This window comes from Chiloscyllium plagiosum, unplaced genomic scaffold (genome assembly GCF_037043375.1).
Source record: "Chiloscyllium plagiosum isolate Xiang-an unplaced genomic scaffold, Cpla_swu_hap1 HiC_scaffold_32, whole genome shotgun sequence".
Classification (NCBI taxonomy): domain Eukaryota; kingdom Metazoa; phylum Chordata; class Chondrichthyes; order Orectolobiformes; family Hemiscylliidae; genus Chiloscyllium; species Chiloscyllium plagiosum.
The window spans coordinates 15,126,047-15,702,762 of record NW_028270170.1 but is presented as its reverse complement, the minus strand read 5'-3'; the positions used below and the strand labels follow the sequence as shown (position 1 = coordinate 15,702,762).

Below are 576,716 nucleotides of genomic sequence, written 5' to 3'. Positions count from 1 at the left end.
CCACCACCATTCGCAACTGGATGTGGTAGATACCCTGTTAGAATCTTAGAAACTCAATGATTACTTCCAGGAAGGCCATTCAGACAGTCAACTGTCTGTGCTGGCCCTCTGAAGGAATAATTCTCCCAATCCCATTCACCCACTTCCTGCCAATAGTCCTGCACATTTTTCCTTTCCAAATATCAATCTGATTCCCTCTCATGCCTCTACCACACTCTCAGGCTGTGCTTTCCAGATCCCAGTCACTCTGTGTGGGAACACGTTTCTCCTCCTGTTGCTTCTTTTCCCAAACACCATTTTCAATCTCTGTCTCTGGCTCTTGATTTTTCCACCAATTGGAGTGGCTTTTCCCCATTTAGTATGTCCAGACCCTTCATGATAATGGACACTTCCTCCCCAACTTCCTTCCCCTCCCCAAGGGGAACAGATCAGCTTCTCTGATCTGTCCATGTAAGGCAGTCCCTATCGCTGGAATTTTCACATAAATCTCTTCTGCATTCTCTCCAATGTACTCACATCCTTCCTGTCCAGGGGGCATGCATTTAATATGAGAGGGGGCAAGTTCAAACAAGAGGAGTAAGTTTTTTTACACAGAGTCTGGGGTGGTGATGGAGGTAGATATGATAGGGGCATTTAGACGACTTTTAGGTAAGCAAATGAATATGTGAGGAATGGAGGGATATGGACCAAGGGTTGAGAGTGTGTTGCTGGAAAAACACAGCAGGTCAGGCAGCATCTGAGGAGGAGGAAAATCGACGTTTCAGGCCAGAGCCCTTCATCAGGAAAAGCTCCGGCACGAAATGTCGATTTTCCTGCTCCTCAGATGCTGCCTGACCTGCTGTGCTTTTCCAGCAACACACTCTCAACTCTGATCTCCAGCATCTGCAGACCTCACTGTATCCTAGGATATGGACCAAGGGCAGGCATAAGGGACTAGTATAATTTGGCGTCATGTTTAGCACAGCATCATGAATTGAAGTGTCCATTCCTGTGCTGCACTGTTCAATGTTCTACGTCCATTGGCTCTCCTTCGCAGAAACAGTACAAAAATGTTTGCCCTGCTTGTCAGAATATTGCCTCGCTGGTTAGATCCTCGCCATTTTTGTCAGCATAATTCCACACTGGACATTTCCAACAGATTGCTCCTTTGGCTGGATTCTCCAGATCAGCTGTCTCAAAATAGTTGAGAATAAACTGTTTCATCTACCAAGACACAGTGGCATTTTCATAATTCGTGTCTTCTACAAGTAACAAAATTTAGGTGCTGTTTGCCTTCATCCATCATTCCATGACAGAAAAACATTGAACCATTTAAGAACATGTCATGCAAGGCTTCGGCTATATAATTCCAGTACTTATTATTTCTGGCAGATAACAAACGTTTTGTCAGATGCTTAGTCAAAAAAAATGGATACACAGAAGGGCCCAAATCTTCTGATCTGGGTAGGAATCCTGACTTCTAACCCAAAGAACACCAAAAGTCACCCAATTACCTTTCCAGACTTTTTGTGACTGGACATTTAATGCTGAATCCATCAACAGAAGCATTGCAGCAAATCAAGTAGGAATCAGCGGAATGGATTGTCACAGTGACCGTGCCTCCTTTTTCCAGCAATATCACACCAGTAGGAAAAATTCTAAATTGCCCAAAACTACCTTGATAGGTATTGGGTGAAGTAAGTGTATAAAATGGAGAGGACATTGGGTGGCAGGTGAGTGAGGGGGAAGAATGATGGTGAGTAGGTACCAATTTAATCGATTCCCTACAGTGTGAAAGCAGGCCTTTGGTCCATTGAGTCCACACCAACCTTTTGAAGAGTGTTGCACCTAGACCCATCCCCTACCCTGTATTCCCTGTGGCTAGTGCACCTAACCTACACATCCCTGGACATTATGGGCAATCTAGCGAGGTTAATCCACCTAACCTACACATATTTGGATTGTGGGAGGAAAACGGAGTACCCCCCCAGAGGAAACAAAAGCAAACACAGAGAGAACATGCAAACTCCACACAGACAGTCCCCCGATGGCGGAATCGAACCAGGTTCCTGGTGTGGTGAGGCAGAACTGAGCCTATAATCTGTTAGGTGTTGAGAAGGTTTTAATTCTCTATGGTTTCTGAGTTAACTTTTTAAGTAAGCAAGTCAGAACACTTTGGGAATATTTTCAGAGTGTTTCCAGATGCTGGGTAATTACCCTTCAGAAGTTTAAACTTTCTGGTCAATTATTGCACAGTCAATGTGCAAGGATTTCCAAGAGATCCCAAAACACATAGTTTACGTGTGGTCTCTGATGTTTAACAGATGATATCCATATGTTGAATTAAGCAGCAAAATCAGAGATTATAAGGATATTGTTGTAAATCTATAATTTAGCCCAAACATCAGTTTCCACATTTCCCAGCTGGATCCTTTCCCTATCAAGAGCCGAGCTCCACATTTGGCAGAATTCAGCTCTTGATATTTCTAATCAACCCGTTCAGATATACTATTACACATCTCTGGAGCAGTTGGGACTTGAAATCAGGCCTCTTAGCCTAGAGGCAGGGCACTACCACTGTGTGACAACAGAGCCAGAACCTAGCCATGAAATACAATGAGCATCAAGTGCTCCCAATCAACTCTGGAGCTGTACTGGTTTACCCTTAAATTTAACTGTATTTCTAACACTGACATTGGGCTATCCATAACTAAAAGACCTGGTCCTAACTGTTGTAATTTGCTGGAATGATGCAGAGCACAAGGAGCTGCAAGAATTTTGTGAAGGAGATGGGATTGCCTTGACCGAAGCATTCAATTTACTGGCATAATGGTTCCATAAAATTGTGTACTTGTTTTGTCCGTGTATGTTATATTCATTCATACTTCATTTGTTCAAACCCAGGCAAGAATTGATCGTATGTTTTGTTGTCAGATCAAAACATACCTCCAGATATCATAAGTTAAATAGTGAATATGCCTGTGGATAAATTATTCAGGCACTGAGTTCAAATGCAGAATCCCAGGCTAATGTTGTGGAGAAAACAGAAAATGCTGGAAATCACAGCTGGTCAGGCAGCATCCTTGGAGAGAGCAAGCTAACATTTCATCAGAGACTCTGCATCATAAAGTTGCAGGGCATAAGTTCAAACCCCCTCAGGCAGAAAGTGAAATTTTAAATCATTAAAACTTAGAAGAAAGGGGGGAAAGAAAGCTAGAGTAACAGTATCAGTGTAATCATTTTTGATTATAATATAAAATACTAATCTGGTTCACCAAAATTATTTAGGGAAGAGCATTTACTATTCATATCGGTCTGGCTGACATGTGATTCCAGATTTACAGAAATATAATTGACTCTAATCTACCTTCTCAAATGGTATACAGATCCAGTTAGATCAAGGGGCAAATAAAAATGACCAATAAACACCTTCCTTGCTAGGAGTGCCCAAATCCAATGCTAGAATTTTAAAAAAATCCTCAAGAAGGAAAACTTTGTACCTGCATTTCTAGTATGCGCTTCCATCAATACATTTTTTTTTGCAGGGTATGGGAGATTGTAGAATATTTCCTTCATCTATTCAATAGTTCTACATCAAGTTCAATCGAGATTCCTTTTCTGGTAAGTAACCTCCAATACCCACCCAGAGGTGATGGTGAATTTGACAGAAAGTCAATACATGCTGCAGAAACTTTGCAAAACCATCATATTTAAAGTTTTACTGCAGAACAAGCAGCCTTTTAGAACTCTCTTTCTCAGAATATGGTGCAAGCAGACTCCTTGAAAGTTAATGGGGCAGAGGTCAATAAATTCATTACGCATGAGCAGGTCAAAGGTTAACGGGTCAGAAATGTTGAGCAATCTGGCCAGCCATGAATGCACTGAATGGTGGAGCAGGAATGAGGGGCAGAGTGGCTTACTGCTGCTCCTAATTTGCACATTCATATTTGTATTCAACACAATGCCAATTAACTGAGATTGGTGTTTATTTTAAGATGGAATTTAAGAGTTTTTTGCAAGATTACAGTGTGAAATAATCGTCACAGCACCCTGCAACAATGGCAACCCTTCATTTCGTGCGGTTGAAGTGAAATCTTAAACATCAGAGCTGTCATCTTGCAGTACTTAAAGGAAATTGTATATCAAACTGCGTCAGGATGGAGAGAAGGTTTCAATGAAATGACTTATGAAAAGTGAACCATTCTGTGTCATTATTCGATGCTTATGACTTTGATGGCTATCAAGAGTAGTTTATTTTTAATGAACCATCAATCCTTGACTTGCATTCTATTTATACAATGCATTCCTTTCCAATGTGATGCACCAGTAAAAACAGAAGGCAGGAGACGATTTATGTGCACTGCACACTACGTTTGTTTCCTAGTGTATGCTGTGCTCAAACCCTGGCTATAAAAGCAAAGCATTCACCCTCGGAATACACATCGGTATATATTTTTACATGGATTTATCAAGGTGAACTGAGAAAACAAATTTATGCCTCACTCTTTATCCCACAGCATTTTGCTTAGAGCAGGCTTATGATGGATCAGATCCACGTGATCCATCACATAGATTGTACACCAGCCCCTGGGTTCTCACTGATCAAAGGACTAGAGGTTATTAATGAAAGGAGGAATGTCTTGCAGAAAGAATGCAAATATTATTGATGAAATCTTAGAGGGGCTGGAAAGAAATGGGCTATGGTGAGATTTGTGACAGAAGTGGACGAGGAGTCTGCTGAGGTTCATCTTAACGACAGGGGTGACTCACTGTATTTTTTACACAGCTGCTCGGTGTTCAGGCAGCACTGCATTGCTTATTAAGGGGAATCCTTGCTTCTCAAATAGGGAGGTGATGGCCTAGTGGTATTATCTTTGGACTGTTAAGCCAGAGATCCAGATAATGTTCTGGGGACTCAAGTCCTGCCTCGGGATGGAGGAGTTTGAATTTGATTTTTTTTAAAAAAGAAAACTGCAGTTAAGAGTTTAATGATGACCATGAATGCATTGCTGATTGTTGGGAAACCCCATCTGGTTCATTAATGTCCTTTTGTGAATTAAACTGCTATCCTTACCTGGATTAGCCTACACGTGACTCAGACCCACAGCAATATAGTTGATTCTTAACCCCACTCTGGACAATAAATACACTTGGCCATTAATACCCTTCCTGCAAATGAATAAATCAAAACTGCATATCTCACATTATTAATTTGTAACGACTGACTTTCTAAACGTACCAAATAAGCTAGGTTGTCAAGTATTCCCAAAATGGAAGTCAGAGCAGGAACCTGGTGACTTCAGATCAGTGCTGGCTTCAAGGACTCTCCATGTTACTCAACACCTAACAGCTTCTTAAGGAACTGACATTGGCATCTGATATTTGCAAACCCTCAGAATCCACATGATCTCTCTCTGGTACACCTGAATAATGGTCAGAAAGTATATGCAGACAGTGTAGGTGGCATCAGCAACTCGCATTGAAAAGCTACTTCAAGGTCACTGTCTGCACAGGGGCTCAGCTTAGCGATTGGACCAGGCTGCAGGTCAGGGCTACTTGCTTAGCTCTTGCTTACTTAGCACCAACCTGTCCCTGGTTGGACCATCCCTGCCTTGCCATGTTAATAAGAACATTCACATGACCAGGCATCTTGCCTTCTGATCAACAGTCCTCAGTCGAGAGGGGGTAGATATATTGCTATATGTGGGTGCGCTACATCGGTCTGACACTTGCACCATGTGACTGCAGTTTTCATAGCTAACAAACAGCCACACCGCATTGTCTTTGGTCTTGCAGTTCTGAGAATGGAGGCAGTTAGCTGATTACGTGCTTGGAGCAGCTGCTTTCCTACAGCTTCCAGACTCTGAGGCCCATTACCCTCTCTCTTATCTGCCCACTGCTCCTGTACCACCCTGCGTATGTGAGAAAAATCCCTGTTTGCCGACACCACATGGCCATTCTCTTTCCTGGTCCTCAGCAGCTCTCCGAGTGCCAGCGGATTGGTGTGTTTCTTCCTCAGCCAGCTGCAGACCTGTTGCAGTGAGGTGCTCACCAGCTTGTCTCCTAAAATGTCTAATCCTGAGGCTCTCACCAAGGTGTCAGTATTTGAGCTGGTGGTGAGTACAGGAGGCAGTCTTGCCAATGCTTCCTCTGAGGCTTTGGTAAGCTCACTCTCAAGTGGTTGAAGCGGTGGCTTTTGGTGAGGCAGGCTGTTTCTCTGCTGGGGTTGTAGGCATCCTCTTAGTGCCTGTGAGTCGGAAGGGAGAGAAGTCATTGTGGCCAATGGTTAGAAGTGGTGTGTAATCAATGGCACTGATAGCAGGGTTAATGTGAGAGCCACAATGGAATGAAAAGTGAGATTGAGTCAGTTGTTGGGACTTGGATTTCCTCACATCCCCACAGGACCTGTCTGGTCATCTCCTGTGAGAAAGAAAGATTCTCTGCTTGTAACAGGTGAGAAATCTGATATCAGACAGTCCTTCATCCATCCTGGGCCTTTCTGCCCTATTGTAGGCTATATTCTCCTAGAATACGAGGGGCTGAGTGTGAGGAAAGTGGGTGGGATTAGGGGCTAATGAGAATGAGTGAGGAAATAAGTTTCATTCAATTGTGAGGGCTAAAAAAGATGCATGCAAAGGTACACAAGATTTTTAGAGCTTTTTTCTTTGTATCATCTCTTGCTTGATCTGTAAAATAGAATTGTATGCATTGTTTGAACAGTTACAATTCAATAAGGGTGTCACTGGAAGTCCAATCCACGACGATGTTCATGCGATTCATAATTCTACCTTGAAAACCATCTGTACCATTTCAATCTGTGTGTCCCTGACTTTGTGTCAGTGTAGGTTAAAAACTGTTTCTTCATTAAGAACACAGACTTTGCAGCTGCTGTTGTGAGAAACAGGTTACATTTATAATGACTGTTAGAAACAGAACATTCTTCCAATTTCTGCATTACACCACAGTGGTTTTGTCTAGCAAAGTGAACTGTGGCCTTTCCCTTTAGTTTTAATTAATGCAACATTACAAATTTATCTTACTCGAAAGGATTTCCATTCTAATCAAAAAAGAATCCGCTCTGTTTTTGGTGGTTCATTCATTATCTACAGATCTTTACATCTGTTAGATTTCATATTTTCAATGAGAGTCTGAATCTCGGGACGGATTCCGATGACCTTTATTTGCGATTTACAGCTCAGTTACAGCAAAAAGTGTACAAAGATACAAAAGTGCACAAAAAAGCTTTAAAATGTCTTAACTTGTACATTTTAGCTTAGAGCGCACATGCCCCTCTTTGATTATTGTTGCTCAAAGGAGCCGAGTTGTCCAAGTATATTTCGGTCACAGTTTGTTAATCACTGTGATGGACGGGCTTGTTGTCTGTCCTTGGTCATGATGTGTTCACAGACTTTCTTATCTTTCTGCACCATATTAATTGCCAATTAATTCAGTCAGGAACTTTTAAATTTATCATTACAGGGAATACAAAAGATTCAATGATAAGTGGGGGTGGAGGGTGTATTGTTACTGTATATAAAACTGGTTTGAATCTTTTAGTGAGTTTTTTAGTATATTACAGATAGATTAAATAATTTAAGGGCTTATATCTATATCAATGTTTTATGTGTTGGCTGTAGCTGAATCAAATGTTCATACAGAGTTGCTATTGTTGTACTTTGAATCGGTCAAATATGTCACTGTCTCATGTGTTAGCTGCTTACAGAGTTGCTATTGTTCTACTCAAATGTTGTTATTATCTATATCGTCAACGTTAGCTGAATGAAATATTCTTACAGAGCTGCTATTGTTCTGCTTGTGAAAACTATATTAATCTAATGTTAAATGTTATCATCTATGTTCTTGCATATCAGCAGTCCTTGACAATAAATTTTACTGTCAGCCATATTCTGCTGCATTCTGTCCATCATTTTCTGTTCAGCAGCTATTGGCCATTTTGTGCTACTCAGTCATGGGCAGCCCTAACAACATCTGTTCATTCCCACAGAAATGAATGTTGCCTAAAGGTGAGCAAATTTCCTTTTGTCCAAATTCTCTACTGTTCAAAGCTGCTATTCAGTTAGCCTTCAGCTAGATTTCCAAGTATCTACCACCAGGATATTGGAGGCCTTTATAGATGGACTGCTGCTGCTATGGTATGAATTGACCTCTAACAGCGTGTTTTATTTGATGTTATCTCCCATTTTGAAAGATAACATGGATATCACAGTTTTGAAAAAAACCAACAATTATTACAACTAACTATTACACATAAACATTACATTCCTCAGACATATATGTATCTGGGTTAACATCAAACTGTCACATTACAGCAAAAGATCATGAGTCTAATAGAGTGTCATGCTTCAAGTAATTTGCGATAAAATGGAATACAAGACTTTTCTGTCCTCAAGTCAAATGCTATGATATAGTGGTGGTATCATGCATTCTTTTCTTAGAGATATACTGGTACTGAAGAAACCAACAGACAATGATTATGACTATTTAAGGCATACATACACATTGACTGTGAGATATAACCCAACAATCCGTGTCTTCCTTTATCTTTCAGTGTTCAATTTCTACATGAAGAAAAGATACTAACTCATATGATGATGTAGAATACATCTAGGTCATTGCCTAAGTAAAACTAAAATTCTTTACTATTTTTGGTCACACTATTACATGGCACAACACATGGTGTACGAGCAAAGGCTGAAGCAGGCTTCTCACATCAAATGCTCTGAACTAACATTCTCAATATTTTAAAACCTCTTATGGAATGCACCAAACACTTGTCAACCTGTACCTGGCAGTGACAGACACTACCAAAGGGACACAAGGCAGTGTGAGCAAGCAGTCTGAAGTGAAAGTACTTTGAGTGGAATCCCCATTTCTGTGCCCCCTTAGCTATCAACACTCTTATGATAAAAACCAAAAGATGTGCAGATGCTGGACATCAGAGACAAAAAATAGCGATTGCACAATAAGCTCAGCAGGTCTGACAGCATCAGAGCCAATGTTTTGGGTCAAGTTTTGAGGAAGAGTCACTCAACTTGAAACGTTAACTCTGATTTCTCTCCACAGCTCCAGACCTGCTGAGCTTTTCCAGCAATTTCTATTTTAACCTTCTCAAAATTCAGCTTCAGGTCATTTTTACCACTGTGCAGAGGATGCTTTGCTGCAAATCAGTGCAAGACAATGGCTAGGATCTCTGTTCCTCCTGTTTAATATGTGTCCAGAGGTCTGCAAATCTTTGTTCATTTGATGATACGTGTGGTTTGCCACTTGTGGCCTGTGACACTTTCCATTCATCCTGGAGATGCACTGCTCCAATCTCTCTGGTATTATGGACTATGTGCCTTTAATGCCTGTCAGTTCTTTGTACAGTCTCTGTACAGTTTAATGATCTTCTTCATCAATGGCCTTCACACTGTGGCTTAATGAGTGTGATAACAGCCCTGTGATCTGACATGAATCCAAAGATGGAAGTTGAAGGAGATATAATTGGATGGGAATATGGTAGAAAAATTAATACATGAGACATTCAAAGACTGAGCAAATTTCTATAGATGCCTCTGGGAATCTGCTGTGAGTTTGGATGGACAAGCAATGCAGCACTGCTGTCCTTGTATCCACTACCTGCTCCCAATCCTGCTCCCTTCTGAAGCAGAATCGACCAATTGAAAATCCAGCTAACTTGTCCCACTGAAATATGTGGCTTTGACATTGTATGAATCCCATGCCAGTCCATCCCCTGAGCGAATGATCTCCTCTGACGAGTTGTCATTGACAACAGGAATTATCTCCTGCTGCAAATATAAAAGCCTTGCAGTGGAGAAAGACATGAAAGAAATTGTCTAGGTAAGAAAGTTAATGATTATCATTATAAACATGGCATTTCAAACATATTTCACTGGCTGTTATCAACTCAACATGAGTGAGTGAAGCAGCATGAGTTTAGAATAGTGGTTCCTCACCCTTTGCAGAAACACGACACACTTCAGTGAGACAGACGATTCCATAGCATACCCACATTTTTAACATCATCTTAGTTTTGCCCTTTGACCTCATGTGTTTAGAATATTCACATTTTAGAATCAAAAGACCAATACTGCACTTTTAATTTGATGATTGATTTTCTTGAGTTGTAATTTTGGTTGGAAAGAGTTTTGTTTAAGGTAATGTTTGTTTTTGACTGATTTTTATTACTTTTGTACAAAATTTGCACTTGGAAAGTTCCCTTGGCGTATCAGTGTGCTGCTGATCAAGGGTGGTACCCCGAAATGTTGACTTCTCTATCTTCCAATGCTGCCTAGCTTGCTGTGTTCTCCAGCTTGCTTGTCTACTCAATATCAGTGTACTGCAGCCTACTGATTGAAAACCACTGGTCTAGAGGGCCACATCTCCAATAGTCTCCATTAATCTTCATGTCACATTGTACAGCTGTAAATGACAGCTGGAGAGAGCTGTGAGGGACAGTAGTAGCAATTAAATGGTTAAATTTTGTTAAGGCTGACTGTGAGGGAGAGGCATGATTTTGCATAAGGATGAGTGTGATGGGAATTGTGAATAAGTAAATGGGGATGCAAATAAATGCATGAACAGGAGGGGATGAACTTGCCTTCAAGGTGAGTATGTTTGAGAAATGATGTGCCAACATGGGGTTGAGAAGCCAGAGTGAACAGGATATTACATACAACAGGATGGGGAAGTGACTATGGTACCTGTCTCACCATCCCCCTGTCCTTGTCAGACCATAAGAGAGGCACAGTGGCTCAGTGGTTAGCACTACTGTCTCAGTGCCAGGGAACCAGGGTTTGATTCCTTGGATGACTGTCTGTGTGCCGTTTGTACGTTCTCCCCACATCTGCGTGGGTTTCCTCCAGGTGCTCCAGTTTCCTCCCACTGTCGAAAGATGTGCAGATTAGGTAGGTTTGACCATGCTAAATAGCCCCACAGTGTGGGCTAGCCATGGAAAATGAAGTGTTTCAGGAATGGGGTGGGTCTGGGTGGGATACTTTTCCGAGGGTTGGTGTGGGCTTAATGGGCTGAGTGGCCTGCTTCCACACCGTAGGGATTCTGTGATTAAGCACATTCCTGTATCGAATGTACGAACCTGGCAGTAAAAATTTCATTAAACATGCTCCATTTCACAGGCTTCTCCAGGAGGCTTTTTACTTCCATTGGTAGGGAGGAGTGTTTTCTTTTGGATACTCACAGCTCACATCAGCAAGGTGCATGGAAGCATCGTAAAGTGGGACACACGCTTTGAGTATCTCAGTCCTTTTTTTTTTATCTATGTCCCACTCAATTCAACTCCCTCGACTTGTAACTTTGGATTGAGCTATAATAATATGAAATTAAGATCACAGGTTTTTTTTAGTTTTGTTCACTGATGCTGACTAGATGGGAAATTTAGAAATAAAATTCTGATGAAGTGATTGCATAAAAAAAGTCACATTATCATCTCAGAACATGTTCTAGGCTTCTTATGCCCCATTGGTCCCACCACTACACTTAGATATCTACCCATTAAAATCCAGCCTGCAGATTCAGCACCAGGAAGTATGAGATGGAATATTTAATCCAATATAAAATCATGTGCAAAAAGCAAAGAGGGATGCAGTAATGACATTAAAGGAGAGAGATGAAAAGAGGAGAAATCTTTTGAAAAACTCTCCAACAACTATTAAGTCCTGAAGGAATAAGACACAACACGTGTAAAATTGTATTTTCATGATGTGAGCTTATTTATCAGTCAGCAAGACTTTTCACACCATTCAAATATCACTTGAATGCAGCAACCTGTTACCTAATTTCTTCCTGTTTATTTATTTTCCAAGTACAGCAATTTCATAGCATGAATTTTAATGCTGCATCTCTACAAATCTATGATTCTATCCCTCAACAAGTTCAACACAGAGTAGGGCAGGAGTAAGGCTAACCACATTTCAGCTTCCTGGTTTCTATGTTTGATTGTGTAAATGCAGACTCTGGAAGTTACTGTCCGAATTTTTCCATAATGGAAAACAGCCACGACCTCATTGCTGGTTATAAAGCAACATTCAGGCCAATGGTTTTCGAAATGGAGTTGAGAGCATTGCACAAATTTCAATGAATGAAAAGTTGAGCAAGTTCTTTTATGGGTTTATGATCCATTCTGCCTGATTTTCCAATGTTTTTTATATTTAGATAAAAATCACACGACACTAGATCGTAGTCCAACAGATTTATTTGGAAATACCAGCTTTCGGAGCACTGCTCCTTCATCTGCCAGCTGATGTAGGAGCAGTGCTCTGAAAGCTAGTACTTCCAAATAAACCTGTTGCTTTATAACCTGGTGTTGTGTGATTTTTAGCTTTGTCTACCTCAGTCCAACACCAGCACCTCCACATCATTGTATACCCAGGGCATTATTTATGTCCAAATGCAAAATAAGTATCAATTCCTAATGAAATCGCTTATCATTAAATTTTTTTAATGTATTATTAAACTATTAAACAAAATATTTCAAAATCTCGTGTTTTTGTGAGCTAATTCCTCAATGACATAAGTTGCACATTTGTATATGTATGCAAAAAGATCTTTTACAAGTTTTTTGAAACTCACATAACATAAGCAGCTGAAATGTCTTTAAAACAAAGGTGGAATACCAAATTCCTCGGACTAAATATCACTGCTATGACTTGTTAAGTCTTTGCACTGTAACTGAATATGTCAAAATCCTTCATGCTTAATGTACAGCTATTAACCAGGTTGGTTTCTGCTCCCACAGCTTCAAGGTTGATTTTGGAATTTTATGAGGGTGCATGAGATTGTTCTGTACTTTCAGCACATGATGTGAAGAAACTGCAGAATGCCAAGTTTATACCCAATCTTCAGATGTCACAACTAAAACATTATCTTCATGACTGTCAAGTCTAAGCTGAAGGGAATAAATATTAATTTGATGAGTGGTCAACAAATGAATATCTATCGCACGGTCTTTCTTTCTATTGGTATGACAATCCATTCATCATTGTTTTCTTCCATCCATCATTCATATCTATATACATCAATCATTCTCTCTATCCATTTCTTCATCAGTCTATTGATCATGTCAAAATACTTATCTGTCTATCATTCTTTCTACTTCTTTCCTTAATGTTTTTATATTTCCTTCTCTCTTCTGATGTTGTTGACTTGTGCAGTTGTACAGTCCTTTGGAGGGTCTTTAACTTTAGTTTTAAAACATTTATTCTCCTTAAAGAATTTGTATCAAGTCTCTGAGCATCTCAGACAGTACCTATCTGGATAGAAAGGAGCAGAAATTGCTTTCACATAGGTACGGGATATTATATTACATATGGCTCTCTATACTGTATACTGTATATTAGATGTCCTGGCACATGAGAGATGCTGACAGAGCCACATATTTATTATTGCCTTGAGAAAGTTGCTTGTGGTTTTTATTACTTTTCTCCTTTAACATGATGCTCCCTGACATGATGTGTTATTTTAATTTCAGTTTCCGAATTTGCAGTTTAGTTATCTGGGAAAATTGACTTGCTGTTCAGAAGTCAGTTGCTAACACTGTTGCCTTTGAGTCAAAGTGAGTGGCTTCAAGTCCCACTCTGGAAACACTCGAATGCAGCACTGAGCAAATGATGTACTCTTAAAGTTAGCATAATTAAACTGACGTCCCATCTGCATCTTCAGTAACCAATCCCATTGCACAGTTTTCATCAAGAGTAGAGTACCTGTCTCCACATCCAGGCAAACACTTATCTCTCAATTAAAGTTGCTAAAACACATTAACTGCTCATTATCACACTTCTGTCCATGGAAACTTGCTGTGCACAGTTTCACCCTCACTTTTCCTACTACCACAGTGACTGCAAATTAAAAATACCGAACTGTAAAGCAATTTGGGATGTCCAGCAATCATGAAAGACGCTATATAATTCAAAACTTTGCTTCCTTTTCATCAGTTCTGTAAGTCTGAATAGAGAAAATTTCTATCCATTTATTCTGTGCAATCCCTAAAATCTGCATGCGACACAATTATTCTGAATTTCATGGATGTTTTTATACATTAAAAGTAGTTCTCAATAACAGAAGTTATTAGGTGTACAGCTCTGTATTACTTACACGAGTCATTTAACTTCTGTATAATCATGGGATCTTACAGGAAAGAAGGAGGCCATTTGTTCCATCATATCTGTGCTACCTTTTTGAAAGAGTTTTTCAATTTGCACCTCTCCACTGCTGTTTCATAATCCTGCAAAGCCTTCCTACACAGATACATATCCGACATTGTCTGAGATTTGCAATATGTTAAGTCACGTTATCACAAACCAAATTAATTCCCAATTAAATAATCACATGAGTGATGTTTATTGAGGAAGAAATATATCAGAGAACATGACACTAGAAGTGACGAGGGGGAATTGCCCTTTTCAGATATGTATTTTCCTTGGAAAGTTCCCTGAAACATCATGAGCAATCTTTCACCCGTCACACTTTCTGCCTTTAGCCAGGACCCAAATCTTAATTGTTTCTCTTGAAGAATGCTACATTGTAAAGAGCTTGACAGGACAGATACTGAGAGGCTGTTTCCCTTGTCTGGAGACATTAGAGCATAGGAGCACAGTGTCAGAGTAAGGGATCAATCATTGAGCGCTACTTGAGGGAAAGGTCTTCATCCTGATGGTTGTGGACCTTTGGATTCTCTGGCTCATAGGGTTGTGAATGCTCTGTTGTCGAATAGTTTCAAGGTTGAGAAGTCTTTGGTCTCTCGAAAAATTGATAGGGTTGAAGGGCAGATGGGAAAGTGAAGTCATGTCAGAAGATAAACCATCATCTTATTAAATTGCAGTGGAACCTCCCAAGGGGTCAGATGTTTTACTCCTGCTTCTGATCTACCAGGTGCGAAGTTGAGGGTTTTCAAAATGGAATAGTTTTGTGTCATCATGGCATTTAATGATATACTGACAATGCTAATAGTGAAATATCCTTGGAATATCTAATTCCCCAATTTAACAATGCCTACCTGCAATGTAATAACTCGCAGTACCTTAGCAAAAGAAAAACTATGCTGAAGAAGGACTTCTATAAGATTCATGGTAAACCTTACGTTAAAATTATGCACTGCACATTGTATGACAAACTTCTAGTCTTCACCATGGAGATGCAGTCAGTTGCATCTCAAAAGAGGGAAAAGCAAAGTTTTCCTAACCACTGACAACAGGTTTGTAAATCATAAAGTTAGCACCAGCTCACCGATTCACCTGTACAATGGTGTGGAAGATTAACAATTGAGAGATTTTTCTTCCCTTCACCTCTGATTTGTGTGATTGAACACCAAGTCTTCTCTCTCAGAAGAATATAATCAATTGTTAAAATTGTTCAACAATGTATGACATTAATTTATCTATAGCCTTTAATGCAAAGGAGATACATTACAATTGGAACATGTTAAATAGGTACAATTATTTTTAGTCAATCTCCTTGAGCAAACATACATCAAAAAAACTCCTCCTTAATTAGCGGGGAGAAAGTGAGTCTGCAGATGCTGGAGATCAAAGTTGAAACTTTATTGCTGGAACAGCACAGCAGGTCAGGCAGCATCCAGGGAACAGGAGATTCGACGTTTCGGGCACAGGCCCTTCTTCAGGAATGAGCAGAGAGACTTAATTAGCACCAAGTGTGAGATTCTTAATTGAGTTATTTTAGGTGAACAACTTATGAAACAATTTCAAAGCCTGGGTCCTTGTGAGTCAATCAATTCAAAAGTAATCATTTCACTGCTCCCTTTTTAGTTGGAACGAAGGTATGATTCATTGGCTGAGGTTTGTCAACTGCAGCAGCTGATCCTATGCACAGTGACATGTTTGAGAACAGACCAGTTTGATTGAAAATAATAGTCACTCTTGAACTTTTGCTTGTGGTCCTATTATTGATAAAGCCAAAAAGAGTATGAAAGTGTAGTGGCAATTACCGGTGGTAAACCATTGCTACTCCTGTGTGAAGCTTCAAGGTCACATCTGTTTTCTACATGTGCACATAATTGTTTAATGGAGATGTGGTGAAAACCAGAGGGCTGACATGAATGATAAGCAGGAGGGTTTATATGGATAATCGAAAAATAGGTCGGAGGACAGGTGACATTGCTCACAAATGAGAATCTAATACTCATCAACAAGAGGATAATTTAACCCCACATGAGAGGATGGTGTAATTTATTTCCATAGAAATCTATGAAGCTGAAGGGGGAGAAAGAAAATATTTATGATTTATTACAGGGCACAGGGAAAATCTAAGATATCTCTACACATTTATCCGAGACATAGAGAGGGGGATGCATTTAACTGCAGGCTTGCTCAGTGGTTCAGGAATGCAATGGAATACACATCTTTTATACGAGTGGCAACAAATTTAATGGGGGGAGGTGAATCTGTGGAATATGTGCAGGCTTGCTCTCGTGATATAAAACAGTCCAATGTTAAATTGATGTGCTATGCTTCGGTTGGTCTGTCACCTAAAAATGTAAAGTCATCATAGTCTTACCAAACCATAAGACTGCTCTCTCATTAGATGGAGAGACAGAGAGAGAGAGAGAGAGACAATTGGTGGTGGTTTAACCTGAGGATCACTGCACCTTAGGCAGGGCGAGAGGTTGAGAAGGAGATTCCTTCATGGTAACCTCAGTTGGTTTAGGAATTGGACTCATACTGTTGGCATCACTCTGCTTTACAAATCTGCCTTCAAGCAAACCAAGCCAACTGTTAAGGCAGCATGGTGGCTCAGTGGTTAGCACTGCTATCTCACACTGCCAGGGACCTGGGTTTAATCCCAGCCTCAGGTGACTGTCTGTGTGGAGTTTGCGCATTCTTGCTGTGTGGATTTCCTCCTATGATCCAAAGATGTGCAGGTCAGGTGGACTGGCCACACTAAATTGCTCATATTGTCCAGGGATGTGCAGGCGAGATGGATTAGTCATTGGAAATGCAAGTATACACTGTGATGTTGTTGGCCACTGCACTTGATGGGCCGAATGGACTGTTTCCACACTGTAGAGATTCTATGCTGAAGAAAAGAGGCATTTTGCCAAAACATCTTGTCTTACTCTCATCAGGATAAACACGAGAATGCTAAATTTGAAACAATGATTGTAAATTCAGCAATGTGTCTCTCATTTCAGCTATATTCAAGCTCTGTGCAATTTACAGAGTTGCTGATTCACACCAGTTCAACTCCTTTTGCACTATAATCTTACTGTGGTGCTCCATCTCCAGAGCACTGGAAACCATTAATTAACAGAAATGGTAAAGTTCTACAGCTCTGACCCAGTGGATAACTTAAATGAGAAAACAAAGAACTGCAGATGCTTGAAATCAGAAACAAAAAATGAAATTGCTGGAGAAACTCAACAGGTCTCGCTTCAATTGTGGAGAGAAAGCAGAGTAAACATTTTGGGACGTCAGTTCTAAAGAAGTGAGCACATGTCTTTCGGGAGGGAGTTCTAGGATTTTGACCCAGCAACATTGAAGGAATGCCATATAGTAGCAAGTCAGGTTGGCATGTGGCTTGAAGGGAAACTTGTCAGTGGTGATGTTCTCAGGTATCTGCTGCCCTTATCATGCTAAATATCAGAGGTGTGGGTTTGGAAGCTCTAGCTTTCGGAGTACCGCTGATAACCACCTGATGAAGGAGCGACGCTCCGACAGCTAGTCCTTCCAATTAAACCTGTTGGACTATAACCTGGTGTTGTGTGATTTTTAACTTTGTACACCCCAGTCCAACACCAGCATCTTCAAATCCTGTCAAAGAAACGTATGGTATATCTTGTAGATGGTACACACTGCTGCCGTGTTGTGTTATAGTGAAGGTGTTGAAAGCTGTGCCGATCAAGTGGACTGCTTTATCCTGGATATTTTGTCAGTATCTGAGGCAATTTACCACATTGTCATGTGGTAAATGCCAGTGTTGTATTTCCACTGGAACCACTTTACTGTTGGCTTAGCTAATTCTGCAGCACAAGAACTATTGCCAGAATTGTTTCAGGGCCCAGACCTTTACAGAATCCAGTGTCGCTAGGCATTTCTTGCTATCGCGAGGAGTGAAAGAAATTGTTTAAAGACTTGCATGTGTGATACGTGTGACCAAGGGAGGAACCCAAGATGGATCATGCACTGAGCTGAAGATGCTGGGCTGCCTTTGTGGAGCCTTAACCTTCAGTTAGTTGTTTCATGGTTTGCCATAAGCTATAACTTAGTCAATCTTAGATCTGCTCTGTTGGTTATTGGATCACTTAGTGTTTGTCATGCAAATATTGTAGCTTCAGTCAGGTTTAGATATACCTAGTGCTGCTCCTGGCATGTGCTCCTGCACTCTTCTCATAGTTCAATTATGACGTTACAGTATAGGATATGCCAGGTGCTAGATCTATTCAAAATCCATCCTGTTTAGTGCTATGTAGTTCCACACAAATCAATGCAGAGTTTCCTTGATGTGAAGGCCCCAACGTTGTTTCCATATCACTGTGCAGTGACCACTGTCACTGATACTGCCATGGAAGAACATGCAGTGTCATAAGATGTACAGCACGGAAACAGACCCTTCAGTCCAAATGGTCCATGCTGACCAGATATCCCAACCCAATCAAGTCCTATTTGCCAGCACTGGGTCCATATCCCTCCAAACCCTTCATATTCATATACCCATCCAGATGTCTATTAAATGGTGCAATTGTACTAATCTCCACCACTACCTCTGGCAGCTCATTCCATACACACACCACCCTCTGCTTGTAAGGTCCCTTTTATATCTTTCCCCTCTCACCCTAAACCTATGCCCTCTAGTTCTGGACTCCCCCACCCCAGGGAAGAGACTTTGTCTCTTTATCCTATCTATGCCCCTCATAATTTTATAAACCTCTATAAGGTCACCCCTCAGCCTCCGACGCTCCAGGGAAAACAGCCCCAGCCTGTTCAGCCTCTCCCAATAGCTCAAATCCTCCAATCATGGTAACATTCTTGTAAATCCTTTCTGAACCCTTTTAAGTTTCACAACATCTTTCCGATAGGAAGGAGACCAGAGTTGCATGTAATATTCCAAAAGTTGCCTAACCAATGTCCTGTACAGCAGCAGCATGACCTTCCAACTCCTATACTCAATGCTCTGACCAATAAAGGAAAGCATACCAAACTCTTTCTTCACTATCCTATCTATCTGTAACTCTACTTTCAAGGAACTGTGAACCTGCACTCCAAAATCTCTTTGCTCAGCAACAGTCCTCAGGATCTTATACATTTAATGTAAGTTCTGCTCTGGTTTGCTTTTCCAAATTGCAGCACCTCGCATTTATCCAAATTAACTCCATCTACTAATCCTCAGCCCATTGGCCCATTGGTCAAGATCCCATTGTACTGTGAGGTAACTTCCTTTGCTGTCCACTACACCTCCAATTTTGGTGTCAGCTGCAAACTTACTAACTACAGAGGAACCTCGATTATCCGAACAAGATGACAGGCAATATTTCATTCGGATCATTGATTATTCAGTTAATTGATTCAATGCCTCTCCTCTGGGGCTCAGAGTTTTCTGAAGTTTCCTGTTTCCTCGCTCTGCCTGCCTTGTTGCCTCTCTCTGTCTCAGGGTTTGTTTCTGAGCAGATGCACACATTTGTATAAGGGACCTGCAGCATTGTTAAGCACCACCACACCCTCCCCACCCCAATCAGTTCAATGGGATTGACACAGCCAGAACTTGCTAAGTCCACTCCCCATTCAGGAGACTAGGCAGCAGCACCCTGCGCACAAGCCCCTGTCCGACCCCACCCGCCGCCTGTCTGCTACCACCCTCCATCTGCCCCACCTGTCTGCATCCCCACCCAGCATCCGCACCCCCCCCATTCGCCCCGTCTGTCCCCAACACCGTCCGACGCACATTCCCCCCCCACCTCACCCCCCTCCAACCCCGCCCAGGCAGCTGGACTGGACAACAAGAGGAGGACTGCTGCTGCCTTTTTGGGGAGTTGGGGGTGAGTCTCAAAATAGCGCACACACACACACAGACACACACAGACACACACACACAAAATTTCACTGCAACCTTTTGGCAAGTTCCACCTTTACCCTGCACAGGACAATGTTGGAGAGTTTATCTGGGGAAGGGAGAGTTTAGAGTACACCCCTGTGTAGAACTCCAGGGAAAGTGTGAGGAGAGACAGGGAGAGAGGGCAGGTGGTCAGTCATTTGGAAATAGTGCCCTGGCTCCCATCGATGTCCAGGACTGTTATCAGCAGCATTTCAGTAAGCCGAATTCGCTTTTAATCATTGTAAACAAAAGACGCGATCAGTGTTGGAAGCACTGCTTTGGTGTAATGCTTCCATCAGGAGAATCTTGAGATCTCCTTTGAATAATCTTAAATTCGGATAATTAATATTCAGATAATTGAGGTTCCTCTGTGTACCTCCTATGTTCACATCCCAATCATTTATATAAATGACGAAAAGTAGTGGCACTGCACTGGTCACAGGCCTCCAGTCTGAAAAGCAGCCCCCTACCACCAGCCTCTGTCTTCTACCACCACTCTCTGCCTTCTACTATCACCTCTGTCTTCTACCTTCGAGCCAGTTCTGTATACAAAAAGCTACTTTTCCCTGTATTCCACGAGATCTAACCTTGCTAACCAGTCTCCCATGGGGAACCTAAATACTGAAGTCCATATAGATCCTGTCTATTGCTCTGCCTTCATCAATCCTCTTCATTACTTCTTCAAAAAAGTTCAATCAAATTAGTGAGACATGATTTCCCATGCACTAAGCCATACTGACTATGCCTAATCAGTCCTTGCCTTTCCAAATACATGTAAATCCTGTCCCTCAGGATTTCCTCCAACAACCTGTCCAGCACTGACGTTAAGCTCACCAGTCTATAATTCCCTGGCTTGTCCTTACCACCTTTCTTAAATAATGGTACCATGTTAGCCAACCTGCAGTCTTCTGGCACCTCACCTGTGACTATCAATGATATAAATATCTCATCAAGGGGCCCAGCAATCACTTCCCTAGTTTCCCACAGAGTTCTAGGGTATACCTGATCAGGTCCTGGGGATTTATCCACTTTTATGCATTTCAAGACATTCAGCACTTCTTCATGTCTAATATGGACAATTTTTAAGATGTCACCATCTATTTCCCCACATTCTATATGTTCCATGTCCTTCTCCATAGTAACCACTGATGTAAAATACGTGTTTAGTATCTCCCCCATTTCCTGCAACTCCACACATAGGCTGCCTTGCTGATCTTTGAGGGGCCCTTCTCTCTCCCTTTTGTTCTTAATGTATTTGTAAAAAACCTTTGGATTCTCCTTAACCCTATTTGCCAAAGCTATCTCATGTCCCCTTTTTGCCCCCCTGATTTTCCTCTTAAGTATACACCTACTGCCTTTATACTCTTCTAATGATTCTCTCGCTCTCTCCTGTCTATGCCTGACATATGCTTCCTTCTTTTTCTTAACCAAAACCTCGATTTCTCTAGTCATCCAGCATTCCCTACACCTACCAGCCTTTCCTTTCACACTAACAGGAATATACTGTCTCTGGACTCTCGTTTTCTCATTTTTGAAGGCTTTCCACTCTCCAGCCGTCCCTTCACCTGCGAACATTTGCCCCCCAGTCAACTTTGGAAAGTTCTTGCCTAATACCGTCAAAATTAGCCTTGCTCTAATTTAGAACGTCAACTTTTATATCCGGTCTATGCTTTTCCATTATTATTTTAAAACTAATAGAATTATGGTCGCTGGCCCCAAAGTGCTCCCCCACTGACACCTCAGTCACATGCCCTGCCTTATTTCCAAAGAGTAGTTCAAGTATTGCACCTTCTCCAGTAGGTACATCCACACACTGAATCAGAACATTTTCTTGTACACACTTGACAAATTCCTCTCCATCTAAACCCTTAACACTACGGCAGTCCCAGTCTATGTTTGGATAGTTAAAATCCCCTACAATAACCACCTTATTATTCTTAAAGATAACTGAGATCTCCTGACAAATTTGTTTCTCAATTTTCCACTGACTATTAGGGAGGTCTATAATACAATCCCAATAAAGTGATCATCCCTTTCTTAATTCTCAGTTCCACCCAAATAACTTCCCTGGATGTATTCCCAGGAATATCCTCCCTAAGTGCAGCAATAATGCTATCCCTTATCAAAAACATCAATCCCCCATCTCTCTTGCTCCCCTTTCTATCCTCTCTATAGCATTTGTATCCTGGAACATTAAGCTGTCCATCCTTGAGCCATGTTTCTGTAATTGCTACGATATCCCAGTCCCATGTTCTTAACCATGCCCTGAGTCAATCTGCCTTCCCTGTTAGGCTCCTTGCATTGAAGTAATTGCAGTTTAATTTATCGTTCTCTGCTTGTTCTCTGCTTTGTTCCTGCCTGCCCTGACTGCTTGACTTGCTCCTTTTCTCAACTGTACCAGTCTCAGATTGATCTCTTCCCTCACTATCTCCCTGGGTTCCTCTACCACCCCACTTTACTAGTTTAAATCCTACAGAGCAGCTCTAGCAAATCTCCCTGCCAGTATATTAGTCCCCTCCCAATTCAGGTGCAATCCATCCTTCTTTTACAGATCATTTCTACCCCAGTAGAGATTCCAATGATCCATACACTTCTCTCATACACCAGCTCTTCAGCCACACATTCATCTGCTCTATCCTTCACTAGCTCGTAGCACTGGGAGCAATCCAGATATTACTACCCTTGAGGACCTCTTATTAAAATTCCTGCCTAACTTTCTGTATTCTTCCTTCAGAATCTCATCCTTTTCCCATCCTATGCCATTGATTCCAATATGTTCAATGGCCCCTGTTGGCCTCTCTCCCATTTGAGAACATTCTGCACCCTCTCTGAGACATCCTTAATCCTAGCACCAGGGAGGCAACACACCATTCTGATATTTCGCTGCTGGTTGTAGAAATGTCCGTCTGTCCCTCTGACCAGAAAGTTCCCTATCACTATTGATTGCTTGGAACCCGACATACTCCTCATTACATTAGAGCCTGTCTCGATACCAGAAACTTGGCTGAGAGTCCATCGCACCCTACATTTTCCAAAACAGCATGCATATTAGAAATGGGGATAGCTACAGAAGACTCCTGCATTACCTGCCTATCACTCCCACCTTTCCTGGAATTAACCCATCTATCTGATTGATCTACAAGAGGTCAAGCGTGTTTCTCCCTTTTCTCTGTGAAATATGATTCTGTGCGAATGATTATCACAGGTTGTCGCTTGACGACTCTGTGAAACAGCTGTCTCAGTTTTGGCATCAGCATCCAGATGCTGCTAAGGAGGATTTTACAGGGTCAATAGGGCATTATTTGCTGCTGCTGTTACAGTGTCTGAGATGATGCTATAGGCATATCCAGTTCCAGTCCTTTATTTGGACTTCATAACCGTTTAAGTGGCTTGCCAGGCCAATTGAAGGGCAGCTAAGAGTCAGCCACATCGCCATTGATCTGGAGTCACATGTAGGCCAGACCAGGTAAAGACGGCAAATTTCCTTTCCAAAAGGACATTAGTGGAATAGGTGGGTTTTTATGACAGTCAACAATGTTTACATGGTCGCCATTGGCAATAATTTTTATCTCCAGATTTATAGACTTCACATTTCACCCAGTGTCCTGGTAGGATTCAAATGATCAACCCCAGAACATGAGCCTGCGGTTCTGGATTACTAATCGAGAGTGTAGTGCTGGAAAAGCACAACAGGTCAGGCAGCATCCGAGGGGCAGGAGAATTGATGTTTTGGGTATAAGCCCTTCATCAGGAATGCCCGAAACGTCGATTCTCTTGCTCCTCAGATGCTGCCTGACCAGCTGTGCTTTTCCAGTACTATATTCTTGGCTCTGAGCTCCAACATCTGCAGTCCTCACTTTCTCCTAGTTCTGGATTACTGCACCAGTACATGAACAGTATATCGCCACTCCTCTCCCTTTATAACGAAGTATATTCTGCATCTGTTCTCTCAGTCTGGTTTGAATTCATCAGGTACTCTGAAACTGTCAGAGACAGTCAGAGAAATCTTGACTTCATCACATCATCGAATCTGAAAGAATGTTTCACCAGCACCTGGATCCAATTTAAGATTAATTTTCTTGCCATTAACCATGATACTTGCATATGAGAATTTGTCTTGTGTGTCTACATCATGAAAGGAGTCAGAATTATGTTGTGTCTTCCATAATCTTTAAGAAGATCTCATCTTGCTCCTCAACAATTGTGGTAGTATGATTTAAACTTCTTGTGATGATGGTACAGTTTTGCAATGGCCTCTCTCCTGGCATTTGTTACTCTGTGTCACTGGTAGGAAAAGCCTTCTCCAATGAGGTCTCTTAAGGGCATTAGCATTTCCTGTTTCTTTCTGGACTTTCGACTGGTAGATGTTTGTTGTGCCCTTTTATTTCCTATCTTGATAAAGAACTCTACTCTGCAGTAATCTGTTACTCACTAGGACTGCCTCATTTCTCTGCTGCATCCTTGCACCAGGCCTTTCCTGTATTTTGTCAGTATTGCTCAGGATTTCCCTCTCTGTGTTTCAATGACTAGGTTGGCCTTGAAGTTCTCCAGGTGTTGAACTATTCTTCGGCTGAACTGCTCTGCGTGTGCTCCCGTGATACATGCAGTCGCGTCTATGTGTCTGGTCATCACATGTCACCATGTAGTATGATCAGATCTTAGTTGTTGATGGAAGATAATTCACATCCATGTCACTGAACAACAACAGCCTTCATTATATACCAACTATAAGGAGCAAATGACTGCAGAAAATGCTGGAGAAACTCAGCAGGTCTGGCAGCACCAGTGGACTGAGAAGCTGAGATACCATTTCAAATCCAGGATGACTCTTCTTCAGAACTGAAAGGTGTTGGAAAATTTCATACTTTTGACTGAGGCATAGGAGGAGCACATGCAATTGCTACGAGAGAACATCTCCAGAAACTGGGTCTCGCTGCCATGTGATCTGAAGTAATCAAGTCATATCTCTGCACAACCTGTGCAACTGTTATTGGAGTTAACCCCTAATTTCACACACAGTGCTTTCTCTGCTCAGTAGTGTTCAAAAATAACAGACAGGTTTCAGTGTACATTCTGCTCGCTGAGTAAACCTACATCCAGAACCTCAACCTGAGTGACAAATCTTCTCAAAACCCGCTTCTGTATACATTATTAGGCCTGGAACTCGCAGAACATTTCAGGGACACAGGCACCAAACAACCCCACCACCCCATGGTCGACCACTTCAACTCCCCCTCCCACTCAGCCAAGGACATGCAAGTTCTGGGCCACCTCCACTGCCAAATCCAACCCACTCCATGCCTAGAGGAAGAACATCTTCTGCTTGGGACCCTCCAACCACACAGCATCAACATTGATTTCACCAGTTTCCTCATCACCCTGGCCCTCCCACCTCATCCCAGATCCAACTCTCCAACTCAGCACCACCCTCTTCAACTGTCCTCCCTCTCTGTCTTCCTTCCCACCTATCTGCTCCACCCATCCATCCAACCTATCACCATCACCCCCCATCTGTATCTACCTATCGCCTTCCCAGCTACCTTTTTCCCAGCCCCACCCAACTCCACCCTCCTATTTATCTCTCAGCCCCCTTGGCCCCGTCTCACCACCCCCCATTCCTGATAAAGGGCTTATGCCCAAAACATTGACTCTCCCCATCCTCAGATGCTGCTTAACCTGCTGTGCTTTTCCAGCGCCACACTTTTTGACTCAGATCTCCAGCGTCTGCAGACCTCATTTTCTCCCATTCTAAAATAGCAGTCAGGCTTCTGTGTCTATTTCCTATTTGTAATATGTGTGTCTGGCACCCGGCAGGAGGAGTTTCTGAAGTTGCTGTCATCTGGGTTGCGTGCAGTGTTCAATATCAAAGGGATGAGCAAATTCCCTCCCAAAGGCCACTAAACACCTGAGAAAACTGAATCACAGGTACGCAGCCAATGGGAGAAACATCACCCCTGGGGGCGCAGAACACAGCAGATTCCATTAGGGCCTGATCCTCCAATCACAGGCTGATTCTCTGCCATGCTTGCTTGGCTTATTTGACTTTTCAGTTCAATTGTAGTAGAAGGTGAGGAAATGAAAATTTCTCGCAATCTTGCAGTTTCAATATCAAATGGCACAGCACTTGGTTTTGAAGCTTTGAACAAACTGCAAAGCCTCCAAAACAGCGGGGGGAAAAGGCTCCTGCTCATGTGGTACTGGATGTTCCCATAACGATTGGATGGCCTGAGAGAGGCAGAGTCCACTATACAAGTAGAGGCAAAAGAAATCACATCCAGGGCCTGTATCCAATACAAGCAGATTATGCGTGAAGAGTCCCTTGCAAAGCCAATTGCCCTCAGGTAGTCATTTGCATTAAGGAGAAGCAGACCTACATACCTCCGGTCAGCTAAATAAAGAAGCTGTTACCTAAATGTAGAGCTGGTAGCTGAAGGAGGAGTGCTCCTCCCAGTTCTCAATCCAATGTATACAAGCCTTCCATATCACTGTTCCCCATCCCACCACACAACACAATCATGCCCAAAGCTGTATTCTGCCTTCCTAATTGGTAGAAGCCTCTTAGCAACTCTCCTTACTGCCACTACCACTCAGACCTGATTACTTACTTAAATATGAATGATGGAGCATGTTCAGGGCTGCCTGATATTTTTCAGGCCAGGCATGGAGTTTGAGCAAAGTGTACACCTTCACGATTTTGTTAAGGGCAATGCGACAATATTCCTTCCATACAATTTAAAAGAAAACATCTCCCTAAGGTTCTCCAAATTTCTTTTACTGTCTACTCCTGCTAAATGGGTCAATTAGTTTAGGTGGCTATAGTGTTGATGGGAGTGATGTCAACAGAATGAGTTCAATCCCCGTCCTGTGGTAGTTCATGCTTGGTGTGGAATACTGTCCCTGAAGTTTAATATCTCTTTTAGTCTCAAACTGAGAGAGAAGCCTATGATATTTTGTGAACTACAGCTCATTGCCATTACATTCTCCTCTAAATTTGGGGTTATTTTTGTACACATGTGACCTTGAGCTGACCTTCTGACCGCATATTGCAACCCTTACATCAAAAGACTTCCACTTCCATAACATCACTCAACACCACGCCTATCTCTGATCATCTGTTGCTAAAACTTCAATCCATTTAATACTCACCTCCAAACTAATGATTACGGCACTACTCTGGCAGTCCTCGTATCTATCAAACTCTAGGGCTTCAGTTAATCCAAAATTCTGCTGTTCCTTTCCCATCCCACACCAAAACCCATTCATTCATCACTTTCCTTCTTGCTGTACATTGTCTCCTTGTTTCCCCATTGTCTCAAATGTAATAGTTACATCCGTTCAGTTCTTGTCAGCAAATGAAATGAATACATTCAGACCTTGTGTCTTTTTTCAATTACCTGGAAATTTGTTGAGACCATAGTTCACCATTGCTCTATCCAAGGCAACATTTTGGCCAACCAGTGTTAACTTGTCAAACAATCAACACCCTTTTCTCCTCTGTTATAAATTGTGGTGATCATTTGAAGTTTGACATTCCTGCACTTATCCCAATGAACAGGGAATACAAAGTGTTGGCAACATGCTTCTCTTTCTAGCAATGCTTAAATTCTGTTCTATCAAAGGGATTTGACAGGCAGCTGCAGAAAGGTTGCTTCCCCTTGTGCGAGAGTCTAGGACCTGGGGGGCCTGATCTCAGAATGAGGGGTCCCTCATTTAGGTCAAAGATGAGGAGAAATTTCTTCGCTCAGAGCAGGCTTTTGCCCGAAACATCAATTTTCCTGCTCCTCGGACGCTGCCTGACCTACTGTGCTTTCCCAGCGCTACTCTAATCTTGACTCTAATTTCCAGCATCTGCAGTACCTACTTTTGCATAGTCAAAACTGTGTTGTTCTTTACCACATAGGGCGGGTCATTAAGTATAGTCTGAGATATACAGAATTTTAATCAGGAAGAGAATCAATGGTTATGGGCAAAAGGTAGGAAAGTGGAGTTGAGGATTATCCTATCAGCCAGGATCTTGTTGAATGGCAAACAGATTGGATGGGCAAAATGGCTTGTGCTCCGGCATCTTATGGTCTAGTTGGATTTGCAATTCTTATCTTCATATGTGAATTATTCCATAGCCTCATTATTCCTTACCTCTGCCACTTCTTCTAAACCTTCCTTCCCCTCCTGAAGTTCCCATTGTCACTCGCCAGCCTCTTGTACATTTCCCTCCTTTCACCCTCTCTTTGCCAGTTTAAATTGTGGGAGTCCCATGCTCTGGAACTTTTCTTCTGTACAATATGCAGTGTTTCTAGTTCGCAGTCCTCCTGTCCTTGTCAGCCCTTCAATGTGGATGAGCATTGGCTGCATTTCACAATTTGAGTTTCTTCCTACAAGACGCTCCTCAAAGACATCCTCTTTGATGATGATTTTGATTATTCCAATTCCTATGATCTCTCTTTGGCCTGCTATCCATTGTACTTTTGACTGCATTTCTGTAAATCACCCTGGGACAATTTGCTGAGTTATATAAATGTAAATCTTGTTGTTTCCACAGCAACAAAACAGACTCAGGCTAGATGTCCAGGTGCAATTACTTGTATTTGAATATTAGCACATTCAGACTCAATATCTAAAAAGGTTCAGTCTGTACCTCCATAACTATAATATGTTCCTGACTCCATTCCATTCTTTCCTCACTGATCAGCAAGTAATTATCAGCAAATGCTGAATTTGATCTATTTGGTGTGTGGACTCATTAAAGTCCAGAAACAGGATTAAGATAGCCCAACACATTTCAGCCAGAATCCTTAATAGTTATTGAAGAGAAAAGGCTTTTATTCTATCTGCCTGAGTTGAACTCAATCCTCCTTGCAAAAAGAAAAACAGCAATTCTAGTGCATTCTGCCACCGAGTCATCAATTATTGTAATAAACAGCACACACTCTAACTATCTGAATACGTGAATGAAGTTTAAATAAATGAGAATTTAATTCACTGAAGTAAACAAATTGCTCGAGGGAAGTAACAACATTGCTCGTGGGAGAGAAAAACATCACTCGATGGTTTTACAAACTAGGCTATGTAGATTTTACAAATGACACCTTTTAACAATGTGAAGTGGTGGATTTCTCATTGAAAATTGCAACAGCCACTCTCAGCCATTTTACATGGTGGAGAGCTGATACTCTACACAAAGATTGCAGGCTACTGTGTAGGATTTAAATGGAACTCGTGAATCTGACCAAATAATACAGAAGAGAATGAATCACAAGTAGGTTATGAAAGTCTAGCTAATAAGTTGCATAAAAATAGCAACCTATCAGGCTGTTGGCATAGCTCAGGCAAGGAGACGGTGGCAAAGTGGTAATGTCACTGGACTAGTCATTCCAGAACACAGGCTAATTGCCCATTAAAGACACAGAGGGGACAATTTCATTTGAGAGAATCATAAAGCACGGAAATAGATCTTCAGCCTAACCAGTCCATGCTGACCATAATCCCGAAACAAACTAGTCTCACCTACCTGCCCCTTATCCCTTCAAGCCGTTCCTATTCATGTACTTATCTAAATGTCTTTTAAACGTTGTAACTGTACCCAGGTCCATCACTTCCTCTGAAAGTTCATTCCACACACGAATCACTCTCTGTGTGAAAATATGACCCCTCATGACTTTTTAAAATCTTTCTCCTCTTGCCTTAAAAATATGCCCCCTAGCCTTGAAATCCCCCATCCTAGGGAAAAGACACCTGCTGTTCATCTTACCTAGATCTTTTTCTCACAGAGTCATGATTCTTTTGAACTCTTCCTCAAAAGGCAGTGAAAGCAGAGGCTTTGAGTATTCTAAAGGCAGAGTTGGATAATCTCTTCATAAACCAGGGGTGAAAGGTTATCAGGTGAAGGAAGGGAGTGGGAAGTTGAGGTTACAATGACCTTTTTGAATGGCAAATGTCCTTCTCCTGCTCCTAATACATAAGTTGAGATGCTTTCACATCTTTGTAATGTGCAAAATATACTCAATCTCCCAAGGAGTACAAATATATTTTCATAGTACAATGCTGGTAGATTACCCATGCATAGAAAACAGAATGGAACCTTTTGGTATATGATTTACAAAAGAGTAGCCAGCTGATGTCCATTAGAACTTTAATTTTAAAATTGACCCTCAAGTACTCATGTTTGAACTTCATTTCTTTAGGAATTAAGAATTGCCTCATTTTTAAGTATTCACCTCAGCTTTATTATAAGGATTTGGTGTTCCACTGCCCTAGTCTTCGAAGTAAACTCTGTGAGTCAGTTGTCCTTCTCCGACATAGAGTATATTTCTCACTAGCCCTCCATTCCCTCCAGCTCCCCCTGGAGTGTCTGGAATTTGCCCAAATTGTAGCTTAAAGGGTTAATGCTTGACCATGCAAATAAGAAAGCTATGTCAACACTGAGCTAATAGATCTCATAATGATGGGAAGCTCTGAATCGACAAGCAAGGAAGCCTCTGGACCTCATGTGAAATTTAAGTGATCTCAGACAGTGTAATGTGAATCAACAGTTACTTTGGAAAGACCGTCGCCTCCAGCAATCACTCGATGGTGATGTATATCATCCAATCTCCTCAAAGACAACCCACTCAACAACAGACAATCAGCCACTTCCACAAAACTAGAGACAGAGAGACCTCACCAGTTAACCGATTAAATAAATTGTTCTCATTTTCTTTTATGTCCACAAAGATAAATAATCACAATATAAATGTTTTTTTTTCTCATTTGAAAATAATATTGACATTTCTGGGATATTAACTGGTGTACATCAATGAAATGATCCATTATACTATCTCTTTAAGGCATTTGAAGTGATTTTAAATCCAACTGGAGGTGTGAAGGCCGGTATTCCTGCTACGCCGCATAGACAAGGAAATCCAAAAGGGACAGTGCAGACTGCTCACAAAGTTTTTCCCTATAAGGTAGAGCCTGTGTACGGCAGCACTTAAATATTGAAAAGTCCCATTCATTCAAATGAATAGGCAGTGAATGAAGAAGATTTAAAAGGTACATTGCTGGTCGCACTTATACAAAATGCATAGTTTTGGTGATAAACCCGTTCCTTATTAATAACTTCTGCTTTAGATTGATCCTCTTAAATAAATATGCTTAAGTAAGGAGAAAGTAGCCATAGCCCCCTCTTCCATTTGAAAGCGAGAGATAACTGGTGATGGTTTAACCTGAGGGACATTGTGCCTCAGGTGAGGAAGAGGTTGGGAAAGCTAGACCTTTGTGGTAACCTCAGCTAGTGCAGGATTTGAAACCACACTGTTAACATCACTCTGTATTGCAGACCACTTGACCAGCCAACTGAGTTAACCAGCTCCATGTTTAAATGGAGCAAAAAGGATGAAACAATTTCATTCAGTTACATTGGTCCACAGTCTGACTTGTGATGAATTTGTATTTGCAATTTTGTAAATGATGTTTGGCTCAGACTGGGGATGAAATTAATGACAAAGGAATGGAATATGTGGCAGGACCAAGAAATATTGCCTTTTAACTTCCAAATTATTATTTGGAAGAAATAGTTGCGCATCCATAATGGGGTGTTGGACAAGCCAGATGAAAACAATAAAAGAGTATATGGAGAGGCTGAAGGGTTGGTCAGGTTAGAGCTAGATGCCATCAGCAAGCAGATAGAAGAAGACAATATATCCTTAGAGATTGTCATTAAGGGGCTGTACGTGGGTGGGATTTACGCCAAAGATGGATGCTCGAGGGTTTTGGAGAGTAAGAACGCATGGCTGAAAAGTGAAGCCCAAGCAGAAGAATGCAACTGGTTAGATAAGGGTGGAATAAGGTAAGGGCATTTTCACTCAATCAAGTAAGGTAGGCACTTGAGAAAGTTAGCATAACCAAAGACTGAGAATAGAGTTAATGCGCCACTGGCACAGTCACAGAGAGATGTCAGTTATAACTTTAATTTAGGCCATTTCACTTCTACGACAGGAATAATACCAACTAGGGAAATATAATGTTGAAAAGGCCATTTGATGCTCAAGAAATAACAAGGCTACCGATGCAGAGGAGTCCTCACAACCTCACAATCCCAGTTGGTGATAATCTTGGACAAGTCACAGAGTCAAAGGAACATGGCTTGATAGGCCATTTAGTTATTTTTTAATCTGAATTTAGATTTGAGTGATTAATTGTCACTTGCATTTTACAATGAAAAGGACAGAAAAGTACAGTGAAAAGCTTCAACTGCCACCTCAATCCAGTGCCATTTTCAATAATTTAAGACTGTAAAGAGTAAAAGGATATAAGTCAAAGTGGCAAATCGCTGGGGGAGATTTGCCACATCTGCCATTGTCTCCAACCACCCAGAGGCTGTTGTTCTGTTACAGAAGAACAGAACACAAGTGTATCACACAAGAGGAAGAGAAGCAAACCAAACATAATTGTTCAAGAAATCATCGCACAAACACCGAAAAAAGTCGAGAGAGTGGTGCTGGAAAAGCACAATAGGTCAGGCAGCATCCGAGGAACAGGAAGATTGACGTTTCAGGCAAAAGCCCTTCAGGAAGGGCTGAAACAAAGTGCCAACTTGTTCTCAACAATTTAATTTTACAAATTGACAATTCCAGAGAAATTTCATTCATATTCCGTGGGCGGCACGGTGGCACAGTGGTTAGCACTGCTGCCTCACAGCGCCAGAGACCCGGGTTCAATTCCCACCTCAGGCGACTGACTGTGTGGAGTTTGCACGTTCTCCCCGTGTCTGTGTGGGTTTCCTCCGGGTGCTCCAGTTTCCTCCCACAGTCCAAAGATGTGCAGGTCAGGTGAATTGGTCATGCTAAATTGCCTCTAGTGTTAGGTAAGGGGTAAATGTATGGGTGGGTTGCGCTTCGGCGGGGCGGTGTGGACTTGTTGGGCCGAAGGGCCTGTTTCCACACTGTAAGTAATCTAATCTAATCTAATTTCAACTCTTTAAATTTTTATTTCACTGACTCCTCCAAGTTTCTTTTCCTTCAACTGTGAAGACTATTCGATCATGCCTTTGAGTATGCTGGTTTGAAACTTTCACGGTTCTGAAGGCCGAAACATTTTCAGTGTTACCACTTTGAGGAATTATCCTGGCTTGGAAACACCACTAACCTAAAATACTTTTAGCTATGCAACTGAATTAAAATTTGATTCTCCTGCTAAGAAAACCTTTTCCCACTTCTGAAATCAACCCCTGGTTCTTCTGAACTGAGACATTCTATGCCAAAGCCAGAACTAACCTAATGGTTTGTTAATCTATTGTAAACTCAGCAATCAAAACGTTCCATCCATTAACACTACACAGATTCACCCAACCACTTGATGGTAGTCATGTGCTTTCTTGGAATTAATGTATTTACCTCACTGTCCCAAATTACTTTCTGATCTGCTTAAAAAAAAATACCTTTACAGAACTGATGCATATCTATCTGCCACTATTTTGAAATCCAAACACCAAAGTAATGTGGGGATTCGTGTAATATTTAAGGAGTGTGTTGACATTCATTTGCATTGTCATAGTCTCCAGGGCTTTGAGCTAAAAGCTGGATTATTGTAGTCAGATCTGTGCTGACCAGCACTGACACAATGAGTCAAATAGCCTCCTTCTGTGAAATATAAGTGTATGAGTCAATAATAGATCTTTAATTTCAACCATTTTCTTGCACAAATATATATCCTCATCCCACTTTTCTGGAATGAGAGTATGCCAGGGATTCTCTGAGGTGCTGTGATTGTGATCATCTTCAAGAAGCAACCCTGGCCAATGGTTATAACTATAGACGGGTTTCCCTCCTGCCTGCGAATGGAAGACCATTGTAAACGTTCTCATCAAACACATCCTTCCAGTAGCTGAAGAGGTTCTCATAAAGTCACAAAGCAGATTTCATCAAGGGGCACAGTGGACATGGTCTTCACAGCAAAACAAGTTCATGAAAATTACAGGCACAGGCAGCAACCTCAACACATGGACTTCTTTAACCTCATAAAGGCTTTCAACTTCATCAACTGGGAGGGATTATGGGAGATACTTCCTCAGATTTGTGGCCTGCAGAAATTTACCAACTTACTGCAACCCCTGATCCTCGCCAACAGATCTGCCACAGACTCAGTACTTGTGCAAACTTGGGTCAAGTAAGACTGTACCGATGATTTTCACCATCTTCCCTGCTGCAACATACCACACCATAGCCATGAAGTTCCCTGCTCAGTTGGAGCTAACCAACAGGACTGAGCAAGAAATTGTTCAACTTGCATCACTTCCAGTCCAGAACCAAGACCAGCCCAACCTCTGTCATCGAGCTGCAGTTTACACACTCAGAGACAGAGCTCCAAACTGTTGTTGATGTGTTCACACAGCCAGATGACAGAATGGGTCTTAGACTAAACGTCCAAAAGACAATACAGTAGCGCCTCGACATACGAATGACCCCGGTCACAAACAAATCGGTTTACGAACAATATTGTATGTAAAATTTTGCTTCAATGTACGTACGAAATTCAAGGTACGAACGAAGCTATGAATGCAAAAAGCCCGCGTGCGACCACGTGGTTTCATTGTTCTGCTTTGCTACATGCTTGTTGAACGCAAAAGCTCTCGGGCCCCGCGTGATCTCATTCAGTTCGTCTTTGGCGCGTGCGCTGTGAACAGCGTTTGTTGCTGTGTCCAAGCATTCTTACGCTATCCGAACAATTGGAAAAATTGATTCAGTTCGCGAATTGTTTGGTTCGTGAACTGGGTCCCGGAATTGATTAAGTTCGTAAGTCGAGGCGCTACTATAGTTATTTTTCAATCTGCTCCCACCATGTGACACTGTCCCTGACTACCAAGATACACAGCGAGCCAATGTGGATCAATTTCATATTTTGGGAGCCTCCTATCAAAGATGGTATGAATTGCTGACCCTCAATATTACCTCCAATGTGTCAACATAGCCTTTAATCATCTAAGGAATACAGTGCTTGATGATAAAGGACCCTTGGCTCTCAGTCTACAGTGCAAGTTACTTCTTTCAGGCCCTCATCCCCAGCGTTTAAGCGCTACAGATGGTCCGCCACCTACATTGGATGGTCCACATTGTCCACATGCCTGACAAAAGACTCCTCATGACCACAGTGAAGGAGGGTCACTGGACTTGAAAAGCTAACTGTTTTTCTCTTCACAGATGCTTCCAGACCTGCTGTGCTTTGTGAGCAACTTCTGTTTTTGTTAGTTTGACTCCTGTAAAAAGCTGAATACTCCAGGCTTCATCCTGTAGCAGTAATCAGCAAAGTGGCACAGTGGTTAGCACTGCTGCCTCATAGCGCCAGAGATCCGCGTTCAATTCCCACCTTAGGCGACTGACTGTGTGGAGTTTTCACATTCTCCCCATGTCTGTGTGGGTTTCCTCCCATAGTCCAAAAATGTGCAAGTTAGGTGAATTGGCCATGCTAAGTTGCCTGTAGTGTTAGGTGTAGGGGAATGGGTCTGGTTGGGTTGTGCTTTGGCAGGTTGGTGTGGACTTGTTGGGCCAAAGGGCCTGTTTCCACACTGTAAGTAATCTAATCATAAGCAGCCTATCCTCAAAGCCTTCCTGAAAAGGAAAAATGCAATATTTCTCCTGATGATCAGAATCCCTCACCCAAGTCTGCCCAATCTAAAGGAGAAGTATCTGCAAACATGGACAACTGTTTTATGTGTCTCCTCTCGGCCAAGCTTATACAGCAGAAGGACCATTGAAAATCCTGAGGACTCACCCACCATCTTCCTTCCCTGTTGCAGGGTCTGTAGATCTAGCATTGAAACAGTTAGTCACCTCAGGAGCTGTGACTCCATGGTGGAAGAAAGTCATCCTTAGTTCTGAGGGGCTCCCTAAGAAGGAGAAGACAATTACTTTAATACGGATCAACCTAAAACTGAATACATATACAGTTTGGTAGAAATCCTCACAAAAAGTGGTTCATATCATGACAAACGATGCAAAAGTTGTAGCAGTGTTAATCAGCACATGGATGAAGAAACTTCCCAGAGCCTTGTTATTGTTCAAGTAATTGATTAACATTAGACTATACATCACATTAAGTGACACCATATTCAAAGAATTTGAAGAGGAATGAGGTATGCAGAGAAATCAAGTGTGTGATTTTTGACGATGGCAGTGATGGCAGACTTGCAAAGAACACCATCTGAGGAGTAAGAAACCATTTGCTACATGGACTGGAATGGGGACCAGAAGTATTTCTAAGGCCCCTTAATCTTCTAAACTGTACGCAATTGGATTGTATCTGAAGCGCATCATTGATCCAATGCCTTTTTTGAAGCTAATCCTCAATCACGAGAACTCTATGCTGAGGAAGCGATATATTTTGTTGGTGGAGCCAGGGTCAGTGTTTGTTATGTAACTTGAAGTGACGTGTATAAAGGTGATATTACTACAGAAACCATAACCAACGTTCACTTTGCATCACCACAAGTGTCTCGTCCTGCTAAGAGGCCGGTGAGAAACCTATACATTGGGCACTAACTACTCTTCTGGATCTTTATGTAAAGTTACTTTGTCCTTGAATTTCTCTTCACTGGAGGGCCTTGAATTCTCATCATTATTAAGAAAAGATGAACTGTTTCCAAGACCTCTGTCACTGCAAATGGTACCATTTAACTTTTATGGATACTAATGGCCTGCACTAAAGGACAACAGAATTCAAACTAATTTGTTGTTGAGTCTATTTAACCGAATGGCTGAGAAGTTATTACTCTCTCTGGAAACTAAGATTTCCAATTTCATTTTCTGTCTGCAGACATTTTATTGACTCGTTTAAGTGAATCATTTTAGCTTAGATTACATGTATTGCCATGCCTACAGCCTGAACGACATCGCTCTTTTGTAAAGAATGCATTTTGTTTCTTCTTTATTTTAATACTTCATTGAAGTGAGGGAAGTTAAAGCCATGACCTTAATAAGTCGCTCACAGTTTAAGAAATCTTGACTCAGAAATCACCCAGGGAATATCACACAGCACTTATCTCACCTCACGGAGATTACATTTGAGCACTGTCAATAAATTATTCTCATTGAATGGCAATGGTTTAATTTCAGTTCCAGGAAAAGACACTGTCCTTTTCTACAGGTTTGTGATGGGATCAGCTCAGATAGCAATAAGATCAGAGTTGACTTAAATCAAGTAATTTTCAAGTAATCAGCAACAGGTTTTACAGTTCTTTCAGATGGGATGTTAAACTGAGATGCCCTTTCTCCTGTCTCATGAATAAAAAAATTCAATTATACGGAAGGGCAGGGGTTTATTCACAATGTCCTGGCCAATATCTTAACTCTCAAGCAACAGCACAAAATCGGGTCATTATCACTTTACTGTTTGTGCATGTATTCTACTTAATGTGAAAATAAGCAAATGTGGTCTATTGGATTCAGTAGGAACTCTGAATCAAAAGCGTATCACAGAAGTACCACTGCACTACTTCAATAAATAATCATGATGATCCCAGTCCAGAGGATGTGAATTGTGTTTATTTAATCTGCAGTCGACTGGGGAACTCACAAGTGATCTTAGAAACAAGAATAAACTGACACCATAATTATTGTGGTTAGCAGATGCAAGATGTAGCAAGAATCTTCACATAATTGGAAATTGCATTAATAAGTTTTAATGGATAAGAAACAAGCACAAAGAAACTTTTGACAGTGAGGCAAGAGAGGTAGATCATATAAGGTGAAAAATCCCATGTTTTTCTGCTAATGAAATGGAGGGAGGGGATACAAAGGAGTAAGAAGAGCAAAGATATAGTATTGAGCGATTGAGGAGGGAGAGACAAGCATTTTCATATTCAGTAGGTTCCAACTGAAAGTATCCCATTGGTCAGTCAAAGACTGCAGGAGTGGAATGAAAACTGAGGGAAGTAGGGATTTTGAACCACAACAACACAAGTAACTGGTACCACAGATGATAAAAATCTAGAATAAAAATGGAATTTGCTGGACACACTCAGTAATCAGGAAGCAGTTATGGAGAGAGAAACAGAGCTGATGGGTGGAATCTCTGAGAATCCCGAACAATGTGGATAATGGGAAGGAGTCTGAGAAAACAGTGAGGACACTTGGCACACAGAGGCAGGGAATCAGCCCATCTGTTCAGGCAGCACTTCAGCACTGATCACTGGCTCTCCTTGCTCCTATTTACAGCACGCTCTGTCAGCTAGAGATAACAGCCTTCTGTATTGCTTTGTCATTTAGTGCAGACATGAAGCCAGGAATGTCATCATGGTAGCCAAAAATCCTCAGTCAGGTCAAGAGCAGCACCCTTTATTCATAGGGTCCCAGCAATGCTAGCACCCTCTGATACCACTGCACACAGTGAGTCAGTTGCTCAGGGCAGTCAGAGTCAATATTTTCTCATCATTGGGGGTCAGGAGCCAAATGATGGGTAGTCCACTATCACTTTTGGCTCTTGCTGCCCTACTATTAGTTGCTTCTTTCTTCCTTAATGCGAGAGGTATTAAGGAAGATGAAAGTGGGAGGCACAGCTGTTACTGGTGGTTTAAGTGAAGGAAGTGTGGGGGGGGCAATCCAAGACAGTAAGTAGGTAGCACAGAGACCATGTTAGTGATGTAGGGGAGTTGGGTGTATGAGAGCAAGTGTGGGAGGATGCCGCCTGCAACAGTGAGAGGAGGTTGCAGCACTCTTGGTGGTAGCTAGATATGGTAGCAGAGAAACAGCGAGTGTGAGGTAGCAGAGAGAAGATGGTGGCACTTACTATGGTGGGGCCAGAAAAGACCACATGCTCAACACAATCCCAGACCATGCTGGCAGCATTTGGTGTTATGTCTCCCTCTGGTGGTCCTGGGCGGAGGTAGCTGTTCCTCCCTATCCCACTCCACTCATCAGGACCTCCAAGTCCCTGTCTGCAAAGCAGGGCACCAATTTCCCTTTATCTAATGCATCTGGGATAAATGTCAGGAACCGTGCAGGCCGGTTCTGGACTGAGAGTGCCACTCTGGGTGTGCAACAGCCATTTAAAGACAGCACAAGGATGCCAATCTAGCCTGGATATCAGGTGACTGGTAGGTTCACTCACGTAGCGCGGGTGGTGGAATGAAGTTAGAATCAGGTGTAAAGGGCACCAGAGGGGCAAGGTAGATATTTAAAGAGTCAAGTTTGGTATGATGCAGTGAGAAATCCTGCTGGGCCTGGCAAGGAGACAAACCCTCTGTGAAATTTGACAAAATTGACACTCAGCTGACAAAATCATGAGGTTTCAGCCCAAAATTTCAGATTGATGACCTTTCAGCTGGGAAATGTGAAAGGTGAGCAGCTTCTAAGAACGCACAGCCAAGTGGTCATAGTGAACAGGATGATCACAAAGACCAGGTCTGTGCCAAGACAGAGTATAATAATGGCAAATTGGCAAAAAGCATGGTGCTGCAAGGAGGTTATGGGAAAAGTGAAGAGACTAAAGAGGGGTCCAAAAGGTCAGGGTCACAACAAGGAAAACATGGAACATCTGACACAAGAGAAGAGGATTGACTTGGCCCACTAGTGTGGCAGGAAAAAACAGGATTGTCGACAGAAAATGACATTAGATTTGGCATTTAACAACAGGATTGTCAACAGTCTACCCAACCCCACAATTGTTTTAAAATGTACAATGGAACAGAGAAACCTTATTTCAAATGCATACAATTTGTATGTTCACATGTTCCATCATAAAGATTTCAACAATGGCCCTGAACCTAATAGAAATGTTTATTTTGACCTTAGCAAATACATCAATAGACCGTGGAGAAAGTCCATGACAGCAATGTGACACAATATACAAGGCTGACACATCAGCCGTACTCTTTTAGTCCATTAATGCACTTTACCGTAACCTGAAAAGTTACTCACTAACCACAATTAATATGCGTGCAGCAATTTCCAAATGGATTAGTATGCATTTCCTGATCCATTTAGCTGGTTTACCACACAAAAATAGTCTGAAACTTTTCATTTATTCTTAACAAACTTTCTAGGAAATGTTCATGAAAAATTGCTGTCATTTCTGCCTATTCAATTTGACCTTAACCAATAATAGTATTCCAAGATTTTAAATACCTTTTTGACATCCATAATTGTAAATAATCGCAAGTATTGAACTCTTTTCCATGTGAACTCATCCAGTTCATTACCGGGTTTATCAATACTTAGGACTTAATGATTTCCCATCTGCTGATGGATTGAAATTAAGATGAGAAATGATCATGTTATCTTTGTGGTGAGTGACTGTTAATAGGGATGTCTTTACAGAGAACATAGAATATAGAAAGTACAGCACAGCGACCCTTCAAACCATGATGCTGTGCTGAACATGAAGCCAAATTAAACTAATCCCTTTTGCCTACCCACGGTTTATATCATTCCATTCATTCCTTATTCACGTGCTTATCTAAAAGTCCCTTAAACACCCCTATCCTGTCAGTGCATTCCAAGCACCTATCACTATCTGAATAAAAAAACTTGTCCCTCACATCTCCTTTTAACTTACCCTCCTTACATTAAATGTATATCCTTTAGTATTAGGCATTTCAACTCTGAGAAAAAGATTCTGACCATTGACTCTATCTAGGCCTCTCATAACGTTGTAGACTTCGAGCAGGTCTCCCATCAGTCTTTGCCGCTCCAGAGAAAACAACGTTAGCTTGTCCAGCCTTTCCTTATAGCTCATACCCTCTAATCCAGGCAGCATCCTGGTAAACCTCTTCTGCCCCTCTCCAAAGTTTCCACATCCTTCCCATAATGTGGCGACCAAAAATGATCGCAGTTCCCTAAATGAAGCCTAACCAAAGTTTTATAAAGCTGCAACATCATTTCCTGATTCTTGTACTCAATGCCCAAACCAATAAAGGAAAGCATACCATGCACCTTCTTTACTACCCTATTTACTTGTGGGGCCACTTTCAGGGGACTAGGACCCCAAGGTCCTTCTGTACAAAAATGCTGTTAAGTGTCCTGTCAATCCCTTATGCTTTCCCTTAACATTTGATCTCCCAAAGTGCAACACCTCACACTTGCCCAGATTAAACTCCATCTGTCATCTCTCTGCCCTTTAACATCCATTATATAGTAGCTGAGACAAAATTAAAACTTTTGCAAAGAGAGATCAGGAGTATTTTTTATATGCAGAGGTTGTTGGCATTGGGAATGACTTATCAGAAACATTGAAAGGCAGTATCTATATTCGTGAAATTAAATGAAAAGGATAAATATTCAAATATTTATAAAATGTAAAGGAATGAAAGAAATGTGAGAACTGGGGGCTGAGTGAACAGCTTTTTCACAATGGCAATCTCCTCTTTTGTAAATTATAAGAGCAATTGTAATATTTTATGAGCACCTTCAATGTAGCAAAACATCTCAGAGGCCTTCCCAAGATTGGTATCAGATATAAGTTGAGACAGAGCCACATTAGGAGATATTAGGGCAGGTAACAGAATGTTTAAACAAGGAAATGGGTATCAAGGAATGTCAAAGAAGGAGAGGTTACAGAGATGGGAAGGTTTAAAGAGGAAATTCCAAGGGACACCAAGTTAGAAATCCCTTTCAGGTAATATTTAAATGTTAAATCAGAACCAACACACTGTGTCAGTCTCAGTAGCTCTTCCTGGACAGTCCACTTCATGATGCAGTCAGCAGTGTTAATATGGCAGGGGAGGGGAGCAACGTCTTGATGTCCTCACTTGAGAATGAGGCCAGAAACCAGGGCCTTCCACTGCAGGCATTAGGCTCCCCTCCAGCAGAGGTTGTCAATTGGAGAAGGTGCCAGGACCTCCTTAGGAACGAGTCCCTGGTGGGCTGATGTTGGAGCCAAAGCCCAGACTGGAGAAACTGGAGAGGCCAGAATCCTTGCAAACAGAAAGAAAGACTTGGCAACACCAAGGATTGTAACAGCAGTCTATGGTTGGTCACGGGGCCATGATGTTTTTGTTCAGTTTTTTTTTATGGGATGTGGGCATTGCTGTATTTGTTGCACATCCCTAATTGGCCTTGAACTGAGGGGCTTGCAAGGACCATTTCAGAGGACAATTAAGGTTCAATCACATGCTGTTGGTCTGGAGTCACATGCAGGCCAGATGAGGACTGCATTTTTCCTCCCCAGAGACAATTAGACAAATGAGTTTTTACAACAATGGTCACCATTAAACTCACTCTTAATTCCAGAGTTTATTGAATTCAAATTTCACCATCTGCTATGGTGGGGTTAGAACGTATTCAGCTGGGGCTCTGGGTTATTAGCTCGCTGACATTGCCATCACTTCTCAACTAACAGAGTACATGGAAGGCAGTATCGGAGAGTAAAGGAACAGGAGACAGCATTGCAGCAGGCAAACATTACTTCTCAATCTCAGAGACCATGAGGAGAGGGAGATTCTCTGTGTGTCTGGGAGAGAATGTAACATACTCACAATAAATTAACACTGAAGATACGTATATATTCTCAATGTGAGGGACTGGGTATTTATCCAGCTGCTAAAAGCAGTTTACTCTTTGTTTAAAATCCCCACAAAGACGAAGTGACCCATCAGGCATCACAATCAGTATAGGTAAAAACAATGACTGCAGATGCTGGAAACCAGATTCTGGATCAGTGGTGCTGGAAGAGCACAGCAGTTCAGGCAGCATCCGAGGAGCAGTAAAATCGACGTTTCGGGCAAAAGCCCTTCATCAGGAATAAAGGCAGAGAGCCTGAAGCGTGGAGAGATAAGCTAGAGGAGGGTGGGGGTGGGGAGAAAGTAGTATAGAGTACATTAGGTGAGTGGGGGAGGGGATGAAGGTGATAGGTCGGGGGCAGGGGGAGGGTGGAGTGGATAGGTGGAAAAGAAGATAGGCAGGTAGGACAAGTCATGGGGACAGTGCTGAGCTGGAGGTTTGGAACTGGGGTGAGGTGGGGGAAGGGGAAATGAGGAAACTGTTGAAGTCCACATTGATGCCCTGGGGTTGAAGTGTTCTGAGGCGAAAGATGAGGCATTCTTCCTCCAGGCATCTGGTGGTGAGGGAGCAGTGGTGAAAGAGGCCTAGGACCTCCATGTCCTCGGCAGAGTGGGAGGGGGAGTTGAAATGTTGGGCCACAGGGCGGTGTGGTTGATCGGTGCGGGTGTCCTGGAGATGTTCCCTAAAGCGCTCTGCTAGGAGGCATCCAATCTCCCCAATGTAGAGGAGACCGCATCGGGAGCAACGGATACAATAAATGATATTAGTGGATGTGCAGGTAAAACTTTGATGGATGTGGAAGGCTCCTTTAGGGCCTTGGATGGAGGTGAGGGAGGAGGTGTGGGCGCAGGTTTTGCAATTCCTGCGGTGGCAGGGGAAAGTGCCAGGATGTGAGGGTGGGTTGTAGGGGGGCGTGGACCTGACCAGGTAGTCACGGAGGGAATGGTCTTTGCGGAAAGCGGAAAGGGGTGGGGAGGAAATACATCTCCGGTAGTGGGGTCTTTTTGGAGGTGGCGGAAATGTCGGCGGATGATTTGGTTTATGCGAAGGTTGGTAGGGTGGAAAGTGAGCACCAGGGGCATTCTGTTCTTGTTATGGTTGGAGGGGTGGGGTCTGAGGGCGGAGGTGCGGGATGTGAACGAGATGCATTGGAGGGCATCTTTAATGACATGGGAAGGGAAATTGTGGTCTCTAAAGATGGAGGCCATCTGGTGTGTTCTGTGGTGGAACTGGTCCTCCTGGGAGCAGATACGGTAGAGGAATTGGGAATACGGGATGGCACTTTTGCAAGAGGTAGGGTGGGAAGAGGTGTAATCCAGGTAGCTGTGGGAGTCGGTGGGTTTGTAAAAAATGTCAGTGTCAAGTCGGTCATCATTAATGGAGATGGAGAGGTCCAGGAAGGGGAGGGAGGTGTCAGAGGTGGTCCAGGTAAATTTAAGGTCAGGGTGGAATGTGTTGGTGAAGTTGATGAATTGCTCAACCTCCTCGCGGGAGCACGAGGTGGTGCCAATGCAGTCATCAATGTAGCAGAGGAAGAGGTGGGGAGTGGTGCCGTGTAATTACGGAAGATCGACTGTTCTACATAGCCAACAAAGAGACAGGAATAGCTGGGGCCCATACGTGTGCCCATGGCTACCTCTTTGGTCTGGAGGAAGCGGGAGGATTTGAAGGAAAAATTGTTAAGGGTGAGGACCAGTTTGGCCAAACGAATGAGAGTGTCGGTGGAAGGATACTGTTGGGGACATCGGGAGAGGAAAAAACGGAGGGCTAGGAGGGCCTGGTCATGGCGGATGGAGGTGTAGAGAGATTGATATCCATGGTGAAGATGAGGCGTTGGGGGCCGAGGAAACGGAAGTCTTGGAGGAAGTGGAGGGCGTGGGTGGTGTCTCGAATGTATGTGGGGAGTTCCTGGACTAGGGGGGATAGGACAGTGTCGAGGTAGGTAGAGTTGAGTTCAGTGGGGCAGGAGCATGCTGAGACAATGGGTCGGCCAGGGTGGTCAGGCTTGTGGATCTTGGGAAGGAGGTTGAACCGGGCAGTGCGGGGTTCCCGGACTATGAGGTTGGAAGCTGTGGGTGGGAGATCTCCTGAGGTGATGAGGTTCTGTATGGTCTGGGAGATGATGGTTTGGTGATGGTGGGGTGGGGTCATGGTCGAGGGGGCGGTAGGAAGAGAAGTCCTCGAGTTGGCATTTGGCTTCAGTGGTGTAGAGGTCAGTGCGCCAGACTACCATTGCGCCCCCTTTATCCGCTGGCTTGATGGTGAGGTTGGGTTTGCAGCTGAGGGATTGGTGGGCTGTGCGTTGTGAGGGTGAGAGGTTGGAGTGGGGGAGGGGGGTAGACAGGTTGAGGCGGTTAATGTCCCGGCGGCAGTTGGAAATGAAGAGGTCGAGGGCAGGTAATAAGCCAGCGCGGGGTGTCCAGGTGGATGCAGTGTGTTGGAGGTGGGCGAAGGGGTTCTCGGAAGGTGGGCGGGAGTCCTGATTTTGAAAGTAAGCTCGGAGGCGGAGGCGACGGAAGAATTGTTCGATGTCACGGTGTGTATTAAATTCATTGATGCGTGGATGGAGGGGGATGAAGGTGAGTCCTTTGCTGAGGACTGATCGTTCGTCCTCAGTGAGGGGAAGGTCTGAAGGGATGGTGAAAACTCGGCAGGGCTGGGAGCTGGGATCTGGTGTGGTGTGGAGCTGGGAGTGGGCGCGGAGCCAGTAACTGGAGTGGGTGTGATGGTGGGGGGGAATGGGCGTGGAGTCATGAGCAGGGGTGGTGTTCTCCTCAGGGTTCTGGGGGCCGGGAATGGTGACAGTGGGATCTTTGGGGGGCGTGTCAGCAGAATGCAGGTGAATGGCGTTGGTGGGGGCGGAAGTGGTAGCAGACACGGCAGTAGGGGTGGCGGAAGTCACTGAGTGTGTGACATCAGCGATGATGTGAGGGGCGGAAGTGATCTCACGTGTGATGCATGAGGAATTGTGAGGGGTGGAAATGGTTGTGGGAGTAGCCATGATGGGGGCGGAAGTGACATCATCAATCAGTGTGGGGGTGGCAGCTGCACCAGCCGCATGGCTAATGGCATCCGAGCAGTTCCAGAGGCCAGGGGAATCTTCTGGAATGTTTGAGGAGTGCTGGTTATGGAGGTGGGCAGATAAAAGTTTGTTGTACTTACAGTTTTTGATGTTTGAGATGGAGTTGAAATACTGTTTGTTGAGAGTATGAATTCTCCTGAGGATGTAGTACTTTGCAATTCTGAGAGAGTGTGGCCCTCAGCTGAGGCAGGGCTGACTGTAGAGAGGTTAGGTGCAGGCGCATTGCTGCAAGCGTGGAGTGGAGGATCTTGAAGGAGATCTGTTGCTGGTATTTTTGAATTTTAGTCTGTACTGTTTGTCCTGTTCGGGTCCGAACTCTGCTGGTTTAAAGGTGGTCCAGAGTCCGTGTGGGATGAGTTGGTTACGGAGGCAGGCACTGAGGAAGCAAATGTGGCTATGGTAGCGAGTTTGTGTCACAATCAGTGTGACTGGTGCTGCCAATTCCAATACTGGACTGGTTTGATGACTAGTGTTGCCGCAGGCAAAGCCGACTGCACCTGGTTTTTCCAGGCATTCTCCCATCGCAGTACTAACCAGGCCTGAATTTGCTTACCTTCTGAGATCAGACAAGATCAGGTGCTTTCAGACTAGCACGGCTGTAGGCTGAGTCCCTCGCTTTCCAGCCTCCTGATTTCTGCCTCGAGAGTCATAGAGTCATAGAGATGTAAAGCATGGAAACTGACCCTTCAGTCCAACTCGTCCATGCTGACCAGATATCCCAACCCAATCTAATCCCACCTGCCAGCATCCGGCCCATATCCCTCCAAACCCTTCCTATTCATATATCCATCCAAATGCCTTTTAAATGTTGCAATTGCACTAGCGTCCACCACTTTCTCTGGCAGCTCATACACGTACCACTCTCTGTGTAAAAAAGTTACCTCTTAGGTCCCTTTTATATAGAACATAGAACATAGAACATAGAAGAATACAGCGCAGTACAGGCCCTTTGGCCCTCGATGTTGCGCCGATCCAAGCCCACCTAACCTATACTAACCCACTATCCTCCATATACCTATCCAATGCCCGCTTAAATGCCCATAAAGAGGGAGAGTCCACCACTGCTACTGGCAGGGCATTCCATGAACTTACGACTCGCTGAGTGAAGAACCTACCCCTAACTTCAGTCCTATATCTACCCCCCCTTAATTTAAAGCTATGCCCTCTTGTAATACCCGACTCCATACGCGGGAAAAGGTTCACACTGTCAACCCTATCTAACCCCCTAATCATCTTGTACACCTCAATCAAGTCACCCCTAAACCGTCTTTTCTCTAATGAAAACAGCCCCAAGTGTCTCAGTCTTTCCTCATACGATCTTCCTTCCATACCAGGCAACATCCTGGTAAACCTCCTCTGCACCCGTTCCAGTGCCTCCACGTCCTTCCTATAGTATGGCGACCAAAACTGCACACAATATTCCAGATGCGGCCGCACCAGAGTCTTATACAACTGCATCATGACCTCAGGACTCCGGAACTCAATTCCTCTACCAATAAAAGCCAGTACGCCATATGCCTTCCTCACCGCACTATTTACCTGGGTGGCAACTTTCAGAGATCTGTGTACATGGACACCAAGATCCCTCTGCTCATCCACACTACCAAGTATCCGACCATTAGCCCAGTACCCCATCTTTTTGTTATTCTTCCCAAAGTGAATCACCTCACACTTAGCTACATTGAATTCCATTTGCCACCTTTCTGCCCAGCTCTGCAGCTTCTCGATATCCTGCTGTAACCTGCCACATCCTTCCTCACTGTCAACAACTCCTCCGACTTTCGTATCATCCGCAAACTTGCTCACCCAACCTTCTAACCCCTCTTCCAGGTCATTTATAAAAATGACAAACAGCAATGGTCCCAAAACAGATCCTTGCGGAACACCGCTAGTGACGGCACTCCATGAAGAAACTTTGCCATCAACTACTACCCTCTGTCTTCTTCCATCCAGCCAATTCCTAATCCAAACCTCCAACTCACCCTCAATGCCATATCTCCGTATTTTCTGCAGTAGCCTACCATGGGGAACCTTATCAAACGCCTTACTAAAATCCATATATACCACATCTACCGCTTTCCCCTCATCAACCTCCTTCGTCACCTTTTCAAAGAATTCAATAAGGTTTGTGAGGCACGACCTGCCCTTCACAAAACCATGCTGACTATCCTTGATCACATTATTCCTATCCAGATGTGCATAAATCCTATCCCTTACAATTCTCTCTAAGACTTTGCCCACAACAGAAGTGAGACTCACCGGCCTATAGTTACTAGGGTTATCCCTACTCCCCTTTTTGAACAAGGGAACCACATTTGCTATCCTCCAGTCTTCTGGCACTACTCCTGTAGACAAAGAGGACATAAAAATCAAGGCCAATGGCTCTGCAATCTCCTCCCTTGCTTCCCAGAGAATCCTAGGATAAATGCCATCAGGCCCAGGGGACTTATCTATTTTCACCTTTTCCAGGATTTCCAACACCTCTTCTCTACATACCTCAAAGCCATCCATTTTACTTATTTGTGACTCAGTATTCGCATCGACGACAATGCCCTGTTCCTGAGTAAATACTGAAGAAAAGTATTCATTCAGTGTCTCCCCAATCTCTTCCGCCTCCACACGCAACTTCCCACTACTATCCTTGACTGGACCTTCTCACCCTAAACCTATGCCCTCTAGTTCTGGACTCTCCCACCCCAGGGAAAAGACTTTGCCCATTTATCCTATCCATGCTCCTCATAATTTTGTAAACCTCTATAAGGTCACCCCTCAGCCTCCGACGCTCCAGGGAAAACAGCCCCAGCCTATTCAACCTCATCCTATAGCTCAGATCCTCCAACCCTAGCAACATGCTTGTAAATCTTTTCGGAACCCTTTCAAATTTCACAATATCCTTCTAACAGAAAGCAGACCAGAATTGGATGCAATGTTCCAAAAGTGGCCTAATCAATGTCCTGTACAGCCCCACCATGACCTCCTAACTCCTGTACTCAATACTCTGACCAATAAAGGAAAACATACCAAAGACCTTCTTCACTGTCCTATCTACCTCCCATAAGGCAAATGGCACTGGTTAGGCCTTCCAGAATCATGGAAATGCTTCTTGGTTAACATGTAAGGTGGTCTTGGCAGCTTCGATAGTCCTTCAACCTTCCTGAAAAACCTCTGGGTATTTAACTAAGTGAAGATAGTGAGGGATAAGGAATGAATGTCAAGATAACCTGATGGATCTTGAGCCTCTTTGTAAATGTCTGTTGTACTTATTTTGCTCCTCTGAATTAAGCTTTTCTATTAACATTTATAAAGTTCCATGGAATGCATGTCTTATGACCTTCATGAGCATGCGCATTAAATGCAGTTTGCAATAAAATGTTTAAAAAGTAACTCCCCCACCACAAGATACTGAAGTTGACTATAATTCTTGCAGCTAATAGTACCTGGTTAGTTATGCAAACAGTAATACTGCTCTGCATTTTCTGCTAATTATAAAGTGTTCACATTGATGGTAACCTGACACTTAACAATAATTATCATCTCTATTTTCCTGAAAAATTACTTCAAATGGTTATACAATATCACATTGAGTTAACAACAATTTGGGCAATTATTCAAGCCTTGGTTTTGAAGCCACTAAGTTGGAATGAAGGGAGGGGAGTGGACAAACATATTAAATGATAGCCACATCTGTGTTCCACTGCTGAGAAAATTTGAAAATCACACAACACCAGGTTATAGTCCAGCAGGTTTAATTGGAAGCACACTAGCTTTCGGAGCGACGCTCCTTCATCAGGTGATTGTCATTGTGATTTTTAACTTTGTACACCCCAGTCCAACACCGGCATCTCCAAATCGAGAAAATTTGAGATATCACTCGCCAACCAGCTCATTAAGAACTGACTGATGAGCTTCAAGTTTATTGACAAATCACAGGCCTCGACACTGGATTGTAAGCAGTTTACAAACTCGCCTCATTATCTACTATCCCATCCCTCTGGTGACCCTCATGTCTGATTTGCCCCACTCATTCCCTCGCGCTCTCTCATTGCAGGAGAAAACAGCCCACAGTAGAGAAGAAAGGGCCCAGATAGGTGGAAAGGTGTCTGATATCAAAACCCTCACCCTCAGTAAGGAGAGAATCTTGGCCATGGCGGGAGGGGCACATGACTAGGGCAGGTGATGGCCTCACGGTATTATCACTGGCCTGTTAATCCAGACCTGGAGATAATGTTCCAGTGACCCTGGTTCAAATCCTGCTGCAACAGATGGGGGAATTTGAATTCAATAAAAATCTGGAATTAGGAGTCTAACGATGATCATGAATTAATTGTTGGAAAATTCCATTGGTTCACTAGTGTCCTTTAGGGGAAACAAGCTGCTATCCTTACCTGGTCTGGCCTACATGTGACTCCAAACCCAAAGTAATGTGGTTGAGTTTTAACTGCCCTCTGGGCAGTTAGGGACAGGTAATGAATAGTGGCCTAGCTGGTGATATCCTCATCCCGTGACTGATTAAAAAGAAAGACTGCCCCTTCAGGGATGTCAAACATCTAAGTTCCACTGCAACAATTTTTGGTAGTTCATTGACAGGATGAAGGCATTGCTGGCTAGGCCAGTATTTATTGTCCATCCCTGAATTAAGAGTCAACCACATTGCTGTGGGTCTATAGTCCCATGTAGGCCAGTACAGCAGTTTCCTGCCCTAAAGGGCAATAGTGAACCAGATGAGTTTTTCCTGACAATCAACAATGGATTCATGGTCATCATTAGACTCTTCATTCCAGATATTTATTGAATTTAAAGTCCACCATCTGCTGTGGCAGGATTTGAACGCAGGTCCCCAGAACATTACCTGGGTGTCTGCATTAACAGTCCAGCAATAATACCACTGGACTATTGCCTCCCCCTGACTCTCACATTAACCCCACTATCAATACCATTGACTATAGTGCCTTCTCTCCCTTGTGCCTTACATGTACTAGCTGGGGAGAAACTGCACCTCTGAGGAATAAAGTACTGAAGTCTCAGGAGAAGCATCAGCAAGGCTGCTTCCTGCACCCCCACCAACTCAGATACTGACAGCTTGGTGGGAAGGTCAAGCTTAGAAGGCTTTGGAGTACAATCGGGGAGAATCTCTCTGTGACAGGTCCATAACTGGCTGAGGAAAAAACACTCCAGGCTACTGACACTCAATGGATTGCCCAACATCAGAAATCTGCTCCACTCTCGGCACAAGAGGACCATGTGGGGTGTCGAAAATCAGGGACATTGTCTGCAATCTTCAAATATCAAGAAAAACCTCGCTAGAATTTAAGCCACAGTTCCTAATGTAGCCCACATTGTTCGGGCCCCGAGAGCATTTTGTCCTTTGTGTCTGAAATTGTATTTTGGTGAATGGAGCATGGGTTCCTTCATGCTGGTGATGAGTGGGCACCTGCTCTCTGACAGGCCACTGAATATCATGGACATGGGGCCTTTGGTTTCTCAGCCAGCTCTAAAGGTGTGGCAGTGATGTTCTGACCAGAATGGGATTCTGAGTCTGAACCAGCTCACAACCTCTGCATACCCTTATTTAGCACTTTATCGCAACCTCATCCTGAAGGGTTTCCAACCAATATTGTGCTTTGGAAGTTTGTTCACTGTTGCAATGTAGGGAATATGGCAGCCAATTTATGCACAGCAAGATCTCATAAACAGAAATGATAAAATGCCCAGATAATCTATTTTAGACATGTTGATCACAGCACTGTTCTTCTGTGAAATTGTCCTTTGGGATTTTAAAGTCCATTGGTGATGGCTGCATGAGTCTTTACTCTCCCTGTTAAGATGGCAATGACAATAACAAAAGGTACCTTCTTAGAACCTGAAGAGTATAATCATTTTTACCCTGAGATGTTTTTTATTTAATATTGCTTGGAGTATTTAAGTCTTGAGACATTATGCAAAATGTTTTCAAGTTTTGTAGATGTAGCCAGAATTTCTTTAGAGTCATTTAAAGGTGTCATCGAGGGGTCCATTTCTGAACTGCAACTGTGACAGGCTGGGCCTGGCTTGCAGTGGCTAAACTTGTTCACAGCTGGGATGTAGGCATGGTATCAGTGGCACAAATGCCAGCGGATGCCATCTGTGATAAGTATGTCAATTGTGACCACTGCTCATGGGGCATGGTGCATACAATGGAGCATTACAAAAGATAACTTGCGAGAGCTCGCAGAGAGAAATCCTCCATCAAACACCCTGAAATTGGTGCTTTGGTAATTTTTTTTTAGTAAAATGCAGCTCATAGAGGAGACTGGATACGTTTATAAGTCAGCGACAGATTAATCAGAGAAAATCAGGTAACTGTTCCAGAGCCTGATTACATTCTTCCTTAAACTACCTGTTCATTGTATCTTGTTGCAAATAATTACCTAACATTCTCTGTACTTAAGAAGTAACAATTCATAGGGTAAAGCATTCTGAGCTGTTCCAATGTGAAAGAAACTGAATGCGGGTATTATTATCTATTGTGCTTTGATTGAGCTGTAAAGTGTGTTTTGGTTTTATATTATCAGAGGTGCACTCACCTACATCCATTACATGCAGAATAAGTGAGATCATTCCATATGATGACAACTACACTACATAATTATTCATTTTTATATATAGGACCCTGAGAAGACAACACCAATAATGTCGACACAGTGAGAAATGTGATTCATACACTTATCAAAATCTTGTGGGCAACCACTCACCACCTAGCAACGCTTTTTACGCTCATTTTGGTGATGAACTAAATGCAAATAGAAATAAATGCTCCAAGTCCAGTTTCCCTAGTGAGCAACGTCACCAACATGCAGGTTTGCAACGTACTGTGCAAAATGAAAAGGATTTCTTTTTGCTTCTCTCATGATGCTTTCATATTGAGCTAACCAAAATATCCCATGAGACTGAATGGTTGACTATTGACAATATTTTAGCATTCTCAAATACTATTGCGGAATGACAGCATTGTCAAATGATTAAACTATCAAAATCAAAGGCTTGCATTTATATAGCACTTTATCGCAACCTCATCCTGAAGGGTTTCCAACCAATAGTGTGCTTTGGAAGCTTGTTCACTGTTGCAATGTAGGGAATACGGCAGGCAATTTATGCACAGCAAGATCTCATAAAGAGAAATGATAAAATGCCCAGATAATGCACGTGGGTGGCACGGTGGCACAGTGGTTAGCACTGCTGCCTCACAGCGTTGGAGACCCGGGTTCAATTCACGCCTCAGGCAACTGACTGTGTGGAGTTTGCACATTCTCCCCGTGTCTGCGTGGGTTTCCTCCGGGTGCTCCGGTTTCCTCCCACAGTCCAAAGATGTGCAAGTCAGGTGAATTGGCCATGCTAAATTGCCCGCAGTGTTAGGTTAGGGGTATGGGTGGGTTGTGCTTCGGTGGGTCGGTGTGAACTTGTTGGGCCGAAGGGCCTGTTTCCACACTGTAATGTAATGTAATCTAATCTAATCTATTTTAGTCATGTTGACCACAATACTATTCTTCTGTGAAATAGTTCCATGAGATTTTAAAGTCCATTGGTGATGGCTGAATGAGTCTTTACTCTCCCTATTGAGATGACAACGACAATAATAAAAGGTACCTTCTTTAGTACCTGAAGAGTATAACCATTTTTACCCTTCAAATGTTAGTGAGATGTTTTATATTTAATATTGCTTGGAATACTTCAGTCTTGAGGCATTATGCAAAGTGTTGTAGATGTAGCTGGAGTTTCTTTAGAGTCATTTAAAGTTCACTGTGCACACTATAGGTCTTATTTAGCAAGACTTCCTAGAAATCACATGAATTATAATAACTGCTTGCTCTACTGTAAACCCTGCTGGGACTCTTATTGAACAGTGACTGGCTTGGAAAGGATCTTTTTTATCTGGTTCAACTGGAAGGAAGCCTGTGAAGAAAAAGCTGAATTGGAGGCAAACATACTCAGAACAGGCTGCCCAGCTGATGCCTCCCATTTCTGAAAAGAAAACCCTGTTTATTATTTTGAAAGTGTTTGATACAGCATCTCAAGATAGCTTTTCCTGAGCTAGCTGTAACTGAGAGCTTCAGAGACAATTGTGCATGATTAATGCTTTTGACTATATAAGCTATTACATTAAAACAATGGATTCCATGACGTTCTATGATTTATCCGTTTGCCTTCAAAAATAACCAATTGGCAAAATAGTAAAACCAGCCTCTACAGAGATATCCGTTTTGGTTTTTTTTTCTAACCAGTTATTTTTATTGAATAAGTTTTGTTTTGATAATAAACCAGAAATGGCGATTGGCTGATGGATCTTATTGTTTGAGACCTGACCTGAATAAAGTGTTCAATTGGTCATTTAGTAACTGGAAGAAGTATTTTTATGTTAGATTGCAACCCATACAGCAACCCATACAGCAACCCATACAGCAACCCATACAGCAGTGAAACTAGAGAGACAGAACACTCCTTTAGTCTTGTGTACAACATAAAGAAGGAGGTAAATGCATTGGAGCTGATTCAGATAAGGTTTACAATATCGATACTGGAATGAATGGCTTGCCTTATGAGGAAAGGCTAGACAGAATTGGTTTGTTATCACTGGAGTTTAGAAGAGTGAGGGGTGACTTGGCCAAAGTATAAAGAATCCTAAATGGCCTTGACGTGGGTGGACCTTCTGGAAGTTACTCTGGTTGTTATGTAGTTAACTTAGTGTTGTAAGTGTGCCTGGGATCATATTACAGGGCTCCATTAGCAGGTAATGGTAGTGCACTGTGATAGGTTAGCTGAATCACTGGTAGATGAGCTAATGCTGAAGATGATGGTGTTATAATGTGATAGGTTAAGTGTGATGGAAGGAACCAATGTGGCAGACGATGATTAGTTTAGAAAGACAAAGCAAGCCAGCATGATTGGTTATGCTAATGTTATCCGATAAGCACGGGAAGAACAACTGTATAAGTTGCAGAGGAACAACGACCTTGTGGGGAGCCGGGGAAGGTGTTTTGTTGGCTTCCACAGCTTTGATTTTGCAAGATTAAAGTTTCATTTTGTGAAGGATTTTCTGTGTCTCCTGATATTTTTTTATAGAACCATTGAGTGATTCTTTCACAACAACCTCTAACTGGTGAGTCCAGAATGAGGAAGCACTGTTTAAAAATTAACGTTGGCCTTTTAAGGCATAGGTGAGGAGACAGTATTTCTCTCAGAGGGTTGTGTGGCTTTGGAACTCTCTGACTCAGAAGGTATTGAGTGGAGGGATAGTCATTGAATATTCTTAAGGTGGATATCCGTTGGGTAAGGGAACCAAAGGTGGAAATGTGGAATTCAAAACACAAAGAGATTAGTAATGATCATATTGAACGGTGGAGAACATTTGGGGGGAGCTGAATGACCTTGTTCTGTTCGTAGTCCAAATGTGCCGATGTTTATTGTGTGGCCCCTGCTTCATTATGCAATTATACAGTGTAACAAATACACAGGACGTGATTGGGCAGCAACCGAGGAGCAGGACAGTCGACGTTCCGGGCAAAAGCTTCCATTCTCCTGCTTCCCAGATGCTGCCTGACCTGCTGTGCTTTTCCAGCACCATACTTTTCAACTCTGATTCTCCAGCATCTGCATATCCTCACTTTCACCACAAAGGACATGATGCCAACTGATGCCATGGTGACGGTAAGGTCCACCAGACAACCTAAAAGGAAGCTTGCAAGCAATGAAGAAAATGCATGTAAATTTAACTGGCACTCATTTCACATCAATAGGTATGTAAATTCAAAATTCCATCAAACCCTGTGGAAAAAAACCTCACTATTTGTGAGTGGTGAAAATCAATAGATAAGATATAATAGCAATAACATTTGTTAAGCCAGTAATAATAACACCAGCAAGTTTGCATCAATTTAAGATTTCCTACTTAAAACTAATGGCAGAATATTCCCAACCCCTGAACGACAAGGAAATGGCAAGCCATTAGGAAAATATGGAGAGAGTGGAAAAAGGAGATTCTTGAGGCGGAGCAAAAGACTCTGATTTTCTACCAAGGTTTTACAAACAAGTTGAGAATCTTGCTAGTCAGTGGCGGGAGGTCTAATTGCATGACGAGTCAGTTCAGCTATAAGGTGGTAGTTCCATTCTTATGCAAACCAGTCATATAAGGAAGTCCCATAATAGCAGCACCATTTAAATTAATGAGGTCAGATTTGCCTTATAACCAATACAAGGCAACCTTGATTATCCAAACAACATGGGCAGGGAGGATTTTGTTCAGATAATTAAATATTCAGATAATAGAATGTTCGGATAACACAGTTTACTGAAGCATCGGGACCTTGAGATCTTGTTTGGATAATCTGAAATTCGGATAATCAATGTTTTGGATAACCAAGGTTGTTCTGTACATGCTTTAGAAGTTCACGGTTTAGAAACGGTGTCCACAATTCATCAATCACGTGATCGCAAATTCGTATTAACAAAACGCAGAAGGACCCGTATTACCATCTTATTACAATCTGACCTCACCTCACTTGTACACAGTCTGCTACTGTGCAGCAGCAGTTCCCAACATGAAAGTCTGAGCAGGTGCCTGGAGGCTGCCACACATTGATGTTCTTCTCGATGTATCCATCTGGGCCAGCAGTCTCCAGCTTCTCAGCTTGTTAAGCAGTGCCCACCTGTACCTGCGATCAATGCAGCAAAGCATCAGTTGCGCCATATCATCAAGCCCACCTTTAATACAGTTCAGCAATGCAAAACTTCAATTTAGAGATCACTGAAACCTTCTCTTGCAATGAGTCATAGAGTCATAGAGATGTATAGCATGGAAACAGACCTTTCGGTCCAACCCATCTATGTCGACCAGATATCCCAACCCAATCTAGTCCCACCTGCCAGCACCCTGCCTATATCCCTCCAAACCCTTCCTATTCATATACCCATCCAAATGTCTCTTAAATGTTGCAATTGTACCAGCCTCCACCACATTCTCTGGCAGCTCATTCCGTACACGTACCACCTTCTGCATAAAAAAGTTGCCCATAAGGTCTCTTTTATATCTTTCCCCTCTCACCCTCAACCTATGCCCTCTAGTTCTCGACTCCCCCAACCCAGGGAAAAGACTTTGTCTATTTATCCTATCTATATCCTGATGATTTTGTAAACCTCTATAAAGTCACCTCTCAGCCTCCGACGCTCCAGGAAAACAGCCCCAGCCTTTTCAGCCTCTCCCTGTAGCTCAGATCCTTCAACCCTGGCAACATCCTTGTAAATCTTTTCTGAACCCTTTCAAGTTTCACAATATCTTTCCAATAGGAAGGAGACCAGAATTGCATGCAATATTCCAAGTGGCCTAACCAATGTCCTGTACAGCCGCAACGTGACCTCCCAACTCCTGTACTCAATACTCTGACCAATAAAGGAAAGCATACCAAACGCCTTCTTCACTATCCTATCTACCTGCGACTCCACTTTCAAGGAGCTATGAACCTGCATTCCAAGGTCTCTTTCGTCAGCAAAAGTTTTTAGGACCTTACCATTAAGTGTATATGTCCTGTTAAGATTTGCTTTCCCAAAATGCAGCACCTCTCATTTCTCTGAATTAAACTCCATCTGCCACCTCTCAGCCCATTGGCCCATCTGATCAAGATCCTGTTGTAATCTGGGGTAACCTTCTTCGCTGTCCACTACACCTCCAATTTTGGTGTCATCTGCAAACTTACTAACTGTACCTCTTATGCTCACATCCAAATCACTTATGTAAATGACGAAAAGTAGAGGACCCAGCACCAGTCCTTGTGGCTCTCCACTGGTCACAGGCCTCCAGTCTGAAAAACAACTCTCCACCACCACCCTCTGTCTTCTACCTTTGAGCCAGTTCTGTATCCAACTGGCTAGTTCTCTCTGTATTCCATGAGACCTAACCTTGCTAACCAGTCTCCCATGGGGAACCTTGTCAAACGCCTTACTGAAGTCCATATAGGTCCCATTTACCACTCTGCCCTCATCAATCTTCTTTGTTACTTCTTCAAAAACTCAATCAAGTTTGTGAGACATGATTTCCCATGCACAAAGCCATGTTGACTATCCCTAATCAGTCCTTGCCTTTCCAAATACATCCTGTCCCTCAGGACTCCCTCCAACAACTTGTCTACCACCGAGGTCAGGCTCACCGGTCTATAGTTCCCTGGCTTGTCTTTACCACCCTTCTTAAACAGTGGCACCATGTTAGCCAACCTCCAGTCTTCCAGCACCTCCCCTGTGACTATCGATGATACAAATATCTCAGCAAGAGGCCCAGCAATCACTTCCCTAGCTTCCCACAGAGTTCTAGGGTACACCTGATCAGGTCCTGGGGATTTATGCGTTTTAAGGCATCCAGCACTTCCTCCTCTGTAATATGGACATTTTTCAAGATGTCACCATCTATTTCCGTACATTCTATATCTTCCATGTCCTTTTCCATCATAAATACTGATGCAAAATATTCATTTTGTATCTCCCCCATTTTCTGTGCCTCCACACAAAGGCTGCCTTGCTGATCTTTGAGGGGCCCTATTCTCTGCCTAGTTACCCTTTTGTCCTTAATATATTTGTAAAAACCTTTCGGATTCTCCTTAACTCTATTTGCCAAAGCTATCTCATGTCCCCTTTTTGCCCTCCTGATTTCCCTCTTTAGTGTACTCCTACTGCCTTTATACTCTTCTAAAGATTCACTCGATCTATCCTGTCTATACCTGACATATGCTTCCTTCTTTTTCTTAACCAAACCCTTAATTTCTTTAGTCATCCAGCATTCCCTTTACCTACCAGCCTTTCCTTTCACCCTGAAAGGAATATATTTTCTCTGGATTCTCTTTATCTCATTTCTGAAGGCTTCCCATTTTCCAGCCTTCCCTTTACCTGCGAACATTTGCCCCCAGTCAGCTTTTAAAGTTCTTGCCTAAAACCGTCAAAATTAGCCTTGCTCTAATTTAGAACTTCAACTTTTATATTCGGTCTATCCTTTTCCATTACTATTTTAAAGCTAATAGAATTATGGTCGCTGGCCCCAATGTGCTCCCCCACTGACACCTCAGTCACCTGCCCTGCTGTATTTCCCAAGAGGAGGTCAGGTTTTGCACCTTCTCTAGTAGATACAATGACATACTGAATCAGAAAATTTTGTATACACTAAACAAATTCCTCTCCATCTCAACCCTTAACACTATGGCAGTCTCAGTCTAAGTTTGGACTGTTAAAATTCCCTACCATAAACACCCTATTATTCTTACAGACAGCTAAGATCTCCTTACAAATTTGTTTCTCAATTTCCCTTTGACTATTAGGGGGTCTATAATACAATCCCAATAAGGTGATCATCCCTTTCTTATTTCTCAGTTCCACCCAAATAACTTCCCTGGATATATTTACGGGAATATCCTCCCTAAGTACAACTGTAATGCTATCCCTTATCAAAAACACGACTCTCCCTCCTCTCTTGCCTCCCTTTCTATCCTTCCTGCAGCATTGGTATCCTGGAACATTAAGCTGCCAGTCCTATCCACCCCATGTTTCCGTAATTGCTATGATATCCCAGTCCCATGTTCCTAACCATGTCCTGAGTTCATCTGCCTTCCCTGTTAGACCCCTTGCATTGAAATAAATGCAGTTTAATTTATTAGTCCTATCTTGTTCCTGCCTGCCCTGTTTGACTCGCTTCTATTCTCAACTGTATCAGTCTCAGATTGATCTCTTTCCTCATTGGGTCCCACCCCCCCCCCCTTTAAATCCTCCCGAGCAGCTCTAGCAAATCTCCCTGCCAGTATATTCGTCCCCTTCCAATTTAAGTGCAATCTGTCCTTCTTGTGCAGGTCACTTCTACCCCAAAAGAGATTCCAATGATCCAAAAATGTGAATCCTTCTCCCACAAACCAGCTCCTCAGCCATGCATTCATCTGCTGTATCCTCCTATTCCTGCCCTCACTAGCTTGTAGCACTGGGAGTAATCCAGATATTACTACTCCCGATGACTCCTTTTTAAATTTCTGCCTAACTCTCTGTAATCACCTTCAGAATCTCAACCTTTTCCCTTCCTATGTCTTTGGTTCCAATGTGGACAATGACCTCTTGCTGGCCCCTCTCCCCCATGAGAACATTCTGCACCCTCTCTGAGACATCCTTGATCCTGGCACCAGGGAAGCAACACATCATTCTGATTTTTCGATGCTGGCCACGGAAACATCTGTCTGTACCTTGGACTAGAGAGTCCCCTAACACAATTGATCTCTTGGAACCTAATGTACCCCTCATTGCATTAGAGCCAGTCTCAACATGCTATGTTCCCCTGTGAATCGGTCACCTCCTATATTTTCCAAAACAGCATACTTGTTTGAAATGGAGATAGCCACAGAAGACTCCTGCACTAACTGCCTACCTACCTCTCTTACCTTTTCTGGAGTTAACCCATCTATGTGGCTGTATCTGCGACTTTTCCCCTCTCCTGTAATTGCCATCCATCACATACTGTTGCTGTTGCAAATTCCTCATTGCTTCTAATTGTCTCTCCAAACAATCCATTCAATTTGATAGGATTCACAACCAACAGCATTTATTGTAGATATAATCCACAGTAACCCTTAACTCTCCTTAAACTCCCACATCTGACAAGAATCGCATATCACTCTACTAAAGGCAATTTTTGCTCCTTCACAATCTACTGACCCAGAAAATAGCACCATCTTATTCTTCCACAAAACTCTACTCCAGGTTAAAATAATAGTTATGGCTTATATTTTAAGTTTAATCAAGAGACATATCTCAAAAATTATATAATCTAGAAAGAACCCACTCTACTCACTACTGCAGACTTTCTGTAGGCAACACTTAAAACTATTTACTTATCTGATTCTGTACAGTGAATTCGCCCAAACAGTTCCTCCAAGATCAGTTGTGAATTCCATTGTTTGTTAATTTTCTCAGGCGTAGTCCAATGTTCAGCGATACATGAATTCAAACAGTAAAGGCAGTAATTGTGCAGGTACGCTGTGGTGTTAGTTTCTTTCTCTCTCTCTCCTGCACTGACCTCACCATGTGCATGCTTCTGCCAGGCCACTTTGTGTGCAGGGACAGGCTTGTGTATCAGAATAGAGTGTATATGAGGCTTTCTCAATGATCACTCACTTTGTACTGACTTGGATGCTCACAACATCCCTGCTTGGTCTTGCCTCTTTGTGCAAATGGAGAACCAGGCAACTTGACATGCAGTGAACAGTTAGGGAAGACTTAGATCAGTCAGGGGGCTGGTCCGGCACCAGTCAGGAAAGGTGGTGAGTTGACTCAGGTGGGCCAGGAAGAGCCAGTAGTTTGGAGGGGTTAGGCAAGGCTGAGCCATTGAGGGAAGATGCTACATTCAATGCTGAGAGAGAGAGCGAGACCACGAGATTTGGCAGGAGGGGAGTGCAATGGCAGAGTTGGAGTGAGTATGAAGTGGCAGAGTGGGATCATTGGAGACTTAATTGGTATCTGTTTTACCTCTAGACCATGTACCACTTGAATTTGAGTCTGTCTTTTGACACAATGTTGAACAAACATCTTTGGACTTTCCACAAAGGGTTTGAAAGTGTAAGGAATCTTTTCTCCAGGGTGGGGGAGTCCAAAGCTAGAGGGCATAAGTTTACGGTGAGAGGAGAAAGATTTAAAAGGGACCTAAGAGGGATCTTTTTAATGCAGATGGTGATGCATTTATGGAATGAGCTGCAAGAGGAAGTGGTGGAGGCTGGTACAATTATATCATTTTAAAGGCATCTGGATGGGTATATGAATAAGGAAGGGTTTAGAGGGATATGGGCCAAATGCTGGCAAATGGGACGAGATTTATTTAAGATATCTAATCGTCATGGACAAGCTGAACTGAAGTGCTGTATATCTTTATGACTCCAAGCTGAGACCCAAGTGGAAGAGGGCAAATTGACACACATCTTCAATATGATCAGCTTCTTCTGGATTGCACTGAATTTCCTCCAGACCAAGAACACCCATTCTGATCCGGTGGCTACTTCAAACCAGGCTGGAAGTGATTGCACAGTGCACAGCTGGGGTTTAAACATGGCACCTGAGGAGAGAACACCAGAAGGACCCAACAATGTGTTGCTGCTGCTGAGTGCAAGATATTATGAGAGCGGTGCTTTTGCAGTCATGGTGAGAAAACTCACTGCCACCCAACTAAAGAAACCCTTCCTGAAATTAACATTTTTCCAATTTCTTGTAAATTTAGTTGCATGTACAATCAGCCTTGAAACCTATCAATTTTGTAATGAAATTGAAGCTTTTAGATGATACATTTGTGTGTTAACTATATTTGATATAAAAAGGTTTACATTATATATCATTTGCATTTAGTGTGATTTTTGTCATAAAATGGCTGCTTCCAAATTCTGATTGTTACATTTTATTGTGTAACCTTCATGAGATTGTTCTTCTCAGTGTGAGCTTATTTTTTGTTGTGTGCGTGACCTTCTTGTGTTTGATCTGTGCTGAGTAGTTAAAGTGAGCAGGCACATCCAAATCCATACTGCGAGCTGATTACTGGAGCAGCATCCTGTGCTCATGTCTCATTTAAGACTCTCTGGAAATCTCACTGGAGAGTTAAATGCCTTCTCCTGTGGTTCCAGATTATGTGCTTCACAAATTTAAGACTATCCTTTAGCACAAAACACACAAATATACCTGGCCTGAAACTGTGAGGAATGTTCTAGATTATCGAGCTCCTGGATGAAATATGGAAGAGGGCAGGTTGATTCACATCTTAAATGTTAAAAATCACACAACACCAGATTGTAGTCCAACAGATTTATTCGGAAGCACTAGTTTTCGGAGTACTGCTCCTTCGTCAGCTACCTGATGAAGGAGCAGCGCTCTGAAAGCAAATACTTCCAAATAAACCTGTTGGACTATAACTTGGTGTTAGTGAGGACTGTTGATGCTGGAGATCAGAGTCGAAACTGGGGTGTTGGAAATGCACAGCTGGTCAGGAAGCATCCGAGGAGCAGGAGAATTGACGTTTCAGGCAAGAGCCCTTCATCAGCTTTCATCATGAAACGCTCTTGCCCGAACTGTCGAATCTCCTGCTCCTCGGACGCTGCCTGATCTGCTGTCCTTTTCCAGCACCACACTCTCGACTATAACCTCGTGTTGTGTGATTTCTAACTTTGTCCACCCCTGTCCAACACCGGCACCTTCACATCATCTTAAATGTGACTAGCTTCCTCTAAACCATATCATCCAAACTGTAAACCACAATCTCGGGACATCAAAATTATTTTCAAATTTATTTTATGGGTTTTATAATTATACAGTTCATTCTGATTTGTAAAGCTGGTTGAAATAATTATGATAGTTATTCTGCTTCATTGATTTTAAGTTTCCCTCATCACAATATAGGGACTTGAGAATGGTACACCTCTGTGCATACTTACAACTGAGCAGCAGAAAAAGCTGCAACAAGGATTTGTGCCGATAAGGGGAATTGATAGTATTCACACTTTAAAATCTCTGAGATGGCAGCTAGTCATTCACTGGATGCCTGTAGCTTGCTTACATAATAGGACTAATATCCTTTGTCTCATTAGAGCTCCTTCATGCAATAATTGACCATTGTGGTGTAAACCATTAGTAATTACGTCATATTGCTAAATTCAATTTGGACTCTTAAAGCAGATTAAAAGGATGTAACACCATAGGCACAGCAAGCCTGAAAAGGAACTAAAGACTTTCCTGTTAAGTTCATGAGGCTTGGCTTTTAATTGGAAAGGCGTAATCAGGTGACGCCAAAGCTTGCATTACATCAATTGGAAAAATTTGAAGGTGTATAAAGTGACATATTGGCTTTTGAGGTGCAGTGGTACTGTCCCTTTCTCTTGGGTCAGAGGACTTGGGTTCAAGTCCCATTTGTTCCAGCAGTGTGTCACAGTAGCTCTGAACATGTTGAGTAGAAAACATCTAAAGGGGTGTAAAATAGATAAAGCTGTCATGTGGATGAGTAGAAAAGACAAGGATGTGGTAAGCAAAGTGCAGAAAATTCTTTCTGTTCTAATGGGAAACTATCTCAGAAATTTCATCCACTTTTGTGCTGTTGTATAAAGCAGTTGGCCATAAAGGGTTAACTAAGAAACTTGGGCATAGTCCACCACTGTCACACAAGTTATCTTATCTGGGAGAGCTAATCAGTTCTAAGCTAGTTTTTGTTGTTTCATCCTTGGTCAGTTCTATAGACTGTAAAATAGACCTGTTTATTTTGATTAGATTAGATTCACTACAGTGTGGAAACAGGCCCTTTGGCCCAACAAGTCCGTACCGACCCTCTGAAGAGTAACCCACCCTCCCACGACTAAAGAAATTAAGGGTTTGGTTAAGAAAAAGAAGGAAGCATATGTCAGGTATAGACAGGATAGATCGAGTAAATCCTTAGAAGAGTATAAAGAAACTAGGAGTACACTTAAGAGGGAAATCAGGAGGGCAAAAAGGGGACATGGCATAGCTTTGACAAATAGAATTAAGGAGAATCCAAAGGGTTTTTACAAATATATTAAGGACAAAAGGGTAACTAGGGAGAGAATAGGGCCCCTCAAAGATCAGCAAGGCAGCCTTTGTGTGGAGCTACAGAAAATGGGGGAGATACTAAATGAATATTTTGCATCAGTATTTACTGTGGAAAAGGATATGGAAGATATAGACTGTAGGGAAATAGATGGTGACATCTTGCAAAATATCCAGATTACAGAAGAGGAAGTGCTGGATGTCTTGAAATGGTTAAAGGTGGATAAATACCCAGGACCTGATCAGGTGTACCCGAGAACTCTGTGGGAAGCTAGAGAAGTAATTGCTGGGCCTCTTGCTGAGATATTTGTATCATCGATAGTCACAGGTGAGGTGCCGGAAGACTGGAGATTGGCAAACATGGTGCCACTGTTTAAGAAGGGCGGTGAAGACAAGCCAGGGAACTATAGACCGGTGAGCCTGACGTTGGTGGTGGGCAAGTTGTTAGAGAGAATCCTGACAGATAGGATGCACATGTATTTGGAAAGGCAAGGAGTGATTTGGGATAGTCAACATGGCTTTGTGCGTGGGAAATCATGTCTCACAAACTTGATTGAGTTTTTTGAAGAAGTAACAAAGAAGATTGATGAGCGCAGAGCAGTAGATGTGATCTATATGGACTTCAGTAAGGCGTTTGACAAGGTTCCTTATAGGAGACTGATTAGCAAGGTTAGATCTCATGGAATAAAGGGAGAACTAGCTATTTGGATACAGAACTGGCTCAAAGGTAGAAGACAGAGGGTGGTGGTGGAGGGTTGTTTTTCAGACTGGATGCCTGTGACCAGTGGAGTGCCACAAGGATCGGTGCTGGGTCCTCTACTTTTTGTCATTTACATAAATGATTTGGATGCGAGCATAAGAGCTACAGTTAATAAGTTTGCAGATGATACCAAATTGAAGGTGTAGTGGACAGTGAAGAGGGTTACGTCAGATTACAACAGGATCGGGATCAGATGGGCCAATGGGCTGTGAGGTGGCAGATGGAGTTTAATTCAGAGAAATGAGAGGTGCTGCATTTTGGGAAAGCAAATCTTAGCAGGACTTATACACTTAATGGTAAGGTCCTAGGGAGTGTTGCTGAGCAAAGAGACTTTGGAGTGCAGGTTCATAGCTCCTTGAAAGTGGAGTCGCAGGTAGATAGGATAGTGAAGAAGGCGTTTGGTATGCTTTCCTTTATTGGTCAGCGTATTGAATACAGGAGTTGGGAGGTCATGTAGCGGCTGTACAGGACATTGGTTAGGCCACTTTTGGAATATTGCGTGCAATTCTGGTCTCCTTCCTATCAGAAAGATGTTGTGAAATTTGAAAGGGTTCCGAAAAGATTTACAAGGATGTTGCCAGGGTTGGAGGATTTGAGCTATAGAGAGAGGCTGAACAGGCTGGGGCTGTTTTCCCTGGAGCGTCGAAGGCTGAGGGGTGACCTTATAGAGGTTTACAAAATTACGAGGGGCATAGATAGGATGAATAGGCAAAGTCTTTTCCCTGGGTTGGGGGAGTCCAGAACTAGAGGGCATAGGTTGAGGGTGAGAGGGGAAAGATATAAAAGAGACCTTATGGGCAACTCTTTCACGCAGAGTGTGGTACGTGTGTGGAATGAGCTGCGAGAGGATGTGGTGGAGGCTGGTACAATTGCAACATTTAAGAGGCATTTGGATGGGTATATGAATAGGAAGGGTTTGGAGGGATATGGGCCGGGTGCTGGCAGGTGGGACTAGATTGGGTTGGGATATCTTGTCAGCATGGACGGGTTGGACCGAAGGGTCTGTTTCCATGCTGTACATATGTATGACTCTAACTAATGCACCTAACAACTATGGACAATTTAGTATGGCCAACTCACCTGACCTGCACATCTTTAGAATGTGGGAGGAAACCCACGCAGATACGGGGAGAATGTGCAAACTCTACACAGTCACCCAAGACTGGAATTGAACCTGGGACCCTGGTGCTGTGAGGCAGCAGTGCTAACCATTGAGTCACCGTGCGGTTAATATCACTGAGGTGATAACAATGTTTCTTACCTCGTGTGAATGTAATTAACCAGTCACAAGCTGCTGTGACATGTTATCTTACTCCTATGTAGTACTGTACTTTGAGTTAATCAAGTACACGCCACCTCCACCAAAGGTTTGTTGGTAGTTAATCCTTTACCAATTAAAACTACATTAGAAGAAAAACAGGTGGCAGCATATTGGCCCAAAGGAGATCCCAGCAGAACCAACTGCAATCTGTGGGCAACTTCTTATAACTCATGAGTGTATTAGAGTCTGCATTATCAGTTATGTCACTGTATATCTGCTATGTCGAGGGTAGAACAAAACCAACAGCAAATATTTGGTTAAAATAGGATCCTTGCATGATGAATGATTATATATCCGTGATTAGATTGTATCCATGATTAGGTCAACACATTATCAGGACTGTTGACATTTGATAAGTTTCTGTGAGGATAGAATGATTGAGTTTGACTTTTCTCTACAATACAGGCAACATAAAAGTGCATCTCAGCATCAGGTTATGATAGGTAAAAAGGTATTATGTTGAAACCATAATGTCAAAACAGGGTTTCTCTACCATTGCTGCCACTTTGCAATTGTTTGCACAAATTTCTATTCTGGACAAAAGAAGTAGCTGACAATGTGGAAGCAGGCCATTCAGCCCATCAAGTCGCACCGACCCTCCAAAGAACATCCTACCTGGATCCACCCCCTACCCTATCATTGTATTTCACCTGGTTAATCCACCTAGCCTGCACATCCTTGGACACTATGGACAATTGAGCATGGCCAATCCACCAAACCCTCATGTCTTTGGACTGTGGGTGGAAATCAGAGCACCCAGAAAAAACCACACAGAGACTGGAAGATTCCACACATACAGTGGCCTGAATTAAACCTGAAACCCTGGCTCTGTGAAGATCATAAGACATTGGAACAGAAATTAGGCCATTCAGCCCATTGAGTCTGCTCTGCCATTCAATCATGGCTGATCAGTTCCTCAACCCCATTCTTCCACTTTCTCCCCATAATCCTTGCTCCCCTTGATGCTCAAGAACCTATCTATCTCTGTATTAAACATACTCATTGTCCTGACCTCCACAGCCCTCTGTGGCAATGAATTCCATAGATTCACCACTCACTTGCTGAAGAAATGTCTCCTTAACTCTATTCTAAAAGGTCTTCCCTTTTGGATGTTGATTTGCTCGCTGAGCTGGAAGGTTCATTTCCAGACGTTTCGTCACCCTACTAGGTAACATCTTCAGTGGGCCTCAGGTGAAGTACTGCTGATAAGTCCTGCTTTCTATTTAAATGTTTGGGTTTCCTGGATAAAACATATAAATAGAAAACAGGAATTATCAGCAGTGTTTCGCCTGAGGCCCACTGAAGATGTTACCTAGTAGGGTGATGAAACGTCTGGAAATGAACCTTCCAGCTCAGCAAATCTACATCCAGAACCTCAACCTGAGCTACAAATCTTCTCAAAACTCACTAAGGTCTTCCCTTTACTATAACGCTGTGCCTTCGGGTCCTGGTCTCTCTTACCAATGGAAACATTTTACCATCTGCTCTGTCCAGGCCATTCAGTATTCTGTATGTTTCAATTAGATCCCCCCCTCCTCCTCATCCTTCTAAATTCCATTGAGTATAAACTTAGAGTCCTCAAATGTTCCTTATATGCTAAGCTTTTCATTCCTGGGATCATTCTCGTGAACCTCCTCTGAACGAGCTCCAAAGTGAGTACATTCTTCTGGAGATATGGGGCTCAAAGCTGTGCACAATACTCCAAATGTGGTCTGACCAGAGCCTCAGAAGTACATCCCTACTTTCATATTCAAGCAGCAGTACTGACAACTGAGCCACAATGCCACCTTTGTTGGCAACTTATTTTGTGTGATTTGCCACCGATTGACAGATAATAGATACTGGAAATAAAAACAGGAATTGATGACAATACCCTGCCAATCAACTTAATTCTGAGAAGAGAAAATTGAAGTGTCATATTTCAGGTTGGGATCCAATGAGGAGAATTGGTGCACCCCACCCCACACATCTTTTTCAGAATACTGATAAACCTGATACATATCTCCAATATCTTCCGCATTTTATTTCAGATTTCAATTTTATTTCCCTTTACATGCCTCATTTCAATTCTTATGCCTGGCCAGATGGATTTTATTATTCCTCACACATACATCCTACTGAAACTTGTTATATGATTTTATCATCATAGTTTGAAGAAATTACTGACCTGTTCAATGAATCAGCACAGATGTATTACCTAGTTAGAGACCAGCTGTATACGAAAAGAGCAAGGAGAAGACCTCTGATGTACAATTATTTCAACATTTGATTTTTTTTTCCAGGAGAGTGGTTACCATTTGTGGGGCTGAGTTAATGTAGGGTGTGTTAGGCTTCTCACAGGTCAACTTGAACAAAATACGCTGGAGGCAAGCATTTGAAACTCGGGAATTAGCTAGCTTTTAGAGATCTGAGATTGCTAGTTGCATGATTAGCAGTTTAATTACTCATCAACATTGTTTAAGTTGCATTCTGATTGGCACCTGGTTACTCAAGCATTGTGATACGTTGGCCTCAGAGCATGTTGAATAATGTTGCACAGGCTTCCAAAGCAAAAAAACAGAGTAGCATAAAATATCAGTCAGCTGCAATGAAATTAAATTAATTCTGTTCCTGTTTAGCTTAATTTGCTCTTGGAATCTAAAGTGCGATATCGAATCTGGGAAATGCCAAGAAATTGAGATTCCTTCATTTTTATTCTTCAACAAATATTTTGAAATGATGTTGGGGTGGTAATATCACTGGACTATGTCCAAGTATGTAGGTTTAAATCTCCCCGTGACATTCAATCAAAGTTTGGAATAAAAATCTGACTTAAAGGCAAGTGTGTAACCAATCTTTGCAAAACTTCATCAGCTTCACTAAAATCCTTCAGAGAATGTAAACTGCTGTTGTGATGATAACCCTTTTTTTGTAAGAGTACATATGACAATACATTCTACATTCTGACTTCTAAGGAGTCTGATTTACATACATTAATATATTATTTTCAGAATTAAGATTTTAATCTCGTGGTATGTAGGTATTGGTTTATTTTTGTGAAGAGGTTTAACGATTTACCAGATCCATGATGTGAAATCAGTATGTACCAGGCAGCAAGTGACTCCTTGAGTGTTAATGGAAGTTTGCTGATGCTGTGGGGTTTATGACAGGAGAGAATAGACATCAAGCCACCTGCTTTAACAGAGTTTAAGATGAGCAAATTTTCTTTCAACTTAGTTCAAAAGTTTTTCTATTTAGTTTGAAGGAGACTTGACTGGGGTCAGAAGCTAGTATAGTCTCTCCTAGCAAAGAAGATTGTTCGGAACAGCTAAGGAAATAAGTTATCTGTGTGCAAGAATGCAGTGTGTGAAACCTACAACCAAAGACTGACAAAGTGTAAGTTCGCAGCTGTGTGAGTAGTCCAGGGAAAAGACTTCAGAGCTCACACGACTGAAGCTGAGAAAATGCTGTTAAGTCAAGCCGACAGATGGGGCAGGGAAGCAAAATTTCTCTGGATTTTGGTTAAATGTAAGGTGACATTTTTAGAGATGAAATAGGATTTAATTTTGCTGTGCGGTTTGAAAACTTTCCAATTGTGTTATATTTGTCTAGTTTTTTTCATTTTCTGCAATAAACCTCTATTTTATTGTTAAAATCAAAAGTACATTTTGTGTGTTCACGTTTCAGAGAAAGAGTGCTGTGTTTAATGAAAAAAATACGACCTATCAGGCAGATTTCATTTTGGAATCTGGCTTGTCCATTAATAGTATTATTGGGATTATACCCTGTTTCTGTCCGATCTTTCCTACATGTGACTTCAGGCCCACAGCAATGTGTTTGACATTTGACTGCCCTATGGGCAATTTGGGATGAGTAATAAGTCGATGATGCTCACATCCCAAGGACAGGTTTTTCTTAAATCTCACGAGGAAAATCAGTTCAAAATATAGCAAAACATTATCAGTATTCCAGGATACAGGCTCCCCATATATTATGTTTGTGTTCAACTGTCATTTTACAAAGTAGCTTATGTTGGAAGTAACTTTGACCTCCACTTTATTCTCAGCTGCTTATTTTAGAAATAGCTTTAATTAGTAGGGATGTTGGCAATTCTGAGTGAGAATTTTTTGTATTCAAGTCCTCTCCTGTGCCTAATACAGAGGGACTCTCCAGTGCACTAACTAGCAAGTGCTGTACTGTTGCAGGTAACTTTCTTCAATGAGGTATTGAATGTACATTTACTTCAGGTGCTTCGCTAAGCAGCGGTGGGAATTGAAAGTTGTTTTAGCTGTACAGAACGAATTCCAATGAACCGAGAAGATATTTCCAGTTACAGCTTTAAGATAAACTTGGGCAGACAGACAGCAGCAGAAAGTGCTGAATATTTCAGCAATGTGCAGCAATTTGTGGCGAGATTCATCATGGGAGAATCTATAGTTAAATGAAAAAGCACTTCAGACCTGCTAAGGTAAGTGCAGAAGCAAGTTTAAACTAGCAGCTACCAGGCGGTGGTACAGTAGTGACACTTGGAAGTTACAGGTTGGATCAGAAAGCAAAGAACTGGTGGAGGGTCAGTAGTTACAGTTCAGTTGTAGAGCAGTCTTTGGCGGCTCTGTGAGTAAAGTTGAAATGCCTAATGGGCAAAGGGAAATGTTTAAGAAATACAGCACACTCTGGGCTGAAAAATAAATACTTACAGCTCAGGCCAACATTGCCACTCTAGTGGGCAGATATCATGAGGTAAGTCTGCAGTAACGGGTATCAAAGGCCAGACAAGTAATTTAAACAGGGATGGTAGCACCAAGCATTCTGTAAAGGCACAATTAAGTGATAATAGGGTAATTGAGAAGCTGAAGCTGATAGAATCTAACAGAAGAGGAGGTAAGGAGTCTACCAAGACTGCTATGAGAGCAGAGCATCCATAACTGAAATAATTAGTGCAGGAAGAATTTATTAAGGTTGCAGAAATCAAGATTCATTCAATGAAGCTATGAAATTAAACTGGAATGTTTATTGAAATTGTGGACAGTGTGAATCATCTAAGAAAAGTCATTAGAAAGAACCAGACTTAGCTTTGAAAACACAGGCAGCAGGATTAATCTGATAAGGCCATTAAGAAGGACTGAACTCATTTATTTGGCTGGAAAAAGCAGGAACTCTCAATTTTGGCTGCACAACACGGGAATCCTCCATTATTGACAATAAAAATGTAGCAACACCCTCCAGTGCAGCAGGGCACAGAAGCAGCATTACTGTACTGCAGACTTAAATGTCTTTACGGCAAAGAAATCAAAACTGCATTGAAACAGTGTAGAATGTAAAAGCTTTAAAGAATAAATAACCATATTAGGAAGACTGGCAGTAAAAGTAATATTACTAAGATGTTTTAATTTCAGAAATGATCAAATAGAACACAAGAGAATATTTGGAGAAAACAGTTCTTGATATACAGAATTGCTTCCAAATTACACCCTTAATATGCTACTGAAGATGTAAACATTTTCAAATTTAATTAGTATTATACCTGATGATGTTATAGCTCACTAAAGCATGAAAGAAGAAATACAAATACTTTTAATAAAGTTCTATAAACCTTTGACAATGAATAAATCAAATCCTTCAAAGAGCAAGATTTAGCAGAAGACTGGTGATTGGTGGAAAAATGTAACTAAAGAGACCCAAAATCAGCATTTATGAGTCATAGAATTGTTGGTGGAATTGCTAACGCATTTTGTCAGATTGACTATAATCCAAAGAAGGTATGACTTTGAGTAAAGTCATATAGATGCTGAGGGAAACAGAAGTCCAGGAGCAACATTGATCAATCCTAAGGGAGAAGGTTGATTTTATAACAGGACATCTGCTGAATCTACTCAGTTTGTAAGGTACAAAAATCCCAAAGTCACACATGAGAAGCCCAAAGATAAGACCAGATTGTAAGTAAGAAAAGTTTGTGACAGCAGTGTAGAATAAGCAAGTGTTCACATGTACAAGCAATGCCCAGCTGTTAAAAATGAATGCTATGCCTGCAAATAGGTCACTTCAAGACAATGTGCAGAAGTAGGATAACGTTACAAAGCAGAAAAAAGATTAGAATAGCTACTTCCATAAAAATATTGGCGAGGTAGAGAAATCTAACATAGAAGAGAAGAGGAATACATTCCTAGGTTGGTAATCCAATCAATTAATTTTAGCAAGGAATGATTTAGACACCTCATTAACGTAAGGGTTTAAGAGAGTAGGGAACGCATGCAATACTTCACAATCAGGAGTTCTCATTTTTGAGCATGATTGCATGCCTCAACCTTGCCTTATTCAAATAGTGGAACAAATTCAACTAGTTGCAATAGACCTTATACAGGTCATAAGGCAGCCAGTTATGCAAAGCCTGTTGAAATGGATGCCAATCAGACAACAACCGGTCAAGGAACAGCTGTTATGGAACCATAGCACAAGGAAACATTAGTTCTTGAACAAACGGTTGTTGAACAATGCACAGAATATTTCACTGCGCTTCCTAGACTCATGGCGAAACCCAAAAAGGGGAAATGTATTAGGGTTAGTTATATTGGATCATAACAGAATTTGTTTCATACTGTTATCACAACAGAAATCTGCAACTACGCAGAGCTGGCAGAACTGCTTTCCTTGTCTATCAAGTGAAGAAATGACAAAAATCAGCAAAGTTTGTATGAAGAAGCACATAATGAGAAAGATAGTGAGCTGTATGACCGATTTGAGTTCATTGATGAATCTTTAGTTGCACAGACAACAACACAGCCTGTTGATCAATTCATATTAGCAGATATGAATTTGATGTCAGATGTTGAAATGTTACAAGTCCAAGTAGAATGTTTCAATTATTCATTTTCTGAGGAAGAATAATCAGTAGCAGTTACAGAGATCAAGCAATCCTCAAGGAACATAGTTAAAAATCACACAACACCAGGTTTTAGTCCAACAGGTTTATTTGGAAGCACTAGCTTTCGGATCGCTGCTCCTTCATCAGGTAGTTATGGAGTCATGACGGAGGATGTGAACATGTTGGCTTTACCAGTAGAGCAACCAAGGGATGAATGCAAGCATCCAACTTTATTGACAAGTTAATGCATAGAGTCTACATAGTTCAGCACAGATTGGCCAATGGACTGAGAATAAAGATTTGATTGCACAGATTGAAGATGGGCTGCATCAGCTACAAGAAAGGTGGCACAACCAATGTTCACAGACTCATGACATAGTCAAGAGCAAGTTTCCTTGTTCAGAGATCCAGGATACTGTCAAAACGAAATTGCCTAGCGTAGAGATCAAGGATGCTGTAAGGGAGAAAATGCTTGATTTGTTCATGAGATTATAAATCCCCCAGGTGATGAAGTACCCAGCTGTTTCATAAAGCAAGATAATCTTCTACAAAGGAAATTCAGGAGAATAAATGTTCTCTGAATGCAGTAGTGGACCAGTTGCCTGGTTGAGTAAGAACGCCATCCTCAGTGAAACACAGCTAAAAGATAAAATGTCCTTCAATGGAATAGGGTCCAGAACAGAATCAAGGTCAATAGTCCTTAAGAGAAAGACCTTCCAATCTTCCAACTTCAAAGACAATATATTCTGGAAGAACAGTAGAATCTCCAAATGGCCTGGATTTGTGAAGTCAGAGTTTGGGGATGAAATAGGATAGTGGTAACTGTAATTACTTAGATGAATGTATAATGGTTCATTTTGGGAGAAAAGCTTGAGGAAATGTTGTAAAAAAAAACGATTTTGAAAGAGTTGCCTTCTCGACTACCAAATGTTTTTTTATTCTCTACCACACTAGATAAAACAGGCCTTATACATCCCAATTTAAAGGGAAGGTAGTGACAGCAAAGTTACCTTATGGTGACCACAGACCTCAGACAAAATAGGGTCAGTGATGGTTGTCTGAAGACTTAATGTGATTGCAACATTATAACAATTTGAACAGTTCAAATCCTTCTTTACCTGTAAAATGTAAAGCTGGGAGCATTTTTTGTGGACCTTGAACACTCTACCTAAGCGTCTTTCAGACTTTTCTATGTTTCATGACTTGATGTTACCTTGTACATTTTCTTGTATTTTTGAGACTAAACAATAATGCGCACTAAGGTCATTTAAGTGGGCATACTTTAATTCATCAAAAATGACACAATTTGGTGAAATGTTGTTAATTGGCACACAGCTATAACCTTTTAGTCTAAGTGTTGTTAGAATATGCTGAATTATTGATGCCGCATTAGACAGAGGCTATAAATAGGTTCTGGGATAATAATGAGCTTACTAAAGGAGAAATTAGATATCAATACTGGTCTTTCCTGAGATATTAAACCCTGATGTCGATAATGGGTAGTAATGGAATACCAAAAGTCACTTTCAGAGAAGAGATTTCTTCCCTAAAATTAATGATGAAATTGGAATAGCAAATTGGTGGGTTTTTTTTCTCATGTTATTTTGGAACAAAAGCTAAATTTTCAGATCTCATTAAATGTTGGAGTGCTTTCCCAATGTCTGAAGGTTTGTAAATGTCTGTAATTGACCTGCATTGCATCCATTAGAACAGAAGTCCAAAATTTGACTCACTCAATTAAAAAAAACTTTGTTTTACAATTTTATTTTATCTTTCAATTCCTTCTTGAATTTGCAGAGAGGAAGCGAAGAAAAATCTTTAACATTCAAAGAGGAATGTGAACTAGACTCTGAATCGTAGAGTCTAGATTAGAGTGGTGCTGGACAAGCACAGCAGGTCAGGCAGCATCCGAGGGGCAGGAAAATAGACGTTTCAGGCAAAAGCCCTTCATCATTCCTGAACCATCGATCTTCTTGCTCCTCAGGTGCTGCCTGACCTGCTGTGCTTTTCCAGCACCACTCTAATCTAGACTCTGATCTCCAGCTTCTGCAGTTCTCAATTTCACCCTGTGAATCTTAGGGGACTAACAATCAAGATCACCAAACCTGTACACCAACTTAAGTGACATACAATGTTTTAGTGTGTCCCATATACATGATGAGCTGCAGCAACTCACCAAGGCTCCCTTGACATTATGTTACAAACCTGCGACCTGAAGCAGCAAATAAATGTAAGTTCCCCCTCAAACCATACACCATCCTGACTTGGAGCTATATTATTCCCATTCCCTCTTAGTCACTGGATCTTGGAACTTCCGAACTAAAAGCTCTTAGGTGGAGCTACACTGGGAGGACTGCAGACAGTGGCTCACCTTCTCAAGGGCAACTTGGGATGGACAACAATTGGCGACCTTTCCAGTGAAACTCCTATCCCATGAAATAACTGAAAAAAAAAATCAAGTCATAAATGCAGAAACGATGTCCTTCTATTCAGCAATCCTCTGTAACAAAAGTGAAGGTCACCTAAAACGTATTGAGCAAGCAATATAGCAGTTGTCAGTGGACGAATCTACTGTTAATATGAGAAGTGGAAGGGAGGAGAAAGTGATCCTGAAGCAAAGAAATTCTGATGAGTATCATGTAGTTTGCTTCACACCAGCTGCACAGCAGCAAGACATCCTTGCAAAAAGTGGTCTTCCCATCAGCTAGCCTTTTGAGTTAGCCCAATTTGCAGACCACATAAATCTGCAGACAGACAGCTGGTTCCACCCACTGCATTCTGGTAGGTTATTGTTTTCACTTTTCGTCTCTTGGCCCTCTTCCAGTTGTCTTAATTACACCCTATTTACTTTGCCCTTTTGATAGCAGAAATAACCCAACATCTGCTGAAATCCAAATGGAATAAGCATTGCACTATGAAAGTCAAATGGCGATTTTACAAAATGCAACATATGGTTCAGATTTCATGGTAAAACTAACTCCAAACAAGTGAGAGATGCTTAACAGTTTGAGCTCCTTGAAGTCCTCTTACACCCAAGCTAACACTATTAAAATATCATTATTTTATAAAGTTGAAGCTTATTATTTTTTGTGTAATTGAGCCTATGGTTGTGTTACTGAAGAAGAACATATTCAATTAGGACAATCTTGAAGCAAGGGAGATCCTCTGCAACCACTGGCTATACTGCACATGTTGCTAATAGTACCTTTTCCTAGGATTGAGCCATTCCAGTAAAGTCTTCTGGTCAGTCCAAATGAAGTTACACTAAGGTGCATCATATACCTCACCACTTGCCCAGTCACTGTTGTCAATAGGACAATCCTGTTAGCAGAGTGGTACAAAAATGGTAAGACTCTGTTAGGCAAGAGGAACAAATGCAATTAATATACATTGGATTGGAAGTAGTCCTATTAGATTTCCCTTCAAATAAATATTGTTCCCATCAGACATGTCAGAATTAAACTATATGACGGAGCATTGAGTATAGGAGCTGGGATATTATGTTGCAGCTATACAAGACATTGGTGAAGCCTGTTTTGGAGTAGATTAGATTCCATACAGTATGGAAACAGGCCCTTTGACCCAAGAAGTCCACACTGACCCTCCAAAAAGTAACCCACCCAGACCTCTACCCCATATTTACCCCTGACTAAGGGCAATTTAGCTTAGCCAATCCACCTGACATGCACACCTTTGGACTGGTGGAGGAAATCAGAGCACCCAGAGAAAACCCATGCAGACACGGGGAGAATGTGCAAACTCCACACAGACAGTTGCCCAAGTGGGAATCGAACCTGGGTCCCTGGTGCTGTGAGGCAACAGTGCTAACCACTGAGTCACTATGCCATCCCTGGCAATTCTGTTCACCCTGCTATAGGAGGGTTGGTACTATACTGGAAAGGGTGCAGAAAAGGTTTATAAGAATGTTACCAAGACTGGAGGGTTTTAGTTATAAGGAGAGACTGGATAAGCGGGAATGTTTTTCATTGGAGTTTAGGAGGCTGAGGAGCGAGCTTATAGGGGCTTATAAAATAATGAGAGGCACAGAGAAGATGAATAGCCAAGGTCTTTTACCCAGTGTAGGGGAGTCCAAAACTAGAGGGCATAGGCTTAAGGTGAGAGAAGAAAGATTAAGAGGGATCTGAGGGGCAACTTTTTCACATTTTCACACAGTGGGTGGTGTGGATATGGAACAAGCTGCCAGAGGAAGCGATGGAGGAGAGTACAATCACAATATTTAAAAAATATTTGAACAAGTACATGGCTAGGAAAGATTTAGAGGGATATGGGCCAAATGCAGACAAATGGGACTAAGGGGTTTAGGGTGTAGGTTTGCTCGCTGAGCTGTAGGTATGATATCCAGACGTTTCATTACCTGGCGAGGTAACATCATCAGTGGCGACTTCCAAGTAAAGCGAAGCTGTTGTCTCCTGCTTTCTATTTATATGTTTGTCCTGGATGGGGTTCCTGGGGTTTGTGGTGATGTCACTTCCTGTTCATTTTCTGAGGGGTTGATAGATGGCATCTAGATCTATGTGTTTGTTTATGGCGTTGTGGTTGGAGTGCCAGGCCTCTAGGAATTCTCTGGCATGTCTTTGCTTAGCCTGTCCCAGGATAGATGTGTTGTCTCAGTCGAATTGGTGGGTTTTTTTCTCATCCGCGTGTAGGGCTACGAGGGAGAGAGGGTCGTGTCTTTTTGTGGCTAGCTAGTGTTCATGTATCCTGGTGGCTAACTTTCTTCCTGTTTGTCCTACATAGTGTTTGTGGCAGTTCTTGCATGGAATTTTGTAGATGACGTTGGTTTTGTCCATGGGTTGTACTGGGTCTTTTAAGTTTGTTAGTTTTTGTTTGAGAGTGTTGGTGGGTTTGTGTGCTACTAGAATTCCGAGGGGTCTTCGTAGTCTGGCTGTCATTTCTGAAACTTCTTTGATGTATGGTAAGGTGGTTAGGGTTTCTGGTTGTGTTTGGTCAGCTTTGAGTTGAAACTTTATTGCTGGAACAGCACAGCAGGTCAGGCAGCATCCAGGGAACAGGAGATTCGACGTTTCGGGCACAGGCCCTTCTTCAGGAATGAGCAGAGAGTGTTCAGCAGGAGAAGATAAAAGGTAGGGAGGAGGGACTTGGAGGAGGGGCGTTGTAAATGTGATAGGTGGAAAGAGGTCAAGGTGAGGGTGATAGGTCGGAGTAGGATGGAGGCGGAGAGGTCAAGAAGAAGACTGCAGGTCAGGAAGGCGGTGCCGGGCTGGAGGGATCCGGCTGAGACAAGGTGGGGGGAGGGGGGATGAAGAAACTGGTGAAGTCCAAGTTCATCCCCTGCGGTTGGAGGGTTCCCAGTCGGAAGATAAGACGCTCCTCCTCCGACCGTCGGGTTGTTGTGGTATGGCGGTGGATGAGTCCAATGACCTGCATATCCTCGGTGGAGTGGGAGGGGGAGTTGAAATGCTGTGCTACAGGGTGGTTGGGTTGGTTCGTCCGGGTGGCCCAGAGGTGCTCTCTGAATCGCTCCGCAAGTAGGCGGCCTGTTTCCCCAATATAGAGGAGGCCACACCGGCTGCAGCGGATGCAGTAGATGATGTGGGTGGAGGTGCAGGTGAATCTGTGGCGGATATGGAAGTTTCCTTTGGGGCCTTGGAGAGAAGGGAGGGGGGAGGTGTGGGCGCAAGTGTTGCACCTCCTGCGGTTGCAAGGGAAGGTGCCGGGAGTGGAGGTTGGGTCGGTGGGGGGTGTGGATCTGACAAGGGAGTCGCGGAGGGAGTGGTCTCTACGGAAAGCTGATAGGGGAGGGGAGGGAAATATATCCTTGGTGCTGGGGTCTGTTTGGAGGTGGCGGAAGTGACGGCGGATGATGCGCTGTACATGGAGATTGGTGGGGTGGTAGGTGAGGACCAGTGGGGTTCTGTCCTGGTGGCGATCGGAGGGGCGGGGCTCAAGGGCGGAGGAGCGGGAAGTGGAGGAGATGCGGTGGAGGGCACCGTCGACCACGTCGGGGGGGAAATTGCAGTCAGCTTGTCATGGTTTGTTCTTGAGGAATCTGCGCACTGTATTTTTTGAGTATCCATTCTTCTTGAATACATTGTATAGGTGGTTCTCCTCTGTTTTCCGAAGTTCGTCTGTGCTGCAGTGTGAGGTGGCTCATTGGAATAGTGTTCTGATATAGCTTCGTTTGTGTGTTGGGATGGTTGCTGGTGTAGTTAAGTATTTGGTCAGTGTTTGTCGGTTTTCTGTATACGCAGGTTTGTAGTTCTCCGTTGTCCTTTCTTTCGACTGTGACGTCCAGGAATGTGAGTTTGTTGTCGGTTTCTTTCTCCTTGGTGAACTTTATGCCTGTGAGGGTGTTGTTGATGATGTTAAATGGCTCTACTATCTTGTTTCGTTTTGTGATGGCAAAGGTGTCATCTACGTAGCGGACCCAGATTTTTGGTTTGATGGTTGGTAGGGCTGTTTGTTCTAGTCTTTGCATTACCGCTTCTGCTATGAATCCTGATCGCGGAGATCCCATGGGTGTGCTGTTGGTTTGTTTGTAGATTATGTTGTTGAAGGTGAAGTGGGTGGTGAGGCACAGGTCCACTAGCTTCATGATGTTTTCGTTGGTAATGTGATTGATGGTGGTTGGTGTGTGTGTGATGGTCTATTCTAAGAGTGTGGCGAGTGTTTCCTTTGCCAGGTCGATGTCGATGGAGGTGAACAGTGCTGTTACGTCGAATGAGATCATTGTTTCGTCTTCCTGTATTTTGTTTTTTTTGATGATTTTTAGGAATTCCTGGGTAGAGTGGATGGAGTGCTGTGACTCTTCTACTAGGTATTTCAGTCTTGCTTGTAGTTCTTTGGCCAGTCTGTAAGTTGGTGTTCCGGGTAGTGAGACTATGGGTCTGAGGGGGGCTCCTGGTTTATGGATTTTTGGTAGTCCGTAGAATCGTGGGGTGTTGGTCCAGACAGAACTACACGCAAGGACTGCCACAAACAATATGTAGGACAAACAGGAAAACAGTTAGCCACCAGGATACACGAACACCAGCTAGCTACAAAAAGACACGACCCTCTCTCCCTCGTAGCCCTACACACGGATGAGAAAAAAACCCACCAATTCGACTGAGACAACACATCTATCCTGGGACAGGTTAAGCAAAGACATGCCAGAGAATTCCTAGAGGCCTGGCACTCCAACCACAACGCCATAAACAAACACATAGATCTAGATGCCATCTATCAACCCCTCAGAAAATGAACAGGAAATGACATCACCACAAACCCCAGGAACCCCATCCAGGACAAACATATAAATAGAAAGCAGGAGACAACAGCTTCGCTTCACTTGTAGGTCGCCACTGATGATGTTACCTAGCCAGGTAATGAAACGTCTGGTTATCAAACCCACAGCTCAGCGAGCAAACCTACACCCTAAACCTCAATCTGAGCTACAAACTTTGCAAAAACATGGGACTAATTTAGTTCAGGAAAGCATGCAGAATCTACTCCTGTTGCAGACAATGGGGGTCAATGTCATGGAAGATCTCCAGGAGGGGAAGAGGCAGCAAGCTTCTTTGCCTCAGAGGCCTCTAACATAATCTTCTAGTCCAGGATCCACACTGTGGAGCAGGATGAGACGTGCTCACATTTATTCTTCCAGAAGGTGTGCACGGAGAACTCCGTGCTCAGCAGCCTGAAGGATGAAGATGGCTCGGTAATGTCATCTCAGTGTGACATCCTGAGGATCAGCAAATCCTTTTATGCTGAATTATATGTCACGAAGCCCACAGACACCGCAGCCTCCCAGTTGTGACTGTCCTCTATCACGGTGGTCTTTGACAACAGGACCTGGGAGAGGCTTGACCAGCTGTTATTTCTGAATGAGCTGACCAAGGCCTTTGAGTCCTTAGAAAAGATTAAAACTCCCAGAACTGACTGCTTACTGGTCGAATTGTATTCAACTCTGTGGGACTTGTGGGCCAGGACCTCCTGGGAGTGTATGACATCATGTTTCTGGCAGGTACCATGAGGAAGGTGTCATCACCCTCATCTACAAGTGGAAGGGAGAAGGAAGGAAATTAAAAATTGGCGACCAATTTCACTGCTGAATGAAGATTACAGAATTCTGCCTCAGGTCATCGCTAACTGGGTCAGGTCTGCTCTGGGATTAGTGATTCACCCTGACCAAACCTGCGCTGTACCAGGCAGGAAGATCGCTGAGAGTCTCATGTTCCTCAGGGATTCGATCGCCTCCGTGCAGGACAGGGAGGTGGATGCCTGCCTCATCAGCCTGGACCAAGAGAAGGCCTTTGACAGGATATCGCACATGTCCATGTGGGACCTGCTCTCCAAAATGAGTTCTTTGAGAAGGAATCCCCTGTTGCATCCGATTGCTGTACACCAACATTGTTAGTGCAGTCTCAGTCAATGGGTGGGAAACAGAAAGCTTCCAAATCAGTTGCAGAGTCAGGCAGGGCTGCCCACTCTCTCTTGCCTTGTTCGTATGTTGTATAGAGCATTTTGCTGAGTCCAACAGGAAGGATGTGAGCCTGAGAGGGGTGACAGGCAGCAGAGGCCTGCAGGTCAAGGCCTCCCTGTACATGGACAGTGTTGCCGATTTCTCCTCGGATCCACTGTCAGTGAGCAGACTCATGAGCATCTACGACCAGTTTGAACTGGCTTGGGAGTCAAAGGAAATCGAGGCAAAAGTGAGGCCATGCTCTTTGGGAACTGAGCCAACCAATCCTTCATCCCTTCACCATCAGGACAGATCACCTGAAGGTGCTTGGAATATGGTTCAGAGAAGCCTGGCATGCGCAAAATCTTGGGAGGAGTGCTTAGCCAAAGTGAGGCAGAAACAGTGTGAGGTTTTTGGGAGCACCACTCCCTTTCCATTGCAGATGAAAACCTGGTCATCGGGTGTGAGGCACTCTTTCTATTATTGTATGTGGCGCAGGTCTGGCCCATTCCCAAGGCTTGCACCACTGCAGTCGCCTGAGCCATCTTTCACTTCAGCTGGAGATCTAAGATGGATTGTGTCCACTGGAACACCGTGTACAAAACCCTGGAGAAGAGGTGGGTGGGGAAGAGCTCAACATCGTCCTCATTCTGATGGCCACCTTTGTATGCGGCTGCATCCAGCTGTGCGTAGACCCTCGGTACGCAAACACCAAGTCTCATTACGTGCTGAGGTTCTATGTGTGCCCCTGCTGTGAAGGATGGGACTAGCCTTGTTGACACTGAATGCTCCAAGTAGTTAGACCATTCCATATCACCTGCCCTTTGTGGAGAAATTTGCAAAGAGAAACACCTTTGAACACAATCCATCAGAAAGTGGTCAGCACGTTGCGTCCTCAAGATGCTGCAGGAAAAGGAGAGGGTGAATCCTGTCGCATGGTTTCCTAAGCAGACTGCCAAAGCCATTTGGTGGAATGCCTCATCATCAGAACTTTTCAACAAGCACCAAGACATTGCTTGGCTGGTGGTGAAAGTGCCTTCCTGTGAGATCCTTCAAGTACATCCGGATTCTGTGCACTGCTGCACACTGCCCTCGAAGTGGCTCTGGGGGTGCAGAAGCTGTCACACATCTCCTACTGGAATGTACGTTTGCAAAGTAAGTCTGGAGAAAGGTGCAATGGCTTTTATTAAGGTTCGTCCAGAGCAGCGTTGTGACGGTCTGTTCACCGGACATGTACTGAGACAAACGTTGAGTGCGCCTGGAGGACCATCAACTCAGTGAAAGATGCTCTTTGGTCTGCCCGAAACTGCAAAGAGTTGACTACGCCTAAGTGTTGCAGACTGGCACATTCCAAGCTCCAGGACTACGTGCTGAGGGATGCACTGAAGTGGGGGCCAGCTGCCATCAATGTGCAGTGGGGAAAGACCACCGTACACACTCTTTCTGTCAGAGTTAAATGGAGATCCATTCAGTTTTCCCTTCGATGTCTCAAATGCGTGTAAATATAATATTGTATAAGGAAGAAATGCCTTGGGTTTGTTGGTTTAACATATGAAAAGACTGTATGCAGAACTAAACTGCTCCTGTGACTATGTATGTATATGGAGATTTTTATGAATAAAGTATATTCTTGAAAGAAAAAAATCATTTGGAGGGGAAGTTGGACTGACTGAGGAGCACACAAGAGATGGAGCAGTTTTATCGAAATGTATTTCAAGGATGTGGTCACCCCAGAGGTTTGGCCAGATAGATGACTGCCAGGAGGGGCAAGCTGGCTGTGCAAGAGTCTCCTGTGGCTACTCCCTCTCAAACAAACAGACTGTTTTAGATACTGTTTTGGCCAGATGGCCAATCGGGGAAAGCAGCAGTAGCTAGATCAGTGGCATCATGATTGTCTCTGTTTGACAACAGGGAAGGTTGAAGTGTCAGTGAGCAGTAGTGATAAGGGACTCTATAGTTGGAGGCACAGATAGGACTTTCTGTGGCCTTAAGCGAGACTCCAGAATGGTGTGTTGCCTCCCTGGTGCCAGAGTCAAAGATGTCTCTGAGTAGACACAGGATATTCTGCTCTGAGTGAGTAGCCAGAGGTTGTGGTCCATATTGGTACTAATGGTGTTTTCAGCAAGAGAACTGAGGTCATGCAAAGGAGGAGTTCAGTAGGAAAGTTGAAAAGCAGAATCTCTCGTGTTGTAATCTCATGAGTAATCCCTGTGCCACATACTGGTGAGGTTAGGATTAGGAAGATAATACAGTTGAGTGTACAGCTAAGGAGGTGATGAAGGAGAGAGGGCTTCAGATAACTGGAACATTGAGATATCTTCCAGAGCAGGAGGGACCTGTACAAGAATGATGGGTTGCACCTAAACTGAAGGGGCACCAATATCCTGGCACAGAGGTTTGCCACTCCAAAGGGTTAAACGAGTGTGATGGGAGGTGGGAACCAAAGCATGTGGAGTGATTGAGGAAAAGGTATAAGTTAAGTCAAGTAAGTCTAATAGGAAGAACAGGGCAAGGTAATGAGCACAGCAGGACTGGTGGTCTGAAATGTATTTATTTTAATGCAAGGAGAATACCAAGTAAACATATGAATTTACAGCTTGTATTAGTACAGGGAACTATGATGTTTGAGCCATTACTGAAACTTGATTAAGAGAAGGGCAGGACTGACAGTTCAATATTCCAGGGTTTAGATGTTTCAGGTGCAATACAGAGGGATGTAAAGGATGTGGGGAATTGCTTACTGTTTAAAGAGAATGTCTCAGCTGCACTAAGAGAGGGAATCTTTGAAAGTTCATCCAGGAAGCCGTCGGGGTCGAACCCAGAAATCAGAAAGGTGCAATCACTATGATGGGGATATATTATAGGCGTCCCAAAAGCCAACAGGACACAGGAACAGATATGAAAGAAGATCATGGAAAGATGGAGAAACAACAGGGTTGTTGTAGTGTGTGATATTGACTGCCCCAATATTGACTGGAACTCCCTTAATCCCAGGGACTTAGATGTGGCAGAAGTTGTTAGGTGAAGCCAGGAGGGTTTCTTGAAACAATCTTTAGATAGTCTAACTAGCGAAAGGGCCATACTTAGACCTTGTATTGGGAAACGAGCCTGGCCAGGTGATTGAAGGGGGAGGGGGAGCAGTTTGGGAACAGTGATCATAACTTCATAAGATTGTTGTGGTTAAGGATAATTCTGGCCATTGGGTGAAAGTGCTAAATTGGAGGAAGGCTAACCATCACAGTATTAGGCAAGGTTCCTCATAGTAGCCAGCTCCAGAAGATTAAGTCAAGTGGCATCTAAGATGGTTTGGTAAGTTGGGTACAAAATTAGCTTGACAATAGAAGACATAGGGTAGTTGTGGAGAGGTGTTTTTCTAACTGGACATCTGTGACCAGTGGTGTTCCACAAGGATCAGTGCTGGACTTCCGTTGTTTATAACATATATAAATGATTTGGATGAAAATGTCAGTGGTTTAATTATTGAGTTGGCAGATGATATGAAAATTGGTACAGTGGTGGATAATAAGGTAAGTTGTCAAAAGATACAGCAGGATAAAGATCAATTGGAATGTGGGTGGAGCAATGGCAGATGGAGTTTAATACAGACAGCTTTAAGGTGATGCATCTTGGGAGGTCAAAAGCAAGAGATAGGGGCCTGGAACACAATATGCTAGGAGAGATGGTGGAAGCAGATACAATAGCAATATTTAAGAGACACCAACACAGACATATGAACAAGCAGGGGATAAAGGGATATGGACCATGTGCCGGCAGATGGGATTAGTTTGGAATAGCATCATAATTGGCACAGACATGGTAGGCTGAAGGGCCTGTTTCTATGTTGTACTGTTTTATGTTCTATGTTCAATGAAATATGGAAACCAAGTAATTAAGTCATGACTTACAAATTGGTGAAGTATACATTTCATCCTCATGCTATTACATTGTAAGAACTCCCATCCAAACATCTTGTGTCTCTGTATCTCTGCCACTCATAGAAGGCATAAAATGGATGATTCTAGCAAAAGAACAAAGTGTAAGTGAGGTTTGTGCACTTGTTGTTTATGTATAGGGTATATATCATAAATATTGAAAATATGATTTTCATTTTGCCATCTGGGCATGAGTTTGGTATTATAAGCCAGTCATTCACTGTAGATACTAACTGATTTTAATTTCCTTGAGGAAATGAAAATTGAGCATTTTTCGTAACGAGTGGCCTATCCACATTGACTCTTTATGTCCAGGAAGCAAGTTGAGATCTATTTGCATATGTAAATTTAAACCAAATAGTTGCAGGTATTCTTTTTAAATCCAAAGTTCCAACATCAATAGTGGTTCAAAATATGAGATGGTTTGGTCCTGAATTATGACGGATCCCAGATTTGATTCCATGGCTTATGCTGCATTGCCACCCTAACCCCTGGATGGGGCAAGTGTAGAGTTGAGTTCAGAGTGTTTAGATGGATGAAGTCATGGGCAGGGTTTCACCTGCAGACTTCAGGATCTTGACAGTTGGATCAACTAGGAGCCAGAAGTTCACACTGGCTGGGAACAGTCACCCGGATGATTTTTCCCCAGTTTGCCAACTCGTGGTCACAGGGCAAAGCATCACCCAAGTGCTTATGATGAGGCGGACTCTTACAGATGCACAGCCACCGGGCCATGGCCACTGTTAGGAGTGTAGCCAGTCACCGACCAGGAACTGCAGTTGAGGCTGGGGTTTCAGGAGCCAGGCTGTCTCACTGAGATCAGTCAGGCTCAGGTGAGCAGGGGAGGTTCCTCACTGAGTCTCAAGCTCACAGTCAGGCTCCCAGGGGTTACCTAGTCGCCTTGCCACATGGTATGGAAGCTCTTGCCAGTAGGTAAAATACCAAGGCCAGAGCAAAGAGGCATTAAGTGGCCACAACATCATTGCTCCCTCCTTTCCCTGAAAGCACCACCCACACATCCCAGTCCATTCAGAGAGTTTATTTTTGCATTTCCTTACATTACACCAGTAACTACACTACAAAGTACCTCTTTGGCTGTTAGTTTGCTGTACAATGTCCTGAGTATTGTCTTTTATTTTTACATTCATTGGCATATCGACCAAGGAAGAGAAGGTATCCCACAAATGACCTACATTCTTTAGTTTCAAAGGCAAGCCTTTTTTTTGTTCAAAGGTAGAATATCGCAGAGGCAAGAAGACTTTGCATTCTGTTGTAAAGTCCCTTCCAATTTTATTTCTGGCCCATTTATTTCTTATCTTTTATCTTATTGGTCTCACAGCAGTATCGAACAGTCATTAAATTTTCAATTGTTGATGCCTCCAGCAGTCAGAGGGAATCTAATCCGCACTAACTCTATGAAATCACTTAAGGAGTGGATTGCCACTGACACCAGTTAAGTTGCTCTTTCCAATATTTCACTTGTCCTGTGACAGCCCTTCAGCAGTGTTGATTGATACCAGCAAGCAGAAAAAGTTGCATTCTTCATAATTAAGGTGCAATGGTTGCTTTGTGACTTTGCAACAGCATAACATTGCTTTAGACCAAAAGTATTCAGACAACACAATGAAAAAATATGATTTTGCAATGGCAAATGAAAGTAAATTGTAAGTTTAGAAGAGAATAATATGGAATAAAATCATTACATCCTGATTGAAATGCTTCCAAAAATTCAAACTACACCCAAATTGTTTTAACTCTTTAAAGTACTAAAAGTGAGACTCACTCTGAAGTTTCAGTAACAGAACATACTTCCAGCAACATCAAATTCAGAAGTGAAGCAATTGGGTCATCCAAGAGAAATACTTCGTTTGTCAATTCACAGAATGACTTGGAAGGGTCACAGTGCAGGAGGCGAACAGTCAGTCCATCAAATCTGCACCAACTTCTTAACTGAGCATCATCATGTGATGGCAACCTCTTGCTTTCCCTCAATACACTTCTAAATTGTTTTTATCCAAATACTCATCCATTGCCCTCTGGAATGTGTCAACTGAACATGCCTCCACCACACGTCCAGGCAGTGCACTCCATTCTCTTAACTACGGGGAGAGTGAAATGTTTCTTAAGCATCTCAAAGCTTTACTGAGCTGGAGCAGAGTTTTTCATTGTAAAGAGGTACTTTAGGAACAGATCCTAAAGCTGTAATTCGAAAAGAAAAGGGATTTACTTTGCACTGACACCATTGAAAATATAAAGAGAAGTCCCAAAGTATGATTGCATTGTTGATTTTTGTAGATGATATTGTTTGTCCTGCTTTTTTCTGCAAAATGTACTCATTCAAAGAGAAAGCTTTTGCAAATTAATAGGCTAAATTAAAGGAGCCATTTGCAAGGTCAATTATGCTAAGATAATCCTAAAAATATTCAGAAATAATTGTTGAATCATTTTATAACATGATTGCCGTAAGGCAAAAGATAAAACCAATAATTTTGTTCAACGTTTTATAATGGAACAACCACTGTTTTATTTTGTATCTATGAACAATTCAGTTCAACTGCTATTTGGTATCTGCCAGTGTAAAACATTTGGAGGTAACTATAATTTGTACATGTGAATATTCAGCGGCGTTTGCAGTATTAAAGATGGCTTAATTTTGAATGCGCTTTGCCTCTTTATTCAAACCTTAATGGTCAGAACTTTATTTTGTATACATGAAACTTTTACATTTCCCTCAATAAAACATATACTTAATGCAGTTCTTAAAATCATTGCTTTCATATCTAATCAAAGTACTTTCACTAGCCCACTTCCACTAAAAATATATAGTGAATAGAAGGTCTATAATGGAAGACCAGTTCAGTGAAACGAGTTGAAAATTCATTTATTTTCTCACTAATACTTTTGTCCTTCTGAAAGCAGCAGGACAGTAGCAACCTGTTCCTGCAGTGAATTTCAAATTGCAGAAAATGGATTTCTCGGTAAGGCTGAGGTAATCTTACTCTCTTGGTTTGGCTGGTATTAAGGTGTAATTTAATAAAGATGCAGTCAGATGTTGAGAAGCACAGAGGGTATAATTCTCTCCTTCAGACTGAATGGAGTCCAGTTGTTTCCATTAAAGCACTAGATCCAATATTTTACTTTATTGTCATAGGAAATGACCTACAAACTGAATAAATAAATCGTTTGTAATAATGTTAGTTCATTAAAAAAGTCTATGAATGGTATTTCTGAATTAAAAACATTTGTTGACTTAACTTTGCTGTTTCATTTAAAAATAATATTCATTTAAAATTGCTAATTGTTACGGTGTTAATATTACAAATAGATCTATATTTCTTATGCATTATTTAAAAACTAATTTATGGCTTGAATGTTAATTGTTTAGTGAAGTATAGGAGTTGGGAGGTCGTGTTGCAGCTGTAGAGGACATTGGTTAGGCCACTTTTAGAATACTCTGTGCACTTTTGGTCTCCCTGCTAGAGGAAGGATTTTGTGAAACCTGAAAAGATTCAGAAAAGATCTACAGGGATGTTGCCAGAGTTGGAGGGTTTGAGCTACAGGGAGAGACTGAATAGGCCAGGGCTATTTTCCCTGGAATGGCCGAGGCTGAGGGGTGACTTTATGAACTTTATAAAAAGGGAATGGATAGGGTGTATAGCCAAGGTCTTTTCCCTGGGATGGAGGAGTCCAGAACTAGAGGGTATAGGTTTAAGGTGAGGGGGAAAGATTTAAAAGGGACCTAAGGGGCAACGTTTTCACATAGAGGATGGTGCATGTTGGAATGTGTTGCCAGAGAAAGTGGTGCAGGCTGGTACAATTGCAGCATTTAAAAGGCATCTGGATGGATTTTTGAATAGGAATAGTTTAGAAGGATATGGGCCAAGTGTTGGCAAATGGGACTAGATTCGGTTAGGATATCTGGTTGGCACGGACGAGTTGGACCGAAGTGTCTGTTTCCGTGCTGTACACCTCTATGACTCTATAACTCTAAAAGGCATCTGGATGGGTACATGAATAGGAAAGGTTTAGTGTGATATGGCCAAATGCTGGCAAAAGGGACTAGATTAATTTAGGATATGTAGTTGGCATGGACGAGTTCGACCAAGGGGTCTGTTTCCATGCTGTACAGAATCTAAATAATGAATTATAGGTTGGAAAGGTAGGAATCTGTTTAAAGGTACAACCAACTTGTGAGGTTCCATTTTGAGGGGAGAATTAATTTGAGTTTTAAGTTCCATATCAGTACTTTTAAGCTGTTTGTATCAAGTTCCATGCTGGATTTCATGACTTTGTGTGATTCTGTGTCCTGTGCCACATCTTATCCAAATAAGCTGGTTTTCTGACAACTCATGAGGCCTAGCCTGATTTAGGTTCATTATTAAACAAGCTTAATCACTTTTGTGTTGAGGTATCATTTATTTCTATTACCTTCTCCACTGAAAGTTTGCATCATGATTTTCCTCTCATTAAATTTATACTTTTTGCTTGAGCAATTTGCTAAGTAACACTTTCCTTGGCATTTGAGACTGCAATGCAAGCCAGCAATGAGAGAATGGCAATCCTTTTGGCTATTCTCAAAGGAATGCATGAGTTGATTGGAAAGGAACAATTCATGGGTCACATGCCCAGAGGAAAAAAAAGTGCATTTCTGTGTTGCTATTTATGACCTGGGCATTTTCCAAAGAGCTTTGCAACTATTTAATTTAACTTTTAGTTTAAAGTATAATGTGTAATGTGGGAAATAACGCGTACATTGCAAGCACCCATGAACAGCAAATCGTCAAATAATCTATTTTTGTGATGTCCGATAAATTAAGTTTGTTCCTATCAATGTTGAAGACAGCGTCTGCTTGAGTCTGTCAAATGAAAGCTTAAAATAAAAGTCAAATGCTACTCAAAGCAACAAATACTGGAGAAACTCAGCAAAACCGCTACATCTCTGGAGAGAGTTTGAAGTTTAATGTGACTCTGCTTCAGGCAAGTTCTTTCTATTCCAACGTGTCACTGCAGAAGCAGCACCTGAGCTGCAGACTGCTTTGCAAATCATTTCAAGGGTCAATCACTGTTCTCGCCATAGTTGTGAAGGTCACAATGCCAAAGGGATTGTATGTAACAGGAGTCTCCACAGGGAACATACCGGCATAGAAAGTAAGCCAATCTATAGTTCACTCTTTGTTTACAGCGAGTGAGTGATGCAATGTTTAACAGAGGACAACAGCTTTAAGCCATTGTATCATAAAAATAGTGACAGTGCAGAAGGAATCACTATTTTTAGCCAGTAAGAAAAGACAGTGGTTGATCACAAAAAACCTCTGCAGAGGTAGAAATGCCACAGCTGCTGAAAATCAGAAATAAAATAGAAAATGCACCATGTACCAAGGAATCCAGAGAGAGTGAAACAAAAGCTAATACTTTGTATCAATGATCTCAAAAAGATTAGAGATAACATGAGCTTTTTAAGCAGGTGCCGAGGTGGGGAAAGGGAGACAGAGGAAGAAAAGAAAGGGAAAGGCAGAAGATATTAATTGCCAAACCAAGGGGAGGATGATTCCAGCATATAAGAGACACATCCTCCCAAGCTTCATCTATAAGGTGCCCTGCAGAAATCTCCTTATATAGCACCTTCCAAATTCACAACTCCTACCATCTAGAAGGACAAAGTCAATGGATATATGGGAACACCAGTACCTGCATGTTCACCTCCAAGCCACACACTGTCTTGAACTGAACATATCTTAGAGTCATAGAATCCCTTTTGTGCAGAAAGTGGCCATTTGGTCCATGAAGTTTGCACCAACATATCACCATTCCTTCAGTGGCCCTGGATCAAAATGTGGGGAGCTCCCTTTCTAACAGCATAGTGGGTCTATCTACTGCAAATGGACTGCAGCGGTTCAAGAAAACAGCTCACCACCAACTTCTTAAGGGCAGCTAGGGATGGGGGAGAAACTATTGGCCCAGCCAGTAATGTCAACATCCAATGAATGGATAAAAGACAATGAGATAATTAAGAATGGATCTTGAGGAGAAATAACCAAAAATAGCAGAACTGTTACCAACAACTGATGTCCAAAACTGAAGCTAATGATTATGATCTGCAATTGTTTATATCCAGAGGCGATAAAGTACATAGTTGAAAGATGAGGTGCTATTCTTTGATCTCACATTGAGTTTAATTGGAGCAATCTTGGGGGCTGGATTTGGAGAAGGCTGCGGGAGTGGGCCAGAGAAGTAAAATGACAGATGACTAGAAACTTGGTGGTGTTTGTGGATCGATAGAAGATACACATCATGACCAGTGAATACAATATTCAACAGGAGCTTTCAAACCTGTGACCTCTATAACGTAGAAAGATAAAGGCAACAAGTAAGTAGGAATGCCAGTACTTGGTAATTAATGATTGGCAACAAATCCTGGCCATGTCACCGATGTTCATATTCTATGAACAAGTTGTCAAACTCAATTAATTTTCAACTTATCATTGGATTGTAAGACTAATGTCCAGAATGAGTGTTCATTACAGAAACTATCATATTTCCCTTGATTCTAAAGACCTCATAACCTTTAGTTTACATTCAGCATCATGACTATTAAACTAGTTATGTAGCTGTCAAATCACTCTAAAAGTGTGAAGCTGCGATTTTTGAAGATAAACTGAGATAGGCCAAATTTTCAGCATTAACATTTGGGCCATAATACTACATTAAAAATCTTGTGAGAGTGATTCTGTTTCAGGTGAAAACTGTCACCATTAATAAATCTGACAAGTAGAGATATCAGTACACCCAGAACCAAAAGCAAAAAGAAAACACAAAGTAAATAGCAGTTTGGTAGAACAGAACTTAAACAAATATTTCAAAATTGTAAAAATAATTAAGCTCAGAACCACAAACAGCAGTTCACTAATTCCAAACCCAAACGTTGTTCAAATCCATTTGATGTAAATCTCATGGATTCTACTTTCTGTGTAAGAAACACAAGTAGAACAAACTAATTATGGAATTGAGTAGTTTGAATTTAAATTCCAAAAAGGGCACAGGGTAACAGTGCTGGATTTAGTGGCCATCTGGAGATAACTCACACATTCTAATTTCTGGAATTTGAATTCAGCAAAGCCTATATAAAAGTGGCTCAGATTCTTCAATATGTCTGAGTTATCAGTAACAATCCATCTACATTTCCTATTGCCAAGCAAAAGCAATCAACATTCTCAAAGACCCCTCACACCCCAATTATAATCTCTTCCAACCTCTCCCGTCAAGCAGAGGTTATAAAAGCTTAAATACATGAACAAACAGGTTCAAGAACAGCTTCATCCCCACTGAATGGTCCTCTCAAATTTCAAATCTAATGTTGATCTTGGTTTTGTACACCTCCTGTGCAGCTGCAACTTTGTATGCCTTGCTCTGTTCAATCACCTATGATCTGTATGTCCTTGTATGTTATGATCTGCCTGTACTGCACACAAAACAAAAGTTTTCACTGTACTTAGGTACATGTGATAACAATAAATCAAATTCAAAGCACAGATGACAAATATTTTCCAGCGTGTCCTTCTTAGCTGCTAGTATTAGCTAGGAATGCCAAGATATTTCTTCTTAAAGATGTTCCTGTAGACACTGAGTGAATTTTAAAATCTCCTCCACCTTTGTGTTTGATGTGAGCTCTCTTCCGGTTGGGCTAATGTTCATGTAATGTGATATGTAACAAGTCAATAAATGTTATTTATCTGTAATATTGAAGGACAACTCTCAGGGAAACATTTTCCATATTCAAGATAGTGAATAACTGAATACTGTATAACTCCTGCACATCTTAGTCCTTCTCATACCTTTCTGTTTCTGCTGGTTCTTTTAAATCTAATTTCTATGGCTGCCCTATAAATTGGATTTTTAAAATTACACTATCAAAACATGACCTAGGACAAAGCCTTTCTCTCTCTGGATGTGGCAAAAAAGTAGCAAGAGTGGAAATAATTGGGCACATTAGCCGCTGAGGGTAACTTGCCCCGGTGCTGGCCAAGCAGGTCTACAGGTATCCTTTTGGGCAATGTGGTAAATTAATGCCCCCTTAATGGTCTTAACATGCCATATCCTCTCTATCTGCCTCCCTGGTGGACAAGAAAGTTGGCTTGAATCCTCACTAAGAAAACATGGTGATTTGGTGAGTGCTCCAATGTCAGGGAAATCAGAAGCAAGGAAGGCAGACAAGGGCCCTTGCCTCTGACCTCTGACCACTGCACCCACACCCCCAGTCCCCACCCCAGCCTTCTTCTCTCCATAGCCTAGACCCTGTAACAATAAGATAGATAAAATTTTCCTTCTCAATATGAGATCAGAGTAGGCCTCAACAGGCAGACTTTAGGATTCTTCTCCAACACCAAGGTGCCTGTTGAGTGAAATTCACTCGTGACTCTCAACTCTCAAAGAGTTTATTGGCAAATCAACAAATGAGTTCTCTCTCTCCAGTGGGGGCAGTGTTTTGGTCACATTCCTAATATGCTTGTCCCTATACTTTGACATAAAAATGGGAACATTCCATCTATAGTTTTGAACACCTTAATTTAATTCCCTCTTAGTCTGCTCTTCTTAATGGAGAACAATCCCAAACACTCCAGTAACTGAAATTTATCATCCCAATTAAAGGTCATTAAATATTGAGTTCATCTTGTGTGCAACAATGCAGTCAACTTACGTTATGAGAATAATATTAATCCTTCAGCAGGTTTTGTTTTGTGAAAATAGGACTAATAGGATGCCATCAGCTAAGGCAAAATCACTCTTTATATTTAGGTGTTTTGTCAACAGTGCTAAGTTGCTAATTTAATAATTCTTCTCATTCTGCATATGTGGCGTTGAGACTGATGGAAAGGATAGCACTTCACAGAAGGCAAATACAGAGTACAACTCAGCTGACAAATATATTCCAGTAAACACCAATAATTTGCATTTACATAGTGCCTTGAGCAATTCAAAATCACTGTTATCATACTTAAAGTAGTTAGCCCAGTAGGAGATAACTCCTGTAGATCAGCCAAAGTGTACAAACTTAAAGCTGTAGATTAGCAGTAATGTGACTTATGTAAGATAGTGGAAAAGGAACACGCATCACACATCTATTTTAGACATAACTTGATTTCTCTCTGTCTCTCTTCCCTTCCATCCCCCCACCCGCCACTGCCTTCCTGGGGTAAAATACTGGGATAAAGATCCATGTGCTCCAATTCATGTTCAGTCAATAACAGTCATAAAAACGCTGTTTCCTCTGAATCATGATCAGGGGAATGCTTCATTTTATACCAACTGCAGTTGAGGTCAGCTAACTTCATCAGGATTGGAGTTTGAACATTGGACTCTTTGGCCTATATAGACCAACTCCTTGACAGGTATCTTGCCACACTTCAAACTGGTAGAAGTTTACCTCCACTTCCTGTAGCAGATGGTTTACATGCACAGAGCATTAGGCTCGATTGCACTCTGATTACTGCATTAGCTTTGCATAAATGAATCAATTATCGGTATTCAAAGTTCTTTCCAATTAATTCCTCATACTGTGCAATGATCTTATTCATTTCTGTGAGCTATTCCATCATGTACTGAATGTTCTAGATAATTATGCAACCCATGAATAACTGGGAACATTTTCTTCTGGAGCTATGCTCACATGTTTAAGTATTAACCATTAACTACAAGGGATGGACAACAAATCCTGGCTTTACCAGTGATGCCTACCTTGCGGGATTGATACGTCATCTTTTATTGCAAAATATATTTGATTCAGGAAGTCACATCTTAGTAAGAGCCAGTGTGTATTTAATATATTACTGCAATAATCCTTGAGTGACCAATCACTCTGCTATTCTGCTGGTTTTCAGGCTCGCTACGTAGTCTGGGTTAGCAAGTGTTAAGGCTGAAGTCCCCTTATGTCTTATAATTCAGGTACATGGTTCCCATAAGTAAGTGTGCAGTTTCAATAACGTGAAGCTGGCAATCTTATGCATGGCAGGAATCTGATAGATTGCCACAGGACTAAAGGTACTATTTGTGTTGGATATCACACAAGATGCCCTCCCAATGTTCTATTCATTTCAGAAGGTAGCAACTACCATGGTCATTGTGTGTAATTTAAAACTAATTGTTCATTTTATATAAAGTAACATGTTACACAAATGCAAAATCCTACAAGTAGATGTTTGACCTACACAGTACTGTTTAGAAAATAAAAAAAACAGCTTTTTTTAATAGTTCTTTTCAGAATCCTCTAAGTCTCTGAAAACAACATGGGGGAAAAGCTCCCCATAGAACCTCCTTATACCACCACCCCTCCTTTCTAACCCCTCCCTTCCTTTAGACTGACTTTATTAGAAAGCATCAATGTGAAACAGGATACCCACATATTGTTGGCTTTGTAAGCCGTATGGATAGGAGCTTAAGATAATAAAGAGACAATGATAGATTGTGAGAGGGGACAAAGCTGTGGCTGATTGATATAAAGACCACCAAATGTCGGGTCAGCTATTCTGGAAAAACAAATGATTGACTGGAGTATTTTTTAAATGCTTGAAAGGTAGGGCAAAAAAGCTCCAAAAAGAGTTATGAGTTCACATACACGGAGCACCAATAAGTCAGGTATAAAAAAATGTAATCAATAAAGGTCATTGTAATACTTAACAGGGAAGTCAGGAGTGCAAAAAGGGGACATGTCATAAATTTGGCAAATAGGGTGAAGGAGAATCCAAAGGGTTTTTGTAAATACATTAAGAACAAAAGGGTAACGAGGGAGAGAAAAGGGCCCCTCAAAGATCAGCAAAGCAGCCTATGTGTGTGGAGCAGCAGAAGGTTGGGGAGATACTAAACGAGTATTTTACATCAGTGTTTACTATGAAGAAGGACATGGAAGATATAGAATGTAGGGAGATAGATGGTGGCATCTTGAAAATTGTCCATATTACAGAGCAGGAGGTGCTGGATGTCTTGAAACGCATAAAAGTGGATAAATCCCCAGGACCTGATCAGGTTTACCATAGAACACTGTGGGAAGCTAGGGAAGTGATTGCTGGGCCCCTTGTTGAGATATTTGTATCATCGATAGTCACAAGGAAGTGCTGGAAGGCCAAAGGTTGGCTAACATGGTACCAATATTTAAGAAAAATAGCAAGGAAAAGCCAGTGAACTATAAACCGGTGTACCTTACATCGGTGATGGGCAAGTTATTGGAGGGAACGTTTAGGGACAGGATTTACATGCATTTAGAAAGGCAACAACTGATTAGGGATAGTCATGGCTTTGTGTGTGGGAAATCATGTCTCTCGAACTTGATTGAGTTTTTTGAAGACATAACAAAGAGGATTGATGAGGGCAGAGCGATGGACGTGATGGACTTCAGCAAGGTGTTCGGCAAGATTCCCCTTGGAAGACTGGTTAGCAAGGTTAGATCTCATGGAATACAGGAGAATTCGCCATTTAGATAAGAACTGGCTAAAAGGTAGAAGACAGAGTGTGATGGTGAAGGGTTGTTTTTCAGATTGGAGGCCTGTGACCAGTGGAGTGCCCCAAGGATCAGTGCTGGGTCCTCTACTTTTCATCATTTATATAAATGATGTGGATGTGAACATAAGAGGTATAGTTAGTAAGTTTGCAGATGACACCAAAATTGGACGTGTAGTGGACAGCGAAGAAGGTTACCTCAGAATACAACAAGATCTTGATCAGATCGGCTAACAGGCGATGGAGTTTAATTTAGGTAAATGTGAGGTGCTGCATTTTGGAAAAGCAAATCTTAGCAGGATTTACACACTTAATGCTAAGGTCCAGGGGAATGTTGCTGAACAAAGAGACCTTGGAGTGCAGGTTCATAGTTCCTTGAAAGTAGAGTCGCAGGTAGATAGGATAGTGAAGGAGGCATTTGGTATGTTTTCCTTCAATGGTCAGAATATTGAGTATAGGAGTTGGGAGGTCATGTTGCGCTGTACAGGACATTGGTTAGGCCAATTTTGGAATATTGTGTGCAGTTCTGGTTTCCATCCTATTGAAAGAATTTTGTGGAACTTGGAAGGATTAAGAAAAGATTTGCAAGGATGTTACCAGGGTTGGAGGATTTGAGCTATAGGGAGAGGCTGAATAGGGTGGGCTGTTTTCCCTGGAGCGTCGGAAGCTGAGGGGTGACCTTATAGAGGTTTATAAAATCATTAGGGGCATGGATAGGATAAATAGAGAAAGTCTTTTCCCTCTGGTGGGGAAGTCCAGAACTAGAAGACATAGATTGAGGATGAGAGGGGAAAGATTTAAAGGGAACGTAAGGGGCAAACTTTTTCATGCAGAAAGTTGTGCGGTGTATGCAATGAGTTGCCAGAGGAAGTAATGTAGGCTAGTACAGTTGCAGCATTTAAAAGGTATATGAATAGGAAGAGTTTATAGGGATATGGGTTAAGTGCTGGCAAATGGGGCTAGATTAGGGTAGGATATCCGTTCGGCATGGACAAGTTGGACCGAAGGGTCTGTTTCCGTGACATCTCTATGACAATGACTCTATAGTATTAGCCTTTAAACCAGGAGGCTGGAATTTGAAAAGTAGGAAGTACAAGATAGGTAGGGAGTCCTGATTAGATCACATCTGGAACTTTGTGTGCAGGTCTACATGATGAATGTTAGAAAAGAAATGCTGGCCTTTGAAGATTTTTGTGGTGCTTTCAGGGTTCCATTTGTTCAATTATGAGGATTGATTTCATGAAGTAAAATCTTATTCTCACAATGTAAAATGTTAAGGGGTAGAGTGATTAAAGTTTTAAAGACTTTGAAAGAAGCTGATAAGCTGAAGTAATTGAGATAACTTCTTTGAGAAAGTACATAATGGTTAATCAATGACTATGACAAAGGAGAAAAAGGATAGGGAAGGGTGTTGTGTACAGGCTTCAAGACCCTGGAGCAACCCTTGTGATGATGTCATTGAACTGCTTCTCACTGAGTATAAATACAGCAGTGTGGGTGGAGTTAGAACATACTGTACTCTCTGGAAGAACCACACTGTGCCTCGATCCCACAATGACAGGGCTGGGTTTCACCAGAAATTGGGTACTTGACATTTTGTGGAGTTTCAGGGAGGGTTTCTCTCCACAAGGCCTAGCAATGTTTCTCACACGATCATCCCAAACTCACTGCATTAACTAGATACCACTTCCCTCTGGTGCATCTCACTCTGTTCCAGCGGGATTCTCCTACTCTACATAGGAGGCGTGATTCATCACTGCCAAGCTAACCCAGGCTATACCCATTACCAGCGTCATATTTAAAAGGCTGTTGTGTACCCAGTCAAGTGCTTGGGTTCCAGAGCTGCCCTGCATGGTTGCAGACATGCACCCAAGACATGGGCATACAAGGAGAAAATAGGCAGTCTACTTTGAGGGCAGGGTGGTGCAAAGGAGGGGCATCCTCTTCCCACAGGAGTGGCAGAGAAGGCCATGACATCAGAGCCTGTCAACCTGGTGTCAGGGTGTCACCCAGGTCAATGCAGTATTCACAGTCCAGAGAAACATGCAGTAGTGTCAAAAGAAAGTCTGTGACCTTCTCTACTCTGCCAGGGTAAGTGCCACCATCTTCTCTGTGACACCTCACACTCACTCTATCTCTGCTACTGCACCCACATCCCACCAAGACTCAGGCTTCACCACTCTCAATATTGCCATAAAATATCTTGCTTCACTTTTTAATTTCCCAAACCCCTCCTCCTCGCATCGTTCCAATGCTACTTGCCCTCTTCTCTACATTCCCCTCCTTGCACCAGCACCTACAGCTGTGTCACCTGACTTGCATTGCAATCAATCGATCTCTTTCTTTGTCCCATTCCAGAATGAATCAGCCCAGGGCCAAAAGAGCTGGATGGTTGATGGGATGGCCATTTGCCTCAAGGCTACAGTCCTTTTTTGACTCTCGCTGACAAAGGATCAGTCATGTGGAGATGCTGAAACCTATAGGTCATAGCTACCAAGTAAGGAATATTGCTCATTATTGTACTACTTTCCCATTATTCCCACTCGGAATTCATTGTTATCATGTCACAATTCCATCCCTTATTCACAGTGTATTCTCTCTTTTGTTTCTTGCCAGTGGGATGTCCATAGTCTCTGTGATCAAGAGGGGGACACAGCAACACATCTTCTTCTCCACCCTCTGAGAAAGAGAGCTCAGATATCTCTGAGGAAGCACTAGAAAGGCTGTCTTCAGCACAGTCCCTTTCACCAGCTCAGATCCTGGCACCTCAACGGGAGGGTGAGCTAAAGTAGAGTGAGGGGAACCTGCTGGTGAGCACTGCACTGCAGCGTCTCTGCAGCTGCCTAAGAAAGAAACTCAGATACCTACCAGAGACCAGGCACCAGTCAGCCCCAGGCAGAAGAGGACACCATGGAGTTGGCCCAAGGCCATGACCAAGGCACTGGACTAATATCGGAGACTCCTCTTGACTTAGTGTGCAAGGAACCCTTGACTGAAGAGAATCTCTTTGGATTTAACTGAAGATGACTCCCATTAGTCATTGAGCAATGGCTGTTGGCTTGAAGCACAAGGAGAGGTTTTGGCATGTCCACGGCTGGCACATGGCATGGGTGTAATACTGATGTAATAAGGTGACATGCTGCAACATGTCCATCTTCTTGGCTGATGACTGCTGACAGCCATGACAAGTTGCTTAGATTTGAGTCTGCACTAAAATTAAAACAAGACAGAAGTGCTTTAAGGTCTGGCTGAAGGACCAAAGCACAAAAGAGCAAGGCAAGGCAGGGATGCTCTGAGCATCTCAGTAGGTAGGAATGAACAAGCAGGCCTGAGATGCAGCCTGGTCCAAACCTTTGCTGGGTGTCTCTCCAAGCACACACTGTGTCCTGGCAACAGCATTCATTCACAGGATGATGGCATCACTGGCTATGCCAGTATTTATTGCCCATCCCTAATTGCCAAGAGGGCAGTTTAGGTCAATCACATTGCTATGGGTCTGGAGTCAATGTAAGCCAGACCAGGTAAGAATGACAATTTCCTTTCCTAAATAGTTTTTTCTGATAATCAATAATGGTCACCATTAGACTTTTAATTCCAGATTTTTATTGAATTCAAATTCCACCATCTACCATGGTGGGATTTGAACCAAGTGCTTAGCACATTTCCTAGGTCTCTGGATTAATAGTCCAGTGCTAATATCACTGGGCCATCACTTCACCTGTGCAGGCAAGCTAATGCAGAAGCATACAGTATGTGGATTGTAGATGTGCAGAGAGGTTGTTTATGGGTTGGATGCCAATGCTCATGGACATGGAATGCTTGCAGCTGCTGTCTATGGAGGATGTACTTCAACATTAGTGCCAGTTGTCCAAGATGGAAATCCGGAGAAGTAAGCAGCAATCTGGAGTCACCAATTACCTACTCCGACCTTCGTGTTGGGAATTCTCACCATCTCATTTCTGTTCAGCAGGTGAGATTACAGGAGTTCGCTTACAGATGGTGCAAGATAAGGTGAGGGTGTTAATGAGTGATAATCCCCATTAACAGGCCTTATGCTTTTCACAAGCAAAAATCTCATCCTGATGTCCAGGTCCTGATTGGAAAATGTAACATTTCAATCTCACCGTCGAGAAGGACCTCACCAATTTTTTTGAAATTTCTCACCATAACTCATGTCGTTCAGGGTCTGGAAATATTCCACCAATAGCATGGCATCAAATTATGTGACAAAAGAAAGACCATTGTTAGAATTCTATTGTAGTCAAAGTGCTGAAATGAGTTGAAGTCCACATTTTTTTTCCAAATTGAAATCTAAACAAATCAAACATTATAATACAGATTCATTACTTCCTGGCAAAATATGGTAGGATTGTTATTTTTTATCCCCATACTGGTTAGACTTATGTAGCCATTCAACTGAGAAATGGATGGAATTGATCACACACAAGTATTTGTGGGCTGCAGTATCAGTCAAACTGAGATCTATAAAGGGCAGATCTCAAACCACTGTCTTAGCCCAATGTATTGTCTACCCCTTGTGTAAGCTTGATTTTTAACAGTTATTAAATAACAGTTTATAAAGACTAGCAATGGGGACATTGTCTCAACAGTGAAAATGTTAAAACTTCTGCATTACACTATATGAAAAATGGGTTTGATCTAGTGGGAAATGGCTATTTATGCTACTGAAATGGAATCGGCCTCCCTGACATTTTCTTAGCCCTGTAGGCAAATGTAACCTTCATAAGAGTATGGCTTGTAACACTCAGTCTGTGAAAATCATTGCACTAACAGCAGTTTTTCATCTGTGAAAACAATCAGAAAGGGAGACTAAAATGGATGAGGTGAAATGACAATGCTGGTTGCCCCCACAACAAATTTGGGTAATATGTTACAATGGCAGAATAATAAAATATTGTGATTTTGAAAGCTAACAAATAATGAACCTTGGCATGCAATTCATTATCATGTATTGATCTTTGTTTCTCATTATGCAACTCTCATATTTCAGACACGAGTAATTTAATTAAACTTTTTTTCTGCTAACTATTCTGAAATTTCATTCTTATGAGAAGATCTCTCATTGTATTGTGTATGGAAAGTCCAAGAATTTGTGCATTTTCTGATGGTCATCACAGATCATTACCACATAATCATGAGATTGGCTTGTCCGTCATTGGAATACAACAAATTTCCCGAAGCAGAATATGACATGATCTATTAAAGGAACAAAAAATGCACATTTAATTTTTACCAAAAACACATGCTCTGTAGATATAAAGACTATTTACCTCCTCAGTATGATTTTTGCTGGAGTTGCAGTTAACTTTGTTTCTCCATTCCAATTTTTTTTAATTACAGCTATTTATAAAATGTATTTTGATCAATTTTCGTGAATGGATTCACATACTTATCTAACGCAAAAGTAAGAGGTTTTGACAGAGTAATTAATGGTGAACCATTTCTACTGGCAGGAGGGTCAGTAACCAGAAAACACAGATTTATAGTCATTGGCAAAAAAAGCCAGGAGGAAACGAGAAGAATTTTATTTTTATGTTGTGCTTTATTATGATCTGGATTGGAAAGAATGGAAGTAGATCCAATAATAACTTGCAAAATAAAATTAGATATGTAACTGTAAAAGGTTGGGCAGCACAGTGGCTCAGTGGTTAACACTGCTGCCTCACAGCGCCAGGGACTGGGTTTGATTCCTGCCTCGGCAACTGTCTGTGTGGAGTTCACACATTCTCCCTGTGTCTGTGTGGGTTTGCTCTGGTTTCCTCCCACAATCCAAAGATGTGCAGGTCAGGTGTATTGGCCATACTGAATTGCCTAGAGTGTTAGGTGCATTGGTCAGGGTAGGTTACTCTTTGAAGGGTCAGTGCGGACTTGTTGGGCTGCAGGACCTGTTTTCATACTGTAGGGAACTTCATCTCAGGAATGTAGGACTTGATTTATAAGATAATGGTTCTGAAAGGGTTAATATTGGCGACTGTATCAGACTTCACCTAATTTGAGGATGCTATATGGATTCCCGCAGGGATCAGTTCTTGGGCCCGTGCGCTTTGTAGTTTTTATAAATGACTTGGATGAAGAACTTGGGTGGGTTAGTAAGTTTGCCAATGACACAAAGGTCGGTGGTGTTGTAAATAGTGTCGAGGGCTGTTGCAGGCTACAACAAGACATTGACAGGATGAAGAGCTGAGCTGAGAAGTGGCAGATGGAGTTCAAACTGGATAAATGTGAAGTGACTCATTTTGGAAGGTTAAATTTGAATGCTGAGTACAGGGGTAAAGACAGAATTCTTGGCAATGTGGAGGAACAACAGGATATTGGAGTCCACATACATAGATCCCTCAACATTGCCATCCAAGGTCATATGGTTGTTAAGAAGGCATATGGTGTTATGGCTTTCATTAACAGGGGGATGGCGTTTAAGAGCCATGAGGTTTTGCTGCAGCTCTATAAAACCCTGGTTAGACCACACTGGAATATTGTGATCAGTTCTGGTCACCTCATTATAGGAAGGATGTAGATGCTTTAGAGAGGGTGCAGAGGAGATTTACCAGGATGCTGCCTGGATTGGAGCGCATGTCTTATGAAGAGAGGTTGAATGAGCTTGGGCTTTTCACACAGGAGAGGAGAAGGAAGAAAGGTGATTTGATAGAGGTGTTAAAGGTAATGAGAGGCATAGATAGAGTAGATAACCAGAGACCTTTCCCCAGGACAGAAATGGCTGTCATGTAGGGTCATAATTTTAAGGTGATTGGAGGAGAGTATAGGGGAGATGTCAGAGGTAGGTTATTTACGCAGAGAGTGGTGGGTGTGTGGAATGCACTACCAGTGGTGGTAGTAGAGTCAGAGACATTAGGGACGTTTAAGCAACTACTAGACAAGCACATGGATGGCAGTGAATTGAGGGATGTGTAGGTTAGGTTCATCTTAGATCAAGATAAATGCTTAGCACAACATCATGGGCCAAAGGGCCTGTACTGTGCTGTTCTCTTTTATGTTCTATGTTCTATGTTCTAGAATTCAGGTAGGGAAAAGGCAAAACATCTTAGGATCTAGTAAAGTGATATTCTGTATCAAAAGACTTCCTAACAGTCTCAGTAACAATGTCTAACTTACTGATGTAGCTTGTGAATGATCTTAGTCTGCAATAAACTGTATCTTCTTTAAGACTTCCTCTCATTAAACTTCTTTGGTGTTCCTGTGCATGAGCTAAGGCTTTATTATAGAACCCCTAAAGTCTGGAAACAGGCCATTCAGCCTATCAAGTCTGTTTGGACCTCCAAAAGACATCCCATCCAGACTCACCCCATCTCTGCATTTCCCATAAGCAGTCCACCTAGCTTGCACATCTTTGGGCTATGGAAGGGAACCCAAATGGACACAGGGAGAATATGCAAATTTCACAGCCTGAGGGTGGAATTGAACCACCTACCAGAAGCCACCTACCCCAAACACAACTGATAGTGGGTTGCCATCACAGCACATACAATGAGGTCACAGCAATAAATATTGTTACCCAATACGCGTGAATTCCAAGAGCAGAGAATTCCAGCAGACTCAGGAGTAACAATGGAAACTTACAGCTTTAACGATTTTACAGCTTTAAAAGCTACTGCTAAAGATAGTCAACAACAGCTGTACAGTCAAACAGATTCTGGACAAACCCACACAATGATCAACAAAGGAAAAACTGCATTTAATGATAAAGCTTTATACTTCAAATATGGTATGCGAAACAAATGGGATTTAGAAGCTAGACCCGCTTGGGTAGTTGCAGATTTCATCAGGAAGCAAAGAACTTGTAACAGCAGTGCTAATTAGGAAAAGAACTGTCATCAGAGCTCCGTGAGTAAAGTTAAAAATCTGTGTTGGGCAAGGAGGAAACCTTAGTTTGACGGTGCAGAATGGCTGAGAAGAATAAAAGTTAAATGGAGGTACGTACAGCTTACCAAGACCATTGCTACCATAGCAAGCATTCACCATAAGGCACAGCTACAGATGGAAAATCAAAAACAATTGAAGTAACTTAACCAAAATTGCAATAATGTTGCAAGGCCAGAATTAAGGTGACAAAGAGGTGATTTGGAAGTCTGAACAAACAGACTCCAGAAAAAGTAATTAATAAATAAATTATTGAAGCTGTAATCATAATTGGAGATCCATATTTAAACAGTGGTTCAGGCAGGAGGAGTTTACTAAGGCAGTGAGAATTTGGCTTAATTAAGCTATAAGAGACAGGAAATCATTCATTTTTACCACAAAATAGCAGCAAGGGTCTACTTCCTCTCTGAAAGGTAGGAAACCTGCATTTTGACCACAAAAACACAGGGAAAATACCAATAAACAGTACAGAAAGACAGCATTGCCTATTATAGGGTTTAAAGAACATTATGACAAGAAAAGTAAAACAGCATATAGTTGCTAATTTTATAGCTTATAAAGACATGAAAAGACAAAACCACTTTTGTTGAAGTCCCAAAAGTGTTTGGCAATTATTTTAATCAGAAAACAAATACAATTCTTGAAAGAATAAGATTTAATGGAAGAGTTCACATCCAGGTGAATGGTTGGATAAGTTAGTTTATTATTCTAAAGAAAACTGTCAAGATGGAGCATTGAATTCAGAATTTGTTAGAAAAGATTTGGTATTGGAATCACTGATGAGTCTTTGTCAGAATTACTACAGTCTGAAGAAGATTTAACTGTGGAGAAAGCTATTAAGATTGGATTGGAAACAGAGAGCAGAAAGAGACACAGAAAAATCCTGAGAGGAAAAGTATAACCTTATCATAGGAGAACAGCAGAATTTATTCAGTTTATAATGTATAAAACTACTAAGGATGCATGTGAGAAAACAGTAAAGAGAGTAAGTCAGACAGCAGATACTAAGGCAAAATTTTATAGGCCTGAATGACATAAACTACAATGTGAAATCTGTGGGAATTGCATGGGACATCAGTGTGGCCTACCTTGACGTCGGGAGCAACTAGCTGCATTTCCAACTAAGTTCAAGGTGTCAAAATGAGATTCTCATTAGGCAGCAACAAGATGCCTATTTGCATGGACTATTGATTGTTAACAGCCTCATTAACACTGACTCTCACCTCATTAATATCCAGCTTCCTATGCTATCACCCACTATAGGAAACTAGATGTCAAAAATTCCTGAAAAGTCCAAATGGGTTCCTGGCAATACAATCTCACCACTTGCATCTCTAGGTTGCTGTCCACAAAGCGAAGTGCCAATTTCCCCTTCTGTCCTGTGTCCAGGGCAAATGCCAGTCACTATGCAGGTCAGCACTGGACTGACAGTTCTTGTCCAAGTGCACATAACATTTTAAAGATGGCTCCCATGCCAGAAATGATGATCAATCCAAACACATCCCTGCAGTGCCAAGTTCTTATGATTACAGTGAGTTGTAGAAACAGGCAGCATCAGATGAGAGCATTGCCACATGGGTAGGGTAGGTAGTCGATGAGGCAGGTTTAGAGTGACGCATCAATCGATTTTGCTTCACCTTCCAGGAAGAAAGCCTCTCTGAAACGTGACAAAACTGACAGTTAGCCACAGAAAGTCAAGATTCAGCAATGTAGAACAAGAAAGGTTCACAGGTACAAGTAGTACACAACTATTAAAAACATACTATTATCTCTAAAACCATAGGTTACTTCCAGAAGATGTGAAGAGATAGAATATGATAACAGAGCAGCAAAAAGTCAAACGGTTACTCATATAAAAATATTAATGTGATCGAGCCACCAGAATTTGAAAAGGTATGCAACACATTCCTCGGGAAAGTTGATAATCCCACCATCTTGGTTTTAAGTTCAAAACAGGGGCTGGTGTCACAGTCTTCTTAGATTGATTACTATGTTCTTACAGAAGTTGCAGCAATTAAAGGTAAAGCTACATGGTGCAAGTGAAACTGAATTCATGGTAAAATTCTCAACACTGCAACACCAAACGTGTAACACAGTAGAGAATGATCATGTATTTCATAATTGAGATGCCTCACTCTGCAGAAAGAATGCAGGCTTTGCCTTAAACCTTCTTCAAAAGTTTGAAGAAATGGAACAGCACAAGACTAGAAGATCCTTTGAGAAGGGATACTGTAAATTGTTAGCCAGGTTAGGGAAACTCCGTACTGAATGCAGCACTATGCTCAAGAAGAATACTGAACCATTATGTTTTCAAGCAACCAAGAAGATTTTGCATCAGTTAATGAGAGAAGGCTAGAGATAACTTGAAGAAATCACCAAAATGGATATCATTTCCCTGATGATGAAAACGACTTAAATGGTAGTTATTGTACCCAGACCCAACAGTACCATTACAGTTGGAGTTGACCTAACTTAACACAACAAGATGTTGGTAAGGGAAACATATCTGGACCCCCACATGAGTGTTCAACTAAATTAACTGAAAGTAGGTTAGTTTTTAACTAAACCCAATGCCAAGAGTGAATTCCTGCAGGAGCCATTACATGTGCAATCGAGACTACAGTTGCAACACCTTCTTGGAGATTTTGAGTCAACAGACTGCCAATATGTAGCTTCCTCTGCATGTATGTCTTCTCATGAATCAACCTCATAAGGTGGAATCAGAATCTTTCCATTCATGGAGATATCTTTGCCAATTCTTTCTCATCTAACGTGGAGACCAACAGTTTATGGTTTGTCTCTATGAACACTTTCATGCCAAGGGGGTAATCTGAAAATCTCTTGCACAAAATCTGCGGGGGATACAAGAGATTTTGCAAAGGATTATGCGCAATTAAAACACGGTCTAGAAGATGTCATATGCTACTTGGGTGACATATTCGTTAATGATGAGAAGATCAAGTAATGTGCCCAAAGCATTTATGCAGTTTTAAAATGCCTACAATCTCAAGGCTTATCTTCTATGACAAGTGTGATTTTTTTGAAGAATCTATTCACAACATGGGATATATTGACTTTAATGCTGAAATAATGCCTAGACCACAGAATATGTAAGAGGTTCAGGTTTTCCTCCCTCTGAAATAGGTTCATGACCTCCAAAGATTTTTAGGCAAGGTAAACCAATTGGCGAAAGTTCTTGCATCAATTGGCAACCACTCAAGGATGGTTCTGGAACTTTTTCTTTTAATCATTCAGGGAATATGGATCTCATATGCATTTATTGCCCAGCCTAGTTGCCTTTGAAAAGGTGGTGGTGAGCTGTCTTCTTGAGTTGTTACAGTCTATTTGGTAGCACTGCCCCCTACCAACCTCCCAAACAAAGTTTTAGAAGGTGAGTTCCAGGATTTTGACCCAACGATGTTAAGGAATGTGTCATATTGCCAAGTCAGGGTGGTGATTGGCTTAGAAGTGAGTCTGTAGGTGGTAGTGTTCCCGTATTTTTGCCTCCCTTGTTCTCCTAGCCGGAAGTGGTCATGGGTGTGGAAAGTGCTGTCTACGGAGCCTTGCTGAATTTCTGCAGTGCATCTTACACTTGTCACACACTGCTGCTACTGAGCGTCCATGATGGAGGCAGAGAATTTCTGGGTGTGGCATCAATCAAGTGAGTTGTTTTATTCTGAAAGGTGTCAAGCTTCTTGAGTGTTTTTGGAGCTGCACCCTTCCAGGTAAATGGGGAGTATTTCATCATGTTCCTGATTGGTGCCTTATTAATGGTGATAGATGGTGAACAGGCTTTACAGTGATTTACTCATTGCAAGATTCCTAGCCTCTAACCTAATCTTGTAGTAATAGTTTATACAAAGTTAGTCCAGTTCAGCTTCTGGTCAATGATAATCCCCAGGATGTTGATAGCAGGGGATTCAGCAATATTAATGGCATCAAATATCAGGGGTTAATGGTTAGTTTCTGTCTTGTTCGACATGATCATTGCTGTCTCTGAACTTGTGTGGTGCAAATATTAGGCAAACGTGAGGACTGCGGATGCTGGAGATCAGAGTCTAGATTAGAGTGGTGCTGGAAAAGCACAGCAGGTCAGGCAGCATTCCTGATGAAGGGGTTTTGCCGAAACATCAATTTTCCTGCTCCTCGGATGCTGCCTGACCTGCTGTGCTTTTCCAGCACCACTCTAATCTAGACTCCAATGCAAACATCACTTACAACTTATCAACTCAAACCTGGATATCATCCAGATCATGTTGCATTTGGACATAGAATGCTTCAGTACCTGAGAAGTCATGAATGGTGTTGAATATTTTGCAATCATCAGCAAAATCTCCACTTGTGTTTTTATGATGGAAGAATGGCCATTGATGGAGCAGCTGGAGATGGTTGGACCTGGGACACTTCCCTGAGGATCTCTTGCAGAGATATTCCAGTGCTAAGATGATTGCCTTCCAAAATCAAAACTTTGTTTTTGTTAGGTGTGAGTTTAACAAGTGGAGAGCTTTCTCCTGACTCCCATTGACGCCGGTTTTCCTAGGAGCGCACCAGAAGGAGGCATTCCTAAAAATGAATGAGCTGCTGACATCCGCAGATATTCTGGCCCATTACAGTTCATCCTGTCCAACTACAGTAGCTGCAGCTGGCCCAGTGTGTTGGCCGTAAAGGCTTATTTCTAGCATCAAGAGCATTTTGTGATTGCAGATGACTTTGTTTTATGAAAGGCTGGTCTTTCCAGCTTCACTAAAGAGCCAGTACAGAAATTATGGGCTGAATGGTCTCCTTCAGTGTTGTATTATTCCACGATTTATCTGTTCTCTGAAACTTTGTAAAACCTTTCAGTTATTTGGTTGAAAAAGATGTTTATCTTCCCTTTCATATTGTAACTTTGTCGTTCTTGCTGTCAGACTATCTAATTGTTATTTTCATCAACTGACCGGTATCTGAAGAAGCTTCATTTTCCACGTGACAGGTTGGTCCATCATGAGGTCAGAATCAAAGGAGGTTCTTAAATGTCTGCTTCTTGTCCCATCCAAAATATCAATGATTCCAAAGAATAACATAATTAGCTCAAATTTGTTTCTTTCAAGGCTTAGACTAAATGGTGTAGAGGTGCCAGTGTTGGACTGGATTGGACAACGTCAGAAATCATGTGACACTAGATTATAATCCAACAGGCTTATTTGAAATCACAAGCTTTTGGAGCATTGCTCCTTCATCAGGTGAGGCTTGTGATTTCAAATAAACCTGTTGGAATATAACCTGGTGTCGTAAGATTTCCGACTTAGACTAAATGAAACACTAAACAAAAATGATTCCCCTCCAGTTGTGTTTTACAGTTGGTTGTAAAGTTTTTCCTGGCTCATTTAATACTGGATTGAAAATTATCAATATCATAAAAATAGAATTTCTCCACAGCTGGTACAACATCCCCGATATTGTCTCTTAGGCTGGTATGTGGCACATGGCATTCTCTAAAATTATTGTTCCATAGTAGCCCATTGTGAAAATTCAATTCATGTGACGCACATCTCCCTTACACTGACAATTGGTTTAAAGCTTCTGAAATTCCATATGTAAAGACTAACTGAAGCCAGGGGTCATAGAAAAAAAAAGAGCAAACTTATAGCAGGAACAACTTAATTAACTAATTTTATGGCTAAGTTAGTTAGACTTGTTAGAAACTGTTTTTCATGGTATTATTTTCAATGTTATACTGGTATTAAAGGTCGGTGCTCAGGTGAGTGATGAAGGAAAGTGGGAGCTAACACAGATTTTTGGGGGTGATCTGACTGCTTCTTTTATGTTAACTTGCTTGTTCTTGAATAGTAACTTTGAAAAAGATACAAGTAATTTAATAGTTCAGTTTTCTGGTGGATATTTGCACATCACTCAGTTATTAGATTCCAGCTTAACAGTTAAGTGATTAACTAAGTCCATTTTGATTTCATTGGCTGCAGTTGTGTGAACCTTAAAGGCATTACACAGAAGATATAATGTCATGAGCTATTTACTTCTGATGTTACATCTTCAGTGTGACTCTGGGCACGTGCAAGTTGCAACATTTTTAATTTATTTAATGATATTTTAATAGGCTAATGATTAGCTTGATTGGAGATTAATTATCAATACATCATTTGTTTACAAAAAAATACATTATAACATACAATATATTTGTAGCTGTTAACCCAGTTCTACTTACCCATTGCAAATGTTAATAACATAATAGGGGAAAAGAAATTCAGATTTGTGAACCTAGCCATTTTAATGTTGCTAATATTGTTAATTAAATGGAATCTTTGAGAACTTTTTATTGAAAGAATTGAGTCTTGTCCGCCTGATTATTTGTCTAAATGACTAGCCTCAACTCCATTTGATCTGTAAACATATCAATCGGTTCTACATATGCAGCTATGCTACAAAGTAATGAAATGGAAATCTGTGCATTTAACATACATAAAGTAAAGTGTGATGAATCCTTGGCTTTTGGTCACTGGCTCTTCATGGTATATCCTACTCCAGTGCATTTGGGTGGAAGGTAGAATCAGGAAGGATTTCCTCAATTATGGAACCCATTTTCTAGACTTTAGTCCTACATTGGAAAAGCTTTTATCTCCCTCATGAAGAATAAGATAGATGAAAATGGCTTCCATAAGCAAAGATTGATAGAATAGAGTGCCATAAGAAGACTGGATGAGTTAGAATGATATTCACATGGGTTTAGATTAATGATAGGCAATCTCATAGAAACATGTAAAAATCCACAGCACTAGACAGGGTAAATGTAGGATGGATGTTTTTGATTAACAGGGAGCCCAGAACCAGGGGTCATAGTTGAAAGGTTTGGAGTAGACTGTTTAGGCTTGAGATGAGGAGAAATTTATTCACTCTGAGAGCGGTAAGCCCTGTGAAATTCTCTGCCACAGAAAGCATTTGAGGCTAAAACATCGAATGTTTTCACCAAAGAGACAGACATAGTTCTTAGGGGTAAAGAGAGTTGGATGGTCAGCCATGATCATGTTGAATGGATAAGCAGGTTCATAGGACCGAATGGTGTACTCCTGCTCCTATTTTCTTTGTTTATATGATATTGGATCAAAATAATTCAGGACTCCCTCATGCAACTTTTGGATATACTGTTGAAACTGTCATATACTTTATGTGGCTAATGATTCTAAAGATATCATATGCAAAATCTCCTCTGTGCATAGTGTAAAACATGAACGTGTTTTGCTGATTATTGTAATTTTTTATTGTCAACTTCATCACATATTGCTGATAAATCTGAAATGATAAGCAAGTATCAGCAACGGAAATCACGAGTCCGCAGAACTGTCATAACCCAACTGATTCACTCATGTGCTTCAGGGAGGGAAAGCTGCCATTCTTACATGGCCTGGCTGATATGTTACTCCAGACTTATGGCAATTTGCTTATCTCTTAACTGGGCCCCTGAAGTTGTCTCACCAGTTACTCACTTGTGCTTGAGAAGGTGATTCACTACCAGCTTCTCAAGTGGCTTTAGGGACGAGCAATAAATGATGGTGTCACCAGTGATGGCCACATTCACTGAATCAATAGAAACAAATGTGATTTTTCAGCATTTTATTACACCCATGAGGTATTATAGTTATCAGTCTAATTACATATGATCTCATCAGTTACAGCATATCATACCACACTTCAGCTCAAATCAAGTGGTTGAGGGCAGAAGCCTGCCATCAGCAAATTAAGCTTTTTTAAAATGGAACAACGTCGCACCAATGTCTTTGTTATTTAGAATTGCAGATTGGGTTTCAGATAACATCAATAGAATGCTCAACCTTTCAGATAGCTGTTTATGAGTTACTCTAACCTGTTACTACCTTGCAACATACCCAGGACTCCTTACATTGATCACTTTCTTATGAAACTCTCTGCTGTATTGTTACCTGGTTGTGTTTCTTCGTTCTTTTGAAAGCAAAGTGTAATCTTGAGTCTGAAAGCACATCACAAATGTGATCACAAATATATTGGATGGAGTTTACTTTAGATAAGTGTGAGGTGCTCCATTTTGATAAGCAATTCAGAGCAGGCCTTATACACTTAATGGTAAGGTTCTGGGGAATGTTGCTGAACAAAGAGACTTTGGAGTGCAGCTTCATAGTTCCTTGAAAGTGGAATTACAGGTAGACAGGATAGTGAAGAAGGCATTTGGTATTCTTGCCTGTTTTGGTCAGTGCATTGGGTATAGGAGGTGGAAGGTTATGTTGTGGCTGTCCAGGACATTGGTTAGGCCCCTATTGGAATACTGCATCCAGTTCTGGTCTCCGTGCTATGGGAAGGATGTTGTGAAAGTTGAAAGGGTTCAGAAAAGATTTACAAGAATGTTGCCAGCACTGGAGGGTTTGAGCTACAGGGAGTGGGGTTATTTTCCCTGGAGCATCAGAGGTGGGAACCTTGTTGAGGTTTATAAAATCCTGAGGGGCATGGATAGGGTAAATAAAGTCCCCCAGGGTGGAGGACTTCAAAACTAGAGGGCATTGGTTTAAGGTGAGAGGGGAAAGATTCAAAAAGGACCTAAGGGACAACGTTTTCACACAGAGGGTGGTGCGTGTATGGAATGAGCTGCCAGAGGAAGTGTTGGAGGCTGGTACAATTACAACATTTAAAAGGCATCTGGATGTGAATAGGAAGGGTTTAGAGGAATATGGGTCAGATGCTGGCAAATGACACTAGATTTATTTAGGATATGTAGTTGGCATGGATGAGTTAGACCGAGGGGCTTGTTTCTATGCTGTATACCTTAATAACTATGACTATGACTCCTACGTTATTTAGATACTTCGTAGCAAATTATTCAGCAAACTTATATTTGAAGCACCAACTGCCTACCCATTCACCAAGCATTCCTTCTGGGCCTTATTTCTGCTGAAAGAAATGGTGGTGAGTGGGAGAGGATTGTTGCTGCCCAGAGTAAATTTTGAATCGGGATTTTCCTGCAGATGTGAGAATCTTGTGGTCTTTGTCAGCCTCGATGCCCTCCTGCTATAGGCATTGCCACTGTGGCACCTGATATGGGCATTACCACTGTTCTGCAGTGAGTGAATAAATCTCATTCCATTTTATGATATTGGAATTCCAAGGACTAGACAGCGCAGAATAAAATAGAAACAAAAACAGAGATTGCCAGAAAAACTTAGCAGGTCTCACAGTATCTGTGAAGACAAAGCAGGGTTAATGTTTTGGGTCCAATTACCCTTTTTCAGAACTCCCCCTTCAGATGCAGAAAGGATGTTCCTGTTGTCGTGGGAGTCCAGGACTCAGGGGTGACTCTCCAAGGATATGAGTAAGTCATTTTGGACTGATGTGGAGGTGCTGGTGTTGGACTGAGTTGCTCAAAGTCAGAAGTCACATGACACCAAGTTATGGTCCAATAGGTTTATTTGAAATCACAAAAGTTTTTGGAACGCTGCTCCCTCGTCAGGTGAAGGATAATAAGTGCTCCGAGAGCTCGTGATTTCAAATAAACCTGTTGGACTAGAACCTGGTGTCATGTGACTTCTGACATTTAGGATGGAGATGAGGAGAAATTTCTTCACCCAGAGAGTCGTGAGCACGTGGAACTCATGTCCAAAGAATGCAGTCAAGGCCAAAACATTGTATGATTTCAAGAAGGAGTTGGATATGGCACTAAGGGATCAAAGAATATGGGGGAAAGTGAGAACAGGCTATTGAGATGGATGATCAGCCATGATCTTAATGAACAGTGGTTCAGGCTTGAAGGGCTGAATGGCCTACTCCTGCTCCTTTTCTTTTATGATTCTATATATACCAATGTTTCAGGATTATATTCTTTGATTCAATCAATTTATTATTAGACAAACTAGTTCATAGGACCAGAAAGAGTCAAATTCTAGTTTTATTGCAGCAATTTGGAAACTACAGTCAGTAATTCCATCCATTATTTTCATGAAACCTAAAAATGATTGGCCTTGTCTATTGTGTAATGTGTACAGTAAATGATTTTCTATAAATTAGTATTCGAACACTTCAGTGCACACATACCACTGACTTAAAATGGGAATGAGAGACAGCAGTAAAATTGAATCTTTCCCTAGGTCACAACAAAATAATGATACAAATTCCCTCTGGGTGCTTTCCCTAACAATCTATTCTAGCTTTGGTTTATATTATGTAAAATGTTTAGAAAATAAATTCTAATCAGGGTATGTGTTTAATACACTGTGTAGCTTTAGGAGAACTTCAGACTTTAGTCAGAAAACTTTGCAATATAATGATGTTTATTAAAAAAAATTTGTTTGGCCCAGACTTCATACTCTCACCTCTAAGTCAGAAATGGAAGGTCTATTCCCCCTGACTGCAGTACATATCAGCAGCCTCTGGAGGCTAACCAATTTTGGCATGTCCATAAGGACTCTCACCAGCTTTTACAGATGCATCACAGAAAGCATTCTATCTGGCTGCATCACAGCTTGGTAGGGCAACTGCTCTGCCCAGGACCGTAGGAAACCACAGAGAGTTGTGAACGCAACCTAGACCATCACACAAGCCATCCTCCCATCCATTGACTCCATTTACACTTTTTGTTGACAGGAAAAGGCAGCACACATCATCAAAGCCCTTTTTCACCCTGGTTATATTCTCTTGCAATCTCTTCCACCTGGCAGAAGATACTAAAGGTTAAACACATGTACCCACGGGTTCAAGAACAGCTTCCTCCCCGCTGTTCTTAGACTTCTGAGTGGACCTCTCAAATTTCAAATCTAATGTTGATTTTGCTTTTTTACACCTTCCCTGTAACTTTGTATTCCTCCCTCTGTTCAATCACCCTATGATCTTGTGTCTTTATATGTTATGACCTGCCTGTACAGCATGCAAAATAAAACATTTCACTATATTTAGGTACATGGGCAGAGGTTAATGGTGAGAGGGGAAAGATATTAAAGGGGACCTAAGGGGCAACTTTTTCCACACAGAGAATGGTGCATGTATGGAATGAGCTGCCAGAAGTGGTAGAGGCTGATACAATTACAGCATTTAAAAGGCACCTGAGGGGTATTCGAATAGGAAGGATTTAGAGGGATATGGGCCAGGTGTTGGCAAATGGGACTAGATTAGTTTAGGATATCTGGTCGGCATGGACGAGTGGGACCAAAGGGTCTGTTTCCATGTTGTATATCTCTATGACTATGACTCTATGTGACAATAATAATCAAATCAAAGCAAATCAATTCAAAGTACTGTTGATGTCTTGCATTGTAGGGGGTGCTATCTTCTGGCCGACATATTGAATCAATCACAATTTGCATGCTTAGGTTAATTGGCCACAATGCTGTTTCTTTCTCCACTGAAGCTGCCTGAGCTATTGAGTATGTCCAGCAGTTTCTGTTCATTTTGGATTTGTAGCACCTGCAGTATTTTGATGTCGTATTTGGATTTCATTTTCCATTTTGAGGAGCAACAAGGCATTCTGACTACAAGTAGATTAACATCAACTCAGCTCATTGCATCAGTCTTTGCAAACTGTTTATCACTTTAACCAACAAAACAATGTTGACTGTGTTTCAAAATATATGTAAGGCATATAGCAATGGCCTGCCAAATTGAAAGATGTTATGGAAATTCAGGTTTCTTTTTTGTATTTGCATGGAAACATGGGGCAAATCAGTGGCACAGTCGTAGACCATAAGACATAGGAGGAGAAATTAAGCCATTTGGCACATTGAGTCTGCTGATAGGTTTCTCAATCCCATTCTCCCGCCTTCTCCTCATAACCTTTGATCCCCATAGCAATCAGAAACGTATCTATCTCTGTTTTAAATATGTCAATGAACTAATAATTCAGAGGCCCAGGCTAATAGTCTGGGGAAAAAAGTGAGGACTGCAGATGCTGGAAACCAGAGTTTAGATCAGAGTGGTGCTGGAAAAGCACAGCAGGTCAGGCAGCATCCAAGGAGCAGGAAAATCGATGTTTCTGGCAAAAGCCCATTCCTGATGAAGGGCTTTTGCCCGAAACATCGATTTTCCTGCTCCTCGGATGCTACCTGATCTGCTGTGCTTTTCCAGCACCACTCTGATCTAAAAACTAATAGTCTGGGGACATGAGTTCAAGTCCTACTTTAGCAGTCAATGGATTTTAAATTCAGTTCATAAACCTGGATTAAAAGCTCGTATTAAGGAAAGTAACCATAGAACTGTCAATGGTTGTTGTTTAAAAAAATACCTTGTTCACCAAAGCCCTTTAGGAAAGGAAAGTCACCGATCTTGCCTGGTCTGACCTACATGTGACTCCAGAGCCACGCAAACATGGTTGGCTCTTAACTGTCCTCAGGAATGGCACTCAGCTCAAGGGCCATTAGGAGTGGGCAACAAATAACAACCTTGCCATTTGTACCCACATCCCATGACAGAAAAGCACTAAGACATGATGGAAAACATATTTTAAAATCAATCTATATTAAGTGAACTTTTGTTTAATTAACATGCAGTTAAAGTAAAACAAAGAAGTATGAATGCTGAAGATCTGCAACAAACAAAAAAAAGTTCTGGAGAAACTCAGCAGACCTGGCAGCATCTGTGAGTAGAAAATAGTGTTAGTGTTTCGAGTCAAGTAACTCTTCTTCAGTTCCAGCAACTTCTGTTTTTGTTTGATGCAAATGATGTATATAGGTTTGTGAAAGTTATTAATTGTTGTGTTCAATAAGCAAAAGGACATTTCTCTCACTGAGAAATCTTTGAACATTAAAGTGCTCCCATAACTTTAAGAGTATGACAGGTTATGACAACATTACAATCTGTTATTTTGGAACTTTCCCAAGCTCTCAGTCTGGCATGCAGCTCCTCCTTTTATTTATGCCTCTGTCATCACCTGCCCAAAGGCAAATGGGAGAAAACTGTCTGAGATGTTGACTGACTGTAAATTCTGCTCTGACAGTGGGTTCCGCTGTAGTAAAAGCAAAATACTGCTGTTGCTGAAAATATGAAATAAATACAACAATAAAATGCTGGGAAATACCCTGCAGGTCTGACAGTATCCTTGGAGAGAAGCCAAATTCATCGCGAAAGTAAGGGCCTCACCAACCTTTATAGATGCACCATAGAAAGCATTCAATCAGTGCTCATAATGGCCAGGTACGGCAACTGCTTTGCCTAGGACCTCTTAAAAAACTACAAAACATTGTGTGCACAATCCAGACCATCACGGAAGCCGACCTCCCATCCATGAACTCCACTTACACTTCTCGTTGCTGTAGCAAGGCTGCCAACATAATTAAAAACCCTTCCCACCCTGGTATTGCTCTCTTCCAACCGCTTCTGTCAGGCAGAAGACAGAGACTTGAACACATGCACCAACAGGTTCAAGAACAGCCTTTTCCCTGCTGTTATTAGACTGCTGAATGGACTGTCTAACTTCAAATAATGTTGATCTTGCTTTGTGCACCTCCTGTGCATAACCTGTATGCCTCACTTTGTCTAAGCACCCTATGATCTGTATATCCTTGTTTGCTATACTGCTTGCAAAACAAAGCTTTTGACTGTACTTAGGTACATGTGACTACAATAAATCAAATCAACAAAATCAGTTAACAGTACAGGTCAAGGTGATTGGAAGGTAAACCCTTCAGCATCAATGCCCCTTAACAGCACTGTGTACCCTAGATACTTCGGTAGTAACTCACCAAAGCTCCACCAACTGCATCTTTCAAAATCACAGCCTCTTCCACTAGAAGGACAAAGGCAGCAGGTAGTTGGGTACACTACCATCTGCAAGTTTCCCTCCATGCCACATACCATCCTGACTTAGAATTTTATCGCTGTTCCTTCACTTGTCAAGATCCTGGAACTCCCAGCTTAACAGCATTGAGGAGGATTCTTACACAACACGGACTGCAGAAATTCACAAGGGCAATTAGGGAAAAACAATAAATGCTACCCTAGCCACCAATACTCACATTCCATGAATTAACAAGAAGACAGTATTTCCTCTGTCCTGCCACTCTACACATCCTACAACTGGAAAGAAAAGGTCCAGCATTGCAAAATTACAAATCAGGCCAGAAGATTACTTATTTATTTAATTCATATGTGGGGCATTCATAGAATCAGAATCCCTACAGTGCAGAAAGAGGTTGTTTGGCCTATTGAGTCTGCACCGACACGCCAACAAACATCCCACCAAGACCCAGCCTTGTCCCTATCCCCTTCACCCCTTATTTTACCATGGCTAACTCACCTAGCCTGCACATCCCCCAACACCACAGACAATTTAGCATGGCCAAACCACCTAACCTGCACATCTTTGGATTGTGGGTGGAAAGCAGAGGACCCAGCAGAAACCCATGCAGACACAGGGAGAATGTGCAAACTCCACACAGTTACCCAAGGCTGGAATCAAACCCAGGTCCCTGGCGCTGTGAGGCAGCAGTGCTTGCTACTGAGCCACTGTGACATTCTTAACATGTGTCACAGAGATGTGTAAAGAAGCATTTTGTTTTATTCATTTGTGGGATGTGGGCATCACTAGCTGCCTGTCCCTAGTTGCCCTTGAGAAGGTGGTGAGCTGCCTTCTTGAACCACTGCGGTCCACCTGCTGTGGGTTGACCAACAATGCCATTAAGGACTTGAATAGTTCAGCAAGTGCCATGAGGATGCCACATGAAATACAGAACACATGCAAACATTTGAAATAGGAGAAGAAATAGGCCATTCAACCCCTCAAGCTTGATCCACCATTCAGCACCATGACACGTGAATGAATGAAGATGTGACAGTATTGCCAGGTCAAACAGCATCCAAGGAGCAGGAAAGTCAACGTTTCGGGCCAAAACCTGACGAAGGATTTCAGCCCAAAACGTTGACTTCCCCACTCCTTGGATGCTGTCTGACCTGCTGTAGTCTTGCAACTTCACGTCTAGGGATTCTTGAAGTCCAGCATCTCCAGTCCTTACTGTTGCCTAGTGACAGGATTGCCAGTCAGATTGTGTTGACAGAAGCTGGCAATGAGACTACAAATGTTTGGATATTACAGGTGTGTGGGTGTTGGGGGTAGGGTGTGGGAGAGGGAGGAGGGAGAGACCTGGCGCAACAGTCTGATCAAACGTGCCACTTTCCTTGGTAGAGCTGCACATTGATGGTACTGGAGGATATTATTTTTCTCACTCAGTTTCTCTGTGAATTAAGAAGATATCTGCAGCAGGAGAGATGAATGATGATGATGATGATGATAATGATGATGAGGCTCCCTTTTTGCACAAGCTGCCCACCGTGTGGCTCATGTGCTTACAGGTGGCGCGCGCCTAAAGGTATCGCTGGAGCCCGGAGCCCGCGCGCCCCTCCCGACCCTCCCAGGCGCGCGCGCGCCCACATGCACGCGCTCCGGGAATGTGCCGCTATCGGCGGCGCGCCTACTGCTGCTCAGTCTGGATTGAGAGACAATGTTAGAGGCAGCGAAGGAGACAGAGCTCGGGATCAGCACAGGAGGTAGGGTGACTCCATTTCCTCTACCTACAGGCACATATTTATGCAGCTTATTTAATATATATATATATAAACCATTTCACATCAGGGAATAATCACATCTTTTTAAGAAAAAGTACTACTTTTAAAAAATTTCCAATAAAAAGAAATCAGCTGTGATGTCCTTGCCAGTCAATCTTGAGTGTGTGAATTATCTCTGAAGAAAGTGGAGGCTTGAGGGGTCCAGAAAGATTCAGGTTTGGGACGCGGGGAGTGAAAATGATGCTTTTCCAGTCTGTTCCAGGGGGAAGTTTATTTTAGCTGCCTTTTATGCATTGCTAACATTATCTGTCACGGATTTGATTGCAGAATGACTAATCCCTCAGCACCTCAGAGATAAACTTGTGCTGTCGACCTCGTTTATATCCTTAGATGTATTTCGCATGATGTACATTATCGGCGTTATTTCTGCATATTAAGGAGCGAATACCTTGGGAATCTTGGGCTGTATTCTGAAGGAACGTAGCGGAAACAATGTAAATAGCCGTGTTTGTGAATCTCCGTGTTCCTGTGCGCAAAAGTTTTACTGCAGGGAAATTGCATTTCATTAAATAGTTTCTAAAATTGGTTCAAATCATGGAAGCCTTGGGGGATAGTCAGGGATGTCATCACATTTCAAACAGCAATGCAACTGGAAACGTTGGACACTTTTTTTGCTTTCTGTTGTCGAACCAGTTTTCTGAAATACATCTTTTGGTGAAATATCTTTCACACATCACAACTGCTATCTAAGGCGCACCTCTTGTCTTTTCCTCAAACAAGTATCTTCGTAATCTTGGTGCGATTGAGAAGGAGCTCGTTTATCTGGAGGCTTCTTTTCCCCCTCCGTGCCTATTTATCTCCCTGAGTTGTCAAGTCATAGAGACGTACAGCACGGAAACAGACCCCTCGGTCCAACCCGTCCATGCCAACGAGATATCCCAACCCAATCTAGTCCCACCTGCCAGCACCAGCCCATATCCCTCCTAACCCTTCCTATTCATATACCCATCCAAATGCCTCTTAAAAGTTGCGTTGAGATCAGTTGTGGTAATTAGAGGGAATATCCCTATAGGTGGATATAGATGTGTACTTTGGTGATCATTTTAATGACATTTTTACCATTATGAAAATAAATAGTGTGCATCTTTAATGACATACCAACTTTAGGATTGTTGACTTTTTTTAACACCGTGAGTATTAAACCCAATTTTAAGTACTCTGTAATGCTTCTAATGGACATGTTGGTTATCTTAATATGTGAATTGTGTTTATATAATGGAAATTTCAGAAACGTGCTAGATACAGTTTAAGTTTTAATGTATTGCTTTTATAATGGGTAGACATTAAGTCTTTATATTCGTAAAGAGGCAAAGGAAAAACTCCAGGATTTTTCAGTACATCCCAAGCTCATCCATGCAGAGGTAAGGAGAGAATTTGGGAGGAGAGGGATGCATGCATACTTCCTATTGGATAATCAAGACCAACAAACCAAATGTGATATTGTTCTAGTTAATCTTGTGTGAATGACCTCAGAGAGTGGAGGCTGGAAGGGTCCAGAAAGATTCAGGTTTGAGATGCAGACAGCAAAATATCATGCTTTTTCAGCCTGTTTTGATTGGTTGAGCCTACAGGCACAAATTTCTCTAGAATATTGGTGAATGCAGCCAATGGACCCACCGACTCCAATGGAGGAGTAGTGTTTACAAAATCGGGCAGCAGCATGAATAATTTGTGGTCTTAAATATATTTAAGTCTTTTGTTTGGCTTGGCATCTCTCCACTAATTTCAAGTTCCCATTAGTTCTTATCCCTGAATAAAGGGGTTGGTTAACTTAGTTGACTGGCTTGTAATGCAGAGTGACACCAAAAGCATGCATTCAATTCACATGCTGGCTGAGGTTACCACAAAGGATACTCCTTCTCAGCTTCTCCCCTCACCTGAGGCATGATGACCCTCAGATTAAACCAGCACTGATTGTCTGTCTCTCTCTCTCTCTCTCTCTGATGATAGAGCAGCCCTTAGTTCTGTGAGTCAGATTCTGAAGATTTAACCACAGACTAGGAGAGGATTTCTTTTACTTGGGAATTCAGTAGAGACACAGTCAGCTTTCACAACACAAAGATTCTCAAGAAAGCAAAAGATTCTCCCATCTACTTGTTGTGCTTTTACTGGTACACTAACTGTTTCTTCATGTATTTAACAACCTACTCAAACATCGGGTGGTCATACAGTTCTGAAGGAGGAAATCTCTGAGAATGCAAATTGTTAATGGATTGTTAGTTATTAAAGAAACCAATATGTTCTGTTGTCAATATGGAAGAAAAATGACTCCCCTTGAGGTTTACTGTCACAAGCTAAACTCATCAATAGGGCAATTTTAATGATCATGAACATTCTGCTGTCTCTCCTGTCAGAATATTAGGTCAGTGAGCTGATTAAGGTGTGCTGGGATTTTAATTATGACAATCAGTTGACATGTGGTGACATAACTTGTCAGCACACCTAGAGTAAAGACAGTTCCCACTATCTTAACCAGTAGGATAATAGTGATTGAACAATCTGTTTGTGGCATTTCACTACCTCCTTGGTATGAGTGAGTCAACTAGGCTAAAATTAAAACTAAACTTTTGATAATTTAGATCAAAAGACTTTTCAAGCCACCTCCTCGCTCCTTCATGCTCACACTTCGGTCAGAAGATTAACGTGTCAGAACGACTGCTGGTGACATGATTAAACAAATGGTTTGACGTATTTAAACACGGCTTTGCCTGCTATCTAAATGCAGACATTAACCCATTTATTTTCAGTAACAGACAGGGGAATGCTATATGAACGTGTTAAGTGTTTGCTATTTCTGCCAGCAGGAGGTTTTCGGTTTGAGAACATAAACAAGATGACATCGTGCTTAAGAGGTCACAGATTAACAGATTTGAGCCATAGGTTTGCAGACCTATGCTATTCAGAATAAATGGATGAACTTGCAGGTTACATTTGTTATCGGCAGTGTCTGTCCCTCAGCTGGAGGAGGATGTCTACTCAGTGTCACATGCTTCTGCAGTGGGTCATCACTTGACTCAACAGGCCAATTCTCAACCCACAGATCTTTTGAGTAAATGTAGCAGGATGTCCCATGAGGTAGCGGGATCCGGAGTGCAGGATTTGCTTCCTTTCCTTTCTTTCTCTGCCACCGCTCTGCCTCATTATTAAGACAATAGGACTCAATGCATGATGCTGCTTGATGGACAAGTTATCTCCATTTTGAACAATTGGTAACAAGTTCCTCCCAGTCATTAATGTCAGTGTTGCCATGCTTCATGGAGAGCTTCAGAGTGCTTTTGATTACATTTGTGTCATTTGGTGAAAAATAAGAATTGTATAATTTACTGTATATTCTTTTTGTGTCACCTTTCTGATTTGGCAGCTGTTATCATTACCTTTTGCCTAGTTTTGCTTATCCATATTCTCTGGCATTCTCTCTTAAGTAAAGATTTTTGCATGCTGCAAACCAGTTTACCAAACTTTTATTTTTGCTTAATTGCAATCATTCAAACATCATGATGTTCATAGATGCTTCTGAGGTGAGACGAAGCAGTTTTGGTCTATGCAGTGCTATTTGCAGATGTAAAATATCTTTTTCTTGCTGCTTTGTTGTGCACAGGATATACTCGTGTAGAAGTCAAGATTCCAACACTAAAGTTTTTTGTCAAAAAGTAGGAGGTTGACAAATATGAGTCACATTTTGGGGGGTTGGAAGTTCACTGTCTCCCATCATCATGCTGTCTCAGTGTTGTTTCCACTAACAGTTCCCACTAACACTGCCCCTCAAAAGTACCACACACCAGTGAAGTGATGGCCTTGATATCATATGTTACTATGCTGAGACATGAAGGAGACATGAATATCTACTTCCAATGATGTGTTACTCCATGATTCTGTCAAGACGGTTTGCATCAGAGCAAGTTTGAGCTCAGTGCTCAATGGGTGGTAAGTACAAGGAGTTGGATTTTTGGGTGTAAAATTCATTTCCTAAACTTATGCACAAGATTTATGAAACATGACTATATATTGGGGCAAAGGCTGGGATGACAAGATCAACCATTACCTGAGTATGTGCAGTATTAGTTTGAAAACAATACCAAGTAGAAATTGATTTTTTTGGATGATATGTTAAATGAAGTGTGACTGTCTGTGCTAAATGTTCAGGTGGCTATTTAAAATTCCGTAGCATTTAGGTTTGTGCCTGAGAAAGAGCACGGAGTTCCCCAGATGTTTTGGCAAGCATTTTCCCCTTGGGGAAAAAAAATTGTTCGCAAAACAGACCGATCAGTAATCTCCTTGTTTCTAGGAAAAATTGACACAAAATGTATTCTCTTAATGCACAAATAATAACATGATATCAACAACATAAGATTATGACTGCTTTACCAGTCCAGCATAGTGGCTACAGCCCAGAGGTTTTGTGTGGATGCAAAATAAAATATATGAAGCACTGGGGACTGTGACAGTATGGTGGTATGCAATCTGTCCCTGCTACCAGTCTGCAGTAAAGACAATTTGATAATAGGTTTGTCCACTTTTCTCTTGGCACACTGAAGGGCACCATCTGGTGTATGGGGGGGGAATGCATGGATTTTTAAATATTAATTTAAAAACAAAAAATATTATTTTGCAGCACAGGTTACACCTATCAGCCTATATGATAACAGCTTTAGCAGCATTTTGTTGCAGTGCTATTTTTGTTTCATATATATAGATGCTGAATATTTAAAATGGAACACTCATTTCTTGTTCAATCATGGCCCTCAGAAAGTGTGCTCCTCATGAAGAAAGGGCACCAGTAAACAGACCTAAAGTGGAAAAGCGAGCAACTGCATACTCAAAACCATGACAACAATTACAGAAGCAATAATTTGCCACTGCTTTCAGATAAGACCACAGTTTCTAATATATCACTACATCACCATCTGTCGCATTGCTTTAATCTGTGGTGATTCTCATCATATCCCTGTTTTCTGACCTTGTGTCAGCTGTAGTGCACATCATTTTGTTTCAGTGACGGTACTCTCGCTTTTTCAATCAAAAAATTGTTGATCAGTTTTGGTGTAGAACTTTGGCACAATCACCTCACCTGGCAGTGTGTTCTGACAGAGGCACCAGCCAGAATTCTCCTCTAATATACAATGTGAATTTGGGTGAGAGCACGGCAACGATAAACTGCAAGGGGTGAGGGTTATTTCCGCCTCCCTGTGTACCCTTTATTTGCCTGCCCTGTCTGAGATTACTGCTGATCTCTCCTCCACCACCAGTTGTATGCAGACATTGGCTAGAGCATTCAGTTCTGGCCAGTTTACGTTCTGTTAACAATCCCTGGGGCTGCCAAGGGAAAGTGATGGGAGGTGACAAAGCAGCTCTTGCAGTGTTCCCAAGGAGCATGAGGTCTAATGGACCTGTCCTGGATCAGACCTGGTGAGGCTCTAATTTTCAGCCAAGGTCTTTTGTTGAACATTACCTTTGGATACTCAAGCCATTTTCTTTCTCACCCCAGCACTTTTTTATAAATTCTTTCACGTGATTTGGGTATCACTGACTAGGTCAGCATTTGTTGCCCAGAGGATAGTTAAGAGTCAGCCACTTTGCTGTGCATTTGGAGTCATATGTAGGCCGATCCAGGTAAGGAAAGCAGTTTCCCTTTCCTAAAGGACATGAGTGAACCAGATGGGCTTTTACTGACCACCAGCAAAAGTTTTACTGTTATCATCAGACTCTTAATTCTAGATTTCTGTTGAATTCAAATTCAGTTCAAACATGGGCCCCCAGAACATTAATGATGGATTAATAGTCTAATGATAATACTCACCAGGCAATTGCCTACTCCTATAATAGTTAGGTGGCATTTGCAACTAAAATTGTCATCTTTAAACATATACTTGGTGGTACAGACCTGATGCACTGAATTGTCTCTTCTATACTGTATGATCTTGTAATACACTGACAGCTTTCCTCTTTGTGGCATGACTTCTGCTTGGCATTCTGCTGTGCATTTCTAATTAGTTTGACCTGAGGAAATACGTCTGAGTTGGGAAAGAGTTTTGGTGGGGTTGATGGGTAAAACTTTGCCACATTATTGCTACATTGTGAAGAAAATATTCCCAGTCACTGTCTTTCAGAAGAATGACTGCCCCAAGATGTTTCTTCAAACCTGTCAAAGATCCCTTGAGTAGATTTGATGAAAAGACTGCTTTGTGTGCCCATAAAATATTTATTTCTCAAGTAACACATGCAAGTGATCCTATGTCTTAGTTGTGATTTTTTTAGTTGTTGAAGTGTGCAGATTACTGACATTTGTAACCTGCCTACAACTGTTGCCTACAACACTTGGAGGTAAATTCATGACCTGGGAGGTACTTTAGGACGTCCTGATAATCCACAAGATTTCTGGCTGTCCTTGTGGTATGAGCTAAAAATATACCAGAGACTCATTGGCTCCAATCCAAGACTTAAGCCTAGCTTCATAAACCAGTTGTGATTCCACTGTTGTTTGTTCACACCCAACTGTTGAATCAGGATTGAACCAAATGTACAGAACACAAAATTGTTGTAATTGTTGGATCTTCACATATGTCATCTTTTAAAATTAACTTCTGAAGCACACCAATGCTATTTACAAAACTTTCAGGACTAGCTAACATGGAGTGAGTTCAAGTGCATTAACAACTTATGCATAAGGACAGTTGAGTGCTTCTTAAAATCAGCATAAGCTGAGGATACAGGAAATAATTGAGAATAGCAGAAAAGATACTGTCACTATCCTAACGTTTATGCTTTGTCAATGTATGAAATTTATTTTACACTTATTTTGTTTAGATTTCTCTGTGTAGCATCAGTGGGGAAATGATGTTCATTATTCTGCTAGTGATTTGGTTCTTTATAGGTCATGGCACGGAATGCTTTGCTACAATGTTTGAATCAAAAGCCACTACATCTTTAAGAGAATAGTGGATTAGTAGCTGAAAGCAGATGGAGATAAAGAGCTATAAGGAAAGAGCAGGGCTGATTAGTTTTGCAATGCTTAAATGAAAATCGGGCATCGACATGATGGGCCAGTTCCCACCTCCATAGTTCTTTCATTCTTTGGTCAGTTTTGCTGAGCCGATTATGTATTTCACAGTTCATATCAGGAAGCCTGGAGGAGAAAAACTGCCAAGGAAAAATAGCATAGCAGGAGGACAGCCTAGAGACAGAAACACTGCAGTGAGGAACAAACCGTGAGGAACACAGAGAAGTGTTGAGAAAAGATAGATTGAGGGGCCAGAAGCCAACTGAATAAGCATGAGGCAGTAGAAGGGTTGGCATATGTGTGGAAATAGTCAAAAATGACATTTCAGGCCAATGATAAGTGAGACTAGCAAAACACTGTTGGTATATGGAATATATTGTATGGAATAAACACTGTTGAATATAGAGCTGTATTTGCAAGAAGGAATGGTTGAGTCAGGCACCATTGTGTTTTTCTCCCCAAGGGAATAGCTGATTAACATTTGAAGGTGGATGGAGATAGAAAGCTGTAAAAAGTGTTAGAACTAGATTGCTGAAGTATATTTGTGAGGCCCCAATTTTAACTCTCTGCAGGTGCACAGGTTTTGAATGAGTTAAAATCTCAAATGGTACGTTTGCAGTAAGATTTGTAAGGACTTCTTATGAATGGTATTATTTTTGGCACTATACACACTTTTTCACTGCTACAGCTGACTCCAATATAACCATTTGCTTTTTGCAAGTTGTTAGTGTAAAATTAACTGTGTGTTAGATGTTGAGTGTGCTTTGTGATGACAATCTAGAGAAATATTTGATCTCTATAACATGGTTATGCATTGAGTGGCACTACTGGGATCAGGTATTTTACATATGATGGGAATAAATCCTGTCTGATAAAGATGCTTTGGAATCTTATTGTTGAATCAAGATTGAACCAAAAGCACAGAACACAAAATTGCTAGATTTTTATGGAACATGTTTGTACCTAACTTTAATTTTGATGTACGGTTTAGCTCTTACCTCTGGCCATAACAATAGTAATTTATATCAGATTTTAGATTTCTATTCCGATGGGACCCAGAAACAGCTGTTGTTATGGTTTTAAATAGGAATTTAATTAACACCTAGTAGATAACAGATATAATGTTGTCAAACATCTTGCAATAAATCTAATTTCAGCCTTAGTCAAATGAAGTGCTTTATAATGTTTTTATAGCTGATCATTGTTTTAATGGAAGCTGGAATTTTTCTACATCTATATTCATTAAAAACTAACAACATGAACGTGTCTACATGAATGATGGTTTGCCACTTTCTTGGATTAGTTTAAATTGTGTTGCAAATACCATGACACATGACTTAAATATTTCATGTGCCTTCAAGACATAAATGTCATTACTCCCCTTTTGTCACATTGCATTAAAATACTTTAAAGGAAAAGCTTACATGTCAATTGAACAAGTAGAGTTAAGTGCCTTTTCATTCAAACTAATTTGAGTTTGTGGGAGAGAGGTTCCAAAGGAATCTGGCTGAAGTGAAATCTCTGGACGGTGGTGATAGGGATCTCACCCATCACCTGAAGAACTGGTATAAGAGCTGGAAGGGCTGATGTACAAAGCCTTCCCTAGGATTGAAAAAAATCACCAGGGAATGGAAGTCCCACCCACAGACAGCTGCCCATTAATCACAGGGCTTGACGTGTCACCAGGGAGGTGGTGGTTACTGCTGGTAATGCACCTACCTGAAGCTCAGGGGAACTGAAGGGTGCAGGTACAGGTGAGTAATGGCTGGAAGGCCTTTTAGCAGGCCTCCCCACTCCCCTGAGTTTCTTGATAAAGCACCGCTCATGGTGCCTTTGAACAAGGAACATCCCCTGGGATACAGCAAGCAACCCTAACATGGTTTGTTTCTTAGGCTTCCTGGATAGAAATGTCCTTATCTAGGCAGTGGGATGAGGACCTTACATAGCATTAATTAACCTCTTAAGGGTCTGATTTGGTGGTTGAGAAGGACAACTGTGCTTCTTGCCCTGGAGCTAATTAGGCCTGGGAAGGAGGGAAGGCAATGGGATTTCCAATACCCAATGTCCTGTGCACTTAAGTGCTCTCTGCCACAAAGAACAACATAGAAGATAGGTTTCATTATGCCCTACAGCAGTATTTTTATAGCTGTTGACTGTTACTCAGAAAAATACAAATAATTTGGGTCATGTATTGTGTATATTGGGGTGACCATGGTGCTGTGTAATTTTGGTTGGATGGTATGTTAATTATTTTGATTTGAATTAGGGGTACTATGAAAGTGAATCTAATTTCTAAAGTGCAAATATTTTTGTTGTATGAAGTGATGGAAAGTACAAAGATTTTTCAATCATACTTTTACACGAGGCTGATCAAAATGGAAGTCACAAAGACTTATAGATAGGATGCAAAATGCTTAAGAGAAGGGACAGCATTACTGAAGTTAACAACTGAAACAGCATTTAGGCTTGATAGGTCATGGCTGAAGGAGAAGAGGGAACAGACAGTGAAACAGGATAAGTATATGGGATGACGATTGTAGAGGATTAACACCGATGTCGACTGATTAGATCAAATGCTCAGTTTCTGTGTTGTAATTTCAATGTAACACAATTGTAATGCAGTTAATTCCTTTTCATGTCAAAGAGGTACTCAATAAAGGGAAAAGCAAACAGCACAGACAAGATTGTTTGCACAAAAGGATAAATAACACTTGAGAACATGATAGCTGGAGTACTTTGATGCAGTTCCTTAAAGAGCATTATTAACAGACACTTGAGAGCAGGTGACCTGTTTTCCCATTTTAATTAGATTCCCTACAGTATGGAAACAGGCCCTTCGGCCCAACTAGTCCACACCAACCCTCTGAAGAGTAACCCACCCAGACCTATTCCTCCTAACTAATGCACCTAACTCTAAGGGCAATTTAGCATGACCAATTCACCTAACCTGCACATCTTTGGAGTGTGGGAGGAAACCGGAGCACCTGGAGGAAATTCATGCAGACACAGGGAGAATGTGCAAACTCCACACAGACAGTCGCCCGAGGCTGGAATCGAACCCGGATCCCTGGCACTGTGAGGCAGCAGTGCTAACCACTGAGCCAACAGCATTGGGAAGAGCGTACAATGCATCACAATTGTGCACCTAAACTGGGAAGAAATAGATCTATTATTCCCCACTTCCCTCTTTTCCCTTTTAAAGAAAAATTTAGAATGATGCTGGAGCTTCATTCAAGTAGGTGATGCCCTAGGGGTGCAATCACTAGAACATTAATCCAGGTAATGTTCTGGGGACCTGGGTTTGAATCCAACCATGGTATCTGGTGAAGGTGAATTCAGTAAAAAAAAAGTTACAATTAAGAATCTGAAGACTATAAAACTGTGGCTGACTGTCAGGAAAATCTCACCTGGTTCACGCATGTCCATTAAGGAAGGAAATCTGCTGTCCTTATCTGATCTGGCTGATATGTGATTCCAAATGCACAGCAATATTGTTAACTCTTAATTACCCTCAATTGTAGATGGCAAGTAAATGCTGGACCTTCCAGTGACACCTGTGTTCCATGAACAAGTAATAAAATGTGACTATTGCCCCAAATATCCATGTTTAGAATCAAAACAATGAGGCCAATTTTAATTTATCATAATCAGGGTTAACAAAGTGCCAATGGCATTAAAATGGATGTTGTGAACTTACTTCTAGGCTTGAAATGTGTCAATTCTATATCCCTCTTCACAGATACTGCCTGACCTTCTGAATATTTCCTGCAGTTTCTGGTCAGGTTTGTAGACTTACTGTTCTGTTCCACTCAGGAGCCTTTCCATGGATTGCTACTGCGCTCATTTATATATACCAATGAGTCTCTTTACAAAATAAAAAATGTCATATACACTGCTTTGGGCCTTAATTACAATTTCAGGTGATATATGTAGGGAGTGCATCGTTATGGACTAGGCCAGACCGCTCCAAACATTCTTAAGCAGGCAGCCCAGACAAAAACTTTGAAATTTGTTTCAGTAAGTGTACAGAGAAAATTACCCGGAGTAAGTTAGCTAGGTTTTAAAACAGACAAAACATTATTCACAAAATTACACAACGAAACACAAAGAACAGAATAAAGAACCTCTGCAGAACTTAGTCTATCCAAACTGGACTTAATGATGCTTTCCGAATATACACAACAGTCCAAATAAGCAAATCCCTTCAACACAGTCAAAATGAAACAAAGGCTTACAGGTTGAAGTTAGAAGGGCAGAAGGAAGAGAGTTTAGCAGCCTTTCTTCACATAGCCAACAGCTGAACTCCCTAACTAGTTCTGGACTGAACTGTTCAGCTTAATCTCAGTTTCCACCCCACCCCCCCTTTCATTATACAGGTCACTTCTAAACATAAAAGCTTTGACCTAAAGTCAAAGTTGTTTACGTATAAACAAAAAAGCCTCTCAATACCCTATTATCTCTGTACCAAACCCAGCTGTTTTGGAACCCTGAGTGTTTTATGACCCCTCTGAGAAAAATCAAGGACACTGTATCCTTGAGTAAAAGAACAGCGTTTAGAAAAAGAGGACTAGTTTTCTGACAAATTGTTAATAAATATTCAGCTCTTGTATCATGCAATTGAGTAGATGAATCTGTGGTACTTTGAAAGACTATTGCTAGCCACTTGATAAATGGCCAACAACTTCTTGAAGATATATTTCTTAGAGCCAAAGTTAGCACTGAACATGAAGTGTGCTAAAATTAGTATAATTAAGTAAGTCAAATGTATGAATTAATGTAAGAATAAACTAAAGGTTAATGTGTTTTCTCCTGAGAAAGAGCCACATCTTTGAAACATCAGCAATGTGAAATCAAAAACAGGGTTAGGAACTGTTTTGTCACATATTTAGTAGAAATGTGATCATGTTTTGCAAAGAAAATAGCATTAGTGTTGCCAGATAGAAATTGCCCTGATGTTAGCCAGAGGCAGTTGAAATGCTATTTTGTATATACAAATAGATTATGTATGTTAGTGAACATGATAACTGTTCTATAATCAAGGATGTAAAGTTTTCACAACACACACACACATTCTACTTTTCACTGCAGCATTATACCAACTATTGCCCCTAAGGCAGAAATGTGCATTATGCCATCTGCTCCTCCACGAAGAAGTGTTTCCCCCTCATGGGAGAGTCTTGAATGAGAGGGCATAATCTCAGAGTAAGGAGGTCATCCATTTAAGACAGAGATGAGGAGAACCTCTTATCAGAGACTAGTGAATCTATCTGTGGATTCTTTACCACAGAGTGCTGTAGAGGCTATGATCATTAAGCACATTTAAGGCTGAGATAGACAAACTTTTAATCAGTAGGGGAATCAAGGGTAGTAGGGAAAAGGCAGGAAGGTAGAGGCAAGGATTTTCAGATCACTCATGATCTTATTGAATGGTGCAGCAGGCTCATAGAACTGTACACAACGGAAACAGATCCTTTGGTCAAACTCATTCATGCTGACCACATATCTTAAATTAATCTAGTCCCATTGCCTTTTAAATGTTGTTATTGTACCAGCCTTCATCACTTCTTCAGGCAGTTTATTCCATACACGTACCACCCTCTGCGTGAAAAAATTGCTCCTTAGATCCCTTTTAAATCTTTCCCCTCTCACCTTAAACCTATGCCCACTGGTTGACTCACGGACCAAATGGGCTACTTTTGCTCCTCATATTATGTTCTTACAGTCATAATGGTTATAGTACACATGATATGCCATGCAAATGTAGGCAGTGAGATCTCATGGCCAGCAATGGGACTTTTCCCTCAGTTTGCATTTCTGATTCATAAATACAATGAATCTCATCTGGATTTTCAGTAAACTGCACGTGGTTAGTCTATTGGACAACAGGATCTCAAATGGATAGTTAATGTGTCCTGCAAAAGCAGTTTCCTGTAGGACTTTTAGGGGAAAGCAAAACACATTTTAAGCCTTGATGATAAAAAGGAAAGGACATAAGTCCGGGTCAGAATGCCAAGATAAACTGCATCTTGACATTTCAGTGCAGGTCAGCCACAAATTAACTTTGCTCAAAAATGATTATGCAGATTAATTCTCAATGTTTAAATCAATTGTCACATATTGATTAAAATATGCAAACCTAATGCTAATTGCAGTAAAGATTCAAAGAAAGCATTAACATTTATTCTGTTTCTGTGTCTGAACCAAGCCCACAGTCAAACACATTCTTTCTAGCTCTCACTTGGGTTCTTACTCTTGGTTCATCTCACACGCGAAAAAGGTCAAGTTTTCATCTGTGCTACTGAATGTTATTGTATTTTAAGTGATTTCTGATGTATCTTATATTGGATTAAATTAGATTAGTTTAGATGGGACTGGGCCAACTTTCTCAATCATTGGCTATTTGCTTTTATCTGAAGCATAATGTTTAACCTTTGAGGCATCACAGTTTACCTCTACATGCTTTGGTTTCAATGTTGTTACATAAACTTTGGAGGTAATGATAGAAACTGCAGTCTGACATTATGGGACAGACTACAAATTATTCACAGGTATCAACATATTTAATTGATGACCTATGAATAGCTTTCTATAACATAAAATCTGTATAATTACCATGAAGATTTGCTGGTTCTGTAGTGATCGAGCCTATTGTTGCTTTAGTTCTGGGACTTACAGTTGGAATCCAGCTCAAGAATCTCATTTGTTTCCCAGTGAGTGCAATATTGTTTAAAATTCAGCACTAAAATGCCTTTCTTACTCAGGGAACAAAAAGATTGACTCTGATATAGCAGGATGCCATTTTTCACCTGGAATTCAGGCAGAGTAATGCAAAAAAGAATCTTATTTTACTTTGTATTGTACTGTCCTGCACTGCTAGTGAAGCCCCAGTGCTCTTGATTTTAGACATTAAAAGAGGTTGACTTGAGTACATATAAGAAGGCTCTGATTAAAATCATGACAGGGTAAAGTTAAGGGGTTCATGCATGTAATGCTTAACTCTTTAAATGAATATAAGATGAGTCAGGATTAATTCCAGACTATCCTTCATAGACTGGCTATCTAAAATATAAGACTAGCTCTCCAACATTGTGCATTTCTCCAGCATCCATTTCTACACCAATAATCCTGCTCTTATGTTAAATATTGTGACCATATCTCTAATCCTGGGAATGTGACTTCTCATGCCTGTAATGTCGAATAACAATAAAGAGAAAAATAGAAGGAAGGATATATTGGGATTTATGTGTAATATCATTCCATGGTCAATGCTTTAGCAATTTGACTTGATTGTGTGGCAGTCTTAAAATAATTCCAACTGAATGATAACATGATGTGTTTACATAGCAGTGCAGTATCAATAAAGGCTGCTTTGGTGACAGAGTTTCAGAGCAGTTAGTACTTTAGTAGCATAGTCAGTATTTTCCTTTCATTTTTGATTTGTGCAGAGAGCCATTTATGAGTGATGTGACTGTTCTTTCAGTGAGCCTATTGGCTGGGTGTGATAACATCATTTTTCAAAGGCAACTATTGCTTTAAAAGTATGAGCAGTATTTGACAAAGAATTCAAATAGAAAGTCTGATTGCTTTGTGCTTTTTGCTTTTTGCATTCAAATTCTTAGTGTATAAATATTTTGTAAAGTTGGCAAAATTGCTTGTGGGACCTTCAGAAAATCTTCCAGTTTGTTCCATTAATGTATAAATTTAATTTTGCATGTAAGTTGGCTATTACATATTTCTCTTCTATGATTATAAACTTTTTGGCTTTTATTACAATTTTATACTTTTATTCTATGTTTGGTAAGGTTGGAAGAAAAATTATTTTGTTAGGTTTGAAGAGAAACAGTCAATTTTTCACTTGCATCATAATAATGGCTCAAATTGGGTCAGTTTTGAAAGATCACCATTCATCATTGATTACACCTGAAGCTGCCTACCAATTTTTTCATTGGTTTTGTGTGGCACTTCAAAGTTTTTATGGATCCTTTTCCAATTTGGTGTAAATCCAGGGAATCTGTGGTATGTATGAATGGATCAAGCAAGAGCATGTTCCTTCAACCTAACAGATTGAAGAATTCATGCTAAGACATGCCCAATCTAAACCAGGAAGTACAAGTTATCATATGTAATTCAATATAAAATCTAGAAAGCGAAATAGGAAGCAAAGAAAAATAGGATTAAAGGCGGGAGAGATTAAATGAGCATAAATAAAGTGTTTATTTATATTTAAAATATTACTAACAATTATTAAGTTCTAAAGGAATGAGGTTCCACACTTACGCAATTAAGTTTCCAGGGCTAGAGAGGTTCATTAAAAGTAATTGAGATTTTGTTGCCATATGAATATACCAACCTGAATTATTTCTGTTGTGTTTGTTGGGTAATTATTACCTAAGTACCACAGCTTCATACTTCCACACATTTAATCACCAAACAATCAGTGAGTGCAGCAATTGTGAAGCTTGCGGAGGTGCAGGGTAAAGTCACATAGCTGTTTCTGGACACCAGGCTGCCAGTAGCCTCAATATTAATTATTTTGCAATTTAAGCTGTTATATTTAGATTCTGGAGCCTTTTGGTAAAATTATGTATACAATACAATTATGTTTAGGTTCTTGAATCTTATGTTCAATCATTAAACAGGAACAAAATAACATTAGCAATAATTATTGAATTTATATTCAATGATACTGCTTCTCATTTCATTTACAGTTCTGTGCAAGTCTTCTTTTCTAGCATCATTAATAGCTATCAGTTCGATCATTCCATTTGGAAGTTGCAGCTCGTTGATGCATTAATATCACTTCTGCTAGCTGATTTGCATTAATGTGTTTATATCAAATAGGATCTAGAATTACTAGGTTCCAAGTATTGAGGGAAATGATTTTATAGATTGCTGCCTGGGGTTGTAATTTCTAATTTGCCACTCATTTATTAACTTTTTATATATTTTTTCATATTAGATGTTCAGGTACATTGTGCCAACTATCAAGTCACTTCTGTTTTTGTCCCGATTGAGTTTACCCATATTTTTCTATTGTGACAACAGTGGTGGAACACTTTTGGTGGAAAGGATGGAGAAACTTTCGGTATTCACTGTCATTCCACTTTTGGAACTGACAACAACTTCTGGAGTCTGCACATACACAGTTAAATGTCAAATTCAGAAACTGCTGTCAGTGGATTCTAGTCTTCCCCAAAGTATGCACTATTGAGATATCTCCACATTGCAATCAATTAAAAATCACTGAACAGATGAAAGTATCTCACGTATTTAAAATCGCTGTAAAAACTCCTGAAAATGTTGCATCTTGCTGATTGAGGTCCAACAGGGATTTTAACTGTCATGCAACTCATTTGTGGACATAACACTGTAGTGACTATGCAAATTACAATATTCCTAATTTATGTGCCTGTGGGCCATTCCAATATACCACGGGTGAAGTCATCCATATTAGTTGATCCTCAGTAATGGGATGTATAAATCTGTTTTGTGGTTTGAGATTGGTCTGTGTCTTCACAAACTTAAAGAATTCCTGAACTTCATTGAATTCATGGCTTTCTGATTCAGAGGTGGAAGTGCTAATACTGAAAGAAAGCTGATTCTCTAACTATGTCCTACAGTATACCTGATTTAAGTTGTAAACCCATGTATGAAGTGTGTAGAGCAGCAATAAATGCGTGTTCAGTCATTAGTCTCTTTGAAAGGAGTGGAAAGGAAAACAGTTGGAAGAATAGATGTCGCATCTTATTCAGTTCAGACAACAGTCAAATCTAAACTTTCCACAAACTATAGATACTATTTATACCTTTGATCCTCAAAGAAACTTTTCTTTTTACATTGTTTAAATGGTTATGAAGTCACCTCATAAAACTGATGTCCTCTGTTTGCTTGACTGTGCAGACCTTTACAAATTAAACCCCTGCCTACTTAATGTATTCTGTTAGGGTATCATTTGCCTTGTATTCATGCCAAAGTTATAACAGTGCCAACAGATCAAATAAATTATTTGCTGAAGTAAATCTAAATTATGTGACTTTGATCATGTAGATGGCAAAACAAAATCCAGGTACCACTGAATTGGAATGATCTATGCCAAAAATAAACATTGATATGTTCAGTCTCTATTATATTGTTGATTATTGTATGAATTGAGGAAAGAACAACAGTTTTAACACTTGTAATCTGGCCCAGATTCAATGGCAAACAGTTTATTTCTTCATCTGTTTCATGCTCTCGTGAGGCTTTTTATTAGTGAGTTCAATCCACTAACTAATGACTGTTTCCCAGAGCAGGTAAGGTTCTGCAAATTTCTACTGCATGTTTAATGTCTGATTATTAGGTTTTAGATCATAATTATAATCTACATGAGGTGTACCATCTATCCGTCCCATACAGGAACTTTTGCCCTGTGTATGTGAAAGCCTGTACGGAGGGCAGAGAGATATTGAAACACAATCAATACAGTATGACTCAATTTGGCAAGAGATTTTCAAACATAACCTCTTAAGGAGCATAATGAGAATCACAGTTTTATGCTTCAAAGATTACTTACCTTACTGTTAATAAGGTGCCCATTAACTTGTCCCAGAAAACAAAGTGGATACAAAAGATATCCCCTGCTTGAGGAATCATTGAGCCCTTAAACTAGGTCTGCTGTTTAAATCTTAAGAATATTTTCTGGACATGCGAATTAAAACTCCTTGTGTACATTCTGTGTGCTTGCAATCTGTATGCAGGCTTTAATATTGAATTTGCACTCACAGAAAACTGGAAAAAATCTTGAAATATTTGCAGAGATTCCCAATACATCAATGCCAACATGAAGTTCAAAACTAACATTACCTAAAAATGTCCCTGCCCAATCTGAAAGTATGCTTTTCTTTATATTACTTTTATGATTGCTTCTTTTTTGCCTGCTTGCAATCTGATATTCTTGTTGGAAACAGGAAATTATAGTTGCCTGGGAAGTGGTGCGGTTCAAGAATTGAAAACAGAGAGCAATCAACTGACTTGCAAAAGTCAGTAGCCTTTCTTAAAATCAAGTGAATTTATTCAACCAGAATAGGCAAGTGTGAGTGACTAATGACTGGACTTTTGTGTTCCATGTTTGAACTCCGTGAACTTTCAGACTGTCCCCTGATTATTATAGAATCCCTCAGTCTCAATTTATTTCTAATGAAAGCATTGATCCAAAATACCTTTATGAAACGTTCTAATTGGAACAGTATTTCTAACAATTAATAGAAGTAATATCATACATTAAGGGAACAAGGATCCAACAGAGATGAAAATTCCAACTGTTCATATTTTTTAAACCTGTTTGCAGTGAATTTTGAAAACCACTCAGTAATTCCCTTAGTTAATGGAAATGTTTTCAGAAAAATGTAGAGTTGCTTATTTTAAAATGTTAAAATCATAGCTGATAGGGTGAAAAAGAGCAGAGATCTATTGGAGTCCACTATCCATATAGAATCCAACCAAGAAATCCAAAAGGAAAGATATAACCTTTTCACATCATTTTCCCCCAGATTTTATGTCAGTGTCTGGTGGATTCATCCCCATTCGCGCAAATTCTTCCTTGCCATTATTAGACTGATGAATGGACTCTCTAACTTCAAATAAAGTTGATCTTGCTTAGCACGCCACCTGTGGAATGTAACCTGTATGCCTCACTATGTCTCAGCACCCTATGATATGTAGGTCCATGCTTACTATGATCTGCATGTACTGCTCACAAAGCTTTTCACTGTACTTAGCTAAACGTGATTACAAAAAAATCAAAGCAATTGAAGCTAACATGGATTTCCAGGACTGTAGGGGCCATATTATTATCAATGTGATTGTCGGATCTTAGGTTAACATTGCACTTCTCGCATCCTCAGGAAATCTCAGTATTTCATGACTAATGAATTAATTTGAAAGTTAGGTAATTTGATCATGCATTCCTGCAAGCAACAATGTCATGTCTGATCTGCTTTTGATGGTTTTGGCTGGAAGATTAATGTTACCTTGGACACTAAGAGAATTTATTGCTCCTCTTTTAATAAAACATATAAAAACTTGCCTTTACATCCACCTCAGCAAGTGTTTCATCTATAAATGCAGTACCCACTGAAATACCTAGATAAAGGTAAAAGCAAAATTGGCATTTACTCCAGAACTAGAGTGTTATTTCAATGCACAACCTCCTGACTCAGGTTCGAGACTATACTTTGATAAGTGCTATCTTCATAAAAGTAGTTGTTTTCATTTTCAATGCACCAATCACTGAAGTGTTGAATTTACACTGCGCTAAAATGATATTCCATACAGAATGGTCACCAAACAATATGTGTGAGATAACCTCTTTGTGTTATTCAAAAGTAGCAATATAATTCTGATTAACCCTGCTCAGATGCACCATGATAAAAATAATTACAAAACAGATATAAATCATGACATTATTTTCATGGAAACCTTTTACAGCCTTGAAGAAAATAAATTTCCAATGAACATTTAGAAAACTGAATGTTGTAATTTTAATGCTGTATGTATGCAACTTTGTAGGTAGCTCAAATCTTTCCAAGTTGGCGTAGTTACCTGGTGCTGAAAATGTGTTGCTGGAAAAGCGCAGCAGGTCAGGCAGCATCCAGGGAACAGGAGAATCGACGTTTCGGGCATAAGCTCCGAAACGTCCATTCTCCTGTCCCCTGGATGCTGCCTGACCTGCTGCGCTTTTCCAGCAACACATTTTCAGCTCTGATCTCCAGCATCTGCAGTCCTCACTTTCTCCCCGTAGTTACCTGGTGGTCTGGTAGCATAGTATTATGGTACCAGGATTGAGCTTTATCCTGATGTAGGACAAAACACTGTCGGTATTATTTCATTGTTGTCAGCATTAAATGCAAAGCTCTCGGTTCTACAGAAATCACCTCAGTACAACTGATATAAGGATGGTTTTCCTTAGGCAGGTATTAACAGTGAAAACAGCATGCAATAGATTGGACTAGGGAATCCCCTGACCGACGAATCGTATTTGACCTATCACATCCAGTTGTGAATGGTGGTGGACAGTTAAATGAATAACAGATGGTTGAAGTTTCACAAACATGCCCATTCTCAATAGTAGGGAAACTCAGCACAACAATGCACAAGACAAGGCTGAGGCAATTACATTCATCTTCAGCCAGAAAGGTCAAGTGGATAAACTGTCTCTGCCTCCTACTGAGATCCAATAAGATGGCACAGTGAAAGCACTGCTGCCACACAGCGCCAGTGACCCAGGTTTGATCCCAACCTTGAGTGACTGTGTCACTTTTGCACTTTCTCCCAGGTCTGTGTAGGTTTCCTTCAGGTGCTCGGGTTTCCTCCCACTGTCCAAAGATGTGCAGGTTAGGTGGATCAGCCATGGGAAATGCAGGGTTACAGGATTGTGATAGGGAGGTGGGTCTGGGTGAGATGCTCTTCAGAGGGTCCATGTGGATCCAGTCCAGATGGCCTGCTTCCATACGGTATGGATTTTAAGATTCCCTGACCAGTTTTGCTCTTCTGCCATCTGCCTAGCTAAAGTAATTCCTCCAAGTAGTAAAGCCAAAATTTACGCAGTTTATTAATGCATGTGTTGTAAACTTAGTAAACAGTTTAACTATTCCCTCTTGGCTTTCTGTTAATGTTGTGCCAGATGACAATAGAAAAGGACAGAAACTGTCATGGACTTGGGTAAAAAGCCAGCACTTCAGCTGTGTTTAAACTCTGTTCTTATGGTATACGGCACAAAGCGTTATTACATTATGCCAAAAGGTCTTGTTGGTGATTATCATATGGTCACAACCATTTGCATATACATTTTAGTGCATCAAATGAAAGACATTAAAATGGTGCTTTTTGATAAAAACACAAATGCTTATTTCTTTAAAAAATATCTGGTGCCAGCTGGGGTTTTACAGAAACATTAACCCAGTTATTTTAAACGGATTTGGTGCCCTTCTGTAAATAATGAACGAAAGAATTAAATGAGTGCATTTCACAGCTTCAGGGTGAACAGCTTGGGTAGACTCAGTGTAATTTCTGACAAATCTTTCAGAATATGAACTTGTGTTACTAACTTGTATCTGAAAAGCTGAGGAACTAGGCTTCAGAATGGGAGGTTTTGTGCATTTATTGTTCCCAATGTCACAGTTTGGATGAAGCTTAACTAAGACAAGCCAGATTTTGGCATTATTTTCAAATTTGTCTTTTAGCACAGTGTCAGTCCCTTTGTCCCTGAAATGTGGGAACAAGAACTGGGTCATGATGTACCATGACACATGTGTCTGACTGCTGGCCCTTAGCAACCCAACAGGCTGAGATAAGTACTTGTCAGATGATTGGTTTCAGTTGTCTGTCAGGACAGTTTATCAGCTAAACTCAACATATGTGTTCACTCATAAGCCAAATGATGTAGTAGCTTAGGAAATAGGGGGAAAAAAGCTATGTTTAGTCAGATATTATAATGATTTGGCTAATGATACTATAAGCTGTCACAAACCATGGCAAACATGGATACATGAATTTATTAATATGCATTCTGTTGAATAGTTCCCTGACCATCTAAAACACATTCTAACTGAATCAAAGGCTGCTGAACTAATGAAGTGCATGTGTAGGTAATTGAATCTTTCATTTAAAATGTACAACTGAATATAAAAGAAAATGTACAATTTACAGCTCCGGAGATGTATAATAACATCTCTGAACAGGTTGATTAGGAAATATCTTGAAATGTACAATTGCCCATTCATTAGTTTCTGACTCTGGCTCACAGGTGAACACTAATTAAATGCTGGAATGGCAGGGATTGAACAACAAATAGGAAGTTATTAGCTCTCTTCTGCAGTGAAAGCCGCAATTCGAAAAAGTAATTTGTTTCTTTCTACATTGAACTTGCAAATGATGACACAAAGGGCAAAAAATTATAACTTAGTGTGTAACAGAATTATGAGCAGGACTGATCCCTGTCTGAGAAGCAGGATTTGCTTTTCAGTACATGAGATGTACTGGTTTCAGCAACCTCATCACCTCAGGATATCTCCTACCAACAGCTTCCAACCTCATAGTCCAGGAACTCCGCACTGCCCGATTCTACCTCCTTCCCAAGATCCACAAGCCTGACCACCCTGGCCGACCCATGTCACAGCCTGCTCCTGCCCCACTGAACTCATCTCTACCTACCTCGACACTGTCCTATCCCTCCTAGTCCAGGAACTCCCCACATACGTTCGCGATACCACCCACGCCCTCCACCTCCTCCAAGACTTCCGTTTCCCCGGCCCCCAATGCCTCATCTTCACCATGGATATCCAATCCCTCTACACCTCCATCCGCCATGACCAGGGCCTCCAAGCCCTCCATTTCTTCCTCTCCCGACATCCCCAACAGTACCCTTCCACCGACACTCTCATTCGTTTGGCTGAACTTGTCCTCACCCTTAACAATTTTCCCTTCGAATCATCCCACTTCCTCCAGACCAAAGGGGTAGCCATGGGCACCTGTATGGGGCCCAGCTATGCCTGTCTCTTTGTTGGCTACATAGAACAGTCCATCTTCCGTAGTTACACCGGTACCACTCCCCACCTCTTCCTCCGCTACATTGATGACTGCATTGGTGCCACCTCATGCTCCCGCGAGGAGGTTGAGCAATTCATCAACTTCACCAACACATTCCACACTGACCTTAAATTTACCTGGACCATCTCTGACACCTCCCTCCCCTTCCTGCACCTCTCCATCTCCATTAATGACGACCGACTTGACACTGATATTTATTACAAACCCACCGACTCACACAGCTTCCTGGATTATACCTCTTCCCACCCTACCTCCTGCAAAAATGCCATCCCGTATTCCCAATTCCTCCGCCTTCACCGTATCTGCTCCCAGGAGGACCAGTTCCACCACAGAACACACCAGATGGCCTCCTTCTTTAGAGACCACAATTTCCCTTCCCACGTGGTTAAAGATGCCCTCTAACGCATCTCATCCACATCCCGCCCCTCCACCTTCAAACCCCACCCCTCCAACCGTAACAAGGACAGAACCCCCCCTGGTGCTCACCTTCCACCCTACAACCTTCGCATAAAGCACATCATCTGACGACATTTCCGCCACCTCCAAACGGACCCCACCACCAGGGATATATTTCCCTCCCCACCCCTTTCCGCTTTCCGCAAAGACTGTTCCCTCCGTGACTACCTGGTCAGGTCCACGCCCCTCTACAACCAACCTACCCCTCTTGGCACTCTCCCCTGCCATCGCAGAAATTGCAAAACCTGCTCCCACACCTCCTCCCTCATCTCCATCCAAGGCCCTAAAGGAGCCTTCCACATCCATCAAAGTTTTACCTGCACATCCACCAATATCATTTATTGTATCCGTTGCTCCCGATGCGTTCACCTCTACATTGGGGAGACTGGACACCTCCTAGCAGAGCACTTTAGGGAACATCTCCGGGACACCCGCACCAATCAACCCCACCGCTCTGTGGCCCAACATTTCAACTCCCCCTCCCACTCTGCGTAGGACATCCTCCACCGCCGCTCCCTCACTACCCGGCACCTGGAGGAAGAACGCCTTATCTTCCACCTCAGAACACTTCAACCCCATGGCATCAATGTGGATTGCACCAGTTTCCTCATTTCCCCTTCCCCCACCTCACCCCAGCTCCAACCTTCCAGCTCGGCACTGTCCCCATGACCAATCCTACCTGCCCATCTTCCTTTCCACCTATCCATTCCACCCTCCTCTCTGACCTATCACCTTCATCCCACCCCCATTCACCCATTGTACTTTTTGCTACCTTCCCCCACCCTCTTCCCTGACCTATCACCCCCATTCACCTGTTGTACTCTATGCTACTTTCTCCCCACCCCCATCCCCCTCTCATTTATCTCTCCACTGCAGGCACCCTGCCTCTATTCCTGATGAAGGGCTTTTGCCTGAAACGTTGATTTTCCTGCTCCAAGGATGCTGCCTGACCTGCTGTGCTTTTCCAGCACCATTCTAATCTAGACTCTGGTTTCCAGGATCTGCAGTCATTGTTTTTACCTGGTTTCAGCATTAGTTGAGGACTTTGCTCTTTTTGTGAAATGAATAGATATAGGCTGGATTAATGCACAAAGCTACATAGCTTTGACCTGTTGTGCTATATCTCAAAACATTTATACAATGTACCTTAAAGGGACATGCTTAAAATATCATCACCATCTCATGGCATGCGCCCATAGGTCTTAGTCTCCATCTTACTGAGCCCTCTTGCAACATGACACACATAGAACACATCAGAATTGTTGACATGGAGCTCAGACATTCAAGTGCCTGTCTCTATATATAGATATGAGGTGCAGTAATAAAAGTTCATTGAATTCTTCAGTACAATGTGACTCAAATCTCATTCATATGTTAAGGCAGCTAACATAATTATCATGCCATCATAATTGTAGATCTAGAGCTATCATGTCAGTACCTAGAGGCACAGTCAAGTATGGGACCTTACAGTTTCCCAATCTGTTGCCAGCAGGCTGAGAATTGTCTGATAACCAAATTATGAATGCAAGACAAGGGGGTTTTTGATTGTTGATTTTCATTACTAATTGAAGAGATTATTACTTTCAATGTGCTTTATGAATCTACCGTACCATCTCATGATTGGGTGTCTACACATTTCGTCTTTGAGGCTGATCCCTTTTTACTTGGCTGTTGCTGGTCTTGGTAGCTGGAGTCCTGGTTCTTGCATTCCTGAAATAAGGCTCTCTCACTCATTAATATTATAATACTTTTTATTTATGAACCTATTCCTGATTACAGCTCTCTAGTTATATGATCATAAATAAGATATCAATGTGCTAGCAGATAAGAAATTAAATTGAGGATGTCACAGGGAAACAAGATAAAGTGTGTGATGTGGCACTAAGTGTATTGGCAACAGTTTTAATGTAATTTGCGCGTTGAACACCGAGAGATCCCACACAGGTCCCAATGGCTCCTTTGAAGGAGCCAAATGCAAAGGTTTAGCTCAGTTGTCACTTTGATGACCAATGGGATAGGATGGTCATCCCATGCTTTTAGGCTGCAAGTTCCCACTCCAGCAGTTGGTGTAGATCTGTGACAGTGTCCCAGGACATGCTCATTCTGTGACAACACTGTATCATTCATCAGAAGGCGCAACAAGGATGATAGACTCAGACCCTCCTGTAAGTAAAAACAATGACTGCAGATGCTGGAAACCAGATTCTGGATCAGTGGTACTGGAAGAGCACAGCAATTCAGGCAGCATCCGAGGACAGGCAAAATCGACGTTTCGGGCAAAAGCCCTTCATCAGGAATAAAGGCAGAGAGCCTGAAGCGTGGAGAGATAAGCTAGAGGAGGGTGGGGGTGGAGATAGAGTAGCATGGACTACAATAGGTCAGTGGGGGAGGAGATGAAGGTGATAGGTCAGGGAGGAGAGGGTGGAGTGGATAGGTGGAAAAGGAGCTGGGCAGGTCGGACAAGTCCGGACAAGTCAAGGGGACAGTGTTGAGCTGGAGGTTAGAAACTAGGATGAGGTGGGGGAAGGGGAAATGAGGAAGCTGTTGAAGTCCACATTGATGCCCTGGGGTTGAAGTTTTCCAAGGCGGAAGATGAGGCGTTCTTCTTCCATGCGTCTGGTGGTGAGGGAGAGGCGGTGGAGGAGGCCCAGCACCTCCATATCCTCGGCAGAGTGGGAGGGGGAGTTGAAATGTTGGGCCACGGGGTGGTGTGGTTGATTGGTGCGGGTGTCTCGGAGATGTTCCCTAAAGCGCTCTGCTAGGAGGCGCCCAGTCTCCCCAATGTAGAGGAGACCGCATCGGGAGCAACGGATACAATAAATGATATTAGTGGATTTGCAGGTAAAACTTTGATGGATGTGGAAGGCTCCTTTAGGGCCTTGGATGGAGGTGAGGGAGGAGGTGTGGGCACAGGTTTTACAGTTCCTGCGGTGGCCGGGGTAAGTGCCAGGATGGGAGGGTGGGTCGTGGGGGGGGTGGACCTGACCAGGTGGTCACGGAGGGAACGGTCTTTACGGAAGGCGGAGAGGGGTGGGGAGGCAAATATATCCCTGGTGGTGGGGTCTGTTTGGAGGTGGCGGAAATGTTGGTGGATGATTTGGTTTATGCGAAGGTTGGTAGGGTGGAAAGTGAACACCAGGGGCGTTCTGTCCTTGTTGCGGTTGGAGGGGTTGGGTCTGAGGGCGGAGGTGCGGGATGTGGACGAGATGCATTGGAGGGCATCTTTAATCACGTGGGAAGGGAAATTGCGGTCTCTAAAGAAGGAGGCCATCTGGTGTGTTCTATGGTGGAATTGGTCCTCCTGGGAGCAGATACGGCGGAGGCGGAGGAATTGGGAATACGGGATGGCATTTTTGCAAGAGATAGGGTGGGAAGAGGTGTAATCCAGGTAGCTGTGGGAGTCGGTGGGTTTGTAAAAATTGTCAGTGTCAAGTCGGTCGTCACTGATGGAGATGGAGAGGTCCAGGAAGGGTAGGGAGGTGTCAGAGATGGTCCAGGTAAATTTAAGGTCAGTGTGGAATGTGTTGGTGAAGTTGATGAATTGCTCAACCTCCTCGCGGGAGCACGAGGTGGCGCCAATGCAGTCATCAATGTAGCGGAGGAAGAGGTGGGGAGTGGTACCGGTGTAATTACGGAAGATCAACTGCTCTACGTAGCCAACAAAGAGACAGGCATAGCTGGGGCCCATACGGGTGCCCATGGCTACCCCTTTGGTCTGGAGGAAGTGGGAAGATTCAAAGGAGAAATTGTTAAGGGTGAGGACCAGTTCGGCCAAACGAATGAGAGTGTCGGTGGAAGGGTACTGTTGGGAACGTCTGGAGAGGAAAAAACAGAGGGCTTGGAGGCCCTGGTCATGGCAGATGGAGGTGTAGAGGGATTGGATATCCATGGTGAAGATGAGGCGTTGGGGGCCGGGGAAACGGAAGTCTTGGAGGAGGTGGAGGGCGTGGATGGTGTCTCGAACGTATGTGGGGAGTTCCTGGACTAGGGGGGATAGGACAGTGTCGAGGTAGGTAGAGATGAGTTCAATAGGGCAGGTCCAGACCCTCCTGTATCTAATCATCCCTAAGGAGATCTTCAGCTGTGATAACGTGGCAGCTGTTTGGCATCTGCTGGAAGTTGCTGTTGGTCCTGATCTTGCTGGCAATGTCTGTTCCTCCAATTTCTCTGCACTGTTGTTGCATCACAGCAACAGCAATAATAACCCCTACAGCATCTGCACCCATTAGTTGTGTTTCAGTGAACCTGTACGGAGAATGTCCAAAATAGAACAAGGTCCTTCACAAGGTGAGCAGTCAGCATTCATATCACTCACAAATGGCATTTAGGAAACTCCTAATAGCATAATTCGGAGATGCCGGTGTTGGACTGGGGTGTACAAAGTTAAAAATCACACAACACCAGGTTATAGTCCAACAGGTTTAATTGGAAGCACACTAGCTTTCAGAGCGACGCTCCTTCACCTGATGAAGGAGCATCGCTCCGAAAGCTAGTGTGCTTCCAATTAAACCTGTTGGACTATAACCTAATAGCATACAGTGAGACAAGAAGGGCTATTGAATGCTCATATGGAACGTTGACACAGGGAACTTATAAGTTAAACTGAAGAAAAAACTCAGCAAATGTTATTAACGTTTCTAAAACATGTAAAAAGAAAGAGTGCGTGGAAAAGATCAGGAATCTAACTTCAGACATAAGAAATAAAGGGATAGCTATAAGAATTGACTGGGGAGGTCAATACAGGACTTGAGGGTGTTATGCTTAAATGCACACAAAATAAGGAAAATAAGCTTGTAGCACAGATTGAAATTGGTGGGTACAATGTTGTGCATATCACAAGGACATAGCTGTAAGGGGATTATGATGGGGAACAAAATATCCAATGATACGCATCCCAACAAAAGGACAGGCAGATGCACAGAGTGGACAGGGCTATCTTGTTAGTAAGGAATGAAATTTAATCAATACCAAGAAGAAGTGATATCGACTCAGAAGGCATTGACGCTGTGTGGACAAGAGTTGAAGAACTACAAAGGAAAAAAGACCCTGATGGGATTTGTGTGCAGTTCTCCTTGCAGTGGAATAGAAAATAAATCAGGAGAGAGAAAAGGCACTATTATTACAATCATGGTGGACTTCAATGTGCAAGTGGACTGGGAAAATCAGGTTGGTAGCCAGATCCGAAGAAAAGGAATTTATGGAATGTCTACAAAATGTTTTTTTTGGAGCAGCTTGTGGTAGAGCCCATTTGGATTTGGTATTTGTAATGAGGCAAACTGATTAGGGAGTTTAAAATAAGGGGACTCCAAGGGGCAGTGAATGATTGACAATTTGGAAGAATTCATCTGCAGTTTGAGAGGGAGAAGCTAGAATTTGATGTATCAGTACTACAATTGAGTAAAGGTAACTACAAAGACAGGAGGGAGGAGCTGGCCAGAGTTGATTGGAAGGGGAGCCTAGCAGGGAAGACAATGGAGCAGTGGGTAATTCAGAAAGCACAACAGAAATTCATCTCAAGGAAGAAGAAACATAGTAAGGGAAATATGAGGTAACCATGGCTGACAAGGGAAGTCAGAGACAGCATAAAAGCAGAAGGAAAAGCTTACAATGTGGTGAAGATTATTGGGAAGCCTTTAAAAACCAACAGAGCTCAACTGAAAAAGCAAGAGGTGAGGAAGAAGTTGAAATAAGAAGGTAAGCTTGTTAATAATATAAAAGAAGATTGCAAGTTTTTTTTAATATACGGAAGGAGAGAGAAAGGCAGACATGGACATTGGAAAATTAGGCTGCAGAAGTAGTACTGAGGGGAAAAAAGAAATGGTGGAGGAACTGAATAGACACTTTACATCTATTTTCTTGGAAGACACCGGTAGTATAACAGGGCTGTTGAGGAAATAGTCAGGTAATTGTGGATGCATTAGTGGCAATCTGTCAGGAATCACTGGAGTCAGGGAGGGTCCCAGAAGACTGGAAAATGACTAATGTCAATGTGGGAAAGTCTGAGGATGTGCACTTTGATAGGAAGGATAGAACATAGACTACTTTCTAAATGGGAAAAGGCTTTGGAAATCTGAAACACAAAGGGACTTAGGAGTCCTAGTTCAGGATTGTCTGAAGGATAACGTGCAGGTTCAGTTGGCAATTAGGAAAGCGAATGCAATGTTAGCATTTATTTCAAGAGGCCTAGAATACAACAGCAGATATGCACTGCTGAAGCTCCATAATGCTCTGGTCAGACCGCATTTTGAATGTTGTGAGCAATTTTGGGACCCAGAGATAAAGAAGGATGTGCTGTCTTTTGAGAAGGTCCAGGGGAGGTTGGCAAAAATGATCCCAGGAAGAGCTTGTTAAATGAGGAGTGGTTGAGGACTCTGAGTCTGCACTTGGCTGAGAAGGGGGGCTCATTGAAATTTATAGAATACTGAGAGGCCTGTATAGAGTGGACATGAAAATTATGTTTCCAATAATAGGAGAGTTGAGGACTCAAGGGTTTAGCCTCAGAATGAAGGGACAAATCTTTAGAACTGAGATTAAGTGGAATTTCTTCAGCCAGAAGGTGGTGAATCTGTGAAACTCATTGCCACAGGAGGCTATGAAGGCCACGTCATGGAGTGTCTTTAAGACAGAGATAGATTGATTCTTAGTTAGCAAGGAGATCAATAGTTATGGGAAAAGGCAGGAGAATGGGGTTGAAAGACATATCATCCATGATCAAATAGCAGAGCAAACCTTATGGGCCAAATGGCCTAATTCTGTTCCTATATCTTAAGTCTTATGACCTTTTAGGGATAAATGCAACATAAATCATGCTGTATAAAGACAACAGGAGATTGTAAGTGCTGAATGAGTAGATGCCTTCTTCTAGGCGAAAGTGAGGACTGCAGATGCTGGAGATTGGAGTCGAGAGTGTGGTGCTGGAAAAGCACAGCAGATCAGGCAACATCTGAGGAGCAGGAGAATCGACGTTTCGGACATAAGCCCTTCATCAGGAAAACCCCTCATCAGGAGGCTCACTGATGATGTTACTTAGTACGGTGACGAAACATCTGAAAACGAACCTTCCAGCTCAGCGAGCAAACTTACATCCACAATTTATAGTAAACAGAAAATTAAAAGCAGAGAAATCAGAACAAGTGAATTCAGATAGGAGGAAAGAACACAGGATACAAACTAAAATGATAAGCAGGTCTATACCTTAACAATAGGTAATGTTTTAAAGGTGAATCGGAAAGGGTACAAGTCAAGTGACCTCAGTAGAGTGAGAAGTGAAAGATCAAATTCAAATCTGAAAGAAAAGGCAGGGTCAAATATAAAGAACCTTGTAAAAACTGAAAAAAAAGGAGATTAGTGAAACAAAGATTCAGGAATAGAGAACATTATTCAAAACTGGCTCATAAAATGAGGAATGTGAGTAAGTGATTGTATAGTTAGGGTTTGGGGGAAGTGGGGAATTTTCAATGGATGGATTAAAACCCTGGATTTCTATTCCTAACAGTATTGTGGGTGTACCGACATGACACGGACTGTAGCAACTCATTGTGAACTTCTTAAGGGTGATTCAGGTTGAGCAAGATATTATGGCTTGTGTCACATCCTAATAGATTTTAATAAACAGCTGTGATGAACCTTTTGATATACTGTTATCTGTTATCATGGTGCCACACTTGTCTGTCCTGGATTAGTCTTGTGTGTTCATTGTAGCTCACCTACTGTTACTGTATAATGTTCATTACTTGACCACCCCTAGGTCCAGGTGAAAGTGAGGACTGCAGATGCTGGAGATTAGAGTCAAGATTAGAGTGATGTTGGAAATGCACAGCAGGTCAGGCAGCATCCGAGGAGCAGGAAAATCGACATTTTGGGCAGGAGACCTTCATCAGGAATGGTGCATTTCCAGCACACTCTAATCTTGACTCTAATCTGTGGAATTCCCTGCCCAGTGAAGTCATTGGTGATACTTCAGTAAAGGTTTTTAAAGCTAAGATAGACTTTTTTTTGAACAATGAAGGAAATAAGGGTTACAGTGAGAGGGCAGGTAAGTGGAGCTAAGGGCACGAAAAGATCAGAACCCTTTCTCTACTGCCTTCATGTGGCTCCACTATAACTTCAATTATAAGTGTCCACATTGTTTTACTGAATGGCGATGCACCTGTGTGAGCATATGAATAAAGAGCAGGAATAGGCCATTCAGCCCCTCAAACATTCGCCATCGTTTGATAACAGTATGGCTGATCTGATTGTGGCCTTAACTCTACTTTCCTGTCTATACCCAGAGATCCTTGACATGGGAGTCATTGTAACTTAATCTTTAAAGATATTCATGGATCCTGTCTCTCCCACTTTTTTGGGAAGAGAATTCCACAGAGCAAAGGCCTCTCAGACACAAATTTAGCTTTTCTGCCACAAATGGAAAACTCCTTATTTTTCAACTGTGCTCCCATTTCTAGTCAGTCCCAAAAGGGGAACATCCTCTCAGCATCCAACCTCTCAGGCCCACTTTGGATCTTTCATGTTTCAATAAGGTCATCTCCCAATACGTACAGGAACCTGTCTGTCCCTTCTTCATAAGATAATCATCAGGGATAAGTACAGGGAACCTCTTCTGCACTGTATCTAGTACAACTACCTCCTTTCCTAAATAAGAAGACCAGAACTGTACACAGTCCTCTTGACTTGGTCTCACCAATACTCTGTACTCATTTAGCAAAATTTCATGACTTTTAAATTCTAATCTCATTGTGACAACATTCCATTTGCATTCTTAATCAGATGTCGTGCTGCATGCTAACTTTATTTGAGTTCCCTCCATATTACAATGTTCTGCGAACTTTCTCCTTTTAAATAATATGTTGCTAGTTTATTCTTCCAGCCAAAGGGGACAAATTCACATTTTCCCAAATTATGCTGTATTTTTGCCCATTCACGTAATCTATCTACCTCCCTATAGACATGCATTTTGACTTTACAACTTACTCTCCTAGCTACCTTTGCATCCTCATCAAATTTAGCAACCGTACAATCAGTCCTCCATCTAAGTCACTAACATAGATCGCAAATAATTGAGACATCAGCACTTGTCCCTGTGGCACTCTATTCATTACATCTTGCCAAACCTAAGTGATCTATTTATGACTACTTGCATCTTCCTGTGACCTAACCAGTTTTTTTTTTATCTATGCCAATCCATGAGCTGTTATTCTGTATGGTGCCCTTTGATGTAGCATCCTGTCAAATATCAAATGGAAATCCAAGGAAACCACACTGACAGAAATATGCAACATTCTGAGGTAGCTCGACAGAGTAGATATTGAAAAGGTACTTCCACGTCTGGGGGATCTCAAACGAGTTTCAGAAGAAGAGAACATTCAATTAAAGCTGAAATATGAATGAATTTCTTCTTCCAGAGGACTGTGAATGTCTGGAATTCTCTATCCCACAGAGCTTTGGGGGCTAAATCACTAAAGTATTTAAAGAAGTGATAGATTTTGAAACGTTGGGGAGCTGAGAGCGCAAAGGAGCTGGCATGAAAAAAAGCCTGGGGAAGTCTAAACATGATCTTATTGAACAGAAGCAGGGGCAGGTTTGAGGAGCCAAACACCTTCTCCTGTTCCTACAACTTATGCACAAGATTCCCATGATGTTTGCTACATTCTCAAAGAACTCTAATTGATTTCCATTTCATCAAATCATGTTGACTGCCTGAATAAATTGAGACTTTCAGTGTATCTTGTTTGACTTTCTTAATAAATTATTAATTTATAGTGTGATAGTGTGGCACCGCTTCTCCGAAAGGGAGACGGGACTAAACCTGAATATCAGAAAGTTGCACATGAAACAACAGAGTAGTATCGCATTTCAGAAGGCAGTTAAGAATCAGTGATATTATTGTGGGTATGCAGTCATGTATAAGACAGAGCAGGAGAGAACTAGATGAACTATCCAGTGCTATCATCATTGCTGATGTACGGAAAGTAATTGGCCTCAGGGCAGGTCCTCTGCTAATTTATTCCATGTTTCATAGTCTTGAGCTTTCCTCTTCAGTTGACCATTACTGATACTAGTCCTTCAATTCTAGATTTTCTATATGTTAAACTAAAATTAGATTCTTGACCTGCCATTGCAGGATTTGAAAGCATGCCTCCATATTAGTAATCCACTAAGGTAACAACCAAGCTGCTGCATCCATGTCTGTGAGTAATGTGAAAGAATTTAATTATAAAGCACTTGGGAAAACAGTGCCAGATAACCCAAATTTGTTTAACAATTAGCTCACGCTGGTCAACTTAATATAATTCATTGTAGAAAAAATAGTGTATACATACTTTAATATTCAAAACTTAGGCATCACATACAGTTAGTGGCACATTGAGTTAAGGGAAATGGTAAGATAAAAGAAAGTAAAAGGTGGGACTGAAAGGAAGTTTCTCAATGGTGTAGTGGTCGGTAATCCATGGAGGTTCTTTTTGAGTTGACTTTTGTTTACTACGTGTAGATGATTCGGGTTTTGGAATGAAGGGAGCAATATTGAAATTTGCAGGTGACTAGTTTGGGGAAATGTATGACAAATTTCTGAAAGACTACAGGAAAGACAGTTCATGGTAGGTAGCAATGTAGTAAAAGAAAAAAATACACTAGTTTGTAGTAAGATACTAAATTATAGAAAGCTTTGATGTGCGGGTAATTAAAAGGCATCAGCACAAGGGTTGCAAGAACTTAAAAATGGCAGCTGAAAACTATGGATTTATATTTAAATGCCAAATAATATAAGGCCAAAGAGAATGGGATTAGACTCGGCAAGTTCTGTAGAAAATGAGTGATGTATTGTAGATGAGCCAAATGACTTACTTCTGCAGTGTCATACTTAGTGGTTGTATCACATTACAAATTTGTTTATTCCAGTAACCACTTGGTCACTAGAGTGCCCTATTTTGATTACCTGAACAGCAAATTATATTATCCTTCATTGATACTGTATGTAAGTAGACTTTTTGTAAATTGAGTTCCAAGTGAGATTAAGCCCAAACATCTGAAGCATGCTTTGGAATTTCTATTTGGAAATCATCATGAGGCAAAAATTGAGACAGATTCTTCTTTTGAGGAATTACAAAGTGAATTTTAGAGTCTGAGTAATGAGCATTGCTGCAAGTTTGAGTTTTCAGCAAGAAAGGTGAAAGCTTGCTTTTTCCAAATTATACATGCAGTAGTCCTTGAATACAACATTGTGATATACCTCTGACAGAACAAACATCCTTTATGGACCTCTTATGAATTGCTTTTTAATATAGAAACCAAAGCAAACAGTCTTTCCAACAGGAAGAAGTTAGTCAACACAGCCGTATGTGAATTTGGGCAAAATTCAAATCTTGATTACCTCAAATGCTGAACAAAATGGTCACTTTACTCACACACAATGATGGTATTCAGTGGTCCACACCTATGCAGATTAACCTCAGTATATTCACAGACAACAACTCATGAAAGGATTCCTTGATGTGTTAGATCTGGAATTGGGTGGTGGTTAATGTTTAATTTGTATCAGTCATATTGTTTCCAGTTTAGCTGTATGATCCAATCCTAATGCTTGTGCGTCCTGGAAGTCTGAGTTAAAAGGGCAGAGAGTTATTTCTGGTTACATGTAGCAGCATCTTCCCAGGCCACGTTCGATGTGGGCTGCGGCAAGAAATTTGGAAGAATCATGAGAGAAATTGAGCGAGACGTTTCACATCATTGGGAACAGCAAAGCGCATTTTCTGACTAAGTCCTGAATGTTAAGACAAGATTCTTTCTAGTAAGCGGCGAACGAGCTATTATTGGGGATTATCATTTGTTATCATTATTACTCTTGTTAGGACCTAATCACGCCTCATTAAGATGCAAGTCCTCATTTTTCCACCCACTGGATAAAATCCCAAAACTGGGATGTCCTGACATTAAAGTCAGAGAGTAGGTTAGCTGGTGCCTCCAGTTTGCTACCTGCTCTTCCTGGATGTCCATCTTGGACACCAATGTCTCAGGGCAAGTGTCATGGGCATCAACTGCATGTACCCTATTTCTGTGGATACTGGCATCTGATGCATGCCAGCCTCTCTACACCCTTATTGCAATCTGCGATGCACTTGCACCCCGATGTCTGCACCGTGGAGTACACTGGCACATCTCATTGCAGTACTGCTATCAGTACAATTCTCATACAGGGGCAGGCACCCAGCTCATGGATGGACCAGGGTGTATCTCAGGGTTCCTAACTTGCTATCACTCACTCACTTAACACCTACCCAGATACTCACAACGTCCTGGCCTTGCCTTTGAGTGCTTTGCTCCCTTAGCCAGACCTAGCAAGCATACACTACATCTGCCTCAACTTGCCTTTTCAATCAGTTACAAAGCCTGGAGACTTGTCCTTATTGTCATCAGTCATCAATCTAGGGGGTTCATATGTTGCTGTATGGCACTATGTGTTGTCAATCTCATCCTGTACTATGTCCCAACAGCTTATGCAGAAAACACACTGCATATACTTCAAGCAAATGGACATGTCTCAAAGTCTAAAGTCTCTAGTCAAGGGAGACACCCTTCAGTCAGGGGGTTGCAACTCAGTAAGTCAAGGGCAACTTCCTATATCAGTCCGGGGGCTTATGCACAGTCAGTTATGGTTAGGTTCCACTCCTCACGGGGGGTTAGGAGCTGAATGCCTTGCACTACACCAACCATCTTGACTCTTTCTGCCCTTTTGTGGGCTGTTTTCAATGTTTTGAGACAAAAGGGATAGATTGAGTGGGAAGAAAGTGGGTGGTACAGCTGTAAGTGCTCACGCAGATTAGGGAAAGCTGAACTGAGCAGACAGCACAGAGTTGAAACTTTATTGCTGGAACAGCACAGCAGGTCAGGCAGCATCCAGGGAACAGGAGATTCGATGTTTCGGGCACAGGCCCTTCTTCAGGCCCCCAGACCCCCAGACAGCACAGAGGGCATGCGGGGTTAGTGATGTGCAGAATTGTGTTGGGAAGAGCAAGTGTCTGGAGATGTTGCATGCAACAGTGAGATTGGTGGAGTATGAGCCTTGGTGCAGTAGCAGAGATAGAGTGAGTGTGACAGTGTTGGGAGTTGGTTGGCAACCATTGATCTGGGTCTGGTTCTGTGCTAGTCCTGGGAGTGAAAGGGGCATCCTCCTTCTGCACCATCCCATCCACCAGGACCTCCAGGCCCTGGTCTGCAAAGTGGGCAGCCATTTTCCCCTTGTCAGAAATGTCTGGGGAAAATGTCACAAACTGTTCAGGGCAGCTCCGGACTGCCAGCATTTGACCAGGTGCACAGCGGCCTTTTAAAGATAATGCCAGAGATCATAGGCAGCTTTCAGCTATGATAGGGGAATCAGGCTAGCATCAGACAAGAGGGGCCCCATAGGGGTCTGTAGATAGTTAATGGGCAAGTTTGCGATGATAGCATGAGAAAACAGCTAGGCCTTAGGGAGAGAAACCCGCCATGAAACTCTATGAATGTGGTACTTCACCATTATTTAACCTGTTTTCCCCCCGCCCCACCAACCATATCTCAATAAATGACTTTACCAACCCTCATCCAGATTCAATGTTCTCTTTGCCAGCCTTCACCTTCCACAAACTTATAATTCTCATCCTTTTGTTCCAATCTCTCCATATATTTGCCTCATCTTATAGTAAGGTCCTAGGGAGTGCTGCTGAGCAAAGAGACCTTGGAGTGCAGGTTCATAGCTCCTTGAAAGTAGAGCCGCAGATAGATAGGATAGTGAGAAGGTGTTTGGTATGCTTTCCTTTATTGGTCAGAGTGTTGAGTACAGGAGTTGGGAGGTCATGTTGCGGCTGTACAGGACATTGGTTAGGCCACTTTGGAATATTGCATGCAATTCTGGTCTCCTTCCTATCAGAAAGATGTTGTGAAACTTGAAATGGTTCAGAAAAGATTTGCAAGGATGTTGCCAGGGTAGGGCTACTTCAGCTGTAGGGAAAGGTTGAATAGGTGGGGCTGTTTTCCCTGGAGCATCGGAGGCTGAGGGGGTGATCTTAGAGGGGTTTATAAAATCATGAGGGGTATGGATAGGATAAATAGACAAAGTCTTTTCCCTGGGGTGGGGAAGTCCAGAACTAGAGGGCATAGATTTAGGGTGAGGGGGGAAAGATATAAAAGGGACCTAAGGGGCAACATTTTCACGCAGAGAGTGGCACGTGTATGGAATGAGGTGCCAGAGGAAGTGGTGGGGGCTGGTACAATTGCAATATTTAAGAGGCATCTAGATAGGTATATGAATAGGAAGTTTTTAGAGGGATATGTGCCAGGTGCTGGCAAATGGGATCAGATTGGGTTGGGATATCTGGTCGGCATGGACGGGTTAGACCAAAGGATCTGTTTCCATGCTGTAGATCTCTATGACTCCATGACTCCTACAGTCCTACAGTCTCTGAGATAGTGGTTGTCCTCTGGGTCTGCTTTGTTGCACATCCTTGACTTACAGCCAATCAGTTCAAGTGGCAATCAGAGATAATTCACCAGCCAGTGAATGGATTATTAAAAAATTCCCTCCAGGACTTGAACATAACAATTTAGGTTGACACTCCAGTGTGGTACTGCAACGCCAAGGGGTTACTGCCTTTCAGATTCCAGGAAATTGTGGTCTGCAACAAAATCAGAAATTGCTGGAGAAACTCAGCAGGTCTGGCAACATCTGCAGAGAGAAAGCAGAGCTAACATTTTGGGCCCAGTGACCCTCCTTCAGAACTTATTGTAGCTAAAAAAAAGATTGGTATACATGCTAGGGAAGGGATGAGGGAGGGAGGTAAGAGTAAATGATAAGTGAAGCTGGAGCCCAGAGGAAAGACAAACAGTTGAGCAGACAAAGGAATAAGTAAAGGTCAGCCCGGAAGAATCAATAGCTGCTAATGGGGACCAGCAGTGGATTGCAGTTGAGGAAAGCTGGAGGGGAGCAGAGGTGTTTGGAAGATGCCTGATTAATTCCAAGAAGAAGCCTTGAAACAGCATTAAAGCCCTCATGTACATCTGCAAGAAACTCCTGGCCCTTTTAGGCAACCAGCAGGGATTCCTGATGAAGGGCTTTTGCCCGAAACGTCGTTTTTGCTGCTCGTCGGATGCTGCCTGAATTGCTGTGCTCTTCCAGCACCACTGATCCAGAATGCCTTTATCATGCCCAATCCAAGAGGATGTGAAATATATTTCCAATGTCTTTGGGACATGATGTGCAGAATGGAACATTATTGTTTTCTGCTACTGTTTTGTGCCTGGAAAATAGGTTTAACAGGGTCGATTTTACCCCTGAGATGTTTATAGTTATTTAGGTTATTCCCTGAGTGATGAGGGAGAGAGAAGGTTCAGTATTGGGAAAAAATGGATTCAGAAGGGGGCACTTGTGGGATCTAATGATTTTGCATAATTGGAGATTTTGGATGAAGGTTTCCATACACATGTGGTGAAGGAATGAGCTTTAAACTTGCCCAAATTCATGCCTTCAGCTTTTGTAAATGAATCAGTTTTAGTGGCTCCGTTGTACTCTGGGTTCAGCAATCAGAGCCCTCCTTTATATTGCAGTGAAGGGGTGGATTGTGCTCAATGCTGATGTTGGCTTTTGCAGGGCTGGGCTGGGAACAGACGCTGTGGAGTCTGTGGTACAGCGTGCATGTTGTTTTCAACCTGCTAGCCACTCCTAAGCATAAGAAGACTTTTGTGTACAGGTTGGAGTGATTATAGACTATGCTGGTTGCTGATAAAAGGCTCTCTGTCCAGCTGTTTCACACTCCAAGGTTTCAGGGTTTACAGCAGCTGGTTTGATCCTTACAGATGATACATTGCCATCCAAAGCAAACTATGCAGCCTTTGCACTAACACTCTAAACTTTTAAAATCATGGCTATTTCCAATGACTAGGAGAAAGTGAGGACTGCAGATGCTGGAGATCAGAGCTGAAAAATGTGTTGCTGGAAAAGCGCAGCAGGTCAGGCAGCATCCAAGGAGCAGGAGAATCGACGTTTCGGGCTTATGCCCGAAACGTCGATTCTCCTGTTCCTTGGATGCTGCCTGACCTGCTGCACTTTTCCAGCAACACATTTTTCAGCTATTTCCAATGACTTCCAAACAAAAGGTCACATTGCTCAGCTAACAACTCTATCTTGTTTACTGGAGAGAGAACTGAACTTCCAAACAGTTCATTGGCACATACTGACTGTTTAAATGCTTCTATTCATTTTGTTCCGTGTATCTATGAGAATAATACTTTATTTTGTCTGTCTGGAATGCTTTCAGTGATCAGTTTGAATTGTACATCTGCTGTGGGTTTATTTGAAGTAGTAATCCAAAGGCCTAGGTTAATGCTCTTGAAACATGGGTTCAAATCCCACCAGGGCAGATGGTAGAATTTAAATCCAAATAATAAATCTGGAGTTAAGACTGCTGTCAGAAATAATGGCCATGATACAGTCATCAATTGCCTTTAAAGTGTATCTGGTTAGTTAATATCCTCTAGATGAGGAAGTTAGCCATTCAGGAAGGTAATATTACTGGGCAAGTAATCCAGCTTCCTGATGAAAGGCTCCTTGGATGCTGCCTGACCTGCTGTGCTTTTCCAGCGCCAAACTCTTTGATTCTGAATCTCCAGCATCGGTAGACCTCACTTTCTCCTCGTAATCCAGAAACTTGGACGAATGTTCAGGAGGCATGGGTTTGCTTTTCACCATGGTTGGTGGTGAATAACTAGTCCAATGACTGAGTAACCATTGATGATTATTGTAAGATCCCATCTTTGTCACTAATCCCCTTCACAGAAGGAAATCTGCCATCTTTGCCTCTTCCACTCTCAGGGTGAGTCCGTAGGTGGCTGTACAGACTGATGCAGCTAGGAAAGGCTCTGTTGCAGTTGTGGCAGAAGGTGGTCGTGGGAAGGGATGGGTGGGGGGTTGGTGTGGCAGCACGCGGCTTCTGCTTTTTGCTGATGTCAAATCTTGAGATGCTCAAAGCATTCCTGGATGCTCCTCGTCCACTTTGGATGGCCTTGAGCCAGTGATTCCCAGGTGTGTATGGGAATGCTGCACTTCATCAGTGAGGCCTTGAGGGTATCCCTGAAGCACTTCCTCTGTCCACCTGGGGCTTGCATGCCATTACGGAGCTGGGTGGAGAGCACCTGCTTGGGGAGTCTTCTGTCGGTCATGGGGACAACACGCCCAGCCCATCGTAGCCGATGGTTTGATTGATACATGACTACAGACCGACAGAAATGTGGTTGACTCCAAACTTGCCCCTGAAATGACCCGGCAGATCAATCAATTCAAGAGTAATTCAGGGATGGGCATGTGATAAATAATAAAAAGTTGGTAGGCAGTGCCGAGGGCATATGGAAGCATGAGAGGTGCACTGAGATTCAGGGAGTGTGATGGCCAATGGTTGGTGATAGCAGCTGGTGCATTCTGGGAGAGGAAGTGGGTAGCATTTGGTTACAAAATGAAAACTGTGGAATGTAAGGGGGTGCCACAGTTACTCTGGCTAAAGAGCTTGTTTCCTTGATGGGTGAACTGGGTTGGGATGGAAGAGGATGGAAGATTTGAACAGGGGATGGCATGGGAGGGGTTGTTGAGATGGTGGAATAGTTAACTGTGACAAAGTGGCAGGGACCATTATTTGATACAAGTTATTATTTGAAATCTATTATTTGAGAGAGAAATGGACATTCACTAGCTTTGAACTAAAAGGTTTTAGAAGATTGGAGGAACAACACCTCATCTTCTGCCTGGACAACCTACAGACAGGAGGACTCACATTGAGTTTTCCAATTTCAACTAACCTCCCTTCCCTTCCCCCGACTTCTTTCACAGCCCCTCCCCCTCCCTTCCATTCCTCTGACCGACTCTTCCTTCCAGCTACCAACCAGAGTCATTCCTCCCATTGACCAACCAGGCCGTACCCTCTACCCATGTTAACCTATCATTACCTCACTACTCCACCCCTCTCCCCACCCAAAACCCTTCCCCAACCCCCACCCCTTTATCTGCAGCTCCCCTTACCCCCATCCCATTCCTGAAGGAGGATTACACCCGAGACGTTGACTTCTCCGTCACCTGATGCTGCCTGGCTTGCTGTGTTCTTCCAGCCTCCTACTTGTCTATTTTAGAAAGGCTGTCAGCTGAATTAAGCTGGATTTCATAGATCAAAAAAGATGATTATCAATATTCTTCGGAGTCACTACAGCATCTAGACACTGCACAAATCTAAACTCCAGGAAGGAGCACTTTATAATGTTGCTACAAAACCTGAATCTTAAACAAGGATTTTGTCTTGCTACAAGATTGGTCATTAGGAAGCTGTTTTCTTCAATGATAGATGGTGAAATTCTAACAGGCAGATTTTAAGGAAATAGTGTGTTTATTACTTGAATAATACTGAGCCCATCAGATGCAAACTGCCTTTTTCAGCTGAAGAGGAAACAGTCCCCAATTAGACTTTCATATTCTATGGCTATAAACAAGGCACTGAGCAGAGTATTGACAAAATTTGTATTTATATTCCTGGGTTTGTTTTTACACATGAACAGCTTTATGTAGCTTTCTCCAGAATAAGATGTTTTGATTCTGTTCAAGTCCTCAGTAAAAGGCTAACTACAAGTCCTGCATTTTAAAAAAAAACCCTGCAATAAAAAATATTAGTTTGACCACAACTATTATGCAGGACTCTGCTAACTGCACTAGAAATTTTGAGCTAACTATACCTATGTTTAATATAAAAAAAAGTTAAGGCAGTGCAATGCCATTCTCTTGCTCAATCTCTGTCTCAATAGCATCCTAAAACCACAATTGGTCAAGACAGCAGCTCACCCCCAACATCTCAAGGGCAGTTAGGGATGGGCAATTAATGCTGGAACAGCCACTAATGCCCACATCCCATGTGTGAATAAAAGAAAATTGCATTGTGGTGCAGGTAGCCCAGAGTCACTTGAAAAAGACAGAAATTTATGCTTGGACTTCAATGTGAAGTCAAAAAGTGGTTTTAAGAATTCACAATCCTTGGGCAAGGAAATATTTTGGAGCAAATTGGAGACTGATTGCGAATAGGTTTTCTGTCTTTTGGGCTGGAAGGTCATCTTGGATAATGGCACAGAATAACTGGGACTGAATTGACCTCCCAGTCTATTCATCACCTCATATTCAATTGTACTGCATTCGGTGGAGTTAAACACCAGACACTGGGTATTATGTCTGACTGTTCCAATATTATCCACTTTGCATTGCTGCCTGAAACACGTACTTACCTACTTACAGCCGTGATTAAAAAAGCATAGTTAGCCATGTTGCATGCATTGAGTCAGTTTTTAGATGGGTGCTGTTTGGTGCTGGAAAGGTTTCAAGCAAATTGTATCTGGGTAAATTGCAATCCCAAATGCAGAACTCAAATAAAACAGGTAGATATTTAAAAAGAAACAAAATCTTATCTATCACTGAACTGAGTGTCAAAACCATTGAAGGAAAGCTGGACCATAATCTTGCTCATGTGATTTCCTCCAGATTGGTGAAGGTTAAATCAAGGTTCTCAACTCTATACTTGACTTAAAGATGCAACATATTTCATTGGGAGTTGCTTTACACTCTAAAAATAAGTATGTAACTTATTAGGATTATTTTTATAGCTCCCTGTGGAAGAATATACAGCAATTAATTTATTGATTCAGATAGATAAGGAATGGAGACAATATGCTATGCCAAATTAAGAAGACTGCTTTGTTCTCTTTCTGGAAACAGTCACTATTGTGTAATGTTACACTTTTCCTATAACACAATACAATCTCACATGACAAAACTCAGCTGTCATGCTGGTGCCTGTGAATTTTTAAAAATTCATTCACAGGATGAGGGTGCCGCTGGTTAGGCCAGCATTTATTGCCCATCCCTATTGTCCAGAGGGCAATTAAGAGTCAACCACATTGCTGTGGATCTGGAGTCACGTGTAGGCCACAGCAGGTATGGATGACAGCTTCGCTCCCTAAAGGACGTTACTGAACCAGAATGAGCTTTTCCTGACAATTGATAACAGATTCATGGTCATTAGACTCCTAATCCGAGATTTTCATTGAATTCAAATTACACTGTCTGCAATGGTGGGATTCAAACCCGGTCCCCAGAATATTATCTGGGTCTCTGGATTAACAGTCCAGCAATAATACCACGAGGCCATCGCCTCCCCATGAAAAGACTTGGAATCCAGGCTCAATTTACAAAGAGATTCTGAAAAAGAAAACATTAAGGACTGTGTATGAAAGAAACAATAGATGTTGGCACCTTTGAGGGAACTTCAGAGTGACGCATTAAGTACTTTTCTAATAACTTGAAAAATAATAAATTTTACACTCTCATTTTCATGAAATAATATGAAAAGTCATATCCTCAATGCTACAGTTATGTGGGGTAGTAGGACAATCTTTGCTTGTTTCTAAATAAAATACCTTGGAATTCTCTGGTCATCACATCCCTAAATGACATATATTTTTAAGCAATGACACATATATTTAATGTAATGCTAACCCCCATGCTTACTTTCTGGCATGATGTTAGTCTATAATAAACGCTTTCTTAATTCGTACCTTTATTAAAACATCTTGGTATTGAGTTAAAATTTATAATAAAATTTTCACATTGATCTTTTTAATTGGTTAATCTTCAGGCATCATCATTTATATTGTCAGGGGAGAAACAAAACAAAATTAAAAAGCTTCTTAGGGACTAACTGTCCTTAAGTTAACACGTAAATATATCTATCAACTCCTAGTCAGTATAATCAGAAGTGACTGCATTAACTGGACCATCCCTTTTATCAGGAACACTTTAGTTTAAAGCATGTTTAATGGGAATCAGATGTCATTGATAGTTGCAGTTAATGGTTCCCCTGAGACTAAAGTTCCAAAATATTAAATGTGGCAAATATTAGATTAAACCAGTCAGCATCAAAATATTAATAAAATAACCCTTTACTGATTTCTATTTGGACAATTTAGACCATTGATGCAGTGAGTGAAACAATAGGTTGAATGTCATGACACTCAGACACTTATGGTTGGATTTGGCAAAAATGTAGCAGGGGATAGCATTCTTGAGAAATGCAAACATGTCTACAAAGGCTTGTTGATTTTGCAGCCCAGACCACAAAATTTGGCTTGGTGGTTACTCTCACCTTCAGTATCTCAAATGCTGGTTTGATTGCAGAATGACAGCTTGTCATGTGTACCCAACCTGGTGCATTGCTTGCGCCAGATGCCATCTTGGTGAGGGCAGTAGCAGCAGGGGTTAGGCACAAGCAAAAGGTTCATGGGCAATTCCTTGACAGTGACAGCTGTCTGGCTGGCAGGCCGGCCAATGCACCACACTGAACATTAAATTGAAGTTTTGAAAGGGACAATTGGATGACCAGTTTGACCTTTTTCCACATTCCGTCCTATCAAAATTCTGGGTGCCCAAAGCAGAATTTTCACACAAGTCAAACCCCTGCTTGCCCAGTGGGAGCTCTGCACTAACCTTTGACCCTTGCTCTGGCTGTGGGCACTTTTGACTCACAACAAGTGCACTCATTCTCGGTGTTGCCCAGATTCTGATGGTTTGAGTGAGGGTGTTTCATCCTGATCACACTTTTGTTCCTCTTGCACTTCAGCACCTGTCCCATTAAGCATCTAAAGGGAGAAGGCACAACAATAGGCTCGAGGGCGGGAGGTGGAGGGGGTGATTGAGTAAAGCAAGAGGTGTGTGCTTACTTAGATCACTTACAAGGTATAAGTCAGATGAGATTGTTGTTGAAAGGATGAAATAGTGTGGAAGTGCAATCACAGATGGGGTGTTCAAAAAGGGAGAAACAGCAAAATCAGGTCTTACGATTTGGCCAGACCACTGCAGAGGGTTGGTTGGGACTCCAGCTCAGAGCAGCCTGCAGCTGCTGCCTGGAGACAGACTAAGAGGGAAGGCTTCTGAATCAGTCTGGGGCAGATGTTGTGTTGGGTTACTGGACATTCTACTCTATGACGTGTGAGAAGTTGAGAAGAAGAAGCTATATTGTTGGTTAGAGTCAAGATTTTGTGTTGGAGCTGGAGTTCTGGTTCAGCTGAAATCAAATTTTCAAGGTTTATGACTACCTGAAGCGTGTTCTTTAAATTCATCTTAGAATGTCTAATCAGATTCAAAATTATCTTCAGACCAACTGCATGGTACTCGAGTTATTCTCTGGAGTCTTTAATCCGTTAATAGTCAACCAATTGTTGGAAAAGGGATAATATCAGAACTCAGAAGTTATAACTATCAGGGGATTGAATGGCTGGGGCACTTCTCATTTTGAAGAGATGTGGTTGACCTAATGGGGAACTTTGGAATAATGAAGAGTTTTGGTGGAGATGTTTCTGTTTGTGTAAAGGTACAAAATTGGGGCATGTGAATGTGAGATGGTCATTAATTAATGGAATGTAGGAGACTTTATTTTTTTACCAAGAGTGTGGTTGGAAAATGACATTTCTTGTTACGAAGAGTTATTGAGGTCAGAGCATAAATATTATGGCGAAGCCTGATAGGTACATGTGGGTAAGAGGAATAGAAGCTGGGTGGTTAGGAAGGTGGGGTGGAAGGAGGCACGTGTTGATTATAAACACTGCTACAGTATTGCATCAAATGGCCTGTTTCTCTGCAGTTAATGCTATTTAGCCAGTAAACGGTAAAACGTTTTAGCCAGTGTATGATTCGCAAGTGATAAATCCATTTTTACAGCTGTCATGCTCCTGAATTTAAAATAAATGGTTCATTAGCTTTCTTATGCAAAGAGCAATGTAAAATATAATTAGGCAGGATTCAGAAATAACATTTGGATGATTAGAATTCCCTTTTGGCTGAAAACACCATTATCAAATTTAAGTTTAAGCACAAGCACCACGCGAAGCTGGTTTTATTAAAAACTTTGGCCTTGAAATTATACTGTAGGATAATTGTATCTGATTTTCCTCTGTCATCTTTTCTAATGGGTGTTTAAAATAAACAGCTGAGAAAGAAATTTTAGGAAGATGCATTATGTTTTGTAATTATCCTACAACTTCACTTCATGGGTTTCCTTTTTAATCTTATATTTACCATTTAAATTAATATTAATTAAGGGTGATTCAGTTACCTCAGTTGACATGCCACTGCAGCCTTAGTACAAATTCCAAACTTGATAAATGAGCAGAGCCCATCAAATACTGTGACAAGAATTCACCAACTTCATTGGAACATGCTCCCTTGAGTCATGCTCAGGGAGAGTACAATGTAAAATGCTGGCTACTCCACGATGTAGATCTTGTCAAAAGACAAGGTGACACTTTTTCCCATCTTTCTAAGTGGAAATCCAGCTGCTTGAGTTGAATACTTGGAGAGTCCTCCTTTTTGACAATTTAACATGCTGTACAGTGGCCCAGTGGTTAGCACTAATGCCCTACAGCGCCAGGGACCTGGGTTCGATTCCACCCTCGGGTGACTGGCTGTGTGGCATTTGCACATTCTCCCCATATCTGCTCCAGTTTCCTCCCACAGTCCAAAGATGTGCAGGTTAGGTGGATTGGCCATGATAAATTGCCCATAGTGAGCAGGGATGTGAAGGTTAGGTGAATTAGCCATGGTAAATGTGGGGTTACGGGAATAGGGTAGAGGGGTGGGATGCTCTTCAGAGGGTTAATGTGGACTTGATGGGCTGAGTGGCCTGCTTCTGCACTGTAAGGATTCTACATGGAGGCGGTAGTTGGGATGAGTGATGGATAAGCTGCTTACATTGGCAGTTCTGGGGTATATTAAGGTCCACAGGTATGATCCTGAAGGGGCCTCTTGTCATGTCTTCTTTCAGCATGCAATATTTCAACCATACTGTATCCGGGACATTTTAAAAACAAATCTGCCTTCTTCGAAGTTCCTTCAGAATATCTTGCAGGGAAATAAGTATTGACAACTTTCAAAAAGATGGTTACAAATAATTAACCAAAACGCTGTACTAAACAGGCACAGTAACATTATAAAAACAAAGGCTTTTTAAGAATTAATTCAGAGAAGAAGTTTTCCTTACTCCCTATTCCATGCAGAAGAGTAAAAGCCAGGCAGAAATAAGCTAATGGAATCACAGAACAGACGTGATGACCTGAATGACCTCCTGCTGTTCCTACAAACCTGAAAATCATTTCCTCTGAGGGCCTTTAATGGCCAGAATACAGAATAAATGAAGACACCTTTTCCTGTCTCTGTCTCTAAAAACACAGTGCTCAATTGGAGATCTGAAACAAATATTCACACAACAGTGCAATTGTTCTTCTGGTGTATGTATTGGATTCGTGAAACAGCCTTCAATATTTTGAAAGTGGGTCGGTGAGCTGGAAAGCTGGTTTGTGATGCAGAATTACACCAACAGCACTGATCCAATTCCTCACACCAGCTACAATCACCATGAAGGTGCTGCCTTCTTGACCTTGCTGCTCACCTGAGCTCTAGTGACCCTCAAACTAAGACACCAGTTATCTCTGTAATGAGAGAGCAGCCTACTGGGGGAGGGTGACCACATTGATATTTTTTAATTCTTCACGTCATAGAATCACTACAGACTGGAAGCAGGCCATTCAGCCCATCAAGTCTGCACCAACCCTCCTACCCAGACCCACCCTATGCCTGTAAACCTGCACTTCCCATGGCTAATTCCACATCTTTGGACTGTGAGAGGACAGCAGAGCATCTGGGGGAAACCCACACAGACATGGGGAGAACATGCAAGCACAAATAGATGCCTGAGGGTGGAATTTCGAATCGAGGTCGCTGGTGCTGTGAGGCGGCAGTGCTAATCACTGAGCCACCATGCTGTCCAATTCTTTACTGTTGGTCATTTCCTGGTGGAAAACTATTATGTGGCATAGGAATCTATTATCCATCTGTATGAATGGCTAAGTGGCATTTTGGTTCGAATCTACATTTCCAAGTCTTGGAAAGCATTTCTAACAGGTTGAAATCCTGTTGTGCAGTTATTTAGAAATGAACAAGAATTGTTGGTGCATTATGTATGGAATGTCTTTGTTCACTATGTTAATAGAACCTGTTAGCCTGGATGATGCTGGAGCAAGCCAATCAGCCATCCCACTTGCTCCACTATTCAATGAGATCACTGCAGTCTAAATATTCAATGGATCTGTAATATTTCTCAGACTTGGGTCCTGTAAAATCTCAATCTTGTTTAAAAGCAATCCAAGATATTGTTGCACTCTCCATTGTTGCACGGACTATTAAAGTACATTATATTGCCTGAATTTTATCTTTTTGTTTACTTTGAAGGCTGCCTCTTCATGGTCAGACCTAGCTAGTTCTAGTTGTACCATAATGAATATCTAACAAACAGGTCATGTTAAACTTAACATTCATTTTAAAATCATTCTGATGCACCTAATGACTGCAAAAAATTAATTGAATTAAAGCAGAAATATAAACTGTTAATCCTTGCTTTCAATTAACTATAACTACAGGTTTAAGGAGTGATGCAGAGAGTCAGAGAATGAGAGTCCAAGACACTGTCATTATATTCATAGCAGGTGGACTAAGTACAAACACTAATATTGATACTGGACACTCTGAATATTGCAGGATTTATTGAAGAAGACAAACAAGTTGAAAAGGAAATATTAAATCAAATAGCTCTTTTACTTCACTTGGGACTAACTTGAAAAATTACTAAATGCAGCTGATATCAGATATTTAGCATGGTGCTGATCTCCTGGAGGGAGTATGATTAGAATTGTGATCATAGGAAGCAAACTAAAGAGTAACTTTTGTAAGTCAACACAGAGAGTCCAATAGCTTGAAATTTCCCTGTGCCATTGTAACATCAGGAACTGTCCCAGAAAAAAATGTACACTACCTTTCCCATAATTGTGCCAGGTAAGAATAAAGAGAGAAGAATTATAAGTATTGTTTGGTTATTAGGTGTTATCCAAGGAATTCAGAACCCTGGATCAACCTTGTCATGATGTCATGGAGATGCACATAAATACCACAGTGAGGGTGGAGTCAAAATACATTAGATTAGACACTACCCAAAACGATATTAGAACTTTAGAAGACTCATATTGACAACTAGATAATTTAGTCCTTACCTAAGTCAGAACCTGGTATATCTCTGATTATCATCGATAACATTACTCAGTATTAATGTATAATAAATGCTGTGACTTTGAAATCTAAACCTGAAGATTGTTCTTGACTTTACCTTTTCCTCAACCAGTCTGTCTAGAACCCATCATCATAGTTTGGCATTGAACCACACAATAAAAGACTAATGTTCAACTTGACCAGCAAGAACTACAATTCCTCCTGAGATCATAAAAGGACAGGGGATAAATTGCAACCTGATCATCTGGGTGGAAACTGATAGAAATGAGTTGACTTCAGTAAAGAGTAAAATCAGGTGAGGTGTTATGCTAACATTCCATCTGTTCCGTAAGCTTCCAGACTGTGTAACACCTGGAACTAGGTAAATCTGCTTAGCTGTTAAAGTGAGTATTAGTCTTGCACCTAGTGTGAAGTATTTGTGATGGTAAAATCAAGAGTCAAATTGAACTGTAGAATGTTCCATTTTAATACTTTTGGATGAATACATTTGCTCAATTCAATAGACAATAGATGCAGGAGTAAGCCATGCAGCCCTTCGAGCCAGCACCACCATTCATTATGATCATGGTTGATCATCCACAATCAGTATCCTGTTCCTGCCTTATCCCCATAACTCTCAACTCCACTATCTTTAAGAACTCAATCCATCTTTTTCTTGAAAGTATCCAGAGACTTGGCCTCCACTGCCTTCTGGGGCAGAGCATTCCATATATCCACCACTCTCTGGGTGAAGAAGTTTCTCCTCAACTCTGTTCTAAATGGCCTACCCCTTATTTTTAAACTGTGTCCTCTGGTTCAGGACTCACCCATCAGTGAAAACATACTTCCTGCCTCCAGAGTGTCCAGTCCTTTAATAATCTTATACGTCTCAATCGCATCCCCTCTCATCCTTCTAAACTCAAGTGTATACAACCGGCACTCTCATTCGTTTGGCCGAGCTGGTCCTCATCCTTAACAATTTCTCCTTCTCAGCCCTTAAGTGTATACAAACCCAGTCGCTCCAATCTTTCAACATATGATAGTCCCTCCATTCCGGGAATTGACCTTGTGAACTTATGCTGCACTCCCTCAATAGCCAGAATGTCCTTCCTCAAATTTGGAAACCAAAGCTGCACACAATACTCCAGGTGCGGTCTCACCAGGGCCGTGTACAGCTACAGAAGGACCTCTTTGCTCCTATACTCAATTCCTCTTGTTATGAAGGCCAGCATGCTGTTAGCTTTCTTCACTGCCTGCTGTACCTGCATGCTTTCTTTCATTGACTGGTGTACAAGAACACCTAGATCTCGTTGTACTTCCCCTTTACCTAACTTGACTCCATTTAGATTGTAATCTGCCTTCCTGTTCTTGCCACCAAAGTAGATAACCACACATTTATCCACATTAAATGGCATCTGTCATGCATTCGTCCACTCACCTGGCCTGTTCAAGTGCCCTGTATTCTCATAACATCTTCCTCATATTTCACTCTGCCATCCAGCTTTGTGTCATCAGCAAACTTACTTCTAATCCTTCATCTATATCATTAATGTATATTATAAACAGCTGCGGTCCCAGCACTGAACCTTGTGGTACCTCACTGGTCACCGCCTGCCATTCCGAAAGGGACCCGTTTATCACCACTCTTTTCTTCCTGTTAGTCAGCCAATTTTCAATCCAAATCAGTATTTTGCCCCGAATACATGTGCCCTAATTTTGCTCACCAGTCTCCTATGTGGGACTTTATCAAAGGCTTTCTGAAAGTCCAGTTACACGATATCCCCAGGCTTTCCCTTGTCCATCTTCATAGTTACATCCTCAAAAAATTCGAGAAGATTAGTCAAGCACGATTTCCCCTTCATAAATCCATGCTGATGCTGACTTATCCTGTTACTGCTATCCAAATGAGTCGTAATTTCAACTTTTATAATTGACTCCAGCATCTTTCCCATTACTGACATCAGGCTAACCGGTCGATAATTCCCTGTATTCTCTCTCCCTCCCTTCTTGAAAAGTGGGACAACATTAGCCACCCTCCAGTCCACCGGAACTGATCCTGAATTGATAGAACATTGGAAAATGATTACCAATGCATCCACAATTTCTAGAGCCACCTCCTTAAGTACCCTGGGATGCAGACCATCAGGTCCCGGGGACTTATCAGCCTTCAGACTTAACAGTCATCCAACACTATTTCTGTTTCTATCTCAGGCGACCGAAACTACACTAACACCTTCCACCCCGACCTCAAATTCACCTGGACAGTCTCGGACTCCTCCCTCCCCTTCCTAGACCTTTCTGTTTCTATCTCAGGCGACCGAATCAACACGGACATCTACTACAAACCAACCGACTCCCACAGCTACCTGGACTACACCTCCTCCCATCCTGCCCCCTGTAAAAACGCCATCCCATTCTCCCAATTCCTTCGTCTCCGCCGCATCTGCTCCCAGGAGGACCATTTCAAAATACGTACAACACAGATGGCCTCCTTCTTCAAGGACCGCAATTTCCCCCCCGACGTGGTCGACAGTGCCCTCCACCGCATCTCCTCCACTTCCCGCTCCTCCGCCCTTGAGCCCCGCCCCTCCAACCGCCACCAGGACAGAACCCCACTGGTCCTCACCTACCACCCCACCAATCTCCATGTACAGCGCATCATCCGCCGTCACTTCCGCCACCTCCAAACAGACCCCAGCACCAAGGATATATTTCCCTCCCCTCCCCTATCAGCTTTCCGTAGAGACCACTCCCTCCGCGACTCCCTTGTCAGATCCACACCCCCCACCGACCCAACCTCCACTCCCGGCACCTTCCCTTGCAACCGCAGGAGGTGCAACACTTGCGCCCACACCTCCCCCCTCACTTCTCTCCAAGGCCCCAAAGGAAACTTCCATATCCGCCACAGATTCACCTGCACCTCCACCCACATCATCTACTGCATCCGCTGCAGCCGGTGTGGCCTCCTCTATATTGGGGAGACAGGCCGCCTACTTGCGGAGCGATTCAGAGAGCACCTCTGGGCCACCCGGACGAACCAACCCAACCAACCTGTAGCACAGCATTTCAACTCCCCCTCCCACTCCACCGAGGATATGCAGGTCATTGGACTCATCCACCGCCAAACCACAACAACCCGATGGTCGGAGGAGGAGCGTCTTATCTTCCGACTGGGAACCCTCCAACCGCAGGGGATGAACTTTGGACTTCACCAGTTTCTTCATCCCCCCCTCCCCCCACCTTGTCTCAGCCGGATCCCTCCAGCCCGGCACCGCCTTCCTGACCTGCAGTCTTCTTCTTGACCTCTCCGCCTCCATCCTACTCCGACCTATCACCCTCACCTTGACCTCTTTCCACCTATCACATTTCCAACGCCCCTCCTCCAAGTCCCTCCTCCCTACCTTTTATCTTCTCCTGCTGAACACTCTCTGCTCATTCCTGAAGAAGGGCCTGTGCCCGAAACGTCGAATCTCCTGTTCTCTGGATGCTGCCTGACCTGCTGTGCTGTTCCAGCAATAAAGTTTCAACTTTGATCTCCAGCATCTGCAGACCTCACTTTCTCCTCCAACACTATTTCCTGCCTAATATAAATTACCTTCAGTTCATCCATTACCCTAGGTCTTTCAGCCACTATTACATCTGGGAGATTGCTTGCATCTTCCCCAGTGAAGACAGATCCAAAGTACCTATTCAACTCTTCTGCCATTTCCTTGTTCCCCATAATAAATTCACCCGTTTCTGTCTTCAAGGGCCCAATTTTAGTCTTAACCATCTTTTTTCTCTTTTCACGTACCTAAAAAAACTTTTACTATCCCCCTTTATATTATTGGCCAGTTTGCTTTTGTACCTCATTTTTTCTCCACCTTTTGCCTTTTTAGTTATCATCTGTTGCTCTTTAAAAGTTTCCCAGTCCTCTGGCTTCCCGCTCATCTTTGCTATGTTATACTTCTTCTTTTTTATGTTTATGCAGTCCTTAACTTCCTTCGTCAGCCACAACCATCCCTGCCTCCCCTAAGGATCTTTCTTCCTCTTTGGAATGAACTGATCCTGCACCTTCTGCATTATATCCAGAAATACCTGCAATTGTTGTTCCACTGCCATCTCTGCTAGGGTATTGAACAATTGAACTTTGGCCTACTTAAATAGAACTCATTAACCTTCCCAACAGCCTTTGTGCTCCGACCTCACTTCTGCCCAGCTCCCGCCGCCATCTGCTGCAAATTTAACCAGTCCTTTAGATGTGCCTGTGCCTGCACTGCTGTTGGTCTCAATTTCACAAATTCAAGTTGATTGTAGTCACCTATTAAATGCAAACATATCTAAAAAAGACTTTTATTCCACTCTGTTTGGTAGTCTGAGAGGTCTGTTATGCTGTAGTGTTTGGGATTTACTGAGAATACCAGGTGCTCTTGGAAGATAACTGTGAAACTGAAACATCACAAAACTCAATACACAACTCTACTCAATAGGCAAGACACTGTCCCTTGGATATACAGCCCTTGCTAAAAGCTTTCAATTGAAACACACGTTTTTAAAATAAACTTTTAAGTATAATGAATAAGTACATCCTTTCATTTTAAAACACTATTTGAAACAGAAGTGTTCTTGTAATCCAGAATTATTTTCCTCTAAGAGCAACCTTTACTTTTCAGTCCATGGTTCTCTTGTGTGTAATCAAGTACTTAGCCCATAATATGTAGCTAAGACATCCATATACATCTGTGGAAATGTATTCACGAATATTTACAATACAAAGCTTGTGTTACCACAGTTCTCTACAGTGACTGGTTACATAAGTATTACTTTAGCTAAAACACAGTACAGCTGGTATATTATTTAGTTTCTTCAACTTCTCTGCAAAGGGTTTGGACGAAGATCATTGACAAAGAAATCTTTAAATGTAATGAGACGCTATATGCCTTTTATTTCTACACTGTAAATCTGGGTGTAAATCTGATTGACTGATCCTGGGTGACATTGTCTAAAAATACTTGTAGAGTTCTATGCATGTTCCATTTATGTTTCTTTCATTCTCATCAATGATTGGGCTTAATAATCAAGAAAAACAGAGTGTAGGCATAGTATAAATTTGCACCCACAGTTTGAAAATAAATTGTGATGAAATGGGCATCATTAAAATTTTGTCAAATTGTTGTTATTGTTTAAAAAATATGCATACTTTGTGTTTTAGACAGCAGTTACTCCTGTATCACCTCTCCACCCAAGCATGTTAACGGATTACCCACTTGCATGTCCAGTTTATAAATTGCAGCCAGTTTGTGTGGATCTCCCCTAGACTTTCAGAAACATGTTGTATCCAGTCTATGAATTGTGCATTGCATACCACTGTCAGGAAATATACATTGCTGTCATTTACCTTGTCCACAACCTTTTTTTACATCAAAGCTGTTTAGACCTGAAAGGTGTGCTTTGAAAGCATAGTTTGAACTGAAGTGATGTCTGAACTCATCAAAGATTTCTGTCAGTCAAGTAAGTAAGTGTGACCACTTGCTGTAGTTGTCTGAAGTTCATTCAAAAATGTTCCCTTTATAGGGGAAGGATGGGTTGAAGGTTTAATGAGTTGAAGTCACGATTATATCAACAAATAGTAACAACGCACCTTGCATTTATATAGCACCTTTAAATAAATAAAACATCCCAAGCTGCTTCACAGGAGCAAGATATCAAGCAAAATGTGATGTTGTGTCACATTGAGACGCATTTTAGATCAGCTGATGAAACATGGGTTTTAAGGGATACTTTAGTGAGGGGGGAGAACTAGAGAGGTATGGAGGGGGAATTTCAGAGTTTTGAGCCCAAGCAAGTGAACACATGGTCACTCAGTGCGCAGTGTTTACAATTGCAGAATATCCCATCTCGGCATTCCAGATTTATGCCTTGTAAATGACTGAAAGTCACTGGGAGTCAGGAGATGTGTTACTTCTCGCAATGTATTCAACTTCTGACCTACCCTTTTTAATAATGTCAGGGTGATGGAATGCTCTGACAGATTCCACACTCTCCCCCACATGCTGCTTCTTCATCTCCACCTGGACTTCTCTGGGGACTTGTAAAGAAATAACAAGAAAATAGAGTGACAGAAATTGTCAGCCAATTCAGAAATTCACCCTTCATTACTCCTAGGAGCTGTTTTCTGAATAGGAGAGGCCATGTAATAATCCATAACCTGCTTTCCTACTCAAGGATAGAGAAGCAGGGCAGAGAAGGGTCCAAGAATGTGAGAAGGGAAATTTTTCTAAAAGAAATGCTACAGTTAGCAATACTGTCTGTGTGCATTCCAATCATATCTCCAATATAAATAAGTCTAAATTACATCCTGCATCAAATGTAAATGCTGACAAATTTGGGGATGTTATTCTAAAGGTTTCGTTGTGCGTTTTATTACTGAAGGTAAATAAATAATAAAAACTTTCTTAGCTGGAGAAATTGCTGGAAGTCTTTCTCTTTTAATATTTCAATCATCGTGACTTATTTTGTTTGGGAATTTCGCAAGTTCTTAAAGAAAAGGCAACCAGTTCACCTCATCCACACATTTGCAGTGCTACAACTAGAGGTACAGCCACTGCCCTCAATATCGCCTCATTTCGCACCATTTTGCATTTTTCCAGCCATGAAACAAAATGTTGCGCCACTTGATCATATTGCTGCACAAATGGTTTCTTGGGTCACTTCTATTTTGCCCAACTTTGTAAATCGTGAAATACACATCATTGATAATGGAAGCCTTTGAAGAGCTATCAGCACTTTTGATTCCATGTGTTGCAATTCCCATTTAGCTTAATCATTCCAACCAGTGTTTGTCAGCAGCCACTGTTCCTCTCTGTAGTTGGCCATATCAAGAGCACTCTCATTTTATGCATTTGAAGCAAGTCATATGCCACCTCTCAAAGCTTACATGTTTTTTTTAAATATACTTGGGATATGGGTGGTTTGGGAACTTTCAAATGATTAAACATGCTAAAGGGATGCAGGAGTATATCAATTTTAAGTAAATTGGGATGTGAGTACAATGACTAGGGCACATTTATTTCTCATTCTTCACCGCTCTTGATGAATATGAGTGTGAATCAAGTAACAACATAGGAATTAGGAGTGGGAAGTAGGCAATGCAGCCCTCAAGCCTGCTTCACCGTTTAACATGATCATTGCTGATCTTATCCTGGTCTCAACTCCACTCTCCTGCCTGCTCCCCTTAGCCCTTTATCCTGCTTTTCATCAGAAATATATCTTTTTTTTCTTGAATCTATTGATTGATTCTGCCTCCACTGCACTCTCGGGCAGTAAGTTCCACAGATTCTCAACCCTATCTTGGTTTTAAACCTACCTCCTCTCACTCCTATGACTGTTTGTTGAGACTGTCCCAATAGGGGGATCATCTGTTCAACATCCACCTTATCAACCCCCTTTAGCATTTTATACACCTCGATCAGATAGTCCCCTCACTCTTCCGACTCCAGCGACTACAAACCCAAACTATTCAACCGCTCCTCATATGACAGCCCTTTCATCCCTGAAATCAATTTGGTGAACCTAGTGTAGCACTGGAGGCAAGGTTTAAAGATTTGGGCAAAATATATGAGGGGAAATAAGGAAGCTTTTATATGCAGGAGTTATAATGAGCTGATGCTCAGGCAATGAAGGCATAAGCTGTAGTACAAAAGCAAGATACTGTGGATGCTGAAACTCTGAAGAAAACTCATAAAATGCTGGAGAAACTCAGCAGGTCTTACAGCATCTGTTGAGAGAGAAACAGAGTTCACATTTCGAGTGCATTTCAAGACTGTCATAATTAGGCACGATGTCATCAGTGATTTCATAATAGTTTTTAAACATTCATTTGCAGGTAATGGGTGTCCCTGGTTGGCCAGCATTTATTGCCCATCCCTAGTTGCCCTTGTAAGGTGGTGATGAGCTGCTTTCTTGAACCACTGCAGTCCACCTGCTGTGTAATGACCCACAATGTCCTTAGGATGGGAATTCCAGTATTTTGACCCCACGACAGTGAAGGAACGAGGATATATTTCCAAGTCAGGATGGCGAGTGGCTTGGAGGGGAACCTGAAGGTGCTATGTTCCGATATACCTTGTCCTTCTCGATGGAAGTGGTCGTGGGTTAGGAAGGTTCTGTCTGGGGATGTTTGGTGATTTTCTGAATTGTGATGTCAGAACAAAATAGAACTGGGATCTGAGAGTAGAGGGTCTCAGGCATGCTCCCTCTGATGTAGCATTACATTTTATAAGGCTTACTAATGCTCACTTCTGACTATAGACCTGATCTTACTACAGAGGCGATCAATGCCGTCAAAAGAAATTTGGATGAGCATTTCATGAAATAAACTTGTAGGACCAAAGGGATAGAATGGAGGACTGGGCCTGGCTATGGGAGCTTGCATGGATGGGTCAAATGGCCTCCTTCAGTGCCGTAAATAACCCTGTGATTCTATGACCTGCTGACCAGGTCAAGTTGGGTTGGCACCTTGCTGAGTTACCAGGCATCTTGGCCATTCTAACTAATGCCAACTAAACCTTATTGAATACTTTGAGGTTGTGACAAAACACATGGATGAAGGTAGAGCAGTGGATGTGGTGTACATGGATTTTAGCAAGGCGTTTGATAAGGTTCCCCATGGTAGGCTCATTCAGAAAGCAAGGAGGCATGGGGTACAGGGAAATCTGGCTGTCTGGATACAGAATTGGCTGGCCCATAGAAGAAAGAGGATGGTGATAGATGGAAAATATTCAACTTAGAGTTTGGAGTCCAGTGGTGTTCCACAGGGATCGGTTCTGGGACCTCTGCTGTTTGTGATTCACGAGGATGCTGCCTGGACTGGAGGGCATGTCTTATGCAGAAAGGTTGAGGGAGCCAGGACTTTTCTCATTATGGCATTTTTCTTACGTCCAAAGTTAAATCAGAAGAAAACAAGGTGAGGGATTATTAAAGAGCAACTATAAGCATGGAGGATCCAGTTATCTCCGTTCGCTTATATGTAGTTCAGATTCATGTCAATAAACGCAGGGGTTTATCCCCATTCCTGAGTTGTCAGGAGCCCCTAAGTAATCAAGGAAGCTACTGATGAGGATACTATTTAAAAGCTTATTTATGATGGAAAGATTAGATTCAGAGGGGTGCGTTGAATAAAAGGGAAATGGATTCACAAATGACAGTGATATATTTCACTTCAATAAACATCCCAAATGCAATTTTATTGAATACAGTTGCTGAGTGTGTATATTTAGTTAGCTTAATTACTCACTTTTTCTCAGGGATTGAGCCAAAAAACAGAAAAACAATCCGACCAGTGTGTTTAGGGATTCCCTAAACATGCCAGCAATCTTAAGAGATTATAAACAATATGATTTGGCAGAGAGAGGAGTGATTTTAATTCAGATTAGTTCTCAGCAGATCTCACTAACTTTTCATTTTCAACATATAAAAATTAAGACAAATGGAACTCAGCAGCAATTAGATATTGTCACTTTGCACAACAGATGTTGCTACTTTGCATAACTGGTGCTAGGTAGCATTTAGCAATAATGTTAAACACACTCACTGATGCGTAGTTCAAGGTTGTGGCACCACTTATTTTTGCTAAATTACTCAGCGATCTCATGTCATTCCAGACAGGTAGTCAAACCAGTTTCCTTTTCTTTCTGGTCAAGCTGGAATAGAGATAGAAGGCAACTGAACCAGCTTGAGAAGCAAAATCAGGAGCAATTGAGGGACTGGGGGACATTTTTGGGTGGAGTGGTGGAAAGGTTTGAAATCTGCCGGTGGGAGTGGGTTAAAATCGTGTCACTGGTGTGGCTGAAGATGGGGGGCAGCTGAGACCAAAGTCTTGCACAAGTGGGGAGGAGGGTGGGAATTGAAGCCAAATAACAGAAAATTTGACTGGATAGTGAAGGTTGACGATAGGATGGGTGCTTGTCTTGGAGTTACGAGGTTTAGTGTAAGCCTAAATCTCCATGAGATTTGTTTGTTTATTTAAACATTTTAAATAAATAGTTATATCTAAATAATTTAGATGAGAATGTAGAAATCATGGTTAGTAAGTTTGCAGATGAGACCAAAGTTAGTGGACAGTGAAGAAAAATATCTAAGATTACATAGAGACCTTGATCAATTAGGTCAATGGGCTGAGGAGTGGCAGATGGAGTTTAATTTGGACAAATGTGAGATATTTGCATTTTGTTAAAACAAACAAGGGCAGAACTTTGCACATTCTCCTCATGTCTATGTGGGTTTCCTCCGGGTGCTCCGGTTTCCTCCCACAATCCAAAGATGTGCAGGTCAGGTGAATTGGCCGTGTTAAATTGCCCATAGTGTTAGATGCATTAGTCGAGGGTAAATATAGGGTATGGAAATGGGTCTGGGTGGGTTACTTTTCGGAGGGCTGGTGTGGACTTGTTGGGTCGCAGATCCTGTTACCATACTGTAGAGAATCTAAACTTATGTAAAGGTAGTGTGGTAGAACAGAGAGAGGTAAGGGTTTAGGTACATAATTCTTTGAAGTTTGCATCACATGTAGACTTGCCTTCATTGCTCAGACCTTTAAGTATAGAACTTGGGATGTTATGTTGAGGTTATGTAGGACATTGGTGAGGATGCTTCTGGAGTACTGTATCCAATTCTGGTCTCCCTGTTAAAGGAAGGATATTATTGAGCTGGAGAGTGTTCAGAAAAGATTTACCAAGATGTTGCCAGGAATGGAGGGCTTGTTATAAGGAAAGACCGGATAGTCTGAGACATCTTTCACTGAAGTGAAGGGGGTTGAGGGGTCACCTTAAAGAGGTATATTAAGTCGAGGGGTACTCATAAGGTGAATGACGGGTGTCTTTTACCTAACATGGGGGATGTCAAGACGGGGGCATATTTTTAAGTGAAAAGAGAAACATTTAAAAAGAACATGAGGGGCAACTTTTTTACACAGAGAGCAGTTGGTGTGTGGAATGGGCTTCCAGAGGAAGTGGTGGATGCAGGTACAGTAACAGCATTTAAAAGGTATTTGGATAATTATATGAATAAGGAATGTTTGAAGGGATATGGGCCAAGTGCGTGCCAGGGAGACTAGTTTAGTTTGGAACTATAGTCGGCACAGACTGGTTGGACTGAGAGATCTCTTTCCTTGCTGTTTGACTGTATGACTCTATGAGAGTGGACTTTGAAAAGCAGATTCTTGCTCAATGGGTTGGGGGTACTGATGGGACTATTCAATTGGCAATTGTGATTTAGGCCCTGTAACTTTACTCAATTGAGTAAGGAGGATTGATGAGTTGATTTCACTATGTTGGTTGTACAGTATGTAATAATCAATAGATTAGACTGTTTTGAGCACCACATTCAACCTCACCACAATGTTGAGAGCATTTAACATGATCAAGATTTTGGGGGCCTGTTAATTTTTAGACCATTTAAGTCTATGTTTGTTAACTCTGGATCTCTATGGGTTTCACGTCATGATCTTCTGTTTCAAAGTGTCCCACCCTCTCTCCATGGTTCAACCAACATGCTCTTCCTCATGGTGCCATGCCCTCCCATTGCCAGTCTTTCAGAAAGTCTTGAAAACATGGTAATCAGGATTTCCCCGGTCATGGCAGAGTTCTAACTCACCGATCCTGAAATGTGGGAAAACTATCTGGTTACTGCAAAATGAAAGCTGCAAACCTGACTTGCAAGCAGAAGGCTGAACCACCTCCTGGTATAGTGGATCCGCAAGGACCAATGTTAAAATCTTTATAAAGTAGAAATAGTGCAAAACTTTAAACCCTAAATCAACATTGCAATATACTGAATTTATCATTTTAATCTTGAAGGACTATGACTTTAGCTTTGATCAAATTTAGAAAGAGATTTCCTAAAAGCAATGCAATGCACGTTTGACTTGTAATATAATGCAATTCGTGTGGGGCATAAAGGATAGGAAATTTCAGTGTCTATAACAGGATCTGAGGAATGTCCTGTAACTTTTTTTTCCACACAACACTAGTCCAATCTGAACATCAGACTGCTCCAATATCAGTACCTCCATTCCTGCTGAATCATTCTCTCAACGGATGTCTCTGTGGTTTTCGAATAAGCATCTGTCTGGCCAAACATAAGGGACTTTAGTTGATGCATAGAAATGTGAAGTCCATATTCAAACCATCATGTTTTCCAATTATGGAACTGTGGAAGAAAGTGACCAGTAACAAATACAAAACAATTTCATTTGTGCCCTTTCTCGTCCCATTCCAAGATTTTGATTATGCTAATATTTAATCTTTTGAAAGTGTGGTATGGTGCATATTTCTGAGAATCATAGAATCCCTACAGCGTGAAGCAGGCCATTCGGCCATCGGGTCCACTCTGACCCTCTGAACAGCATCCCAGCCAGAATGACCCCCTTACCCTATCCCTATAACCCTGCATTTCCCATGGCTACTCCCCCTGGCCTGCACAGCCCTGGACACCCATGGGCAATTTAACATAGCCAATCCACGTTGGACAGTGGGGGGAAACCAAAGAACCCAGAGGAAACCCACACAGTTACAGGGAGAATGTACAAACTCCACACAGACAGTCACCCGAGGGTGGAATCAAACCTGGATTCCTGGTGTTTTCAGGCAGCAGTGCTATCCATTGAGCCACCGTGCTGCCCATACTATTTGTAACATAGATTTGTAAGTGAAAGTGAACTAATTCAGAAGTTATAAACAATCGAGTGCAAACAAAGAAAGTAAATTCTGTTCATGTCCTGTCACCTGGATAGATAATGATCATTTTTCCAAGTCAAGTTGGTAGGCCACCAGTCCGGTTTCAAGAATCCACTTGTCTCGCTTAATTGCACAAAGGGCCAATCTCCAAGAGTAAAGTAAATTTGCCATAATGTTACCAGAGAGCTGCACTCTCATTAGAGAAAATAACAAGTGGTTGTTTAAGCTGAGGGTCACTATGCCTCTCACAAGGGGAGAGGTTCAGAAAGAGAGTCCTTCCTGGTAACATCAGCTGGTGCAGGAGTATGAACCCATGCCATTGATGTCATTCTGCATCACAAATCAACTGTCCAGCCAACTGAGCTAAACTGAACCCTTCTCCAAGGCTAATGCTCTGGGACATGGGTTCATGATCCTATCAAATGGGTAGTGCATTTTGCAGTTGGGAGGTGAGAAAATATTTTTCCACACACTCATATGCATTGCCTGCGAGTATGGTAAATTCAGGTTCAGTTGAGATATTCAAGACAGCATTGAATGATTATTTAAATAGAAACAAGACGCAGAGCTATGGACAAAAGGCAGAAGCTTGACACTCAGTCAAACTGTCCAGAGAGCTGATGCAAGCAGAATGGAATGAAAGACCTGGTGCTTTGTGTCAATTCAATTCTGTTGATATGGGAGGCACCTCTGTGAAAATCCCACCAAGTGACTGTTTCCGTCTGAGGGCGTGTTCAGGACCCAGAAACAGCCCTGACTTCTGTTTCCCACCTCTGAGGAGAATTCCAGCCCCGGGAATTTATGTTGTGGAGGACCTAATTACATATTTAAAATAAACAGAAAGTGCTGGGGTAATTCAACAGGCAGCAGATATGGAGAGAAAACCTTTTGAGTCCACTGACCTTTTATTTTGGATCTCCACCATCCACAGTATTTTGCTTTTAAATTACATTTTGACACTGATTCGAAGAGCTGGAAAATTGAGTTTCTTAGTGTACAAAGAGTTCCTATGGAACGTGAATTGGATGTCTGTGAAAACTGAAGGTGTAGTGCTGATGCTGCTCATTGATATAGAAAAGATTAAATGCACTCTGTGCCAAACATGAGAAATGTGTAAATGTGCTGCAGTAGTCCAGCAGTATGCTAATGTTGATATTTTCTGATTTAGTCGTAACTTGTCGCATTTAATCAGATATTATTCTCACACTATTAACTTAGACTTCAGGAGTAAATTATGGTCTCACTGTCAAATTAACCTTGCAGATACTTAAATAGAAGCTTAAGATTTAATTTCTCTCACTGCCTAAATAACTGCTTGCAGCACAAAATTCATGCATAATACAAATTGTTACACTTTTAGTAATAACAGGAGGTACTTCTCATAGAATGTTTACACCACAAATTAAGTACAAGATTAAGCAAATAAAAACATTAATGGCCTTTTATCAGAACTGGAAATGCAAGAATTGGTTGGGGATAATGATGCAAGGAAGAAGGTACCAAAAATGAGACAAGAAACAAAAGATGTGCCCAGTGAAGATTTAGCGAGAAAAAGACAGAATTAAGATCAACGGCTTTCATCCAAGCACCAAACGATGCAGAAAAGACAAGGGAAAATAAATGGCAATGCAGTTTGCAATCTGAAACATTGGATGTGGAGATGCCGGTGTCGGACTGGAGTGGACAAAATCAGATGTTACACAACACTAGGGTACAGTCTGACAGGTTATATATAGTCAGTGGACTCAAAAGGTTCTCTCTCCGTATATGCTGCCTTTGTTGAATCACCCCAGTACTTCCTGTTTATTTTAAACATGTAATTCACTCCTCCATAACATAAATTCCTGGGGCTAGAATTTCCCTCAGAGTTGGGAAACAGAAGTCAGGACTGTCTCTGGGTCCTGAACACGCCCTCAGATGGAAACAGTCACTTGGTGGGATTTTCACAGAGGTGCTTCCTGTAGCAACAGAATTGAATTGACACAAAACACCAGGTCTTTCATTCCATTCTGCTTGCACCAGCTCTCTGGACATTTTGAGTGAGTGCCAAGCTCCTTCTGTTGGACTATAACCAGGTGTCATGTGATTTCTGACTTTGAAATTTTGGAGCTCACGTTGAGTCAGTTGGGGGTGTCTAGTCTAAAGATGAGGTGTTGTTTCTGAAGCTGACATTGAGCTTCATCTGGTCAGTGTAGGAGACCAAGTTCAGGAAACTCGGAGCAGGAGAAGGGCTGAAGAATTTGAGGACAGGCAGCAAATACCTGCAGAGTTGAACAGGGTGATCCACAAAGGATTTGGATGCCCAGCTTTCATCCTAAAATTAAGAACAGTTTGTTTCCAAAAGGAGGCTAAGCTACATTAAACAAAGTAATGACGAATCAAATGACAAAGATACTGTTGTAAAAGAATTAATGATGGAAAGCAGTGTGCAACTGCACATTTTGATGCCAGAGATTCCATGATGTTTTGTCTCGATATAGATATGGCTGTATGGTATATGCTAATTGTTATGTCATTAAGTTCCTCCCAAGAGACTGGTATGTGTAATGTCTGTTATTTCACACATTTTTAAGTTGCTTGTTTTGAAAAATGCAGGTTTAAGTGCAGAAATTATGTAGTCTTAGAATTGTATTGAACTGCTTGGATTTTCAAATTTAAAAATAAGTCATGCTGCTGAGAAAGAGTGAGCTGCGAGGAATTTTCATTTCTGAGAAAGGATCTGAAACCTGAACAGAATAGTTTTATGTTTCGAGCTAAGTGTACCTCAGGGTCTGGTTAATGCAGTTGAGTGGATGGCTGCTATATGGCTCAGAATACCTAGTGGTAGACTTAGGGCCAGTGAAGAGCAACTTCTCAGCCCACTGTCTTTCTCTGCAGCAAATAATGTGGCAGAAACTGTAAGAGAGAGTGGGAGTCAGAGCCACACACTACGCAATGCTTAACACGGATTTAACCAACATGACCCAATCCATCATCTCACAAGACAGAAGCCTTCCACCACCATAAAGGCAAATATTTCTATGTAGCTCAGCTCATGCTGAATTTCCATATTCTAGCCAGTTTATTGACCAGAACTGATTTCATGTGAAGTGTTTCCACAAAACCAACAAGTCCTTCTACTGTGGAATTTGTGCCACTTATGTTGTGGTGTAGATTTGGCAAGACGCACATTTGAGATTTCCACTCACTCTCTCTAAAGTCACAAGTATTCATGTACAGTTTGTGCACATTGAGTTGGTTCTGAGGATTTGATCAGAAAGCTATTGAGCTAGGTCTAAACAGCTCTCATACCAGCAACCTTGAAACTGTGCTGATGGTTGTGTGGACGGCTGAGAGGTAGATCTTGCATACCTGTGGCTCAAGCCGAAATGACGGATCCAAACTGATTATAAGCAAGTCACAGTACCATTGGAAGTCCTACTTGACATGATTTTAATTTGTCCACTGTCACCAAGATCAGTTTAAGTAATTTGAGAAAACAGAGACACCCATATCTGGCAAAGGGTAGACATGGCATCTCAATCAACCTTTGGGGTGTGGTTCTTTGAGGTAGTGTCCTGACCTCTGAGCCAGTGTGTCCAGGTTTATCCCACTTGCCACAGAGTTTTATAGGGCATAGAACATCACAGCACGGGGACAGGCCCTTTGACTCACCATGTCTGTGCTGACTATGAACCGTTGTACTATAAAAGCTCCAAATAGATTGATCCACACTTTTTTTTATTATTAGACAGCCTTGAATAAGCCTTCTAAATACTTTTATGCCAAGTATAAAAGAGAGCTGCTGGTGTGGGAGGTCACTATGTTGGAATGTTGCGGGCATCCAATGTTACATTTGGCTTCAGAATCTTGGGCAGGTGAGAAAGTGAGACGGAACAAAGTTCCTTCTTTGAATTACTGTCCAATTATACCCTGCTGAATATGTATGTGTATGTACAAATGTCAAATGGGGAGAGGACCAGGCTTTGCTGTGAAAACTATTAGGTTAAATAATGTGCCGCTACTTACAGTCTAGATATATATGTACTCAAGGAACTGGAGGGCTTCATTAGATTATATTGCAATTTGATTCAGTGTTTCTGAAAAGAATATTGGAACCATGATTTACACAAAGGCACCTAATGTCCTCTTAGTCCTAACTCTTCAGATAAACAGAGTTGGGAGTGTGGTGCTGGAAAGACACAGCAGACCAGGCAGCGTCCGAGGAGCAGGAGAATCGACGTTTCGGGCATCAGCCCTTCATCAGGTTGATTCTCCTGCTCCTCGGATGCTGCCACACTCTCGACTATGATCTCCAGCATCTGCAATCCTCACTTCCTCTTCAGATAAAGAGGAACAGATCAGAAGGAGCACCTCAGAAATGTTACACCAGCTTTTTTTTGTAAAATACAAGTTCTCTGCTGAAGTTTCATGACCTGTTATTTTTCACAATGAACATTCATGGAGCAATTGTAATTGATCAATCTTTCACCAGTACAGGCAGGTACAGCAAGTAATTAAGAAAACAAATTATATGTTAAGCTTTATTACAAAGGGAATGAAGTATAAGATGGAGCATGAGTGTCAAGAGTATAAAGGTATAATGGGGTGTAAGTGATGAAGGGGTCTTCAACAATGCTATCGAACAGCGCTTACTTAGCAATAACCTGCTTAGTGACACCTAGTCTGGGTTCAATCAGGACCACTTAGCTCCTGATCTCATTAAGATTACAAACAAAGGAACTGACTTTCAGAGGTGAGGTGAGAGTGACTGACCTTAACATGAAGAAAACATTTGATTGACTGTGGCATCAAGGAACCCTGGCAAAGCTGGTGTCAGTGGTATTGGAGAAAACCTCTCTGCTGGTTGCAGCCATATCAGGCACAGAGACTGTGGCTGGAGCTCAATTATCTCAGTTCCAGGACATCTCTGCAGGAGTTCCTCAGGGGCAGTGTCCTAGACACAACCATTTGCAGCTGCTTCAACAATGATGGTGCATCATAAGGTCAGAAGTGGGTGATGATAGCTCAACGGGCAGCACCATCCACAACTCCCCAAATACCTGACACCATCTGTGTGCAAATGAAGCAAGACCCACCACTGATCCTTGTGGCACACCACTGGTCACAGGCCTCCAGTCTGAAACACAACCCTCCACCACCACCTTCTGTTTTCTACCTTTGAGCCAGTTCTGTATCCAAATGGTATCCAAATGCCACAATAGAAGTTGTTATTTATGGAGAATATCCAAGTTTGGGCTGACAGGTGGCAAGTGACATTCTTGCCACACAAGTACCAGGCAATGACATCACCAACAAGACAGAATCTGACCTTGAAATTCAATGGCATTACCCTTACTGAATCTCTCACTATCAATATCATGGGGGTTACAGTTGACCAGAAATTGAACTAAATTTGCCATATAAATACTTTGCCCACAAGTGTAAGTCAGAGGCTAGGAATTCTGCAGTAGGTAACACACCTGACTCCCCAATGCCTGCTCACATCTACAATATACAAGTCAGGTGTTGCTGGAGAACTCCCCACTTGCCTACATGAGTTCACCTTGAATAACATCCAAGACACCTGACACCATTGAGGATAAAGCAGTACACTTGATTGGCTCCGTATCAACAAGCGTTTACGTCCTCCATCACCAACATTACCAGCAATGCATCCATCTACAAATGCTGGAGAAGCTCACCAAGGCTCCTTTGACGGCACCTTCCAAATGTACAACCACTACCACCTGGAAGGACAATAGCAGCAGATACGTGGGAACACCACCATCTTCAAGTTTCCTTCCAAGCTACTCACCATCCTGACTTGGAAATACATCACTATTCCTCAGTGTCACAGGGTCAAAATCTTGAAAATCCCTCCCTAACAGCATCATGGGTCTAACAATACCAAATGGATTGCAGTAGCTCAAGAAGGAAACTCGGGATGGGCAATACATACTGGCTATACTGGCATACTTTACATCCCAGAAATGAAAAGAAAGAGCAAAATATCTTACCACAATTATATATGGCCTTAGTGAGACTGCACCTGGAGTATTGTTTATAGTTTTGGCCTACTTACATAAGGCAACATGCACTTCCCTTAGACAGAGTACAAGAAAGGTTCATTAATCTGATTCCTGGGATGAGTGGACTATTCTTTGAGGGGAGATTGAGAAGCCAAGACATTTATTCCCCCCAGATTAGAAAGATATGAGGTGATCAAATCAAAGAATATAAAATTGTTAAAAGGCTTGGGAGAGTTCTTTTTTCCCATTCTTTATTTCCCTATCCGTAACCCTTTGTTTCCCTTGCTGTCTAGTCTAAATTGAGGAGTAACAGACTTGGAATCAGAAATCAGCAACTGAGGACTGAAATGAGAAATTCCTTCATTCAAAAGCTAGTGAATCATTGGGAAATCTCTACCGCAGTGAACAGTCGATGCTCAGTTATTAAAAATACTCAGGGCTGAGAGGGATAGATTTCTTGAAAGGAAAGAAATCAAAGAGATACATGGATAGTGAGGCAAGATCAAATTGAGATAGAACATCAGATGTGCTCTTATTGAATGCTGCAACAGGCTACAGGTGTCAAATGGCCTACAGTGTTCCTATTTAAAAAGCTGTTCCTTGTTAACTTGATCAAGATGCATTACAGAATCAAGTTAGTACTTTCCACACCATAAAATCAGAGACCTTTAGATCATTGAAATAAAACCTACCTTTTACTGTCTGGAATTATCTTAAATTATTTTCACATATTTAAGGGAACTTAATGATATTATATGAAGAATGTGTGTGAAATGGGCTGGTAATCGATGATCGTGTATTGAGGAATGTGGGAATGTGAAGTCATGTGGCTCAGTCATGGTCTTATTGAACGGCAGACCAGGCTGGAGGGCTGAGTGGCCTTTTTCTGTTCCTAATCCATATGTTCATTGTTAAGTAATTTTTGGGAGAAGTAGATGTGTAATGTTGGTTCATTTTGATTTTATTTAAGAGAATATCCCTAAATTCTCCTCATTCGTCAACTGAATCAATAAGCTTGCCATCTGTGAGCCTGTATATTGGAGATATCTTTTACAGAAATGTTACCGTTTCATCATCTTTTTGTAATATGGTGACTTTTGTTTGAACAAAACTTCTGCTTCATGAGTAGAAAGTACATGTGTGAAATTGCTTTGGGCTAAATCTTAAGCTTATTTAGCTAAGTGCCAGTTTCATGTTTCATTAAGGATTTATTTCCGTGAGGCCAAGCAAGTTCATCTTACCAAACACACCTGGTCAAATACCCAATGGTATCCTTATCGTCTGATTAGAGACCCATTCTCCCACTCCCTATTTGGAGGAACTCCTCACTCCCAGCATTGTAATTTCTGGATTAGTAAGGGGATCAAGGGTTTTGGGGAGAAGGCAGGAGAATGGGGTTGAAAAACATATCAGCCGTGATCGAAGGGCAGAGTAGACTTGATGGGCAGAATGGCCTAATTCTGCTCCCATTTCTTATTGTCAATGGATATCCTGGAATGGACTAGATCCCTGGTACCAGCACCATCTTTAAAAGGCCACTGTGGAACCAGACAAGCCCTGTCAACTGGGTGCTGCCCTGCCTGATTCCTGAGGTTTGTCACAGACAGAGAAAATAAAGGGAAAATTGGCACCCTGCTTTGATGGCATGGACCTGGAGCTCCAGCTGAATGAGGTGACGCAGAGGTGTGATATCCTTTTTCCACGCCCTCAGAAGTGAAGGGCATGACACCAGACCATGCCAGCCTGGTTCGAGGTTGCCCCTGGTTCGAGCCATTTGGAGGAATGCCCAGCAGTGTAAGAACCGGGTCAATGATCCTCTCCACTCTGCCAGAGTATGTGCCACCATCGTCTCTCTGATATCTCATACTCACTCTACTACTGTACCCATTGTTTTACCAAGGGTCTGCCACATCTTTCCTTCACTCACCATAACTTATCCCAATCCCCGACATGACTAACCCTGCCTGCCCGCTGTGCTGCCTGTTCACTCACTCAGCACACCTCCCCAACAGTAACAGCTATGCCACTCACTTTCATTTCCTTTCATATCTGCCTCTCTCTCATTCAAAATGAACCAAAATAGCACAGAAAGAGTCAAGATGGGTGCTAAGCTGTCCAGTGTTTGGCTCCTCAGCCCTTATGAGGATTGGATTCTGACCCAGCACACCTCAAGTGGCTGACTGACCATGTTGTGTTCAGGTAGCCAGCAGCAGAAATGCTTACTCGACTAGTTAAGAGCTATAATCAAGCAGGCTGGGAACTTTGGTCAAGCTATTTTAAACTCTGACCATAGTTAAACTGCATCCGGGGCATATTATGACCTGCAGTTTCCTGTGTTGACCAAATAAGGCAAGTGCCATGGTGCTTTCTCAACACACTGGTACCACTACTACCTTACATGGAGTATGGAATGTCGCTTGGAGCTGTTACCAGTAAACTCCACTGACTGGGATCAAACAATGTGATCAGGCTTTGATCAATTCATTGACTGAATGCCTGAAACCTTCCTGGAAACGACCACCAAGGAATTTTCTCAGAAGACACTCCCACACCACATTTGTGAAGCACATGCCCTGAAGTAAATCTTCAGAGAGAACAAAGAACCATGGGGCGAGACCTAAATGGAGAACAAAGTTGGCCACTTCACTTGAATTGGAGTAGTATGTGATTCAAACCAAGCTTATCGAGTTAGAGTTGGGGTTCAATGTAAATTAAGTTAAAGTAAGCTAAAGTGAAGTTAAACAAAGTGATTTGAAGTTGAGCTGAAAATGTGTTGCTGGAAAAGCGCAGCAGGTCAGGCAGCATCCAGGGAACAGGAGAATCGACGTTTCGGGCATAAGCCCTTCTTCAGGAATGAGGAAAGTTTGTCCAGCAGGCTAAGATAAAAGGTAGGGAGGAGGGACTTGGGGGAGGGGCGTCGGAAATGTGATAGGTGGAAAGAGGTCAAGGTGAGGGTGATAGGTCAGACTGGGGTGGGGGCGGAGAGGTCGGGAAGAAGATTGCAGGTTAGGAAGGCGGTGCTGAATTCAATGGATTTGACTGAGACAGGGTGGGGGGAGGGGAAATGAGGAAACTGGTGAAATCCGAGTTCATCCCTTGTGGTTGGAGGGTTCCTAGGCGGAAGATGAGGCGTTCTTCCTCCAACCGTCGTTTTGTTGTGGTCTGACGATGGAGGAGTCCAAAGACCTGCATATCCTTGGTGGAGTGGGAGGGGGAATTGAAATGTTGAACCACAGGGTGGTTGGGTTGGTTGGTCCGGATTTGAAGTTGAGTTAATTCTACATTCTAGATGAAGCGAGAAGTAAATGTTGCAATGAATGAATGTTTTATATTAAGTATTGGTACTTAAAGAGTTAAAATAGAGAAAGGTTTGTTTAAGTTCTGCGTCAGTTCCCTGCCTTTTGCCTGTCACACAAGGAAAGAATATCTGGGTGTGGTGATCGGAACCAGGTGGACCTCGTCGATGCTGAGGTCCTTGTTTGGGATTGTTAACCTGAGTCAGGCAGGAGAACCTTGACTGACCAATGTAACCAAGGGAAGCATTACTGCTGGATGGCAGTAACGGAGGAGGGAAATGAGGAGATTAGGAAGAAAGGACAAAAATATAATAACAGAGGATTTAGAATCGCCTCAGTTCAGAGAAAAAAAACAGGTATAACCAGGAGATTGGAGTCTCCTCTGTTGAAGAATGATCCCGAGCTGGCTGGTCACAGCCAGTGTACTGTGCATAAGTAAACAAAGGGTGTCCCAGTGACAGGAACAGGCCTCTGTGCAGTTATTTCACTGGGTAAAAGGTTTGAGTACTCTGCTTTTGGCAACAGTGTCCAAGCCTGTGTGCTGGTCGTGGGGGCTGCCCTTGACTTAGTGTGCCAAAATCCCCTGACTGAAGGCTTACACCCTTGACTTGACACAGGACTGATGACAGTGACAATACACTCCCTGGTTTAGGGGCTGTGCAGTACAGTAGTACTCTGAGCCTTGTACTTCTGGCTGAGGGGCGAGGTGCAAAAGAAGCCAGCCAAGGAGTGATAGGGGTGTTCGGAGCAGCTAGGTATGTTCAGAGTAAGTAGGCACTAAGACAGTAGGCAAACAGCCCCGAGATGCAGTTTAGTCCAGTCCAGAAGCTGAATCTGTGTCCCCAAGGCATTGTGTCTTGGCTGCAGCATTACAGTGGGAGTTATCCCAAGATGTAGCATTGAAGTGCAGAAACAGTCTGTAAGTGGATCAGGGATATGCCATAAGTAGACTTAGAGGCTGCCACATGTTGGTTGCATGCAGCTGATGCCCATGGACCATGTCCTGAGACGTCGGTGCCTGATATCCAACATGGAGGTCCTCTGGAGCAAGTCTTCAGAAATCACGGGAAACTACAAAAATCTTCAAGCACCCACTCTGGGTTTCATGTTGAGAATTCTCAATGTTAAGTTTGCACAGAGCAGATGCAATTATCAGAAGCTGCATATTAAAGAGACTGGATGTACAGTTCATGTGATCATTAATAAGCAGTAATCTCTCTTAATGAGGAACCCATCGCAGCCTAGCAAGAATTTCGCCAACAACTTAGTTAAAAGGTGCAATGAATTGCTCCTGACTTGTCACGCTATTCTGCCATATTTTTCAGCCCCTATAAATTCCCACTCATTGTTATAACTACAAGACAACATCAACATTTACAATATAGGTGGTATTCTCTCAAATTCACTATGATGCATGGAACACTACAATTCTTACTGTGCATATTCCAGTCCTGGGCAAATTGATACTTTAAAAAAATCTGATATGGAGTTTTCTGATTCAATTCTCTTTATTTCTTCCTTTGCACTTTTATCAAAATCAATCTCCTAATCAGCAGAGCCCAGTTCTAAGCAGCGCTTGGGAAATATAAAGACATGCACTTTAGATTCCAGCCAAAAATTCCGGATTCCAGTCTCAATTCCATCCCTTCCCATGGCTGGTTAGGCCGGGCTCAAGCCTGGTATTCTGGTTTGACTAGAAGCTGAAGTTGAAACCCCACAATCTGCCAACAATGTTAGCACCTGCAGTCAATAACCAGGATGCCTCTGCAAATTCCAGATGGGAACCTTTGAGGTTCAAAGCTTTCCTGAGTCACCCTCTATGCAAACTGGGAGCATGAAGAAGGTCAGAGAACTGCAAATAAACTCCATCAGAATCATTTGGTTAGTAATTCAATGTAGCCACCTCATACTTAAGTCTTCCCCATCACCCACTGTCTCCTACCAAAACTGTTGGATTTGGTTGGAAGACGGCCCCCCTACAAAGGGAGTTGAGGTAAGGAAAAATAATCCACTTATGGCAATCATCAAACTCCAATCCATCCACCTCACAGCTGTGTCAAGGAAGCCTTGTTTGAAATATAGTCTCCTTCTGCCTCTGGTTGTATAAGGAATGGTTAGAAACACGAAGCTGTAAGGCCGACTAATGATTCCCAATACAGATAGGGTCTTGGCTTTGCTAGGTTAGAACTATGGTGACTGTGAGAGAACGGCAAGTAGTACCTGTCCACTTCTTTTAAACGCAATAATTAATCTGTTGCTATGTTGCACGTTACATCCCATAAACCTCGGATTCTGTGAGTTCCTAATTTATGATGGTGCCAGCAGCAACTCAGATTCCTTGACATGTTGACAGTGTGGTAGGTGTGTTGAATTACACGGACAGAGGGTGCATTGCATGGAAAGGATTCCCACTAGTCTCTCTTCATTCTTTAATTGTTGCATTCCTCGCACTCTCACGACAAAAATCTGGCTTCAACAGTAAGTCATTGAGTTGCTCTTTTATTGGGAAGATCTGTCATGGGTACACTGTGCCAGCATGCTGCCTGATGATGTGGCAACCGTGGAAAGATTATTTTTTTCTTTCTCTCAGTGCCAAACCACACATGTATGAGAAAGATACACAAATGTCCATTCTCAATAGAACCACTGTACAGTTGGCCAGCTACAGGAGAGATGCACACCCTCTTTTTCCACTAAATGGAATCATTATTTCTTCTCCACCTGATCCAGCATTGGTGGGGTTACTTCAGGGCAACTGTACTGTAACTTATTGTACAAAATCAGCTTAAACAGAGAGCATAAAATACCAAAGTAGATGTCCATGAAAGTCAGGCAGCAGGAAATGGAAAGAATTGCATGACCTTAGTTTGCTTGCTTATGGCAGATAAAAGCTTAGTTTAGAAAAGTATTGAAATATTTACTATTGTAGCTGGTTTTTTCATTTTATTCTCAAATGTGAATTAAAATTGTATGCTTCTTGAATTTTTTATCGACTCCGATAAAAGAGTAGAGTCTGATTTTAGCTAAATTGGGGAAGTCTCTAGAAATCTAATGGTTTTCAAGAAGGGTCAGTCACATTTTGAAGCTTTCAAAGCATTGACTCCTAAAGCATTGACTCTTTGTGAAACTTGCAGCATGCTCCAACATGCTGGGATGAGATAGCAATCTGTAACCTGTGTTACCCCACAACGTCAGCTACTGAACTGAACAATTGTGATGAGAGTTACCAAATGGAAGTTGCTGCTCGAAGAGGCAACATTGTTGGCCAGTGACCGAATCATTCCTTGTGATTGACCATCAAGTGTCACTCTGCTGTGTTTGTCAAGTAGAACTTCGGGAAGGAAAGAAAAGTGATAAAGTGAACATGAAGAAAGGCTAACTTTGTTGTTTTAGACAGTTCTATCTCTTATTTTTAACATGTGACTTCATTTTCTTTTTTTTGTTAGTTTGTTTCTTCTTATTTTTGTTCTTTCTTTAGGGTCCAAGCCAACAATATATTCTTTTATAATATTGTGGATCTTGGAATAGCTACACATCTTAAGAGTTCCTTTCCTTGCATTTACTGGGTGAAGATAGGAAGGAGAATTCAAGGAATGTTGGCTGAATTCCTCCATTAGTAATAGGATGGAACTGAGGATTGAAAGACACATGAATCAACACATCCAGTGATGTTTGCAGGTGAGGGAGATATGAGCTGCGACTATGTGAGGATTCTAAATACAGATAAACTAGCCATTGTGCGGCCTGGCTTTGGTTAGCTCAAATTGATGTGTTTGAATCATAGCCATGAACCAAGTCTGTTTTTGATAGCATTTCATGTCTCAAACCAGAGAGAGCTGGAGTATCCATCCCCTGCACACAGTAGCTAGATTACCCACAGGCAAGACAACTTGTCTGTGGTGTTGGATGAGTTAAAATATATTCTGCTTCAAACTGTGCAGGATCTTCAATTCCATGTTATGATTTTTCCCTAAAGAACTTTGCTTTTTTGTGTTCTAGCCACAACCAGAAGCACATATTATACTTCAATTTCTCTTTTATCTGTGACTTGATTGTAATTGAATGCACGTTTACTTTCTGCAGTGAAGCCCTTTTACTGTTGCAATCAATTTGGCAATCAAAAAACCTGACAATCAGCAGGAGGTGAAAATAACAGGATTTGACTCCAATGAGATGCAGTTTTTCTCAAACATTCAGGAAGATGAGCTGCAATTGCACTCAGTGCTGCTATAATTCTGGAAAGGTTTCGTTTTTCAATTTATGCGAAGCTATCAATCCCTCTTTTATATCACACATGATTTCATTTGTTACATATTTTTCAAACCTTGTCACGTCACATTCTAATTATTGAAACTGTTTCTCTTCGAAGTGTGCATTTAAAAGTGTAAGCGTTCCACTTACATCTCAGAACAGCCAATGAATTAGCAAAGTCTTCAGCTGTACTGCAATCAAAACACCAAAAAAGCATAATGTATCATTAAGTCCATCATTTTTTTTCACTGATAGCTTTGAATTTCTTCTCTCCAAGGGGAAGGACCATGCTGAGCGTTTTTAAGGAAATAATAACAAATGTCAAGGATGAGAAGAGACCATTTCTCACTGACTTTGACTTTGCAAAGCTTATCTCTTAGCCATCTGAATCTGTGTTGCTGGAACAGCACAGCAGGTCAGGCAGCATCCAGGGAACAGGAGGAAGGGCTTATGCCCGAAACGTCGATTCTCCTGTTCCCTGGATGCTGCCTGACCTGCTGCGCTTTTCCAGCAACACATTTTCAGCTTTGATCTCCAGCATCTGCAGACCTCACTTTCTCCTCCATCTGAATCTGGCCAAGATACCTTAGGTGACACTTTCTGTGCATAATCCTATTGAAGAAATATCTATAGCCCATTCAAGCATCAGCAGAAGTAGCATTGGCTTTAATTCTGTGTCTCTAACTCCTGATTCCTCATTCCATGCAAAATATTGTTTACTTCCTTTTCTGATTTGGACAAATAATACATTTAATTAAATTACATTTTCTATCTATTTTCCAACAGACACAGAGTTGCTTTCTGAAACCTTTCTGGCTTCCTTTGTTGTGATATTGTTTCTGGTCAGGATACAGATTCATAGGTACCAGTGCACTTCAAAGTTGTGTGTATTCTTCAATCCTGGCGTGTAATACCAATGGAGATGTGATATTAACTGACCTCTGAAGAGCACCAAATTGGTCTCATGGTCTCACGATACAATGATGAAGAGCAGGGATGCCTGGTTATAACTGGCACCATAGCCCACGAAAAGGAGTCAATTATATCTTCCCAAACTTGTGTTTATTTTTACTTTTTCATGGGGTGAGGTCATCTCAGGCTGGACTGGCATTTGTTGCAGCTAATAGCCAACCATCTTACTGTGGTTCTGGAGTCACTTGTAGACTAGAATAGAGTAGAATCCCTTCAGTGTGGAAACAGGCAATTTGGCCCAACAGGTCCACACTGACCCTCCAAAGAGTAACCCACCCAAACCTAATCCCCTCTCCTATTATTCTACATTTACCCTGACTAATGCACCTAACCTACAATTCCCTGGACACTATGGGCAATTTAGCACGGTCAATTCACCTAACCTGCACACCTTTGGATTGTGGGAGGAAACTGGAGCACCCAGAGGAAACCCACACAGACACGTGGAGAACGTACTAACCCCACACACAGAGAGTCGCCCAAGGTTGGAATCAACCCCAGGTCCCTGATGCTGTGAGGCAGCAGTGCTAACCACTGAGCCATGATGCTACCCTTAAATGTAAAGGTGGCAGATTTCCTTCCCTTAAGAGCACTTTTGAACCAGATGAGTTTTTTCAATACATTTGATAGGTACTACATGTTTACCATTAGACTAGCTTTTTTTAAAAATTAGCCTATTTTTCTTATCAACCTGTTCAGGGATGTTATTATACACTTGTGGAGCAGGTGGGATTTGAACTCAGGCCTCTTGGTCTGGGGTAGAGACACTACCACTGCGCCACAAGAGGGTGTAGACTAGTTTTTTTTCATTCCAGCTTTTGATTGAGTTCAAATGTCACCACTTGCCATTTGAACCCATGAACATTTAAGTAAAACAAAGAACTATGAATGCTGAAGATCTGAACCAAAAACAGAAATTGCTGGAGAAATTCAGGAGGTCTGGCAATATCTGGAGGAAGAAAGCAGAGTTATGTTTCATGTCAGGGGACTCTTCATCAGAACACGTTGTGAAGAAGGATCATTGGACTTGAAGGGTGAGCACAATTTTTTGTCCCACAGTTGCTGCCTGACCTGCTGAGTTTCTCCAGCAAATCCTGTTCTTGGTTCCCCAGAACATTGCCCGAGATTTCTGGATTCCCGAATCCAGTGATGTTGCCAGGACACCACTGTGTCCCCCTCTCTCGCAAGCAGCTGCAATCACCAACCCAGTGCAGGTGATGATGAAAAGTGGGGATTTCTTGTTGAGGTGGTGGGCTTACTAAACAGAGGCATCGTTGATTTAGAACCTGTAGCTGCTCGGCCCCATAACTTTCTGGAATTATGATGGCCAAATGTGATAATGGAGATAATTAACAAAAGATCACTGTAATTTCTCTAATTGTACACTAAAGGTCTGATCTTATAACACCTTCTGTCATTGCAATCACTGAGGTGCAATTGACATTAAATTGGCTAACTCCCAACAATGGTTAAATTTTGTCATTCAGATGATAAAAGCAAATTCTAGGCTCGACACCTCAATTACAGCTGATTTCCAGCTCAGAGCAGGTTATGCAGACTGGTTTAGCAGAGATCCAGTTAAGTTAAGCTACACATTATTATAAATGAACTCTTTATGGGCAAGGATGGACAAGGATGATCATTGGAGGGAGAGGGGAGGTGTCTGCAAGGAACCTTCCTGACTTTGTTGCCCTCAACTTCCTCTGTAACTCGTCTGATAATCCCACTCAGCTGACTAAATTCACTTCTCTTGTACAATGGCCTCATGTTGTTTAAGCCTGGTTTGAGTAGGAATCAGGTCTGCATGACATTGATTGGGCCCAGGGGTTAAAATAACCCATAGCCTCTCATTTCTTTCATGCAAGTAGGCATTGCTGGCTGGCCAAATATTTATTGCCCCATTCCTAACTGCCATTGTGAGGTGCTTTCTTGAATTACTGCTATCTATGTCATATAGTGATGTTCCAGGATTTTGATCCAACGATAGTGAAGGGACCGTGAAACATTTCTAAGAGAGCTTGGGGTGTGTCTTGGTGGGGAACTTGAAAGTAATGATGGTCCCATGGATCTGCTGACAATGGTCTCTCTAGAAATCACTGAATCCCTACAGTGTGGAAGCAGGCCATTCAGCCCATCAAGTACACACCGACTCAGACCTGCACCATCCCTGTAACCCCATAATTCCCAAGGCTAATCGCCAAGCCTGCACACTATAGGCAATCCACCTAACCTAAACATCTTTGGACTAGGGGAGGAAACTGGAGCACATGAAGGAAACCCTCACAGACACAGGGAAAATGTGCAAACTCCACACAGTCGCCTGAGGCTAGAATCGAACTCAGCTCCCTGGCACTATGAGGCAGCAGTGCTAACCATTGAGCCACTGTGCTGCCCCAAAGATGGCAGAGATGGTGGAACTCACAGGTTTGGAAGGTGCTGTTCTGCAACTTGTTGATACTACATCAGTGATGGAGTGAGTTAATGATCAGCAAATAAGAATGAGTCTGCAGTTCTCATACCCTCTTCAAAGTCCCAGATTAAAATTCGTGCATTCATCTTCCATCTTAAACATCGGCATGTATTAGTGTAGATTTCTGTTCAATTTATCATTTTCTACATATCCATCAGACCAGTTAGTGCCATGAAGAACACATTTAACAATAATTCAACACAAAAGATTATCCTGCTTTTTTGCACTTTTTGGTGTGATCCTCAATCATAGACGTTTTATTTACAATATCTTTCTCAAGGTTATGAAGCCTTGCGGGACTAATCCTACTTGCAGCTGCCCAATTGGAATGATTATCATTGGTGACTATCCTCTTTTCTATTATCTATCTAATTAATAATCCAATTTAGATCTTTATTTTAGATCCATTAAGTTTTCTTTTATTTTAGCTTTCAGTCTCTTGTGTTTTGCCTTATCAAGTGCACTTTGAAAGTCAAAGTACAGAAGAGTATATGAACAAGAATAGGTTGTTAGACTACTAAACTTATCCTAGAATTCAAGGTTTGATCTGTCTGGGTCTTTCATGGACAGAATCCCTGATGAGATGGATTGTACATGGTTAATGGAAAAAGTGGGGTTGATTATTACAGTTTATTTTTCTTGTTTTGTTGTTTAAGTTTCCTTCTTAGATCAATGGGTCTCCTTTCCTGGCTTATTTTTGTTTTAATTCATCCTTGGGATATGAGTGTCTCTGGATAGGCCAGCAGCTAAAGTCTATGCTCAATTGTCCAAGCGAAGGTGGTAATAATTGTCTTCTTGAAACATCGACCTTCGCGTAGTGTTGTTTCTTTCATTGTTCTGCTAAAAAGGGAGTTCAAGGTTTTGTCCTAGTGACAGTGAAGTATTTCCAGGATAAGCTAGTATGTAGCTGAGAGCTAACTTGTAGGTGCTGGAGTTCCCATGTTTTTGATGCCCTTACCCATATATATGGTACAGGAGGGTTTCCCAAAGTGGGCGATAGGTCTCAACAGTTGAGCTGAAATGTGGGGGTCACCAGGGGGCTGTACAGTGTTATAATACCTGTGTTCCCACTCTAACAGGCCCCTATTTAGCCTCACGTTTCTTGCAGAGATGTCATGAGAATTTTCAGGTCTTGAAATGGGGTCAGAGTAGGAAAACTTTTGGTAAGTATTGTGGAAGAGATTGTGAGTTTGGAAGGTGTTTTGGAGGGAGCCGTGATGACTTCACAAATGATACGTACTGCTACAACTGTGTATGTAGGTGGTGAAGAGAATGAAAGGAGAGTCTATCAAACAGGCAAGATGGTCAAGCTTCTTGATGTTGAAAATACATTCATACGGCAAGTAGGGAGTTTTCTATCACACTCCTGAGCTGTGCCTTGTGGATGGTCAACAGGATTTGGAGAGTCTGGAGATGAACTCCCAGTCTCTGACCTACTCTTGCAGCCACAGTATTTATATGGCTAAGCCAATTAAGTTTCTGGTCAATGATAACCCTCAGGAAGTTGAAGACAGTTGAGTCAAAAATGAGAATGCTGTTGAAAGGGAAAATTGTTAAATCCTATCTCTTTGGAGATAGTTATTGCCTCCACTTCTATACACAATGGTTGTGTTTGTCTAATTTCCTTTGACTATTTCAACTAACTCAAGATTTATTGTATTTTCTTGCAGGTTGTTACCTAAACCTTGTTCCCTCCCTCAATCACAACAATATTTTTTTCCACTCTCATATTCCTGAAAGCAGTGAATCCTACTGGGGTACAATAATATCAGTGCAAACTGTTCTCTTGTATTTTGCCCAAATGACAAACAAGAATTGTCAACATCAGCAGACTTGTCTAGGAGATTTTTAACTCGGATATCATTGGAACAAGATACATAAAGTGGAGAAGGAAGCCATTCAACCAATGATGCCAGTGTTGATTCTTCAAAAGGGCAGCACAATTAATTTAACATCTTTCCTCTTGCCTCGCAGCAAGGCAAATTTTGTAAAGGCTGGCACTTTGTCAGTCAATAGCACGAGTAAAGTAAGCTGACCTTACTCAATTATAACCCTACTTCTCCATCGTAAGACAGAACATATCAATTTAATAAGCTGTTCCATCAGGTATCCAGCTGAGAACTGACAAAACCTACTGCTAAAAAACCCAAGTTTGAACTTGGATTCAACTTCAGCAGGATCACTTTCTGCATATTTATTAGTGATGGGGAGTTTTACTATAAGTTTATAAGATATAGGAGTAGAATTAGGCCATTTGGCCCATTGAGTCTGTTCCGCCATTCAGTCAAGGCTGATATCTCCTCATCCGCATATCTCTTCAGCCCATTACCATTTAAAAATCTGTCTAACTCCTCCTTAAATTTACTCAATGTCTTAGCTTCCACCACACTTCCACAGATTCACAATTCTTTGGGAGAAGTAGTTTCTCCTCAACCCTGTTTTACATTTGCTATCCTTTTTCCTAAGACTATGGCCTGTCATCCTAGAATGCCCCATGAGAGGAAGCATCTGCTCCACGTCTATTTAATCCACACCTTTCATCATCTTGAATACCTCAATTTGATCTTCCTTCATTCTTCTAAAGTCCAGAGAGAATAAGCCTGAACTGTTCAATCTGTCTTCATGGCGGCACGGTGGCTCAGTGGTTAGCACTGCTGTTTCACAACGCCAGGGACCCAGGTTTGATTCCAGCCTCAGGCGACTGTCTGTGTGGAGTTTGCACATTCTCCCCGTGTCTGCATGGATTTCCTCCGGGTGCTCCGGTTTCCTCCCACAGTCCGAAGGTGTGCAGGTCAGGTGAATTGGCCATGCTAAATTGCCCATAGTGTTAGGTGCATTAGTCAGAGGGAAATGGGTCTGGGTGGATTACTCTTCGTAGGGTCGGTGTGGACTTGTTGGGCTGAAGGGCCCGTTTCCACACTGTAGGGGAATCTAATCTAATATGACAAGCTCCTCATCTCTGGAATCAATCTAGTTAGCTTCCTCTGAACTGCCTCCAATGGCACTACATCTTTCCTCAAGTAAGGGAACCAAAACTGTGCATAATACTCCAGGTGCAATCTCATCAATATCTTGTGTAGTTGCAACAATGCTTCCTTATCTTTATATTCTATTCCTTTAGCTATAAAAGCCAATATTCCATTCACTTTCTTTATTATCTGCTGTACCGGCATGCATACAATATTTTTGTTCATTCATAGGATGTAGGTGTCGTTGGCTGTACCAGAAATTATTGCCCATCTTTAGCTACCTTTGAAAAAATGGTGGTGAGCTGCTGTCTTGAACCACTGCAGTCCATCTGGTGGAGGTGGACCCACAGTGTCTCTAGAGTAGGATTTCCAAGATTTTGATCCAGAGACACCGAAGGAATGATGACGTATTTCAAAGTCACAATGGTGAATGACCCTGAGAAAGAAATGCAGAGGTATCCTGGAGGTGAGCTGACTGACCTTCGACAACCTCAACCATCTTCCTTTGTGGAAGTGAGGACTGCAGATGCTGGATAGGTCAGTGGTGAAAAGGGTGGCACTGGAAAAGCACAGCAGTTCAGGCAGCATCTGAGGAGCAGGAGAGTCAATGTTTCTGGCTATGACAGAAACTTCAACTCTTCTGCTCCTCAGATGCTGCCTGACCTGCTGTGCTTTTCCAGCATGACCCTTTTCGACTCATCTTCCTTTGTACCAATCAATGGTGAGCTTCCCTCCTGATTTCCATTGATTCCAGTTTTGTTCAGGCTCCTTGATGTCACACTTGATCAACTATGGCATTGATGTCAAGGGCAGTGTCAATTCATTTTCACATGTGTACATTAAAAAAACCCTGTCTTTTGGTGTTGTCAGTCTATTTTTCCAATGTTCAAATTCAGCCTGTTTGGATGTTGTCTTCAGTGGCTATTGAATCATCAGTTGTTTGAATAAGATCAGGTTCTGAGTGGAAAGCTGCCCTATGAAGCACAAATTGATCTAAACACCAAAGACTGTTGTGAAAAGCTGTCATTTTATACTTTGTTTCCGGTCATGGGCTCTTCCTTTTAGAAGTGAGCCAGGCTGGTATATCTGATATTATTATAACAGCTGTTTACAACTATTAGCGATTCTGATGTCCTCATCTCTGTGTACAGTGATATCTAAATAAAAGCAAATTACTGCGGATGCTGGAATCTGAAACCAAAAGAGAAAATGCTGGAAAATTTCTGCAGATCTGGCAGCGTCTGTAAGGAGAGAAAAGAGCTGACGTTTCAAGTCTAACTGACCCTTTGTCACCTTGATATTTAGTTTATTTGATGAAATTAAATTGCTTTTAGAATAAAGTGATTGAAATGGACTCACTTGCAGTCTAAACCTGGGGCCAATGAGAAACATAGCAAAAAACAGCTAGATGTGTTTCTTTTTTAATCTGAACTGTCCATCGCTCCCTAAGATCATTTTTCCCATTAATGCAGAATGTTATTCCAGGAAATGTATTTTCCTGAGACTAGTCATTTTTCTTTCAACTTCTTCTCTCGTGTTTTATTTTTGATTATTCACTCACTCAAGAAATTTATATTTGTAAGTGTCCCTGACAATGCAAATTGTACATAATCAGTTAGTAGACCAATGAAATGTCCAGTTTTCAGCTAGTAGCTCATTATGTGAAGTAAGATTTCCTTCATTTCAGAAACATAGGTCTTAGGAGCCATAGGAGCCTTTTAATTGGCCCAGAAGGCCTATTCCACCATTTGGTGAGGTCATGGCTAATCTTATTGTGGTCTCAGCTCCAAATTCCTGTCCGCACCCCTGAACCCTTGACTCTCTCGACTAATAAAAATCCATTGAACTCAATTTGAATAAATTTAAAGATCCAGCCTCCATTACCTTCTGTCAAAGCAATTTCAACATTTTAATGAACCTCTGAGAGTACCAAAAATTTCCATTTCTCTTAAAGGGAGAATCTCTTAGTCTTAGATTATGTCCCCTAGTTTTTCACACAAAAGGAAAAACCTTTCTTGTACCCAGTGCTCTCATGATCTTGTATGTCTCAATAAGATCGCCTCTCTTTCTTATAAAATCTAATGGTATAGACTTAAACTGTTACACTTTTCTTCAGAAAATAAGCCCTTCTGAAGAAAGGATCAAACTCTAAGCAGTTTGCTGGTAAATCCATGTGTTTCTGATCCTTCGCTGATGTAAATTTCTCTGTCAAAACTATAAGTTCAGTCATGTTAGATGACTCATACTGTCACTGTGAATGATGGGATAATATTCATGATATCCTTCTTTTGATTTTTGAATAAAGGTGAAGAATATGGTCCCAAATAGCTATTTGAACTGTGTTGTAAGAAAGAAAAAGAAAATGAGAAGAACATCAGAATAAAGTGAAGGGAACTAACTTATTATTCAAAGACTTGAGCATAAAATTCAGGCTGAATACTGAGGGAATGCTGTATTGTCCGAGGTTCCACCTTTCAGATGAGATATTGATCTGAGACATGTGCACATAAAGATTCCATTGTTCTACTTTGAGGAAGAGCAGATGAGTTATTTCTGATTTCCAGGTCGACGTTAATCCCTCAACAAACATGACTAAAAACACAGATCTAAAAACACATTCACTCTCAGGTTATTATTTGATAGAATGTGACATGACTGTCACATTTCCTCCACTACCACAGTGATTACATTTCACAAGTATTGAATGAGTTATAAGATGCTTTCAGACACCCTATGGTTGTGAACAGTGCTGTACAGATGGACTTCATCATCCCAGTCATCCTTAAATTGCCTTGGCTACATTTTACTGTGTTTGTTTTTCACAAGCTGACATTTTCAATAGATGCTCACAACTAAAAACGTACATTTGCTGAATCTGCATCATTGATAGAGCAGTCTGTTTGAAAAAGCAAATATGATAAATATAGAATGAACATGGACTTTGTAAGATATCATTTCTGAAGTGTCCAGTTGATTCAGCAACAATTTTAAACTGTGACAACCAATTTTCAATGGTCATCTAACAATCTGTCCTTCTTAAACAATAAATCAAATGCTCATGCAAATTAAATCACCACAACAGTGTATAATTCTCCAGTGGAAATTGGGTTCGGTGACACCCAAACAATCAGAGAATGAGCCTAAGTCAATACATACATTAATTTTTGCTGTTATCACTAAGGGTGATAGATATGCTCCAAACTTTGTTTCCTTACTGGAGCTGTCAGTATCTTTCTATTAAACAGTTGTGAATAACCATATCAAATATGTGCACAGCTCTGGTATCCATGTGCCAAGTGGCACAGCCTCAGGTCAGTTAATTAGTTTGTGAATTTTTTTGTTGATTTATTATGATCAATTATGTGGTGCAGTTTTTCTGTGGCAAGACTTGAGTACAATGCATGGACTGTCAGAAAAGGGCAGTTGTCCACATTGAGATAGAAAGAGAGCAACTGGCTGCTTTGCATCTGGAAAATTTGCAAATTTGAATTATTTCTTCTGGAGGATAAGCAAGTGATGCCACTACTGATGTGGTGGTGCTGCCTGAAGTAGAAAGCAGTGCACTGTTGAATCGTGTGGTGGAATGTAATGTCTAGCATATCCCACTGTCTTGCAACCCACCTAGAAATTAAATTTCAAAGTGCTCTCAATTGGTTGCACACAAATGCAAATTCCACGGTATGATAAGCCAGGTGCAATTAAACCAGTTCTACACTTGCTGTCTTATGAGTGACTGGCACTGTTTATTGATGTGAAATACTTGACAAGTAAACAACTGCATGACCATCATTGTTACAAGAATACTACATTCTTTATCCCACTTCAATACCCATCAAGAAATTTAGAATATTGCTATCATCTAGGTTATATGCAACACCACAGTCCACTGAACTAATACAATTTAGCAATCAGTGCAGTCAAATAAGACTTAGCTCATCATCTGGTTTTTGGAGAAAAATTGAAAGCAGAGATAGTATGAAGTTGGCTTTACCAGCAGTCAGTTTAATGATGCATCATAGACAACAGTTGCTGGAAAATATCAGTGTCCAGTACTAAAGGAGATGTAATTTAAAATGCAGCAGATAGGTATATGCATCTCATCGAATATTATGTTTAATCACTGCTACCATCCCGTTCTACCATTTTACTCTCAAAACCTGTTTTTGAGCAGGGCCTAGATCCAGTGACATATGTTTAAACTGAATTCATGTAGTTGGGAAATTGAAATTAATCTAATTAACTGAATCTTAAATTTATAAAATAGTAGCATCTGTAAAGGTAACTATACAAGAAGCCAGCATAGATCAATAACCCACCATATTGTTGTAAAAAAAACCCATGGAGTTTTCTAACAACTTTGACAGAACGTTATCTGCTGTCTGGTCGAGGTCTGGTACATATGTGCCTCCTGACCCATTGCACTCAGGTTGCTTCTTATTTGCCCCCTGAAATGCCTAGCAAGCCAGTTATGTGTTTTCATGAATGTGGTTCACTATCTCCTTCTTAAGGGCAGTGGGAATGGGCAACAAATGTTTGTAACACCAGTGAGGCCCACATCCTGTGAATGAATGAATCACCTGACTAATTTTAAGAAACCTAAGGATTGCCTGGTGTGTTCCCAGTTCCAGATGGTTCTTACTCTAAAAATCTTGCTAAAAATGAACGTTCCCAATGATCTGAAGAGGGTACGCTGGAGTTCTCATGAAGTTATCTTTCTTCTATTCCAATTTTTAAATCCGAATTTCAGAGACAGATTGCCAGAACTGTCATTCCATCACCTGTTGATACCCAGAATGGTTCAGGTGAACAGTTTATTCCATTTTTGTTTGTGTGTTCATGACTTCACATAATTCCAGCAGAAGCTTCAATGAATGATGAAACTTGACTGGTCTCAGTTATTCATGTACTCAAGTTCCAATTTGGAGACATTTGAGACTTTTGGTCATCTACAATTCTGAGTAAAATCCCCTCCATCCATACCAAATGTCAAGGCCAATTAAGACAATAAGCAACTGAGTGAAACAAATCAGTAAAGTTTTGATGTCAGCAGGATGGGGGATAGATACTCCTGCATGTGGAACCCACAATGTGGGAAGTCACCATTCACATTGCAGAATATTCTTTCAAAGTGTGTAGGTCCAAGTGAGGCATGATCAGGTCGGAACAGATTGGAGAGCAAAACTATTAGAAAGTAACTGTCTATTCACTTTGATTTAGCTTGAGCTCCAGGGTCTTTTATCTCGTTCAAAGTCTCTCCATCCTCATGTAAACTATTACTTCATCACTTATATAGATTTCCTATTTACATAATTATGTGGTGACATTTTCTGTGTATCTCCCTCCCCAAGTCATGGTAGTTTGCAACATATACATCCTCCCACACCTTGCTACTGTGAATTATTCGAAAAACACCTTGAAAGTCAATATGAGGACAGATAATTCTAAATTACAAATGCAGGTGCTTCTTGTTCAATACTTCTAAACTTTGCAATGTAAAGGGAATATGTTTGTGTGAGAAGATATGACTCAAAGTTCAACCGACAACTAAGGTTGAATGATTGTGCGAGAAAAGCTAAGATAATTATTCAGAAGTGGTTTAGGTCAAGCAAAAATTAGGTTGGTGAAGGCTGTCAACTATTGAAACAGGTGATGACTAATGAAAATATGAAGCTCTAGTTTTGAGGTAGAATGTAGGATTAAGGCTGCTACAGTGAATTTTAATTCTATCACAATGCAATTCAGAAAGGAGATGAATTAATAGGATGCCATATTGGAATTTTAACGGAATCAAAGAAAGTTCAAAGAATCACATGTTCATAATATGCAAAACCTACAAGTTACAATCAAAGGAGAGCGTGAGCAAATTTGTGGGATTTCTGTCAAAAGACATGAAAGAATGAGGTGTGGCCTTCAACCCAAAAACCTTTCAAGCTCATGTTTAGTGGAATTCTCCATCTTTATAAAGATGTTGAAGCTGGCATAAGGAATATAGTTAAGAGGCTGCATGCCAATTTGAAGGGTCAGCTGAAAGCAAATACTGTGGATGCCAGAAATCTGAAAGAAACGCAGAGGACACTGGAGAAACTCAGCAGGTCTGGCAGCATCTGTGGAGAGAGAAACAGAATGGAATGATTCAAATGATGTTCTCAAGAAGAATTACATCAGTTCTGTCGCATTAACTCTGAAGGCAAGGACTTTAACTAAATGGCCTGTCCTAACAGTGGGCAGCTGTTAGATGTAGATGTGACATTAAGAAGGAAGTGAATTTGCCATTAAAGGATACTCACCAATTCATAATACATGGTCCTAAAAGAGACCCTCTTTGACAGATTGGAAGAATATGAATGATGGTTTCTCAAGACTTCACTAACATTCAAGCAATATTATTTCTGGACATGTCTCTGGGGACTTCATCTATAAAGGGTAAATACCCTACGTTATAGGAGCCACCAGGAGAAAAAGCAGTAATCAGTTTGCCTTTGGTTTGAACAAGGAAGAGATATTGGAGCTGAAACCATGCAAAGCACCATTAACTGCTCTGGGAAGAGGCAGAGGGGAGGGCCGGGTGGCATTGTTCTACATTCAAGTATAGGCCGCAGCACTTAACTGGGCTTTGTCTACAAAGACCTCTTGTGCTGAATCTGAAAAGCTGAGCTTCCAGTCCATCAGTCCCTGAACCATACTGTAATACACTGCAGGCTATACCATGAGTAGAAGTGAGTGTGAAACATATGCTCCATGAAAATTGCATCTAATCAACACTTCTGTGATAAACTTGCAAGTTTCTGGTCAGTGCCTGTAGGCAAGTTAAAATTATGATAATCCAAAATTAGTTCTGTGCTAAATGTAGACTTGCAAATAAATTATTCTTCCTCCCATCACACTCCGTCATCACCCTTTGGGAAAAAAACGACCCTCAGTGTGTTTGGAAAAGATTCCTGTATTCACTGACAGAGGCCCAACAGTCAAGAACCTCTTTAACTATCAGTAACAATGCTGTTCTTGGTTAAATACATACGGATATAATGAAAATGTAATAGCTATTAACAGGAAAGTTCAATGCCATTGAATAGCTTTTAAATGACTTTTAGTAGAATCTTAATGAGGAATAAAATTAGCTCCAAAAAGTACTTAAATTTTATATGTGAAAGCATAGTCTTAGTATAATGCTAAACAGCTGCTCATTGCCATTTTAAGCAGTTTCCTACAAGTAATAGTATTACCTTAGTGAAGAGCATGTTCTGAGCTATAATTCACAAGTCGTCATTGTCTAATTCTTGCAACAAAAAAGTGAGCCCTTTTCAAACTGACACAGCATTTCTGGTACCCTTGACCCATTATTCTCTATTCTTTTGTTCAAATCAAATTGCTTACAATTTAAAAACAGTTGCCAATTTATTTTAAAACGGTGAGATTTAGTTTTAAGTAAAACCAATGCAGGTTTTGTGGGATATATGTACAAGACAAGGCCATTCCTCCAGATGATTTTGAAACACACTGATATGTATAAATTCTGCACAGTGATGTTGGACTGATAAAAATCAGTTTATCATCACTGAAGGAGAAACCCATTTGAGTTTCGCTTTCCAGGTGACTAGTTGATTTCTGCCAATTGGAAGTGATTCAGAATGTGGCAATTTTATTTTTGCCACAAAGTGACGTACCTGAAGAATGGGCACAACCAAAAAGCCGATTGCTTTTTCATAAAAAGAGATGATGACGAGTGACGCATGAGAAGCAATATCCTTAAAACAGTGGTAGTTTCTAAACAATGATTTGTGCAGAAATACCTTTGTTTTAGTTCCGAAATCTAAAGTAGCGGGATATTAATTTAGGGTTACTACATAAATGGCCTTGTACACATTATGTTCACAACCATTTTTGATGCAACACATTTAAGCCAAACTTCAAGATTATGGCAGCTGTGGAATTTGTAACAAAACCTAAACAATGATTGCAGAACCCTCAGTTTATGTTGCCAGGTATTCCTGTTTTGATCTCAGATGCGGGGTAACAACAGCTTGTTATCACGGAAACTGTTACAGTTAATATACTTGTTACCTTTTACGTTTGAATCAACTTGTCATTTCCAGTTTACATTGAGGGCAAAACACAGAAAATGCAGCAACTAATGGATGGATGAATTATTCATAAAAGTGAGATGTTCCTTGTGAATCTTCATTCTGATTTATCTGGAAAGCCTGATAACTGGGAGATACAAAATCACAAATGACAGCTTCACATTGGCAGCACTCTTACAACCAACTCAGAAGATCATGCCCTCAAACTTCACTCAATGTTTATGTATGGGGCTTACATTCTATGGAGTCAGGAAAAGAAAATGGTGGTGTGTGAACCCCAGGAGAGAAGTCAGAGCTCATCAGGGCCATTTGAAATTAGTGCCCTGTGCTTGAAATTCGCTCAAACAGATTCAATTTTAGTTGGTGTATTGGCTTCCATAGATCATAAATCTATACAGTAGCCCGAAATACTCTTGCAAACACAGATAATATCTGTTTATCTGTCATGATCTGAGGGTTTTTAATTCCCTCAGCTAGTTATTTTTTTTAAAAAAAGGCCCCATCTTCAGTAATTGTTAGACTGCTTTGATTGTCAGGCCATTTGGTGTAGCATCTTTTGGGCAGTTTCAATTGTACTCTGTGTTGACATCTTGCTCAGGCTGGTCACTTTGAATGCTTTGCTGTGCTTCAAAAGCTTTAATGTCCTCAGTAGAGGATGATTCTGAGTTCACTGCTCGATGTACAGTGTAAAAAAACTATTAAATAATTACAGATGTAACGTAAGTTTCTTCTTAAAAAAGATAATGTGAGCTTTGAAATATCTGATGTTTTGATGTTTTTATGAGTTGGAGGTTTTCTTTTTCGCTGACAAGTCTAAATGGTGAGAGCAGTGCATTTTAGTTCATCTCCACATGATTTCTGAGTCTGCCCGTGTGGGTATTGGGTGAGTGCCTATGGGAGTTAACATGGAGGGTATCATGGAGGGTATCATGGAGGGTATCATGGAGGGTATCATGGTGGATACCAGTTGGGATTGAATAGGCATGGCTTTGCAAGCTGGTTCTCAAAAAAGACATAGTGCCTATGAAAGTTAACATGGAGCTTTTAATGGTGTATGATGGACATCAGTTGGCATGGCTCGGCACACTGACTCAGCTTTAAGATACAAAAGGCTGAAGGCATTGCAGCTAATGGTTCGATGCAGAACCCGATACAGCACACTGACTGTCTGAGAAATGTCAGCCTTTCAGTGTCACTGCAGGTGAAAGTGTTGAGGTGCCCTGATGGAGTGTTGAAGCAGAGTGGAGGGTCAAGGAACCCCCCCCCCCCCCCCCACCACTACCTTCTGTAGCATAGATAGGGATGGGCAGTACATGCTAGTCTAGCCAGCAATTCCCAGCTCCTGTGAAATAATAAACAGAAAAGCTACAAATGGTTTTTCTCAGCATTAAAATAGGAGCAAAATTTCTTAATTGATGGCACTTAGTGATCCAGAAGGGTATGATTTTATTGATTTTATTTGAAGGTCACTGTGAAGGTCATTGTTTATTGTTGGTGCCTGTTGAGGGGCATCTTCTTAGAGAGCTGTTGTCATTTCTTTGGTGGCTTCAGGATTGAATTTCATGGGGATTTAAAATGTTCCAAGTGACTGACGGAACATAGCGTGTTCCAAGTGACTGACGGAACATAGCGTGGAGATTATTAAGGACCCCACGGTGCCTTCATTCATCAGTATCTGGAAATTCTATTTTGAGGTGTTGTGCCAAAGCTGTGAAAATGAGCCAGACTTCACAATTATGTAAAAGGAAAGAGGGAGGGCTTCTTAATAGTGTCTACCAATGATTGATCATAATGTCACAAGTCAAGCAACATGTATTTTAATCCAAAAACTCAGTGCAGATTTACAATACCATTGCCTTCTCCTGACCTACAGTTTCCCAGAATATTAGATTATGTGTTCGTTGAACTCTGTTGTCATGAATTTAGTCATAAAAGCTACTTATAACATCAGTGCCCTTGATCCTCTGTATTAGATTATCCAGTTTATTTTCAATATTTTCACGGTTGCCGATGTTGTATAATCTTGAACATAAACTGCATAATAAACAAAGAAAGGTGTGTGTGTGTGTGTGTAGGTAACATATTTTAATTTATCTAATACATGTCTTACATACATACCTTATTTCTTCAGACAGATATGGCAAAAATATTTTCCCTTTTCCGTTGAATTTTTCATTAAGCTCCCCTTATTTAAGGAGAGATAATATCTCAATGGAGGCAGTTCAGAGAGGTTCACTAGTGTGATCCCTGGTATGGAGCGATTGTCTTATGAGCAAAGTTAAACAGATTGGGACTCAACTCATTGAAATTTAGAAGAATGAGAGGTGATCTCATTGAGACATATAGGATCCGTAAGGACCATGACAAGTTAAATGTTGATCCTTCTCCTGTTGGGAAGCTCTAGGATCAGAGGGCTCTGTTTCAGAATAAAGGGGCACCAATTTAAGACTTGAGATGACGAGGGATTTCTTCTCTGAGAGTTATGAGTCTTTAGAACTCTTTGTCACAGAGAGCTGTAGGGGCAGAGTCCTTGTCTAGATTTAAGGCAGAGGTAGATGAATTCTTGATGAATAGTGGAATCAAAGATTATGGGGAAAAGGGAGGAAAGTGGATGTGAGGAATGTTGGATCAGTCATGATTCTATTGAATAACAGGCTTGAGGACTCTATTCCTGTTCATACTTCTTATGGTCTGATTGAGGTATTATAACAAACTCAATGATCATAGGAACCACTAATAGATCTGTAACTTATCATCGTAAGACAATTATGTATGTGCAGCCTTTTTGTTTCAAAAACATTATTTGTAAATGTTATTTGGAGTTCTGATTTAATCGTGTGCAGTGTACAATTTCTGCAGGTGCAGTACTTTCAAATTAGTTAATAATCTCCATTGGCGAGTTTTGAGAAGATTTGTAGCTCAGGTTGAGGTTCTGGATATAGGTTTGCTCACTGAGCTGAAAGGTTCATTTTCATGAAGCATGAAGTAAAAACAGAAAGTGCTGGAGAAACCCAGCAGATCTGTGGAGAGAGAAACAGAGTGACTGTTTTGAGTCTAGTAGGACTCTTCCTCAGAACCTAGGTTGGTAATATCGGCGCTATTATCACTCTTTTTCTGATGTTTGGCCAGTGGAGGCAGACATTGTTTTTATTTCCAAGGAACGTGAACTGTTTCACGACAGGAGCTGGAACACAGCACCTTTCATAGAAAGATAGAGATGAATATTTGAAATGGAGCAAAATGTGGAGCTGAATCAATTGTTCTAGTTAAAAAGAGAGCCCGCACATGTACAGCAGATTTGTAGCTCTGTGCAAGTGGTTGAGCTTTGAATGAGTTAAAGACTCGCCCAATGGTCAAGAAGTGTCTTTGTAGGTGTTGAAGGGATGCACTTCTGGGGGAGGACTTTGAACCAAGGGAAGGCTTTCCCCATTTCTAAATTCTTGACATGTTGCATTACTCCTGAAAATTGAGATGGACAAAGTGTTTATCAAGTGGTCTCCTCTCATAATGTTGCCAGAAAGGAAATTTGATCAGCATGCCTTCCCTCATTCTTCAGAAATCCAGATGTATGTACGTTTCTGTTTCACCCCCAGCCCCTACCACTGCCGCCACCGATGTTCTCGGCAGTGATTCCTAAATACCACGAGAAAAAAATAATATAACCTGATAACAGAGTCAAAGAGTGTCTCGAACTTCTGTCGGTGCTGAGATTCCATTGATTGTGCTGCACTGCAACACTGAATTATAAAATCAAGCACCTCTTCATCTTTTGTTTTCTCCTTAACTCATCTTTGCTGTCCTCAATTTATGAATGTGCAGAGAGAAAACGTCTCCAGTAGTCCTTCAATGGTGTCCCAAAGCAAAAGAAATTAAAGGAAAACGTTTTAAAGGGTTGGCAATATCTACTTTAATTTAAGGTGGGTTGGATTTGACACTTGACTTCTGTCTTAAGCAGGTTTGCTGCCGGGATTAATATATTTTTGTGCCTGAAAACGGGTGTTATTTCCACTAATGTTAGACTCTACCAAAATACAAACTGTAAATCCATCAACCAATATAACTGAGTCATCATTATACACAATATCCCCTCAATAAAGCACACTTACAACTGTCCATAGTCACTTACTGCTGTAATTGCAAGGAGGATTTACAGTGACATTTGTCAGCCTCAACTATTCTTAGTGACAGAGCTTTATAAATCTAATGACATACGCTCATCTCTCCGTCAAATAATGGTTAAAATCAAACAGTGGACAGCAGCTAAACCATAACAAGATCCCAAGACGAGAAGGCAGCGCCATTTGTCAGAATCAGCTGCCATCCATATGAATTATCGGTCTTTAGAGGATGGGTAATACTCTAGGCACCTTACGTTCAGCAAACCATTACTGATGTTCAGAACACATTCTATATGGATTTGGAACTTAGAGCTGCTGTTTATACAGTCCAGTCATGATGGCAATGTTAGGGCAAAGCATCTTCTGTTCTCTATAGTTGTCTCATCTGATTAAGTCCAGTCTATACACAATGTCTACAAATGTCCAGCTGGGATATCCAAAAAGGTATACTGTAGGATTGTATGTATTTTCAAATCCATCAAATAAAAAAAATCAAGTAGTATTTTTTCTTTAATATATTAACAGAAAATGCTGGAGCAATGCATCAGGTCAGGTAGAACCTATAGAGAGAGGAAAAAGTAGGTGTTTCAGTGTGCTTGGAAATATTCTGAAGAAACATTATCAGTCTGAAACTTTAACTGTGTTTCTCCCTCCACAGATGCTGCTGAACCTAATGAATATTTCCAGCATTTTCTGTTTTACTTCAGATTTCTAGAACGCACAATATATTTTTCTTTGCTGTATATGTATATCGTGTCTGGTTTTCCAAAGATATTAGACCTGATTTTTTAAAAGTATTAGTGGGAGGATTGGAAGTGCAGGGCAGTGGATAATCTCTCAGCACTGCCCCAGGGTGAATTCAGGCTGTTTTAATCTCCCGGTCTTGCTTAGTATTATTCCAGAATGGACATCTACCCAAAACCTGGGTGGCAGAAAGCCACTAACAGGGACCAAAAGGCATAATCTCCAGCATTTATGCTAAACTGTGAAAAGGATTGGGAGCTAACTGGTATCAGGAGTGTGGCATCTCAGAGTGGAGCTGAAGACCCAAAAGGAATCTAGTTATTGAAAGCTTTTCTCAGGATGTTCTGCCAAGTATAGGACCCGCTTAGTCTGTTTAATATTGTGTGCCGCAAACTAACCTGAAAATATTTGCAGCACAGGTATTGCCATTACGTGATTATAGTAAGCCAGCCAATACGCTGTGTATTAATACATTTCTCTGAACACCGCTGGGATTAAAATCGTGTCAGGTCTGAATGACTTTGGGATGTTGAAATTTGGATATTTGAGACCATCAACATAGTGCAATGAGTAACTCACGCACTTCCCCAATTTGAAAGTTAACTTGCACCAAGCAAGAGCAGTCTGAAAGCAGAGAGGTTGGTGTTCCTCCTCTCCTTCACATTCCCAATTCTCATTGGGCAGAACGGGTTAAAATCTTTTCCTGTTGGCAAATGTAGGAAAATGTACAGGTCTCCTTCACACAGTGATTTTTAAAAAAGTTTCCAAAAAAACTGATTTCTGTTATACAAATATGTACAACTATTTAGAATCGACTTACAATCCCTTCATCCCTTTCTCGGAAACATGAATTTATTCACTGGCCAACAACAGCTATGGTTGTGCAACTCATTCTTTTTCATACTGCATTCAAACCCTTAGAGGAAAATTATAATTAAACGCACTGAGCAATTTGCACTGTTATTGAAAGCTAATTTGAAATGTTGAAAACTTGCTTCATATGTCTTGATCAGCAATCTCAAGCGATATAATATCCGACGCTGAAGCAAGGCAGACCACCTCAGGGAAACTGCGTAAAATTTGTAGGCTGCTGACTTCTGCCAATCTGCTGATGTTTGAAGCCTTTACCATGTCTGTGATTTCAATTAAGTAACTGCATTTTTTTCTCTGACGATAGTAACATTAGGTTTGTGTCGCACAGAGAAGCATTCATCATATTTGCAGTTGTAGAAATGCAAACTTGTAATAAGGCACCATCCAAATGAAACACGTTGAATGAATTGATTTGTTTTAAATACAACAGCCCAGCTGTAAAACTCCAAGCTGTCATAGTCTAGACCATAAGCAAACGCGTTAAACTTGGGCATAAGAAGGGCAACATTAATTAATTAATTAAAGTATATCTGGAGCAATATCTAATGTCTACTCTGCATGCTCTTTAATGTTTTCATGTGACACTATTGTGCACCTCCAGAGGATCAAGAGGATCACTGAGGCACAGTGTTGAGTTGGAGTTGGATGTGCTGGTGTTGAACTAGGAGCTGGAATTCTGCAGAGTTTCTGAGCTTGTGGTAGTTTAAAAGGCTCAGGTGTCTTCTGTACCAATAATACGGTTGGCAGCGAGTTCACAGCAGGAATTGTAAGTTTGGGAGATTCGTTGAGTATGCAAGCTAGCCAGGGAACCAACCTCATTAATCAAAAGCCAAGTGTTCTTGGGAAACATCAGAATCAAATCTATCTGATAGGCCTGCCATTCTTTAATGCATCGTGGGCCCTGAGTATCCCGTTGAAATCGACGTTTCGGGCATAGCTCTTCATCAGGAATGTGGCTTGTGGGTCTGGGGGGTGCTGAGAGATAAATGGGATGGGTGGGCTGGGGAGATGGTAGCTGGAAATGTGATAGATAGATGAAGGTGGGGGTGAAGGTGGTAGGTCAGAGAGGAGAGTGGATCTGCCACCTTCATCTACCTATCACATTCCCAGCTACTTTCCTCCCAGCCCAACCCCCTCCCTCCCATTTATCTCTCAATCCCCCGTCCCACAAGCCTCATTCCTGATGAAGGGCTTATGCCCAAATTCTCCTGCTTCTCAAATGCTGCCTGACCTGCTGTGCTTTTCCAGCACCTCACTCCCGGACTCTAATCTCCAGCATCTGCAGTTCTCAATTTCTCCTGTCATGTTGAAATGTCAACACTTTGAAATTTCTTCTAGAAAGTTTTCAGACACAATTGTTTCTTCTATATTCGTTCTACCACTATCTCTTCCTCTCCTGAACCCTCACTTATCTCAATATTTCTTTCTGACTACTCTATTTCTCCACATTGAATCATCTGAACAAGCTGTTATTGGTGGCTCCAGTTACTGGTGGAGCTAACATCCAGAACATTCAGCAGTATCGATATCATTGTCACCAGGTTTCTTATCTAGTAAGTTATTCCAAACATGACAAAATTAATATGCAACTAAACCAACACAGAACAACTTAGCAGGTCTGGCAACATCTGTGGGAAGAGAAACACAGTTAATGTTTCATGTCCAGAATGACTTCTTCAGAATATTTAATGACAAGAGTATCATCTTATAACTTCTGGTCTTTCTTATTACAACAAGGGTTTTGAGTATGAATGAATGAACTTTTTTTATTGTCACGTGTACTTGGGAAAATACAGTGAAAAGTGTTTTGTTGCCACAATCGGTGCCATTTTGGACAGCATGCTCACATTGCCCCATCTCCCCTATCCTGCTCTGAGCATGCTCACATTGCTCCATCCTCCCCATCCTGCTCTGAGCATGCTCACATTTCCCCATCCTGCTCTGAGCATGCTCGCATTGTCCCATCTCTCCTTTATTAGAAACAGCTCTGAACAAAAGGCAGGGGATTGGTTCTGAGTGAATAGCTTTATCAGAGAACTGACACACACTGAATGGGCCCAAGTGGATCTCCTGTTAATACTGCATGGACAACAACTTTAAAAAGCTGTTAAGTGTCAAAACCTTGATTTAAATAGGCTGAGCAATTTTGTGAAATTAGCTCCTTACTAGTGTCACTGTTCTTGCCTTATTCAAATGAAGGCAATGCTGAATAGCCCTGTATAACACCTACACAATCTCCCTCCAGTGATTCAGATTATAATGGCCTTCACTGTAATAAGTGTTTTGTTTGACCCTTGCTGAAAAGTAGCCTCATTCCCTTTCTTTAACCTATTCTTCACTCTAACATTCATACAATGGCATTGTGTGAACATCAGCATGCAAGCAAAATTGTCATTCCCTCATAGGAATTTGAGAAAACTAACTCAATTGAAATATGCATGACCCTGTGAGACCTTGACATGGTGCGTTTTGGAATACTGCTTTCATTTCTAGTCTCCCAGCTATAGGAAAGATGTTATGAAACATGAAAGGGTTCAGAAAAGATTTATGGACAGTTTTTTTCAGGGGTATGAGGGTTTGAGTTATAGGGAGAGGCTAAATAGGCTGAGGCTATTTTCCCTGGAGCATCAGAGGCTGAGGGGTGATTTTATAGAGGTTTATAAATTCATGAGGGGCTTAGATAGGGTGAACAGCCAAGGGCTTTTCCCCAGGGTAGGGAAGTCCAATATTAGAGGGCATCGATTTAAGGTGGAAGGGGAAACCTTTAAAAGGGGCCAATGGGGCAATTCTTTTCACACAGAGGGTGGTGCGTGTGAGGAATGAGTTGCCAGAGGAAGTGGTGGAAGTTGGTATAATTAAAACATCTAAAAGGCATCTGGAAGGGTATCTGATTAGGAAGGGTTTAGAGGGATGAGAACCAAATGCTGGCAAATTGGACAAGATTAATTTAGGATATCTGGTCGGCATGGACAAGTTGGACTGAAGAGTCTGTTTCCCTATGACTCCACGTGCAAAGGATGTTTCCCTGGTAAACAGGATCGCTGTTTAAGAATAAATGGTTGTCCAACTAATAGAGAGGTGAGGAAATATTTTTCAAAGGGTCATGAGTCTTTGGAACACTTTTTCGGAAGGTGGTAAAAGCTAAATCTTTGAATATTTTTAAGGCAAAGGTGGATATATGTTTGATAATCAAGGAGCTGAAGGTGATTGAATTTAGTTGGAAATATGTCGCAATCAAATTAGCCATGATCTTATTGAATGGTGGAGCTGGCACAAGGCCCTGCGTTCAGTTCTGAGGAAGGGTCACTGGACCCAAAATGTTAACTCTGATTTTTCTTCACAGACACTGCCAGACCCGCTGAGCTTTTCCAACAACTTCTGTTTTGTTTCTGATGTACAGCATCCACAGTTCTTTCAGTTTTTTCATTTAGTATTTAACTCACTGCCGCATCTCTTCTAGGCATGCCCACTTTGAAGAAGTTCTACTCCTCTCTCTGACGGCATTTCCATTTCAATCTTTTATCTTGTCCACCTACTGTTCAGTTCTGAGGAACTGTCACTGGACTGAAACGTTAACTCTGATTTCCCTGCACAGATGCTGCCAGACCTGCTGAGCTTTTCCCGCAACTTCTATTTTTGTGACCAATTGATACTGTTGCATTGAATTTCTGTGCAGTATATTAAAGCTAACATTTCGATCAAATACGGGATTTTGAGAAGTGGGTACATAGTCTTTGACAGACAAAAAATATTGGCTTTATATTCCATTCATTCTCTCTTCTCCCCTCCCCTCATCATTTCTGTAAACTCTGCACTTAGGCAGTTTTAATGTAGTTGAGAATCTGTAGAGTAACAACATTGTTAAATAAGCACTTGGAAGGATTTTCCACCAGCGTGTTAACACCTGTGCTAAAATTAATACCTTGAGGAATATTGATTCTAAAGGACCCAATCAGAAAGCAATACTGATTGAACTATGTAAATAAAACGTAAAATTATTTACAGCCAGGTGTGTTGCAACAGTCCATTGAATTTAATACTGTTGTCAACTCTATTACTTTAATACTGTTTTTAAAAAAACATTTTGTGAGGTATTGTACTTTAAAATTAGTCAACAATAAATGTCTAGGATCTTAATTTCTATTTAACAACTAGGTCATGATATCCAGTTCCTCCCACAATTTTGAGATAAAAGCAGCCAATTGCTGAATGATTAAAGTGGTCTCGATTTTAGAATAGTATTGACAAAAAACTGGAAGTGTTCGCCATCACTGTTGCTCTGAAACTGACTGAAACTTTTCAAGTCTGCATGTTGTTAATTTAATAGAAATTCAGGCGTTGTGGTCAGTGATTCTGTACTTATCCAGAGACGGCACTGTTGAGGTCAACTCGAAATGCAGTCTATTAGAAACTGAAAAAAAAAAGCTTGCATTTTTATAGGGCTTTTCAGGACCACTGGACATCTCAAAGCACCTTACAGCCAATGAAATACTTTTTTTAAAAAAGTGTGGTGATTTTTGCAAAATAAGAGAGACCGCAACTGATTTTCACACAACAGACTCCCACAGCAACAACTATAACATGTGAACAAGATCAACTATACTGACCTTCTTCAAAATAGTGCCATGGGAACTTCTGCTCCATCTGAACAGGAACATGGGGCCTTTGTTTAACATCTCACCCTGAAAACAAGGCTTCTAACAGTGAAGCACAGCAGCATCAGTTTTGATTCTTGTCCAGAGCCATGGACTGGGTTTCAAAACTGACTTGGAGCTGTGCTCAGCTAAGCCAGGCCTGATATTGATGAGGACTTCTGCTCTTATACCTTAGCCTCACCTTAAAAACCCATGAAAATATTTCACCTTGTTGGCTGAGGTGTAACTAGACTTTTTTTAAAATACTATACTAGTCCCATTATTGATCTGAAATAGCCTCACTGACCCTGTAACAGTAATTATGTATTTGTTGAATATTAAATTTCTCCATTAAATGACATTCCAATTTTATTTTACAATAATCCATTTCATTTTTTTACAAAGAAGTTTGTTTATGATACTTTAACTTCTACCTTAACGTCATGTTCATGTCCTGATCATTTATTTTGCTGACTATGAAATACAATACTTAAAAGTAAGGAGATTCAGTGGTTTCCACTTCCTGGTTTGCTGTCTACGTGAACACTTATTGATTGCTTACCATTCTTGATGACCTCATGGTTTCTGCACACCAGGTGATCCTTATGAATTAGTTGTCATTGGTGAAGAGGAGATCTGCCCTACAGAGATCACTAAATCTTTGCAGGCATCTTTATTTGAGGTCAGCAACAAGTTGTATATTTATGTTGCTTTGCTACCAACTGCAAAATATGAACCGTCACCACAGCTTTTGAGTTTGAAATCTGTTTCGAAAACTGTGACACTGGAAAAGCAGGTCAGGCAGCTTCCGAGAAGCAGGAGAATCAATGGACATCGATTCTCCTGCTCCTCGGATGCTGCCTGACCTGCTGCGTTTTCCAACATCACACTTTTCGACCCTGAAATCCAGCATCTGCAGTCCTCGCTTTCTCCTAATTTGAAATCAGTGTCATATTAAGCTCTGCTTTGCAAATTCTAGTCTGAAATTGCTAGACTTGTGTGGTCCTCATCCAATTTATTTACCACATTAATATTGCAAGCAACCAACTGCTGTTAAAATTGAGAGTCTGTAGGTGCAACTTTCCATCTTGTAAAACAGGCAGAAATGATGGTTCTGATGCAACGAGTGAACAGACAAGCTCGGGGGACTGCCCGAGCAGAACTCTGTGATGTTGAAGTGCTGTGAGGCCTGTTCCCTTTTTGCTTACAAATATTGCCTCATGAAACTGAAGTCAAGTCACTCACCTGTAGCTACTCTCACAGCAGAATATGCTAATTGTTGAGTAATTGCATTGCCACAGATTTGGCCCGGCGACATTACACTTGTGGATTTCAAGTAAATGTCATATTTGTAGAGCCAGTGTCGTGTACTGTCGGGGACACGTGTACTGAGAGCTGTGTTAATGAGCACGCATCATTCAGAGGCATAAGGCCAAGTGATAAATTGACAGTATGTTATTTCACCTGTCACCAAGGGGGGAATGGCATTCCAATATGTTCAGAAAAGGTCAAACTGGTCAAATAAAAACGTTTATTACGTGTTGCATGAATTATGACTGTAGATTATAAATTCTACGTGAAGCAGCGTTACAGACGCTGTAAGAAATTAGAAATAGTACTGGAGGAACTCAAGAACAAAAGTTCCAAAAGCAAAGGACAAGTAGTGCTCAATTCCAGTCCAGCCAATAAACAGATTATGAATTGTCAGCTCAATAGCATTCAATAATAACTTCATGCTTTCAAAATGGAAGTTTTGGGACAATTTTATGCTTTCATTCTGTAACTCTGATAAAAATTATGTAACATTCGAGTTATACGATCACTACTTTTTTTATTGAGGTTGTGCAATGTTCATGATTGAGATTGGGATAATCTAAAGTAAAAACAAATGCTGTGATTGTTTTCAGTCCCCACTACAAACTCTTATCTTTATCCTTAACTCCATCATTCTCACTGACAACTATCTGAGAGTAAAGTACTTGATGATGCGTTCCCTTGACCACTGGTGTTCAGTAGTAGCAGTGTGCACCATCTACAAGATGCACTGCAGGAATTCACCAAGAGTCCTTAGGCTGCACCTACCAAACCCACAATCACTACAATCTAGAAGGACAAGGGCATCAGAAACACAGGAAAATCACTGTCTGCAAGTTCCCCTCCAAGCCACTCACCATCCTGACTTGGAAATATATCACCTTTCCTCAGTGTCGCAGGGTCAAAATCTTAGAACTCCTTCCATAATGGGATTATGGGTTGACCTACACTAAGTGAACCACAGGAGTTCAAGATGACAGCTTATCAGCAACTTCTCAAGGGCAATTACAGATGGGCGATAAATGCCGACCCAGCCAGCATTCACATATCTCATGACTGAATTTTTTTAAAATGTGATCCCAAGATCAACTTCCAGTCACATATTCTCACCATCACTGAGACTTCTTATTTCCACCTCCATACCCTGACTCATGTCTTTGATACCAATAGACTTGATAACCCAACATGATCCTAGCTGGTCTTCCACATTCTACCCTCAGTAAATTTGAGATTATCCAAACTCTGCTGTCTGTGTTTTGTATTGCATTACCGACCTACATTGACAATTGGTCAAGCAATGTCTTAATCTTGTTTTCAAATCTCATCATAGTCTTAACTCACCCAATCTCTCATTATTCTCCAGCCCTATTGTCTGAGATGTCTGTGCATCTCTAATTCTTGAGCATTCCTAATCCTACCATTTATGGACATTCTTTCTTTATTTCAGTCCCAAGCTCTGGAACATAATCCAGACACCTCTCACCTCTCAACCTCACTTTCATCCTTTAAGACATTCTTTAAAACCTATCTCTTTGACCAAATCCCTGATTATCTGACCTAGCAAACTGAATTTGTACAATTAGGTGGTGACTTGAATCAAGAATTTTCTTGAGTGTGGCCACAACCACCTCAGGGAGTGTAGGGTCTTCAGGGGAACATCACCCAATTTTGTTAGAAGAGTGTAGGCATTTCAGTCCTTACCCTCACACACACACTCACCCAACCCACAGCCCCAAGGCTGCTTATACCTTCCACACCAACCTATTCCAACTCATGATGATGTATGGTTAATCATTCCCCATCATCCACTTGGCCCCAGATATGCTCCATGCCAACTCAAGGCCATTCTTGGCCCCAGCCAGCCCCTTCAAACACATTACAGTTCTTAATCTTGTCTAAGTACGCTTTGAGACATTGACAAAAAAAGATCACAGAGCAACTTAATATAAGCAATTCACTTCACTTGTCAAAACAGAAAGCCCTGCTGAACTAATGCTGTGATTCCAGACCAATAATAGCAACTATATTTCTTCTCTCAGCTGTACCATTGTGATGTACATTTCTTTGGTCGCATATACATTGCATACAGGGTGATTCAGCATTGAAGAAGCATGGAGGTGTGAGTAAGACCTTGTAAACTTGCCTTACCTGAATCTAGACTATGGTGTCCAGATTCTCTGAGTGGTCAGGAAGCACCAATCAAGGGATCTGGCCAGACTCAATGAAAATTGCGAAGTGAGCTTAGGAATTGCTTACAAACCACTGTAGAGCTGGCTATATCAGTTCAGGTGCAGGCTAGCTACTTACAGTCTTAACCTGCACCAGCAAAACCTGGGGACACTGTATTGGGTGGGAATCCAGGAATCAGCTTCTGGTCACCATTTTTACCATCACTGTTCTGGACTTATTTTCCATGAAAATCTCTTTTTATATGGGTCAGTATTTTACTTGTTTTACAATATCCCAGTGAAATGCATTTGGATGTTTTAAGTGCTATATAAATATAAGTTATCCAGTGCAATATTACATCAGTTGAAATGTTTTAAAATGCCTCCCATAATAGTTGACTATTAGAGAGGTTATAGCAGGACATTTAGAGAAATCATAATGTGATTGCACAGTTTAGCATGGCTTTCCAAACTGCAAATGGCATTTAACTGATCTATTAGTGATTGTTGAGAAAGTAACCAGTGAGTTGGATAGAGGGGACATTGCAGATGTGGAGGACTTGGATTTCTAAAAGAGATTTGATAAAGTGCCGTATCAAAGAGTACCACCACGAGACAAGAACACAGGGATGAAGGTAGTGTGTTGGCATGGATAAAGGATTGGTCAGTTAACATAAACCAGAAAATATAGATAATTGGGTCCTTTTCAAGTTGGCAAGCTGTAAACTGAGTGCAACAAGAATCAGAGGTGAGACCTCATCTGTTTGTAATCTGTGCTCATGACTTGGATGAATGTATCAAATGTGTCACAGCTGAATTTACTGATGGCTCCACAATAGGTAGGAAAATAAATTGTCAAGAAGAGGTAGAGAATTTTGTATACAGCTCAGTTAAGTGAACAGGAAAAAAAGTTGTCAGGTTAGGAATAATGTGGGAAAATGTGAACTTGTCCTCTTTAGCAGAAAGAATGGAAAGCAATCTGTTATTTAAACAGAGTAAAATTGCAGGCCTTGGTGGTGCAGGGAGATCAAGTGTCCTTGTACTTAAGCTACATAAGATAGTTTGCAGGCAAAACAAGTGATTAGGAAGCTAAATGGAATGTTGGAGTATATTGTAAGGGGAATGGAAGAATAAAGTAGGGAAAGTTCTACTGCAGCTGTACAAGGTCTTTGTGAGACTGCACCTGGTATGCTGTGTTCAGTTTTAGTCTCCTTACTTGAAACTGCATTAGAAAGAGTTCAGAAAAAAGTTCACTCCATTTTTCTTGGAGTGAAGATCTTAACTTATGAAGGAAGATTGAGCAGGTTGAGCCTGTACCCATCAGAGTTTACATGAGAGGGAATCTTATTAATGCAAATAAAATCCTGAGGGAACTGAAAGAATACAAATGCTGTAATCAGAAACAAAAGTAGAAATTGCTGGAAAAGCTCAGCTGATCTGGCAGTGTCTCTGGAGAGAAATCAGAGTTCATGTTGCGGGTCGAGTGACCTTTCCTCAGGATGAACCTGAAATGTGAACTGATTTCACTCCATAAATACTGCCAGAAATGCTGAGGGAGCCAGACAGGGTGGATACCATGAGGATGTTTCCTGTTGTGGGAGAGGTTAGAAAGAGGGTCACAATCTAAGAATAAGGGATCGCCCTTTCAAGATAGAGGTAAAGATATTTCTTTTCCTCACAAAAGGTTGTTGGTGTGGAGAATTCCCCAGAAAGAAGTGGAGGGTAGAGCAGTGAATTTAATCAAGGCAGAATGGCTAGCTTTTAGTAGACAAGGAATTCAAGAGTTTTTGGGAGTATGGGAATGGGGAGTTGACACATTAACCAGATCAGCCCTGATCTTATTGAATGATGGAGCAGGTTCAAAGGGCTAGATAGAATACTCTTGCTCCTAAGTCCTGTGCTCCCATGACTTTCAATATGCAGGGAATGTAACAGCTGTTCTCTACCAACATGATCCACAACAGCCATGGCTAGTGAATCATTTTTTTTAAGGAACTGGCTGATTGAACAATGTTAATTAAAGCTTTGGGAGAACACCCTGCAATTCTTTGAATTAAGCCACAGGATCTTTAATGTGTACTTGCATGAGTGGACAGCAGCAAACAAAACCAGAAAAACTAAACCAGAAATAGGGTTCTTGGAAACCCTTTCAATCAAACAATGGAGTTTTTAAATTTGCTCCTGCTTTCCTTAATGTCCAGCAATTTTGGATGTCAATTAGAATACAATTGGCTGTTGTTAATGTAGAATTGATGGAAAATAGGGTACATGAGATAGTGGTAATGTCACTGAATTAGTAATCCAGAATCCCAGGCAACATTGGGTTAGAATCCCATCAAAATACTGAAATTTGAATTCATTAAAAATCTGGAATAAAAATACCGGCCAAATGGTGACCGCATTGATTGCTGAAAAATCCCTCTTGTTCATGAACACTAAGGGCAGGAAATCAATCTTCCTTACCTGGTCTGGCGTATATATGACTCTACACCCATTTCAGTGCTATTTATTCTTAACTGCTCTTGGATAATTAGGGATGGGCAATAAATGCTGGCCTAGCCAGCGACACCTACATCCCACGAATGAATTTAAAGATTACTGATTTGGTTACAGTTGTTGTCAGTATGATATCTGGTCTTTCCTCACTTGCCTGAAACAGTGTGGATCACGCATGTTGAATTTTGACACAGTAGGAGAAAGTGAGGACTGCAGATGCTGAAAATGTGTTGCTGGAAAAGCGCAGCAGGTCAGGCAGCATCCAAGGAGCAAGAGAATCGACGTTTCGGGCATGAGCCCTTCTTCAGGAATGAGGAAAGTGTGCCAAGCAGGCTAAGATAAAAGGTAGGGAGGAGGGACTTGGGGGAGGAGCGTTGGAAATGCGATAGGTGGAAGGAAGTTAAGGTGAGGGTGATAGGCCGGAGTGGGGGTGGGCGTGGAGAGGTCAGGAAGAAGATTGCAGGTTAGGAAGGTGGTGCTGAGTTCGAGGGTTGGGACTGAGACAAAGTGGGGAAAAGGGAAATGAGGAAACTGGAGAAATCTGAGTTCATCCCTTGTGGTTGGAGGGTTCCTAGGCGGAAGATGAGGCGCTCTTCCTCCAGCCGTCGTGTTGCTATGGTCTGGCGATGGAGGAGTCCAAGGACCTGCATGTCCTTGGTGGAGTGGGAGGGGGAGTTGAAGTGTTGAGCCACGGGGTGGTTGGGTTGGTTGGTCTGGGTGTCCCAGAGGTGTTCTCTGAAACGTTCAGCAAGTAGGCGGCCTCTCTCTCCAATATAGAGGAGGCCACATCGGGTGCAGTGGATGCAGTAAATGATGTGTGTGGAGGTGCAGGTGAATTTGTGGCGGATATGGAAGGATCCCTTGCGGCCTTGGAGGGAAGTAAGGGGGGAGGTGTGGGTGCAAGTTTTGCATTTCTTGCGGTTTCAACCAGTTTCCTCCATTCCCCTCCCCCCACCTTGTCTCAGTCCCAACCCTCGAACTCAGCACCACCTTCCCAATCTGCAATCTTCTTCCTGACCTCTCCGCCCCCACCCCCACTCCAGCCTATCACCCTCACCTTAACCTCCTTCCACCTATCGCATTTCCAACGCCCCTCCTCCAAGTCCCTCCTCCCTACCTTTTATCTTAGCCTGCTTGGCACACTTTCCTCATTCCTGAAGAAGGGCTCATGCCCGAAACAGCGATTCTCCTGCTCCTTGGATGCTGCCTGACCTGCTGCGCTTTTCCAGCAACTCATTTTCAGTTTTGAGACAGTAGAACTTGCACCTATGTTCTGCTAATATTCCCCATGACGTGTTCTTGTACTTCAGGTGAATGAGAGTTAAAAGGCCAAATTCTAGTACCCATGTAGCCAAAGCTTGCTCAGAAAGGTTTCCAAGTTACAACCTCTGAGTCAGATATGCAAAACAAAGTCAAATGTGTTAAAAGTTTGTCCAGTTGAATTTTTGATTGAGTAAATTTATTTCCCATTAACATTTGAACTTTAAAATTGTTTGTCTTTTTTTAATTTGTAGCGCATTTGAATTGCTCATTATTATATCCAAAAATGTTATGGAGAATCTGAAGTCATCGTGTTTTAAAAAAGCATTGCATTGCAATGTGATCCATATCAGCAATGCATTTCTAAACCAGGGAAGTAGATTATTACATTTATGTCTCTTAATCAGCCCCCAGAGCAAGTCTGCCCTTTACAACAACTGATGTTGTCAGTGCAGTGTAAGAAAATACTCTGGATGTTTGCTTAGTGCCAGCTGAAAGCTGATCTTGCCACTGATGAATACTATACTGTGCAGGAAGAATTAACAACATAGAGTATTGGCTTTAACTATATGTGTGCCTTAAAATGTTAACCTGCATCTAAGAAAAGCCTATTAAGGCATCAGAGAAAATTACACTGAATTGTAAACGTTGCAAGATAAGTTGTCGAGCCAAACACATTTAATAGATGTGACAATGTACACCTTTTATCAAGACTGGGAAGCCCACCTCACAAATTAGTTCTGCGTGTTAATTTCTATGATTTGAAGTCGGAAGTCACACGACACCAGGTTATAGTCCAACAGGTTTATTTGAAGTCACAAATTTGAAAATCGCTGCTCCTTCGTCAGTTGAAGTGAAGGAGCAGCGATTTTCAAATTTGTGACTTCAAATAAACCTGTTGGACTATAACCCAGTGACTTGTGACTTCTGACCTTGTCCACCCCAGTCCAACACCGGCACCTACACATCATCAACTCAGGTATCAATTTTGTTTTTTTGTTATCACTGAATGCATCTCCCGCCTGGAAGCTTGGGACCACGTCATTTCTGAAGTTTGGACTTTTGTGGATTAACAAATGACATTTGAATGCCTTATGCGTGACCAGGTGAGATGGGGTGAATTGTCTCTTCTCTCTTCAACCTCCTCAGTTGCCCAAAATAAAGATTTATATATTTTTTGTACAAAATTGTACCACACTGTCATAAAAATGTCGAAGGGATTTTAACAATTTTCAGTTGGAGTGTTTTGTTGAATGAGGTTCATAGTATCTGGTCACCCTGACTCAGAGTGACTTCTCTCACACAATCTTCCACTCCACACTCCATTAATTGTCCAATTGAGCTCTTGGGCATCATTCTCAATGGCGCAGGACTCTGCTCTATAGTCTGTTTCCCAGGATGCGCACCAAGACAAATATTGACTGTGACTGGAGGACCATCAACTTGGTGAAGGATGCTCTTTGGTCTGCTCGAAACCTGTTGGTCTTCCATAACAAGCAATTGACCCCAACCAAGTGTCATAGGCTGGCACATTCTAAGGTACAGGACTACGTGCTGAGGGACACACTAAAGCTTGGGCTAGCTGTTGTCAAGACACAGTGGGGAAAGACCACTGTCTAATGTCTTTCAGGTAAAGTTAAATGGGGACCATTTAGTTATTGGATATCCCACCCCCCCGCTGTCTGGTGCTTCAAATATATGTAAATATTGTCTTATATAAGTAAGAAATGCCTTTGGCTTGTTTGTTAGATAGAGCCAAACTCCAATGTTTCTTTTTCCACATACAACTGTTCAGAACCAGTGACTATGTATGGATATAAAAATATTATTATGGCAAAAGTGCATTTTTGAAATTTAAAACAAAAAAACGCAGCCAGAGAGGTGGAAGTGCTCGCTGCTTTCAGAAGCTTCTGGCATTCATGCCCCTGGCACCATACATGAAACCCAGACACCGCATGCCAGGAGCTGGGCCTCATGCTGCAGTACTTCCTGTATGAACAAGGAAAGGTCCAGTGGAACTACTTGCAGACAAGAACCTAGTGGTCTTGATGGATAGGGTGGTGAAGCGGTCGGCACCCCATTTTCTTGTTGACTGGCACAGGAAGCCAAGTCGATGTGGATTTAATCTGCCGCCCAAGGGAAGCAGGATGCCCAGCAATGTTAATAATTGTCTGCTCTCCATGAGGATAAGTGCCACCATCTCCACTCTGCAACCTCAAACTCATTGACTGACACTCAATCCAACTGCAACACTGCACCCACTTCTCACCTATGCTCATGGACTGCACCTCTCATTATTGCAAGCTGCACACTCGATCAATGTCCCTCACCCACCTCAGTCTCCCAAGTTACCAGCTCTTCCTGCCTTCTGTTTTCACCCACTCAATGGGGATACTTCACCAGCTCTCCAGCTCCATGATCATTGACTGCTCTTCCAAGCACTTCCATCATATTCTAACCCTCCCATTGCCTCATTGCAGGAATGATTGGCTTGGCCCAGCCCCTGGACTGATATCTTCACAGTACCCTGGCTGATTGACATGTAATTCCTGTACTTGATCAGTAAGGCTGTGTGTGGTCAATCCCTCACTGCAAGGATATGGATCTTTGAACTCCGGTGGGGTCAAGTACCTGTTTGAGCTTGGCCAAACCCAACAAGTGACTGTGGCCTCACTCCCCTGACTAATCCTGCTCCCCTTTTCACCCTGCTAAGAACCAATCCTCTTTGACTTTCACACTTGGCTGTGTGCTTGAAGCACGTATACTGTATTTGCTGCTTAAACTGCTGGCACGTGTTGCAGGTGCAACACAGTGCCCTGCAAGGAATCCCTTCACTGTTCAGTGCTCCCTACACTCCCTAGCTACTGGTCTGTCCCGCTGCACTAAGAGGCAGTGCAAGCCAGCACCTCATCTCGACAGTGGCTGACAGCCTGGAACTGAGCACTCTGTTAAGAAAGCAATGTGAGCCACACTCAGGCAGTGCTGAAGTCAGTGATTGGCCGCTAAGAAAGCAATGTGAAGTGGACAGAGGCTGTAGTGTTCAGTGTGTAAGCGCGAAGGAAGTAAGCTAAGATGCATAGATGCAGGGGGGAATCGGGTATCTCTGTGCATGCAAAGCAATCTGGTAGGGGCATGCAAATTACAGGAGTCCCTGAGCTCCAAAGGAAAAGATTAAAATGGTATGAGAATGGGAGAGAGAGCAGGAGTGATGATGTGGTAAGGCTGGTGCTTTGTGGCTGCCGACCTATTTGAACAAATGGTGGTGAAGGATGGTGGCCATGGAACGTGCAGGGGCAGGGACAGGGACATTGTAATGAAGAAGCAGTTGGATGGCGGCTGGGTCAAGCATTCGGCCAGCTATTACCATCAGGCACCCACTCTGATTTCCTGATTGGGAATTTGTGTCGTCTAGTTTTCAGGGGAAGGGGAAAAGGATTGGAACTGGTCCACTGTGTCAGTAAGGAGCTGATTTCATGGTTTCCTTAAGTGATAGAACAGCTTTATTATCTTCTAACAGAATACAATCATTAACACAATATCGTGCTTTCACATGCTGGTACAAGATTAAAATGGGATATTGTACTGTGCAAAAGTAAGATGGAATGCAAATGAAGTTTGAAGTCCTCAGGGTTTCCTTGAAAGCTAAGATTTTAACCTGGGCCTACATTCATTTAATAATGTCTTGTATCCTCAGTAGAATATACTTAAGTTGTTCCTCAACGACCTGATGCTCTTTTTGCTCAGTTCTATCATTGGGACTTTTTTTTCCTCTTTGACAGGCTGAGAGTGAACACTTTCTCTAACTGATTCCTGGTACAAATCCATTGCCCAACTCTGCCAAAACTAACTTCCTGAAATATGTCTGGTTTGTGTATTCCAATGTCTAAGTTCATTAGCAGGCAATGTCTTTCATCTCCAATGTTTCAATATTATCGTATAGGTATTAATCAACACAAGAGATGAGACTGAAGGTTGAGTTCTGAATGCAGGAAATGGGCTGGACACAGTTGAAGGTCTTTTCAGTCATAATGGGGGAGATCCTTTTTCAATAAATAAAAAGAGCACATCTCAGAATGTGGAAGATGGCATCCTCCAAACAGTTACAATGGTGATAGAGATACCAGGGGAATAGGGTGGAGCTATTGCATGAAACAGGGTGTAAGGAAACATGAATGCATTACCTGTCTAAGTTGGTGGATTTGTAATGGATATTAATGGACAGCCTATGCTCAGAAATACTGACAGAGAAGTCAAAGATGGGAAGGGAAGAGTCAGAAATGGGCTAGGTGGAGATAAGAGAAGGTGGAAATTGAAAGCTAAATGGATTGATGTTTTTGGTACTGAATAAGTGCAGGAAGCAGCAGCAATGCAGTCATTGATGTACCAGGAAAGAAATTACGGGAAGGAGCTCAAGTTGGACTAGACCATGACACCATAAGAAGTAGGAGCAGGAGGAGGCCGTTTGGCCCTCAAGCCTGTTCCACCATTCAATATGATCATGGTTAATCCAACATTGTTGCATTTCCCTTTTAACACTTGAAACAAAGTATGCTCCATATACCACGCAAAAAGGCTTGAAGTAACTAAGGCCTTGCCCGGTACCCATAGCAACACTGTCTATTTAGAGGAAGTGAGACAAGCTAAATGAGAAATTGTTCAGTTGGAGAATCAGTTCAGTCAGGTGGAGGAGAGTGGGGGTGGTTGGGGATTGTTCTGGCCTCCATTGAAGGAAGGAGCAGAAAGCCCTCTGTGGCATGGAGGGGGCTGGAGGTGCAAATGAATTGAATACCTGCAGTGAAGGAAAAGGGCCAGAAAACTAGATAATGTTGAGGAGAGAAGTGAAAGAGTCAAAAAGGGGAGAAATGAGGAGAAAATATTGAGCCAAGATAGGAAGAAATAAGTGCAGTGAGACAGGAACAGACTGAAACACTGGGTCAGCAGGACAGTTTATTTATGGATTTTGGGAGGAAGGTAGAACCAGGCAGTGTGTAAATGTAAAGTAGGTAGCTGGGAGATGGGGTGAATAACAGACCTGGAAACATTGGCTAGATGTTCAGCGATGGGTTCGTGGTCTGGGGAAGCTAGGAGGAAGTGTCTGTGAGTTGGTGCTTAGCCTGCACAGCCTGATGCCAACAGCAGGTTTGCCAACAGAAGCAGGGTTAGACATAAGAGACTTTTGTGTAGAGATTCACAGGGAGCTAGATTAGATTAGATTGGGTGAGGGGAGCAAAGCAGTGAAGGTGACCAATGCCATTCCAACACTTCTCATTGAAAATGCCAAGAACAGGTAAGAGACCAGAGAGAGGGCTGCTGGTGGAGGGAGAGCATTGGAAATGGGCCAAAGGGTCCATTGGACAGAGAGAAGATTCTTGCTCAAAGAAAGAAGAATTTAATGTTCTGCCATACCCGAAATTCATTGACACGTGGGTGTAAGGAGATAAACTTGATTCATTTGCTGGTACAGCTAATTCAGTGTCAGAAAGCAGAAGGTTAAAGGCCTAGTGAATACACCACAAAAAGTCGGATTATAAGAAGGGAAGAGGTAAGAGAGAGGGTGAGGACAGCAAGGATCATGAGGGGCATCAGTACCCAAAAATTGTTGGAGGTTATGTTCCTTAACGCCTCAAATAAAGAGAAAAAATTTCTAATCTCCTAACTAATAGACAAGCTGCTGTATTCTAGAATGACTCCATAGGGGTGGGTAAAAGAAGTAGGAGACCTTCTCCCATCTAAATCCACTTATGGCAGGGTTCTAACACTTATTATTGACTGTCGCCCCGGGATGTAAGGTATGGAGCTACACAATTGGTTATTTTGCCCCTGTTAAATATCTGAAAAAGATGGTTGCAGATGTCTGCCTGACATCTGGTGGGTACAAAATATCTGGAGTTTAAAAATCAGCCAAGAAATGGGCTTGCCGATTGTCACCTTAAATCAGCAGCAACTAGGACCCAGTTCAGGCTTGTGACAATTACAATTGGGAAGTGGTGTTATGATTCAGTATCAGCCCATGCTGAAGTATTCATTCACAACCAAAAATAGCTGTTTCTTTCAGTGACTCAGTTGATCACTGCAAAAATATCAAAGGAGCAGTTTTTTTGACAACCTGCATATCCAAAATCGTGTATCTCTTTAAAACTGAAGCATGGGAATAACACGTCTCTTGTATAAAAATTGGAAAAGGGGAATATGTTAAATTACACCTCTCTGTATATCTGTTTCCCCATAACGTTGGTTAAGTTGTAAACTGTTTTTTTTTCATGCAACATGTCACCTCTATCAATTGAGTAACTTTTCAGATATTTTTCAAGCAGAAACATGTTTATATGTAAATATATACACCTACTCACAGAAGCACATTATTGCTCCTTTTCAATTCAACAGATATTGCATGAGGTACAACAGGAAATCCCTGCTGGACATTACCTCCTCATAGAAAGAGGTAGTAGCAGTTAAAGGAGCATTGCCATTTGATTTTTTTTGCATTCATTCATAGGATTTGGGTATCGCTGGGTCAATGTTTACTTCCTATCCCAGTTGCCCTTGAGAAGGTGGCTGTGAGCTGCCATCTTGAACTGTTGCCCTCCATTTGCTGCAGGTAACCCCATAATGCTGTGAGGGAGAGAATTCCAGAATTTTGATCCAGCAACAGTGAAGGCGATATGTTTCCAAGTCAGGGTGGTGAGTGGCTTGAGAAGGAATTTACAGGTGGCGATGTTCCGATGTATATAGTGTTCTTGTCCTTCTAGATGGAAGTGGTCATGGGTTTGGAAGATGCTGCAAATTTGGTGAATTTCTGCAGTGCAACTTGTAGATTGTAAACGCTGCTGCTACTGAGTGCTGGTGGTGGGGGGAGTGATTGTTTGTGGATCTTGGGCAAATCAAGTGGACTGCTTTGTCCTGGATGGTGGCTGACGTTTTGAGTACATTCATCCAGGTAAGTACACAGTATTCCATCACACCCCTGACTTGTGACTTGTCGATGGTGGACAGGCTGGGTGGTGTGTCACAGGCTGCAGTATTCCTAGCCTCTGACCCGCTCCTGTAGCCACAGTGTTTATATGGCTAGTCCAGTTCTGCTTCCAATCAAGGATAACCCCCAGGATGTTGGTAGTGGGAGATTCGGTGATGGTAATACCATGGAATGTCGAGGGATGGTAGTTAGATTCTCTCCCTGGTAATTGCCAGTCCTGGGGTGGCATGAATGTTCTTTGCCATTTTTTAGCGCAGGCCTGGATATTCTGGGTTCTGTTCTTACTGACATTTCTGTACCTACATGTCCAAAGCGGACTGACCACGTTAAACAGAAAGTGACTGAAGATGAAGTGGGTGCCTTTCCACATGCTGTGATGCTATGTAACTATCTTAAATGTACAGCTTGAGTGGTCTGGAATCTCTGCCTTAAATCAACAGCCATGAGAGGGTAAATGTAATGTGTTGTCAGTGGAGACAAATGGTCCCATGCTAACGGTGAAGCCAGACCATGGGAGGACCATTGCTCTGAATTCCACTGTCTTCAATACTGGCTTTAACCCTCAGATCTACAGCAGGAAAAACGGCTCCTTTCTGTTGCCCTGCATCTGATTCATCACAAGTTATCATGTCATCTTTCAACCCGATTACATTAATGCTCTTAATACCTGTGTGCTTAGAAGTTTATTTTGGGGATGTCATAATAGGGATCTATAATTAAAGTGTTAACAATTTCATAGATTCAGTAAAATTAACCAAACTGTTCATTTAAGCCTATCTTCATAAATCTAAACAATTGACTTAATTGTGCAACCTATTATGATCTACCCAGTAATTTGAAAAGTTTTGAAAAGAAAAGTAAAATCCATATCTCAACCTGCACCAATTTCTGTTCACCAGTGTCTGAGCTTCCTGACCTACGTCAATCATTGCTGGCCAGTGTCTTGAAAAATTTTCATTCTCATGTTTAAATTTATTTTTCCATGCTCCTTCAATTCTGGGCATATGTGCATTTCCAAGTCACATTGTTCCACTATTAAAAACCTGACCTCAGCAGCCTAGGGCCTGAGCTTCCGTCTTCCTTCCCTAAACCTATGAGCACCTCTTCCTTTCCTCTCTTTCTTTACCTTAAAATTTACCAATTTAACCAAGTATTTAAGCCACTTGGAGAGACATTAGGATAGGTAACCAATGTCATATTTTGTCTCTTAATTTTCATGTAGGTTGCCTTTGGATGGTTTACAATGTGTGACAATGCTGTGGCTTCAAGAAATGTGTTTTGTTCTGGTTTCTTTTAGAAATAGATTGGGGATAAGTGTAGAGCAGTCTATGAGAAGATTAAACAAACCTGAGGCTTTGATTTTGTTTTTAAAGTCAGAACTATAGATGCAGCCTGAATGAGTGTGGTCAAGATCTCACTAATCCAGGTTTTCAGTTAGCTTTCAGCAATTGTTGCTAGGGTCTCAGCAGGGTTGGAAGGTAGTGAATCTCTCCTAGCTGCTATATTTTCTCTCTCTCTGTCTCTCTCTCTGTCTCTCTCTCTGTCTCTGTCTCTGTCTCTCTCTCTCTCTGTCTCTCTCTCTCTGTCTCTCTGAACTGTCTTTTGATGTTCTTTCCTCCTAAATTGGAGAATTGCATGTGAGACTATTTGTTTTCTGAATTTGCCTTTTGCCAAGGGTGTGTTTATGGGATGTTTCCATATCAGAACAGTTACTGTTTAGTAGTAAAATAATCTATTATTCTGTTAAGTTTTCCAATAGAGTCAAGTTATTCTGAGTCCCTCTTTCTTTTGTTGTATTTTAACTGTAATAGAGTCCATAGAGATGTACAGCATGGAAACAGACCCTTCGGTCCAACCCATCCATGCCGACCAGATATCCCAACCCAATCTAGTCCCACCTGCCAGCACCCAGCCCATATCCCTCCAAACCTTTCCTATTCATATACCCATCCAAATGCCTTTTAAATGTTGCAGTTGTACCAGCCTCCACCACTTCCTCTGGCAGCTCATTCCACTCATTCCATACATGTACCACCCTCTGCGTGAAAACGTTGCCTCGTAGATCTCTTTTATATCTTTCCCCTCTCACCCTAAACCTATGCCCTCTAGTTCTGGACTCCCCCACTCCAGGGAAAAGACTTTGTTTATTTATCCTATTCATGCCCCTCATAATTTTGTAAATCTCTATAAGATCACCCTTCAGCCTCCCATGCTCCAGGGAAAACAGCCACAGGCTGTTCAGCCTCTCCCTGTAGCTCAGATCCTCCAACCCTGGCAACAACCTTGGAAACCTTTTCTGAACCCTTTCAAGTTTCACAACATCTTTCTAACCAATGTCCTGTAAAGCCACAACATGACCTCCAACTCCTGTACTCTGGCCAATAAAGGAAAGCATAACAAACACCTTCTTCATTATCCTATCTACCTGCGACTCCACTTCCAAGGGACTATGAACCTGCACTCCAAGGTCTCTTTGTTCAGCAACACTCCAGAGGACCTTACCATTAAGTATATAAGTCCTGCTAAGATTTGCTTTCCCAAAACGCAGCACCTCGCATTTATCTGAATTAAACTCCATCTGCCACTTCTCAGCCCATTGGCCCGTGTGATCAAGATCCTGTTGTAATCTGAGGTAAACTTCTTCGCTGTCCACTGCACCTCCAATTTTGGTGTCATCTACAAACTTACTAACTATACCTCTTAGGTTCACATCCAAATCATTTATATAACTGATGAAAAGTAGAGGACCCAGCACCGATCCTTGTGGCACTCCACTGGTCACAGGCCTCCAGTCATGAAAACAACCCTCCACCATCACTTCTGTCTTCTACCTTTGAGCCAGTTCAATATCCAAATGGCTAGTTCTCCCTATATTCCATGAGATCTAACCTTGCTAACCTTGTCATACGCCTTACTGAAGTCCATATAGATCACATCTACTGCTCTTGTTCTTTTCCTCTCTCACTGATTTTAATGTTGCTGTGAATAAATTGTGTTTTGCTAAACGTCGAGTTGTTTGACTAATTGAATTGCATCTGGAACACATTACCTCACATTTATCTTTAAAATATGTAAAAATTAGGGTCTAGGTTACCTTCTTAACATCTTTTGGTGGGAGACGGTGTCTGGTCTGGCCCATAACAATGTCAGTCTTGCCATGTTAATACAAGTTGTTACTGCTGGACTGTGACAAACTGCAAAAGATTTTTATTCAATTGATGGTAAGTTGAAAAATAAAGCTGCCATAACAAGAAAGTTGGGTAAATTAATTGTAAGAACATACTTGATTATTGTCGCATTCAAAATCCCAAGATATTCATACTGAAAGGACTGATTCTAAACATGCCAGAGATGATATTGACTATAACATCCTGCAAATGATGTTTTTGTTACAAGTTATGAAGCCACTCAGGTTTTGCCATTATTATTGATGAAGACCAACAAAGAAGCTAGATCCCATTTACTTGTGAGGACATATGTGGTCTGTCTGCTGGTGTCTGATTACAATTTACCCATTTACCTTGTCAGCAACAATGAGGAAAATTCACCAGATGTCTCTTGTGGCCATTGTCTATGATAGCATGTTATTGTACCACTTAGTATTTGCGGAAGTGGTGAACCCCTTAACACGCCACTCCCTCAACTGTTCACTCGATACAATGAAGTTAGGGAACCTTATTTAATTGCAAGTTGCTTTTAAAATATCACCAGTGAGTTTTGTTTCTGGCAATGTCTGAATATGGAAATTCAAGCGGAGAGGTTGAAATGTCTGATGCCTGGCTTCGGCCTTGATTATTACTGTAAGGCAACGAATTTGTTCAAGAGTGAACAGTTTTTGGGAGTCAATTCTTTTTGCCTCTGTTTAGTGCCATGGATTATTTTAGTATATTGAGTTGAATTAAATACAGAGAAATTGTGATTATCTGGCATTTGATTAACCGAATTTCGGATGATCCGAACACAATCGCAAGGTCCAATGCGTGGCTAACTATGTTATCTAGCATCGATTATCCTGCATTCAATTAACCAAATGAAACACTCCCTGCCCATGTCCTTCGGATAATTGAGATCCCTCAGTAATGATATTAATATTTTTGCACTTGCATTTATTGAACCTCTGTTCCTTCTTCTACTTTTCACTGGATATATACATGGACTCCATTCTGACCTATTATGTGATTTGGTTAATCGACTTGCATAAACTTTCAGAAGAAACAATATAATCTTTTGGTACTTACTGAGATTTATTTTCAGGTTTGAGATTTTTTTCCTTTTGAGTACCGTTTCCAAATGTTGTATTCCCCTTATAAAAGTACAAAGAGCTGTTTGAATTGTTTGCAATATTTTACACACACGTGCAGATTGTGCAATTTAAGTTGTAAGATTTTGCATGCTTTCAGTGGAGTGAGGTTTTGCGAAATGGACAGCTCATTATACGTATGAATTTCCTTCCTATTGATTTTATTAGGTAGGACAATGGCACGGGTGCAGCAGATTCACCAGAACTGCTTTGTGCAACCACGAGAGACCAATTTGATCAAATGTCTTACCCTATGCTTTGATATATTGATGTGTAAAGAAACAAATGTTCAGTCTCTTTCTGTTACTCTATGAGTGCTATGGGTTTGCAAGAACAGTTGTAAAACTGGCACAAAGTTACAGAGTGCCTTTGTCGTGTCGCCGGTAACAGCCTAATAATCAACTGTTCATCTTACCTTCATCAGTCAAGGCATAGACTATAAGAACTGGGAGGTTGTTGGAGCTCTGTAAAACCTTAGTTAGGCCGTGGCTGGAATACTGTGTGTCGTTCTGGTCACCACACTAAAGGGTTGCAGTGAAGGGTGAGGAGATCCTCCAGAATGGTGCCTGGGACACAGCACTTCAGCTGTGAAGAGAAGCTGGATAAGTTTGGGTTGTGTTCTTTGGAACGGAGAAGGTTGGGGGGTGGGGGGGTGGGGAACGCTGACTGAAGCGTTTAAGCTTATCAGGGGCATGGACAGAGCGGATAGAAAGAGCTGTTCCCCTGCGTTGAAGGGTTAGTAACGAGGGGCATAATGTTAAGTTGAAAGACAGGAGGTGCAAAGGGATATTGAGGAAAAGAATTTCACCCAGTGGCTGGATGGAATCTGGAAAACACTGCCCGGGAAGGTGGTTGAAGTGGGAAACCTTTTAAAAGGTTCTTGGATGAACACTTGAAATGTCATAACGTTCAAGGGTATGGGCCAAGTGCTGGAAAGTGGCACTGGTGTAGAGTAGTGGGCCTTGTCTGTGCTCTATGATTCTAGGATTGATTAACTCCATAAGTTAGTTTATTTAAACCAGTAAAACACATTATAAGTTAGGAACAGACATCACAGCAAGCCAACTGATCTATGTGCGTGCAATGTGCAAATCTACTACAGACTCACTGGCAGGTAGAGTTACAATGTTATATGCACACAGCACATGGAGTTCTCTTAAAGGCAACATACACGTACACGAGACCACAGCATTCAATTTTTCCTTTAATGTTACATCGGCCGTGTTTCTTTTGCTGATCGAATGTTAATGTCAAAACAGACACAGAGAATGCTGGAGAAACTCAACAGGTCTGGCAGAATCTGTGTAGACAGAAACAGAGGTAACATTTTGAGTTTAGTATGACTTTGCTTTCGCCTAAAAATGCGTCATACAGGGCTCAAACCTTTAACTCTGCTTCCCCCCCCCCCCCAACCCACCACATATGCTGCCAGACCCGGCATCTGCAGTATTTTGCTTTTATTACCCTCGGGTGACCATCTGTGTTGAGTTTGCAAAGCCTCCCCACATCTGCTTGGGTTTCCTCCCCAAGTCCAAAGATGTGCAAGTTAGGTGGACTGGCCAAGCTAAGTTGCCCTTAGTGACCAGGCATATGCAGGCTAGGTGGAGTAGTCATGGGAAATGCAGGGTTACAGGGAGTGGGTAGGGGGATTGGTCTGGGTGGATTGCTGTTTGGAGGGTCGGTGTCGACTCAATGAACCGAATGGCCTGCTTCCAAACAGTCAGAACTCTATGATAATGTAAGGTTGGGGTGAATATAGGTTAGGTGAAAGTGAGGACTGCAGATGCTGGAGATTAGAGCCGAGAGTGTGGTGCTGGAAAAGCACAGCAGCTCAGGCAGCATCTGAGGAGCAGGAGAATCGGCGTTTCAGGCATAAGCCCTTCATCAGGAATTAGGTGTAGGTGAATGTTGGTTAGTAGTGTGGAATGAACTGGCTGGTCTAGATTATGGCAAGTAGAATTTTGACCAATTGATCAGGTCAGTAGCAGTAACTTCAGGCTCATTCCTAGCAATGGGGATTCCATAGGTTTGTGTTGATTTAGCTTTAGCTGAAACTAGGCTATCAAGTGAGCACACATCCAGTCATCTCCATGACCAGTCCTTCTCAGTCTTTGTTTTGCTTTGGGGAGTGAAAGTCAAGTTCCAAGGCTAACCGTTATATAGAACAGTGTACTCAGACACCAGTGCCTTATGCAGGGCATTTTTCAGTCAGCAGTAGACTTAGTTAGGGCATTATGTAGTTGTTTCAAGCCTGAAAAAGTAAATATTATTCACCAAAACAGAATTGATTCCAGATTTGTGAATTCAATCTTAAAAGGTAAATACTGACACAGTTGATGTTGCAGTGTGGGATTTTAAATTAACTGTTGGCTTTGTGTTATGCAGCGAATCAAACACACTTTCTGAAAATAGAAAATAAATGCACTTGGCCTTTACGGTTTCTGGGTCACAGCACTCAAGCTTCTTGAAAAGTAGAAATAATAGTTTCTCCAGATTAATCCACTTACTCACGTTTTGCCAGAGATTAAATCTAAATCAATATCACAAGGCTGTATGGGACAGAAAGGAAAATTGCTTGTTTGGTTCTCGGAGGCAGTCAAAAAATGAATCAAGACAGGTTAAAATAATACAGTTGTAGAAGATTATACAGCGGCAGTGCTTGAGATTTAGAATTTACTAGATTGGCTGCCATTAATTGTGGAATTTTTATTTACCTTTCTTCCTTTATTGTTTCATGAGATGGATGAGCCTCTGAGATGAAAGCTGGCATTTGTTGCCCACCCTAATAATCTTTGCCCAAGTGACTTGCTCAGCCAAATCAGAAGGCAGCTCGGAGTCAACTGGGTTGCTTTGAGTCTGGACTGGCGTGTCAGCCAGACCAGATAAAGCCAGTAAATGTCCTCCCCTATAAGACATTAATAAACCTCATGGGTTTTTACAGCAATCAATGATGTCTGCATGGTCACCTCTACTAAGACTAGCTTCATATTCTGGATTTATTAAGTGAAGTCATCTTCCACCAGTTGTCAAATTGTATTTGAACACTGTGCAGAAAACTGCAATCTGAGCCACTAGATTGTCATGAGTGTTTTTGGAACTGCAGTCATTCAGATAGTGAGTCAGTCCTCCTGATTTGAGACTCCCAGGTGGTGGAAAGGCTCTATGCAGTTCAGGAGGTCAGTTTCTCAACATGGAGTCCTTATTCTCTGATCTGCACATGTAGTGTTTCTGAAGTTGGTGCAATTAACCGTTTGGTCAATGGGAACCGCCTGGTTAACGATCAGGGGTGCATGGGGGTGTACTGTATTTCTGATCGATGATATCATTGAAATATCAAGGGGATAAACTGGTTAAACTCTTCTTGGATATGGGCCTTGTCTTTATTGAGACATAAACCATAAAAGGTAATATCAGTGGGTTTTTTGGAATATATATGAATCTGCTAAGCTGTATTAAACAACAAGGTGTATAGTTTCTTGTACTTTTATCTCAAAGTCTACTCGATCATTATGAGACTATTTGCACGAATGTGTTGCTAAGGTTGTCCTGTTTTCCACAATCTTGGACAATGTGTTAACGTGTTGAGGTATGTGACTGTCTACCCAACCATGTAAACGGTATTGCTTTGAAGAGGGGCCAGAAAGGAAGAGATTACGCAAGCAGATAAAATTAGACCTTCAAAAAGTTGGAACTAATGCCCAAAGTGGACTTGAGCATTTTTCTTTATTAAGTTGGCTGCTAAGTTACATAATAGCAGAATGCTGCCGGTGAGAATGGTAATGATGATTAATGTCTCTCAAATTTGAGCTTCCTGACTGGAACACAGAAAGCCTCGGAGAAATTGGACTGGGCCATCACTGTTTCCAAATCCCGAACTCAGTCGCAAAAAATGAACAGAGGACAGTTAATTCTACATTTAGACGTGCATGCACATGGAACAAAGTTTGAAGCAACAATCCTGTCCAAGAAAAAGGCCATGGACATGAAAAATGATGTATGAAACTTCACTGGTAATCTCAATAGACCTTTTTGGATTAGTATAAAATTGAGTTTAAAGGCAAAAATAATAGAAGTCTTCCAATTCGTGTTGTATAGTTCCCGTCATAAGTCTTTTGAGGAACTTTATAGCTTGACTTTATTTCTCTGATGTTATTTAAAAAATGAACTGTGGAATAGTGAATACCCTCATCAAAGCACTAGCAAGTTGGGTACGAACTGTACCCAAAGGCCAGAACAAGAATTTCTCCTCTATGCAGCCTGTCAGCACAGGCTGACCCCAGTAAACATTCTATAATAAAAACAGAAGATGCTAGATAAATTCAGCAGGTCTCGCAAAATCTGTGCAGAGAAAACCAAAGTTAATGTTTCAAGTCTGGTATGAACCAAAGTAGTTGTATCGGATTTGAAATGTTAACTCTGTTCCTCTCTCCATCGTTGCTGTCACACATGCTGAGTTCCTCCAACGTTTTCTGGGTTTTTTTTTATTTCAGATTTCTAGCATCCACAGTATTTTGCTTTTGAGTGTCTGATGTCCATCACTGGCTCTGTTTAACTTCAGGGTTGACAGGTGGAGTCTGGCCATGTTGAAGTTTCTCATTCATTTATCAGCCTCCCTGCACTGCTGATGAAACTCTATGTAGATTAGATTTGATTGCAAAGCTGAGCACACAAGCACAGAAATGGTTGGCCCATTTATCTTAATATCATTGGAAGTTTGAAACCCTGCTGATGAATCTGTCTCAGATCCCAGGGGCAGATTCTAAGAAACTTTGAATTGCTACTTTTTCCATGGTCAGCATTTGTTGTCCATCCCTATTTACCCCTGAAATGATTTCCATAGACAATTAAGAGTCAACCACATTGCTGTAGATCTGGAGTCACACTTGCACTAAGCAGATTTCCTTCCCTTGAGACATTGGTGAACCAGCTACGCTTTTCATGACAATTTCACAGTCACTGTTACTGAGACGAACCTTCCTTACCATTTTTTATTAACTACCTTGATGGGATTTGAACCCATTTCCCCAGGACATTAGCCTGGGTCTCTGCTTAACTGGATCAGTGTCACTACTAGTGCAATAGTGGAGAAGACAATGACACTGATCCAGTTAAGCAGAGGCCCAGGCTAATGTCCTGGGGAAATGGGTTCAAATCCCATCAAGGTAGTTAGTAAAAAATGTTAATAATGTAGTTAATAAAATAAAATTGCACTACTAGTGCAATATGGCCTGATCCATGGTGACCTGAATTTGGAACAACATCCTGCCACTTCTTGAGGTGGATCCTACAATCATACAAAAGCTAAAACTCATAATCATCTCAAAATTTCAATCATAAATAATATTACTTCCCAATAAAGAGTTTGATTGTTGTTCTATTGTGCACTGTGGGCACATTCACATGGCCCAGACTAAGACTTCAGATGCTTCATTAATGACCTTCTCTCCATTGTAATGTCAGAAATGAGATGTTTGCTGATGATTGCACAGTGTTCTGCATCAATCACAACTCCTCAGATATTGAAGCAATCTGTCAATATCAAATAAGGCTTGGACAACATCTAGGTTTGGGCTTATAAATGGCAATGGCATTCACACAGGTTCTAGGCAATGACCAACTCCTATAATGAAAGTCTAGTATTGACTTTTGATGATCAGTGGTATTACCATCATTGAATCCCTTATTATGAACATCCTGGTATTGTTATTGATCACAAACTGAATTATGGGAGTTACAAGAGGAAGTCAGAGGTTGGGAATTCTGTGGTGAATAATTCACCTCCTGCCTTCTCAAAGTCTGTCCACCATCTACTAGGTACAGGCCAACAGTGTGATGGAACACTCTCCACTTGCTTGAATGTGTTCAGCTCCAACAACAGTCATAAAAGCACTAGACAGGACAAAACAACCTGCTTGATTGGCAGCTTTTCCACCACCTTCCCATTCACTCCTTTCACCACCAGTACAGTGACAGCAGTGTATACCATCCACAAGGTGCAGTAACTCACAACACTCTTTCATTGGCACCTTCCAAACCCAAGACCTCCACCACTCCGAAGGACAGGGGCAGCAGATACTTGGAAACAATGTCGCCTGCAAGTTCCCTTCAGAGCCATTTGGCTGGGAACTATATCACCAATTCTTTGCTGTCCCTGGGTCAAAATCATGGAATTCCATTCCTAAGTAACTGGGTATCGCTACATCCTGAAGACTGCTGCAGTTCAAGAAGGCCACTCCCCACCAAATTCTCCATGGCAATTAGGGAAAGACATTAAATTCCAGGTTAGCTAGCAGACACCCACATTCCTTCAGTGAATAAAAAAAAATCCTTTGTCCCATCTTTGGAAATTCCAGGGTGACATAAAGGAGTTGGAAAAGCAAGTCTAGTTTCAATTACAGACTGCGACCTGTCCACCACCATATGAACATAGCAACAGGAGTAGGCCATTCAGCCCATCAAACCTGTACCACCATTCAGTAAGACCATGGCTGATCTGTGGATTAGTTCAATATGACTTGTCTTTGGGCATATGACCTATACTCAACAAAGATTTATCGATCTCAGATTTAAAACTAATAACTGCTACTACATCAATAGCCATTTGTGAAAAAGAGTTCAAAACATCTCCAACCTTTTGAGTGTAGAATTGCTTCCTAACCCCTCTCCAGAATGGTCTGGCCCTACCTCTCAGACTATGTCCCTAGGCCTAGAGTCCCTGACCAGTGGAATTAGTTTATCTTTATCTATACTATCTTTTCCTGTTAAAATTTTGAAGATTTCAATCAAAGCCATTACTCAACGTCTAGATTCTAAATAAATCAAGCCTGTAGTTTGAATGATCTCTCCTCATAACTCAATTTCACAATACAGTTGCAAAAATCCTTTGGAGTAATTCTTTGTTTTGCTGAAGCTGAAGAGATACCAGTCACATGTAGTTGGACAGCCAGCGTCACACTCACTCTCCTACGTTGTAATTGTCGTTGTTTGGATGGGATGTTAAACCAAGGTCCCAGTCACCATTTTGACTGAACACAAAAGTTTCCACCATGTTATTTTGAAGAGGAGCAAAGGAATTATTACAGTATTCTTACCAGTATGCATCTCCCAAAGAACATCATCACAAAAACAGTGTGTGGGATCATTATCACATTGCTGTTTGCAGCTGCAGCATTTCCTGTATTAAAGCGCTGTGGGATACCTGATGGTGTGAAAGATACCATACAAATGCAAGTCTTTTTTCTCTTGCTCCAGTTATCATTTGTCTTGAAGTCATCAAAAGAAACTGTAGAATTCCCAGTCTATTTTTTCTTTATTTCTTTTGTCTTTCTTTCTCTGGATTGCCACTTTGTGTGATCTGCAATTTGCAAAACAGGTCATGGTGCTAATACACTGTAACTGCACCTGCACAAGTAGCTATTTCACAGTTTGATAATGGAATTCTGAGTCCTTCCTCACAATGTGACAAGAGTAAACTCAGGACTAACTATCAGAAATTCCAGAAATGTTTCAAATGGAAATTCTTCTACATTAAAACTGGTGGAAATACAGTCAACGCTATTCTGAAGAGTGCAGCGGTGAATACTACACACATATAATTCAATGTCACATCAGTGACTTTAGTTCTTGGATACATAGCACAACAGGTTTACCTCGGTCAGGATCAGTGCATAGTCCATATCTTCATCAGTGTCTTCTCTGTAGAAAAGATTTGCTACAATGAATAAAATGCAAACCGCTGTAGATGCTGGAGTTTTTGAAATGGAAATGAAAAATGCTGAAAAATTTCAGCAGGTCAAGGAGCATCTGCTGAGGGGGAATCTGGGATGTAGGGTTGTAGATTTGGACCTTGCTAAGGTAGACATCTGTCAGCATATGCTGTTAGTTTGACATTTTCCCACAAACATCAGCTCAATGTTTGTGTTGCAACATTTTGGAAATACAAGTCGATAATGGTACAGCAGTAGCCATGATGTGGAGGTGCAGATGTTGGACTGGAGTGAACAAAGTCAGAAATCACACAACACTAGGTTACAGTCCAACGGGTTTATTTGCAATCGCAAGCTTTCAAAGCGCTGCTCCTTCAGGTCACCTGACCAAGGGGCAGCGCTCCAAAAGCTTATGGACTATAACCTGTTGTTGTATGCTTTTGACATAGTACAGGAAGGCAGTGAGAAATCTAGAACCACAATGAATGATCTGCCCAACAGTCTTTCTCCTTCTCAATGATGAGCTTAAGAATTGAGAATAAAACAAGATCAATGGAGAAGGAGGGTGTATTAGAGTCAAATCCGATACAGGAAGAGAAAAAAGGGAGAGAAAAAAGAAGAATGAGTTAAGAGAGACAGAAAAAGTGAGAAAGAGAGGAAAAAAAACATTTTTAAAAGAGTAAAGTGTGCATTTTTATGTCTCAAAAGCGAGTTATTCTCTAAAGAAGTGAAACAAATAATTAGTATTATTCCTTTCAGATTTCCATTGCATTAACAATTATTGTCTCGTCATAAACTACCTGTGCTGCTAAATCCCAGCCTGGATTTTCTGCAGGGTTCAGTTGCAAAAGCAGGAAATTTGGAGAAGTAGGAGTGAGGCTCAGAGCAAAGCAACATAAATAAACTATCAAATTCAGCAGATATGCAACTCATTCCATATCTCTTAATCCCCTGAATTTTCTGGCAAATTTGCATTTTTATTTCTCCAGCAAGAGTTTGGTCCAATCTGTCACATGAAAACTCATCGACTGAATGCATTGGTGTGACCTGCCTGTCCTGAATCTCCAAAACGTTTGTAGCATTTTCTATTGTGTATGACTGGAAGGAATATTTAGCTCCCCACAGGAGCGTTCACATCAAAAGACTTCTACTGTATTATCACTTGCAGCACCTATTACTCAATCCTTCCCTCTATTCTGGAATGATCATTTTTTACCACCCACTGAAACGACAGCTTCTAAAAAGTGACTAGTCTTATCCTACTTAATTGCTGTCATTAAATTAATGAGCATTTCTCAAAGATGCTTTGTTTTATGTACACTGTTAATTCAAGACTATTAAATCTGTATTCCTCTTAATTTATCGTAGTAATTGCACTGTGGAAAGAGTAAACAAGCTGTTAAAAGAACAATAGAAGGTTATCTAACATATTTTACCAGATTGCAAACAGTAAAGAGTTTGCCACATTATCAGTGATGCAATGACGCAGTGTTTTTAGTCACAGTTTGCAAAATGTTTTAACTTCTACATAGCAGAGGACAGCGAAAAAGTTCCAAGGTTCTCCCTTTTAACAGCACAGAGAGTTCCTAAGTCATCTATTTTGATAAGTAGTTTTACACCTTCAGCTGCAAGCTCCTCCCAAGCTGAATTTATTTTTATTTGATCACAGGATGCGGGCGTTTCTGTCTAGGATTTATTGCCCATTCCTAATTGTTCAGAACATTGTTCAGAGTCAGGAGAAATTGAGGACTGCAGATGCTGGAGATCAGAGTCGAGAGTTGGGTGCTGGAAAAGCACAGCAGGTCAGGCAGCATCCGAGGAGCAGGTGAATCGATGTTTCAGGCATAAACCCTTCATTAGGAATGTGGGCTGGGGCCAGAGAGATAAATGGGAGGGGGTTGGGGTTGAGGGGGAAGGTAGCTGAGAAAGCAATAGACAGATGAAGGTGAGGGCGAAGGTGCTAGGTCGGAGACGAGGGTGGAGCGGATAGATGGGAAAGGTGATGGACAGGTCTGGAGGGCGGTGCTGAGTTGGAAGCTTGGGACTGGGATAATGTGAGGGAGGGGAAATGAGGAAGCTGTTAAAATCCACATTTATCCGTGTGGTTGCAGGATCTCAAGGTGGCATATGAGGCATTCTTCCTTTTGGTGTCAGGTAGAAAGGGTTTGGCGATGGAGGAGGCCCAGGCCCACATGTCCTTGATGGAGTGGGAGGGGGAGTTGAAGTGTTCAGCCACAGAGCAGTGGGGTTGGTTGGTGTAGGTGGCTCAGAGATGTTCTCTGAAACAATCTGCAAGTTGACGTCCTGTCTTCCGGATATAGAAGAGATCACATTGGATGCAACAAATACAGTAGATGACATTGGTGGAGGTACAGGTAAATTTCTGTCGGATGTGGAAGGATCCTTTAGGGCCTTCGGAGATGAGGGGAGTGGTGTGGGCTCAAGTTTTGCACTTCCTGCGTGGCAAGGGAAGGTGCCAGGAGTGGGCCATGGGCTGGTGGGGGGGCGTGGACCTGACGAGGGAGTCCGTTTTTGCCACCTACAAACAGACCCCACCACCAGAGACCTGTTTCCCTCCCCACCCCTACCAGCGTTCCGGAGAGACCATTCCCTCCATGACGCCCTTTCCAGCACCACACTCTCGACATTGTTCAGAGTCAGCCATGTTGTTGTGAGTCAAGAGTCCCATGGAGGGCAGACTAGATAAGGACAGCAGATTTCCTTCCCTAAAGGACTTTAATGAATCAAATCAATTTTTATCATGATTGACAGTGATTACATTGTCACCATCAAACTAACGTTTCATTCCAGATTTCTATTGAATTTGATTTTCACCATGTGCAATGATGGGATTTGAAGCCGTACGCCAGAATATAACACTGGGCTTCTGAATTCCCAGTTTCATGACATTACCACCACACCAATTCCTTCCCTAATTGTCATTATTTTGTCCCTCTATAGCAAGCATGAGGTAATTGTGTTTTAACATGCCAGAAGTTGCTACTTTTTTAATAGGGCCAATGAAATAGCATCGAGTTCTGCTACAACCAGCCAATACGGCTCAAAGTGCTAACACACAACCTTGACAGTGTAATCATAAAGAGTATATTCACTTAGTTGTGGAGTCTACAATACTTTGGCTACAAAATATCTATGCAAGATCTCCAGGCAAAGAACGTCAGAATAGCCCAGGACCTTGATCAGATGGGCAGTGGGCAAAGGACTGTCAGATGGAGTTTAATTTAGATAACTGTGAGATGCTGCATTTTGGAAAGGCAAATCAGAGCAGGGCTTATATACTAAAGGCAAGGTCCTGGGGAGTGTTGCTGAACAAAGAGACCTTGGAGTGCAGGTTTATTGTTCCTTGAAAGTGGAGTCTCAAGTAGACAGGATAATGAAAAAGGTGTTTGGTATGCTTGCCTTTATTGATCAGAGCATTGAGTTTAGGAGTTGGGAGGTCATGTTGCGGCTGTATAGAGCATTGGTTAGACCACTTTTGGAATACTGCATGCAATTCTGGTCTCCCGCCGTAAGAACAATGCTGTGAAACTTGAAAGGGTTCAGAAAAGATTTACAAGGATGTTGCCGGAAGGTTTGAGTTGTAGGGGGAGGCTGAATAGGCTGGGGCTGTTTTTCCTGGACCGTTGGAGGCTGAGGGGTGACGTTGTAGAGGTTTGTAAGATCATAAAGGGCATGGATACGACGAATAGGCAAGTTCTTTTCCCCAGGGTGGGGAGTCCAAAACTAGACGGCATAAGTTTAAGGTGAGAGGGGAAAGATTTAAGCAGGATCTGAGGGGCAACCTTTTCACACACAGGGTGCTGCATGTATGGAATGAGCTGCAAGAGGAGATGGTGGAGGCTGGTACAGTTACAACAGTTAAAAGGGTATATGAATAGGAAGGGTTTATAGGGGTATGGGCTGGATGCTGGCAAAAGAGACTAGATTAATTTAGGATATCTAGTCAGCATGGATGAGTTGGACCAAAGGGTCTGTTTCCATTCTGTACATCTCTATGACTCTATTTAATCTTACATCTTATTAGAGATCTTCCATTTTGTTCTTTCTCCACCGTCTTCCATTCACTTGCTTAAAACCAATCTATTTCTAACTTTTCCCAGCTCTGACAGAAGGTCATGGACCTGAAACCTTGAGTGGAAATTAATGCCTTCTGACAAGGTGGGTCTGGAGGCAGCACCAATTTATCAGATGGCAGGGTGACAGGGGAGGACTCTATTGCCTTCCCACCTCCGCCCAATTAAATCTAGGGCAGGGAAGGTCCATGGATTGCTTTCCTGCCTGCTATCACTTGAAGCCCTGAAGTAGGGAATTAATAGCCTCTGAACTGCCTCTTCCCAGAGCCACCAGCATTCACCCAGCAGCAGGCAGAGCAGTCACTGGACAGGATCCTGAAATGCAAATGTACCTGTGTGTTTGTTTATGTATTCCCAGGGATCCTGAGGGAGGGCACCATTCAAAGGGATTTGATGTCTTGTTGCAGGAGCCAGCATCGGGAAATGGAGGGGCCCATAGAGCGCATGGTGAGAGGAGGGATGCCCTGTATCTTTCACAGGCAGAGGGCCCTCCAGGCATAAGGCAATGAGAACAGAGAGTCATGGAGATCAATGCCGACAGTTTACCCCCAAGGACCTGAATACAACGCCGGAAGAATTGAATGCCTCACTGCAGCGGTCAACAAGCGAGAATGCACCCCCGCCCCCACCCGGCTGTGACCCACAACCCTAACTGTGCCCACCTTTAGCCAAGGCTCTCAGGATTGTGGGATACAGTTAGAAGTGCCAGGATTTCCTCCTGTGGGTCCTTGATGGAGGGAAGACCCACTGTTGGTCACCGAGGCACCTACAAGCAGCAGCCCTTACCCTGACAACGACAACAGTGTTTATAAGACTCCTGTCTTCTGTGTTAAATACCACCCATTAGCTCTGCCTCTCTCGCTCTCCTCAAGCTGCCTGACCTGTTGAATATTTCTGCATTTATTTCCACATCTGCAGTACTTTGCTCTTGCATTAACCCTATTATCATGATAGTTACAAAACCAGAAGTTGCTTTTGAGAAAAAAATCGCTGCTTTACATTTAGAACACATTTTGTATCCTTTTCGTATTTGCCTGAAATTTGTGGTTTTTTAGGATTCCTCCTAGCAAACAAAGAATCAACATTGTTTCGTGATAATCCATTTAATGACTGTTATTAAAATAATGAGTGCTATTTCAACAAGGTACCTTCCTGCAATTGTATTTCCTATTGTATTCCATTAATTCGAGGAAAGATTGAAAGTGGATCAGTAGTGCCATCTTGAGGTATAATTGATACAAATGATGGATGTTTCAGTTCAAGAACAATTTCAGTTTGAGTTGTACACTGAGGAATTACTGAAAGTGGCTGTCAACATGGAGGGACCGTTCAGGTTGTAGCATCAAGTATATATCCAAGATTTTTAAAAATGTGAGATACCAGAAGTGTTTCTTATTTCTGTGAGGACCTTCAATATTCTTTTCATGCAACGCACCACTTGAATCAAAGATTTCCACAGAATAAAAGTACAGATTCACTTTTCAATTTCTGCAAACTTTCACTAAAAGAAACGTTCATATGTTTGTAGAGTTTTATCAAAAAGACATCTCTGGTACAACAGATTATTTAGATGGTTGTTGGGAGGATGGGTGCAGCACAATTTGGCAATATCCCGCAAAGAGAAATCAGACAAAACCAGAAACACTGTTCCTGGTGGTGCTATCTGTGTTTCAACTTGTTTTCAATTTTTCTATAAGAGTTTGATTGCAATAATACAGTTTGCGACAATCATCTTAAGTTTTTAAAGGTCTGTGGTCATTAAATTGATCAAAGGTTTTGAGGTATTTTGACTTCGCATCTTTAGACTCATTTAGTATCTCGTACATTATTAATTTTTTCTAGCCATCTTCCGAGGAATTATATTAGTGATGTCTATATCACTGTTTTGTAAAGAATAATAATGTGAATGATGGAGCAAACTTGACAGCAAGTGGCAGAGTAGAGGCATTATGGACTGCACGCCATGTAACCCTGATGGGAGATCCAGAAGAAATTCAGGGATATAGAAGGAACAGAAAGGTAAGGCATGAGTGTACTTTTGCAAGATAATTGTGCCATGTATATCTGGATAAGAGAGAAAGTAGAAGACTTTAACTTAGAGGTTGAATATTATTGGGTCACCAATCATTCCCTGGAAGAAGTCAGGCATTTGTAGGTCCAAATTTCACATGTAACTCATCAAAAAAAAACTTTTTTCAGGTGGGGTGATGTGAGCTTCAAGTATTACCCCTGACATCTCAAAGGAGTAAAAGGTGAGCAGAAGGAATCCCACACCATTCCCCTCCTCCTGGAAATTTCCTAACTCTCTCCCACCCAGAAAACTAAATCTCAGACTCAGGTTCATAATGATTGGTTGACTAAGAGGAGAGCTAGATATCCAGCTGCTTTTGTTAGTACAATTCCCCAGAAGGGGTTCATTATGAATGTTTCGCTGAGCTCCAAAATTCTCAAGTGCATTAGTTTGGCAGGGACTCCTGTTGTGATGAAGTGAGTGAGGTGAATGCCTTGCTTGGTTAAAATATTGATGTGGTCACCATAAGTGAGCTCTTTTGTCGATTTTGGACAAGACTAAGTAGTGTGAAGTAGGTAGTGCTATGCTGATACTCTCATGGCCCTATCTGATTGGTGATTGCATCAGGGTTTTTGTTTACAAAGCAGATTTGTCACTTTAACATAGGAATTCAACAATTGCCATTGTTACTATACGAATGTTTGCTTCTGTGGGTAGAAAGTTGAATGAGGCATGGAAGAGGCATAGACAAAACCTTTTGAACTAACCTTTAAAAAGGTTCCTGAAGTCAGAATCCTGATTCCTGACAGTGGTTGCGAACCCTAAGTCATGAAGAGGCTGTCCCGATCCATGACGATTATCGGGGCCAAGAGCCATCCACTTCCTGCAATGGAGATGGCCAGTGGTGAGCTCACAACCCTTCTCCTGAGTTGGTGAAAATTCTGGAGATTCCTTCTTGCCCTTTTTAAATGGCTCCACAGACCCCCTGACTCTGTGAAAATGTGACCCATTGTGTACAGGAGAATAATAGTACATGTAGTAATGAAACAGGACTTAAACGGATAGAGCTTCTCATTTATTCCTAATACCTTATGTTTTTTTCTCGCAGAGAAATGAAACTCTTAATACATACAGGCCACAAAGGAGCACAAGCAATGGCCTGAGGACCATCACATTTGAGTACTGAAACAGATCAGCACAGATTTCAATACTAAGTTAAGGAAGAAACCTCTGGTGAGGCACAAGTACTGATGAGGATGCTGGTATTTAACTGTAACCTAGTGATCTCAGGATATTAGTGAGCACCCTGCTTGCTGCTGCTAATTTGCAGCAAGTTACAGACTTTTCTGCACCAATCCTAATTCAACATGGCACCCGTATTGAGTCTTGTGCCTCCCTTCACAAACAGTGAGAGGTGACCTCTGATGGTGCCAATGCCCATATTTACACTGACGCGGTGGAACAGTTCTTTGCTGAGCACTTTGCCATGTAGTGACATCAACAGCATCTGCAACAATGACCCAGTTCCCCAGCACAGCAAGAATACTTCTAGTGAAAACCTCTGCTGCACATTGAGAATTTGTGTCTAATTATGGTGACAAAGTCATGATGGACTTCTAAAGGAAACAAGGCCATCGTGACTCCTGCAAAGATGAATGGACTCCGCAGCAGAGGTGCTTTAGTTTTAACCACAAACACTGGTCTCTGTAATTGTGTGTCTCATGTAGCCACTCCTGCTATTCCTTTAATGAAGCAAAATAGATGGCAGTACAGTACATCAAAAACTAACATTGAAACATTCTTGGATTGTAATGAGAAAACAATGGAAAAAATATATTGAACATGCACTAAAGCACAAAATAAAAATAAATTTATTTTCCCAACATCTTGCAATCTGTTATTTCTATGGTTGAGCAAAAAAAGTGTCAAGAACTATGTAAATGTAAAAAGCCTTTTCAAAAAGTAAGCAGTGAGAACATCACTTCATCAAATGCTAACACTGGCCAATTTGCTTCTGGTGCTTTCTACACAGAAACATTCTGCTCTTTTGTAGCTTGCAGTTTTATAGTGTCCAAGTCCATAGTGAGACTTCTGTCTGCAGTAGTAGTTCTCTGAATCTTGCCTTAATTTACCAGGCACTTGGCATTTTTCAAGGTCTGTGATTGTTTCAAGCGTCTGATGTGACACTACACCAACCTGAGCAACAGCCCATAAAAGCATTATTTTTCTGCATTCCCAGGTTATTTGTTCTCTGTGGTTAAAAGGCTTATCCAAACATATTAGCAGATACTATTGTACTTTGAGACTCAGACGTGTAGCTATTGTTTTCCTCCCTCATGATCATATTATACTGCCTTTACGGTATCACAATAGTCCCAAAGCCTGTCCATTTCTTCTCCAGTAAATATCATAAGGAAGTGAAGAAGGCTATCTGAGATTACAAAGATATCTTGATCAATTGAGTCAATGGACTGAGGAGTAGCAGATGGAGTTTAATTTGGATAAATCTGAGGTATTGCATTTTGGTAATACAAGGACAGGATTTATATGGACAATGGTAGGGCATTGGGTAGTGTTGCAGAACAGAGAGAGTTCAGATACGTAACTCTTTGAAATTTGCATCGGGGCTAACGGTGGTTGAGAAAATGTTCCGGACTCTTTCCTTCATTGCTTGGACCTTTTGAATATTGGAGTTGAGACATCTTGTTGATGTTGTACAGGACATTGGTGATCCCTCTTCTGTATGCAGCAATGGTCTTCCTGTAATAGGAAGGATATTATTAAACTGGAGAAGGTTTAGAAAAGATTGACCAGATGTTGCTGAGAATGGAGGGTTTGAATTATAAAAATAAACTGAAAAGGTGACCTTACTGAGATTTATAAAATCATGAGTGACATAGATAAGGTAAATAACAAAGGTCTTTTCTCTGGGGTGGGGGAGTTCTAAACTAGGGGGCATATTTTTAAGGTGAGAGGAGAAAGATTTTAAAAGAACATAGGTAGTAGCTTTTTTACACAGAGAGTGATTCATGTGTGGAATAAACTTCCAGAGAAAGTGGTGGATGCACGTAAAGTTGCAATGTTTAAAAGAATTTGGTAAGTTCATGAGTAGGAAGGGTTTGGAGGGATATGGGTCAAGCATTGGCAGGTGGGACTAGTTTAGTTTGGGACCATGGTGAGCATGGACTAGTTGGACTGTGTCTGTTTCTGTGCTGTATGACTCTGTGAGTCTAATAGTATTTTGCATATTTATTTTCTGAAAGTGATAACGTGTCATTTGCACAAAAGCAAATATCTTATTTTTGAGTGCTGTTAGATTAATTAGTGTACAGTGGGCTCGTATGTACAGTCATAGATGTTCTGTAAGAAAGAATGAACTTGTAGCTCCTTTCAAAACTTCAGTAGCGGTACGGTGGCTCAGTGGTTAGCACTGCTGCCTCGCAGTGCCAGGGTCCCCAGTTCAATTCCAGCCTTGGGCGACTGTGTGGAGTTTGCACATTCTCCCCATGTCTGCATGGGTTTCCTCCCAGTACTCTGGATGTGCAGGTCAGGTGAATTGATTATGCTAAATTGTCCATAGTTATTAGGTGGGGGGGGGGGGTTGGGTGACTCTTTGGAGGGTCGGTTTGGAAATGTTGGCCTGAAAGGCCTGTTTCCACACTGTAGGGAATCTAATCTAAAAAGTATCAAGGAGCTTCATAACCAATAAAGTCCTTCTGATGCAATATCGCTTTTTTGTACAGGAAAGTCAGCAGCCAATTTGTACATAATCTTCCTCAAATTTGCATCATATAAATGACTAACTTGTGTTGGTGATTTTGGTTTTGATGTTGGTTAGCAAGCAAAATAGGTGTTACTGCTCTTCATTTAAAAAGCTCCAAGTGGTGTCTCATGAGAGGACAGACAAGATTTTATGTTTTTTCTGGAAGATAGCTCCTCAACAGTGTGGCTGCCCTTCTATGCTGCTCTGTGCGGCCAGCATAGATGCTTTGCTCAGATCGCTTGATTAAAGCCACAGACTTCTGATTCACAATTACACTGGAAATATCTCCGGTTGTGAGATTTTCCAGCAGTTGTGACTGAAATGCATGTGACTCAGTATTTAAAGGAACAGGGCATTAGTTACCTTCGCAGTGGGGAAGTCCATAGGACAGAAGCTGAGAAGCGGCAATGGTCTTGTTGACACTCAATGCAGAAAAAGTAGTTAATTGTCTTGTAGGTTGGCTTGGAGCAGATTTGTACACTGTAGTCACAGCTTTTGTGCTGAGCTTGATCCTACTCGTGCTGTGCAAAACCATGGATCATAAGCCTAAGATAGTCACAAATAAATCAAACAAGGAATTCATGACAGTGTGGACATTTCTACCACATGGAGTGGCTGAAGCAATTCACATAGACTCATTGAATGAAAATCCAGGGAGCAAGCAATTGAAGGATATGTTTCGCAATTGGAAAGAAGTAAGGTGGATGGTAGATACATTGAGTATAAACAATATAGGGGACCTGATGGGTCAAATGGCCTATTTCTATGCTGCAGAATTCAATGTGAAACCCTAGGTTGATTCAGTTTTGTGAAGATGTTCTTATTATCTGATAACTGCTGTGAATTGTCTGTTTGAAGGACTGCTACAAAATATTATCTGACAATCTGCAGAGATCCTAGTTTTCTGAATATGAATTTATCCTGTTCACAAATAGATTATCGTCTTATTTTCTCATGTGAAAGCTTTTCAAAAAGGAATTGCACCACTGAAGTGTCGAAAACTCTTGTTAGTGCAGCAGTCCTTTTGAATGCTGACTGTGGCTCAATACTTCTGTCACATAACACTGAATTTTCTGCAGCTATGTGTGATGAACTTTACAGAGCCTAGATTAGAAAAGAAATATTTTTTAAAGGAGAATGGTAACACTGAAAAAGTGAGAATAATAGTTTCCTCTGTGGTCACTGACCTTTAAATAAATTATCCATTGCGCTCTCCTAAGTATGAGATTGTATGTATGTTTAAATCAGGTGTTCTATTAACTGCAACAGAAGTTTTAATTGCATCAATACACTGATTTTTTTTGTAATTAATTAATTCAGTCTTCTGTAATAGAACCCTTAGATTTTCCAATATTTTACTCTGAATGTAGAGTAGGCAATGGGAACTTAATTCAGGACTGCATTAATTGTACTGACTTTGTTCTTATATATATATATATTACATCCATTAAAAATAGTGTGATTGCAGTTAGAACTGTATCTGTCTATAACACTGTCAGTATAAAGTTATGATAACTCATGATACATAACGGTTCTACCACCTTCAACAGCATTCTATTACATTCCATTTGAAAATTCAAAAGCTAAAATTAAACCCAGAATGAAGCCTGAAGAAACTAAGTAACATGTTTGTGACAAAAAAAAGGTAAAAACAGCAGATGAAGAGTACCCATCCAGAAGAAGCAAATAATCCGAGTAAAGCTACTTGCATTTCCATTTCAACCCCATACACTTACCACCTTCTCAATGTCTCCTGAGGCTACAGCTTCTCCTTAGAGAGTATCCTGGGCTTCTTTTACATAACAACCCCCCCCCCAACCCTCCAAACTGTTTTTACTATCTGGAGCAATCTCGTCCCCATTTTTTAATGTCCGTTCTCTTCCTTTAATTCGCTGATGCAGAGCTCAAGTCCACCAACTTGATTTATCTAAATTTCCTTTCCTCAGTCTTCCCTTTGTCCTCCTCATCCTCCTTGCTTTATCATCCCATCCCCTCATCTTCTCCAGCTTTCTTCTCCTACAATCTCTTCACATCCTCCCTCAATACCCCCATTGTCCTCCTGTCCTGGGCCATGAATATATACACATTCTATAGTTTTCAAATGAATCACAGAAGTTATAGTTTATTTTTTCTTTCTGTGTTGACCTTTCCTTAGCAAATTGTGATGACATAAAAGCTACTCTAATAGTGTTTTTGGATGTAATTTCTGACTAATTATTTTATCAATTACTATTTAACAAAAATGCTCAGCGTGTTTATATATTAATTACATAGCCTTTTCCATTAGCACTAAATTAACAGGAGCTGCACAAATGCCCAAAAGATTTATACCCTGTTAAACAGCAATATGTTGTGCTAATGTAGTGATAATGCTGCTGGTCTAGTATTGCTGAGCCTGGTCCAATGTTCCAGAGATGTGAGTTCAAATGCCACCACAGCAACTGAGAGAATTTTATTCCATCTAATAATGAATCTGGCATAAAATACTAGTCTCATTAATAATGATCTAAGAACTAAGAGATTGAATCAGATGGGCTTGATGACACTAATGTTGGTCAGGAAAGGAAATCTGCTTTCCTTACCTGGTCTGACACACAAGTAACTTCAGAGCCACAATGTGGCAAACTATTAACCGGTAGAGATATGCAGGAATGTAGATTTGAGGTTAAAGTCAATCAGCCAAGATCTTCTTGAAGGGCTACTGGCCTATACCTGTTCCTTGTTTGTATGCTGGTACGGCCTCTGAAATGGCCTAACAAACCAATCAACTGTGTCAAACCATGACACAAAAGTAAGGAATAAAGTAGTTAGATCCATCCAAGATTGATATGAATATCAGAAATGAAATGACACACCATCTCCTTATGGATGTCAGAGTACATGTTCCATCATTGGGTGAACTTTGGGATGGCACAGTGGCTCAGTGGTAAGCACTGCTGCCTTACAGTACCAGAGACCCAGGTTCAATTCCAGCCTCAGGCGACCATCTGTGTGGAGTTTCCACATTCTCCCTGGGTGTGCATCGGTTTCCTCATGCTGCTCCAGTTTCCTCCCGCTGTCCAAAGATGTGCACATTAGGGTGAATTGGACATGCGAAATTACCCATCATGTCCAGGGATGGCAAGCGAGATGGATTAGCCATGGAAAAGTGCAGGGTTACAGGGATCAGGTGGGGGGAGTAGGTTTGGGTGGGATGCTCTTTCAAGAGTCGCTGTGGACATGTTGGGCCGAATGGCCTGCTTCCACACTGTAGGGATTCTGTGATTCTCTGAACTGTCTCACAAACTAATCAGGCAAAAGTCTGACATACTCATATTCACCAAAACATACCCAACAGTTAATGTCACATACCACAATCACCCTTCTTGCTAGAGGTCAGAGCACCATGATCTATAGTCAGGAGGGAGTGGCCTTGGAATACTCAACACAGATTCCAGATCCTATGAAGTCTCATGTTATCAGATCAAACCTGTGCATGGACCATCACAACCATAATGATTGGGCAAACTGGATATAACTGCCAGACTGGGCCTGCAGCAGGTGGTGAAAGAATCAACACAAGGGAGACATTTTGTCCTGTTGCAGATGTGTTTGCCAATGACCGTATTGGTGAGAGTGGCCACTTCAAAAGACCTGATGGAGATGAAGTCCCATCTTCACACTGGACACTCACTCCATTCTGTTGTGTCACATTCTGCTGACTAGGATAGATTCCAAATTACCTCGCAACTCAAAACTGTGCCATCAAAACTGATACAGCCTGGGCCGTCAGCAGGAGGATTGTATTCTGCCACAACCTGTAAACCCATGGCCAAACATATCCCTCACTGTACCGTCAAGCAAGGAACCAACACTGGTTCAATGGCGAGTGTTGAAGGGCACGCCTAAAGGTGAGGTGCTAAACTGGTAAAGCTACAGTTCAATCTTCAGTACGGGCTAAACAGAGAAGCAGCTTGCAGTAGACAGGGCTACGTGAGCCCACAAATCAAAGCTCTGCAGTCCGACCACATCCAATTGTGAACCGTCTTGGATTATTAAATAATTAACTGGAAAATGAGGCTTGAAAAATAACACCAAACATCAGTGCAAAAGGCAACACAGAAACAATTTTGATCGGAAGTGTGAGTGGATAATCTGTCTAGCCTTCATCTCTGGCTTTCCATCACAGTAGATGTCAGTCTTCAGACAAATCAATCCATTTGATGTGGTATCAAGAAAGAAGGTACGGGATGCTGCAAAAGCCCTGAAACATCCCAACTGTGTAACCGAAGACTTACGCTTTAACCACAAGAAATATCCTTGGCAAAGTTATCCCAGCACAGCCACAAAATCAGCATTTACTGAATGATTTACATAATTTCCCATGGTGGCAGCACAGTGGCTCAGTGGTTAGTACTGCTGCCTCACAGTGCCAGGGGCTAGGGTTCAATTCCACCCTCGGGCAATTGTCTGTGTGGAGTTGGTAGCCTATGTCTGCATAGATTTCCTCTGAGTGCTGCGGTTCCCTCCCACAGTCCAAAGGTGTGCAGGTTAGGTGGATAGCCATGCTAAATTGCCCGAAGTGTCCAGGGATGTGTGGGTTAAGTGGGTTAGCCATGGGAAATAAAGGGCTACAGGGATGGGATGGGTCTGGGTGGGATTCTGTATGAAGGCTCTGTGCAGACTCAATGGGCTGAATGGCCTCTTCCTGCACTGTTGAGATTCTATGTGTGTCCTGTTCCCAAAATTCAATAAATCCAGTCTGGCCATCAGTCTACTTTCGATCATCAACGAAGCATTGGTAGTTGTCTTTGACAGTGTTATCAGTGCATTTACTCGTGAAAAACCAACTTGCCAATGCTCAGTTTGAATTCCAATGTGTCAGTTCGGCTCCAGGCCTGATTACTGACTTGATTCAAAATGGATCAACTAAACTTGCTTGGATGAACAATGCTCAAGAAGCTCAATCGATCCAAGACTCGAAACAAAGCCCCACTTGATCAACATCCCATCCAGTACCTTAAACATTCAATCTCTCCACCAGTGGCATCAGTCGATATCATCGACCAGACACGCTAACAACTTGCCAAAATTATTTTGCCAGCATCTTACAAACCCACAACCTCTACCACCCAGATGGCAGGAGATTAATGGGTCATCATTTCCTGTAGAGCCCCCTCCAAATCACACCACATCCCTGTTCCTTCAGTGTCCCTGGATCTCCCTTCTTGCAAGGTCGGCAATGGTTCAAGACGGCAGTTCACCAGCACCTTCTCAAAGCTAATTAAGGATGGACATTGCTAGCAATGCTCACTTCCATACACAAAGGAAGCAAGTGACTAGAATTTTGTAATAGTGTAAACTTACAATACAGCTGTCATTCAGAAGATATTCAGATCTAAGGATTAAAGCGAAGCATTGTGTTGTAATTAACTTGCAACCAGAAATAGCATTTCTAGATTATGTTGCATTTGCATTGTTACTAAGTAACTCCTGATCCACATGTGGATTAACATGCCGCAACACAATTAAATAAAACAAATGTAAACTCGAATGGATCCAGAGCCTAAAGTTGCCAGAAATAAACTGTATTTTGATATCTTTATAACAACCCCTGACGTTTAGCCTAAGGCTGTACCTTCTTATGTAAATCTTTGGAGACACAGAGATATCCACAAAGCCAGGAACTCATCCTAATACACATGCTTAGCTGCTACAGGGACTGGATAGAGAATGACCTAATAGGTTTCTGATATTGTGTTAGTCTATTTCTCCTCCGAATTTGTTTTAATAAGCATCACCAATGTGAAACATACCAGGAATAAAACTAAATTAAGGAATTAGCATTTAATTCACAACACTAAGCTTTGCATTGCATTTATCAGTGTAGTTATAGATAGCAGTTTCCCATTATAAATTACAAAAAAAACAGTATTACAAATGAGTAAAGAAATCCCTTTAGGGAATTTATTTTATTGAAAAAGCATAGCAAGGTCAGTTAGGAATGAACTAATGAAAACTTTGAGATTAGGCACACCAGAACAATGTAATGATGCTTTATCATTGTATCATTATATTCCAATTTCAAAGAAAACAGAAGACAACTCCATTTTACAAAATTTAGAGAGACTTTTGGCTTGTTGATTTTTCACTCCTGGACAGGCAACAGCACGGCAGACAGGAGACCTAAAATTAGTTGGACTGAGAAGAATGTTTTTGGTATTCTAGGTTTCTCACATTCTGATTTCCAATGTTAACATTGAAAATGAAATCAGTTTTGTAGATACTCTGTGAAAGGAAAGAGGTGCTCAGTTTGAAAGCTGAAAAAAAGAAATTTCAGTACTTAAAAAAACAGTTAATGACCTTTCTTCTTAAAGGTATGAAACGGCCATTAAATCCTCCTCTACCTCCTGAAAGTGGAGACGCAGATCCTTCCTTGGTGAATGATGACGCCACAGAATTACAATCTGTAGTCACGGACAGCACGCAGAAGCGGGAAAAGAAACTCCAGACTTTCACTCTTTGTGGTGTGTGTAACATCCAACTCAACTCTGCTGCCCAGGCCCAGATCCACTACAATGGAAAATCCCACCAAAAACGGCTAAAAAAGCTCCAAAATGGAAAAATGCCCACCAGCCAAGGTAAGGTTGAGATAGAAGGACCTCCCATGAACTCAATGCTTTAATCAAAACCAGTTCCTATTGGGTTTCCTACTCACATAAGGGGAGACTTCAGAAAGACAAATGAGGTTTTCATCTCAGATTGTTAATTTCAAATTTCTTTCCAGAATGAAAAGCCAAGTGTGCCTGATTAAAAAAAAATTGCTGCAATGTGGTTCTGTGAAAAAAAGTGTTTTTTTTTGTATGCTAGCTATGAGTATCAATAGACTGTCACCTGTATCCATTTCTGTTGTAGGTATTAGTCATTACCTTTCAACCTAAGCCCTTGAAGAATCTACTTATCTTGTGTTTCAGCCATTTTCTGCATCTCGTTTCAAGGGGTGGCCAGGAATTAATGTCGTCATTGGTTCTGGCCCATGACTCCAGTATCATAGTATGACCCAGAAATGTGCCCTCTCTCGGTTCTAAGAATTTCAACTCTGTCAATCTGTCGCTGAAAGAGCCTGCAGGATTCAGGATCAACACCTGAATTATTCAACTTGGTGAAAGTGAGGACTGCGGATGCGGGAAAGTCAGAGTTGAAGAAGTGTGGAGCTGGGAAAAGCACAGCAGGTCAAGCAGCATAGGAGGAGCAGGGGAGTCGACCAAGGTTCCAACCTGAAACATCGATACCCCTACTCCTCTGATGCTGCTTGACTTGTTGTGCTTTTTTCCAACTCTTTATTGACATGAATTATTCAGAAAAAAGGTGAAGGGAAGTGGACGATGTGCCCACAAATTGGGGTCTGACAACTGTGGCCAATAACTGAAGGAGGGAAGGATGGGGAGATGACCAACTGAAAGGGCAATTATGGGAGAACTAACCCATTCAGTGTGGGAGGATGTGGTATACATCAATCTATGATGTGTCCTGGTATGAAAAATGATTCATTGTGAGAGTCAGAGATTTCAGGCAGTAAGCCTCACCTGTTTGAAATTAGGATTCTATAGTCGGGTGTGAGAATGGTTGAACTGAATTGAGTTTGAATTGCTTTTCTTCATAATTTTTACAAGTTGCTGCAAATGGATAATGTCATAAAGCTGCACAAAAAAATAGATGAAGTTATTTATTTTATAGAATTAATGAAATTTATTTGTGGCCAATAGTGTAGACACAAAGCAATAGTTTTAAATTAAACTTTAATTGTCTCAAATATATACAGTGCTCTTCTATCCCACCACAGCACCATTGTTGATATTCAAATGTATTCTACATGAGCAAAGACTTTTTTCTAAGTTTTAGGAAGAAAGAATCCATTGTTTTTGGGTCCCCACTTCAAACTCTGTTCCCTGTAGCTACCAACTCCAGCCAGCTGCTCAGCAACGATCTGAGAGCAACCCATAAGTTTGTAACCTTGATCGTATATTTGGACCCGTTTCAGTTCACCCGCTGCTGAACCCAGCCCTCATGGCTTTTGTATCTCTAGACTCGACCTCTACAACATACTCCTGGCTTATTTCCTACATTCTACCTCCCTTTATTTAATCAAAACCAATTCCTGTTGGGTTTCCTACTCACATAGGGGGAAACTTCAGGAAGACAAATAAGGTTTTCATCTCAAACTGTTAGTCTCAAATTTGTTTCCAGAAATAAAAGCCAGGTGTGCCTGAAACTCGGCTGCTCCAGCCTTAATTTGCAGCAGGTCTGTGAATCCCTAGCACCTCAGTGACCTGCATTACCTCAGCGACCTGCATTACCTCCCAGTCAAGCTTCATTTTATAATTCTTATCCTCATTTTCAAATTCCTCCAAGATTCCATCTCTCCCTATCTCTCCAAATCCACAAATCTCCAATATCTGTGCTCTAATTCTGGCATCTTGAACATTCTCAATTTTAATTGCTCCAAAAACGGAAGCTATGTCCTTTGTTGCATAGACCCCCAAACTCGAGAATGCTGTCCTTAAACTTCTTCACCTGATGCCTCCATTTCTTCTTTACCTCTTCAACCAAGCATTTGATCATCTCTGTTAATATCTCCTTCGTGGCTCCAGTGAAGTGTCTGGAACATTTAATTACATTAAAGAAGCTATGTGATATGAAGTGTTGTTGTTCCTTTGTGTCTTTGTTTTGATTTATGAATGTGTTGTAATTCATCTCGCTAAAATTTTTATGCTCTACATTCCAAGAAGAATTCAATACTTAAAGCACCATTTGATGGAAATGAGGCATTTAAATAAAGGGAAGTACAATAACAGTTTCAAACAGTGCAAATATCACGTACTCAAATAACACATGATTATCACATTAACAAATGTCCATCGTTACGGCAAATCAGAATTGGCACTCAGAACATGGCACGCAACTGATTTTATTTTCTCTCTTCTTTCACATCTCTTATTTAAACCCAGCAAGCATAAACATGCTAAATTGACATTGCATATGTTATCTTTTGTCTCCTGTGTCATAGACTCAGTGCAGTGAGAATCTCGACTCTCAAGAACATGGTCTGTGTCGAAAGTATCTGAAAAAGTGCTGCTATTTCAACAAAAAATAATCGCAAATTGTACTAGAAACCATTTTGTATGAGTCATTACTTCTTGGACTTGCTCTGAGTTTGAAGAATTTTTTTTCGATTATGTAATAACATCCGCTCCCTCATACATGCCTTCCCCCATTCCCCTTCTGAACTCCACATCCAGAACCAGTTTGTGTCAAAATAACAAATAATTTGGTAACCTTCCCTGCTCCTGTAGTCTGTAGAAATGCCAACTCACATGATTTGGGCCAGTGTTTGGCTGACTTGCACTGTTTGTAAAGGTTCAATTACGTTTGCTCTGGAGACATTGACTATTTAATAGGAGCGATTACCAGCCTACTAATTAGTATATCATTGAAAATGTTTTAAACCTGATAATATACAACAACAAAAAAACAATACAAAAAGGTCAGTTTAAATTGCTTGTCAATCAGTGTGAGCAAGGATGAATTTTCATAGGTTTGTAAAAATTTGTTTGCCCATTCCCACATTAAGTGGTGATCACAAGGGGTGTCAGTCATGGGGTCCATGCCTGTGCTGTCCAGGGTCTGGGTACAGAGACTCCTGTGGTTTAAATGTCTATGATGCAAAGTTAGGTAAGAAATTAAATTGTGAATTGGACATGAGGTAGGTACAGAGGGCTATGGATAAGTTAAGTGAATGGGTGAACAAATAGCAAACAAAGCATAATGTGGGAGAATGTGAAACTGTCCATTTTGACAGGTCGAAGAAAACAAGGAGCATATTATCTACATTCCAAGCTTTGAGATACAGATAACTCTGGGTGTGATAGTGTATGATCATAAAGGTTAGAATGCACATAATTAGGAAAGCTAAATAAATGTTATCCTTTACTGCAAGGGGGAATTGACTGCAAAAGTAGGCAGGATATGCTTCAATTATACAAGGCATTGGTGAGAGCTCATATGGAGTACGATATACAATATTGGTCTTCATATTTAAGAATGTAAGTGCATTGGAGGCAGTTCAGGGAAGGTTTTCAAGACTAATGTCAGGAATGGGTACTATGAGGCTAGGCTTGTATCCACTGGAGCTTAGCAAAATAAGAGGTGACTTAATTGAACTTTTTAAGATCCATAGAATCTATATAGTATAGAAGCAGGCCATTTAGCCCATCAAGAACAAACCAATCCTCTGAACAGCATCCCACCCAGCCCCCCTCCCCTATCCCTGCATTTCCCATGACCAACACACCTAGCTTGCACACTATGGGAAATTTAGCATGGCCAATTCAGTTGACCAGCTCATCTTCGGACTGTAGGAGGAAACTGGAGCACCCGGAGGAAACCCACGTAGACACTGGGAGAATGTGCAAACTCCACACAGGTAGTCACCTGATGCTGGAATTGAACCCAGGTCCCTGGCGCTCTGAGGCAACAGTGCTAACTGCTGAGGCACCGCACCAACCATCCTGTGGAGCCTTGACAGGCTTGATGTGCATCTTATGAAAGAATCTGGAATTAGGGATCACTGTTTTAAAGGAAGGGTGTTGCCTATTTAAGACGTTACAATGATAATTTGTTTCACATGGAGGTTTGTGAATCTTTGGAACTTATCAAAATTGTTGGAAGAAATGGCCTTGAATGTTTTTAAAGCAGAGGTTGATCAATTCTTGATAAGCAAGGGGGAGTAAAAGGTTATTGTGGGTAAGTGGGAATGTAAACTCATTGAGCACGTGGAGGGCCCGAGCAGTCTACATCTGCTCCTCATTTGTATTTTACAGCCCATTCAGTGCTCCTCACTTTCTTAAATGCTCCATTTCTTCTAATTTATTCAACTCTTTATCTACTGTTTCATCGTCCTATATCCTAGTCTCATGTTGTATCAGCTGTATGTTGTCTTTTGGTTGATTTGGGTGTTGAGGTGCCTAATTTTTCCATTTGGTCCTCATTGTTTGAAAATCACTTTGTGCTGGCTTAGCACTTTCCCATCAAATTCTACCCTGACACTGACTTTACCTCATATTGGAATACTGTTGTTGGAATAACTGGTCAGTTTCACACCAGTTTTCAGTAAGAGACTGTGACTTAGGGAGTTTTTGTGCTCTTCCCTCACGGTAACGAACACAGTTACATTGGTGTCAAACTAATTTGTGAAGTTCCAGATTATTTTTACTGGGAGCACTTTTATTTACAACTCCAGTTCTCTCATTTACCACGTGCTGTTATTCTTGCTGCCTGATTGAGTTCAACTTTTGATCTTCCTGCTTGATAACAGCGACATCTGTTTCCATATCAATCATAGGCACATTCAAGGACTGCCAAACTCTGCATCTAGTTTTAGATCTGCCATGACCTCAAATTGGTGCATGTGGATTTTCAGCATTATGGTTTCCTCTTTTCCCACATGCCTCTGGATGGCAGAATTCCACACTGAGATGGGAAGTGGGGCAGTTAATTGATTGGTGACTAGCATGGCAATAGTAGCGTTCAACTTTTTGAATCTGAGGCTGTTAACTGAGCTGTCATGGCCCTGATCTTACTGGGTGTCCCATGCCAGCTCATGATAAGGACTTCCTTGCACTTTGCAACTATCTCTTGGCATTAACAGGAACATGGCCTCATCACAGCATTCTTTCCACATCTGCTTGTTACCTTTGCTTCATAGCTTGGCCTGGATTTTATTGGTCTTGAGACCTGCTTCAAATATATCTGTCTCTAGATCAACTTGTACAATACTCAGAGTGACAAAAGATATCCTTTAATTCAACAATGTAATTTACAACAGACTCAATTGACAAGTGCTTTGTTTTATGGAATGCAACTCTCAGTATCATAATATGCACACAAAATAATCCATAACATTGTGGGCTTATAGATAACTTTGGTTAGAAATCACCTCAAAAGCATGAGGTCCTTTCAGAGTGAGGATAACAGTTACTTTATCCTCCTTTCCTATTTAATTTGTTTTCAACCAAATGTGAGACCTTGTAATTACCTTTTTGGTTCAGGTGAAATCTCTCCCATTGTTCTAAAACATGCCCTCAGTAACATTTATTCAGTGACATACATACCAATGCACTGGGTTCCTGAACAGCTGTACATGGAGTGGTAATATCACTGGACTAGTATTCCAGAGAGCCAGACTGATTCCACCAAAGGCAGCTGGTGGAATTTAAATTCAATGAATAAAATCTGGAATCAAAAGCTAGTCCAAATAATAGTGACCATAATGCTGTAATGAATTGCTGTAACAACACTTTTTGTTTACTTAATGTCCACACTACATGCAATTCCAGATCCATCCTAAATATTACTCTTTAACATTCCATTCAATTCAAGGGCAATAAATATTGTCCTTGCCCATTTTTAAGTCTTGAGCACACATGGAGCAATGCTTCCTCAAAATCAACTTTAGAACTTCCAAAAAGTCTCAGTGTTCTTCAGTGCTGGATTTCCCAAATGAAGTATAAGAAGGACTTCCATTCCAGCCTCATCTTCGTCTTTCTGTTATGTATTGTATGCAGTTCACCTATAAATTTATTTACACCTCTGCATCAGATCAGTGAGAGCAATAGGGAGCGCACCTGCACAGGCATCTGTATAGCTGTATTCAGTGATATCAATGAAGAAAATCATTGTGATCATATTGGTAATGGCCATTACCTGCCACCCAGAATTGAAGTAAATTTTGTAGCTAGAAGCGAAACTTCGCAAGTGAATTTCTCATCCTGAGAAATTAAACTTAGAAAATACCTTTGCAATGTTGTTGTATTATGGCATTGATTCCACACACACACAGGCCTGTACCTCTTAAGACAGTTACAGGACATCACGATATGACATTTTGGTATAAAGGTCACCACCTCTCCATTAGTCACTGTCTGTGTGTGTAGTGGAGTCAGTGGAGTCAAAGTCAGCCATACATGTATGTTTGCAATTTTTGGGAAGATTTGAAGCTTAGCTTGAGATTCTGGATGTAGGTTTGCTCACTGAGCTGGAAGGTTTGTTTTCAGACGTTTTGTCACCCTACTAGGTAACATCAGCAGTGAGCCTCCAGTGAAGCACTAGTGTTATGTCCCACTTTCTATTTATGTATCTTGGTCTCTTAAGATGGGTAATATTATTTCCAGTTCTTTTTCTCAGAGGTTGGTAAATGGAGGCTCACTGATGATGAGGTTCACTGATAATGTTACCTACTATGGTGATGAAATATCTGAGAACAAACCTTCCAGCTCAGCGAACAAACTTACAACCTGATACATATATGGAATGTACAATTAACGTTTGTAAGCACAGAACCCAGACTGTGTACACATCTGTGACATTGTGACTAAGTGAGTAGTGTTATAAGTAAACTTCAAAGCATCTGATGCAACAAGGCCCCAGACATTGCAATATATGTTACACAGACTGACATAGAAAATGGCAAAGTATATCAAATATTAGGTAATTCATTTTTCTATCTGATTCTTTAATGGAGGCATTCACCTACTGAAAATTAATTGATTACTCCATTGTCAAAATGCAAGGCAAAATAATAAGAGCAATATTATTATGTTATTATGATACAATATCTAATATTGCTCTTTAAGTTAGAAAGGGACTTCAAGAAGCTTTATGGATTTGTCTCTTAGGCTGGTTTTAAGTTATGAATTGGGCATGCAAGTCTGAGAGATATGTCGTTCTATGCACTTTGTAATTTACAGTAATGGAGTTTGAAAGTGCAGTGATTGGATTCAACTGGACCTCATTGACTGTGAGATCTATGATTTGGATGGTTAACAGGGGCCAATCGGGAAAGCCCTGACTGACCAAAGATGTGTGGGTCAGGTGAATTGGCCATACTAAATTGCCCATAGCATTCGATGCATTAGTCAGGGATAGATATGGGGTAGAGCAATGGGTCTGGGTGGGTTACATTTTGGAGGGTCAGTGTGGGCTTGTTGGGCTGAAGGGCATGTTTCCATACTGAAGGGAATCTAATTGAAAAACCATAAACAGAGGATTTAGAATCTCCTCAGTTCAGGTGACTGACTCCAAGCTAGCTGGTCCAGCCAATGCACTGTGCACAAGTAAATAGAAGGTGACTTTGTGATGAGACACTGGCCTCTGTGCAGTTATTCAAAATGGTGGCAGAGGAAGGAGCTCCTCTGCTCCACCCCTTTTTCTTTTTTCCAAAATTTAACTTTAACTTACCGGAGATGTAGGGAGGAGACCAGCGGTAGAGGTAAGTCCCAGAGACGATCCCAGGTCAACATGGAGGGAGGGGGAAGTGGTGAGTCCAGCCGAGTACTGGAGTTGAGTCCAAGGCCAGGCCTGTGTGGGAAATGGAAGCGAGGCCTTGAGGTGTGAAGACCAGTGTGTTCTAGAGACTTAGCCTGGGCTGTCTGATGGTCAGCATGGATTTGGTGAAAAGACTAAACTTCTCGTGCTCTTTAAGAAGGAAACATCTCTATTCTTTATTCTTATGCTGAACTTTTCTTCATGATTCTCTTGCTTGATTGAATTGTTTGAAGAAGTAGCGAAGAAGATTGAGGGAAGAGTGGTGAATGTGATCTATATGGACTTCTGTAAGGCACTCAATAAGGTTCCTCATGTTAGATCTCTTGGAATATAGGGAGAGTTCGCCATTTGGATACAGCACTGGCTTGAAGGTAGAAAACAGAAGGTGGTGGTGGAGGATTGCTTTTCAGACTCCATGCCTGTGACCAGTGGTGTACCACAAGGATTGGTGCTGGGCCCACTACTTTTCATCATTTATATCAATGATTTGGATGTGAACATAAGTATGGTTAGTAAGTTTGCAGATGACACCTAAATTGGAGGTATAGTGGAAAGTGAAGAAGTTTACCTCAGAGTACAATGGGATCTTGATCAAATGGGCCAATAGGCTGAATAGTGGCAGATGGAGTTTAATTTAGATAAATGCGAGGTGCTGCATTTTGGAAAGGCAAATCAGAGCAGGACTTATACACTTAATGGTAAGGTCCTGGGGAGTGTTGCTGAACAAAGAAACCTTGGAGTGCAGGTTCATAGCTCCTTGAAAGTGGAGTCACAGGTAGACAGGATAGTGAAGAAGGGCATTTGGTATGCTTTCCTTTATTGGTCAGAGTATTGAGTATGGGAGTTGGGAGGTCATGTTGCAGCTGTACAGGACATTTTTGAGAGTGTGTTGCTGGAAAAGCACAGCAGGTCAGGCAGCATCTGAGGAGCAGGAAAATCGATGTTTCAGGCCAGAGCCCTGCATCAGGAGTGATGAAGGCCTGAAACATTGACTTTCCTGCTCCTCGGATGCTGCCTGACACGCTGCGCTTTTCCAGCAACACACTCTCAACTCTGATCTCCAGCATATGGAGACCTCACTGTCTCCCTGTACAGGACATTGGTTCGGCCAGTTTTGGAATTTTGTGTGCAATTCTAGTCACCCTTCTAGAGGAAGGCTGTTGTGAAACTTGAAATTGTTCCAAAAAGAGTTACAAGGATGTTGCCAGGATTGAGAGGTTTGAGCTATAGGAGGAGGTTGAACAGGCTGGGGCTGTTTCCCTTGGAGAGGCAGAGGTTGAGGGTGACCTTATAAAAGTTTATAAAATCATGAGGGGCTTGGATAGGGTAAATAAGCAAGGTCTTTTCCTGGGGTCAGGGAGTCCAGAACTAGATGGCATTGGTTTAGGGCGAGAGTGGAAAGATTTAAAAGCGACCTAAGGGCAAACATTTTCATGCAGAGGGTGCTGTGTGTATTGAATGAGCTGTCAGAAGAAGTGATGGAGGCTGGTACAATCACAATATTTAAAAGACATTTGGGTGGGTACATGAATGGGAAGGATTTGGAGGGATATGGGCCAAGTGCTGGCAAATGGGACTAGATTTATTTAGGATAAATGGTTGGCATGGATGAGTTGGACTGAAGGGTCTGTTTCCGTGATGTATATCTTTATGATGCTAAGCCTGTAACATGCCCTGTACCTAAGATGATGCCAAACAGCAACATTACAACATTACTCATTCAAGTGCACGTGACAATAAAGGCTAGTTTCAGAAAGGGAAGTACAAATCTTGCACATTCATGTATTGACCATTTCAGGATCAACTCTTTCTTGTCCAACTCATACTTCAGATCATAAAACTGTCTTAAATGTTACAGCCTGGTTTTCACTCTGTGTTATGACCACTTTATCATCTGCTCGAGAGGTTATAATTTTGCTTTGAATTCTCTTCATTAGCAATCACACTGAGGCAACATGAGATTTTACATAACTGAAGTTGCATGGTGCAATAAATGTTTCATAAATCATGTGCGTTTGAGTTTGTGTCTTCATTTATTCACTGTGATGATTGTAATGAGCTACAGCAATTGATTTTTCTTCCTCCCACAAAATGATTGCTTTAATTAGAATTATCAAGCAAGCACGTGGACTAGATTTCGTTGTACGTGTTTCTATTCAGTGTTAAGATACTGTCTACAAAATGCACACACAGCTATGTATTATATACATTTATGCATATTCAGAAAGATTCAGTTTTTAAGTGGCAGAATTCATACATTCTTCATAGATTCATGTAATTGCATGAACTGGACAATGGAATAAACTGTTGTGTCCCCAAGTAGACAGTGCTGCTGAGTATAGATTGATATTCTGTTGTAATGTGAGCTTAACGGGTCAATTGCAAAACATTACATCTAGCATTGCTAATCCACAAAATCAATTAATATTCACATACAAATAATTTCACCTTGCGACTTTGAGAGTCCTGAACTAGTTTCAGGATTAGGCAACATTATACAATCACAGAAATGTGAAGACAAAGGAGGAGACCATTGGGCCCATCATGTCTGTACTGGGTCTTGGAACAAGCATCATTGCCTTGTGCCAATCTCATGTCTTTCTCCCATACCTTTGCATTTCTATTTCTATCCAACATTGCTCTCATGATGGCAGCAAAGTAAGATGCTCCAGCTGGAGCTCCTCTGCTCGCCAGTTCCTTTTCCTTTTATTTTTTTCCCTCTTTTCTGCAGTTTTTCTTCTCCCGCCCAACCCACCTCTTTATCTTTGTAAACTACCCAACCTAGAGGAATGGAGAATAGACCCAGGTCAGAGTCCACGAGACCGAGACCATGCCAGCACAGGAGATGTGTCCCGGGAGACAAGTTGCGGGCCAGAGCCTGGAGCAGGAGGCAGTCTGAACCCTGGCAGGGTGGGAAAGAAGTTCCAGAGGCAAGTCCTGGACAGAAGCCTGCACATGGAGGCAACGAGGCCTTGTGTTCTGAAGCCTGGCGGGACTCAGTGAAAAGGACTATAATTTGAATAATTTTAAAGATACTTGTCATTCTTATTATGGACTTTGAGTAAGTTGAGTACTTTTTAAAACTTTGTATTCCTATGCTAGATGTTTTTTTAACTCTTCCAATGCTGTAAGCAAACACTGAAAGTATCCGTACCTAGGGGTACCCTGTACCTAAGATGGCACCAAAGAGGCAACATTGCAAACTTTTCACTGCACTCATTCAAGTGACAATAAAGGCTATTATATTCTAAAGTACTCATCCAATGCCCTCCTGAATACCTCAGTTAAACCAACTTCCGTCACATTTCCAGACAGTGAATTCCACACCCTAACTACATGCTGTGTCAAAAAGGTTTTTTCAACCCTTGAGCTTAGTTAATCATTAGGAAATTCAGTTGATACTCAGTAGACTTTAGTCAGAAATAGGGCCTGAATAGCAAGGAAGTGAAAAGGCAGAATGGAATGCTTATTTTGAGGCCAGAAGTGGTTTTTTTGAGGACATCTACTATACCATTCAATGCTACTGGCCAAAGTGCAAGCTCCTCCCAGAGGAAATTGCCACTTTGCACAAAGAAGTTGGCTCCCACTCACTTTGGGTACGTAATTTGTCTGACCGTTTCCCAGGACTCTCCAAAATTGTAGCACCCGGAAAGTCACTGGACAACAATGTTCCGCGAAGCTTGATGTTTCAAAACAGTCTAATTTTCCTTTCCGTTGTTTATCTACATTTGTTGTTGTGCACTAGTTGCAGATATCAGCTGCGACTCAGTTGGTAACAGGCATGCCTCTGATTCAAAAGATTGTGGTAAAGTTTCACCCTCGGGTCTGAGACAAACATCGAGATGACCCTCCAATGCGAGGGAATGCTGCAGGGTTGGTGGTGCCACCTTTTCAGGTGAGACAAATCATGCCCCAATTTGACCTTCAACTGGAGGGTTGCGATGCCATGGCATGATGTCAGAGAAGAGTGGAGAAGGTATTCCCTGGTATCCTGGCTTGTATTTATCCCTAAAAACAGAAGCTTGCTGCAACATTTCCTACATTAGAACCGTGACCAGACTTCACATGTGAAGGTGCTTTGGGATTTCCTGAGGTCTTGAATCATACTGTATAATTCTTCAATTGTAGTTCTGTAAAGCAAAGCCTTTGAAGTGTAAAATTCTCAGTGATGTTGACATAGCCCATTTACATAGAATTCAGCCATTTTCATTAACTAAATAGAGTGTCTTCTCATAGTGCCTTCAAGATGTCACTTAGAACCATCTGTGCATGTCCAAGCCACGTCCATAATGTTGTGCTTGCCTCAAACTGGATGCTAATGCAAATCTGTGGTGAAGTTCTGTGCTTTGAGTCAAAACTGTTTGCTGTTGGTTCAGACTAGTTCAGATGCAATGCTTCAGAGGTTATTTGTCATGACTGCTACCCCATTCCAATCAAATGTACATCTGCCTCAGGTACCCTCCTGCTTGATTGCTTGTGCCACTTGAGATGGAAGTATTGGTTGTAGATTTGTGTTTGCCTTCTTCCATTGAATGACAAAACCTTTCAGCTGCATAATGTCTCTAGGTAGAAAATAGTCAACAGTCAATGTGATCAATACCTGGATTGACCGAGTCAGAGGATTCCATTCAGTTGTCACCTGTCAATTTTTGTACATGGTCGTGTGATGCCCCACCTGGTGGTGGATTAGCCACACACACATAGCCTTCACTAAAACTAGAAACAGTCGTAGAATTTATTCAGTGGTCAAAATGAATCAGCTCATTGAGTAACATAGAGTCATTTACTGCACAGTTTACTTGTTAAGGTGTCGTGCCAGAAAGTTTTGCATGGAATGTAATTTAACTGAATCTAGCTCAACTTTGTTTGCTGTTGCTGAGTTTAAGTGATGTGCAATGTATTGACAAATTAAGGAGCTATCTGCCACTTCAATTCCTTAGAACGTGTGTCACAGATTTCTTAGACAAAAGCCTTGAACTGGTTTCTCCAATGTCTGGGGTGGCATGTAAACCACTGATTGACGGCAGAATGTCATTTATAAAGCTGAACAATTTCCTACAAGTTGGCACCTGTTCAATTTATTTTGATGTAAATCGGGAGCATATTATAAGCAACCACCAGATCTTGCTAACAAAAGAATAGCATTGTGATATATTGTATTTGGTGAATGGTCAGTTAAAGGTATTGTCATATTTCAGTGTAAAAATGCTCCTGAAGACCCTATAGGGTTATGATTGGAGCTGAGGTATCAAATTGACTCCATCCTTTCATGTGGCCATTGCTGAGTACACTGTTTGTTCAGGATTAAAGCTATCTGAAGTCATTTGTACAGAGACTTTAGTTTTAATAATAGGAAAACCAAAGATCTTCAGATGTTAGATATGATTTAAACAACTCAAGAGGCTTAACCAAAAACAGAAACTGCTGGAGAAACTCAGCAGGTTTGGCAGCATCTGTGGAGAGAAAGCAGAGTTAACATTTTGGGTCCAATAACACTTCTTCAGAATTGGACCCGAAACATTAATTCTGCTATTTCTCCACAGCTGCTGCAGACCTGCTGAGTTTTACAAGAAATTTCTGTTTTTGTGTCTGATTTCTAGCACCCACAGTTCTTTGTATCTAAGGCGGTGCTGTAAGTGGCGATTTGTAAACTTTTCACTGTTGTCATGTGACATTAAAGCAAATTCAATTCAATTCTTTGTTTTCATTGATAAGAGGATTAAATATTGGCCATATCTCCAGATATTGGTTTCAGTCAACTGCCAACAGAAAAATTACGGAATGGCTACTAGAATGGAATAAGGCCTATTGTAAACTACTTAGCAATGAGGTGTATTAGTTTGAAGACATCTGGAACAGGTTTTCACTTTGGTCTTGTTTCCAAGATTCCATTGTTATGAAGATGTGGGTGTACTGTAACTTTAAGAAAGTTAAAAGTTAACTACTTGATAGCACCAAGTGTTCTCAACAAGATACAATGCAGCATGTGGTCCAGCAGTTAGTGTATTGGCTGGAGACAAAAGTAGATTTGAATTAGGCCAATCAGTTTAAATTATACTCCAAAAAAAACACAAATTCCAATCAAGTTTGAATTTAGTATATTGACAACCTTTAAAAGCCAATGACACAATCTGATGCATTGGAGGTATAAGACAGGAGAGAATTGAACAGTTGGGAGGAGAACTGCCAAGCCACCAGCATGTAGAGACTGTCAAAAGGTACCTTGATCGATCAGTGACCTGTGAAACAGAAATCCCTAAGATGAGGAAAAGAAGACAGAAAAGATTTGACATCTGCCTGGTTTTGAAAACTTGAATTTTTGGTAAACCTTAATCAGGGGGTTTTATCAGACTAGTGTTGTAGAAAAAGGGAAGATAAAAGATAGGTTAGAGGAAGGAGTTATAAATAGTTGTTAGTTAATTATTCTCTGTTATTCTTTAAGACATAAAGTTGTTAATTTTTACTTTAAATAGTTCTTGGCCTCTTGAATTTTCACAGATTACTGCACGGGATTAATCTTTTCTGTGTTGCTGGTTTAAATTAAGCAGGAGGGTTTACCCTGTATCATAGCACCAGGAGTACTTCTAGTAGAATGTTTCCCACAAGGATCCATTTCCTCGGAATAGACTGTGTTGATGGAAAGAAAAGATCCCCTTTAGCTGCAATGATGCAACTTGGAACCAGTCTAGAGCCTCTGATCTAGGGACTAGGGAAATACAAAAACCCTACCCATTCGTGATTAAATCTGGATGGTGAACACTAAGCAATGGTGAATCACACTGATAGTGGGAGAGCTTAGGGGAAAGTAATGTTGAGAATCCAACCAAGTAAATAAAAACTGGAAATATATATATTATTATTTACAAGCTGATGGTTAGTCCTTATGAAGTAAAAAAATCTACGTATCATTTTGCAGGATGAGATAAATTTGTATGTTTTTAATTACGTATTTATAACACTATTGCCAGTGTAATTTGGTTCTGACATTGGGTATTCCAGTTTGAATGAAGCAATAGCTGAAGTAAACAATGAAATACTTGCATTTATTTAATGTCTTTCACAACCTGGGGACCTCTTAATCCACTCTGCAGCCTGACGGACTATTTTTCGAGTATATAGTGGACTGTGCTGCAGGAAACCTGTGTGCACGTCGCAGAGTTCCCCAATCCATTCATTGGCTGGTTATCATCTGTTCCCACACATTTCTGAACAAAGTGGGACTTGAACGTAGGTCTTCTGGCCTAGAGTAGGGACACTACCACTGCACCACGAGAGTCCCTACCTGTTCATTTCTAGATATTTTCTTTTCAGCCTGTTCAGAGGTGTTTTTAGATACCTTGGAGCAGGTGGGACTTGAACCCACGCCTCGAAAGCCCATTCCTGAAGAAGGGCTTGTGCCCGAAATGTCGATTCTCCTGTTCCCTGGATGCTGCCTGACCTGCTGCGCTTTTCCAGCAACACATTTCCAGCTCTGATCTCCAGCATCTGCAGACCTCACTTTCTCCTCATTCAATTATCAACACAAACAAGGCAATTGGCATTTGTGATGGATGCACTCAGCCTACAATCAGCTGCACATTCTGTTTTATATTCAGAGCAAATGGGTTTAATTATCACCTTATTATTCACAAACTCAGAGTCTGCTTGAACGGTTGTGCATAAATTGTGTCAACTGCCTCATTGTATGTGAGTGAGACTCTCTGTCTACTGCTCAATCTTGTTAAATTATTGGGCCACAGACCCTTTAATTGTTTTATTCGTTTCTGGAGTGTGGGTCTCGCTGGTAATGCCAGCATTTATCACCCATCCATAATTACCATGGAGAATGTGTTGGCAAGGTGTCTTTAGAATTCAAGAACGTGAGAAACAAAAACAGGAGTAGGCCCTCAAGTGTGCTCTTTGAGAAAGTGAGGAGTGCAGATGCTGGCGATCAGAGTCAAGAGAATGGTGCTGGAAAAGCACAGCAGGTCAGGCAAGGAGAGGAGCAGGAGAATCTATGTTTCAGGCAAAAATGCTCTGCCATTTTATAAGATTGTGGATGATCTGTCCTCGGCCTCAACTGTTCTTTTGTGCCAGCTCCTCATAGCCCTCAATCCCTCGATATTTCAAAAACTATTTACCTCCGCTTTTAATACTTTCAGCAATCTTGTTTTCACAATTCACTACGATAAAGAATTCCTCACACTCGCTGCCTTTAAAGAGAAAGAATTCCTTTGCATCTCAGTTCTAAATAAGCATTCCCTAACTCTATAACTGTACTTAGTTTGAGATTACCCACTGGTGGAAACATTTTCTCAACTTCTCCCCTGTCAAGCCCCTTCAGAACCTTCCATGTTTCAATAAGACCATCCCTAATTCTTCTAAATGCTAATGTGTTTTGGCCTAACTGGTCTAGCCATTCTTGTTACATCAACCCCTTCATTCCCAGGAATCAGCCCAGTGAATTGCTTTTGACCTGCTTCCAATGCCAATACAGGGGAACCTTGATTATCCGAATGTGATGGGTGGGCACTATTTCGTTCAGATAATCAATTATTCAGTTAATCGATTAAATGCCTTTCCTCTGAGGCTCGGAGTTGCAGGAGACTGCAACTGTTCAGGAGACTGCAGAAGCACACAGCCCTCGAGGGCCCGCCTCCAACACCACCCCCAAACCCCATGTAACATCACCCCCCCCGCCCACAACCCCATCCAACACCGCCCCCCTGCCCACAACTCCATCCAACACCGCACCCCGGCCCACAACCCTGTCCAACATCGCCCCCACCCCCAATCCCATGCAACACTGACTCCGCCCCCAATCCCGTTCAACACCGCCCCCCCCCTCCGGGGCAGTAGGACTGGACACCAACAACAAGACTATTGCTGCAACTGCCTTTGTGGGGTAAGTCTCCAAATAGCGCGCGCACACACACACACACACACAGCCGCACACAAAACTTTTTACTGCAACCTTTTGACAGGTTCCACCTTTCCCTGTACAGGAAAATGTTGGAAAGATTATCCTGGGGGGAGGGGGTGTTGGAGATATTTAGGGTACACGCCTGTGTAGAACTCCAGGGAAAGTCTGTGGAGAGAGAGAGGGTGGGCAGACAGTCATTTGGAGACAGTGCCTGTTTAATCACTGTAAACAAAAGACGCGATCACTGTTGGAAACATGTCTTTGATGTAATGTTTCCATCGGGATCTCGAGATCTCCTTCGGATAATCCGATTTTCAGATGATTGGTATTTGGATAATCGAGATTCCTCTGGATATCTTTTCATATCCAGCTTTCCTAATCGGCTGCAGCCCAAGCAGTGTACATTCTCCCACAGTGCTACTGGGGAGGGAGGGAATGCCAAGATTTTGACCCAGTGTGAGTGAGAAATGGTGATAGTGGCGGAATGGTGATAGTGGCAGCATGGAGTGTGACTTGAAGGGTGTGTCCATCTGTCTGCTGCATTTGTTCTTCAAGGTGAAAACGTTAGTGGGTTTGGAAAATACCATTGGAAGCTTTGAGTTACTGCAGTACACATAGTAAGTTATAGACACTGGATGAGACCTTCTCAAACTCATTTTGCACAGTGAAATAAAGAAAGAGGCTGCCAATCTGAAGCAAAAACAGAAAATTCTGAAACGTACTACATATCAAACAGCATCAGAAATAGGAAGGTTATAGACAAGCATAGCCTATTGTCAGAATGGAAAGATCAGCAAGTACCTGAGCAAATAAAACAAAGGACATCTCCCAGTTCTTGAGGATTCCCAGAGCATTTACACCCAGTGATAGTGCAGTCACTGGTGTAATCTAGCAGGGTCGTGAAACAACAGACAAATTGCTCATGAGATGAATCTCCTGCAGACTTTGGAGGATTATCTCACAGAGGCAATGGGAAGACAAGTCAAGTGTAAAATGCAAAAAAAAAAGAAACTAGAGTAGGAGAAAGAATTGTAAAAGCTGGAACAATAGTAATGCAATAAATACAGAAAATACTGGATACATGATATGCTAGTCCAAAAAATAAAAAGAGACTGAGCACAAACCACTTTGTTGAACACTTCCACCCAGTTCATGTGAAGGACGTTTGCACTGTGTGGCTTAATGTTTGTACCCACCTGCCTTTTCCACCCTGATTCCTCTCCTGGCCTGAACATAAGCTTCAGGAACATTGCCCAGGTTTTGTGGCTTTTTGTAACACTATCGACATTGAGGAGTAGATCAGCTGGTGACTTCAGGTGAGACACACACACACACATGCTGGAAAGTGACAAGATGTTATTGACTTGAAAATCTTGTTCAAATGTATGGATGGGTGGGTGCAACATTGCAGAGGGCTGCATTTCACATGGGCAGCAAGGACCCATCCTCTTCAGTGGGACCTGGAGCCATGTTTTGCCAATGGCAGCCACTTAAGTGTCGACTGACCCTTTGAAGGAGGGCAGCATGCCCCCAGGGCAGTGGGGAGGGTCTGCCAGTGTGTGGCAGTGGAAGCTGATAGACATTGTTTTCGACAAAATAGCTTTCTATTAGCATAGCCTGGCTTACTTTTTCTGTCTTCATTTTTTAAGAAAGTAGCATTCATTACTCGTCCTTAATTGTCCATAAACCCAGTGGCTTGCTAGGTCATATTGGAAGACAGTTAAGAGTTAGCCACATCATTGTGTGTCCAGAGTCACATGTCGGCCAAACCAAAACATCCTTCCCACTGATTCAGATGGGTTTCTATGACAACTGGAAATAGCTGTCAATGTCACCATCTCTGCGGGCAGCTTTTCATCTCCCGTCTGTCAATTGAATTTAAATTTCACCAGTTGCCATGATAGGACTTGAACCAACGAACCCAGAGCATTTAGTGTCTCTGTATTACTAGTCCAGTGATAATCCCACTATGGCACTATCACCCTCCATTTGGTGACCTCTCCCTTGAATTTTCCATTGCACTACTTTAGATGTACTTTAATGTTGTTGTTTGTTTTAGAGGTATAGAGATGTACAGCATGGAACTCGTCCGTGCCAAACAGGTACCATATATACGCATGTATAAGTCAATCTTGTGTATAAGTAGACCCCTTATTTTTGGCCAAACAATCTGGTATTTTTCATATACCTATGTATCTATATAAGTCGACCCTAGTTTGACAGGGGTTTCTTCCTAACCCTATATGCAGCCTTAAAGAGCATGATTTGCACATTTTTGATTCAAGTGCAATACCTGCGTCAACACATCTTACGCGCATATTTGTGCCACGCAACTTTCAAATGGTTAAATTGAATGTTGCTAACTATATATACTGTATATCTATAATATATATATTTAATTATGTAATATTTACATACATATTTAGATTTAGAATACTTAGTGTGGAAACAGGCCCTTCAGCCCAACAAGTCCGCACCGACCCTCCGAAGAACAACTCACCCAGATCCATTCCCCTACGCCTAACACTACCGGCAATTTAGCATGGCCAATTCACCCAACCTACACATTTTTGGACTGTGGGAGGAAACCAGAACACCCGGAGGAAACCCATGCAGACACGGGGAGAACGTGCAAGCTCAACACAGATAGTTGTCTGAGGCGATATATTTGACTTGTGCATGCAAGTACCCTTGGTAGATGGCCTGAGCACCTTCTAGTATGCCTATTAACCTTCGTACATATGTGTCGATCTACATGCACTTTATGGTACTGGTAACTGGAATACAGTACCAAAGTATTGTTTTACCATAGCAGGCAGAATGGAGACAGATATTTTGTAGATAAATATTCAATAATGGCCATAATTCTTCTTCCTTTTGTTGTGTATTATTTTATTGGCTCTTGTTTGTCCAATTTGTGACTCATGCCAAGCATGAATTTCATCCCATTTAAAACAATACCCCGTGTAAGTCAACCCCCTAATTTCAGCTTTAAAAAAAGTCTTCAAAACTCAGCCTATACATGAGTATATACGGTAGACTTACTGTTAGTTTCAGCCTGCGTACAAAAGTGTAAATACATAGAAATGAGAAGCAAGAATAGATTGTTTAGCCCTTCAAACGTGTTTCACCATTCAATCTCAGCTCTACCATTCACCTCTATCTTAACACAATATTCCTACTTTCTCACAACTCCCCTCGATGCCTTTAAAATCTAAAATGGCATTAAATCCTTCCCCCGATATCCGCTCTTTATTTCCTCTGTCTTTTGTTTATGTCTACCAGAATGCTTGTTAACATTTAAGTTGGTAAGAGGTTTTATTTAAATGATGAATTGGCCTTTTTCTCTTCAAAGCTGCCAACTGAACTGCTGTACTTCTAGTGTTTAAAAATATATTTTTATTTAACTTTCACTTAAATACCTTGCAAGTAAAAAGGAGGAAAAACATTGACCCTAAGTGCATTGAAAATCTAGGTTGTAAAATTTAAAGGACATTTGGCTAACTCTGTGTGACACCTGGTTTTCTCATTTTAATCATCCTTGGAATGTTGGTGCCAGATATTACAGTCAATTAAAGATGAGGTGCAAGCTCTGCAAAAAGCAAGCCACTGCCAGACATTTCCAAAGGGCAGGTTATTGAAATTTCGTCCACTGCATGAAGAGTAAACACAACATGAAAATCTCAGGTCAAACCTTGTTGGTGTAGCAGAATAGTTACCTCAGAATAGTTACCTTAGTTACCTCAGAATAGTTGCCTCAGAATAGTTACTTCAGTTGGTGTAGCAGAATAGTTACCTCAGTTTAAAAAGGATAATCAGCTGAATTTGGGTAACGAGATACGAACTAGAGTCATTTTTAATAAGGCAATTCTTTTAAAACAATAGTGGAATTCTTGTTCCTGTATCCCTGATAGTGCAATGCATAATAGAAATGTTCAAGAAAGGTGGTAAGGACAACCCAGGGAACTATAGACTAGTGAGCCTGACGTCTGTGGTGGGCAAGTTGTTGGAGGGAATCCTGAGGGACAGGATGTACATGTATTTGGAAAGGCAAGGACTGATTAGGGATAGTCAACATGGCTTAGTGCGTGGGAAATCATGTCCCACAAATATGATTGAGTTTTTGAAGAAGTAACAAAGAGGATTGATGAGGGCAGAGCAATAGACACAACCTATATGGACTTCATTAAGGCGTTCGACATGGGAGAGTGGTTAGCAAGGTTAGATCTCACGGAATACAGGGAGAACTAGCCATTTGGATACAGAACCGGCTGAAAGGTAGAAGACAGCGGGTGGTGGTGGAGGGTTGTTTTTCAGGCTGGAGGCCTGTGACCAGTGGAGTGCCACAAGGATGTGTGCTGAGTCCACTTCTTTTTGTCATTTATACAAATGATTTAGATGTGAGCATAAGAGGTACAGTTAGTAAGTTTGCAGATGACACCAAAATTGGAGGTGTAGTGGACAGCGAAAAAGGTTACCTCAAATTACAACAGGATCTTAATCAAATGGGCCAATGGGCTGAGAAGTGGCAGATGGAGTTTAATTCAGATAAATGTGAGGTGCTGAATTTTGGGAAAGCAAATCTTAGCAGGACTTATACACTTAATGGTAAGGTCCTAGGGAGTGTTGCTGAACAAAGAGACCTTGGATTGCAGGTTCATAGCTCGTTGGAAGTGGAGTCGCAGATAGGTAGGATAGTGAAGAAGGCGTTTGGTATGCTTTCCTTTTTATTGGTCAGAGTATTGAGTACAGGAGTTGGGAGGTCATGTTGCGGCTGTACAGGACATTGGTTAAGCCATTGTTGGAATATTGTATGCAACTCTGGTCTCCTTCCTATCGGAAAGATGTTGTGAAACTTGAAAGGGTTCAGAAAAGATTTACAAAGATGTTGTCGGGGTTGGATGATTTGAGCTATAGGGAGAGACTGAACAGGCTGGGGCTGTTTTCCCTGGAGCATCGGCGGCTGAGGGGTGACCTTATGGAGATTTACGAAAATCATGAGGGGCATTGATAGGATAAATAGACAAAGTCTTTTCCCTGGGATCGGGGAGTCCAGAACAAGAGGGCATAGGTTTAGGGTGCGAGGGGAAAGATATAAAAGAGACCTAAGGGGTAGGTTTTTCATGCAGAGGGTGCTACTTGTATCGAATGAGCTGTCAGAGGAAGTGGTGGATGTTAGTACAATTGCAACATTTAAATGGATGCGTATATGAATAGAAAGGGTTTGGAGGGATATGGGCCGGGTGCTGGCAGGTAGGACTAGATTAGGTTAGGATATCTAATCAGCATGGATGGGTTGGACCGAAGGGTCTGTTTCCGTGCTGTACATCTATATGACAGATTCTTCCCGGCTGTTAATAGACAGCTGAATGGACTCATTAACTTCACCTTGCACACCACCTGTGCAGTGTAACCTGTGCACCTCGCTCTGTCTAAGCACCCGATGATCTGTATGTCCTTGTTTGTAATGGTTTGCCTGTATTGCTCACAAAACAAAGCTTTTCGCTGTACTTAAGTACATATGACGACCATAAATCAAATCAAATCATGTGGTTTGCTCTATTCATTTTCCTGTTTCTCTTTCTGTCTCTCTCTTTCTGTTTTTATCTTCTTTTTTTTTCACAACTTTCATTTCTCCCTGACTCTTTTGGCTTCTCTCTTTGTCATCGAGTTCTGATCTCTTTCGCTCTCTTTCTCCTTTTCACTTCTCCTGTCAAATGGGAGCTGGACAGTAGCATGTTGTGGTTCAATAGGGAAAGGAAGTACAAATGGCGGTAGTTCAATGGGGCTTTAGGAGAAAGTAGTTGACCTAATGGCCAGACCCATCTGAATCCTTATTCCCATGATGTTCCCAAACCTTCCAACTTTCCAGTAACCCTGTCTTTTACCCAGTCAGTCCTGTGAATGCCTGTATAGATGTAGTGACATGCTTGTGGTTTTCTGTATGTTAACCCATGTAATATACACCACAGAGAGTCAGATTGTTAATGAGTTAGACATCTGGACGTTAATTAATGTCTAAATATGTAGACTAATATGACAACGTGGACTTACATATACAGTCTTGGTACTATTTTACTTAGATTATTGTTATATTACATATATGGTCAACTGGCTAGCTGCTTAAATGGTGAACAAACTGGCTAGCTGCTTACTAATACACTGCTGCTAATGGAACTGAACCAAGAATAAGATGGAGAATTTTATATTGGAGTGATACACCGTGATGACAGCTAGCTAGATAGTACCTTTTTGGAGATCTGTGCTATCGTACAACACGCAATGTACAGCAGTCACAGTTCCAACAATGTTACGGAAATATGGCGCCTGGGCTAGTTAACCATCACTTACTGAAAAACCTAGTGTAGCTTGTCACCAATGACAGTGAGTGGAATTTTCATCCCCAGTGAGGTCAGGAATGAGGTAAGTGAGGTTTGGAAATGTCGGCATTGGTTGACTTATCAGTTTCTCCACCCAGTTCCTGGCACCGCTCTGTTTTTGCCATTTCTGGGTGGGCAGGGCAACCCACCCACACAAGGTGGGCAGCCAATTTGTTTCATTAAGAGCCTTGATCTTTTCATATTCTTGCTCTTGTTGTCCCACTGGAGGATGTTGAGCGAGACTGCTGAAGTAAAGCAAGCACTAACTTGCTTTAGGAAACATCTTATTGTGGCTTCATCTTGCTACCAAAATGTGACATTGCCTCAATTCCGATCACAATGTATACTGTCTCACTGAAAAATAATACAGTCAGAATTAACCCTCTATACACAGTTACGGCACTTGATGGAGTTCAACTAATGTCTCCAGGTTCTGATGTAAGGGAGGGAGGTGCAAGAGGCCAATGTGCAGAGACAGGCCAGTGGTCAGCACGCCAGGGAAGCTTGCAGGCTCTTGGTTGGTGTAGGCAAAGGTTTCCCTGTAGACTGAAATTCTCCCCTCCACTGCCTTCCTCTCCCTGCATCCCCAAGACTCCCATTTGTGGTGACCTGGCAGCTTTGTTTATAAACTACGTAAATTCTTTAAGAATGATGAGTATGTACCTTCAGGCTCAGGTATCCTCTCCATTACCTGCGCTTTACTGCTGTGCTCCTCTTAGGCCTCTCAATGACCTTTTAGCTTCAAGAACCCACCTTCAATCCTTCTGCTAATTACCTGCAAGCATTCTCAAGTCTGTTTCCCACAAGGGGAAGGTTCAAGACAGTCTGAAACAGACTCCTTACTCGCCCACCAAATGTGAAAATGCAGTCCCCATATGTTGCAGCAGCACTGACATGCGTCATCACCAAAGGAGAATTCAATTGAAAAGATTGGGTAAAATTTTGTTATAAAAGTATTAACATGTTAGGAGTGCATGCAGTAATTCATGTGCAAATTGGCCTGTAGGTTTTGGAGATTAAGAGATACTTCGTGAACTGAAATTTCCAAAATTTGCAAATCGAATCTGTATTACTTCCCAACAAACAGCACTCTGCCCTTAGCTTAGCTTCTTTTTAAAGACTTGCTGGATTTGCATATTAATATCAGCCATAAATGGTTAATTCTGGTAATTAAGATTATAAGCACTTCTTTTAACATTATCATTGTTAATGTGCTAAGATTTGAATTTCTCTAGCACAGAAATGAACAGTTTAAACCATGCTGCCTCTTTTCAGCTGATATACTCTGCATAATGATTTTAAAAGTGTAAATTGAACGTTTTTTCACTTCTGTTCCTTTTATATCTCTGATATCAATTCTTTCTTTTCCCTACTGCTCCGGCATACCCATTGTGCTTCTGCCTTTCTTTCAAACATTCCTCCATTTCTTTCTTGAAACGTAAGTTTAGTCACTTTGTGTTTATTTATTCTTTCATAGGATGTGGGCATCGTTGGCAAACCCAGCATTTTTGGCCCAAGCCATGAATGTCTAAGTGACTTTTGAAGCCACTTCAGAGGGCAGTTCAGAGTCAACCACATTGTTATAGGTCTACAATAAATTGTAGGACTTCAGTATATCAAATGAGGTTTTAACAACAATCTGTTATAGTTGTCATGATCACCATTTTTGAGACCAGCTTATTAAATTAAACTTCAATTTCTGCTGCCATGGTGGAGTTATGAACCTTTGTCTCCATTGCATTAGCCTAGACTTCTGGGTTACAAGCCCAGTGTCATTACTCCTATACCATCAGTGCCCCACATTAAAGAACTGACACAATCACCTTCACGATTCACTGAGATCCCAGGTGCCCCTTGCCATTGTTAGTTCACATTTTGGCAAAGTTTACACCTGAGCAAAGAGTTGAACTAAAATGGGTGGAAAATAATTTAACTAACGGGGACACACTGCAAATTTCCCCATCCAGCAAGATCCAGCTCAGTACATTTTAATGACCCTACCTGCTGTGTCTTTTCATGAAGTCATAGAGTCATACAGCATGGAAACAGACTCTTTGGTCCAACCAGTCCATGTCAACCCTAATCCCAGACTAAACTAATCCCACCTGCTTGTGCTTGGCCCATATCCTTCCAAACACTTCTTATTCATGTGGTTATCTAAATGTTGTAACTGTACTTGCATCCACCACTTCCTTTAAGTTCTAAGTTTTAAAATAATTTCTGCCCCCAGACTACCACCTTTTCTTCCTACTACCACAGTATTACTGGCCATCAGGAATAATTTTGGTCACGTTGGTGAGGGATTTTGTTACAAATTCTTCAGGCTGACTTTTATGATATGTTAACAAAGTCTCATTTTTGTTGAGATTCCTGGAGGGTGTCTAGTACTGTCATCCCTAAGCTCACCTCATTTCCCTCCTACTGAGAAAGGTATCTGCTCAGACTTGTGCATCGTAAATTTTATCTCTGACTGCTATCTGGTAGCTGGTAGAAAGGGAGATTGCATATTAATAAGGCAAGATTAAGCTATAATAAGGTGATGGTGTGCAATGATTCCCGTTAATAAGCTGCTCACCACCCACTAGTGAGAATCTCATCTCAATGTCCGGAACTTAGTTGGAGAATCCAATTTGTTGCTTTCTCAATCTCATTGACTTTTCACATGATGCTCCCAAATTTTCCACGAGGGGTTCAGAGCCTAGGAAGATTCAGTCCCATCTCTTCTTTGATCTGGAGATTTTTCTTTCCTATTCCTTCATGGGATGTGAGCATCGCTGGCTGGATCAGTATGTATTGTCCATCCCTAGTCAACCTTGTGAAGATAGTAGTGAGCTGTTTTCTCAAACCACTGCAGTCCATGAGGTCTGGGTGCACCTACAATGCTATTGGGGAGGGAGTTCCAGGATTTTGACCCAGTGACAGTGAAGGAATGGCAATATATTTCTGGATGGTCGGTGGCTGGTGTTCCCATATATCTGCTGCTCATGTCCTTCATTGTAGTAGAAGTTGTGCCTTCGGAAGATACTCGCAAAAAAGCCTGGGAGAATTACTCCAATGCACCTTGTTGGCAGAATACACTACAGTCATTGTGTCTTGGAGGTAGAGTGAATGTTAGTGGTGGTGGATATGGTGCTAATCAAGTGGGCTGCTTTGATCCTGGATGATGTCAAATGAATTGAGCGTGGTTGGAGCTGCACTCATCCAGGCAAGTGACTTCTGACTTGTGATTTGTAGATGGTGGACAAGATTTGGGGTGTCAGGAGGTAAGAGACTTGCTGCAGAATTCCCAGTCTCTGTCCTGCTCTTGTAACTACAGTATGTCTATGGCTAAGGGACTTCAAGTTCTGGTCATTAAGATAATCTTCTCGATGTTGATAGTGAGTGATTCAAAAATTGTAACGCCATTGAATATGTGGTACAAATATTACTTGCCACCTATCAGCTGAAATCTGCAAATTGTCCAGGTTGTGGTGAGTGCAGATACAAGCTGCATCAATATCAGAGGAGTTGTGAATTGTGCTGAACATTGTGCAATCATCAGTGAACATCCCCACTTCTGACCTTATGATGAAGAGAAGGTCATTGATGAAGCAGCTGAAGATGGTTGGGCCATGAACAGTTTTGCAAAATCTCAGGTGGTCTGCTTGAAGCCATATTGTTCTTATGCTTGACATCAAAGGCAGTCATTTTTACCTTCCTTCTGAAATCCTGTTCTGTGCCTGTTTAGATTGAGGCTGTAATGAGATGAGGAGCTGAGTGACCCTGGTACTCCTCAAACTGACGCATCAGAGAACAGGTTATTGCTAAGCAAGTGCCACCTGATAGCACTGTTGATGACTCAATACATCACTCTATTGATGATCAAGAGGAGACTGACAGGGTACTAATTGACCACGATGGATATGTCCACGTTTATCTTTGGACAGGACAAACCTAGACAATTTCCCACAGTGCCAGGTAGATGCTAGTGTTGTAGTTATGCTGGTTGTGCAGCTAATTGTGGAGTAACACCTTAGTTACCATTGCCAGCATGTTGTCACAGCCCAAACACTGTGCAAAATCCAGTGTCTTCAGCCATTTCTTGATATCCCGTGAAGTAAATAAAACTGGCATCTGCAACAGGAGGAGGTTAGGATGGATCATCCATTTGGAAAATGTTTCAATCTTGACATCCGTCATTGAGGCTGAAGATACTTCTCAAACCTCCCCCTCCAAGCATTTAATTCTACTACCATTCACTTCTAGTGGTGCCTGGGGCTGCATAACGTAGATCTGAGGTGTTGGTTGTGGGTTTGGTTTAACATGCAAATAGCTATGGGATGTCCCCAGTTTGTCACTTCATTTTTACATATGCCTGGTGTCATTCCTGACATGCCAACATGAACTCTAGTACTTATTAAGGTCTTTTGTGTCATGGTTTAACTTCAATTTAAGGGAACACATCCTCTGAGGTTGGCCCAATTCAAATAGCTGTTGTGTTTTAGATACAGTTCTGTCACCACCACTTATTTCCAGCTCTTTTCCACCACAGTTATCATTCAAAGCCCACAGTCAAATTATTATATTTAAATGGAGTTTCTTTCAGTCGTCAAATACAGACAAATGCCTATTAATCCAAGGAGACGAGATTAAAATCCATGAAAATGAGCAATGAGCCATAATTTAACCCGAACAGATGAAACAAATTCTCTGTGAAGCACCTTCCCTCAGGCAAATGTTAGAGAAAGTCACGTACAAATTACTGTGTAACCTCAGGTTGACAAACAAAAAGGTCTTATGCCTGTGTTTAAAAAAAATTCCTGGGCTCCATTAATAAATCATTTTAAACTTGAAACAAAATGCTTGAAAGCCAAACATGAATATCTTATTAAAATCGTGAAGCTGGGACAAAAGAGCTTCAGGGAAAGTTACTTTTCTCCTTCAATTTATTAACATTTAATGTGGACAGTGATCGCCTTCAGGCAAAACCGTTCTGTATCGTCACTTAACAGCTGCCAGTCTTCATTCCGGGTTCCTGAGCTCGAGTCATATGGGATTTTTGTCCACATTAATTAAGAGCTGAAAATGTGTTGCTGGAAAAGCGCAGCAGGTCAGGCAGCATCCAAGGAACAGGAGAATCGACGTTTCGGGCATAAGCCCTTCTTCAGGAATGAGGAAAGTGTGTCCAGCAGGCTAAAATAAAAGGTAGGGAGGAGGGACTTGGGGGAGGGGCGTTGGAATTGCGATAGGTGGAGGGAGGTCAAGGTGAGGGTGATAGGACGGAGTGGGGGTGGGGGATGCCGAGAGGTCAGGAAGAAGATTGCAGGTTAGGAAGGCGGTGCTGAGTTCGAGGGATTTGACTGAGACAAGGTGGGGGGAGGGGAAATGAGGAAACTGGAGAAATCTGAGTTCATCCCTTGTGGTTGGAGGGTTCCCAGGCAGAAGATGAGGCGCTCTTCCTCCAACCGTCGTGTTGCCATGGTCTGGCGATGGAGGAGTCCAAGGACCTGCATGTCCTTGGTGGAGTGGGATGGGGAGTTAAAGTGTTGGGCTACGGGGTGGTTGGGTTGGTTGGTTGCGAATCCACATTAATTAAGAGCCATGCAGTCCAGTCTTGTTTCTACAAAAAAGATGTATTAAATAAGAGAATGTTGTGTTCAGCAAGGATTTATTTTCATGTACAAATCAAAATTTGCTGGAGAAACTCAGCAGGCCTGGCAGCATCTATGGAGAGAAGACAGAGTTAATGTTTTGGGTCCAGCGACCTTTCCTCAGAAGGGTCTTTTCTTGTTCTGAAGAAGGGTCACTGAACCGAAACCTTAACTCTGCTTTCTCTTCAGGGATCCTGCCAGACCGGTGACTCTCTTTTCTCCTCAAAATAGAGAGCTGAGAGGTGAAGGATCTTTTAAATTGTGTAAAGTCTTGTTGGGGTAGATACAGGGAGAATCTTCCAGATGTTTTCACTGGTCTGCAGGCTGCAAAGAGCATGAACGGTTCATGCTGCAATAAATGAGGAAGGCTAGCTGACAGTGAAGTCACATGTGCATCTTTGTCCTGGCTTATGCCCCCTAGTACGTAAGGGTGCCACTCTACTTTAGGGGAAGAAATCAAGGGAACGAGGGGAGAAGGTAGGCAGGTCACAAGCAATGAGTAGTGTGGTGGTTCTCAGCAGCCATTCCACACTCCTTCATACCCCATCGTCAAGGAGGAACTGAGTGCCTTTAATTAGTGCCTTGAATACAGTCCTGGGACTGTATTCATTGGAGTTTAGAAGATTAAGGGGAGATCTAATAGAAACTTACAAGATAATACATGGCTTGAAGAGGGTGGACGCTAGGAAATTGTTTCCGTTAGGCGAGGAGACTAGGACCCGTGGACACAGCCTTAGAATTAGAGGGGGTAAATTCAGAACCGAAATGCGGAGACATTTCTTCAGCCAGAGAGTGGTGGGCCTGTGGAATTCATTGCCACAGAGTGCAGTGGAGGCTGGGACGCTAAATGTCTTCAAGGCAGAAATTGATAAATTCTTGATGTCACAAGGAATTAAGGGCTACGGGGAGAATGCGGGTAAGTGGAGTTGAAATGCCCATCAGCCATGATTGAATGGCGGAGTGGACTCGATGGGCCGAATGGCCTTACTTCTGCTCCTATGTCTTATGGTCTTATGGTCTTAAGTCGTCCCCCCACCAAAACCACCTCCACCTCTTCCCCCCACATACACCATTATTATCCATGCAATCCCATGCAACCAAAGTCCACTCTACCTCCAGGAAGGCCACTTGTCAGTCGGCCCACTTGTAGCGAGGTTAATCTCAGCAGAATGGCCAAAGGCCCCAGTATTCGTAATCTGCAAGGGACCTTCATGTCCGGAACTTAATCCTAGTGGAGGTGGGAAAACAGCAGGATCTGACATGCCTCCTACCTCACTGCCTCCAGGGCTGGAAGATCCCTACCAACTTTGGGGTGGCACGGTGGCTCAGTGGTTAGCATTGCTGCCTCACAGCACCAGGGTCCCAGGTTCAATTCCAGCCTCAGGCGATTGTCTGTAAGGAGTTTGCACATTCTCCCTGTGTCCGTGTAGGTTTCCTCCAGCTGCTCAGGTTTCCTCCCACAGTCCAAAGATGTGCAGGTCAGGTGAATGGGCTGTGCTAAATTGCCCATAGTGTTTGGTGCATTAGTCAGAGGGAAATGGGTCTGGGTGGGTTACTCTTCGGAGGGTCAGTGAGGACTTGTTAGGCTGAAGGGCCTGTTTCCACACTGCAGGGAATCTAATCTAACCTAATATTTCCACATATTAGGAGAGTAAAGATATTACAAGGTCCTCAATAAGAAATCTTCTCAGGAAATTCAGAAGAAATGTTTTTGCCCAGAGGACATGAACTCAGCATCACAAGGAGAGATTGAAGCAAATAGTATAGAGGCATTTATTGGGGGAGCTTGTCTAACACACGAAGGAGAAGAGGATAGAGGTTTAAGCTGATATATATAATTGAGAAATGATAGAAAGATGGGTTACAAAGAGGCATAGACATTGGCAATGACTGAATCGGCCAAATGGCCTTTTCCTGTGCTGTAAATCCCTTATAAATGAATGTTTGTCAATACAAATTCCAATGTCTGTTCCCACATTGCTCCCTGACCTCAGACTATAGAACTTTCCACCTGCTTACATGCATATATTTGTTAGAACTTCAGTAACTGGCTTCTAATAGCCTGATAAATGTTAATGGCAACAGAGAATAAAAATGCTTTTAGCATTAACTTCACAGCAAGTGTGATACCCTAGTGATGAGATGTGTATGTCCTGAAAATAGGCTTATATCTCTTTTCTAAGTGCTCCACTTTAAAACAAAATTACACCACCTATCAACATAAATTAGCTGACTGGCCCACAATACATTGGGGAGTTGACAACTTTAGCGTGCACTCTCTAGCTGATGTTACCAATTAGCTTCTTGTCGTCTTCTTTCATCTAACCTGAGCTAATGCAATCCAGTAACGAACAGTCACCTACAGATTAAGTGTTGGAAACAGCTATACCTCCAAACCTCAGGAGAGCATTCAGCAGATGAAAGATGCCTTACTCTGCCTTCTGCTTTTGTTTAACATAGTTTACATTAACATTCTCTCTTAACAAAATTTCCATCATTGAACACGTATTCCCCATGAAGCCTAAATTTATAACTGACAGTTTATTAGTGGTTGTCTCCCAGGGCTAATGATACTACTTGTATTGCCGAATTGGTGTTTTGAGACAGGTATGAAATGGCTATAATACACCTGATTCCCTCAAAGACAGAAAAACCACATTGTCATATTGTATAAGTCAGGCTGTGACTACGAATGACAAATGAAACCTACACAGAAACAAGCCACACCAGCATTAAACATAGCAGGGGACTTAACTCACAAAGTATACCAGTTATTTGGGTCTGACTACTCCCTGCCTGAGAGTAATGGGCTGGGATGGAGGAGAGCTGTGATAATGTTGGGAGGGGAGCTGCAGTGTAGCATCTTGTTGTTCTGTGTTTGATTATGTGAGTCTTGTTGCTGATCTATGCTCCCTGTCCTTGATTGGTTAAGACTGGCTGAAGACTCAGAGCAAAATGAACAGAGGCAAAAGTGAGGACTGGAGATCAGAGTCAAGATTAGAGTGGTGCTGGAAAACCACAGCAGGTCAGGCAACACCGGAGCAGGAAAAATCAACATTTTGGGCAAAAGCCCTTCATCAAGAATTTTCCTGCTCCTCGGATGCTGCCTGACCTGCTGTGCTTTTCCATCGCCACTCTATTCTTGACGCAAAATGAACAGACATCACATATGGAGATGTGAGCATGGAGGTAGGCATTTTGTCATTGCAGACACATTTGAAAACTCTTGTAAATAAACCTGTTGCACACTTAGAAACTAGCATTATTTCTACTTTATTCTGGAGTATAGACGATGTACGTAACCCAGTAGGACAGCTGCATTTGTGTGGCCCATCGATGTAAGTATCCAATGAAGGGTAATTTCTGCATCTGTTGCCCTCACAACTGAATTTCCATTGCAATAAATAGCTTCTCTTCTTCTGCATCAACCCCCTGTCAATCCCACCTCCCCAGGGTGGGCAGTGGCATAGTGGTTTTATCACTGGACTATTAATCCAGAGACCCTGGTAATGTTCTGGGGACATTGGATCGAATCCAGCCTTGACAGCTGGTGGAAGTTGAATTCAACAAATATTTGCAATGAGGAGTCTAATGATGACCATGAGACAATTGTCAATTATTTAGATTAGGTTATCCACAGTGTGGAAACAGGCCCTTCAGCCCAACAAGTCCATACCGACCCTCTGAAGAATGCACCTAACACTATGGACAATTTACCATGGCCAATTCACCTGACCTGCACATCTTTCGATTGTGGAAAGAGACCGGAGCACCCGGAGGAAACCCACGCAGATACAGGGAGAATGTGCCAAACTCCACACAGTCGTCCAAAGGTGGGATCGAACCTGGGTCTCTGGAGCTGCAAGGCAGCAGTGCTAACCACTGAGCCAATTAGGGATGAGTGATAAATGCTGGCATTGCCAGTGACACCCACATCCTGTGAATGAATTAAAAACAAATTACCAGGTCCTGCCATGGCTCACTGAAAGAATAATCTTTTGTCCACAGAAGTGCCTCTTCCTCAGCCTGAGCAGTGACCACCGCTGGTGTGGATCTGTCCCTTAACTGTGCTCTTGGGGGTGGGACACAGTCCTCACTGTAAAAAAGGTAAAATGCAGCAATGCTTTTAGCCTAACTGATCAATGTGGGGCATTTATTGGCAGCAGAAATTATTGGAATGCAGCAAATATGTAAAAGGAAATGTCATGTCAATGTTTTGGATGTTTGTCAGCATCGCAGCTCCAATTAGTTCTGATTAAAAGTCCAACCAACAACATTAGCCCATTTTTATTTCCGATAGTGAGTGACAGTACTTTGCTGGTTTATTTCAGATTGCCAGTATCTGCAGACTTTTATTTCCCAGCCCATGTTTATCTAATCTGGTAATTAATGAGGATCACTTTGTGAAATTCTTCAAAGCTATAGCCTCCAGGTGCTTTCGATACAAAATTAGCATTTTGTAATCATTCCAAAAATCTTTTAATATCCTTTCAACTTTGAATTTTTTGACTAAGGTGTGCAGCTGCTGATTGATTGATGGGTGGAATACAAGAGAGAAGTTTTGTCTTATTCACTGAACCGTAATAAAGCAGAACTCACTGTCGATGAAGGTGGGGGAAGTAGAGTCAGTGATTTCATAAGTATATTGAATGTCCAGCTGAACGAAATGGTCTTGCAGGCCTGTGGGGATAAAGCAGGCAATAGGATTGTCTAGATCAACCCATGGAGAGCTGGTCTCAGGTCAATGGGCTGAATCAAATCCTTTTGTGCTATAAAGGAAACAATAGGTAAAATTAAAAGGCCCCATGGGTTTGAAGGCATGGGCCATATAAAATAGAGCACGTGATCGTCACACCATCTACACACCCACCCTCTAACTTGTCTCCCAAATTTATGGAGGTGATGGAATCATTGGGCTGCATAGCTACCCTCAGGCCCACTCAGGCTAATTAAAGGTCACTGAAGATTCTCAACTCCCATCCCCAGACGCTATATTATGCAAGGCCGGAGAAGGCACACACCAGGTCAATAGCTCTCCCAACTCTGGGTGGCAAGATGGAAAACCCCATTATCCGAAAACTGTACCCTGTAACTCTTACAGTCAAACCAAATCATCACACTTTGCTTTATGTTCTATTCCCTCAGGTTATGTTTACTCCCTTTTAATATTTCCCTGTCTTTGCCTATGTTTTAAACATGAGTACTGAAATAACTGCACAGAGGCCAGTATCCTGTCACTAAGTCATCCTTTATTTACACATGCACAATACATGGACTCTGACTAGCCACTTCAGAGCTAGTCCCTAGAGTAGAGTAGAGACTGGGAATCTCCTGTTTTTTTATTAAACAATACAGTTTATAAAACAATTAACATTAACAGCTGTATACAGAGAAACAGCAATTTTACAAGGGAGAGGAGCAGCAAAGCCAGGCCCCAAACCCTACCAACCACCCTGACACCTTCTGACCACCTCTAGGACAGCATGCCCCAGGTGACAGCGCAGAGGATGGTCTGCCTGCCTTCCGGCTCTCGGTCTGCCCCTACGTACCACCAGGCTTTCAACCACCCAGATGCGCCATCTGGCCCATGGACTACCCTGAGCTTCCGGCCACCTCTAGGACAGCCCGTCCCCTTGGACGACAGTGTGCAGGTCAGCCCACAAGCCTTCCAGATCTCAGCCTACCCCTACGTGCCTTCTGGCTCTCGGCTGCTCTGACACACCTTCCGACCACTTCTAGGACAGCCCGTCCCGATCACCCCTTCTCAGGACAACAGCGCTCAGAACAGCCTACCCACCTACTGGCTCTCAGGGCAACTGGCATCAGGGTAGGCTACCCACCCTCCAGCTTTCAGGGTGGCCTACCCACTTTATTTCAAAAATATACTTTATTCATAAAATACTTTAATGGTCTGTACAGTTGGACATGCCATACATATGTAAACATTCTATTTCTTTGCATCCCGAAACAGAGTAATCATTGCTATTTACAGGTTGGTACAATTACATTTTTAGCTGAGGTGTCAGCAGAGCCAAATGACTGCGTGGGCCCCCTCTTCTTCTTTAGGCAGGCAGATGTTACATGGTGGTCTTTCCCCACTGCCCCAAGCTTCAGCGCGTCCCTCATCACATAGTCCTGGAACTTGGAATGTGCCAGTCTGCAACACTCAGTCGGGGTCAACTCCTTCAGCTGGAAGATCAACAGTTTTCGGACCACCCAGAGAGCGTCCTTCACCGAGTTGATGATCCTCCAGGCGCAGTTGATATTCGTCTCGGTGTGCGTCCCGGGGAACAGGCCGTAGAGCAAGGAGTCCCGCGTCACGGCGCTGCTTGGGAAGAACCTCGACAAACACCACTGCATTCCTCTCCAGACTTCTTCTGCGTAGGCACATTCCAGAAGGAGGTGTGTTACAGTCTCGTCCCCACCGCAGCCGCTTCGTGCGGTGCGGCTGAGAGTCCGGGCGTGCATAAAGGATCTCACAGGCAGAGCCCTTCTTACCACCAGCCAAGCCATGTCTTGGTGCTTGTTGGAAAGTTCTGGCGATGAGGCATTCTGCCAAATGGCTTTGACAGTCTGCTCAGGGAACCGCTCGACAGGATCCGCCCTCTCCTTTTCCCGAAGGGTCTCAAGGACACTACGTGCTGACCACTTCCTGATGGACTTGTGGTCAAAGGTGTTTTTCTTCATAAATTTCTCCACGAAGGACAGGTGATATGGAACGGTCCAACTACTCGGAGCGTTCCACGGCAGCGAGGCCAGGCCCATCCTTCGCAACACCGGGGACAGGTAGAACCTCAGTACGTAGTGACACTTGGTGTTTGCGTACCAGGGATCCATGCACAGCTTGATGCAGCCACACACAAAGGTGGCCATCAGGGTGAGGGTGGCATTGGGTGTATTTACCCACACTACAGCTGTCAGAACGACAGCTTTCAGGATGACCTATGAGAATCCCACAGTAAGGCTGACCAGACCCAGGGACACAAGACAGTGCAGGTGATAACCCCAGCAAACCACATGACAGAGTTAATTATCAACAAACCAGAGTCCTTCCTGGTACATAGAGACCATTAGCATAGACAGTTCTCTTCAAAATACATATAGAGTCCATTCCCAGGAACAGAGTCCACTCCAGTAAACAAATTGTTTGACAGAAATGGGGTCCACTCCAAACTGCAGAGTCCAATGCTAAAAACAGAGTCCACAGAGGGCAGAGTCCACTCCTGAAGGCAGCAGACACACACACACCCCACAAGTATTCAATCTCCAAGGAATCCTGGCCCATCCTTGGAGAACTGGGCCCACTTACAGGAACATAGTACATTGTAAAGGTGCAGTAAACTCACAGGGGTTTGAACCACTCCTGAAGGAAAGTCTTCTCCCAAACTCCAGGATACAGCAAGTGCTTGTCCCCCAGCACACACACAGGTGTTCAACCTTCAGAGGCCCAGTCCCAGGGCTAGGCCTCCCCACAGGAACAGTTCATGTGGTAAGACATATTTCTTCACAAGGTCTCAGTCTAACCACCAAAAACCGTGAAGATAAAAAGAAACAAAGAAAACTAGAGTCCAAGTGCTAAGCCCTGCTACAAAATCAACATTGTCCTTTTCTCAAAAGCAAAAGAGAAAAGAGTAACACACAGGCTGTAACCAGCCAGTGAAACTACAATCCCCTAATGAGACCTGAGTTACACCCGAAACACGATATGTGCAGTTACACCCGAAACACGATATGTGCATCAGGAGTTTAGAAATCTGTCTTCACTAAAGGAATGCCAGTTAACAAGCTGGCTAAATAATTCAACTGGCTCAAGAGTCATCGTCATCGTCATCATCATCATCATCATCCCTTCCTCCCTCAAAGAAAAAGAAGCAGACACCAACAGTAACACACTGACTGTGACCCAGCCAGAACAGAGTCAGTCCCCTAAATTGAGAAGGCTCTGAATCTCCTGTTTACATCAGTTAGCCAGGGTTTTCCTGATTGTTCCAGGTTAATATTTCCAATCAAGGATTGCATCGTCAATGAGATCCACATGACCTTTGTTCCAGTCACTACAAATACATCCTCTATAATGCTGTACCTGCTCAGCACGAGTGATCTTTTCATGTTAGTAGGAGATAGTAAGGACAGCAGATGCTGGAAGCCAAAGTCATATAGATATGAAGGTGATATAGGACAGCAGGTCAGACAGTATTTGAGGAGCCAGGAAGTCACTATTTCTGGCCAAAACCCTTTCAGTCCTGACCTGCTGTACTTCTCCAGCTTCACATCTATTGACCTATTTTTATGTTGGCTGGCAAGCTTAATATTTCTTTTTGGAATCAAAATCGATTTCAAACCACTGCCACACAACTTTTTTTTATCATAAATGGACTGTATTCAAAGTTCTGTACACGATGGGGAAAAAAGGGGAAAACAAAACTCAAACTGCCTTCCAGAGCATCTCCTGCAAGTGAATGCAGCACACACCTGATGGCTGAAAACTATCTTTAATCAACCTGTTCAGGCAGGTAAGACTTGAACTTCTGACCCAGAGGTCAGGACATTACCACTGTGCCACAAGACCATGAGTTTGAGGGTAGAATTATTTTTAATCCATTTGGACTTGTTATAACGTGCCTGCTCCACAGGTGTGTGATAACATCCCTGAACAGGTTGATTGGAAATATCTATAACGCAGCTCTGGAGCAGGTAGGACTCAAGCCTAAACCTTCCAATCTGGAGGCAGGAACAGTACCACTGCGCCATAGGATCCTTTGTCTAAAGGCAGATGATGATATTTAGCCAAAGAAAATCGCATTAAGTGACACAGGTAAATCAATAAAGTGTAAAGTCCCCGCCTACTGCATTTAGTAAGAACTAGTTGATTTTTGCGATTACTTTATCAAACCCTGCCTTCGAATTTCTTAGTTCAGTTGCCATTGCGTAAGAGACCACAGCTGTTTTCTGCTGCCCGGCCGCATTTGCCCAGAACAGCTGAGTGACTCTGTGAATATAATGCACTCTGGCACGATGTACTATGGATATTCAAGACAGTACACACTCAATCTCAAAACCTTAAGCGCATCAGAAACCAGTGTTCCTGCACTTTTATGCATGCAACACTTAAACTACACAAACAAGAACCTAAAACAATGTGGGCAGGACTCCTGAAGAGAGGTATGTTTACAGACTTATTATTTTTATATTTGTCTGTTGTGTGTATTGCAGCAATTGCTGTTTATGTTAAAGGTAAAATTGCAATGGGCTTTCAATGAGAATCAATATATCATTCCTTGGAACAGAAAAGGCCTTTGTGGACTGAAATTTTCTCTTACAAACTAATAGTGGAGCTTCATGTAAACTATGTCATACCTGGTGGTATTGATCAAATAGATTTCACCAAATATTTTTTAATTTTGCTTCTGTAAGTGAGAAAAACATTGTGTCTTGCAAAGGATGATATAAGAGGATTCAGATAAGTTGGAAAATAACATCCATCCAATTTAATTTAATTCTAAACTTGATTCCCAAAGATGCCCAACGAATATTAATGAAATGACTTGGTAATATTGAATTACCTTTTAGAATTAAACTGTTAAGTGAAACAAGTACTTAAATAATAGATAGGAGTGGCAAATTCTGAGTTAAGGATGCCCGTACAATGCAGCAATTAAAAAATAAGGTTAAATTGAATTTGCAATATCAATTTACAGATATTACTAAAATAACGGCTGACCTTTTTTATTCACTCATGATAAGCATCTCATTTTTGATGCATGCTGGTTCCTAGTGTACATTAGATCAATGTAAACTGTATTCTTTAGAACAATGAAAAAAATCATGTTGACTACTAAAAATTGTACTTAGCAAAGTATGAATTAGGTGCAATGAAACAAATGTAGTTTCTCCATTTACTCCTTACATATTTAGTTATCAGTTAATTAGAGAACCATGTACCTCAAATGCTGTTCAATAGGCTGGTTAATTTAGGTTTATTTTGTTAAAAATAAAATTTATTGTAAATTCATGCTTTCGAGTTGAATCTTCAAACTAGATTACTGACGTTGTTCTCCAATCAAAAACATTGTAGGATGCTGTTTAAATGATCCTTAAAAATACATTTGTAATTTAGCCCATTTAATTTTCCATTCTGCAAATAAGATTAAAGCAGTTTGTTGTGCAGTGTATGAACTTTATCCAGGAAGTTGTTAATGTGTCAAGGATATTATAGTGCTGGGCTGACATATTCAGAATGCTGAGTGATGAAGACATGAATAATTGAGGAACATTTTATGCTCCGATTAGGATCATACTTTTAAATGTTGCATCAAGATCAGCAATCTTGTGTGAGAAGGAAGTGATTCATGTCCTGGGTTGAGATCAGGTACATGTTACTTAGAGTCAACCATTTTTGTTTTCAAAGAGTACTTTTTTTATAAAAAGTGTTCGCATTGACATTCATAACAGGAGCTGCTGCACTGATGCATTTAAATGTTCATCTTATGCCTGAGTGTCACTAGTTTTTCACCAGTAAATAGATGTGTTACTGCTTCATCATCATGTTTCAACCAAGCTGTTCATACTATTCCACAAATAGATAAAGAGTGTATATTTGACATCTGTCATTTAAAATATCTAAAATACTTGCTTGCATAAATAAATTTTTATCTGTCAGAGCCTAATAAAGCTAAATAAGAACAAAAAAAGCTTTCCACAACAGCTTGTGTTTCCTAAATACACCCATGTAGGAGTAAATTAGCTTGCCTTAGTTCTGATTTTTCATTATTTTCAGCCAAATTGATTGCGTCTCATTAGACTGGGAGCTGGATCAAGTTGATAAGCAATCATCTTTATGATTGTTATGCAGGTCAGTGTACACCTCCCCTTCGCCCTCCTAATCTGCACATGTGCTCAAGTGAGGCAATCTTTACCAACCGGCAGTTGTGAAAATGCAACAAAACTTTTGTGACCTATAAAACGTTTTACACAACTGCAGAGAATTCAGTTGTATGATCATGATTTAGCACAGGTATGTAATTGTGCTAATTCATGACTGAGCTACTGCACATTTTACAGTCTGAACTCTCAAAAGGTTGACATAATCAGAGAATGTAGATAGTTTCCAACTAATTGTCTTTATAATCACTGTAGCAATCCCCCACCCCTGTGTCATAGGCATTCTTCTTACCTCAGTGCAAAAGGCAAAAGTGAGGACTGCAGATGCTGGAAACCAGAGTTTAGATCAAAGTGGTGCTAGAAAAACACAGCAGGTCAGGCAGCACCCGAGGGGCAGGAGAGTCGATGTTTCGGGCAAAAGCCGTTCAACAGGGCTCTATTTCTGATGAAGTGCTTTTGGCCGAAATGTCGATTTTCCTGCTCCTCGGATGCTGCCTGACCTGCTGTGTTCTTCTTATCTCAGTGCTCTTGTAGTATTGATTTAAATATATGGATGACTTTTCTGTCTTATTTATTCTACCACTCTGGGCACTGAGTGTCTTGCTTGGTTGCAAACATGCTCATGTTTCATGTGCCACTGTCTAGATTATTGTAAAGGAAGCTCAGAATCCTGGTTTGATGAACAGAATCAGGCGGGCATTCACTCTGAGTTCAGTCTTCCATTCTTCATTGTAGTTCAGCTAAGCCATGCACAAAATACAACCAAGAAAGGTGCAGCCATATACATCAAGAGGGAACTGGACAACATGTGTAAAAGCTATACCCAAACATTCACTGCAACTGTCAGAAAAGTAGTTTAGCCCAGTTTTATGTTACATGAATTCAAATAATTCAAACATAGACATGTGTCATTCATTTTCCAATGGAGATGAGAGGTCTTCAGTGATGTAGAGTAATTCTGTATAGCAATGTTAACTTGAACATTTAAAGGTTCAATACATAGTACATGGTCAAATTCTGCAGTGCAGAATTCTGTGGAGTACAATATCCATGTGCACTTTGAAATTAATGTGCAGAATATGAAGCTCACATGTTTTTGTGAGTGTTACTTGCTCAGAGATGACAAATGTATATTCTTTCTTTATTTATGCATTATAAATAACTTAGTAAGGATCTAATTCCCATTATCTGAAACTAAAATTAAATCAGCTGATGGATATAATGTCTAATGCTCAATGGCAACATGTAATAATGAGATTAAATGATATTCCCATCAGGAATGTCAAGTGCTTCAGAAGATGTGTAGAAATTCGATGATTTGCATACCAATGTTTCAATATTGTTACATGGAGAACACTCACTGACTGAGACCGAAATCTGTCATTTGAAATCTCTAAGCTATCAGCACGTCCTTGGAGCACCCTGGTTCACAAATTTAAAGAATCCACAAAAGGTGAAACCATTATTACATGCAGAAATTGTTCCAAATTCCATATTCCAAAGCGTGAGGTATGTTGTCAGTTCTCACCTCCTATACCATAAGCTTGAATAACCCCATAACGTCATAAGAAGTAGGGCAAATGATTTAACTAATGTGAAGGGACAAGTAGTGAAGTGTAAAGCTGTCACTGTAACTCAGCATTCAGTAGAAAAATGACTTATTTCTGCAGACAGCTAGTCACAGCAACATCCAAATATTAAGTCGGAGGCATCTCAATTGCCTGCATTTATTAAAATCTGGGGCAATAGTTTGCAGTGAGCATTGTTCAAAATGACTCGATAAACAGCAAGAAACTAAACAACTCTGACTGGGCAGTCACACACCATTCACGCAATCTTGAGAAAATCGCAAAGCTGGCCCGTAGTGTTAGCAACCCTGTATCTGCAATTCATAGAGGCTGGGTACAATGCTAAGCTTTACAATGCGAGTTCCTTCCCTTAGTTTGACTAACTATCGACAGACAATAATTTGCCCAGAGAGCTTCGCTTGATATTCCATTGGGGACGCAGTTCTTGAAGAGCTACAGATAACCATTAAAGAGATCACTGTGATGGTGATAGAACATGGAAATGTGGAAACAGTGGAATAGGAGTGGACCATCAGCTTTTGAATATATTTCATCATTTACTTAGATGGTGGCTTTTGTGTACCTCAACTTAATTTGCCTGCCTGAGCTCCATATCCTATAGAAAAACTCCATGGGAGATTGAAATCTGGCACATACTGCTTGTTTTGATGTGGAAGACCTGGAAACAGTGTTGCAAAGGTTTTTTTCATAGGAAGATAGCCCTATTGAAGCAGTACATAATAATAAATGCAGGAATAGGTACAAGAATAAGTGTAAGCACCAAGAGTGTGAATGGGAAATGTCAGTGGAAGCAGTGCTTTCATCCAGGTTCCTTGTGTCTAGTTCCAAACTTTACCAGGAACACGTGAGAAGATCTTTCATTTGTGAACATGATCTTAGAGAGTCCATCAAACTAAACTGGGAATTGCTGCATTCTGTAGGAAGAATACTTGGAGTATTGTGCACGATAAATTACCTTCAGCATACACTCCTTTGTTATGTCTTCACTATTTAAAGACAGATCTTCAAACTTGGCAACGGGGGATGTGATGGCCTCGTGGTATTGTCACTGGACTGTTCCTCCAGAGGCCCAGGTCAATGTTCTGGGGACCTGGGTTTGAATCCCATCAGAGCAGATGGTGCAATTTGAATTTAATTTTTATTTAAAGAAATTAAGATCAAATGGCTACCATGAAACCACTGTCAATAAAAACCCATCTGATTCACTGATGTCCTATAGAGAAGGAAGCTGCTGTCCTTGTCTGGTCTGACCTACATGTGACTCCATACCCAAGGCAATGTGGTTGATGTTTAACTGGCTCAATTAGGGATGGGCAATCAACGCTGGCCCAGCCAGCAATGCCCAGATCCTGCAAATAAACTTTTAAAAATACAACTCTACTCCTTAATCAAAAACAGTAATATGGACTAAAAAACTGAGGAGTTGGTAACACTCCTGAGCTGCTAGATCTCCACTGTTCTGTATTTGGTTAAAACTTTATCATTGATACTGGTTTTATTTGTGGCTTAACTACAGAAATGGAGCAGTTACCTTTCAAAGGTATGTATTATTAAAGCAGTTATTTCTCTGAATGCTAAATTAAATTGATGACAGCCATGGGTGGTACACACTTGAATTGGAGAAAGATAAATTGAGAGGAGATGTGAAGATATTATTTTTCACTCAAATGGATATTGACATAGAGAATAGACTTTCAGATAAAATTGTGAAGTTGGTAACTCATTGTAACGACAGTTGAGAGTTGGAGGGGGATCTTCCTTCTAATGAATGAACTAAGATGGCCTCCTTCATCCACAACTATTATCCAGAACTAGTATTCATTTCCAAGCAATCACCCTCCATACCCAGGAGTTTTACCACCAAAAAGGACAAGGAGAGCAGATATGTGGGTGTACCATCACCTGGAAGTTCCCTTCCAAGCCATTCACCAACCTGGAATGGTATCACCATTCCTTCAAAGCTACTGTCTCAAAATCCTGGTATTCCATTGCTAACAGCCCTTTGCCAGATAGATGTCAACAGTTCAAGAAGGCTGCTCACTACAACCTTTTCAAGGGGAATTAGGAATGGGCAGCAAATACTGGCCTGGTCAGCCATACCCACATGCTGGGGAAGACTCCATTAAAAACATCCCAAGATTATCATGGGCAGAGCCTGAAGATTAGTTCATCACGGTTGCCTGTTGGTGGAAAAACATGGTACAGGTAAACAGGAATGTAGAAGTTATTGGAGAAAATAGTGTGCTAAACTGTGATGAAGTTAAAAAATATATTGAAGTGTGATATAAATTTAGCTGAGGGAGCACCTTAGAATTGCTACCTTGTTAAAATTGTGTTTAAGTAGTAGCTTTTACTTTTGTACAGCAACTTAAGCAACCAGTAAGCTGACTTGTTTCTCAGTAAACCAAATATCCAAAATAGTTTTGGTTCAACTATTTATTTTTCTTCCCTTTTATGAACAAAATACAATTTGTCAAAGCTTACGTGATTAACTGTTTGACATCCAAACAAATAACCACCAGTTCATGTTTCAGGACTATTGATCACTCAACGACTTCCTCTTTTATTTAAATGAGTTTGAGACCACTTGACTAAGTACCATTCAAAGCAAGGTGACCAAGGATGAAAGGTTCAATGGAACACAATTTTCCATCCTCTCCTGCCATTTTTTGCTAACTATCTCTGTGACTGTCTAATAACTTCAGATATACTTAGATTGCTATTGATAATCAAACCTGATTAAGCGGATTACAGATACATAGAAATGCTGCTCTTCCATGGAGACTGAGGAAACGTTAACGGTTCCAGTTGAAACCTCCGCAACCAGTGTATCTCAGCTTCTTAGGCTTGTTGTTGCATCTCTCTAAAGTCTGAATTATATATGCTGAGAACAATAAAAAGTGGTTCTTCTGCATTTTGTCAACACTTTTCAGTCACTGAAACTGAAAGACTTAATGGAATGTTGCTTTTGGTCAAAATGTATTTGCTCAGTCATTAGACTCAAGCAGAGAAATATGTTTGGAGAGGTTTAGCGGAGTAGGGCAGCATCACCACTGGGTGCCAAGCACTGAGGAAATGGAAGCAGAAGCTACTTAACATCAGCCTAAGCAACTATATGGAAGGAAGGTGTAGCAACAGCAAACCTCCACTCTTTTGTCCTCACTCACAGACCAATATACAGTTCTCTGAGTCACCAACGCAACCAAATCTCATTCCAGTTCAAAGCAACAAATAACCATTGTCCAGTGCATGAGGACTGTGTGATCTCATCACATCCATTTCTGGCTGGAAGGGGGTTTCAATGCAATGTCGGGCAGATTTGATATGTTACAGCCATGCTTAAAGTAACTGAACGTGCTACCTTGTAAACAGCAAGGACCTTACAATATTAATGTTTGTTGTCTGCATCCTTGCTGGAAGCAAGAAGACAAATGACACAACAGCTTAAAGAAACACAAACATGATGCAACATACACATATAAACACACACACAGAGCTCACAGTTTGAGCTGAGCTATCCAGGGGAGTTGTCACGCAGGAATCAGACACTTCCTCGGAGATAGAGAATACTATTCAAAGGCCAAGTCTACCCCACATTATATTTACACAATTCTTGTTGCCCCCATCATCGTCAGCTATGGCAGAGAGCCAGAGGCTCTTTCTGTTGGGGAATGATGTGTTGCATGATTTGAAGAAGAGAACCTAATGAGGCAAGACAAAATGCAAATAGTACAACACAGTGAACATTTCCAAATGAAATACTGGTTTGCATTGAGTTGAAATTTTTCCTGATTTTCTTGGCCATCATTATCTCTATGCATATTCAGTTAAAGCCTGTTACTTCTGGAAAATATATGTTTGGTGAAAAAATAACTTCAGAGATAACAGCAAGTTATTTCTCGACAGTAATGACAACCAAACTGTTAGCCTGCTTACGCAATGTCAACTCTCATCAAGGAACAGTAGCATGGATCACTGGCAGTGACCAACATTGAATCAGAATGGAATAAAATATGCACTTAAAATTGAAACCGTGTGAATTATACCCAGTAACAAAGATGTCAAAACTGAGTCTAGAGCTGTAATCTCAGTTTGGCCTTTACATCTGGTCAAAATCATGTGGAAGTTATATCCCATGATTCATCCTTTCAAATTAACCCTTTCAGCAGATCACTAATTTATAATCACTCTGGTCATATCTATTATTCAGTGTTTTATTACTGCAAACATTGGAAGTCAGTTTAAATGTTAGCAGTTTAGAAAGTTATGCTGACAAGCTTGGATCAAAAATGATTCTAGAAATATTTTTTAAATTAATAAAAGTTTTCTTGTAAATTAGAAAAATAAGAGCAGATGTTAAAATACAGTTCTCCTGTACTGGCTGCTGCACAAAAACATCAACAGTTTGATAGTTCATTTGTCAAATATCCCAAGGGTGTAATGTGCAAAAATGTTGCTTATGTAGATTAACATATTAACAATCTGGAATGTTGCCCATCTTCTCTCCCTATCTACTGGGATAATCGTCATTTCTTTCTATTTTCCCATTAAGCCATTTGTCAAGCAAATATTTATTTCAGGACTCCTTGTTTTTTTTTCACATTTATCATCTGCTGGAAAATAATTTGATGACCCTCACTTGCGTTAGACCCATTTGGTATCATGCACGTGTCTGACTTGACAGTAAATATCAGACTATCCCCTTGCATTATGGCCAAACCTAATCCAGCCCTGAACAGAATTTCACACCCTATTTTTAACAGGGAGCTTTTGAACATGACATATTCCATTTCACCCCCTCCTAATCCACAGGCTGATAATGCTGCTTGTCGCTCTCATGCAATTTAAACTGGGACTGTTTTAGTTAGTTAATCATTGGCAACATTTACCAAATCACACCTGATACACGTGCTTACTGAGCGTGATTCTTGAGGCCGCATCTTCAATCATGTGTCTGTGCAGCTCCCCGGTTAAGTCTTTTCAAAAGCCTGTGAATTATTGTGCCTACGTGGCCCAAGTATCCATCTGCATGCATCCTGTTAGCTCTGTGAGAGCACATTAGTGGTCAGATCACACTCATTGCACCCAACTGAACACACTCAACCACTGCTTCCTAATCAGTTACACAGAAAAGGTCAGGCCTTATGCTGGAAATTGGATATGGTCCAATGGCTAAAAATGCTTCATGTTGAAACACACAGACCACAGAGATCTCATATTTGAACCATGGTGCTGTCCTTTATACATTATCAATCTTGGAAGGAGTGAGGATATATTTACCAGATTTGACTTGATTGTGATTTCTTGTTGATTATTCCTCCATTTCTCTTTCACCCTCGCATCTCCTGCACCAACTGTTAAAGTGCGCGCTGTCATCATGTTGAGACCCTAATGACTATACTATTCTTGCTGCATAATCAGGAAGTGTGTTTCGACTTTGGACTTCTATTTCCACATTCTCCCCCCAGTTTTTAAAGACTTTACCAAACCTGCTTTGTCAACACTTTCCAAATTTACAGCTTCTGCCATCTAGAAGAACGAAGGTACATGGGAATGCTATCACCTGTAAGTTCTTTTCCAAGCCACATGCCATCTTGACTTGGAAATATATCGCTGTTCCTTCAGTCGGTCAAAATGCTTGAACTCCTTCTTAATAATTCAATCGTGTAACTAACCTCGTGGACTTCAGCAGTTGATGTCAGTGGTTCTCCACCACCTTCTCAAGATGAACTGGAGATGGGGTGACAAATGCCAACCCAGACGTTGATGCAACCTTCTCATAGAAGAATCATAACAAATAACTGTGGGAATTAGGACAGGGAAGGGAGATGAAGGGAAACCAATGAAAGATGAACTAGAGTTTCAGGCTCTAAACAGGGACATAAGACAGAACACATTCAAGAGAACAGAGTAGGATCAAGAGATAATGAGAGTGAAAGGAAGACCTAGTGGAGAAAAAGAAATCAAGGTTTGGTAGGGGAATGGTAGGGCGACATCAGAAAAACCACAAGAGTTGGTACAGGATAGACAGGCAGAGGAGTCAGCAAGAAATCAGGGCAGTGTTGGAGGTGAAGCAAGATCAGATAGTAGCAGAAGTCAGGCCATTGATGTTTTGAAAACTGTTCATTTTCAGAAGAGGAAGTGCTGGATGTCTGAGAAAACATAAAGGTGGATAAATCTCCAGGACCTGCTCAAGTGTATCCCAAGATGTTGTCATAATTTAGGGAAGAAATTATGGGGTCTAGCAGAAATCTATATTGCATCATCTATAACCATGGGTGTGGTGCCAGAGAACTGGAGGGTGGCTAATGTTGTGCCTTTATTTAAGAAAGGCTGTAAAGAGAAGCCTGGGAATTATAAACGTGTGAGACTGACATTGGTGGTGGATAAATTTGTTGGAGGTTATTCTGAAAGATAGGATTTACATGCATTTGGAGAGGCAAGGACTGATTTAGGATAGTCAGCATGATTTTGTATGAGGGAAATGATGTCTCACAAACTTTATTGAGATTTTTGAGGAAGTAACCAAAAAGATTGATGAGGGCAAAGCGATAGACGTTGTTTACGTTGACTTTAGTAAAACCTTTGCCAAGGTTCTGCATGGTAGACTAATTAGTAGAATTAGATCACATGGGATTCGGGGAGAGCTAGCCGATTGGATACAAGGTTACCTTGATGGTAGGACTCAGAAGGTAGTGGTGGAAGGTTGGTTTTCAGACTGGAGGCCTGTGACCAGAGGTGTTCCACAGGAATTGGTGCTGGGTCAACTTTGTCATTTATATCAATGATTTAGATGAGAATATAGGAGGTGTGGTTAGTAAGTTTGCTGATAACACCAAAATTGGTGAAAAAGTGGACAGTGATGAAGGTTATCTAAGATTACAAAGAAATTTGATCGATGGGCTGAGGAGTGGCAGTTGGAGATTTTTCTGGATAAATGCAAGCTATTGTATTTTGATAATACATACAAGGGCAGGACTTATACAATTAATGTTTGGGCCCTGGGTAATGTTGTAGAACAGAGGATTCCGATACATACTTCTTTGAAATTTATATTACAGGTAGACAGAGTGGTTAAGAAAGCCTTTAGCACGCTTGCCTTGATTGCTCAGACCATTTAGTACAGGAGTGTTGATGTCACATTGAGGTTGTCCAGGATGTTGGTGAGGTCTCTTCTGGAGTACTGTAGGCAGATCTGGTCATCCTGTTATAGGAAGGATATTATTAATAATTGGAGAGGGTTCAGAAAAGATTTACCAAGATGTTATTGGGAATGGAGCGTGTGAGTTATAATAATAGGCTGGATAGACTTTTTTATAGACAATAGACAATAGGTGCAGGAGTAGGCCATTCTGCCCTTCGAGCATGCACCACCATTCAATATGATCATGGCTGATCATCCTTAATCTTTATCCTGTTCCTGCCTTATCTCCATAATCCTTGATTCCACTATCCTTGAGAGCTCTATCCAACTCTTTCTTAAATGAATCCAGAGACTGGGCCTCCACTGCCCTCTGGGGCAGAGCATTCCACACAGCCACCACTCTCTGGGTGAAGAAGTTTCTCCTCATCTCTGTCTTAAATGGTCTACCCCGTATTTTTAAGCTGTGTCCTCTGGTTCGGCACTCACCCATCAGCGGAAACATGTTTCCTTCCTCCAGAGTGTCCAATCCTTTAATAATCTTATATGTCTCAATCAGGTCCTCTCTCAGTCTTCTAAACTCAAGGGTATACAAGCCCAGTCGCTCCAGTCTTTCAACGTAAGGTAGTCCCACCATTCCAGGAATTGACCTCGTGAACCTACGCTGCACTCCCTCAATAGCCAGAACTTTTTTCCTCAAATTTGGAGCCCAGAACTGCACACAATACTCCAGGTATGGTCTCACCAGGGCCCTGTACAGCTGCAGAAGAACCTCTTTGCTTCTATACTCAATCCGTCTTGTTATGAAGGCCAGCATGCTATTAGCCTTCTTCACTACCTGCTGTACCTGCATGCTTACCTTCATTGACTGGTGTACAAGAACACCCAGATCTCTTTGTACTGCCCCTTTACCTAAATTGATTCCATTTAGGTTGGAATCTGCCTTCCTGTTCTTGCCACCAAAGTGGATAACCATACATTTATCCACATCAAACTGCATCTGCCATGCATCTGACCACTCACCTAACCTGTCCAGGTCACCCTGTAATCTCCTAACATCCTCCTCACATTTCACCCTGCCACCCAGCTTAGTATCATCAGCAAATTTGCTAATGTTATTACTAATACAATCTTCTATCTCATGAATATATATTGTAAAAAACTGCGGTCCCAGCACTGATCCCTGCGGTACCCCACTGGTCACTGCCTGCCATTCCGAAATGGAGACGTTTATCACTATTCTTTGTTTCCTGTCAGCCAACCAACTTTCAATCCAAGTTAGTACTTTGCCCCGAATACCATGCGCCCTAATTTTGCTCACTAACCTCCTATGTGGGACTTTATCAAAAGCTTTCTGAAAGTCCAGGTACAGTACATCTTCTGGATCTCCCTCATTCATCTTCAGAGTTACATCCTCACTGGAGCAGAGGAGATTGAGGAGTGACCTTATGGATGTTTATAAAATCTTGAGGGGCATGGATAAGGGGAATAGCAAGGACATTTTTCTGCAGGTGGGGGAGTCCAAAACTAGGGGGCATATTTTTGAGGTAAGAGGAGAAATTTTTAAAAAGGACCTAAGGAACAACCTTTTTAGTTAGAGTGGTTTGTGTGTGGAATGAACTACCAGAGGAAGTGGTAGATGCAGTTACAATTATAACATTTAAAAGACACTTGGATACACTCATGAATAGGAAAGGTTTGGCAGGATATGGACCAAAGGCAGGCAATGGGACTAGTTTAGTTTGGGAATATGGTCAGTGTGGACTAGTTGGATCAATGGGTCTGTTTCCAGGCTGTTTGACCCCATGACTTAACGCATAAGCCCTTCTTCAGATTCCTGAAGAAGGCCTTATGCCCGAAACGTCGATTCTCCTGTTCCTTGGAGGCTGCCTGACCTGCTGCGCTTTTCCAGCAACACATTTTCAGCTCTGATCTCCAGCATCTGCAGCCCTCACTTTCTCCTCCATGACTTAACGATCAGTTTACTTCTCTCCTTCTATTAATTCTTGCTACACAGGAGGTGTACAAAGCTTGTGAGAAAGCTCACTCTCCAGCTCGAGATGGAACATGTGCTCAGCTGTCTGAACAAGTCACTGCAGACATCAGAAACTATCTCTTTGGCAATACAGTCACAATGGCTTTTAAGCATTCTTTGTACATGTCCCAACCAGCTTGAGGATGCAAATTCCAAGTGAAACAGAAGTTATTCTTAATGTTGTTCCTCTGCTTGCAGGTGACCTGAGGCATTTTAGCTTTCCTGAGGTCTGCATGGATAAATTTACTCTCTGCTGCTGTCAGAGTGGAAGACAATGCTGCGTATGAAGTCTCCTGTAAAACTTGCAGAAGCATGAATATTGCTTCACCTTAATTCAGGATGTGAATAAGTCTATTATAAACATATTTTATCAAGCACTCAGCAGCAGTAATTGTACCATTATTACTTGGATCATTGTTTCACTGACAGATCTGTCTTGAACCTAACTAAGGTTCACAGAAGACACCCGGTGATTAATCTGTCTCAGATAGTGCTGAAAGGAGGATTCCATAGAGGAGATCACTGATGTGCTATCAGTCATGGTGTTATTCAGTGTGATTTTAAAACTGGTACAAAATTAGATATTTTGTACCAGTTCATTTTGACATTTATTACCTGCTCTGTGGCTGATATTTCATGAAAACATTTCAATTTGTTGATCCAAAAAGATTCCTGTGCAAAAAGTTTCATGTCCTGCTGCTTGTTCACATTTGGAGTACATTGTCAAAACCAAGATGGCGACAGGGCTGATGCTGAGCTTCCTGAATGAATTTTCAGAAACTTCCAAATAAACACATTAGAAGACCGTCGAGAAGTGTACAAACCAGATCAATGCCAGACTGAATTCCTGCTCCATGCTAAGTTATCTGAACTCAGCTGACGTCATAGTAAAGAAGGTTCTTTGACCATTTCAGCCCAAGGATCAGTGAAAGGGAATGTGTCCAAGGTCTCCTTCCCTGAAAGCTATATAGTGACCCTGGGTAACGTACATATGTGGATGCTGTGCGGCAAATGGTGGAGAGGAATACAATATGGCCAAAATTAATGGAGACTCAATGGAACAACCTCTCTGACCACTAGACAGTGACGTCAACTCAAGTCAGATTTGACATCAGGATGCTTTAGGATGGAAACAGCAAACTGTGGGCCCCACATGATGCTGCTTACATAAACGGGGGGTGAGGAAAGGCAAGTCCAACAGAATGTTTATGGATCACATAGACCATTCCTGTCCCATCTGGATCTACAAAATATATAATCTCGAGTAGCCATTTAAGGGCCGATGGGAGAGCCTACTGCTACAAGGAAGAATCATTTTTTATTGTGAAAGTTAAGCTCATTTGCTCCTTGGTTTTGCACCTGGGTTCTCCAATAAAATTTATACAACCCCTGAGAAGGACAAGTGCAGTCAACTTTATACCCAGCACCTATAAGGATAAGGGCAGCAGTTCCACAGGAACACCATCAACAGATTCCTCTCCAAGCCATACATTGTCCTGACTTGGAGCTGTAACACTGGCTCTTTCAGTGTCACTGGATCCTGGAATTCCCACCTGAACGCTGTTATGGCATATCTGCAGTACATGAATGACAGCAGTTCAAAAAGGTAGCTCACCACCACTTTCACAAGGGGGCACCGAGGGATGGGCAGTAAATGTCTGTGCATTCCAGTCCGATGAGAAATATTTTTAATCTGACTGGCTAGGCAACACTAAGTACTGGGATATGATCATAGTGGGAATTAGGAAATATTAGAGAGCTCAGTGGGAACCAGCCTGGGGTTTTAAGGAAAATGGGAGTTGCTGTGGGATCAATAGCACAACAGTTTTTAATCAAGTGACAAATGGGAGGGAGAAAACACTGAGAATGAAGGGAAGCTAGTGGAGCAGAAAAAGAGAAAGTTTAATATGGACAAACCAAACCATCATGCCAATGTCAGAACAACTGCACTCAATGCCTCCAGCTGGTTAGTCTCCAGATGGCTGTGATTTGAATTTCACCTCCCAACTGTGGACAAGATCAGGCTTAGTTACATGATCTTCAGGATTAGATATCTGACTGGCACTCATGCATTAATAATAGCCACTTGAGTGAGATACAGGAAGGTAATCATTGCTTGTGAATCATACCCCAGTGAGGAAGTTACTGAGTTCAAATAAAGTACCGAGAAAAGAAAGGAGAAGGAAAGATAAACATTTCACAAAAGCACAGCAGCAGTAAGAGTCTCTTTGCCTTCCAAGGCAATTATCTAGAGAAGTCAGCCACAAGATTCATTAATGCACCAATGGCTTATTCCAGGAGATTGTTACTAAGGATCACAAATACACACATGTAGTGAGAGTCCCTCAGGAGACAACAAAAAAATAGAGCAATTCAGAGGGGATATCATTCAGGTGATGCAGTACTTGATGAAGCTTCTTCAATTTGGGATTTCAATAATAACATGTTCAATTAATTTTAATTCTTTCAATCCAAATATATCAGTTACCTTAGAAACTCACTCTCTCTCTACAGTTTCAAGCAAGGTTTCACGTTAACCTTATTGAAAATGTGAGTAGCTTTTTCATTCCTTCATCAGAGGAAATAGATGAGGCAAAACCCTGTGTAAAATTCACTATGTTTAAGTTTCAGATATTATAGTTGATTTCTCAGTTTTATTTTAAGAAAAGGATTTGAGTTCCTGATGGTTTCACCAATGAATTTTATCCTTGATTAAAAAAAGAGATGAGGTATAAGGAAGAGGTGAAATGGTGACTTTGTCCACCTTGAGTAATGGGAGCTTGACAGTTGGTTTCCAGTGCCCATAGGTTGGAGAAGAGAAACATTACACAGTTTCTGCTCTTATTATTTTTCACGGGAGATGAACGTTGTAGGCAAAGCCAGCTTTTGTTGCCTAACCCTAATCGCCCTTGAAGGGAATGGCTTGCAAAACCACGTCAGGGGGCAGTTAAGAATCAACCACATTCATGTGGGTCTGGAGTCTCACATAGGCCAGACCAGGTGAGGATGGCAGATTTCTTTCCTGAGAGGACATGAGTGAACAAGAAGGATTTTGGCAATTATCATCTTTGCACCAAATGTGATTTTATTAAGTGATTCTTTTAAAATTCAACCAGCTGCCATTGGTCAGAACCAATGTCCCCAATGCATTAATCAGAGCCTTTGAATTACTCGTCCACTAGTCAACACAATGCCACTATCTCCCCATGCTATGTATACTATTCCAGTCAATTGTCCTAATATATTCAAAACTATTTTGGTATAAAATAAGGACAACATAGAATTTGGCTTTGATTGCCCAAAACTAGCATGTGCACCCATGTCACCTAAACTGACACATAAGGAATTCATACCCACAAGGACAAATTAGGAATGGTTGAAAGAATATTGTAAGGAAGAAATCATTAAGCAGTGAAGCATTTGGTGATGTGAATGAATGATGAAGATTCACCAAGCCACTTGTACTCATAGTGTCCTGGGAGCAAGTTTCCCTTGTAATCACGGTGCATGCATAACCGAAAGGAGAAGACCAAAATGTTCCAAAAAGAGTGCATGTTTGGAGGGCAATCATGAGCTTGCTGTTAGGTTGAATTATGTCCAGCAGACTGTAAGGAGTCTCAAACTTGATAAGTAAGAGTTCCAGTGAGTGACATTTCTGACCTGGATTTTGTGAGAGGTTGCTTTGCTTTTCCAGCAATATAAATCTAAACTTACCCAACCTGATCACAGATCACAGAAATATCAGCACAAATTATATTCAATACCACTTACATTTCTTCAATCTTTTACAAAAGTTTGAAGATGTTGCACAAGAACCCATGCCCTTCTTCCAAGTGCCCTGGCTCAAATCACCATTCGGAATTTAAAGTCATCGAAGTCTACAATGCAGAACTTCAGGGCAGCATGATGGCTCAGTGGTTAGCACTGCTGCCTCACAGCACCAGGAACCTCGGTTTCATTCCAGTCTCAGGCAACTGTCTGTGTGGAGTTTGCACATTCTCCCTGTGTCTGCATGGGTTTTCTCCAAGTGCTCCATTTTCCTCCCACAGCCCAAAGATGTCCAGGTTAAGGTGAATTGGCCATGCCAGCTTGCTGATTGTGTGCAGGAATGTGCAGACTAGGCATCGGAAATGTAAGATTGTGGGGATAACAGAGTGGGTTGTGTCTGGGTGGGACGCTGATCAGAGGGTTAGTGTGGACTCGATGGGCCAAAGGTCTGCTTCCACACTATTACAGGGAAAAAGCGTCTGTGCTGGTCAAAAACAACCACCTAATGATTCTAGACCCAAATTCGAGCACTTGGCCCATAACTTTGGCATCACAAATGCACATCTAATTGCTTCTTAAATGTTATGGTGACCCCAGCCTATGAAGGCTCCTTTTGTATCCTCAAGCAGAAGCTTGTATCATCCTCTATTGTTGGAAACCCAGATTTCCAACCACCTTTCACAGTGGAAACTGATGCCATGTTCTTTGGTCCAGAAACAGTGCTATTGAAGGCTCAAGGAGAAAGTGAGGACTGCAGATGCTGGAGATCAGAGCTGAAAATGTGTTGCTGGAAAAGCGCAGCAGGTCAGGCAGCATCCAAGGAACAGGAGAATCGACTTTTCGGGCATAAGCCCTTCTTCAGGAATGAGGAAAGTGTGTCCAGCAGGCTAAGATAAAAGGTAGGGAGGAGGGACTTGGGGGAGGGGCGTTGGAATTGCGATAGGTGGAGGGAGGTCAAGGTGAGGGTGATAGGCCGGAGTGGGGTGGGGGTGGAGAGGTCAGGAAGAAGATTGCAGGTTAGGAAGGCGGTGCTGAGTTCGAGGGATTTGACTGAGACAAGGTGGGGGGAGGGGAAATGAGGAAACTGGAGAAATCTGAGTTCATCCCTTGTGGTTGGAGGGTTCAAGGGCAGAAAGACTGGGTGTCACTCACATCACTCAGAGCCTCGGGTCGAACAGGAGGAATATGGAGAATTACTCCAGTGTGAAACTCAAACTGCTAGCCTTGAGGTGGCTATTTCCCCAAAGTTCAAGGACATTCTGATGGATGCAGAGTTTGAGGTGTACAAATCCAGCTCATTTGTGAACCTTTAAAAAACTGGAGCCTTTTTATAATGCACAAGGCTGCTACAACCTCACATTTTCAAAGCTACATTTTTTTTTAACCCACTTAGTTCCTTTCAAATATCCATCAAGTTGGGAGCAACAGAGAGAGGCCTAATAGGACACTGCACTCACATGGTTTCTACAAATCCAGCTGGTTTGTGAGCCTTTAAAGAAATTGAGCCTTTTTATAATGTACAAGGCCACTACAAACCACATATTCAAAGTCACTTTTTTTTTAAACTCAGTCCGTAATAAACCACTCATTTTCAACTACATTAATCAAACTGTGCAGTTGATCTGGAGCATCTGTTCTGGTGATGTCTGCCGCAGCAAGGAGAACATTTCTGCTTTTGTTGAATGAACTGAATTTATCCTCAGACTGACGCAAAGGTTTTTTTTTGCTCAAACTTCTCCAATTCTTTGCCAAACTGTCAAAGCTCAGTGGAGTCCATCCAAAAATGAGCAATGGAATGTGGTTAGTCAGGAAATGGTGGCAAGTATAATGAATTATCTTTCAAGATTGCATGTTATCTCCGAAATCAATCAGTTGTATCATTGTCAGCTCTGAATCAGAACTTCCCCTCCAGTGGCTTGTGTACAAAGGTCAAATCTGACACACTACTGTCGGACTGAGGGGCTACAGCAACGAATGGCAGACCCAGCATTGGAAAGGTGGACTTCACTGAAAGCCACTCTCCTCCCTATCATACCCCTGCCCATTCCACAAATTAAACATGTTGATTGGCAGGCATTTAGAGGGATACATTTTCCGCCCCACAGGCATCTCCACAGTGAGGGAACTCTCACTGCCTCTCCAGCTGGTGGGTGAAACCCCTGTCCAACTCAGTGATACGCCATCCATTGGAAATCCAAAGAGACTTGGAGGTGCAGGGACATAAAGCAGTAGTTTCTGTATTTAAAGTCATAGAGATCTACATCATAGAAAAGGACCCATTGGCTCATCACATCCATGCTAGCCAAAAATGACCACCTAACTATTCTAATTTTTCTAACTTTTCTATCATTTGACCCATAATCTTGTATGCCTTAGCATTAAAACTGTGCATCTGAACACTCGTTAAATGTTATAAGGTCTATTCATGACATTTTAATTCAAAAGACTAATAAGATGCTAGTCTTTTATACCTAGAGAATTCAATTACAAGGAGTGGATATGATGTTATACAAAGTCCTGTTTAGTTCAGACGTGGAATGTTCTGAGCAGTTCTGGGCACCATACCTTTGGAATGTTATATTTGGCTCCAAGGGAGTACTGTGTCAATTTACCAAATGTCACATCTGCACTCGAGGGGTTAAGTTACAAGGAATGAGTAGACAAGCCAGAGTTATATTCCTTGAGATTTAGAAGGTTGAGAGGTGATTTGCTCAAAGTTTCAAGATGTTAAGGTGAACAGATAAACTAGAAACCATTTCCTCCAGTTGCAGAGTATAAGACTGGGGGCAAAATCTAAAACTCGAAGCCAGACCAAACAGAGCGTGAAATTAGGAAATGCTTCCACAGCTGAAGCATGATCGAGGTTTGGAACGCTCTTCCACAAATTCCAATTGATGCTGGAGATAATCGTTATATTAAAAATTGAGATTGATGAATTTTTCTTACTCAAAGGCATGAAGGGATATGGGGCATGTTTTGTGGACTTGGCTCACAAATAAATCATGATTTAATTGTGTGGTGGAACAAGCTCAGGGAGATAAATGACTAACTCCTGCTCTTTTCTTTTTGGCAGCCCAACAACCAGGAAGGTTGTTAAAAGGTAAATGTGAAAGTTAAAAGTATTTATTGAGCCCTATATTCCCCTTTAAGTGGCAAGCCTCATTACTGAGCTCTGCACAAGTCATGCCTTAGCATCAATGACCACTTGCATTGACTGAGGGAACCAAGCCATGTCAAGTAAACTCGGGCAGGTTTTAACAACAGTTTTGTTCATATTTGACATAGCACAGCTGTTTTATCACTTACAAAAGTGGCAAGGTCTTATGGTCATCCAGCTGCAAAGAAAAAGCAATATTAAAAAGTATAGATTGAAGATGTGCTGAAAATAATGGTTTGTGCTGTAGTTGCCTTTTAATGTGTGGATAAATATCACATGACATTTATAAATACAATCAAGTTCAAAGCTTTTTTGCAGTTGAATCGGGAAGCATTATATCAATAAACTTTTTTCAGGAAGAAGGATTACACCTGAAACATTGACTTCTCCACCTCCTGATGTTGCCTGGCTTGCTGTGTTCTTCCAGCCTCCTGCATGTCTATCTTGGATTCCAGCATCTGCAGCTTTTTGTCTTCAACTTTAATGTGTGCCATACACAAAGGTTAATTTCAACCATTTGTTCATTGTCTAAGCCCTTGACCTTATCTTGGAGCTGACTGACAGGCTCCATTGCTGAAGCAGTTCCCAAAGGCTTCATTCTCATTTTTGGTAGAAGCATCTGTTTTCCTTTCAACAAGTCAATGACAAGTCAATCTGAACCTTATTATGACTTCAGAATCTGGAATGTCTTTTGTAGGAGTTTCTTCTTTTGGATGGTCACAATGCCAAAAAGAGGTCACCACCAGATCAGAATTTGTCTCCTACCTGTGATAACCAGTGTGTCTGTTTGTCTCTGTTTCTTACAATCTCTTGTTTCACCCCTTTTTCTAATGTATCAATATGATGAGAACTGCTGGGAACCTTCCTTTAATGATTCTGCTCACTACTCCCATAGTATAGTCATTTTTGTCTCCTTCAATCATTTGTTCCTCCTATGATTTTCAGACTGGAAAACCAATCATGACTTCCTGATGTATCTCACCATTTTTTACTACATTTCAATCTTGGCGATGTTCTGTATCATGGCCTTGGCTTTGGAGTTCATTGATAAAGAAAGAAGCATGACCCATCTCAGTGCAAATAAATACCTACCATCCCAGATCAAGAGCGCTGCTGAAACATTTCACCTTTGGGCTTATTGTACTTTTATACAGGGAAAAATAACTACTGTAACTGAAATGTTAGCTTATATTTTTATAATCTGACATTCCCAATGGTGTCTGTATCCTACTGAAACCCCAAGACTGGCAAACTGCAGTCCTTCTTTCCTTTAGATTAGGCATGATTAGACTCTACACATCAGTGAATGAATCTGACCATCTGTGATAATTCACAGATGTACCGCAGGAATTGTTTAACTGTCCTAAGCTTATAAACTCCCACTGGGAGAAAATATTGAATAAATATATAATGTGCATTGCAGTACTATAATAAAAGCATAAAACTTGTTTGATTCCAAAGTTCAACTTCCACATTCAGATGACTTCGCCACTCATTCTGACTGCACTATCCATGGGGTTACCTGACTCACAACTCCTCCTGTGTGCAATTTCTGGAAAATGGTTGAATTATTCAGTTTAAACCAATAACCTAATGATAACTTTTGTTGCAGTAATAGCTGTCATGAACTGGCACTTTGAAAGGCCAGATAAGAACATCCAAGGAGAAGACAGCTTATTCAAAGCCAAATAACGTTTGCTGATGCTCAAATGCAGGCTGAAAGCCATAAGGAAAATGAGTTAAGACACATTTATAATTGACATCCAAATTTTGCAACCTTTTAGTCAATTATTTTCAAATTTGACAAAGGTTCCCACCAAATTTGATTTTCAGTTGCAATTGTTCCAAATGAGACAGAATCGTACATTTTGTGGGTGTGGGGCAAATTGTCCCGGAAAAGGCAGAACGAACAAATAATTTGTCTTTTGTTGTGAGCACCTTTTTGTCTAAATGAGAGAAGAGTACACACAAACAATGTGCAGAGTTTTTTTGTTGATCTTCAAACCTTTACTCTCATACATTGTCCTCTTGTATCGGACATCAGATGTATTAATTTCAGAATGCTGTTGGAATTCCATTGATCTATTAGATAACAAGCCTTTGTTTTTGCCACATTCAGCTCAGCAGTTTGAAGTTGCCAAACGAAACACACTAGATATGAAAATGAAATTCAGTTACTGGGGATAAGTTTGTTCTGGATTGAGAGTCAGGAACTGCTGAAGGGAAAATAAAGAAACAAAGATTTTTCAAGGCAGTTTTCCCGAGGGCATAAACTGCCATGAGATATTGAGCCTGGGAATATTGATGAACAAATCAACAATGATATTACGCCCTTGACATTACCACTAAAAATACCAACCCCAGCGATGGGTGGGAGTCAAATTTACAAGCATGATCTATCCCAAACACAGATGCACAGTAGCTCAGTGGTTAGCACTGCAGCCTCACAGCATCAGGGATCTGGGTTTGATTCCAGCTTAGGGTGACTGTGGACTTTGCACGTTCTCACTGTGACTGTGTGGGTTTCCTCCAGGTGCTCCAGTTTCCTCTCAAGATGTGCAGATTAGGTGCATTGGCCATTCTGAAATTGTCTGGAGTGTCCAGGGATGTGTTAGGATAGGTGGATTTTACATGGTAAATGTCGAATTACGGAATTCAATGGGGGGTGCTGGATCTGGGTGAGATGCTCTTTGGAAGGTTGGTTCAGACTCGACTGGCCAAATGGCCTCCTTCTGTAGGGATTCTATGTGGGTGTATTTTTATTTAAATGTATGGACACATGTCAGGGCATCAATGTGGACTTCAACAGTTTCCTCATTTTCCCCGTCCCCCACCTCACCCTAGTTCCAAACTTCCAGCTCAGCACTGTCCCCATGACTTGTCCGGACTTGTCCTACCTGCCTATCTCCTTTTCCAGCTATCCACTCCACCCTCTCCTCCCTGGCCAATCACCTTCATCCCCTCCCCCACTCACCTATTATACTCTATGCTACTTTCTCCCCACCCCCACCCTCCTCTAGCTTATCTCTCCACGCTTCAGGCTCACTGCCTTTATTCCTGATGAAGGGCTTTTGCCCGAAACGTCGATTTCGCTGCTCCTTGGATGCTGCCTGAACTGCTGTGCTCTTCCAGCACCACTAATCCAGAATCTGGTTTCCAGCATCTGCAGTCATTGTTTTTACCATGCTAAATTGCCACCTAGTGTTAGGTGCATTAGTCAGAGGGAAATGGGTCTGGGTGGGTGACTCTTCGGAGGGCCGGTGTGGACTTGCTGGGATGAAGGATCTGTTTCCACACTGTAGGGAATCTAATCTATCTCCTGCAACCCAGCCTGGCCCAATCCTTTGGTTGTTTGCTATGATCTACACCTTTCCTGCTCCCAGTAAATATCAAAACCAACCATTCAAGGTGAGTAGCAACTGCGATGTGACATCACCAATTACAGAACAATGAAAGACTTGAGGTATTTTAACAATATAACAAAGCTGCCACTGTAAAATCTGGAATGCTAGTCACACCAATGTCTAGGACAGTTCTCTATTTCATTTCTGCTGGTTCAATATTAACCTTTGTAAGTCATGATTGTGACTTAAAAATAGTTGGTGCATCAACCAGTTTCATTTATTCCACATACATGGTGGTGAGATAGATACAACAGATTTCTACATAACATAGCTATGAAAAATAATATGATATATGTACCATAATCTCAAAGCTTACTTCTACTGAAAACATTAAATAACATTATAGTGAAAGGGTGAACACATCCTACAATGGCATTAGTGTCTCTCACTCCCACTCAATTCTGTGAATACAGAAACAAGAATACTAATTCTCCAAGATAATCTTAGTTTAGTTTAAAATGTGCAGGAGTCAAAGTAGTTTTTCTTTGCTTTTCTTAAATAAAATCAATAACCCAAAGTGCTTATTTTATAAAAAGGGAATTATTGGTTTCTCCAATTTTGTCATCACAAATTGAAGTAGCTGTGATTTATGTATTCCATTACAGAGTGTAAGTGATGTCAATATATGATGCATGTGTCTGTTGGTATATATTTCTGAAGTGTAATAGTTCTTCACAGTTCCTCCCGTTATCATCATTGCTGCCTTCACTGTAATGATTCTAGAAAATGTCTAAACGGTGTTAAAGGGGCACTGCCCTTCTGAAGAAGTGCTTTTCACCTGTTTGGCAATATCCTTGTGTAAAACTTATTGAAATGCATGTTCTTACAGTCTTTATGTGGGGTTGCCGCAAAGCCACATGCAATTCCATTGGCTTCCCCTCTTCCACTTGCAGATTCTCTGTCCTTTAAATCTCTTTTGTGACAAGTTTTGAAACTGTGACAAAAACAATGGTATAAAAATAGCAGCGACTGCTGAAATATGACATGGTTTCCAGAAAACATCTCTGACATACCAACAAAATCACTGAAACGTTGCCACATGATGTTAGAAAAATGGTCAGGAAACCTGGATTGTAAATTGTTCACAAACAACCACAAGTTGCATTTATATAGCATGGTTAATGTAGCAAAGCATTGCACAGTATTTCACAGGTGTATTTTCAAGGAAAGTTTAACACCAAGCCACATATCAAGACAATAGGCTGACAGCTAAAAAAATGTAGGATCTAAAGAATATCTTTGAGGAGATCAGAGAGGAAAGAGGGAAATCCTGGGCTTAAGACCTTGGGAGCAGAAAAGTACAGCCGCCAGATGTAGAGTGATTAAATAGGAAATCCTGAATTGGCCAGCATAGCAGTGTGCAGATATTCCAGAGGGTTGTGGGGTTAGAGGTGGGGAGGAGCAGCGCAATGTGGGGGTGGAGTTTGTGAATGAAGGTGAAAGTCTTAAAATTAAGATGTTACTTAATAGAAAGCCAGTGTAGCATCCACAAGAATAGATGATGGGTGACAGGAACATGATGTGAATGAAACAAAGAACTGCAGATGCTGAAGATCTGAAACAAAAACAGAAAAACTCAGCAGGCCTGGCAGAATCTGTGGAGAGAAAACAGTTAACGTTCGAATCTAATGACCCTTCAGAGGAGGAGGCGTGGCATTTTTGATAAGGCATAGCATTACAGCTGTACTGAGGGAGGACATTCCTGGAAAAACATCCAGGGATGTTATTTGGGTTGAACTGAGAAATAAGAAAGGGATGATCACCTTATTGGGTTTGTATTATAGACCCCCCCTAATAGTCAGCGGAAAATTGAGAAACAAATTTGTAAGGAGATCTCAGACTGGGACTGCCATAGTGTTAAGGGTTTAGATGGAGTGGAATTTGTTAAGTGTGTACAAGACAATTTTCTGATTCGGTATGTGGATGTACCTACTAGAGAAGGTGCAATACTTGACCCACTCTTGGGAAATGAGGTAGGGCAGGTGACTGAGGTGTCAGTGGGGGAGCACTTTGGGGCAAGCGATAATTCTATTAGTTTTAAAACAGTGATGGAAAAGGATAGACCAGATCTAAAAGTTGAAATTCTAAATTGGAGGAAGGTCAATTTTGACGGTATTAGGCAAGAACTTTCAAAAGCTGACTGCGAGCAGATGTTTGCAGGTAAAGGGACGGCTGGAAAATGGGAAGCCGGAAAATGGGAAGCCTTCAGAAATGAGATAATGAGAGTCCAGAGAATGTATATTCCTGTCAGGGTGAAAGGGAAGGCTGGTAGGTATACGGAATGCTGATGACTAAAGTAATTGAGGGTTTGGTTAAGAAAAAGAAGGAAGCATATGTCAGGTATAGACAGGATAGATCGAGTGAATCCTTAGAAGAGTATAAAGGCAGTAGGAGTATACTTAAGAGAGAAGTCAGGAGGGCAAAAAAGGGGACATGTGATAGCTTTGGCAAACAGAATTAAGGAGAATCTGAAGGGTTTTTATAAATACATTAAGGACAAAAGAGTAACTGGAGAGAGAATAGGATGCCTCAAAAATCAGCAAGGCGGCCTGTGGAGCCGCAGGAGATGGGCAGATACTAAACGAGTATTTTGCATCAGTATTTACTGTGGAAAAGGACATGGAATATATAGAACGTAGGGAAATAGATGGTGACACCTGGCAAAATGTCCATATTACAGAGGAGGAAGTGCTGGATGTCTTGAAACGCATAAAAGTGGATAAATCCCCAGGACCTGATCAGGTGTATCCTACAACTCTGTGGGAAGCTAGAGAAGTGATTGCTAGGCCTCTTGCTGAGATATTTGTATCATCGATAGTCACAGGTGAGGTGCCAGAAGACTGGAGATTGGCTAATGTGGTTCCACTGTTTAAGAAGGGCGGTAAAGACAAGCCAGGGAACTATAGACCGGTGAGCCTGATGTCGGTGGTGGGCAAGTTGTTGGAAGGAATCCTGAGGGACAGGATGTACATGTATTTGGAAAGGCAAGGACTGATTAGGGATAGTCAATATGGCTTTATGCGTGGGAAATCATGTCTCACAAACTTGATTGAGTTTTTTGAAGAAGTGACAAAGAGGATTGATGAGGGTAGAGCAGTGGGCGTGATCTATATGGACTTCAGTAAGGCATTCGACAAGGTTCCCCATGAGAGACTGGTGAGCAAGGTTAGATTTCATGGAATACAGGGAGAACTAGCCATTTGGATACAGAATTGGCTCAGAGGTAGAAGACAGAGGGTGGTGGTGGAGAGTTGTTTTTCAGACTGGAGGCCTGTGACCAGTGGAGTGTCACAAACTGCGTCCACTACTTTTTGTCATTTATATAAATGATTTAGATGTGAGCATAAGAGGTATAGTTAGTAAGTTTGCAGATGATACCAAAATTAGAGGTGTAGTGGGCAGCGAAGAAGGTTACCTCAGATTACAACAGGATCTTGATCAGATGGGCAAATGGGCTGAGAAGTGGCAGATGGAGTTTAATTCAGAGAAATGAGAGGTGCTGCATTTTGGGAAAGCAAATCTTAGCAGGACATATACACTTAATGGTAAGGTCCTATGGAGTGTTGCTGAACAAAGAGACCTTGGAGTGCAGGTTCATAGCTCCTTGAAAGTGGAGTTGCAGGTAAGTAGGATTGTGAAGAAGGCATTTGACATGCTTTCCTTTATTGGTCAGAGTATTGAGTACAGGAGTAATGAGGTCATATTGCAGCTGTACAGGACATTGATTAGACCACTGTTGGAATATTGTGTGCAATTCTGGTCTCCTTCCTATCGGAAAGATGTTGTGAAACCTGAAAGGGTTTAGAAAAGATTTACAAGGATGTTGCCAGGGTTGGAGGATTTGTGCTATAGGGAGAGGTTGAATAGGCTAGGGCTGTTTTCCCTGGAGCGACGGAGATTGAGGGGTGACCTTATAGACATTTATAAAATCATGAGGGGCATGGATAGGCTAAGTAGACAAGGTCTTTTCCCTGGGGTGGGTGAGTCCAGAACTAGAGGGTATAGGTTTAGGGTGAGAGGGGAAAGATATAAAAGAGACCTAATGGGTAACTTTTTCATGCAGGGGGTGATACGTCTATGGAACGAGCTGCCAGAGGAAGTGGTGGAAGCTAGTTAAATTGCGACATTTAAGAGGCATTTGGATGGGTATATGAATAGGAAGGATTTGGAGGGATATGGGCCAGGTGATGGCAGGTGGGACTAGATTGGGTTGGGATAACTGGTCGGCATGGACGGGTCTGTTTCCATGCTGTACATCTCTATGACTCTTCAGAGAATGTGATGTGAATTAAGGCATAGGCAGCAGATCGTTACAGAGATGCAAATTGGTGGTCCTGGTTATGGCATGTAGTTTACAGATCACCTAATTGTCAAAAATGGCCAAGGTTGCGAACAGACTGAAAAATAGCCAGAAAATGCTGGAGAAACTCATAAGGTCTGGCAGCATCTGTGGAGAGAAACAGCCTTAATGTTTCGGCTCTGACATTGACTGTCTAAAACCCTGTTGCTCTCTCCTCACATGTTGCTAAGTTTCTCCAGCACTATCTGTTTTTTTTTCAAGCCTCCAGCATCTGCAGTAATTTATTTTTATTTGCTGAAGAAGGGCTAATGCCCGAAACGTCGATTCTCCTGTTCCCTAGATGCTGCCTGACCTGCTGCGCTTTTCCAGCAACACATTTCCATCTCTGATCTCCAGCATCTGCAGACCTCACTTTCTCCTATTTTTATTTGCAATCAAGCCAGCCCAGCCACAGGTATCCTGATAGTCTCAAGGAGAGGAATGGAATCATTGGTTCAAAATTAATTCTCGTGGTGGGAAGGTGGGAAGGTATTCCCCCCTGATCTTCCCAATGTTTAGTTGGAGGAGATTTCAGTTCATCTTGTACTGGAGGTCAGACTGCCAATTTTCAAACTGCGACTGGGAAAGATGTTGCTGAGATTGAAATACCAGATGATGGTGAAGACGAGGACATGACCCAATGTCAGGGGAAACTGGACGGAAGCTCTGGAAGACAGTATGACAATCAGGAGATCAAAGATCCAATTTATAGGACCGTCAGTTTGAGCCGAAACAAGATGATGTCAAAATGACAATGATCTGACAATGTTACATATCATCAATGACCATGTGGAAACTGACACTCCGGTTTCCAGTAATATTGCTGAGGGGCAGCATGAGCTGTGAAATACAAGGAATGATCATGATTAGGGGTGTTGGTGCCATTAGTGACATTAGGAGCTGGAAGTGAAGCCATTGCAGGTCATTACTGCTGGCTCAGTGGTTAGCACTGCTGCCTCACAGCGTCAGGGACCCAGGTACGGTTCCAGCCTCTGGCAACTGTCTGTGTGGAGTTTGCGTATTCTCCCCGTGTCTGCGTGGGTTTCCTCCGGGTGCTCGGTTTCCTCCCACAGTCAAGATGTGCAGGTTAGGTGATTTGGCCATGCTAAATTGCCCTTAGTGTTCAGGGATGTGTAGGTTAGGTGCATTAGTCAGGGGTAAGTATAGAGTAGGGGGAATGGGTCTGGATGGACTTGTTGGGCTGAAGGGCCTGTTACCACACTGTAGGGATTCAACTCACTGGCTATGATAGGATAGATGAGAGTGGAACCAGGAGGACTACTGTAGAGAGGCTTCAAAGAAGGATGATGTAATTGACCATAGTCAGGACAAGGGGACACGTATCCTATCGGAAGGCACGACCCCAGTCATGCTCTCATTGAATGCCAATTGTAACCTCATTTCAATACAATGGCAGAGGTGTAAATCAGATTGGAGGAATTCAAACACAGGATTCAGGGAAAGGAGGACAGGGATTTGGGAGACAACAAAACATTCAAGGACTTTGGAATGGAGAGGAGGTAAATGGATGGGTGGAGGGTTGATTTTTAAGAAGAGGAACTGTCAATAGAGGGAAGGGTGACAGGATCCAAGGAGAGGGAACCATTACCAATGTCAGTTTGTGGGTCCTTCCTTTCAGATTCAAAAATAGTTTTCTCTCACATATCATGCCACTGCATTTCATCCAATTCTCAGAGCTCTAGTCTGTTGATCAGTTTCCATTTCCAAACGTTCATATTGTGCCACCACAGAGTCCAGATACTTGAAACTCTTGACTTCCTCCAGGTCTTCAACCAATTTCTTTCCCCTTCACTATGGCACTCTCAACTTGCTCAAACGGACAGTCCTATAAATTGGATCTTTGGTCTCCTGATTGTTATACTGTCTTCCAGAGCTTCTCTCCAGTTTTCCCAGACCCTGAGCAATGTTCTTGTCATCCCACCACATAGCTCAATGAAATCAACAAACACCACTGATCATGCCACTTTCTGTCTCATTGGCTGAGTCAGAGCACCCCAGCAACCAGGAAAAGGAAGGAGCTTATTGTTGATAATTTGATTTCGAACCTCTTTCTTTTCCTCCACAATGCTTTCGTTCCTACCTGGCACTCCTTGTGCATGTGCTATACATACTCCTTCGAGGCTGCACAAATTCCAACCCAACTCCAGACGTACTCCATAGGCCCCTGATCATTAACATTCTCAAGATAAATTAACACAAAACTTGAAGAGCATTAACCTCCCTGTTATTTTGCCATTTCATCTCAGTATATAAATGCCACCATTAGTCCTTTTTATGAACGTAAATCTAAACTGACAACCTTAGATTTCCTCTATTTTTTTCCATCTCTGGCTCATAGCTCTCCCACATCTTAAAGGTATGTGACAAGAGTTTATCACTTTGAATTACCCAGCTTTGAATATCTACTTTTCATTTAAAAATGATATAAAAATGCACATTCCATTGTGATCTTGGTAGTTTTCTCCCTTATCAAAACACCATTAATTAGTTTGTTCAGGAACCCAACTCCATCTTGGCAGGAGTATATGTTCATTGGCATCTCATCCAGTCCTCCTGCTTTTCCATTTTTATTTCCTTCACTGCCATCCTGATTTCTTCCAGCACAATGCTGGTTGTCAGTCCTGGATGCTGTCTAAACGTTTATGACAAAGAAAGCCACTAACTCCTTGTATTTATTGTTGTAAGTGAAGGTAAAGCTGGGAAGAGGGAATTAAAAATAAACTATTGGTTATCATTGCATTTGGAGAAGACCCCTGAAATAGTCAGTAGTTTTGGAAGGTTATTCTGTCACCAACTGAGGCCATCAAAGTCAAATTCTAGCAACAATAAGAAGAGTGAGCTTTTTCTTGTGATGATGATCTGCAGTCGACCAGATTCCAAAAGGTTTCACACAAGTAAACCTAGCAGCATGGCATCTGAACCTTTCCTGGAACTACTTTTTGGATCTGGCTTACAACAGATTTTTGTAGATGGTCTACTTTCCCTTTTACTTCAGGTGGTATTTAATACCTGGTCAATTGGAATTTTGGACCATGAATCTTCCCGCACACTCATTAATTCAGGTGGAAGCAGGAGGGCAGCGGATGTCTGGGATATCCCATCCTGCCTAATTAAATTGCCACTGCCTCCGAGATGGTAAAATTCTGCTCACTGTCTTCAGCAACATCGTCATAAAACAGCATGGAAACGGGCCATTTGGCCCATACCGACCCTCCAAAGAGCATCCTACCCAGACTCATCTTGTAACCCATATTTCCCACGACTAACCCACCTACAGGACAATTTAGCACTGCCAATCCACCCTAACCTGCACATCTTTGGACTGTGGGAGGAAACGGAGCACCCAAAGGAAAGCCACACAGACACAGGGAGAATGTGCAAATCCACACAGACAGTCGCGCAAGGGTTGAATTGAACTCAGGTCTCTTACGCTGTGAGGCAGCAGTGTCCAGATTAGAGTGGTGTTGGAAAAGCACAGTAGGTCAGGCAGCATCCGAGGAGCAGGAAAATCAACATTTGGGGCAAAAGCCCTTCATCAAAAGCCCTCCTGATTAAGGGCTTTTGCCCGAAACGTCGATTTTCCTGCTCCTGGGATGCTGCCTGACCTACTGTGCTTTTCCAGCACCACTCCAATCTAGACTCTGATCTCCAGCATCTGCAGTCCTCACTTTCGCCCTGTGAGGCAGCAGTGCTGACCACTAAGCAAGTGTCACTATGTGAGGTACATTCACTGGGGAGGTACTCGGAGGTTGCAAAAACGTACATATTGAAGAAAGGGGAGACTTTAAAAAGTAGCGTTTTCTTCAAGTTGATCTATTATTGACGATTCTGCTGAGATAGGGTGTAAGTTGTTCCAATTACATTTTCAATGCTGCACTTGCCATGCAAGACAAACTTCAGCTACTCCTCCTCGATCAATATGAATTTGTCTCAGTTTCTGCTGCACTGCCTCAGGGAACGAAAAAAAGAGCACAGTGCACAATAGTGTAAACCAACACTACTACCAGCGATAAAAGAAAGCAGTTTCTGAAACAAATGGCAAATCCAACCCTTAAAACTGTTGACTCTGGCATGGAGCACTTGGGAATTCCTGAGGCAAGCGTAAAGTTTCTTTTAAAATATGCCTCCAATAAGACGCTGCTGAACTTACATTCCTCGGATGTGTGTGGAACTTCAGTGGTTTTTCAACTGCTCGTGTTTCCTTAACTGTTCTCAACCATTCTCAACAATTTTCAGTTGTTTTCTGTATTGGATTTTGGAAAGAGGGCTACCAAAGCTTTCAAAACATTTGCAACTATTTATAAATGAAGTATTTCAAAAATATGGCTGGTATTAATACATTATAGTTAACTTGACCACGGTGAACATAGACAAAGAACAGTAAAGCAAAGGAACAGGCCCTTCAGCTGACTATGCCTGTACTGACCATGATGCCATTATAAACTAATCTCATCTGCCTGCACGTGGCCTATATCCCTCTATTCTCTGCCTGTTGATGTGTCTGTCCAAAAACCTCTGAAATTTTGTTATTGTATCTGCTTCTACCACCTCCCCTGGCAGTATGTTCCAGGCACCTACCACCCTCTGTGTAAAAAACCTGCCTCACACATCTCCTTTATAGTCTGCCCCCCTCACCTTAAACCTGTACTCCCAATAATTGACATTTCCACCCTGGAAAAAGACGCTGACTATCTATCCTATCCAGGCCTCTCATCATTTTATATACTTCTTTCAGGTCACCCCTCAGCCTCTGACACTTTAATGAAAACAATCCAAGTTTGTCCAACCTCTCCTGATGAAGGGCTTTTGCCCGAAATGTCGATTCTCCTGCTGCTCGGATGCTGCCTGAGCTGCTGTGCTTTTGCAGCACCACACTCTCGACTCTGATCTCCAGCATCTGCAGCCCTCGCTTTCTCCAACCTCTCCTTGTGGCTAATACACACCAAAGCAGGCAACTTCCTGGTAAACCTCTTCTGCACCCTCTCCAAAGCTTTCACATCCTTCCTATAGTTCGGACAAGAACTGCACACAGTATTCCAAGTGCGGCCTTATAAAGTTGCAGAAAGATGTGTTGCTGGAAAAGCGCAGCAGGTCAGGCAGCATCCAAGGAGCAGGACAGTCGACGTTTTGGGCATAAGCCCTTCCTGAAGAAGGGCTTATGCCCGAAACGTCGATTCTCCTGCTCCTTGGATGTTGCCTGACCTGCTGCGCTTTTCCAGCAACACATTTTTCAGCTCTGATCTCCAGCATCTGCAGTCCTCACTTTCTCCTTATACAGTTGCAGCATGACTTGTCAACTCTTATGCACAATGCCTCGACTGATGAAAAGCAAGCACGCAATTGCCTTCTTTACCACTTTGCCTAATTATGTTGCCACTTTCAGGGAGCTATGGACTTGCACCCCAAGATCCCTCTGTATATCAATGTTCCTAAGGGACCGGCCATTGACTGTTTACTTTCCTCTTGCGTTTAAGGTCCCAAAATGCATCATTTCCACTGTCCAGATTAATCTCCATCTGTCATTTCTCTGCCTGACTTTTCAATTGATCTGTATCCTGCTGTACCCTTTGACAACCTTTCTCACTATCCAGACTCCACCAATTTTTGTGTTATCTACAAACTTGTTAATCAGATTACCTACATTTTCATCCTCATCATTTATACATATTCCAAACTACAGAGGTTCCATCACTGATCCTTGCAGAACTCCAGTCAGAAAAACACACCTCCACATCTCCTCTCGGTCTTCTAGGATCAACCGAATTTTGTATCCACCTTACCAACTCACTATAGATCCCACATGACTAACGTTTCTGGACCAATCTCCCATGAGGACCCTTGTCAAATGCTTTAGTAAAGTCCATGTTGACCACATCTGTTGCCCGACTGTCATCAATCATCTTCATCACTTCCTCAAAAAACTCAAACAGATTTGTAAGACAAGGCCTCCCCTGCACAAAGCCATGCCAACTGTCCCTGATTAGTCCATTCTTTTCCAAATATGAGTAAATGTACTGAAAGAAATATTGTCTGTTGTGAACAGGTGAGGAAGAGTGGATCAGCTACTCTCTATTTAATTCCCCTTGTAATGTCTGCAACAAAGACTTTTTTAAGCACATAGCTATTATGTGTTTAGGACATGTATAGGTTTTGAAGTCAGATGGTGGGAGTCAAAGATTGATAGTTCATATTTTACCATTATTAAACATTCCTTAAAAACCCAGGAAGTTGAATCTGTATCTTGGTGGATGGTCAAAAGTTAGTACTTATGGAAATATAGCTTTGGATTTGGACAGTATTTTGCAATGTTACTTATGCATTTTGATCTCAGATTACAACGGGATCTTGATCAGATGAGCCAATGGGCTGAGGAGTGGCAGATGGAATTTAATTTAGATAAATGCAAGGTGCTGCATTTTGGGAAAGCAAATCTTAGAAGGGCTTATATACTTAATGGTAAGGTCCTCTGGACTGTTGCTGAACAAAGAGACCTTGGAGTGCAGGTTCATAACTCCTTGAAAGTGGAGTTGCAGGTAGATAGGATAGTGAAGAGGCCGTTTGATATGCTTTCCTTTATTGGTCAGAGTATTGAGTATAGGAGTTGGGAGGTCATGTTGCGGCTGTACAGGACATTGTTTAGGCCACTTTTGGAATATTGCGTGCAATTCTGGTCCCCTTCCTATCAGAAGAAAGTTGTGAAAAATGAAAGGGTTCAGAAAAGATGTACAAGGCTGTTGCCAGGGTTGGAGGATTTGAGCTATCGGGAGAGGTTAAATAGGCTGGGGCTGTTTTCGCTGTAGCGTCGGAGGCTGAGGGGTGATCTTATAGACATTTATAAAATCATGAGGAGCATGGACAGCGTAAATAGACAAGGTATTTTCCCTGGGGATGGGGGAGTCCAGAACTAGAGGGCATAGGTTTAGGGTGAAAGGGAAAAAATATAAAAGAGACCTACGGGGCAAGTTTTTTACGCAGAGAGTGGTGCGTGTATGGAATGAGCTGCCAGAGGAAGTAGTGGAGGCTAGTACAATTGCAACATTTAAGAGGCATCTGGATGGATGTATGAATAGGAAGGGTTCAGAGGGATATGGGCAGAGTACAGGCAAGTGGGACTAGATTGGGTTGGGATATCTGGTTGGCATGGATGAGTTGGACCAAAGGGTCTGCTTCCATGATGTACATCTCTGTGGCTCTATGACTCTAATTAAGTCATCTGTTAGTTAGATTAAAGATGCTTTGTGTCAACATTTTAAGTTTATTATTCATGTGATTAGATACAGATTTCCTCAGAGATAACACATCAATAGACATTTGTTATCAACTTTAATTTCTCAAAGCATTACTAAAGTTATTTTTATTGGGTCACTTACTGGTCAGGTTTTCTCATACAATGACCGGAGGTTAATATTTATTTTTCTGAGCAATAAATATGCATATTGAATATTGGTTCAACTTGGTTTCTATATTGTAAATGATCAACTTGTCGATTTGATTTTTCAGTAAGCATTACTTTTATTAGATGGTCCTCATTTTCGCCAGTTAGGTTAACATTTGGTTAAACAGCCCATGGAAATTTAAATTTGCAGGAAATTGAAGTAATTTTCAAATGCCAATCAAAAGAGGGCCATAAGAGGTGAGATACAATGAAAGGACAGAAAGATTTGACTGTGTAGCTATGTTCAGTGACAGTTTCCAACATTAGTCATTAGTGAGCTTTCATCCAAATGGAAATTGGGATTTGATCTCACCATTTGTTAAACTGTTATCACAGAAACACAAGTTTTGCTCTATTTTACAGCAAGTACTTCAGGTGAAGCCTTGATCTTATTGGATATAATAGTGTAAACTACCAAGAAATAAGGACAGGAGCTGCAAATGTTACCTCTTCTGCAAAATATGCTACACCAGAATTAAACCATCTGACTTTTAGTAGGATGGCTTGTTAGAGGTTAAGGTCTACCTGACCTATACGAAGAATTGTAGACTGATTTTAGAATCTCCATCTGTAAGTTAGATCTACATTTCCAGTAACTACGAAGGTGACAGCAGCTTTTAATGTTAGTATGACAGTCTCTGTTTGTTCATCTGTAAAGTTCATGGAACTGATTTTACATCGCCTGAAAAAGCATACAATCACATTTTGACCTGAAAGCTAAGTAGCAGCAATGAGTAGAAATGCAGTGATGATCACTGGTATATTCCTAAAAGTCCAGGAGACAATTAAAAATCAAGGCAATCACTTTAAGTACTATAGTGATTAGGACCAGGTGGGCCTCATTGACTGTTTGGGATTGTTAACCTGGGCCATTCAGGAAAGCCTTGGCTGACCAATAGAACCAAGAGATGAGAATCTCCTCAGTTTGAGGACTGACTCTGAGCACAAGTAAATGAAGAGTGACTTGGTGACAGTCCCCAGCCCATGTGCAGTTATTTCAGGTACATAAACAGGAAAGGATTTTAGCTTCATGTCACTAATATCAAAAGTGCCATTGCAGAAATGTTTGTAGCTTACTTTGGTCTGACATTTGAGTCCTCCCATTTTATGTTCAAGGTGGATGAAAAATTTCAGGACATCATCAATGCCTTCCCAAGTCAGTCCACACAAATTGTATGAGCACTGATATCCCATTTTTTAAAGTGTGCGCATACTGTGATAGCAGCACTGGCCATCAGTATAACCCAGAGGAAGTTTTTAAAAATTCACGGTCCATGAACTGCCACCATTCAGCATGGATTCACACTGGATTTTCCAGAAAAGGAACAAATAAAAGTTCAGACGTGGTGTTGTCATCTGATTAGTGAGAGACATTCTAATCCAGTCAAACTAACAGCAACTATAAACTACAGGACAGTTCTTTCTGTTTTCCATGTCATAAAAAATCATGTATAAAAAATTAAAATTGTAAGGATTACCATTTCAAAGTATCCAGGCATTTATAGACAACTCCCAATCTGCAAAGTTACTCACCAACTCACAATTGAACTCTGAGCTCAGGCTGCCTTCACTTATAGCAGTTAGGCCTCCGAGCCTGAAAGGAGTGAGCAAGATATACTCAGCACCACCTTAACAATACATGCTTTTTCATGGTCTAATCATCTTGCCATGATAAAATAGTATATTATCCAATTTATAAAACCACACATAAAGTGTTAATTTTAAAAGTAATGAAAATCAATATTTGTATAACTGGCAAGTGTAATAATACAATATCATTGGGTTGGGATTACGTATTTATATTTATGAACCATGAGAATCTCAAATATGGGAATGTGTGGATATTCTGAATTAACAAGGATTTACCATGGTTCAGAAGGGACATATGATTTCTTGGAATGGGTCAAGAGTAATGTGAGCTGCAAATTACTGAAAAGTCAAGTCATTTTGGAAAGGAGACAAGAAAATCTTTTAAGAAAGGTAAGAGTTGAGATTTATTGGTTTAATTGCTGGACAAAATTTATTTGGAAATGATGAGGCCTATGTGCTGAAAGTTGTCTAGCAATACACTCAGTTGGTTCCTGTTTATCAGTACACCTGGTTGTCTCTGTAGGTGGCAAAACTCTCTCCTGAAAAAAATAAGAAGAAACTTAACACAGGACAAGCACAGGACATTTAGAAAAGCTTATAAAATCAAGAAGAGTCAATATGGTATTGTGAAGTAGAAATCATGTCTGTCAAATTTGCTAGAGCTCTTTGAGGATATAACAAGCAGAGTAGATAAAGGGGAACTGGTGAATATAGCTCAGAGCTCATATCATTTAGCATAATGAAAAGAGAATTAGCTAAACACAGCAAGAGAGTCAGGATTAATGGCTCTTTTTCAGATTGGAAACAAGGAGTGCCACAAGGATCAGTCTTAGGGCCTCAATTATTTACTATCTATATTAATGACTTGGAAAAGGGGACAGAATGGAATTTATCCAAATTTGCTAATGGCACAAAAATAGATAACGGGACATGTTGTGATGAGAGCATCAGGAATCTCCCAGGGGATATAGATAAATTGGGTGAGTGGGCAAAGACTTGGCAGATGGAGTTTAATGTCAGAAGGTGAGAGGTCATGTTTAGAGGTAGGAAGAAATTAGTGAGGCTTCTCTCTCCCGTGTTTACTGCTGAGAGGCTCATTGACACTAAATGTGAGGGAGAACCAGAATGTGATTGGAGGAGAGTACAGAATATGAAAGGCAGTTGTAGAGAAGGTAGTGGTGCCAAGGGAAAGGTCATCGCTGCTGAGACTGGATTGAACGGGGCTGGGGCAATGGGACTAGAGGCTGCAGGGCAAGGAGGCTAATGGGAAGTAAGGCTGAGGGCTGGAGGACAGAGAAGAGGGCCTAAAGAGCATGGAAGAGGGGCTACAGTGTGAGGAAGAAGGATTATAATGGGGATGAACGGGGCTGTAACAACAGAGAGAAGGACTGCAGAATAGAGTGTTGGATTTCAAAGGTAAAAATCACAAAACACCAGGTTATAGTCCAACAGGTTTAATTGGAAGCACACTAGATTTCGGAGCGACTCTCCTTCATCAGGTGATAGTGGAGGGCTCGATCGTAACACAGAATTTATAGCAAAAATTTGCATTGTGATGTAACTGAAATTATACATTCAACAATTGATTGTCTGTTAAGCCTTTCATCTGTTAGAATATAGTGATAGTTTCACTTCTTTCATGTGTAAATCACAAAACCTTTTTTTAAAAGTTGCATTCTCGGGTCAGCTGTTAACAATGGTGATAGCTAGACAATATGTTGAAGGTGTTAGCCCCCTGTGTTCTCTGTCTATGACCTGATGTTTAGATTGATTCCAATCTAAAAAGTGAGATAACAGAGTTTTACATAAATTCATGCAGTTTTTGAGCTCAGAGTTCTACATGAATGTATGCAGTTTTTGAGCAAAGTGCAATGTAAACTTTGCAATTTGCTCAAAAACTGCATACATTCATGTAGAACTCTGAGCTCAAAAACTGCATGAATTTATGTAAAACTCTGTTATCTCACTTTTTAGATTGGAATCAATCTAAACATCAGGTCATAGACAGAGAACATAGGGGGCTAACACCTTCAACATATTGTCTAGCTATCACCATTGTTAACAGCTGACCCGAGAATGCAACTTTTAAAAAAAGGTTTTGTGATTTACACATGAAAGAAGTGAAACTATCACTGTATTCTAACAGATGAAAGGCTTAACAGACAATCAATTGTTGAATGTATAATTTCAGTTACATCACACTGTAAATTTTTGCTATAAATTCTGTGTTACGATCGAGCTCTCCACTATCACCTGATGAAGGAGCGCCGCTCCAAAAGCTAGTGTGCTTCCAATTAAACCTGTTGGACTATAACCTGGTGTTGTGTGATTTTCAACTTTGTACACCCCAGTCCAACACCGGCATCTCCAAATCAGGACTTCTAAGGGTTGAGGAGGATGATCAATGCAGAGACAAGGTCCACAAAGGGGAAAGAGAGACTCCAAAAGACAGAGCTGTTTCAAACCTTTTCACCAGTTGAATGCTAAGCTATCTAGGAAGTGGGATAACTTAAAGTTAGGGGGACAATGAATTCCAAGCAAATGAATGATAAATCTCTAGATTAAGGCTGCAAAAGTTAAGGAGTTACTTTATAAACCAGTAACAATGAAGAACTATATTGTATGTTCAAAATTAGGAAGATGTATATGCTGGGGAGGAGCTTGGAAGTGATGATGGTTTCCTAACATTGCTGACCTTCATTTTGGTGGTGTAGAGATGTTATCAAAGTGATTTTGACGAGTTGGTATTGGAAAGGGTCCAGAGGAGTTTGATAAGAATGATCCCAGGACTGTAATATGAGGAGCGGTTGAGGATTCTGGGTCTGTACTCAATGAGATTAGAATGATGAGAGGAGAATCTGATTGACACTTACAGATATTGAGAGGCCTGAATAGAGTGTGTGTGAAGAAAATGTTCCCACGAGCAGGAAAGACTAGGACCTGGGGGCACAGACTCACAGTGAAGAGGTGACCTTAGAGAACTGAGATGAGGAGGATTTTTTTCAGATAATGGGTGGTGATTTTATGGAACTCATTGCTGCAGAGGGCTGTAGAGGCCAAGTCCTTGTGTGTATTTAAGTCAGAGATAGGTAGGTTCTTGATTATTAAGGAGATCAAGAGTTTGTGGGAGAAGGCAGGAGAATATGTTTGAGAAATATATCAGCAATGATCAAATGGTGGAGCAGACTCGATGGGCTGAATGACCTAAATCTGCTCCAATACCTTATGGTCTTATGAGTTGCAGTTCTGTATCCGATCATTCAATGGTCGAGGCAGGTGGATCTTGTGCTCAGTCACAAAACCACGAAACAAGAAAACTGTTCTGTCCTGGACAATATCGAGGTTCATGATCATATGCCTGCACTCATCCAAGCGAGCAGTGGATATTTTGTCACTCTTCTGAATTCAGCCTTGTAGATGGTGGTGTGATGAAGGGACCAAGATTTGAACAGCGTACCCACAGTCTAGCCTCCTCTTGTAGCCACACTGTTGCACTGTCTGGTCAAATTCAGCTTCTGGTCAACGGTGAGGTCAGAGAGCATTACCAGTGACGAACAAAAAAACATCTGGAGGTCAACCAAGTGGAGATGGCTGACTTCCTTCCTGAAGGGCATTAATGAACAATCACAGAAGCATTTGTTGTTCTTTGTCTGGTGCAAGCTCATGCCCAAAATGTACTGAATGTGAGTTGCCATAGTGGGATTATGAATTCACAATCTATTGTCTACAATTAAACATCCTAACTACTAGGCTGCTTGTAGGTTATAGAAGTTCTGTATAGATTGCTATGTAGAAAGGATGCCTTAGATTAATATTGCAACTTTCATGACCACAGGTTGTTCCCAAAACATTTTACAGACAAGGAAGTACTTTCACTGTTGTAATGTAGACAGTGAATCCGCCAAAGTCCCAGAAAAAGCAACGACATCATCAATTCATGGCAATGTTGATTCCGGAATAAATATCAGTCATATCAAATTACCTGCGAGAACTCTTTTCCAAATTGTACCAAGAGTCGAAAAGTGTGGCGCTGTAAAAGCACAGCAGGTCAGGCAGCATCTGAGGAGCAGGAGAATCGACATTTCAGGCATAAGCCCTTCATCAGGAACATTGATTCTCCTGCTCTTCAGATGCTGACTGACCTGCTGTGCTTTTCCAGCACCACACTTTTCAACTCTGATCTCTGATCTGCAGTCCTCACATTCTCCAAATTGTGCCAGGCAATCTTTTAGATTACTTACAGTGTGAAAACAGGCCTTCGGCCCAACAAGTCCACACCGACCCTCTGAATAGCAACCCACCCAGACCCATTACCCTACATTTACCCCTTCACCTGACACTACGGGCAATTTAGCACGGCCAATTCACCTAACCTGCACATCTTTGTACTGTGGGTGGAAACCGGAGCAAACCCACGCAGACACGGGGAGAATGTTGCCCAAGGCAGGAATTGAACCCAGGTCTCTGGCGCTGTGAGGCAGCAGTGCTAACCACTGTGCCACGGTACCACCATGTAGACAAGGTCTTGGTTTAAAATTTCATCTAAATGATAGCACCTCTGACAGTCCAACACCCAAGGGTCAGCATAGAATTTTGTTCTGAAGTCTTTGGAATGGATTACCAAGTGGCAGGAGTACTAACACTCAGTCATATCTGACACAGTGGAGTCTGGTTTTGTTGGTGTGTCCGATTTATGTTCTTCAGGCTGGTATTACTAATGATTTCTCATTAAGTTTCTCTGTAGCCATTCTGGTATCTGCTCTCAAACAGGCCCAGTGGCAACTAGAGGAATGTAAGGTACCCCAAATGACAGTGGTTTATGTTAGTGAGGACCATCTGACCCTGAATGGTTGTGTCCGTGAATATTCCTGCACTAAGTGCTGATAATGTAATTCCAAAGAGTCCAGGCCCATGAATTAAACCAAAAACTGCAAACATGGAGTGACAGAAAACTGCACTTACACCAAGCTCTGCATTACTGAGTTATTTCTTTGTCTTACCGGGAGAGTTGTGAAACTGTACAAAATACAGTAATTATATATGGTTGCACAAAGAATGCAACAACATAGTCATATTTAAATGCTTGGAACAGCCATTAATATCTTATGCTTTTAAATGCAATGACTTAGCAGAATCTGCTGAATCAATGGGAGACTCAGTGCCAAGATATACAGCACAGGCTGTCTCAGTAGACACTACTGTGTACAGTGGAGGCACCTTCACAGCTGTAAGTTTAATATTTGTCAGGCTTGCGGTTGATCTTCCATCCTTTTAATTGTTAAAGGAAGTTTTGTCTTTGGCAGACGTTTCTCCATCAGTAAACATTTAACACAGTCATCCCAGTTACAGCTATCTTTGGAAGCACCTCAGCTATTTCCTGTGAGGCAGCAGGGTTACACACAGATTTGGGCGGTTGGTCTAGGGGCCGCAATGTCTCCATGTCTTCCTTAAGAAGAAAATCCCAGCATTTACCAAACTGCAGTCAATTTCTTCATTTGACTTTTTAAAAAATTTATTCCAGTAAAACGTTCCATGAAACTCTGACAGGCTGTAGAATCAGAATAAGTGATCACCAACCAGTTAAACTGGTATCTTTATGCACTAGACATGCATGTCGCAATCTAGACCAAAGTTTATTGCTTAGCCTTAACTGCCTTTGAACTGAATTGAACTTCCTAGACCATTTCAGAGTGCAGTCATAGAATCAATCACATTGCTGTGGGTCTGGAGTCACATTTAGGCCCGACCAGGTTAGGACAGCAGATTTCTCTCCCAAAAGAACATTAATGAACCAGATAGATTTTATGACAGTCGTCAGTGATTACACGGTTGTCATTAGACCAGCATTTAATTACAGATTTTTACAAACACTTCTCCTGTGAAGTGCAGAGGTTAAAATGTTTACGTTTTTGTTTCAGCTGTGGTAATTCAATAATTTAGAGTCGTAGAGTCATAGAGATGTACAGCATGGAAAAAGACCCTTCGGTCCAACTTGTCCATGCCGACCAGTTATCCCATCCCAATCTAGTTCCACTTGTCAGCACCCGGCCCATATCCCTCCAAACCCTTCCTATTCATATACCCATCCAAGATGCCTTTTAAATGTTGCAACTGTACCAGCCTCCACCACATCCTCTGGCAGCCCATTCCATACACGTACCACCATCTGCATGAAAAAGTTGCCCCTTAGGTCTATTTTATATCTTTCCCCTCTCACCCTAAACGTATGCCCTCTAGTTCTGGACTGTCCCACCTCAGGGAAAAGACTTTGTCTATTTATCTTATCCATGCCCCTCATGATTTTATAAACCTCTGTAAGGTCACCCCTCAACCTCCGATGCTCCAGGGAAAATAGCCCCACAGCTATTCTCCTGGCATCAGCACTGAACTCAAATCAGAGTCAGGGACCCAGGCTAGAAGCAGCATCAGAGCCCGCATTTCTGCTCCTGTCCCCGTAGACGACCCTTCAGTCTAAATCTATACGAACTGGAGTAGGTTATTCAACCCCTTGAGACAGTTATGTCTTTCAGTTAGATCATGGCTGATTCATTCCGCAAATTCATTTACCCTCCTTTCATCCTGAATCCCTTGACACAAAATTTTGTCAGCCTCAGTCTTTAACATATTAATTGCCCAATAATATTAGGAGGAATGTTGTAGATTCCATTACCCTTTGCATGATATTTACCCCCAATTTCATTCCTGACTAGCCTGAGTTTAATCTAAACACTACCATACTTCAGTTATGCGTCGCAAATTAGCAGTCAATTAGCATTGCAAATAATATATCCGTGAGGCTTGAATTCATTATCAGTACAACGTGTAGTGTTTTTTGCTTTTTGTTAGTCATGTCATGGATCAGTTTTCTGTGTTACATCAATGTGTGAGCTGCATTTCGGTTTATAATTTGACAGCAGTGAAGTAAAAATGAGCCACACCATTCAGGATCAGACATTGCACAGAAAGTTGGCTGGTACACAAGACCAGAAAGTGTTGCACTATATAAACATCTATATAAATCTGGATCTGAAGGTGGAAATAAGTGTAATCTAGTCTTCACCTTTAAAACCATAAAGGCTACATTGCTGTAAATAGACAGGTCCTGAAGCTATTACAGGTTAAGCCCTTGGGTGTAAATGTAGATCAGTTAGAGAGCAATATTTACTTTGTGAACAATTGCTTGTTCCAAGTCAGAACCAGCAAAGAAATGACTGGCTTTCTTTCCCCTGCCTTTCATGTGTGTTGTAAATTTGCATTTGTGACAAAGTGCAATGCCTGAGGAGTAACAAAAGCATTTCAAATGTTTTACATATCAGGTGATTTTTGTGCGCCATAAAAAGACAGAGAATAGATGGTGAATAATGGTAGGTCGGTTTTACATGACAAAATTTTCATTGCAATCAACCACCCATTTTTGAGTGCACTTTGCCTAAGATTGAAGGAGGTTTCTAGCTGGTTAGTGTAACAGATGTTGAAATTCTGAGTTACTCCACATTATCATAGTGCCTTACAAAATGGGGAACACACTAGTGCTAGTGTACTTCCATGTGAAGGACAGCAAGTCCTAAGAAGCGATTCAGAAATAGTTAAGTCTTACTGACAAGTATGTAACGGTACCATTTTGGATGTTCTTTTGTGTCAATTGGAAAGCAGATTTGGCACCTCTGGGTTTCGGTGTTTTTAATTGTAAGATTCCATAACTGACCCCTGTCTCAGTCTGCACCATTTTCTGGTTTAGGGTGGTACATCATAACTGAACTCTGAATCAAAATAAGCGGCACCCTGAAGGACAGCCAAATACATGTGCATACACACGCACACGGCAAAATCTTTGGAAAGGCCCACAGATCAATCAAGCAGTGGTGAGACCACCAGCAAGGCATCTCCTGAGATTGGGTGGCACATTGGCACATTGGCACAGTGGTTAGCACTGCTGCCTCACAGCACCAGGGACCGGGGTTCAATTCCCGCTTTGGGCAACTGTCTGTATGGAGTTTGCACATTCTCCCCGTGTCTGCGTGGATTTCCTCTGGGTGCTCCGAAGATGTGCAGTTTAGGTGAATTAGATTACATTACAGTGTGGAAACAGGCCCTTTGGCCCAACAAGTCCACACCGACCCGCCGAAGCGCAACCTACCCATACCCTTACATTTACCCCTTACCTAACACTATGGGCAATTTAGCATGGCCAATTCACCTGACCTGCACATCTTTGGACTGTGGGAGGAAACCGGAGCACCCGGAGGAAACCCACGCAGACACGGAGAGAACGTGCAGACTCCAAACAGTTAGTCGCCTGAGGCGGGAATTGAACCCGGGTCTCAGGTGCTGTGAGGCAGCAGTGCTAACCACTGTGCCACCGTGCCGCCCACTACCACCGTGCCGCCCAATTGGCCATGCTAAATTGCCTGTAATGTTAGGTGAAGGAGTAAACGTAGGGGAATGGGTCTGGGTGGGTTGTTGGGCCGAAGGGCTTGTTTCCACACTGTAAGTTATCTATCTATCATGAAGACACCAGCAACTGAAGCCTCAACTACTGAGTGCTGTCAGTAAATGAGAGGCTATTGTGCTCAGTAGCGCCACAGCGGCCGCTGCTGGAATGACAGACTCCAAAGTCGCAGGATCAAGGTGTGATCCTCACGGCAGGTAAGTACCTCAGAATCACAGATATGTTACGGCGCAGAAGGAGGCCATTGGGCCCATCATGCCTGCACTGGCTCACTAAATGAGCATCATTACCTACTGTCAATCTCCAGCATTTTCCACATCACGATTACAAATAGGGTTCAAGGAATGAGAAACTTCAAAGGACAGACTGAAGAAGTTGGGATTATTTCTCTTGGAGAGAAGAGGCTGATTTGATAGAGGTTTTCAGAATCATGAGGAGGACTGGTTCCAGTAGATAGGAAGAAGCTGTTCCCGCTGGTAAAAGGAGCAAGGGCCAGCCAGATCGATTTAAAGGGATATATAAACAAAACAACGGTGATGTAAGAAAATTATTTTTTGGTACTTAGGGTCTGGAATGCACAGTCTGGAAATGTGGAGGAGGCAGGTTCAATTGAAGCATTCAAGACAGCATTAGATGATTATTTGGATATTAATGGTATGCAAGAACATGGGCAAGAGGCAGGAGTTTGGCATTAGGCGATAGAACGAGTGTGGGCATAATGGATCAAATGGCCTCATTCTACGGCATTAACAATTCTGTGATTCTGCACATTATTTTTCTCCAAATAACCATCCAATGCCCTCCTGAATACCTCAACTGAACCTGCCTCCTTGATGTTTCCAGGCAGTGCATTCTGTACCCTAAGTGCGTGCAGAGTGAAAAAGATTTTTCTCACTTTCCTTATTCTGCAGATCACTTTAAATCTCATCCTTCTTTGTTCCTGTTCCTTTTCCAATCAGGAACAGTTTCTCTTTATCCATTGTGTAGTGATACAGAGGGAGGGGATGTATTTCACAGGATGGGAGTCGCAGGGAGAGCGAGGGGTCGGGAGATGGTAACAAGGGCAGGGAGTGGATCTCATTAAGCCCTCCTTCCCCAACATCCCATCCCTCAATCAGACACTGAGTGCCTCTGATCAAAGGGTTATCCCCTTCGGGGCTGCCTCGCATGTTGCTTCGTGAGAAACCTACCTGGGGGAGTTGGGTTAGCCTCAAAAGTAGTTAACCTGTTGTTACCTGCCTGTCAGCTTGTGGTCCCAATGGCACAATTATGAACAGGAGCAGGCGAGTTATGCCCATTGAATAAAGGCACATTTCTTGGCACTGTCTTGTGGTGCAGTGGTAGTGTTCCCTAGCCTGGACCCAGAGACCTAGGTTCAAGTCCAGAGGTGTGAAATAACATCTCTGAACAGGTTGATTAGGGGAAAATATATTAATAAAAAATGTAAAGGCAAAATCTGAAGTGGACATTGAAGGGGTCATGCCAGGCTGCAAACATTCGCTCGGTTTCTCCGTCCAGACCTTCTCCAGCATTCTCTATGTTTGTTTGAGTTACCTCCATGGGTGTGGCCCATATGTCAGCACCATAAGGATGGGTTGTCTGGCTATTCACTCACTGCTATGCCCAAACTGGTTGCCGTGATTCCTGCATTGACAAGATGTATCACCGTTTCAATGGTGCTTCGTTGGCCGCAAAGCACTTTGAGACATGCAGTGGTGACGAACGGCACTATATAAATGCAAGTTCACCTTGAACTGGGGAGTACGAAAAAGCTAGTCAATCCTTTCGGATGGGGAGCCGTCCCTTGCGCCACTGTTTCAGTGCAATGTCAAACAGTAGATTTCCTCAGCAGAGGCTTGTGGGGGGGGGGGGGGGGGGAGTCGCGTTTGTGTCATTTGAATCCCTCCCCAGGTGATGAAAACCTTATGTTTATATCGGAGCTGCTGCGTTTTTGTTCCCTGACCGTTTTGTTTTACAAGATCTCACACGGTGGGGGAAGCAGGCGAAACATGAAGTGGATGAAAGCATTTAACCAGAGTTTGTTTTAAAGATAATTATCTTGTTAAACGGGGCTTGAGCGAGGGGTAAGGGGGTCTCCCAGTGCTGTGTCGAGAGCAGCTGAGGGAAACGATAAAGCACTTGACCGTCTATTAGCAGCAGATCCCTGTAAGCAGCCTCAGTCAGAACTGGACGGTGCACACACCACACACACAGACACAGACTCCCTTTCATTTTTTATTTCAGAAACAGCTTCTGATTCCTGGGCTTGGAAATAAATAAATGCTCCCCAACCCAGCCCCTGGGAGATCTTGCTCCAGGGACAGAAAGCTGGCTAAACTCTGTTTAAGTTCCGAAGGTGCTGTCGTGCATCTTAATACGGGCAGGAGAACGGCGAGGAATGGGAGTTGTTCAGCCCCCTTGTGCTATCCCCTTAGAGCTGATCCTAAGGGAGAGGTGCCGAATCGCTGCGTTACACTGTGATCATGGGAAGTTCAGTCACTTTGTGTTCCCTCCCCTCAGGCTAGGGGTTGGGGGGGGGGGGGGGGTTGCTGTATTGTCTACGGGACCTTTGCAGCGAGAACTGGTCATTTCTCAGCTCCCCCTGTGATTGGGTTAAAGCGAAACCAGTCGCTGGGGAGAGGACACTGTGAGGAGTAAGCGCTGGAGCGCTCAGTGTTTAAGGTGTAACTGTGTAGCATTTGCAATTAAGTTGGCCGGTAGAGAGAGAGATTCTTGTTAAAGGAGGGCTTTGCTTCTTTGGCTGATTTCCCAAGATTTGAGCAAACAGCGGGATTCCAACAACTTCCAGCCTTTCGAAACTTCAAAAGCGAAAATGCTGCTGGGTGAGTAAGGAACTTTAAGCAGAGGGGGATAATGGAATTGATTTATTTTTTTCCAATGTTTCTTTCTGGTAAAGCGGTGCTCAGCATCAGATAGCTGCCCCGCTCTGCAAAAAGCATGCTGGCTTTTCAGTGCTGAGTGAGACTGAAGCGAGATTCGGTCTGAGTTCCCTCCCTGTGATAGAGAATTGCCAATTTCCGCAGAGCTCATTCTACATAAGTGCTCATCGTCACACACACACAAAAAGAGATATTTGAGAGAAGCTGAAACAAGGCAACCACTTCTAGGAATCTCATTTGACTGTAACACATCAGCGAGCTAGCGAGAAGCATGGCTCATTGTTGATCTAGTTGATAAGGCATAAGATCACTTTAAAAATCACTTAAAGCAGATATTCGTGTACCTCCAAGTGCCTCGATTTTATTAAGGGTTTTCTACCGAAAGGACAATCCTCTGGTTTGACATTGTCTGGTGGCAGCTTAGAGAGACCTGGGAATGGACAGTTGTGACCTTATGTGCTGGAAGTGTTTCAGTGAGCAATAGCCGTCATTCTCTGTGCTGGCATTGGAAAGCAGATGTGATTAAAGGTGAACTGTACATGTCCCTTTACTTTCCTACTTGCTTTAAGCTGTTGACCGTGTAACCTCACAATCAGCGTTGTAAAACCACATGTTGGAGAAAAAATACTTTTCTTCAGTAAATAATTGATCAGTAGGATGTATAGAACAGAAGGAAAAATATGCGTGCCTATTTTTTAACAATGTGAAACCTACCCTGAGTAGCTCAGGTCTCATTTTCACCATTGAACAGTCTTTGATTAACATCCAACCATGATGTCAGGCATGAGATAATAATCTCGAGTCATGTAGCTGCAAGCCATATAATGCTTTTTATTCAGTAAGGTAAAATAACCTGAGTGTGACGACATGTTGTTTCAAATGTAATGCCCACTCACAGCTGCTTGAAAATATCTCCCCTCTTCATGTTCGGAAGGCTGTTTGGAGATGTGTGTGTGTGTGTGTATCGTGATGTGTCTGTGTCCTGCTTTTACACATACTGAATCCAAAATTAACTTCAAGTCAAGGCGGGATTCCAAAACAGTGCTACCTGGTTGCCACCTGTGGTTGGATGTATTCCTGGAGGCCTCAACATTCAACCTCACCCACTGCAGCCCACCCCTTCCCTCACTTGTGCCTCCGGTTACTTGACATGCTGCTCCTCTCTCAGTCTGCCACCTCCCCAGGCCAAGTGTAAAAGCAAACAGGCTCACAGTTCCCCAACTTGGTTGTCAGCCAAATAGCTTTTTAAACTCCTCGCCAACATCTTTATAGATATCGATGAAAGAGGTCGAAGGAAATAAAAGTGTTCGTCGTTCCTTCACCGTCACTGGGTCAAAATCCTGGAAGTCTCTCCCTGTCGGTATTGTAGATCAACTCACAGCAGGTGGACTGCAGCGGTTCAAGAAGGCAGCTCACACCCACCTTCTGAAGGGCAACACGGGACAGGCAATAAATGCTGACCCAGCCAGTGACACCCACATCCCACAAAATCAATAAAGAGGAAAAACTTTTTTATGAGGTCCACTTGATCTTTCTCCTGGCTTGCTCATAGCAGTGTCCGTGTAGTTAATCTTCCAAGGCAATTCTGGAGTGTTGGCACTTCTCCTTGCTGCATTGTCAAAGTGTTGTCTATTGAGTCGTGCCAAATGCTTCCTGCCACGTTTACTGTCAGTGGGAGGCAGTGACCTGTGGAGCTGATGCTGTTGCCTACACTTACGAAAGTGTCTACTTTCCACTGGCTGTAAAGCACTTTGAGACATGCAGTGGTTATGAAACGTGCCACATAGAAGTACAAGTACAAAATAGGTGATAACTTCACCTGTGGCGATACATGTCCCTAAAACATGTGATAATGAAAACAGAGAATGTTGAAAATGCTGAGCAGGTCAGGCAGCCTCTGTGGAGAGAGAAACAGAGTTAACTTTTCACTGTCCTGAAACACAAACTCAGTCTGAATTTAGCATATAGTTGAATGAACACTTATTGCTTTGTAATTTCCAAACACATATCGCCTTCAGTATTCAAGGTATTCTGAGATGGAGTTCACATTGGCCTGTAATGTTCTCTCTTTTGTATGCTCTCTGTGCTGCTTACTCTTGTAGTTGTAGCTCAGGGCCAACTGGGAAAGTCACTGTTCTCTGTATGCTTGTTCAATTAGTGTTACAACTGAGTCATTTATACTTCCAATTGTATTCCTGATATTGTTTTTTCTGGAGGCTTGCATTTTGTCCCCACAGTTTAAACAGTGAATCTTTATACAGTTCAACCAACAAAAGGCAATCTCTCCAAGATTCAAATACAGGCCTTTAAAAACTAAAACAATGATAGATCTTCCAAACCTTCTCCTGCCCCCTCCCCTCTCAAACACCATTTCTGATCAACAAACTCCTAACTGGAGGCTGTATTCATACTAACACTAGTTACCTGACAAAGGAGCAGTGCTCTGAAAGTTTCTACTTCCAACTGAACCTGTTGGACTATAACCTGGTGTTGTGTAATTTCTAACTTCATACTAACAGGGCTGTCAAGGTATTAGAGTGAGATTGTACTCAAATATTCCACCCATATTCAAAATGCTCTACGAATTTGTATGGTAATGGCTTCAAGCTCATCCCTTGCATGGGCTCATATTGTCACATCCATCTGAGTAGAGGCCTAGAGGACAATATTGAAAGTGAGAATATGAGTGACTAATTCTGATGTTTTCATGGCAATCTTTAGGAAGTCAACCAGCATTTACATTGTACTATTATCCAGGGGATTGAATGGACAGGGCCGGATCCACAGTGTCCCCAGTGAGACAGTCTGATGGGCCAAATAGCCTTCTGCCTTCCATGGAAGAAAATTGAGCCTCAGGAATCAGAAAGAAGAGGTGTGGAGGGAAGTCTAGACAGGGAGAATCAGTCTTGGTATTTCCTCATGACCGGAAAAGACAGAGAGAAGTCTAGCTCAAGAGTTTGGAGCAATGGCAACCTTAGCCTTTAATGTTGAAATTCTGGAAAGTTTTAATGAAGGAAGACTGGCCATATTCTGTACTTGGTGTGATATATCTGGCTGCCAATTTCTTCTGATTCAGAACACTGACAACAAAGACAGGTATTACAAAGTGCAATGGTGGGGGAAGCCTGGCATTTGTGAATGTTTGTCTTTCATTGTATTTCTGTAATTAATTTAAACTTACATACTTTTTTGGTAACTCAGGGGAGATAGAGATGGGCGGGATGAAGACCCATTTATGTATTTTATGACTGTGACAGAGATGCCAAAAAAAACCCATAACATGATCAGGATAAATCTAGCATTATTATTTACAAGAAGGCTCAACACAAAGACTTAAATTCACTTTCTCAGTTAATTTGTGAAAATTGATTGTATAACCGGCTCTTCCTTTGAGGCAGTTCTAATACCTGAAATATGCTGAGCCAACAGTTATCATATTAAATATTCATTATGCTCCAAAGTACGAGTGTTCCTGTACAATGTCAGTACAAAATATGTAATGAAACTTTACATTTCGGGCATTAACAGCTTCCCTTTCTATCTCCATCATTATGGAGTCTAGTGCAGAATAATGTTGGCTGTCTTAAGTCTTGGTTTCCCACCATGAAGTTCAGAGTTGTTTTTAAAAGCACAATGTACTTTTGCTGCTGGAGGAAAATAGCTCCTTTCCTGCCTGAGAAAATAATGTGTGCACTTAAGTCTGTGCAGAAAGGTGAGACTTTCAACATGCACTCGTCATGTTTAGTGTAAATGTGTGTCATTCTTCACAAGTCTATGCAATGGCGCGGTGCAGTTTTGCAGAACTGAAAAGTGGAGTAGCACATGTTTGATCAAAATCCATTGCCAAAAGCACAGTTTTCTTTCTTTGCAATATATATAAAAAAATCCAAGATCGGTTTCCTCCTCCTGGCGTGAGGGCTAATGCACAAAGTAATCTTCTGAGATTTTTCATGTCTACAGAGTCACTAATGTATCCTTTGTGCAATATATCAGCAGTGTCAGGTGTCTACACTTGAGATTCTGTGATACTACGTGATGCAGAGACATAAAATAAAGTCAGCAGCAGGTATTGGAGAGAAGGTGTATTCTTGTGTTATCTGCAGTGTAGTATTCTCCTCCCAATTTTCAGCAGCTGACAGTCAAATATTATGCTGGCATGCATTATACAATTCATACTGACCTGGCTGTGTTCAACATTCAAATATTATGGTATACCAGGGTGATGATGCTTGCTGGTTAATTGTCTCGTGGTGTTTTACTCAATGGAATGGGGGATGCTAGGGACTGCAAGTGGTCTTATCATTAGAATCATCACCGTCAAAACTCCACAAGGGTGACAGGATTGAATATCTCAAGCCAGCTGCCTCTGCCTAACCCAGCTGATGCCATGCAAAGTTCAAAATGCAGCAGCATCACAGTAGAAACTATTGCATCTGTGATTTTACCCTCTGTCATGAAAACACAGGCAAGAGATTAACAAAAGGTGAGCAAAATATGCATACAGAAAGAAACAGAAGAGCAGTGTGATTAAAAGCAAAACTATATCAAAGTATCAATAAATTGTACCATTTATTGATTGTTTGTCATAGCTGATAGCTAAATTTTACATCTGCTGTTTCACTGCTGTGAACTGAGTTTATTAGCCATCAAGTCAATCCAAATTCACTTAATGTTAATAGGCCTATAGAGTGAGATAAGATATAGTGAGCGTGATTAGAATAATGTATTCTGGTGTCAGTTCGATAAAGTGAGTGTTGTTGCATTCAATTTTGGCAGCTGCTTGGCTGGAGTACAATTTTTCTCTAGGACAGATGGATTTTACTGAGAAATTTAAATTGATTTGAAATGTTCACTTTCCTTCTTCCTGTGTATGACCGTGATGCCACAGAAAAGGGTAACTGTGAAACATAATGGCTTGTGAGGTAACGGGGCAGGATTATTTTCCCTCCAGAGATAAGAAATAGAGGTCAGGACCACACCCGTGTCATTTGTTGTGCATTTCAGGAGCCACCCACCCTCTCCCCCTTATTGGTCAGGAGACCACCTCGCTGTCTAATTAAAGGCAGGCTCTCAACCTCAGGCCCTATCCAGTTTGAAAGGGATTACAGGTTGTAATAGGGGATGAGTAACAGAGAGAGTGCTTCAAAATGGACGTGTCATCCCTCCAATGTTTTGAAATTGCTGGTGACTACCTGTACCAGGGAGCCTGCACGGGGCAGAGGGATGGTCTCTGAATCTGCCCCGAGTACTGCCTCCAGTCTCTCAGTAGGAGGTAATATCACTGCACTACTACTCCAGAACAACAGACTAAGGTTAAGGGCTCCATCACCCCCACCCATTGTTATAAATGCTGCCCCCTTCACACTTCACATCAGCTCTGATGAAGAGTCATCTAGACTCGAAACATGAGCTTACTTTCTCTCCATGGATGCTGCCTGATCTGCAGTGATCTCCAGCACTTTTTGTTTTCAGTAAGTTAAAGGGAACATGGATTTGAGTCCCACCAGGGCAGATGGTGAAATCTGAATTCAGTAAAAATGTGGAATAAAATAATGGTGACCCTTTAACTGCAGCCAATTATCATAGCCCATCTAGTTCACAGTTGTGTTTTAGAAAATGAAACCTGCCATCCTTACCTGGTCTGGCCTACATATCACCATAGAAGCGATACAGCCCATCTTATCCATGGCAACATGGACATGTGACTATGTGGTTGACTGTTAACTGCCCTCTGGGTGGTTAGAATGGTAAATATGACAGCCTAACCAGCAATGCCAACATCCCATGAATGAATAAAAAGGAAGGAAGCTTCCTGATAGCTTAACCAGTCCTCACCTCCCACACCAGGGATCCTGGCAGCTGGGTGAAAAATTCCACGAAATGGGCTGGAAGTGCAATGGAGTCAGAGAACCAGCTCCTCTGTTGATCCACAGGAGCTGACAATCTTGGCTCAACGTATCATTGCTGCCTCATGTTTTTATAATAAATGTATGAGCTAACAAAGTGAGGTGCGATTTCCAAATAAATCACCAGGTCTTGAAAATTGCTACCATGAGGCAAGACCCCCTAGATAGGACTAGGGTTGTTTCTTTTACAGAAGAGGGGGCTGTGGGATAATGCAATTGAGGGTGTACAAATTAATGAGGTGCGTGGGAAAGTAGACTGGGAAGACCCGATTTCTCCCAGCAGAGAGATCATTTACTAAGAGGCACGGGTTTAAGGTAATTAGTGGAAAGGTTAGAGGGAAAATGAGGAGAAACCTTTTCACCCAGCAGCTGATGGGTTTCTGGAATTCACTGGGTGGCTTACTCTTTGGAGGATCAGTGTGGACTCGATAGGCTGAATGGCCTGCTTCCACACTGTAGGGATTCCATATGGTCAGCTATAGGGTCGCCTGAAACACGTCGAGTATGATATTGACTTCATTCTTTTGAGACATCCCGGGCTGTTGCCTTAAACAGGTGCAAATATAAAATAGTGCAGATGCTGGAAATCTGAATTAGAAATAGATTTTTTTTTCTTTATTCTAATAGGTGGCATCCTCTATCAAGGGAAACCATGTCTGTTCAAAGACTACTAAGCAATGTTCATTTTCACCGAGCAAACAGATTCACTGTGCTATGCTGAAAACCTGTCATAGCACATAACCTGATTAGGAATTCCATGTTCGTACACATTGGTTCTGTGAAAGTGTATGCTGGGGAAAAATTAGGCAAACACAATGCAATTTTCAATGAGATCCAGCTTGCTAACCACTTCTGCTAAGATACTTCACTGACAAACAAGGTCATTTTCATTAACCAACCTTTTCTTTGAATGTACATCAAATAAACAACACAACAACTGCACTATAAAGTGCCCTTTTGAATTAAATACACCTATTTAGTTTTTGCAAGTGTAACCAAAATTCATGGTTGTGGATGTTTTCATCTTACTTTCTGAAATGTCAAAAATAATGAGACAAATATTAATTCAAAGTGTCAGTAATTTTACCACCGAGCAAAGCATTTGTCATATTGTGATATATATTTAATGTAACAAGATAATTACACCTTTCAAATTTAAAAATATCAATTAATCCAATTATTTGAGGGCACATCTATTATCTTAAATGCAGTAGCAGTATTCCATGCTGATGAAGTACATAAATTATCACCGCAGTCATATTTAGAAAAATCCCACTGACTGTCAAAACAATCCCTACTCGTGGTAGCCATTGTGCTGTCTATGGGGAAAAAACACAGGAAATGCATTTCACAACATAGGACCCCTGAGGGATGGCTGTAACCTCGTGGAACGCTATGAATGACCACCAGACCTCAGCAGAATGAGTTCACTGGGAGGTAATTAGTGGGCCAAGTGAATATTGGCTATGTTCAAAAAACTCACCAATGACTTGACACAGAGTGCTCACACATACCTGTCACAACAAATTAACATGCCAAGACTTTGTACGCATCATGGGGATGCCACAATGAATTGGCCCAAAGTATCATGTCCAAATGCATTGCAGCGAGAACTGATAAAGGGTATGATGGAAAGTCAGCACTTCATTTGTCTTTCCAAATTCAGAAAAGAAGAAGGATCATAATGAAGAAAATGATTTCCTGAGAGTCCTACAAATGAAAGATCTGGGTTAATCAGTCAATTACGTGGAATCTAAGTGTTTCCACTCCATTTGTCAGCAATTGGCATAAACTTGGCTGCATATAATTCTCCTTTATGAATGTCAGGTTTTTTAGATATGTCATTCACTCAGCCTTTTTTTAGTATAAAATGATTATTTTAATTCTGGCTTTTAAGAAGCCATAGCTGGGGAGGTGGTGGTATAGTGGCAGCTTGATTAGACAAATAATCTGGAACCACAGACTAAAGTTCTAGGGCCATGGTTCAAATCTCACCATAGGAGAGGGTGAAATTTGAATTCAATTAAAAGAATTCTGATCTAAGTCTGCAAAAGAAATAACCTAATGGTAACTAAGTAACCATGGTCAATTGTTGTAAAAATCCATCTGGTTCACTGAAATCCCTTAGGGAAGAAAATCTGTCGTCCTCATCTGGTCTGGTCTGCATGTAACTCCAGACCCACCGCAATGTAGCTGACTCTTAACTGACCTCTGAGCAGTTAGGGGTGGGCAATAAATGCTGAGCTAGGCAGCAACAGTGACATCCCATCATAAATAAAAAGAAATTTCATCACAATGCTACACTACATTAAATAGAGTGATTTCAGTATATAGATTGACGTAACTTGATAACAGTAAACACTTAGTTGCTAAAGCAGTGATACCTATGATTTGATATCTCTAGAGATGTTTTGACACCATGAGCCATCCAAATCAGATACACTCCATAATGAACCATATACTTTGTTGTCTCTATATTTCAACTGAGCTCTAATATCAATAATAGCAACAGTAAATCTGTTACAGATTGGGTGGGATTGAAGTAGCATTGTCTTAAGACTATTATCCAGATACTCTGGGGCATGGGTTTAAATCGTGCCATGACAGATGGTGGAACTTGAATTCAATTTTTTTAGAAATTGGAATTAAGAATATACTGATGACCATGAAACCACTGTCAATTGTCAGAAAAATCCATCTCGCTCACTAATGACCTTCAGGGAAGGAAATCTGCCATCTTTACCTGGTTTGGCCTACATGTGACTCCAGACCCACAACAATATGCTTGATTCTTAACAGCCCTCTGAGCAAATAGGGATGGGCTATAAATGCAGCCTAGCGGTGACACCCTCATCCTGTGAATTAACAAGAAAAACTCACAATAGTCTTCAAAAAAGCATGATGGCAAGGAACAAAAAAATTCTGCAAATGCTGTCAACCTGAATTAAAAGCAGAACATGCTGGAAATAATCATCAGGTCAGGCAGCATCTGCAGAGAGAGAGAAACATGAGGTAACATCTTAGAGTTGACCATGACAAGAAGGAAATTTCTTACAACTCCATTGGCTTCAACAACATTTGTTGGTACCTCAGCCCTTACACTTCAGCACATCTAAAGACAGCAAACTAATATACTCTTGCCTGTTTCTGTCACATGTATGAAATAAACATACAGGATTAAATGCAAAATTGTTGCACCACAAAATGTATCTGTGTCCCTATTACGCATTGGTATGTTTTATCTTATGAAATTCCAGTGCATCTAATCACAATGTAACTGGTGCTTCACAAACGTTTTTCCACTATGACCCCATTTCAAGCTTGGAAAACTGTCTTGTGGGAATGTGAGGAGAAGACCTAACATAAGAAAGGGGAAGGGGACTGTCCTTGCTGCCTCAGAACTCATAACCTCAAAACTTCAGCCCTTGACCATGTTTGGGAACCCGACCCCCACTTTGGGAAGCCCTGATACAGCTCTTATAATCAGTACTGTGCCTGAGGTAGGCAGAAACATTGGGCATTGGAGAGCACTGAACTTTTCTTACAAAGAAACATGGAATCCAAAATCTGGCTAAAATCTTCAGGTTTTATTTATGCGTTGATCGTGTTTTGTATTTCAAGATTACTTCTTACACGATCTGCTTAACTGTTAAACACCAGGAGAATTAAGAGTTAACCTAAATAAACAGATTAAATCAATCATTAACTTAAAATTAAATGTTTGTTTTCTAAAATCATCACATTTGTGTGTTTGTTGTGACCATCGACAGTGCTTTCTAAGAGACACCAGAAACAAATTAATCAAACATGTGTGTTTAGTTGTAAATAAGGATTAAATTGCAGTTCACGTAACTAATTACACCCAATTCAGTAGGTTACATTCATAAAGGGAATGAACTCGATACTTCTGTCCCATTTACACTGCTTCAGGTACAAGTGGAATGGGAACTATTCCAGACCCAACTGAAACAGCAGTTCACTAACCACCACAAGTTAAGAGAAATTACTGTATTCCATTACATGGGATGTCCTTTTGTATGCAATGGTGTGTATGATCCAGAGTGGATTGGGAATTGGAACCTCCTGAGTTGACAATTAGAGGAGTAAAGATTCATGCAGTGAATTATTGTGCGATGGTGGGAAAGATGTATATTCATCAACATGCTAAGGATTTTAGGTGTGACAACCCCCATTTTCATATTATTACAAAGACAATTTTGCACCACACAAGTTACAGGCTAATTTACATAAAAAACAAAACATATTGTAAGCACAAATTATATTTACCAATGTTACTAATCCTATTGACATACATGTCATATTTAAAATTCCTGGGGGTCAGTTCTCTCAGTTGACTGGGGAACTGGTTTGCGATATAGAGTGATGACAACAACAGTGCAATCCTTTACTAGCTGAGGGTATCATGAAGGTTCTACTTTTTTTGATCTCTCCCCTTGCCTGAAGCGTGGTGCCCCTCAGGGTAAACCACCATTAGTCAATTCCCTCTAATGAGAGAGCAACCCTAGTCCTCTGAGACTATGGTGACATTGTTTATGATCCATTATATCCTATAACTGTAATATAATCTTGCATATTGCCGTAATATTATTTGTTGTAGTAGTCCTCATCATTGCATTGTTTATACAGACAGTTTATATCAGGTCAGTGTATTTATTTACTTCAGCCTATTAAATGCAAACTTTAACATCTCTCCACCCATTGCCTATGCTTCACTCTGAAAATTACATAGTCACTGAATTTGTGTAATCCTCTAAAAATTATTCAATTGGCCAATATTTTCTGCTTTTCTTGAATGTTGTCACTTTATTTCTGAATGTCAGCATTGAGGACTGAACATCCCTCTCGTAACAAATTTTGAGATGCTGTTCTTACTTTGTGCTCCCACCAAGGAGTATAAAATGGCAATTCAGGGAATTTTCCATGTGTAATATTTTAAGAGGTCAGATAAAGTACACACCTGAATTTCCAACATGTACTCCTGGTGTATGATTAAGGATTGGAATTAGAATTAAATCATTGTCTTGACTTCCTTATCATTTTTTTTTCTCTCAGAAGACAGAGTGGGAATAAATGGGTCTTTTTTGGGGATGGCAGCTAGTGACTAGTGGAGTTCTGCAGGTGTCAGCGTTGGGACAACAACTATTCACATTATACATTAATGATCAAGATGAAGGAACTGAGGGCATTATTGCAAAGTTTGTAGATGAAACAAAAATAGTTGGGGGGCAGGTAGTATTGAGGAAGCAGGGAGGCAACAGATGGGTAGGCTAGGAAAGTGTGCAAAGAAGTGGCATATGAACTGCAAGGTGGGAAAGTGGGGTTATGCACTTTAATGGGGAAGAATAGAGACATAGACTACTTTCAAAATAGGAAAAGACTTTGGAAATCTGAAGCACAAAGGGAGACTTATGAGTCTTAGTACAGTATTCTCATAAAGTTAACATGCAGGTTCAGTTGGCATTTAGGAAGAAAATACAATGTTAGTATTAATTTCAAGACGGCTAGAATACAACAGCAGAAATGTATAAGGCTCTGATCGGATTGTACTTGGAAGATTGTGAGCAATATTTTAGGCGCTATAACTAAGGAAGGATATTCTGTTATTGGAGGGGTCCAGAAGAGGTTTACAAAAATGATCCCAGGGATAAAGGGCATGTCATACAAGGAGTGGTTGAGGATCTTGATACTTGATGGAGTTTAAAAGGATGATGGGAAATACTGAGAGGCCCAGATAGAGTGGACTTGGAGAAAACATTTCCACTGGTAGGAGAGATTAGGATACAAGGGCACATTCTCAGACTGAGGGGACGACCCTTTAGAAATGAGATGAAGAGGAATTTCTTCAGCTAGTGGGTGGTAAATCTGTGGAACTCAGTGCCACAGAGGGCTGTGGAGGCCGAGTCAATGAGTGCCCTTAAGGCAGAGATAGATAAGTTCTTGACTGGAAGGAGTTAAAGAGTTACAGGGAGAAGGTAGGAGAATGTGTTTGAGAAACATGTCAGCCATGATCAAATGGTGGAGTAGACTCAATGGACCAAATGGCCTAATTCTGCTCCTATGTCTTGTAGTTTCTATAGGGATGAGCATGAATTTCTGTTGTGCAGCATCTTGTGGTCTCTCTTGATAGTCGGGGCAATTGTTGCATGGCAGGAGCAAGCTGGTAGAGGAGCTTTCATATTGTAGATATTTAGCCTTGACCCAATCTCTCATATGCCTGTATGAAAGTATTGATGGAGGTTTCAGTTTTGGCCTCTGCGTGTGGAAAGGGCAAGTGACATTGTTTGCGATGGCCTTTGTAATGAACTGCAGCTCAATGTATGTTGAATAGTTTACTGCTTCTCCTGTTTGGACAATCAACTGCATTGGGCCCACTATCTCCAGCACTTCCACCAGGTCCAAGAGGACACAGTCTGGAAGTGGAAATGAAGGGAGCAAATCTAAGCATTGACTCAGCCACCTCTTCAAACACTGCTTACCTCACCCACCTGTGGCAGAGTGTGCTGGTGCAATATCAAACTGTTTAATCTCCTCAGGAGCCACAACTCGGAATGGACGAAAGTCGATCCAGGCCCCCAGGAACTGCCTCAGAAGAAAGGAAAGGAAGCCTTTGGTGAAGATATGCACGTATATTCACCTCTTCAGAATCTTCACGTTTTTGTTTCAGTTTTTAAAATTCTCCTTTGCAGCCCAGTTTGTCCAGAACTCATGGAATGCTCTTTTTGAAATGTATGTAATCAATATCATTAGCAATGATGAGGCTGCCTCTGACAGTCATTTTGATGTTATATTGCCCACGGGAATACGTACTAAAAATCCAGATATGTGTTACAAGTGCTGTTTTGACTAATTCAGTTGCATGCAGATTTTCAATATGATGGAGATCGCAAAGTCAATAAGTTACATGCCATAAACCTTCATTGGAAGGTTGTACAGCATTGTGGCTAATTGATGACACAACAGACTTTGTTTATCCTACAGCATGTGAGAAATGAGATGGAAAAATTGTTGGCATGGTGCAGGCCTGACCAAAAGGCAGAAGCCATTGTCATAAGCAGACAACTGCTGCTGCTTGTCACATTGGCACTTCTGCCATGCCTAGATCTTGTGCCTTAACCATTCAAAGGCCATCTTGACAAAGCAACTTCTCAATTCTGCAAAAGTCTATAACATTCTTCCCAACATAGATGCTGGAAGTGATGGTGGGTGAATGTTCAGGGGAAATCCTGAATCCGACGGGTCAGCAACCTATTTTACAAGATAATGCTTCAATTAAAGGTTGTCTTTCAACAATCGCTACTGTAAATTTGGCACAAGTGTGAAAATAGACTAAGTTACTGAGTGTAATTTAACTTTTTCATTTAGTCTCCATCACTCCTGTCCTTGCTAACCTACATTGGATTCCAACCGTCTAAGCATTTATAGTCTTAATTCTCATAGGTTTTGGAACCTCTTTCAATGCCACCACCTTGTCAACGTCTCCAACCATCTGACTCTGATGATGTTAGTCAGGGGTAAATGTAGAGTAATAGGATAGGGGAATGGGTCTGGGTGGATTACTCTTCAGAGGGTTGGGTGGACTTGTTGGGCCGAAGGGCTTATTTCCACACTGTAGAGATTCTATGATTCTATGATTGCCACCATACTAACTTTATTGCCCATGCCTTCCACCTCTGAGGCCCCAGGCTCTGGAATTCTACCTGCTCCGTGACTCCACAAACCTCATTGACCTACCCATTTTTACCCTCCTTAAAACCATCTCCAGTGACCATGCCACATCATATATTTTTTGGCTCCAAGTCTCTTTATGGATAATTACATCTCTATAAAATGTGTAAAAGATGGCATACTAATTCAAGTTATTTTTATTGTAATTATTTATGTCGACAACGAAGAAACTACAAAGGAACCAGTAAATGTACTGGCGCCTCCTATTGAGCAAACAGAGTGGGAATACTTGACATTATGAACAGATCCAATTTAGAATTTAGGAATATAAGTAAGAATAAACACTGCTATTTTTGAATATCTTGATACTAGTCACAGAGATATTCGGCAGTCACATTTTGTTAAGAAATTAGGAAAAACATATAAATTTCCACCAGGTATGAGACATGAGAATAGTGGATGAAAGTGGTCCCAAAGCAATATGGTTTTATTTACCAAAGGCCAATACAAGCTATCAAGAATTCTGTGCTCCAAATATAGAGCAGTGAAAATGAAGAGAAAGCTGACTGAGATGAGAAAGTGAAGAAATGCCAAACTGATGAATGACGGACTACTTCCACAGCGTTGGCTATTGAACGTCATCCTGCCAGACACCGTTCTTTCGTTGAGGAAAAGAATCAAATATTGCTGTGTTATTCCTCAGTGCAGACAATGTCAACCTGAAATTCACATTGGGAGACAGGCGCAGATAACAATCTGTCAATAACAACATGTTTTGGAGCCACTTCGCATGTCGATGAACATGTTGGCATTAATGACACAGTTCAAAATCACACAACACCAAGTTATAGTCCAACAGGTTTAATTGGAAGCACTAGCTTTCGGAGCGCTGCTCTGAAATTATCTGACTAATTCCTTCCCCTGAAAGGCACCAGTGAACAATAGTTAGGTTGTTGCCATTAGGCGAGCTTTGAATTCCAAATTTCCATTGAATGCAAACCTCACCATCTGCCACAATGGGATTCAAAAACAATGTCTACTGAGCATTATCTTATAATTAATCCAACAACGTTACCACCAAACCACCATTTTCCCTGTCTGTTTATATATTTGCATATGCATATTGGGCAATTTAGTCACGTTATTAAAAAATAGCTCACTTTATACAAGCTATTAGAAATAAATAGACACATACTCACACAAACAGGAAATAATAGGAGATAGTAGAAAGGTCTGTTAATAATGCATAATGCAGACAGACATTGAGAGGCCCTGAACTAGTCTTGCTTTGAGTGAAATGAATCCAAATCTACTAAAAGCTGACAGAAGCAATCCATTTGATGTGACACTAATGGCTGCTGTATTTCTTTGCTAAGTCATAGTTTATTTTTTTGGGTACACAATAGGTTTATCAGAACTTTGAAACAATTTTGTGATTGTTTCGCTTATGACTGATATGTCCCTGTGTCCGAAAGTTTCATTATACACTTTGCAGACCCCCAGATGCATGGTGGCTGCAAAATACCATACAACGGATCAATTAGTGTTGTCGAGCAAGTAATTGGAAAGTAGGCCAAGCACTATTGAGTGGGACTCATCCTTCATTGACTGTCACAGAAATGAAAGTATCTGTCAGTCTTGAGGATGGAGCTTAAAGATCTAATACATTCTGGAACAAAAGTTGGATTTTGCCCAGTGTTGAGACACAGTGGCTCAGGGGCAGCATGGTGGCTCAGTGGTTAGCACTGCTGGCTCACAACACCAAGGTCCCAGGTTCGATTCCAGCCTCTGGCAACTGTCTGTGTGGAGTTTGCACATTCTCCCAGTGTCTGTGTGGATTTCCTCCGAGTGCTCTGGTTTCCTCCCACAGTCCAAAGATGTGCAGGTCAGGTGAATTGGCCATGCTAAATTGCCCTTAGTGTTAGATGCATTAGTCAGAGGGGAATGTCTGAGTGGGTTACTCTTCGGAGGGTCGTTGTGGACTGGTTGGGCCGAAGGGCCTGTTTCCACACTGTAGGAAATCTAATCTAAAATCTAATCTAATCTAAACAGAATCGCAATGCGTGATTAATCCTTGCTGGATCACAACGAAGTCAGCAATGTGTTTATTGGAGTGATAGTCTTGTGTAACTAATTGTGCAGATCAGTAGCTGCACAGTTCCATATGGGATCCCAGGGTCATGAAGCTGAGACAATGCATCTTGCCATGCACTAGCTCTATAAGGGGTGTCACTAGCCTTACATACACCTCTATTCACCACACTGGCCCCATTCCCCATCCATCTCCTACCTGGCTCCAGTATCAAACACAACTTGCATTTAAACCTTCATTACCTCACCTTACCCTCTTTCATGTTCAGTTCACTACCCAAACATGTTGGGAGATTTTACTGGGTGCACTAAGGAGCCCAACAACCACCACCAAAACCTGTGGCACTCCCACCAATCCAGCCGGAATTAAGCAGCCAACTGGCAGCTGGTACACGAGGGATGTTTGTTGCAGGACCCACCCTAGTCGAGGCTCAAATTCCCACCCAACCACCATGACGAGGGCTTCCAAGCCCTCCCTTTCTTCCTCTCCTGACGTCTCCAACAGTACCCCTCCACTGACACTCACTTGTTTGGCTGAACTGGTCCTCACCCTCAATAATTTCTCCCTTGAATCCTCCCACTTCCTTCAGACAAAAGGGGTAGCCATGGGCACTTGCATGAGCCCCAGCTATGCCTATCTCTTTGTCAGCTATGTAGGACAGTCTATCTTCCACAGCTACACCGGCAGCATTCCCCATCTTTTCCTCCACTACATCGATGACTGCATCAGCGCCACCTCATGCTGTCAAGAGAAGGTTGAACAGTTCACCAACTTCACCAACACATTCCACCCTGACCTTAAGTTCACCTGAACCATCTCAGACACCTCCCTCCCCTTCCTGGGCCTCTCCATCTCCATTAACAGTGACTGACTCAACACTGACATTTTCTACAAACCCACTGACTCCCACAGCTGCCTGAATTATGCCTCCTCCCACCCTGCTTCCTGTAGAAACGCTATGCCTTATTCCTAATTCCTCCGCCCCCACCGCACCTGCTCTCAGGAGGACCAGTTCCAACACAGACCACACCGGATAGCCTCAGCCTCATTCTTTAAAGACCACAATTTCCCCTCCCATGCGGTTGATGATGCCCTCCACCACATCTCATCCACTTCCCACATCTCCGCCCTCAAACCCCACCCCTCTAACTATAACAAGGACAGAACACCCTGGTTCTCACCTTCCATCCCACCAACTTCCGCATACATCACATCATCCTCCACCCTTTCTGCCACCTACAAACGAACCCCACCACCAGAGATATATGTCCCTCCCCAACCCTATCCACTTTCCATAAAGACCATTCCCTCCACCACTCCCTTGTCAGGTCCATACCCCCCTGACCCGGCACCTTCCCCTGCCATCGCAGGAATTGCAAAACCTGCGCCCACACACCCCCCACCCCGTGCCCCACCCCCACCCCTCATATCCATCCAAGGCCCCAAAAGAGACTTCCACATCCATCAAAGTTTCACCTGCACTTTCATGCATGTCATTTATTGTGTCCGTTGCTCCTGATGCGGTCTCCTTTACATCGGGGAGACAGGACGCCTACTCGCAGAGCACTTCAGAGAATCTCTCCAGGACACTCGCACCAACCAACCCCAGTGCCCGGTGGCCAAACATTTCCATAGATTGACCACTCTCTAGCTCAAGACGTTTCTGCTTATCTACGTTCTAAAAAGTCTTCCCTTTACTCTAAGCCTATACTCTCGGGTCTTGTCTGTCCGAACAATGGAAACATCTTCTCAGTATCTTGTCTGTCCAGGCCATTCAGTATTCTGTATATTTCAATTAGATACCCCCTCATCTCCCCTTCCCACTCTGCTGAGGACATGCAGGTCCTGGGCCTCTTCCATCGCCACTCCCTTACTACTCGACACCTGGAGGAAGAACACCTCATCTTCCACCTCAGGACCCGCCAATCCCATGGCATCAATGTGGACTCCATCAGTTTCATTTCCCCTCCCCCACTTATCCTCAGCTATCTTCCCCCCAACCCCCCCCCCCCCCCCATTTATCTCACCACCCCCTTGGCTCAGCTTCATTCCCGATGAAGGGCTTTTGCCCGAAATGTCGATTCTCTTGCTCCTCAGATGCTGCCTGACCTGCTATGCTTTTCCAGCACCACACTCTGGACTCTAATCTCCAGCTTCTGCAGTCCTCACTTTCACCTCATTGACATTATAATCTGGCTTCTCTGTAAATGTCTGCAGTGTGCCCTAATATTCGTACTAACACCCTCACCAAAATGGTGTCCATTGTGCTCCACACTATGATTGTGTGCACAGAACAACACAAAATCTATAAGGGAGAAACCAGCAGCTAACCAATCTCTCCTGTGACTCCTCTACATTTGCTAGCCACCATCCAATCCCCTGGATACGATCTCTCTTTGGCCCCTTCTTTTAGTTTCTCCAGCCCCGCCCATGAACAAACCCTCCATGGCCACCTCTTCTCCACCTAACTGGTCCACAATCTACCCACAGTCACAGCCCTCACAACTCCCCAGCAGCTGATGTCCTCACCCCTGAGGGCTTCCTGTCTCTCAGCCATACCTTTAATTCTGGAGGGGACTCAGAACGTCACAAAAAAAAAGGAGCTGGAGTAGGCCATACAGCTCCTCAGGTCTGGACCATTATTCAGTATGTTCATAGCTAATTTCATCTTGATCTTAATTCCATATTTTTGCCTGTTTTTTTTCAATTAGCCCAACCTCAGTCATGGGTAAAATCCTGGAATCTATTGTGAAAGATGAGATTTCTGAATACTTGGAAGTGTATGGTAAAATAGGGCAAAGTCAGCATGGTTTCATCAAGGGGAGGATATGGCTGACAAATCTGCTAGAATTCTTTTGAGGAAGTAATGAGCAGGTTAGACCAAGGAGAGCCAATGGATGTTATCTACCTGGACTTCAAGCAGGCCTTTGACAAGGTGCTGCACAGGAGGCCACTGAGTAAGATAAGGGCCTATGGTGTTAGAGGCAAGGTGCTAGCACGGCTAGAAGCTTGGCTGTCTGGTTGAAAGCAGAGAGTGGGGATAAAAGGGTCCTTCTCAGGATGGCAGCTGGTGACAAGTGGTGTTTCTCAGGGCTCAGTGTTGGGACCACACTGCATTATTATGCATTAATGATCTAGATGAAGGAACTGAGGATTTTCTGGCTACGTTTACAGATGATACAAAGATAGGTAGAGGGACAGGTAGCATTGAGGAGGCAGGGAGGCTGCAGAAGGATTTGGACAGGTTAGGAGAGTGGGCAAAGAAGTAGCAGATGGAGTACAATGTGGGAAAGTGTGAGGTCAAGCACTTTGGTCAGAAGAATAGAGGCATGGACTATTTTCTAAATGGACAGAAAATTCAGAAGTCTGAAGTGCAAAGATACCTGGGGGTTCAAGTACAGGATTCCTCAAGGGAAACTTGCAGGTCGTGTCCGTAGTAGGAAGGCAAATGCAACGATGGCATTTATTTTGAAAGGACTTCAATATAAAAGCAGGGATGTACTTCTAAGGGTCTATAAGGCTGTGGTCAGACCACATTAAAAATATTGTGCACAGTTTTGGGCCCCAGATCTCAGAACAAATGTACTGGGCCTGGAGGGTGTTCAAAGGAGGTTCACGAGAATGGTCTCAAGAGTGAAAAGCTTAACATCTGAGGAACATTTGAGGACTCTGTTTGATACTTGATGGAATTCAGAAGGATGAGGGGGAATCTAATTGAAACATACAGAATACTGAATGGCCTGGACAGATGAGATGTTGAGACGATGTTTCCGTTGTTCAGAGAGACTCAGACCCGAGGGCATAGCCTTAGAGTAAAGGGAAGACTTTTTCGAATAGAGATAAGGAGAAACTTCTTGAGCTGGAGAATGGTCAATCTATGGAATTCATTGCCAGAGAAGGCTGTGGAAGCCAGGTCATTCAGTATATTTAAGACTGAGATAGATAGGTTTTTGAGTATCAAGTGGATCAAGGGTTATGGGGAGAAAGTGGGAGAATGGAGTTGAGAAACTGATCAGCCATGATTGAATGGTGGAGCATACTCGATGGGCTGAATGGCCTAATTTCTGCTCCTACATCTTATCATCTTATGGCCTTGAATCCATCCAAGGGATGGGAGGCACTGATGTAGTTATAGTGGTACTGGGTGAGTTAATTAACAGGCCCAAGCTGCTATTCTCATTTGAAACCCAACACGGCACCTTTTTAGATCATAAATTCATAGAGATATATAGGACAGAAATGAACCCTTTTGGTCCAACCCGTCCATGCCGACCAGGTATCTTAAATTAATTTAGTCCCATTTGCTAGCATTTGGCCAATATCACTGTAAACCCTTTCTATTCATATACCCATCCAGATGCCTTCATAAAAGTTGTAATTGTACCAGCCTCCCCTATCCCCTCTGGCGGTTGATTCCATATATGCATCACCCTCTTTGTGAAAAGCTGTCCCTTAGGTCCCACTCGCATTAAACCTATGCCCTCTGGTTTTGGACTGCCCTACCCTGGGGAAAAGACCTTGGCTATTGACCCTATCCATGCCCCCCATTGATATTATAAACTTCTATAAGGTCATCCCTCAGCCTCTGATACTCCATGGAAAATAGCTCTCGCCTATTCACCCTTTCCTTAAAGCTCAAACCCTCCAACCCTGGCAACATCCTTGTAAATCTTTTCTGAACCCTTGCAAATTTCACAATATCTTTCCTATAGTAAGGAGATTAATTTGAATTCAATTAATAAATATCTGGAATCAAAAGATATTCTAATGGTGACCATGAAACCATTTTTGATTGTTATAAAAACCCATCTTTTTAAGTAATATCTTTTGTGAAAGAAAATCACTCTTGCATAGGCTGGCCTACAGATTGACTCTAGACCCACACTAATATTGCTGCCAAAGCTTTTCGTCTTGCAGTCATCAGGACAACTCACATGAATACTAATTCAATGAGAAAACCAGCATTTATACTTAAGGAGAGGAGAGTGCTGATTGGTGAGCAACTAGACATTGGCAGAATATCAATCAAGCAAGTGAGTAATGTGTTATATGAATTTTAGTGCCAGTGTGATGCTACATTTGTAGACTATACGTTCCAAAAACAGGTGGATCATCTGAAATAGCGCGTCCCTTTGGATGTTCTTAACATGCAAGTTATTGACTGTAGCCAACCACCCAAAGTTCACAACAAAAGTATGCAACATTAGATTGTGATTCTATAATTGGATAACATTTAATAGGTAATCCTGAATGTGCAAGGAATTATGCTGACAGCCAATTTAGGCTTGTCAGTTGGGCTTGTAGTGGGACACACTACATGTGTATAGGAAGCTCCATGCATCAAGACAGGGCTCACACTTTGCAGATTGTACACGCAATGCACCTGTTAAACTCAATAAAAAATATGATAGTTATGAGCTGGTTAATTCATCAGGACAATGCCATGCCCAATGGGAAACAGCTTTCTTGGTTTAAAGTTTGAACACAACCTAGCTGTTATTTGTCAATCAATATTAACAGCTGCTTTCTCCATGGCATGCTTTACGAATCAGAATCCATTTGCTAACCAAACAATTCCTTTCATGCAGTATAAAAGTTGGCTTTCTCCTTGAAAAATTCTCTTTTCAGCAATACTCAAATTCTGTACTACCAAATGACTACCCACAGCAAGGTAATTAACTCCTGAATTGGCCAGTAACCCACTCAGTTGTACCAAACCAATTAAACTCTAAAGCTGGACAACCACCCCGTATCAACTTAGGAGCCACAAACAATATTAGCAAACCCATCCCTAAAAAGTTCTTCTTACTAACGTCTGAAGATTTGTGCCACACGTGGGAGAGCTGACCCACAGACTAGTCAAGCAACAGTCTGGCATTGTCATTTTCACAGAACCATACATTACAGACAATGTGTCAGATACCAACATCACCATCCCTGGGTACATCTTGATCCACCAGTAAGACAGACACCCCAGAGGTGGTAGTACATTGATATACAGTCAGGCAAGTGTTGCCTTGGGCATACTTTGACTTCTGACCCTATGAAGTTGTACAGCAGTAGGCCAAATAAGTACACAGAAATGTCCTGCTCATAATATCCTACAACCCCCTCAGCTGATGAATCAGCATTGCTCCAGGATAAATACCTGAGAGTAGCAAGGACCCAGAATGTACTTTGCATTTGAGACTTTAATTTCCATCACCAAGATGTCTCCATAGCACTACTGCTGACCAAGCTGGCCAGATTCTGAAGGATAATGCTGCTAGACTGGTTCTGTGCATGTGGTGAGGGAACTAAAAAGTAAGAAAAACCCACTTGATCTCATCCTCATCAGTCTACCTGTCACAGAGGTATCTGTCTATAACAGTATTGGTAAGAATGACCACTACCCATCTTTTTGCAGACATATGAAGGAGATCACCATTGTATTAATGGCAACACCACCATATTAAATGGGATAGATTTCAGACATCACTGCAGGAGTTCCTCCAGGTAGTATGAAAGGCCTAACCATCTTTCACTGCATCAATAACCTTCCTTCTATCATAGAGTCAGGAGTGGGGATGTTCACTGGTAATTTCTCAATGTTCAGCATCATTCATGACAACTCATATGCAGCAAGTCCTTACCAACTTGAAGGCTTGAACTGAGAAATGGCAAGCAACATTCTTGGCAAGGTAATGACTATCTCCAACAAGAGAGGATTTAGCCATCACCCCTTACTTTCCAGGGATTACTTTTGACAAGAAACCCACCTGAATTAACCATGTAAGTGGGATAGCTAAGGCTCGAAACTCTGAAGCGAATAACTCACCTTCTGATTCACCAAAGCCTGTTCATCATCTACAAGGCACAAGTCACAAGTATGATTAAATAATCTTCACTTGCCTGACTGGTGGCTGTTCCAATGGTACTCAAGAAGCTCAACACCATCCAGTCCAAAGCAGCTCACTTGATTTGTACCTCATCTACCACCTTCAACACTCACTCCCTCCACCACCAACACACTGTGGCAGCAAGAAGTACAGCAATAACTCACCATGGCTCCTCCAACAGTACTTTCCAGTCTATCACCTGGAAGGCTAAGGATAGTAAATGCAGGCAAACTCAATTACTCGTGCTTTCTGCTTCAAGCCACACAACGCCCTGACTTGAAACTCAATCACTGTCACTGGGTCAGAATCCTGAAACTCCCTTCCTCATAGCACAGTGGTTAGAGGGCTCCACGTGGATTACAACAGCTCAAAAAGGCAGTTCACTGACATCTTCTCAAGGTCAAAGAGGGACAGGCAAAAAATGTTGACCTTGTCAACTGTGCCCACATACCTTGAACAAATTGAAAACTCAATTCAATGACCGAGTCTCCCCAGCTCTCTCAGGACTGGAGAATTCCAAAAATTAACAACCATCTGAGAGAAAACAAAATCCTTCACTTTTCCATTTTAAATGGGTGACACCTAATTCTGAATCAATGGCCCCTCTAGTTCCAGATTCCCCTCCAAAGGGGAAATACCCTCTCAGCATCTATTAAGTCTCACTCCCTGAGAATCCCCAACAGCTCAATAAGATCATCTATCATTCACTTGAATTTTATTGAATATTGGCCCAATCAACTGAATCTTTCCTCATCAGTTACCTCTTAGTCTCAGAAATTGATTGATCAATCAGCTTTCCCTTGGGCTATTTTCAATGCAAGTATATCCTCTTTAAATATGGAGAGTGAAAGTGAACACAATATTCAAGGTCCCCATCATTTGTACACTTGGAGAAAGACTTTCCTATCTTTACTACTCAGTCCCTCTTGCACCGAGGATCGATTTTCCAATCACTTGCTGATCCCGTGTGGTTCATGCACAAGGACACCCAGATTCCACTGTTGTGCCACATTAATCAGATCCTGAGTGAAATCTGTGTACGTTTCAAGACCACCACTCTTTGCTCCCTCACTCTTCACCTCAATCCCATGACCACATCACCCCACTTTCTTGTAGATATCAGGGGAGTCCAAAACTAGAGGGAATAGGTTTAAAGTGAGAGAGGAAAGATTTAAAAAGGACCAGAAGGGCAACTTTTTCAGGCAGGGGATCCACCCTTCTCTCTGACCTATCACCTTCATTCTACCCCCATCCACCCATTGTACTCTTTGCTACCTTCCCCCACCCTCCTCCCTGACCTATCACCTTCATCCCCACCACCACTCACCTATTGTACTCTATGTTACTTTCTCCTCACCCCCACCCTCCTCTCATTTATCTCTCCACCCTTCAGGCACTCTGCCTGTATTCCTGATGAAGGGCTTTTGCCCGAAACGTCGATTTTCCTGCTCCTCGCATGCTGCCTGACCTGCTGTGCTTTTCCAGCACCACTCTAATCCATGGTGTATCTATGGAATGAACTGCTAGAGGAAGTGGTAGAAGTGAGTACAATCACAGCTTTTAAAAGACATTTGGACAAGTACATGGATAAGAAATGTTTAGTGGGATATGGGCCAGATGCAGGCAAATGGGATTAGTTCAGTTTCAGAAACCTGGCATGGCCGAGTTAGGCCAAAAGCTCTGGTTCCATGCTGTATGAGTATTTTGAGATACTGGAAAATAGTAAGTGTAGAAGATTGTCAGGTTCAAAGAGTGGAGGAAGCTTCACAATGTATTCAGTCCCTGTCCCGAGACTGGGGATGGTGTTGAGGGAACTTGATTTTCCCTTTCCTTTCAGTTTTAAAAGAGTAGAAGGAGCTTTAATTTCAGTTTACTTAGTGGTTAAAAAAGTATGTGAAGCTTTATTTTCAGTTTATGTTGAGTTTAGAAGAGTAGAGGAAGCTTTAGTCAATATCTAAACCTATATTGCCCTTGTTCGATGTTTGACAAGGGCAGTATTGAGAGCACTTACAGTTTACTCTTAGTTTAAAAGAGGAGAAGACTGTCAGATTAATCCTGAATTCAACTTTGAGAGGATGCAGAGAGCAGGAATGTGTAGAATGGCTGGCATCTCATAGTTGGAAAGTTAGGCGGTATGGGATACAGGGAGAGTTGGCTGTCTGGATACAGAATTGGTGGCTAAAAGAAGACAGCGAGTGGTAGTGGATGGAAGGTATTCCGCCTGGGGGTTGGTGACCAGTGGTGTCCCACAGGGATCTGTTCTTGGGCCTTTACTCTTTGTAGCTTTTACAAATGACATGGATAAAGAAGTGGAAGGGTGGATTAGTAAGTTTTCCGATGACACAAAGGTCGGTGATGTTGTAGATAGTGTCAAGGGCTGTTGCAGGCTAGAACAAGACATTGACAGGATGCAGAGCTGGGCCGAGAAGTGGCAGATGGAGTTCAAACTGGATAAATGTGAAGTGATTCATTTTGGAAGGTTGAATTTGAATGTTAAGTACAAGGTTAAAGACAGGATTCTTGGCAGTGTGGTGGAACAGCAGGATCTTGGGGTCCACATACATAGATCCCTCAAGTTGCCACTCAGGCTGATAGGGTTGTTAAAAAGGCACATGGTGTTTTGGCGTTCTTTAACAGAGGGATTGAGTTGAACAGTCACAGGGTTTTGCTGTAGTTCTATAAAAACCCTGGTGAGACCACACTTGGAATATCGTGTCCAGTTCTGGTCGCCTCATTATAGGAAGGATGTAGATGCTTTAAAGAGGGTGCAGAGGTGATTTACCAGGATGCTGCCTGAATTGGAGGGCTTGTCTTATGAAGAGAGGTTTAGTGTGCTTGGGCTTTTCACACTGGAGAGAAGGATAAAGAAGGTGACTTGGTAGAGGTGTACATGGTAATGAGAGGCATAGATAGAGTAGATAGCCAGAGACCTTTCCTCAGGACAGAAATGGCTGTCATGAAGGGTCATAATTTTAAGATGATTGGAGGAGAGTATAGGGGAGATGTCAGAGGTAGGTTCTTTATGCAGAGAGTGATGGGTACGTGGAATGCACTGCCAGTGGTGGTAGGTGAGTCAGAGACATTAGGGACATTTAAGCGACTGCTGGACAAGCACATGGATGGGAGTAAATTGAGGGGTGTGTATGTTAGGTTGATCTTAGATTAAGATAAATGCTCGCCAAACATCCTGGGCCGAAGGGCCTGTACTATACTGTATTCTTCTATGTTCTATTGAAGAAGAGTGGATGTGTTTGAGGAGCAAGGACTGCAATGGTAAGAAATAAATAGAAGGAAACAGGCCAAATTGAAGCAGTGAGTTTGTGTATCTGTGCCTGCAATGGATTAAATAGAAAACTGGCATTTTCACAGGCTGGTTTCCTCCATCTGGTGGCTCAGCACAAACCATCAATCACACGTCTGCCAGCGAGTATAACTCTGCCAAGAAATGTTCCTTTGGCCATTTCATTATGAAGCAAACCCATTACCCTCTATGCCACCAGAACATTTAGGATAATTTTATAAATCTCTAATGCTTATTTCCTTGGCCAACAGCCCAGTTTTGAATGTATGTCCTACACTGCTCTCCCCCGAATGCAGGCTCTGAATCTTTTTAATGATCCGTGCAGGGCTTTTTGAGATTTTTAAATGATGGCGATGTCAATGGCATCCAAACTACTTCATTATTCAGCTGCCATCTTTTTTTCACTTGTTACTGTAAACACTTCAGACACCAAATCAACTGCTTTCATCAAACCCCAGTCATAAGGGACTTTTTGACAAGGAAAGTTTGTATGAATTAAAATGTGTGTGTGATTGATTTTCTGGAAAAAATTCAGAATAGGTTCACACAGAGTGCTGCTTATTCTGTACACGACGACTCAAAAATGGGGTCCTTGTAGATAATGGTTCAAATAATTACACTGTAATGACAAAAAGATGCTTGATTGCTTTGTCATATATGTGCCGTGGCAATTTTACTGCAATCAAACACAGCTGATTTCCTTGTAACCTTGACACAACTATTCCACACCTATCCTTATCATCATATTGTGAGTGGATGATGCTGATTGTCAGTCTGGCAGAGGGATTTACACTGAAAGGTACATCAAAAACAGTATCAACAAAAGAAAACCAGAAAAGAAGAACATAAATTTCTGGTGGTGTCAATCCTACTTTATTGCTGCTGTCAATACAGGGGGTAGCACTTTTATGTGGAAACATAACCGTGTCGGGCAAAAATGAAGATACTGATGATAGAAATCCCAGTTTCCATTTTCCACCTGATTTTTGGGACAACAGCAACAGCTGAAAGGGATACAAATGTAGTGAAATAAACAAGATGTCAGAAATGATAGCAAGGCAGGGGCTTTGAGGCTGAGGGCACACTGTAAGAAATGGTCCTTTGGCCCCTTGTGTGTCAATGATGTCTGAAAGGATTGCTCCAGCCTAATCCCACTCACTTGTCTATAGCCCTGTAGATTACCCAGGCAAGGGCTTTATCTGTACCACCTTTCACGCAGTGAGTTCCCAGGTTCTGGGTGAAAACAAGAATTATCCTCAACTCCCTAATAATTACTCTGCCAATTATTTTAAATCTTTGGACCCCACTTATTGACCACGGGACTAGAATTAGAATTAGATTTAGGTTTTAATCATCAGCTGTACCTCGAGCACACGAGTGCAGTGAAAAGTGTACAATGTCGCCACACTCAGCAAAACCTTAGTCACAAAGTACCTATTTACAAATCTTAGGTACTGAAATAGATTAGGTACCAAAATAGAGAAATAAAGTAAAAGCAAAAAGTTCTGTATTACGTTTCTTCATATTATAAATTTAGGAAAATAAAGAAATACAGTTAAAAGATCAACATTACAGTCCCAGCGCCTACAGTCCCTCCAGGCTGGGGACTTTCCACATGGGATGTTGAGATTGGGTGGCTAACCTCTAGATTGGCCTGGAGACACTAGCAATTAAAGATCATTCTCCAGGACCCTGTGCATTTGGATCTTTTACCATTCCCTTCACCCTTTGTTCTGTGATACTGGTGATCATTCACCTACCTCACCATCTAACCACTTCCTGAGCTTTGCTTCCATTTCCTTCTCTTTTTGCAAACTCTTTGAGTGTTGTTTCTTCCCCACTCAGAGGGATTGAGAGAAAGCACCATGTCGGGTTTGTGAAGGTCTGAGTCAATTCTATGTCAAACTGCTATTAGGTCACGGTAAAGTTGTCATAGTCCCAAAGGACCACTCTCTCAGTAGAGAGAGACAACTTGTGGTAGTTTAACCTGAGGGTCACCCTGCTTCAGGAGAGGAATGAGTTTGGGATCTTCATAATAGCTTAGATTGTACAGGAATTAATCTGTACTGGTGGCATCACTCTGGTGTTGCAAACCAGCCATTTGGCCAACTGAGCTAACTGACACCCCCACCTCCCACCCTCCAGCGAATTACTATTACACCAAACCAAATACTGTCTCTGGGCAGTTACCTGGTGTCAGCATTTCCCATGAAAGTCCAGTATCCAGGTAACCATTAAATGACCATATCATCACATCCCAGAATCCTTATAGTGTAGATGCAGACCATTTGACCCATCGGGTCCACGCCAGACCTTCAAGGAGCATCCCACCCAGACACACACCCCTATCCTCTCCCTGTTACCCTGCATTTCCCGTGCCTCATCCACCTACCCTGCACAGTCTGGACACTATAGGCAATTTCCCATGGTCAATCCACTTAACCTGCACATCTTTGGACTACAGGAGGAAATCCACACAGACACAAGGAAGACATGCAAATTCTGCACAGACAGTCACCCAAGGGTAGGATCAAACCCAGATCCCTGGCGCTATGAGGCAGCACTAACTACTAAACCACCATGCCACCCCAGTGGTTCTATTTCTCTTTCATGTTGAGGAAGAAAAGCAATTTATAATCTAAACTTCTATTTTCCAGTTTATTGCAAAATGAAATATCTCTGGCCCTTGAAATCCTGACAAAAAAAATATAATTTACTTTGAAAATGTATTCTTTACCAGATATAAAGGTATTGAAAATGGGGGGGAAAATATCTGTTTGTCCAACAATCAAACATCACCAAGTTGGGCAGTGAGTCCTTTTGTTTTCCAGTTGACTTAGGAAGCCGATGTATCACAAGGACATGTTGCCTGACGACCAGCGGGACAGTGAGGGCAAGGCGTTTGTAGAAACCTTCAGAGATAAACTTAATTATGGTTGGTAACCCAAGTCAAGAGATGCAATAAAACACTACATAAATATAAGCTTTTTATATATCTCAAGACTTTGAGCTCACAATTTATGATAACTCAATCTCTCTGATTAGCTTGCAAGTTTATAACTTACATCGCCTGCAAAATTCTTTTTAATAACAGGTGACAGGGCTTTTCACTCTCTTAATTGAACAGACCCTGTCAACGGGTGAGATATTCTACTGGATTGGTAATCAAGGGAGTACAACAGTGTCAGTGATCTCACCCCTGGTTGCAGCAACCATTAATTTTTTCTGATGGAAATTGTGATATATGAAAATTTACCCAAAATGCACTGCAAACATTTACATCACAATGCATCTAATCGCAGCACCGAGGTTACTGTGTAAGAAATCACACGATGTGAAAATCCACAGCATCCGTGTAGGAACTCGCCTTAAAGGCGTCTCAGAGCAGACACTTGCACATCTCTGTGTAAGCCTATTGATACCTATGCACCATAAATATGTTATCACATCCATATTTGTCACGTATGACGAGGTTTGTTTTATCGGTGTACATGAAATATTACAAAGTCACAATTCAGCATTTAAAGGAATGTAACCAAATAGTTTTACCTGTTAAATAAAATGATTCAGGGTTAGAAAGCTAGCATTTTTACTTGTATGAGTTCTGTCTTATCACGCTTTCAGAACAGAGCTGTTTCTTGCTTGCTGGGTATTCTACTTGAATTTATTTTAATCAGAATTGGTTTTGTTGAAAGTGACATGATAGGGTTTATTTGGGTTAACATGAAGAAGAGTTGAGGACAAATGTTTTTTTGTGAAAATGGCAGCAATCCTCTGCATTTAAACTGTGCCATGGAAATTGCGCACACTTTAACTTGTACTTTACAATCTTGGTCTAATTGCACTGATTTATCTATTATAACAAACTAAACCTGTGTAAACACAGCTCACTCATCTCAGTCTGCTATATTGACACAGACACAAATGCCTTTAGTTATACTACTTTTCCAATACTATTGGCAGTAGTTCACTTAAATGCTCAAATGTTGAAACACCATCTCATTAAATGATGATAAATCATACTCATTTGCAGGTTGATAACTTTCCTTATGAGTGGGATACAATGGATTGGCATTCTGTCCTTTCACCACTGAGTTATAGTTTTACATCCAAATTCAACCTAGCGGAATGCACATTTCTTCCAAGGATGCTGTTAAAATGAGTTTGAGAAATCCCAGAACTCTCCAAGCGGGCATTACAGTGATTTGCCTGATTTATATTTAAACAAAAGTTTGGCACTTAACTTGCCGGGTTCATTCTCTGTGACAGCACCTCTGGCAATCAGAGTCTGCTTGCCAATTAATCAGCACCTTCTCATCCAGTATGTATTGTTGTTCCCTTTGAGATGTAATAATCTTGCGATTCCATTCTGATGATTGCATGATGAAATGCTTTGACAGCATGTCTGTTTATTCAGCAATACTCACACAGCCTTCTCATTCTATCACTATCATTTCCATGGAGAAATTAACTTGGGAATGTATGATGTTGGTGCTGGGTACACAACATTGGAAATTGCTATATCTGTCACGTTTCAAAGGTTAATGTTGTATAAAACGTATTACAACAGTAATGTAAAATTTTATTCACACTTAAACTCTCCATTCTTAATGGCCGCTGTCCCCCAGCCTTGATCGCAGGAGCACCTTCACTCAGCTTCAGGTTCACGAATATCCGTCTGCTTCCGATATTAATTCCAGGAATGCCACTTCTCACAGGACAAGTCTAGGGCATGTCTTTTCTCTCAGTCTTGGCTCCAAGAAAGATTCCTCTCGATATGACCCCAGAAAGACTTCAGGTCTGGGCCTTTGACGCTTCTAGATTGGAGTAAACATGCCGCATGCAGATCGCTTCAACTTGCATCCCATTTCATTCCTATCCTGCTCCCCAGCCCTCTATTTCATCAGGAGAATCTGATTGAGGTCTACAAAATCATGAAGAGTACAGACAGGATAGATAGAGATAAGCTTTTTCCCAGGGTGAGGGATTCAATAACGAGAGATCACACGTTCGAGGTGAGAGGTGAAAAGTGTAAGGGGGATATATGCAGCAAGTACTTCACACAGAGGGTGGTAGGTGCCTGGAATGCGTTGCCAGCAGAGGTAGTAGAGGCAGGCACGGTAGATTAATTTAAAATGTGTCTGGACAGATGCATAAGTAGGTGGGGAGCAGAGGGATACAGGGGGAGCAGAGGGATACAGGTGCATAGGAATTGAGCGATAGGTTTGGACAGTGGGTTTGGATTGGCACAGGCTTGGAGGGCCGAAGGGCCTGTTTCTGGGCTGTAACTTTTCTTTGTTCTTTGTATCTGCCCCATTTAACTGCCCTCTCCATTCCACAGTCTGTTTCCATTAGGCAATGTCCAATTATGTCTGAGATGAATTGGGGTTTGGACTACACATGGTGGACTTTCCCTTTATTTCCTTTGGTCCAAGTTGCTTTGCAGACTGAGGTGCCCACCTGACTCAAGTTAAGCCCTGTAATTAAATGTAGATTGGGGTCCAGGTGACAATTCTCTGCAAGCACTTAGCTCTGTAAGACCCACCAGACACTCAATGGGGCCACTGTCACCTACATACTACTGGACCACAACACCAAATATGTAAAAGTAGAAATGCCCATCTGGCTCCCCACATACAGAGAATTTGGGTTGTCATTGCTCCCTTCAGGCCAACAAAACTCTCCCAACAATCCTCCAGAAGTTCCCTAACTACCAGACTTTAATTTATGTATGACCATTGATCGTAAGCGATTAGATTAGATTCCCTACAGTATAGAACCAGGCCCTTTGGCCCAACAAGTCCACACCGACCCTCCGAAGAGTAACCCACCCAGACCCATTTCCCTCTGACTAATGCACCTAACACTATGGGCAGTGTAGCATGGCTAATTCACCTGGCCGGCACATCTTTGGTCTGTGGGAGGAAACCGGAGCACCCAGAGGAAACCCATGCAGATACGGGGGGAATGTGCAAACTCCACACAGTCATCCGAGGCTGGAATCGAATCTGGGACCCTGGTGCTGTGAGGCAGCAGTGCCAACCACTGAGCCACCGTGCCGCCGTGTGGGTATAAGGGCTGAGATGGGGAGAGTGGTAGACATTCCTGGTCAGGCTACCCGTGCCCAATAGAACCTTTTCCCAACCCCATGGGAAAGGGCAGCCCATTACCTGAATTGTACCCTGGCTTTCCATTCATTTGTCTGTCCCTCTGCCCCGTCCCTCCACCCCTACCATGCTCAATGGGGTCTTCCTGACTTACCCTATTGAGGCCACCCCATCTTTTACATCTATTTTGCAGTCACAATATTTAAATGTAAGATAATAAAAGCAGTGTCAAAATGTTAACTCCAGAAAATCACTATTAATTAAATCGTGTTACTGGGCCATGGTTTGTAAGCTAACACACTAAAGGGCTCCCTAAAGGAGCTCCTCATAATGAAAAGGGTGATGACCACATGGCATGAAATTCCAGATAGTCCACGTGGAAGAAAATTCCTGTAATTATCTAAGAATGAATTGGATAGCTGTCCTGTGGGATCCTTCTGGATGGACGAACTAAGATGGATGGATGGCCTTTCCCATGTGCAATTACCTTTTGATCTCGAGAGGTACTCAACAACAAAGCGAGCATTCAGATGACCTCTTTCCAACACTATCATTAGCACCAAACCGATGGATTTCCGCTGTTTTCTGCTGACAGGTACTTATGACAAGTACTTTAAACATTAACGAGACTGCAACCTTTGCGGGTGAACTAGCAAATACAGATGCACTGATGTACAATTGGAATGAATTCAAGACAAGTATATAGTAGTTAAAAATAATAGCCTGGAAATTGCTGTGCATAATGTAATTTGTATGTGTGCTTGACACATCTTACATTTTTCTCTCCACTGGTTTGGCCAATTAAAATAACCAGTTGCCGCTTAGGTTAAAGTGGCAGAAGGAAGGATTGAATACAAGTCGGAGAAACTTGTGTGCATTGACATCACTGCAAAAATAATTCCAGCTTAATATGTAAGAAGGTTTAAAAAAAGACTTTGGCATTTTATCTTGAAAATCCCCAAAGTAGGCTTAAACATTAAATTCATGTGTCATCTTACATTCAAATAAAGCACAATCCATCTGAGTTAGGGACCTTGTGGGAATTATTAGCCCTGTGACTTGATGTGAATACCAAATTTTAAGTTGAAATTTGCCAGAAGCTTACATACAAAAATAGAACACGCATTAATGCTTTAATTTCTTTAAACTGTGCAGTTAATGTATTAATACCACCGTGACTCTTAACAAATAAAAATGTATTTGGTTTAAAAGTTGGAAATAACTTTTATATTTATGGATTTTTTCGTGTTAGTAAGCAAGTTTTGATCGAACTGATATTTTAAATTTTTTTAAACTTCTTTCTTTCTGAAATAAAATATTTGGGTAATTTAACTGTCTAATGCTCCTCACATTTCCAGACTATCCAGGGGTCTTGATGTCATTCATCAACTAGAATTAATATGCAAAAGTCAGCAGAAATATTCTGTCTGCTACATGCATCTGTCAGCCAGCTATCATGTGCCTGTCAACTAGTATTTGCAAGTCTTCTCTCAAGGTCCTATTGTTTCATGTTTAATCATCTTTGAGTGTAGTTCTAAGAGAAACACTGGTGTCTTTCAGAGGTATTGAGTGCAGTATTTCAGAATGGGGGCTTTCTAGAATCTTAAATTTATTAATGATACTGACTGCCTTCTATGCTGGTATATCCTTTCTTTAAATTATTGATTTCCTCCTGCTTCTCTCTACTCTCTTCCCTGTTACTGGGATGCAGTTCCACAAAAGCCTATCCACTGGGACCTTAGTCCTATCACCAGTCCTTTCTGCTGAGCTTGGACTTTGAGGGCCTGATTTTAACTTAATCAAAATGCAGTCACTCGTTGAAGAGTCAACATTTGGTCCCAAGGGAGTACTTGTAGAGGCTCTACCCCTCTAATGCAGTGGCCTCAGAACTGGTCTTTGCCAAACCGGACAATTTGCCAGATAGAGTCATAGAAATGTACAGCATGGAAACAGACCCTTCAGTCCTTCTTCTCCATGCCGATCAGATATCCTAACCTAATCTCGTCCCATTTGTCAGCATTTGGCCCATATCCCTTGAAACCCTTCCTGTTCATAAACACATCCAGATGCCTTTTAAATGTTGTAACTGTACCAGCCTCCACCACCTCCTAACAGGAGATCACGTAGATTAGATTCCCTACAGTGTGGAAACAGGCCCTTCGGCCCAACAAGTCAACACCGACCCTCCGAAGAGCAACTCACCCCCCCTGTGTCTAATGCACTCTACACTATGGGCAATTTAGCATGGCCAATTCACCTGACTTACACATCTTTGGACTGTGGGAGGAAACCAGAGCACACAGAGGAAACCCACCCAGACATGGGGAGAATGTGCAAACTCCACACAGGCAGTCGTCCAAGGCTGGAATTGAACCTGGGACCCTGGTGCTGTGAGGCAGCAGTGCTAACCACTGAGCCACCACGCCCCAAACAGTTAATTCCAAAACACTTTCCAAGCAAAGACTTTACCTTTGCTTGTAAAAATCACATGCCTAATATATGATTGATTTTCTGATGAACACTAAAAGCAAATTTTAGGGTATCCAAATAGTAACGAAGAGAACGTGAATAAAGATCAACAAAGCCTGTGAAAGTCAAAACAGGGGCCACAGGATCCAGGCTGCTGGGCAGGCAAGTGTCAGATTAGGGAGATGTCACCTGCATAATCCAGCCCTTTCATCACCTATTATGCAATTTCTGGCTGGGATCAATGGATTAAACTCAGAAGCAGCAATCCTGAGTTGATAATTTAATAAACCAGTTAAGATCAGCTGACACAGGCCAGGGTTTGAGATTTGAGCCATAAAATTGAGCAAAAACTTGAATAATAGTTGTTTTATTATGTGATTTGAAGCCAGACTGAGAGTTTGGGTCATTCAAGGAGAAGGCAAAGTCAAGAACTGTCTTCAGACTTAGACTTCAAAACAATGCGGTCTATTCATAGATTACCAGGCCCTGACCTTTACTGACAGAGGACTGGTTTTCTTCATGTTTTCAAATCAATTTACCTTCTGTGCCATTTCCAAAAAAAGGTTCATTCTACTGTGTCTTCCAGATTGATCCATCCAGTCCTACAGGGCTGTAACTCTGCCCCCACTGCCCTCATTCCTGGTGAAGGGCTTTTGCCTGAAACATCAATTTTCCTGCTCCTCAGATGCTGCCTGACCTGCTGTGCTTTTCCAGCATCACTCTGACCTAAACCCCACACTGCTATTCCTACTCAGCGATGTGCCGCTCTGTGACATCAGCACAAGGTTGCTCCTGGGTCCTGACCCACTCACACAACAATGATGACCATCAACTGATTGATGTGAAAACCCATCTGAGCCCTTCGTCCCTTACAGGACTGAAATCTGCCGTCCTTGTCTGGCCTGGCCTTCATGTGACTCCAGACCCACAACAAATGAAGGTGGCAGGGCAGAGTTAATAGGGTAGTTCAGAAGGCATATGGGACACTTGCCTTTATCAGTCATGGCATAGATTATAAGAGCAAGAGCATCATTTTGGAGCTGTACAGAACTATGGTTAGACCACAGCTGAATACTGTGTGTAGTTCTGGTCACCACATCAGAGGAAGGATGGGATTGCAGTGGAGGTGGTGCAGAGAATACTCATCAGGATATCTCCTGGAACAGTGCACTTTGCCTGTGAAGCGAGCCTGGATAAGCTCAGGTGGATCTGTGAAGCAAGGAAGGTTGATACAGGTGGATAAGATTATGAGGGGTACGGACAGGGTGGACAGGAAGCAGTTGTTTCCTTTAGTTGAAGGGTCAATAATAAGGCAGCACATTTTAAAGGTGGAAAGCAGGAGTTTACTCGGAATTTGCAAAAATACACTGCTTGGGAGGGTATTCAAGCTGACTTAACTCATAGTCTTTAAAAATACTTGAATGAACTCTTGAAATGTCATAATATTCAAGGCTGTGGGCCAAGTGCTGGAAAGTGGGACTGATGTCGACTTAGCATAGTCTTGGTGGTATAGAGTTGATGGGTCAAAAGGCCTCTTTTGTATTAGAGTCGTAGAGATGTACAGCATGGAAACAGACCTTTCGGTCCAACTCGTCTCTGCTGACCAGTTATCCTAAACTAATCTAGTCCTATTTGCGAGAACTTGGCCCATGTTCCTCTAAACCCTTGCTGTTCATAGACCCCCATCCAGATGCCTCTTAAATGGTGTGGTCATACCAGCTTCCGCCACGTCCTCTGGCAGCTCATTCCGTACATGCACCACCCTCTGCGTGAAAACGTTGCCTCTTAAGTCCATTTCAAATCTTCCCCCTCTCCTGTAAACCTCTACTATGTGAAACAAAAACGGAAATTGCTGGAAAAACTCAGCAGGTCTGGCAGCGCCTGTGGAGAGAAAGCAGAGACTTTGTTTCAGGTCCAGTGATGCTTCTTCAGAACTGACTGTAGCTAGGAAAAAGTTGGTATATATGCTGAAGATGGGGTTGGGGAGGGGGTAGGAGTAAACAATAAGTGATTGAGCCCAGAGAGAAAAAGCAGATGGAACAAGTAATGGTCAGCCTGGGAGAATCAAGATTTGCTAATGGGGACCATTGGTGGCTAACAATAAGTTGGTTGTGGTCGCAGCCCAAGGCCTGGTTTGTGGGGGTTGGAGTAAGGACATGGGAGAAGATGCTCAGGTCGTAAAATTACTGACTTCAATCTTGAGTCCTGAAGGCTGAAACATTCCCAGGTGGAAAATGAAATGCTGTTCTTTCAGCTTGCACTGAGCTTTGCTCGAGCACTACAGCGGGCCTGAGACAGAGATGTTGGCCAGAGAACAGGGCAGTGTGTTGAAGTGGCAGGCAACAGGAAGCTCCGGGTCATTTTTGCAGACAGAACAAAAGTGTTCTGCACAGCGGTTGCCCAGTCGGCATTTCATCTCCCCCAGTGGAGAATAGACCATGTTGTGAGCAGTGAATACAGTAGACTAGACAAGTAAAGTTTAGATAAAGTGCTGCTTCACCTGGAAAAACGAATGGGGTCAACTCTTAGCTGTTCTCCAAAATGCGAATCCTCTTGCAAGGATGCCTACCTTGAAGAAGTTTTCCTTCTCTGTCTACAAGAATCTCAGTGAGTCTGTCTCTCTCACTGCAACCCCCAGGTCATCTCCTCTGCCCTGAAGCTCTTCAACCATGTCCTGAAACAGACCCGCTACCACAGCCACATCTGCTTCCTCAGTGCTTGCCGCCTCGGAATACTTCAACCCCAGGGCATCAATGTGGACTTCACCAGTTTCCTCATTTCCCCTCCCCCCCCCCACCTTACCCCAGTTCTAACCTTCCAGCTCAGCACCATCCTCATGACCTGTCCTACCTGCAAATCTTCCTTCCTACCTTCCTACCCTCCTCCCCGACCTATCACCTTCATCCCCAACCCCATCCACCTACTGTAATCTCTGCTACCTTATCCCCAGCCCCACCCCCCTCCCATTTATCTCTCCACCCAAAGGATCCCTGCCTTCATTCCTGATGAAAGGCTTTTGCCCGAAACATTGATTTTCCTGCTTCTCGGATGCTGCCTGACCTGCTGTGCTTTTCCAGCACCACACTGATCTAAACTCTGATTTCCAGCATCTGCAGTCCTCAGTTTCGCCTGTTTTTCAAAATGGCTGAACAAACCACTCGGTTCAAGGACACTCAGGGATGGGCAACAAATACAGTGATACTCACATTCCATGGAAGAATAAAGGGAAAAATACTGTACTCTTGCTCCAGCAACTGTGCCATTGCAGTAGCTGTGTTAATGATTATTTCCAATTTGGCGCTAAAGTGTGCCAGTGTGAAAGGATCAGAAAATGTCCCAAAAGAATGATTATAAATTTATGGTATTTCATGATAGATGGTCCTCTGGGAATAGCACTAATCCATCCTGATAACTCCGTGGGCGGGGAGGAAAATTAGATGGGGAGCTGATTCACTGCAATCGCCATTAATCTGCAAATTTATCTCCAGACGTACAGATGCACACTATATCTGCTCGAACATAGACAAGTGAACAGTGTCATACATTCTCTTTCTTTGCCTGGTGCTGGGTGGTGGAATGGTGCTGGGTCTTGGAATCTTGTTTCTGGAATCCAGGGTCAACACAAACATGAATTAAACCTCCAACAGAATCTTGCCAGTCACAGGGTATTTAATGGAACCCAAGGCTTTCCCACAATATTCCCAATCATTAATCCTTCTGAGGTTTTCTGAAAGTATTCGGCCCATCCTGGAAAATCTATTCAGGACAGGAGCGTAAGGATGGTGCTCTGGTTTCCTCCCATTGTCCAAAGCTGATGCAGGTTAGAGTTGGTTGGCCATACAAAATTACCTCATAGTGTCTCAAAAGATGCAGGCTAGGGGTGTTAGCGATGGTAAATGAGAGGTTATGAGGATGGGGGAGAAGCGAGCTCTGGGTGGGATGCCGTTTGGAGAATAAGTACAGACACCAAGGGCTGAATGGCCTCTTTGGCAATGTAGGGATTCTCTGATTCTATCAGGGACAATTGCAAATCATAGCCTGTTGAGAGAGATCAGAAGGAAGATCAACTTGTTCAAAATCTGGGGTTTTTTTAATATCGAAATCATTGCAGCATCATTTTTGAAACTCATCTTGTAAATTGTAATTATCTTTTCATTTACACTTCTCCACACCTCGACTATAATTTTAAATCACAGATAAAACGTCATCCTGAATCTGTGGTTTTATCTGCTTTAAAGTCACAGATGAATTAAGTTAAAAATAGAACGTTAGCTGTACATTATATTGAAGCTTAAGTTAGTGACAAAAATAAAGATGGAATGTATCGTCCAATATGAATCTCTCCAGTAAAGAGCCAATGAATTCTCAGCTCGTAGTGTTCTATGTGAATTGCTTTTCTATTCCAAATTGGTTTACACCAGAAGTTTTCTCAATTAAAAATCAAACAAATTGAATCTCCAGGAGAAAACATTCACCATTGATTTTTTAAAAATGTTAACTTTAAGTTGTGCTCAGGTTATTAATTTATTGTCAGCAGCGTTAATTGTAAGGAAACCAGTGAAAGGAGAGTGGAAGAAAATCCTCACATCCCAAACCCCACGCCTACACCCCTTCCATATGCCACGTTTCTCCTGTTTGCTGAGAACTTGTGTCATCTTCATTTGTCAATGATTCTTTTGGTCCATGATTAATCACAGTCAGTGTGGCTCTGGGATTCATTGTGAGTAACTAAGTCATGTTCTTCTATGTCATAGAGTCATAGAGATATACAACACAGAAATAGACCCTTTGGTCCAACCCGTAATGCTGACCAGATATCCCAACCCAATCTAGTCCCACCTGCCAGCACTGGGCCCATATCCCTCCAAACCCTTCCTATTCATTACCCATCCAGCTGCCTTTTAAATGTTCAATTGTACCAGCCTTCATCACTTCCTCTGGCAACTTATTCCATACACGCACCACCCTCTGTGTGAAAATGTTGCCCCTTAGGTCCCTTTTATATCTTTTCCCTCTCACCCCAAACCAATGCCATCTAGTTCTGGACTCCCCCACCCCAGGGAAAAGACATTGTCTATTTATCCTATCCATGTCCCTCATGATTTTATAAACCTTTGTAAGTTCACCCCTCAGCCTCCAAAGCTCCAGGGAAAACAGTCCCAGCCTATTCAGCCTCTTCCTGTGGCTCAAATCCTCCAACACTGGCCACATCCTTGTAAATCTTTTCTGAACCCTTTCAAGTTTCACAACATCCTTCCAATAGGAAGGAGACCAGAATTGCATGCAATATTCCAAAAATGGCTTAACCAATGTCCTGTACAACTGCAACATGACCTCCCAACTCCTGTACTCAATACTCTGACCAATAAAGGAAAGCAATAAAGGGAGATTTAAACAATCCTGAGATAAGCTCATGGATGATTTTGGGATAGTGTAGGGGGATGAGCTGAGAAAAGTCCATAGGTCGCGCAACATCGAGGGCCGAAGGGCCTGTTCTGCACTGTATTGTTCTATACCAAATGCCGCCTTCACTATCCTATCTACCTGCGACTCTACTTTGAAGGAACTATGAACCTGCACTTCAAGGTCTCTTTTTTTTTCAGCAACACTCCCCAGGACCTTAGTATTAAGTGCATAAGTCCTGCTCTTCCAAACTGCAGCACCTCGCATTTATCTAAATTCAACTCCATCCACCACTCCTCAGCCTATTGGCCCATTTGATCAAGATCCTATTGTACTCTTGAGGTAACCTTTTTCGCTGTCCACCACACCTCCAATTTTGGTGTCATCTGCAAACTTCCTAACTATACCTCCTATGTTCACATCCAAATCATTTACATAAATGATGAAAAGCAGTGGAACCAGCACTGATGTCTTCAACTTGCATGTTCAGGTTCCAAATGAAGGGCTTATGCCTGAAACGTTGACTCTGCTGCTCCTTGGATCTGCTGTGCTTTTCCAGCAAGACACTCTCGATCCAGCTTCCAGATGTGGCTCACTTGGGAGCACTGTCACCTTTCTGAGTCATGAGTGTTCACATCCCTTTTTTGAGGCAAAATTGAATATTGCCAAAGGGGATCTTGCCCTCTGGGGAGAGCCCCATTTCAATTCCATTGGACAAGACCAGTCCTTCAGCCACTTAACATTTTGTTTTATTTGTTTATGGGATGTGAGCATTGCTGGCTGGGGCAGTATTTATTGCCCATTAATTTAGAGTAAACCACCTTGCTGTAGGGTTGGAGTCAGACGTAGCCCAAACCAGGTAGAACTAGCAGATTTGTGGAAATTCTACCAGACCAGAAACAATAACTCTGATTTCATTCCACAAATGCTGACAGACCTGCTGAGTTTTTCCAGCAATTTCTGTTTTACAGCATCCGCAGATCTTATTAAGATTAGAAAATTCTGTTCCCAAAGGGAACCAGATAGGTTTCCTAATGTCAAAGATTGCATGGTCAGCTCTGTATTCCAGGTTTTCAAAAAATTTAATTCCAAATTTCACCACCTCCCACGGTGGGATGCGAACTCAGGTCCCCAGAATATTGGCTTGGGGTGCTGGGTTGTGAGTTCAATGACGTTACCAGTGTACTACAACCTCCCTAACTGTTGGGTCTTCTCTGGGATTTAGGATTCCTGAGAGCTGCCACAACCTGTGAACATTCCATTGCCCACTAGTGCCACTCTGAGCAGTGCCAGCTACTGGTATTGCATCCACTGGGTGCTGATTGGCGATTGGCCAGTTGAGTGAGTGCAGAATGGCAGTTGCTAGGACTAAAGACAGACACTGCCTGAGGGAGATGTGGAAGGAGAGTTATTTTCTACACTTGCCTGTACTTATGCTTCAAAATTATTAATCATCTATGAAATATTTTAACACATCCTGAGGGCATAAAATGTGCAATTGTTTCTTCCTTTGATATGATAGCAAGAACAAGTGAAACGGAGGAGGCTCCCAAAGAACTACAGTGTCAGTTGTAGTGTGTAGAATATAAATGGGCAAAGAATTGCGAGTAAAATTGTATACTTAGGAGTTTGAATTGTTTTAGGGCACATGTCATAGTTTTGGCAGAAATCTGGCTTCAAACTGAGCTAGATAGACATTGACGCATGGTTACTAATGCATCATTGGAAAATAAAGCTATTACCAAAGTTCAGTCTCAATCTTTCTAGATTGAAATAAGAAATTATTAGAACCCTGTAACAATATCTAGAATTCATTATGAACTGAAGAGCTGGTGCAAGAGATATTGGATAATAGAGAATGGAGAGTTGGAGAAACATTCCCGGTGGTAATGAGGCACTTTAGCTGCCGGTGGACCGTGATACACTGATAATTATTGGCCAAAACAGAGAATAGTTCATGCTCAGCATTCAGGCCTTGTTCTGTGTAAGTTACAAGCCAAACCTGAAGAGTTGCAATTCAAGGCTTCTCCAAGTAATAAGCCAGAGCCAGTGAATAAAGGTTGATGTTTGCAGAATTTTTCGGCGTCTTGAAATCTTAACACTTTTAAGTTGGTAGAATAACAAAAGTAAATACGAACTGAGAAACAAAAGGGCAGCATGGCAGCGCAGTGGTTTGCACTGCCAGGGATTCAGGTTCATTCCCTGCCTTGGGCAACTATCTGTGTGGAGTTAGCACATTCTCCCCCATTTCAGTGTGCATTTCCTCTGGGTGCTCTGGTTTCCTCCCACAATCCAAAGATGTGCAGGTCAGGTGAATTGGTGATGCTGAATTGCCCATAGTGTTAGGTGCATTAGTAAGGATTTAATATAGGGTAGAGAATGTGTCTGGGTGGGTTGCTCTTTGGAGGGTCGGTGTGGACTCGTTGGACCAAATTGACTGTTTCCATACTGCAGGTAATCTAATCTAAAAGACATGGGTGATGTACTTGTTATGGGAAGGTGAAGCTCAGCTTGCCACAGATGCTAGGTATGAAAGGCAATATCCAGAAGATTCAGTGCCCATAGAGAAGCAGACTCACAAAAGACGAAGTACAGCTGCGGAAGCTAACTTGCTGTTCATTATTATAAAGTACCTGAAAAGCTTTTCAGGGAGAAGTTCAATGTCCTATTATCTCATGCTTATAAGGGTCTGAACATCAATTTGGAGCAAACGTTAGAAACATGAACAGAGGACTTAACTGAGGTTAATCAAATGGAAAAGTTGACAAAAAAACAGTTGATTAACAACGGGAAGTAGTTTCTAATTTTCCCAGATAGTAAGGGAGATTTCCTGCAGGAGACTGTGTACTGATAATCTTTCCACCGTGATACCCATGCTGTTTTTATGTCAAAGCTAGTTATAACATAATGATAAACTAATATGTCCATGTGAAATTAAGTAGGGTCAATATCCATGTGGGCCTGGTTTTCAATCTTTTAGTGTATGAAAATTTTAAGAAGCAGAGAAGCTTGTTTTGTTTATGTTTCCATCTGTTAAACCAACAGAAGCAGTCTTTTCATACTTGCGCATACTGTGCTGTAGTTTGTGACACACTAAGTCTAAACTCTACAAAGATGTGCAGTCCAAGTCATCAGCATACACACCCCCAAGGGAACACAGAATAGTTAATCTTATTGATGTTTCAATCCTTCTCCTGGCAATAACCACTCTTCAATTCAGACCACAGGAGAAAGATCTTACAATAAGAAAGCATTATGTTTCTAAAAGAAAAGCGCAAGGTGGTACATTGCTTTTACCGCGGGAAACAATATCGGAGCCTTTCTAATAAAATCAAAGTATCTTAGTCACACCCTTAAAAAAAAGGGCAAATTTTTTAAAAGGTTAGCTCTTTTCAAAATCTTGTGAAAAATAGGAAAATGATCTTTTGATGTGAAAACAATTCCAAGTTATAATTCCTGAACAATCCAATCTCACTCTCTAAACGTCAAGGAGAGGTAGAATAACCACCTCTAAAAGGTTTCAATTTCAAAAAATGCAAAATAAGAAGGGAAAATGCTGCAAATAAGCAGATCAATCAGTATCTGAATGTAGGACTTATATTAATTCCAGTTGGTGGTTCATAGGGTCTCTTTGGGTTCAAAGTACTCAATGGTTAAAAAACAAATCATTTTTGTGTGGCCGTCACCAATGAGACAAGCATTTCTGTCCATTCCTTGTTGTCCTTAAGAAGGTCGTAACAGTGTTTATTTTTTCTTGCACTGTTGTACACAAGACCATCACTTCTGCCCCCACTAGCCCTATCCAATATACAGATGGTCACCTTACTGTGAGAGAGTCACTGAACTTTGCATACAGCCGCTTTTTGTTGCTTCAAGGGATCCAAGTCTGCTGCACATTGTCCCTGGTAAGTCCTGATACTGCAAAGCATGAGTTCACTGCCTCAGTTTACAGCAGAGTTAGATTACAAAGAGATCTTGATCAATTGTGTCAATGGGCTGAAGAGTGGCAGATGGAGTTTAATTTGGATAAATGTGAGGTGCTGCATTTTGGTAAAACAAACGAAGGCAAGACTTGTACAATTAAAAGTAGGACTTTGGGTAGTGTTGAAGAAGGGCATTCCTGAAGAAGGGCTTATGCCCGAAACGTCGATTGTCCTGTTCCTTGGATGCTGCCTGACCTGCTGCGCTTTTCCAGCAACACATTTTCAGTTTGGGTAGTGTTGTAGAATAAAGTGACCTAAGGGTGCAGATACATAATTCTTTGAAGTTTGGTTAAAAAGGGATTGGCACGCATGTCTTCATTGCTCAGACCTTTGAGTATCAGAGTTATTGGATAGGCTGGGATTTTTTTCACTAGAGCATAGTAGATTGAGAGGTGATCTTATAGAAGTTTGTGAAATCATGAAGGGTACAGATAAAGTGAATGGTAGGTGTCTTTTCCTTAGGGCGGGGGATTTCAAGACTGGAGGCATGTTTTTAAGATGAGAGAAGAAAGATTTAAGAAAGACATGAGGGACAAGTGTTTAACACAGAAAGTGGTTTGTGTGTGGAGTGAACTTCCAGAGGAAGTGGTGGATGCAGGTACAGTCACAACATTTAAAAGATATTTAGGTAAGTACATGAATAAGAAATATTTGGAGGATAATGGGCCAAACACAGGCAGGTGGGACTAGTCTAGTTTGGGATTATGGTTAGCATGGACTGGTCAAACTGAAGGGTCTGTTTCCATGCTGAAAAGGAAAATCATAAGTGTAATTTTGCCCTGGTTCCGCTCGCTATAATAAAACTGGCAAATAGCTGTTCAGGTGGAATAGCTTCCCCATGTCATTCAGAATTGAACTTATCTCTCACAATCAGCAGCTAATCACCCCCATTTCCTTTCCAGTTGCAGCTATAGGACAACATTATGCCACATATCTCAAGGCAACTCTTTTTTTCCTCAGTTAACTGGTGAACTTTATTTACATTTTTATTAGAAAACGTGTTGCCTTCCTGAAAATGATCACTTTCTTTTCTGGCTGACTGATCTGTGGCAGTCAATATTTGTTCTTATGTCGCTTAGACTGGATAGCAAATGCAAGTCAGACAGAATTATGCATTTTTTATTTCTTTATCAAGGGAAGCTACTGAACCATGTTTCCGCCCTTTAGCTGAATTTAATTAATTTAAAGCAAAAGGTTACAGTAAATGCCATTCTCTCCGACTGTGGGTTCTGCGCGTGAAGTAACATTTGCCTCTGCTTTCCACCATGGTGGGCAAGTCTTTGCCAAGTCCAAAGGCTTCCAACTTTGTATTATGACATGGCTGCAAACCTTTGAATGAAGTGATCACATTCTCTGTGAAATTAAGAAAGGCATCTGTAAGTTCTCCGGTTCATTCCCCAGAGGATACTAATCAATGTAAGGTGAGCTGACAGTCAGTTACAATGCACAGGGAGGGGAAAGCCAGACAGGATTCCTGTTCTTGTCCCCAGTTGCCAACCAGTCATTTCTGCTCCAAATGAACTGAAGGGTTCACCAGAATATTAGGCGAAAGTGGGTACTGCAGTTGCTGGAGATTAGAGTCGAGACTGTGTTGCTGGAAAAGCACAACAGGTCAAGCAGCATCCGAGGAGCAGGAAAATCGACATTTCGGGCAAAAGCCCTTCATCAGAATATTGCTCAGTGCTCAACCATCTTCAGCTGTTTCAGCAATAACCTCAGAGGTCACACGACACCAGGTTATAGTCTAACAGGTTTATTTGAAATCAAAATCTCTCGGAGCGCTGCCCCTTCGTCAGGTGAAGTGGAGTCACCCCAGTCCAACACCAGCACCTCCACATCATCATCATTTACCTGAGGAGATTCATAAGGTTGATCCCTGATTTGGAGGGATTTTCTTGCAATTGAATAGATTGGACCAGTGCTCATTGGAAGAATGAGAGGTGACCAGTATTTTTAGGGGTTTTGACAGGGTATGTGTGGCACTGTTGCTCCCCTTGAAAGACTTTAGGACCAGAGGGCAGAAACTCAGAATAAGGGGCTGCTTATTTGAGAGAGAGATGAGGACAGGTTTCCTCTCTCTAAGGAGAGTGAATTTATGACACTTTTCACGACAGAGAGTTGTCAAGCCTGCGTTGTTAAGAATATTCAAGGCTGAGATTTTTAATCAGTAAGGGAATGATGGGTTTTGAGGAAAAAGCAGGAAAATTGAGCGGAGGAGGTCAGACATTGAATGATGGAGCAGACTCGATGGGCCAGATAGTCTCCTTCTGCTCCTACAGATGAAGACAAAGGTAGGTGGGGTTCTGACTCCCCTTCTGTCCATGCAGCTTACTAGCACTGTCAGGGTTCACATAAGATTAGTGTTGCATCAAAAAAACCCACAAGCTAACTTGCCTCCAAACCCACCCCCCACTGTGAAGCAGGTTCCCAACAAGTCAACAGCCAGGATTTCTGGAGCAGAAATGCAGCTCCTTCCTTCCAACTTCAGAAGGAGTGAACCCTGTAGTTTTCAATGTCAATGTAATTAAAAGAATTCAGGGTGGCTTCAGGCATCAAGAACTATCAAGTCTTCCTTCTCACGGATCAGTGTCACACAGAGGTAATGAACACATGATATGGCTGTCTGACTGATATGGGGTTTGGGGGAGGTGGGGCGGTGGGGGAAGACACATTTGTCACCTCCTGCTCTGTGTCTAGAAGCCTGTGAGGTCATGCTGCCCACACTGCACCAGAGGATGACACTTTGTAAACACTACTTGCTCAATTTGCAGTGGCAGCGAGAGCAGGAATGGACGACAAACAAAGAAACCCGAGGGGAAGCAGGCAGGGCTTGATTCCAAAGCCTACATGTCCACACCTCTGCAATCTTCACTAACCTTTGCAATGTCTGCACTCTAGAATCTGATAACGAACCAGAGTCAGACAGCATTTGCTCAGGGAAGGAGTTGCTCTTGAAGGATGGCTATTCCTCCCAAATGCGGGATAGAATTTGAAGCCAAATGCCTCATGGCTGTACAAACCAAACATGGGGCCCACTAACGTCTGCACATAAGTCTGTGATGACCTCAAAGGCCTTGGAAAGCAGCTGCTGAGAAACTTTTCTAGTTTACCTTCAGGAAGGTGGGGAGCCTTCAAACAGAAAGCATCCATTCCTCGCCCTCTCTATCTCCATGTGAGAAAGAGCCAGAAAAATAAAAAAATAAAAATTAAAAAAAGAACTTAAAAAGCAACAATTCTAAAGCAAGAAAAGGCCTAGGTCTGCCTGACTAACTACTGAAACATGGGATGACCATCATCCTATAGGCTACAGGGCGTCATCATTGCAAAAATTGAGACAATAACTTTCCACCTTGTCATGTGGGCTTCTGACCTTTTAGAATTATATTATTTATTCATTTGTGGGATGTGGGCATCACTGGCTGGGCCAGCATTTATTGTCTGTCCCAAGTTGCCCTTGAAAAGGTGGTATTGAGCTGCCTCCTTGAATCATTGCAGCTCACCTGCTGTGGATGGATCCACACTGCAATTAGGGAGGGAATGCCAGGATTATGACCCAAAAACAGTGAAGGAACGGTGATATATTTCCAAGTCAGGATGGTGCGTGGCTTGGAGAGGAACTTGAAGGTGGTGGTGTGCCCATGTACCCACTGCCCTTAGATGGAACCGGTTGTGGGTTTGGAAGGTGCTGCCTGAGAATCTTTGGTGAATTTCTGCAGTGCATCTTGTAGACATTACTACTGAGCGTCAGTGGTGGAGGCAATGATTGCTTGTGGATGTGGTGCCCATCAAGCAGGCTGCTTGGTCTTGGATAGTGTCAGGCTTCTTGTGTTGTTGGAGCTGCATCCATCCAGGCAAGTGGGGAGTTTTCCATCACACTCCTGACTTGTGCCTTGTTGATGGTGGACAGGCTTTGAGGAATCAGGAGGTGAGTTACTCACCGCAATAATTCCTGTCTGTATTCTTCTTCAACACGTTACGTACGTTTTAAACTGTTTGTCTGTCTTAGGTCCTAGGTCCCATACAGCTGCTGAAAATCTCTCCCTAAATCTTTGTTTTGCTTTCCTCTGTTAAAACCTACCTGAACTTGACTACCTGACCTTATTTATCCTCATTGCTTTAACCTTGGTCTCATGCTTTGCTTTATAATTTCTCCTGTTAAATGGCTTGGGGTGTAAAAGGTGCTATTTAAATCTAAGATGTTGTTGTTCCAAGGTAGCTACAAATGGGATAGACAAGGCTGCTAACAGTGTAGGAAAATATTAAGTTTTTGAAAGACATCTGCTGGACCAGGGACCTGGGATCAATTCCAGCCTTGGGTGACTGTGTGGAGTTTGCACACTCTCCCCATGTCTGCATGGGTTTCCTCCGGGTGCTCTAGTTTCTTCCCACAATCCAAAGATGTGCAGGTGAATTGGCCTTGCATAATGTTCAGGGGTGTGTAGGTTAGGTGCATTAGTCAGGGTAAATGTACAGTAATAGAGTAGGGGAATGGGCCTGGATGGGTTACTCTTAAGAGGGTCCAGGGTCGATATGGACTTGTTGGGCCAAATGGCCTGTTTCAACACTGCAGGGATTCTATAATTAAATGTAGTTGAAAATTTACCAGGATGATAACACAGATGAGAAACACTGACGAGAAGAGTGGACAAGTTAGCCTGGAACAGCAAGAGCTTAAAAAAACTTAATAAGAGTTTCTATTGAAGTCTTGAAGTTTTGACATAGTGAATAGGGGGAAAGAAAGCTACTTTGTATGGTTGGGGAATCACTGTCAAGGGGTCATCAATTTAAAACTGTCACAAAAAGATTGAGGAGGGAGGTTAAGAGCAATCTCTTTATGCAGCGATTCATTCAAGTGTGGAATGGTTAGCCACAGGGAGTATCTGAAGCAGAGATCGTGGCATCTTTTAAGTGAATATCGGAGAGACTTTTGAATGAGAGACTACAGGGAAAGAGAAGGGCAGTCAGTTAGCTTGGGTTGGCACTGATTGCCAGCACACTGTCACACTCTTATTATGAACCTTCAGACCCAATTTGCAACTGCAGCTGATTTTTCTTTCTCATTCCTGTTTCTGTTTTGAGACTGTGCTCTACCAATTCCAGCTCAGCTATAACTTCTCTGGAATATTCGATATGGTAGCAGCATATTCTACCAATTGTCGAATATTTTATGGATTTTTCATGAAATCCTACAGTTTGGAAACAAGCCATTCAGCACAACAAGTCCACACTGACTCTCTGAACAGCATACTACCCAGACTCACCTCCACCCCCCATCCCCCACCACATCCTTGAAACACTGCATTTCCCACAGCCAATCCACCCAGCCTGCACATCCCTGGGCACTACCGGGTAACTTAGCATGGCCACACCACCTTAACCTGCACATCTTTGGACTGTGGGAGGATACTGGAGCACCCGGAGGAAACCCACGCAGACACGGGAGATTGTGCAAACTTCAAACAGACAGTTGCCCGAGGCTAGAATTGAACCCGGTTCCCTGGTGCTGTGAGGCAGCGGTGCTAACCACTGAGCCAACTCTGCCAAAACGTGCTTAAAAGATCTCAGATCTAAAGGTGGCACTGTGGTTCAGTGGTTAGCACTGCTGCCTCACAGTGCCAGGGACCTGGGTTCGATTCTACCCTAGGGCAACTGTATGGGATTTGCACATTCTCCCTGAGTCTGCTGGGTTTCCTCCAGGTGCTCTGGTTTCCTCTCAGAGTCCAAAGATGTGGAGGTTAGGTGGATTGGCCATGCTAAATTGCCCATCGTGTCCAGGAATGTGCAGGTTGGGTAGATTAGCCATGGGAAATGCAGGTTTATAGGAGTTGGTCTGGGTGGGATGCTCTTTTCGGAGGGGGGGGATTGTGGGCTCAATGGGCTGCATGGCCAGCTTGCACACTGTAAGAATTCGATGATTCAAGTACACCCTGTGATTAACTGTTGCACATTTGAATAAATGATGACTTTTTATAGTCTACTTATGTCACTTCTATCTTTATGTCCTTATACAAGCCAATGGTGAATATCTAAGGTATGTGCATCTTTTTAAGACATGTGTACATTGACATTTATGCAAATGTGGAGGCTTTGTATTCAACTTCATGAATTGGGCAAAATCTTTGCCACAAAAAAGGGCTATCGAATGTTAAAGTAATAGAATTGACCCAAGTCACCCCAATGTTAGGTAAGAACTGCAGAAACAAAAAGCAAGAAGGAAGTGAATAAATATCTCGGTAAAACTTGCTGCAAGTGTAAGCCTATTTCTACACAAAAATCTTACATAAAAGATATACGAGGGAGTTAAAGACAGAGCATTAAAGGGTTAATTCTAAAAACTGAAACTTCTGTCACAGCATCATCCGGGTTAGAATCTTGCAAAGTTGTTCCTGAAGAGCCTGATCCACGGCTTGCTTTCTCTTTTCAGCTGATGTTTTCTCCACACACATGCACACACAACACACGCACATACACATACACACATGCACAGACAGATACGCAGACACACGTGCACAGACAAATACACATACACAGACAAAGACACACATACAGAGACACACACACATACAGACAGATACACACACAGACACACATACACAGACAAATACGCACACACACAAACGTGCACACACGCAGACACACAGACAGACAAACTCAGACACAAGCAAACACACACATACATTCTAACATTTCCTTTTGGTGTACATCTGACATTTGTATTTATGTGGGGTGTGTTACTGCTATTATTGGCAACCGGCTGGGTATTGGGTATGGAGTCGGAATCCTTCAAACTCCTTTTGCTGTTCAGTTCTGATAAACGCTGACTGTAAATCAACTTTTCCACTAGAAGGGATAATTTGGCAGCCATTAGATGGGTCATTTTCCACTTGCTTCTCCAAATCTGCTGAATCATGCACTTTTAGAGTGGAACACCCACATCTCCGATCCAACTCGGAGAAGATTGATCTAAGTTTAATACAAAATAAATATATTTTAAGTGTGGTGAAAGCATCAATATTTATAATGTACACATCCATCCATCACTGCTCTTGTGGGACTGATACTCAAAATCACTACAAATGATATTGTCCTGTTCCTTGCTCACATTAATTGCCACTAAATTCTCCTCTAGACCCTCAGTGTCCCGCTCAGATTGATGGCTCTTTCTGCCCAATCTTACTGCATCCATTTTGAATTGATACGGTGACAGCAATGTGGCTGGAGAAAAGTCCAAAAGGAAAAGTCAGGAGGAAGTTTTATTACCATAATGAAAACGTGGCTTTTTGGGATAAGGCTTCCCAAAGTGGGGGGAGGGGTGCCAGGACAACAGGTAGGGACCGCGAGCTGAAGTCTTTGGGGTCACAATCTTTTTGGGAGCAATGGCTCCTTGGAACTCTTACTGAGCTGTGCTCCTGCTCTGAGACGACTCTGTTGCCAAGCTCCCAAATTCATTTCAAACTGAGGGATTGTGATAGCATTGTGCCTTTAAAAGAGAGAGATTCTGTGCTGTTTCTCTTACAGATGTTGCCACAGTAGCAGCCAAACGTCTGCTTCAGAAAGCAGTGGGTAAACAATTCTGAACTCCCTGTGTTTCTTTTTACATTAGACAAAAGAAGTGGGTGGGTGGAGTCTGGCTCACACAGACACAGGATTTTAGTTTTGCTTTTAGTTAGGGTTTGGAGCTGGCTCTTACATACAGCTCACTTTCTCTGCTGCAGCAAAACACTTGAGTTCCCTCTCTGCTACTAGATTGTTTCTTTCGGTGTTCCTTCTGCGTGGGCTGGGGGAAACAGCATGCAAGGAAAATCTGGTTTACTGAACTTGCCTTTGCCAAAGGTGTGTTTATGGGATGCTGCTATATTGGAACAGTTGAAAATTAGTAGTTAAATAATATTGTTTGATTATGTACTTCAATAGAGTTGAAGTTTTGCCAATTCTTTTTTTTGTTTATGTTTTAACTGTGTCGTAAGAATAAAGTGTGCTTTCCTTAAGGCCTAGAGGTGGACCATTCGAATCACATCTCGGACATGTTGCCTCACATTTGCCTTTAATAAAATAAAACATTAGGGTCTGGGCTATCTTCCTGATATATTTTCATGGGGTTTGGTCTCATCCATGGCAGGGATTATGACAATTTTTAAACTCTAAATGGAATTACAGTGGGACAGATTTTCAGAAACATTATGTTCTACTATATGTCAATACATTCTATCTCTACATAGCACGTTGAAATTCTACAATGCTACACAACTTCAAAAGTTGCTCTTTTGCTGAGACAATCTGGAAGCAAAAGAGTGTAGCTCAGTTTTGACTGGATTGAAAAAGAAGTGCATTTACTCTGGAATCTATGGGGTACAGTCATTCATCTGAATTTGAACTGGGGAAGAAACTGTTAAGTTCTTGCATTTGTTGGTACGTAATATTTATCTTCAATCACTTGCACTGCATAAATTACTTTGATTAGGCCTAGAAATTTCAGTCGTGGCTGCATCCTTAATGCACATGGATGATATTCCTCTGCCCATTATTGTGAAATGAATGCTCATTTATTTCAAAGGTGATAATGTCTCAATGAATTCAAGGCCAAAGACGTGTTATACAAACAAAACATTAAGCATTTGTTCGCTAATGTTGCTCATGGCAATCTGAAGGTTTCAGTCAATTTTTTTTTCAGTCCACCCCAGACTGAGCGTGATTATGTGTTTCTGTACAGATAATCAGGTATTTTTCACAAACTGCTTCCAACTCGTCTTTCTGAGGTGGTCATTTTCAATACCATTGATGTAGTATCATGTCATAAATAATGAATATGTCTGAGTGGAAACTTATTTGGGTGAGTGGACTAGACTAAAATCATTGACTTCACGAACCTTAGCCGCATCATTCACATTAACTAGCTTGTGAAGTTTGGTTTCCCTGACTGTTGCCTTAGTGACTAGATAGAGCCGATCAAACAGTAAACGTTTGGGGGGAAAAGAATTCTTCAGTTTTTCCTGCATTTAGTCAGAAATCATTCTGACTTCCCTTCAATTTCTTTGGAAAATTCAGTATCCAAAGATGTGATATTTTAATGGCGTGTTAATTAATTTCCAAAATGAACCTGGTTAGGAAATCCAGATTTTGATGTCTTTTTATTCAATTCAGTTGAAATGGGGTCACCATGGGATTTGACCACACTGACTAGTTCAGAGTGTCATGGTTCCTAACAATCATTGTTGGTGGATGGATCTTCCAAGAATCACTTCTGGGTAAATATGAAAAGGAAGGATATTGTGGTAAAATCCATTGTTTGTCTTTTCTTCCTAAGCAATATTTTGCCTATCTTCCATGATCAAAATGACACGCAATTATGTGAATTCTGATGGTATACTTCATGTCATTCAGATCAATCTAGACATGTGATGGTTCTCCTTTCTTAATCCACGTATTCTCCCAATAGCACCATGCAAATATCGCTGCCTATCCTTTTTAGTTTCCAGCTCCGGATTTTGACAAATTGCATAATTTGATCTTGTGAAACTCATCAGTTCCAATTTATGATAATTCCAAAGCAATTTCCTCCCCTTCATGATCTGAAATCCAGTCCTTTCATCATCATCTCCACATAAGTCACAATCATCTTCTTCTTGTGTTGTAGCAGAAATCACATATTCTCATATTTCTTGCGTGGTTGTTCATCATTCTGTATCATCATGAAGGAGAAAAGCAACAGAGACTGGAGAAGGAGAAAAAAACCTAATAGAATGCGGAGCGTTAAAGATAATAAATTCAGGTTTTTTTTGGAATTCAGATTTTTGCATGTTAAACATTATACTGTGACTTGTGATCTCCCCTGAGCCTTTACAATAAAATTACAGCTGAGTGTACTGCCACACCTGCCCTCCAGGGGGTGCACTCACTGTCCAGACAATCAATGTGTTTGGCTTCACTGCCAGAGAAAACAGTGTCAAAGGTCAGGACCATCCATAACACTGAGTAATTCAAAGATATGTCAACAACTGCAGGACCAATAAAAAGTGTTCTTTCTCAAAGTTTTTCCTGTTGTATTGTATGTTCTCACTCAACTCGCCCCCAGGGAGCAAGATGGTGAGTCAAATGCCAAACTGGGGAACGTTGAAAATGGAATCAGGGGTAGGCCATTCGGCCCTCTGGTATTCAATATGATCATGGCTGATCATCCAAATCAGTACCCTGTTCCTGCTCCCTCCCCATACCCTCTGATCTCTTCATCCCTAATATCTATATCTTACTCCTTGAAAACATTCAATGTTTTGGCCTCACCCACTCTTTGTGGCAGTGATTTTCACAGACTCAACAGTCTCTGGGTAAAGAAACATCTCCTATTCTCAGTCCTAAATGGCCTAACATGTATCTGTAGACTGTGACCCCGGTTAGAGACTCCTGGATCATCGGGAACAACCTTCCTGTCTAATCCTGTTAACAATTGCTCGGTTTCTATGAGATACTCCCTTCATTCTTGATAACTCCAGTCAATATAGACCTAACCACGCCAAGCTCCTTAGCAGGATGGCAAGTCAAGTGCCAAGCAATGTGAACATTCGCAGTATAAGGTGGATAAATGTGAAGTTATACAGTTAGGTGTGAAAAACAGAAAGTCAGAATATAATTTGGGAAATGTGGATGGACATGCGTGTCATCTGGGTGTCAATGAAAGTAGACGCAGTAGGCAATGAGGAAGGCAAATAGTATGTTAGCCTTTATTAAAAGAGGATTTGAGTTCAGAAGCAGGAACATCTTCCTGCAATTACATTGGGTCTTGGTCACACCACACGTGGAGTATTATGAGCACTTTATGTGTAGTTTTGGTCCCCCTACCTAAGAGAAGATACACGTGACGTAGCAAGTGCAGCGAAGGTTCACTGGGGATAGCAGTAAGAGTAAAGGTTGTTTTGACGTGGCCTGTATTGATGAGGATTTAGAAGAATGAAAAACAATCTGATTGAAGCATGTAAAATTCTAACAGGGCTGGTTAGACTAGACACAGAGCGGACAATTCCCCTGGATCGTGTGTCTGGAACCAGGGGTCATAGCCTCAAGATACAGAGTAGTCCATTCAGGACTGGGATGAGAAAACATTTCTTCATTCAGAGGACAGCCAACCTGTGGATTTCTCTATCACAGAAGCTGTCGAGTCTGGGTTGCTGAGTATATTCGAAAAAGTGTTTGATAAATCATTAGGTGTTAAAGACATGCCAAGGTGTATGGAGAGAAAGCAGGAATATGGTGTTGGGATAAAGAATCAGCCATGATCCTATTGAATGACAGAGCAGGCTCAAATGACCGAATGGCCTACTCCTGCCCCTATTTTTGACTCTAAGAGCACCTAGCAGGATAGTGAGCCAAGCCAAGCGCAGAGTAGTATAGTGACTGAAGCATCTAGCTTCTGGTGCAGAGGCTGGGACTTTGGTGTAAAATTACTATCTTGTAATCCTCTCTCATGGAAGTCACGTGGCACAGTGTGTAGCCTCCCTGCCTCTGAGCCAGAAGTACCAGGTTTGAGCCCATCCCAAGACTTAACAGTCTAGGAAGATGCATTTGCAATGCTGCCAAATATATATCACAGACAAGCAGGCTGATAGCAACCTGAAAAACTTACAAACCCATGCCAGTGGCAAGCAGTAAGAGCAAGGGAGATTGTTGGTCATCTATGTAATGGGAAGGTAGTTGAAGACTATAGCTCAACCTTACAACTTGCAAGGAAAAGTGCATGTTGCCACAGCAACAGGACTCTTCAAGTTAACTATAATGCACCGACACCAATCATTTGTCATCTATGTAGTCATATACATCACATCTATAAAACAGGAACCTGCTTCAAAAAACATAACACGAACCAGAATAAGTGCTCACCATCATCACTTGGAATAATATTTCTTTAAAGTCAATATCAGATTTCCAGTGAGTTCTGCTCAGAACCATAAATCTTCATGTAATGAAGCACGGAGTTTGAAAAAATATTCAGTCATAAAGAGGCAAGTCTGGTTTGCCATGCAGAGTGATGCCAACAGCATGGGTTCAATTCTCACATAAGCTGAAGTCACTGTGAAGTGCTCTCCTTCTCTATCTGTCCTTTACCACCACTGATGTGGTGACCGTCATCAGTCTAACGAGAGAGCAGCCCTGTGGTGACATTACCATAGAGAGAAAAGTATTGCATTTATATCACTCTTTTCACGATCAAGAAACATCCAAAATCTCGTACAGTCAACGAAGTATATTTTGAAATGCAGCAGCTAATTTTCAGATGCAACAAACACCCACAAGCAGCAACGTGATACTGACCAGATCATCCCATGGATGTGACTGAAGGATAACCATTGATCATGTCACCGGGAATAGCTCCCCTGCTGTTCTCCTCACAACGACCACATTTTGCATCCAACCTATACTGGGCCACAGTTTAATGTCACATACAAAACGCAACACCTTGACAGTGCAGCACTCCCTCAGTTCTCGAATGGGGTCTCAGCCAGGTGCTGTGGATTCTGTGTGCAAATTTTGGTCTGGGATCCTTAAATTGCTGCTCCTGAAACAAAGGGAGATTCTCATTGTGAAAACGGAGCATCAGAGCTGCACTGCAATGAACACGTGGCCAAACAAGTGCGAGGAAGTCCACTTTCTCTCAGTAAGGTCCTTTCTCATTCATCGTTTTGAAGAGTATCAGTTTACAGGTTAATGTTCCTGCATTATTGCCTTACTAATTGTTGGACAGAACAAAGCTAGAAACCTTACTGGTCTCCATGTCAGTTTCTAGAAATAGATTCTGCCTTTTTGCTTAACGAACAATGTTCATGTGCTGATTGGAGAGGAGGGTTGTGGTGATGGGATATCAGCCTTCATGTAGTTGTTTCATGACACAACCCCCCCCGCCGCCCCCCAGGTTTTTGGAGAGACGGAGGGGAATCACAAGATGAAAGCCAAGGAGGTGGTGCCCATACAGTTTAGATCCATCATTACAAGCTGTCCTTAGATTGCAGTTTATATGTACAGGATTTGACTCTCCAATCTGGAATCATGATGCTGGAAGTTTCGCAATGACAACAAGGACTCTAATTAAGTGTGCACACGATACAGAAATATTTAGGAATCAGTTCCTGACATAAATGCCTCAGTCAGTGACTGTGACTGAAGCAGTTGCACTGAACTTTATGTGCAAACTGTAAACTGGCACCAAAAGGGGAATTGCCAAATCTTTGAACCGTCATGTGTTGTTCAGGTCACTAATGAATTGTTTGCCAGAGTCAGTGAATTCATCAGTGTCCCTTTTGGAAGACAGCCAACAACTGGAAGGAGCCCTTCATTTCTACAATGTGACAGGGTTCCCCAGAGTACACAGCATTATTGACTGCACTCATATGGCCAAACATAACCTTCAACCCATTGCTACTTGGTTCATGGACTAGAGGAGTAACCAATCCACGAATGTTCCCTGGTTTGCAAAGATGGGAAAATAGTTCTGCATTCTTTCATCTTATTGCAGTTAACAATGCCAACAATGTTTGAAAGGTCACAGGCACTACACAAATAGCTAGGCAAAAGTGAGTACTGCAGATGCTGGAGATTAGAGTCAAGAAAAGTACAGCAGGTTAGGCAGCATCTGAGGAGCAGGAAAATTGACGTTTCGGGCAAAAGCCATTCAGGGCTTTCCTGATGAAGGGCTTTTGCCCGAAATGTCGTTTCTCTTGGTCCTCAGATGCTGCCTGACCTGCTGTGCTTTTTCAGCACTACACTCTCGACTCTACACAAATAGTTGCTGATTGACTGAGGTGGCACAGTGGTTAGCACTGCTGCCTAACAGCGCCAGAGACCCAGGTTCAATTCCCGACTCAGGCGACTGACTGTGTGGAGTTTGCACATTCTCCCCGTGTCTGCGTGGGTTTCCTCCGGGTGCTCCGGTTTCCTCCCACAGTCCAAAGATGTGCGGGACAGGTGAATTGACCATGCTAAATTGCCCGTAGTGTTAGGTTAAAGGGGTAAATGTAGGGGTATGGGTGGGTTGCGCTTCGGCAGGTCGGTGTGGACTTGTTGGGCCGAAGGGCCTGTTTCCACACTGTAAGTAATCTAATCTAATCTAATCTACTGCAGCCGTGGCTAACAACACTGCTGCATAACACTAGAACAGGATCTGAGAAAAGGTTCACTATGTCCCACTATGCTTTTAGTCGAGTATGTCATCAGTGCCTTAATTTGTTTAGGTTTCTCCAGAGCACCTTGAGAGGTTTTTACTGCTTCAAAGATCCATAAATACAGTTTTTTTTGTTGAAAGAACAGTCCATCCTCTCAGCCCTCCTTCTAACCTGCAGCATTCAGCACAGCTTTGGCCTACAAAATGATAGCCTCCGAGAAAGCAACAGCAACCAAAGGAGGATGATCAGCCTGACCATGAGGCAGATGGTTTGTCTGTTCGAAAAGCAGTTCCGGTAGTAATCATGTCAAATATATCAAGTACCTCACCCATTTATTGTCCCAACGATATCACAACTTGCTCCCAATTCCTTTGCCAAAGAAACCTTCTTGTTCATTGGACAGTCATTGCCAAAAATGCATGAATTATCTTGATCTGTATTATACCAAATAACTGTCAGAGCACTGTCCTGTACTATATCATCCCAGCTTTTATTGAACCTTACATTATGCCATGCAGGTGTACTCAGTGTGTTTTGTCCCTTTCAAAAAATTATACACAGTGTACATCCTAACTGAATACTCCTGTTGAGGTCCCAATGGGACGAGAGACAGAAAACTATAATTGTATCACTGCGCACACATAGGGATAAAGATTCATGCTTTACTCCTTTGTTCTGGGAGAGTAAATGCCTCTGCAATGGAGCTGAATCATGGAGTGGCTAGTTGACCTTCCTGCTCAGGAACACATCTGTAATTACTGAGCAGAGTAGGAGGAAAATGTAGATGTAGGCCTGAAGTTTTGCAATGATGGAGTAACTCTTCATCCTGCTGAAAATGGCACAAGTGCACAATAATTGGAAATCGTGCCCCTGAATGTGACATCTACCATTTTCTTTTTTTTAAAATAAATATTTTTAATTGAAAAATTTTGACTTTTTTTTACAAAATTATAAAATATAATAACAATAACAATAATTGAACTACTACTCTACTCCACAAGCAATTTAAAAGAAAACAACTTTTAAAAAATTTACCTATACTACAATTCAATAAATAATTAAACAAAATAAACTAAATTAAGTTGGATTGAACCAAGGTAAATTAAATAAAATTACAACACTCAGCACAACCCCACCAAAGCTCCCCATCACCTGGAGCGTCAGTTGGCATCCCCGTATTTATTCAGGATTCTTTCTCTCAGGGGCCCCCAGTCCACAAGACACAGCCCCTGTGGCTACACAAAGGCCGTAATCAATATGGCCGCCAAGTCTGCATCTGTATGGTTGAAAAAAGGCTGCTACATCCCATAAAATTCCATTTTCTGGTGCACCATCCTTGTAAAGAAGCCTACGGGAAATGCTCCATAACTAATCTACACCACCCCGAAAGTCCTAGGGGATTTTCCAATAACCAGCTCATCAAATATTCTTCCTCGCACAATATGAGAGAATATTAAACAGTTTCTTCCCAAGCGCATCTAAAGACGGCAGATTCGGCAGCCCCAAGAGGAGAGACACCGGGTCTACCTTGACTGCGGTTCCCAAGACGCATTCCAAAACACTCGCTATAGCGTCCCAATACCTACGAAGCTTGTAGCATGGCCACAAGCAATGAGTAAGAGTACCAATACCTCCAATGTACCTGGGGCACATTGGAGACATTCCTTTCTTAAATTTTGCAAACTGCTCCGGTACCAAATAAACCCTGTGGAGTACCTCCAGTTGCATAGCCTGCATCCTATTGGGGATTGAAATCTTCCTCATGTTCTCCCACATATCCTCCCGTGTCTTTGACAAGATCTCCACCCCCAATTCCTGGACTGTGGACCGAAGTACTCTCCTCTCCACATCAGACTTATAAGGATTAACCAATAATGTAGTCTTTTTCTGTATAAAGTCCCCAGTCTGAAAATAACGAAAGAGGTCCTTACCATACAGTTCATATTTCTGGCTCAGCTGATCGAAAGACACCATGACCTCTCCCTGAAATAAATCTCCCAAACAAGAAACTCCTCTAGCCTCCCAGAGCCTAAAGCCAGAATCCATCAATCCCAGCCAAAATCCTAGCATTCCTCCTATGTGAGTAAAAAGGGACGTTTTATGTAAATTGCCCTCGCTTTGTAGCATCATGCTCCATGCTTTAACTGTGTTAAGGATAATTGGATTTCTGCAATGTTCCATAACCGTCCTCATCTTGTCCATAAACAACAAATTAATGAGGGGACACTTTGCCTGAGAGGCCTCGATGGCCTCTGGTCCTGGCAAGCCCAATCAGCCACATAGGATAATAGGGAACCTAATTGATATTTCTTAAAATCTGGAAAGTCCACACCACCCATCCTCTGTGGAAGCTGTAATTTTAATAAGAGGTCACCCGCAGCACCGCATTAAAGAACTGAGCCAACTGTTAAACCTCTGCAGCGCTTGCCTAGGTAGCGTCAAAGAGTGCATTCACATGGGATATAATAAATGAGGAAGAACATTCTACCCAACCAAGGTATCGCAAGAGCCTCCCAACACTAGAGGTCCTGTCTTATCTTCTCTAGCAACTGCCCAAAATTAGCTTTGTATAATTGATCAAAGGCCAGAGCAATAAAAATGCCTAAATGCAGGAAACCTCCCTGAGACCACTTGAAAGGGAATCTGATTCCACCCAAGATTGGGTACTCTGACAAGACCCCCCACAGACCTGGCCTCCGATTTCATAAAATTGATTTTATACCCCAAGAAAGAACCAAATAAATTAATCATTTGTATTAAACGGGACACAGATATTGTCGGGTTAGTTAGAAAAAGAAGACTGTCATCTGTGTAAAGGGTGATTTTATGCCCCTCCCTTCTGATCCCACCTCCGGAGCAACATCATTGGGATCCCTGAGGATAGCCTCTGCCAACGGCTCAATGACTAATGTAAACAGCAACAGTGAAAGGGTGCACCCTTGTCGGCTGCCTCTACCAATGCTAAAATTGTCAGACCTTATGCCATTAGTGAGAATTGCTGCCTTAGGGTCACTATATAATACTGTCACCCTCCTGGAGAAGACACCCCCCACTAAGACCAAACTGTTCCAGGACATGAAAGAGATATGGCCACTCCACCCAATCAAACGTTTTCTCTGTGTCCAGGGAGATTACCAAGCCTGGAATCGACCCTTGCTGGCATACCTGGACCATATTCAGTACTCTTCTCGTGTTGTTAGAGGATTTGAGACCCTTAATAAAACCTGTCTGGTCCTCCTTTACAAGGGATGGCAATACCTTCTCCAACTACAACGCCAGCGTTTTTGACAAAATTTTGAAGTCAAAATTTGCTCTGCGCATCCACCAGCCCCAGCTCCCCACATAGATCCACCAGTTGTCTGGATTGCGGGGAGGTGCCCACGAGATTGAAGGGCCAAACGGCCTACTCCTTTACCTGTTTTCTATGTAATTCAACAGGGTAGATATCATGTGGTCATTTCCCCGTGTGGGAGATTCTAGGCCTAATCTGGGAATAAAGTTTCCATTATTGAAGACAGAGATGAGGAGGAAGTTAATCTCTCAGAAGGTAGCAAATCTGTGGAATTCTTTACCACAGAGGATTTTCGAGGTGGTGTGGTTAAATATATTGAAGACTGAGATAGATTGATTTTTAATCAGTAAGGGGACAAAGAGGGGGGAGGAAAGTGGAGTTGTAGATTATCAGATCAGCCATGATATCACTGAATAGTGGGGCAGCTGTGGTGAGCTAAATGGCCACGTTTTGCTCCCATGACCCACCTCTATCACTTATGTCTCCAGAATCCTCTCACACTGTTTAATTTGGTTGTGCCATTTTAATCTCTTAGCTACCTTCATCGATGTTCCCACAGTCTTCACCGAGCCCCTGACGATTTTCTCCTTTCTTACCGATCCACACGTCCAGCTCTGCATCTGCTTTTGATCAGTTTCCAGCTGCCGTTACTCTCTCCCTAATGTCACCTAAAGATTCTGCCACGACCTAACCAGGCCAGTCTTGCACCAATCTGGTGGATTCTTCATTTTGGATTCAGCCATATTTTGCTATCAGCTGATACTCATCACCTGTCAATAATTCAAGGCTCTAGTTCCAAGATAATTGCAAAAGTTTGAGAGGGGAGGCTAGTGTATTTGGTCCAGAGAGTTGTCGGGATCTGAAGTGCTGTAGAAGGCAGGAGCTGGTGCCATAATAATTTTAAACGACAGTTGGACAGACACTAGAAGATTTGGGATTAAATGGCTACACAGGGGTTCGGGACTAAGTGCGATTGCTCTTCCAAAGAGCCAGCACAGACTCATTGGGCAAAACAGCCTCCTCCTGTGCTGTAAGTTGCTGCTATTCTGTGATCTGAATTATCAGTGCCACTTTCCTGCTGCTACTCATTCCCTTAACACAGCTAGAGATTTGTACTGGACACCAATAACGTTATTAAAGCCCCCGTGTCATTGCTTTCTGAGTCAGATTTGCAAACACAGGGAAGCCAGACAAGGCAGACTACTGTTCATTGCAGCTCTCAATCTGTGGAGCCACTGTCATAGCATTGATAATGATAGCTATGCTTGAGCTACACATTGTGTCATTGTGAATCCAAGGAATGCAATCAGTGGTCGCTGACAAAAATCAAGGGTCCGGCTGCTCTCCCAGCAGCCCTCTACCTTCTGAGTCTGATAGTTAATACGCAGGAACAGACTTGATTGCTCCCTGGACTACTCCCAGCACTAATAGCCGATTTATGTTGCCTCTGCACAATTAACACAAGCTCTGACAAGAATCACCATTTCATTGCAGACCGTACCAACAAGCAGAAATGAGAAGGAGCTACATTAGAACAGGGAATGCGACAGAAAGTGGATGCTGCTGCTAAAAGCACAGGCAATTGATCAGCACCTGGGGTGTGTGCCTGTAAAACAGTCAGGTCACATTGGCAGGCTTGTGCTTGTTGCTATATTAGCATGTAACAGCATTGATCCGGAAAACTACAGAAACCTTTCAGGGAAAATCAAGGGTTGGAACCATTCCAAAATCCCACTGGTGTCAACATGGTGTCATTCTCTTGGATGAGGCCAGTCAAGGACGTCCATGTTCATGAGTTCAGAAGACAGGACCACAGGCAGGAGGCCCAAGGAGAGGGTTTGCAGCACTGAACTACTGGCAGCTTCACTAGGAGAGGTGAGGGCTGCTGAGGTAGGTCAATGGATAGGAGTGCACCTCAAAGTGGAGGTGCTGTTGGATAGCTGTGAAGCGTTATCTTAACATAGAGAAGGACCAGAAGTAAAGCCCGACTCAGGCGACTGTCTGTGTGGAGTTTGCACATTCTCCCCGTGTCTGCGTGGGTTTCCTCCGGGTGCTCCGGTTTCCTCCCACAGTCCAAAGATGGGCAGGTCAGGTGAATTGGCTGTGCTAAATTGCCCGTAGTGCTAGGTAAAAAGGGGTACATGTAGGGGTATGGGTGGGTTGCGCTTCGGCGGGTCGGTGTGGACTTGTTGGGCCGAAGGGCCTGTTTCCACACTGTAAGTAATCTAATCTAATCTAAAGAGTGATCAGTTCTGAGGAGGACATATTGACACTCACGGCTGTGAGCTGATGCTGTGGCTCCAAAGCTGGGGATTGAAAGGAGTCTCCAATGGGTTTTGGTGGAAGGCTGCCTCCATGTAGCTGCCAGCCTTTGGCCTGACCGACCAGGAGAAAGTTCTGACAAAGGGTGGTAATGGGCCTTGATCGGGCCTTAATTGGAACAATTGACCATCTGTCTCTGGGGAGCAAGCTGCTGATTTCCATGGTAACCCATTCCAACCTGGGATTGGGACAGCACTGGGGAGTTGTGCCGAATTTTCCAATTCTTCCCACAGCACCCATGATTCCAAAGCCCCCTGTCAAAGGCTAGAAATACACCAGTCAATCTGAATAGCATTCAGAAAGGTTGCTGTTGATGTCAGTGTTCAAAATTACTTTCTTCAAGATAGTTTAATGGAAGTACAGTAAATAAGCATCAAGATCCAACTTGTTAGCACACTTCCCTTGCTTAATGTTATTCTTTGATTTCTCACATATTGCTATTTCCACATGAACCACTTGGATTAGAATACAGTCTTGCAGTTTGGCCACAGCATCCATTTGTTTTAAATCAGTTTGCAAGTCTGTAGATGTTAAGATGTTAAGAATCCTGTTAAAATAGTTTGAAGATGGTCTCTTTTTAACATAACAGTGATAAAGTCTCCCAAGGCAGCATTTAGTTTAACTGTTGCAAAATGTTTTTATCGACCTTGTTCAGTTTCTAAGGGATATGGTGTGCTTACTTTTGTTGGGTAAGTTTATTTAAAGCACTTTGAATATAGTACAAAGACAATCATTAGAGCATTTTTTTTCCAATGAAACAAAATGATTTTATAATTGTTTACTGCACATCAAGTAAATCATCTTGATGACCATATAATTTCCTTATTACAGTTTAGATATTTAAGACTAATATTAGGTGTAGAAGTCTTTGAACATTAGGAAAGGCAGTGGCAAAAGGAGAGTCTACGCTACTTGCTCAAAGTTACCACAAAATTGATGTTTTTATTGTTTTTATTCATTCATTGGACTGTCTTCTCCACAAAGGACTGTTGAGGCTGGGTCATTTAAATTCAAGGCTGAGATAGACAGATTTTTAACAGTGAGGGAATCAACGGTTGTGGGGAAAAGGCAGGAAAATGGAGTTGAGAATTCTCAGATCAACCATGGTCTCAGGAATGGCAGAGCAGACTTGATGGGCTGAATGGCCTTCTTCTGCTCCTATGTTTTATGGCATTATATGGGAGGAGCAGGCTTGAAGAAGCCAATGGTCTACTCCTGCTTCTATTATCTGTGTTTTTCTATATTTCTTGCAAGGCCAACATTTATTAGCATTCCCTGATTGCCCTTGAGAAGCTGTGGGTGAAGTGCCTTGTTGAACCATTATCTGCACAGTGTACCTTCATCCACATTGTGGTTCAACACGGACTTTGACTCAGTGACAATAAAGAAATGTTAATATAGCTTTAGGATGGGACATAGTGACCTTCCCTTACACCTACAGTCCATGTTCTTCTCAGCAGTAGAGATCAGAAGTCTGAAAGATGCTGTTCCAGCCATTACTTATTGCCTGTCCTTAATTACCCTCAGAAGATGATGGTGAGCTGGCTGGGATTCCAGGATTTTGACCCAGCAACACTGGAGGAGCAGCAATATAATTCTGAGTCAGGGTGCTGAGAAGCTTAGAGGGGAACTTGTAGGTGGTGGTGTACCCATCTACCAGCTTTCCCTGTCCTTCTGGGTCATGGGTTTGGAAGATGCTTTCTAAGGAGCTTTGGTGAAAGTCTGCAGTGCATCTTGTAGAGGCACACACTATTTCTACTGAGCGCCACTCATGGAGGGAGTGGATGTGGTGCCAATCAAGCAGGCTGCTTTGTTCATGATGTTACTGAATATCCTTAGAGCTGCACCCATCTAGATAGATGGGGATATTCCATCACAATCCTGGCTTGTGCCTTGTAGATGGTGGGCAGGCTTTGATATTTCCAATCAAGTGAAATATCCGCAAGGAGTATCAAAGATAACTGAAGACTAGGAGTTGCTCAATCTTCTCCCCTTAGCCAATACCAATACCAAGGAAACAGATGTAACTAGATTAACCAGTATAAACAAAATCAATTTCAGTTTTCGTCTTTGGTAAAGTAGAATGAGTATCGCTTTTTCAAATTCAGTTTTGGGTCATGAGCCCTTCTCAGGCAAGGCCAGAATTGAATGTCTATTCCTAAATGGAACAGTTAAGAATGAGCTATCTAGAACTGAATGGCTGGTAAATAATTTCAGAGAGCAGCAAAGAGTACAATCATATTGGTGTGAGTCACGGGCTGCATGTAAATAAAATTGCTTAAGGATGTTGATTTTTCTCCCCTGAAGGCCATTAGTGGACCGGGGGAGAAATCAGTTGTCCTTATCCTTTCTGACCTACAAGTGCTGTCAGGTTTGCAACAATGTGGTTGACTCTTAAATGCCCCAGAAATGACAAAAGAAGCCATGTGACTGGCTTGTACATGGTTGTTTCAAATCAATTCAGCAGCATGGTGATGCAGCTGCACCATACTGGGTTGCGATTGCTCAAGAAGATGCCACACCAACATTTTCTCAAGGACATTTGGGGAGGGGTACCAAATATTGCCCCATCTGTGATGCCCACATCCCAAAAACAAATAATAAAAATCTTGTACTCGCTCACCCTTTGTGAAATGTACTAGAGCTTTAATTATGTCATTATGAAGCACATTCAGTTTTCCGCTGCATCCATCCAGTGGCATTAACAGCAGCTTTGATCATTCTTAATGAGGCGGCACAGTGGCTCAGTGGTAAGCACTGCTGCCTCACAGCGCCAGGGTCCCAAGTTCGATTCCAGCCTCGGGTGACTGTCTGTGTGGAGTTTGCACATTCTCCCTGTGTCTGCGTGGGTTTGCTCTGGTTTCCTCCCACAATCTAATGACGTGTAGGTCAGGTAAATTGGCCATGCTAAATTGCCCACAGATTAGCTGTGTTAGTCAGAGGGAAATGGGTCTGGGTGGGTTAATCTTCAGCGGGTCGGTGTGGACTTGTTGGGCCGAAGGGCCTGTTTCCACACTGTGGGGAATCTAATTTAATCTTAATTCAACTGGCACTAAGTTTCAGAAGAACCTCAAACTGATGCGTTGATAATCTGCTCTGGTCAAAATCTTTGCAGCCACAATGAGATTTTAAATGTTTAGAAAATTGAGCAAATAAATAGCCTCTATCTTGTTTCAACAGGCATTGCTTGTGATAAGATTGTAATTGCAACGTGAGTCTTGGATGTTGCTCCCTGAGGGGCTGAATTCTCTTTTCTATAGTAACCTTGTCGTATTTAATGATTGGAGGCAAAACAAAACTGTGCTCCAGCCTTCAGAAGGTTAATATATTATTTCCAATTTATGTAGTTTCCACTATTTTCACATTTCTGAGTGTACCTCCTGGCATATTGAAAACTAATTTGATGTCATGCATTAGATGAACCAAGCAGTAATCTCTTAGCCCTTGGGTGTTTCTTGCTTCTGGACAGTTCCTGCAAGAATTTGTGCACTCTCCCTGAAAGAGGTCACTTTTACCTGTGAGGCAAATTCCATTCCATTGTCTTCTTCAGCAAGTCAAATGTGAATCTATTTTAAAATAAATGCTTGATTTAACGGGTGCGGATTATTCTGGATGTTGATTAAAACAAAGCGCAGTTTGCAAAATATTATACATTAATAAGAATTATGTTTGAGCAGGATTTTTGATAACTCAGATGAAAAACTGCTTTGTAAACCTGTGGATTTCAGTCCATTGATTCAGCAAATGAGTGAATACATTAAAAAGATATTAAGCTGAGCAGAGACATACATTTAACCCAATATCACGGATTTTCCAGAATGTGTTACGATGTGGAACTTGTTTGTCTGGTTTGGGGTTTTATATTTTAATGTTGTGCTGAAATCGAGAAATGTGTTTGGCAGGAATGCTGAGGAAATGGTCTTACACTGCAAAGTCTGTTGATTGGGATTAAGTTGGAAAGGACTTTGTCCACTGAAATTTAAGTGGTTTTCTCCCTTTGTTTTATATACTACGATCTGAGTTTCAATTAATCAAGAATATATTTAATTTGAACATTTATGTTTTCCTAAAGCAATCAATTACCAAAGAACTGCAGATGTTGAAGATGCGCAACAATAACAGAAATTGCAGGAGAAACTCTGCAGGTCTGGCTGCATCTGTGGAGAGAAAGCAGAGTTGATGTTTCAAGTCCAGTGACCTTCCTTCAGAATTCTCTCGCTGGACTTGAAACGTTAACTCTGCTTTCTCTCCACCAGTGCTGCCAGTCAATCAATAATCAACTACAAACTTCTGGTTTTATTTTTAAACTAATGTGTCATTATTTTTGTTTATCAAGCTAAATTATAGTGAATTGTTAATTTGTGGCAAACAAAACAGCAGTTATGCACTTAAAGAGTAGAGGGATAAACTAAATAGTACATTGGGAAGGTGAAAAGTAAGTACAGTCAAGGGCCAAGCAATTTCAGACATACAATGAATAAGTTCTCTGTAGAGAAATATATTAAGTCAGATGGGATGTAACAAAGTGTAAGTAAGAAGACATAGACAAGTTATTACCTGAGTGGACTGATAGATGGCACATCCAGGGTTGTATGTTTTCATGAGAAGCCTAATAATAGGAATTAGTATACAGTCTCACAGTCAGTATACCTTTAAGAGACATGCTCATCATATCATCATCACAAGGGAGCTGAGGATATGAAAGTCTCATACTCCATCCTATGTCTGATCTCTTAAAGCATGAGGCTCTACAGGAGTATGCTTCTTTGTTGTAATAGCATGATATTAGCCCCGACACCTATATGCCTAAGGGGTGTATATAGTAGATAGATATAACCAATGTCTTTTTGATTCGACAATACCACAATATGCATTCCTATTTTCTTAAGTTACAAAAGATGCGATAAGCATTGCCACATAAGATAAAATGCACTGATGGATGCAAACTCACACCAATATCCAAAATGATAAAACCAATCACAGAGGGTCGAAAAGAGGGAGTCAGTATATATCACCTTGATTTTTGCCACCAGAGAGAATAATGTGTGGCATGGAATGTAAAAATTAACTGAATGGCTGGAGGTTATTGTGGGGAAGTGAATGGGAACGTGGGGAGTCTTTGCCAGGTTTCTGCAAGCTACTGTAAATTCTAATGTCACAATATAAAGACATCACCAATTCCACCTTTTGCTTCTGCTTCAGCTGTGTCTGTCAACACTTCTTAAAATTATGTACCTGGTTAACAATGTGATAATGACCCAAGTAATTTGCTTTTATGATGTTTGAAACAGAGATATTGGCCAGTTTACTGGGGATAACTCCCATGCCTTTCTTTGAAATAGTACAGTAGGATCTTTTACGTCCACCTGAAAGGACAGGCAGATGAGAACTCTGTTTAACATCTCATCTGAAATGCAACACGTCTGACAGTGCAGTGCTCCCTTAGTACTCCCTTCCTGAAGAAGGGCTAATGCCCGAAACGTCGATTCTCCTGTTCCCTAGATGCTGCCTGACCTGCTGCACTTTTCCAGCAACACATTTCCATCTCTGATCTCCAGCATCTGCAGACCTCACTTTCTCCTCCTTAGTACTACAGTGGAGCCATAGTTAAAATGAATCCTACGCTCTGTTGATCCCAATACTCAAATCAGGTTAGGAGGTAACACCAGGCTAAAAGATCAAGGCAAGGGTATATATTAAAAATGACAGCTCTCTGAATTCTTTGAATCCAAGAGTTGGATAGAACTCTTAGGTCTTCCCATCCCTGACTTTTACCCTCCTCCCCAAGCACAATGCAACCTTACTCCAACTGTACTGGGAACTCAGCCCTCGATTATGATGGTTACTCTCTCCCACCTAACTCACATTCAACCTCCAAGGAAGCTAACAGCATCTGAGCTGTGTCCTCTTAGCCACCAACCCCTTCCCAGCGACCAAGTAGTCGATCTGGCCTATTTTAGGTGGGACTCCAGTAGCATCCGAGTTAATGAAGTCCAATCATTAAAGCCAGCAGTGCTTCCAAGAGCTTGGACTCTCATGCTATGCCCCTTTTACGGGCTATGCCCCTTTTAGGCCTCCCTCCAAATTTAACAAGGCCCACCACAAATCCAATGGAACATCAATATTGAACGGTTGCAAGAAAGATAGTTTGAACTCGCATAAGACATCGGTTAACCCAGTGTTGGATATTGCATGCAGTTCTGAGCAGCTCATTGAAGGAAGAATGTAAGACCATTGTATAACAAAGGTTCACTAGAATTATTCTGAGATTGGGAGGTCAAAGTTATTCAGAAAACCCTGAAAAGTTGAGGTTTTGTTTTGCTGGACCAGAATTAATTCCTGGAGCATTAATTGAGGTTTTCAAAAATTAGGGAGAGTTGAGAAGATATCCTCGAAAGTTGGCTTCCACTGATTGGAAAATTGGTGCCAAAAGGACACAGAAGTAGAATTATCACTCAAAGAATGAAGTTAGATATGACACCGAATTATTTGTTGGATACTGGAATGTTTTATCACAGGTAAACATTATGCAAACTCAATAACACAGTTGAAAAGGGAATTGAGTAAGTCATTTGAAAAGTAATAATATAAAAGGATAGGGCAGGGATTTTGGATGAGATTTTGGATTGTTACTACAGGCACAGCTCAAATAGATTCTGGATCAGTGGTGCTGGAAGAGCACAGCAGTTCAGGCAGCATCCGACGAGCAGCGAAATCGACGTTTCAGGCAAAAGCCCTTCATCAGGAATAAAGACAGTGAGCCTGAAGCGTGGAGAGATAAGGTAGGGGAGGGTGGGGGTGGGGAGAGAGTAGCATAGAGTACAATGGGTGAGTGGGGGAGGAGATGAAGGTGATAGGTCAGGGAGGAGAGGGTGGAGTGGATAGGTGGAGAAGGAGCTAGGCAGGTCGGACAAGTCCGGACAAGTCATGGGGACAGTGATGAGCTGAAAGTTTGAAACGAGGATGAGGTGGGGGAAGGGGAAATGATGAAGCTGTTGAAGTCCACATTGATGCCCTGGGATTGAAGTGTTCTGAGGCGGAAGATGAGGTGTTCTTCTTCCAGGTGTCTGGTGGTGAGGGAGCGGCGGTGAAGGAGGCCCAGGACCTCCATGTCCTCGGCAGAGTGGGAGGGGGAGTTGAAATGTTGGGCCACGTGGTTGATTGGTGTGGGTGTCTCGGAGATGTTCCCTAAAGCGCTCTGCTAGGAGCCGCCCAGTCTCCCCAATGTAGAGGAGACCGCATCGGGAGCAATGGATACAATAAATTATATTAGTGGATGTGCAGGTAAAACTTTGATAGATGTGGAAGGCTCCTTTAGGGCCTTGGATAGAGGTGAGGGAGGAGGTGAGGGCACAGGTTTTACAGTTCCTGCGGTGGCAGGGGAAAGTGCTAGGATGGGAGGGTGGGTCGTAGGGGGGCGTGGACCTGACCAGGTAGTCACGGAGGGAACGGTCTTTGCGGAAGGCGGAAAGGGGTGGGGAGGGAAATATATCCCTGGTGGTGGGGTCTTTTTGGAGGTGGCGGAAATATTGGCAGATGATTTGGTTTATGCGAAGGTTTGTAGGGTGAAAGGTGAGCACCAGGGGCATTCTGTCCTTGTTACAGTTGGAGGGGTGGGGTCTGAGGGCGGAGGTGCGAGATGTGGACGAGATGCGTTGGAGGGCATCTTTAACCACGTGGGAAGGGAAATTGCGATCTCTAAAGAAGGAGGCCATCTGGTGTTTTCTGTGGTGGAACTGGCCATCCTGGCAGCAGATACGGCGGAGGCGGAGGAATTGGGAATACGGGATGGCATTTTTGCAAGAGATGGGGTGGGAAGAGGTGTAATCCAGGTAGCTGTGGGAGTCGGTGGGTTTGTAAAAAATGTCAGTGTCAAGTTGGTGGATTTGTACTTAATGACCTCTGTGCAGTAATTTACTTGATGCTATATTTAGACTTGGTTTTTACACTGGTTTTCATTACTTTGTAACATTTTCATTGCCAAATGTGCTTGCAAAACTCAAATTTAGTTACATTTCCATCTTAAAAGCCAAACCTTTTGACTCTGATCTCCGGCATCTGCAGGCCTCACTTTCTTCGAATATTAATGCTTGACAATGAAAAGCAGTATTTCATTCTGATTGACCCAAAACCATGCCTTAGTGTGTGCAGTGATGAAAAACATATTCTAAAGAATTTCATAGCTCCTCCATTGACATGGTTGATAATTGCTCTAAATTTATGCTTGGAATGTGTGCGTCACTGGCAAGGTCAGCATTTGATATCTATCCACAACTGCCCCAGAAACATTAAACCATAGCAAGGCACCTCTCGCCCTCTTTTAGTAATGGCTGGATAGTGACCACTTTATTAGATGGAGGCAGGATGGAATTGCTCTCTAATCTCTGAGAGATTGAGTTGTCCAATACCTCTACCAAGGTTCACATGCTTATCATGGTCTGTCAGGTCCAATGTTACATGTAACTGGAGGTCATACTAGTATGTGCCAGAACCTTCCAGACAGGAGTTGAGAAATCCCAATAGAGATATTGTCGGAATTGTGTTCTCTTACTAACAAGTAACAACGATGTAGAAAAGTCAACAGAAAGTCGATTCATTATTTATTAATCCCAAAAATAAATGTTGCCCCTTGATAAATTTGTGCTTTCAAGAAGGACAATTGACTGGAATAGTCGACAAATAGCTATCATTGCAGTTTCTGCAGAGATACTTTTCCAGACCTTATAAAAGTTACAAACAAATTGAAAGCAATGTGGCAGCCATATCCTAAGCTATCTGTTGTTTCTAACCCAACCTGAATTTCTTCATTATTAGTATGAAGTCATACATTGGCTGGGAATGTGTGGTGAGTCCTGTTCACTGAGAAGCCCAATGCTCTCCTGATTTCCTGACAAATTACTGGTTCTCCCAGAACTGAAGTACGTACACTTTTGTTATAGGGTAAACATGAAAAGAAATAGTGAGAATTATGTCATTTTAAATCATCATTGGCTTACGACTGTTTTCAATGTGATGGGGAATGTGAAAGGCATTATTTTGGCAGCCCTGGTAAAGTTTGTAGATTTTTTCCAGCAACGCAGCCAGGTTTTGTGGATGTTGTTGATGATGCTGCCCAGCCCGGCTGCTGCTCTGTTTGCTTGCTGACATTGCCACCTTGGCATGGGCCTGCCATCTGAAGGAAACAAGGCTGCCTTGGTCAATAAGCATCTCTATCACAGTGCTCTGCTGTCATTTCCGCTGTTGCTCCACAAACTGTTTCCACACCCTACTTTTAAGACACAGGAAACTTCCCACAGTCAACCCTTAACCCCTTGTTTGCCTTCGTATCCAAAACTCGACCAAGTGCTGCCTTAAATGTGCTCAATGTATCACGAGCTGCCAGAGGAAGTGGTGGAAGCTGGTACGATTACAACATTTATAAGGCATCTGGATGGGTAGGAAGGGATTGGAGAGATGTGGGCCAAATGTTGGCAAATGAGACGAGATCAGGTTAGGAAATCTGGTCGGCATGGACAGGTTGAACCGAAGGGTCTGTTTCTGTGCTGTATGACTTTATGACTGAACATCTAAAACTCTCCAAAGTGGAGACTTTCCAAAGTCCACAACATTTTGAGTTAAGATAGTTCTCTTCGCCTTGGTTGAGCCCACATTCCAAACTCTCAAGCTTGGGCTGGCGTCTTTTAAACTTGCAAAATGAAACATTGTCTAAACTGCATAGTCCAAGATCAGCCACCATCAAAACAAATAGTGGGACAGACTCAGTGGCCACATTCCCTTCCCCTGTGCCTGTTCCTTGTCGTTACAAACAGGGCTTGCAGCTCTCCACTCAAATCGAATGGCAACCAGATCATGAAAATGTATTGGCTCACGGACGGAAGGAATGGGTGCCACTGAGAGGGCAAGGCACTTGTTTTCAGGCAGGAAAATGTAACCTGGGGCGGGGGAGAGGGGGGGGGTGTGTGGAGCTGGTATGTTGGTCAGGCAGATGGAGTGATGTGCCCTGCCCTGATGCCTGACATATACCACACAGTCAAATCAACCCCGCTAACTCCCACCTTGAGGTCCAACAGCAAATCTGGTCATGGGACATAGAATGAAAAGCTTCACGGTTTTTCTATTAGGCAACAGATGATGGGAGGGACCATGATTTCACTGACTTTGATTTTCAAAGAACTGATGAAATGAATGAACGAGACTTTTATATGGATTTTGCCATTAAATCTGCATCACAGTAATCAACAGCAAGGAATATGAAGGTATGTGTGTTACTGGACTCCTGTCAAGTTTATCATTATAGGGCCTCCTTGTCAACCAACCCTAATCAGAGCATACCTTGTTTAAAGAGATTTATTAAAACAAAATATAAATAAACAGTATATGTGAACTGAATGGCTTCATTCACAAACTTGAACCACATTGATACATGGAGCAAAAATAACTTAGCCTTAGAAAATGTTGCTGTGTGCATTTTCTGTATCTCGCTTTCATATGCTCCATTGAGCTAAAAACAACTGCCATCTGAAGTACACAGAAGTCAAAGATTGAGAGCAGAAATTATAAATCATTTTCTCTTCTATATTTTTTACCTTTCTGTTTGTCTAATGTTTTCACTGTAGCATGAGTAGATAGCTCTACTACTTCAGAATTCCACTTCAAGTGTAGTGTAAAGGGACATCAGTTCCACAACCATAAACCCTGAATTTGTAGCGACGAAAAAGGTTAACAATTGGACATAAAATTTACTGCCTTTCTGTGTGAAGTAGCAAAAGCAACAGACACTTTTCTTGTGAAGGCTGTCTCTGAGTTTTGTTTTTAAACAAAATTTCCTTCCCTCCATCATAAGGCCAGAAGTGGGGATGTTTGCCAATGATTGCACAACGTTCAGCACCATTTGCCACTCCTCAGATACTGATGCAGTCCATATTCAAATTCAATAAGATCTGGGCAATATCTAGGCTTGGGCAGACAAGTGGGAATTCGCATTTATACCACACAAATACCAGGTTATGACCATCACTCATAAGAGGCAACCTACCCATCATCCGTTGAAATTCAACAGCATTGCCATCACTGACTCCCCCACTATCAACATCCTGGGGTCAACATTGACTAGAAACTCAACTGGACTCACTACATAAACACAGTGGATACAGGAGCAGGTCAGAGGCTAGGAAATCCTGCAACAAGTGACTCACCTCCTGACTCCCTAAAGCCAGGCTGTCATCTACAAGACACAAGTCAGGAGTGTGATAGAATGCTCCCCATTTGCCTGGATGAGTCCAGCTCCAATCACATTCAAGAAACTTGACACAATGCCTGATGAAGCAGTGCATTTCATGGGCATCACATCCACATGCAACCAATCCCTCCACCACTGACATTCAGTAGCAATTGTGTGTGTGATGTCGAAAATAAACTGCAGAAAATTAGCAAAGCTTCTCAGCACCTTCTAAAACCACAACCACCCCATCTAGAAGGACAAGAGCAGTGTATAGAGGGAAACACATCTCTCTGCAAGTTTGGGTGACACGATAGCTCAGGGGTTAGCACTGCTGCCTCACAGCAGGGACCTGGGTTTGATTCCAGCCTCGGGGAACTCTCTGTGTGGAGTTTGCACATTCTCCCCGTGTCTGCGTGGGTTTCCTCCAGGTGCTCCGATTTCCTCTGACAATCCAAATATGTTCAGGTTAGGTGAATTGGCCATGCTAAATTGCCTATAGTGTTCAGGGATGTATAGGTTATGTGCATTCGTTAGGGATAAATATAGGATAATAGGGTAGGGAAATGGGTCGGGGTGAGTTACTCTTCAGAGGGTCAGTGTGGACTTGTTGGGCCAAAGGGCCTATTTCCACACCATAGGGATTCTATGATTCCTCTCCAAGCAAATCACCATCCTGACTTGTAAATACATCACCATGTCTTCATTGGGTCAAGATCCTGGAATTCCCTCCCTCATGGCACTCTGGGTCTACGTACACCACATGGATTGTAGCAGTTCAGGAAAGCAGCTCACCATCACCTTCTAAAGGGCAACTAGGGAAATAAATACTGGCCAGGGATGCCTGTGTCTCATGGGTGAAAAGAAAAACTTCGCTCTGACTTAGGGAAGGTGTGGCCAGAGTGAAGGATTTGCGAGATGGTCTGAACTCTGCAATGATTGTGTCATAACCCAATAGTTCACTAAATGTCCATCTCGACAGGCTGGATAGGTACAACCACTAGGAACTTTTAGAGCAATTGTGGCACTGTGTAAAAATGGAAGGTCGTTATGCCAGTGGTACTAAAAATTGCCAGGTCAGTAACAGCAAAAGTGCATTTATATAGTGCCTTTAAAGTTTGCAAAATATTGTAAAATATTACAAGGCAATTCAGTGACAGATCATTAGACAAGATTTGACTTCAAGCCGCATATCCAGGACAGGTAATCAAAAGCTTAGGATTTTTCAAGCAGGACCTAGTGGTAGGCTTAATGATCATTGGCTGTTGGGGGCTGCTGTTCTCAATTCTGGGACAGAGCCACAGTGCTCAAATCATAAGTGGGGCCATCAATCTAGGGCAAGCATGGAGCTGTGGGTCTGTGTCAAGAGTAGCATCAGGGTCATGATGTCTATCCCAGCCCTGGTTTCAAGGGGCTTCAAAGGAAGAGACTGGGATAGACAAGGACAGGGAAGAAATTCCAGTGCTTTAGGCTTAGACAGTTTTTTCCCTCAGCTGTGCCTGAGACAGAAGGCAGATTCATCAAATGAAGACAGAAGCCTGATGCGAATTGCCAGTGGATTTCAATTGTAAATTAAAATATAGAACAAGCATTAGACAGATAACTTAATTAAGACCTTCTATTGTTGACTGGCAGGAAGAGTCTTCAGAATAAATTGGGAGTTGAGTGTGGGAATATCAGTAAGCTCCTCTGTCATCTCATTATTGTGAGTAAAACTGAAAGTGATGTCAAAGGGTTTTCAAAGACTGAAGGAGATTTAAAGTCAGGCAGTTGGATTAGATATGTTTTCAATTGCTTCTTTTTTCAATCCAGATCAAAATTCTCCTGATTGTTAGGTTCCATTTTGGGAATTAATCAAGTGCAACATTGAGGGCCAAAGGGCCTGTACTGCGCTGTAATGTTCTATGTTCTAAGAACCGTGTCAGGATTGAAGTAACAACACAGAGGCTGCTATCTCTTCACCAAGTCACCCTTTATTTACAGATGAACCCTAACCCTAACCCTAACCCTAACCCTAACCCTTGACTATAGTGCTGCCTCTTCAGAGTGCCAGTATTTCTAACACTCACACTTTTTATCTGTCAGCCAGGGCTCCCTAAAATTGCTCGAGATTAATATCCCTAATCAAGGAACTCATATTCTACGATGTCCAGCTGGCTGACCTTGTTAAAATCATTACAAGGATGCGTTTCTTCCCGCAAGACTTTGTAGGCATCTGGAAATCCTTTCTCCACAAAACTAGTGAGACCAGATTAATAAAACGTCTGAAAATGTTGATTGAGTGGTTTTCATGGGATGTGGGCCTTGCCAGCAATTGTTACTCATTCCTAATTGTCCTTTGGACAAACTGACTTGCGAGCCACTTCAGAGGCCAGCTAAGAGTCAACCAAACATCTGTTGGATGTTTCAAAATGGTCTGCAAAAGAAGTATGCGTGGCATGAGGAAAATAGTTTCAGTCAGTGGGTAGTTAGGGTATGGAATGTGCTGCACTGAAATGTGGTGGAGGCAGGTTCAATTGAAGCATGCGAGAGGGTGTTGATTGGTAACTTGAATAAAAATAATGTGCAAGAGTATGGGGGGAAAAGCAGGAGATTGGCACTAGATGATGATGTTCTTTGAAGAGTTAGTATTGGAATGATGGCCTGAATGGGCTCTTTCTGCACTGTGCCAGTTCCTTGCTTCTGTGACTCTGTGATTCAGGAGGCCAGAACTGGTCCAGATGGCAGATTTCCTTCCTTAATGTACATTAATGAACCAAAAGGGTTTTTTTAGAATAATAAATGTTCTCATTGTCACTCTTAGTACAGCTTTATTTAAATTTATTTTTCTTAATTACATATAAATTTCACCGGTGTGGTGGGTTTTGATCCCACATTCCACAGAGCACGAGCCTAGGTTTCTAGCTTACTCATCTGGTGACATTGCGACAGCACATCACTATCAATTAGATTAGATTAGATTCCCTACAGTGTGGAAACAGGCCCTTTGGCCCAACCAGTCCACACCGATCCTCCAAAGAGTAACCCACCCAGACCCATTTCCTTCTGGCTATTCACTACAGGCAACTTAGAATGGCCAATTCACCTAACCTGCACATCTTTGGACTGAGGGAGGAAACCAGAGCACCCAGAGGAAACCCATGCAGACACGGGGAGAATGTGCAAACTCCACACAGTCAGTCGCCCAAGGCTGAAATCGAACCTGGGACCCTGGTGCAGTGAGGCAGCAGTGCTAACTACTGAGCCATCGTGCCGCCCTATCTTCCTGAGTCAAACCAAATAGAGTCAAGCTATCGTTCAGCCATGAACTGCAGACTCAGGGAGCCGCATTGCCTTCTGTTGTTCCTATGCGCATCTAGCAAGATAACAAAAATGAATGTATAGGAATGAAATATCTGACTGGCACTCACAACAGTAGACGTGAACAAATGACTCGAGTGTTTCTTGACAGATATAACGCTTTGTATGCTCTCCAAGCCTGCCACACTGAACTTAACCCAGCGTTGCAATGCCACAGAAAGAGCTTGATGATAGCAGTGGGTACATGAGAACCCAATAAACAGGATTGAGGATCCAATAACCAACATTTAGAACCCAATAACCCAGCCCCAGAACCCAGAAATCAGGATATAGAACCCATAACTGGGGCAGAGGACCCAATAACCAGGATCTACACCCCAATAACCAGGGCCCAGGACCCAATAATCAGGATCTACAACTCAATAACTATGGCCTTGAACACAGTAATCAGGACCTAGGGCCCAATAACCAGGATCTAGAATCCAATAACTAGGGCTCAGGACCCAATAATCAGGATCTACAACCCAATAACCAGGGCTCAAGACCCAATAACCAGGATCTAGCCTCAATAACCTGGCCCCGTGACCCAAAACCAGAATCTAGAACCCAATAACCAGGATCAAGTACCCAATAACCAGGGCCCAGGACACAATTATCAGGACCCAGGACCCAATAACCAGGATCTAGAACGCAATAACCAGGGCCCAGGACCCATTAACCAGGATCTAAAACCCAATCACCACGGCTCAGGAGCCAATAACTGGGATCCAGTGCTCTAGGGTGCATGGCTGCACACACAACAGCAATTGCTGTGCCTAGGTCTGGGGCAGTCACAAGTGAGCCCGAGTCAGGGGCGAGAGTGCGGGAGGCCCAGGAAGACAACACCAGGGTTTGTGATTGTGACCCTACCCCTGGCCATGCAGCCAGTGAAGTGAAGCATGGTCTCAAGCAGCCATCGCCTGTGCCGTTTGAAATGCAGGATGGTATTAGCTGTCATGTGGTTAAAGGAGGTGGTTTCATTAAAACCCTATTGATCAGGCCAGCAGCTGCCAGTGGAAAGTTCATGCTTCAGCAGCTGCAGGTGCTTGGAAAGTACAAAACATTCTGTACCAATGAAGCTGCATCTGCTGCTGTGGGAATAAATCAGAACTGACTGAAATGGGGCAGAAAAATGAGCTGAAAAAAAAATTGAGACACAGATGCTAAATGTTGTTTGTATTCCTTTTCAGGCTTGTTTCTGCTCTTTGTTCCTTCGCTGGCAGCAGTAGCCACAGCTCTTACTGCACAGCATTTGAAAATTTCAAAATATTGCGGTCGGTAAGGTCACAGGACTTTTTTCTCATTCTCTCTCCTGTGACAAAACCATCCCTTTTTCTGCTTTAGTTTCCGTGCAGAAAGCTTCGTCAGAGAGAACAATCCACTTGCTCCCGGGCCTCAATATTGCTATGAGAAAGTGAGGACTGCAGATGCTGGAGATCAGAGCTTAAAAATGTGTTGCTGGAAAAGTGCAGCAGGTCAGGCAGCATCCAAGGAGAAGGAGAATCGACGTTTCGGGCATAAGCTTCCTGAAGAAGGGCTTGTGCCCGAAACGTCGATTCTCAATATTGCTATCCATTGCTCAGCATTGGAAGGGGCATGAGGGCATCTCATCCTAGCAAACCTTCTCCCCTGGCTGGAGGGAAGCTCATTATCTCCAGCTTCTGTAGCCTTCACGATTACATGGATTACACCAGCAGTTCAGGCATTCCCAGAAAGTAGACGTGACTCTTACAAGCTCGAGGTCAGGAACCTCCCAGTAGCAATTCTGAAAACCTCAACCCATCCAGAGACCCTCTCCTTCTGTGCTGAACATGAGCGAAGATGTTCTACCACAAAGACAGCCACCTTGCCTTCAGTCACTCTGCCTGTGTAATGGAGTCAGTGCAGTCAGTCAGTTCTATGTCTATAATATACAGTTACATCAGTTAACAGAACTCAAACTAACTAAATCAATTTATGCTATTGTAGTTTTGTAAATAGTATAAATAAACTTCAAGATATCTGTCTCACAACAACCAATTGTTTCTGCTATATGTGACAAGGGCCGGCATATTGTAACCCATCAATAGCATCACCAAATATCCCCTTTCTCTCCGCCAGTTTCATTTACTAAATCTGCCTCTGAGAAGTATGCACCCCACTCTCATGCAGCCCAACACATTGTTTTGCTTCTCCTCAACAAATCTGTCCAAGAATTGCGTCTTTGCTCATATCTGAGGAGCCTTACCTCCAGGATGCAAACACAAGATAGTCATCTGAAAGTAATTCTAATTGCACCTCAAGTCTGCAATCTCCCTCAGACTGCAGAAACTTTTCACCTCCCTTCATATCACATAAGCATCAGGTTTCTGAAATTAAGCTTTTAACCTAAAGGTTACGGGTCGACTTATATACAGGTGACACTTCTGAGGTGTTGAAACCCACCCTGTCCCATCATCTCGCTTATAGCAATACATCAGTTGATCACAGAGTTACTAGATCGGAAACCACTCCTGACCAACTCCACCCCGAAACTAGCACTAAAAGACCCAGAACGTCATTTAATCATTGCTGTGCAGTCACAATAAAGGGCTGTCTTTGAATTAATAGGTTAGCATCAACTGCATGTTTGACTGTAGTAGCGAGTAGGTAGTTGGTGGAAAGAGTTGAATATTTTGACAAAACGTCAAGGGATGACTTATACACCAAATCGACTGTTACTTGAATATATATGGTATTTTGTCAATTGTGCTGACCTTTTCTGTACTTTACCTTCACTGACCTTATCTTCACTGCAGTTTGTTGCCTTTTACTTCTACATTCATCCCAAGATCTCAAAGTTGTAGAACTCCTCGTTTCCCTGGGTGTTTTCATTCACTGACCACCTACATATTAATAATATCTAGGTTTGACTTCATTGATTATTACATCCTAGTCATCCTCAACATTTTTACTCTTTGCATTTTGGAGCCATTGTCCTTCACCTTTGTTTCACCTTCCTGTTGCATTGCAATGCCAGTGTCAGGTCATGACTATAAGGCCAATCCACAATTCAAGACCTTCTGAACCCAGACATAAGAGGGTTGTCAATGAACCAAACTCACCCTTTTAGTTTCAATTTCTATCTATTCAGTCTATAATCATGGAGTAAACTTACTGGAGCTGACTAATGTATAAACTGAGAGTTGCTTACTGTCTGTATCAAGTTGACACAATATCATAATAATTGCTAAAGCATCACGAACTGTATCATTACATTGAGAACTATGCTGAGCACCTCCATACTGTTCCCTTCTCTGTGGAATACTTTCTCTTTAATGTTGCCCACGTTATCCTTTTTTTTAAATAAAGCCTCTTTGTATGAAGGGATCGTTTTCATTTCTGTAACAGTTCAAATGAAACCACTGCATTATAGACAATTTGCAGTTTCTTCAGACCAACAATGAACAAGGAATATGTAACACATAGATACAGCTGTGTGCAGGTAAGTACACTTAATCAAATTCTCCTCTGGTGCCAGTACTGTTTGGTGGAGGTCATGGGTTGTGAATAAAGCACATTCCCACTGGGTTTTTGGCAGCCACGCACAACTGTTTGCACAAATGCCTTTTGTGAACATGGTTGGTCGTTCTGCCAAGTCACCGAGTGCTGTATACATTTGCTCGTTCAGTAGACTAGACTAAATTGAAAGGATAGAAACTCAGAAACATGTGGAACTCTAAACCATCTGGACCCCAGACATTCTGTCCTGGAACCCCTTTCTGTCTGTTTAAGAGGAATAAGGTAAGAATCAAACATTCACCTTTAGCTGCTTCAAGTCAAAAACAACCAAAGATTCAATATTTGTGAAAGTTTGAATGTTTTCTTAATGGCTGCAGATGGAAATGTGTATGTTGTAACGTATTCTGTTACATCTGACTCATAAACCTTGACCAGAAGTTTAATTTCAGAACCCTTGGAGTATCCTGGTTAAGCACATGTGAGAAAATTATACACTCATCAGCCTGTGGCTGTCAGACATTAAATTAATGACTGAAATTTTATGGGGTGGATTTGTGCAGTTCACATTTTATGTTCCTGGAGAGGAATACCGTGGTAGCTAGGACCAGCTGATCTGTCTAAGCTGCAGACAAGAACATAATGATTCCCATTCAATTTTCTACAATTTCCAGATCCGAGTGTATTTTTGTCATAATTACTTATTAAACATATCTTGCTTTGGAATCCAACTAAGCAATGGCCTTCCATCTGACTGATTAGGTCCAAGTAATAGGGATGTGTGGTCAATATATTGGATACCTATTGAAGCATAACAGTGTCTCATGCCAGTTGTGAACCTGTGTGATTGACGTTTGTGTTCATGGTACAGTGTTGGTGATTAACTTTGCAGTTGAGGTCAGTGTCAGTGTCTCAGTGTTGTCCAGTTTGGGTCTCTGAAAGATCATGTGTCAATTTCATGGTTGGTGCTGAATTAACTGGTCTGAGCCAACCTGGCAGCAATGGTGCTATATCTGACCATAATATTGCTGGGCTACAGCACATAACAATTCTGATTGTTATGTAATGCAAATGTTATTGGAAACTTGCTTGAGTTCAGCTCTGATGTCATCCAAAGTTAAATAACTCTTTGTTCAGACTCACATGTGAAAGTTGGTTTTGTGAGCAAGGACTGAACTTTGTAGGTAGAGAAACAAGTTCTGTATATTGCATTATGGGCGGCACGGTGGCACAGTGGTTAGCACTGCTGCCTCACAGCGCCAGAGACCCGGGTTCAATTCCCGCCTCAGGCGACTGACTGTGTGGAGTTTGCACGTTCTCCCCGTGTCTGCGTGGGTTTCCTCCAGGTGCTCCGGTTTCCTCCCACAATCCAAAGATGTGCAGGTCAGGTAAATTGGCCATGCTAAATTGCCCGTAGTGTTAGGTAAGGGGTAAAGGCAGGGGTATGGGTGGGTTGCGCTTCGGCGGTCGGTGTGGACTTGTTGGGCCAAAGAGCCTGTTTCCACACTGTAAGTAATCTAATCTAATCAATAGTATGATATCTCTTAGAAACAATGACAGCAGCGTGCTTAAGATTTTGCACCTTTAACAGACTCGCTGGTCTGCACTGGCTCCTATTCAAACAGTGCTTCATTTTAAAATTACACCCTTGTTTTCCATGGCCTCTGGACCCCCAGTCTTCATGATTCTGAGATATCTGCTCTCTGCCTCACTTCTAACCTCTTCTTTGTCCCCAGTTGTACCCACACCAGCAGTGAAGGCTGGGCTAATGACTGCCAAGGCCCTAAATTGTGGTATTCTTTCTCTAAAACTTTCCAGCTGTCGACCTTGCTGTCCTTCCTTAAGATCCTTCAGGTCCACTTGAAAACTTGCTTTATTGATTTATGCTTTTGGACATCTATCCTCGAGTCTCCTGAGGTGGCTCAAAAGCTACATTCCTGTGAAGCACCTTAGAAAGTTCTATTGGGTCAAAAGTGCTTATACGAATGAAGTGTTGGTTTTAACCTGATCCAGCCAATGGAAGCCAGGGAGGGAGATTGGGCTGGGGTGTTTAACAGCTCCTGTTCTCATTCTCACTTGCTGGTGCCATTGGGCCTGCAGTGTAATTTGAACTCCTGGTCTGAGAAAGAACACTCGAGGCTAGAGGAACTGAAACCAGCAGCAGCTCAGGCAGCTGATTGACTTTACTGAGCTCACAAAGCTGGGTGGAGTACTGATACCTTTTGTCCTCACAAGGAAGGTTTAGCTCTTCCCCATCCAGGGAGAGGGTCACTGTCTGGATCAGAAGACCCCCTCAAAACACTCACTATGTGATTTACCTCAGCACCAGTGACTTTTTGGTAACCCCACAGTTTGCGGCAAATGTCTGCTCGCCTCTAGTTTTGGGCAGGTGATTGAACCAGATATCCAGATCAATCTGAGGTAACAATTGGAATATTGCGTGCAGTTCTGGTCTCCTTCCTATCGGAAAGATGTTGTGAAACTTGAAAGAGTTAAAAAAAGATTTACAAGAATGTTGCCAGGGTTGGAGGATTTGAGCTACTGGGAGAGGTTGAATAGGCTGGGGCTGTTTTCTCTAGAGTGTTGGAGGCTGAGCGGTGACCTCATAGAGGTTTATAAAATCATGAGGGGCATGGATAGGATAAATAGACAAAGTCACCTCCCTGGAGTGGGAAAGTCCAGAACTAGAGGGCATAGGTTTAAGGTGAGAGGGCAAAGATATAAAAGAGACCTAAGAGGCAATTTTCTTTCCACTCAGAGGGTGGTATGTGTATGGAATGAACTGCCAGGGAAGTGGTGGAGGCTGGTACAATTGCAACATTTAAAAGGCATCTGGATGGGTATATGAATAGGAACTGTTCACTGGGCTGGGTGCTGGCAGGTGGGACTAGATTGGGTTGGCATATCTGGTCGGCATGGACAAGTTGGACCGAAGGGTCTGTTTCCATGCTGTACATCTCTATGACTCTATGATCTGGTTGGGTGGTTTGGGAAATGCAGGGATGGGGTAGGGGCATGGGTCAGGGTGGGATGCTCTTTTGGAAGTTGGGTGCAGACCCGGTGGGCCGAGTGGCTTACTTCGACACGGTTTGGATTGTGTGGTTCTTTTTAAAATTTGCCATTGAAGGAGCACCATTTGCAATCTGAGTTGTTATAAGCTGCGCACTGGTAATTAATCGCTTTACCCTCCTCTGTCTTTTTCCTCAGGTTCTACAGGCCAAAGCAATAGTGTGCTAGCATCCCTACAGCTGCAAGGTCGAGCCATGCAGCAAGCTCTCGATATGAAACACTTACTACCCTTTCGGCTGAACAACCCCTCTCCTGTTGGATTATTCCCCAACTTCAGCACAGTAAGTCTTGTTGTCTGAACGTCTTCACTTTTAAGTAACCGAGCAAGAGAGAGAGAGAGAGACAAAGACTATTTGCTTTTTATACTGGCGCCTACAATATACGGTACTGTGGTGAATGAATAAATATAGAGGTGACCACATCACTGGTTTCAAGGGGTGACACTGGGAAATCTGTCCAAGGAGATGTAAAATGTAACCAGTTCTGGATAAGGTGAACCTGAGGCAAGGTCATGTGTCAGGCACAAGCAGTTGTTTTATTCACTTCTACCTTCAACATGATTTTATAGACCCCAGCTGATGCTCAGTGAATTTGGTGGCTGGTGTCTTGCTTGAAATGTTTTCAGAGGATCAATTTGTTTCGGTCTGAAGCACGAAAATATGAGCAGTAAGAATTCTACCCCAGACTGCTGAGCTTGGGGAATCAATCTCCGCTTAGGGACTCGATTTCAATCTGACTCTGGTGACAGGGATTCTACAAAATATAATTCTGGATTTATCTTTTTCTCTTTTGCTTTTCTCTTTATTTTGTATTATCAGCCCGGTCCCTTGAGGCGGTGCATAATTGGTCATAGCTTTGCTCTGAATTAGCACAGCTTCACTGTGAGGCAACAAGGATAGTTGGTGTTTGAAATGGGTAACTTTGCTTCGGTAATGTTGGAATGGTCTCGTAAAATTGAGATTCGTAGACGTTGTTGTGGGCAAGCAGCAGCATAGAAGCCCTACAGTGTGGAAGCAGACCATTCAGCCCATTAAGTCCACACCAACCCTGGGAAGAGCATCTCAACCAGACCCAGCATTTTCCAAGACCAATCCACCTAACCTCACGTCTTTGGACTGTGGGAAGAAACCAGAGGAAGCCTATGCAGGCATGTGCAAACTTAACACAGACAGTCACCCAAGGGTAGAATCGAATCCAGGGGCCTAGCATTGTTAGGCAGTAGTACAAACCACTGAGCCAATGTGCCACCCACTGGATGAGTCTACACTAAGGATGAACTTTCCAATTACTAGCTGTACTTGCTAATCCCCATGGGGTTCATGCACAAGGACACCCAGACCGGACTGTTGTGCCACATTAATCAAGGCCTGAGTGAAGCCTATGTAAGTTTCCAGACCACCACTCTTGGCTCCAATTCTGGTCTCCCTCCTATCAGAAGGATGTTGGGAAACCTGAGAGGGTTCTGAAAAGATGTACAAGGATGTTGTCAGAGTTGGAGGATTTGAGCTACAGGGAGAGGCTGAATAGGCTGGAGCTGTTTTCCCTGGAGCATCGGAAGCTGAGGGGTGACTTTATAGAGGTTTATAAAATCATGAAGGACATGGATAGGAAAAATAGACAAGGTCTTATCCCTGGGGCGGGGGAATCCAGAACTAGAGAGCATAGGTTTAGGGTGAGAGGGGAAAGATTTAAAAGGGCAACATTTTCACGCAGAGGATGGTGAGTAAATGGAATGAGCTGCCAGAGGAAGTGGTGGAGGTTGGTAAAATTACAACATTTAAAAGGTATCTGGATGGGTATATGAATACGAAGGATTTAAAGGGATATGGGCCATGTGCTGGCAAATGGGACTAGATTAATTAGCATATCTGGTCAGCATGGACAGTTGGACCAAAGGGTCTGTTTCCGTGCTGCACATCTCTATGACTCTATGACTCTTTATCTCAATCCCCACGTCCACATTTTCCCCACCTCTTTCCTATAGATATCAGCGGAGTCCAAAACTAGAGGCCATAGGTTTAAGGGGAGAAGAGAAAGATTTAAAAGAGACTAGAGGGGCCACCTTTTCACACAGAGGGTGACACACATATGGAGTGAAGTTCCTGAGGAAGTGGTAGAGGCAAGTACCGTTACAACATTTAAAAGACATTTGGACAGGTACGTGGATAGGAAATGTACAGTGGGAATATGGGTCAGATGCAGGCAAATGACACTATTTCAGTTTAGGAAGCCTGGCGAGCATGGATGAGTTGGACCGAAGGGCCTCTTTCTATGCTGAACATCTCTTTGACTGTTCTGAAAGTACATAGGAATTGACTTATTGCCCCCCTCAGGGGTTATCAGCGGAGGTGTGCTGGCACGAACAATGGCTGACCAACGTGTCAATCCCCATCTTTATCCTGCACCATACCATCCCCTTACCCCGAACTGCAGGATGGTGGATGTTCATTAGGGCCATTACATGTCAGCTCATTGTGGGTCACTCATCACCATTTTAAGGAGTGGAAGGTTAATGCTGCAGATGCTGGGAATCTGAAACAAAAACAGAAAGTGCTGGAGAAACTCAGGAAGCACCTGTGGATAGAGAAAGCAGAGTTAATGTTATGAGTTTGGTTCGGACTTCTTCAGAACTGAACAGTCATATTGGATTTGAAACGTCAACTCTGCTTCCTCACTCCACAGATGCTGCCAGACCTGCTGCGTTTCTCCAACGCTTTCTGCATTTGTTACCAATTAAAGGAAGCCTTGCTGGGATTTTTCAGATCGCGACTAAGGAGGAAGTGAGGGCTGCAGATGCTGGAGATCAGAGTCGAAAAGTGTGGCACTAGGAAAACACAGCAGGTCAGGCAGCATCCAAGGAGCAGGAGAATTGACATTTCGGGCATAAGCCCTTCTTCAGGAATGTTCCACACTTTTTGACTTTTTCAGCCAGCGTCCAGTTTTCCAGGAGCGTTGAGACCAATGCAGCCGCCTGGTCTTTAAACAGGAAGCATCTCTGACTGCTCAGCTGCTGAGGAAACTGTAGAGGGGCAGTCCCTTCACACTGTTGGTCTGCCTACAAACACCATTTCTCATTTCAGATTTGAAAAAGAAGAGCAAAAGCAGAAAAGCACATCTGTTTGAGGCACCCTCTCTCTTTGAGTTACCTTCTGCTGCATCTGGTTGTGGCTTTCAAATTGGAAGACCTCTTGGTGCTGTTGGGAGCTTACCTGACATCCTCAGGAGAAGACAGTTTGTCCTTTGACCCATAATTGTCTACCTCCAAGAAAAGCAGAATAAATGAGTTTCTCACATGCTACAGACCTCTGACTGTGGTAGAGAAGGTCTTGATCCTGGAACCATGTGACCTTGGGGTGCAAGAGCTACCCATTGAGCCACAATTGGCAACCATAACTCACGTTCCACTTGTCAAGTCATCACTATATGGTGTTCTGGAGCAAAAAGCCCCAATTACAATTTGCTCCTTCCTTCGCCTTAGGATGCTGAGGCCAGTTATGAAATAGAGTCATTGTCATAGCGATGTACGGCATGGAAACAGACCCTTCGGTCCAACCCTCCATGCCGACCAGATATCCTAACCCAATCTAGTCCCACCTGCCAGCATTCGGTCCATATCCCTCCAAACCCTTCCTATTCATATATCCATCCAAATGCCTCTTAAATGTTACAATTATACCAGCCTCCACCACTTCCACTGGCAGCTCATTCCATCCATGTACCACCCTCTGCGTGACAAAGTTGCCCCTTAGGTCTCTTTTATATCTTGCCCCTCTCACCCTAAACCTACGCCCTCTAGTTCTGGACTTCCCCACCCCAGGAAAAAGACTTTGTCTATTTATCCTATCCATGCCCCTCATGATTTTGTAAACCTCTATAGCGTATGGAAAGGCTTAGGAATCTAACATTAGACACAGCAGATAAAAAACAACTGTGACAAAGAGAGTTACACCATCTCCTCTGGATTTTCAAGGGCCAGTGATGGTGTTGTACTTAAATGCACACAGTATGTGAATCATGGTGAATGACCTGTAGCACAGATTGAAATTGGTGGGCACACAGAGATGTGGCTGCCAGGGGATCAGGGCAGAGGACTAAATATCCAAGAATACGTTCCAGATGAAGGGCTCAAGCCCAAAACGTCAGTTCTCCTGCTCCTCGGATGCTGCCTGACCTGCTGTGCTTTTCCAGCAACACACACTCTCGACTCTGATCTCCAGCATCTGTAGTCCTCACTTTCTCCAAGAATACATGTCCCATCGAAAGGACAGATTGATGGACAGAGGAGGAGAGGATGCCTTGTTTTTAAGAAAAGAAATTAAATCAATAGCAAGAAGCAATTTAGTGCTGAAAGGCAGAGAATCTGTGTGGGAAGAATTAAGGAAGCTCAAGGGAAAAAAAGACTCTGATAGCAGTTGTGTACAGGCCTCCGAGCATTAGTCAGGATGTGGGGCAGAAAATAAATCAGGAGATAGAAAATTAGATTAGATTAGATTAGATTAGATTACTTACAGTGTGGAAACAGGCCCTTCGGCCCAACAAGTCCACACCGACCCGCCGAAGCGCAACCCACCCATACCCCTACATTTACCCCTTTAACCTAACACTACGGGCAATTTAGCATGGCCAATTCACCTGACCCGCACATTTTTGGATTGTGGGAGGAAACCGGAGCACCCGGAGGAAACCCACGCAGACACGGGGAGAACGTGCAAACTCCACACAGTCAGTCGCCTGAGTCGGGAATTGAACCCGGGTCTCTGGCGCTGTGAGGCAGCAGTGCTAACCACTGTGCCACCGTGCCGCCCACACGGCGTGCCGCCCACACGCCCACATGTATGTAAGGAAAGCACCATTACAATAATCTTTGGGGACTTCAATATGCAGTTGGACTGGAAGGATCAGGTTGGTAGCCAATCCCAAGAAAAAGAATTTGTGGATATTTACAAATGGCTTGTTGCAGCAACTTGTGTTAGAGCCTATTATGGAACAGGCAATTCTGGATTTGGTGATGTGTAATGAGACAGGGAGTAATGAGTTAGGGAGCTTAAGCTGAAGGAACTCCAAGGGGGTGGTGACCATAATGTGGTAGAATTCATCTGCAGTTTGAGAGGGAGAAGCTGGAATCAGCTGTAACGGTATTACAATTGAGCAAAGGCATGAGGGAGGAGCTGGCCAGAGTTGATTGGAAGGGGCGCCGAGCAGAAAAGGCAGTGGTGCAGCAATGGCAGGAGTTTCTGGAAGTAATTTGAGAGGCACAGCAGAAATTCATCGGAAGAAAGGAGGAGCATGCAAAGGTGAGGAAGAGGCAACCTTGGCTGACAAGGGAAATCAGGGACAGTGAAAGGCAACAGTAAGAACATACAAGGTGGTGAGGATTAGTGGAAAACCAGAAGATTGGGAAGCCTTTAAAAACCAGCAGAGGAGAAGAGAAGATGAAGGGAGGAGAAGATGAAATATGAGGGTAAGCGAAATAGCAATAAGAATCTTTTTTAGATATATGAAGCGTAATGCCATTATGGTTTTAAGAGGTATATTTTGTCCTGGATTTTTTTATGAAGAGAGGTTGAGGCAGAGGTGACAAACAGCTGCTTCAAGCCAATGAAGTAAACAGCTTATGGAGTCTCGGAGTTTTTAGTAAGAGTTGGAACAGTAGAAGCAGCCTGAATGATCCAGCTCCCATAGTACTAAGATTTTTAGGTTTAGCTTTCAGTATCAGTTGCTGGTGTGAAAGCTGCTACATCTCTCTCTCTCTCTCTCTCTCTCTCTCTCTCTTTCCTGCAAGTAAAAGCTTGGGTTCCCTTCCTGCTGCTAGACTTGGATGTGAAACAATCTATGAATTTGTCTTTGCCAACAGTGCGCTTCTGTGATATTACTATATTGGAACAGTTAAGCAGTAGTTGATTATTTTGTTTAGTATTACAATGGAGTTACAGTTGAACCAATTCTTTTAGTTTTGCTTTATCTGTATTTTATGAATAAAGTGTGTTTTGCTTCAAGCCTGACAGTTTGACCAATTGAATTGCACCCAGATTACAACATCTGGCACTTGGCAGTAAGAAAAAGTTAGGCTCTAAGCTATCTCTTTGCCATGTTTTGAGGGGGTTTTGTCTGGTCCATAACAGAAGGGATTAAAAAGAGACAAGAGTGGTCATTGCACCCTTTAAAAGATGAAGCTGGAGAAGTAGTAATGGGGAACAAAGAAATGGCGAAAGAACTAAACAGGTATTTTGCATCACTCTTCACAGTTGGAAACACCAGTAGCATACCACAACTTTAAGAGAGTCAGGAGGCAGAGGTGAGTGTAGTGATCATCACTAAAGAGAAAGTCCTGGCAAGGTCTGAAGCTGGATAAATCATACGGACCAGATGGACTACATCTCATGGTTCTGAAGGAAATAGCTGAGGAGATTGTGGAGGCTTCAGAGAGATCTTTCAGAAGTTAGCAAGGTTAGATCACATGGAATACAGGGAGAACTAGCTATTTGCATACAGAACTAGCTCAAAGGTAAAAAAGGTGCTGATGGAGGGTTGCTTTTCAGACTGGAGGCCTATGACCAGTGGTGTGCCACAGGGATCAGTGCTGGGTCCATTGCTTTTCATCATTTATATAAATGATTTGGTTGTGTACATAGGAGGTATAGTTAGTAAATTTGCAGATGACACCAAAATTGGAGGTGTAGTGGATAACGAAGAAGGTTACCTCAGAGTACAACAGGATCTTGATCAGATGGGCCAATAGGCCGAGAAGTGGTAGATGGAGTTTAATTTGGGTAAATGTGAGGTGCTGCATTTTGGAAAGGCAAATCAGAGCAGGACTTATACACTAAATGTTAAGGTCCTGAGGAGCATTGCTGAACAAATAGACCTTGTAGTGCAGGTTCCTTGAAAGTGGAGTGTCAGGGAGAAGCTGTTTGGTACGTTTTCTTTGATCGGTCAGAGCATTGAGTGTAGGAGTTGGGAGGTCATGTTGCGGCTGTACAGGACATTGGTTAGGCCACTGTTGGAATATTGCGTGCAATTCTGATCTCCTTCCTGTAGGAAGAATGTTGTGAAACTTGAAAGGGTTCAGAAAAGATTTACAAGGATGTTGCCGGGCTTAGAGGGTTTGAGGGAAAGGCTGAGTATGCTCGGGCTGTTCTCCCTGGAGCGTCGGAGGCTGAGGGGTGACTTTATCGAGGTTTGTAAAATCATGAGGGGCATGGATAGGGTAAATAGACAAGCCCCCTGGGTTGGGGGTGTCCAGAATTAGAGGGCATAGGTTGAGGGTGAGAGGGGAAAGATATAAAAGGGACCTCAGGGGCAACCTTTTCACACAGAGGGTGGTGCGTGTATAGAATAAACTGCCAGAGGAAGTGGTGGAGGCTGGTACAACTACAACATTTAAAAGGTGCCTGGATGGGTATATGAATAGGAACGGTTTAGAGAGATATGGGCCAAATACTGGCAAATGGGACTAGATTAGTTTGAGATATCTGGTTAGCATGGATGAGTTGGACCAAGGCTGTTCACTTCTATGACTCTAAATCACTAGAATCAAGGAAGGTTCCAAAGAATTGGAACATGGATAATGTAGCACCTCTGTTTAAGAAAGGAGGGAAGCAGAAAATGAGAAATTATAGGCTGGTTAGTCTGACCTCGGTCATTGTTAAGATTTTAGAGTCTGCTATTAAGGATGAGATTGCAAAGTATTTGGAAGTTCATGGTAAAAAAGGTTGAGTCAGCACGGCTTCATCAAGGGAAGGTCATGCCTGACAAATCTGTTAGAATTCTCTGAGATGGTATCAAGCAAGTTATACAGAGAAGAGTCAGTGGACATGAACGATTTGGATTTTTAGAAGGCCTTTTGACAAGGTACTGCACCAGAAGTAACTAAAGAGCCAATGGTGCTAAAGGCAAGTTATTGGCATGGATAGAAGATTGGCTGACTGGCAGAAGACAGAGAGTAGGGATAAGGGGGTCTTTTTCAGGTTGACAGCAAGTGACTAGTGGAGTTCTGCTGGGTCACAGCTATTCAAATTTACATGAACAATCAGGATGAAGAAACTGAGGGCATTGTTACTTCATTTGTAAATGAGACAAAGATACACGGAGAAATTGGTAATGTTGAGGAGGAGGGAAGGCTGCAGAAGGACTTGGACAGGCCAGGAGAGTGGGCAAAGAAGTGACAGATGGAATACAATGTGGGAAAGTGTGAGGTGATGCACTTTTCATTCCTGATTTGAGAGTAATCTGGATGGAGATAAATGTGTTATCTTCAGCAAATTGGATGTAGCTGACATTTATATGAATTGTTATCTTGATAGACACGGGTACTTGGTGTAATGCAATGTGACTGAACTAAAGGCTGTTCTCTATGACATTGACACACTACTGTGTAAGACACCGGATGAACATTTAACCAGGAGCGAGATTCATAAGCACATCTGCCATTGTATTTTTCATCACTAAACAATTTTCAATTGGTCTGTGACCTTGCTCTGAAAGCCGTTTCTCTCTCTTGTTCATTGTCATGCCACTGTTTTATTTTTCAGTTATTTTATAGTTGCAGTTTGATTTGTAATAATGTTACATTGGATTATGTACCATTTTGAAATGAATCTTGAGGTTGTAATTTTAATGGAGAGAATCACAAATATGAGAAAAGACTTACAACCATTAGATATGCCATGACAATAAAGTTGCCACATTTCATGACATTTGCTGCTATTTTATAACAATTTTAGTCCCAGAGGCACTGAAAATGAAAGTCCCCACTGCTAGTGGGGGTAAATTTTCTGAGAGGTGAGGGCAGCTTTGTTTAGGAGGGAATATTGGAAGTTCATGTTTCCCCACATGCTTGGATTCCATTGTGTGTATTTTTCTTTTTCTGCACTCGGAGGAAAAGTCTCATCACCAGCTCATGGAAACACGCAAGTATTAATCCAATGAAGAAACAGGGCTACTACAGTTATAGAGTCATACAGCACAGAAACAGACCCTTCAGCCCAACCTGTCCACGTCGACCATAATCTCAAACTAACCTACTCCCTCCTGCCTGCGCTTGGCCCATATCCCTCTTAACATTTCTTATCCAAATGTCTTTTAAACGTTGTAACTGTACTTGCATCCATCACTTCCTCTGGAAGTTCATTCCACACACGAGCCACCCTCTGTGTAAAAGTTTGCCCCCCATGTCTTCTTTAAACCTTTCTTCTCTCACCTTAAAAATATGTCCCCTAGTCTTGAAATCTCCCACTCTCGGGAAAACACACCTGCCATTCACCTTATCTATACCCCTCATGATTTTATAAACCTCTAAAGAGTCACCTCTCAACTTCCAAAACTCTTAGTGGAAACAAAAAAGTCCCAGCCGCTCCTTATAACTCATTGCTGGCAACATCCTGGCAAATCTCTTCTGAACCCACTCCAGCTTAATAATATCCTTCCTATAACAGGGAGACTAGAACTGACACAGTACTCCAGCAGGAGTCTCATCAACATCCTGTACAAGTTCAACATAACATCCCAACTCCTATACTCAAAGAACTGAGCAATGAAACCATTGAGTTGAATAGCACTTTGGAAAACTTGAAACTGAGCACAAATGGAGCTGGAACGTATTAAAATTAAACAAGGTATAGAAAATGAGAGGGGCCCTCTTATAACATAGTGATAGGGTGATTCCTGATGAAGGGCTTTTGCCCGAAATGTCAATTTTCCTGCTCCTTCGATGCTGCCTGACCTGTTGTGCTTTTCCAGCACCACTCTGATCTTGACTCTGAACCCCAGCATGTGCAGTCCTCACTTTCACCACAGTGATAGTGTCCCTACCCCTGGACTGGGAGGCCAAGGTTCAAGTCCCACCTGTTCCAGAGGTGTATAATAACACCTCTGAACAGGTGGTTTAGGAAAATAGGTTAAATTTTAAAATGGTAGAACAGACCTCTTGAACTAAAAGCCCTTTATCAGGGATTATTCCTGATGAAGGCCTTTTGCCCGAAACCTCAATTTTCCTGCTCCTCAGATGCTGCCTGACCTGCTGTGCTTTTCCAACACCAATCTAATCTAGACTCTGGTTTCCAGCATCTGCAGTCCCCACTTCTGCCTCTTGAACTGAAAGCCCACCCGTTAACAGTACTATCAAGATTGAGAGGCAAAAAATGAAAATTTTCTTCAAGAAAAAGTAACAAGAGAAAACACAGACCTCCAAGCATTGTACTCTGAATTGCGTGAGCTGCTAGCAAATGTTTAAATGAACAGTAATGTAACCGAATGCGAATGAATGCACATACTTCAAGAACAGGAGGGTTGTTATTAGTGGTGAATAAAAATACAGGCCCAGTCAGTGAAGCACAGGTCTCATGGATGAATAAAACAAAAGACACAGCAAGATCCCAAATTTACAACAAAGAAAGGAAAGATTACAGAAAGTTTCCACAAATCTGGTGTAGGGACAGCGCTTGCCGTTGAGAAACTTACTGTTATTGAATGTCTTTCAAAGCTCAAGGGTCATTGCGAAATGTTAGCTGAGAGAAACATTCTACTACACTCAAGAAGCGATGATCTTATATCTAAAAAGGAAATTCTTGTGAGAGAGCAAAGAGACCTTAGATTATGTTTGCAAAGGATTATCCTGGGAAAGCCTACCTTCATTAATATTAGAGATCGACCACAGATTAATTATGATGATTTGAAAAAATAATTTAACAAATAAGTGTAAAAGAAAATGTAGAATTTAAACCTTCAACACTGAGCTGGTGCAAACTCTTGAAAGAAATTAAGAATGTCAGGGAAGTGACAGACTTCAAAAGACCTGCCAGTATCTAAGCGTCTATCAATTCTGTAGTTTGGAGTATTGCAGAGGAGTGACCTTGGTATCCCATTCCAGATAAGGTCCACTTTTGTTGCATGCTGTCGAAGGACTACCCAAAGGTCCTGTTTTTCCAGATCTTCTACAAATTGCCATTGATCTTGATGATGAGACCCCACATTTTCCCTGGTGCCCCAGAAACCTTGTCTTTTATGGAGAAGCAACCTCTACATGTGTGAGAGGAAACTTGGCCAGCGAGGGTTAAACCTGTGAAGGAAGTTAAATGGGACACTCCAGGCCTCATTTCTGTATAATATTTAAATGAACTGCCAATCCAGATCCCAAATCTATTAATCTGGAAGTAAGAAAGTTGGGCTATTTTTACATCTAACTGGATTCCAGGTTAGGGGGCGATTAAAGTTTACACCACAACCCACCATCACTTGGTGATCAACAACTTATACACAACAAAGCATTGGTTGACATGGACCGCTGGAGGAAATGTTTACCAGTTTATCTCAGGCATCAGAGCTTCCATTGATGAAAGAAGGACGAGGTGGGCCTGAATGTTGCAGGGGGTCTTATGTCAAAGAAGTGTTTGGCCAGACAGAGTGAGAACTGCACAGTCACAAACAGAGAATGCTGGAAAAACTGGGCAGATTTCACAGCATCCGTGGAGGGAGAAACAGAGTTAATATTGCAGTTCCAGTACGGCACTTCTACAAAATTAATGGCACAGTGGCTCAGTGGTTAGCACTGCTGCCTCACAGCGCCAGGAACCTGGGCTCAATTGCAGCCTTGGGCGACTGTCTGTGTGGAGTTGGCACATTCTCCTCCTGTCTGTGTGGGTTTTCTTCAGGTGCTCTGGTTTCCTCCCACAGTCCAAAGATGTGCAGGTCAGGTGAATTGGCCGTGTAAAATTGCTCATAGTGTTCAGGGATGTATAAGTTAGGTGCATTAGTCAGGGGTAAATATAGAGTTGTAGGGAGGGGGAAGAGGTTTGGGTGGGATACTCTTTGGAGGGTCAGTATGGACTTGTTGGGCTGAAGGACCTGTTTCCACACTGTAGGGATTGAGGAATTGAAAGAGAGTCATAACAGACTGGAAACAATTACTTTTGTTTCCCTCTCCACAGATACTGCCTGACCTGCTGAGTTTCTCCAGCACTCCCTGTTTTGTTTCAATTTTCTAGCTCCACAGTAGCTTGCTTTTATTGGAAATGCACAGTATTCCGTGGAAGAGATTTTTTTTTAAAAAAATAACCTTGTTGCTTTTAAAAACAAAAATGATTGCAGAGATGGTCGGAGTGCGAGTTGAGTAGGCCAAAGGCAGGTAAGCCGGTGTTGGAAATGACAATAGGACCCTTCAAAGAAAAAACTACACTTCATATTAATTGTGGATTTGTCTCAAAAATAAAGAGAGTCACATTGTCAAGATTGCTATGATGTTACTGACTGAGTTTTATTTACATAGTTTACCGTCGCAGTTAAGACTGGAGTTTGGTCAGCTTAACTGGCTAGAGTACGGTACAGCGTGATGCTAAAGCCATGAATTCAGTCCCTTCAGCTGAGTTAGATCATGGAGGCTGCCTCATTCCCTTGTCCTACACATCATGTGGAGCAGAGCCCCTTCAGTTATGGATAACCAGTAGGCCCTCTCCCTAATAATGGACAGAGATGCTGGAAGTCCTTTGTGAACTAGAGCTAATTGCCATTTATTTTGCAGATTTATAGAGGAACTGAATAACTAGCTGGCAAAACATAGGCATGTGTGTAGTGATTGTGACAAGATCAGTCAGGTGGACCTCGTAGAATATGAGTTCCCTGATTGTAGCTGTTAATTTAGGGAGCACTGGCTGACAGATAAAACAAGGAGGTCCAGACACCCTATTCATTCTGAGAGCTGGCTCTGAGGGAGCTGTCCACGTATTAATAAAGGGTGACTTGGTGATGGGATACTGGCCTATGTGGAATTATTTCAGTACCGATGAGAGAAAAGCATGCTCCTGAAGAAATTCGTTCGCAGCAGTCATCTTCGAGTTGGGGGTAAGCATTTCTGGCATAATGCCACTCTTTAGGAAACCTGACTCATTCGATCCTGCTGTCAAAGACTGGACCTGGTATGTTGCAAGAAAGTGTTACTTTTTCAATTCAAACAAGTAATTCACCTGAGAGTTTGTGGTCCTGCAGCTTTTTCGGTTATTAGGAGCCTGACTTTCCCTGAGGCACCAGGTACTGAAACCTTTGAAGAGCTGACTGATTTAGTTAAGGAATATTACAACCCCAAGCCTCCTTTAATTCTGAGGCACTATCTGTTATACTCAGCATTTTGTGAACCAGGGATAATATATTGGGATTTTTGACTTGGTTATGATGGCTGGCAGAGGCATATGACTTTGACTTAACCCTTATTTAGATGCTGAGAGACCGTTTGGTATGTGAGATTAATGATGTAACCATGCCAAAGCGCCAACAAGCTGAAGCCCAACTGGACTTCACACAGTCGCTACAACTGAATTTATCATTGGAAGATGCAACAAGTGGATTGTGGGAGCTACAGGGTATCCCCATGGAAGTGGACACCATCATCAGTCAGACTTAGTTTGGAGAACACCATTTGAGTGAAGGCAATTGCATAGCCTCATGCAGGGCATATCCTAAACAGAGGGATCCTAGGTCAGCCCTCAGCAAAACCCAAAAAAAAAGCCAAGCTTCAGCCAAACAGTTACAATTTTCTTCAGGATCTGGGCCAAATGATTGTAGTTGCTGCCAGTATGTGGCCTCGAGACAGTAAAGGAGTCTCACCAGACCTAAATTGAGTAAGAGAGCTCATAGGTCTCTATCCAGGAGAGTGCAAACTCTGGAAAATCCAGTTTGGAACAGTTAAATATCTCAGTAACATCCAAATCAGACCAATCCAAATAAGCATCTGGTTAAATGGCCACCTGGTTCTAATGCAGGTTGATACTGGTGCAGCCATTTCAAAGATCACAGAACCAGTCTTTAACAAAATTCGCTCTGCACTCTGATGCTTAAGTCTGCACAAGACCTCAGCTGGACTGAGAATCTGTACCGGGTAACGTCTACAGATTAAGGGTACAACTTCAGTTCCATTCTTTTATGAGAAGCAGCTGCTTCAGTTACCACTGATTGTAGTAAAAGGCTCGGGTCCAAGCTTGATTGGGCAGAATTGGTTGAGAAAGATTCACCTAGATTGGCTCAACATTTTTCAATTTAAAAATGGCTGCCTGAGTGAAGTTTTTCAGGAAGCTCTAGGGACTATAAAAGGAGCCGTGGCTGCCTGGCATGTTGACCAGGAAGCAATTCCATGATTCTGCCCAATGCCATCAAGGCAAAAGTAGAGGCAGATATCAGGAGGCTGGAAAGCGAAGGAATCATCAAACCAGTCCAACTTGTCGAATGGGCCGCACCAGGCGTATCAATTGTGAAGCCCGATGGGTCGGTTCACCTTTGTGGGAATTTTGAAACAAACAGTAAACTGCTTCTTGCAGCTGGATAAATCCCTCACATAGAGGATTTATACACGAAGGTGGCAAGGGGGCTGTCCTTCATGAAGCTAGACATGAGCCATGCGTACTTGCAGTTGCAGTTAGGTGAGGATTCCCAGGAATATGCTACAATCTATACCCATAAGAGTTTGTACCAATATGCAAGACTGCCATTTGTGGTCTTGTCAGCCTGTGCAATTTTTCAGCAGATGGAGAACAATTTACAAGGTCTATCCCAGGTCTCCATTTATTCTAGATGACGTGCTAATAACAGGGAAAATCAATAAGGAGCAATTACAGAACTTGGACATAATACTTATATGTTTCCCCCAAGCGGGCATATGCCTTAGAAAGGAAAAAAGGCACCCCAAGTGATCTACTTGGGCTACAGAGTCAACAAGACTGGGTTACACCCATTGGAAGATACAGTGAGGGCAATCAAAGGTATCCCAGCTGCTACATCTGTGCCGGAGCTTATGTCTTGTCTTGGGCTGGTCAATTATTACAGGAAGTTCAGATGTAATGTGCCCTCCATCCTGACACTTCTGCATCAACTCTGAATAAAGGGTCAGCCTTTGAAATGGTCTTGTAGCCAAGCCATAGTTTTCAGGGAAGTTAAAAGACAGCTATCATCCTCTAAGGTGTTGGCACACTATAATCCCGAGCGAGATCTGGTATTGATATCCGATGCCTCTCTGTACAGCATTGGGGTAGTATGAGTTCATAAGTACCCAGTGGAGAGGAACACCCAATAGTGTATGCATCCAGGACTTTGTGGCTAATGCAGAGCATAAATACACCCTGATACAGAAGGAAGGCTTGACAGTCATATCTGGAGTCAGAAATGTTCACCAATACCTTTTCAGATGTAAAGTTGTAATAATAATGGACCACAAATCCCTGCTAGGTTTACTTAAAGAGGACAATGCAGTGCTGCCCATATATTCAGTCCAAATTCAGCGGTGGACTCTATAATTTGGAACACCGCCCAGAAGGCCAAGTAGCAAATGCAGATGCATTGAGCCCCCATCCCCCTACCTCCCTCCCCCCACCTCCCTCCAACACACCCCCCAGCCCCACTGGCAGATACAACATCAGTGATACCGCCACTCGAGAAGTCCATAATGGTTTTAAATTTTCTGGATGCACTGCCTGTCTCAATTGACAATATCAGGCTTTGGACATAGAAAGATCTGGTCCTGGTAAAACTGAAACAGCTGATGGTGATGGGGGAAACCAAAGGGCCGTCACAACCTGAATTGAAAACCTTTTAGACCCGAAGAGTACAGGACAGCGTATTATTATGAGGAGCAAGAGTGATTCCCCCGAGCAAAGATATGGCTGAACTTCACCAGGGTCATTCAGCGGTTTCATTCAGAAGGTGTTGGCGAGAAGTTATATCTGATGGCCAGGATTGGATACAGACATATTGGTGGAGCAGCGCCCAGATTACCACCAGCAGTTTCCCCACATTCATTGGCCACATAAACCCTGGACTTGGTTACACGTCAATGGTTACACAGTGGCTCAGTGGCTAGCACTGCTGCCTCATTGCGCCAGGAACGCAGGTTCGATTCCCACCTCGGGCAACTGTCTGTGTGGAGATTGCACATTTTCCCTGTGTCTGTGCAGGATTCTTCCAGGTACTTCAGTTTCCTCCCACATCCAAAGATGCGCAGGTTTGGTGAATGGGCCATGCTAAGTTGCCCGTAGTGTTCAGGGATGTGTAGGTTAGGTGCATTAGTCAGGGGTAAGTGTAGAATAATAGGGTGAGGGAATAGGTCTGGGTGAATTACTCTTCACAGAGTCGGTGTGGACTTATGGGGCCAAATGGCCTGTTTCCACACTGTAGGGATTCTATGCAGGTCCTTTTATGGACTCAATGTTCTGAGGCATTGTGGATGCCCACTTAAAGTCGCTGAACATGCACAGAGTTCATTTGTCAAACACGGGGACAATGGTAGAAAAACTGCACAATCTTCTGCAATACACAGACTCCCAGTAGTGTTGGTCACGGATACTGGTCACAGATATCAGCAGGGTATTTGAGTATTTCCTAAAATCGAATGGACATGTAAGTAAAGCTTCTTATCATCCATTAGCCAATAGTCTGGCAGAAAGAGCAGTCCAAACTTCAAAGGTTGGCTTAAAGAAACAGTGTACAACTTCACTAGATCCTAAACTGTTCCAGTTCCTGTTTGATTATAGAACCGCCCTTCATGCAACTACAGAGATAGCTCCAGCAGAGTTGCTAATGGGGAGAAGACTCCGCCACAGATTAAACCTGATCTTCCCAGACCTGGATGGGGGGAGGGTGAAATGGTATCAGGAATGCCAATGCTGGACACAAGATTCCACTAAATGAGAGACAACGTTTACTTCAAGAGAAGACATTTGGTATAGCCACCGCAGGGATGGCCCTGCATGGCTAAGAGATGTGGTGGAGGCATGATCAGGTCCAGTGATGTGTGAAGTCTGGATAGGTGTGACGGCTCCGAACAAGCACATGGATCTTACGCAACCTGCAACCTTGTAAACACTGTGGGAGCAAAATGTGCCCATCTCCTCAGAACAGTCGGAAAGGCTGTTGGAACCCATGGGTTCTCCCTGTCTTACAAGCGCTGATGAGACCATTGGAATCTGAGATGGACACAGTGGATGCCGCTGCCTCAATGTCTTTCCCATGTGAAGAAGAGAATGGATTTATTCTGAGGATAAGGTCAGCCAGGTGGACGTCGTAGAAGATGAGTTTCTTGATTGGACCAGATTAACAGCCCCAATCAGGGAGCCCTGGCTGACAGGAGTGTCAGAGGTTCTGTTCACTCTGAGAGCTGTTTCCAAGGGAGCTGGATCAGTGTTGAAAACTCTCGAAGTCTAAGTAAAGAGTGCCTTGGTGATGGGATACCAGCCTCTGTGGAGTTATTTCAATGTGTACCATGCAAATAATCGGTTTGCCAAGTGACAAAAAAAACAAATTAGTAGAATAGTGATTGGAATAGTAATAGTCCCAAACCAGCTTTGTGTTCATTACAGTCACTCCATCACCTTGACAGGTGATATCAGTGTTGAAGCTGAATGTTTATGCTGAACATGGTTGCATGTTTGTTCTAACTAACCAACAGCTAATTAAAGATGTATTTCAAGCATCTGCACAATCATATTGCAGCTTTACAAGTCTTCAGCCACTCGCTATCTTGGCTGTTGTACTCCAGTGACCGAATTTATATTACAAATAAAACATTATTCAAATTAAAATTTGGGGGGAGTCAGCTTTAGCTATTTCATTTCACAGTGAAGAGAGTCCTGAGGCATTGAGTAAAGCCATGCAGCAAACATCTGCAATCTACTACCCTCTATAATTGGCAGCACACCCATCATATGTCAGTAAATAATTATGGGTCAGTTTGTTAAAAGCTCTTTACATCTGACAGGCTTTGATCAAGCATCTCATCTGAGGTGAGGCTTGACTCCATGCCAGACTGGGCCAGAGGTGTGAATGCTGCCCACTGAGCCACAGCTGAGAGCTCCAGATGGTCAGCCAACATTCTTGGCTCAATCAGCACAACTGAACAATCAATTCTCTCAATCACCACTTCTGGAATTATCAGACCTCATTCCTTCTCTTGCCTGTTGATGGACCATAACCCAACAAAATTGCACTTAAAACCACATAACACACTGAAATTATGTTTATTTTATAATTGACAAAGCCAAAATAGACCTACAGTTGAGATTATTTTGACAAGACAAATAATATAACCAAGAAGAGACAGTAATATTAACTGAAAACATGCTGACGTGATTAGATTCCCTATAGTGTGGAAACAGGCCCTTCAGCCCAACAAGTCCACACCGACCCTCCAAAGAGGAACCCATCCAGACCCATTCCTCTACCCTAAATTTACCCCAGCCTTGGCAATTTAGCATGGCCAATTCACCTGACCTGCACATCTTTCAATTGTGAGAGGAAACCAGAGCAAACCCACGCAGGCACAGGGAGAATGTGCAAACTCCACACAGACAGTTGCCTAAGGCGGGAATCTGGCGCTGTGAGGCAGCGGTGCTAACCACTGAGCCACTGTGCCGTCTGCTTATGTTTCGATATTGATCAAAGCCTATATTTAGAATCCCTACTGTGCAGAAAAAAGCCATTCTGCCCATCAAGTCTGCACTGACCCTCTGAAAGCCTCCCACCCAGCCAGACCCAGCACTCCCCCATCACCCTGCATTGATAATGGTTAATCCACCTAACCTGCATGTCTTTGGACTGCGAGAGGAAACTGGAGGACCTGGAAGAAACTCATGCAGAACCACAAACCCCACACGGTCACCCAAAGCTGGGAGCAAACACAGATCCCTTGCAGTGCTACCATGCCACCCTATTCTTAGCTTCTATCGTGGCCTCAGCCAGCCTCTATACAGCTGCTCAGAAAGACTGTCACACTCTCATCTTGCCTGTGGAGTTCAACTCTTTTGTCCATGTTTGAACCAAGGGCGTACTGAGGTCAGGAGCTGAGTGACCCTGGCAGAACACAGACCCAGTTAGAGGTCATTTGTAAGATATCACTGTTCATTGCACCTTCCATCAGTTTACTGATTATCAAAAGTAGTCTAATGGAGCAGTATTTGGCTGGGTTAGATTTGTCCATTTTTTTTGTACAGACCATTGCTGAGCAATTTTCCACATTGTCGGGAAAGTGCCTGAAATGTTGTAGCTGCACTGAATCAGATTGACTCTGGGTGCAGCAGGTTCTGGAGCACAGGTCTTCAGCACTATTGCCAGGATGTTTTGGGTAGCCAGATACTGCTCCTGGTATGCCTTCCTGCAGCCTTCATTGACCTAGGGTTGATCTTCTAATTATTATCCCCTTGATGGGAATGGTGGAGTGGGGGATATGCCAGGTCATGAGGTTACAGATTATGCTGGAGTGTGATCTTACTCTTACTTGATGACCCACAGTACCTCATGGATACCAAGTTGTGAGTTGCTAGATCTGTTCAAAGTCTGTTCCATTTAGCAAGGTGATAGTGCCATACGACTCAATATGAAGGTGGAGCTTCATCTCCACTAGGACTATGCGGTGATAACTCTTACTGATACAATGTCAGACAGACACATTTGCAACAGGGAGATCAGTGAGAATGAGGTCAAATCTGTTTTTCTGTCTTTATAAGAGCAAATATAGGTCAGCGCAACATCGAGGGCCGAAGGGTTTGTACTGCACTGTAATGTTCTATGTTAGCCATTACAGATGCTGGGATCTGAACTAAAAACAAAAATGCTGGAGATCACAGCTGGTCAAGCTGCATCTATGGAGAGAAAGCAAGCTAATTCTAGAGTCTAGATGACTCTTCGTTAGCTTCCCCCTCCCTTTGTTTTCCTTTTGTAGCTTTCTTTTCCCTTGTAACTACATTGAAACAAGATCCTGGCATCTCTAAAACAGCGTCAATGTCAATACCAATACATATTCCAATTAGTATAAAGTGACAAAACTCTTCTAAGCCCCATTAATTTGCAGGAAGTTAATCTTTTCCATTTTAACTCTTGCAATCACTAATTGATGCTAAAGTGTGCATAGTACTGGGGTTTTATAACCTCATTAATCTCAGATCCTCAACCAACTAGTGTCACAGAAACTCTTAGCTTGTTTTATGTGCAAGCATCTTAGCTACCCTTCAATAGCCTCTTGATGACCAAAATCCTCTTCCTGATCCCGGGTGAGGCTCAACCTTGCCTCACTTAAATGAGGGTCCGAAGTTAAAATAGTCCATGTATCATGGCAAAGGGTCAGTGCCCTGAAGTGCTGTGGACAATTTAATTCCAAATTGTGTTTCTATTAGAAGAGGACTGCTATTGTCCAAAACAACTGGGGTTACAAATACAGGCTATCTGACCAGGTTCTGTGAGGGACCCATGGAATGTTGCACCAGTAAAGTATCAGGAAAATTTTAAGCAGAGAGACAGTTGTAACTGAAAGAGTTAATAAGGGGGTTGAGTATCCTCTTCACTGCTCCAACTCTCATCGGAAAGCCACCTCTTGTAGATATTTTTGTGTTTTGACTTTTTAACAAATGTACAAAAACAAAGATTTTGAAAACTGATAGCAAGCCTGGTCTATGAATCCCATGAAAGAAGCTGTGCAACTGAACTGAAGTTTGTGTGTACTGGCCCTTGTGTGCTGGTGTGCTGTGAAGGTCACAGTTGAAGAAGTACTCACTGATCACCCCAGCATTGCAGGTAAATTCATATCATGGCTCTGAGTACTGGAAGCCAACCGGCCAACAAGGCTGTCAGAAGGAAAAAGGACAAGAAGCAATCTCTGACTCTGACAGCTCTGAGCCAAGCACCATCAAAAGGAACAGATCAAAAGGATCATCAAATTTGCAAAAGCCAGGAATCCTGAAATCAGCTGTTAACCATCAACATTCCACTACCTAATGCATTTTTAATACTTTTCAAAGCTCACTCTTTTGTTAACTCTAGAAGTCTGGTTAAATTGGCTGTGTTAAAAAAATTCCTTTAGTCTAAGGGATAGTCATCCACAGAGGAGGGATGCCTTTAAAATTAACTTTATTATGATCAACTGAAGAGACAGGTGAATAAAGAAGCAGAACCAGTTCATATCTCCTCATCCAGGGGCTTAACAATTTGGAGGACCCATCTGGAACTATTATAACATGCTGACCTTAATCCAGTAGCTGATTATAATATTAGGACCCCCCACACTGCACTCTTGCTAAAAATTGCGATTGTGAGGTTGTATTTATATATAGCTCTCAATGCAATCTTAACTGCAGAAAGTTATTGAAAACCTTCAGTGTGCAATATAGTTCCATGAAAAGGCCTCATCTTATTAGCTTATAATCCATTGCAGTGTCAGTTAGCACTCTGTGGGTTGTACTGTTTTCTGAGTTACAGGTTTCTGCAGGATTTGAGCCCAAGAGACAAGGCTGATACTCCTACGCAATGCTAAGGGAGTGTAGAGCTATTAGAAATTTCACATTTCAGGTGACATGCAAAATTGAGGTCTCATCTGCTTATTTGAGTAAATTTGTAAATCCCAAAGACTTATTTGAGCAGGGAAGTTTACTCTAGTATACTGGCCAGTCCTGAGTCAGCCAGTTACCCAGTCATTATTTATCACATTGCTTAGTTGCAGAGGTTTTCCTCCATTATATCACTTTGAATATACAACATAAACAGTAAACCTTGTTCATGAAAAGTGAAATGTAAAGATAAGTCTTTCTATTTTTCTATTGATCTAACTGAGTTTTAGATCTAAGAAGACAGGGAGCCATACAATCCAAACTTGCATACAGAATTATCTATTGGTGCTAGTCTCAGGGCTAACACTGAGAGTGCAGCTTAAAAAGTAAACAGGCTGAATTTTGAACTCGCCACAAAGAAGCGCAGTTTTAGAAAAACATTTGAGCTGAAAGGAAACATCAAAAGAAAACTGACTTGCTCTTTTTGAAAGAAGCAGATTAACCCTGAGGCTGGATTCTGAACTGCAGCTACTATCATTGTTTCATCATAATTAGTTTTGCCAGTCATTAACTCTGAGCATTGGAGCTGCAAACCCTTTCCGAAAATTGTCCTTCCTCTGGTATTTAGCTTCCTCACCGATAACACAGTGAGGCTTGTCTCAAGGACCACCTGCACACAGGTATATAGTTACCAGTGTATGAGGTCCAAACAATGCATTATTGACTCTGACTTGAATCTTCGGAAGAAGTTGCAGAAGGCATGTTAGCCCTTTTCGTGCTTGCTTTGGAATTCCCAGCAGTCGGGAAAAAAATTCAAAGTTGACATTTATTTTATCGTAAGTTAAGATGCACTACTGAAAGTTTATAAATAACTACTTGGTCGAGCAGAATTTAAACAAGAAGCCAGACTTTTTGTCTTGCATTCATCAGAATTAGGGCACAAGAAACAAATTTCATAAAACAATGTCCCTTTGATCAACTCCGTTTCTTATATCCTAGTTCTGATGAGTGCAAGACAATAAATTCAACTTCTTGTTTCCTTTCAGCAATGTTAAAGTTCTGGAATTTTAGGTAGATTTGTGTTTCAATATGTTTTCAATGCACTTCGCATATTAGGGCTATCAAAATTATACACACTCTTGGAGCAGTACATCGAAGCAGAGATTCCAATAAATCTTCAATCCTCCCTTTTGCAGGCAATTTCAATAAAAAGCTTGCTCTGTTAGATAAAACTTTATGAAACGTTTTTATTTTATTCCTTAATTGTAAAGGTAAAGTCACCACAGTCCCAGAGAACGATAGGACTGCTCTCACATTAGAAAGAGAGAGAGAGAGAGAGAGACGATTGGCAGTGAGTTTATTCTAAGGGTCTCCATGTCTCAGGTGAGAAGTGAGATCGAGAAGGTGGTGCCTTCATGGTAACCTGTATACTCTGATCAATAGCATGATCCATACAGATGGTTTCGGGGAGTTGGGGGGGAGGTGTGGGCATAGGTGTTACACTTATTGCGGTGGCAGGAGAAGGTGGTCGATGATTCCCTCCAGCACATCTCCTCCACTTCCTGCACCTTCGCCCTTGAACCCCACCCCTCCAATCGCAACAAGGACAGAACCCCCCGGTCCTCCTGTTTCACCCCACCAACCTCCAGATACATTCCATCATCCTCCGCCATCTCAAACAGACCCCACCACCAGGAATAGATTCCCTCCCTACCCCTATCTGCATTCCAGACAGACCATTCCCTCCGTGAGTCCCTTGTTAGGTTCACACTCCTCCACCAACCCACCCTCCACTCCTGGCACCTTCCCATGCCACCACAAGAAGTGCAAAACCTGTGCCCACACCTCCCCCAACCCCCCTCCCCCCACCCTCCCACCTATGTCCAAGACCTCAAAGGATCCTTCCACATTCAACAGAGAGTTACCTGTACTTGCACACACATCATCTACTGTGTCCATTGCTCTCAATGTGGCCTCCTCTACAGTGGGGACACAGGATGCCAAATTGCAGAACGTTTCGGGGAACATCTCTGGGACACACGCACTAAGCAACCCCACTGCCTGTGATCGAACACTTTAACTCCCCCTCCCACTCTGCCTAGGACATGCAAATCCTGAACCTCCTCCACCGCCAAACTCTAACCGCCTGACGCCTGGAGGAAGAACTTCTCATGTTCCCCCTTGGGATCCTCCAACCACATGGGATCAATGTGGATTTCATCAGTTTCCTCATTTCCCCTCCCCCCACCTATCTGTCCATCTTCCTTCCCACCTATCTGCACCACTCTCCTATCCGACCTATAACCTTCACCCCCACCTTCATTGACCTATTGCATTCCCAGCTACCTCCCCCCCCCCCCACTTTTATCTCTCAGCCCCCTTGGGCCACCCCTCATTCCTGATGAAGAGCTTATGCTCGAAATGTCGACTCTCCTGCTCCTCAGATGCTGCCTCACCGGCTGTGCTTTTCCAGCATCATACTCTTTGATATAAATAAGGAGGTAGATTTCCACTATCTGCTAATTGTAACCACATTTTAAATATCAGCAGCAATAGCCTGTTACATCTTTTCTAAAGAAATTATTTTTTCTCAGTAATTTGATTTAACAATTGACCATAGCCTTGTCAAATCCCATCCCTCAAATCAACCCCTAAGCCCTCCAAAATATCTGTGCTTCTTTAACTTTGATCTCTTGAACATGTCCAATTTCCATAACTTCACCATTGGTGGTCACACCTTCAGTTGCTTGGACCTAAACTCTGGACTATGACTACCCCCAGCACCCCAAAACCTTTTCTTTACATACTCCTTAAAAACTGATCATTTTGACCATGCCTTTAGCTACCTGACCTACTATCCTCTTAACTTGTCCAGTGTGAGAATTGGTGTGTGTGTGTAAGTTCCATTCAATTCTCTCAAAGTTCTTACCAGGACATTTAAGTAGCAGTGATGCAAACATAGTTTTACGTTGAGCCTGATGTTTTGCTGGAGATTATCACATATCTGAGATACGATGTTGCTAGCTATTACGCAGTAAACTTACTCTACTTATCAAGTCTGACCCTATCTTCTGCTGAAGACTTTACGTGGGTATCTTTCCCCATTTGATTCCACTGACTTAAACTAATACCAAGAAAAATTAGTCGCAGTTAGTCGACCCAGGACATCCCAAATGGTTCAAATGGATGGCCAGAACATTATACAATAGTAAAAAGTAAAGTCACCAGATCACAGCACTGCCCTTTCATTAGAGGTAGACAAAAAGTCTACCTTCCCACCTATCTGCACCACTCTCCTCTCTGACCTTGTGGTTTACCCCAAGTAGAATCACTCTCAGGCAAGGAGAGAGGTTGAGGAGAGACTTTCATGGTGACCTCAGCTGGTGTGGGAATTAATCCATGTTGGTGGCATTATGCTGTTTTTTAAACCAGCCAATATAATATTGAACATAATATGGTTCTGCCAGTGTTCAGCAGTGGATCCATTTAGCCACACCATCTCTGTGAATTCCCTTAGGATGTTTAATTACATTAAAAGCGCTCTGTAAATATAAGTTGATCATTTCTTTTAATTTGATTTGAATGCATTTACAATATTGTGAAAATATTTATATTTTACTGAAATATCTGTGAGTTTTCAGAATTTCACACTGAGTGTTGGAAATTCTCACTAAATTCTTCAGTTTCTGAGAAATATGAAGTAACACGGCAAATGTGGGCTGATTTGCGAAGTACTATAAACAGGGAGAGCATGAATGGGTATTTCAGAAGCAAGGAGAAAGTGAGGACTGCAAATGTTGGAGATCAGAGCTGAAAATATGTTGCTGGAAAAGTGCAGCAGGTCAGGCAGCATCCAAGGAGCAGGAGAATCGACGTTTTGGGCATGAGCCCTTCTTCAGGAATCGTCGATTCTCCTGCTCCTTGGATGCTGCCTGACCTGCTGCGCTTTTCCAGCAACACATTTTCAGCTATTTCAGAAGCAACTCAGTTGAAGTAAATGGTGCAGGTGAGTTCAAGGAACTACTTTATGTTCATGATCAGAGAGAACAGTGTTGTAAAAGCAGATTGCTAAAGTAGATTTGTTAAAAAAAAGTCAGTTTTAGGCTTTGTAGAATTTCTCCCTATTAAGAATTCTGAACTCATAACAATCTAAAAGAGGGATTGCATTCACAGAAAATGTTCTCAACTTTTGTTTATTAAACACTGACTCACATGATTTGGCTTGAAGAGGGATTGATAATGCGTTGTCCAGATTAAAAATTGTCCCTTCATTTCCCATTTAGCACTGACAGGATTTGCTTGAGCCTTTGCTTTAGCTGTTCCTGATTTTAATTTCACTGCGACATGCTGTATAGGCTTATGTGTGAGATTATTTTGTCTTCGCTTGTATGATTTGTGCCTGACCAAGCACATCTGAATTTTCAGACCCAGAAACCAACACTTGGAACAGAATATATCAGAGATGATGGTGACGTTCTCTGGAACCTTCTAGAATTAATATTTAAAATTACTTGAAGTAAACTCATTCCAATAGAACCTGCACACAGCACAATATTTAATCATTTTTAATAACTACCACAGATTTTCAAAATACTGCCGTCCTTTATACTGTCTCAATCAGAATGCTGTAACTTGTTGGATCCTAATTGTTCCTTTAATCTTCATACTTCTGAGATCTGAGGATGAAAGACATAGCCACTGGAAGTGTTAAACTTAGACTGTGCTTCAAAGCCCTTTATATAGATTTTCTGTTCTATAATACACATGTAGAGTTGACTATAACTACATTGTTTTGATCTTTCTTATTTGAAGCATGTTCCATTTTCCACTCTTTCTTCATGATAGTGTCTTTTTCTGTCTTAAGTGATTCTTCTCATGCCAATTTTAATAGAGACTGGCACCAAAGCAAAGGATTATACAACTGACAAAGCATGTGGCCAAATGTGGGAATAAGAATTGAAACTGCTGCAAATTCTCTGCAGCTCAGGCAGCATGTGTGAAGACAGAAACAGTGTTAATATTTCAAGCTGATGATCTTTTCGCAGACACAGAACTGAAATCTCAACTCTGTTTCTCTGCTCATGGATGCTGCCAGATCTGCTGAGTGTTTCCAGCATCTTCTGTTTTTAGTTTTAGATTTCCCGCATCCATAGTGTTCAGTTTTTGTATTTAAGCCTTATGTAGAATTAGACAGTCTACAGCCATATGGGAGCAGAATAGATTGTGAAATCTCATAAGATATACTGTGCTGATACATAGGTTAGTGAGACAGAGAAACACAAAGCAAATGGGACTGACTAGAAATAGCGAGATTAGAAAAAAAAAGAGAAAGGCAAGTTGATATTTAGAGTCAGAGAGTTATACAGCACGAAACAGACCCTTCAGTCCAATTCATGCATGCCAACAAGGTATCCTACACTGAACTAGTCCCATTTGCCTGCATTTGGCCCCTATCCCTCTAAATCTTTTCCTTTTCATGTACCTATCCAAATGTCTTTTAAATGTAGTAATTATACTCACCTCTACCACTTCCTCTATATGTTCCGTATATGCATTACCCTCTGTGTGAAAAAGTTGCCCCTTATGTCCGTTTTGAATCAGACCTCTCTCACCTTAAAACTGTGTCCTCTAGTTTTGGACTCCCCTACTCTGGGGAAAAGATCATGGCTTTTCACCTTATCTGTGCCTCTCATGATTTTATAAACCTCGTAGGTTCATCCCTCAGCCTCATACACTGCAGGGAAAATCATCCCAGCCTGTCCAGTCCTTCCTTATAACCCAAACTGCTCCAGTCTCAGTAGTTTATTGTATCCAAAAAAACAGAATGGACAATCTGGAAGCCACTTATCAACGTAGATGCATTGGATGGGACCAAAATGGGTAACAGGATCTAGGAAAAGGACAAGAGAGTCTTGTAGTTCAATCGTTGTGCCCCCTGCCCTGCCACAGGATCTAGGTTCAAGTCCTGCCTCAAGATATGATGCTCACAGAGAATGTGTCATAAAATATCTAAATCCAGAGGAACCTCGATTATCCAAATGAGTCAGGCCGGCTGTATTTCATTCAGATAATTGATTATTTGGATAATTGAATTGACCTGAAACAAGGGAAGCCATACTGATCTAATACTGTGCTCTACCGGAGAGACTGTTTAAACCTATAATTTTGATGAGTCTGCTATTTAAACAAACTAATCGTTGCAGGATAAACTGAGAAGGACTAAACCCTTACCATCACATAAATAGATGAAATCCTAGCAGTAAGCAAGGTCTCGAACAGCTTCCATAATCACAAGAGCGTTTGTCAGTTTCTCACTGAACTCAGTGTCAGGATAGAAAGACAGAAGCATTGCCTTGTGCATGTGTTTACTTTCTCTGCCGTTTTTGTTCATGATCGGCCCGGTAAAGTGACGGGAATAAAGCACTTACTTTTGCAAAGGGCTGTGTAACTAACCTTTACGTTAAAAAAAATCCAGTTGCTGATGCTTGTGTTTATTTGTCTTTGCCAACATTTTCACATCTCCTTCAGTACAGGTAATCCGAATACACTTACCTCTTTGATGTAATGTTTTTATGGGACCTTGAGATCTTATTCGGATAATCCAAAATTCGGATAATTGATATTTGGATACTTGAGGTTCCTCGATTGATTGATTATAAAGACTTGATAAGTAAAAGTTAAACATTTGGTTAGTGTTGTTCATTTGTTCTCATGGGATATATGTGACACTGGTAAGGCCAGCACTTTGAATTGAGGCCATTTCAGAGGGTTTAGCTACAGATCATCCCTATTTTATGGCAGGAGTGGAGTCACGTGTGAACCAGACTGGGTAAGGATAGCAGTTTTCCTTTCTCACAGGGTATTAATGAAATCAGATGAGCTTTGCAACAATCAGTGACAGTTTCAAGGTCAGCATTACTGAGTCCAGCTTTCAATTCCTGATTTTAAATTAATTTAAATTCCACAAGCTGCCGTGGTGGGATTTTAGCTCATGTCCCTAGAGTGTGAAATTGGGATTTTACGTTTCTAGCCCAGTGATGGTACCACAATACCATTATCTCCATGCAAGCAGAGAATATTTAAAATGTGGTTTGATAACCAACTCTAACGCTTTCTGTTTATTGTGAATGTTTCACATTCTTAGTGTTTTGTACCGAACTTTGACAAGGAGATATAAAGTGGCCACAGGATTCCAGATCGGAAACAGAACAATGTACAATTGCTACAAGGAACTCAAGTAAATAAATGAATGTCCGGATGAAAAGCAGGGGAAAGGTTCCCTCACTGCAGAGGAATCTGCCTCCAGGGGACAGCAGACTTGTTTCACAGTAAATGGAACAGGTTTCTGTGTCTTATGAATGTTGGGGCCCTTTGACAGGTCTCTCATTGAAACTATCCCATTTAAACTAGCAATTTGAGGCTGGATTAGAACTGGAATCTGTGTAAAGCCAGCTTAAATTCTGTGAATTTTTGTTTTGAATCGGTCCCAGCTTTAAGGAAACCCAACACTTGCAAAATTTAAACTCTCAGACTAATTTGGAATTAGTGCTCGTTGGATATTTCCTTGTTTTTTGACTTGGGGGGGGATCACTCATCCCTTTTAAGGAAGAGAAGCTTGTGCTTAAATTGAACTGCCTTTAAGCGTAGTGACTTTGTACTGGCAAACACAGGTAACTGTTTTGTATGCACCAAGGTCCCGCCAACAGTAATCAAACAAATGATCGGTAAATTAACTCACTGTTTGTAGTAGTTGACGTGTAACTCTGGCTGAGGATGGTTTGGAGGGGGAGGGGAAGGGAAAGGGGTCATGTGGTCCTGTGGTGGTGCCCCAACCTTTGAGCCAGGAAGCCCAGGTTCATGTCCCATCTGCTCCCGATACCTAACAACATCTCTATAATGGTTTGATCATAGAACATATTCAGAAGACTTAAAATGCAAAACAAACAGGTTTTGAATTGTATCATCTGCATAGCACGTGCAATGTTATGTTGCTGTTAACTTGTAACTACTGTGCAAACTATTAAACAGTTCTGACTGGATATGTTCCTGAAGGTTGGATCACATTTGCATGTCCATTCTAACTGTTCTGCATTTATCTTATAACGTCTGGGGCTCCAAATGAGCTTTTATTAGAGATGCAACATTCGTCTGGATTCTCTCTCCACTTTGGCCTGGCCTTTAAGTATTCCCAGCAACATGGTTTTGCTCCAAACAGCTTTCTTTGGCACGCAGCCCAATTTTTGTCGAGCACAGTTCTGTGATGCAAAAAGGAACATACCTCTTTGGTTTAAATGCAAGTTGCTATTGCCATTAAGAACTAAAAGAATAAGTGTTTTGGGGCATTGATGAAGTCAATGAAAGGAGGAAATTAGTGCATAGCTTCAAAGATACTTTGGTCACATTGTTAGAGCAGGGTAAGATATTGAAGGGAAACATTAATGGAAAATAAAGCAGTGGGAAGCAGGAAATGTAATGGATAATGGATGTAATGGACTGCATTTGATCCATGTGCAGTCTGTAAGGGCAGCACAGAACAGGTTTAGACATGTGGCAGAAAACTCTCTGGGATGAGGATGACGCCAACAAATGTCAAAATGGGGCAGCATGGTGGCTCAGTGGTTAGAGCTGATGCCTCACATCACCAGGCACCTGGGTTCAATTCCAGCCTTGGGTGACTGTCTGTGTGGAGTTTGCACGTTCTCCGTGTCTATGTCGGTTTCTGCCGGGTGCTCTGGTTTCTTCCCACAATCTCATTGTGTTAAATTGCCTGTTGTGTCTAAGGATGTGTAGGTTAGGTGGATTAGCCACGGGAAACGGAGGGTTACAGGATTGGGTGGGGGGAGGGGGCAAGACTGGGTGGGTTGCTGTCCAGAAAGTCAATGCGCACTTGTTGGGCTGAATGGCCTGTTTCCACACTGTAGGGATTGTATGGAAATGATCGAAGCTTCATCATTAGCCTTGCAAATATCAAAATTTGACCCATGGACATGCCCAAAATTATCTTGCTTCACAATTTGATCCTAGGCAAATGGCTGCAATCCTTTTCAACAAACAGAGTCTTAGACTTGTACAGCATGAAAACAGACCCCTCAGTCCAACCTGTCCATGCGAACCAGATATTCTAAATTAACCTAGTCCGATTTGCCAGCATTTGGCCCATATCCCTCCAAACCCTTCCTATTCATATACCCATCCAGATGCCTTTTAAATGTTGCCTCCACACTTCCTCTGAAAGTTCATTCCATACACGCACCACCCTCTGTGTGAAACCGTTGCCCCACAGGTTCCTTTTAAATCTTTTCCCTCTCACCCTAAACCTATGCCCTCTAGTTTTGGACTCCCCACCTTGGGAAAAAGACCTTGGCTGTTGACCCCATCCATGCCTCTCATGATTTTATAAACCTCTACATGGTCCTCACCCTCAGCTTCTGACGCTCCAGGGGAAACAGCTCCAGTCTATTCAGCCTGTCCCTGTGGTGCAGGCCTCAAACCCCTGCAGGGTTTGAGTACATTTACCCTCTGACTCACCACATTCATTTCCTTACTGTACAATTGTTTCCCTGCCACACGTTAACAAACATCACCAATTAAAACATTTTCTTTTTTTTTAACTATGCCCATGGGCATCTACTTGCATGTAAGAGAGCACAATAGAGGTCTGTAGACCTCCTGACAAAGGGCAGATCAAATTGGCAACTCTAACCCCCACATTAAGGATAATCATATTTGATGAAGACAACATAGAGTTTTTATACAGGTTTAACCCAGGAAGATTTACACGTTAATTATCAGTTATTTGTGCTGAAAGAATCAATAACAATCATTTCAGAATACTTTACAAGACCCTGCACTGTGATCTTTTTCAGAGTTAACTGGATAGTTTTGAAAATCATTGCTTAGTTTTATTTCTAAATGCTTTAGACTTGGCAAATCAAGAGTTAATTTTTAAGCAAGCATTGCAAATCTCATTGATGTGAGAATAAAATTTAGTGACAGGAATGAGCTGTGAAATGAGTTAGATTTCCCAACTCACCAAGATTTAGGAAGATTTTGTGTGATTCTTCTCATTCGCTTCCAGCTTGAGGTAAAAGGCTCCCTGTGTATTTGATGTAAATCAGAAGCAAAATTGTCTGAACGATTTTCATTGGAAATGTACTTAGTGGGGGAGTGCATGTTATTTAAAAAGGGTTCTTGTAGATTTGGCAGAGCAATAATGTGTGCACTGTCACAATGTCTTCAAACTAACTAGACAGTCACAAATAGGCAGGCTCAAGGTTGGCGTCTACTGAGCACGGTAGCGTAAAGCAAAAATGGCTGAAGGTCCTTCAGCAATTGTGTCCTCAAGCAGAAAGATTGCTGCTTCAGTGAGCAGCTTTTGGAGTTCCTTGTGGTGGAATTAAAACGGGAGTGAGGCCAAACCTCTTAGAAATAGTCCACAGAATCAAAACTCTCATGGCATTGTCACTATGTTTACCTTCTTCAATGGGGCCCACTCAGCCTTAAGAAAATTAGCACATAAACCAATCTGCTAAAGATTATACAATCACTTTTCAACCACCACTAAAGGCAGATAGTAGCCATTAGTACTTCACCACGGAGCTGTAGAACTGAATACAGCAATACTTTTTCCATACACGGCTCAAGTTTAGAAACCATTTAACTGGACATAGAGTTATAGAATTAGGGAGTCATTCAGCACGGAATCAGATCCATTCTGACCATAATCCCAAAATAAATGATTCCCACCTTCCTGGCCCATATCTCTACAAACATGTTTTATTCAGATTCGCATCCAAATGTCTTTTAAGCATTGTAACATGACATGTTGTGGTGACTTACAGAAAACCTTGTAGCTACACAAAAGATGGACAATAAATGTCAGCTCATCTCGGAACTCCCACATCCTACAAACAAATAACGACAAACTATAGTTACTCATTTATATCTTTAAGGAGTATAAGTTGAACTCACGTGCTCTTTGGTAAACTGAACTGAGGAAGAAAAGATTTACGTCTATGTAGCCCAGTTCATGACCATAATTCCCCAAGCATTTTCCAGCCATTGAATACTGTTTTAATCTCAGAAATGCAGCAGTCATACACTAGACACAACATACGCTAACAGCAATGTGATAACGGCCAGATACCTATTATAGGGACAAAAACAGAAATCGCTGCAAAAACTCAGCAAGTCAGACAGCATCTGTAGAGAGAAATCAGAGTTAACGTTTCAGGTCCAGATCTGATTGTAGCTGAGGATAGTATACATGCTGAAGGTGAGGGGAGGAGTAAACAGTAGGTGGAGATGGAACAGTTGGGCAGACAGAGGAGTGGGGAATGGTCAGCTTGAGAGAATCCATAGCTGCGAAAAGGGATCGAGTGGCTGACAATGGGTGGTTTCTGAAAGCAGCTAACATGATGACAAGTGTGTGTGTGTGTGTGTGTGTGTGTGTGTGTGTGTGTGTGTGTGTGTGTGTGTGTGTGTGTGTGTGTGTGTGTGTGTGTGTGTGTGTGTGTGTGTGAGTATGTGTGGGGTGTGTGGGGGTGTGGTGGGTGTGTGGTGTGGTTGTGTGTGTGTGTGGTGGGTGGGTGTGGGTGTGTGTGGTGGGTGTGTGTGTGTGGTGTGGGTATGTGTGGGTGTGGTGTGTCGTGTGTGTATGTGTGGGTTGTGTGGTGGGTGTGGCGTGAGTGTGGTGTGTGGGTGTGGGTCTGCGTGTGTGTGTGGTGTGTTGGTGTGGGTGTGGGTGTATGTGTGGATGTGGGTGTGGGTGTATGTGTGGATGTGGGTGTAGGTGTATGTGTGGGGTGTGGGTGTGGGGTGGGTGTGGTGTGTGTGTGTGTGGTGTGTGTGGTGTGTGTATGTGTGGTGTGGGTGTGGTGTGTGTGTGTTGAGTGTGTGTGGGTGGGTGTGTGGGGGTATGGGGGGTGTGTGGTGTGGGAATGTGTGGTGTGTGGGTGTGTGGTGGGTGGGTGTGGGTGTGTGTGGTGGGTGTGTGTGTGTGTGGTGTGTGTATGTGTGGTGGGTGTGGTGTGAGTGTGGTGTGTGGGTGTTGGTCTGCGTGTGTGTGTGGTGTGTTGGTGTGGGTGTATGTGTGGATGTGGGTGTGGGTGTATATGTGGATGTGGGTGTAGGTGTATGTGTGGGTGTGGTGTGTGGGGTGTGGGTGTGGGTGTATGTGTGGGGTGTGGGTGTGGGTGTATGTGTGGGGTGTGTGTGGTGTGTGTGTGCGGTGTGTGTGTGGTGTGTGTATGTGTGGGGTGTGTGTGGTGTGTGTGGGTGTGGTGTGTGGGTGTGTGTGGAATGGGTGTGTGTGTGAGTGTGTGTGTGATGTATGTGTGGTGTGTGTGTGGTGTGTATGTGTGTGTGGTGTGTATGTGTGTGTGGTGTGTGTGTATGTGTGTGTGTGGTGTGTCTTTATGTGTGTGTGTGGTGTGTATGTGTGTGTGTGGTGTGTATGTGTGTGTGGTGTGTGTGTATGTGTGTGTGTGGTGTGTGTGTATGTGTGTGTGTGGTGTGTGTGTATGTGTGTGTGTGGTGTGTCTTTATGTGTGTGTGTGGTGTATGTGTGGTGTGTGTGTGGTATGTGTGTGTGTGTATGTGTGGTGTGGGATGTGTATGTGTGGTGTGTGGTATGTGTGTATATGTGTGGTGGGTGTGGGTGTGGTATGTGTGTGGGTGTGGGTGTGGTATGTGTGTGGGTGTGTGTGTATGTGTTGTGTGTGGGTGTGTGTGTATGTGTTGTGTGTGGGTGTGTGTGTATGTGTGGTGTGTGTGTGGGGTGTGGTGTGTGTGTGGGGTGTGTGTGGGTGTGGGTGTGTGTGTGTGGTGTGTATGTGTGGGGTGTGGGTGTATGTGTGGGGTGTGGGTGTAAGTGTGGGTGGGTGTGTGTAGTGGGTGGGTGTGTGTGGTGGGTGTGTGTGTGTGGTGGGTGGGTGTGTGTGTGTGGTGGGTGTGTGTGGTGGGTGGGTGTGTGTGTGTGTGGTGGGTGTGTGTGTGGGTGTGATGTGTGTGTGTGGTGGGTGTGGTGTGTGTGTGTATGGTATGTGTGTGTGTGTGGTGGGTGTGGGTGTGGTGGGTGTGTGGGTGTGTGTGTGTGGGTGTGGTGGGTGTGTGTGGGTGTGTGTGGTGGGTGTGTGTGTGTGGGTGTGGTGGGTGTGTGTGGGTGTGTATGGTGGGTGTGTGTGTGGGTGTGGTGGGTGTGTGTGGGTGTGTGTGGTGGGTGTGTGTGTGGGTCTGGTGGGTGTGGGTGTGGTGGGTGTGTGTGTGGTGGGTATGTGTGTGTGTGTGTGGTGGGTGTGGTGGGTGTGTGTGTGGGTGTGGTGGGTGTGTGTGTGTGGGTGTGGTGGGTGTGTGTGGGTGTGTGTGGTGGGTGTGTGTGTGGTGTGTGTGTGTGGTGGGGGTGTGTGTGGGTGTGGTGTGTCGTGTGTGTATGTGTGGGTTGTGTGGTGGGTGTGGCGTGAGTGTGGTGTGTGGGTGTGGGTCTGCGTGTGTGTGTGGTGTGTTGGTGTGGGTGTGGGTGTATGTGTGGATGTGGGTGTGGGTGTATGTGTGGATGTGGGTGTAGGTGTATGTGTGGGGTGTGGGTGTGGGGTGGGTGTGGTGTGTGTGTGTGTGGTGTGTGTGGTGTGTGTATGTGTGGTGTGGGTGTGGTGTGTGTGTGTTGAGTGTGTGTGGGTGGGTGTGTGGGGGTATGGGGGGTGTGTGGTGTGGGAATGTGTGGTGTGTGTGGGTGTGTGGTGGGTGGGTGTGGGTGTGTGTGGTGGGTGTGTGTGTGTGTGGTGTGTGTATGTGTGGTGGGTGTGGTGTGAGTGTGGTGTGTGGGTGTTGGTCTGCGTGTGTGTGTGGTGTGTTGGTGTGGGTGTATGTGTGGATGTGGGTGTGGGTGTATATGTGGATGTGGGTGTAGGTGTATGTGTGGATGTGGTGTATGTGTGGGGTGTGGGTGTGGGTGTATGTGTGGGGTGTGGGTGTGGGTGTATGTGTGGGGTGTGTGTGGTGTGTGTGTGCGGTGTGTGTGTGGTGTGTGTATGTGTGGGGTGTGTGTGGTGTGTGTGGGTGTGGTGTGTGGGTGTGCGTGGAATGGGTGTGTGTGTGAGTGTGTGTGTGATGTATGTGTGGTGTGTGTGTGGTGTGTATGTGTGTGTGGTGTGTATGTGTGTGTGGTGTGTGTGTATGTGTGTGTGTGGTGTGTCTTTATGTGTGTGTGTGGTGTGTATGTGTGTGTGTGGTGTGTATGTGTGTGTGGTGTGTGTGTATGTGTGTGTGTGGTGTGTGTGTATGTGTGTGTGTGGTGTGTGTGTATGTGTGTGTGTGGTGTGTCTTTATGTGTGTGTGTGGTGTATGTGTGGTGTGTGTGTGGTATGTGTGTGTGTGTATGTGTGGTGTGGGATGTGTATGTGTGGTGTGTGGTATGTGTGTATATGTGTGGTGGGTGTGGGTGTGGTATGTGTGTGGGTGTGGGTGTGGTATGTGTGTGGGTGTGTGTGTATGTGTTGTGTGTGGGTGTGTGTGTATGTGTTGTGTGTGGGTGTGTGTGTATGTGTGGTGTGTGTGTGGGGTGTGGTGTGTGTGTGTGGGGTGTGTGTGGGTGTGGGTGTGTGTGTGTGGTGTGTATGTGTGGGGTGTGGGTGTAAGTGTGGGTGGGTGTGTGTGGTGGGTGGGTGTGTGTGGTGGGTGTGTGTGTGTGGTGGGTGGGTGTGTGTGGTGGGTGGGTGTGTGTGTGTGGTGGGTGTGTGTGGTGGGTGTGTGTGGTGGGTGGGTGTGTGTGTGTGTGGTGGGTGTGTGTGTGGGTGTGGTGTGTGTGTGGTGGGTGTGGTGTGTGTGTGTGTATGGTATGTGTGTGTGTGTGGTGGGTGTGGGTGTGGTGGGTGTGTGGGTGTGTGTGTGTGGGTGTGGTGGGTGTGTGTGGGTGTGTGTGGTGGGTGTGTGTGTGTGGGTGTGGTGGGTGTGTGTGGGTGTGTATGGTGGGTGTGTGTGTGGGTGTGGTGGGTGTGTGTGGGTGTGTGTGGTGGGTGTGTGTGTGGGTCTGGTGGGTGTGGGTGTGGTGGGTGTGTGTGTGGTGGGTATGTGTGTGTGTGTGTGGTGGGTGTGGTGGGTGTGTGTGTGGGTGTGGTGGGTGTGTGTGTGTGGGTGTGGTGGGTGTGTGTGGGTGTGTGTGGTGGGTGTGTGTGGTGTGTGTGTGTGGTGGGGGTGTGTGTGTGTGGTGGGTGTGGTGGGAGTGTGTGTGGTGGGTGTGGTGGGTGTGTGTGGTGGGTGTGTGTGTGTTTGTGGTGGGTGTGTGTGTGTGTGGTGGGTGTGTGTGGGTGTGTGTGTGGTGGGTGGGTGTGGTGGGTGTGTGTGTGTGTGGTGGGTGTGTGTGGTGTGTGGTGGGTGTGTGTGGTGTGTGGTGGGTGTGGGTGTGTGTTGGATGTGTCTATGTGTGTGGTGGGTGTGTGGTGGGTGTGTGTGGGTGTGTGGTGGGTGTGTGTATGTGTGTGGTGGGTGTGTGTATGTGTGTGGTGGGTGTGGGTGTGTGTATGTGTGTGTGTGGTGTGTGTGTCTGTGGTTGTGGTGTGTATATGTGTGTGGGTGGTGTGTGTGTGGTGTGTGTGTGATGTGTGTGTATGCGTGTGTGGTGTGTGGTGTGTGTGTGTGGTGTGTGGTGCGTGTATGTGTGGGGTGTGTGTGGTGTGTGTGGGTGTGGTGTGTGGGTGTGTGTGGAATGGGTGTGTGTGTGAGTGTGTGTGTGATGTATGTGTGGTGTGTGTGTGGTGTGTATGTGTGTGTGGTGTGTATGTGTGTGTGGTGTGTGTGTATGTGTGTGTGTGGTGTGTCTTTATGTGTGTGTGTGGTGTGTATGTGTGTGTGTGGTGTGTATGTGTGTGTGGTGTGTGTGTATGTGTGTGTGTGGTGTGTGTGTATGTGTGTGTGTGGTGTGTGTGTATGTGTGTGTGTGGTGTGTCTTTATGTGTGTGTGTGGTGTGTCTTTATGTGTGTGTGTGGTGTATGTGTGGTGTGTGTGTGGTATGTGTGTGTGTGTATGTGTGGTGTGGGATGTGTATGTGTGGTGTGTGGTATGTGTGTATATGTGTGGTGGGTGTGGGTGTGGTATGTGTGTGGGTGTGGGTGTGGTATGTGTGTGGGTGTGTGTGTATGTGTTGTGTGTGGGTGTGTGTGTATGTGTTGTGTGTGGGTGTGTGTGTATGTGTGGTGTGTGTGTGGGGTGTGGTGTGTGTGTGTGGGGTGTGTGTGGGTGTGGGTGTGTGTGTGTGGTGTGTATGTGTGGGGTGTGGGTGTAAGTGTGGGTGGGTGTGTGTGGTGGGTGGGTGTGTGTGGTGGGTGTGTGTGTGTGGTGGGTGGGTGTGTGTGGTGGGTGGGTGTGTGTGTGTGGTGGGTGTGTGTGGTGGGTGGGTGTGTGTGTGTGTGGTGGGTGTGTGTGTGGGTGTGGTGTGTGTGTGTGGTGGGTGTGGTGTGTGTGTGTGTATGGTATGTGTGTGTGTGTGGTGGGTGTGGGTGTGGTGGGTGTGTGGGTGTGTGTGTGTGGGTGTGGTGGGTGTGTGTGGGTGTGTGTGGTGGGTGTGTGTGTGTGGGTGTGGTGGGTGTGTGAGGGTGTGTATGGTGGGTGTGTGTGTGGGTGTGGTGGGTGTGTGTGGGTGTGTGTGGTGGGTGTGTGTGTGGGTCTGGTGGGTGTGGGTGTGGTGGGTGTGTGTGTGGTGGGTATGTGTGTGTGTGTGTGGTGGGTGTGGTGGGTGTGTGTGTGGGTGTGGTGGGTGTGTGTGTGTGGGTGTGGTGGGTGTGTGTGGGTGTGTGTGGTGGGTGTGTGTGGTGTGTGTGTGTGGTGGGGGTGTGTGTGTGTGGTGGGTGTGGTGGGAGTGTGTGTGGTGGGTGTGGTGGGTGTGTGTGGTGGGTGTGTGTGGTGGGTGTGTGTGTGTTTGTGGTGGGTGTGTGTGTGTGTGGTGGGTGTGTGTGGGTGTGTGTGTGGTGGGTGGGTGTGGTGGGTGTGTGTGTGTGTGGTGGGTGTGTGTGGTGTGTGGTGGGTGTGTGTGGTGTGTGGTGGGTGTGGGTGTGTGTTGGATGTGTCTATGTGTGTGGTGGGTGTGTGGTGGGTGTGTGTGGGTGTGTGGTGGGTGTGTGTATGTGTGTGGTGGGTGTGTGTATGTGTGTGGTGGGTGTGGGTGTGTGTATGTGTGTGTGTGGTGTGTGTGTCTGTGGTTGTGGTGTGTATATGTGTGTGGGTGGTGTGTGTGTGGTGTGTGTGTGATGTGTGTGTATGCGTGTGTGGTGTGTGGTGTGTGGTGTGTGTGTGTGGTGTGTGGTGCGTGTGTGTTGTGGGTGTGTGGTGCGTGTGTGTATGTGTGGGTGGTGTGTGTGTGGTGTGTGTGTATGTGTGTGGTGGATGGGTGTGGGTGTGTGGTGTGTGGGGGTGTGTGGATGTGTGTGTGAGGGGGGGTGTGAATGTGTGTGTGTGGTGGATGTGTCTGTGTGGTGTGTGTGTGTGGTGTGTGTGTGTATGTGTGTGTGTGGTGTGTGTGGTGTGGTGAGTGTGATGGGTGTGTGGTGTGTGTGTGTATGGGCGTGTGATGTGTGTATTTGTGTGGTGTGTGGTGTGTGTGTGTGGTGTTTGTGTGTGTGTGGTGTTTGTGTGTGTATGCTGTTTGTGTGTGTGTGGAGTATGTTTGTGGTGTTTGTATGTGTGTGGTGTTTGTATGTGTGTGGTGTTTGTGTGTTTGTGTGGTGTGTGTGGTGTTTGTGTGGTGTGTGTGTGTATATGGGTGTGTGGTGTGCGTGTGTGGTGTGTGTGTATATGGGTGTGGTGTGCATGTGTGGTGTGTGTGTGTGTATATGGGTGTGTGGTGTGTGTGTGTGTGTGTATATGTGTGGTGTGTGTGTGTGCTGTGTGTGTGGTGTGTGGTGTGTGTGTAGTGTGTGTGTGATGGGTGTGTGGTGTGTGTGCCTGAAGTGTGTGTGGTGTGTGTGTGTATGGGCGTGTGGTGTGTGTATGGGCGTGTGGTGTGTGTATGTGTGCGGCGTGTGTATGTGTGTGGCGTGTGTATGTGTATGTGTGTGTGTGTGTATGTGTGTGTGGTGTGTGTGTATATGTGTGTGTGGTGTGTGTGCCTGTGGTGTGTGTGTGTATGTGTGTGTGTGGTGTGTGTGTATGTGTGTGTGTGTGGTGTGTGTGTATATGTGTGTGTGGTGTGTGTATGTGTGTGGCGTGTGTATGTGTGTGTGTGGTGTGTGGTGGGTGTGTGTGTGTGGTGGGTGTGTGTGTGTGTGTGTGTGTGTGTGTGTGTGGTGGGTGTGTGGTGGGTGTGTGGTGGGTCTGTGTGGTGGGTGGGTGTGGTGGGTGTGTGTGCGGTGTGTGGTGTGTGTGTGCGGTGTGTGTGTGTGGTGTGTGTGTGTGTGGTGTGTGTATGTGTGTGTGTGTGGTGTGTGTATGTATGTGTGTGTGGTGTGTGTATGTGTGTGTGTGTGGTGTGTGTATGTATGTGTGTGTATGTGTGTGTGTGTGGTGTGTGTGGTGTGTGTGGTGTGTGTGTGTGTGGTGTGTGTGTGTGGTATGTGTGTGTGTGTGGTATGTGTGTGTGTGGTATGTGTGTGTGTGGTATATGTGTGTGTGTGTGGTATGTGTGTGTGTGTGTGTATGTGTGGTGTGTGTGTATGTGTGGTGTGTGGTGTGTATGTGTGGTATGTGTGGTATGTGTGTGTGTGTGTATGTGTGGTATGTGTGTGTGTGTATGTGTGGTATGTGTGTGTGTGGTATGTGTGTGTGTGTATGTGTGGTATGTGTGTGTGTGGTATGTGTGTGTGTGTATGTGTGGTATGTGTGTGTGTGGTATGTGTGTGTGTGTATGTGTGGTATGTGTGTGTGTGGTATGTGTGTGTGTGTGTGTGGTATGTGTGTGTGTGTGTGTGTGTGGTATGTGTGTGTGTGTGTGTGTGTGGTATGTGTGTGTGTGGTGTGTGTGGTATGTGTGTGTGTGTGGTGTGTGTGTGTGGTATGTGTGTGTATGTGTGGTGTGTGCGTGGTGTGTGTGTATGTGTGGTGTGGGATGTGTATGTGTGGTGTGTGGTATGTGTGTGTATGTGTGGTGGGTGTGGGTGTGGTATGTGGGTGGGTGTGGGTGTGGTATGTGTGTGGGTGTGGGTGTGGTATGTGTGTGGGTGTGTGTGTATGTGTTGTGTGTGGGTGTGTGTGTATGTGTTGTGTGTGGGTGTGTGTGTATGTGTGGTGTGTGTGTGGGGTGGGTGTGGGTGTGTGTGTGTGGTGTGTATGTGTGGGGTGTGGTGTGTATGTGTGGGGTGTGGGTGTATGTGTGGGGTGTGGGTGTAAGTGTGGGTGGGTGTGTGTGGTGGGTGTGCGTGTGTGGTGGGTGGGTGTGTGTGTGTGGTGGGTGTGTGTGTGTGGTGGGTGTGTGTGTGTGGTGGGTGGGTGTGTGTGCGTGGTGGGTGTGTGTGTGGGTGTGGTGTGTGTGTGTGGTGGGTGTGGTGTGTGTGTGTGTATGGTGTGTGGGTGTGTGTGTGGGTGTGGTAGGTGTGTGTGTGGGTGTGTGTGTGGGTGTGGTGGGTGTGTGTGGTGGGTGTGTGTGTGGGTCTGGTGGGTGTGGGTGTGGTGGGTGTGTGTGTGGTGGGTGTGTGTGTGGTAGGTGTGGTGGGTGTGTGTGTGGTGGGTATGTGTGTGTGTGTGTGGTGGGTGTGTCTGTGTGTGTGGTGTGTCTGTGTGTGTGTGTGTGGTGGGTGTGTCTGTGTGTGTGGTGTGTCTGTGTGTGTGGTGAGTGTGTGTGTGTGTGGTGGGTGTGTGTGTGTGGTGGGTGTGTGTGGTGTATGGTGGGTGTGTGTGTGGTGTGTGTGGTGGGTGTGTGTGTGCGGTGTGTGTGTGTGTGCGGTGTGTGTGTGTATGTGTGTGTGTGGTGTATGTGTGTGTGTGTGGTGTATGTGTGTGTGTGGTGTATGTGTATGTGTGTGTGTGTGTGGTGGGTGTGTGTGTGTGGTGGGTGTGTCTGTGTGTGTGGTGAGTGTGTGTGTGTGGTGGGTGTGTGTGTGTGGTGTGTGTGGTGGGTGTGTGTGTGTGGTGTGTGTGGTGGGTGTGTGTGTGTGGTGTGTGTGGTGGGTGTGTGTGTGGTGTGTGTGGTGGGTGTGTGTGTGGTGTGTGTGGTGGGTGTGTGTGTGCGCTGTGTGTGGTGGGTGTGTGTGTGGTGTGTGTGGTGGGTGTGTGTGTATGGTGGGTGTGTGTGTGCGGTGTGTGGTGGGTGTGTGTGTGTGTATGTGTGTGTGGTGTGTGTTTATGTGTGTGGTGTGTGTTTATGTGTGTGTGGTGTGTGTGTATGTGTGTGTGTATGTGTGTGTGTGGTGTATGTGTGTGTGTGTGGTGTATGTGTATGTGTGTGTGTGTGTATGTGTGTGTGTGTGGTGTGTGTATGTGTATGTGTGTGTGTATGTGCTATGTGTGTGGTGTAGTGTGTGTTTGTGGTGTGGTGGGTGTGTGGATGTGGTGTGTGTGTATGTGTGTGTGGTGTGTGTGTGTAGGTGTGTGGTGTGTGTGTGTGTGTATGTGTGTGTGGTGTGTGTGGTTTGTGTGTGTGTGTGTATGTGTGTGTGGTGTGTGTGGTTTGTGTGTGTGTGGTGTTTGTGTGTGTGGTGTGTGGTGTGTGTGTGGTGTGTGGTGTGTGTATGGTGTGTGGTGTGTGTGTATGTGTGTGTGTGTGGTGTGTGTGTGTGGTGTGTGTGTGGTGTGTGTATATGTGTGTGTGGTGTGTGTGTGTGTGTGTGTGTGTGTATGTGTGTGTATGTGAGGTGTGGTGTATGTGTGTGTGTGTGGTGTGTGGTGTGTGTATAGTGTGTGTGTGATGGGTGTGTGGTGTGTGTGCCTGTGGTGTGTGTGGTGTGTGTGTGTATGGGCGTGTGGTGTGTGTATGTGTGTGGTGTGGCTGTGTGTGTGTGGCGTGGGTGTGTGTGTGTGGCGTGGGTGTGTGTGTGTGGTGGGGGTGTGTGTGTGTGATGGGTGTGTGTGTGTGGTGGGTGTGTGTGTGTGGTGTATGGTGGGTGTGTGTGTGGTGGGTGTGTGTGTGGTGTGTGTGGTGGGTGTGTGTGTGGTGGGTGTGTGTGTGTGGTGGGTGTGGTTGGTGTGTGTGGTGGGTGTGTGTGTGTAGTGTGTGTGGTGGGTGTTTGTGTGGTGTGTGTGGTGGGTGTGTGTGTGTGCTGTGTGTGGTGGGTGTGTGTGTGCTGTGTGTGGTGGGTGTGTGTGTGGTGGGTGTGTGTGCGGTGTGTGGTGGGTGTGTGTGTATGTGTGTGTGGTGTGTGTGTATGTGTGTGTATGTGTGTGTGGTGTGTGTTTATGTGTGTGTGGTATGTGTGTGTGTGGTGTATGTGTATGTGTGTGTGGTGTATGTGTGTGTGTGTGTGTATGTGTGGTGAGTGTGTGTGTATGTGTGTGTGTGTGGTGTGTGTGTGTGGTGTGTGTGTGGTGTGTGTGTGTGTGTGGTGTGTATGTGAATGTGTGGTGTGTGTGTGTATGTGCTGTGTGTGGGGTGTGGTGTGTGTTTGTGGTGTGGTGGGTGTGTGGATGTGGTGTGTGTGTATGTGTGTGTGGTGTGTGTGTGTAGGTGTGGTGTGTGTGTGTGTGTGTATGTGTGTGTGGTATGTGTGTGTGGTATGTGTGTGTGGTGTGTGTGGTATGTGTGTGTGGTGTGTGTGGTTTGTGTGTGTGGAGTGTGTATGTGTGTGTGGTGTGTGTATGTGTGTGTGGTGTGTGTGCTGTGTATGTGTGGTATGTATGTGTGGTATTTGTGTGTGTGGTATTTGAGTGTGTGGTATTTGTGTGTGTGTGGTATGTGTGTGGTGTGTATGGGTGTGTGGGTGGGTGTTGTGTGTGAGTGTGTGTATGGTGTGTGTATGTGTGTGTGGTGTGTGTGTGTGATATGTGTGTGTGGTGTGTGTATGTGTGTATGTGTGTGGTGTGTGTATGTGTGTGTGTGTGGTGTATGTGTGTGTGTGTAGTGTGTGTGTGTGGTGTGTGTATTTGTGTGTGTGTGTGGTGTGTGTATTTGTGTGTGTGTGTGTGTGTGGTTTGTGTATGTGTGTGTGTGTGTGGTGTGTGTATGTGTGTGTGTGTATGTGTGGTGTGTGTATGTCTGTGTGTGTGGTGTGTGTATGTCTGTGTGTGTGGTGTGTGTATGTCTGTGTGTGTGTGGTGTGTGTGTGTGTATGTATGTGTGTGTGTATGTGTGTGTGTGGTGTATGTGTGTGTGTGGTGTATGTGTGTGTGTGTGTGTGTGTGTGGTATGTGTGTGTGTGTGTGTGGTATATGTATGTGTGTGTGGTGTGTGTATGTGTGTATGTGTGTGTGGTGTGTGTATGTGTGTGTGTGTGTGGTGTGTGTATGTGTGTGGTGTGTGTATGTGTGTGTGTGGTGTGTGTATGTGTGTGTGTGGTGTGTGTATGTGTGTGTGTGGTGTGTGTATGTGTGTGTGTGGTGTGAGTGTGTGTGTGTGTGGTGTGAGTATGTGTGTGTGTGGTGTGTAGGTGTGTGTGTGTCTGGTGTGTGTGTGTGTGTGTGGTGTGTGTTTATGTGTGTGTGGTGTGTGTGTGTGTGTGTGTGTGTGGTGTGTGTGTGTGTGTGTGTGGTGTGTGTATATGTGTGTGCGGTGTGTGTGTGTGTGTTCCTGAAGGCTGTAGCATTCCCACGCAGAACATGAGGTGCTGTTCTTCCAGCTTGTGCTGAGCTCTGCTGGAGCACTGCAGCAAGCCTGAGGCAGAGATGTGGGCCAGGGAACAGGGTGGGGTGTTGAAGTGGCAGGCAACTGGCAGCTCAGGGTCATTTTTATGGAAAAAGATGCAAAGAGGGCACCTCATCTGCATTTCGTCTCCCCAGTGTAGGGCAGACCACACTATGAGAGCATCGAATACAGTGGACTAGATTGAATGAAGTGAAGGTAAATCGCTGCTTCACCCGGAAGGTGTGTTTGGGGCTTTGGATGGTGGGGATGGAGGAAGTAAACAGGCAGGTGACACAAATTATGCAATTGCATGGAAGGTGCTGTGGGGCTGTAGGAAGTTGTTGGGACCAAAGTGTCCCACAGGAGACGATCCCTTCAGAAGTCTGACAATGGAGGGAATGATGGTGGTGGATAGGGATAGTTCAGGTCTTTTGCCCAAGAAGAAGCAGAGAGGCCTGAGACCAGCCTGATGGGGGATGGACGTGTAAAGGGATTGCACATCCACAGTGACGAGAAAGTGGCTGGAGCTCACAAACTGGAAGTTCTGAAACTGGTGTAAAGTGTCAGAAAAATTGCATATGCAAGTGGGAAGGGACTGGACAAGGGGAGAAGGAATCGAGATGAGGTAGGAAGGGGTGAGTTCTGTCGGGCAGGAGTAGACAGAAACAATGGGCAGTCCAGTTTGTGGATTTTTGAAAGGAGGTAGAACTGAGCTGTATGGGGCTGGGGGTCTATGAGATTGTGGCAGTTGCGGAGGCAGGGCGCAGAGATTACCAGATGAAATGAGATGAATGATCATGATGTACACAATAGCCTGGTACATAGCCTGGGTTGTGGTCGGGGTCGGGGGGGGGGTGTTTGTGGAAGATAGGAGGAGGTGTCTGAGAGCTCGCACTCAGAGCCCACAATGTAGAGGTCATTCAACAACAGCAGCAGCACCCTTGTCGGCAAGTTTGATAACCGAGTCAGGATCTGAGAGCACAGAGTGCACTCTGTTCAGAGAGAAAGTGGTTTGAATGATTGAGGGTGGGCAGAGAAATTAAGGTGACCAATGTCACGTCTCCAGTTCTCGATGAAGAGGTTGAATGCAGGAGGAAGGCCAGAGGGAGGATTCCAGGTTGGGGGAGAGTGTTGGAGATCAGCAAAGGCACCTGTGGGACAAGGAAAGAACTCTTGTCCAAAGAATTGGACGCAGAGGCAGAGGCAATGGAAGAAAAGTTCAATATCATGTCGTACCTGAAAACCCATTGAGGTGAGGGCACAGGGGCATAAAACTAAGACCTTTGCTGAGTCTGGAACATCCAGTGTCAGAGAGCAGAAGGTCAGAAGGGATAATAAATACACGGCAGGAGGCGGGGTTAGGAGACAGGATGGAGTAAGAGGACCTGTTTTAGTGATGGTCATTGAAGGATAGCTCTGAGCCAAGGTGCCTGGGTTAACCATCTTGTTCTTCTTCAAAAGAGTGCCATGGAATCTTTTCCATCCGCTTGAGTGAGCAGACGAAGTCTTGATTTAACATTGCATCCAAAAGGTAGCACCTTTAATTCATCCAGCGCTACTATGGGGCAGCAACCTGGATGTTTGTGCTTAAATTGCTTATCTAGGACTTGAACCCACAACCTTCAGATTCAAAGATGTGGTACCCACTGAGTAGGGTCACTGAGAGAAAAGGCTCAACAAGTGTCCACTGTTCAGTGGGATTTGTCTTCATAGAAACTGTTTTTGGACAGTTCTTTTTGTGTTTCGGAGAAAAGACTAGAATCGAACGTTATTGTAACAAGTTTCATGTTCCATCGCAAATGTTTTTTTACCATATAATTATTGTAAACTGTGGTGCAATCCTGCCAAATAAACAATGATATAGAGTTGAAAATTGGCACCAAAGACAGTTGAAATTTTTAAGTGCCACTTCGCAAATGTTTCATTTGAAAGTACATTCCCACAACAACTACTGCTCAGTGGTCTCTCCGGAAGATTTCAATGCAGTGTAATTTATAAGGTACTTCAGTGTCTCTTCGTGTTTGCAGCCTGTGATAACGTAGTCTCAGCAAATACGTGTCATGCTTACAATTCAGGAAAGTCTCAGCATTAAAGTTTGCCGTTTCAGTCCTAATGCCTCAGGAACTGGGACAGCTATGGAGTTAAGGATAGACTGGGGGCTGTAATTTCCCAAGCGGGGGATGTTCACCGGATGCATTTTTTTTGTGAAGGAGGTGTTCTTTAACCACAAACATCATCATTTTTAAACCCAAAGCAGCCTTGTGTGTTTGCCATTCGAACATGCTGAGCAAAGGACGGCTATTTATTCATGGAGAGAGAAGGAAGACGAGCAGGTGTGTTGCCTCAAGCCATTTGTGTGCACCTTCAAGCTGCCAGCTCAGGAGCAGTGTAGCAGAAGCTTGGGAAAAGGTCATTACCCTACTCAGTCATTTGGATTTTGCTTGCAGCAGGGAGCATTCAGAAGGAAAGGATGACAGGAAGAAAACTTCTATAACAGTGGGTAAGAAGAGAAGCAATGAATGGAAGAAAGCTGAAGTAAAAGGAAGAAGCGCTGGAACTGTGGGCAGAAAAGCTCTCAGTGTTGGTCCACTTACCTCTTTGAAGTAGCAATACATTATCTTTAACTTAAACTTGTTGGAGGCTAAGAATAGAATAGAATATCCTTTGTTGTCACGTCAGAAGGGTTAAATGGAATGAATGGCCTACTTCTACACTGTAATAATTCTGTTATGTCAACTCAACCGGTCCAACCTTTCCATTAAAAACAACTCCTACATCCCAGGAATTGGTCAAATTAACTTCAGCGGCAAATGTCTAATAGTTTTAAATAAAGTATACACTGTGTTTCAGTCACATATTGATTGAGGCTTAAAACATTAAGTCCAATACACTAATCTCTCTGTTTAACAAGGGAAAAACAATGAATTTTGGTCTGGGATATTCCAAGTAGATCATGTTTAATGTGTGAAGCATATCGATAATTGAGCAGACTGAATTGTCTTAAGGTCCAGGGGAGATGGAACTGAAACTGCTCACTTTGTGGAGTTTCCATCTTGGGTGTCCTAAGATTTTGATAGCTTGTATTTTGGATGACTGATCTCTCCGGTTCATGAAAGAACTGTCAGAAGAATGGAAACCAATCTGAAAGGAAGCAGAGGGTAGAGATAAGTGGTTAGCAAGATGAAACGAGCGAAGTGTCACAGGGACCAGTTCTGGGACCTCCGTCATTTATAGTCTATATCAATGCCTTGGGTGAAGGGACTGCGTGCGTGATTGCTAAACTTGCTGATGACACAAAGATAGATAGGAGAGTAAATTATGAGGATACAAAGAGACAACAAAGCGATTTAAATAGGTTTAGTGAGTGAACAGAAAATTGGCAGATGGAGTATAATGTAAGAGATTGTGACTTTTTCCACTTTGACAGGAAGAATAGAAAATCAGTTCATTATTTAAATGGAGGGAGATTGCAGAACACTGCAGTACAGAGGGATCTGGATGTTCTCATACATGAATTACAAAAAGTTAGTATGCAGATGCAGCAGTGATTAGGAAGATAATCAGAATGTCATTATTTATTACAAGGGGAATGGAATATAAAAGCAGGGATGCTTTGCTACAATTGTATAGGACATTTGTCAGACTGCATTTGGAATTCTGCGTACAGTGTTAATCTCCTTACTTAAGAAAGTGTGTACTTTATTTAAAACTATTAGAAGTTTGCTGCTGAAGTTAATTTGACCAATTCCTGGGATGTAGAGGTTATTTTTAATGGAAAGGTTAGACAGGTTGAGTCTATGTAACAGAATTGTTACAGTGTAGAAGTAGGCCATTTGTACCATCATGCCTGGACTGGAATATTCCTCAGAATTTAAAAGAATTAAGTGATCAAATGGGAAGAGTTTATTTTCTTTCAAATCATTGTTGGTCTGTGAAATTCTTTTCCCCAGAAAACAAGTGACTGCAGGATCATTGAATATTATTAAGGCTTGGTTAGATAGATTGTTGATTAACAAGGCAACCAAAGAGTATAAGGGATAGTCAGGAAAGCGAGAACACAAGCAGAATACCAAGATATTATCAAATGGCAAAGCAGATCTGAGAGGCTGAACGGCCCCTCAACTCTTGTTCTTAACAGGTATTTTCTTATCGAAGTATGAATGAGCTCTTGATGGAACTAAATTATGGGACTACAGGAACAGACGGAATGGAAAAGTTTTTGGGTTGTTCAGTAATATATAGAGGTTTATAAAATCATGACGGGCATGAATAGGATAAATAAACAAAGTCTCTTCCCTGGGGTGGGGTGAGTACAGAGCTAGAAGGTATAAGTTTAGGGTGAGGGGGAAGATATAAAAGAGACCTAAGAGGCAATATTTTCATGCAGAGGGTTGTGCGGGTATGGAATGAGCTGCCAGAGGATGTGGTGGAGGCTGGTACAATTGCAACATTTAAAAGGCATCTGGATGGGTATATGAATAGGAAGAGTTTGGAGGGATATGGGCTGGGTGTTGGCAGGTGGGACTAGATTGGGTTGGCATATCTGGTCGGCATGGACAAGTTGGATCGAAGGGTCTGTTTCTGTACTTCTGTGCTGTACATCTCTGTGACTCTATGACTTTAAAGACTCAACGGTTTAATTGGACTCCCTCTGTACCATCATAATGGCACTAATGGAATTTATATATGTAAGTGTGTCGATGTGTATTGCTCCTCAAGGTTTTTACCATGGAGCGCCTGACAATAAGCTTTACAATTTTGTTCCAATTTCTGAAGTGCTCTGACTGAGTTTGTTTCCCCCAGCACCAAATCACCCGTAGTATTTTTTCATCACTTAACCACCACCAGTAAACCATCCATGTTTCCAACTGATTAATTTACATGCATTGCCTGTTAAGGGCAATGCAGACCAACAACTGTGGGGGGAGCGAAGTAGGGACAATATATAACATGTCTTGGAGTTATTATGATCAACCTGTTCAGACATACTTTTACACACCTCTGGGGTAGGTGGGACTCACAGCCAAGCCTCTTGGATTAGAGGTATGGACAATACAGGACCATAGAGAAAAATTGCCTTTATTCCAGAAGGCTGCTGTCTCAGGTGGGGGTTTAACCTCAGGCAAGGGAACAGATTGCGAAGGAGAGTCCTTCATGGTAACTTCAGCCAGTGCAGGAGTTGAACCTGTACTGTTAGCATCACACTGCAGTTCATTCCAGCCAACTGAGCTAACTAAGCCCCTATAATCATTTCTAGCTACAACCAAACAATTCCCTTAACTAGGCTAATGGGTTTAAGTGGTTGTTGTGACACATATAATCACTGAGTCCCCAGATGCAAATAGGAGTCCAGGATGTTTGCTGCTGGGGTGTATGTGTAAAGCTGCTGGCTGGAAATATAGTTGGTTACAACAGTTCCCACAGTGAAACAGCTCTGTGCAAATCTCTCTTCAGATTCTAGTATGTGTTGTGGCCGGTTGGTGTCAAAGATTTTGGAATCACTCCCGAGCACAAATGTGACTGAAAATTGGGGAAGAGAGAAAGAAATATTATTCTTATCTAGCAATATAAAATAAGATATTTAATACTGCTATGACTGTAACAAAAGAAAAGTTGGAATTGCAGAATGTCACTGTGGAGTATTGCTGAGTATCTACATTTATCACCCAGGTTCTGTTACTATATGTTACTGTGGAATATTGTTGAGTGTCTACGTTTATCACCCAGGTTCTGTTACTGTGGAGTATTGTTGAGTATCTATGTGTATCACCCAGGTTATCATCAAAGTTCTAACAGCTGCAAAGCAAAATGTTCTTTGTTCTGCTACAACAGCCATTTCAACAAAACACTTTTTTGCTGATTGTACCAATGTGATGTTTTCTGTTTTCTGCTGTCCATACCATCTCTTCTGCATGAGTGCCAATTGGAACCAAGTTCAGCATCGTGGGTTGCATGTTTTGCATCATGGGCTCGTGCACAGTAGGAAATGAGTTGTGATAAGCAATCATTTGCATTCATTGAGTACCTTTAACCCAGTATCCCTGAAGTGCTTCACAGAACAAAATTTGACACTGAGCCACATTCAGAGGTATTCAGGGAGGTGATCAAATGCTTGGTCAAAGAGGTAGATTGTAAAGTGCATCTTAAAAGGGGGATGTGAACTAGAGAGACAGAGAGGTTAAGGGAAGCGATTTTGAAGTTTACAGCCTTGGCAACATTGGTACATCAGCCAGTGATGAGGTGATTAAATAAAAGACATACAAGCATCTGGAAGTAAGGCAACTAGATATTTAATAGGATTGTGGCTGTGCAGGAGTTTACAGAGATAATGAATTGTGAGGCCACTGAGCAATTTGAGAGCAGAAATAAGAATTTTGAAATTGAGACATTGCTTAACTAGGATCGATAGTGAGTTAGCAAGCACAGAGGGCGAGTTGGTGAGAGTTAGGGAACAGATGTCCGAGTACTGACTGAACTCAGGTTTCTGAATGATGAAAGAGTGGATGCTGGCCAGCGGCTGTTTTGGAATGCTCAAGTCTGGAGGCAGCAAGGGACTTTGTTTTCAGAGGAGAAAGTGAGGTCTGCAGATGCTGGAGATCAAAGTTGAAACTTTATTGCTGGAACAGCACAGCAGGTCAGGCAGCATCCAGGGAACAGGAGATTCGACATTTCGGGCACAGGCCCTTCTTCAGGAATGACTCATTCCTGAAGAAGGGCCTGTGCCCGAAACGTCGAACCTCCCGTTCCCTGGATGCTGCCTGACCTGCTGTGCTGTTCCAGCAATAAAGTTTCAACTTTGATTTCAGATGATGTTGACAAGGGGGCAACATGTAGTTGAGAAATAGAAACATACGATTAAGAATTTCCTGTAAGAGAGCACTTACAACAGGAAGAAACTGGCTTTAGCTCTTTCCATTCCAGGATCTAAATTGTCTTTAAACTTTTCAATCCACAATTACTCTTTTAAGCTTTATAAAGATTAGGGCCACACATCTAAGTGGTACAATGATTAAAGGTAACTAAAATGTAATTTATTGGTCCTTATACGGTGGCTCAGTGGTTAGCACTGCTGCCTCACAGCGCCAGGGACCCAGGTTCGATTCCAGCCTTGGGTGACTGTCTGTGTGGAGTTTGCACATTCTGCATTAGTCAGGGGAAAATGGGTCTGGGTGATTTACTCTTCGGAGGGTCAGTGTGGACTTGTTGGGCCGAAGGGCCTGTTTCCACACTGTAGGGAATCTAATCTAATCTTATGGTGCAAAACTGTGTCTTTACAAGAGTGTTACAAGTAACTTTAAAGTTACTTTGGTATCACAAGTCCTTCAAAGTCATCAACATTTTATTCAGATGCTTTAGCAAATCGTCAGGCATCCTTCACACATCTGAAAAACCTTCAAAGTCTATTGACAGCCCATGCCAATGGGAATTACTAATTTTATGACGAGATATCTTGCATTTGTTTTCACTTGTTAAAATAACATAGTTCTGTTAGTAAACTGTATGCTGAAATGTCTTGGTTAAGTTTAAGATATTGAAAGATGATGATGCATTTACAGAAAATGGGGATATATCAGTGGTTCCCATCATAAGTTGCTGGTTAAGGCTATGTATGTTCTCATTTCTTGTCTGCAGTGGGATAGTTGTTCTTGCTGCAATGTACTAGAATATATTTCCTGGGTGGAGTACAAGCTGGAAGCTACAGTTGGAAGGATTGCATTAACACAACCAAATATGACCAGTTTAACATCCAATAGTTAATTAGCTGACTGTGCAAGGCATATGCAATATCTCCAGGGTTGTCCTGGGGTCACCTCATCGATGCACCTTAGTTTGAAATGTTCTTTCAGTTTTCAGTTTCTTTTTGATCTTTGTGGCTGACAATGATAATCTTGCCCTTTTTTAATCTAATGTTAATTCAGCTTAGTCAGTCCCCAAAGTAACTTTTCGAGGTTCTGCACAGTTAAGTTAAATAAAGCAGTTGCAAAACTGCTTTATTTTCATTGAGCTAGAACTCATCAAAATAAACTACAGCTAAAAAGCTGAAACACTTTTCAGAAGGAGTACTAAAAGAGATTGGCCTTGGAATAATTTACGGCTTTTACAAACGAAATTAAAAAATGGCTTTAGGTTGTTAAGTGACTGCAATAGGTGATTGACAGAGTGATGCAGAGCATTTCTGCTTCAGTCTAGAAACAAAGCTGATATAAATCTGATATTTTCCAGACTGTAAATATTATTTATCTTTTCAAAATTAAGTAGATGTCAAGAATAGAGGTTTTGTAACTATATATTAGGATTACTGTGAGTTTTGCTTGGCATTGGATACATGGATTGTGCAGCTGTCAGAAATTTCTGAAATAAAAACCAGACCTCAAAACTCTTGTTTTTAAAACAAACACGTAAATCTTTAATAGTGGGATTACAGGATATTTTTTTTTAATGGAAACGTTTGCACACTAGAGCAAGCATATCATGATGCCTGTACACAATGATGAATAGGATAGTGGTTGGCTTTGGATTCTTCACTAGAAGAGAGTTCTAATAATCCCATAATGAAAGCACAACCAGGGTGTACCAGAACAGCCACACACAGAATCATAGAATCACAGAGTCATAGAGTCACAGAGTCATAGAGCTTTACAGCATGGAAACAGCCCCTTTGGTCCAACAAAAAAGGAGGTAACTTTAATTCCCAAATATCAGGATGGGTTGGTTCGCATGGAATGGCCAATGATTAGGGCTAAGTTGACTTGAACTAAAAGATCAAAGGAGCTGCACCTACAATTAGTGTATTGTGGGAGATTGTGTCCAGACTATCACAGAATTGTACAACTTTAGAGGAGGCCAGTCAGGCCATCATGCCTCTGCCAGCCCTTCAAATGAATATCATTACCCACTGCTTTTTCTCCCATAACTTTCCACGTTATTTCTCTCAAAATAATCATCCAATATCTTCAATTAAACCTGTCTCCGCTTCACTCCCAGGCAACGCATTTCATACCCTTTAGTACTCACTGGGTGAAAATGTTTTCTTTTACCTTGCATTGGTTCTTCTGAAAATTACTTTAAGCTCTATCTGTGCTTCCTCCATTTGTTATTTTAGATGGGTGGAAATACAGGTTATGTACCTGTGACGTACATTCCCAATAAGTACCACTCCCTATTGAAATTATCAGTATCTCCTGTAAATACAGGTAACTTTCAGTATTTGGAGTATTGAAGAGTTGAGTCTGTGATCACTAGCTAAGCCTGAACACCATACACTGAGAGCTGTTTACAATCTTGAATACTTTGCCACAGTTGGTGATACAAGTAAATTATTTCAGAATACAAAAGGATATGGAGCGGAGGGGAGAGAATGTGGCAAACTGGGACGAAGGCAACTCATCTCTGAGTGGGACATTAAAGCCGGAATAGCCAAGAAGGGCTGACTGGCCTTCTGTCTTTGAGTTTATTTTCTTTTGGATTCAGCTCTGTCCTCTGAGATGGGGACACATGAGGCAATATGGTTTCTCAGCAGCAAAGCAGACTGCTACTGACCTCACCCTTTGCCCGTATTGCAATCTGATTCTGTCCATTTTTAGGCTCGGCCAGGATTATTCACTGTGTCGGCAACATCCCTATCGGCTGAGATCATTTTGGAAGGTCATGAAATGTGGAATTTTCGGAGAAAAGAGAGTCTTAGGCCAGAAGATTGTGAAAAAGCAAATGGTGCGTTTCTTAGTATAAATGGATCACATGCTGACTGAGATGCTGTTGGTTTAACTTGCATTTTTTTGTGGAAGGAGAAAGCCATGATGAATATTAATGCGATATGTTACATTTCAAAATGGATTACATGCTCCTGACTGTAATTGTTTTCTTTTGTCAGGAAGAATTCAGTTCGAAGCTGCATTTCCATCTGATTAGCGCAGCCTTTGAACAAAGATGGGTCTTTGGCTAATTTTCTGTCAGAATCTATTTCAGCAGATCTTTATTTTGCAGTATTTGTACTGCGGCTGCTAACTAATATTTGGAACAGAGCCGAGGAAAAAGGCTGACGACAAGCAAATAGTAGCAAGTGTAGACAGTCTGTGGGTTGATAATTCTGTAATCACCTGTCTGCTTGGTTCGGGAATGGAATTCCGAACCCAGATAATGGCTTTTCTGTGCAGGCGTGTGCCACAGAGACTGATGCACCTGCCTTTGTAATTAAATACACTGAAAGGCAATCCGATATTGCGTGTTTCTGTTGGGAGGAAGGAAAGGAGCTGACAGGGAAACCAAACAGGCAGCTCTGTGTTCCATGGGAGCACAGAACACTATCTGTGTTGTGGACCGCAGTTTGCGAGAGGGTGAGGGCAGCCCTATCTCCAGCAAGTGAATTTTTGCTCTTGCCACCTATCATTGAGAATGGTAATGGCCTGTTCCCACAGAAAGAGTAAGTTGCTCCAGAGGGTGTTAGTCAAAGCCCCAATGTGCTTTCCACCATACGACTAGCACATGTTGGGAGGATTTACAGGTTAATGTTCAACCTCTTTGGCTGCCTTATGGATGTGCCTTCCTTGGCCATTAATTCCTGAGGTCAGATTCAAAACTAGAGCTTGTGGTCTCAAAGCAGAGATGCTACCCATTGCACCATAAGGCCACATATACAGGGCGGCTATCTGCTCAAAGTAACTATTGCACTGGCTTTAAGCTCTTCTTTGAAGCATCTCCCAAGCACATGGATACTGTTGTCCCCCTCCCCTAGCCCAGTTAAATCTACAATTCTATCTTCTCTATGAGCATTGACTGCTGCTGTTCTAGAGTCTTATGAATCTCCATTAGAGAAAGGAAAGTCTTGCATTTCGGTGGTACCTTTCACGTGGACACGTTTCAAAACATTTTATTTTTTCGACATGTACACGTTATTGTATTAGAGGAAATGCAGCAGCAACCTTACAGCAAACTCCCACGCGCGTCACTCCTGATTTTGTGATCTTAACTGAAGGTTAAGTATTAGTGAGGACATCAGAGACGACTCCCCTTCCGTTCATGTGCCATGGGATTTGTTTTAGATCTTCCTAGGAGATACAGGAGGAATTCAGGCTCTCACTCTGAAGTCAATGGGAAATAAAATGACCTGAGAGTGGAAAACAACCAGCCAATCCATTATGGCCCATTTTGCACTACCTCCTGAGGCCAATTTCATCTCCTTTGATTCACCTGGTTTAAAATCTTTAATACCAAGTGATTGAAATCCCTAAGAGTTAAGAAGCCTCACTAGCAAAGTATGAGATATTGGTGAAGTCACATCTGAAATATTGTGGACACTTTTGGTCTCCTTCATTAAGGAAGGAATGATTTGCCTTAGAGAGAGTACAACAAAGATTCACTAAATTGATTTCAGGAATGAAAGGATGCTCTGAAGAGAGATTGAAAAGCTTTTCCTTAAAGCTGAGGAGGAAAAGATGCAATCTTACCAAAGAATATAACATTCATTGGAGATTTGAGAGGGTAGATTGTGGGAGATGGGAGTCTAGGACAAGGGGTCACAGCCTCAGTCTAAGGAGTTAGACCTTTAGAACTGAACTGAGAAGAAATCTCATAACCCAAAGATTATTTGAAATTCTCCACCCTAAAGAACAGTGGATGCTCAGTCATTGAATGTACTCAGGACAGAGATCACAGATCTCTGAATACTGAGAGAATCAGGCTATGGGGATACTGTGAAAGATTGGTGTTGAAATAGAAGATTTAAAAAGATCTATTTGAATGGGGAGTAGGCTGGAGAAGCCCAATTCCATTAACTTGTCCCTATTTCTTATTATAGAGTCATAGAATCCCGAAAGTGTGGAAGCAGGCCATTCAGTCCATTGAGTCCAACTGACCCTCACCACAAGACCTATCCAGGTTACAAGACCCCTGCATTTCCCATGGTTAATCCCCCTAGCCTGCACACCTGTGGACACTATGGGCATTTGGCATGGCCAATCTACCTAACCTGCACATCTTAAGACTGTGGGAAGAAACCGGAGCAACCCAGAGGAAACCCACGCAGACACTGGGCGAATGTGCCAACTCTCCGCAGGCAGTGTCTTTGATAGATGCTCCTGTTGCTTCAACAGATGAGCATTCAGCTGGAAATAAAAGCTTTCTGGTCTAGAATGGCAATAGGTAAATCTTGACTTGCCTAACAGATTGAAAATACTGAATATGAAGATAGTGTTGATGGAACGGATTGATGCACTGGTTTGTTTGTCCTGAACTTGACTTGACTCTGTCTTCCTCAAATGTTAAAATTATTTGATGGCAAAGGCTTGCCCATTTGCGTTTTCCAAAGTTGTTTTGCTTTTCCCTGCCTATTGAGATCAACCTTGCAAACTCTGAAATTGGCTTTCAGAATTCCTTGATATCAAATGTTGGGATATCCCATGCTTTGGGTTCCTGTTCTCAGCTGGCTGGAGAGCTTTTGGCATCCAGGAACATTCCATACCAACCACATGACTGGCACAATGAAGTTGACCTCAAATGAGCATGCTCTCGAAGCAGGGTATGCAGCACTTTACAAGGACATCATGCTGAGGTTGTACAGGACATTGGTGAGACCTCGTCTGGAGTACTGTGTCCAGTTACAGTCACTCTGTTATTGGAAGGCTATCATTAAGCTGGAGAGGGTTCAGAAAAGATTTACTAGGATGTTGCCAGGAATGGAAGGTCTGAGTGATAAGGAGAGACTGGAAAGAGTCATAGAGTTATAGAGATGTACAGCATGGAAACAGACCCTTTCGTCCAACTCGTTGACATATCAGAAATTAATCAAGGACCATTTGCCAGCATTTGGGGTGGCACGGTGGCTCAGCGGTTGGCACTGCTGCCTCACAGCACCAGGACCTAGGTGCGATTCCACCCTCGGGCATCTGTCTGTATGGAGCTTGCGCGTTCTCCCTGTGTCTCTGTGGGTTTCCTCCGGGTGCTCTGGTTTCCTTCCACCGCCACAAAGATGTGCAGGTCAGGTAAATTGGCCATAGTGTTAGGTGCATTAGTCAAAGGGAAATGGGTCAGTGTGGACTTGTTGGGCCGAAGGTAGTCCATAGAATCTGGGGGTGTTATTGCTTTCAGGTTTCATTCTCTGTAGGCCAAACCTGGTTATCTGTCCGTTTTTTGTAGGTTCCTCAGTGTGTTGTTTATCCTATTGGTGAGCTGTGGGGTGGGGTCAAACTTCCTCTTTTGGTAGGTGTTGGTATCTGCAAGTAGTTGTTGTGCTTTTTGGATGTAGTCTGCTTTGTCCACAAGTGCACAAACCAGACATCCCACTCAGACCCATAGTATCACTACCAGGGACACCATCACACAAACTGGCTAAAGAACTACAGCAGAAACTGAAACACCTGATCAGCGGATCCAGACACTCTATACGGTCAACACAGGAATTCTTGGACATCATCAGAAATATACACATAGACAAGGAAGAAACCATGGTCTCATTCGATGTAACGGCACTGTTCACCTCTATCGACAAAACCCTAGCCAGAGAAACAATAGCCAACCTGCTGGACATACAGAACAGACAACAGGACGTTGAACCTATCAACAAAGACGGCATACTCAAACTACTGGACCTGTGCCTCAGAACACACTTCACATTCAACAACCAAATATATGAACAAATCAACGGCAGACCCATGGGCTCACCCATCTCTGGACTCAAAGCAGAAGCGGTAATGCAAAGATTAGAACAAACAGTCTTACCGCAAATTCAACCCAAGCTCTGGGTCAGATATGTGGATGACACCTTTGTAATCATTAAAAACACAGAAATAGAGAACACACACCGGATCATCAACACCACACTCACAGGAATCCAATTCACTAGAGAGGAAGAAAAGGACAACCAACTCCCATTCCTAGACGTGGTGGTACAGAGAACACCGAACAGAGAATTCACCACAAAGGTATACAGGAAAGCCACACACACAGACCAAGTTCTGAACTACGAAAGCAACTACCCCAACACACACAAAAGAAGTTGCATCAAGACACTGTTCAAAAGGGCCACAACACACTGCAGTACACCAGAACTGCAAAAAGAGGAAGAAGAACACCTATACAATGTATTTGCCAAAAAGGGATACCCGCGCAATTTCATCAACATATGCCTAAGGGAAAGACAACGGAATGAGGACATGCCACAACCCAAAGGACTAGCCACACTACCATACATCAAGAGCATTTCCGAACTGACAGCCAGACTACTGCGACCACTAGGACTCATAACAGCACACAAATCAACATCCACTCTCAGACAACAACTCACCAGAACGAAGGGCCCGATACCCAGCATGAGCAAAACCAATGTAGTGTACAAAATCCCATGCAAGGACTGCACAAAACACTACATAGGACAAACAGGAAGACAGCTAACGGTCCGCATCCATGAACACCAACTAGCCACGAAACGACACGACTAGCTATCCTTAGTAGCCACACACTCAGATGACAAGCAACATGAGTTCGACTGGGACAACACTACTATTATAGGACAAGCCAAACAGAGAACAGCCAGGGAATTCCTAGAGGCATGGCACTCATCCACAGATTCAATCAATAAGCACATCGACCTGGACCCAATATACCGGCCACTGCAACGGACAGCTGGAACTGACAACCGGAAGCGGCAGATACAAATCACCATAAATGACAGGAAAGATCACAGAAGCGCTTCACAGGAAGCTCCCAAGCACTGAGGATGTCACCTAGACAGGGGACGAAATGTCTGCAACACAAATTCCCAGCTCGGCAAACAGAACCACAATAACATGTTGTAATTGTATCAGCCTCCACCACTTCCTCTGGCAGCTCACTCCATACACACCCAACCCTCTGTGTGAAAAAAGTTGCCCCTTAGGTCCCTTTTAAATCTTTCCCTTTTAACCATAAACTTATACTCACTAGCTCTGGATTCCCCCAACCCAGAGAAAAGACCTTGTCTATTTATCCTATCCAAGCCCCTCAAGATTTTATAAGGTCACCCCTCAGCCTCCAACGCTCCAGGGAAAACAGCCCCAGTCTATTCAGCCTCTCCTTGTGGCTCCACGTTCAAGGAACTATGAACCTGCATTCCAAGGTCTCTTTGTTTAGCAACACTCCCCAGGACTTTAACATTAAGTGTATAAGTTCTGCTCTGACTTGCCTTTCCAAAATACAGCACCTCACATTTATCTAAATTAAACTCCATCTGCCGCTCCTCAGCCCATTGGCCCAGCTGATCAAGACCACATCGTACTCTGAGGTAATCTTCTTCCCTGTCCACTACACCTCCAATTTTGGTGTCATCTGCAAATTTACTAACAATGCCTCCCATGTTCACATCCAAATCATTTGAATAAATGATGAAAAGCAGTGAACTCAGCACCAATCCTTGTGGCACACCACTGGTCACAGGCTTCCAGTCTGAAAAGCAACCGTCCATCACCACCCTCTGTCTTCTACCTTTGAGCCAGTTCTGTATCCAAATGGCTCCCTGTATTTCATGTGATCTAACCTTGGTAACCAATCTACCATGAGGAACCTTATCAAACGCCTTACTGAAGTCCATATTATCATGTCCACTGTCTGGCCCTCATAAATCCTCTTTGTTACTTCTTCAAAAAACTCAATCAAGTTCATGAGACATGATTTCCCACACACAAAGCCATGTTGACTATCACTAATCAGTCCTTCCCTTTCCAAATGCATGTAATTCCTGTCCCTCCAGATTCCCTCCAGTAACTTGCCCACTATCGATGTCAGGTTGACCAGTCTACAGTTTCCTGACTTTTCCTTCCCACCTTTCTGAAATAGTGGCACCACATTAGCAAACCTCCAGTCTTCCAGCACCTCACCTGTGACTATTGACCATACAAATATTTCAGCAAGGGGCCCAGCAATCACATCCCTAGCTTCCCACAGAGTTCTAGGGAACACCTGATCAGGTCCTGGGGATTTATCCACCTTTATGCATTTTAAGACATCCAGCACTTCCTATTCTGTAATATAGACATTTTTAAGATGTCACCATCTATTTCCCCACTTTCTATATCGTCCATGTCCTTCTCCACAGTAAAACCTGATGCAAAATACTCATTTAGCATCTCCTGCAGTTCCACACATAGGCTGCCTTGCTGATTATTGAGGGGTCCTAGTCTCTCCCTAGTTACCCTTTGGTCCTTAATGTATTTATAAAATCCCTTTGGATTCTCCTTAACCCTATTTGCCAAAGCTCTCTCATGTCCCCTTTTTGCCCTCCTGATTTTCCTCTTAAATACACTTTCACGGCCTTTATTCTCTTCTCAGGATTCACTTGATGTTTGCTAGGCTCGGACTTTTTTCACTGGAACATAGAAGGTTGAAGGGTGAACTTATGGAGCTTATAAAATCATGAGGCATATAGATAAGGTGAAAGGCAGATGTTATTTCCCCAGGGTGGGTGATTACAAGACATGGGGGCATATTTTTAGGGTGAAAGGAGAAAGATTTAAAAAAGACATGAGGGGCAACGTTTTTATAGAGTGTTTCGTGAATGAAATTCCAGAGGAAGTGGTGAATGCAAGTACAATTAAAATGTTTAAAAGACATTCAGATCAGTACATGAACAATAAATGTTTGGAGGGATACGGGCTAAGCGCAGGCAGGTGGGACTAGTTTAGTTTGGGATTGTGTTCGGTGTGGACAGGTTGGACCGAAAGGTCTGTTTCCGTGCTGTATGACTATAACCTCAGCGTTGGGCATTTCCTGCTTCCCAGTATTGCAAATAGATCTGAGACGACGGATGTTTCAAGTTGCTTCATGCAATGCCATTACATTGCTAAAGTCTTACACCCATAAGAAATTGTTGTAATAACCACGTTGTACATCTTATGTTCTTCCCAAAATTCTTTTCCAGAGACTTTTTATGAGGTCGATTGTAAGTCTTATATTCTTCAGATTTTGTTAGCAGCTTATTTAAAAAGGGGTAATCCCAAGTATTATTTGTTCAGAGGTATTTCAGTAATCAAGAGTCAGATTCTTAGGCATGTGATCCATTTCCCATCACTTATCACTTCGAGTTGTTATAAGCAAAAGGCTCACAAAGACTTGCTATTTTCAAATGTTCTCATCCAAAAGTTTCAACAACAGTTTTCTGAAGTGGGTAACATTGGTTATGATCCACAATCTGTAGAGTTTCAGTCTTGGCCTGGATTAGCCCTGACCTGAGCTAACAACTATCCTATTCAGTGGTATACAGGAACCTTTGTAGAATTCCTCCTGTCAGTACAATCTCTGAAAAATGACTAAGATGAGAGCTACTTTGTGCAAACAAGATCTACTGATTCAATTTACTTATTAACAGCTTAGAGGAAAGACCGTGTCGTCAAGATGTTATATGGTATGATAATTGTGTGAAAGATTTGGAAACAGTCCATCAGGTAATAATTATCTCAGTGTAAGACTTGGCCTATGTAGACAGAAAGGGTCCACCTAGCTTTACAGAAACATCCTTTTATTGTGGGATGTTTCTCATGATGACAATACACTTAACATAGGTTTATATTACAGCTACTTTCTTCTGACATGCTTAGATGGAGATAGAGAATGGACCCGATGTTGTTTGCAAAGATATTTTTTCCCTTTTGAAGATGGGAATCCCATGAACTTTAATAAACTCAAATATCACAGTAACAATATAGTCTTATGCTGTGACATCATGTTGTTTCCCCTGTGATTAACATACAATAGTACTGGGAATAAACTGGATACAGTTGAAGTGGAACCCTTTTACAAATAGAAGGGTTTAACTTACAATGGAACTGGAGTAACTGAGCTCTTGACACCCTGGAGGCTGTCGTTAGCATCATAGACACATTACAGGTGCTTTTGAAGTGACATCCTGAAGGAATAAAATTTGTAGCTTGAACATACAAGGACTGGAGACAAGTGAGTGCAGACTGTTAACATTTATTGCCTATACATTGCATACATAAGCTTGGGAGAGCATGACCTTGTCAGTGCCTTCTTCATCATTGGTAGCTTTTGTTAACCCTTGACTCCACAGTCCAGAATGGACCGGGGTCAGCAGAGTCATCCCCAAGCAATTGTTTGAGGTCTGAACCACTTTAGCATCCTCATTAACAAGCTGCTGGTAAGTGGGCACCTCTCACTTGGGTAGGGATAAGATAGCAGCCATCTCCAGCACTGAGCTAGCCAGCAGCTTAGGTCCAAAATCATCTCAACATGGGAGATTTGGAGTAACATCCAACTCAATGGTGATGAGATGCAGTTCTTTTTGGTGGGAGGAGGAGGAGCCTGGCTGGGACTGAGGACATGTCCAGTCACAACACTGCTGCCCCTCCTGATTGTACTAAAAAAGGAATTTGTAAGTTTCTCAGGTCGTTTGTGAGCACCTCTAACAAAGCCTTGATGTAATGTCAGTTTAGGTAACTTAGTGCCTGGGAAAACTAGGCAGAGCTCAGCATGTGCTAAAGCCCTTTTGCAATGCAATCAGGATCCTACAAAATCTATATTTATGTACCTAGGCACCCTCTTGCCTCTATTGAGAGGAATGGTGTCTCACCCATTCCCAGAACTGTCTGTAAGATTGCATCAACCTACAACCTTGAGAGTCAATGATTCAGCCAGAGTTCATCTCCTCAGTTTTAATTGCTGGCTGCCTGCTTTTCAGGCCAGAAATATCCTCATTGTCCATCAGCTAATGGTAATACTGAGCAAATTACATCCCAGAATGAAAGCTGGCTGATAGATCATGTGTTTCATTTGATACAGTTGGTTACCATGCTGGTACATCACTGAAACATTTCACATGATGCTGAGGTAGATATTCCTTAGCCACAGAATATAAGGTTATTACACAGAAAAGCAACAGACAAAGCCAAAGATAAATTTAAGACAGTTAGAAAAATGTTAACACAAATAGCAAAACAAAATTTCAACCTGTTCCCCAACGTTACTACAATCACTCAGAGAAATTTCATGCCTATCTCAACTTTTTAAGATTTTAGTTAAGTGGTTCCTCCCAGTTTCTTTCTCTTTGACTGTGGAGACAGTTTTATGATTCCTTTCCAAGTCAGCTGTCATGAACCACTCACACTTCTAATGGCCTAAATTTTTTTGATGCTAATAATTTGAAGCTTTCTATTCAAATCTTCTGGCTTGGAGACTCCACAAAACTAAAACACTTCAGCTGTGATGACTGGTTTCCCCTGAACTAAAACATGATTCTCCTACTGGGAGAAACCGTCCTGCCTCCTGAACTCGTGGTTTTTCTGAACTGAGGCCTTGAAACTTCGAATTCTGTAGTCAAAACAAGACTTAGTGACTTTTTTGGTCTTATAAACTAAACAATGTAAACACTCTGTCCAGGGTGTAACTTTGCTCGCTGAGCTGGAGGTTTGATATCCAGACAAACCTACAGCTCAGCGAGCAAAGCTACGCCCCAAACCTCAACCTGAGCTACAAACCTTCACAAACCTTGCAACACTCTGAGATGGGTGACTGTAGTCACATGGGTTCTTGGAATTTTTGCACAAAAATCATTTTCCAAATGATTTTCTGACCTGTTTTATTTTAATATACCTTCACAGAACTCACCCACATTCACTTGTGGGGCAGCACGGTGGCTCAGTAGTTAGCACTGCTGCATCACAGTGCCAGGGTCCCAGGTTTGATTCCAGGCCTCAGGTGACTGTCTATGTGGAGCTTGCACATTCTCCCCATGCTCTCCTTTGGGTGCTCCAGTTTCCTCCCACAGTCCAAAGATGTGTAGGTTAGATGGATTGGCCATGCTAAATTGCCCATAATGTCCAAGGATGTACGGGCTAGGTGGATTGACCATGGGTAATGCAGGGTTACAGGGATAGCATAGGAAGGGTACATCTGGGCGGGATGCTGTTCAGAAGGTCTGTGTGGATTTGATGGGCCGAATACCTGCTTCCACACTGTATGCATTCTACAATTTCTCTCTATTTTAAAGTCTAAATACCAAAATATTCTTATATATGTGTACCTTTCACTGCAGTATCTAATTCTTGATCAAACAATATTGTGGCTATGAGTCAAACTCATCTCTAGCCACTTCAAGTAGCATCAAAGTAATCAGATTTCTTCTCAGAACTGAGTTTAATCATTCAAAGACATTTGTGACACACAAGATGAGGCAAAACAGGAATTCTACTCTCTCTTCCCAAATCTCTTCATTTATAAGTAAGAATCCTTGTTGAGAATTACATCTTTTGCTAGGCCACTTTCACTGAATCCAGTAACAGTTAATACAGACTGACTAAATAGTTCAAAGTGTGTATCATGAAGCAAGTGAACCACACACATCCTCTGGAATGGATTTTGGGTTGATGCCATTTTGGCAATATTTGCAAAGTAATATAAGTTACAGAGAAAGGTTACATTAAACCCAGAAATGCTATGAAGTTTGCAGCATTATACTAGAATTTTAGTGTCACATTCAGGTCACTGTAATCATAAAAATATTCATTGTGAAAGTATTAATGCAAGACCATAATATTTAGTTATGGTTTTTTGCTAATAGCCAAATCTCCACTTTCCTGAAGTTGTCTCTCTTTATCAGGTATGAATGACCTATTGTCTTGCCAAAATAACCTCTTCTTAAAAAGTGATGGTACCTGGATATTCATATGTAGATTGTCACCAAATTATAATTTTAGTGACCCATTAACCTAGCCTTAGCTAAAAGAAGTATCAGACCAGATTTGTTGTCAAGTTTAATGGCTACAATTTAATTTGTTAATCATATAGCAATGAAGAGGTAGTTGGTGAATTGTGAATTGCTACAGTTGATGGGTGATACTGACTGCTTCTCTTCATAAAAATGGTAGCTCACTCCCAACTTTCCTATTAGTTTCATAAAACACCTGCTTTGGTGCATTAATCACATTTTAGCTGATCACAGAAAGTTAAAACTGGTACTTAATAACATAACTATCTTTTAGCAAAGAGATTTATGTCTCCCAATGCCACACAACCTTTCACGCAACAGCATGAGAACAAGAACAGTGTGGATTCTCAATCTTAATGGTTGGTAAAGATTTCCAAACCTATTTTTTAAACTTTTTAAAATAGTTTTTCCTTTGTTTTCTTTCTTTTCCTCATCCACTTTTTCTATTCTTCTCTTTATTTCACGCTACACCTAATTTGACCAATTACACTTTCCTCCTTCATCATCCACCTTGTTCTTCCTCAGTCTTTAAATCTGGCTTGGTGTGTGGGAAATCATGTCTCACAAACTTGATTGAGCTGTTTGAAGAAGTAACACAGAGGATTGATGAGGGCAGAGCGGTGGATGTGATCTACATGGACTTCAGCAAGGCGTTTGACAAGGTTCCCCATGGGACACTGATTAGCCAGGTTAGATCTCATGGAATACAGGGAGAAATAGCCATTTGGATACAGAATTGGCTCAAAGGTAGAAGACAGAGGGTGGCGGGGGAAGGTTGTTTTCAGACTGGAGGCCTGTGACTAGTGGAGTGCCACAAGGATCGGTGCTAGGTCCACTACTTTTCATCATTTATCTAAAAGATTGGATGTGAGTATAGGAGGTATAGTTAGTAAGTTTGCAGATGACACTAAAATTGGAGGTGTAGTGGACAGCGAAGAAGGTTACCTCAGATTACAACAGGATCTTGATCAGATGGGTCAATGGGCTTGATGGAGTTTAATTTGGATAAATACAAGGTGCTGCATTTTCAGAAAGCAAATCTTAGCAAGACTTATACACTTAATGGTAAGGTCCTAGGGCGTGTTGGAGTGCAACTTCATAACACGTTGAAAGTAGAGTCGCAGGTAGATAGGATAGTGACGAAGGCGTTTGGTATGCTTTCCTTTATTGTCAGAGTATTGAGTACAGGAGTTGGGAGGTCATGTTGTGGCTGTACAGGACATTGGTTAGGCCACTGTTGGAATATTGCATGCAATTCTAGTCTCCTTCGTATCGGAAAGATGTTGTGAAACTTGAAAGGGTTCAGAAAAGATTTACAAGGATGTTGCCAAGGTTGGAGGATTTGAGCTATCGCGAGAGGTTGAATAGGCTGGGGCTGTTTTCCTTGGAATGTCAGAGGCTGAGGGGTGACCTTATAGAAGTTTATAAAATCATGAGAGGCATGGATAGGATAAATAGACAAAGTCACTCCCCTGGGGTGGGAGAGTCCAGAACTAGAGGACATAGGTTTAGGATGAGAGGGGAAAGATATAAAAGAGACCTAAGGGGCAACGTTTTCATGCAGAGGGTGGTACGTGTATGGAATGAGCTGCCAGAGGCAGTGGTGGAGGCTGGTACAATTGCAATATTTAAAAGGCATTTGGATGGGTACATGAATAGGAAGGGTTTGGGGGGTATATGGGCCAGGTGCTGGCAGATGGGACTAGATTGGGTTAGGATATCTGGTCGGCATGGACGAAGGGTCTGTTTCTGTGCTGTACGTCTCTATGACTCTATGACCAGTTAAGGAGTTACATGATTGACCCTGTCATTTACCAAGGTCCGAGACACCTCATTGGCTTTGACCACTTCATTATCAGTTTGTATGTCGAACAGCGATAATATAAAAGTAATGGTAACTACTTATAATCCAGAGGCCTGGAAAAATGCTCAAGAAACATGAGTTTGAATCCCAAAATGGCAATTGAGAAATATTAAGTTCACTTAATCATTCTGGAAATGAAATGCTCGTGTCTTTAATAATGATTATGGATCTACAGTGTTGTCTTAAAACCTGTCTGGTTCAAGGTAGGTGCCATTCAGAGGCAGAAATCTGCCATTCGTATCTAGCCTGGCCTACATATGACTCCAAATCCACAAGAATATCTTACTACCTTCGAAAATGGTGTAGCCATTCTGTATCAAACTGCTATGGAGAAAGACACTGTCAGTGCACCTACACCACTGCAGCGTTCAAGACAGCAACCTTTACATCCTCAAGAATAAATTAAAAGGAATCTTACTGATAGAACAGCAAAAGATAAAAACCAACAAACAAAGCATATCCCATGATGCCTCACTCCACAGATTTCTAAACAATCAGTTCCCTTATATCTGATCGGCATGGACGGGTTGGACCAAAGGGTCTGTTTCCATGCTGTACATCTCTATGACTTTATGAAGTGAGGAGGATTTTATTCAGCAAGAAGGTGGCTAATCTGTAGAACTCACTGCCAAAGAGAGCCATGGAGGTCAAGTCATTGAGTGCCTTTATTAAAGGGATAGTTAGGTTCTTGATTAGTAATGGGATCAAGAATTATGAGGAGAAGGCAGGAGAATGGAGTTGAGGAACATGTCAGCCATGATTGAATGGTGGAGCAGACCCTCTGGGCTGACTGGCCTGTTTTTGTTCCTTTATCCGTCAGTCGTATTTCATTTATTGGTTGCTTTAAGTACAGACAAGCTGTTCACCACTTGTGCCACATCTTGGGCTAGTGACAGTGGCAAGATTAATTGTGATAAATAAATAATTAAGAAAGCTTGAATTTAGGAGACATTAAATCAATAAAATCTGTGGTTCAAGGGAAAGGTACATCTTATAGTGACCAGCCGTTTATTACCAAGCACATTTAGGTTTCCTTGAACACTTGTCAGTTTTATGTTACGCATCTCAGATTTATCATGGAGATAATTTAGTGATGGAGCACTTGACTTGTAACGAGCTACTTTTCGAAGGGAAGAAATATCCTGGCCTTGTCAAGGCTGGACAGATTGGCAACACAACCCTCATTCATTAAAAGACGACATTGTGGCTTTCTCATTGTTTTCAGTTGAACAGATTAGCATTGTTTAACTTTGGACGCAAAGTTTCCAGACTGTACCCTCCTACTTGGAGGTATTTTCTTGATAAGTGTGGTATTTGTCGTTAATTATGCTGATTAAGCAAAAAAAAAAAAAAAAATGCAATTCCAAATTTTCTGGGCTGAAGCATGGCACCATTCGAGATTTATATCTTGGAAGCACTGGGAATTTCCGACAAAGCCAATTTACTTCAAAAGCAGCCACTGTGCTTAGAAGCAAATAATTCGCTGCCATTACTGTTCAACATTTGCACTCCATTGGACCATGCAATAACTGCTGAAAATTGAAGGAGGGGAGGTGTTCAGGCAGTGAGTGAAAGGCAGATGCATCTTAGACACCTATTCCACATATCTTTCATGCAAGGAGCTATCGTTTCAGACCTGAGAGCTATCGTTTCAAACCATCATGTCTGTGGATCTGCTTAATGAGGCAGCCTGCTTACATGTTTAACTAGAACGTTATTTTTCAGATAAGGTCACACACAGGAAAAGCAGTTTCCATAGGCAAAACAAGATTAACCATTCACAGCGTTGGATCTTTTCAAACTACCATTGATGGCATTTGTAACTTAAGTCACATCTGAGTGCATTGAGCCATCTACGTGGTGTTAGGAGTAGGTTCCCGGCGTGGATAGAGGATTGGCTGACTGGCAGAAGCCAGTGAGTGAGATAAAGGAGTCTTTTTCAGGATGACAGCCAATGACTAGTGGAGTTCACAGGGGTCAGCGTTGGGACCACAACTATTCACGCTATACAGTAACAATCTGGATGAAGGAACCGAGGGCATTGTTGCTATGTTTGCAGTAGACACATCAATTGATGGAGGAATGGATAGTGAGGAAGTGGGAAGGCTGCTGAAGGATGTGGATAGACTAGGAAAGTGGGCAAAGAAGTGAAAGATGAAAAATAATGTGGAGAACAGTGAGGTTGTGCACTTTGGCAAGGAGAATAGAGGCACAGATTATTTTTTAAATTGGGAAAGGCTTTAGAATAAAAAGCACAATGAGACTTAGGAGTCCTCATTCAGGATTATCTTAAGGTTAACATGGGGGTTCAGTTGGCAGTAAGGAAGGCAAATGCAATGTTAACATGCATTTCCAGTGGGCTTGAATATAAGAGCAGGGCTGTACTGTTGAGGCTGCATAAGGCTCTGGTCAGACTGCATTTGGAACATTGTGAGCAGTTTTGGGGCCCGTAAATAAAATGATCCCACTAAAATTGGCCAGGTCTGTAGATACTCCATCAAAACACTCGCTGCGAGAACAAGGTTGTTTCCTGTCAACAAGTGGATATAAAAGAGACCTGAGGGGAAACCTTTTCACGCAGAGGGTGGTATGTGTATGGAATGAGCTGCTGGAGGATGTGGTGGAGGCTGGTACAATTGCAACATTTAAGAGGCATTTGGATGGGTATATGAATAGGAAGGGTTTGGAGGGATATGGGCCGGGTGCTGGCAGGTGGGACTAGATTGGGTTGGGATATCTGGTCGGCATGGACAGGTTGGACCGAAGGGTCTGTGTCCATGCTGTACATCTCTATGACTCTATGATTCTAAATAATAGAGTATTCCCTGACACCGCACTGTCAAATGAAATCAATGCCACTGACATCGACATGTACCAGGACCAGAAGCTGGCACAGACTCCGTCTATGTGCATAGGTGTGGTGTTAGTGATTGCCAAGCTACCCTCGCTGCTCTCAGTGACCCACTGTCCCACTACATTCAGCACCACGACCCTCCACAAACACAACCTCCACACTCAGTGTCCTACTCTCCTGTTCAACACCTGGCCACTATGCAGCTTGCTACCTCCTTCATCATTTTGCTGTTTATCCTTCACTGCCTCTTTCAGACATGTCCAAGCAAAACTAATGTCATTTACAAAATACTGTAACAAACACTACATTGGACAAATAGGCAGAAAACTAGCCATCAGAATACATGAACATCAACTAGCCACAAAAAGACATGACCCTTTCTTACTAGTATCCTTACATACAGGTGAGGAAGGACACCACTTCGACTGGGCCAACACATCCATCCTAGGACAAGCCAAACAGAGACACACATGAGAATTCCTAGATGCATTGCATTCCAACTGGAACTCTATCAACAAACACATCGAGTTAGACCCCATCTACCACCCCCTGAGAAAAGGAACCGGAAGTGACTTCACCACCGGAAATTACATCACCAACCCAAAGAAACCCAAACATATAAATAGAAAGCAGGAATTATCAGCAGTGCTTTGCCTGTGGCCCACTGAAGATGTTACCTAGTATGGTGACGAAATGTCTAGAAATGAACCTTCCAGCTCAGCGAGCAAACCTACATCCAAAATCTCAACCTGAGCTACAACCCTTCTCAAAACTCGCTTATTAGTTTGATTTTAATCTAGAATAATCAAAGATTGATTTTAGCTTAGAAAACCACAATGATCCAAAGTTTTGGGCAGCTTCAAGAGACCTGACTCTAGTCAGATACAAGTCTAATTTCTCCTAGAAAGGAGATTGTTCAGAACAGTGAATGAGTGTCATGGTTCGAACTCTGTAGTAAACGAATATTCAAAAGACAGGTTTCACAGCTTATGGGGGTGCAGCTGAGAGAAAGCAGTGAAGTCAAACCGACACATTTGAGAGGGAAAGAAAATTTCTCTCCTTTTTGCGTAATTGTAAACTGATGGTGTTGAGTAGTGGATGGGATTTTGTTTTTCCATGTGTTTTGAAGTCTTTCAAACCGTGTTGTATGTAGATGGCTCTGTTTGTTTTTTTTTCATCCAGTAGTAACATCAGCTGGAACCATAACAGTTTGCTTAGAAGCAACGGGCTTGTCAGATTACACTGGTCTATCGTCAATGTCTCACCTGACAAAAAATACTGAAGCTACAGTATTTGACAATCAGACACTTCACAATTTGAACAATTCTTGAATAAGTTCCATAAAAACAGAGGATCAGAGCCATTAGATAAAAGCGAAGACAGTATTAATGATTCCCAAACCACAGAGTGTACAGCACTGTTTCATAATGAATGCACCCTGAACTGGAAAATTACAGCCAGGAGCTAGAATCAGGGACCCTGTAAAGGGCGAATTCTCACCCCTGGCGTAGGGGATCCAGCACGGTAGAGGAAATATGTTTTTCCCATGGTTGTGCAAGTTATTCAGTGGGACCATTGGTGGTGCCATAAAGATTTCTGGGTAAACACCTTGTCTCCCTAGCCGCTTCCATGGGCAGGAAGATGGGGCACTTGGATTTGCAGCCATCTGGGGCAGGAGGTCCTAGAGGTGGGAGAGAAGCCCCATCTTTCGGAAGGAGAAGTCAGAGAGCTTGTGTGACAAGCATGTCCCTGCGTGAAAATAATCAGGTGATCCAATCAAACCGGTATCCCACTTGGATAGATCATCCCATGGGAATCAAACCTGGGATCTCCACAACTACACAGCTGAACTTTTGCCAACTCAGCTGTCAGGGGAAACCCCGTGTTATTGCTTCAGTTTTAAAGTGATGAAACAGTGTATTCTACGACATGGAACAAGGTTAATCATGCTCCTAAATATTTTTACTTGCAGATGGATCCAGTCCAAAAGGCAGTAATAAATCACACGTTTGGCGTCACACTGCCACCCAAAAAGAAGCAAGTAATCTCTTGCAATGTCTGCCATCTGAGATTCAACTCTGAGGTAAGGTGTCTGGTTCTGTGGGAACTGCTCAGAATGATTGCTGATGTTTGCACGGTTTACACAGCAGTTACAAAAGAACAGCAAAGTTTCAATTCCAATGCAACATGGAATGAGGTGTCCTGGAAGTTGTTCCATTTCTGTTCCTTAGGCTCGAAGTGAGCTCAGGGGTTCACCTGAAGGATCAGTAGTCATCGTCAGTCACAGAGCTCAACATTTTCCATGGTTTACCGAATTGGTTTTATTGTTCAGATTTCCACTCAAATTCAATTAATATAACACCCGACTGAAAATTGCCAATGGACCTGGGCAGTTGGACAGCTTTCACATCGAAATGTCTTGTATTTTGCTTCATTCACTTACTTAAGGCTGGTAACCCGTACAACAGGAAATGAGATTTTCTCAAAAACTAAATCTATACCAGGTTATAGCCCAACAGGTTTATTTAAAATCACAAGCTTTCATCCCGTAAGTTCATGATTTTAAATAAACCTGTTGGGCTAGAACCTGGTGTTGTGTGATTTCTGACTTTGCCCACCTCAGTCCAACCCCAGCTTCTCCACATCATCTCAAAAAGTAAGCATTTTCACCCCTTTATTTTAAGCGATGCAAGTGGATTTTTAAAACTCTAATCAAAACAACTTATTTTTGTCAGTAATATGTTACATAGTATTTTATTAGATGTTAGAGCTTTTAGAGCATGCTATTAATAATCTTGCATCTGAGAAACAATTTTTAAAAGCTCCCTCCCTCAAAGGAATGTAGCTGGGGAGACTGTAGCCTGGTGATATTTCACTGTGCTTCTAATCAGAGGCCGAAGCTGATACTCTTGAGGACACAGGTTCCTATCCTATCACAACACATTAAGTTAATAAAGATTGCATGGTTAGTCTCAGTAGTGGTAACCTTGAAACGCTCTTTATTTGTCATAAAACTCATTGGTTCCCAAAATACTGTTTACAGAAGGGAATCTACCATCCTTTCCCAGTCTGGCCCGTGTGTGTGTGTGTGACTCCAGACCCACAGCAATGTGACTCTGGATTACCCTCTGAAAGGGCCTAGGAAGTCACACATTTCAACAGCAATCAAGTGTTGACCTTTCCAGCAGCACCCACACCCCGTACGTGAATACTCTTTTTTTTTAAGACCTCACTGATGAATTCAGTTTGGGAACTTGGTAACGCTGTCTCATTGGGTATTTATTTAACCAGAGTAAAAGACCACAGCTAGTTAATTTGCGCTCAATGCAACTTTTGTTTGAAATTCTGTAATCTTTGATGTCGGTTTGACCAACGTGGGGACGATTCGGTGTAGAACAAGCAGCATAACCTATCAGAAACTCTGTCCCCACAATGTCTGTAATCCTAATTGTGCTGCTAAATAGACCCCAGGCACACAGTGAGGTAGTGCCATTCAATGAAGCACTTCCATTCACCTCTTGTCAGACAGTGTGATATAGGGCAAATTCTGCTGATACATTCTGTAGGTAACAGCTAGTGCAAAATAAACACAGTCAGTGTTAAATATTTAACAATTTCTTGTTAATCACTGTGTGTTAAAATAGAGACTATTTATAATAACACCATAAAGAACAGGATTTATTCCTTGTTTGAGAAAACCTGGCTTCCTCCCAAGTGGAATAAATTATTCCCTACTTAGTCCCTTTACTCAAAATGCCATAAATAATGCATTAAAATGAAATGTTCTGTTGACTCAGGTTTGTACTAGGGTCCATGTCGAGGGGATAAAGCAAATTAGCAGAGGTCACACTGAGGGCATACAGATCATGCTGAAGACCAGGGCATGCTCATTCATTTCCCTTGGAAGTGTTAATAGGTAGTTCCTTTCTAAGGGCCATCATCTATTTTACAGGATTCAGCTCCCACCTCTTCTAATCTGGCCTTCTCTGTGATGTTAACTACCTGGCCACTCCTGAATGCATTGAGGTGCTCAACTGAATTGTGAGAGGTATACCCAAAGTTTTTCAACATGTGTTGGTGGCTCACCTCACCAGCTCCCCCCAGTACATTAGGGACACACCGGATGGGGTCACTGATTGGTCCTGCATTTTGGAAGCAAGGCAGCTGTCACATTTAATGAGACCGTGTATGTTAATGATGATGTAGCACTGACATTAACCTCCACATTCTAGCAAGCCTGTCAAGAGGGGAGGAATGGAAGGACTGGACTAGACTAGAGTGCTGGTGGACAAAGATGAGTATTACATACCATAGTCTGAATAAGAGCTTATTCAAACTTCTGACAGTCAGACATTAGTCAGTTTTACAAGTGGCAGAGAGAATTGCAGCAAATGCAGGGTTAGGAGAGACTAGTCTGGGATAGCAGCCTCCTCAGTGCAGAACTGAACCCTCAAAGCCGAGACCTCAGGTTGAGCATCGTCCACGTGGATTGAGTAGCTCATGGTTATATCAATGCCACTAGATCACACTGTGGTATGCACTGAAGCTGGCAGCTCTGCAGCCAGAGGTTGGCACTACTGCAGCCAGAGGAGGGCACTGACACAGCCAGAGGTGGGGCACTGACACAGCCAGAGGTGGGCAGTGCCACAGCCAGAGATGGACAGTGCCACAGCCAGAGGAGCACACTGACACAGCCAGAGGTGGTGGGCACTGACACAGCCAGAGGTGGGCAGTGCCACAGCCAGAGATGGACAGTGCCACAGCCAGAGGAGCACACTTACACAGCCAGAGGTGGGACAATGACACAGCCAGAGGAGCACACTGACACAGCCAGAGGTGGGCAGTGCCACAGCAAAAGGAGGGCACTGACACAGCCAGAGATAGACACTGACACAGCCAGAGGTGGGCACTAACACAGCCAGAGATGGGGCACGGACACATCCAGAGGTGGGCACTGATACAGCCAGAGGTGGGCACTGACACTGCCAAGAGTAGCACACTGACACAGCCAGAGGTGGGGCACTGACACAGCCAGAGGTGGGGCACTGACACAGCCAGAGGTGGGGCACTGACACAGCCAGAGGTGGGGCACTGACACAGCCAAAGGTGGACACTGACATAGCCAGAGGTGGGCACGGACACATCCAGAGGGGAGTAGCATGAGCTCTTCCATGTTGACGCATCTTCTGAAGAGGCTTAGTTTTTTAAAAATAAACGGGGGCCTCTTTTGCAAGATGACTACTTAAGAGCCTCTTCATGCTACCACCTGAATTACCTGTGCTTCCAGGAGGTGAGAGAAATGGCAGCCGACCCTACTATTAGCCTGCCCTCTGGGTTTTGGGATGGGAGGGTATGGATTGGTTTCATTCTGTACTCCGCTACCCCCCCATACTGCGATCACACCCCTGACAAATTCCCCCACTTTGCCCTCCGCCCCATGTTGCTCTGCAGATGGCAGCCTCGTCCTCTGGACAGTGTCCCTGTTGACAATGGTCATTGGCCTCTGATTGACCAGCAACTCCTGGCAGGGCAGGACATTGCTGAGCCAGGAAGTGATGCACCAAGAAGCCCACCTGGTGACCAATTGGATGTCTGATAGGCACAGCATCCAGTGGACTTTCTCATCAGTGGGGATGGTGGTGTCTCTTTAGTACAGACCCCCACTCGTTAACTCCAAGATGGAAAATCCTGGTCACGGTTCTAGCCTGACAGAGGGTATGGAACCACCACTCAGTCTGCCTGTTATGGAGCATTGCATTTACATAGAAACATAGAGCGGTAGCACAATGGTTAGCACTGCTGCCTCACAGCACCAGAGACCCGGGTTCAATTCCCGTCTCGGGCGACTGACTGTGTTGAATTTGCATATTCTCCCCGTGTCTGCGTGGGTTTCCTCCGGGTGCTCCGGTTTGCCTCCCACAATCACAAAAATGTGCAGATTAGGTGAATTGGCTATGCTAAACTGCCCATAGTGTTAGGTGAAGGGGTAAGTGTAGGGGAATGGGTCTGAGTGGGTTGCCCTTCGGTGGGTCGGTGTGGACTTGTTGGGCCGAAGGGCCTGTTTCCACACTGTAAGTAATCTAAAAAAAATGGAGGCAGGAATAGGCCATTCAGCCCTTCAAGCCTGTTCCATCATTCAACATGATCACAGCTGATCATCCAACTGTTCATTCCACACAAGAACTTGTCTGGTACCTCAAAAGAAAAATCACACAAATTGGAACTTCAGGAATCTATTGGCAGAATTTACTCTCTAAGGTAGTTTATCTGCCTGCCAGAATGAATCATTGCTTCAAAATATTTGGAATTTGACTTCGCCACTTGTACTCCACTTTGCAGGTATGTTCACTGGAACATCATGCAAGAAGCCAAGCTATTCTGCATCAATAAAATCCATCCATTCACTGCAGAGAGCTTCCAGAGTATACGAGATGTGTGATATAGAGGGAGGCATCTTCATAAATTGCCTGCTGATAATTCACATTTTATTACCCATGAATGTTATGTTGTTTTGCATGGTGATATAACCTGCATTAAACACATGAGAAATAAGATGATGAAATTAATGGCTCATCTCCACTATGAATCTGCACACATTTATGATGTTTACAAATTTGCAATGAGTTCACTGAATCACGGAGGTGTCACGGTACAGGGAGGAGGCCATTCAGCCCATGGTGTCTGCATCAGCTCCTAGACCACTTTTTGCCAATGTCCTGCATTTTCCCCATACCCCTGTCCAAATCACTAATTTACAAGTCACCACTCATAGTGCCATCTTAGGTACAAAGTACCTAGGTACAGATCTTCAGTACAAGTTCTCATGGGAAAAAAAGTAGAAAAAAATAAAGAAATTAAAAAACCCAGCACTGCAGATCATAGGAATAAATCAAAAAATAGAGAAACAAAAAGTTTAGAACAACAGTCTTTCCGAACCCCAGTCCACACCAGCACCTAGCCTCCAGACCGTGCTGGGCCTTGACTCCTGATAGTGCTAGGCCTTGACTCCAATCCGCACTGGGTGTTGACTCCAGTCCATGCTGGGCCTTGACTGCAGTCCATGCTGGGCCTCAACTCCAGGCCGCACTGGGTCTCGACTCCAGGCCGCACTGGGCCTTGACTCCAGGCTGTGATGGGCCTTGACTCCAGGCTGCGATGGGCCTTGACTCCAGGCCGCACTTGGCTTTGACTCTAGGCTGTACTGGGCCTTGACTCCAGACCATGCTGAGCTTCACCTCAAGGCTTTTGAGGCCAGGAAACCTCTCTGGAATCACCTTGGAAGTCTGCACTAACTGAGGCGGTAGCATGAAGAGGCCTTTAAGTAGACATCTTGCAAAAGAGGATGGGGGGTGATTCTGTGTGGGTTACTGTTAGGAGAATTTATGTGGACTTGTGCCGAAGAGCCTGTAGGGATGCTATAAAAAATGTATTTAAACAAACCAAGTCTCTTTAGAAGGTGTGTCATGACAGAGGAGCCCATGCTATTCACCTCTGGCTGTGGGGCTGCTAACTTCAAAGTACAGGCCGAAAGACCACCTCAAGCTTCTGAAAGACCACCATGAGCTGCCGAAAGACCACCTCAAGCTGCTGAAAGACCACCACGAGCTGCTGAAAGACCCCCACGAGCTGCTGAAAGACCACCTCAAACTGCCAAAAGACACCCACGTGGGGTTGAGAGACCGCATCATCTCAGACCCTCTTCAATGCCTCAATAAAACCTGACTCCACTGTGATTCCTGAGTTAGTGTAGGTCACGCTGAATTGCAGCCCTTGGCACATCATGTCACTTTATAAACTACTTGGATGAGCAGTTGGAAGTGTCGTAACATTCCGGGCCTAATACAGGAGATTCAGACTAGAGTATCCAGTAGCATGTTTTTTACAGACTCAATGGGCCAATGAGCCTCTTCTGTACTGTGTGATTATTGTAAGGTTAATGCTTCATTCTTTATTTTCCTCAAGACCCAATAAAAGTCTGGCAGCTACATTTCAGGAAAGAGAGTGGTGCTGTCCCTGTTTTATTGATCCCATTCCCTCTCAAATTCTGACCCAATTTCCTTAAATCCCAGTCCCTACTGGCAAAGTACTGGCTTCTTTCATTCCCTCATGAGATGCTGACCCGATTTCTTCTCGAAACCCCAACACTCTGCTTTTAAATACATCAGATTTGATTCCCCCTTCCTTGCTTCTATCTTTATTTCCTTTTCACAAGCCTGAATTACCACCTCCCAGTTCCATTCAAATCTATACTGCAACTGTTTCACAAGTATCCTATCGAGAAGGGAAATCTGCCGTCTTTAGCTGGTCAGGCCTACATGTGACTCCAGACCCACACAATGTAGGTTTTAACTGTCCCGTGTGTATTTTGCAATGAGCAATAAATGCTGCTCTTGCCAGTGACATCCAGGTCCCAGTGAAGATTTGGGAGGACAGAGAGACCGTAAAGCTCAAATTAATTCATCGGTAGTTTTGCAGTTCTTGTATAAAATGCATAGAATTAGAGAAGACAATCCATAAAACATTGGGTGTAATCTTCTTCTTCTGGGGGGGGGTGGGGGCACATAAAAGCAGGAGAGAATTCGACAGTTACATTATTCTCAGCTCACTGCACGTAGACGTATGAGTAAAAAAAAAAATCAAATTTCATGGACACAAAGTTCCAAAGCCTTTCAACACAACCATGAAATCGAACACATCTGAGAGCTTTTCACCAAAGGCTTGCGTGGGATTAGGGCACAACATTTAAGGATAGGTTCTGAATAAGAGGCACACTGGATTCAAAACGTCTACAGCTGCTGCCAGACTTGCTGAGTTTCTGCAGCGACCTCTGTGTTTCGTTTTACAACACAAGATGGCCTCTTGGATTCGGCCTGTTTGTGAGCGAAGCCTTGTCTGCCTTGGTCAGGTTAGCAGGTGTCAGCCATTGGGGATGCTTGGCTCGGGCAGGCTCCTGGTGCAAACTTTGGTGCAGGGATCACAGGATTGGCCCTGCATGGTTAAGAGGTATGGTCAACACGAGGTCAGGTCCAGTGACGAATAAAGCTTGGGTAGATGTGACGGTCCTGAATAAGCACTTGGACTGTATGAAAGCTGCAAACTCACAAATGGTATGGGAATAAAACACACCCTGACGAGGTGCTAAATCCTCCGTCAAACTCGATAAAATTGACACTTAGGCAATCGTCGATGTCGCCCCATGTTTTTGCATTGTTGCCCGATGTTGGATACTTCATGTGAATTTACAATTGAATGATTATGTTAACTGTGTGAGAAATATCTATATATCTATCAACAAAGATTTATTTATTTGCATCTGTTTCTCTCCATGTTTTAGTTATCTGTTTTAATATATCTCTGAATTATCTTTGTTCTCAAATGTATCAACTATCCTTTTCTGCCTTTCCTGTCACAATGTCACAATCCCCCCATGCAAATATGGCCTGATAGTCTTGAAGCTTTCTGTTCATACAACCCTGAGCTGCTTGGAGGAAACAGAGAGAGTGAATGAAGCAGAGAGTGCGTAGCAGTGAACCCTTGTCTCGCTGCATAATTTTGCTCAGCATCTTTCGGAGACAGTGATGCAGTGAAAATTGCTTTTATGACTCAATTCATTTTTGTCTTATTGAAGTTCCATGGTTAGACTTGCTGGATAATTTGCATTTTAATAGTGCAAATTAAATGTTGTGGAATTCTAATAAAATGTGATGCAGCAGAGTGATAAAAGAGTGAACGTGTGATGGGATAAAGAACGTCAAAAATCTGTTTCACTGAACTGGAGGAAATTTAATGACAGTAACTGAAGTGATAATCATTGATGATTTCAATCTTTCATCAGGAAGAAAAACTGCGCTAGATCTTGACATTTGCAAGATGTGGAGCTACATAATTTTCTGCTCATTTTGTATTCCTCAATCTTCTATTTGCACAGTCAGCATCCGACAAAAAATAGAACATGTCCCCAGTGTATTTGGCTGAGCAGAGCAAGATAAATATGAAAACAAGGGAAGGGATGGTGGTGGGAGCTAAAGTCGGAAATTAGGTTGGGAGGTAGCAAGGGATTTCAAAATATAGATCAAAAATTTCTATTAATAGCTTCACAGAAAGCATGTATTAAAGCTAAGACTCCAAAACTAACATTATATCAACTAACCAAACCATAGAAAATGCACAAGATTGCCTCTTCTCTATGTGCTTCAAAGAATCTCAGGCAATATCTTTCTTTGGGGGGAATGCAGGAAGTGCTAAAGAAAGCATGTCAGCATTATGTCAACATTCTGCCTTCTGGCAGAGTTCAGCTTTACCTTGTTACTCAGATTCCCAATGGAACTGCAGCTGTAGCTCTTTATAAAAGCCTGTTTATTGAAGCTTTCAGTCCCACTGTATCAGGGGTTTAAATTTGTCAGAAAATGCCAGTAGACCTAATGGCCGAAAACCTAAAAGGTGGGGTTGCCATTTCATACACAAATTATTTTATCAGAACAATTCTGACCAGTAATATCCACTTAAACCATTCACCAGACCATTCTGGATACAGATGAACCTGTTACGCGTCCCTTGCATTTATGTTTCGTGTTTAGTTTGAAGGCATTAGTTAACAGGTTAACCCTGGATTCGCAGCTCACCTAGTTCAGCAGGGATTCCAGAAATACTTATGTTCCGAACTATAGGAAACGATAAAATATCACTGTTCCAAGAGCAGTCAGAGTCCGTTGGTATGTTTGAAAGTGCTTCGGTTGAGAAGTGAAGGAAATGAGTAGCACACAGAGACTCAGAGTTAGTTTGGTGCCAATCGGCATCTGACATGACATCCCTGTGACACAGAGCAACACACAATGAGCAATGTAAAACTGACAATGCCAATGTAATTCAAAATAAAACTAGCCCTAAAATAAAAGAGTTTTCAAGTGAAATAAAGTTAAATTGGGCAATACTAAATGAGACTGCATGCATTATAAATAAGGTAACCACTGATGAGTTGACGAAGTTGTTGTGGTTCTGTTCGCCGAGCTGGGAATTTGTGTTGCAGACATTTCGTCCCCTGTCTAGGTGACATCCTCAGTGCTTGGGAGCCTCCTGTGAAGCGCTTCTGTGATCTTTCCTCCAGCATTTATAGTGGTTTGAATCTGCCGCTTCCGGTTGTCAATTCCAGCTGTCCGCTGCAGTGGCCGGTATATTGGGTCCAGGTTGATGTGCTTATCGATTGAATCTGTGGATGAGTGCCATGCCTCTAGGAACTCCCTGGCTGTTCTCTGTTTGGCTTATCCTATAATAGTAGTGTTGTCCCAGTTGAACTCCTGTTGCTTGTCATCTGAGTGTGTGGCTACTAAGGATAGCTGGTCGTGTCGTTTCGTGGCTAGTTGGTGTTCATGGATGCGGATCGTTAGCTGTCTTCCTGTTTGCCCTATGTAGTGTTTTATGCAGTCCTTGCATGGGATTTTGTACACTACATTGGTTTTGCTCATGCTAGGTATCGGGTCCTTCGTTCTGGTGAGTTGTTGTCTGAGAGTGGCTGTTGGTTTGTGTGCTGTTGTGAGTCCTAGTGGTCGCAGTAGTCTGGCTGTCAGTTCGTAAATGCTCCTGATGTATGGTAGTGTGGCTAGTCCTTTGGGTTGTGGCATGTCCTCATTCCGTTGTCTTTCCCTTAGGCATCTGTTGATGAAATTGCGGGGGTATCCCTTTTTGGCGAATACATTGTAGAGGTGTTCTTCTTCCTCTTTTTGCAGTTCTGGTGTACTGCAGTGTGTTGTGGCCCTTTTGAACAGTGTCTTGATGCAACTTCTTTTGTGTGTGTTGGGGTAGTTGCTTTCGTAGTTCAGAACTTGGTCTGTGTGTGTGGCTTTCCTGTATACCTTTGTGGTGAATTCTCCGTTCGGTGTTGTCTGTACCATCACGTCTAGGAATGGGAGTTGGCTATCCTTTTCTTCCTCTCTAGTGAATCGGATTCCTGTGAGTGTGGCGTTGATGATCCGGTGTGTGTTCTCTATTTCTGTGTTTTTAATGATTACAAAGGTGTCATCCACATATCTGACCCAGAGTTTGGGTTGAATTTGCGGTAAGACTGTTTGTTCTAATCTTTGCATTACCGCTTCTGCTTTGAGTCCAGAGATGGGTGAGCCCATGGGTGTGCCGTTGATTTGTTCATATATTTGGTTGTTGAATGTGAAGTGTGTTGTGAGGCACAGGTCCAGTAGTTTGAGTATGCAGTCTTTGTTGATAGGTTCAACGTCCTGTTGTCTGTTCTGTATGTCCAGCAGGTTGGCTATTGTTTCTCTGGCTAGAGTTTTGTCGATAGAGGTGAACAGTGCCGTTACATCGAATGAGAGCATAGTTTCTTCCTTGTCTGTGTGTACATTTCTGATTATGTCCAAGAATTCCTGTGTTGACTGTATAGAGGTCTGGATCCGCTGATCAGGTGTTTCAGTTTCTGCTGTAGTTCTTTAGCTAGTTTGTGTGATGGTGTCCCTGGTAGTGATACTATGGGTCTGAGTGGGATGTCTGGTTTGTGCACTTTAGGTAGTCCATAGAATCTGGGGGTGTTGTTGCTTTCCGGTTTCATTCTCTGTAGGTCAAACCTGGTTATCTGTCTGTTTTTTGTAGGTTCCTCAGTGTGTCGTTTATCCTATTGGTGAGCTGTGGGGTGGGGTCAAACTCCCTCTTTTGGTAGGTGTTGGTATCTGTAAGTAGTTATTGCGCTTTTTGGATGTAGTCTGCTTTGTCCAAAAGTGCACAAAACACTACATAGGACAAACAGGAAGAGAGCTAATGATCCGTATCCATGAACACCAACTAGCCACGAAACGACACGACCAGCTATCCTTAGTAGCCACACACGCAGATGACAAGCAACGTGAGTTCAACTGGGACAACACTACTATTATAGGACAAGCCAAACAGAGAACAGCCAGGGAATTCCTAGAGGCATGGCACTCATCCACAGATTCAATCAATAAGCACATCAACCTGGACCCAATATACCGGCCACTGCAGCGGACAGCTGGAACTGACAACCGGAAGTGGCAGATTCAAACCACTACAAATGCTGGAGGAAAGATCACAGAAGCACTTCACAGGAGGCTCCCAAGCACTGAGGATGTCACCTAGACAGGGGACGAAACGTCTGCAACACAAATTCCCAGCTCGGCAAACAGAACCACAACAGCGAGCACCCGAGCTACAAATCTTTGCACAAATTTTGAAGTTGAAGAAGTTACAGATGCTGAGAAAGTGTGTCTTGATCGACTTCATACAAGGATACTTTAAAGAAAGCTCCAGAAAATTAGTCACACCCTTTTGAGATTTATTAGAAACGCCTGAGTTTTGAGACATCATAGTAATCTTCAACAAAGAGTATAGTGCCAGCCATTATGTGCAAAAGTGTCTAACTTTGTTGTGGGTATAGAATTAGGACGCTTCTGAAAACAGAAGATAATGAGCAACTTAGTTGATTATGCATTAATTTAAAGGATTGTTAATTAATAATTCCTGTACTTTTATGTAAGGAAGCAGAGGATCAGGCGATATTGAAGACATTAGATTGGACAATGTTAAAGTGAGACATAACAGGACTGAACAAGCCTTATCATCAAGACGGTCTTTGATGTTTCTCTAGTTGGTGTCTCAGATGCTGAAGTTTCTCTGGAAAGCTATTAAAGAGATATGTCAACTGCCAGATAAACACCGACTTGCACTGGGAGAACTAAGTACACCAAAGAAATCACTGTTTTGAATTTCATTGTTGTTTCTAACAAATTTGGTGAAGTTCTTCAAGGAATTAATAGACGTTGTTTATACTGTACCTGTGATGAATGTCTTTTCAGTGAAGCTTGCAATGCTGAACTACACAACCCATCCATTACATTGGAAAACTTTGAATAGAAGGCAGGATTCTGAGGTTGTCTGAACACTAAGGCTGGAGTGAAAGAAGCTTGTGTCAACAAAGCAAAATAACAAGAGTGGGAGCCTGAGGACTCTGTGGATTTTAGTTTAGAAAGATGTGTGTTGGTTCAGGCTTGGTGTGCCAAAGGGCCTGTTCCTGTGTTGTTCTGTTCTTTGACCTTTGGGTGCAAGTACTATCTATGGTGTATGTAAGCTTAATAGACTTAGGGCTGGATTCAAAGTTAATCTGATGTGGTCAATATGAGCTTGCTGTATACACTGCTGGTCATTGTACCAGGTATCCAGGCACAGCATCAGTACAGAAAGGCCAACCCAGTAATACATGATTTAGGATATCTGACATTAGAGATATTGATGGTTATTTCATCTCGTGAAGAAAAAAATACGTTAAGGGAAATGCTATTCAAGAATTTTAAGACTTTTGAAAAAATAAATGTTGCGTCCTCTGGACTCATATGCAAACCTAAGGGAAGTTTGTTTCATCCAAGACCTCACAGCTTACAAATTGGTTGCTACATTTCTGAAATTGCAACAACAGAACTTCTTCAAATTATGAAATGTGTCGCATGTATAAAAGGTCGTGCTATAGCGGGAATGTTGGTGGCTGATAACCCAGAGCCCAGACCAGTGCTCCAGGGGCACTGGTTTAACTCCCAGCCCGACAGCCAGTGAAATTTAATTTCAGCTCATTTGTCTGGAATTGAAAGGTAACCTATTGTTGACTGTTGCTAGCACAACTGCATGGCAGGGGCAGCATGGTGGCTCAATGGTTCGCACTGCTGCTGCATAGTGCCAGGGACCCAGGTTCGATTCTAGCCTCAGACGACTGTGGAGTTTGCATATTCTCCCAGTGGCTTTCCGGATTTCCTCCGGGTGCTCTGATTTCCTTCCACAGTCCAAAGATGTGCAGGTTAGTCGGATTGGTCATGGCAAATTCAGGGTTACAGGTATGGGGTACGGAGGTGGGTTTGGATGGATCTGTTCAGAGGATTGGTGATGGCTCATGGATTTAATGGCCTGCTTCCGTACTGTAGGGATTTGATGAACTTGTTCTTCACAGAAAGAAATCTGACTGAGACCCACAGCAATGTGGTTGACTCTTAACTGCTTTCCACAAACCATTCTGATCGAGGGCAATTAAGGATGAGCAACAAATGTTGTTTTTGCCAGTGACGCCCACATCCCAGGAATAAGTGCAGTTCTTTTTCACTATACAGTCAAAACGGAATAGACTGGTTCATGGAAAAGGTAGAGAAAAGGTACGTGTTTAATGGATTGAGCCATCGATCTGCTGGTTGAATCATAGAGACCCTTCAGTCCAATTCTCTCCTGTGTTTCTGTGATGGACACCAGAAATAGAAGGAGTAGGCCAATCTCCCCAGATGGCACACTTCTCTGAGACTGCCTTTACATGCAAAGAAGGTCAATCTGGGAATATAAGACAAGGAATTCCCTCAGAGCTAGCATAAATTTGCCAGAAGTGTGTCAGGAGTCACAAGCTAAAAGGGGAATTGTACACGCAGATGGTGGCCTTGCTCTTGGCTTGAAATCAAGGGATTCCACAGCTCCAGACCACTGAGTCACCCAGTCAACCTCTTAGTTAGATTGGGGTAGGGGCTTTTACCCCATCAGGGAGGAGGTCTGTCCTCTGAGAGCCGCTGTCCAACCAAATCAGACCAGTGGTCACTGCTGGAGAAGAAGGGCTGCGTTTCTGAGGACCCAGGAAAATTCAGCTTTTCATCGGCACCAAGTTGGCAGACTCCTACAAAGGGGGCGTGGGGTGGGTTCACTGCTGGCATTGGTGGAGAAGAGGTGACCCTTTCTGGAGCAGGGAGGGCTTTTTATTAGGCACAGGCTTGTGCAGATAGAAGTGACCAGACCCCATCCTCAGGAAGCAAGTGGGTAAAACACATCATAATTTTCATACTCCCTATCTGTAATTATCTATCTGCAGCAGAAAGCAAGTTAGCAGTTTGCAACTTGGCAGCCTACAAGTACCAAGTCAAGATGGTGGCAGAGTTGGAACAATGTGTTAGACCCATTAGATTAGACAGATTCCCTACAGTGTGGAAAAAGGCCCTTCGGCCCAACCAGTCCACACCGATCCTCCGAAGAATAACCCACCCAGACCCATTTCCCTCTGACTAATGCACCTAACACTACGGGCAATTTGGCATGGCCAATTCACCTAACCTGCATACCTTTGGACTGGGGAGAATGTGCAAACTCCACACAGACACCCGAGGCTGGAATCGAACCTGGGACCCTGGTGCTGTGAGGCGGCAGTGCTAATCAATTAGCTGTGGCTTAGGAGACCATTTGTGACACTGAAGTGTGAGACCATCTCAAGTGGGCTTGACCTCACCCCAAGTACAGAGCAACTACGGAACCCTGACTAAAGATTCTGTTGTAGCAGAATGGTTGGTAAGTGAGTTGTCAGAGGGTAGTAGAGATGGAGGAGGTTGCAGGCATAGAAAGAGATGAGGCCATGGGGGAATTTAAGTTGGAACATTTTAAAGTGAGTTTAACATCAAGGGGGCTAGTGCAGGTTAAAGAGCATTAGTGTTAAAGAGCAAAGTGTCTTCTCATGTTAATTACTCTGCTACATAGCCCACTTTTGTAGAATCTTACACCATCTTGGGGAAATTCTTGTTTTCAAACTGACCTTGAAAAGCCAACTTCAGCAATGAATAGGCACTCCAGCATCAAATACTGAGACTAATAGCTCCAATTTACTTTGGTTTAACCATTGCAAATCATATCAGACTTTTGAATCTGAATACCATTGGGGCCTTTTCTAATTAATAATCCTCGTTATCTATTAAGCTTTATCACTCCCTGCGGAAGAATTTTGCTATGGCCTGGATGATTTGAGAACTTAGAAGGAGTTTCAGTAAAATTATAAGGACACATCGCAGAATGAGAATTACCAGAGAATTAAAAATTCATGCAATTTAAAATTGTTTGTGTATATGTGCCAATTACCCAGTCCCTGGTACTAACTTTGTGCAATTTCCCAACATCTATTGGAAATCTGAGCATTCGGGTACAAGTCAAAGTCATCACTTCAGCGACAAAGAGTAACATGGTAAGGTGCGCAGAAAGGTTAAGAAAATGTAACAAAGACCTTTCGGTGGCTATAGTATCAACACCTCGACCAAAAGGACCCCTTCCCAAGGGAGAGCCTACGTGGCACTGCTAAGTCTGTGGTTTTCTTATAAGCAATTCAGTTTATCATAGATTCTTCCTTTATTTTGTGTTCATGGGATATGGGTGTCATTGGCTCGGCCTGTATTTGTTGCCCATCCCTCATACCCCACAGGGCAGTTAAGAATCAACCGCATTGTTGTGGGTCGGGAGTCATATTTGGCCAGACCAGCTAAGGATGGCAGATGTCCTTCCCTCCCTCTACACTGTCCCTTATCAAACACTCCCAGGACAGGGAGAGCACAGGGTTAGATACAGAGCTCCCTCGACACTGTCCCCCATCAAATGCTCCCTCAAACTCACCTCCCCATACCAAAACAGTTATAATCATCACCTTATATGCAACACAGTGGCTCAATCGTTAGCACTGCTGCCTCACAGCGTCAGGGACCTGGGTTCCATTCAATCCTCGGGAAATGTCTATGTGGAGTTTGCACATTCTCCCCGTATCTGCATGGGTTTCCTCCGGGTGCTCCGGTTTCCTCCCACAGTTCAAAGATGTGCAGGTTAGGTGAATTGGCCTGCTAAATTGCCCATAGTTCAGGGATATGTAGGTTAGGTGCATTCATCAGGGAAAATGTAGAATAACAGAGTAGGGGAATGGTTCTGGGTGGGATAGTCCTCGGAGAGTCAGTGTGAACTTGTTGGGCCAAATGGCCTGTTTCCACACTGTAGGGATTCTATAGTGACCTCTATTCAATGCTGACCAAATTTGAAGCCATGGTGCTAGAAGTGAGAGGACAAGGTGGACACCAGTGAGGCACAGACCAGTCAAGGATACTCGGTATTTTGAACTCTGACAGGGAAAAAAATTAATAATTGGAAGTGATGCAAATTGCTCTGATTGGCCTTGTACGCCTAAATGGAGCTCCAGGAGGGAGATGTGGGTATTGTGTTGGCAAATGGGACTAGATTAATTTAGGATATCTGGTCAGTATGGACTAATTGGACCGAAGGGTCAGTTTCTATGCTGTATAACTCTATGATTCTACAAATGCAGTAATACTTTAATATCTCCAAGTCGTTGAAGTAAATCCAACAAGGCACCGATGGTAAGTACTATTACTTTTAATCCTGCAGCTCAAGGCTCTCTCACCTCAAAACAAAGAATATAGGTGAATGAGATCCGCATCAGGTTTGAGGAAGAGACAGCAGACATTTTCCTAAATGTCACCATTCCATTCCTATTGTAATCACATCAGCTGGAACTTAGCTGCTTGCTGGTTCTTGAACATAGATATTTTTCTGAACCAACCTGTTCAGAGATGTTACTTCACATCTCTGGAGCAGGTAGGACCTGAACCTGGGCCTCCTGGTCCAGAAATAGGGACACACCACTGTGCTGGCTCGACCATGAGGTGATTTTGACTGTCTGGTTAGGAGCCAATCTGCCGTAAAACGGAATGGAATTGGCTTCAAGCGCTGAATGAAAGGAATTCTCTTCCCCAGCAAGCATTGGAGGCTGGGTCACTGTATGTATTCAAGGCGGAGTTAGACTGATTCTTGATTAATAAGGGAGTGAAAGGTGATGAGGGCAGGCAGAAAATTGGAGTTAAGGCCACAATCAGATTGGCATGATCTTATTGAATGGCAGAGTAGGAGCTGAATGGCCTACTCCTGTGGTAGTCAGTGTGCAATGACCAACCCATACTAAAAGGGTCCACCTCCACCCCCTCAAAATGAAGTTTGGGACCTCAAACATCAGGATGTTCACAGACCAGCCGAGGACCGACAGGCCACAACATTATGGGGGAGCTCTGACACTTTCACACTGACAGTATTACCCTGAGTGAGACGCAGCAAACAGGAGACGGTCAGCTGAAAGAACAAGGTGGCGATTACATCTTCTTCTGAATAGGTTAATCTGAGGAAGAATGCCAGCTCCATGGGTTTGGCCTGGGACATTTTGGCCATCTCAGCAAGCACTCCTATTGGATCAGCAAATGCATCACCACCCTCGGACTCATCCTAACCCAGCACTTGCATCCCTAATCGAGAAGCAAAACATGAGGCCGAAGGGAAATTCTGCTCCAGCCTTGCTCTGTGCCCCAAAGGGGGATGAGCTGGTTCTCCTCGGTGATTTCAGTGCTGATCCAGGAGGGACACCAAACTCTGGAAGGATGTGTTTGGTAACAAAGGCTAGCAACATCCCCAGAAATGAGGTATAAGAAGGCACTTAATGGAGTGGTGTACAGGCCTCCTAACAGTAACCACTCAGTTGGGTGCAATAGGAGAGAGGAAATTGTTAATGTTTGTCAGAAAAACACAACAATAATTGTAGAAAATTGTAATTATGTCTCAACTGGAAAAGTCAGGTGGGCAAAGGTAGCCCAGATGAGAGGTTAATTGACTGTTTTCAGGATAGTTCTTGGAACAGCATGTTTTGGAGATGATGAAGATTCCAGGCTATACAAGAGCTGGTGTTGTGGATCAGTGAGATCCAAGTAAGTAATAAACTCAGAGTAGTGCTGTCCAGAGGTGGCAGTGACCATATAATGATTGAATTTTACATTTATTTTGAGAGAGAGGAGTGGGTCTGAAACTACTTTTTTTGTGAGTTCCTAAGGATTACTGTGACTGCAGAAAAGCAGAGCTGGCTAAAGTGAATGAGCAAGTTAGGTTAAAGGGTAGGTTAATAGAAATGCAGACATTTAAAGGGATGTTTCAGGAAATACAGAATAGAAAAATTCTGATGAATAAGGAAAATGCCAAGAGACAAACTGCATGGTTAACTAGAAATGTGAAAGGTAATATTAAACTTAAAGTAAAAGCATAGCATTGTGCAAAGACAGTGGCATGTCAGAAGACTGGATGGAATATAAAAAAAAGCATTCTGGATCAGTGGTGCTGGAAGAGCACAGCAGTTCAGGCAGCATCCAAGGAGCTTCGAAATCGACGTTTCGGGCAAAAGCCCTTTTTTTGCCCGAAACGTCGATTTCGCTGCTCCTTGGATGCTGCCTGAACTGCTGTGCTCTTCCAGCACCACTAATCCAGAATCTGGTTTCCAGCATCTGCAGTCATTGTTTTTACCTAAAAAAACAGCAAGTGTGTCCAGGCTGAGCATCAAGTTGGTTCGTTAACAGACAATGAGTGAGCAGATGGATGTACGGATTAGGCTTGTCAGAGACCTTACAAACCCGCAGTGTCTATAGACCAAGAGGCACTTGACTGGATGTGATTGATTCAGTCAGCTACAGTTCCCCAGCCACGGTGTAGTTGATCCATGCAGCCTTATGGAACAGAACTTGCTTCTAGTTATCAGTTCCTTTCAGGAAACATCACTCACAGCTTCCATTCTGGTTTGTGCAACAGCAGCTGACACGTCACTACTATAACAACAACTTTCATAACACAGCCCCTCGGTCATAATGAACCATTCAAGGTGTTTCACAAGAGCGTTATAACAAAGTATGATACCCAGCCACATAATAGATCAGGCAACCAAAAACTTTGTCCAAAATGTAAGGTACAAGGAGTCTCTCAAAGGCGGAAAGCAATGTAGAGAGGTGAAAGGGTGTAAGGAAGGAATTCCAAAGCTTGGTGCCTTGGTATGTGACCCAATTGTGGGTATGATAATAATTGAAAATACACCAGAGACCAGAACAAGACCAGCACAAATCCTTTGGAAAGTAGTGGGACCAAAGGGAGTTCCTCAGTCTGAAATAACACACACACACAGATCCAATTTATAAGAAAATCTTCCCTCAAGATTGTGATGAGGCAGAGTTCACTCCTGCATGGTATAAGTACAATTCAATAAACTGCCTGTGAGACTGGGTGCTTTCAGTATGCGAGGAATACCCAGGAAATGTGTATCAAAGGCATGAAGTGTAATCACCTTAAAACTCACTGTAACCCCCTCAGACTGGCACACAGGGCATTCAGGACAAAAGAAACAGCCACAATATTCTTCTAAACTCATTCTCATAGACAGGATAACTTACAATTCTGTGAATTTACAACCACATCATCAAAACTACCCTTCCGTGGGAATACTGGTGACATTTCATGCCTATATATTTTCATTATCAATGGGACTCTTACCTGTGAAGTCTCTTATGCTTGTTGTTTATCAGCATGAAACCAAGAGGGAAATGTGCCAAGAGGGATGTGTGTTATATATAGAACGACAGGTCATGACAGGATCAATCCTGGAGCTGCACAGAGCCATCACTCATTTTGCGTTTTTGTTCAAATTTCACTTTTGATCTGATTTCCATCCTAGATTTGCATCCAGCTTTTACTCTCTGTGTGATGGAAGAGCCCAATGATGCAGTGGGATAATAGACCATAATTCTGCTTGACAAGGATAACCATCACTGGTTGGTGTAGTCATTGCTGGTGCTGAGATGGAGTATGCGATGTAATGATTGCTGAAGGGGTTGATTTAGCTCCCAAAGCTATTCATTGAGCTAATTTGGACTCAGAGCTATCATTTTACCCAAATACCTCTCTAGTTTACAAAGAAGTGAAATGCAGCAGTCAAAAGGTATTTGATAATGTCTTAGATGGACTGCACCATTAGCCATAGACCCGAGGCAAAACTGGCAAAGATAGGACACACAGATAAATCTCTTATTGTCCTATACCCTCACCATGCTCATTGCTCTGGACACCATTTTGTTCCCATTAAATTGATTTTTCTTTCTGCCTTTTATGATTATGTTTGACAAGTCTCACATTGCTTTGAGTAAATATATTTGGAAGAGAAAATAAATACATAGTTAATACACTTATTCAGACTGAATAAGATCTGTCAATATTTGAATGTGACCCCGAATTGTCTGATGTGCATTTTCAAACTTTTGCATCTCTCTATCAAATTTAAGTAATACTTCTGTATTTAATGTGTTATCTTTGGACTGTACAATCAATTTTGTATCTTCACATTTTATGCTGGCTCCCATGCAAAACACAGTTATGCATATAAATCACATAAAGAGCGAGCAGTGATGTGATAAAATATGTCATTTCAGATATTACTTATGCATCAGCAGTCCATTGTGTGCTTTTGGTTAGTATTCAGTGCTGACTGTAAAAACAGTTTTTAAGAACAGCATTGGTCAGTTTGGTACCAGATGTCCTTATCGCTGTTTGCAGTGCACTATATTTATAATTACAGTATCAGTCATGTTTTGTGCATGCTGAATTTTTAAACAACACATTCCCTCAATAAGATTTATTGAGAAGATGAAGCTGAGATTTTCTGAATGACTATCCATTTTTAATATGTGTTACCAGAACACAAATCAATGCTGCAGCACATCGGTGATATGTAAAATATGATACTGGGTCGAATTTATATGAGGTATTATCAACTTTATGCAGATGGGCAAATCCTCAGTGCAAGGTGTTTTTCCATTTAAATCTCATTCCAAACAGGCTTTGAACCTTGGGAACAGTCAGATTTGAGATACAACAGACGAAACAAAACAAAACAACAAATCTGAAAGACATAAAAACTAGTGAATAACAATGCAGTCGACAAAATAAGATAATATTTTCATTCAGCTTCTTCTTATTCATGAGTCTTAACCTCTTCAAGGATGGTGACAAGAGAGCAGTGCAAACCCAATTAAATTCACAAGCCCTGGAGGAAACCTGCATGCTCAGGGATTGGAACCCAGAGCAGAATGCTCTGCTCCAAAAGGAGGTGGGAAGGGCAGTTAATGCAGGAGGGGAACAGTATATCCATAAGGCCATTCTGCCCATCGGGTCTGCACCACCATTCATTGAGATCATGGTTGATCTGATAATCCTCAAATCCACTTTCTGCCTTTTCCTCATCTCCTGTGTTTCCCTTACTGATCAAAAAAAATATCTAAATCAGTGTTAATGGCCTTCTGTGGTAAATAATTCCACAGCTTCACAACCCTCTGAGAGAAGAAATTCCTCCTCATCTTTGTCTCAAATGGGTGACCCCTAATCCTGAGATGATGCCCTCTGGTCTGAGACTTTCCCACAAGGGGAAGTACCCTTTCTGCATTGACCCTGTCAAGTTCCCTAAGAATTTTATATGGTTCAATAAGGTATCCTTTCATTCTAACAGCCCTGTCCCTTCTCCTGATTAGCCACTACTCGAACAGTCCCCTTGCCCCTGTCCTGGGTCCTCAGTGATCCTGTAGAGGGTGCTTTTCTCGTAGTAGGTATGTCCTTCTCCAAGACACTGCCAAACGTGGGTACTACCAGCCTTTGATTGGCCGGCAGCTCTCGCTGGACAAAGTCTGTCTCTGGAGTCTTTATTCCTGGGAAAGGAGAAGCTGATGACCTCACCACTGTCTGAGGGTCATGTGATCCAGGAGGACCTTGACTCTATGTGGTGTGAGTTTCTCATTGGCCATCCAGCTGACAGGCAAGACCAACCCCACCCAACACAATTGCACCTCAAGTTGGTGTGGGTAAAGGATTCTCTGTTTTTCTTATTCACTCATGGCATGTGGCTCACTGACTGGCCAGCATTTATTGTCCATCACTAGCTGCCCTTGAGCTGAGTGGCTTGCTAGACCATTTCAGAGGGTGGTTGGGAGTCAACCACATTGCTGTGAGTCTGGAATCACATGTGGATCAGACCAAGTGAAGAAGGCTGATTTCCTTCCCTGAAGGACATTAGAGTTTTTCTGACGATCAGCAATAGTTTTGTGGTCATCAGTAGATTCTTAATTCCAGATTGAATTCAAATTCCACTACTTGCCATGGTAGGATTTGAACCCAGATCCCCAGAACATTAGCCAATTTCTGGATTAATCGTTTTGCGATAATGCCATTAGGCCATCACTGATACTGATGAGGATAAGATCTCACTCATTCTAGTTGGATGAATATGCCCCTAGCTACATAAATGGTGTGCCCACTTTAGCTGGGTTTATATTAATTCGTACTCACTAGATCAAGAGGCAGATTTTTCCAATAGATTTCAGGGATGTGTCCCCAACCAATGTTTAGCAGCAGCATAGCCCATGTTACATTCTTCCATGTGTAGATTTACTCATTGTCCAGCTCTGTGCTCATATCATTAAGGAGACCAGCAAGAGAGACAGACATTGCTGAAGCAGGTATGTGGCCTGTGTTGGTCACTGGTATTTAAATGACTGAGGTGTAGACCAGTCAGTGAACTGGTCTACACCTTGGAAATTATGATCAATTGTCTAACATTGTTGGCCGATTTGATATATCGCTGCTGCCTGTAATCATGAAAAATGCTAAAATCTGTAACAAAGCAGGCTATGAGGACAAGTGAAGATGGAATTGAAGTTAGTCATTGCTCCAAGGGATTTGAGATCCAGGCCACCAGCTCCCGTGGACTGGCAACTATTTATTTTAAGAGCTTCCACTCTTAAACCTTAATTAATTCTGTCAAGCTCTGCTGGGTGTGAGTGCAGCAACGGAAGAAAACAAATAGTTGTCAAAATGCGTCTGAATCCTTTGTCACTGATTTTAAAAATGGATCGGGGAGAAAGAGAGCCATTGTCCTTGCGGAATATGCCACATTGGGTGCATTTTTTACAAGAAGGTGAGTGAGTTTCTGAAAGAAGCCATTGAGGATGTGCTGTGTATCCTGAGGGTATCTGTCTAATTGAAGTCCAGATCAAAGCGAGTTTGCTGATAGCTCAGCAACCTATTTCAGCTTTAGGGTTTGAGTGAGAGATTGCGTGTCAACAAATAGGAACAGCTTATTTATGGAGCGAAAAGAACAAAGGGTTTTAAATGGTGTTCTGTACAGATGAAATAGATAGCCCACAACAAGGCTTGAGAACTTGAGGCTTGTAATTAGTTTCTTGCAATAATCTATAATAATATTGTTGATCCTTGTCTCAACCTGCATTTTGGAAATGAATTAATAATCTTTCTTAATGAAGTATTTTGTAAAAGAAAATAAGTCCCTCTGATAATTCTGCCTTTAAGGCAGGTAGCACTTAATTACTTTTCCCTTAAATAAAATGGAGCCCAAATGAACTCAGGAAATTTGAGGTCTGGAGAAAAGAGTTGTTTATCGTTGTGTCCGTTTTCAGTGTTATCCTGAGGACTTCATTAAAATGAATTGGTGAGCACAGTAAATTTTCATAACTGAGCTTTATGAAACATTGAGTAATTCATTATTTTTTATTCACTTCTGGGACTTGAGCATCGCTGTCAATGCCAGCTGTTTTTGACTAATTTCTGGTTGCTTTTGAGAAGGTGTTGAGGTATCTTGTTGAACACTTTAGGTGTAGGTACACCCCTGTAGATGTATGTTCACCCACAGTGCCCTTAGAGAGACAGTTCCAAGATCTTAACCCAGACATAGAGAAGATACATGGATGTAGTTCCAAATCAGTGGTTTCAAGTAGATAGCACTGGTGTCTCACGGCACCAGGGTCCCGGCTTTGAATCCAATCTTGGGCGACTGTCCGTGTGGACTTTGCGTGTTCGCCTTGTGTCTGTGTGGGTTTCCTTTGGATGCTTCAGTCTCCTTCCACAGTCCAAAGCTGTGCAGGTGGATTGGTCATGGGAAATTGCCCAGAGTGCCCAGGGTGGTGGATTAGACATGGGAAATGCTGGGTGCAGGGTTAGGATAGTGAGGTGGGTCTGGGTGAAATGCTCTTTGGAGGGTTGATGTGGATTCAATGGGCTGAGTGGCTTGCTACCTCTTTGTAGGATTCTATGATTCTAAGTGAGGATGATGTGCAACCTGGATGGGAACTTGTAGCTGGACTGTATCTGTTGCCCTTGTCTCGATGGTTGAGGTCACAGGTTCTGAAGAAACTGTCAAAGGAACCTTAACCAGTTGCTGAAAAATTGAACAACAGATTTAGCATTTTAGGCTAATATCAGTGGGTGGGTATGAGGGGACAACAATACAGAACTCATTAACTTTTATTTGATGTTTCCCTTTTTATAGCAAATGGATACCAATACACAAAATGGCCAAGCCACGACCTGAATGATGTTTGAATAATGACAGGATTTGTGCTTTTTAAACAATACTAAATGACCAAAGGGAAGATTATGATCCGGTTGTTTTGATCTTAATGAATGGTTTGTTTGTTTTACTTTGTAGAACCAGGCTGAGGCACACTACAAGGGTCACAAACACGCCCGAAAGCTCAAAGCTCTGGAAGCCCTGAAAAATAAGCAGAAAGCTGCAGCAGCCAAGGAGGATGACATGACACAGGCAATTCACAATCCAGACGACACTATGAGCGATGCAGAGAAAACAGGTTAATGACTCCACTTCTGTTAGCAACCTCAGATTTGATACATCTTTTACTTAATCGTTGAACTTCAACAAATTGTTCAATGGGACAACAGTTTTATGTAACATTGATGTTAAAAGCAGCAAAATAGTCAACCGAAGTTTTGTTTTATCAGGGACTGTGTCTGTTGCTTTCCCAGTGTTTACCAGCAACACGGCAATCACCTTGTAGACTATCATTGTTACCACAAGGCTGCCATATCACTGAATCATCATGAAGTTGTCACTTTGTCAATCAGGTGTGAGACCACCACTCAGTACCTGGTTTCACAATTGTTGGGCATCACCGTATAACTCTGCGCAAAACTGCACATGAAAGATGTCAAGTGTTTTTGCTTAACCTTCAAAGAATTTTATAAGCTAACAGAAGGAATCCTCTGGCTCCCACTCTCATGTTGTTGAACACAAGTGAAGGTCTGCTCCTGTTGAAGCATGGACAGTGCCCTCTGACTCCAGATGAAGATGAATAGATACATTTCTGTACACTAAGGGTATCAAGGCAGGTGGGGAGACAGCAAGAGAGCATTGAGGTAGAGGATCACATGATCATATTGAATGGCAGAGCATGCCTTGTGGGCCTAATGGCCTACTTCTGCTCCTATTTACTCCATTTATATGCTTCAGTGTTTCCACTCCATGTGATCCACAATGAGGTACAACTGATAATATAACTTGCTGGCTAATGAAAGAATGCAGATATCCATGAATCCGGTATCTAGATTAATATGATGGTTTGAGTTCACTCACTACAATGTGTGAGTGATTGTATTCACTGTTTCTAATCAGTAACAATGTGGAGGTGCCAGTGTTGGACAAAGTTAAAAATCACAAAACACCAGGTTATTAGTCCAACTAGTTACCAGATTATAGTCCAACTAGTTACCTGGTGAAGGACAGCACCCAAAAGCTTCCACATAAACCTGTTTGACTATAACCTGGTGTTGTGTGATTTTTAACTTTAGTTAGTATGTTATTGTGGACGCGAAAAGTCCTGATCAGCCACAATATAGTGTCAGAAATTTACCAACACCTATCAGTTTGACACATTTGTCAATCAATCAATAGCCAATGTTGAATCAGCCCTCCCAACATCACTGCAGATATTTCCAGATTCCTCTTATAATGTAATGATTCACTGGATTACAATATTAGATTAGATTACTTACAGTGTGGAAACAGGCCCTTCGGCCCAACAAGTCCACACCAACCCTCTGAAGAGCAACCCACCCAGACTCATTCCCCTACACCTAATACTTTGGGCAATTTAGCATGGTCAATTCACCTAACCTGCACATTTGTGGACTGTGGGAGGAAACCAGGGCACCCGAAGGAAACCCACGCAGACACGGGGAGAATGTGCAAACTCCACACAGAGAGTTGCCTGAGGCGGGAATTGAACCCGGGCCTCTGGCGCTGTGAGGCAGCAGTGCTAACCACTGTGCCACTGTGAATGAATGATCTAGTGTGGCATTACATGAGTGAAGAAGCTTTGCCATAGGTGAGGTTATAGACCAAAAAACTGCAAATGTTGGAATCCAAGGTAGACATGCAGCAGACTAGAAGAACACAGCAAGTGATGCAGCCTCAGGAGGTGGAGAAGTCAAGGTTTCAGGTATAACCCTTCTAGATGAGGTCATGGTAGCTCCAAGAAAATTCTAGTTTAAGTGATCCTATGGACATTTCTTGTTTGTTATTCAGATATTGGGTTTGATGTCACATCAGAAGTACCTGTTACCTTTGTTTGATGTGAAAGATAATTTATGGCGCAATTTCTTCAATTACAACTGGAGATGTTGGGGTGAACATTATGTTTCTCGGTAGAGAGCTGATGCAGAAGGGCACAGTCCAAAAACCCCTGCCCTGTGTCCACACAGAATAAATGTGTTGCTGCCAGTTAGCAGACCCAGACCACAGGGGCAGTGGTTCATCACCTTCCCCAGAAATGACATTATAATTTAAAATTCTTAGGTTTCTGTTCTCATACTATACGTTTCTATTGACATCCTGCTCTTGTTTTTTCTCATTACAGAGTCACACCAGAGGCTATTTTAACCATGTAATAGTTTACTTTCTAACAGAAAAATAGCAGCTAGTCAGTGGGAAACTAGTCAGTTACAGCTGTGAAGCAAGCTTGCTTCCTGACCACACACTTTTCCCTCTGTCCTTTTCTAAGTTTGCAGTGTTTATCAGAGTCTGCTTTTTATGCCAGTTTTCAAATGTCACTCCTCTGATGACTCCACTTAATAAATAATACTGTTGAATCGCAGTTGCAGCTACATTCATATTGTAATAATAATACCTTGGTGTGATGGTTCTGAGACTCAGTACTGCAGGCCAATGCATCTCATAGCAGAGGGCTAATGTCATGGTGGGGTATGAATTGTAATGTCCCCTTGCTCTGAGTGTCAGCCTTTATCATTCGTTTTGAAGGTGCAATGATTTTTTTAAAAACATGATTAAAGACACTGCCACCTTCCCATCAGAATCTGCTGAGATATCTAACCATGCGTTGCCTCGTTTAGCTCCTGACTTTCTTAGACCCGAAGAATGTGATGCAAAATCCCAGGTGATGGAGTTGTCAACAAGCACATTGGTTTCTTTGAAAGCTGGCAGCTGATTTTGGCATTTCCCTGACTCGGGTAGATCAAAGACCAGCTTAATGAGGTCAGGAAGGTGACCTGAGGTCTGTGACACAAAACTACCCCCCATTGAGACAATCCAAAACTCTGATTGGAATATTCATTAATTGGAAAGAATCATAAAAGTGAATTGCTGGTGAAACTACAGAACAGGCAGTGTGACCTTTGTTACACATGATACACCCTGATTGATTCGTTAAGGGAGTTATTATTAAACACCTCTGGAGCAAGTAGGTCTTAAATCTGGGGCTCCAAGCTTAGAGGTAGGAGACTACCACCACACCTCAAAAGCCATATCGTTGATAGTTACTCCATTCACTGTCAGTTCTGAAGAAGGGTTACTGGACCCGAAGTGCTAGTTCTGCTTTCTGTCCACAGATGTTGCGAGTCTTCCTGAGTTTTTCCAAGAGTTACTGTCTTTGTTTGTGATTTCCAGCATCAACAGTTCTTTGTTTTTTTATTCCATTCACTTTCCAATCTTTTGAAGTCTTTGGAATGGAATACTGGCTAGCATATTCACTGGTGACCAATATACCACCACTTTTTACACTAAAGTCCACATTGAATTTCAGTTACAATGAGCATGCAAACCAAGATTGGTATTGACCATGTTTATTAACATCATTTTAAGAAATATAGCTCTATAAATTTAGATCTGGCTACAGTTAGTAACTAAAGATTTGCACCTCATCACTATGTTTTGAAAGAAGCTAATGCGGAAATTGTATTTCCTCCTGTCTTTAATTGCATTGATCAGGTGAATAAGGTGAAAATCATTGGCAAGGATAGTATAGTATGGAACAGGAGCATCAAAAAGATGGACTGAATAAACATAAATAAATTCTGAGTATAAGGGGACTGTTAGAGTCCAGCCTGTGCATCAATAATGAATTAAAAATGCATGAATGTAGAGGCAAGCCAGTTATTGATTTATTTTGGCTTAACCTTTGTTCTGGAAAGGAACTTCTGCTATACTTCTTGTTGCTATTTGTTATGCTTCTGTGTTCTATCAGACAACAAGAAGGTGCAGTGTTGTGAGCTGGTCAACATTACATTCTGATGAAGGTTAGATGAACTCTAAGATGAATGAATTCACTGATATTGAATCAAGAAAAGACAGCTGATGGCAGCGGGTTTGTGGGGAATGTGACCCACTGACAAGAAGAACTGGATCCATCTGACCAAAGGACAAAGGGCAGTGTGTGATTTGAAGGAGCATGTGGAGGTGATGATGACCCCGCACTGTTGTTGCTTCTGTCCTTTTTGATGCTAGAAATGGCAGAGAAGGGAGTACCTTTGACATATTGTTTGTGACTTGCATCCTAATTGTGAACAGTGCAGGTACAATGTGTAAATGGATCAGATATTGAGTGCAGCGGCAGAGTACTGCTGAAGTAGACGTTTGCTCTGGATAATATAGAGTCTTTTGAGTATTGCTGTGGGTAAATAGTGAATATGCTGCAAATCTTCTGATTTCTGGCCATTAGACACAATAATGTCCCCTTTAACTTCTTTCCATTGTCTGCATAACAAAAAAAGGCTAAAATAATGGGGGACAACAGCCACAGCTCGTTCCATGTGCAACAGGATGATCCTCATGATTGCAGTTCTGAGGGGAAAGTGAGGACTGCAGGTGCTGGAGATCAGAGTCGAGAGTGTGGTGCTGGAAAAGCACAGCAGATCCGGCAGAATCCAAGGAGCAGGAGAATCTACATTTCAGGCATAACCCCCTCATCAGGAATACTTGCAGCTCCTGCAAAGGCCATTATAGGATAAATGTTCAAAAATCCTTTCCATTTGCTTAGGAACAGGCCTCTGTTGCACATTATGTGCCAGATCTATTTGAAAATTCTGATGTCCTAAGTAAATTTAATGTTATGTTAGGCCTTTTAAAATACATCAAGCTGCACAAACTCTGCACACAAATACGTACTTTGTTGATACTGTAGCTTGAAAGATCACTGGTGTTAACTTTGTAGTGGTGTTCAGAATGGCAGGTGGGGGGGAAATACGATTGCTTAATCCACTAATTGTTCCTGTACCTACCACAGATTGCTGTAAGCTGCTCCCATTGAGAGGAAGCATGACAATCCTTCCCATGGATTTTAGATATTTAATATTTTTATTGCACATCAAAATACATGCGATCATTTGCACATAATTACAGAGGGTATTTATTTCCATAACATCATAGCTGGTATGAAATTGGTCTTGCAATGTGCATCAAAATTGAAAAGGAAATTTGTGTATTGTTTGAGCTATCAAAAACAAATTCTCTGCATTGTCTGTTATTAGACCAGGTAAACATTCTTGTATTTTCTGAATCTTTGTTGAAATACTGCAGCAAAGAATACCGCCACAAAATGTAAAATGAGGCAGTTTAAAGATTTTAGGGATTAATTTTTTTTTTGTTCTATCCCCAATGCCAACCTTCTCACCAACATTCATGCTTCATCCCTCGACGGCTAGTTTTCACAAGGCTGATACACAACTGGGATGAAGAACATAGAACATAGAAGAATACAGCGCAGTACAGGCCCTTCGGCCCTCGATGTTGCGCCGATCCAAGCCCACCTAACCTACACTAGCCCACTATCCTCCATATGCCTATCAGAAGCTTTAAAGTCAGAATCACATTCCCATTGCTGGTTATTTGTGAGAAGATTCACAAATGATTCAAAAATATTAACTAAAAACAGTGGGAAAAAAAAGGAAAGGAAAAGGATTAAACAAAATACACCAGAAACTCAGCAGGATCTGTGGAGAGGGAGAGAGAAGAATAGAGTTCATGTTTTGAGTCCAATATGACTCCTCCTCAGAACTGAAGAGAGGTGAAAAAGTTACTGAATTTAAACACTAAAATAAAACAAAGCTGCAGATGCCGAAACAAACAATAAGAAATTTACAGAGAAACTCAACAGATCCAGCAGTATCTGTAAAGAGAAAAACAGAGTTAACTTTTCAAATTTAGTGACCCTTCTTCAGAACTGAAGAAAAGATGGTTATTTGTGCGGACAATGAGGGGTGGTAGGGGGCATCTACATAGATGCTGTCAGACCTACTGAGTTTCTCCAGCAATCTCTGCTTTTTGTTTGGAAAGTCACTGACTTTCATGAAGTCGAGAAAGGCAAGTGGAACAGAAGGGAAAGGTTGACGGAGAATGGAGATCAATGAAATCATAGAACAAAAGACAAAGGAAGTAGTTAAAATAACTACACAGAGGCCAGCTCCTGTCATCAAGTCACCCTTTAATTACTAGTGCACAGTACACTGACCGTGGCCAGCCAGCTCAGTCAATCCACAACTGAGGAGATTCTAATGTCCTGATTGTATTTTTCTTCCTCCTGTTAATTTTTCTTTATTAATTTCATGAAACCGTATAAAATGCAAACAGTTGACAATAAACAAAAAGAAGCAGTTCACAAAAAAATCGCTACTTACAGGGGAAGGGGCAGCCAGGCCAAACCCCAAAAACCACCATTCAGTTAACAGGGAAATCAGGACAAACCTCAAATCCCACTTTCAGTCATCAAAAAGGAAACAGTAACAACACAGACAAGACAGTCCAATCCAATGAAAACAGTGCATAGAACACAGACCCTCCCCCAGCAACCCACCTGCCCCTCTTACCTTCCAGTCACTCAAAGGCAGCCTGCCCCTACACCCCTTCTGGCTTCTCAGTCCACCCATATGTACCATCTGGCTCTTGCCAACCTGACACACCATCCGGCCTGTGAACTGCTCAGACATAACTTCCTCTAGGACAGCCCATCCCGCTGTTTGCTTGGGACAACAGCACTAGGATGGCCTATCCACCTTCCGGTTCTCCAGGTGACAGCTTTCAGGATGACCCAAGAGCCTCCCAGCTCACAGTAATGCCTGCCAGACCAGGCGCACACAAGACAGTGCAGGTGATAAAACCAACAAGCAAAATTGCAGAGTCAGTTACCAAAAACAGAGTCCCCTCTGGTATGGAGAGACCATTGCCAGAAACAGAGTCCACAACCAAAGGCAGAGTCCACTCCTAAAGGCAGCAAATGCACACCCCACAACATGTGTTCAGTCTCCACAGAGGACCGGGCCCCTCACAGGAATACAGTTCATTGTAAAGGTGCAGTTAACTCACAGGGGCTTGGTCCACTCCCAAAGCCAGAGTCTCCTTCAGCATGCAGCAAATGCTCTCCTCCCAGCACACACACAGCTGTTGAGCCTTTACAGAGGCCTAGTCCACCAACAGAGGGCCAGGCCTACCTGCAGAGGAACAGTTCATCTGGAAAGGTGCAGTTGACTCACGGGTCAGTCCAAACACCAAAAAGTGAAAACACATGCAAAAAGGAAAATACAGACACTTACAAAAAAAGTGAAAGGCTAAGCCCTGCCACAAAATCAGCATAGTCCTTTCTCAAAAGAAACCAGAAATAAAAGAGTAGCGCACAGGCTGTAACCAGCCAGTGAAACAACAGTTCCCTAATGAGAACTGAAATACACCTATAACACATTGACTGTGAAGATCAGCCAGTTCAGAAATCAATCCTCAAAAAAAGGAACACCATCAACAAACTGGCTTTGTAGATCAGCCAGTTTAGGAATTAGGTCCCCAAAAACAAAAACCAACAACAATACACTGGCTGTAACCAGCCAGCTTGGAGTCACTCCACTGAATCAATGAGGAGATTCTAATGTCCTGGTTATTTTTTTTAAGAAAGGAATATCAGTTAACAAACTGGCTATATAATTCAGCCAGTTTAGGAATCTGGTTCCCCAAAAATAAACAGAAACCAACAGCAGCTGTCGTGGTTTTTTTTTGTTTCTTTTTTTTTTATTTTTCTACCCCCACACTACCGCCTAACTGCTGTAGTGTTTATTTTCTCCCCAGCACCCATGTTGTGTGTGTGCAGATGTGAGACACAGTGAAAGACACAATGTGCACAAATCTTTATTCAAATTTCCACCACCAGGAAGAAAGGAAACACCTAAGTGGCCAGTGACAAGCAGTGCCCTTCACATCAGAGGGCAATACTGTGTGATCAAACAGTGAAGGGGAAGGCAGGGATTAAATCAAAATAGAGTTGAAGGGAGGAAAATAATACACTTCACTCCCTGCGGCGCCCACCTCTCCCTGAACAACTCCAGGGTGTTGGTGGACACCGCGTGCTCCTTTTCCAGAGACACCTGGGCTATGAGCTATATTATTTTTTTTAGTGACAAGCAGTGCCCTTCGCACCTGTTTATTTTTTTTTCTCTTTTTTTTCTGCAGGTGAATCTCCTGTTTTTATTTTTTTTTACCCCCACACTACCGCACCCATGGTGTGTAGGTGTGAGACACAAGGTGCACGAATCTTTATTCAATTTCCACCACCAGGAAGATAGGAAAACACCCGAGTGGCCAGTGACAACTGTCGTGGTTATATTATTTTATTAAACAAATTACAAAAACAGTTTACAACAAACAGTTACATTTACAGCTACATACAAGAGACAGCAATTTTACAAGGGAGAGGAGCAGCAAAGCCAGGCCCCAAACCCTACCATTCAAACAGTTTACAGGGACGTGAGGACAAACCTCAAATCCCAGTTTCACAAAGATATAAAGAGACAACAGCAGTGAGAGTTGTACATTAGACAGTACTGTTACATACAAAAGTGCAGACAATACAGACCCAGCAAGCCCCCATCCCTCCCACCTTCTGACCACTCTAAGGCAGCCCGCCCCTACCCACCTTCTGGTTCTCGGTCCACCCCATGCCCCTTCCAGTTCTCAGTCCGCCCTGACGCACCTTTTGACCACCTCTAGGACAGCCCGCCCCGGTACTGTCGTGGGTTTTTTTTTTGCCAAACAGTGGTCGTGCTTATTCATCCCCCGTTTATTTTTTAAAATTTTTTTTTTTTTGGAAGAATCCCCTGTTTATTTTTTTTTATTATTTTTTAATTTAACCCCCACACTACCACCTAAGTGCGGTTGTGCTTGTTTTATCCCCAGCACCCATGGTGTGTGTGTGCAGGTGTGAGACACAGTGAAAGACACAAAGTGCACCAATCTTTATTCAATTTCCAACACCAGGAAGATAGGAAAACACCCGGGTGGCCAGTGACAAACACTGCCCTTCACATCAAAGGGCAGTGCTGTGTGATCAAAACAGTGAAGGGGAGGGTAGGGACTAAATCAAAATAGAGTTGGAGGGAGAAATAATGCACTCCACTCCCTGCGGCGCCCACCTCTCCCTGAACAACTCCAGGGTGTTGGTCGACACCGCGTGCTCCTTCTCCAAGGACACCCAGACTGTCGTGGTTATATTTTTTTTTCTTTTTTTTTTTCTTTTTTTCTCCTTTTTTTTCCCCAGCACCCATGGTGTGTGTGTGCAGGTGGGAGACACAGTGGAAGACACAAAGTGCACCAATCTTTTTTTTTATTATTATTTTAACCCCCACACTACCACCTAAGTGCGGTAGTGCTTGTTTTATCCCCAGCACCCATGGTGTGTGTGTGCAGGTGTGAGACACAGTGAAAGACACAAAGTGCACCAATCTTTATTCAATTTCCGTCACCAGGAAGATAGGAAAACACCCGGGTGACCAGTGACAAACACTGCCCTTCACATCAAAGGGCAGTGCTGTGTGATCAAAACAGTGAAGGGGAGGGTAGGGACTAAATCAAAATAGAGTTGGAGGGAGAAATAATGCACTCCACTCCCTGCGGCGCCTACCTCTCCCTGAACAACTCCAGGGTGTTGGTCGACACCGCGTGCTCCCTCTCCAAGGACACCCGGACTGTCGTGGTTATATTTTGTTTTTTTTTGTTGTTTTCCACCTCCCTCCTGTGTATTTTTTTTTTTTTCCCCTTTAACCCCCACACTACCACCTAAGTGCGGTAGTGCTTATTTTATCCCCAGCACCCATGGTGTGTGTGTGCAGGTGTGAGACACAGTGAAAGACACAAAGTGCACCAATCTGTATTCAATTTCCACCACCAGAAAGATAGGAGAACACCCGGGTGGTCAGTGACAAGCACTGCCCTTCACATCAAGGGACAGTGCTGTGTGATCAAAACAGTGAAGGGGAGGGTAGGGACTAAATCAAAATAGAGTTGGAGGGAGAAATAATGCACTCCACTCCCTGCGGCGCCCACCTCTCCCTGAACAACTCCAGGGTGTTGGTCGACACCGCGTGCTCCTTCTCCAAGGACACCCGGACTGTCGTGGTTATATTTTTTTTTTTTCTTTTTCATTTTTTTTCCCCCTTTAACCCCCACACTACCACCTAAGTGCGGTAGTGCTTATTTTTTCCCCAGCACCCATGGTGTGTGTGTGCAGGTGTGAGACACAGTGAAAGACACAAAGTGCACGAATCTTTATTTAATTTCCACCACCAGGAAGATAGGAAAACACCCGGGTGGCCAGTGACAAACACTGCCCTTCACATCAAGGGACAGTGCTGTGTGATCAAAACAGTGAAGGGGAGGGTAGGGACTAAATCAAAATAGAATTGGAGGGAGAAATGATGCACTCCACTCCCTGCGGCGCCCACCTCTCCCTGAACAACTCCAGGGTGTTGGTGGACACCGCGTGCTCCTTCTCCAAGGACACCCGGACTGTCGTGGTTATATTTTTTTTTCAAGCCATTATTTTTTTTTTCCTTTTTTTTTTAAAACCCCCACACTACCACCTAAGTGCGGTAGTGCTTATTTTATCCCCAGCACCCATGGTGTGTGTGTGCAGGTGTGAGACACAGTGGAAGACACAAAGTGCACGAATCTTTATTCACCAGGAAGATAGGAAAACACCCGGGTGGCCAGTGACAAACACTGCCCTTCACATCAAAGGGCAGTGCTGTGTGATCAAAACAGTGAAGGGGAGGGTAGGGACTAAATCAAAATAGAATTGGAGGGAGAAATGATGCACTCCACTCCCTGCGGCGCCCACCTCTCCCTGAACAACTCCAGGGTGTTGGTGGACACCGCGTGCTCCTTCTCCAAGGACACCCGGACTGTCGTGGTTATATATTTTTTTTTCTTTCTCTTTTTTTGTTTTTTTCTTTTTTGTTTTTTTAGTTTTTTTTTCTTTTTTTTTCTTTTTTTTTCTCAGCACCCATGGTGTGTGTGTGCAGGTGTGAGACACAGTGAAAGACACAAAGTGCACCAATCTTTATTCAATTTCCACCACCAGGAAGATAGGAAAACACCCGAGTGGCCAGTGACAAACACTGCCCTTCACATCAAGGGACAGTGCTGTGTGATCAAAACAGTGAAGGGAAGGGGAGGGAGGACTCCTGTTTATTTATTTATTTATTTTCCTCCCTTTATCCCCCACACTACCAGGACTCCTGTTTTTTTTTTAGGGAGAGGAGGACAAACCTCAAATAATGCTCTGTTTATTTTTTTTCTCTTTTTTCTTTTTTTTAAATTTAACCCCCACACTACCACTTAAGTGCGGTAGTGCTTATTTTTTCCCCAGAATCCATGGTGTGTGTGTGCAGGTGTGAGACACAGTGAAAGACAAAGTGCACGAATCTTTATTCAATTTCCACCACCAGGAAGATAGGAAAACACCCGGGTGGCCAGTGACAAACACTGCCCTTCACATCAAAGGGCAGTGCTGTGTGATCAAAACAGTGAAGGGGAGGGTAGGGACTAAGTCAAAATAGAATTGGAGGGAGAAATGATGCACTCCACTCCCTGCGGCGCCCACCTCTCCCTGAACAACTCCAGGGTGTTGGTGGACACCGCGTGCTCCTTCTCCAAGGACACCCGGACTGTCGTGGTTATATTTTTTTTTTCCTGTTTATTTATATTTTATTAAACAAATTACAAACAATTTACAAAAAACATTTACAGCTGTACATAAGAGACAGCAATTTTACAAGGGAGAGGAGCAGCAAAGCTAGGCCCCAAACCCTACCATTCAACCATTTTACAGGGAGAGGAGGACAAACCTCAAATCCCAGTTCCACATATGACAAGACAGTGACAATGACATTTGTACATTAGACAAAACCGTTACATACAAAAGTGCAGACAATACAGACTGTCGTGGTTATATTGGTCAGCCAGAGATTATAGGATTGGCCCAGATCAAGAATCTCATAGTTAATGAGATCCACCCGGTTCCAATCACTACTCTCGTAATTAGAGTTGGATTTTATTGTCACATGTAGTCAAGTACAAGGAACCTTGAGTCCAGTGAAAAGTGGACAAAGTCACCATTTCCAGTGCCACCTTAGGAACAAAGATGCCTAGGTACAAAATCTTCGGTCAAAATTAGAAAAGTAAACAATTACAGTTAAAATTTTAATGTTACAATCCTTCTAAAGCAGAGAAAGAGAGAAATGAAATAAAAGCAGACAGAGAGAAGACAAAGTCTAGATCCAGATTAGGTGATAATGACAATAAAGTCATGCTCTGACTGAAAAGCAACACTGTGATAAATAAGATGCAAACACTGGGGAGGGAGGGGGAAAATCAAAATGGAGGGAAGAGTTCATGGCCTGGAACTGTTCAACTCTGTGTTGAGTCCTGAAGGCTGTAAAGTGCCTAAAGAGAAATGAGGTGCTGTTCCTCAGGCCTGTACTGGGCATTGCTGGAACATTATTGCAAGCCCACAATGGGAATGTTCTGACGAAGGGTCACGCCTGAAACTTTGACTCTCCTTTTCTTCTGATGCTGCTTGACCTGCTGTGCTTTTCCCAGCGACACATCTCATTGACACTGACTTCCCAACATCTGCAATCTTCATGAGTTCCACCTTATTTTTCAGTTTCTCATAGCCCTATAACAGGATGAAGACCACTTACCTTCACCAGTTTTCCCAGTGAATTCTGTGGTATTCAATAATGTTCTGATTTGAATAGGCTGGGAGGAGTGTATGATCTTGATGCCATCAATCCACAGTTTATTTGAAGCTTGTTCTAGTAGCAAAGGCAATAATAACTGTGATACTCGATTAAAGCTTTTGAACTTCAGAATTTTAATATGGATTCCATGTCTCTCACTAGTGCTGAAATTGCTACTTGTAATTTCAGTTTGAATACTTCCTTTTAATGGAAGATGCTGACTTTACAATTCTGCGGTGCTGTATTGAATTTGTAGCATTTTGAAGTCTGAATGACATTTACCTTCTGAAGAACCTATCTCTTCCAGTTAATTTACTTTTCTACATTAACAATGCTGAGAATTACAGTGTAGAAGACAAGATTCCACAATAAGACAAAAGAATCACATACCATGTTTCAGAATAATATAGACAAGAGGAAGACAGATTAAATTAAATCAAGCCGTTTTCCATTAATCCATTGAATAGCTGAAAGTAATCCAATTTAAGTTTGTACGTATCTTCATCTCTTTCAAAAATAAAGGTACATGTAAAAGGATATACTTTTCAATCTATCGTGTTCTTGATTTGATTTGCAGAGGATTGTCCAACCACACCAATGGGTGAGAAAACAAAAGGTAATTCTACCTCAATGGTTCATGTATCAAAAGTATTTCTGGTGGAAAATGCTGGCACCAAGACATCAGCCATGTTTTCCTGCTCAGAAGCTACGAATGGCAGGTCGGAAAATGACATTGCAACGTCAGTAATGCACACTGCAGAGATCATTCGAAGTGAGGGCACTGACAGTGTTAGCTCAGCCCCTGAAAGTGAGAAAGAAGGAGAGAAAATGAAACAGCAGCTTTACTGCGCAGTTTGCAAAGTGACGGTGAACTCTGCATCTCAGCTCGAGGCACACAACAATGGTAAGTGACCTCACTGTTTGACATCTGTGGAACTGAGCAGAGGTGGGTCCTGCAGATGCTGAAGATTAGAGTCAAGATTAGAGTGGTGCTGGAAAAGCACAGCAGGCCAGGCAGCATCCGAGGAGCAGGAAAAATCGACGTTTCGGGCAAAAGCCCTTCATCAGATTTCCCGAAACGTCAACTTTTCCTGCTCTTTGGATGCTGCCTGGCCTGCTGTGCTTTTCCAGCACCACTCTAATCTTGTCTATGGAACTGAGCTAGATAGACAACAATAAAAGTAGGCAATGTCTATCACAGAGCCATCCCGTATGAGAACAGAACCTCCGGTCCAACTCATTCATGCCAAACATGTTCCCAAACTAAACTAGTCCCATTTGCCTGCATTTCACCCATACCCCTCTAAACCTTCATATATCTGTCCAAATGCATTTTAAATGTTGTACCTGTACCTGTATCTACCACTTCCTCTGGCAATTTGTTCCACATATGCACAACCCCCTGTGGTTGAATATTACATGTCCCCAGGGGTGGGGGCTTTTGGCAGAAGCACATAATATTGGGCAGGTGGCTAAGCCACCACCTTCCTACCTGTCTCCCTCCGCCACCCCGCACCCCCCTGAATAAAGTTCTTTGAATCAACGTGTGCAGTGTTCTTATTACACACCTCTGGAGCAGTTCAGACTTGCATCTAGGCCTCCTGGTCTGGAGGTAGGGACACTACCATTGCACCTTAAGAGGCTTTCATAGCTGAATAAATTATTAAGCGTCATTCAAGCTTGCTCAATTACACTGCTCAGACCAGAACACGGGATTCCCTTTCTTTTAAAAAACTATTCAAAATGACAGGAAGGAAGTGGGTGCTATCTTCAGGGGGCACCCTTTGTCCATGATGCATACTTTAAAGCCCACCCCCTATCCTCCTCACATGCCTCTTGCTAATTTTATGAAAAATCCCTGCACCACCCCCACCCCCACTGACTCTGGAATCCATAGGACTTCCATCATGGGCCTTGCCTGCAGTCCCAATAGTGTCCCCTAGGGAGCTCTAGCACTGCCTGGGCTGCTGGAGCTGCCAGCTAATCAGATTAGTCAGCATCTCCAGAGGGTGGGACATCCCACTGAGGGGCAGTTGTCCCACACTGCATTAATTGAGCCACCTGTCAAACGTTATGGACAGGCCCCTGTAATGTTCTGCCCAAATTATTTTCCACGCATATCAGACATTGTGGTCTTCATCTCTGAGAGACGGTCTATGAAGGAGAACTCTAACAGTGTCCTGGGGAGCAGATTGTGAATTTGATGAAATCACTTAATCAAAAAAGCAGGATGTTTGAAATAGCTATCCTAATATGCATTGCACCTTAAAAACCGTGTGCCAACTGTATTTTTACTTAAGCTCTTATCAAAAGATTACAAAGCGACAGATGTCACTATCACACAATGGATTAATTGCTTGAGAAAATGTCACCATTTCCCATGGAATCACGGCAGAGAATCAGTTAAATAAAACAGAAACTGTGAAGGGAGAACCACTTTGATAGAAAATTAGTTGTTATTTTAATGACAGAAGTGATAAAGATGAAAAGCGGCAAAAGCAAATTAAGGGCTGTTGGTCAATTGGGAGCCTAGCCATTTGGATTGCAAATATAAATTCCATCCTGTGAGCAACTTTCTGGATCACCTGCTTACCTTGTGCTGACATGCACAATTTCTCTGAATGGATAAGAACTGTCAGCTATAAAATTCACCTGAAGTATCCAAATCTCAAAGAAGAGCATTAGATCTTAGATGTAAAACCTAGACCTGCCTGCTCCTGATCCATATCCCTCCAAGCTTTTCCTATTCATGTATCCATCCAAACGTCTTTTAAACATTGTAGTTGTACCCACATCCACCACTTCCTCAGGAAGTTCATTCCATGTGTGTACCACCCTCTGTGTTAAAAAAATTTGCCTCAAGTCTTTTTAAAATCCCTCTGTTCTCACCTTAAAAATGTGTTCCCTCATCTTGAAATTCACCATCTTGGGGATAAGACAACTACTATTAACTCCATCAATAGCTGATTTGATATTCTCCTGACCACAGGGAAAAGAATCCTTGATCCCAAGAATCTCTTCGATTCAGAACCAGAGTCTAACTCTTTACACTGTTCCCCTTTTTCTGCCATAGGATAGCAAAGATGAAAGAGATTTGGAACTATTGTGCGTAGTATATAGACATCAAAGAGAGTTCATTCCATTCATTAGGTTAAAAGACAGGTCACCTTTGCGGAAGTATTTCTACTTAGACATTAGAGCATAACTTTCATTGATTCCAGAGTGACTGTATTGTTAAAGGTTGTGCCAAAGCGAGAGCTGGGCAATTCCACTGAAGCAGTCATAAACGAAAAAAAGATAAAAATGGTTTTCCCAACCTCATGACGTCTCAAAGCACTTTACAACCAACAAGGTATTTCTGAATTATAGTCACTGCTGTAATGCAGGAAACATATAGCACAGTAAAACAATTTATGTGTGACTAGCTCTCACAAACAGCAATGTGATAATGACCAGACAATCTGTTTTTATTAGAGTTGTTGACTGAAGAATATTGGTCAGGAGACTGGGAAAAGCTCTCCTGCTCTTCTTCAAACCAGCTCAAAGTAGGGATATTTTACATCCAAACCAAAAACAGAAGTTGCTGGGAAAGCTCTGCAGCATCTGTGGAAAGAATATAATACCAAACTCTTTCTGCATCTCCTCTGCAGGCATAATATTGTATTCTGCGCTCTGGTATATTACCCTAATGCACTTGACATGATATAGTCTGCCTGTACAGCATGCAAAATAAAACTTTTCACTGTACCCAGATACATGTGACAAGAATAAATTAAATCAAATCAATAAAACTTTAATTGTTTGTTAATGAAGCTAATGGTTGAATGGTTTTGTTTGATCAATTTGTAAATCTTTTTGTGGCCAGTTTTGCTGTCATTAGAAATAACAGTGTTAAGCCTGATGCATTGCAATATAATTATCTGATATTCACATTTTAGGGTCCAAGCATAAGTCAATGCTGCAGGGACAGAACAGTCACAGCAGAAGAAGCAGACTGAGACTCTTCCCACGGACTTTGTACAAAACCAAACGCATCGGTAACAAAGGGAGCATCGGTCTACAGAGCAAGGCTTTTCACTGTAGTATCTGTGAGATTTATGTTAACTCTGAAACACAACTCAAACAGGTGAGTTAAAGCTAGAAATATTTCTCCCAGAATTTAAGAAGCTGAGACCTTGAATTTTACTTTGTGCATTCATCCAAGGAATCTCATTACTTACACCAGACTCAGCAATTGACTAGGTAAATGCTGCTTCCCAAGCAGCCTCAGGAGTAGGATCCTTCTAATCTATGCCTTTCTGAAAGCAGATGGGACCTGCTTTGCTTAATTCCAAGCAAGTGGCATGAGTGCAGTGAGTGTTTCTTTCTCCACTTGCACTCTGATCTCAGTTCTGCAACTCAGCATGTGCTGTTTGTGTAAATAAAGACTTCTGGGCAGTTGCTATTTCACTCACAACATGGGACGTGTGCCCTCTACTCCTCTGCTTGTGTTACCCCTCTCCCAATTGGTGACAGGAATGGAGTTGTCAACCCTGAACAACTTAACATTCATCACTGGAACATTCTCCAGCAGAGGAGGATCTTCACAATGTTGTAAGAAATAGTTTTTTTTATTCGTACTCTCTGGGCATTTGTGTTGTTGGCAATGTAAGAAAGGCTAGTCGATAGATGGAGAGTTACGGGAAGAGGAAGGTTTGGTGACGAAACGAGTACACACAGCCAGGGTTAATGCACATCCCTCTAAATCTAAAATTCTCTTTCTAAATTCCTCAGCCTTGCTACCTCTTCCAGGAAAACCTATTCAAAAACTCACACTCTGACTTTGATAGCCTCCCTCCCACCTCCCTCATCCTCTATTTTCTCTCTCTTTTCCAGCTCCCTTTCTCCATCTTCCCAATAAAGCACCTCAGGATGGTTTATTCCAGGGAATATGTTCAAACTACTGTTAATCATTTAAAATATTGGACCACTGCATGTTGTCGTTTCATTTAGGCTATTAACTGCTCATATCTCACTGACCTTATCCCTTCACCCAAACTACTACCTTTAGCAACACTGGCCTGTTGCGCAGTTGGTGGCCAAGATGTCTTCACTGTTTCTGACGCTCAATTCCACTAATTCAGTGCAGCGTCGAACAGTATGTGCTTGCAGACCACTGCACAAACAGGATTGTATATACTGTAGTGGATGACTCGACAGTGCATACCAGAAACCTTCAACAAAATATACAAGAGTCTCACGAGAAAACTGGCTTAACTTGATACCTACATCTGTCAACTTTCTTTCTGTCTTTTACAAACAGTTATGAGGGATAAGCACATCTGGTTTACAGAAAATATTTACGCTGAAGCTATATATTTTTAGAAATATGTTCATTGTCAGGTTGAGGTAATTTTTATACACATTAGCTGTGTTTAATAAATTGGGCTAAAATGTAAGCTTGAGGATTTATTTATGCAGACTGCAAGGCATGGGGGAGTGCTTCTGATACAAAGGGTAACAGTCCTGTCTCAGGGCCAGAACAGTCATGTCGAGCCCCATCCCAGACATTGATGGCCAAGGAATACACCTATAAATCCTTGTGATGACAGGTGGGGCAAAAATCAGAGAGACTCCTGATCAGCTGTGTAATAGATAAAGGATCTGGATCAGTGGTGCTGGAAGAGCACAGCAGTTCAGGCAGCATCCGAGGACAGGCAAAATCCGAGGACAGGCAAAATCAACCTGAAGGGCTTTTGCCCGAAACGTCGATTTTGCCTGTCCTCGGATTTTGCCTGTCCTCGGATGCTGCCTGAACTGCTGTGCTCTTCCAGCACCACTGATCCAGAATCTGGTTTCCAGCATCTGCAGTCATTGTTTTTACCTAATAGATAAAGGGTGGCTGTACCATCCATAGCTCCAGACTATAATAGGTGTCACACAGCAACCTGGATTTCCCAAGTAACACAGCACCAAGACTATATAAAGCCTCAAGATATAGCATGATCTTACCTTCTAGCTTTTGGAGTCCTTCAATAGTTGAAGATATCAACCATTTACCAAGCAACCTGTACGCTAAATCGCTGACTGTGGTCTCTGGATTCAACTTTGTTCCATTGAATTGAATTGAATTGAATTTAGTGTCATGTGTACCAAGGCACAGAGAAAAGCTTTGTCTTGTTAGCAATCCAGGCAGATCACGGTGGCACAGTGGTTAGCACTGCTGCCTCACAGCGCTAGAGACCCGGGTTCAATTCCCATCTCAGGCGACTCTCTGTGTGGAGTTAGCACATTCTCCCCGTGTCCGCGTGGGTTTCCTCTGGGTGCTCCGGTTTCCTCCCACAATCCAAAAATGTGCAGGTTAGGTGAATTGGCTGTGCTAAATTGCCTGTAGTGTTAGGTGAAGGGGTAAATGTAGGGGAATGGGTCTGGGTGGGTTGCTCTTCGGTGGGTCGGTGTGGACTTGTTGGGCCGAAGGGCCTGTTTCCACGCTGTAATAATCTAATCTAATCAACATGGCTAAGTAGCATAGATAGTAATAGGCAAACAGTGGCAAAAACAAAAACACAGGTACAGGTTAAGAGTTTGTGAATCTATTCAGTATAAAACAGTTATTAATAATTTTTAAAAGCACGCTATTAAGTTTAAAGAGTGTAGAACGATTGTAGAAAATAGAAAACTTAGATCTGCGCGCAGGAGCTCGCAAGTAGTCAACCATATCCAGCGCCATCTTACTGGAAGGTATCTTAACACTAGAGAGAGATGAGCTGTATTTCCTTCAGTTTCCACATAGCTGACTGCCAGTGAAATTCATCACCATTCTGATTCCAATTTGGAGTGTCCACTTTTACTGAGACATAAAACCTGCAATCACATTGAAGTGAAGCAAAATACTTCAATGATAAATGACCGAGGTGGTTCCTGCTTAAATTATATGTGGTTTTTGTGGTTTGTTTGTGATCATTTCAGAGCTTTATATCTTCCCCATGATGAACAAAGGTTGTGGATTACTAATAAATATTCAGAGCTTAGTTCATGATGATTATCATCTAGTGGTGCTGGCAATACAGTGCTGTGATACTTGCTTTAATGAAGTATAACCAAAATAGGTGGATGTGTGATGAGTCAGAATCCTCATGATACTATAGGCATCTTGTTTTGTCTTAGAGAGGGACAGTTGGTTATGGTGTTTGAAGAGTACCACTTCCCCTTCAATTGCAGGTAGACCTACCTTCGCCAGAACAGGAATTGAACCCTGTGCTCCTGTCTTTACATCAGAACTGCACACTAACCATCTAGTTGACTCTGCTAACTGGTCCCAGTATGTGGAAGAAAAATTGATGCGCAATAATTATGGATTAGCAAGCCCAAATTCACAAGTTATTTAATGTGCTTCATTATTGCACATTAATATTGTGATATTTAATGACAGAAAGGATTTGATGGTCAAGTTTGCATCATTGTTTAAAAGCAAATTGTGTTTGGGGATACAGGCAGTGCCAGCAAGGCTGGCATTTACTTACTATCCTTTTTTCTCCATGAGGTGATGGTGCGGGTCCTGCTTCTTGAAGCACTGCTGTCCATGTGGTGAAGGAACTCCCGCAGGACCATTCAGCAGGGAGTTCCAAGATATTAACTTAAAGACTATGAAGAGATAGTGACAAACTTTTAAAAATCCCAAGGTGGACATAATGCTCATAGCCCCTACAGAAATAGGAAATCCTTCCCTATATCTGCAAAGGTATTAACAGTACTCTTGCAAAGTTTGTTGGATTGGTTCAACATTCATAACGTTATTCTTTCATGGCCAGAGAGACTGTTCAGCAGTAATTATTAACTTATTCTGTTTGTAAAAACCCAGTTACACCTCCTTCAACAGAGCACAATATTTACTGAGTGATATGACAGTGAGTCTAACTGTATTAAGGTAGAAGTTCTCATCAGTTTACAGATTTTCCACTGATTTCATTCTCAACAACACACCCTGTGGGGAAGCATAAAATCACTGGGGGCAACTTCTGGATTTCTGTGTGAGACTGCACATGTGCGGATTCCAGAAATTGCCAGCGTTTAAGGAGTGAATGATGACATTTGCACCATCATTACTACAGCAGAAGTTCACATTAATGTCCCAGTTAATGTGAAACCTGACAGGTAAAGTAATTTTGAGGCTTGCTCTTTTATAGCAGATGTCTTTACCAAGTTGAAAGTTACGGCAAAAGGCAAATGTTACATAAAAGTTGCTTGGAGACAAAGGGCTAGCAATATTAACTTAATATAAAAATACAATGTTAATATTGTGCTTTCACTAAAATGACTGAATAACCTCTTTCTTTCAAGCACTCTGTTTATTTGTAAGTCTGCTTGATTCCCAATACAGCATATGACTAGTAGAAGACATAAGGAGAGACTTACAGGAAAACCATCTAAGCCTAAATACAGTCCTTATACCAAGCTTCAACAGACTGCGGTGTTGGCGGTGAGCACTTTAGTCCGAGTTTGTTTATTGACATCTTTGGAGGATTGGGTAATGACTGAGCAGTTTATTAACCATGCTGACTACTTTTTTCACAGAGGCACCAATGCATTCTTAGCATATTACTCCAACTTGGCCTCCCTTCTCAAAATACTGAATACCGAGTAACCCAGTCCCTAAAAGTTTGTTATATCATAACATTTTGCAAACAAAAATATAATCATTTGCATATTGTTTTCACATGAATACATAGTCATGTGGAAAGATTGATAATTGGGTTAATTAGAATAAAAGTCAGAGAATCCTGGACAAATTCATCAGGTCTATGGAGAGTGAAAAACAGAGTTAACATTGCAAGACTAATATGATTCTTCTTCAGAACTGAAAAAGTTTGGAATTCTGAAGATATCAGGCTTAAAATATTAACCCTGTTTCTCTCATGTATGAATGCTGCTGGATCTGCTGAGTTTCTCCAGCATTTTCTGCTTGTTTTCAATTTCCAGCATCCACAGTAAGTAGAACTATGCTGGACAAAATAATTTAAGCAACATTTCATTCACTCTTGTTATTTGGCATTCCTGCACTTTAAGTACTATTCCTTCACACTTTTTAAAGTCATTATATGAAGGGACCATGATGCGGCAGCTGTATTTTTAATGATAATCTGTAATATGAAGATTTCCATGGGCCAGTATTAGAAATTATTCTAGTTTCAGTATTCTGTTTAAATTGTCATCACTTAACAGAATATTAAGCTCAGATTTGGAGATTCTACAGACCAGAACAACAACAAAAATGTAGTTTCTAAATTGCAAATATATGCAAAATGAAGCAGAAATGCATTTGTTAATAGTTAAAACGATGCAACAATCTAACATGCACCAAAGAATGCCAGTAAGAGGATAATTGCTTTATTTAGAATGCAATTCCTGCAGAATGCCATTTAAAAATTAATCTCTAAATAGCCAAATGTTGCCTGACTTCATCCTCTTGTACCAAAGTGATCTCTGTGATGAAGGGATTATTATTCATGATGTATAGAAATCTACTTTCATGTTACCAAGTTTCCTCTCCTGTTGCAACCTTAGGATTAAGGATGAACTAAAGAACTGCAGCACAAATCTATACTTCACCCTAGAAGTTGCCTTTTATCTTCATATTCATAGACAAGCTATTGTTACAAGATTACTGGATGTAGAACATTGATAACTAACAGCAAATTGTATGCTGAATAGCTAAATACAAAATACAATTCCAAATATGTATTATACCTGATTTGGAAGTGACCTAACACCCAATAGTAAAAACACATTTCTTCAAAAATAAATCACAGCACTGACATTTTTTCTAGTAAGGAAGAACTCTAACAGAAGAAGCCCATTTTTAAAAAAGATTTTGTTATTTTAAAATTGCGCAGTAATAGTATTGCTGTAGGAGGACCAATACAAGTAAAGGGAAACAGAAAGTTAGCTTCACTTATACACATCATTATTATCAAACAACATTAAGCTCAAACCAGGAAGATACCAATTAAGAGACCAAATACCCTATAAGGGGACACTTGGTATATTAAGGATGTTACCACAAGAGCTGCACAGATTGGGAATACATTTTTCAGATGTCTTTAAAATTATGAAGGCTTTGCTTTATTTGTACAGGGAAATGCTATTGCCTCTGGTTAGCAACTTAGTGACAAAGAGCTATCAATTTAACATTGTCACTGGGAAAGTGAGTCAAGGGATTGGGAGAAATTGCTTTGTACAGAGTTGTTAGAGCATAAAATACTTTGCCATTGGGAATGGTTCAGGCAGAGGCCACAGCATTTTATGAAGGAAAAGTGGTTTTAAATAGAAAGAAAAATGTCAAGTTCTGGAAAGAGAACTGGGCATTGTTTCAGATTTGCTTTAATGGGCAGCTAGTACAGACACAATGGGTTGAAGGGCCTCCCACTGTGCTGTAAAGAACGTAGCAAGTAGGGACAGGAGCTGGTCAGGAAACTACTTCAGGCTGCTTTGTCATTCAGTGAAATCATGCCTGATTTACGACCTCAATTCCACCGTCTCACCCTATCTCCATATCCTGTGATTCCTGTAGTGTCTTCAGAAAAAGCTTCTATTAGAAAAAGTATGATTGATAGCATTGAAATATCTGAGACAAGATTAAATCAATAAACAGCAGTATGTGAATAGGCTTGATGAGGACTAACCATTACAGGTCTATTTAACTACAGTATTGGCAAGACTGGCTGAGACGTCTTAATCATGTTTATTTGTTTCCTTTCTACAGACAAAGATGGCTTTTCAGAAGCACCTCACAAAACCATTGGCAACTGGCTTCTTACCAAATCCTCTAACAGCAGCTGCTGTCTGTGCAATGCCAAACCTTGCTCTTCGACCGACTACACTCTTCCAGACACCATTTCTCGGACCAGCCTTCTTCAGAGCCACTCCAGGTCCTCTGAGGGCAACACATACACCATTTCTGTTTGCACCATATTGACTTCAGGGTTCAAATCATCACAGACATTTTGGAAACTAAAAGGGAACTATGCAGTCATAAATGTGAACATTATAAGTTATGCATGGCAGACTTCTGCCTCCTTGCTTCAACATCTATTGTCAGCAGTTTTATACTGCAAATATATTTAGATGAACTTCATATTAAGAAAATATGGTTTCAGTTACAAAGACAATTACAGAACTGATTTAGATGTGCGTAGATTTCTGGTAGAACCATGGGCTACCAATCTATTTTGCACAATATTTTTGTGAGTTCTTTAACATGTGTCAGTTGCTAGTGAAGATATTGAGTGCGAGGGCAGTTTTTTTTATACAGAAATAGAATCAAAAATCTGAAAAAAAAAGAACACTTTGAAGAAAAACGATTTTGAAGCCAAAACAATTGATGAGAAATCGAATAGCACATCGCAGGACTTTTTGCTGTCCAAAGAAGGAAACGTGAATGGATAGCCGAAGAGTGGTCCTAGCTCATTGCCTCAGTTGGATAGATAACATGGAGAAAATGAAATGTCAGCCCCATTTTAGTTAAGGGTGCCTATTTGATATAAAGGTTCAGGAGGCAATTTGAACCCATTGCAAAGAAGTACAAAATTGCAGCTGACTTTCCTGTACGCAGCCCTCATTCATCAGTCATCATCGTCCATCATACTGCGAGCTTCACAAATGTCAAGCCAATGAGGCTGGAAGTGGATGGATCTGAAATGTTTCAAAGCATTAGCCGATTTGATCCTAATTGAGATAATGAGCACACTGTCTCTGTGTACAAGTTTATTGCTAACTGCTTTCGAAGATCTAATAAGAAAATACTAATGGAAGACTGGATCAGAAAATCATATATGTTCCAACGATTCATATTGATAGGTTATCACCATTTTTAATAAATTCTATTTAAAGCATCTTGATAACATTCAAAGCAAATTATTTGCTAGGGGCATTATTTTATGGTTCCTATCAAGCAAGCCATTTAGTTTTCTGGCAAAGTTCAGAATTTGGATTTTAGTATTCAATGTTTTCGAAACCTTGCCTCATAGAGGCCCATATTTTATACTTAAAAACGCTAATGTTTTGAAAGGACGCATTTAGTAGATTTGAGACCGAGCGAAACACTTCAGATAATGACTCGTAACAACCACAGTCGTGTAAGCAAAGCACAGTTAAATCTGAAGCAAATTATTTTTAATTACACCAAAAGTCAATTTTGGGCATTCACACGTTTTTCCCCAAATAGGTTCATTTATTTGAGGTTTGGAATTTGCTTTAGACATAGCAAGTCACCAAAAAGGCCAGCAAGGATTTAATGTATACATTTCACCAAAGGAAGTAGTGTTTTATTAGCCTAATGTGGTCTTCCATGCCAATGATAGTTTATGGATTAGGGGAAGTACAGATTCATTGGAAACACCTACCATTCCACCACCCTATTGTCTCTGAAGTTATGGATTGTTTGTCTAACCCTATTTTGCTTGGCTTAGTACAGATACAGAGAAAGTTGTTTTATAAAATATTTTCATTGATATTCTAGTGCTTTTTGCTATGTAGTTTATGTAGACTGAGATATTAGCCTTATTTAGGTTTGTTATGCAAACCATTTTTTTTTCTGATAGCCTCCACTGTTGATTCCTACAATTATCATTTTGTTAGAAGAATACAACTGTGCTAGATGAGGGCCCTTGTGGTGCAGTGGTAGTGTCCCTACCTCTAAGCCTGGAGTCCTGGGTTCAATTCATATCCTACTCCAGAAGGATGTAACAACATCTATGAAAAGATTGATTAGAGAATATCTGCAAGCATGCTTGAGCTGTTGTAGTACAGTGGTAGTGACCCTGCCTCTGGGCTGTTGTAGTTCAGTGGTAGTGTCCCTGCCTCTGGGCTGTTGTAGTTCAGTGGTAGTGTCCCTGCCTCTGAGCTAAGAGAGACTCAGGTTCAAGTCCCCTCTACTACAGAAATATCATAACATCTCTGAACCGGTTGATTGCAAATGTGTTTTACATATAAAAGTTAATTGGTTTAATAGCACTCATTGTTATAGACTTGCCTTTGTATCACACATAGAAAAGGAATGGTGTGTCTAATAAGTGGATTAAGCACCATTCTTTCCATACCGTCTCATCAGTTGTTTTAAGCAAACACTATCACACTGCTCCAGATTCCCTACGTCTTTCTTAATGCGCGATTCAAACAAACAAACACTGTGAATATCATCCTCATCATCTCAGGCTTTCCACTATGAATATCATTTTACCAAAAACTTCAAAATGTCATCGGTCACTGGGTGATGGGTCTTTTGTGTCTGTATGTTGTTAACTATTTGGAATCATATGACTACATACCACCATTTGGTTATAGAACAATCCAGGATTGCAGATAAATCCTCTCATGTTCTCTTTGGGCTGTCACATCTATGATATTTACAAATACAGTAACTGCTGAAAAGTATTTTGATAATAGCTATTTTTCTGTCAATGTTGGCTGCCACCAGTCCATCAATCCCCCTTGAAAGCCTCTCATCATACAGATGAGTGAACACTCGGTTAGAAATGTAACATTTCAAGTTTAATAAATCAAACGCTGGTCTTCCATAAAAGTCACCTTTATTTTTATCTGCAAAGTAGCATTACAGTGAAAAATGAAAATTGTTGAGCTTCTTTTATGCTACAGTTCCTTCCAGCATTGCACCTCAACTTTAAACATGGAGCAGTACGATGCACAGGGTACATAAATTAGTGGCAGACTAGCCTGACACATGGCTAGTTGGATAGAAGGAAGACAATTCATCTCTTAAGGCTATTCCACCAATCATTTAGATCAGGCTGATACTGTATGTCAGAGCGGTTGACTAAGGGGATACTTAATGAAGGTGCAAAAATTATGAAGGTTATGATAGAGTGGAAAAGAGGAAAGTCCTTGGTTGAGGGTCCATAAAAAAGAGAGGGCCGGAATTTAAGGTGGGAGGTTTACAGGGGAATTGGGAGGAAATTATTTCATGATGGTGGGGACCTGGAGCTTCTTGAAAGAGCAGTAGAGACAGATGTCCTCCTGAAAGTTTATAAAAAAATGCGAGGAGCTGCCAAAACCAACAAAGTTACAGACCAAATGCAGGGAAACAGGATTTGGCTGGGTCAGAACACAATGGTCCGAATGGCCTCTTTATAGTCCGACAATTCTAACTCCATCTACCTTTCTTGAGTAAATAGTATTAAGCATCAGGTCTCCACAATGACATTGTAGCAAACATGACCTTCCAGCTAATCTCCCTGCTCTGTATAAAGGCAGTGCCTGGCTTGGTCAGCTGTGACAGTAGCTGTCAAGTCGTGGCATACACAGAGAACAAACAGTCAAAGCATCTCAGCTGGAACCAGTAGAGGTGAGTCAATGATAATATCACGGAAGCACTGATTTCTAATTTCTGTTTTGGACGTCAGAGTTTATCTGTAATACCATGAATACATTTTTAATAAGGCACAGTTCTTTTGGCTGAAGCCCGGGTCAGCCTGGAATGCAAGAAAATCCTAGGCTTTTCCAACTCAAGAGGTTTACAAAATTATGAGGGACATGGATAGGATAAAGTCTTTTCCCTGGGGTGGGGGAGTCCAGAATAGAGGGCATAAGTTTAGGATGAGAGGGGAAAGGGATCTAAGGGGCAACGTTTTCACACAGAGGGTGGTGTGTATATGGAATGAGCTGCCAGAGGAAGTGGTGGATGCTAGTACAATTGCAACATTTAAAAGGCATCTGGATGGGTATATGAATATGAAAGTTTGGTTGTGGTTCTGTTCGCCGAGCTGGGAATTTGTGTTGCAGACATTTCGTCCCCTGTCTAGGTGACATCCTCAGTGCTTGGGAGCCTCCTGTGAAGCGCTTCTGTGATCTTTCCTCCAGCATTTATAATAATTTGTCTCTGCCGCTTCCGGTTGTCAGTTCCAGCTGTCCGCTGCAGTGGCCGGTATATTGGGTCCAGGTCGATGTGTTTGTTGATTAAATCTGTGGATGAGTGCCATGCCTCTAGGAATTCCCTGGCTGTTCTCTGTTTGGCTTGTCCTATAATAGTAGCGTTGTCCCAGTTGCTTGTCATCCGCATGTGTGGCTACTAAGGATAGCTGGTCGTGTCATTTCGTGGCCAGTTGGTGTTCATGGATACAGATCGTTAGCTGTCTTCCTGGTTGTCCTATGTAGTGTTTTGTGCAGTCCTTGCATGGGATTTTGTACACTACGTACCGGCCACTACAGCAGACAGCTGGAACTGACAACTGGAAGCGGCAGAGACAAACCACTATAAATGCCAGAGGAAACATCACAGAAGCGCTTCACAAGAGGCTCCCAAGCACTGAGGATGTCATCTAGACAGGGGACGAAACATCTGCAACACAAATTCCCAGCTCGGCGAACAGAACCACAACAACAAGTACCCAAGCTACAAATCTTCTCCCAAACTTTGAATGAAGGGTTTGGAGGGATATGGGCCAGGTGCTGGCAGGTGGGACTAGATTGGGTTGGGATATGGTAGGTATGGATGGGTTGGACCGAAGGGTCTATTTCCATGCTGTACATCTCTATGACTCTATCACTATAAGTCCCTGGCCCATCCTCTACCATATTCCCCTCTAAGAATAAACACAAAAGACTTGTCACAAAAATTAATGCCATCCATTTTCTGCCACTTGTTCCCTTGCCATAACCCACCAGGCCAACCTCTTCTGGAGATCTCCTGATACCTAAACTCTCGTCTTCCTCTCATTTCCTTCCTCTTTATCCTCATGCTGTCTCCGGATTCAGCATGTCCGTGAAACTTACCCCCTCACCCAGAGGTAGTACTGCCCTCCTTCCTTCCCATATCCCCTTCCCCCATGCCATGATACTGTCACCCACTGACCCCTCCCATAATGCACCCTGACCCAATAGAGCCCAGACCAGGATCCACGGTGACTTCTTTATGGGATCTCTGTGCCAAACCAGAGCTCGTGGTGCGGTCGGTGATCCCGAGGGAGGGAGAGAGGTGGACGTCCTACAACTGCACTATATAGTCAGCCCACAATTTGTCGTGCTCTGTGGAGCAGGCTTCTGTTTGGTTGGCTATCTCACTATTGACTTCCCCTCGGGGGTTGGGAGGGGGTTATGTGAGCAATCCACCCTGCTCCCATTGTAAGTTGCAGCCCAAACCCCACCCCCAGATGACAGTATGCTACAGCATGTTAAGGTATCTGCCACACTGAAATGTTTGAGTCCTGGTTGCACACAGTGTACGTTCAAACCCTGTTGAGACATCCTGTTTCAGACGCAGCCCCACAATTCCAGCCTGGCAGCTAGGCTGCTCACAGCCTTTCTGCTTGTGCCACATTCAACTCTATGCAGTTCTGCCCTCATCGAGTCAACCTCCTGAGAGGTCTGGGTGCTACCAATGTACACAGTACTCCTCAACTTAGATAGACTGCCTCTAAGTCAGCTGCATCTCAGGCTCTGCCTCATCTGCCAGTGTCTGACTCTCAGCAGCTCCAACAACCTCTTTCATTTACACACCAGTGTAGAGAATTCTGACAATGGTTCTCTGATACTGTTCCTCAATTCTTCTCCGAGTCTCAGTACCATGGACCTGTTCATGTCAGAGTTATATCAGTGTGTACACCCATCATCGTTCACATATTCCGTCTGACGATATGCCTGTTCAGTTACAGCTGAGTTTCAGCAACATGCAAGATTTTGTGTTCACTGTGTAATTCAAATGGGATGGAAATCTGAAGCTTCTTGTGATCTCTGGACAGTGTCTTTGATCAGGAGAGACAGATGCAATGCACTGTTGATGTCACATCTGAGTTTGGCCATGCTTAAAAATGACCTTCAAGGTTCCCTTCTGCAGATTCTTTTTCAATAATTATCTTGCTCTGACAAAATCTGACAGCATAATAGCTTATAAAAAGATTGATTTCCGTGCAGTTTTTTTGAGAGATTAGCCTACGTCCTTGCAAGACCGCAAGAACTGTTTGTGAAGGATGGGTTTGCTATTCATAAACCTTCGCTGCATGTCAAGTACCAATACTTACTTCTTTGCTTTAATTTGTAATATCAGAGAGACCCAGGAAATAGATACAAATTAGTTAAAAGGCCTTTTCATATTCATACACCAACCAAGTCTAGTTTCTGTGGCGCATCTTCTACGTAACTACACACTTTAACACGGAGTTACGCAGTGCACAGTAAAATCAATCTTATTCTTGTCTCATAAGCAACTGATAAATTTTGGCAACACAAAATAATTCTTCAGAACTAAAGCTCCAGCTTCCCTTGGCTAGCCATCTGTTGTTTCTATGAATTCAACATGTGAAAGCCATTGATCAACTGTTACCCACAGTTCAAGGGGTGACAGTAGTGAGTGCTATCAAATGGAAATATCCCATAATTGAAGAGGAAAGATGGTGGCACTTTTGAAAAGTATTGCCAATTAGTTTGCTTCTCTGTTGCAATCAGCACGTCAGACCAAGCCTCGAACAGGGGATTTTTGCAACTTCGAGGAGCAAGCTCAGAGACTGCTGGGGAAATTCTGCAGGGCTGTCAGCCATATGTAGAGAGAGAAACAAAGTGAACATTTTGAGTCCAATATTGCTCTTCTTCAGTTTTGAATCCCACTCTTGAAATGTTAACTCTGTTTTTCTCTCTCTCTCCTTTGAGGCTGCCAGACCTGCTGAGTTTCCTCAGCGTACTCTGTGTTTGTTTCAGATGTCCAGCAACCACAATATTTTTAGTTGAGTTGTTCGATAGACTTGCGTTCAAAACTGTGCTACAGCTTTCTTAATTGGCTCCTAGCTTTTCAAACAGGGGTTCATCAAGTTCATTGTTCTCATCAGATTTCTGAATCTGTCTCCCATTTGTTGGCTTTCTGTAATGATAACATTGATGACCTTCAGACAGCTGAACCTCTCTTTTGGACAGCCACACAGCAGACCATACAGAGACTTAATATTTGCAAGGGATTTTGCAGACGTAAGTGCTGTAGGGCATTGACGATTAGACCTTACCATTGAGGGGGATAAATAGAACCACAGACAAATTACAGTATAGAAGCCATTCTGCCTTCCAGGTCCTCTGCAAGAACAACTCAGATAGTCCTAACCCCACGCCCCCCATCCATTCAAATTGTGGTGCTATCCTAACCCACTTTAGAAAGCCCCAGTTGTGTTTGTCTCTCAGGCATTGTATTTCACACCTTAACCATGAGCTACATAAGCTGGTTCTCCCTCATGTCACTGCTGGCTATTTGGCCAATCACTTTAAATCAGTATCCACTGTTTCTCAATCTTGTCGCCATTTCTCTCTGTCTACACTGCCCAAACCCCTCTAAATGTTGAGTGCCTTGTTCACAATCCTATGTTTACAAAGGCCAGCATCCCATATGCCTTATTAACCATTTTCTCAGTCTGCCTTACCACCTCCAATAGTCTATGTAGACTTACAAACCCCCCCCCCCCCCCCCCCCCCCACCAGGTTCCGGCAAGTTCTTCATAATTGTTGCCTTTATTGCCTCTCCTCATTCCTACTAAAATATTCCACATCTCACCACATTAAATTTCATCCACCACAGGTCCACCCATTTCACCAATCTCTCAGATTAGTTGAGAGTTCTGACTGAAAAGCTGAACAGGTTGTAAAATTTTCAGTCCTACTGTGATCAAACTTTCTTTGATTAAAATAAAGGACGTCTGCTTTATCTACTTTTAAAACGCAATATCACTGTCTTACAAGCATTGCACCTTGATCTTCCTCTTCACTAACCTTGGTGAAGCATGGCACTCTGAGCCTTGATCCTTTCCCGAGTTCTTATTTTTTGAAGGATATATATTCTCCTATATCCTGGTCCAGATACAGACCTCAGTGAACTAATGGTTGGATGAAATAACGTTGCTTTACATGAAGCCTGTGGATGTGAGAACATAAGAAAAAGGAGTAGGAGTCCTCTCAGGGAGTAATAGACCCTTTCGTGCTCACTTCATTGTTCAACATAATCATGGCTGCTCATCTGCTTCAACTTCACGTTTGCTCCCACTCCCCATATTCCCAATTCCCTGAGAGACCAAAAATCTGACCAATTCTGTCTTAAACATGACATTGATGTCGAGGTGCCAGTGTTGGACTGGGATGGACAATATTAAAAATTACATGTTATAGTCCAACAGGTTTATTTGAAAATACAAGCTTTCGGAGCACTAACGAAGGAGTTGGACTATAGCCTGGTGACATGTGTTTTTTAACTTAAACATAACAATGGAGCTTCCACAACCCTCTGGGGTAAAGAAGTTCACCAAGCTTTGAGAGAAGAAATTTCCCCTCTTCTCCACACCAAGTGATCAGTCCCTTTTTTTAAAATTCATTTGTGGGACTTGGAGTGTCACTGACTGGCCAGCATTGATAGCCCACCCTAACTTGCCCTTGAGAAGGTGGTGGTGAACTGCTTTCTTGAATCCTGCAACTGTCACGCTGTAATCTCGATTCAAAGCGATGGAACTAACTACTCCCCGTCTACCCCCATCAAACCACTTCAGAATCTTGTATGATTCAATGGGATTGCCTTCCATTGTTCTCAGCTCCAGAAAGAATGGACCCATTTTACTCAACCCTCATCCCAGAAAAACACTCTTACCCCAGGAACCAATATAGCAAACCACCACTTATCATTCTTAAATATGGAGACAAGACGAATGTAGAGTGCTCCAGGTGTAGTGACCTCACCGAAGCCTGGACTGTTGGAGCGAGACTTTCTTTTTGTTTAGTGAGGACTGCAGGTGCTGAAGATCAGAGTCGAGAGTGTGGTGCTGGAAGAGCACAGCAGGTCAGGCAGCATCCGAGAAGCAGGAGAATCGACGTTTTGGGCATAAGCCCCTCATCAGGAATGGACCTTCCTTATTGTTTACCTATTGAATGCTGTCTGTGATGGGAAGAAGGTATCTATTTCGAACAGTCAGTCATACAATATATATTTTGTACTTTGCATCTTCTATTGGTGCAAGAATGCAGGGAGCGTGGTTCAACTTTGAGTGCCCCTCACCACAAAAATATGGTGAATATTCCTCCAGATATTTATTGAATTTGATTGAGCTCCAATTTATCCAGAACAGTACAAGGAAGACAACCACTGTTCACTAAAGCAGCTGACTATTATTTCGAAGATAAGCAAGGGAATTATGTCCAGTGTCCTGGCCAATATCAACCCCTCAATCAATGTCAGAAAATGCAAAAGGTAAAAACAGATTATCTAGTCACGATCAGACTGATGTAGAAGCATGCTGTGTGCAAAGGTTCTACTGCATTTGTCAACATTAAAATAGTGACTACACTCTGAAAATACATTCAGACATCTGGCAGCCATGAACAATGCTCTGTAAATGCAAGTCTTTCTTTTAATGTGGGTGTTGGTGGCAATCTCTGTTAACCACAATGCATTATGGCAATAATGTCATGGTAACAATTCAGGTAGCCTCAATAAGTGAGCAGTGTCCTTACCAAAGGGTTTAAAAGGCACTGAGAAACATCCACAGTAATTAAATGGAAAGAAAAGTGAGCAATGTAATGAAAAGAAATACGATACCCCCTGGCTTCAACTAGTTTATAAACTGGGAGGCAGAATTATCCACATTTACTGTTATGGATTGTCAACCAATCAGTAGGCTACTGTTTAATTGAAATACAGCTTTGAGCAAAAACCTATTACCAATATTGTTATTTGGCTTCAAACGTTTGCCAGTGTTAATAACTTTAAATGAGTGAGCAAATTAACAGATGAATGGAGCCAGTCATTCTTTACACGGTAACAAGCTTTCTAGTCCCAGGAAGTATAGTGAAACACGCAAAATACTCTTATGTTGTTACTTGAAATCCATCAAGAACCATCGTTTAAAGTGAACAGGATGGAATACCAAGTGATAAGCCATTGACAGCTTGCAATTTCACTGCTGACAGCAGCCATTATGGGGCAATAGAGGCACCAGTTAATGAAATGCTTTTTAATGGAGATGTTCACATAAAGGATTGTTGCCAACAGGGACCTTTTGATTAGGAGATATCCATTAATAGGGATTTGTTGTTTAGAGGTATCACATCGGTGGGGCTATTTCTTCAAAGGTACGTGATTGGCACATTCCAAGACCAGGGGCTATGTGCTGAGGGATGCACTAAAGCTTGGAGTAGCTACCACAAAGACACATTGAGAACAGGCCATAATGACCATTCAGCCCTAGCACTCGTAACTTAGAGAACACCTCAGGCTGCATATTTGTCATAGAATATGTTTAAATATTTGTAAGGCGGCACAGAAAAGCGCCATGGAGAAAAGTTGAATATTATTACACTTCTCATCATATCCAAAGTTGAAATGCTTTGGAGTGTACTTTTCAATTTTGATTAATCAAGTATACTTTTATGGGTGGAATAAAATATTCATTCAAAACTTAAAGATCCTCACTCAAAAGCTACCTGAAAATTGGCAGTGATTAATTCCCAATAAATTCATTAAGATTCAGTAAAGGGAACCATTGAAATAGGGATGTTCCTGTTTAAACATTGCCATGTTAGTAAGCATGACTAAGGATATTATAATGCAGTTGTTGAGTAGAGGAATATCAGCAAATTATGACACTGAGTCTCAGAGTGGTCTGCTTGATGTAGGAGTTGCCATGTAGCTTCTTGGCAAATTAGCTTGTGTCACTCACAGATTTCATGCACTGCCTTATAATTGCATGTATTTCTGAGCTGAAATATTGAGGTCAACTCCTGTGGCCATAAACATACATTTATTAACTGGAAAATGAGGACAGGTACTCACTTCTAGACTGAGTTATCAATGTGCATTTGTGAAGAGTGAAAAGGTGATCATCTTATATATTCCAGTCTACTGTAGTTGCTTACACATTCTGATTTGACACGTGGCTCAAGTCAATTTATGATGCTATAGATCGAAAGTCACAGCCACAAGGCATGTTACCTTATCCACTTGAGTGTTCCCAGCAAGAGATTTTCATTGTAGTTCATAGATTGCTCTTTGATGCTTGATTATTATTCCGGATAATGACAAGGCAGCTGAGTTATCAGGGCTCCCAGGTCAGCTCTGAAGCTGAGGTGCAAGGCACTGTTTTCATCTCGAGTTAGTAATTGCTTTTAATTGTAGATTGGTATGGAACAGTAAGGATGTGCGGGGGTGCGGGGGGGGGCAATGCAAGGACTTTTCTTTGTGATTTCAAGGAACAGCCTTTTGTTGGCTTTATGTGGGCTGTAATTTTGGGATTAATGATCCAACTGAGAGAGGGCTATAATTTTTCTATCCCCCACTATATAATCAGGATGTATTGTAAATAAATGTAATGTGAAAAGCAGGACGTCAGTAGGGATAACAATGGGCAATAGAAATGACTGTGCCACATTCTCCTGATCTTAAAAATGGATAGAAAATTTTGAAACATTAATAAAGATTGATCATCTCTGAGTCCTGAGCTTCATGGAATTATTTTCATTTCATATGTGGCTCGTTCTGACTTTGTTGCCTTTCTTTCATGAATATCGATATTGCTGGCTAGTCCTTCATTTATAGCCCATCTGAAACTGCCCCCAAAAGACAATTAAATGTTAACTGCATTATTGTAGGTCTGGAGTCACATATGGGCCAGACCAGCTAATGACGGCAATTTCTTTCCTAAATCAATTTTTCTAATTGACCCATTCCAAGAGATTATTACATACCTCTGGAGTGGGTGGGTCTTGAACCGGGCCTGCCTGTCTAGGGGTAGGGACACTAACACTGGACCACGAGAGTCATCTTGTATGAATGATCCAGATTTTCTTTTTCTCTCCTGACAATTAACAATGGTTTCACAATCAGCATTAAACTCTGAATTCCAGATGTTTATTATTGAATTCAAGCTCCATCATCATCCCCAGAACATTACTTGCATCTCTGGATTTATAGTCAAATGGTGATACCAGGAGGCCATCATCACTGCAGAGGCCGCTGTGTTTGTTCCTTCAACCTTAGTTAATCATCAGCTCACCATCCACTTCTGCAGACAAGAACATTTTGCTGCTTTCCTGCATCAGGATGCTTCTTCCATTGTTTCAGTTTTGTCTATTGTTGTAACTTACTTGCAATGCAGAATATAGTTAGATCAGGTCTGCACTCAGGTAAATTAACTTTAATTGGTTTTATTAAACAGAATGTGGTACACTACAGAGGGAAGGGGAAAGCCTGCCTGACAGCCTACACACTCAAAATCCCAGTGCCATTTTTATCCATCACTGTGACATAATAAGTCTCTGGTTATCCCATCTTACCACACAATACAGCTGAAATAGTCATTTCTCTTCAGGTCAGATCATTCCTCAAGTTCATCTGCCAGTTTTAACATGGTATATTGGTGCATGTGTTTGGGCTCCTATGAATTAGGAGGATTTGAGTTTGTGCTTCCATTTCCTGTGCAGGATGTTACCAATATCAGCTGATCCACCAAGGGAGACAAAGAACAGAAAGTCAACAACCCTCACACATGTCAGAGCAACACTGGTGAAGACTTTGAGTCAGGTTCCACTCCAGCCGAGAGTTGACAACTCTCCCACAATGGCTTGACATACTCGGATTGGCATCAGTCTTTCATTGCTCAAGAGTTACTAGTGGTCATTTAGAAAAAACTGTTGTATATACTCGTGTATAGGTCGAATTTTGAAGACAGTGTTTTAATATGAAATTAAGGGGTCGACTTATCCATGAGAAATCGTTTTTGAGGGGATGAATATTTATGGGAAATTTACCTTCCCAGCAGCCCCATGGTCCCTGGGTCTAGAACATTCTCTATAATATGTTCGAGCTGCGGAAAACCGTGGGTAACTGAAGCCGACTCCATGGATATGGTGGTCACCCTGTACTGTGGTACTATTACAGTAATTCTGAAAACCTGGAGCAGACCGTGATGGCTGACAGACTGGAAGACCCGGAATGGAGCGGTATGGCCAGCAGACTAGAAAGCCAGAGCAGAGTGCAACGGGAAGGCACACTGACTCATAAATGTTCATCTGTAACTGTGAAGAACTAGGGTCAACTTATACATGAGCTATATGGAAAATACAAGAATTTGGGGCCAAATATAAAGACCATTTTATACATGAGATTGACTTATATACGAGTATATATGGTAGCAAGATGCTCTTTTCCAAGAAAGAATTTTGCTGAGGTAAGATGCATGCTCAATGCTAACCTGTTTGTAACCCTTCCCATAAAATGGACTGCTCAAATATTCAATATTCCCTTTAAGATGTTGTGTGCATCCAATTTCTGCAATGTGTGATATCAATCTGTCATTTCTGTTTGTGTTGTGAAGTTTTTTTTCTTTCATGGATTGCAGTTGCTGTCTCAGAATTAGCTTCTCCTGATACTGCAGCCAAGTTTTATTCGAGTTTAACTGCTGACTGATCTCGTTCCAGTTCTGACAAGGGGACACTGGACTCAAAATGTTAACTATCTCATTCTCTCCAAGCATGCTGCCAGACCTGCTGAATTTTTCCAGAATTTGCTGTTTTTGTTTTGTTTCTCAAGCTGTTTTGAGTTGCTCAAATCTTCCTGGCATTTACTGTTTTGTTCCTGAAGAGTTTCCAAATAATTTTGAAGCTTCAGGTTTTACATCCTGGGTTCTCCTGACTCAATCGAAGTTGTAGCCTTCTGTTAGTTCAGTATGTTCTCTCTGTCATAACCTGCTCTATTAATTATCCAGACTCACCAGCAGTTGTTTTCCCATGGAAACCTGGACGTTAGACTTGTTGCTTTTGTGGTTGTTTGGCTCCTCTATGCCATGTTTAATTTCTTACACTGGAGCATAACTGCATTTATCTTTGAAGGGATTGTCTCATGAGTGAATTACAACTGCTTGTTATGTGTGCTGTGCATTGCCACATGCTTCTGCGGTTCAGACATTTTCTCCAACATTGCTTTGAGCTCAAGCCAATACTTCTGTAGCTGCTCCTGTTGAGCCTGATCTGTTTGCCTATCTTCCTGTCTTTCCATTGGATTAATGGTACTAAACTTGTATCATTCTAAATGTACCCTGCTTCTTGTCTTTCTCTTCTAGCTCCTCATTCACGTTTATGAACTGGATGGGGCCATTGGCTAAAGACTTCATCACTCTGAGAATGATAAGATTGGATTTCTCCTGAGTTAGTTGTGTATCCTTCATTTCATTGTTCTCTCCACAACCTAAGATTTTAGCTCCATCAATTCAAAAAAAAGTGAAGAGTTCTATTCTTCTTTCTTGTTCAGTTTCTCAAAAATTATCTGTTGTGTCTCTTATCGTTATGGACCAGACCAAACCCCTTAAAAATATACTAAGAAGATTGTCTATACCCCAATTTTATTCTTACTTTTAGGGGCAAGTTTAAGGCATTGTGTTCTGGTTTCAATTTGATTGGTCAAACTACCATGCTTGAAGCAAGGCACACTTTATTCTTATGCAATAATTAAAATACAAACAAAAGAAAGAAGAATTGGAATAATTTAACACTATTGGAAAACTTAACAGAATAATCGATTGTTTCACTACAAACAGCGACTTTTCCAATATAGTAACATCCCTTAAACACACCCTTGGCAAAGGCAAATTCAGTAAAATAGATTGTCTCACATGCAATTCTAGTAGTAGGAAGAGAACCCAAGCTTTTAGCTGTAACAGAGAGAGAAATAACAGCTTCCACATCCAGCTTCAAGACCCCAGCAACTACTGAAACTTAAACTAAAATCCTGGTTCTGTGGGAGATTGACCCCACCCCTTCATGCTGCTTCTATTGTTCCAACTTATTAAAAAACCCAAGGACTCACAAGCTGTTTACTTTATTGACTTGTAACTGACCACTCTTCACCTCTGTTTCAAACTATCTTCATTTTAAAAAGGACTAAATACACCTCTTAAAGCTATAATATTGTCACATTATATTTGCCAAATTCAAGGATTGTGAATAGTGTAAGGTCATGGCATGCTGATGTACCTTCAATTGCTGGTCCTGCAGCATCTATGTAGAACATCTGTGATGTTCAGGTAAATTAACTGTTTGTTAGCTCTTCATTTGAAAATCATAGAATGAGCCTTTCTTCTGCAGCTTCTCTCATAACTTGGACTGTGGATTCTGGACATTTCTGTTTAATTAACACAAATTCTAATTGTCCAATGTAGTACAGGACTTTAATGTGGCTCTGACTTGATCTTCTAAATATGGACCATATTTTTGGGGTATCTATTAGCTCTTCAGCTGTTAATCCTGATCTGCTAAATCTGTATAGACCTTTATTCCCAATTGCTATGTAAATGTAATGGCTTCTTTTTTCTGCATCAGACACTCCTGAATCTAGAACTACCAGAATGTTAGTTATTTAAGTGGTTCAAATTCTGTTAGGAGGTCTGCTGTGTCCCAATTTAAATTAAGGAATTTTGTGATTTTCCAACAACATGCCTTTGCATTCCCCTGCTTGCTATCTCTCCAGTATGCACTTTGACCACTTGCTTTTCTCAAATATGTTAAACTGGCCTCTTGTTAGGGATTTGTTTGCTTGTCAGAAAGCTGTTTGCAACACTCTGCAGTGTATTAACAGACAAAAACTTCAAGGGTTGCCTCATGCACTTTAACTGGATTTAAGACTTTCTACTGGACATTTCATATGTAGATTTCATGTGCCTGCTGACTTCAAGCAGGATAGGTCTCATCAATGTGATGGTTTGCACCATTGTTCAGGACATCAAGTTAATGATATTAGGCTAATAATCTGTCCATCATCAAGGATTGATTAGCTCTGTGGGTTAATCTATTTAAAAACAATGAAACACATTATAAGTTATGAAGCAGAAATTACAGCAAACCAACTGATTTCTGTGTAGGCACCTTGTAAACCAATAACAGATTAACTGCCAGGCTGATGTCAACATGGTATACACACAGCACACAGAGTACTTAAGAATGAATTCTCTTAAAGACAAGATCAAAATTAAGAAAAATGCCATGACAATATTCAAAGAGGAGCATTGAATTAATTCTCCTTTGGAGAGTACTTAGTCTTCATCCCAAGTGAAGGCCAAGTTCAAACAGTAGAAGGAGTATGTAAAAACCCAAACATCACACCCATTCCTCTGTCCAAATCTCACCTGTAGCAGGCTAGATCCAGCTTTGGACTTTTAGTCACTTCAGGAATCACAACACCATATTAAGCATCTGTTCCCATAGAAGAGAAGGAGAATAGCAATGAAAGAGATTCTCTGCTTGTTATCACACTGCTGTTGGTGGGATTATGGTGCCACAAATTTGGCTTTTTCCTCTTCCTCATCTACAAGCTGCCGTCATCCATTACCTCGGTCTCAGATAATCATTGTTGTACAAACTACAGAGTTAATCATCGGAACGACTGTAACCATTGTCTTCAGCCTCTGCTACAAACCCCAGGCCCTGGCAATTGACTCCATCCCTCTTCAAGGTCATTATTTGTGTTGTTTTTGACCTCATGCTGGGCATTCATGACTTTTGCTCAAGAAATCAATACAGCCGTAATCCTGGCTACGTCCCAAGGACTGGCTTCAAACTCTTTGAAGCACTTACATTGCTTTCTATTGGCTGTCTGAAAGAAGCCCAAAACCTGGCCTTTCTGTGAATCAGACAGGTGGGCATGCCAGGACTGTCTGCACTGAGCCTAGGTAAGATGGGCCATCATCCAAATCTACACTCCATCAATAAGGACTGGAGCACTTCCAAGCAATAAGGTCTTGGTTCCAAGTTAATGCTGAATAATCAGTTTTCAATACTTGCAAACATAACTTCTGGGGCTGGAGAGAAAGTGTGATGCTGAAAGCTTATATTCTGTTACAATCATCCTCATTCCCAACAGCTAACAAGATCCATCAGCCACACTTCCAGACTAAATCTTCCAAACCCAACACACCTCCCATCAGTTCGCAATAGTCCCACGTGAAGAAATCTCGTTCCCAAAGCTCTTGAGCTCAATACCTTGCCCGCTTCTGCTACCAAACAAAAACAGAGATTGCTGGAGAATCTCAGTAAGTCTGGCAGCCTCTATAGTGAGTGAAACAAGTCAAGAGATTTCAAGTCTGGTATAATTCTTATTCAGAACATTGCTTCTAAGCCTCATCATTAGCTTCCCACTGCTTGCAAACCCTGGATATCACTTTGTTTCTTTTAACCTTTCACAGGGTGTGGGCATTGTTGGTTTAGCAACCACGTGTTGCCTATCACTAATTGTCCTTAAGAAAATGGTAATGAGCAGTCCTTCTTGAACTGCTGCAGTCCATGGGGTGTAGGTTTGTGCATAGTGCTGACAGATGGGAGTTCCAGGATATTGTCCCAACAATAGTGAAGGAATAAAGGTGCTATAATTCCAATTCAGGGTAGTGTTCTCCTCCCAGGTGAGCTTGCAACCAGCAGTGATCCCTTGCATTTGCTCTCTTTGTCCTCCTGGTTAATTGAGGTTGCAGGTTAGAAGGGTGGAAGGAAGTCTGGTAAGTTGCTGCAACATGTCTTATGGTATAACACACCTAGTGAGTTTATAACTAAACCACCCTTCCTGCGGCTCCGATACCAATGTTGTTGTGCTCAACATTGACATAGATCAGCTGTCCACCTTTCCACAGCACACAGATCACATCCTTGGATAAAACTCCTGGACCCAAGCCCAGTCAGCAACCCCTGCTACACTCTGAGATACAACCTCCATGGCTTTTACATCTTAGTTTGATCAAGCACTGAAAGGTGTGGCATGGAAACTTCCAATGGTAAAGGACTCGGGGAAGGGGGTTGGAGCTAGTCTTCCTATCTTGTGCTGGAGTTCAAATGGGTGCATTTCATTCCTTTATGTTCACCTCAGAACTCAAACTAAGCAAGTAAATACAATGCTTCATCCAATAGTGACAAGCAACTGCAAACATGAGCAAAGTAGATTCTGTTTGTTATCATCTTGTTGTTTGTGGGAGCCTGCTGTGCACAATTGGGACTTTGATTTTTCCTACTTTACAACAGCGACAGTCTTTTGGAAGTACTGCATTGATTGTAAAATGCTCTGGGACATCCTGAGGTATTTTGAGAATTTCCTTTCCCGAAGCCAGGAGGATCAGGGGGCTTGCTAGAAAAGATTTCTGCTCTTACTTTTCACTTCCGTAACTATAACTATTTCAACACAAGATCTGCCATGAGATTTTCCCAGAGTCCTTCAGTTTCCAGCTCAGACTGTGCTTCTGACTCCCTTTCCCTCTCGATGTGAGAGCAGTCGGCATTCATGGTGCAGCAGTGGTTGATGGCAGCTATTTGGGTCTTTCTTTTCCTTCTTTATTCTTTCACATGGACAAGGCAGGCACTTGTTGACCATCTTTATTTGCCCTTTTAACCAAGTGAAAACAGCAGGTAAGAGTCATAGAGTCATAGAGATGTACAGCACGGAAACAGACCCTTCAATCCAATTCGTCCATACTGCCCAGATATTGTAAACTAATCTAGTCCCAAATGCCAGCACAAGGCCCAAATCCCTTTAAACCCTTCCATTTCATATACCCATCCAGATGCTTTTTAAATGTTGTAATTGTACCAGCCTCCATCACTTCCTCTGGCAACTCATTCAATACATGCACCACCCTCTGCATGAAAAAGTTGACCCCTAGGTCCCTTTTAAGTTTTTCCCTTCTCACCCTAAACCTATGCCCTTGAGTTCTGGACTCTCCCACCCCAGGGAAAAGACTTTGCCGATTTACTCTATCCATGCCCCTCATGATTTTATAAACCTCTATAAGGTCACCCCTCAGTCTCCGACGCTCCAGGGAAAACAGCCCCAGCCTATTCAGCCTGTTCCTATACCTCAAATCCTTCAACCCTGTCAACCACTAATGCTGTAGGATTGGAGTCAAATGTAGACCAATAAGGCATGAGTGAAACAGATGGTTCTCATGATAGCTTCACTGTCAACAGCTTCCAATTCTGCAATTATTAATTGAATTCCAATTCTAAGTATTTGAAGAGCTGTGAAGGATTTCAGCCCATTGCTCCAGACCAAAAGCTTAAGCTTTTTCTTTACAAGGCTAGCAACATTACCATAATGTCACCTTCACAATGCTGCTGTGAATTGTGACACAAGGTGTAAGGCAGTGAGGGGGTGGATACTGAATTATGCACCCATTGATCTGATGACCATCGTGTGGTGTTGCTATGTGCCCTGGTTTCTATCCATCCTGCACCTAATCGCTCCCAGAAACACCCCCTCAGGGTGAATCACCTCCTCAAGGTGAAATACCCCATCAGGGTGAAGCACAACCTCGTGTGAAACACCCCCCTCACAGTGAATCACAGAGTGAAATACTCCCTCAGAATGAATCACCCCCTCAGAATGTAATACCTCCTCAGAGTGAAACACCCCTTCATAATGTAATACCTCCTCAGAGTGAAACACCCCCTCAGAATGAAATAGCCCCTCAGAGTGAAACACCCCATGAGTGAAACACCCCCTCAGAATGAAATAGCCCCTCAGAGTGAAACACCCCATGAGTGAAACACCCCCTCAGAATGAAATACCCCCTCAGAGTGAAACACCCCCTGAGTGAAACACCCCCTCATAATGTAATACCCCCTCAGAATGAAATACCCCCTCAGAGTGAAACACCCCCTGAGTGAAACACCCCCTCATAATGTAATACCCCCTCAGAATGAAATACCCCCTCAGAGTGAAACACCCCTTCATAATGTAATACCCCCTCAGAGTGAAACACCCCTTCATAATGTAATACCTCCTCAGAGTGAAACACCCCCTGAGTGAAACACCCCCTCATAATGTAATACCCCCTCAGAATGAAATACCCCCTCAGAGTGAAACACCCCCTCATAATGTAATACCCCCTCAGAGTGAAACACCCCTTCATAATGTAATACCTCCTCAGAGTGAAACACCCCTTCATAATGTAATACCTCCTCAGAGTGAAACACCCCCTGAGTGAAACACCCCCTCATAATGTAATACCCCCTCAGAATGAAATACCCCCTCAGAATGTAATAGCCCCTTAGAGTGAACCATCCCCTCAGAATGTAATACCCCCTCAGAGTGAAACACCCCCTGAGTGAAACACCCCCTCAGAATGTAATACCCCCTCAGATTGAACCACCCCCTGAGTGAAACACCCCCTGAGTGAAACACCCCCTCATAATGTAATACCCCCTCAGAGTGAAACACCCCCTGAGTGAAACACCCCCTGAGTGAAACACCCCCTGAGTGAAACACCCCCTCATAATGTAATACCCCCTCAGAGTGAAACACCCCCTGAGTGAAACACCCCCTGAGTGAAACACCCCCTGAGTGAAACACCCCCTCATAATGTAATACCCCCTCAGAGTGAAACACCCCCTGAGTGAAACACCCCCTGAGTGAAACACCCCCTCAGAGTGAAACACCCCCTGAGTGAAACACCCCCTCAGAGTGAAACACCCCCTCAGGGTGAAACACCCCCTCAGAGTGAAACACCCCCTCAGGGTGAAATACCCCCTCAGAGTGAAATACCCCCTCAGAGTGAAACACCCCCTCAGAGTGAAACACCCCCTCAGGGTGAAATACCCCCTCAGGGTGAAATACCCCCTCAGAGTGAAATACCCCCTCAGTGAAACACCCCCTCAGGGTGAAAAGGTGAGGTGCTACCGATATCTATTACATGAAGGTTCGTTTTGTGGAACGCAATGCTCTTCCTTTCTTTCGAGAATATTCTTATGGATGGCAAATATTTTGGTGCCTGCTTTGCCCACCAATTCCAGCATTTATCGGACAAAGTGTTTAATTCATCTCTGAGAGCCAAAGAGTTTTCATTAAGTAGTTACAATCATTCAGGCAATGTTTTCACAGACAGTTCAGTACAGTGCCCTGATAACATTTGCAAGTGATTCCATGGATTTAATTATTTTAGTTCTTCACAGTGTGAATAGATGACAATCAGCCTTGCAGTTTTATTGCCATCTATTCTGATTTTTAAATTTGTAGCTGACAAGAGGAACGAGATAAGTTGGTAAAATGTGGTCTATTGTGACGGAAGAAGGGAAGCCTTTTTTCTTGAATAATATAGCGCATTTCCTTTTGAACTTTGTACCTGCACTGATTTATGAGGCAAGAAAAGGGACAGTAATCAGCTAGTACCAGCTGTTGGTAGCCGATAGCCTGGGAGCCTCTCTTCAACAGTATTCAACAGACTATAAATTGGCAGCTGTTGTCTTGCCTCTGACTGTTTAATCGGTTGAAAGCAAAATTTACCGTTCATTGTCCTAGAGATACAGCACCACAAACCAGTCCCTGCTAAAGATTGATTTTAAAAAGTGCCTGTATGAATGCATTTCTCCCTTGTTGCTTCTGCAAGGTGTAAAGGACTAAGACCGCAGTGTTCCATTCTATGCAAATGCCTATCCAGAACAAACCTGTAGGAAATCCGTTCTGTATGACTCAGACCCTGATGCTAACAGAAGCACCTGGAATGTGGCCCCACCCCATGCTAAATCTGGACTGTCTGCACAGTATCCTAACCTGCGCTGACCCTGCACATCACTATACAATCCATAACACATCCCAAGTATTGCTGAACTTTGTCCAGCAGACTTTAACTCTGTCATGTAACCCAAACTGAGCTGAACCTTGTCCAGTTATCCTGCACAACCTGTAATGTAGCCCCAATCCATGCTGCTCAGTGTCCAACGGGATGTTTCCCTGACAAATTCCAGTGGCTGTGCTCTGAAGCTGAAGGGATGGAATTCCTGGCAGCACGACCATTTTCACTTGCCTCTGATGTGACTCCAGGCATGGTCTCTGATTTCCTACGGTTTCAATTTTATGAGGGCTCCTTGATGTCCCATTCAGTCAAGTGGTACCTTGCTGTCATGCACAGTTACCTCGCCTCACTTCTACACTTCTATTATCCAGACTTTGGCCAAGCCTGCCTTAGGGCAGAGAACTCAGACTGCAGGTTATTGTTAAGTGAGTGCCACTATTAACAACTTCTTCACCTATTCTGCTGATGATTGAGAATATGTTGATTGGACAGCAATTGACAGTGTTGCATTTGTCAGGCTAATGGTGCACAAGACTTTCTGAGCAATTTTCCATGTTGTTGCATTGAGGCCAACGTCATAACTGTACTGGAACAAGAATGGCTAGTTCTGGAAGGTGGGGCGGGGCTTCAAGATATTTTAAGAGTGCATAGCCTTTACCATATCTACTCAAACATTTCTTGAAATCATGTGGAGTTAGCCAAGTTGACTGAAGGTTGGTATCAGTTGATGGGGAGACCTCAGGAGAAGGCTGAGATATGTCACTCATTTGGCACTTCTGCCCGAAAATGCCAGTGAGTACTTCTGCTTTGTATTTTACATTCGGATGCTAAACTCTGCCATCAGCCCCATTGTCCTGCCTTCTCCCCATAACCTTTGATCCTCTTTATTAATCAAGAACCTATCTTTGTCCTAAATTCACTCATGACAACTTTTACTGATCTCTGTGGCAATGAGTTTCACAGATTCATCATCCTGTGGCTGAGGAAATTCCTCCTCATTTCTAAAGGGTTGTCCCGTTACTCTGAGGCTGTGCCCTCGGGCCTTAAGTCTCTCCTATTAGTGGAAATATCTTCTCCATGTCTACTCTATCCATGTCTCTCAGCATTTTGTAAGTGTCAATTAGATCCTCCTAAACTCCATCAAGTGCAGATTCAGAGTCTTCAACCATTCTTTGTATGACAAGGCCATTATATCTTGCCCCCCCCCCATCAGGTGATTAATTGTTTCCCATTGTTCATGACTGAAGTGGTATCACTGCAGAGCTTTAACCCAATCCATTGGTTGTGGGATCACTTTCCTCTGTATATAGCTATGGCATGATTTTGCAGCTGTTTAGCATGGATGTGGTTCTGTGTTGTAGCTTCACTGTGTTTACCTAATACTGCTTTTGATGAGTTTTTCCTAGCTCCTTGATAAACTAGAATTCTTCATTCAGCTAGATATTGATGGCGGAATGAGGAATATGATGAACCATGAAGTTATTGATTTTGGTGTCACACAGTTTTGCTGTTGTTTGTAAGCCCAGTAGCTCATTGTTATTTTGAGCTGTTCACAATTACTGTGGTGTATGTTTCAATCCAGAGGTTTTCGTGTTGCTCTGGATCCAGCATTAGTTGCAGAATCACAGGAGCTTACAGCTCTTCAGGCCATCAAACATCTACAAATCTCCCAGCTCAGCGAGCAAACTCATAACCCAAGACTCTATTATTTTCTTTATAAGAGCAGTTTAGTTTAGTTAAATACTCTCACTATTCCTCTATAACTCTGCAAATCAGTTCTCTTGGGTACGTGTCCAATTGCCTTTTATAACTCCAATCCTTTCAGACAGTGGGTTTCAGATCTTACCATACTCAATGTGAAGACGTTCCTTCTCATTTTAACTTCAGACCTAAACAGAGATTTGTTAAGGTATGGCATGACTTCTATGTTTTTATGTTCAACCATATTTAAAAAGCCAATTTGCTTTCTTAACGACTTTATCAAATTTATCTCCCATGTTCACAATTTCTGGCAGTTACACCCACAGCTACTTCTTTTCTCATAACCCCTTCAGAATGGAGCCAAGTAGATTCTCTTGTTGCTCCTAAAGTGCTTCACTTCACACCTATTCAGATTAAACTGCATCTGCCACTGGTCTGCCCATTACACCTGGCTGTCAATGTCCTTCAAAGATCTGCTACTATCGTGCTTACTCTTCACGAGGTTGTCAAGTTTTGTCCCATCTGCAGACTCCAAACCTAAACCCCCCATAAGACCATAAGCTATAGAAGCAGAGTTAAGCCATTCACCCATCAAGTCTGCTTCACCATTTGATCATGGCTGATATGTTTCTCAACCCCAATGTCCTGCCTTCTCCCCATAACCTTTGATCCTCTTTACTAATCAAGAACCTATCTCTGTCCTAAATTCACTCAATGACGACTTCCACAGATCTCTGCAGCAATGAGTTTCACAGATTCACCTCCCTCTGGCCAAAGAAATTCCTCCTCATCTCAGTTCTAAAGGGTTGTCCCTTCACTCTGAGGCTGTGCC

The 576,716-nt window shown here is 42.3% G+C and overlaps 1 protein-coding gene and 1 pseudogene across 7 annotated transcripts; one reads left to right on the top strand and one right to left on the bottom strand.

Moving 5' to 3' along the window:
- Positions 1-46,091: 46,091 nt before the first annotated feature.
- LOC122540063 (5S ribosomal RNA) lies at positions 46,092-46,210 on the bottom strand (annotated as a pseudogene).
- A 74,096-nt stretch (positions 46,211-120,306) lies between these two features.
- znf385c (zinc finger protein 385C) lies at positions 120,307-553,514 on the top strand. 7 transcript variants are annotated; one of them, XM_043674953.2, is made up of 10 exons: positions 169,731-169,896; positions 195,076-195,275; positions 263,151-263,414; positions 433,601-433,743; positions 504,817-504,927; positions 528,985-529,144; positions 542,221-542,547; positions 545,582-545,769; positions 550,003-550,101; positions 552,385-553,514. In XM_043674953.2, the coding sequence occupies exons 2-10, from the start codon at positions 195,266-195,268 to the stop codon at positions 552,595-552,597; spliced, it is 1,515 nt and encodes a 504-aa protein (XP_043530888.2). In that variant the 5' UTR covers positions 169,731-169,896; positions 195,076-195,265; the 3' UTR covers positions 552,598-553,514. The 7 variants fall into 7 exon arrangements, with proteins under 7 accessions (XP_043530891.2, XP_043530887.2, XP_043530888.2 ...); XM_043674952.2 differs by lacking the exons at positions 169,731-169,896; positions 195,076-195,275 and adding an exon at positions 120,310-120,327; XM_043674954.2 differs by lacking the exon at positions 195,076-195,275 and having other exon boundaries at positions 169,734-169,896.
- The last annotated feature ends 23,202 nt before the right edge of the window (positions 553,515-576,716 follow it).

Bases quoted from the DNA above. Each gene is read 5' to 3' on its own strand.
- znf385c (XM_043674953.2), top strand. The intron at 529,145-542,220 runs GTTAATGACTCC...TTTGATTTGCAG, and splicing joins GAGCGATGCAGAGAAAACAG to AGGATTGTCCAACCACACCA. The intron at 545,770-550,002 runs GTGAGTTAAAGC...TTCCCAATACAG, and splicing joins CTGAAACACAACTCAAACAG to CATATGACTAGTAGAAGACA.